Source organism: Aedes aegypti, chromosome 2 (genome assembly GCF_002204515.2).
Source record: "Aedes aegypti strain LVP_AGWG chromosome 2, AaegL5.0 Primary Assembly, whole genome shotgun sequence".
Taxonomy (NCBI): domain Eukaryota; kingdom Metazoa; phylum Arthropoda; class Insecta; order Diptera; family Culicidae; genus Aedes; species Aedes aegypti.
The window spans coordinates 74,902,333-75,443,971 of NC_035108.1; the positions used below are offsets into that span (position 1 = coordinate 74,902,333).

A 541,639-nucleotide genomic window follows, 5' to 3' on the forward strand; every position below is an offset into this window, starting at 1 on the left:
ATGTTCATCCTGTTCCTCGCTACATTTCCATTCTCACCGTTCAACAATTGCTGAAAGTGCTCCTTCCACCTGGCAGCCACCGCCGTTTTATCGGTCAGCAAATTCCCTTCTCGGTCATTGCACATGGCGGGCACTGGTACGGTATTGTGCCGCGCACCATTGGCCGTTGCATAAAATCTCCGCATATCATTCCGGTTCATGCTTTCTTGTGCGTCAGCTACCACACTTTCTTCGTGCTACCTTTTCTTTCTGCGGTGGATTCGCTTTTCTTCGGCTCTCGCTGCCCTGTACCGCTCTCTGTTCTGTCGGGTACCGGCCACAAGCATACGGCTTCTGGCGACATTCTTCATGTCTGTCACCCTCTGGCACTCTTCATCGAACCAGTCATTCCGTCTTCGTCGTTGACCAGTGCCGATCACTTCCCGCGCCGTTGTTGTCACAGCTTCGTGGATAGGGTCCCACAGGCTATCGACGTCTCCAGCAACGTTGACTCTTCCCAACTTCTCGTCTAGTTGCTGACGGTACTGCGCAGCTACCCCATCAGTCGACAAGCGTTGTATATTGATGCGTAGCGTTCTGTGTGTTGCGGAACTCGTGACGCTGGATAACCGCGCCCGAATTTTAACTACAACGAGATAATGATCCGAGTCGATATTAGGGCCTCGGAAGGTCCTGACATCAATGACATCTGAGAAATGTCGCCCATCAACCAGCACGTGGTCTATTTGGGAGCAGGCATCGCCACTCGGGTGTCGCCAGGTGTGTTTGCGGATATTCTTTCGCGCGAAGTATGTACTGCTGATTGCCATCCCTCTAGCAGCAGCGAAGGTTACTAGCCGCAGGCCATTATCATTGGTAACGGAATGAAGGCTTTCCGTTCCAATGACGTTCGTTGGCGCATATATACCGATCAGGCTGTAGTTGAAGAACTTGCCCTTCATTCTCAACACACAGATTCGGTCGCTTACCGGTTTCCACCGAATAATTCGCTTCATCTGCTTCCCAATCACTATGAAGCCAACTCCACGTTCGGCTCTGTCGCCACCGCTGTAGTAGATGTGGTACTTGAATGAAGTGTTGACGATGGAGTCCACCGCTCGGAATTCACGTTCTCCGGTTCTCGGCCAGCGTATTTCCTGGATAGCTGCCACGTTCACGCCGACATTCCGCAGTTTACGAGCCAAGAGGCCAACACGCGCGGGTTCATTCAAAGTTCTCACGTTCCAAGATCCAAATTTCCAATCGTTGTCCTTTATTCGTTGCCGGGTCTGTTGGACTTTTGCCTTTCTTGGTTGGTGAAGAGTCTTCGATAGGCCACCTAACCAGGGTTGCGTTACCTACATCGTGCTAGAGGGGCTGCCTCCTCGATGCTGACACGATACAGCATCGTCCGCTTGTTCTTTACATGATGACCACGGTCATAGCCATCACAACCATCCACCTTTATCAGGGCTTTGGACCTGTAGCTCTGGTTCTCAATAGTTTCAAGTTCTTTCGGACATGCTACTATGGTGAGCCGTCATGCGCTAGCGGTGTGGGGTACTAATGGGGTACAATTTTCACTTTTATTCCCTAAATTGTACAGTGCTGTATGGGTGAGTGTGGTGTGTTACACTTGCACTATTATTGCATACCGGCTGGTCTCTGCTGGCAAACTTGGAGCATACGGAACAGTTCTGTAGTCGATGGACAACGTGTTGACTCTTCAGGGTACTCTAGATCGCTGGACCTGTTCTGAGGGGGGGGGGGGGGGGGGGGTATGGGTTGGATCCCATGCACGTCTGGATCACTTCCGTGGTTCGTCACTAGCTTCCACGCCGGAAAGGTGGCCGTAAGTAACGGAACTCCAGGCTGTACTTTGCGGGTCCTAAACACAAGAACACTCGTATGTAGACTTAACTTACTGTTGGAGAGATCACGTATATCTTCGTTTTTTTTTTAAACTCTCCACTTTCCTAAAACTTCTTCATTCTTTACCATGCTTCACTTAAAACTTTTCTCCTTCAATAAACTTTAGTTGTGTTCAACGACTGCTTTGGCTGTGGTTCTCTACAAAAATAGATCGATTAATTTCCTTAGCGCGTACTGCTCCCTCTATCGTTCAATAGGTCATACTAACTCTCCTTTTTTCCCTCTCTCTCTTCTACTGAGCTCTAAGTGTCCTGTTTCTTCGAGTAAACTATCGTATACACTGTGGTAATAAAGTGTACTGTATGTACATATTAAGAGAGCGAGAGAGAGAGAGAGAGAGAGAGAGAGAGAGAGAGAGAGAGAGAGAGAGAGAGAGAGAGAGAGAGAGAGAGAGAGAGAGAGAGAGAGAGAGAGAGAGAGAGAGAGAGAGAGAGAGAGAGAGAGAGAGAGAGAGAGAGAGAGAGAGAGAGAGAGAGAGAGAGAGAGAGAGAGAGAGAGAGAGAGAGAGAGAGAGAGAGAGAGAGAGAGAGAGAGAGAGAGAGAGAGAGAGAGAGAGAGAGAGAGAGAGAGAGAGAGAGAGAGAGAGAGAGAGAGAGAGAGAGAGAGAGAGAGAGAGAGAGAGAGAGAGAGAGAGAGAGAGAGAGAGAGAGAGAGAGAGAGAGAGAGAGAGAGAGAGAGAGAGAGAGAGAGAGAGAGAGAGCAAAATTAAATTTTGAGTTCAGTTTTTTCTCTCCTGAAACATTAAAATCTGCGACACAAGAACTTAAATATGATCTTTCTTCATTATTTTTTATAAGATGCAGTGGCGTAGCCAGAAATTATTTCTAGGAGCATTGAGGCTCTTGAGAAGAGAAACAAATTCTTGACCAGTGTACACAAATAACCTTTTTCAAACCCCTTTTTTGCTACCTACGTCCAAAACCGCTAAATTATTCATATTGTAAATTTCAATACTAAATTATCACAAATTCATGCATAAAAACTGAAAAACAACAATATCAAACGAATAATCAAATCCCGTATAATCGAGTCACCGGATAATCGAGTCCGACCTGTACCATATTTTGGTATTGTAGTACTGACCCGATTTTGTCAGCCCCCGATTTTGTCTGCCCCCGATTTTGTCTACCCCCGATTTTGTCAGCTTTTTGACCCGATTTTGTCAGCCTATTTTAAATTTGTCAAAAAAAAGTGTTATCGGCATGTTTTACCACGTTTACATTAAAATTGATGATGATGTTTGATGTCATGCACGCATGGGCGTAGCCAGAGGGGGCAATGGCAATGCCTCTTATTAAGTGTTAAAAATCGATATTACCAATATAAGGGAGGGGGAGCCCCTGATAAAAAAAAACTGACTACTCCCATGTCCATCGCCCTCTTAAAAGTCCATGTAACCATGTAACACGTCAAAATTTGAAAAATAGGAACAAAATAAAATGACCCGATTTTGTCAGGTTCCCTATTTTGTCAGCCTAAAATTCATAGAGGGGCTGACAAAATCGGGTCCTTACTGTATATATACCTTAATTATGTGTTGTCCGTATCTCAATTTGGTATTGAACATATTGTTTAATAATGGTATTGATGTTTTAAAATTACTCTTAATTTCTGAAAAATAAAAACGTTCGGCTTCCAGCCATACTGAACTCTCACCTATACATTTCTAAATTTTAAACCTCATGTTGTGTTCAGATTCACGAAGTGCTTGAACTAACATACAAAATCATCTTAAGAACCTTCATTGGCGTAGCTAGGATTATTTTCTGGAGGGGGCCTAGGGGGGCCTAGCGAATTTTTGTTTTACAGAAGTAATTTACTTGTTTTACAGAAGCAATAATCACAATTTTGAAAAAAATGTACTTTTTAACAGTTTTGTCTTGATTTTATTTATTTGTTCAGTGATATTTGTAAAATCCAATTTTCGGTACGAAAAAGATTCCTTCTTTTTGTAATCCAGTCTAAACTCCTCTAAGAATTCTAGCAAAAAAAAAACTGATAAGTCCTTTGTGATTCTTCCATGATCTTTTCAGATATTCAACCATGTGCTTTGAAGAGATTCCTCAGAGAAATCGTACGGGAATTTCTTCATGAATTATGTTCATATTTTTCAGTGTTTTCTCCAAGAATTCCTTTACCAGTTTTCACTGAGTTTGTCCTGGGATTCCCACGGAACATCATTCCCAGATTTTCTGATATCACCAGAAAATTCCTTGAGGAATCTCTATCGACTTGCTTGAAATATGTCTTGAAGAATTCCGCCAGAGAATGCATAAATATTCTTTTAATCATTTCACCTGTAAGGTCCTCTATGTACTTATCACATATACATTTTAGTTGTTAATTTAAAGTATCCTCCAGTTGTTCATTAATAATTTGTGCAGGATTTTCAGGAATCACTGAGGATTTTTTCAAAAATAGTACAAAAAATTCTAAGAGTCTCACCCTACATGTCTTCAAGATCACCAAGCAAGGATTCATTTCACGAATTCTTTAAAGAGTTTGTCAGCACTTTTTCCAACTTTGGTTTTGAAGTTCTTTCTAAAGTTTCTCTACAGGATTGTTTGAAAAATCTCAGCAAAAATTAAATAATGTTTCCAGGTGTTACTTTAAGGATTCTTCGTAATATTCCACAAAGATTTTAGAAATAATTAACAATAATTCAATTGGAAAAATGTTACTCATGATTTCTCAGAAAAGTTCTACAAAGATCTATCTGCATTTTTCGCAGATAATTAATTTTAAGATGTCTCTAAAATTATGGAGCAACATCCCGCATTCCTTCAAAACTCACTCGAAAATATTTTATTTTATATTTATATTTTAAAAAAATACCGTTTTGACTCATATTCCGAACACTTAAGGTCAACAGTGACTTCAAATGCATCTGATTGGCATAAATTAGCAGATATTTAGGTAAATTTTAATTTCTTCGCAAAGCCTAACTGTTAGCTGGTGCGTGTACCGATAATAATTTTGATTCAATTAGTTTTAGTATTGTTTTAACGTAAAAGTATGAAACAACATTTTGATTCAAATGCCGAACACTGTGTTGATTCTGTCTCATATTCCGAACACCTTGATTCAAATTCCGAACAGCACGAATAAACCGTATTCAAATGAATAATTTCACAAATAAATTTATCTGAGCTAGTTCTACTGGTCTCAAACTAGTGAATCATCACTACTCCCGCAGTATAAATTATATTGGAGACGTTAAAATTGAATTGCAATTGACTGTCATTTCCTTGTTATTTGGTGACATATTTCAGCGAAACATTTCAACCAAATCGCCATACAAAAACCGAGTGTTCGGAATATGAGTCTGTTCGGAATTTGAGACAAAACGGTACCTAACTAAGAAATGCTTAAAGAAATCTAACATTCCTATAAAGTTCCTAGTGGAAAACGTTCAATTGTTCTTTCAAATTATCTTCCGCGGAAATATGATGATTTCTCGAGTAATTTCTTCAGGGATTTCTTGGATAATAATATTATTCTTTACCTAATTTGCTCCCGGAGAATAAACCAGAGATTCGTATTTTTTTCAGAGATTTTTTTTCTTTCGTCAGATTTACTAAGATTTTGCAATTCATTCTTGAAATTCTCGAAAAAAAATCTCCAGGAGTTCCATCAAGTATTCCTTAAGGATCTAGAAAAAACTCTAGGAAAAATGATAATCTCAGGATTGTTCCATAGATAACAATCAAAAATTTATCCACTCTCCATTTTTTGATCTAGATCCAGAAATATCTCAACATTTAGGGGTTGCTTCACAAATTCCTCTACGAATCACTTTATGTTAGATTTCTAGAGAAACACATACAAAAAAAGGTTTAAAAGAGCTTTGTTCAACTATGGTTGTCATGTCTATTACGGCTTAAAAGTGTCGACGGTGTTTTGAAAATACCTGAAGGTCGTAGACACAAAAGTCAATTTTGACAATTTGGATTTCTGTGGCGTAGTTGCTTAACGCGCCCAGTCTAGCGTATTGGGAGTCGTGGAATCGAAGCCCTCTAGAACGATTCTATTATTTTTCACAATTTTACATCTCAATTTGTCCAAATTGACTTTTGTGCCTACGACCTTCAGAACTTTGTTTATTTATTTATTTATTTTTTGAACATTTGTAGCTTAAATTTGATTCGGAAAAAAATACTAAATTCCTGTCCTTGTAATTCAAGAATCGCTTAAGTGGTCCTTGTGGGATTTATTACAAAAAATCTTTTTCTTTCTTTGTTTTTTTTTTTATAATAGAAATGGTTGATGTTAACACGGGTGATACATTTACTCAAAGTATATGTAATTAAAATCTTAGATAATATTTTCTATGAACTCCTTAGTTTCATGATACTGTGGTGAAAATATTGTTGTAGAAAGAATCATTTTTTTCCTACCTCTATAAACTCCAAACAAACTTTTTTGAAGTGTCTATTATCGATTATTTTGTTGTACTGTAGAAGTTTAATGCGAAAATATTGCCGGTATTGTTTAAGGATTACATTCGTAATGTAATGTGGGGAAACTTTGGCCTTGCTTTGAAATTTTGTTGAGGAATTTCTGATGGACTTTCAGAAACCAGGAACCATACGTATAAGAATTCTGTATTTTTTAAAAACTCCTATCATTTACCTTTACCAGATTCTTCAAAATGTTGCTTTTGGAGTATGGAAAGCTTTTTGAACGAAGTTCATCAAAGCGTCATGTGAAGGAAGGAGAAACAACAAAATGTTAAATTACGTTGTACTTGAAAGATAATTTATTGTCTTTTTTCTTGAAGTAAATTACACGATAGTTAGAACAATAATAAACCTACAAATAAAACGTTTTTTTAAGAAAATCAATCAGAAACTTCTTTGAAAATTATCTTTCTAATCTATTCTTCCTTGACTTGGATTTCTAGAATTCTGCCAGAAAGCCCCTAGACATTCCGCTCTCGTATCTCACAAAAATTCAAACTAATTCTGGCAATAATTAGTAACACTATTTCTTAAAAAGTGTTTTAAGGAAGATCAATACAAATTGTTCTATGAATATCTTCATAAATCCTTTCCCCCTTCCCAGTTATTTTGCTACATGTTTTCCTACAGATTCCTTTACCGCTATGATAATTTCGGAAGAAAAAGTTTTCCTGGGGTTTTTCAACAAATTTCCTCTGAAGATTCGAAGGCAAGAGACAATTCAAAAACAATTCTCTTTGTAGTTCTTTAATAATCTGGGAGTTTGAAGCAACATTTCTAGACAAAAAAAATCATAGGAGAATTTTTGACGCAATTTGTGATGTATTTTGGAAATATTTCTTTAGGGTTTTTGATGAACTTCGCGGAAGAATTTCATTACAATTTTTGGGAAAACTATTTGTAGAAATTCGCAGAAGAACTTTCAGCAAAATATCTCAGTATTAAATTTGACAAAATCAATTGTTTTTTGGAGGAATTGCGAGGGAAAACTGAGCTTTTGAAATATTAAGGAACATTTTTTAGGTAAATCCGGGAACATTTTCCGGAATCAATTTGCTAATAAGAAAGTAAACATAGGAGGAATGGATGTCCACCAGGAGGAATTCGCTTTGAATGTATGAAAAAATCCCACAATATCATTTGACTAGTTTCCAAGAGTTTTCTTAAGCCACCCTCCAATATTCCTCGAGGAATTTGATTATAACCAAATTTTATGAAGCATATCGAAAAGTTTTTTGAAAAATTATTTTACAAATATATTGGAAATTGAACAAATAATTTATGTAAAAATATTTTTTTTGTAAAATATGGTTAGATCTATAAATTTATTTATGAGAAAATACTAAAAAAATTGCATCAAAATCAAAGAGAGAATTTATTGCTGAAATAAAACACTATTATCGTTTACTATTATCGATACATTTTTTCACGCCAGGTTAAATTTCTGCCTTTCACGTAAAGAAAATTTGGCCATGCCGAAATTTCTTGAAAGATAAGCCTTATTTTGTGACGAAAAATTTTCACTATGTATTGTCTGAGAAATTCCTTTAGTAATTTTGTCTATTTTTTCAATTATTTTTTTCAGACATTATTCGAGTTGATGTTAATGTATAATTCTCAGTGAATTATCATAAGGGAAATCATCATCACCGGACACCTCGAGTGCTGTTTCAGCATAATTTAGTATATTCACTACATTCTGATTTCTCATGTTTTTGAGGATACCCTGTCAAAAACATGAGAAATTAGAATGCAATGAATATGCTGCATTATGCTGAAACAGCGCTATTTGGATTAATCAGAAATAACGAAATGTGGAATTCAAATTTACAGGATATTAACGTTTTTTTTACCACGGCATTTTTTGCAACAAAGATGTCTAAAAACTGCGCTTATCGCATATAACCAGAAGCCAGTTCTAACAGTAACAGAACCACCACGCTGATGCGGTGTAAGACAAGCTAGGTTTTCTGTAAAATAACGTAGCTACTGAAGAGATTTTTATCAATAACAAGAATCATGTACATTGATTAAGAAGATTTTGCTTCATGTTAATTTGTTAATTTTTATTTTTATTATCATCAAAAATTCATCTTCAAATTTTATTTTTATTATCATCAAAAATTCTGGGGGGGGGGCCTGGATGATTCTGGAGGGGGCCAGGCCCCCCTGGCCCCCCCTGTTCCTACGCCAATGAGAACCTTCCTTCTGGTACTACTGCAAAGGTTGTATCAATGACAAAAGTTCGAAAGACAAAACGCTGAAAGAAGAGAAGGTCGAAATACAGAAGATTAAATAACAAAAAGTCGAAGCGAAAAAATAAAGCAAGAAAGGTCGAAACTATTTTTTTTTAATCTGCCAAATTAATCAGTTTCGACTTTTTATCCCTAAACCCGCTACGTGATGCACCCCATATTTCCCTACAAAGTTTTCTGGGAACACAATTCCATCACCAACCAGCAAACGACTGCATATCGCCTTTTTGGCGGTTGATGGTGATCGATTGCGGCACAGTTTATGTTTTCATTTTGCATACAGACAGCACTTTTCGGGTGGAATGTTTGCACATTTGTTGTTCCCGTCAGGGATTGGATTCTGGGATTCGGAGACCATGTTGTCGTCGTCGTCGTCGTGGCCGCAATCGAAGGCCGGTGGGAAAATCGAACGTTGTCATCGCGATTTCGGTGTCCCTGGTGCATTTAATGTGGACGGATATATTTATGGGGACCAATCGTGAGAACAAGCAACGAGTAATTAAGTTTGAAATCGAAGCTCGAACATTGAGTTGAGACTGGATGCGATGGAGGTGTTAATTTGAGCCGGAAATGAATCAAACAATAATGGGTAATGGTGTGATGATTTCCGGGACACTGCAGTGCAGCAAAAATGATTGGATGTGGGAATGTATATGTACATTTAATTTGTTTTATCCATGTTTCATGGAAGGGAAAAATGTAATGAAGTTGTCTTTCATTGTTTTCGTTAAATATGTAGTGGAAGTTTTCAATTTGGAAATTGGTTCTTTATTACAAAGATATTGAATTCAGTTAGATTGCATAACTTGAGTGTTTTGTATTATATTGAGCTTGATCATCTCCGATTGCATATCATCCAACTCATTCAAAATTCAGTGACCTATATGCGGAAACTCCCACCAACATTTCATACTAATACAAAGCAATCATCAGCCATTATGTTGAAATTAATCAGTCACAACAAATCCATCGAAAATCGTTGGCTGTGAATAATAAGCTTCGTTTCTGGTTTGCTCTCGTGAATCATTCAAAACACACTGAAACAAACCTCCCTGATTACCTGTCTCTTCGGTGGAAACATATCAATTTGTTCATTTTTGGCAAATGTGTTGACAGCTTAAAATTGCATCCGCTGCCTCCGATTTCAACGCACCTCAAGGTGGACTAACGACGGGCGATTGGAACATCACGCTGCAAAAGATGACATGCTAACAGCCAGCGATTTCCTGGCCAGACGACACGGTGTACGTAGATACTTTACACTTCTCAGAAACTATAAATACGGGAAATGTTAGTTAGGTAAATCACCACCTTCTGCAACCGCGTTCCGTTCTGTCCCTATGATGATGATGATCGTCCCGCCGCCCCATTCAGCCATTATTAACATCAACATTGACAGTTTTGATACTGTTTTTCCGCTTTTCCTCGCTTCATCCGCGCCATCGAGATTGAATGAGCAAACACATATAGATTCATTATAAACACCATCACCTGCCTAACAGAGTGGACGGATTCCGCCTATATCTATCTACTGGGGGGATCATCATCGTTATTCGATTTGCTATTTAGAAATAGAGTGGGAGAGAGTGTGTGGACGATGATGCGATTTCCGCGCTTGACAGGCAAATGATGAACTGCACGCTTCAGTTGGCAAAAGTGCTATTGGAATTGGAAGCGGCGACGGCAGAGGAATGATCGGCTCCGAGGCGATGAAATGTTTGGAATTAATGAGTGGTGTGTTTCTGCGCAGCGCTATTTAGTGATACTTTGTTGTGGTTGGAGAACAAATTAGTGGTTATGTCTTTCTTGCCTTAAATTTAACCTAGTAATAATAAGTAATGTTGTATTCCAATGAGGAAATAGGTCACGTTGCTACCTTCAGTTTATTCTTAGATGATCGATTACTTGAACAACAATTATCTTTAGGTTGACCCATGCATTTTGTTCTGTTCAAGTGTTTATCGTGATGCTGCTTCCATATTTCAATCATTCATCATTCATTCCTCTGTAGAGCTTTCTCCCTGGTATTACAACAGCTAGTTCATATTGGTACAGCATACAACATGGTCGGCCTGGAAATTTGTTTGAATATCAAAAGCTTGTAGATAAAATTACGATGTCCTTCCAATATTTTATGGGTATTGATATTTCATATATTTGTTACATTTGGCTTGAATGCCCTCAATCTGATTTTTGAAAGTTATATTTTTATGTAGCCTGAGTCCTAGATACTGAACTTTATCTGACCAATTTATTGAAACCGTGGTATTATCGTAGCAACTTATCTACATAAAGGATTCATCTAAAGAGCTTTTGATTTGTTTGGGAATATTATTAGTTGAGTTTTGGAAGCATTAGGAGAAATCTACCATTTTTGCAAGTGTGAAGGAAAAATATCCAAACTCTTTTACAATCTCCTACAGATGACACGCAGGCTTCATCTTTTGGCGGAGATTTTTGACATCCCTGAGGTAACTCTTTATATTTCCTGGAAGATCCCAGGAAGTCTTTCAGACTTGGAATTCTGATAATTAACCTGAAATGTACGATTTGACAGATAACTTTGATTTATTCTAACAATGTTTGTTGGAAAATAAAGGGGTTTATTTTATAAGTCGAGTCGATCAAAATGACTCGACTGGAGTCACTGTCGACCGAAAAATTTGCTCGAGTTTTTCGACTGTTGTCACTCTATGTGACTGGATTACTATGGAAGTCGACGGGTGACATCTGAAATATGCATGCTTACTTAGATCGACAGTGATTACAGACGAGTCACACGAATCTGCTCGATTTACAAAATAGACCCCTAAAGTTTTTTAATTTTACAATCAAACCTTCATGCCAAACACTGTCGAATGCTTTTTCTATGTCTAGAAGAGCAAGACCAGTGGAATAGCCTTCATATTTGTTGGAACGGATCAAATTTGTTACACGTAAAAATTGATGAGTGGTCGAATGTCCTTGGCGGAATCCCAACTGTTCAATGGCAAAAATTTAATTTTCGTTGATGTGGACCATCATTCTATATAAAATAATCTTTTCAAAAAGTTTACTGATAAAGGAAAGCAAACTGATTGGACGATAACTAGGAGCTTCTGCAGGATTTTTGTCTGGTTTTAAAATTGGTACAACCTTAGCATTTTTCCATTTGTCAGGAAAATATGCCAATTGAAAACATTTGTTGAATATTTCAACTAAAAATCATAAGCTACTTTCTGGAAGTTCCTTGATAAGGATGTAGAAAATTCCATCATCGCCAGGAGCATTCATATTTTTGATTTTTTTTTTAAATAATAGTTCTCAATTCTTCCAAATCAGTCTCCCAGGCATTTTCGAAAACGTTCTCTTGATTGAGAATATTTTCGAAGTCCTGAATAACTTGATTTTAAATTGGACTAGTAAGTCCTAAATTAAAATTGTGCGCACTTTCAAACTGCACAGCAAGTTTTTGAGCTTTTTCGCAACTAGTTAGTAATAATTTGTTTTCCTCTTTCAATGCCGGTATTGGCTTCTGAGGTTTTTTCAAGATATTAGATAATTTCCAAAAGGGCTTAGAGCCAGGGTCCAATCGAGAAATCTTATTTTCAATATTTTTGTTTCTTAATTGTGCAAAACGTTTCTTGATTTTTTTCTAAATCCTGCCATATAATTTTCATAGCAGGATCGCGAGTGCGTTGAAATTGCCATCTCCTCACTTTTTTAAGTCGGATCAAGAGTTAAAAATCATCGTCTATAATCACGGATTCAAATTTTACTTCACATTTTGGAATTGCAATGCTCCTGGCTTCAACAATGGAGTTTGTTAAACTTTCAAGAGCATTGTCAATATCAAGTTTAGTTTGTAAAGAAATGTTAACATCAAGATTAGAGTCAATATACGTTCCATATAATTTCCAGTCGGCTTGAAAATAATTGAAAGTGAAGCTGATAGGATTGAGAATCGCTTCATAGGATATTTGAAATGTAACAGGGTCATGATCAGAATCAAAATCGGCATGAGTAACTAATTGGCTACAAAGATGACTAGAGTCGGTTAAGACCAAGTCAATCGTAGATGGATTTCTAGAAGAGGAAAAACATGTAGGGCTATCAGGGTATTTAATTGAGAAATATCCTGAAGAACACTCATCAAATAAAATTCTGCCGTTGGAATTACTTTGAGAATTATTCCATGACCGATGTTTGGCATTAATGTCGCCAATGACAAAAAATTTTCTAGTCAATTTTCGCAAGTCAGTTTGGAGAAAATTAAATTGCTGTCCAGAGCATTGAAAAGGCAAATAGGCAGCTATGAAAGTTTATTTACCAAGCTGTGTTTCAACAGAAACACCTAAAGTTTCAAAAACTTTAGTTTCAAATGACGAAAACAGTTGATGTTTTATACGTCTATGAATGATGATTGCAACTCCCCCACAAGCCCCATCAAGTCGATCATTACGATAAACAAAAAAGTTAGGATCTCTTTTTAGTTTGGATCCAGGTTTCAAATAAGTTTCGGTAATAACTGCTATATGCACGTTATTAGCTGTAAGAAAATTAAACAGCTCGTCCTCTTTACCATTCAGAGAACGAGCATTCCAATTTAAAATATTTAAATTATTATTTGGATCCATTAGAAAAACGTAATCCAATAACAATTTGATTTGTAAATTCAGTAGTTACATTATTTTATATTGTAGAACACTATAGCGAGAAAACCTCGCTTGTCATATACAGCATCAGCGTGGTGGTTCTGACTTAGGTGAATCATGCGATAACCGAAAGCTTATCTGTCCGGCTGTCGATCGATTGGTTACTGGTAGAACTAGTTTCTTGTTGTATGTGGTTAGCGCAATTTTTCGACATATCCATTGTAAAAAATACCTTGGTATAAAAAAATAGAAATTCGATTCCAAAAACTCGTTTTTTTTTTTGAATAATCCAAATAATTCTGTTTCAGCATAGAGCAGCACTGCATTCTGATTTCCCATGTTTTTGGAGGATACTCTGCTCAAGGTGTGTGGTGATGATGATAACCCTTATGAGAATCCACTAAATAAATCCATACATTAACTTCAACTCGTGTAATGTCCGAAAAAATAATTGAAAAAATAGACAAAGTTTCTATAGGAATTTCTCAGGCTATACATAGCGGGAATTCTTGTCGAAAAATAAGGCTTTACTTTCAAGGAATTTCGGCATGGCCAAGTTTTCTTGAAATGAATGGTAGAAATTTAACATGACGTGGAAAAATGTAACAAAATCGACCATGGCTTTCTTTGATTTTGATTCAATTTTTTAAGAAGTTTTGCATGAATAAATTTGTTGCTTAAATTAATTTTTTTCAAGAAAGATTATTATTTCAAAAATTATTTGATTAATATTAAATGAATTTGTAGCACTATTTTTCAAAAAGCTTTTCGATATGCATTAAGGTACACCGAGGCAAGTTGAAACGGGTGGGGTAATATTAAATGCCAAGTTTTGAATATAATGCCAATAAATATCGGCAGATTTTTCTACCCTAAACGTTTGGACCATTTATTAACTTAATGTTTTTGTGTTAATATTTCTTATCATATTTACATTTCACTATAATATCTTTCCATTTGATCTTACACCAGCCATTTCAACTTGCCCCGGTGTACCTTATAAAATTTTAGTATAATCAAACACCTCAAGGAATATTTAAGGGTGGCTGCAGAACTTTTGCAATTTTTTTCGAAATTAGTCAATATTGTGGAATTTGTTCATACTTTCAAAGCATTCATTATGGTGGACATCCACTCCTATGTCTACTCTTAATTATCAAATTGATTTCGGAAAATGTTCCCGGATTTACTTTAAAAATGTTAGTTAATCTTTCAAAAGTTCAGTTTTCGCTCGCAATTCCCTTAAAAAAACATTAATTCTGTCAAATCTAATACAGAGATATTTCGCTAAAAGTTCTATTACAAATTTTTCTTTGAATTGCCTTAAATAGTTTTCCCAAAAATTTTATTCAAATTCTTTCGCAAATTTCATCAAAAGTCCTTAAGAAATATTTCCAAAATATTGCACATATTGCGTCAAAATGTCTTATTTGTTTTCTTTTTTTGAAATTTTGGTTCAAATCCCCTGATAATTCAAAAGTTGGAAAAAAGTGTCTTGCTCTCGAATATTTTGAGGAAATTTGTTGAAAACCCCCCGGAAAATTTTGCTTCCGAAATTAGCATAGCGGTAGAGCAGTCTGTAGCAAAATAACTGGGAAGGGGGAAATTTATGAAGATATTCATAAACAAATTTTTATTGATTTTCCTTAAACCACTTCTTTAGAAATTGGTTCTTGGTTTGAATTTTTGTGCGATAAGAAAGCTGAATTACTAAAGGCTTTCTGGCAGAATTCTTGAAAACCAGAAATCAAGAAAGGGTAGCTTTTAAGGATAATTTCTTAAGAAGATTTTGGTGGACCTTTAGAATTTTGTTTTATTTGTTAATTCATTATAGAACTTTTTACTATCCTGTAATTTACCTGTAGAAAATATATTATAAACTATCATTCATTGTACCATTGCCCACCTATTGTTCGACTTGATTCAACATTTTGTTGTTTCTCCATCCTTCGCATAACGCTTTGAGGACCCTCATACAAAAATCTGTCCATACTCCAAATAACAACGTTTTAAAGAATCTTAAAAAGGTAAATTATACAAGTTTTGAAAAATTACAGAATTTTTATGCGCATGGTTTCTGATTCCTGAAAATCCATAAGGAATTCCTCAACAAATTTTAAAAGTAATGTAAAAGTTTCCACTAAGATTTTAATAAGAATCTCACATTTTCGCATTGAACTTCTACAGTACAAAAAAATAGTCGATAATAAAACCTTCAAAATAGTTTGTTTGGAAATTATAAAGGTAGGAAAAAATGGTTTATACATCAATATGTTCACCATAGTATCATGAATTTTTTAAGTTCATACTAAATATTGTATAAAATTCTAGTTACAAATACTTTCAGTCAAAATTCCATACGATTTAACACGGATCATTTTTTATTATAAAAGACGTCGAAAAAGAACACGATTTTATGTAGTGAATTCCTATGAGAACCACTTAAGTTTTTCTGTGAGGTACATTGTTAACATGTTTCAGAAATTCTTAAATTTTACGGCAGGAATTAAATGATTTTTTCCGAATTATATTTAAGCTGTAATTATTTCAAAACTTACCAACAAAGTTATTTCGAACATTTTGTTTCTTTAGAAATCTGATGTGGAGTGCTTCATAGAGGAATTCATAAAGCAATCCCTAAAAAATATTAAGTTGTTCCAGGAGTAGTTTTTGAGCCAAAAAATTAAGAGTGTTTAAATTTTTATATGTTTTTTTTTATGGAAGAGTCCTGAGTTTTTTATTCGCAAAAAATGAATTATTTCGAGAAACTAAAAGAATACTCGATGGAACTTCTGAAGATATTTTTTTAGAAGTTTAAGAATAAATTACAAGTGCTTAGTGAATCTGATGAAAAATTTCTTCAATTAAAATCCCAAAAGAATCGTTAGTGCGGTTTCAAGAAAAAAAGAAAATGCTTAGATGAATCTTTGGTATTTTTTTCAGATAAATCTACGAGATTAATTTTCTAAGAAATCTCTGAACAAATTACGCGTGGATTTTTGATTATTTTCACGGAGAAGTTTTTGAAAGTATTGCTTAGTTAAAATTTTTTGAAAGAATAAAAAACAAATAAAAATTTTCAAGAGACTTTCAAAGTCGAGATGCGAGATGCTGCAACTTGATTTTAGATAAATCAAAAAATAATTATCTGTAAAAAAATACAGATTTATTGCGGAAAGCTTCTCTGAGCAATCTTGAATAACATTTTCCAATTAAATTTTTTTAAAGTGCTCATGAAACTTTTGTCGAATATTACTAGGAATCCGATTTTTTAAGCAGTTCGATAGAGATTCTTCGAGAAATTTTCTGATGAGATCAAAAAGTCTGAGAATGATTCTCTTGGGGAATCCCAGGACGAACTCAACTGAAAATTACGAACATAATTCATGAATAAATTCCTGTAGGAATTCTCAGAGGAAACTCTTCAAAGCACATAATTAAAAACCTGAAAAGATCAAAGAAGAAACACAAAAGACAATCCTTGTGAACTTTTTACTAGAATTCTTTAAAGATTTTTGACTGGATACAACAAGAGTGAATCTTTTTCGTAGCGATAATTGAAATTTACAAATATCACTAATATGTCGCGAAATGAGACAAAATAAGAAATAAATGAAATCGATACAAATCTGTAAAAACTACGAAATTTGTGAAAATCGTGATTATTGCGACCGACATTACTTCTGTAAAATAAGTATTTGCTAGGCCCCCCCTAGACCCCCTCCAGAAAAAAATCCTAGCTACGCCAATGGACACGTAAGTAATATCAGTTCCCGGTAAGTGTATCTTTCAAAAATCTTTTTTTCTGATTGAAGAATTTTGGATGACCGCAGATGAGTTTATAGCCAACTACAGCGATTCCCGTAGAGTGCCTGTGTTGTCTGCTAGATGATGACTGAAATGATCAGATACATCTAGATTTTTTGTTTGTTTGTTAAACTATTAAATAAATGTACCCTGTATTTTATTTAGTCTTTTTTTTTGAAACCATAACTTTTACATAACCTCAATCTGCAGCATCGCTCGTAAAATTATGGGATTTTATTACCCATTTTCATATCAGAGGTCAATAGCGAAAAATACTCATTATTTGAATTTCGATGCGAATACTGTTTGATGAGTAAATCGACTTTACTATTTTTATGAGTTTTGCCACTTTTCTGAAAAATGGGTATTATTTTACTCATTAATGGGTACTTCCGTGTTAGCGTGAAGAAATAAAACAGATAAGGCAAGAACACATGCTATATCAGTGCCAGTGAGATGTCTCCTCTCTCTCTCAGAGCGCAATATAAATGAATATTTACAACAAATGATTGAGCTGGATTACAGAATGATAACAATGATCGCAATAACAATCTTCTTGCATGTCTTGCGATAACAGGTTCATTCTCAAATTTCATAACGCCGAAAATACCCGCTCGTAATGCTTTTTGTGTGAACTATTTTTTTATGAGTTGTTACATCTTAAGGACGCCCACCTATCCCCAACAGCGTAATGGAGCTTGAAAATAGGTTCACAATATACGATCTAATTCGAGTTCCGTATACACGTAAGTTATTTTATGCCAAACGTCCATTATGCCCAATATATGTTATGCCTAACATCCGTTGTGCCTAACGCCCATCATGCCTGATATCCTTATGAAAAACGTCTTTATGCTCAATGGGGTATACTCGTTCGAAGAAAAGGTAATCCTCATTGAATGGTACATAAGACTTGACTCCTGCTCAACATTAACTTAATATCGAAAATTCAACCCCGAGGCATTTGAAAACCATTTGGCATGCTTCAAAATAAATCTTTAGTTTATATTCTAAGCACTAAGAAAAATAAAATTTTCAATTTTTTTATGTTGATAAAAACGGAATAATTTGTTGTAGAAATCGAAACGTGACAAAATCGGTACATACTTTTACACCAGTTTGGGCTGCTTCTGCCATAGTGGTGGTTTTGAACAAGATAGGGTTCTCTTTTTCATAATGATTACTTGGACTGTGAAATATCCAAGTAAATCATTTATTCCATTGTTGATCTCTTCAGGTTACCTATAGTCACTTGAGAGACCTTTTCAGATTACCTTGAACAAAGCTTCAGTTCAATTATCTAAGTAAAAAAATGTGCTTATTTTCTTCAAGATGTTATGTCTTCACGTTTGATGATAGCAACTTCACCACCAACTGCATCCAGAAGTTTATTTCCATATATGATCTGGGAGAAAGTAGAAAATTCTGACTACGATTAGCGAAACTCTTTGCTTCCTCACTTGATTCGAAGAGTGTCTAAGCTACGCTTCGGTCATCTAACTATTAAATTTGCGTCATATTTTCAGCAGGTGGCGCAAATTGCATTTGCTACACCCGTACAGCATGGGTACTTTGTTGCTTCCACATTGTAATTTGTAGCCAATCGAATGAATTATCCACCCGGATGGATTACCAATATAGTTGGCAAGCCTTCTTTTGATCAACTGATTAAAATTTGATTTGAAGCATTCTCGACAACGTTATTCAACCTTGAACATACTGGATGATGGATGGATGACACGAAGCCTACATAAACGATAACATAAACTCCCATTATTGGTGACAACATCGAATCTATTTTTCAATGCATTGCAATCTGATTATGGTTGGGATTCCATGATAAAATACTAGGATAAATTTTGCTGATATTTGTAATACATTAATTTCATCGATGAAAGAGTACAATAATTGATAGCGTAAATAAATGATGTAAAATTTGTGTTTCATATGTGTTTTATGCGCTATATCCCGATCACGTCATCGTCCATCAAATTATCTCCAAACGCCAACTCTAAACAGCTCGAATATTTATTGCCACTGTATCAGGCCAGAAAAGTGGAAATTAAATTGGAATTATTTTAATTACTTATTCCTGGTGCGCCTTCCAGCTTGCAGCAGCAGATGGACTACCTTTTCCCTCTACCGTCGTAGTTGTCGTAAAATGTTCCCGAAGCAAACAAACAAGCAAACTACACATAGTCAACGGTGCTTTATGCAAGTTCAGTCCAAACTTTGGGCAAACGCCATTAAATGAAGTAAAACTGAAAGGCAGGAGAGAATTTTCAATTACATTTATACAAAGTGGAGCTACACCACCACCAGCCACCGCACCGCCATAGAACAGTTTACACTTGAAGAATGAGGCAACTTAGCGCTATCAAGTCTTGTTCATGGTGGAGCTTGCCAAATGGTGTAAAGTTGTTAGTCGGAACGACTGAAAATGAAAAAAGGAATTACGACGCTTGTGATGAGGTTAAATTAGTTGCTAATAAAATGGGGGTTCTTCTACTTGGTATTGCGTCCTCACTGGGACAAAGCCTGCTTCTCAGCTTAGTGTTCAATGACCATTTCCACAGTTACTAGCTGAGAGCTTTCTTCGGCAAGGATGGCATTTTCGCATTCGTGTATGATGTGACTGGCGGAATGATATCTTACATATCTATTGTTGGTTAGCTTTCGATCAAAATCATTCACAAAGAAGAAAATCATAAACAATGAAATTTAAGAATCATATTTGAATGCTTCCAATTATGTCAATTACCGGTGTAATTAACCACAAACTTGCCAGATTCCAGTGGAGCAAGAAAATTGTAGTTGAAATTCAGCGCATTTTCAGCTTTCCCTCTCACTCATATTCCCACACATTCCCTATTCACCGTTCACCGCTTCAAGCCCATGACGGAGGCCATGTTTAATCATTCAATTAATTAGACCCATTACACCGATTTTAATTAGATACCATTGTCTTGTTGATTTAGGTCCCATTATCAGCAAACAACGCTTGGCTGAGCATTAGGGGGCATTAGGGCAGTTAGCGTACCTCTTCAAGGAGGGAAGAAATTACCTTCACCCGGTAATGGTCGTAGATCTGTTTGCTCCGGTGTGCTTTAAATCCGGTAAATTTAGCATTACATTTCGCCAGTGGTACCAACCGTACCAGGTACGCTTGTCATACATAGGTTCGGTACCAGAGGGAGAATGTTAGAATGTCGTCCAGCGAACCGAGATTAGCACAAGCACAAGTTTTGCACGAAATGTCTCTCTCAGTTTCCGTGTTCCGCGCGTGTTCTGTTCATAGTCGCTGGCAGCAGCAGAAGTAGTGGTTCTGGGCATCACGACTGCAGAAGTCAGGACGACGCGACGCTCGGTGATGTGGATAATTACGAAATTGTCTCCGGTATGGTAAGATTTCAGTCCGAAAGCTGCCCGCTAGCAGCGTAGGGCGGAGTCAGCCTGTCGGATTCACTGGCGGTGAATAACGGTGTGCTTTTGGCGGTTTGCCAGAAGGGGAACTTAATTTAGTGATAGTGTTAGGATGAATGCAAATGAAATTCGAAACTTCAATAGAACAGTACAGAAGATAGAAAATAGAAGATAGAAGCTAGAAGAAAGAAGCTAGAAGATAGGAGCTATAATCTCTGAATCTAGTAGCTAGAAGCAAGAGAGCAAGAGATTCAAGAGATTCCAGAGATTCAGAATATTGAAAAAATTGAAGAGATTCAAGAGATTCAAGAAATTCAATAGATTCAAGAGAGTCAAGAGATTTAAAAATTCGAGAGATTCAATAGATTCGAGAGATTCAAAAGATTCAAGAATCTCAAAAGATTAAAGAAAAGCTAGAAGCTAGAAGTTAGAAGTAAGGGGCGATCCATTAATTACGTAAGACAATTTTCGGGGTTTTTCAACCCCCCTCCCCCCATGATAAGATTTTTTGTATGAAAATTAAAAAAAATTGTATGGCACGTAAGAAATCTCAAACTCTCCCTCCCCCCATAAACACTTACATAATTAATGGACAGCCCCTAAGTAGAATCTAGAAAATAAAAGCTAGAAGCTAGAAGCAAGAAGCTAGTTGGTAGAAGCTGAAGACGAGAAGATAGAAGTTAGAAGGTAGAAACAAGAAGCAAGAAGCTATAAGCTAGAAAGTAGAAGCTAGAAGATAAAAGCTAGAAGCTAGAAGCTAGTAGGTAGAAGCTGAGAGCAAGAAGGTAGATGTTAGTAGGTAGAAGCTAGAACCTAGAAGCTAGAAGCAAGAAGGTAGAAGTTAGAAACTAGAAGCTAGTAGCTAAAAATCAGAAACTAGAAGCTAGAAGCTAGTAGGTAGAAGTTAGAAGCAAAAAGGTAGAAGCTAGAAGATAGAAGCTAGAAGCCAGAAGCTAGAAGCTAGAAGCTAGAAGAAAGAAACTAGAAGCTAGAAGGTAGAAGCTAGAAGCTAGGAGCTAGAGGCTAGAAGCTAGGAGCTAGAAGCTAAAAACTAGCAGCTGGAAACTAGAAACTGGAAGCTAGAAGCTAGATTCTAGAAGCTGGAAGCTAATAGAAGCTAGAGGCTAGAAGTTAGAAACTAGAAGCTAGTAGATAGAAACTAGAAGCAAGAAGCTAAAAGTTAGAAGCTGGTAACTAGAAGCTAGAGGCTAGAAGGCCTTCCGTAGTCGAGCGGTTACAGTCCGCAGCTATAAAGCAAAGCCATTCTGAAGGCGTCTGTGTTCCATTCCAGGATCTTTTCGTTGTGTTCGGTCCAGGATCTTTTCGTAATGTAAATTTCCTTGACTTCCCTGGGTATAGAGTATCATCGTACCTGCCACACAATCTACGAATGGCAACTTTGGCAAAGAAAGCTCTCAGTTGATAACTGTGGAAGTGCTCATACGAACACTATACTGAGTAGCCGGCTCTGTCCCGGTAGGGACGTTAATGCTAAGAAGACGAAGAAGCTAGAGGCTAGAAGTTACAAGGTAGAAGCTAGAAGCTGGAAGCTGAAAGTTAGAAGCTAGAAGCTAGAGACCAGAAGTTAGTTGCTAGAAGATAGAATCTAGAAGCCAAAAGATAGAAGCTAGAACCTAGAAACTAGAAGCTGGAAGCTAGAAGAGAGAAGCTAAAAGCTAGAAGCTAAAAGGTAGGAGCTTGAATCTGGAAGCTAGAAGCTAGAAACTGGAAGCTAGAAGCCAGAAGCTAGAAGACAGAAGCTAGAAGATAGGAGCTGAAGCTAGAAGCAACAAGCTTCAGTGATTTTGAAGATAATTAAGATTTAAGCCATTCAAGAGATTCAAGAGATTTAAAAGTTTTAAGAGATAAAAAAAATCAGAAGATTTAGGAGATTCAAAAAATTAAGAAATTTAAGAGGTTCGACATATTTTAAAAAATTCAAGTGATTCAAGAGATTTAAAAGATTCAAGAGATTCAAAAAATTAAATTGATTCAAGAGAGTGAAAAGCTTCAAAAGATTCAAGAGATTCAATAGATTCGAAAGATTCAAGAGATTCAAGGAACTCAAGAGATTCAAGAGATTCGATAGATTCAAGAGAAGCTAGAAGCTAGAATGTAGAAGCTAGAAGCTAAAAGCTATAAGCTAGAAGTTAGAAGCCAGATGCTAGAAGCTAGTAGGTAGAAGCAAGAAGGTAGAAGTTAAAAGGTAAAAGCTAGAAACTAGAAGCTAGTAGCTAAAAATCAGAAAATAGAACCTAGAAGCTAGTAGCTAGAAGTTAAAAGCAAAAAGGTAGAAGCTAGAAGATAGAAGCTAGAAGATAGAAGCTAAAAGAAAGAAGTTTAAAGCTAGAAGGTAGAAGCTAGAAGCTAGGAGCTAGAAGATAGAAGCTAGAAGGTAGAAGCTGAAAGCTAGAAGCTAGAAGCAAGAAGGTAGAAGTTAGAAGCTAGAAGCTAGAAACTAGAAGCTAGTAGCTAAAAATCAGAAACTAGAAGCTAGAAGCTAGTAGGTAGAAGTTAGAAGCAAAAAGGTAGAAGCTAGAAGATAGAAGCTAGAAGCCAGAAGCTAGAAGCTAGAAGCTAGAAGAAAGAAACTAGAAGCTAGAAAATAGAAGCTAGAAGCTAGGAGCTAGAGGCTAGAAGCTAGGAGCTAGAAGCTAAAAACTAGCAGCTGGAAACTAGAAACTGGAAGCTAGAAGCTAGATTCTAGAAGCTGGAAGCTAATAACTAGAAGCTAGAGGCTAGAAGTTAGAAACTAGAAGCTAGTAGATAGAAACTAGAAGCAAGAAGCTAGAAGTTAGAAGCTGGTAACTAGAAGGTAGAGGCTAGAAGGCCTTCCGTAGTCGAGCGGTTACAGTCCGCGGCTATAAAGCAAAGCCATTCTGAAGGCGTCTGTGTTCTATTCCAGGATCTTTTCGTTGTGTTCGGTCCAGGATCTTTTCGTGATGTAAGTTTCCTTGACTTCCCTGGGTATAGAGTATCATCGTACCTGCCACACGATCTACGAATGGCAACTTTGGCAAAGAAAGCTCTCAGTTGATAACTGTGGAAGTGCTCATACGAACACTATACTGAGTAGCCGGCTCTGTCCCGGTAGGGACGTTAATGCTAAGAAGACGAAGAAGCTAGAGGCTAGAAGTTACAAGGTAGAAGCTAGAAGCTGGAAGCTAGAGACTAGAAGTTAGTTGCTAGAAGATAGAATCTAGAAGCTAGAGACTAGAAGTTAGTTGCTAGAAGATAGAATCTAGAAGCCAAAAGGTAGAAGCTAGAACCTAGAAACTAGAAGCTGGAAGCTAGAAGAGAGAAGCTAAAAGATAGAAGCTAGAAGGTAGGAGCTTGAAGCTGGAAGCTAGAAGCTAGAAACCGGAAGATAGAAGCCAGAAGCTAGAAGATAGGAGCTGAAGCTAGAATTATTAATTAAGATTTAAGCAATTCACGAGATTCGAGAGATTTAAAAGTTTTAAGTGATAAAAAAATCAGGAGATTTAAGAGATTCTAAAAATTAAGAAATTTAAAAGGTTCGACATATTTTAAAAAATTCAAGTGATTCAAGAGATTCAAAAGATTCAAGAGATTCAAGGAACTCAAGAGATTCAAGAGATTCGATAGATTCAAGTGAAGCTAGAAGCTAGAAGGTAGTAGGTAGAAGCTAGAATGTAGAAGCTAGAAGCTAGAAGCAAAAAGCTAGAAGCTAGAAGTTAGAAGCTAGACGCTAGAAGCTAGTAGGTAGAAGCAAGAAGGTAGAAGTTAGAAGGTAGAAGCTAGAAACTAGAAGCTAGCAGCTAAAAATCAGAAAATAGAAGCTAGAAGCTAGTAGGTAGAAGTTAAAAGCAAAAAGGTATAAGCTAGAAGATAGAAGCTAGAAGCTAGAAACCAGAAGCTAGAAGCTAGAAGCTAGAAGCTAGAAGCTAGTAGGTAGAAGCAAAGAGGTAGAAGTTAGAAGGTAGAAGCAAGAAACTAGAAGCTAATAGCTAAAAATCAGAAAATAGAAGCTAGAAGCTAGTAGGTAGAATTTAAAAGCAAAAAGGTAGAAGCTAGAAGCTAGAAGCCAGAAGCTAGAAGCTAGAAGCTAAAAGAAAGAAGTTTAAAGCTAGAACCTAGAAGCTAGAAGCTAGGAGCTAGAAGATAGAAGCTAGAAGGTAGAAGCTGAAAGCTAGAAGCTAGAAGCTAGAAGCTAGAAGCTAGAAGCTAGAAGCGATTCGAAAGATTCAAGAGACTAAAGAAATTCAAAAGATTCAACAGTTTAAAAAAATGCAAGAAATTCAAGAAACTCAAGTTATTCTAGAGATTCAAGAGACTCAAGAAATTTAAGAGATTCAAGAGATTTAAGAAATTTAAGATGTTGAAGAGAATGAAAAGATTAAAAAGATCAACATGTTCAAGAAATTTAAGAGATTGAGAGATTGAAGAGATTCAACAGATTAAAAAAAATCAAGAGATTGAAGAAATTCAAGTGATACAACAGATTCAAAAGATTCACGACGTGAGATTGAAGAGACTCAAGAGATTCAAGAAATTCAAATAGATTCAAGAAATTCAAGAGATTCAAGAGAGTCAAAAGATTCAAGAGATTGAAGAGATTCAAAAGATTTAAAAGATTCAAGACATTCAAGAAATTCAAGAGATTCAAAAGGTTCAAGAGATTCAGGTAATTCAAGAGATTCAAGAGATTCGAGAGATTCAAGAGGTTCAAGATATTTAAGAGATTCAGGAGATTGAAGAGATTGAAGAGTTTGAGGAGATTCAAGAGATTGAATATATTCCAGAGAATTAAGAGATCTGAGAGAATCAAGAGATTCCAGATATTAAATAGATTCAAGAGATTGAAGAGATTCTAAAGATTCAAAAGATTAAATAGGTGCGAAAGAGTCTTCTCAAGAGGTTCAAGAAACTCAAGAGATTCAAGAGATTCAAGAAGATTCAAGAGATTCAAGATATTCCAAAGATTTAAAAGATTCAAGAGAGTCAAGAGATTCCAGAGATTAAATAGATTCAAGAGATTGAAGAGATTCAACAGATAAAAGAGATTCAAGAGCTTGAAAAGATTCAAGAGATTCAAGAGATTCAAAGGATTCAAAAGATTTGAGAGATTCAAGAGATTCGAGAACTTCAAGAGATTCAAAACTTGAACCAAGATTCAAGGGGTTTTAGAGCTTCAAGAGATTCAAGAGATATAAGAGATTCGAGAGATTCAAAGAATTCAAGAAATTCAAGAGGTTCAAGAGATTCTAGAAATTTAATGAATTCAAGAGACTCAATAAATTCAAGAAATTCAAAAGATTCAATAGATTCTAGAGATTCAAGAGATTCATGTGATTCAATAGAATCAAGATATTCAAGAGATACAAGAGATTCAATAGATATGAGAGATTCAAAAAATTCAAGAGATTCAAAAGATTCATGAGACTCAAGAGAATCAAGAGATTCAAGAGATTCAATAGATGCAAGATATTCAAAGGATTCAAGAGATTTCTCTTCATGGGGTTAAAGATAATTAAAAAAATTCAAGAGATTCTAGAGATGCAAGAGATTCAACAGATTCAAAAAAATCAAGAGTTTCAAGAGTTTCAAGAGATTCAATATATTTAAAGGGTTTCAGAGCTTCAAGAGATTCGAGAGATATAAGAGATTTAAGAGATTCAAAGGATTTCAGAAATTCAAGAGATTCAAGAGATTCAAGAAACTCAAGAAATTCAATAGTATTGAGTCTATTTAGAAGGAATTCAAAAGATTCATGAGATTCGAGAAAATCAAGAGCTTCAAGAGATTCAAGAGATGCAAGAGATTTAAAGGATCCAAGAGATTCATGGGGTTAAAGAGATTCAAGAAATTCAAGAGATTTGAGAGTTCTCAGAGATTTAAGAGGTTTAACAGATTTCATAATTCAGACTTAATAGTTTTAAGGGATATGAAAGATGTATGAGATTTGAGAAAGTTAAGAAATTTAAGAGATTCGGGATATAATTTGGAGATTTAAGAGATGTAAGCGACTTGCGAGATTTAAGAGATTGTCTTTCACTGTCTTATATATAATCACATTTTATTCTTATCAAATCCACCTCCTCGCCCACCGAGCACCCTCTCCATCATGATCTTCACGGTTTGTTGACTACAGCATGGCAGCCATCTGCCACTTGCACTCATCCCTAAGGCACCCATCATCCCCAGCTCTTCATGAACTGTGCACAACTAAGTTGGCACACGGCGGCAGTGGTTTCAGCTGGTTCTCCGGTCGCTGGATTCCGAGGGGCTGAGGACAACTCTAATTAAAGGGAAAGGTATTCTCCTGAATCGTTGGCTCCTTTGCGCTTTGGCGCAATTTCGTCCCGAGCATGTGTGTCACCACCACCGGAGGAAAACCAAATCGCAAATATCTATGTAAAGAGTTGAAAATGATTTCCGCTTGGCTTGTTTGTGCCGGAATCGTTCAGGATTCTATTGTTGCCGCTGCAAGTCGGAAATCTCCAAGCAAACCGGAATGTTGCGAAGAACCACCGCCGGTTTAACGTCAGCCAGGATTTGCACTCTGCCGAGCCAAGCCAAGTATTTGTTGGGCTTGTTCTTGCGGTCTTTACAAGTCATCATCGGTCTTATGCATCATTTAGCATTATGAGAATGAGATTCCTCCCTTCGGGAAGCAACCCTTTCTGTTTGGAGAAATTGCTTGCTCTTGAGTCCCTAGAACCTTAGGCCAATAAACTCACTTACGGATGTCGGACTTAATTGCGATACCCATAGCGTGTTAAATGCCTTCTTCGTCTTTCGGAACGGTTTCTGCTGAATCCGAAATTGCAAGCCTAACTAACTGACCTAATTTTCCTACCAGGACTAATGCTGTGGCAACCGATTCATGAGCGAAGGCAGGTTTTCCATCTGTGGGACATCAACAGAATTTTCACGAATTTCACTCAAAAACTGTCGTTTTACACAATCTCTGCACATTGGCGATTCATTATTTTATATGGTAAAATCTACTAGTACAAATCTCATATACCGTCAAACGGAGTAATTTGCAACACTTTTCGAATTCAAAGTTTCAATGAAATATAATTGATTCATAGGAAACCGCGTTAGGGCATATGATATTTCATCAATTTGGGGGTGTTGTTGAATATCTCGTCTACGTTAAGAGATAGCACTGTACTATCTTTAACGAAGATTCAGAACTCAGTACGATCTACCTTAAGGAGTTGAGGATCAACTATTCAGCTGGGAACTTGGCCGGTAAGAGCGCTTTTTCTAACTTGCACTATATGAATCTTGAGGGGTAAAATGTAACCCCCTTGACTACCCCCATGAACCGATTCACAAGTGGAATCAAATAGAGATTAATTATGGCCTCGTACAGAAATGGGCTGATGAGCATTCTTACATGTTGTATGGTTCTCTGGGACCCAACCGCACTCTCAGCAACAATGGACAATGGAGATTGTGTCAGTAGTAGTGGGTATGGAATGGACCAAGTTTAAACCCGAAGAATGGAAAATGAATTTTGCGCTCTGAATGGGAATGGAACTTTTCCACGAGGACAATGGCCAGGAAACGGAACTATCCATCACAGTGCAACATCATCACCAGCCAGCCAGCAGCAGAAGCCGAGTCCATTACCAAGGATGGCGATTGTTGGGAAGGAAAATTTACGGTCAGTTTTGGGATCGTTTCGAATTTAAGGATTGTACGATTAAATTAACCGTTGCTTAAGCAAAAATTCCCCAACCACCAGGTTTAGGCTCTATCTCGAAATGCCGACTGAAACTTTACTTTTTCAAGTGGTCCATTATCACTCTTATTTACCACCACTGAACACAGAGCTCCTTCCGAGCCGTGTTCCAGTTCTGGCCGATAGTTTTGCGAACAGGGAAAAGTTTCCCCTTTTGTGTTGAATGGAAAACTACAACTGGTCTGCTTAACGTGTATTTTTTTCTTCTTTCGCTTTTGAGCTTTTACAGCGTTTCCTTTGAAAGGGAAAATTGGAAAAGCTTGGCCGGAAGGAGCTGCAAAATAATGACGATGTTCGCTTCTAAAGATGGTTGTTTGTTGTCGGGTTTCCTCAAAAACAAGATGGACAAGCGGAAAGGAAAGAATAACTGTGTTTCTTTTTAGTTGTATATTTTTTTACTTAGAGTGTATAACTGGAACATTTCCATTAGGTACGCTAAAATATAACAAGCAAATGATTTAATCGATATTAGCTGGATAACATCCACAACGTCTTAGAGGTCGTTCATTAATTACTTAAGAGATTATAATGGAAAGAGACTATATAAGATTTCTAACGTGCATACAAAAGTCGTTGAAAATGTCTTACGTAATTAATGGACAGCTCCTATGCAAAATTTTACTAAATAGTTGCGAGTTAACCAATACAGCTATTAAGCCCCCTCCCACGGATCCTTCAAGACTTTCTAATAAGACACTCCCAGGAGTTTTCCTGAGGGTTCTCGCATTAGATTTCTTATGTTTTTTTTTTTCCAAACTCTAGAGATGTTCGGTTTTAAATATTCCAAACCCGAACCCGACCCGTACCCAACATATTTTATTTCTTCGAGCCCGGACAAGACCCGAGCCCCAGACAATAATTGAAAAGTAAACTTGGACCAGATGTTTTGGAATTTACATTTTCCTTTTAACGCGTATTCATGCATTGGAAAATTCAACGATAATTGACACACGAGCCATAGTTCCCTTGACACACCAGCCATAGTTTCCCTTGAATACGCCCGCATTAACACAACACTCATGACTTTTTTAGCTAATGGAAAATAAGGAGTTACAAAAGAATGAATTATTGAGCTCCCCAACGATAACAAGCATTTTTTAGAACCCTCCGACGATAGCAAGTGATAAAGACAAACCAACACTTAAAAATAAAATTAAAGCCGGTAAATTAAGACCTTTAATCAATTATTTTCATGAAAGAACAATTTCCGACATGAAATTATCACAAATTTCTATGAAACAAGATCATTCGATAGTATCATACCCGCGTGTCTTATATATCTGACATACGAAGTCATCCTATTAGGCGGTGGGAATTTCGTCCTTCTCTACACACAATTGTTACTTCCGTGAATTTGTTTCTTCTTGGTTATCTCTTTGGATATCCCTTAAGTTTGCATCAAAATGTTTACGTATTACATGACAACTCTAGTGTTGATTTTGTTAATTTATTATCCAGCTGATAACAACTCAAAATGAGATAAAAGCTATAATTAAACTCTTGTTTGCTACCGAAGTATAAAAAAGGCACTGACTGTAACCCTTAGCTAGTTAGTATAAACTATTATATTCTCAACTACACAGAACAGAATGATACCCACAGTTTTCATCCTGTGCCTATTGGTCACCTTGGCGCAAGTCCACGCGGTTCCCGTTGCTGACATTTCCGGCCAACAAGTACCCCTCCTGGAAGATGCTGCAGTGGAAGAGCTGCGACTTGGTGGACACAGGCCTATTGGAGGCGATACGGTCATTATCAATGTAGATGTCGATCAGGATTCGACCTATCTTACGGACATAGACACCGGTCATGGAGGTCGTCCTGGACATGGCGGATACGGTCCCAGTCATGGCTGAGATCATCGTGCGTCATTCGTTGGCAGTGAAATGATTTTTTTTTCTTAAAATATATTCAAACCAATCAAATAAATCGATTCAAGGCAAGCATCTTCGTCCAGTTTTCTTCCACATGAGATTAGCCCGGAACACTTGAGAAATTAAAAGCGTAACAAATTCCACTCAAGTGCCGCAAGGGAAATGAAAATCCAACCTTGATTTCAATTTTTCGAAAAGCGGATAGCAGAAGCTATGTCGTTCCTACTTATTTACATGATGTGATCTTGTTTTGACAATGTTTGCGTTGACTTAACAATCTTCCCTCCCTCAAACTGGGGCTTCCCTTGGCATAAAGTATCATCTTACCCCGAGCAGAAGAAAATAACTACTGAATACCAAATTATGGTATTCCATACCAGATAATTTCCAATACTAACAACCTGAATGAGGTAGGAATGAGCCCTGCTCTGCCGTTATACGCATAATTGTCCCATGTTCTAAAACATGCAATCGAGAAAAACGCGTTTAAAGATTTTAACTCATTTAGGCCTCGTATTGACCAGGTATGTGGTAAATTAAATTAAAATCTTTACAATAGTATAAAAAATAGCGTGTTTATTAGAGTCAAGAGTTTGTGTTACTGGAAAAAAGTAAATTTTGCTACGAAATTCAAAGTGTGACTGTTATGCCTAGAAATACGAGGTATTTGGTGAATTTCTACGCATAACAGTCCCACTGAAAGTAGTGACCAATTATGTGCTAAGCATACTGCTGTAGATGACCGTTCTTACGTATATTTTGTACTGAATGTAGAGGGCGTATAACCTCAAGACTATGTTAAGGCACCTAATGAAGGCTCAAGTGACATGTGCCAAACGGAGCCACGTGTGGGGAAGTGAAGAAATACGATTTTATAGTATGAGATGGAAAGCAAAGTTTTCTGTATGTGTGATAATGAGAAAATGTATGAGTTAGTGATAGAAACAGTGGATGAGTAAGTTAGAGAGTTTATAAAATGTACTAAATTCCTATATCGACTCTTCCAGCTACAGGCTTGACAGAAACTCATCTGCGAATTCAAGGTTATTCTGCGGAATTAATATTTAACTTAAAATTCACGATACAAATCATACTAACGATTTTACATTTCTTTGGACTTGGTTTTCAAAATCATGATATTTGATACATTGCAAATTAAGTTTAAGAACCGCCAACATATTTGCCACTTGCGCCGAAGAACCAGCTATCCATAATAACCCAGTATATGGTCAGGTCATCTGAAACCTCTTGAACTATTCTTCTTTTGATTTGATTTGAAAATTCATCACGTTTGATATGTCCATTGGCGTAGAAACAGAGGGGGGGGGCAGGGGGGCCTGGCCCCCTCCAGAATCATGCAGGCCCCCCCAGAATTTTCGATGACAATAAAAAAAAATAAAACAAAACCGATTTAAGATGACGCAAATTCTTCTGAAATTATGTACATGACTCTTGTTATTAACAAAATAATCGCTTCAGTAGTTACGTTATGTAATGTTGTACAACCATATTGAGAAAACCTCGTTTACGTTATACAGCATCAGCGTGGCTGTTCTGACTTCGGTGAATCGTGCGACAATCGGAAGCATAACCGTCCGATTGATTTCCCATATGAGAATTCACTAAAAAAATATATAATAATTGAAAAAACAGACATACTAAAAATACTACTACGAAAATTGAGATTTAACTTTCAAGGAATTTCGGCATGGGAAACTTTTTATCTGATTAATGGCTAAAACAATGTAACAAAATCGGCCAATAACATTCCAGCAATAAATTCTTTTTTTGATTTTGATTCAATGTTTTAAATATTCGCATGAATAAATTTATTGCTTTAACTATATTATATCAAGAAAACTTATTATTTCATAAATTATTTGAATAATTCCCAACGGATTTGTAGCAAATTATTTTCAAATAACTTTTCGATATTATTCATAGAATATTATTATTATCAAATTCCTCAAGGAATATTGAAGGGTGGCTTCAGAACTTTTGCAAATCTCATGGAAATTAATCAAATAATAATAAGCGATTTCTTCCTGGTGGACATCCATTCCTTCTATGTCTACTTTTTATTAGCAAGTTGATTCCAGAATACGTTCCCGGATTTGCCAAAAAAAAATGTTTCTTCTGTCAAATCTAATGCTGGGATATTTCACTAAAAGTTCTGCTAGAAATTATTCTGTGAATTTCTTTCAATGTTTCACTAAAATTTTACAACAAATTCTTTTGCGTCGCTCATCAATGGTCCTTAAGAAATGTTTCCAAAATAATCGTCAAATTTTTCTTTGCTTTTTTCTAGAAATTTTGCTTCAAATCTCCGGTTGATTCATGAATTGGAAAAAAAATTGTATTTGAAACATCTCTTGCCTTCGAATCTTCAAAAGGAATTTGTTGAAATATCCCTGGAAAACTTTAGTTTTCAAAGTTAGCATAGCGGAAAAGGAATTTGTAGAGAAACATGTTGTAAAATATCTTGGAAGGGGGAAAGAATATTTTAAGATATTCATAAAGAAATTTTTATTGATATTTCCTATAACACTTGCTTAGAAAAAATTTTACCAATTATTGTCTCATTCCAAATTCCTATATTTTTGGCAGGAATTTCTAGAGGCTTTCTGGCAGAATCCTAGAAAATAGAAGTCAAAGAAGGATAGATTTCAAGGATTATTTCTAAAGATGATTCTGATAGAATCTTAAAGAAGGTAAATTGCAGGAGTTTTGAAAAATTTCAGAATTCATAAACGTACGGTTCTTGATTTCTGAAAGTTCATCTACAAATTTTCAAAGTAATGTACAATACATCTTTGGTAATGTTCTTAAAAAATATTTCAGCGTTTAACTTCTACTGTACTACAAAATAATCGATAATAGATTCAAGTTAGTTTGTTTGATATTTCGAAAGGTAGGAAAAAATGGTTTTTACTACATCAATATGTTCACAATATAGTATCACGACAATTCGGAGTTCATACAAAATATTATCTAAGATTTTGATTTTATTTTTCTTTCAGTAAAACTGCGTTTTAACACCTATAATTTTTTATTATAAAAGACGATTCTGAATTTTACGACAGGAATGTAGTAAATTTTCCCGAATTCCATGTCAGCTGCATTTATTAAAAAATTACCTACAAAGTTCTTTAAATCCTTTTTTGTATGTGTTTCTCTAGAAATCTGATATGGAGTGATTCGTAAAGGAATTTGTAAAGCAATTCCTAAAAGTATTGCGATATTCAAAGAGTAGTTCTTGAACCAAAGTATGGAGAGTGGATAAGTTTTTAAATGTTACTTATGAAAGAATCATGAGATTACTATTAAAAAAATGGAATGATTTCTAGAACCTGAAATAATACTTGATGGAATTTCTGGAGATTTTTTTGAGAAGTTCAAGAATGAATTGCAAAATCTTAGTAAATCGATAAAAAATTTCTTCAAAATAAATTCTTTCGGGAATTTTTGGAGGATTTTCTTTTGGGAATTTTGTTAGTGCGGTTTGAAAAAAAAAATCTCTGGAAAATACTTAGATGAATAATTTAATTCTCTCAGACATCCCTGAACAAATTACTCTGGAAATCTTTGAGTATTTTCGTGGAAGAGTTTTTGAAAGAACAGTTCAACGGTTTCCGCTAGGAACTTTATAAAAATGTTAGAATTTTTTAAACATTTCTTAGTTAAGCAAAGCAAAGAAAATAAAACAAAAATTCCGAGGAAGTTTTGAAGAAATGGGGGATGTTGCTCCTTGATTTAAGAGAAATATAAAAAATGCAGGTAGATCTGCGTTGATGATAGATTGGCTTTTCAGTCCTGACAAAATTAAAAAAAACTGTTATTTTATTTTGTCCAACGTTTCAGTCCGTTTGGGACCTTCTTCAGAGACTCAATTTTAACTGCTCTTCCTTCCAGATAGATAGGCGGAGAACTTCTCTGAGAAATCATGAGAATAACAATTTCTAAATTGAATTCTTTCTAATGGATCATAACATTTTTGTGAAATATTACGTGGAACATTTAGAGTAACACCCAGAAGATTGTTTTGCGGGAAGTCTGGATAATTTTTGTTGTGATTATTTTCAAACAGCACTGTAGGGCTTCAAAAGCAAACTGTTCTGAAGAAATCGTGAAATGAATCCTTGCTTGGTGATCTTGAAGACATTTTTGGTGTTTTTTTCTGATTTAAATCCTAAATAAATTATTAATGAGCAACTGGAGGACACTTTAAATTAACAGTTTATATATAACTAGTGGTCCCGGCAAACTTCGTCTTGCCATCAAGTAGGCTATTGAAAGCCGTTATAAATCGTCCCATACAAAATGACAGTTCCGTTCACTTTCGTTTTCCCGACTTTCCCGGTGAATATCCTGGAACTTTTATTCACACAAACACGTCGGAACCCTTGACGAACAAAATGGAGAAAGAATCATCCAAACTTGTTGACCCGTTCGTAAGCCATTTCGTGACATACAAACACCATTCTATTTTTATTTATATAGATATATAAATATAATAATAAGTACGTAGAGGACCTTCCAAAAGAAACGATCAACAGAATTTCTAATATATTTTCTGGCCGAATTCTTCAAGAGATTGTTTAAGTAATTCGATACAGATTCTTCGAGAATTTTTCTGGTGTGATCAGAAAGTCTGGGTATGATTTACTGTAGAAAGCCCAGGATGAACTTCGTGAAAACCGGTAAAAGAGTTCTTGATGAAAGCACTGAAAATTATAAAAATAATTCATAGCAAAATTTCCTTAGGAATTCTAAGAGGAATCTCTTCAAAGAACATGATTGAATCCTTGAAAAAATCGTGGAAGAATCACAAAGGACATTCCTTGTGATTTTTTCGCTAGTATTCTTGAAGGATTACAAAAATAATGAATTTGTACATTTAAACTACAAATGAAACTGATGTGCCGCGAAATGAAACAAAATCACAAATTATTAAAATCAATACAAATCTGTTAAAAATACTAAATTTGTGAAAATCGTGATTATCGCGACCGGATATGAACCAGCCGTGGGCTGAAAATCTCCCGAATAGAGATAATAATAATAATACATCTGTAAAAACAGGTATATGCTAGGCCCCCTCTAGGCCTCCTCCAGACAAAAATCCTAGCTACGCCAATATGTTGCAAGTCTCAGAATCGCCAATATAATGGCCACTTTCTCTGGGGAACAGGGTATCCAGGGTATGTGTGTCCGTTGTCTAATGTTAGTTAAGTTCAGTCTGTGCAGCCTATGGCTGAAGACGGTGTAAATTGTCTTTTAACAGGGTATCCAAAACAACCTGGCATTTTATCACGTCATCCAAGAACCTTTGAATTACACTTCTTTAGCCTTGATTTGGGAATTTATGAAGTTTAATGTTGCCAGCTAGGTTTCAGAACCGACACTTTAGTGGCCATTTCCCCCAGAGAACCGGGAATTCGGAACAATCCGACATGTGGTCAAGTCATTCAAATACATTTGAACCACCTTAAGACTTGATTCGAACCACCTTTGACATTGATATGTCGCAAGCCAGGTTTCAGATTTGCCAATATAATGGCCACTTCCACCAGTGTATCAGTGTACGGAACAACCCAGCATGTTGCCAAGTCATCCAATATCGGTCGAAATATTTTTATTTAGACTTCGTTTGCTAAATCATGAAGATGATTTGTCGCAAGCCAGCCACTCGAAATTAAAGTGGTTACTGATTCTTCAAGTGGGATTATTTCAGTACTTCCCGTGATGAATCCAAAATTACGATAAATTTCTTATCGATGACCACGGTTCCAAAAACTAGAAGAATTTTGTGATCGCCCTGAAAATTCAACTGAAATTCATTAAAAACGGATGGGAAATAATATTTTGATATTGAAAATTTCAATCAAACTTGACGTCAGGCTCGCATGAATGATGAATGCATCCCGATAATTCAAACACATAAAACGGGTTGTGTTCCACATGGGATGTAAAGCCAACATAAGAAGATGTTCAAAACGATTTTTCCAAACACCAGCTAATTCAAAACTGCCTACTGAATATTTTGCTGGAGTTCAGCGCAGCGAATTGTATAGTGTGACAGTTATGCGTAGAAATACAGTAGTGGGACAGTTATGCGTGGAAATTCAACTTCAAATGACTTGGCTTGCTTTTCATTGAGTTTTCGAACAAAGTTAATTTTTGATGGGTGTTTTCTAAAACTACACGTAAAAATAAACTGTTTGATGACAAAAAGTCAAAATTCACAATATGTAACATGGGACAATTATGCGTATAACGGCAGCTGCAATACCTCAAATAATATCTTCAGCATATTCTACAAATACCAAACTGATAACTAGATCAGGTATTGTAATACCTAAATAATACTTTATTGATTTTCATTTAAAAGTGAAATTTTTGAATAGTAGTTCAATACCTCCAGCAGTCCTCAATATAGCTCTCAATAGTTATTCTTTCCTCCACTTAAAGCTGTCAGCCAATAAAACCAAACAAAACTCTTCTGTTATATAAAAACTGACCTGATCGAGTCAATAGTGAGTAAATATTGTTTGATCCGTTTAATCTGTATCATGCTCCTTTGGAACGAGTAACAAATTCAGGATCATGTACGATTCGCATAGTAACAGCACTATCGGTATCGGTCATTCCTGTCTATGCTCACATATTGATTTCATATTAAGTGCTTTATAGAAGATGCTAAGAAGCGTCTGTTGATTCCATGTGTAAGTACAGCTGTTCTTCCAATAAAGGACAAGCAATTGCAGGTGGTCAATCAATCTCAAAGGTTGGTCAAGTGGTTCTGGAGTTATTCCGGGATTACTTGGGATATCAAAATTGATCATATCACCCATTCAACGGATATTTCAAGACCCCAATGAGATAGAAAGTTCATGTCCACGGCAAAGATATTCAACATATCAAGAGTTATCAGGCAATTACGAACCTGAGTGGGAATTTATCCGCTAGGTGGTGCTCGTAACGAATGTTTAATTTTATAAATTTTGAGATTCTGATAAGTCAGAAGGTTGGCATCTTCGACAAAGTTGTTCAGTAGACCATGAGCTATGTGACAGAGAAACATTGGATTGGAAATTCATCCGCTAGGTGGCTCTGAAAACTACTTTGCCGAAGAAACCAGCTATCTAGCATATCAGAATCCCGAGATATCTTCTTCTTCTGGTCGGACAAACTACAGTGACCATTATTTTGAGCTTTTGTGACATTTTCAGTATCCTTAGTTTATGCAGCATTACTCCATTTCCATTGATAGGTGTTGAAGTATCAATTTCTGTACAGTTCTTGTTTTAATTCTTCAAAGGTTGATGTAAAAATCGAGTGTGATCAGAAGCCCTTGCTATTTATGCCTTCCATAGAGACTCACATGTCAGCGCAGGCACGCCCTTCATCAAACATAATCGACATAATCGATGATTTCTGAGGAATAAAATTCGTAGTACTGACATTTGATCACTTAATGGAATTCTACAAAAAAGGGAATTTTGTACTAGCAGCTAAACGGAATCAAGCTAGAAAATTTGTTGGATCAATCGGCATTCACGTGAGTCCTTCAATTACTAGTGTTTAATAGTAACAAGGACTTTGTTCGTGGATCCTTGAACTACCAGAAAATATAACACTTGCTCGACATACCAAACGAGACAAGGGTTCTGATTGGTAGATCTATCCGGTAATCCACCATTTTTGAGATATGGGAAATTGAAGAAAATTTGTATCTAGCGCCACCAAAAGCACAAATTTCCAAGCAGATTTGTCACTGCTAGATATAGCTTTGATCTGCTGAGTAATTTTTCCGAAGACACCAACCTTCTAGCTTATCAATATATTCATATACACTGCATACCCAAGTAACAATGATAGCTAAAAACAGCTTATTCAGCTAAAATGCGGAGTTCTATTTAAACTGTTATTCAGCTACCAATGCAGTATGGTCTTCCACGATGTCGCCGACATCTACCTGGTTCCTTGCTAAATATTATTTTTGCAATCTTTTCTTCCACATTTGCACTAAGCGACTAGCCCACTGAAGTCTGCCGTATTTCACACTCCTAGTAATGTTCACATCTTTGTACACTTGATACAATTCGTGATTTATGCGTCTGCGCCACAACCATTTTCTACTTTCCCACCGAGTATTGTCCGCAGCATAGTATGCTAGAAAATACCGAATGATATCCGGTCTGCCACTTTCAACGTCCACGCTTCGTGTCCGTCAATTTTTTATACAGAGCGATTTTTTTCCCGTTTGCAAATTGCGGAACCTAAGCTGGTTACGTAGTTCGTGAAAGGCCCTTTTCATAGCCGCAACACGTTTTTTTTTCACTTCGAGGGAAACGTTGTTGTCACATGTCACAAGTGTTCCGATATAAACAAATCCTTCGACAACTTCAAACACATCCCCATCAAACACTTCCTCAGCACCAACACCACTAAGCCTACCTCTATATCTACCTGCAACTATGTAGAATTGATGGTCAGGCCTATCCTCACTTCAGAGGCACAAAGGCTTCTTACAATGACCTACGATCGATTCCAATAAGGTCGATATCGTCCGCAAAGCAAAGGAGCATGTGCGACCGTGTTCAAAAGATGTTAACACTTCGTCTGCAGTCCATACACTTGATTCTGAACCATCCAGCGTCGAATGTTTCAGCCTTATCAGTTTCGCCGGAAAACCATGTTCCGACATAATCTGCAATAGCTCATTTCTTTACACTGAATCACACGCTGCCTTGAAATCAATAAAAAAGGGTGAATTTGCAAGTTACACTCCCGAAATTTATCGCGAGTAATTCGGTGGAAACCGGTAATCATCCGAACATGTGTGTTGAGAATGATGGGCAAGTTCTTAAACTACAGCCTGATCAGCATGCCAACGAACGATAAGCCCGATGACATGAAGGATTAGTTCTATGAGAGCCTAGATGAGACCTACGGGGAGTACCCAAAACCAGATGTCATGATAGTCATCGGCGATGCAAATGCGCATATCGGGAAAGAAGACTTCTTCCGACCCGTCATTGGAACGGAGAGCCTCTAATCCGTTACCAATGATAATGGCTTGCGGCTAGTAACCAAACACACTTGGCTATGCCTGCTTCCAAATATACCACGTGCTGGTTGATGGGTGACATTTATCAGAAGTCGTGGATGTCAGGACCTTACGAGGAACTAATATCGACTTGGATCATGATCTCGTTGTAGCTAAATTTCGGCTGCGGCTATTCAGTATTACGAGTTCCAGATTTTACAGAACGCTGCGCTTCAATATCCTACGCTTGTCAACTGATGGGGTTGATGTATAGTACCGCAGCAGCTAGATGAGATAGAATCAACGTTTCTGGAGATGTCGACAGCTTATGGGACCCTATCCACGAAGCTGTGATCTCGACGGCGCGGGAAGTGTTTGGCACTGGTCAACGACGAAGTCGAAGCGAAAAGTGCCAGAGAGTGACAGACATGAATAATCTCGCCGGAAGCCGTGTGTTTGTGGTAGGTACCTGACAAGACAGAGAGTGGTACATGGCAGAGAAAGCCAAAGAAAAGCGTAAACATGAAAAAATCGTCGTAGCCGAAGCTCAGGGTAGCATGAACCGGAGTGATGTGCAGAGATTTTATACAATGGTCAATAGCGCGTGGCACAATATCGTACCAGTGCTCGCCATGTGCAATAGGGTGCGGCTTATTTTTCAAAAGTTCTCAAAACCAACAATTCGTGTGCTCTACTGAATTTAAATCACATTAAAAGAGAAACCTCAAAATCTGAGCCAAAAATATTTACATTTAGAGGTGGCGCAAGCGTCTTGAAGGTGAATTTTCAAGTTATAAAAAATTATCTTCAGTGAAGTAAACATAACTTTGTTATTTTCCAACCAATTTCAAATCTTTTAGCATCATTATCTTTAAAATTAAATTTACGAAAACTTTGTAGAACATCAAATTTGTCTAAAATCAAAACTAGTCATAGTTTAAAATACTTTTATACAAATTTTTACTCATTTAATTAAAAATTTCAAATTAGTTGGACCATAACTTCTTGAATACTCAATCGATTCCGAATCTTTTTACATGTTTTTGAAGCGAACTTAGTTGTTTTCAAACTGTTCATATAACACATTTTTCTAAAAAATGGTTTTGCCTAAGTTTTTCACCAAAAAATATCCAAAAACATGATTTTTTAATGAAAAAATCAAATTCATTTTGATTATTTAAGTTTTTTTTGCCAGAAATTGCATTTTTTCTATAAAACATAAATTAAGAAAGCATCTTTCCTTTATTACGAGTTGAATAGAGCATATATTTTTCAACATATGAAAACATAGTTTTGTTTCAAAATTATTTAAAAAATGTTGCAAAGTCCTTTTCAAAGGTTCAACAAATGAGAAAAACCAGTTTCAGCTTTAGAGATAATATTTAACTGGCAAAAATTTGAAAAAAAAACTGGCATTTTTCGTTAAAAAATCATGTTTTTGTGCAGTTTTTGCTGAATAACTTGCTCAAGACATTTATTAAGTGAAATGTGTTGTATGAACAGTTTGAATACAATTAAAATAGCTTCAAAAGCTTGTTAAAAGATTTGGAATCGGTTGAGTAATCATGAAGTTATGGTCAAACAAAGTTGAAATTTTTAGCAAAATGAGGAAAAATTTGGAATAAATTACTTTTAACTAAAACTTGTTTTAATTTTAGACAAATTTGATGTTCTACAAAGTTTTTGTAAATTTAATTTTGAAGGTATTGATGCTAAAAGTTTTAAAATCGCTTGAAAAATAACAAAGTTATAATTACTTCACTGAAGGTTATTTTTTATAACTTGAAAATTCACCTTCAAGGCGCTTGCGCCACCCCTAAATGTTAATATTTTTGGCTCAGATTTTGAGGATTCTCTTTCCATGTGATTTGAATTCAGTAGAGCACACGAATTTTTAGTTTTGAGAACTTTTGAAAAATAAGCCGCACCCTAATGTGCAATGATCGAGAAGGAGATTTGCTGACCCATAAAACGGCGGTGGCTGCCAAGTGGAAGGAGCACTTTCAGCAATTGCTGAACGCGGAAAATGGAAATGTTGCTAGAAACAGGATTAACATTGATATTAACGACCGAGTTGTAAGGCTATAAGGTTGCTGGGAAGGACGAGATCCAGGTTGAGCTTCTCAAGCACGGAAGTGAGCTGCTGTACCAGTCGATCTACCGAGTACTTCTGAAGGTATGGGAGGACGAAGAAATAGCCATAGGTTGATAGGATGACTTCATTGGTCCAATCTACAAGACAGTGTGCCATTTACAGAGGAATAACCCTGCAGAATTCGTCGTACAAAATACTGTCACGCATTCTGTTTAACAGACTGAGATTGCGACACCAAGCGGATGAATTTCCAATCAATTTTATTACTGACAGATAATCCTTGATCTGCAGAACAACTTTGCAGAAGATTTGAACCTTCTAACTCATCAGGACTTTGAAGGTTAAGGAACATAGTGTTGACCGAATCTCAAAACTTTGAGTGAGACAGAATGTTGGAAGGGTCAAATGTCGTATTATTTATTCTTTCGGAACAGAATTATTCTTCCTAGATAATGTGGTTCTCTTCCAAATCACTCCTTTCACTTTTTTAAAGCATTCGACGTTTTGTCACTCAATTGACTGACCCATGATTCATTATTCAATCTCCAAAAGAGGAGGCGACGTTTTCCAAGCAACGATAGTAGCTGATTAATAGCTTATTCAGCTAAAATGCTGTTTATACAGCTCATATCATTTAAATAAACTGATTTCAGCTAGCAGATTACACGATGCAAATTAAGTGCAAATGTTTAGATTTTATTGCAAATTTATCCGTAATCTTATACGGTTATAGTCATGATAACATTGTATATTTAAAAAACTGCTTTGAGTTTATCTGACTTACAATACCGCCGGTCACATTAGAAAACAATAAGGGAAAGATGGAATTGAAAAATGACACACAGTAGATTGGATACCTACGCCAGTTTATGCAAGAAGGTATATACTTACTTACTTTTGCTGGCTCTACATCCTTCAAGACATGAACTGCGCCACAATGTTACGCCAACTAACTCGGTCCATGGCTGCTATCCTCCAATTTCTCGATCGCCCCACACTTCCAAGATCCTGCTCTACTTGGTCAAACCACCTAGCTCGTTGTGCTCCCCTTCGTCTTGTACCGGCCGGATTTGAGGTGAACACCATTTTTGCGGGATTGTTGTCCGGCATTCTCACAACGTGTCCCGCCCATCGTACCCTTCCAGCTTTGGCGACTTTCTGGATACTGGGTTCACCGTAGAGTTGCGCAAGCTCGTGGTTCATTCTTCTCCTCCATACGACGTTCTCACATACTCCGCCGAAGATCGTCCTAAGCACACGTCGTTCAAAAACTCCTAGCGCTTGCAGGTCCTCTTCGAGCATTGTCCACGTCTCATGCCCGTAGAGGACTACCGGTCTTATTAGCGTCTTGTACATGGTACACTTAGTACGGAAGTGAAGTTTACCAGACCGCAAGGTCTTGTGGAGTCCATAGTAAGCACGACTTCCGGCAATGATACGTCTTCGAATTTCTCTGCTGCAGTTGTTAGCTGCAGTTGCAGCTGCAGTGAAGAACTGTAAGGCTGCTGGGAAGGACGAGAACCCGGTCGAGCTTCTAAGCACGGAAGCGAGCAGCTTTACCAGTCGATCCACCGAGTACTTCTGAAGGTATGGGAGGACGAAGAATTGCCCACCGGCTGGTTGGATGGCCTCATCCGCCCTATCTACAAGAAAGGGCACAGACTGGAGTGTGCCAATTACAGAGGAATTACTCTGCTGAATTCGGCGTACAAAATTCTGTCGCGTATCCTGTTTAACAGACTGAGACCGCTCGAGGGCGCCTTCGTAGGCGAATACCAAGCTGGTTTTCGTGAGGGCCGTTCGACAACGGACCAGATGTTTAGCTTGCGAATGATCCTAGACAAATTCCGGGAGTATAACTTGCAGACTCACCATCTGTTTATTGATTTCAAGGCGGCGTACGACTCAGTGAAAAGAAATGAGCTTTGGCAGATAATGTCTGAAAATGGTTTTCCGGCGAAACTAATTAGGTTGATACGTGCTACGCTGGATGGTTCGAAATTAAGTGTTCGGATCGCAGACGAGGTGTCAACCTCGTTCGTGACGTTAGACGGATTGAAGCAGGGAGACGCACTTTCGAATTTACTGTTCAACATTGCACTTGAGGGTGCTATTAGGAGATCTGGCGTGCAAAGAAATGGCACTATTATCACAAGGTCGCACATGCTCCTTGGCTTTGCGGACGATATAGACCTGATTGGAATCGATCGCAGGTCAGTGGAAGAGGCCTTCGTGCCTCTGAAGAGGGAGACAGCGAGGATAGGCCTGACCATCAATTCTACCAAGACGAAGTACATGGTTACAGGTAGAGATAGAGTCAGGCATGGTGGTGTAAGTGCTGAGGTAGTGTTTGATGGGGATGTGTTTGAAGTTGTTGAAGAATTTGTTTACCTTGGAACATTTGTGACTTGTGACAACGACGTTTCCCGCGAAGTGAAAAGACGTGTTGCGGCTGCGAATAGGGCCTTTTACGGACTACGTAACCAGCTTAGGTCTCGCAGCTTGCAAACCGAAACAAAATTCGCCCTGTATAAAACATTGATTCTTCCGGTGGCTCTCTACGGGCACGAAGCGTGGACGTTGAAAGAGTCAGACCGGAAAGCTCTCGGTGTTTTCGAGCGTAAAGTGCTGCGGACAATATTCGGTGGGAAACTCGAAAATGGTGTGTGGCGCAGACGCATGAATCACGAGTTGTATCAAGTGTACAAAGATGCGAATATTATCAATCGTGTAAAATACGGCAGACTTCAGTGGGCTGGTCACTTAGTGCGAATATCGGAAGAAAGAATTGCGAAAATAATATTCAGCAGGGAACCAGGTAGAGGTCGGCGGCTTCGGGGAAGACCACGAATACGCTGGCTGTACGCAGTGGAAGAGGACCTGGCGACCCTAAACGTTCGGGGCAACTGGAGAAGTTTCGCCCAAGACCGACGAAGATGGAGCTCTACAATACGCCCGGCAATGGCGTGATGCTACGCTGTAGCCATCAAGGTATCAAGGTAGGTAAGTTGTTATCCGACGTTATGAATGATCCGAGGTAGACAAATTCGTCCACCACCTCGAACTCATCCCCGTCGATCGTAACGCGTCTGCCTATGAAAGCTCTATCGCGCTCGGTCCCTCCAGCCAGCAGATATTTCGTCTTCGACGTATTTACCTTCAATCCAACCCGATCTGCTTCACGTTTCAGCTTGGTATACTGTTCAGCAACCACCTGGAACGTTCTTCCGACAATGTCCACGTCGTCAGCGAAACAAATGAACTGGCTGGATTTATTGAAGATCGTGCCCCGCATGTTGAAGCCCGCCCGTTTCTTAACACCTTCCAGCTTAATATTGAACAGGATGCAGGAAAGACCATCGCCTTGTCGAAGTCCTTTGCGTGTTTCAAACAGGTCCGATAATGCACCCGATATCTTCACACAGCACTGTACACTATCCATCGTTGCTTTGATCAGTCTAGTCAGTTTCCCGGGAAAACCATTCTCGTCCATAATCTTCCATAGCTCTTCGCGGTCGATGGTATCATAGGCCGCTTTGAAATCGATGAATAGGTGGTACGTAGGGACTTGATATTCGCGACATTTTTGGAGGATCTGTCGCAACATAAAGATTTGGTCTGCTGTCGATCGCCCGTCCACAAAACCGGCTTAATAACTTCCCACGAATCTGCTTGCCAGTGGCGATAGACGGCGGAAGATGATCTGGGAAAGCACTTTATATAGGTATATAGGTAAAGTAATTTTATGGCAGCTTTTGGTAAGCAGATTGGCTATATTTCAGGCGTAAGGAGAGGCGTGCTACGATGATGGATGGATGGTAGCTTAGATAAATAGTTTCTTGCCCGTCTATGTTTTCTAGTGAGTTCTATGAACGAATAGTTCATGTGTGATGGACAGTAGACTGGCCCACCTTAGTATGGGAGAAAAATAAAGTTGTATGATTCCACGGGTCACCCGCCAGGATTAATCTTTAGGGTAAGAGGAAGACTTCCTGAAAGTTTCAGCTCATTTGGTCGTTCCATGAGCTGGCGCAATTGAATTGAAGTTAATATGGGATTTTCAGCTCCAACATATAGGAAACAGCACATCATCTCCTGTTTGAGTCAGGAAAATTGTTGATCGCGTTCAATTGAACCCAGAATGTCAAAAACACTACTTGATACTATAGCAAACAATATTGTAGAAGGTTGTATGATGATTAAAATTGATAAAGTTGGTGTTTTAACTATCTGAAGTAGATTTGCAATATTGCTTAGTATTCCTTCAACTTAGCTGGGTGGTAGCCACTAAACGCATCATAGCCACCTATGACGCTTGGCGAGCTGCGGCACAAGGTGCATGCACATGTGTGATTGTACGGGAGTGCTGATCTAAGCCTAATTTTCAACAACTGAAAGCTTAATGAAAATGAGCTTAAATCCAGATACAACCTTCGGCAACTATGTTCATTAGCGTATCAACTAGTGAATTTGTCATTCTGGGCTCAATTGAACGCGATTAACTAGTGTACGAGACGAAATAGTGACATAGGGTCAATTTTCAATATATTTGAGACGAATATTCCATACAAACTTTGAATTGAATGCGCCAGCTGGGGGAGCAACCAAATGAGTTGAAATTTTGAGAGAGCTTTTTTCTTACCCTAAGGCACATATCTAGGGGGTGCCCCGTTGAATTTTACAACTTTTTTGTGTAAGGGCCAGTCTAATGGACAGGCTTGATAAATACTCCGACGGTCTTTTTGTAATGTAAATTTTCTCAACTCTCTTAGTTATAGAGCAGTGTTTGGATTTCGATCAGCATAAGCCGATCGAACTATATTCGGAGAGTGTTACAGTTCGCGAACCATAACAGTTCGTGGCACATCGCAATTGGAGAGCCCTATGAATGTAAAAATTCATTCTCTCGTTTGGTACGTGGCACGAGAGCATTCGCGAGCAGCAACTTTCACAGACTGCAACAGTATCCATTCGTTCGGGTGATTTCTGTTTTGCATAAAATTGGTAATAACTTTTATATTTACTGCTCATGCAGCCTCTAACAACCTAACTTTAATCTAATGAGCCATTGAACATCCCTTTGGTTGTAAACATAGCACAGAAAATAAAAAATATTCGCCTCTGTTTCTTGTTCAGAGTGAATGTGGGTCAGCGAATGTTACAAGTGTTGACACACAGTGATCGGGGCCAAATAGTGGGTGGTGTGTGTCTGTCTTGTTTTAGTTCATGGCTCGTTATCTTACACGAACGATAAATGTCATGCGTGTTGTATGAATGTAGGCGGATAAATGGGCAGAAATTATGGCTCGTGTAACAATGATCTTTAATTCTCCAAAGCCTCTCATAGAGTATCTTCGTACCTGCCACACGCTATACACATGTAAAAATGGTCAATAGGCAAAGAAATCTCATCTCTCAGTTAATAACTGTGAAAGTGCCTATAAGAACACTAAGCTGAGAAGCAGGCTCTGTTCCAGTTGAGACATAACGGCAAAAAGAAAAAGATCACCGGAGTTCGGTAGCGTGCTCTGGAGTGGCGCGTTGTCTTTGCTTCTTTGTGAGGGAGCGAAAAAACTATTAAGCAGAGAGGCAACAAAATATGAGTGAGGAAGATGTGACACAAAATACAAGGCGAAAAAGTTACTCAACAAAAAAGGGTTACCATAATTTCGCGAGGCCTGTTTTGTTCGGACGGGTCACTCAAGAGTTCTTTTAAAGTGTGAGTAAGGGTGATCATAGAAGCAAAAGATAAATAGCACCAGAATCCATTTCCATATACTCTTACTTGAATCTTTTGACGATTCGTGTTGTGAATTTTGAGTTCAATGTTCACTTCTCACAAAAACCTGAAAATTACCTCATTTTTGCAGAGCAGAGAAGTTTCTGTAAAGTCCAATGATAGATAGAAGCAAGTGAAAGATACAACTACAAAGAACGAGGTAAGGGGCGGGCCTGGGATTGAACCCATGACTTTCTGCTTATGAAGCAGAAAAACAAAATGCATTAATGGACTTATAAAATAACGTCTTATGCGAGAAAACTCGCCAACCAAACGTGTTGACGGTGAGTGAAGTGAGAGCATAGACAAAACAAGTAATACGCGCGACCGGTCAACTGTGGTGGAAGGTCGTTGATGATGATGTGTTGTCAAACGAAAAATACAAGACATAAACCAAAACAAACTTGTCGGAAGTTGATGTGGAGTTTGAGCAATTTTCTTAACAAATTGATTAGTTTTCTGTGTGAATATATCACGAAAAAGAAGTAGGTGAGAACGGTGATTATCCGAAACGATTTATTCGTAAAAATTAAAATTTATGTATAACAGGAAGGTCGTGTGATCAAAATCATTACCGATACCAATTCGCATCGTCGCAAGAGGGAAAGAGAGTGAGCTATTTATTGTAAGTTTGAAATCAATTAGGGTGAACTGTGTGATTCAAATTAAATATTATCTGTTTGAGCTGAGCGTAAAACGACTGCTGAGTGATTCCAAGCAACAGCACCAAAATTTGGTAAATTTTTTAATTCATTTTTTTCTATTGAGCTGAAACTTTGCACAGTTTTCCAGTTCCATCTAAATCGTCATTTTCCGATATCAAATCTTCAAGTTGAGTCACGACTAACTTTTCAAAAGGGTGTATGTGAAAATGGTTCAAAAATATTCAAAAAGCTGCACAGCAAAAACGGTTCATTCGATTGTTAGACAACTAAAGAAACAAAGTTAGACAACTAAATAAAGATTCCAAAAAAAATACACACAGTAAAAATTTTTTTTTTTTGCATTTAAAAAACATAATTTTTGAAACAAAAACTCAAATATCTCAAAACCCTATCGGAATACCAACGTAATTATGAGTTATGACATTTCAAACATGTCACAATTTTCACAATTAGTAGAAAAAAAAATGTTTTTTTCGGTGTAAATTATTACGGGAACCGCAGTTTGTTGCTGTTTTTATTGTTAAGGGCCTTGCGTGAATTAAACAAGTCGTTTTCATGTATTAGTATTATGTATATAATATGTATAAATATTATGTATATGTATAAATATTATATGTATATGTATATATGTATAAATTAAAATGAATTAACAGATTACACGAAAATAATTTTTTTTTTACCAGGATATTTTTTTTTAGAGTATGATCGATGAGTTTCTAAATGTTATATATAAACTTTAAAAGTTTTGGATTTGGGTATGCGTTATGAGATCATGAAAACATTTTATTAATACTTATTTATTTATTTATTGTTATTCAATTTTTTTACAATATCGAACACTTTTGCATCATTATCAGTACAGTTCGAGTATAGTTTTGCTTCGTCCATTTAATCGGAGTCACTTTTATTCCAGCTAACCCTTCGTTGAAGCGTTCGATGTTGACCTTCTGGATGCACTCATCTTCTGATTGATTTGTTGAAACAGATGTCGCTGATGGTACCGTGGCAAGACTATCTGCACTAGACTGGCCCACTTTAGTATGGGAGAAAAATAAAGTTGTATGATTCCACGGGGCACCCACCAGGATTATTCTTTAGGGTTAGAGGAAGACTTCCTGAAAGTTTCAGCTCATTTGGTCGTTCCATGAGCTGGCGCAATTGAATTGAAGTTAATATGGGATTTTCAACTCCAACATATAGGAAACAGCACATCATATCCTTTTTGAGTCAGGAAAATTGTTGATCGCGTTCAATTGAACCCAGAATGTCAAAAACACTACTTGATACTATAGCAAACAATATTGTAGAAGGTTGTATGATGATTAAAATTGATAAAGTTGGTGTTTTAACTATCTGAAGTAGATTTGCAATATTGCTTAGTATTCCTTCAACTTAGCTGGATGGTAGCCACCAAGCGCATCATAGCCACCTATGACGCTGGGCGAGCTGCGGCACAAGGTGCATGCACATGTGTGATTGTACGGGAGTGCTGATCTAAGCCTAACTTTCAACAACTGAAAGCTTAATGAAAATGAGCTTAAATCCAGATACAACCTTCGGCAACAATGTTCATTAGCGTATCAACTAGTGAATTTGTCATTCTGGGCTCAATTGAACGCGATTAACTAGTGTACGAGACGAAACAGTGACATAGGGTCAATTTTCAATATATTTGAGACGAATATTCCATACAAACTTTGAATTGAATGCGCCAGCTGGGGGAGCAACCAAATGAGTTGAAATTTTGAGAGAGCTTTTTTCTTACCCTAAGGCACATATCTAGGGGGTGCCCCGTTGAATTTTACAACTTTTTAGTTTAAGGGCCGGTCTAATCTGCACTTGGTACTTCTGGTAACTCCTCAGTTGTTGTCGGTGCATCTAGTAATTCCTCAGTTGTTGTTGTTTTCGAACTTCCTGCAACCTGATCCACCGATGATGTACACATTGCCCGTTTGTCAACGTTTAAACGGCAGGACGTACAAATGCGTAAATTTGTTTTCAATGTAGACATTGGAGCATAACCAGCCGCTTTCAGTTTATCTATGGTGCTTTCGGTGAGATTTCGTAGCTCTTTCGAACACTTTTTTTTCTGCAAACGGCCTGCAACAGTTGAGAAAGCGGCTACTCATGTTGCTCGTTAGATTTTAATAAACAAAATCACTTTTAAGTTTTTACTGACTAGTTTGGTGTCGTTTGCTTGACTGAAGAAAAATTTTACAATTAAATCTTTTATAACCATAGTTGTAGTATATTTTTAGCTTTTTCGTGAGTATGTTCATGGTATGTACCTATCATGTTTTTGATGTTGTTGAAGTTACTCACTTTCTCCCAAATATGATTAACAAAGTCTATTCTCTACCAAGGCGGGTCTATACCCAGGTGTAATCAGATTTTAACTTTGTGGAGAAAACCAGCGCCGAGAAAACCGACCTGCTTTACGTATACTAGATTACCTGGGTATAGACCCGCCTTGTTCTCTACGAGGTAAACTTTTTGCAGGTAAACTAGTCGTATACCTGTATAGAAAACTTTTTTTGTAGCTTTTGTCTTCAATATTAGATTTCTTATAGGTTTCTTTTATCAAAAGGTTTCAACACTATTGAGAGAATTTTTCTTCAGTTACGTACAATAAAAAATATGACACTATCAAGACTTTAGATCACAACACTGGATCGCGTCTAACTTTCTAATAGATGCTATAATAGTTATGAATAATTAAATAAAATATCATGAAAACAACTTGTTAACCTCATGTGGTACCCTTAACAAAAAAATCAGCAACAAACTGCGGTCCTAAAAAAAATAACAATGAAAAAAAAAATCACTAAGTGTCAAATTTGTGAAATATTTGAAATGTCATAACTTTTTTGTTTATTGGCTTACCATCACCAAATTTTTATGGTAGATAGCTAATATAATGGACCGTTTCCCTCAAAAAATTCCGTTGGTATTCCGATAGGGTTTTGAGATATTTGAGTTTTTGTGACAAAAATGATGTTTTTTAATGCAAAAAAAAAATTTTTTTACTGTGTGTATTTGTTTTTGGAATCTTTATTTAGTTGTCTAACTTTGTTTCTTTAGTTGTCTAACAATCGAACGAACCGTTTTTGCTGTGCAGCTTTTTGAATATTTTTGAACCATTTTCACATACACCCTTTTGAAAAGTTAGTCGTGACTCAACTTGAAGATTTGATATCGGAAAATGACGATTTAGATGGAACTGAAAAACTTGCAAAGTTTCAGATATTTTTGAAATGGTCGATCAGAATCGACTTGCATGCCTCCGTGGAATCCCTCTGCTACAAAAAATAAGATTTTATCTCGACCGATTCCGAACAAAACGAATTCACTCCCCAACTAACAATTCAGTGCCACAAATAAACATGCATGTTTAATTATTGTTTAATAATGGTAATGACAGTTGAATAAAAATGTTGCCCTATAGCAAGCTGAGAAGATGCTTTTCAAATGCAAACTTAGGTCATTGTTCAGCGTTATGTTTTGAAAGGAACAAAAGTTGAATCACCACTTATTAAACGTTTCCAAAGATTCTCATTCGACTAGTCAAGATTGTTTTACTAATGAGCTTAACAAGACAAGTTTTCCCCTATTAAAAGCCAGTTTTCCACCAAACAAATGTATATGTATAAAGGGATATTCAGAAGACGAACTAACGTTTTATTTGCTTCGCACTTCAGCTATTTCCACATGTTGAACATAAACATGATTAAGAGCTGAATAAGTATTTTATAAAACCCTAATTCAGCTTCAGTATATTATAAGAACAGTTGATCCAATTGAGCCAAAATAACGACTAACAAACACATTGTTCAGCAATAAATAAGCCTTCCAAAAGAGATCACACTATAGCTAAATTTCATAAAATGGACAAAATATTTGAATTTTGTGTTGAGTTCCGTATGCATTCCAAAGCTCATAACTTATGCTTTCTCAAAACTTTTTAAATAGCTGTTCAGAAAATAAACATAGTCAGCCTTCAGAAATATAGGATTATTTTGGAAAAAAAAGCAGCCAAGTATTCGGAGTAGGAGCGAAAAACTTACAAACAAAGCGTGTTATTGACTTGATTGGCATAAGAGATAAAAGATCAGAATACAATATCAAAATTTTGTTCCTGGAACTTCTGGACCTATGAAAAATTTGATGTTCGCAGATCTAATAAATAGCTCGCAGCTATTGGTCATATCTTATATATGGCATGACAATTTTGTTAATTTTAGATAACATTTCCAGATCTTTTATATCTCATATCTATCAAAATAATGTCACTTTTAGCTATCCATATTATAGTTTGCTTTGCAAAGCTTTTCTGGCCTGCTCGGGATGTTGTTCCGTACAAGAAAAGTGGAAATTTCTTTGACAGAACTGATTAAATAAATTTCTATAGCGAGCTTTTTTTGAAATTACATTTCTTCACAACTGAATAAATACTGAGATCTAAAAAAAAGGTTCACTTGGCCGCGCATCATGATATTCGAATATTTTTCTATTCAGGTGCAAAGTTCTCAGAACCCTACAAATGATTTAAACATATTCATACAGAGAATTATTTCTTTAATGCTCAATAGGTTTATGAAAACACGAATCAGTGAAATAATTAATTATTAAATATATAATTTATAAAACAAAATTATTTCAATTTAAGTAAATGAATCATTCAAATTGAAGTTTTGAACAAACTAAAACTTATTATGAAATAAGATCAATAATTTCGGACTGATTTTAATTTGTGTAAATAAACATTATTTTCGACCATTATTGACATTAATTGTCTCAATGTGCGCTAAAAATAGCCGACTGAACTCAGCTTGGATCAGCACTAAACAGCAACTGAATAATATTCTTGTTCAGCTGTTTATTAGCGTACCATGTTTTGATTAGACGTTGTCGAATTGAAGCTCAAACATGATCAATATTCAGCTATGAGAGGTTTATATTTTGCACTGGACGGTTTATTCATCAATTCTAGGATAGCGCAGATGGCAAGGCATACCACTGATGATTGGAAGGTCTCGAGTTCGAATCCAGTATCCAGGCGATTTTTAAATATGGTTGTTGATCATGATACTTGTGTACACTACATTAAAGTGCCTAGAAAAACAAATTTTTGTTTTCTATTCGTTTTTAATTATTTTTGGACCAGCCCTATAAAAGCAGAACTACATGCTTGTAAAACGTTTTTAAAGCGGAAAAATAAAGTTGGTATTCAACGACATGCTTTAAAGTTTCTCCATATTTGTGTGAACAACGCCTGAACAAAGGTTGGCTATGAAAATTATTAAAATGTTATAAAAAATAATGCTGAATAAAACTGCCATAATGGTGTTTGTTGAATGAGTGAATGTTAGTCGGGTCACCGTGTTGTGCGTGTACGATGTAATGTGTACCAATAAACGAATTTTTGCGTTTATTGTTATGTGACTTTTGGTTGTCTGGGTATGTTTTACTCAATCACTTTTCGATTCGTTCATGTTTTGTATCACATGAATAACTCAAATATATTATTGTTGAATCAGCTTTCTGCACATAATTAGTTTAAAACGATTTGAGCCGTATAACAAATAATCACCTGTTACTTACAAGCAGAGTTGGAGTAGATGTAAGTTATTCGATTTTTACCCACAAGATTATGGTTCATACTCCTGCTCTTATAATTGTTTACATTTCGCATTTTTAAAACGTCGGTAAAAAAAAGAGATGTGTGCCAGTTTCGACAACACAACAACAACAATAATGCTCTTGTTTCGGTTGTCTATTGGGTCAATGATATTAATGGTAGATATGTGACCACCATACAAAATAGTTAATATGGTTGAATCAATTAAAACATCTGATTAACCATTCTACCGACAGCTTCATTTTTAACCGCAAGAGAAAAAAATTTGAATCGCTATAAATTAAAAATAAATACTGCAGAAAGAGGGGTAACTAAAATTGAATGTAATAATATGATTCATCGACTAGAAAAAGTAATTCTCAAATTATTCAGACCATAAACTAGCAGAGTTTTACGAACAGTTCCAAAAATTTCAACAACATCCATCAAACATAAAAAGTAATGCACATTTTAGTGTTTTTCAGCATGTGAAAATTATGTTGGCTGGACGAAGGTTAATAACTGTGGAAGTGCTATTGGAACACTAAGCTGAGAAGCTTGCTCTCCACCACTGGGACAGTAATGCCAAGAAGAAGAATGTAGATGAGTTATTCATTGCAGTACGTTCAACACGCAACACCGTCGTCAAATATCCACGTTTTGACAACTCTATAGTAGCTCTTTGTCGTCGTAAATCATCTGTTCTAGTGGCTGGGCGCAGCATCCAGCACGTCAGCTGAGATTCACTATACAGCGAGGATGTAGGAAAGCTTCCGACAAGGGGAGGCGCATGCTCGGATTTTCCGCTGTACTTGCCATTCTTTCATCTTCCTCTGCCAGGGGGAGGGGTGTGAAGTAGCAATAGGTGGCAATTCATCTTATTCACCGGGAGCAGCCAAGAGTCACGCCAACAAAAACGATAGCAACACTCTTACTGAAAGCGGAAACGGCTCTACCCGCTTGCTTTATGTAGGAGATGTAGTGCGAACGAGACTTTAATTGCTAAATAATCTACATAAAGTTTCGTACAATGCACTTTTGATGAGTGCTTTTGGGTGTGTGGGTGTTTTAGTTGGATAATCACATGGTTTAAACTAAGAAAAGGGATACTTTACTTGTTCTGAAGAGGGTGCACAGATCAAATGCTTTGTCGGGGAGAGTGCTTTAGCTGGTACAAAAGGCTTCCAAGAGCTTGCAGAAGTGCTACGCTTAGTTTAAGATTTACATCTTCAAGAAAATGACTTTTTATATAAAAAATGGGACCCGGCAGTTTCTTATCAAATACATCATTTCGTACAACATTCATCTTCTTCTTGGCATTACGTCCCCACCGGGACAGAGCCTCTTCCTCAGCGTAGTGTTCTTATGAGCATTTCCACAGTTATTAACTGAGAGCTTTCTATGCCAAAGTTGCCATTTTCGTATATCGTGTGGCAGATACGGCCACGGACTCTAACCACTCGGCTAACGAAGGCCCCAGTTATACAATATATGCCACTTAATTTGATGGATGACAAAGGAGAACAACTTGAAATTCAAAACACCAATCATCTGAATCGAGCTCTAAGGCTTCAGCTCGTATCATTTAATCAACGAAATATACTTACAAACATAAAGCTACTAAAATTATACAAACTTCCTCCAAGACTACTCGATCTTACACAACCTAATGCGTTAATGAGTTTTTGAACTGCTTCCAAATCTCCTATAGCTTAACGACCTCGTCCATGTCCATGTCCATGACCACGGCCGTGTTCTTTTTGGACTCCACCGAGATTAAAACCAGTATCTTTATTTCCACCGACAAGGAATTGGTCTCGTCCACGCCGTACGCTTCCAGCTAGTGGAGTTCCATCGTCTTCTGGATCATCGATCGGAGCCGATTGAGTCACAGCCAAAATGACTAGGACGGTAAGTACCAGAAGAGTAAACTTCATTTTTTTTTCAGTTGGATTGTAATACTTTGCGATGCGTAGGGATAACTGATTCAAGGCATGTGACGGGAAGCATTTTATACTTTAGATGCGAAGGGAAGATTAGGTTTTTTGTTTATGATTGATATGGAAATATACTGAGCACGAAAATAGCCCATCAGCAGTAGTATCAGCAGACATGATGCTCAAGCTACTATGAGCAAATATTATGATTGGAATGTTTTATCTAACAATGTTTTGCTAGTGAACGAAATGTACTTGGTGACAAATAAAATGAATCGCTATTTTCAAATGTGTAATGGGGATTTTCCTGCCATATAATTTTCATAGCAATTTCCAAAAATTTCCAATTTTAGCTTTACGTAATAAATGGACGCTGCCTTATTGCTAGTAAATTCCGACAAGTCAGGTTGAAGAGTGTTTGATCCTTTGACCGCATTGCTTGCTCCTGCGGGGGCGGGTGTTGCGGTCAGGATTAATCGTATTGCGTGTAGCTCGCGTAGCACGATAGGATAAAACAGTGTCGCAGGTTGGTGGTTGATCTTATACGTTAGTGGTGCTTGATCTTATGATCGTATCGCTTGCTTCTGCGAGGGCGAGCGATAAACACTTGTTCGGCGTTTATCGAATAACATCACGAATCCGATTAGGCATGAATATAACATGGATCGTATCACCAACTCTGGTGACTCCCAGATCTTTACCTTATCCCACTAACCCAATATCCTTTCCATGACAACTGTAGAGATGCAGACGATTCTTCGGTCTCTGGTAACAATGATTGTCTAATTAACATCCCTTCCCTTCCCCGATGACCGTAAGGACGTGACCGGCTCCGTGATTGACTTTTAAAATCTGAGCTCTCGATTTGTGCACATTGAGAAATGGTAAGCTAATCCCAATCCCCATTCATAAAATCCCTGTGCAACTTCAATTTCTTTGGCCAATCACGGAGTAGCAACTACGAATTGTACGGTAGAGTGGTTCAAAAAATCGTTTTTGCTCCACACCACTCATTCGATTCTAGATCAAATTCTGAGTGCCCTCCCAAAATTTGAGCTCATTTGGATGAAAACTGAGACTGCACAAGCCCTCTAAAGTTTATATGGGAATTACTATGAGAACCAACCAATTCGTTCAATCGGTCATAGTATTTTCCCATGTACTCTTGGAGATTAGAACTACGTTGATACTGTGAGATACAATAATCAGCTACAATTTTGCCGAAGACCGTTTTTACATCGGACGCCCCAGTAATTAGTTATTGATTTTCGAATGAGTTGTAAAACTTTTGCTATAATTATTGGGCTGCTCTGCAGGCATCACTGGATATATGCAGTAAAACATAGTAGCCATGATTTGTGCGTGCTATCTTTCGCGCCAGGTGCAGCAATGTTGCCTGTTCAGAAGTTAAATGAGCACTGCTGAAGAATTTTTTGACTGGATATAAATCAATAACTAATTACTGAGGCGTCCGATTTGAAAACGGTCTTCGGCAAAGTTGTAGCTGATTATTGTATCTAACAGTATCAACGTAGTTCTAATCTCCAAGAGCACATGGGAAAATACTATGACCGATTGAAGGAATTGGTTGCTTTTCTCATAGTAATCCCCATATAAACTTTAAAGGGCTTGTGCAGTCTCAGTTTTCATCCAAATGAGCTCAAATTTTGGGAGGGCACTCAGAATTTGATCTAGAATCGAATGAGTGGTGTGGAGCAAAAACGATTTTTTGAACCACTCTATTGTACGGTCATCTACGCTCATGCTCATGTAAATTTCCGCAATTCAGGTTGAAGCAAATAACTTGCTGCCCAGAACATTGAAAAGGCAAATAGGCAGCTATGAATGTATATTTACTGTGTTTCAACAGAAACACATAAAGTTCCAAAAACTTTAGTTTCAAATGACGAAAAAAGTTGACGTTTTATACGCCTATGAATGATGATTGCAACTTCCTCACATGTCCCATCAATTCGATCATTACGATACACAAAAAAAGTTAGGATCTCTTTTGAGTTTGGATCCAGGTTTCAAAAAAGTTTCAGTAATAACGAGCATTCCAATTTTAAATGTTTTAAAAATTATTTACATCCATCAGGGAAACGTAATCCGATATCAATTTTGTTATTAAATTTTACACCAACTTGGACTAGTTGAGCCGTTGTGGTGGTTTTGAACATTGCATTTGATTCAATAGTTTCAGTTAAAAAATCAAAATCAGAGGGAGAAGTAGGTACATTTTCTGTTGAGTTTCTGATGGGATTTTTTGTTGAAGAAGAGACGGAATTGAAACTACCTATGGCGACATAGTAAATATGGCAATTACACAATTCTCTTAATTGACGGGGAACGAGTATCTGGAGTTGGACTTCTGATATCAAAGCTTTGAAATTATTTGATATGAAGGTCGAGAAAATGATAACTGCTTGAAATATAAAACACCAATCATCTGAACATGAGCTCTAAGGTTTTGGCTCTCATAATTTTATTAAAAATTTTACTTTAACCCATAATCACTACTGAACGTATTTGAACTTCTTTCAATGTTACTAAAACTAAATTAACAAAACATTACGCGTACACTTCTTAAACTGCTTCAAATTTCCAATCACCTAACGTCCACGTCCATGATCACGGCCGTGTTCTTCCTTGACGCCACCTAGCTCGAAACTTGTATCCTTATTTCCACCGACGAGAAATGTATCCCGTCCACGCTTCATGTTTCCAGCTGGAACGCCAGGAGTTCCATCATCTGGATCATCGTTCGGAGCCGATTGGGCCACCGTCAAGATTACCAGAATAGTTATGGCGAGAAGAGTGAACTTCATTTTAGCTGGATGCTATTGCTTCGCAATGTAAAGGGATGACTGGTACTTGGCATGCGACGGGAAGCGTTTTATACTTCGGAAGCATTGAGAAGATTAGCACCATGTGCTTCATTATTTTTGTTGATAATGGAATAAGCAATATGTATGGAGTATAAAAATATTTCATCTTGGACTATCAGCAGACATTAATCTTGAATTACAGCAAGCAAATATTAGAAGGTTTTTTATCTGCTCTATTTTTATAATAATATTTCAAACCATTATTTTCATTTTTTTTAACGTGGGTTTACTGAGCACTGGTGTTCACTTCGGTCGCTTGGCAGGGATAATACAAAACCTTCCCGATCTCTCCAAAGATCTTTTCGCGGATCATTAGAATCAATTGAACTCGTTTAAAATCATTTTTGTTCATAACTTTTTACTTAAATTTTTAACATATTTCATGTCTTCTACGAAGTTGATAAGCATCTTAAAACGCGTGTTTTTGCTGAACATTGCACCTCTCTCTCTCTTAGGGTTAAAGAATTATCAGTCAAATTCGTTTTAATAAGGCTCAAACTACCCCTTAAGAAAAGAGTAATTCATGAATAACTTTGTTACTTCAAAAGATAGGGTAATAATATGTTTAGCAAAAACACGACAAACAACTTTGTAGAAAACACAAAAAATGTTAAAAATCTTGGAAAAAAGTTATGACAAAAAAATATGATTTTTAGGTGCAATTCACATACAACGGCATATATCTCAAAATGTATAAGAGATAGAAAAATCGTGTCTTGGACAAAGTTGTTTCAAATAGCCAATTCTACAACTTTTCCGAAGACACCACATGTCTATCTAAATGTTTTGGAAAAATAGTTTTTCTATCTCACTGCTAGGTGGATTGATCACAAAACTTTTTGCATCAAAAGATGCGCTTTAATACGCAAAGAAACTTCTCCGAACAAACTATATCGCTTATATCAAATAGCGCCCGAGGAGTCCTCTGCACTTCCACAAGAAAACACTGTAAGTTTTGATAAGGGAAAGGATTCGATTTGGTAAACGATAAAGATATAACCAGGCTTGATAGAAACTCCTCTGCGATGCAAAGAGGAGGCGATTTTGCCGTTTTTCTGAGGAGAAAAAAATAAACTCAAAATTTTCAACACAGATCCTCAAGCGATTCGAGTGAGAGTGCAGAAAAATGCGAGGATTTTTTCAGACACTCTCTCTCTCTCGTTGCGATGCTCACCATCACTCACACTTCAAACGAACTCTCGAGTCTGCCGCCCGAACAGACAGTCCTCGGGGAGTTGTGAGAGCACCCTTTTTTGATGGAATTTAACTCGGTTTTTTTTGTGCTGCATCTTCCTCGCTCATTTTTCGTTGCCTCGCTGCTTCGCATTTATTGGCTCCCTCGCAAAGAGGCACTGGCAGCACGCTGCTCTAGAGTATGTCACCGAACTCTGATGATGTTGAGGAGAATTATCAAGCCTGGATATAACTTGAAATGAATACGGAGTATATATAAGGATGACCGATACTGACAGTGCGGTCACTACGTGAACCAGATACGATACTGGTTTATATGTTCGCTCCACAGTAGTATGCAATGGAGCAAACATTACTAACGCGCTTCGATTTTTTTATCCGCACACTTTGTTTTTGTTTAAACCGTACAATACGATCCGGATCGCGTTGTGTGTTGCGTGTAAATTTTTGCATGTAGAATAAAATCGTAAATTTTTTTTATTCAATTGAAACTGTAATTTTAGTGCTGATTGCAGTAGTTACAGATAGAATGAAAAGTTGTTCATATATCAAATGTATATCTATTATACCAGAGACGTTATTAAAGTGAAAACTCGTGGGTTAAATTTTTTAAAAACCTACATTTTTTGGTGTCGATTTCCGACCACTCGACTCTATTCTAACCTTTACCACAAAAATGGAAAAAAAGACCACATGATTTCTCCAGTCGTGTAGACAGGAGAGGCAAACATAAGAGCAATGTTAACAATGTAGGGGATGACAAAATACGTCATATCGTCAAGTGGTCGGAAATTGACACCACAACAAAGTGTAGGTTAGTATAAAATTGTACCCACAAAATTTCACCCTGATAACAATTATATTCGATATGCAAAAATTTGCACTTTCAAGAGACCCCCCTCCTGGCTACATCACTGGTCCATCACCCGAAAGGCTTTGGATATTTCCATATGTTGACGTATAGAATCCAACAAAAATAGTCCGGTTAAACTCCCCGGGGAGCGCTATCGTGACCCTCCCTTGTTAGAATCCTATAAAGTTTTTTAGAAGTTACATTCAAAATTCCTCCAGACACAAACAATCCATATAATTAAAAATATTTTAAAATAAAAACATGTTTTCATATACGTCATCTCTTTCCGATCATACTAATGTAGAAACCCATGAACTTCCCGAAAAACTTTTCTAATTTATGGTCCCATAAACTTGGGAATATGGCCCACGTGGTTCCGGAGTTATTCCAGATTGTCTTGGGTACCAAAATTGGCCACATCGTTCATTCAACGGATATCTCAAAACCCAGATGAGCTAGAAGGTTGGTGTCTTCGGCAAAGTTGTTCAGCAGACTAAGGGCTTTCTGGCAATATCAAAATTAGTTGAGAATTTCTCCGCTAGGTGGCGCCAGTTACAATGTTTCTTCAACCTTCTATATCTCAAGATCCTGATGAGCTAGAAGATTGGTGTCTTCGGCAAAATTGTTCAGCAGACAAAGATCTATCTGGTAGTAACAATCTTAATTGGGAATTTATCCGCTAGGTAGCTCTAGTTACAATTTTTCTTCAAAAATCTATATCTCAAGATTCTGATGAGCTAGAAAGTTGGTGTCTTCGGCAAAGTTGTTCAGCAGACCAAGAGCTATCCGTCAGTTACAATCTTAATTGGAAATTTATCCGCTAGGTGGCGCTTGTTACAAATTTTTCTTCAATCTTCTATATCTCAAGATCCTGATGAGCTCGAAGGTTGGTGTCTTCGGCAAAGTTGTTCAGCAGACTAAGGGCTATCTGGCAATAACGAAAATAGTTCAGAATTTACCCACTAGGTGGCGCTAGTAATATTTTTTTTTCAATCATCATTCTAGCTCATCAGGATTTTGAGATATAATATCCTGATGAGCTAGAAGCTTGGTGTCTTCGGCAAAGTTGTTCAGCAGATCAAAAGCTATAAGCAACAAATCTAATTGAGAATTCATCCACTAGGTGGCGTAAGTAACTAATAATCTTCAATTGTATGTATCAAAAGTTAACAAGCAGATCAATGTTGGGTGGCTCCAGTTTGTCATCGGCAAAGCTGTTCACATCGTGACGAAAATTTAAAATTCTCATACTTTATGTTCGAGATTTTTCACGCTTGATTTGTAGCTTACGCAGCTCAACTGCCACAATACATGAGTAGGATCATCAATTTGTTTTACATGCTTTTTTCACTCAAAGCCTTAAATTTTATTTACGAGATTTTTTGGTGGAGCCTTCCTTCCGCGAGTGGTTAGAGTCCGCGGCTATAAAGCAAAGCTATAAAACAAGGCCCAGGATCTTTTCATAAAGGAAATTTCCTTGACTTCTCTGGGCATAGAATATCATCGTACCTGCCACACGATGTACAAATAAGAAAATGGCAACTTTGGCAAAAAAAGCTCTCAGTTGATAACTGTGGAAGTTCTCATTGAACACTAAGCTGAGAAGCATGTTCTGCCCTAGTGAGGACGTAATGCCAAGAAGAAGAAGAAGAAGAACGAGCTATGGGTTAGTCCATCTCGGGACCAACGCCCAGAAGGATTTAATGACTATCTCTTAGATGGATCGCATCCCAGGTCCTCAGCGTTTGTTCTAACCACTATACCGATTCCATTTCCACATAGAGTCCTAATATTTTGTTTTTCTGCTAGAATTAAAACGAACATTTCTAAAGAGTAGTGCTTCGTGAAGCCCAAGCAGGACAGTTCGGTTTTACGTCGTCCGATAGATTTTGCTCACGGTTTCGCGCGTGTTTTCGTCTCCAAAGATTTATTTTTCTGTTTTGGAGCCTCTTGCTGGGTAGGTATTTGGAAGGCACAAGCAAGACGGTTTGTTTTCGGGACGCCAAGAAGTTTTGCTGTCAGTGTCAGTTTTGTGTACAGTCTAGGATGGATTACCAACTGGTGAGTTCGTTTCATGCTTGTGATAACACATATTTTCTTGAGAGCGTAACTTTTAAGTAATTTTAAAACAAACTTTGTATGGTTCGTCACTATAAGGGTCGGCATTATGCTTTTTTCTTACACAATTTCAATATACATATATTTTTCTCTTTTTGACATTATTAAAAATTATCTTTTGAATTGTTCGACATTGTGAATGTTGACGTATTTTTTAAAACTTCTACCATATCGAGACAAAATGCACAGTAATACTCATATGTAATTTTCAAACAAACTATGCATAGTTCGTCACTACAAGTGTCGGCATTATTCCTGTTTCATATAATTTAAAATATATACATGTAATTTTCAGTTTTCGTCATTAATAAAAACATCTTTTGAATTGTTCGACATTATAGATGTTGACGTATTTTTTAAAGCTTCTACCAAAAACTTCTCGAGACAAAAATACAAAACTAGCTTTAAATATATGTCGTATATTCCTCCCTAGTCCATGGATCGCACCATCGACCAGAGGTGACTCCCAGATCTTTTCCTCCTTCACGAATAAACACCCTTCCCGTGGTGATTGTGGAGATGCAGAGGTATTCTCGGTCTCTAGAAGCAACAATCATTACACCCTAACATTTCTTCCCCATCCCAACTGACTGTAAGGACTTGGCCGGCGCCGTTATTGATCAATAATATTAGATCTGCTAAAATTGCACTTCGAGAGTGAGCGGAAACTCCCATCCCTTATTCATTTGGATCGTAGTGCAATTCTTACCAGTTCCGATCAATCACGGAGTAGCAACCATTGACATGTACAGTCAGTCTATGCTATGCTATGCTATGCTTAAAACGAACATTTCTAAAGTAAACAAAAACATTGGGTTTTGACAGACACTCAATGGGTTTCATGGTTGAATATTTTCGACGACATGAGCGTGAGCAAATGATTTTGCTTTTGTGGGAAAATTTGTTACTAGCACAAGCTAGCGAATAATTTTCCAATCATTACCAGATAGTTCTTGGTCTACCAAACAACTTTGCCGAAGACACCAACCATCTAGCTCATAAGGATTTCGAGATATAGAACATTGGAGAAAAATTGTGACTGGCGCCACCAAGCGGAGAAATTCTGAACTAGTGTTGTTATTGCCAGATAGCCGTTAGTCTGCTGAACAACTTTTTCGAAGACACCAACCTTCTAGCTCATCTGGGTTTTGAGATATCCGTTGAATGAACGATGTGGCCAATTTTGGTACCCCAAGACAATCCGGAATAACTCCGGAACCACGTGGACCATATTCCCAAAATTCCTGGACCTGGAAGAGTTTTTCGGGAAGTTCTGAAAATTTCAACAAAATCCATCGAAAAACAAATATGATATGCATATTTTAATGTGTTTTTTGCATGTGAAAAGTATGTTGGTTGGATGAAGGTTATTCAAACATCCAGGAAGGACATTTACAGTTTTTCTGAAGGCACGTTTAAGGATAAATCATTAGAGAAATTTGTGGAGAACACTTTGGAAAAAAATCTAGCCTTTGAAAAATATTTTTTGGAGTAATCTCTTACCTATTGAATTTATTATGGAATCCCTAACACTGGATCCAAGATAAAAGATTTTAGGAATTTTCGGATATATTTGGCTAGTAATTCCTTGCGGACATGGCTAGTAATTTCTTGCGATGATTTTGAAGGAATGCAATTAAATAATATCTAACGGAGTTTTCAGTGCAGTAAGCGTAATGTCAAAGTAGATCTAATGCATAAAATATTGTTGAATTTCTTGATTTTCTTTATAATCCACTTTTTTTTGAAGATATTCATGTTTGAAAGTCTGGAAAAATCTTAGAACGAATTTTACTACAATTCATAACATAACAGAGGCGCGTCCATGTTCGGAACCATGGGTAGGACAAACGTTATTTTTTTGTGCAGTGAAGCTAAGAAAAATTTTAACCCTGGGCTGGAAATTAAAAGTTATTATATTTGAGGGGCTTAAACACAAAGCGTTGTAAGTAACATTTCGGTCGTTTTGAGTTGATTTGGGATATTCTTCTGTTTCCAAGCGTTCTAACGATTTTTTCAAGTGACTTTTCTGCTCAACTAAAAAATAGCATTATTCTTGGAAGGCTGGTTTGTTTATTTTTAGACTCCCGTACAATTTAATAGAATAAAAAATTGCGGAAAAAACTTCAAAGTAGATTATTACAAAACTAAGTTTTTGTCATTGACATCCCTTTGCTTCTAATCCCCTCAATTTCGTGCCAGCCTTTACCTAAGCCATTATTAAGAAAGCTTTTCGTCGGGCTGGTAGCGACTGAGTGCCTCAAATATAGGAAATAGAAGACCTCTTGCCAAAAACATATATGAGAGGAACCAACAAGAGACCAAACAGTAACCAAGAAAACAATATGAAATCTAAGGAGCCAGGAGGTAAGATTTTGTCTCTTCATAGCATCAGAGCAGACATTTCTCGAATAACCTAGATATTGGAACAAAAAAGTGATTTCTCTAAAAAATCTTTCAGAAATTATCTGAATTCCTCCAAAAAATCCTTGAGAAACTTTTCTAGAAAGTCATAACTCCTCCAAGATTTTATCCAGTGATTCATCCATCGATTTCCCGGCCAAAACGAAAGTTTTTTCAGGAATTCTTCCAGGAATGTTTCCTGAAAAATGCCAAGGAAATTGTTCTGAAAATTAAATCAGTGAGGTATTAAAAAAAAACTTATTCAGTAACCTCTGACAGAACTTGGGTAAGTTTTGAAGTTACTCTTTATGACCAAGGATCTCTGAAATAAATCCTGGACTCTTGAAAAAATTAGATTTCCCAGATAATTTGCTAAGATAATAAAAAAATCAATTGAATCTCAGGTTAGTATTCTGCAAGATTTTACAAAGAAATTTCTGGAAATTTTTTGGACAGAAACTCTATAGAAATTTCTGGAATTATTGTAAAAATTACTGTAGTATAAACTAGTGTGGAGACCTTAATGAACTTTTTCAGATTGAATAGGATTTTTTTTGAAATTTTTAAAGAAATATTTATTAAAACTTGGATGCAATGCTGGGAAAATTCCTAGAAAAAAAATTTGTTCGAAGAACCCCTCAAGGAATTTTGGATTTCAGGAGGAAAACGTGGATGAATTCTTGAAGGAATCCACATGAACAGGTGGAGAAATTCTTGCAGGATTTCGTGAGGAATAACAAGTGGATAATTCGTTTGGAGGATTAGTGAAAAATATCTGGAAGAAAACTCTAAGATAGTTAAAAAAATCAAAGTTATACCTGAGGAAATTACTGGAAGTAATAGCTTTGGAGTTTTCAAGGGTTTCTAGGGCAAATTCTTGAGAAAATCTTCTAAGCATCCTTTGAAAAATCGTTGAAAGAATTTCTGAGAGAAATGGTAGAGAAATCTCTAGAAAAACTTGTGAAGTGAACCCTGTGGAAGACTGAAGCTTTTCGTCGTGGAATATGATACGAAATTCTTGAACTCGCTATAGTATATGGAAGTTTCTTTGGAGCCTTACAATTTTTCATCAGTATTCAATGCAAGCAGAATAAGGAAAAAGAGAGACTTTAGAGGCCATTTTGGTAGAAATCGATACTCTAAAGGCCTTCCGTTAAAAGTAGATACTACTTGCCTTTACTACCAGTAGGGTTGTTCTAATTTTCTTATTCACTTCTACACAACAAATTGAAGAGCAAAAAATTCTGTGAATCTGAGTAGTTTTTTCTTTCTTTGCACCGAAGACAGCTGGCTATTCGCAAAAGTTACAGGAAAAACTGAATCTGCTTGAAAAATGCTGATTTATTCAGAAATGCCATAGAGGATTGCTCCATGTGTTTTACTAACGGTTGAAAAAGTTTCATGTAGCAATTATTACATTACAGATATTCTCATTTGTTCTTCTTACGAGTCAGAACTTTTGGGGGTCATGTGCATACCATGCCATACTTTACTAAGGGGTCGTCCATTAATTAGGTAAGGGTTTATGGGGGGAGGGGGGGTTTGAGATTTCTTACGCGCCATACAAATTATTTTCAGTTTTCATACAAAAAATCTTACTATGGGGGGAGGGGGATCTAAAAACTGCCAAAATTGTCTTACGTAATTAATGGATCGCCCCTAAGTATGAGAATACAATGAAAAACCTCACGACGTTGATCCTGTTTCTGCCGATTTTGTGTTTTGTTTTGTTGAATCGTGGGTAGGACAATCCTTGGACTGTCCCACCCAGATGTTTTCGTGCGTAGTACATGTCCTACCTGTCCTACCCACTTCCCGCGCCACTGTAACATAAGCAAAAGTAACCTTTTGAGACACTGCTGTAAGTTGTGGATTTAGATTTCCAAAAATTTTTAAGAAAATTTGTGAAGCTTTTAATATTTTTTTTGGGGAAATCTTTAAACGACTTTCCCGAAATATATACAGGCGTTTCTGGAGAAAATCCTGAAAAAAATCATTGATCAAACTTTCCAAAATTCCTGTATTTCTCCATGAAGAAATCATTGCAGAAATGCCAGATTCCAAAATATACAATTTCTGATATAATTCTTGGGAGGAGTCTTCATAGGTAAATTTCACACTATCCTAAAATTTAACGTTTGAAATCAATGAAAGTTGCTTGTACATTGCGATAAGAGGCGGAAGGACCAGAAATTTACAAAAATAATGAAGATCTTTTTTTATTACTGCTGAAAAATTATTTATCTGAAACACAATGTGTTAGGGCCCCCTAGGCCCCCTCCAGAAAAAAATCCTAGCTACACCAATGGACATAGAGAAAAAAGACCTTATGTCATTTTGAAGGCAATCGTTTGAGGATCCTATATTTTTTTTGTAGGATATAGTGTTGTCAAATATACTTATTTCTAATTTAAAAACTCAAATCGATTTTTCACCGAATTTGTATTTTATATTTCATTTCAAAAATTTTGATTGTATCGTGTGTATCATACATATTACAGTTGAAAATATGTAACATCCCGAAAAATGCAATTTTTTGTAAAAAAATGTTTCCGAACGAATTCAAAAGAGCTGAACTTAATTTTAGCATTACACAATAATGGAGAACTTGAAAAAAATACAATAGTACCTTTTACAATAAGTCGAAAAATCAGTATTTCAGTTCTAAAAATAGGAGATGGTAAACTATTTCTATCTATTTGCAACAAGTGTGTACATGTTATATTAGCCAGTTCGTTTGTTTGGAATAAGCTCAAAAATAACAGATAGGGTAGGTGTACCAGTTATAAACATAGTGGTCCCTTATTTCGTCATACGGGATTACTTTAATGACTTCAAATTTTGATTTTTTTTTGTGTATTGTAGTAGTTAGATTTAAGATCTATCTTGAAAGTTAATGTGAAAGTTATCAAAATTTCACTTATGTCCAAATATGGAACCACTATGGCCATAACTGATACACTTTCCCTAGATAAAGCAAGAAATGCTTTTTCACATAAGTCCCTTAATTAAATAGCATTCAAACAACCAAAACATTCATAACATATGTTTTGAATTAAGCCTAAAATTTTGTAAAGAATATTTTGCTCTACTTTATTCTATATTTTAATCAAAGTCTTTGAAGGAATAAGGGGCGGTCCATTAATTACGTAAGACAATTTTCGGGGTTTTTCAACCCCCCCTCCCCCCATGGTAAGATTTTTTGTATGAAAATTAAAAATAAATTGTATGGCGCGTAAGAAATCTCAAACCCCTCCTCCCCCCATAAACCCTTACGTAATTAATGGATAGCCCCTAAGTTTTGTCCACTTTGCCCTAACACAATAGTTTTGTGTTTAAATCATTTTTAATTAAAATTAAATTTAAATTTAATTGAAATAATTTTAAATGTATTTGTATTTTAAAAAAATATTTTGTAAAGTAATATCTACAAAAACGGTATAACAAAACCGCATGGCATTCAAATTTTAAAATACTTTTGGTTTCCATAGAGGCTGGCCATACATAACTCTCCCTTTAAAGTTTATATTAGAGCTCGAAATAGCTTTTAGCTAGTGTGGATTGAATTCAGACACCTACAATGTATGTCCAACATACGTGCTACAAGTCATGTGTCTCATCGAAAGCAGTAACCACCGATTAGGTTGAGAAGTGTAAACAAAATCCCAATAAACGTGACTTAAGCGTGAGACTGAGAACCAGTGGTGGGCAGTAAATCGCAAACGGACAATATCAGTTTACTTTTTCACATTAAAGCTTCAAAAATTCAATGATTCACAATTGTTTCCGATGCCCTTTTGAGGAGATGAAAGTATAAGTATTTATTTACTGCGAGTTGTTATTCACGAAATACAACTGAAAAAATCCATAGATAGTTAAACAAAAAGACACATCACATACTAAATAGAAGAGCACGTGCCTATGTTGACTACGTTTCCCTACCCTAGTTGGGTGCCATACAGTAAAATTCCAGTCTCGCGGGAAGCTTTGTTTACAGCGCTCTTCCACTCATCATATCCGTCGCTGATATGGAACTGAAATAGTGCGGTAGCCGAAAAACATTTACCTACAAACTGATTAGGCTGCGAAAACAACAACAACATCAAAGTTGTTTATCCACTAATGCACACTTTAGATATGTATAAAAGGGATTTGATTCAGAGAAAACAGTTTTAGTTAGTTCTCGAAGCATGTGCTGAACGAAACTAAGAAACGTAATATTCACACGCAGCAATGAAGTATTCAACAGTAGTGGTTTCTGTATTGGCCATCAATACAATAGTGGCAGCATACTTTGTGGATTTTTCCAAGCTAAGGAAAATGAAGCGTGATCAAATTCGGCAGAACGATTACATGTGGATCTGTTCGTATTGAAAACGATGGTTTGGCAGATTACGATCGTGAAGATCGAATGGTACAAAAAGACTAATATTGGAACTGCTGTGAAGTGATGTGATATATGATTGCCTCTCTATTTGTGTGAAAGTGTGCATTAATTTATTAACGGAAATATAAGGAAATGTTTTGAGCTAATTTCAACATTCAAAACTATGTGGATGACATGTCCTCAGCTGTGTCAATGCAATTGAAATCTACACAAGTACAGTGGTTCAACTGCAATGCAACTACATACATACATACATTTATACAAGATATCAACTTGCTATGTTCGCTATACCTTACCCAATATATCCTGTCTTTTAATCAAAACATTGGCGGAGATAACAAATCGCATTACACATCCCTTGAGCTACTTAAGAACTCTGACGAAGACGCCTTCTTTCTAAGTGGACAGGAAGGCAAAATTATTACGTATTCTAAGCCGTTCTTTTAACGTTTTCCCTTTCTGATGTAATTCTGCGGACTTGTTTTTCCCATGATATCTCTAAAATTAATTGATTCATCAAAATCTGGTATCCTCAACATATTAGCCGAACGTTGTTGTTAATTGGCAAGCGTACAAAGTAAATAATCCTCTTTTCACACCTGTTCCCAAATTAGACGCAGCCAAGTTAAAAAAAAACTTTCCTCACAAGTTTATTGGTTCGCTCCCTTACCCGGAAGACATTGTCCAGATCATCACCATAGTTTAGCGCAAGGGAGCGGCAAGAACACAAGTATACGTACGCTTCTTTCGATATCGGTAGTCATCTGTTCGGGAGGAATATCTGTTCGAAAATTTTACATGTTTTGCCATTATTTACAGCCTTCCTTCCGTTGAGCGAACAAAACACCGCACCGTCGGCTCTTCTTAACTTCTCCGGCCCAACCATTTCCAAGTGTGAAATCAGCGAACGACCAGCCAGCCAGTCAGGCGAAGCAAAAATACAAACCACCATACGTTGCGGAAGAGTACTCATAACACGGTGCTCCCAAGATCGTTATCATTAGAAGAAAATCTTCGTTAAATCTGTACTCATCAATCCTTTTATCTCGATTAACTTCACTGTCCTTAACTGGATAATGTCACATTCAACATTTTTAACAATTTAGAGTTAACACCGTGGAAAGTCATCATATCATAAACAATTTCGATCAACTTTCTGAACTTATTGAGATTATTCTAGAAAATTTGAATAAAAAATACAAAAACAAGTTGTTTTGCCACATTGATAATAGTAGTCGCATAACAGTTAGGGTAAATTGGTATAATGCCCCCCATTTCATTTTCAAGGGATTGAGGCTTCTTTAAGACGTAAATATTATTTCATATCTGAGGTAAGGACTGTTCATTTTATAAAGTGGACACTTTGTTTATGCTATATCTTTTTTATTTATTGATAAAATCGTAATCGGTTTTTTGTGTATCGTTGACCTATTATTCTAAAATGCTATGAAAATATAAAATCTTTGAAAAAGCTTTTGGTTGAAGAACTAAATAGTTTTTCCAAAAACTATTAAAAAAAGCTGTCCGTCAAAGTTTAACATTATTTTTCACTAAACAAAAATCCTAATTTTTATGAACAAATTGTATGTTTGTATCCTTTACTATTCTACTAAAGGTAAAGCTTTAAAAATATCAATTATATTCCACCATTCTATGACATTAGGTAACTTTAGTGATTTACCCATTTATGGCCAAATTTGCTGATGCACCATCCTTTCACTCCCAGCAAAAGAGAAAAGTAAAAAGCGTGTTCAAAACTAGTTTGGATTACTAAAGAAACTATATTAGTATAAACGAAAGCTAAATCGTGAATTTAAACTACAGTCTTAAGTATAAATTTTACTGTTTATGGTAGTTTTACTAAAAAGTCTCATACTTTTAAAATCATGTACGCATATTTATCGATCTACAGCAAATTGTAAACAGTTTTCTCCGAATTTTTCAATTAGTAATCTCAGAATAACATATTATGAAAATAATATGTGGAAAATAAAATCGATTTTATTACAGCAGTGTTGCCAATTTTGATGATTGTCAATGTACTTTGATAGGTCTTCTAAGAATAAAACAATTGTGTTTCTGTTGTGCTTTGAATATGACGTGGGGACTTACTAAGTAACTCTATGAAGGCGTAAGTTATTTTTCATATTAATACTATATTAGGACTTCCGTCAGGACGTACTTTTACACAAAAAATTCTACTCATATCAATTCCCATTAAATTAAAAAAAAAACTCTTTAAAAATATACGGGAAAATTGATTTTATTATATCTGTAAAATTGTTGCTCCAAAAATAACTTGATTTTTTCCATCAGGCTTCTGATTGATTATGCTTTCGAAGAACAAGCCTTTTTTGAAAATAGAACATATAAATTATAGAATTTGCCAGCCAATTTCTTACAATCATTGATTTTGATAACCTCAAAAAATCGACCGATCTAATCGTTGTTCCATATTCGTGTGAAATTTAATTATTTTGGAGAATTTTTATTATCACAACATTGTACAATACTAGTCGAACGATGTGCAAAAAATTGCATGCACAAGGTGTCCACTTTATAAAATGAACAGTCCTTATCCGCGAAAAAAATGATGTTGCACTTATAATATCTTTGGGAAGTATAAACAATCAATAGAAATACCAAAAATATCGAAAGTCAGCTTTTTGGCGTAAAATTTTGGGTTCGATAGTCAAGCCTCGTTGTAAATGAAGCCCATCCTTTACTATTGTACATATTACAAAAACTTTTATCGGAAGAAGACTGCTGATGGACCCTAAGCTTAGCAAGTGGTGGAATTCTTCTTGGAAGCATTTCTACAACGCTGCGGAACATTTTCTACGGGAGGGGCATATTGCCCGGTTTGTTTTGAAACGTCAAGATTTGGACCGTTTACAGAAAACTTTTGTACTTGTACTTGTACTCTTTTTAGAAGCTACCTGGCAAGAGCAAGTTGCATGCAGAGCATGGCCAACTAAGTAAATAACACTTTGACACCAAAAACTGTAGAAGTAATGCATTTGCCCCCCTAAGAAAAAACTGCTCTAACGCAGAGCAGTTTTTTCTTAGGGGGGGGGGCGTATTATACCTGTTTACCCTACATCAATACATGGGCATTATAATATAGTAGCAATGATATTTACATCATATTTTTATTCTGACTATAATCGACATCAGCTGTACAACATTTAAACCGTGAATAATTATTGGAGAGTACTAGGTTATTTTAAGAAGTTTTAGTTTCTTTCCAAACTGGCAAAAGTACACACTTGGTACTCCACTTCCTCACGTGTATAGAGACCTGGTTATTGCCCATTATGAACAGTGAGAGTACCACATTAGTTAATTGTTTAGAAAGAAAGACAATTTAGAAAGACAATTTACACCGCCTTCAGCCATAAGGCTGCACAGACTGAACATAACTTACATTAGACAACGGACACACGGAACGACCAGTGGACCAATGAAGAATTTTTCGTTTGACGAAAAGTTTTCTCCGACTGGGGCGGGAATCGAACCCACACTCTGTAGCACAATACGCCTAAACGACTGACGCCGCTAACCGCTTGGCTACGAAGCCCGATTAGTTAATGAGGAAACCACTGAACCGACATACTTCCGTGTGAAAGCTACGGCATAAAACAAGTTGGTTAACTTCGAGCCCTGAAGAAGATCCAAACCATAAGATCGAAACGTTGGTGATGAACTAATCGTAGCAACGCTTTTGATTATAACTGCAAGTCGAAATCGAAAAATAAGTAAACCACTCTGCCCATATTCGCGTAGTCGACGTAAGCGCCAATATATAAAAAAAGCATTTTTTCATTGATATGCATTTTTTATCTAATAATACACTGGTTGGACATGTGAACTGCACTTGTTATTCTGAAATATTCGAATTATAGGCGGAAAACGGATTGACATAAGTACATACACCAACTTATCCGAAGAAACCCCCGGTTTGCATGCAGAGTGTTTAATCGGAAAGTTTTGCGTATAAACCAGGTTGCTATGACAGTGACCTGGGGTTTACGTCAATTCATCAATATAACCGTTCATCAAACTTACTGATTGGACCCATAAAACGACGTATGTGTCTGCAGATGACAAAAGTAAGAAATTAATCACAGTCTCCCCCCGTTAACTTTAAAATTTCAATCTTTAGCAAATGCACAGATTACACAGCGTAATAAAAATGACATTTTTGCGTGTCTCAAGGATCAAATTATGTGTCTCTAGTAAATTTGGGATCGCTGAATCTGAGACGTTCTCAGAAATGTTCAATTTTTTAGCTACTGGGCACTAAAATGGTATAAAACACTGGTTTTATAAATATCAATAATGACATTTAAGGCAGAAAAAAAATTTAAAAAAATTTATCAAACTTTTTTGTGATCTAATCTACCAAAGATCCAAAATAGAACTTTAACTTTCATACTTCATACTTCACTCCACATTAAATTCGTCGTTTCTCTTATATGGTAAAATACAACACTTTTCTAAACTATCAGAAAAATAACTTTTGAGCACCGAAAGAATTATGAATTTTGCTGTTAAGTATTGTTATACACATGAAGTTGGAATTCTGTGGCAAATTAAGCAAATAAATGTCCATACAAGCTGGTAATGCATGCAAGTTGGCTGATATAGTCAAATTTTGCATTTTCAACAGCCAATATCTCAAAAACTAGACGTACAATGAAATTTTTGAAAACGGGAATAGATTCAGCCATACTTAATTAAGTGAACAGCAGTATTTTGACACTGGAATGGAAATGGACAATGGAAAGATAGCTTTAATTGTAGTTAGATGCTTTTGAAAAGCAATGAATAATCGTTATTATTCGGTTTCATTAAATTCAAAATTAGAGCACATGCTGAGCTTTTAATGTCTAACTCAAAAATATAAGTTTTTGGAAATCTTAAATTGATCGATGACAATCTTGCATGCTAGAAGTTCTCTTTCTACAGACTTAGTCACTGTTTCAAGGCAAGTTTATATTTCAATAGAAATCCTATTTTTATCCACAACGGTCTCTTAAGTCTCTTTTTCCTTCTTGTACTGGCAGTGAATGCTGGTGCATTTTTTGAGGCTTCAGAGTAACCTTCAGTGACTCTTATACGACTATTTCGCAGATTTTACTGATTTTTTTCTTAGATTCCTCAGGATAAAACTCCAGAGAATCTTCTCATCATTGCTCTGTACATTTCTTCAGAAATACTTTCAGGGATTCCTTGAAAAAATCAACGACAAGAAATTCCCTCAGCCTTTTTTTCAGGAATGCTCACATCTAATTCTTACTCAGGAAAAACCTTAAGCCCTCCAACGCTGCAGCTGTTTCCACAGGGATAGACAATCTTATTTCACTTTCTCACTTTCTTCTTCTACTGATTTCTTCAGTTGTTACCACAGAAAATCTTTATAGAAGATAATCCCCTAAGGTTTTAAGTTTGTGAAGAAATTCTTTTAGAGATTTTTCCAACAATTCTTGTAGTGTTTCAAGACTTGCTCCAGAAGTTCCTACGTCAATTCTTTTGATTATTCTTCCAACCAATCTTATATGAAATCTTCAGCTGACTGTGGGCATGCGCGAAGCAAAAATATTTCTGGGATACACCAAGAACTCTTCCAGGAATTGTTCAATAAACTCTTCCAGAGATTGTTCATGAAGGTCCATTAACAATTTCTATAGAAATCTCTCTACTACACCATCTATGATATCTTCGAAAGTTGGGTAACACAGAAGTCAAAACTACTGCTTGGGCACGTCAGGAGTTAATCGTCAATATAAACCTCATTTTCCCCAGCAGCCTAGATAACCGCGTAGTGTCGGCAGCGGTTGTTTCATTTGGCTAAGGTCAAACACTACGGACTGCCAGTTCCGATGGTAAAAGTCCACCTCACAGGAGATCCCTAATTTTTTGTGTGATGCGTACCATGACTATGAAAAAATTGTTAGGGGGGTCTAAATAAAACCTAACTGCTAACGGACCCTGTAGAGTATCAGGGCATCCTGTTCAGTATTGCGCCCTTCCTGTGCTACCCGGAGCAATGGTGCAGGTGACCTTATGTTTCACCGAGAGAATCGGCTGCCCTTCTTCAAGCTCTCCAAGGGTGGGATTATGAATATGTTGCTATGCAGTTTAAACTATCACCTATATGATTTCACATTATGCGTTTTACCCGGTGTATTCTGTGCTTTTCGCCTTTGGTGACTTGCAATAGATACCGATCTGTTTTTTTCGCTGCTGGTCCTTTTCGTGCTGAGATTGCAAAAAGCTTAATCCTGCCTAGTTTGGGTAATGGTTACTGTTAGAATAGCTCAGATAAATCTTCAGCATAAAAGAACAGCAACGATCAAGCTTTGCAAATTCATGCAAAATGATACAGTTCAAGTGGCGTTAGTTCAACAACTCTACTTTCGTAGAGGGGAACTTCTATCAAGGTAACCTTGTGGACCCAGTTTTTGCTACTTTCAGCAAACTTGAAATGGCAAACTCGCTCTTCATGACGCACGCATGCGTGCTAGTTAATAACGCAATCGTTGCTACACTCATTTCTGTGTTAACTACCAGAGATGTATGTGCTGTCACACTCGTTGTTTCTGTTGGTGACCTTAATAGGAAATACGTATATTGTTCGGTATATTTACCACATGATGAACCACTGCGTGACAAAAGGCCGTCCGTTGATTGTGGGCAGTGATACCAATGCTTATCACATCATCTGAGGAGCTCATATATCAATTTGAGATGCTCCAGTCTGATGGATTACTTAAGTAGTACAGTTCTTGGATTACTTAGCATAGGCAATCGTCCGATCTTAATGGTATCTACTGAAGAAGAAGTGTTAGACATGAATAGAATCAGTCACGAGTTGACGAACTGACATGTATCAGAAGAGGAATCATTATCTGATCATCGCTACATCTTCTTTGAGCATCCAAATGTAACTGCGCAGACTTTGCGTTTTAGGAATCCCCGGTCAACAAGCTGGGAACTCTATATTAAATTGGTTGCGACCAAATTTAATGGATATTCTCCGTCCATTGAAAATCCAAGTAATTTGGATGATGCCTTCGATACTACAGCATCCTACATTATGGAAACTTTCGAAGAAGCATGTCATCTGCGGTCTGTAAAGACTACAAGAGGGACCCCATGGTGGAATTCCGATCTGACTAGGCTCAGGAAACAATGTAGAAGGACTTGGAACAGACGCCGTTCAGCTGGATCAGAGTCGTTCAAGTCGGCTCGCAAGGCCTACAAGAAGGCTCTTCGTTCTACTGAAAGATCCGGCTGGAAAAACCATTGTACAAATGTTTCCAGTTCGAGTGAAGTTTGTCGGCTGAACAGAATCCTTGCAATATATAAGGATTTCCAAGCGAACGAAATTCGTTTACCTAATGGTGACTTTACCTCTTCTGATGAAGAAGTTTAAGAATGGTTATTCATTACACACTTCCCCGGATGTGTGGACATTGCATCTACAAATGAACCAAATGTCTTTTCATGTAGATACGAGTCTCTGGCCTCGGCTCGCAGTATCGTAACTACTGAATCGGTTCAATGGGCACTTAATAGTTTTGCTCCTTTCAAATCTCCAGGAGCGGATGGGATCAAATCATTGAGATTAAAATTGGATCCAATGTGAACTTCAGAATTAGAGTCGATATTTGTAGTGAAGTTTCTGGAACAATTTTCTGGAGAATTCCTAAGAGAATTGGACGAGATTCTTCGTAAACAAATATTGGTGAGATACTGAAATTTCCCGTGTTTTTCTTTGAATGATTATTGTAGAAGTTTAGGAAGCATTTTTTATACACTTTCTGGTGGATGTTGTGATGATTTTTTTGTGATTTGAGGAAAATATTCAAAGGAATACAGAGAGATTGAGGCTACCTCAGTCGAGTGGTTATAGTCCGCGGCTTCAAAGCAAAGCCATACTGAAGGTGTCTGGGTTTGATTTCTGTTGGTCCAGGATCTTTTTGTAATGGAAAATTCCTTGACTTCCCTGGGCATAGTGGAAGTAGTGCTCATTGAACACTAAGCTGAGAAGCAGGCTCTATACCAATGAGAACGTAAAGCTAAGAAGAGGATGGGTTCACCCGACTATTCAGATAGGGTTAATGTTCCAATAGTGGAGGTACTAAGCACGATTCAACTTCATTGAACCGCTCAAAATTCAGAAAGTGCAATAATTGTACGTACTATTGTTGTAACGGAAAGTAACGCCCATTTACTTAAAGAGACAAATATTTTCATCGCAGTTACCAACGGCATGTCAGTGAAAAAAATACCTCCACTATCGGAACACTGTTCCTTTAGTTGCGGTATGTTTTTAACTTCTGTTCCTATAGTTGCGGTATCAGTTGTTTTCTTATGTAATCCTCTATTATAGGAACACTTTACCGCAACTATTGGTACAAGTGAGGACAGTTTTAGCAGTTTTGGTGGTTTTTCATCAATTTTGAAGCAATTTTAACGATGTTTTCAACCACTTAGTGTGTCAACAAGCCAATACGTCGAATGGCAGTGTCGGTTCTGTGATTAATTCAATGAAATCAGTATAAATGGCTCTACCGCAACTATAGGAACACCCACAACTAATGGATCACTTACCCTAATTGTGCTACAAAAACTGATTTGGTAACATGATAAAATAGGCTCCGTAACATAAGCCATTATCTGACAAAAATCAGTTGATTTTAAAAACTAATACAACATGTACCATTCGAACGACTTACAGTGTATTGAAACATATATTGATTTGGATGTTCGAAATCTAATCCGCATAGTTATTTACTTAAATAACTCTTACGCGTGGTAAATATGGATAAATTATGGGCTGAATCATGAAAAAATCCATGTGTTTGGCTGGGATTTGAACCAAGGACTCTTGTATGCTACCGAGCCACATGGTGATCCAATACCTCAGATGATTGCAAGTTTCGAATTCAAATCCCCATTTATTTTTCAACGCATATAATAAGCACGAGTAAGCCAAAAATTGTGAATCTCTGATCAAAATTAAACTGTAAACTACTGAGTATACTGATAGAAATATTGTTTTATCTTGTTTTCCTGTTAATTTAACCCAAAAATATACCGTTTAAAATAATGAAGGTTACACGTCATGTAAATTCATTTAAGCAATGTAAATTTAAGTCTGAATCATGTAAAAATGTGTTATATGTCACGTAGCCTCACAGGATCCCACTGGATTACATTACATATAATTGAAGTTTACATGACATATCATGTAAATATCCATGATATACCACGCTCCAATCATGTACATTATAAGTCACGGAAATTTAGACGTTTCGTTCAAATTGTGTATGGAACAATATATTGTACCAAATGCTGAACATTGTTCTCAATCTGTCTCATATTTCAAACATCTTGATTCTAATTCCGAACCAAATGGATAATTAGCATTTAAATTGTTAAAACCGCAAATGATTCCATATGACGTAGCTGAACTACTAATTGTAACTACTCCTATAGTTCAAATAAGCAATGAATGCATTACACTTGCGATGCAAGTGAACGTCTTTCCCTTGGCAATTTATTAATATGAAATGTTTTAACGAAATTTAATTTATTAATCATATTATCGAATTGAAGAGCACCGTGACAGTAGGTAAATAGGCACGAGGAAAGAACCGTCCGAAGCCATCGGGCAAAACAAATCCGAAACAACTTATCGTTCTGGTCCTGTGCAAACAGAACAGAACCCTTGCGCTAACATCTATAACCATGACCGACGGACACATGCACAGCACACACCAGACCCAGAGCTACGTAGGAGCTCGTTTGCCTTCCCATTCGAAAGCATGAAATTCACCAAAACTGATTATGTACAATCGGTTTGCTCGTTTAGCGAGCGATGCCCGGAGCATACTCGCCTTCCCACTCTCCCACCAGCAGCATACCTTCTTCCACACCAGAGCCTTCCCGAAAGCCAGAGGCCCGATAACTGAAGCACTCACATCATGCCCGGGTAGGAAAAGCCTACACGGCTTTATGCAGACCAACGGGTCGATGCCTGCCTAATAATTGTCGCCGCATCGTATCACAAATGAACATGAACAAGTTCTGTACGCTAGCAGAACATGGAACAACGTTATGAGGAGATGTGAGCAGATATTGCGGGAGCGAGAAGATTCTTATCGGCCTAAGGCCGAGAACTGCAGCATGGATGCTGCCATGGGCAGTGAGAGCATCACTACCACATCGCGTGGTTCCTTTTGGTCTCTTTTCGTTCGAGAAGTGCTCCAGCATAACAATTAGGGTAATTTGCCCATTATTGCGGTATTCCCTATTATTGCGGTATAAGAATTAAACCCTCATTATTAATCGAAAACTCTATTTTCCATGGATATTATTGATGATGATAAAAGCTTATAGTATTCCCAAGCTGTACCAGATGAATGCTTTAAAAATTAAATGATTTTGATCGTTGGAAGTACAGTTTTAAATGATGCATCAAGAAAAGCCTATATTTTTAACCAGTCTCTCTATCTACGGGCGGGTTTTCATAAGCTTAAATTTTTAAGTTTAGAATAAAAAAAAAAATATATGTAGCGGGTATATCAGTTCAGTATGGATGTAGCTACATGATAGATATCGAATTTTGAATAACGGTTCTATATTTTTGAGAAAAAGCATATACCGCAATAATAGGACAATGAAAATAGCTTTTTGCCTATTATTGCGGTATCTGTAAATCTCATTCAAAAATTCGATATTTCAATAGTCATTTTAAATGTAATTGCTGGAAACATTAATTATATAATTAGGATACTAATTAGGGAGATAATTTTGAGTTATTCATACATTTATTTAGTCAAGCAAAAGGTTTATGTTTATTTTTACCCTGTGATTCATCTTATTTACAAATATTTTGCAAATAAACACAATGTTTTACCAAAAAATCACGTAAACTGATTGAAAATCGGAACACATGCCAAAAATACGTTAAAAAACTATGATATAAGATGATCGCAAGGAAGCAATCCTTTAAAATTGTGTTGCTAGTGGAAAATATTTTTAAAAGCATCAAAATTGTAGGTTATACTTAAGTCAACAAATTAATTTCTTATATAGCGACTAGTGGTCTCAGATGGAAGAACCTTGTCTATTCACTTTAACATTGTCCACCTACGACGAAAGAGGAGACGAAACCGGCAGAAAACCATTCGATTCTGTTGATTTGTTTTCGAATCGTGACATAAAGTTATGAATTAGTTTTCCTCATAGATATGTCCAAAGTCACACAAACTGACAGTACCGTGCAGTGTCATTAACATGGAGGGAGCATAATTTCAATGCTCGAACATTGTGTGGTATTGAATGTATATTGAATGTAATAAAATCTATGATTTTTGGTATACCGCAATAATAGGCAGGCACTACCGCAATAATAGGACAAAATACCGCAATAATAGGACAGAGGAAGAGCTTCAAATTTATGTCAAAAAATGTATGTATTATTCCAAAAATTACTTTTTTACTTCACGATGCTCCAGATAAAGGATAGTTTTAACACTTAACATTGCAAAATACTATAATATTTAGATTTTGGACACTGCAATACGATTCTAATTTCAACATCGTGCTTAAGTCCTCCATAATAGGACGGATACCCTAGAACTCGAGCAGTTATGTATGAAGAGAGAACGTACATCAGCATCATCATCGCGATAATCGCATGGAATGAAAAGCAAACTCTCCCGGTTAATTCGAGCTCGAGAGGTGTTATCACATTTTTGTGGACGAAGAGAGATTCTCAGATCTCAGTCGCTATTGAGGTGGACACAGAGAGAAAAGTGCTCAATCTTGCCTACAAATCTCGATGAACAGGCAAAGAGCAATGATCCCGGGGTAATGGGAGGATTGGTTTGGTTAGCCAAGGAAATCAATTGGTGATTAAGTCACTAAAAGTGACCTTAATATGACTTAATTTTAGCCTTACAATAGCCAGGTTCGATTCTCACATCCGATGTCTGTTTTACGGATGTGGACATTGAAATTACTACCGCAAATAACATTTTTTGTGTTCAACCTTTCAACTATCAAATCTTCAGCATTATTTTTATGCATATGCATAATAGTTGAACGTGTGTTTCACCTTTTGAGCACTCAACATGTTGAATTTCGAGGCTTTCACTAAAAACAGGTTACACATACTCTTTTTCTAATTATTTTACTTTTTTCCTGGCGCTACGTCCCTACTGGCACCGAGTCTGCTTATGACACAGGAATTTTCTTTTATAATGCTTTTTTGGTACCAGCATGATTTTTCTGCATATCGTCGAGTTCATAAATAGCATTTATTTATTTTTTCCTTTATTTGGTCTTAAACCGTTGATTGAAATAAACTATCAATTAATCAGCTGAGGTAAGATGAAATAATCTGATAGGGTTTTCAACGAAGGCTTCATATAAATAGTTCAACATGATAAGCGCTAAGGTGGTAAGCAATTCTTTCAACTGCTTAAAAGCAATATGGCGTTACATTTCTAGATGGCCATCAGATTTTTCAACCTTAAAATGAATTCCTAGGTTTTGGCCACATTGGAACAAAGACTGATTCTCAGCTGTTCAATTTCACTATTTTTCACATGAATGTTGGACGGCAGTTATATTCAATGGCTCAGAAAATCAACGAATGTTTCAACTCAAAACTTAGGATTTCCACTATAAATTCATGCACTTTAGGCAATAGTTTACATTGAGCAATCACCGTAAAACTTACTAATGTCCCTACGCCTCATTCGATGAACAGCAATGCGTATGGCAAAATATATGTGTGTTTATTCCGATCAATTACTTTAGACGTACATTTTTCCTGAATTCAAAGATATGTCATTCTTATATCAAAAATGCATTATAAAAGAAAGTTCCTATTTAAAAACCAGTTTTATACTAATTAAGCTGATACGCAGGCTCGGTTTCATCAAGGATGTAATGCCAGGAAAAAAAGAATTACAAAAAGAAGTGTTTGCTTAACCAGTTTTCAGATGTAACCTCGGATTTCAACAGTGATCTCAAGGTGAAAAACTCATTCTACTACTTAAAACCAAGATGGAGTCAAAATCCAAGATGACAGCAGGGGCTGTTTACACAAAATAACATCCCTATTCTTCATTAGACTTAAAAAAAAAAGAACCAACGATTGAGAACTTGTTTATGCAACGTTGTTTTTATCTGGGGAAACTTCTGTAGGTATTCCAGATAAAATTGATAGTGAAATCTTTATGTGAATTGATGTAGAAATCCTTGAGTGACTTCCTGAAAGAATACTTTGCGGGATTTTTGGAGAAATCTCTCGCAATTTTTTACTGGCGGATTTTTTGGCAAAATTCCTGGAGAATTTACTGGCAGAACTCATCAAGAAATTACTGGCAGAAATAATACAGTTATTGCTGGTGGAGTTGCTGAAAGAACCTCATGTGTAATTTCTGGCTGAATCCATGATGAAATTGCTGGAAAACTTTCTGTTAGAGTTCCTGAGTTTATTGGTGGGATTACTGAAGTTATCACTGGTGGGTTTGGGAAAAGACCACGACCATACAATGTTCAGAGGAATTATATGGCGAGATTAAAGTGGAATTCCTTAAAGAATATTTTTAAAATTGTTGAAGAAATTTTTGAAGGAAGCCCTAGAAGAATTCCTGAAAAAAATACCTTGACAAACTCTGAGGAAGATCGTTCTGTGGAGGAATCATTGAAGTTATTTTGTGAAGAAATTGTGGAAAGTTTACTGAAGGAATTACTGGGGAAACTCTGGGAGTAATCCCAGGGGTGATTCTCGGAGGAATCACCGGAGGTATTCCTGGAGACATTTCTGAAAAATGTCTGAATTCCTTTCTTGGTGAAATCTTTGAAGGAATTCTTGAACGAAATACTGGAATCCATGTAGAAATTCTCGAAAATATCTTGTCGAAATTAACTTAGAGAAATTCATTAAATGGCTAATAGAGAAATTCCTGAGGGAATCTTTGGAAAAAATCCGGATAATTCTCAGAGGTACCCCTGAAAGAGTCTTTGGAGAAAGTCCTTAAAGAAATTTATGGAAAATATCAACGTGAAATCTATGGAGGAACTACTGAAATTCCTGCAGGAGTTTTCGAAAAAAAATTTCTTCATTATATAGCGGTAAAATTCCCTAGAACAATCCTTTGACAAATTCCTGAAGGAATTCTGTGGCAGTCCCTTCGTGATTTCTGGGAAGAATTCATGGAAAAGTCTCAGTCTGCATTCTCTACTGCATTCTCTGGACAAGTTTTCTAAAAAAAAATCATTGAATAATTTCCTGTTGAAATATTCCTAAAGAAATTCGTTGAGGACTCCCTGAAGCAGCTTCTGGAGTAATTCCTGAAAATATCCTAGAACAAATTCCTAAAAGAATTCGTGGAGCGATCCCTAGAAAAATAGCAGAAGGAGGAACTCCGGAGGAATTATTGGAGGAATTATTGGAGAAATTTCTGGAGGAGTGTCTGGAAGAACCAGTTGAGAAATTTTTGGAAAACATCTGAATTATGTCTAGGTCTAGGTGAGATCTTTGAATAAATAGCTAAAATTGTTGGAGGAGTTTTCGAAAAAATCTTTGAATTATTAGCGTAGCGTAGCGAAATTTCTTTAGAGAAATTCTTTCCTTTGGAGGAGTTTCATGAGGAATACAATGGGTCCTTTTATCTCTGGAGACATTTACATGAGGAATTCTTGGAGGAACCTTGGCCATTGCCTAGAGAACTCTCCATGGGAATTTTCAGAAGATTCCCTGGATGAATCTTTGGTAGAATTTCTGGAGGAACTCCGGGTGGATTTTTTTTTTATTGTATTCTGGAATACCCAGAATACGAAATTACTGGAATACCCAAAAATGTCTCTTATTTCCTGGAAAAATGCTCTTAGAAAAATTCCACAAATATTTTTTGAGGAATTCATGACGGAATCACTGAAAAAAATCCTTTATGAATATCTGGAGGATCTTATTTAGGAATCCCAAAAACAAATTGAAGGAGTAAATCTTGGAAGAGTCTCTGGATAAATCCTGGAAGAATTCCTTGTGAAATTTTAGAGGCATTCCAGGGAAAATTCTCGACAGAACCCTTGGAGAAATTTCGAGAAAATATATGAATTATTTCGAGGAGAAACCTATAAAGGAATTACTGAAATCCCTGGAGGAGCTTTCGAAATAATCTCGGTGAAATTTTCTTTGAAAATCGCTAATCAGTTACTAGACGAGTTCCAGAAGGAATTCTGTAGAAGTCCTTTTGAGATTTCTTGGAAAAATCTTTGGAGAAATCTGTGGAAGATTTCGGGAAAATGTCTCTAGAGAAATCATTGAAGTATTGTTTTGGAATGTATCTGAAATATGTCAAGGCAAAACTTTTGAAAGAATTACTGAAATTCATTGAGAAGTTTTCGAAATAACCTCTGAATTATTAGACGGCGAAATTTTCTTAGAGGAAAATGAACGATTTTCTATAGGAATTCCAGGAGAAATTGAGAGAGAAATCCTGGAGGAGCTCTTGATAGAACCCTGGAGAAATCTATATGAGAATCATCGGAAGAATTTCTGGTTGAATCTGTGGAGAAATTTTCGGAGAAGCTAACACTGGAGTGCATAAAGAAGTTTTAAAAATATTTATGAATGTTTTCCTGGCAATATGCCCCTAAAGATCCTTGAGAAATTTTTGAAGCAACTTCTGGAGGAATTCCTGAAGGAATCGATGGACAAATTCCTTTTAAAAATCTGAACAGACCTCTCATGAAGAATCCCCAGTGGAGTTCTTCGTAGAAGAAATCTCTGGATGAATCCCTGGTGAAACTCTGGAGAAATTCCAGGTGGAGTACTCGGAGAGTTCTATGGAAGAAACCGTAGAGAAATTTCTGGAAAATGTCTGCACCATGTCTAGGTGAAATCTTTGAAGGAACTATTGAAATCCTTGCAAAAGTTTTCGAAAAAAATATCTGAATTATTTCGTGTTGGAATTTTTCAACACAAATTCCTTGAGAAATGGCCATAAAGAAATCATTGAAGGAGTTTCCGAGTAAAAAAATTGGGCATTCTTTGGAGAAACAACAGGAGAAATCCCTGGTAGAATCCTGTAGAATTCCGGTAACAATCTTTCGACAAATCTGTGGAAGAACACTTAGAGGAGTCTCTGGAGGTGTCGTTGAAGAATTCTTGTTAAATATCTGACATATTTCTTTATGAAATTTTGGTTGAAATCATTAAAACAGTGCATTCTCTAAACGAGTTTCCAAAAATATATCTCTGAACTATTGCCTGCATAATATCTCTTGTAATTCCCTGACAAAACCTTGGAGAAATGCGTTTTTACTCTGATACGGTTAATATTTACTCTTCCTAGATATTGTTGATATGGTAAAAAACTAAAAATTCTTATCGCCCAATGAATTTGCATCTAAAACATGCAAGATGTCCAACTTTGGAATTTGAGATCATGAATGCACATACAAAAAACGCACCGCTTCCGGATTTGGATACTTCTCGAACTTTGAGAAAATCCATTCTTAGTTGATAACTAACAGTAATCGTGGTATCACAGATCGACGCAAAAATGTCTTTGATTTTCTTAACAATCCAGGAGAGCAGCCGTTAAATTAATGACAAATTCAATTGAAATGGAATTTAGATCAAACTAGGTGGAAGCAGATAAAATTTGTTCAATTTTTGGTGGTCTATTTTTTTGGAACTGTTACACAATAGGGTCCCGACCAGTGGGCAACAACAAAATTGCAGCACAATTATATCACGATTTGTTACAAATAACAAATTTTGTGTCATTTCTGTTAGAAGCACTTTGAGTTAATGGAAGAAATTATAACATACAGTCAACTCTCCACAACTCGATATTGAAGGGACCATCGAGTTAGGGAGATATCGAGTTACAGAACACAAAACCAGAGCAGCTGCAATCCAAGGGACCATCAAGGTAGCCATGAAAACCAACTTTTACAATGGTTTTCTAACTCGATATCGAGATACGAAATATCGAGTAAGGGAGAGTTAACTGTAATTGAAACAAAATCAGTAATAACAACAAAGGCTGTTACAAATTTGTTTCAATTCAAAACATAATTATAACACAACTTGTTATAAAAATGATAAGCACAATTGGTATAACAAATTTTGTTATAATTCGGTTATACAAGATAACAAAATGAGTATACTTTGTTTGAATTGCAAAAACAAAGAATTAAATTTTTGATTAAATTATAACATATTTTGTTAAAATTTTGATTAGCGTAGAGGAAGTTAAGTTATAATATTTGTTATTATAACTACTAATCAGCCAAAATTATAACATATTTTAATAGAAAAAAAACGCGCCAATTGAGCAACAAAATCTCTTACAACTCTATTATAATCAACTGGTCGGGGTCCTAAAGCCCTGTCCCAATTTTTGTACCAAACGCTGAAGTTTAAGCTAAAAACACATGTTTACTCAATTTTCAAATATTAAAAATTTTAATATGATATAGCTGCTATTTGAGCGGGAAAAATTATCAAAGTAGTAGCAAAAATACGCTTTATCGTATTATTCAAAAAAAAAAACAAGAGTTTATTGAAAATTTTAGGACTTTATTGGACAAAAAATGGAGCACCGGCGAAAACGACCTTATAATCTTACACAGCAAAAAATTCTCAAATTTACTTGGCGCGTATATATTCATGATAATCATGTAAAACAAATTATAACTGAATAATCAACGATAAATAATGTAAACTGTCTCATTGCATTCGAAAATGCTTGCAATCTTGAGTGAAACTAAAACATTTCATGATCTTACATGCAACATTCGACAATGTTGCATGCTTTCTTGCATCTTGAAAGTGAAATTGCAAACAAGATCGCTCAAATTACATGGTTCCACGCTGAATATTCTGCCAAAAATAATGCACATGAATGGATCGACGGCTAGTCATTCCATGTGCATTATTTATGATTTAATTTTCAGCGGGAAAATCATGTTAACCGAGCCGTTTTGCAAGCAACATTCTTTGAGAGAGCACGTTTCGCGTTCAATATTAAGGAATTTGGTAACAATGTTGGATAGAATAGATGTGTTTATAGGTTTTATCATTGAAGAATACATGAGAGATGGCTTTGCATGATTGAAACTAAAATAACGTTACGTGTAAATCTAAGATTTTTTTGGTGTGTAGATTATAGAGTTCAGTTTGGTATAAGTTTTGTATTATTATTCGAAATTTTTTCTGCATTTTTAATAATCGAATCCATTTACATTTTGAACGAAATATTGTTGTAAAATAGGTGTGATAAAAATTCACTCACTTGCGATTTTTAATACAAAACCAAAACTAACGTCAGCTGATATTAGTTTTTTGCTGTGTATACACAGATAAAATATTAAAATTTCAATGTAGTGTAAACAGAAGAATATAATAAAAGTAAATCAAATTCATCTATTGTTACAGCATCTCGTTTAATTTTCAACTACAGATGCTTGAGTATTACATGGTCGTGTAAATTTAAAGTGCATTCGATTGAAAAATAAGCGAATGTCGTTGACATTTCAGTTTATTTTGATGCTCCAAATATGTGCATGAAAATACACTGAAATTTACAAAATATTTTGAGCTGTGTAGATCCTGATATACCATCGATTTTCAAAGTAGATGCCAACGCCTATCACTATGCACAGAAAGTAAAATCACTCAGCCACCACATGACCGCTCGAAGATATTTTATGCTTTCATCGATGTATAGGTATGAAATTCTCTCATCTCACACGCCTTGTTCCTACTGCCAAAACTCGACGAAGAGCACTATAGCATAGCTTCAGAAGCATAATCTCCCGAGAGCGGCGGAGAGTAGCCTAGCTCTGATGGGTGGTTGCCTATCGCGCATAAAACAACGCCAAAACCGATCCTCACAATAGTGTCAGCCATCGTCCTGGTCAATCGCGACGGTTCTTTGCTCCGAGGCGGGTTTCCAATATAGAAGAAGGAAGAAAAGTTAGTTTAGGTGACAGTGATTCAGGGATAGTGCTTTGGTGTGTTTAACTGCTGTACTGGGGAGAAGTGAGTTTCTTTCTTTTTTCCTATGATTGCTAGAGGGGTGAATGAAAATTTTCCTGGGGGGTCCTCTTTGAGGTGGTTTGTGAAGCGTGTCACTTTGGGTGGAGATGAAGTGCAATGAAAAAAGTTCAGAAAGTGGCACCGTGAGCTTAGAAGCTCGACTGGCGAAAGATTGGAAGTTTGTGTGGGTGGGCGGAAAGGATGAGGAGAAGGAAATTTTCCGCAGCATCCTTGTTTGACTTAGTGGGTTTATTTTCCGGGATTGTTATTGGATTGAGAATGCTGAAATCGGAGAAGATATTTGATGAAGAAAGGATAGAAACGAATTGAGCCAAGTTGGATGATGACGGCGATGACGACGACGCAAAAGACGGCCACGGAGAAGAACCCATTCCTAAATTGCTGCCATAATTGAAAATAATCAAGTCGGGATTGTAATCGGGAAGCCGGAGGGCAAACAGCACCCGACCAGACGGAAGAAACGAGATTATAACAGAATGTGATCTCCTGATATGTTTTTTTTTCATATCATCATTGGTTATAAAACTTTTACCGCTAGTGATGAAAATAAAATTATAATAAAATTTGCACCAAATAAAACAAAAAAATACCATATTCAACTATATTTATAACAAAATTATTACAGAATATGTAACAAAATAACAACATTATTGCAAATTATGTTTCTGTTCATAACTTTGGATATTGTTTACAAAAAACTTACAAATGGAATGTCAAATATGTAACAAATGGTGTTATAAATGTGTTACAAAAATGTAATAGGTTAAGAACAAAGTCATTTAGATAGCAAAGTGATATAAACTTCTGTTATTTTCAACTGCTGTTACAAGAAAGAAGTTATAATCTTGTTCTATGCTTCTGGTCGGGCAGCAGCGTGACGAATAAACTGCACTCAATTGAGATAATTGGTAAATATAATTGAAAAGTGGCACTGCTCATGGAGAGATGTTCAGCTGTTGGTTGGAGCCTGTTGTGTCCGATCATAACGGGAGTAAACGAGTCACAGCCTGTGGGCAAAGGAGCGTACGAGATAAGAAGAAGTGAGACGATCCAGAACCAGAAGCGCTGCTAGAATGTTGCAGCTGGAGAAGAAGAAGACGATCTTCTTCGCTGTTGTTGTTAATTGAGAGTAATAAAATCAATAAATATAGTTATGTGTGAAAATTAACCAGGAGAAGACGGATGCTGGACCGCACTAAGTGGGAAGAAAACAGTTGAACGAGAGAAATACTATGGAAGCGAGTGGTTCAGAGAAAAGAGTGCAAAGACCTCCTCAAAGGTGATACTAACAAGAAGCGATGTAGAAAAGAACATGTTGAAGGGGTTTCGTAAGAGTAAAGTGAACTTATTATAGAAGAAAATTATTTAAGATGGACCAGTAAAACTGCTTCTGGGACTGCTTCTCTTCGTAAACCATTTCATTTGAAGACTGGAAAACCTGGAATTTGTTCGGGAATGATTCAATTGAGAATTGCTTATGCTGTTTTATTTTCAATACCGTCCATTAAAGTCTCACAAAAAGAGTGAATTTCATTTTATTATCTGTGAACTCCAGACAGGATCGGACCATTCTTTAGCTTAAGCTGCTTTGCTATTTGAAATCTCGAATGCAATTCTCAACAGTAAATTCGAAATTGCATCTCCTTTTCGGCAAAGCATACAACGTTTTAAATGAAGATGACAGCTCATCTGCTATTTTATTACTATTACTCACATATCAGCCAATTTTTTTTTATCGGAAAGCCATGTAAGAACTGACCTGCAACAGGTAATTTTTCTCCATAGAATCATACATGGACATGGAATCAATAATTATCTGGAAAATAATTGAACAAGTTATGACCCTCGAATCGCTTGTATCTTGAAAAACACCTAAGAGACAACCTATTGAACTTCCATCCTCCGAAAATCAATAAAATAACCTCAGAAGAGATAGAACTCATAGAGGATACTATCACAAAATTTATTCACGACAATTTTAAACAAATATATCCGTAAAAAAACTGCTTAAAAAAAAGCTTTGACCAAACTTTTATCGGGATTACTGTACAAAAATATAAAAAGAGTGCTTCACAACACTTGAAATGTAAAATATAACAAGAGTGCTTGAACACTTGGAACGATTTGAAAACCATTGAAAAAGTCTTAGTTTCATTTCTGGATCAATATTTAGGGTTTTACCTGGAAAAGTCCATGAAAAAATGAAAGAGGAATTCATGAAAATATTCCAAAATCCTCAATTCCTCGATGTGCCTTAGAAAACTCTCTGAAGAAATTTCTGAGGTTATCACTGAAGGAACCCCTGAAAATATACTAAGAAAATACGTTTAGCACTGCATTGTTGAATTTCCGAATAACTAAAAGATTACGCATGGGCAAAACAAGAAGTTATAATCAGGATGTGCACAACCACCTGACATCTCTCCTTTGATGTATGGAAATTTCATCAATTCCCTGCGAATCGTACGAACCTTACACTTAAAAAATCAACCCTTGTTGGATTCCATCATATATGCAGTGATGGAAAGTGGCGATCACGTCAGCTGAACCGGAACAAAACCAAAACAAAATGCGGATAGTGGCACGGTAGCTTAGTTGGTAAAGCGCTCGTCTAGCATACAAGAGTCATGGGTTCGAATCCCAGCCGAGCACGTGGATATTTTTTCATAATTTCACCCATAATTTATCCATCTTATTCAAGTGAAATGAGTTAAATAATTTGAAAAAACCATGCGTATTAAGGACAAATCTCCATAAGTACCTAAATGGCCTCTAATATGGCACTTTTCTTCCCCCTTCACTTTCCGCTCCCTCCTCCCACACTTCTCACAGTGTTTTGGGGAGCGATCACAAAAAAAATGATTATTTGAAGTTACTAGCCTTATTGTAGAGGGGAAGTTTCTTAATTGAACCCATTCCATAATGTGTTTTTCACAAATTACCAGTTTTTGAATGCAAACACGTAGTTATTGCTGTAATTTGTGTTGTAAAATACCACGCACTACCGAATCACTTCTTCTTCACGCACCGAGATATTGTTTTCTGGCTTCTCGGTGCCCGTTCTAAAACTAATTTTAATCGTATTTCTACTCACCGCAGCAATTCATAAATCTAATGCGATACGTAAAATACTTTAATTTTTCACACACAATGCTCCTGGGAGCAATAAATTATTTATATTCGTCAATTTGTGCTCGAAAACAGAACCGGAACGCAAATTCACTGAGCCAACATTGTTTATTAATCGTATGCACCACTCTCACTGATTGGAAGTGATGTCAGTTTTCATGTTTGGAATTAAAATTGTTTGGGTATTCATACACTTGCTACAACCACCTATTTTCAATTTCGTAACACTTAGAAGGTGTGCAATGTCAAAAGTGTTGCAAAACATTGTTATGCGTGAGAAAAACAATGTACGACGCAATTTAACAGCAAAAATGAATATTATATATTATACCGTACAATTGATTGTAGAATTCAAATGCATACTGATGGCAACATTCTCCGTCCGTGAGAAGCGAGAGAAGAGAGGAGAAAACTGCAAAAAAAAGTAAACATCACACGCATAGTGTGAAAAATGTTAATAATTTTGGCCAAAAAACATGTTTTCACTACCATGTAAAATAAAATTGTGATTTTGAGCTTTTATGAAGATGTTGATGAATTTAAATCGACAATAATACTTTTGTATGCAACGTGTGCAAGTAATACTGCCTACATAATTCTGTGGGTGGAGGTGTACATGGAACATGATGCTTTATTTTTGGCCGACGCACGTAACATTGTGCTCCGCCTTGTTGGGTGGCTCGAGAGAGTGCTTTAGCGGGTGGCTCGAGTGGGTGGCAACATTATGTTTATGTGCTCATTAAGCTTTCACCTTAAATTACTGAACAGCTCAAATATGTGTCATTATAGGGTCAATTGGTATAATGCGCCCCCACCAGGCAATACGCCCACTTCATTTTCAAGGGATTGAGAAAGAAGAAAGTGTTAAAGAAGACACGTAAATATGATTAAATATCTGAAATATGGGATGGTACACAAATTATGTCACGCTAAATTTCAACTTTTTTGACCACCTCCCCCTCCCCCCTTTTGTCGCACTTTTTGTCCTCCGAAAATTTTGTAAGGCTTGTCACGCTTGGCTCGACCACCTCCCCCCCTTGGAACGTGACGTAATTTGTGCATGACCCCTGTCTGCGTAAAAATGATCTGAGCAGTATGAACATCCAATAGAAATTCCAAAAATATGGAAAATCAGCTTTTTGCCGTAAAGTTTTGCGTCCGATAAGCAAGCCTCGTTGTAAATAAAGCCCATTCTTTATTACTCTACTTATTACAAAAACTTTTACCGGCAGACAACTGCTTATGGCCCCTTTTGATCTTAGCGAGTGGTGGAATTCTTCTTGGAAACATTTTTACAACGCTGCAAAACTTTGTTATTTGGAGGGGCATATTGTCCGGTTTGTTTTGAACCGTCAATATTTGGACCGTATACAAAAAAACGTCTTGTACCCTTTTCAGAAGCTACCTTAGTACACGACATTGAAGTCGGGCTTACATTTGAGGTCGAAATTTGAGGGCCTTGTTTCCCGGGCTCAAAAAATCCCAGGATTCTGAATTTTATTTATCAAAATCCCGGGATAACATTAAATTCTTCTAAAATGAATAAAGAACGGTCGGAGTGGGTTTTGAAGCAAAGATTAGTTTTAAAGAGTAATTTTACAGTAACCGAACCAGATTTTCTAGGCACAGTTGGATTGTAATTACCAAAAAAAACTATACTATCTCACATTTGGTCGGGGCTCTGCTAAACCGCACCAAGTGCCAAAATCTTCGTTCCGAGATATTTTACTTTAAAGTTTTTTCATGTACTAGTTTATCACGGATGGCAATTTTAATTTATTTATCGCTCACATGCGATTAACAGTGTTCAATAAGTACACCGAGATTAAATATACTAGTAAATCATCAAAAATTAACGATGTAATTGGATTTCATTAAACAATATGAAGCACTCAGTTCACTCTGGCTGAACAAAAATTGAAAAATATGGTACTTGGTTCGGTATGGTTGGATGTGTTTCACAGTTTTCAACAACACAAGTAAAATTGGAGACAAGTGATGTTTACCATCACCGTGCATGTTGGAATCCATGTCACAAGTGTTTATGGGAAGGGTTCGTATGTATTGAATCAAGGTTCTCACGTGTTCATACATAGATCGAAGAAAACCATGAATTCGCTCTGCCAAAGCGCACCAAGTTGATCCCATTTGGTGCACCTTTGGTGATCAAGTTCACAATTCAATGCGTGAAGTATTCAACAGAAATCACCATCTTTTCAGATGTACATTGACCTGCTGACGTTTTTCTGCATATAAAAATAATCACAGAATCAAAAAGTTGTTTGATTTCCATCACCATCGGATAGAACATCAGAAAAAAAGTTTCATTGGGTTTCGAACTCTTGCCTTCTGAGTGATAATCTAGTGTGCTACCACTAGGTCATCTTCACTTCTTGAAGACTTGAACTTGAATCAAGTAATGTGCAGTTTTTCTGTCGGGGTTTGATGGCGATAATGCCATTTTCTGAACAACTAAAGCGCACCAAGTCCACCTGAGTTGTTCACACAGTATCAGATTAAATTAATTCGTTTTTTTATTACAGCTTCTGTGTGGTTTGATAAACATATTATATAACAAGCTAACGCAAGTATTTATTGCATGTAAATACCTTTACTTCATGTCTAAATGTGATTTTCAGATAAACAGTACTTAGTGCGGTGTGGCTGGATAAAATTTGAAAGAAAATAGATCAACGCCACTGGAGCAATAGTTAATTTTAATTAATCAATTGCTGCCCAATTTCACTGGCTTCTATTTCTATGAGTTGCTTGGAATGGATAAATTTTAAAAATATAGAAGGAAGTTAAAAAAATATAGTCTTATATCTGAAAAATGAATTTCCTCTGATGACGTGCGTTGGTTTATGGTTCGCTCTGGCTGAAAATAAATACAGTTTTTCATGTCCACCCAAAGAAAATTTTTGATCTAAGATTACAAGGGACTGTTCAAATTACTTGATATTTTTATGGTAGAAAGGTAATGATTATTTGAGTCCTCTGGTGTAAAAAAGTCAATTAGGGAAAAAATGGCACTTGGTGCGGTTTAGCAGAACCCCGACCATTTCTTTCATCAATATTACACCTATTTACCTGTATGCGACGACAATAGTTCTTGATCATAGTAAAATTTGAATAAATTCCATTCGTGATGCGTGGAGAATAGGTGATACAAAATACTCTCAAATTTATTTAGAAAAAGCTGTCGAAATCATTCTTTATTGTCATTCATGTAACTGTAAGAGTGTAAGCTTTGACTCAAATGATTTTTTTTTTCGATGAATTGGAACGAAGATTGGAACATGTCTGCGTCAGACCAAGAACATATGCTTTGAAATTTTACTAACAAAATATTAGTTTGATGATTGAGACACACTTTGAACGTAGATAAACCTGCAGAAATTTATTGACATTATATTCAAAAGTTGAATTTCATCCTACTCCTGTCCCACCATTTCAACTCGAGATTAGTATTGAATTACTCAAAAAATACCCTCAATGCTAAACGAGACAATGCTAAGCAAACAAATTTAAAAATTCACTATGCATTCCAAAATGATTTGAGCTTTGTGTCTATTTGAAATGCACACGCAATTGATTTGCCGCGTTTACCCTTGGTCTTTAATGGACATTGGAAATCACAATAAAAATTATATACAAAAATGTTTCTAAAATGTTATTTCAAGTTATCAAGTTTTATTTTGCCAGTTTTCAAAATTAAATTGGAAATAAAATTTCTAGTGTACCAGAAAAATAAATCAAGTTCAAGCCCAAAAGCTCGTATAATTTCAATAAAATCCTTACTTAGCGAACTAAAAGCAACTAACAGTCATCAGGAAAACATGTCGTTTGTTTTGTGCCATAATTTGAAAATTACACAGCAGTATTTTCTAATTCAATATACGATTTCGGTAAATCCCGTGATTTTCGAAAATATTCCGGGATTCGGGATTTTTCAGATCCCGGGATTTCCCGGGATTTTTGTCCCGGGATTCCCGGGACAAGACCCTGTAGTCGAAATACGGGTGTCTGTTAAAGGATACAAACTCTAGTGGAATTAAATGGTATAGTACTAAATTCGGTTTTTCATCTACTTATATATTCCACTGAACATCTCGAAGATTTATTATTGTAAATGTTTTTTATTTACACATTGCTGTGAAACCACTTTTCAACGTTTGACAATAGTCTTTATCATCACCCAAAATATGTCATAAATTAGAGTTTGAGAAGGATCAGTTTGATTATTTTAAAATTATTCAAAATTTTCACAATTAAAAAGCTATGAGCAGGGATTGAAACCTGAGAAAATTGAGAGAATCTCTCACGTATCGCTCTCTGTAACTATCATAACATGCTGCACATTACACAATGGTCGGGCTCCATATAAAGGGGCGGCCAAAACTACCAAAAACTTTTTTGAGATTTTTATGGTTTTTATCATTTCAAAATATACCTTATGTGTTATATTTTTATGATCCCTAATTGAAATTGTACTAAAATTTAAATTTCTATGACTTTTCTGACGGCAAATGGGCTGAAGTCAAAAAATTGAAAAATGTAACAATAAAATAGAGTACAAAGTTTATAATTAAGGAATGCAATATTTCCCCAGAGTTATGCACTATCTGAAAGCTTATGGTTCAACACTTTTATCGAGCATAAGGATGGAAAAAAATATTTGGTTGAAGTTTTAATACTATTGAATATTACACTTTTGTAATTCTGATGATATTGAACATGAAAAACAACTCTTGTCGCGTCATGTCGCCGCCATTTTGAATATTGCACATCTAAAAGCATCTTTAGATCTAACAAAAAACCTTTGAAATTTTTGCAGAAATTTGCTGATTTGCAAGTTAGAGCTATTTAAATAATTCAATATTTTTCATATATTTTGACGATATTTTTCATACAAAGTTTATTTAAAATATATTTAACCACTATTCATACATATTTTGATCAAACTTGATCAAATACAAACAAAATTTGCGCTTTCAGCCCAGTTTGATAACAATTTTAATATAAAAAAAAACTTATTTTAAAGGTTACGTAATTTGTGAATAACCCCTTCTGAAACAATAAAAACGCCAAATAACATATTCAGATTACATATTTCATCGATCAAGGCGATAAAAATAGTTTTGGCCAAACTTCAATTTTTTCCGACCATTGTGCATTATGAGAGACTGTTTATCGTATACTGCTACAAGTTTGATCAGACTGGGGGATAGTAGTGCATGATAAAACCCCTCTAAACATGCTCCAAGCCTGGGGGACACTGTTGTTATTGGAAGTTCGTGGATTGTTTATCGTGCCAGTAAAGAAAAACACCTATCCCCAACGGTAAACAAGCGAGAAAAATGGATTTTATCATCGCTCTCTCGTTGGGGCTCTCGCTCGCTGCTTCCATTTATCAGACTTGTTACACCTTGCGATACAATGACGATCGTGGACCGCAACAGATGGGATGTTTTTCTTTGCTTGCTTTGATCGTGCTTCATTCTCAAATGAGAGCGAATTCTGCAACGCCTGGCTATGAGAAACCTTGGCAACGATTACTCAGTTCAGAAACACTCTTGAATTCCACCTCAATCATCAAGCTTTCTATAACTTAAATTTACACAAATGCTCGAATTGAAATAGAAGACTCTTCAAAATTTCATTAGTTAACTGGATTCTCAAGATAACAGAAAAAGTCCGGAATATAATTTCAATGATTAACTAATTATTTTCCAACATTCGGGGTATTGACGTAGGAAACTTTAATTTAAAAAAAAAAAACGTTGATTCAAATGAAAATCAAAGAAACAATTATAATGTTAGAATAAATCCATCTTGTCGAGGTCTTCCTTAGCCGTGTGTTTATAGTCCGCGGCTACAAAGCAAAGCCATGCTGAAAGTGTCTGAGTTCAATTCCCAGTTGGTCCAGGGTGGACTTGACTTCCTGGGCACTGGGGTGCGATTTATTTTTCAAAAGTTCTCCAAACCGAAAATTCGTGTGCTCTAATCAATTCAAATCGTATTAAAAGAGAATCCTCAAAGTAAGAGCTAAAAATATTAAAATTTAGAGGTGGCACAAGCGTCTTGAAGGTCAATTTTCTAGTTATAAAATATAGCCTTCAGTGATGTCACCATAACATCGTTACTTTCCAACCAATTTTCTAACTAGCTTTTGGCATCTTTATCTTCAAAATTAAGTTATTAAAAACTTTGAAGAACATCAAATTTGTCTAAAATCGAAAATAGTTTTAGTTAAAAAGAGTTTTCGCTAAATTTTTCCACAAAATTCATATCTGTTTGACTATACATAAATACTCAAACGATTCCAAATCTTTTTACATGATTTTGAAGAAATTTAGTTGTTTTCAAACTGTTCATACAACATATTATTTTAAAAAATGGGTTTGACTTAGTTATTCAACATAAACTTCCCAAAAACATGATTTTTTAATGAAAAAAATCAAATTTATTAAGTTTAAAAGCATCTTGTTAAGAAAGATGCAGAGTACTCTACGATCTCTCATAGGTGCTACGGGATATTGCGGATTGTTAATGGGATGAGAAAGGCCATGGGATACGTTTGGCTGACCTATGAATAATATTTTGGCATTGATTCATTTTGGAACAAACTCACCGAATTCTGCAATCTAACTTTCAATCGATTCTTATGACTAAAGTCGTCTTAGCAAACCACTGTACAGCAAAACCCGTGAATGGAAAAATTGAACGTGACAAAAAACTGGGCTTCCAAATCGCACTGCCCAGCAAAACGCGTAAACGGAAAAATCACTCCGGCGGAGACAAAAAAAAACAAAATCGCATGCTTGGACTTTTGAATTGCACTACCCAGCAAAAAAAAAAGTTAAGGAGGTGTACAGAATACAGAACACATATTTTGACAAAATTAATTCAAAATTGTAATTATAATGTTAAAAATATTAAAATTTTAGCATATTTGTCAAGGTGACACTGTTTGAATAATCTTCAAAAGTTTAAAATTTAATTATCTTGGAATGGCCAAAATGACTTTCATTTTACAATCAGTATAATCATTATTATCGATTTTTTGAAATTATTTAACATTTGGAGTAAATTTGAAAATATTCATGGAAATATCGATTGTCATCGGTTGCCAGCAGAGGGATTCCACGGAGGCATGCAAGTCGATTCTGATCGACCATTTCAAAAATATCTGAAACTTTGCACAGTTTTTCAGTTCCATCTAAATCGTCATTTTCCGATATCAAATCTTCAAGTTGGGTCACGATTAACTTTTCAAAAAGGTGTATGTGAAAATGGTTCAAAAATATTCAAAAAGCTGCACAGCAAAAACGGTTCGTTCGATTGTTAGACAACTAAAGAAACAAAGTTAGACAACTAAATAAAGATTCCAAAAAAATACACACAGTAAAAAAATTTTTTTTTGCATTAAAAAACATCATTTTTGTCACAAAAACTCAAATATCTCAAAACCCTATCGGAATACCAACGTATTTTTTTGAGGGAAAACGGTCCATTACCATAAAAATTTGGTGATGGTAAGCCAATAAACAAAAAAGTTATGACATTTCAAATATTTCACAAATTTGACACTTAGTGAAATTTTTTTTTTTTCATTGTTAATTTTTTTTAGGACCGCAGTTTGTTGCTGAATTTTTTGTTAAGGGTACCACATGAGGTTAACAAGTTGTTTTCATGATATTTTATTTAATTATTCATAACTATTATAGCATCTATTAGAAAGTTAGACGCGATCCAGTGTTGTGATCTAAAGTCTTGATAGTGTCATATTTTTTATTGTAAGTAGCTGAAGAAAAATTCTCTCAATAGTGTTGAAACCTTTTGATAAAAGAAACCTATAAGAAATCTAATATTGAAGACAAAAGCTACAAAAAAAGTTTTCTATACAGGTATACGACTAGTTTACCTGCAAAAAGTTTACCTCGTAGAGAACAAGGCGGGTCTATACCCAGGTGATCTAGTATACGTAAAGCAGGTCGGTTTTCTCGGCGCTGGTTTTCTCCACAAAGTTAAAATCTGATTACACCTGGGTATAGACCCGCCTTGGTAAAGAATAGACTTTGTTAATCATATTTGGGAGAAAGCGAGTAACTTCAACAACATCAAAAACATGATAGGTACATACCATGAACATACTCACGAAAAAGCTAAAAATATACTACCACTATGGTTATAAAAGATTTAATTGTAAAATTTTTCTTCAGTCAAGCCAACGACACCAAACTAGTCAGTAAAAACTTAAAAGTGATTTTGTTTATTAAAATCTAAAGAGCAACATGAGTAGTCGCTTTCTCAACTGTTGCAGGCCGTTTGCAGAAAAAAAGTGTTCGAAAGAGCTACGAAATCTCACCGAAAGCACCATAGATAAACTGAAAGCGGCTGGTTATGCTCCAATGTCTACATTGAATACAAATTTACGCATTTGTACGTCCTGCCGTTTAAACGTTGACAAACGGGCAATCTGTACATCATCGGTGGATCAGGTTGCAGGAAGTTCGAAAACAACAACAACTGAGGAATTACTAGATGCACCGACAACAACTGAGGAGTTACCAGAAGTACCAAGTGCAGATAGTCTTGCCACGGTACCATCAGCGACAAATCAATCAGAAGATGAGTGCATCCAGAAGGTCAACATCGAACGCTTCAACGAAGGGATAGCTGGAATAAAAGTGACTCCGATTAAATGGACGAAGATGGGTTACGTCAATTATCCCGAGAAAAAATACCGTGAAATCAACGAAGCTGTACGAAGAAACCTCTTCAAATTAGGACCTGAGGATGTGGAAAATACAGACTACGATCAGGTAATTATGAATATGAAGGAAAGGCTCTCGAATCTAGCCACGACAAGGCAAGAAAAATTATTGATTTTGTCGATGCTGCAAAGCTCGTGGTCTATTCAAGACGCCATTGATGAATTCAAAACCAATAGAAATACAGCAAAAGAGGCAAAACAATTCAAAAATAACTGTCTTGCAACCAAAAATGCTAGGTCGACTACTTCATTAACAGTTGAGACAAAAGAAAAAATAATTCAATATTTTGAAGACGATGAAGTAAGTAGAGCTATGCCTGACCAAAAAGATTATGTATCTGTAAAAAAAGATGGAAAGCGTCAAGCAATCCAAAAACGATTAATGATGACTACTTTGAAAGAAGCGTATACACGCTTCAAGGAAATTAACGAAAATATTAAGGTAGGTTTTTCCTCATTTGCAAGCCTTCGTCCAAGGCAATGCAAGCTTCTATCCAATTCAGGAACACATAATGTTTGTGTGTGCACAACACACGAAAATATTAACCTAATCTTACATAGTTTGAAAAGAATCAATTTATCGAAGGATATTAAAATGTTAACTGGTAGTCTTTTGTGTGAAAATACAACATCAAATTGCTATCTACGATCTTGTTCGGATTGTCCAGATTCTTCATCATTGGAAAATACTTTATTCGCTGAGTTTGAAGAAAATTATATTGATCAGTTATCAGTTGAGCAATGGGTGACCACGGATAGGTGTGACCTAGAAACTATTGTAAAACCTGTAGATGAGTTTTTGCTTGAAATTAGAAAGTTTAATTCCTCACGACTTTATTAAAACAGAGTAATCCCGCTTTTTAAAAAATACGAAAAATACATTACAAGATGGTGAATTTTTAGTCATTTGTGATTTTTCTGAAAACTATAGCTTTGTATTGCAAGATGAAGTGCAGTCCCATCACTGGAACGTACAACAAGCTACAATTCATCCATTCGTTATTTATTTCAATGGAAGTACGCAAATTGAACATTTTAGTTTTATTGTAATTTCCGAAGATTTAAGACACGACTCAGTATCTGTAAATTTGTTCATTGCCAAAATGATTAACTTTTTACGCGTTGATAAGGATAAAGAAATCAGAAAGATATATTTCATGTCTGATGGAGCAGCATCGCAGTACAAAAACCGTAAGAATTTTTCAAGCCTATGTCAATTTAAATCAAAGTACGGAATTGATGCAGAATGGCATTTCTTTGCTACGTCACATGGCAAAGGTCCATGTGATGCTATTGGAGGAACCATAAAGCGCATGGCCACAAGAGCAAGTTTAGCCAAAGAACGTGAGCATCCAATTAAAACTGCAAAAGAACTATTTGATTGGGCGAATCGCAGAAAAGAAGAAGATTTAACAAAATTATCATTTTGTTTTACTACTACTGAAGAGTACGAATTAACGGCATCAGAGCTCAGCGAGCAATATAATAACGCGAAAACGATCCAAGGAACCCAAAAATTTCACTGTTTCATTCCACTGTCAGAAAATAAAATTAAAGCAAAACTGTACTCGAACTGTACTGATAATGATGCAAAAGTGTTCGATATTGTAAAAAAAATTGAATAACAATAAATAAATAAATAAGTATTAATAAAATGTTTTCATGATCTCATAACGCATACCCAAATCCAAAACTTTTAAAGTTTATATATAACATTTAGAAACTCATCGATCATACTCTAAAAAAATATCCTGGTAAAAAAAAAATTATTTTCGTGTAATCTGTTAATTCATTTTAATTTATACATATATACATATACATATAATATTTATACATATACATAATATTTATACATATAATATACAAAATACTAATGAATACATGAAAACGACTTGTTTAATTCACGCAAGGCCCTTAACAATAAAATCAGCAACAAACTGCGGTTCCCGTAATAATTTACACCGAAAAAAAAAAATTTTTTTTTCACTAAATGTGAAAATTGTGACATGTTTGAAATGTCATAACTTTTTTGTTTATTGGTTTACCATCACCAAATTTTTATGGTAGATAGCAAATATAATGGACCGTTTTCCATCAAAAAATTACGTTGGTATTCAGATAGGATATTTGAGTTTTTGTGTCAAAAATTATGTTTTTTAATGCAAAAAAAATTTTTTTTTACTGTGTGTATTTTTTTTGGAATCTTTATTTAGTTGTCTAACTTTGTTTCTTTAGTTGTCTTACAATCGAACGACAGTTTTTGCTGTGCAGCTTTTTGAATATTTTTGAACCATTTTCACATACACTCTTTTGAAAAGTTAGTCGTGACTCAACTTGAAGATTTGATATCGGAAAATGACGATTTAGATGGAACTGGAAAACTGTGCAAAGTTTCAGCTCAATAGAAAAAAATGAATTAAAAAATTAACCAAATTTTGGTGCTGTTGCTTGGAATCACTCAGCAATAAAAATTTGGTGTGTAGAATATGAATGTTGCGATGAAAAAAAGGTGTTTTGCATGAAACATTTATGATTGTATGAGCATTTTAGTACAACAACATTTATTTCTACTAGCATTACACGACACTGAAGACGACATTACAGTTGAAGTCGAAATACGCGTATCTGTCAATGGATACAGACTCTCGTGAAATTAAACGTTGCAGTACTTTATTCGGTTTTCCACAAAACAGCCTAAAGATTTATTATTTTCTAATGATGCCTTTCATAGCTATCCGAAAATCGAATAAAAATGTCAGCGTCTGGTATGAACAAAATGAAAAGGACACACATCTATATTTATTTAAGTTTGTTCCATTTAAAATTGCATACAAATTTTTCTTCAACTATCGTGTTACTTTTAGTTTTGCTCTTTCAAATGTCATTCTTCCAAATGTATTGAAGCATTTCGACCGAGTTTTCTGAAGCCTGCACAGCAAAAGAATCTTAATTTTAAATTTCACGCAAAATTTCATGATTGTCATGTATAACGAGTTATAACTGAATATTTAACAAAAAATAATGTAAACTGCCTCATTGCATACAATAATGCTTGCAATCTTGAGTGAAACTGTAACTGTCCCATTATTTTTCTTCCAACATTCGCGAATATTGTGTGCTTGCTTGCATCTTGAATGTGAAATTGCAACCGAGAAAGCACGGTTTACACGATTATACGCTGAACAATTTGTCAAAAATAATGCACATGAACAGATCGACGGCTCGGTCATTCTAAGCGCATTATTTATGATTCATTTTTCAGCGTAAAGTAATGTAAACCGAGTAGTTTTGCTTGCAACATTTTTTGACAGAAGACATTTTGCGTAAAATTTTTAGGATTTTACTAGCAATGTAGGATGTTATAGCTGCGTTTGTAGGATTTATTTTTAAAAACAATCAACTCTTCCTTAGCCCAAGCCTGCCAAATAAATAAAACTCTTCATGACTCGAAATTCTGTACCTCGATATTTCCTCTAACTTGGATGATATGGACGGTCCCTTCAATCTAGCACACTTTGATTCCTCTGTAAGTCGATACCTCTCTAACTCGATGTTCTCTAACCCGATGCGATTTCTATCAGTTTTCTATGCAAGCATAAAATTGATGTTTTTTTTCTGTACTGGAGTTCAGCATACTCTTATGCTGATCGCTCAGCAATGCGTGAATATGTTTGCTGATTAATCAGTAATTGAACTATTTCCAATAATCTTTGAATTCAGTTAAGCAACTGAAATAATCTAAGATCCCATGTTTAAACAAAAAGTTTATTGTGGCAAACGTTTTGACTATAAACAGTGTTTCAGTTTTCACTTCTAATTTCCGTTTTTTTTTCACTGAGCTTCAACATTCCAAAGTAACACAATCCCCCGTAATTGATACTCATTTACACGGGTTCTGGTTAATCTGACGAAGACTGCAGCATATTTTGTTTGATTCTACGGCAATTTAAATCATCCTTTGTGTTTTTATAGCAATGTCTGTCAATAGAAATAAATTTCCCCAAATTAACCCGGATTTTATACTTCTAAAAGAATTTTCGATACTCACTAACGTTGTTTAATTGAAGAACTGTTAATTTAGCTAGATGAAAAAAAAACAACAAGTTTTTGACAACTGTCTTGCTGATAATTTCAGTAAACTACCGGTTTGCTAAACATGCAGCAATAAATATTTACTTCACTGAATGACCAGAAAAATAAGAATTTCAAAAATTTAATTTCTCTGAAAAAAAACTCAAAATTTGGTGTACCCCGCCAGATCGTTAGAATGAAAAAAAAATGTACATTAAAACAGGGCACGATTCCTGAGGGGGGGGGAGCGAACCTGGTGTAGTGGTTAAAAACACGCCTCTCACACCGAGAACCTGGCCTCGTGCGTTAAAATACACTCAAATAAAGATTTTAAAAAAAAAAAAAAAAAAAAAAAAAAAAAAAAAACCGAGAACCTGGGATCGAGTCCCATCCCCGAGATAGTCACTTATGACGTGAAATGTTATAGTGTCCCTTCGGAAGGGAAGTAAAGCCATTGGTCCCGAGATAAACTAGCTCTGGGCTAAGAATATTTATATAATATATGGACGGCGTTAAATCAGAGGGGACCAAGTACAAAAATCGGTAAAAATGGATTATTCTTTCATTAGTTGCGAATTTACCTTACCTCTATTTCACTTGGATGAGATTTGATGAATATAGTAAACTGTGAGAGATATGTAACAAATTTACTTAGGATGCAGTCAGAGTATCAATAGATCAAATTAATGGTCGCAGTGGTATCATGTCCCCACAAAGGAAAATGCAGTCAGAGTGGACCAAGTGCTTATAACCAAAACAGCGAAAAGGATCAGCTCGCTGAGAAATGCGAGTAAATGAAAAACATTTCAAGCAATTTGTCAGATTTTTCGACATCGAATGATTCTTCTTTTCATCCATCAGTAGAAATTCATAAACATTACTTAATTCAATGCAATAGATTTTGATTTTTTCCCGTTTACCATATTCGGATGGGTCTGTCCGGACTTTCCGGACTCTGAAACCGATTCAAAATATACAATAATCAAACAGTTCAATGTTTTTTGACACTTGGTTCGCTCTGTCTGCACAGAAATTGTAACAATTACTGACCACCCATCCAAATATGGTAAAAGAATAAAGAAGTTTATGGTAGTTCTATGGCATATGTATGGAATGTCCTAGAAACCGCTTATTGGACCAGTATATTTTGGTCGGTACTCATAATTTTCACTTGGTCCACTCTAACTGAACGCGTATTTGGAAATTTCTGGTCTTCAATGCCCTGACCCTGTAAAACCTAAATTTTCAAGCTATCTATTGAAGAATTTAAGCTGGATTATTGAAGAATTTACGATACTGATGTCAAAGAACCTTGAAAATTATTTATCTTATAGATATGAACCCAGTTTGACCATGTAAGCATTAAATGATTGGTATTTTCTTAGAAATTGTTCAGTCAGAGTGAACCAACTCACCAACCAACTAGTTATGTTGAAACTTTAGAAGTACTTATTGAGGATTTGTTTGAAGTTGTTAAAGACTTCATTGATCTTGGAGCACTTGTGACATGTGACAATGATGTTTTCCATGTAATTAAAATCCTGTTGTGATTGAGAGTACAAAATACGATGATTTAAACATGAATATTCAGCGCCCAAAATGTTGCCAAAAACGAATCATTTAATCTTTGACGACGGACTAACCAACGGATAAATCTAGCCTTCGAAAGAATCAATTAGGCGTCAGCGAAAGTGTCACACTCGCAAGCGGAAGCTTCGATAATAAATTTATACCCGCTCTCCTTGCCACCATGATAAAAAGTGCCAAAACAAGTGATAAAAAACCGAAACACAGTGCCAGGAACGAAACGAAGTCAAATTGATAAGGTTGTGTGTGATTTACGCTGTGAAGCTGTCGAAAAAAGTGTCGTCAAAGACCAGCCCGAAAATAATCCTCGATAACAAGGATATATCGCTGTTCCCGTCGTTGTCGTCGTCGTCGTCATCGCCGTTTTTCATAGTTTGAAACGCCTCTTGGCTTCCACGGTGTGTCTTGAACCGTTATTATCGGGAAACAATGACCATCAATTCTGAACCACTATTCGAAAGAAATGGTTTCTTAGTAGGCCCTCGATGAAAATTTTCAAATTCAGAATGAGTGCTAGGAAACCATATCTTTTGAGTGGTGGGTTCAGAATTGATGATCTCGGTTTCAGACACACCGTGACCGCTCCTATGGGAAGAACCGTGAGCCCGTGCGGTGATTTATATCCCACTTCTGGTTGCTGTTTTTCGGACTGAACTGAAAGTAACCAAATAAAGAGCTGAGTAGTAGTGACAAGCTGCGCAATGAAGAAGACCCCTTCAGGAAGAAAAAAAAACCTTAACGAAGAAAAAGTTGTGATTTGATCATTTTTTCTGTTGCAGAATTTTTCCTGTGTCCTGACTCCTGCTTCTGTTGCTGCCGTTTGACGTCCGACCTGCTGTAAAGCTTGCGTAGCGTTGTGAAATCTTCGGAGCACATAAAAAGGTAAATTTTTCATTGCTGTTGCTTAACTTTTTTTCTTGCCAGGACTCTTTGTTGCTTGGGGATGTGCAACGAACGTGGCACTATGGGATAGAAATCTAAATCACACGTCGAAATTAGAAACACTTTTATAATGGACAAATATCAACCAAGAAATAATGTTAACTCGAAAACAATAAAGTAGTGGTAATAAAGATTTCACTTTAATCAGTTTAATACAAACGCTGAAAATTACTAAAGGACAATGTACAAATGAGACATTCTCTCCTCTCTCGCTCTTTTTCGATTATAACAGTGGAATACTAGAGTTTTTGGATAGTTAATCACTATAGATCGAAAGGCAATTTACTTGACTAGCGTTTCATACAAAAAAAGCGCAACAGAAGAGGTTAATGTGACTCGGTTATTGATTAAAGAGAAAGTAAGCAAAGAGAGCCTCTCAAGGTTAGATAGGTCTTTCTGAAAATTTGCGCGAGAAATATTGTTAACACTGAGAAATTTATTTCATTCAATAAAAAAATGATTGGACTTTCATCACGAAATTTCAATTTCTGGCCTATAGTGCACGGCCAGGGAATCCAAAGGGACCAACACAACATGGGTACGTAAAATATGAAAATCGTTAATTTTTCCATCCTGACGATGCTATCATTCCGGGGGAGGATTGATGCGGAGATCGAATAAGAGAGAGTGGTAGGGTGATAATAACGCTGATTATGGTCGACGGTAATCACGACGGTATGGACGGTTGCCGACGATGGGGCACAGCAACACCTCCAGCTTGATTGAGTAATTACGGATGAGAGACGGTTTTATTAAACTTTTTACGGCGGAAAATTAGACCGAGTTTTTTGATTTGACAAGAGTGGAAAATTGTCTGCGCTTGGTTCATAACAGAACTTTTATTAAATCAATCAGATGCAGACTGTTTCGAGAAAGTGGCACAAAATGCTGTAAGGAACGAATATTTTTGTTTCTAATTACTCTTAGGGTTTTATTCTACTTCGTCGTAAGCGCTACTATTCGTCGTATCAAACTTTAAATGTTCCACTACGGCGGATATTCAAACTTACCTGCAACATAGATTCATTATCCAAGTGTTATTTTGTGAAAGCTGTTATGGTTTGTACACTTATACACCAAAAATGCAATAAAACTACTGTATTTCGGTAAATAACTTCTGTTCAATTATCCACTTTGCACTTTTTCACCGAAATCGCATGGACGAACACGATTTGAGAGAAATGCTTAGCGATCGACTGAGCCACACCACTTTCCAACACAAGTTTCTTCCCGCCCCCGTGGGTGACTTACTTCGCCGGGCACTTATTTTCACTATGGAAAACCTTCGTACTTCTTCACTGAAGGATTTCATTCCAATCACACGCCGTAAAACTACAATAAATCACCAAATTTTACAAAATTTCCTCAACCGCCGCGTATAATTGAGAATGTAAACAAAGTTCTATCCGTCGTACTGAGAAAAAAAGCTTGTGTGCATCAATGTGTGCGCGACGCTCGACGTAAAAATACAATTTCTTTGATTGTGTTGTTTTCGCTGTACTGTGAGCAAATGCCATAATTGTACGGTCAAAAGGAATTGTGTTCATATGTTTGGGCTGAATTTTGATGACGAACAATTAATTTTAAAGGTAATTAGTATATTCCATCATGCTGAAGGAATGGAGGGAGATGCCCGTAGATCTATATATTCTAGTAAAACATTTTATTATAGCGTTGATATGTTGTGTTTTAACCATTCAATACACACAGTGAGCCGTAAGTTGTGAGACGAATCTGGAAACTGATTGCGACGGAGTTGAAAACGATACGACGGATTGAGAATACGGTAAGATGCATTTTCTTTGCATTATTTCCAAAAAGAGATCAAGATTTATCAAAATGTTATTGTACAATGCTAAAGCCGTTTTGAGAATGAATTGTTTGGCACCGGTTTGTATCAGCATCATTCACTGCAATACTGGGAAAATTGCAGTTCTCACTGATCAATGCTTAATACGATGGATACTAGTACATCACCCTATTAAAATTCATAAAATTACAGTTTTATGTGCAAACAGTAACTATGTGCACAGTATGTGTGCAGTAAAAGAACCTTCATGATCCAATTTTATGTATTTTCATGATTTATCATTGTGTTTGAAAGTTTGTTGAAAATGAACTTGGTACAACCCAAAGCAAATCGTTTTTTAAACTTTGTACTAATAATATTGCTACTTATGTAAAAAATGTAGGGATTCAATGAAAATACTGTATAAAAACCAAACAATTCTCGTATATGTAACGACATTTTAGAATATTTGCAAGATTTTGTATTAAAATTCTGCTGCCGCTGCAGTGCTGGTTGGATTTGAGGCTTCTAATTATATTAGTTACCCTATTACTGACGTTTTGGAATTCGACGTTTTGTCTTTCTAAATTTTGTCATTAAGCCAACTCTATAAAGTTTCCAATCAACAAAATGCATAAGAAATCAATGCTTATTCAAATCCAGTTCCCCTTTAAGAAATCACTACTCTCCATCAATGTTCACCTTCAGCTATTGACTTGCCATCGCCACGCTTCATATCCATTAACTGTAACAATACGGAGTCTGCTTCGCCACCATCAACTATTCATACGATGAACGTGCAATGAGCACATCGACAAAGGCATCTCTCATCATGCTTCACGCTCCGGCTCTGAAGGCCCCCCAAAACCCCGTGCCGAGATTCCATCCATCCGTGTATGTGGAGGTATTCTACATCTCAAAAGAGCATAGCTAATAGAAGTAGCTGCATTATTTAGTAACCGGTATCAATCTGGTTAAACTACCACCGACCCGAGCGAGTGACTTCCCACTACCGGCTTTCTTCACTGCTTCTCTCCTTGGATGTAGATACCGTCCAACAACGTTTGACGGATGCTGTGCTGTGTCGATACATTCAGTATTACTGCACTTACGTTGGCTGATGTCGTAACAGCTCCTAACAGAATAGGTCTTTGTACTTTCTCGGACCGCTCTTCGCCTGGACGCCTTCACCATCTCGCTTTCAAATCATCTCTGTGCGTTTCTTCGGCCTTCTGTCTGTATCAAAGAAACGTTACATTGTCTGTGCCCTAGGATAATTCCTCTCTCTGACTTAACGTATCAACTGGCAGAGCCTGTTTTGAGTTCTCGTGAGCACTTCCACAGTTATTAAATGAAATCTTCTCTTGACAAATAACCTTTATACGAATGCAAGTAACAAAGATACAGACAAACAGACAAAGGGTTAATAGCCATATCGTAGGTGGAACCACGGGCACTAAACTACTGAAACATGAACAGCACATACATTAAGCATCTTGGGTTTCTTTGTTTAGATTTGCTCTGAACCATAGACAAAAAGCCTCCTCCTGTGTGGTAACATAAAAACAATTCAATTCAGACACTTGTTTCTTTCGGATGGGGGGGGGGGGGTTATTACTGCTCGAAAAACCGAATCCATTTACGAATCGGAATTGTTCCGAGAACATTGCTTGATTGTTCCCCACGCAGTTTCACATGGCAATCATCATCTCCAGCCGCCGCCCGGTTGGATCTTGGATCATAAGACGACCGAAAGCGACGACGCATGTGTAGCATAAAAATATATGTTTGATTGCAATCGGTTCAATGGTCGTATAGAGTGGAGGCTGAGCATGAGCGAGCATTCATCATCACACTGAATTTATTGCGCATCAAGATATATACACACGTTTACGGCGCATCCCGAGCAGGAATGAATAACTCGCATCTTTCTATGCATAGCATATTTTGGCATTATTCCATCATTTAGTATTGTTCAGAAGCCCAGGTATTGTTTACATCTTCATTTGATATTAAGAACTGTGTCGAAATTAAACTAGCGACTGTCAAAATGCTTCTAATTTAGGGATTGAATTTTGAGAAAATTGAGAGTCTCACTTATCTTTTTTCGTAACATTTATGATCCACAGCACATCATGAGAGTCTGTTTATCATCTTCTGTTGCAGTTCTGATTAAATCAGGACTTAAAAAAAAAGACACGGACTCCGTTTTCAGCCATAGCTGCACAGACTGTAACTTAACAACGGACAAGCATGCTCCAGTGGCACAGCCGAGAAACTTTCTTGACGAAAAGTTTCAATGGCTGATGTTGAAATTGACCCTACACCCCATGGCGCGATACGCTTAAATGCCTGACGGCACTAACCGCACGGCCACGAGGCCCAGAGTAAAACAGTGCATGATGAAACCCATCTAAACAAGCTCCAAATCTTAAAGACAGTATTGCTGTCGGATGATTTGGAATTGTTTATCACCTAAAAAGGTCAAAAATGAAAAAAAAAAGTTTGGTCACCTTTTTGACCCAACCACCCACTTTACGCCCACGCAATTACTCAGCTGTCGCACATTGGGGCAGATCGCTGTTTTCGACGGCCAAAACCTCTAGTACTCTAGATATGCACCCTAGAGGTTTGGTGTCTTCGAGAAAGTGTTTTGGAATAACTTTTACTATGTTTTGACACATTCAGATTTGATCTAGATAAGTGAGAACTGATCTAGATCAGTTTTATCTTTTGATAGGAGCGTCCTAGCAAAAAACTTTCTTCTGCAAAGTTGTTCATTGAGGCATTTTTGACATTACTTCGGAAGACACTTACACTCTATAACTAGCGTGGGTTGCGATATATGAAAATTTAGTAAAAACAGTCAAAAAATCGATTTTGACCATTTTTTTATACAAAAAAAATGTTAAAAAATATTTTGTCATCAAGTATGAGAATCTTAACTATAACAAAGTAAATACATCATTTACTAGCAAAACTTTTAGATTTATTTATATTTTTGGTAAAAACAGTCTAAAAATAGTGTTTTACAAAATCTAGGATAACTCATGAAGCAACGAATGGCGGCAGCTAATTTTTTGTTTACGACTAGTCAAGAACATAAGTTTCATTAACCCGAAGAAAGAAAAGTGGGGCCACGTGGGGCTTTTATGCTGCGGTGGTTTGAAAATTTGATGAAAATATGTTAAAAAATGATTAAATTTGAGAAACCTTTCATGAATATATATTTTTTTAAATGTATTTCTAAAACATATTCCATGTTGACGAAGTGTTTTGAAAAAGTCATCACCAAACTGGTATCGTATAATATGGCTTTTATTAAACACAATACTATTACTCTAATATAAATCAAAGGATAGATAGAGAGGTAGATATGTACATATGGGACAAATTATCTTGAATTCCGTTTAAAAGTTTATTGGAACACCAGTTTAGAGATAACTACTTCTAAACACTTCGTCAACACGCAATATGTTTCAGAAATACATTTGAAAAATAAAAATTCATGAAAATTTTCTCAACTATTGCAATTTTAGAGAAAACTTCCCGTTTTACGGTTCAATGAAAAGCTACCGCAGCTGTCACATCACTGATTTGCACTGGTAAATCATCAGTAGGCTTCAATGATACCTTGGATACCGTCTTGATGATTGCTGTTTGTTGCTATTTTTCATAGCGTTTTCTCTTTCAAGCATACTATGATTGAATTGTTTTCTTCAATGATAGAAAGATTTCGAAGCCTGCGGTAGAACTTTGCCAGCTGCGGTAGAACTCTGCGGCTACCGCAAACCGGAAAATTTTCTTAACAACCGTAATATAAGCATTTTTTAACATATTTTCATCAAATTTTCTATCGACCGCAGTAAAAAAGCCCCACGTGGCCCCACTCCTGGATTTATTAAAATACTATTCTTAGACTGTTTTTACCAAAAATATAAATAAATCTGAAAATTTTGCAAGTAAATGATGTATATTTACTTTGTTAAAGTTAAGCTTCTCATACTTGATGACAAAATATTTATTAACATATTTTTTTTTTATTGAAAAATGGTCAAAATCGATTTTTTGACTGTTTTTACTAAATTGTCATACATCGTAATCCACGTCAGTGATAGAGTATAAGTGTCTTTAGAAGAAATGTCAAAAATGCCTCAATGATCAACTTGGCAGAAGAAAGCTTCATCCATTGGCGTAGCCATGATTTTTTCTGGAGGGGGCCTAGGGGGGGGGGGTCTAGCAAATTCTTATTTACAGAAGTAATCTCAGTCTCATTAATCATGATTTTCATTTTCGCAAATTTCGTAGTTTTCATAGATGTGTATGTAATTGTTTGTGATTGTGTCTCGTTTCGCTGCATATCAATGATATTTTTGAATTTCGGTTTTCACTACGGAAGGTATTCATTTTTTTTAATCCAGTAAAAATTGTTCCTTTCAAAGAATTCAAAAGACCCCATGGGATTCTACCACAAATTTTTCAATCATTCAACCATGTGCTTTAGAGAGATTCCTCTGAGAATTCCAATGGGAATCCATTCAAGAATTATTTCGGAACTTTTTCAGTGCTTTCTCCAAAATTTTTATTAAAGTTTCTCTAGGCTTTCTGATCTTACCAAAAGATGTTTCGAATAATCCTATCAAATTGCTTACAAACTGCTTCAGAAAATGCTTTAGAAATTCATCTAAACATTTCTCCAGGAAAGTCTTCCACGTACTTACGAATTTTCTGGAATTAATGAGAATTTCTTTAAGAAAAACAATGGCACAACAGAATACAACGTAGCAAAACGATCGTGTAGTCGACCCCGAATGATTCATTCTTGAACTTCTAAAAAAATTTCACCATAAATTCCATCAGGCTTTCTACAAATTATCTATCATATCCAACTTATTTCAGATTTCTAGAAAAACAAAAGCTTAAAATAATTTGGAAAAATACACTAAATTTAAATATACATAAATCCTGAAGATATACCACACAGAAAACCTTAAGTAAGATTTGAACTAACTACAAAAGGTTCGTCTTTTATAATTTACAATGATTGACGATAGAACGAATACAATTTTAACTGTAGGTACAAATTGTAATATCTGAGAGAATGTTTTGCAGAACTCCAAAGGCCCATGGTACTAAAACGAACAAATTGTAGTAGAAATATTTTTCCTACTTGCAGAAATTCCGAACAAACTGTCGTATGAGGAATAATGACTGTGGTAGAATCATTAAAGTTCAACGCGAAAATATTTGCGGTGACAAAAGAGGCTAAAGGTAAAGTTCGTAATACAAGATATAACTGAATTTATATCTTGAAGGAAATTTTTGCATTACTTTGAAAACTTGTTGAGAAATTCCTCCTAGAATTTACTTTTTTCTTTAGATTCTTTCAAGTAACTATTGTTGTTGTTTTTTTAGCATGAGAAGAGTTTTGTACCTACGAAGTTCTTCAAGCAAGCAAGCGAAAAAAGGAGAAACAACAAAAAGTGGAATCTGAGATAAGAGATTGGTTATAAGATGAATGATAACAGATATTGAAACTCTCTAACGAATTCAAAACAAACAAAAATATCTCCAGAAGTTTCTTTAGAAGTTATTCTGGAAATCTTTCTTGATTTCTAGATTCCCTAGAATTCTGCAGAGAGCCTCTAGGAATCCCGCCCTGGAATTGAACAAGAATTCCATATGGATTCTGCCAATGTTTGGTAAAACTATTTCTAAATAATTATTTTAAGGAAGTTCATTGATTTATAAATAAACATCTATATAAATCCCTTCCTCTGTCCCAGTTATTTCGCTAAATGTTTCTACACAGATTCCTTAACCGCTATGCTCGGAAGAATACCTACTCGGTATTTGTCGATACATTTTCTCTGAAGATTCGAAGGCAAGAGCAATTGTTAAAAAACACTTTTCGTATATAATTCTTGTATAATAAACGGATTTGATGTAGAATTTCTAGAAAAAAACATAGAAGAGCTTCTGACTCAATTTGTGATGTATTTTGAACGTATTTCTGAAGGACTTTTTATGAGCTTTGTGGTTGAATTTCTAATGAAATTTTGGGGAAAAGGAATTACTAGTAGATCTTTCGGCAAAATATCTCAGTAAAAGATTAAAGAGTCAACGTGTCTTTTTTTAAGAATCGCGAGGGAAAACTTCAAACTTTTGAAAGATTGACTATTCTTTTGTTGAATACGGGAACATATCCCGAATAAATTTGTAGATAACAAGTAGGCATAGAAGGATTGGTCCAGTAGGAATTCACGTTGAATAGCAAACAAGCCTCACAGTGGTAATTGATTATTTTTAATAGATTTGAAGCAAAAGTTTTAAAGCTATCCTTGGATATTTATTGAGGATTTTTTTCATACTAACATTCTTGAGAGAATATCGAAGGGTTTCTTCAAAATGGTTGCTACAAATCCCTTGGAAATAAGTCAAATAAATCGAATAAATGGGTTTTCTGAAGAATTTTATACTAACCTTTATAGGTTCTTTTATCAATGTAGTTTAGAGTTTTGACAATAAGATTATTCAACAACAACAAGCTAGTTCTAACGGTAAACAATCCAAAAGCAGATGGACGCTTAAACTTTCGGTTGTGGAGTCCAATTAATAATTATGAAAAGAGAACCCAATCTGGCAATCGTTGGAAAGAGCTATATCAAGAATATTATTTAGTTTACTTTAACAAAAGTGATCTAAATAATATTAAAGCTTAAGAAAAAGCAAGATATATGTTCGATGTTCGTGTGACATGGAAAAATTTCCAGAAACCTGGAGAAAATTCCCAAAACTCCACTCAGTGCCGTCGCTACCAAAAGTGGGGTCATGGTACTAAACACTGCCGAATGTATGCTAAATGATTTATCACGCTAAGGACGACTGTCCGAAGAAGGAAGATACCAAAATGTTTGTATGTGCAAATGACGGAAGCAACCATAAGTCTTACTTTTGGGATTGCCTTTCGCGCAAACGAATCATTGAGACTTGTACCAGACAGAAAAACGGCAAGGTTTTTTTTTGTAGCCGGAATTCCCTAGGCAGAAATTTCCACAATGCTCATGTTCCAGTTAATGATCGCTTGCTTAGTTAGCATATCCATCAGGGAAATTTCATATATGCTTATTCACAAGCTAATTCTCTTCCGTCGGTCAAACGTTCAAATGGAAATACCCAAGTAAAATCTTACGCCCAAGTTGTCGCAGCTAATTTAGCTCCTTCGTACGGTCAACCGTTCCATTTTTTTTTTTTCATATCAAATGGTAGCAACTCTGCTCATGCCGCCACATATTATTTCTATTCCGCCTCTTCATCAACGGAACATCCCAACAAATCATCAGAAATGCCACCTACTTTTAGTAACATGTCTCCATCTGATTTTGAATTTTTCAACAGGAAAATTCAATCAAATGATTGATGCAATGTTCAAAACCACCACAATGGCTGAAGTAGTCCAAGTTGGTATAAAATTTACTAATCAAATTGTTATTGAATTTCGATTTTCTAATGGATCCATTATTTTTAATTTCTGACAGATAACAACATACATACAGTCATCTCTCCCTTACTCGATTTTGAAGGGACCATCGAGTTAGGGAGGTATCGAGATGCAGAACACATTTTTTTCAATTTTTGAAATTTTGATTATTTCGAAAAAGTACATTCAAAATAGTAAATTAAATAGGAAAAATACTAATTTTTTAGTACATTTAGCAACGTGACACTTTTTGCATAGTCTTCAAAAATCAATTTTTTTTATCACCCTGAAATGACTTTTCAATCTTTATTTTATTATCACTATAATCATAATAATCAAATTTATGAAATTTATTAACATTTGGAGAATATTTGAAAATTTTCATGGAAATATCGAGTTAGAGAGGTAAACTTGCATAGGAAACTGAAACAGATCGCATCGAGTTAGGGAACATCGAGTTAGAGAGGTATCGACTTACAGAGGGATCAAAGTATGCTAGATTGAAGGGACCGCGTATTCCATCGAGTTAGGGGAAATATCGAGATACAGAACATCGAGTAAGGGAGAGTTATCTGTAATATCCACCAGGGGCCTTCCTTAGCCGAGTGGTTAGAGTCTGCGGCTACAAAGCAAAGCCATGCTGAAGGTGTCTGGGTTCGATTCCCGGTCGGTCCAGGATCTTTTCGTAATGGAAATTTCCTTGACTTCCCAGGGCATAGAGTATCATCGTACCTGCCACACGATATACGAATGCGAAAATTTCAACCTAGGCAAAGAAAGCTCTCAGCTAATAACTGTGGAAGTGCTCTTAGAACACTACGCTGAGTAGCCGGCTCTGTCCTAGTGGAGACGTTAATGCCAAGAAGAAGAAGAATATCCTCAAGATCGGGAGTCGAGAAGCTTGACCTCAGGGCTATATCACATATATAACTGCTTAGCATCAAATGCGAATGTTGTTTGAAGCACGACTGCATTGATGACATTTGCTAGCTGCATGCTTCAATCATAATCCATCATTGAAAAAGCAAAGCTACTATGTTCAATTTTGTAGCATGTCAGCAATTGCGCCGTTTGGCAGCAGCTCTAGATGCCAGGAAATTAGGAATGTCATATTTCCGACGATTTTTTACAATTTATCTGTAACTCGGATACGAAAATCATGTACTACAATAATGTTCAGAAAACGCAAAGAAATGATACTACGGTAGAATTTTTATGATTAGGCATGAGATTAAGAATCTCGTAGGACAAAAACTGTTGAGAAACGTATGTTTTGCAGGTACTTTAATTATCAGAAATCAATGTTATGAGGTGAAAACCATCTCTAATCGTCATACAGTGTTCTCAAAAGTTGTAAAGTACAAATAATACGTTCAACTAGTGGAATTTATTTTGATTTTTTGAATTCCAAATTCTCGTTAGAAATGTTTGAATGTAAAAAATAGCCAAAACACACAAATTCGACTTGAGGCACCTCCTAATCTTCTCCAAATTGGATTGAAATTTGTCTGGTAGTTTGTTTTAGTATTGCAATTAGGACTAGGGGGTGACTGGTTAAATCCCAGACATTTCGTTTTTGTGAAATGGTCTAATACATGAAACCAGGTTCCAAACTCAAAAGAGATCCAAACTTGTTTGTTTATGGTAATGATCGCCTGGATGAAGCATGTGATGGAGTTGCTTTCATCATTCATAGCCGTTCAAAACATAAACTTTTTTCGTCATTTGAAACCAAAGTTTTTAAAACTGTCGGTGTTTCTGTTGAAACACAGCTTGGTAAACATACTTTCATAGCTGCCCATTTGCACTTTTAATGCAAGTGGACAAGTTAATTTGTTTCAAACTGACTTGCGGAAATTGGCTCACAATAAGTCAAAACTTGTTTTCATTGGTAACTTTAATTCAAAATTTAGCTCATTGAATGATATGCAAAGTAATTCCAACGGAAGGGTTTTGTTTGCTGAGTGTTCTTCAGGATACTTCTTATTTCAATACCCTGATGGCCGTTCTTGTTTTTCCTTTTCTAGAAACCCTTCTACGATTGATTTGGTCTTAACCGATTCAAGTCACCTTCATAGCCAACTGATTACTCACGTTAATTTTGATTCTGATCATGTCCCTGTTACATTTCAATTATCCATTGATACTCGTGTCAATCATATCAGCTCCACATTCAATTATTTTCGAGCCATATATCGATGGTAATCTTGATGTTAACATTTCTTTGCTAGTAAAACTTGACATTGACAATAATCGAAATGACGAAACTATATTTGATTGAATGATGAATTCAACTCACCTGAAAAAAATTCTGGACTGCTACGGCAAATTAAATGTAATATGTTGTTAATAAAATGTAAATGATGGCTTCCCGACTAAAGGCTTGTAACAAAAATATAATAAAATTTTATCAGAATATGATATGCATATCATATTATGATATAATTTTGTTAGGCTCCGTTATCCATAGAACATAATAAAACAGAAATAAAACATAATGTGTTTTATTTCCCTACAAGATATTTTTTTTTGTTCAATTTTAACAACTTTGTAACAAAATAAATAGATAGTTATGCATTTCAATAATGTACAATACTATCGTATATCGAACAGTATTATAATTTTGATACTTTGTATCAAACATTATAACTTGGTTTGATATATTTTTGATAGAATTAAAACACATTTTGTTATGTTTATGTTACTATTCATACACTTTTTGTTATAATTTTAGTTATTTTAACAACATTCTGCATCAAGTTTGTAACAACCTATGTTCGAAAAAAAAATTTAACATAATAACATATGCTGATATAGTTTTGTATTGTACCTTTAGTCGGGTTTATTAAGTTTTACCAAATTAGTATGCTAGTGTTTCCTAGCACAGACACCTAGTTATAAGAAATGGTGTATATGATACTGATAAAGAATAAAAAAAACTACTTGCAGATTAAGATGCTACTGATCCCGAATAGCGTCTCCCAAGTAACAATTCCACGGCAATTTGGCATTCGTGTGGATTTATTAATGTTTTATGACAGTTACGTGAATGCTATGATAGCTAGAGGCGACATTTAACGTTGCTAAAAGATTATATTTTGTATGTCAGCTTTTAGTTGTCTTCAACACCTTTTAGAGACAAACTATAAAGTTGAAATATTGTGGCTACAAAACCAGCTTTATTGCAGGATATAATACCTCATTTAAACTGCTAGTGGTGGCTGAATGACACTTATTTATGACGGCTATGATAAAAGATTTATATAATACACCTTGTTGTCATAAAAGCTGCTCATAAACTGATTGACATGCACTTGAATCTTGATAACTTACCTTATTTATACCTCTGAAATCAGTATTTGGGCTCTTCAGTTGCATTGCGAATGCATTGCGATGCATTGCAAACACTTATTGCTGATGTCACACTTATTACTAATGTCCGTTTTCATTGTTTTTTGCGAATATTCTTCATAATAACATACCCAAACTGCAAACTTTGTTGAATGTTGCTTAGTTACCATAAAAAGCGAAAAAAAGCTGAATCATCTTCAACCACCATTTATTAAGGCAATTTCACATCCACAAATGCCGAAGCATAACAGTGTGCCCTTATTAGTGTATTTATGATGACAAAACAGCATTCATCGATGGCAATCTATCAATTATGATTCCGCCATGTTAATTTCACTCCGGTTTCACAATTTCATTTTTCCAAATCATATTATCTCCAGGAATTCGCTTATAAAATACTATGGTGTGATGATTAAATTGGCTGAGTATAATTTAAAACACAATTACTGCCCGATAATACCAATAAATATTGATTTCTTCACCTGGCGATTTATTTTAGCAATTGCTAAATAACGAGAAATACGCCACTTTCAGAGGGGGCACAGGTAAATTTTTTTCTTTCTCATCACATATCACAGAAAATCTCTCTTGACACTAAAAATTTTAGCACAATATCCAAATAAATCACTTCAAATAAAAAGCACTACGAAATAAATAATCACATACTTGTTTCCAATCTTATTTTGTTTTGTTTACGTTGGAATAAATCCGGCAAGATCGACGTTATGATAAAATCATTTTCAAGATGAAGCGACATTCATCTAGAACAGGCGGCCTCAAAATAGCTACCATTAATGCTATTTTGCTTTATTTGTGTGACATAAATATACACTTCATAGCCTCTTTTAGAGTGGGCCAACTAGTCACGTTCTAGCCTACAAGAGGTTTTGGGGGATGCAATGAAGGCAAAAGTTCCTTGACCGTGGTTTTATGTGCGTTTATTTATAGCACCCTGGAAGTAATTCGTAAAACTAAAATTGTTTGGGCTGTTGGTCCCCTGTGTAAGTCCAAATATTGTTGCAATAACGGTGTAGCATGAATATGGAATAACCTAGTTCAGTATTCTGCAGCAATTTTCTTCTGCTCGGGATTCGACCGCATACAAGAATGTAGGAGAAAGAGTTCCACGAACATCAACAGCGCGAGCACGAGATTATGTGTGAACGACTTCGCATTCCAGGAAAAATCTTTTTTACTTTTCGTGTCGTTTGTGCACATTCGCCCGAAGACGGGGTTTTAGGTCCGCGTATAGTAGGTCCATTAAGCGAACCATATGAAAACAGTGCAAGTGCCTGCCTTTCTCCAATGCTGGTATGTGATGTGGAATAAGAAGGAGGTTCATTTTTTCACCATTTCATCCGCCGCGGGTTGAAGCATTGAACTGCATATTTCACCCACATAAAATCCGATTTTACGACCTGTTTGGCGTTTATTACCGTCTAATGTCACCACTTGAAATGGGAGAATTGGGCAAAGGTCGCCATTTGTCTTCCATACGATTATGAGGGGGTGATTTTGCTTTTGGAATGTATTGATGCGCACGTGCTGGTAATGAGTATAAATTTACAAAAATACTGAGTACTTGGAATTAAAGCGAGACTAGAGATAATGTTTCGATTTTCCGCTGACATTTTATATATTTGTTACACTTGGCTTGAATGCTCTCAATGTGATTTTTGAAAGTTAAATTTTTATCTAGCATGAGACTTAGATACTTAACATCAACAGACCAATTTACTAAAACCCCTTTCACAGTAGCGTAGCTAGGGGGGTGCGGTGAGTGCGGCCCACTCCGGGCCCCGAGATCTTAGGGGCCCCAAAATCGCAGTGCGGATTTCTCATAACTTTAAAAGATCGACAATGTTTATAGCAAACTGACAATTTGCAAGATTTAAAAAAAGGAGGAGGAGACTTGGTTCAGTGATGTACAAGGGCCCCTTGATTATACTTTATTTTCAATACTTTAGCTAGGTTTAGAGTCGGCCGTGGGCCTCGGGGAACCGTGGCTTTGGGCCCTCATATTATACGGGCCTTCACACATATTTGTTTTGTAAGTTATTTTCCTGCATAAGACAACTGAGGCACATTATAGCAAAAACGCGACCCTGATGTAGATATTTAAATAGACTCAGATACCTATTTGAAGAAGTTAAGTCTGATAACGGCTTTGAATTTATAAATATTTACTTCATGAATTTTGATTCCTAATCGTAGATTTGATTCGTTAACCTCCAAAAATCTGGTGCATTGGTAAGCATTGACCTTGTACATTTTTTCTTACGATACAATACAAGTGAATTTTTTTTTTCTTGTATAGTGACAAAAAAGTATTTTTACGTTCTTCATGCTTTTAGGTTGTCTTTGGAGTCGTTGTTCCATAGGTTCCTTAACTTTGGAAACGTCCCTGATAGAGTTGAACAGAAAGTTGAGTAAACCATTTTTTCTACCCTTCAAAATTTTCCGAATTTTTGAGAGACGTGGTGACATGAAAGAAAAATAATACATGTATCAGCCTTATTTCTAAATTATTTTTTTAGAGATAACTACAAGTTTTTCTCCAGCATCTCTGTTGTAAAGTATACCAATGATTTGATGAAATTGTTTCAGGAAATATTTTGATGATGCCTCGACAAGTTTCACTAAACAATCTCCAATGACTCCTCCTAAAATTCATTGTAAATAGAAGTTCCTACAGGTATTGTATTTCAAATCACCGAAAATACCTACCGTAAATTCGAGTGGAATTGATCAGTAGGGTGAATATGATAACTGTGGCATTCGATTTTATTTTTTCCTAATGGAGCACAAATATTAATGTTACCTGCAGTGAATGAACGTTGTTTCCCATAACAATTGTTAAGTTGTGTCTTGTGAAGTTTTTTTGCGTTAAAGAATGTTTATTTCAAGGAAAACAATGAAAAAGAATCAAAATCATATACGGTTCGGTATTGACAAATACATATGACCAAGAATTTGAACATGGTATAAACCTGAAAGTTTGTGAGGATGCCCAAGATATTTCCCCATAGATTTCATTACTAAAACTCGTAGCAAATTGCTCATTCCGTTGAAACAATCAATTTTCTGTAAGATATCAATTTGCATACATTTAGGAATTTTGCGCGTAATTCTTGAAATTTTGATATTAATTATATCTATTAAAATTGAATTGTTAAAAATTTGGCAAGCGTATTCGGATTCAGGGAGGTCAAATTTATTATGTAGAGTTATTTTAAAAGCTAGCAATAATTGCATTGTCAGGTAATCAATTTCACCCCGAAATGAGATCCTTCGAATTTTTATTTTAGAGATATTTCTTAGTACTACAATGACATTTTTTAGGAAATTTCGATCCACGAGCCAATGAGGCACACCTTTGTACTTGTTTTCCTGCATTCAGTTGTTTAGCATTGTCAACATTATGAAAAACAAGCAAGGGAAACCGTGAAAAATGATCAATTTCACCCGAAATTACGGTACTAAAAATCATCCATTTTTTCCTCCTGTTACCTTCAATAGCTCATCAGGATATTCCTTTCAAAAATTTTCCTGGTAATTCAATGAGAAAAAAACGAGAATACTTCTTTCAAGAAATCGGTTAGGAATTCTTTCAGGATTTTTTGCAGAAATTCTAACTGGATTTCTTCAAAATCAATATTAGCAACAAATCCAGGGAACTTTTTTAACGCTGTAAAAACTGTACAAAATATTCGGAGCAATTTCATCAGTAATTTTTCTAGTGATTTATGGAAACATTACTTCGGGCGTAAAACTGCTTCCATATAGCTAGTAATAATCTAACCGTTTCAATTCATTAAGAGATATCATAGAAATTGTCACAGACATTCCGAAAACTTTCTACCCGGATTTTCAAGGATTCTTAAAGAATTCCTACAGTAATTATTCTAGGAATTTATAAAGGTTTCAACCTAGAATTCCACTGAGGAGACCTCTGACCTGTTCTACTAAAAACCACTGAAGAGATTTCTTGACGTATTTTTGGTCATGAAATTCCGTGGTTTTACCAAGTATTCTCTAGCCTTGAACTCCAGGGATTCTTTCAGGAGTTATTTTACTTATTACAAATATACCCCTTGATAATAATTTGAAGATTTTTTTCTGGTTAGTGGTAGTTAGCGAGAATTCCTCAGATAATTAGTAATCCATTTATTTCCATCCATTCAAGTGACGAAAGCAGTATTTTATCCAGAAACTCCTAAGCGATTCTACTAGTTTTTTTTCAAGATTTCTTCTTAATATTCTTGGCAGATTTCTTCAAAGATTTCCTTTACAAGGAATCCAAGGATTTCCAAGGAAATTTCGGGAAAATATTATTACTTCAAGAGAGTCTTGAATCTTGAGCACGTTCGTTTTCAATGTATATCAGTTTTGCAGGAAATTCCTCATAAAATATTTAACTAGTTCGTTTATTTGAGGCTCAATCGTCCTCATAAAATAATATCAACAATCATATCAAATATGTTTGCTTGATTGCCTCGAAGATCTGCATCAAAAAGAACAATAAAGATTTTTCAGTGGTTTGCGCAATACTAGAATCCAGAATTTTTTCCAGTGATTACACCAAATATTTTACTATGAATTGTTCCAAGATTTGTTTTCACCAGTCTTCAAAGAGTTCAACTAACAATAATCTTAATGATACTACTAAATATCGCGCAACATACAGAGAGCATATCATTAAATATCTTTTAGCATCAAAAACTACTTTCTGGCGGAAATCCTGGCTAAGCCCTTGTATGAGTGAACTTTAACAGGCAGAATATATTTTGACTTTTTATTCACAAACGTTGAACATTGTCAAAAAATGTTGAAGTTGTATGTGATTTCAGTAATTAAAGGAATATTTTTTCTAACCTCTATTTGAGGGGCCCCCAAATCTACCTTCGCACCGGGCCCCAAAAACTCTAGCTACGCCACTGCCCTTTCATCGTGACAACATGTCTACTTGAAGGTTTCAAATAAAGAGCTTTTGGTTTATGTGGGAATATTATAAATTGATGCTTAGAACCATTAGGAGAAATCTTCCATTTTTGCAAGTAGAAATATTCAATCTTTTTTGCAATCTACTACAGATGACACGCAAACTTCGTCCTTTGGCGGAGAGGCCTGGGTCATCTGCAAACAAAGATTTTTGAATCCCTAAGGTAACTCAGGTAAGTCAGATATGAAAATATTGTATAATATTGGCCCCAAAATGCTGCCTTTTGGAACACCAGCTTTCACAGGAAGTCTTTCAGACTTGGAGCTCTGATAGTTAAACTGTAGTGTACGATTTGACAGATAACTTTGGATTATTCCAACAATGTATGCTGCAAAATTAAAGTTATTCAACTTGACAATCAAGCCTTCATGCCAAACACTGTCGAATGCTTTTTCTATGTCTAGAAGAGCAAGATCAGTAGAATAGCATTCAGATCTTTTTTTTTTTTTGAGCAGATCAAATTTGTTACACTTAAACGTTGATGAGTGGTCGAATGTCCATGGTGGAATCCAAACTGTTTATTGGCAAAAACTGAATTTTCTTCGATGTGAACCATCATTCTGTTCAAAATAACCATTTTAAAAAGTTTACTGATAGACGAAAGCAAACTGATTGGACGATAGCTAGAAGCTTCTGCAGGATTTTTGTCTGCTTTTAAAATTTGTACATCCTTGGCATTTTCACATTTGTCAGGAAAATATGCAAACTGAAAACATTTGTTAAGTATATCAACTAAGAATGATAAGCTATTTTCTGGAAGTTTCTTGATGAGGATGAAAAAAACTACACAATCGCCAGATGCTTTCATATTTTTGATTTTGTAAATAATAGTTCTAACTTTTTCCAAATCAGTCTCCAAAGAATTTTCGAAAACGTTCTCTTGAGATTCAAACACTCGATGCATAATTCCTTGCTGCCAAATTACTGCAACCTATTCAACGAATTCATTTAAAATACTGCCCGAGTGAATGGTTTGCCTGATGCATGACTAATTACCTTCAGTGATATGCACGACTGCTCGAGTTTTGAGATAAATTGGGTCCTCAGAAACCCAACATGCCCAGGGCGCCTCATTTCAAATCAGCAAAAATGCAACGACCGACTCATCGCGTGGACTATGTGGAAAATTAAATTACCGATCGTAAATTAAAAATAAATTCAATTTCTTAAATAGCGTCTTCTTTGGAGCCAGTTCACTCTTCCTCCCTGATAGCTCTTTCTCCCTCTGTGTTTTTTTCTTCTTCGAATGGGCACTATGGGGAATTACAACAACGACATACCGGAGGAAAATCCGCAAAATGGAAAATCGTTTCCCATTGCCTCTGCAGTCGACATCGATCCGGAAGGGAAAGCGTCCGATTCGAAACAGAAATGCAAAGGGGATGTCGGAAAATTCATTGCCTTCGGGAAGAACGAGATTTCCACCCGGGCTTTCCAGAATCAGAGACGGGGCTGCGGAAAAATAGTTTCAATTTCGGAACAGTGCGGGTTTTGCTGGCGATGACAATCTCGTTTCTTGAAGTGAAACCGAATCCATCCCCGTCGTCGTGGAATAATGCGAGATATGCGATATTTTCGGTGGGACGGGTGGAGTCACTTGAGCGAAGGTATACTGACTTGAGTTTCCTCCCAAGGCTGATTCCATTTATAACTAGGCCATGGGTTCTCAAATAAATCAATACTGTAGTAGAGTACTTAAAAATTTACTATGAATTGCGCAGCGCACCAGTACAAAATCTAATGAATGTGAAAAGCTTCTTCAAGATTTTTTGGTTTTTTTTTATATATAATTGTTTACGAGTACTACATTACAAAATCTTTGAAACAAAATTGCCCTTAAGCTTTACATAGAACAAGGGACAAGTAGGCGCAGAATATCAGAAAACGTATCACTGCAAACGAAAAAATTCGATTGTCTTTTTCTATCAGCTCAAGCCTCTAGATTCTGTGTTACCTTTAAGAGCACAAAACCATATTACAAACTATATTACGAATTATATCGTTCAAAACTCGATATTGAAGAAATTTGAACGATTACATTCATAGTTATATTTTAAGTCCAATCAAAAACATATAGAGTACCCCGGGGCAAGTGGGACCTTCATATAAATTTTTGAAATACAAATATTTTTCAAATCTAACAGCCCAATCAGCTTATGGCAGTATATTAGCTTATATTTGCATGAATAGGAAGTGATGGTTACAAAGTATTGACAACTTTAGAAGAAAATCTGGAAAAAAGATATTCAGGCACAGTTACCCCAATATGTAGGCCCATGCAATTCAATTATGTTAATCCTTCATAAAATATTTATTAATTTATTATTTATTATCTTATTAAGGTATCAATCGTTAATTTTTTTTTCAGAAAATGTTCGTATTATGTAATGTTACATAATACTTTAGATTAGCTGATAATTGTTTCATAAAAGGCGTTAAGAGGAGCATGAGATGATCTAAATTTATCTTTAATGTGGCGCTTATAAATAATATCAGTAAATGACTTTGTATTATTGCGTATTATTGGTAAAAATCTCTGTTTTTACTATTATATTTGGCTGAAAACCGCTTCTTTTGTGGAATTATTTCTAACATCTATTGAAAATGAAAAATTAGTAAGCAAAGTTTGGTAAAACAGGAAGAATGTTAAAAAAAATTTTTTTTTTTTTAAATTGTATTTTGAAACATTAATATGTTTCAAATATTATGAAAAAAATACCTAACAAACCCATCCTTTCAAAAATTACGTTACAAGTGGGGTTCCTTTTTGATATGTTTGTTTGAATACTAGTCAATATGATGATGATTGGAACTTGGGGAATCTTATTTGATTCTAATATTTGTTCTAGTAGGTCCCACCTACCTCGAATATACATGAATAGTGGGATAATTTAGAAGCTTTCAATATCATTCAAAACTGGCTTCCTTCAATGTTTTGATTAGCACAACTATTTCATTTCAAGACTATATAAGGACTGTTCATTTTACAAAGTGGACACCTTGTGCGTGCTATATCTTTTTAATTTATTAATGAAATCGCAATCGTTTTCTGTACATCGTTCAACTAATACTGTATAGTGTTGTGATAATTTGAAAGCTAACAAAATAATTAAATTTCAAATAAACGACCATAAAGAGTAAAAATTGTACATATGAATGCGGTCAAAACTCAAGATTTAGTTCTCTTATGTAAAAATATAGTTTCTCTAGTAATCTAGACCAAATTTTAATACGTTTTTTACTTTACTTTTTTGCTAAGGGTAGAAAGATGGTTTAACATGTGTCCACTTTATAAAATGAACAGTCCTTAAGTGCAAGTTTTCTTGGAAATGGCGCAAAAATTACAACTGTTACGCACTACACATTAGAAGAAACAACAATATTTTTATTTCCAATAAATTCCTTGTACTTATTGCTTCAACTTTCAAGAAGAATACCCCCTTCAAAATCTTACCCTAAATAAGTTATGCCTGAAGGTCCCACTTACCCCTGATTTGTTCTAGGATACCTTATGCAAAACATTCATATATTGATAATTCTTGATGAGTGAAATTCATATTATTTCTGAGCTGCAGTAAAAGGGTCAATCGGTGCACTAGAAGCCCAAATCTAGTCCTCCAAACTTGACTGTTTTATATTAAAAATACGGCTTGATCGAAACTCCTCTGCGATACAAAGAGGAAGCGATTTTGCCGTTTTTCCGAGGAGAAAAAACTGAACTCAAAATTTGTGTTGAAAATTGAAAATGAAATCCTCAAGCTATTCGCCCGAACTAGACAGTCCTCGGGGAATTGTGAGAGCACCCTTTTTGATGGAATTTTACTCTGTTGTGTTTTGTGCTGCATCTTCCTCGCTCATTTTTCGTTGCCTCTCTGCTTAGCAAGGCAGCACGCTGCTCTATAGTATTTCACCGAACTCTGGAGATGTTGAGGAGTATTATTAAGCCTGCTAATACGTACATATTTCCATGAAACTTACGTACTTTTGTGTTTTCTCAAATCTCATATTTTGAAAAATTGACTTTAATTAAATTAAGAATTATATTGTACATTAACAGTTTTGCTAAAAAAAAGTCAAACGAAATACTAGAAGCCGAGATCTATGCCTCCGAACTTGACCATTTTAAGTATACGGATACAGTCAATGTGTTTTTATTGGATGGGATAAAAAAAAACTTACCCAAGTAACCACTAGCTCGCTTATTTGCCTTTTTGGCTTTATAGAGCTGTTATAGCACTATTTTGACACGCAGTGCATTTAAAGCGCTATTTGGTTACTTGGGTAATCTATTCAAATTGTACTGAAAAATCGATTTTTCAATTTGATGTTTATTTTTAACGGGATGACGTCGAGTGACGAAAAAAAATACTAGAATGTCTTTTTCAATCGATTTGGGACAAATTTGAGGTTTCGGCCAAACTTTGTTTGGAGGCGCGTTACTGTGAGGCGTTCAAAAAACTTTGTTTGAGTTGTTCGAGTGACCAGCTACAAATCTAGGACTAAGGCATGACCATTTTAGCATGTTCATTTATCTAAACTAACATTTGACATATATTTGGGATATATTTTAAGCGTCCTCACAAACCTTCAGGCTGACACCATGTCCAGATCCTTGTTGAAAACTATAGGTTTTTGGATGTCTGCATTGATACTGAACATAATTTTGGAATTTCACATTAGGAATTTATTATAAGTTAAGACAAACAACATTTGTCGCCTTAATGTTGTTCGTCTTAACTTTTTTGACATTTGTTTTTTTTAAATAACTTTTAAGGTGACACAGTTTGGAATCAACTTTTAAGATTGCACTGAAACTTCAAATTCAAAGGCATAAATCTCGCAACGAATACATCCAACTTTTTTTTTTGAACTTTTTATTTTGGCTTTGTGCACTAGCAGAATGCCTCAAATAAGAAGATCAGAAACGTTTGCCAGCTTTTTCTCCAGTTTAGTGCCTTTGAAAACGTGAGTAGGGGCACAAGTCGACCATTGTGACGGCAATCTTTGGATTCCGAGATGTTTCACCTTAAGATTACATATAACAAACTTGAATATTAAAAGTTGAAAATGACACAAAGAGAAAAATTGCCCATGACACCCTCAGTTTAGTTCTATTTTTTTTTATTCTTTCAACGAGATCCGTACAGCCGAGCGGTTAGCAACTGAATTTTGATTGATACGTCAGCAAAACATAAAGCACCTTTGGTTGACTTCCCTTTTGCTGAGATGTCACCAAACTAACTTGAACCGATATCTGCACAGCTGAGATCGACAATCCGATTTAAGTGTGCATATATCAAAATTAGTTTGACAACAGAAAATTTCCCTTCTAGTAAATTTTAGTCTCGACAATCTAAAAATGATACCATAATTCTTACAACTCGTGCATTTATTCGTATTATTGCAGAAGGAAATCTATATGCCATTTACCTTAAAAAAAATATTTACTTATTTTTTTTTTCAAGAATAAATGGTTGTATGAGCTGAAAACTATCCATGTTATGCTGTAAGATTTAAAAAAATATTTCAGTGGTTAACATTTAGAATTTAACAACATATCAAACACTCGAAGTTTGCAGGTAGCCCAAATAGAATCTCATAACAAGATTATAACACGTTTCAGTTAAAAACAGTTGAAAATATCACAAGTTGATACAAATTTTTCATCATTATTGCTTTGTTTTACTTTTTAAATTTTTGTAACATTTGAGCGGTTCCACGGCGTTTCGCAAACCCGATTATTTTTGTAGTTTTTGAATCGCCTGAAAATTTGCGTACAGATTCTTTATAACCAAAAATGCCATTTTGCACCTTCAGACCGCCATTTTGAACCTCGCCTTATTTTTGAGAAGGGCGTATTGGAAAATGCATGGCAAATCTTTAAAAAACTGTAACTCGAAAATGGTTTGTCCGATCGATTTGAGATCTTCTACAAAGTTGTAGATATTGCTTAGGACTATATGGAGAAAAATATGCACGGTAAAAAAAGTTTCAGATTATTTTTTATATCAAAAACAAAATTTTAAAATCGATTTTCTCCAGAAACGCAGTTTCGATTTTTTTTTTATTTTTGGATATGTTTTAGGGGACAACTTATGTGATTTATTGCACAATCTTTCAAAATGGAAGAATTATGGACAAAAAAGTTATGATTTTTTTTTAAAAATTACAGATTTTGTAAAAAAATCGAAATAGAGGAAAACAATAGTTTTTTTATGTGATTATTTGAAAGTACAGAAAAATTGCAATCGAAAAGTACTTAAGTAAATTTTTTCTAGGTTGCATCAATTTCGGGATATACTCATATTAATATAAAATTTTCAAATAATAAAAGAAAAATAGGCCCTTTTCATGCATATTTCGTGATCTCCATTCCAGAAAAAAAATATTTTGATTGAGCGAATCGTAGCTAAATCGTTTATCGTTTGATCAAAACATTTATGCTTAAGTATTGAAAAAAGAGTGCACGGTAAAAAATATAAACGATATTTTCAAATGAAAATTTGAAGCTAATAGTTTTTAAAAACCACAACATTGATGTTTTTAATTTTTGGATATATTTTGCGGTTATTGTAGGTATTGTTTAGGACTATTTAGAAAAAAAATATGCACGGTAAAAAATAATAACAGATTTTTTTTTAATAAAATAAATTAAAATCGATTTTCTATGAAAATGCATCTGTGATTTTTATTATTTTTGTACATGTTTTAGGGGACAATTTATGTGATTTATAGCATAATGGAAGAATTATGGACAAAAAAGTTATAATTTTATAAAATATTACAAATTTTGAAAAAAATCGAAATAGAGGAAAACAATATTTTATTATGTGATTATTTGATAGTACAGAAAATGCATTGGAAGAGTACTTAAGTATTTTTTTTTTCTAGGTTGCATCAATTTCGAGATATGCTCATACTTATATAAAATTTTCAAATAAAAAAAAAGAAAAAAAGGCTCTTTTCAAACATGTTTCGTGTTTCTCCATTCCGGAAAATTTTATTTTATTTTCAACAACACTAACCAAGTCAAGTCAAGTACACAACACTGAAGACGGCTTTACAGTGACGTTTATTTGCCTGTTAAATTGACGTGCTACTAAAGAAGATACAGCATTATATTGTGGATTAAGGAGGCATTTTACAGAGGTATTTATTTTTGTTGTGCGTGAAGCGGTACAAATATCATTTTTTCGCAATGAGTTTTATCAGTTCAAGATGTATTAAAGTGTTCAAACAAAGTTGTTCTAAACATTGTCGAAATCTTACGGAAGATTATATTCAGAAATTGGTTTTGTTGGGATTTGCTGAACAGAATAAATTAAAAAGTAAGCTTAAAATTTGTGATTCTTGTCGTTTAAAACTGTCTAATTGTACTCAACTATCTAGTAGCGATGACTCATCGAGCAGTGATGAACATGTAACTGAAATGAATGTTCCAAGTCAGGAGTCTTTGGTAACTGTACCGTCAATGACCTCGGTCAATACTGATTCTGAAATAGGTGAATGTTCACAAAGTGTAAATATTGAAATTTTCAACAAATCAATTTCCAGTATTTTAACATTTCCAATTGATCGTAAAAAAAATGAATTCAATAAATTATGTAAAGCGAAAATATGAAGAAGGTAATAAAAAAAATAAGAAGAGAAATATTCAAGTTAAATACAATTGATGAAATTGACAGAGATAAGGTTAACGAGTTTGATGAAATGATTGCACAAATTAAAGATAAATTTTCTAAAGACGGTATAACCAGGAACGAAAAACTCGAACTACTTTCAATATTGCCGAGGTCATGGACGGTTCAGAAAATAATGCATACATTTAATAAATCCAGGTATTTGGCAACACAAGCTAAACAGTCATTAGAAGGAACAAGTAAAACTCGTACATCTTTTTGATATAATTAAGAAATAAAATTGCATATAAAAAAAAACAAACTCCTTTTTCATGGTTGTATGATCTTGCCGCGATGAGAGGGCTTTACCCATTAGCCGGGCTTAGCCCTGGGGACCATAGGTACGCCGTTGTGATAGAATCACATTTTTAATGCCACGTTTAGATTTACCGTGTATATCTCGGAAGTGATGCATCTCAGCTAAATTTTACTTGAGTATTTTTCGATAGGAACTTTTCATATTTAAAAATATATAGTTATTTTTCTATGCTCAAAAAAACGCAACAAAAATATCGTTTTACGTAAATTCGTTTTATTCATTTTTTTAAAGAATTTATTTTTTATCCAAAAATTTTCCGTTTTGAGGCATTGTACAAGAAATTACAAACAATATGCTGCAAAACATATTCAAAAATTAAAAACATCAATTTTGCGGTTTTAAGAACAATGAACTTCAACTTCATTTGAAAATTTCGTTTATATGTTTTTTACCGTGCATACTTTTTTAAATACTTTAGTATATAGGTTTTGATCAAACAATAAACTATTCAGCTACGATTCACTCAATCAAAATAAAATATTTCTGGAATGGAAAAACACGAAATATGTTTGAAAAGGGCCTATTTTACTTTTTTTATTTGAAAATTTTATATTAATATGAGTATATCTCGAAATTGATGCAACCTAGAAAAAATTTACTTAAGTACTTTTTGATTGCAATTTTTCTGTACTTTCAAATAATCACATAAAAAATTATTGTTTTTCTCTATTTCGATATTTTTTCAAAATCTGTAATTTTTAAAAAAAATCATAACTTTTTTGTCCATAATTCTTCCATTTCGAAACAAAGTGCAATAAATCACATAAGTTGTCCCCTAAAACATATTCAAAAATAAAAATAACCGAAACTGCGTTTCTGGAGAAAATCGATTTTAAAATTTTGTTTTTGATATAAAAAAAAATCTGTAACTTTTTTTTACCGTGCATATTTTTCTCCATATAGTCCTAAGCAATACCTACAACTTTGTAGAAGATCTCAAATCGATCGGACAAACCGTTTTCGAGTTACAGTTTTTTAAAGATTTGCCATGCATTTTCCGATACGCCCTTCTCAAAAATAAGGCGAGGTTCAAAATGGCGGTCTGAAGGTGCAAAATGGCATTTTTGGTCATAAAGAATCTGTATGCGAATTTTCAGGCGATTCAAAAAATACAAAAATCAAATTTAAAAAAAAATTCGTCATGTTCGGTGGAATTGCTCATTTGTTCTATTTGATGAATTCCATGTCTAATTGGTCAGTCACGGAACTCGTCCATAATCAATTTGCAGTAAACTTTGCACATGTTTTTATGATACAATAAGTGTTTTCCATAGAAAAGTCGATTATTTTGACTCGAGAATTACTTTTGAAAATGGCCTATAAATTTTTGAAGAAGTTGTTGTGAAGTTGTTGTAAACCGTTCGGCCTACAAGTAAAAAATACACACTGAAAATATATTTTGTTTTTTCACGAAAAATTCAAAAATAAAACTTAAATTTTTAAATTACACAAAAACCCCATTTTTAATATATAATATTTTTTTTTCTATAGAATCTTGATAGTAAACCATAATGATTATAACGATAATTTCTCAAGAAGTAGCTATTTTTGTATCTTATCGAGTTTAATGCAAACAATATTATTTAAATATTAGAATTGGCCATTTTCATTAGTTATTCGTGATTCTTCATCTTTAATAAAACGTTTTCAAGAGTAAAGACCATATTTTTTCCACTTACTTATTTTCCTTGATGGAGAATCGCGAATAACCAATAAAAATGCCCATTTTTAATATTTTAATAATATTGTTTGCATTAAACTCGTTATAATTCGAATATGGCTTCGGAAAAATTCCAAGATTTTCATTGTATCATCAGAACGTATTTATGTTAATAAAACAATCAAAATTTTAAAAATCGGCCAAAAATTGTTCTTAGAAAAACTTTTTATTCAAAATTTCTCCATCATGAAACATTGCCCCAATCATCTGTTTACTATCAAGATCATATGGTGAATATTTAAAAATATTAATCATGTTTTTTTTGTGAAATTTAAATTAAAGTTTTATTATTGTTTTTTTTTATGAAAATAAATAAAATATTTTTTCAACGTGTATTTTTTTCCAATAATCCAAACGGTTCAGTACAACTTCTTCATAGAATATTTTTCTCTAAAATCAACAGCTTCGGAGTTAGAATTTTTAAGATAAGTTAGGCCATTTTCAAAAGTTATTAATTTGACCCCACATTCAAACTTAAAACAGTTGTTTAACAAAAAAAGGACCTCAAAAGCGGTCCCACATTCAACCACCGACAGATCCACCTCGCTCGTACTGTGTATGAAAAGCGAGTTTTTACGCAATACACACATGCGATTGATCTTGGTTTGAGAACGTCCAATTTTCGTTTGTGAAATACAAAGTATTCTAAAACATTTTTAAGGAATTAATTTTAAGTATTTATTGAGACTGCAATCAAATTTTGATACTCGTTCAATGGAACTTTTTAAATTAGACATAAGATCTATAAAATAATGTTAAATGTTATCACAACCAGTAAAAAACGTAATTTGTGCATTTGTTTAGGAAACGCTGGACTAGGGAAACGAACGGTCGTCGATGCTGTCGGGAAAAAAACGCGATAGAAAATTGGTGTTTGTTCAGCCAAGGGATCGATTTCATTCAAAATCGGATGGAAATGGGGCAGCAAATAAATATACTATCGTTAAGTCCGCTGTGTGTGTGGGGGGGGAGGGCAGCTGGGGACTGGAGTGGGGTTTCTTCCAAGAAGTTTCCAAGCGCCATCGAGATTCGGGGGAAAAGTCGATATATGGTGATGTCGGTTCGAGGCGACTGGTTGGGATGACTCCGTCTTGGAATCGAGCCAGGTTCAGCATTTGCCATTACTACTAGAAAGCGTGCGATTTTTGTACCGCTCAGGGTGATTCAGCCTTCTAGTGTGGTATATGGGAGAATGTAATTATATCGAACGAAATGGGGGAACATTTTCCAATTCACATCGGGAAGAGGGTAATCAATGATACGGAACATGGGTCTTGTGAAAGTTATTTTCCTACACCGAAAATTGGCAGACAACCACTTGCCCAAGTATTTACACATCGGGCCCCTCGGGCGGAGAAGGTAAAGAAGATTTCGTTTCGGCATGACTGCAATTGTGTAACACCGACTGGCTGGGCTGATGGTAGAGTAATTGCATGTCGAAATGATAAATTGGCAGTTGAGAGAAGTGATGGCATCGTCGACGTCAGCAGAACACTCTGAGCTGATACCGAGCCAAAATCCTATGGATGTAGCTTAGCGTTGGTAGAAATAAGAACGAAGCCGATTCAGAAGAGTGGCAACAGCTGGCGATAGCGAGAGATTATTCCCAAATCGAATCGTACCGATCCGTGAAGAATCGTTGGTATCGTTGGATCAACTCATCAGGCTTCGTTGTGACACAGACTTGTCGGTTTCATCAAGCTACTGTTCGCATATGATGTTGGCTTGTTCAGTGCTTTTGGTGGTGGAAGAACGAGTTACTTCTTCAGTTCCTACACATAGGTTGTTCTAATGATTGATTTTCAAGGAATTTATTCGATCTACTACATCTTCCATTAACATTTGTAGCATACCAGCTACTGTTTTTTCTCTGACATAACGTTCTAAACGGGACAGAGCATGTTTTTAGCTCTGAGAATATTCTGTTGAGAATTCTGATCAAATTAATTTAAGCATTCTAAGCAAATCCTGCTTTATGATTCTGAGAAACTTGCAAAATCTTGTATGCTTAGAGCGAATCCAGTTTAGAATTGGAACAAATCCTACATAGAGTTCAATTCTCAAGAGAATCCTGTTCAGGATTCTGAGTGAATCCTGTTCAGTATTCTGAGAGGAACCTGTTCAAGATTCTGAAGAGAATCTGGTTCAGGATTCTAAGAGAACTGGTTCAGGGTTCTGAGAGAATCCTGTTCACGATTCTGCGAGACTTGTTCAGGATTCTTAGTGAATCCTGTACAAAATTGAAAGAGATTCTTGTGCAGGATTCTGAGTGAATACTGAACTTCTTAGTGAATCCTGTACCGGATTCTAAGTGAATACTGTTCAGAATCCTGAATGAATCCTGTTCAGGATTCTGAGAGAAACCTGTTCAGGATTCTTAGAGAATCCGGTTCAGGATTCTAAGAAAATGCAGTTCAGGATTCTGAGAGAATCCTGTTCAGGATTGAGAGAAATTTTTGAGCAGGATTCTGAGAGAATCCTGTTCAGGATTCTGACATAATCCTGTTCAGGATTTTGAGAGAATCCTGTTCAGTATTCTGACAGAATCTAGTTCAGCATTCTGACAGAATCCTGTTCAGGATTCTGAGAGAAACTATCTCAGGATTCTGCGAGAACTCTTTCAGGATTCTGAGAGAATCTGGTTCAGAATACTGGGTGTATCCTGTTCATGATTCTGATATAATCCCTGTTCTGAGCGAAGCGCTCATAAAAGCGTTAAGCTGATAAGCAGTCTCTGTCTCAGTTGGGCTGCCCGATAAAAAGATTTGATTGAATCGATTTTGATTAGCACACTTTTCGTTACACTGGAATTCGATCGTAATTTCCCAAGTAGCAAAACCTTATAACTGGTACACAACCATCCTGTATCACATAAAATCAACTTTACAGTCAGTAAATATTATGGAACCTTTTGTTCCCGCATTGGAGCAGCAAAACAAGTCCTTCTCCTCCCCCGTCAATTCGCGCAAAAACCCGCTTACCCTCAGTTTTTCCCGCACAAGTTTTCTACGTGTAAATCTGGTCCCGATGACGCAAGCAATCACACACACGTTTACACTTACGGCTTATGGCGTAGTATTTTCAGAAGATAGAACATACGAGATAAGTTCTTTATTGGCGAGGAGTTTCTTGCTGTTCTACTTGGAATAGATTTTTGGTATTATGGCAAACTTTTCAATACCTACATACATTTGCTGGAGAGTTCCATTTTTACAAACGATGGACCGTTATATCAGCACGTAAGCGTAGTCAGATACTGGTGCGAGGGAGGTCTGAGCGTACAATGAGAGTAGTAACTTAAATTTGGATTGATTGTATAGAACTGTGAATATGCATCTGTGAACAATGTCATTGTAGCTCAACTACAAGATGTGTACAAACTTTGAAAGTAAGATATAAAACATAAAACAACTAATAGAAGAAGAGGATATGAAACAAGTTACACGAATCATTTTTTACGAATAGTAAAATATCGAAACAAAACTCTTGAAGCACGCTGCTTTTAATGAAAATAACGTTTTAAATCAATTTCGTAAATTATGTTTAAGTATACCCTTCATAACTCGATGTTGAAGGGACCATTGAGTTATATAACATAAATCTAGTTCAAATGTGATTCAAGGAACCATTGAGGTACCGATTTCGACGGGATATTGAAACGGGAGTCTATAGACCTACTAGACTTGATCACTAGTTAGAAAAAGTAATTCACAGATAGCACCAAATAAAATATATTCAATAATGCTCATCTCATGTGAAATTTAAAATTTTCTCTCTTTTTGTTTCAGGTATTCAAATTTCCATTGATCACAACTGAAACAAGTTTTGTAAAGGTATAGTATTGAATTCTAAATTGCTCACCATTAAAAATATCACCCACTCTATAGAAAAAATCATTCATCATTATTTCTTAGCATCGATTTGGAACCATAAATCATCGGTTCCCTGGATACTCGGGACTGGTTCAGTACCACCACTTAGGAGCTGTGTTGTCTAAAAATTGCTTAAGGAACTGGTTCCGAACAATTATCAGCTGGCGCTAATGTAGATTGGGTCGAGAGTTGGTCTTCGATTCGACGGGTTTTCGTTATTCTCCGTTTTCTGTGACTAAATTTAGATCATTGGGTATTGGTCCACCTATTCTATCAGTTCTGGATTACTACCGATTGTTGCAGTGAAATTTTTTCGCCAAATATTATGATATGAAAAAAAAAAACAAAAAAGTCGCGTAAAGAAGTTTTGGTTTACTCTTCATCATTCATCACTTAATTTGATTTTTTTTTTTTCATTATACGCTTTAACCATATACAGGGGGTTGTCAAAATAACTGGGACAGGCAAAAATTGGGCCAACTTTGGAATGCTGTAACTTTGACAAAAATTGACCGATTTCAATTCTTTAAGAAGTAATGGACGGGTCAACTAATCAAGTTTTGAGGTGCATCCACGGAGATGAACTATGGCCACCGGATACCGGTGATAATCCGGATTTCCGGAAGCATGTCTTATGCAGTAAAATTATGACGTGTTTTTAGCAAAGGTCTTGGCTAAAAAATCAAAATTTTACTACACATGAAGATAGAAGATCTAATTCTGAAGCGATTGGTGCGCCAAGTATTAATATTGGTCCAGAAACAACCAATATATGGCCATTTCCCCGGAATCGGTGCCGGTAGTGGATCCGAATTGGGATCAAACAATTTATTCACTCAAAATATGTCGCGCAATATTGTTTTCTCCCTAGCTTATCATAAAATACCCTATTATAAGTTGAAAATGAGTCTTGTACAGATTTGGCCACTCATGGCGCCGCCCAGTGCCCCGGGGGAACCTTGCATAGGGGACATTTCGATTTTGACACCAAAGCATATCATGCGACGGCTCATTCTTCATGTCTTGTCGTAAATAGGGCAACTGTAGACTCAAAATGGATAGTTGACTACAGTGACTACTTCCGGGACCACCGGATGTCCCCGAGGGAACCTATAATTAGGGACAATTGAAATTGAACTCCAATACATATCGTGCGACAGTTCATTTTTCATGTCTCGTGCTAAATAGGTCATTCGCGTCTTTCTTTATTGACAACTAGTGGTCCCGGCAAACTTCGTCTTACCATCAAGTAGGCTGTTGAAAAATGTCATGGAACCTCCCATATAAAATGACATATTAGTACCTTCCCGTTTTACCAAATTTTCCGAGAACTTCCCTAAGCTTTTCCGTCGCACGAACACGTCGGAACCCTTCAAGAAGACAACAGTTAAAGAATTGTGCAAATCGGTTGTCCCGTTCTCAGGGCAATTCGTGACATACAAACACCACTCAATTTTTATTTATATAGGGTGCCTGTACCAATGGTTGTAATGTACCAGTAGATTGGACTATGGAATAAAACGAACATTTTTCGATAAAAACGTCATGTGCTATTTTTGGTGGATAGATAGTCTCTAGTTTAGTCGGTTTGCCAAATTTCAGCTTTCTATTTTATCAAAAAGTCATATAATAATAAAGTTTATGCAAAAAATTTGCTCCCTTGCACCAATAGTGGCCGTCGTGTTCCAGTAGTGGATCAACGAATGGAAGCAGTTTTTAAAATGGATGTATAAAAATGAAGAGAGCCCTAGAGATGATCTTTATGCTTCATTCGAAAGATATTAATTGCTGTTCCGAGGGAAATATGTTAAACCTATGTAAAAATATACCATTTTGTTTAAAATTTCTTGTATCATTCCCGAACGTCTACTACTGGAGCACTAGCGCAACTACTGGAACACGTGTACCAATAGTGGCTCAAGCGATTTTATGTTAAAAAATTAGTATTATCACTCTTTTTTTATTTTCCCATATAGTAGAGGTTTAAATCTTTCTGTTGACGCCAAAAGATCTCTGTTAAGGCTTTTCGTTATTTTGTTATGATTTTTTATAGCTTAGGTAGTCCACTAATGGCACCGTCACCCTAGATATTATTATTATTACTTGAATGTTGATTACAATAACTTGTTCAAATCTATTGCTTTTACAAAACTTATTATTTTATCTTCGTGTTGTTTATCATTTTGTAACAAATTGTTCAATGTTCCATTAATTCCTATAGCTTTTCTACATCTATTATATTTTTTACAATCTAATAGTGCATGTTTGATAGTAAGTTTGCAGTTGCATGTGGAACAAATTGGAAAATCAGAATACGGAATAAACAGATAATCGTGAGTTATGCGTGAATGACCTATTCTGATCCTAGTTAATATTTTTTGTTCATATTGGTTAGTTCGATCAGTCCATTGATAGACTGTTTCTTAAATAGTGTTAAGTTGTGTACCAGGATTAGATGAACTCCATTCTTGTTGCCAAGCATTCCAAATTGTTTTTTTTTTAATAAATAGCTTAGCGTCTTGTCCAGGAAGTTCTTTCCCAGCACAATCAGCAGCCCAACCATCTTTGGCTAATTTGTCTGCCATTTCATTCCCCAATATACCGGCATGTCCAGTTAGTTTTAATCATATCTTCACACTGTTGTATCCAAGAATGTTTTGAAAGTCCACATTCTAATGCCCTGATGCCACTAGCACTGCCGGTAAAAATTACAATTTTCCTGTTTTTAGGAGCACTTGATATGGCCGATTTGATTGCCATTATTTCTGACGTAAAAACCGAACATTCGTTATGAAGTCGACCTTTTTCCGTAAAATCAGTTGAAAAGACTCCGTATCCTGTTTTACCGCCTCCTTTTGAACCATCCGTGAAAATTTTGGTGTGGAACCGATATTTGTTGTTAACAATTTCATTAAAATATGCCTGTGCCTTACTGGCACAACCTCCTGCTTTCACTACCTTACTCATGGACCAGTCAGATTTTGGAAACTCAAAATCCCATTTTTGAGCACCCCAACGAAATAGTGGAGGTACTTTAGGAAAATCTTGTCCTGTAATTGATTCATATGAGGTTTTGGCTCTTTGTATCAATACAAGGTCTTCAGATGTACGTCCAAGCTCCATCATTCTTAAAGCTGTGTGAGATTCTATCAAAAGAGCCAGGTATTCAAAAGGAAGTTGGCCTGATTCACAACATATTGCTGCAGTACGGCTAGTTGCGAACGCTCCAGAAGCTAATCTTAAAGCTTTGTTATATATAGGTCCGAGTATTGGCAGGACCTTGTCTTTTTTTCTGCTGGTGATCGAATATCCGTATTAAAGCTTTTACAATTTTTAGCAGCGTATCTCGAGAGCTCGTTGCTTTTCCTCCAAGCAGACTTATGTTTCATAAAATCGAATTTATGATCGATAGTTGATCCTAGAATTTTCATTTGTTTTACTGTTGGAATTGTAATACTACCGACATTGATGTCAGGTACAGAACCACGATGTCGACGATTTGTACAAGCGTGTAGTAGTTGACACTTAGGAATTTCGATTGTAAATCCTATGGAAGCCAGCAATGTGATTGCTTTCTCAGCAGCTTGTTGAATTTTAGTTCTTAGACGTTTTCGTTGTTTACCGTAAGCAACTATCAAGATGTCGTCAGCGTATATTAATACCTGAACATCCGTAGGAATTGCAGTAAAAAGAGGGTCTATTGCGATCAAAAACAATGTAACGGATAGCGTCGATCCTTGAGGAACACCACGGTTTGTAAATCGTGCAGTGGAAAGTGTAGATCCAATGCGTACTTTGAATGTACGGTTGCTGAGGAAGTTTTTGATATAATCAAACATTCTGCCGCTGATATTCATTTTCGAGAGGGAATCCAACACAGCATCTCTGTCTACTGTATCGAAAGCTTTAGAAATATCAATTGACAAAAGCTCACAGTGTTGATTTTGTTTAATTGTGTTGTCCAAAAAATCCTCGAGTTCAGAAAAATAGACGTCTGTTCCAAATCCTGCTCTAAAAGCATATTGTCGAGGATCTAATAAATTCTCCTGTTCAATAAAGGTTATCAATCTTCTGTTTATAACTCTTTCTAAAACTTTTGCCATGCAGTTTATTAAAGAAATGGGTCGATATTCGTTTTCTGATTTTCTTGGGAATGGGTACGATTATGGATTCTTTCCAAATATCTGGAAGCTTGCCTGTACGCCAGACGTGATTATAGCAGTTCAATATAGCTGATTTACCAGTGATTGGTAGGTGTTTTAACAATGGATATCCTATGTTATCAGATCCAGTACTTTGCTCAAAGCCCAGTCAAGCTAACTCAAAGAAATATCCTGTTTATAAGAGGCAGTAGTATCAACATTGGACTGCAAAAGATCATCTGAATTTCTTTCACTGACAGCTATAGTATCTCGAATCGAAATCTTCTCATAATAGTCAGCGAAAGACTCTGATTCCTGAACAGGATCGTCAGAAAAACTCCCGTCTATTTATGAGATTGGTTTTCTCCATTCGACGTAGGGATCTTAATGCTTTACGACGACTTTTAATTGCGCTTGCAACTGCATCATTCCACCAAGGAACACGCTTGTTGCCGTTTCGCCCTGAAGATCTAGGGATACAGGATAATGCTGTGTCAGTTATCAAAATAGAGAGTTCATTGGGAGTATAACATTTGTTTGCATCTATAGTTGAGTCTTTTATTTTTTGGTACTCAGCCCAATCTGCCTTTTCGAAAATCCACTTGGGTGTTGCGTATTCAGGGATAATTGAATTATAAGGAGAAAGGAAAATCGGGAAGTGATCGCTGCCTCGCAAATCGTTATTGACACTCCAACCAAGATTGTTAAGATGGTCAGATGAAAGAGTAAGGTCTACGGCGGATTGATTGCCGTTTGCAGGGCAAAAAAAGGTCATAGAGTCATCATTGCAAATCGTCAGGTCAATCTCTCCTATAACACCTATCAATATTTTACCAAGTAGGTCAGTAGAGCGACCACCCCAGATCTCTGAATGTGCATTGAAGTCTCCCATGATAATAAAAGGTTTTGGTAATTGCTGGATAAGCTCCAAAAGTTCATCCTTCAACGTGTTGTTGTCGTGTGAAGGAGGAATATATAAAGACACATATGTGCGTTCGGTGGGCAGTTGTACTTTTACGGCTAATGCTTGTAGACTTATCACTATGGGTATTTTTAAATGTGGAACATCCTTCGATATCGCAATGGCTACTCCTCCCCAACCGGTTATACGTGTTGGGTGGAGACAGTAAAATTCGTAATTGCTAGAAAAGGATGGACAATTTGGCTGACAAAGAGTTTCCTGTAGACAAACTATATCTGGTTGATGAGTTCTCACTAGAATTTGAAGCTCTGAGCGCCTTGCTCTATAACCGCGCATGTTCCACTGGACGGCAGTGACTTTTTTTGAATGTAGTCTGTCTGTGTTAGTACTATTAGTGTGGCTTGTTATCGAGGGATTATCAATTAGTTCGTTATTAAGTTCGTGGTTGAATGCTGGTTAGTTGAGTTAGAATCAGACAAACTCACAGAAAACAAAAATCATAGCTTTGGTTCCTGCCACACAGATTCACCTGAATCGTGTGTGGGAAAGATGCAGAAAGTTGTTGGGCTGTAAGTAGTTTTTTCTTGAGTCGTCTTAGTTTTCTTAGTAGTTTTCTTCTTAGGTGAGGTCTTTTGTTGGTCCTTGGGCGTTGTTCCAGTCAGTTTTTTCAGCGGTGGAGAGTTTCTACCATTGCCTTGCGAGATGGTCGGTGATGTATCCTTACTGCGTTGACGTTTCGTAATTTTCTGATCTTCACTGGTGTCCATTTTTTGTTCTCCTTCGGATTCTTTGGAAGTTGATGCCGCTAATTGATTGCATTTTTTAAGCTCTGCTACCTCTTTGATCAAATTTTGTAACAGTGTTCTCAGTTTTGCGATTTCCTGGTCTTTTTCCTCCAATTTTTTCATAAGGTTGCTGACATTCGGGCTCGTGCTCATTGGTGGTTCTTGTTCTCTTTGTGATTCATGAATCGTTCTTGCTTCTGCGTATGACACATCCTGATCCACTTTGATTTTCACGATTCTGGTTCATCGATTTTGGGGGATTTTGGGGATCAGCTGAGCAAGGATTTGATTTAACATGCTCCGAGGAGCAATCCGCGCATAATGCAGTCTCCGTGCAGTATTTTCTGGTGTGTCCAAATCTGTGGCACTTAGTACATTGTAAAGGGGACGGATAATATGGGCGAGTTTTTGTCCTTACGTAGCCAAAGTAGATGAACTCTGGAACGGTTGTACGTTGGAGCGTCAGAACCATTGTGTTTGTGGGTATGATCTTCTTTTTGTCCTTTGGATCTCGTCTTGTGAACCGTCGTACCTCAATAACTCGTTGTGAACTTAGGCGGGATGTCATTTCGCTGTCAGAGATGTGAACACCATGCTGGCAGGTTACAGTGCATTTCCTTATGTTCAGCGTGGAGTGGAATTCAACTACAATAGCCGTGTCGTCAACTAGCTTCCGCAATCTCAGAAGTTTTTCTATTTGCCGTTTCTGCCGTACTTTGAGAACATACCGAGCACCATTTGCTTCAGGACAGGCGTCTTCAATTTCACCTACAGCATCTTCAATGGACTTGCGTATTACAAACGGGTCATCGGGCAACGACCCGTTGACATCGACAGGCTTCATCACGAGAATCGACAACTCACCGTTGATCGGATCCATCCATTCTGGCTGCCTCCGACCCACGAAACTACCATCCACCATATTCGATATCATGTCATTTCTATTGGCCCATGGCTGTGTTACTGGAGGATCAGGAGGGACGGGTTCCCTCCGATCTCCAGAGATGGCCTCAAGGCCATCTCTAGTGGCCAACAATCGACGAAGCGACTTCGTTTAGTTGTCACTCGACGAGAAGCGATGAAACGAGAATACTGTATACCTCGCACACTCAGTATGGTTGTTCACTATTGTTCGGGACACAATGGACTGCTGTGTTTCAGAAAGCACGTGCTTTTGCAAACTATTTCTCACTGGTTAGAAGGGCTCTAGTCCATGCTAATTGAATCCTCATCACTCGCGCACTAAGTAATAAATCTAAGCTCGCTTTTGGAGACAAAATGTTCCGGCGCCCGAAAAAACGAAAGAAATATATTTCTATTTCCGGTCCCTACAGCAACGACTGTTCTGTACAACGTCACAGAGCGAACTGACTTAATTTGATGTTTTACATGGTCCAATTAGTTTATAGTCCAATCTTTATTTTCTCCGATAAAATTGGTACCAGTTCAGCCTTTCTACCCGGTAACAACGAAAAAACAAAACTGATATGTCACATGATATTTGTGGTTTGATCGAAAGCTTATACGGTCATTTCTTTCGGAGTATCAGAAAATGATTAAGAATCAACAAGCTTTAGGTTTAAGGCTTCAGCTCGTTCGAATTTTGCTGGGTGTTGGGGGAGAGTCCTTGAGATTACGGTTGCTTGAAGTTGACTGTATGTTGGCCAGCAATCCCCCAACACGATTTAGAAATTGATGGGTTACACATCTGATTCTGGAAATAGGATTCCTTCCAATTCTCAAAGCCCAATGAATTTCTCCAGATGGCGAATAACACACGTGAGTCGTTTGATAAACCTTAACCATACACATTCTACATTTATCCACACTTTACATATTTACAAGACAAAGAACTACATGTTAAAACCGTAAATACACATGGGTCATTATACCGCTCAAACCAAAAGTTGGATCACTACTATCTCCTTGCCTTATAACTTATGACTTCAAGTGATCCTAGGAGAGAAAAGTAATGAGGTGAGAGTCAACCTCGATCTCTATAAGATGACTTAAAAATGGTTGTCTAATCTCCTATGTGAATGGGTAAGAAAGGGGGGGAGGTGTTAGCGTATATTCAATGTGTTCAGGGATGAAGCTCTGGGTAGGCAATGCTACTCGCGAACACTGGTGATAACGACAAGACAAAGAAGTATCCTACCAGATGTGTAATGTTGCTCTGTCAACTGTCAATAGATTCAGTTATAAAGGAAAAAATAACCTTACAAGAGATCCAGTAAATTTGTTTGTTTTGCGAATGATAAAGATATTGTCCTTCTTTTTGGAATTAACGTCCCCACTGGGACAGAGCCGGCTACTCAGCGTAGAGTTATTAACTGAGAGGTTACTTCACCTAAGTTGCCATTTTCGCATACGTATATCGTGTGGCAGGTACGGCAGGGCAGGACACGAAAGTCAAGGAAATTTCCATTACAAAAAGATCTTGGACCGACTGGGAATCGAACCTAGACACCTTCAGCATGGCTTTGCTTTGTAGCCGCGGACTCTAAGAACTCGGCTATGGAAGGCCCCCTGATAGATATTGTTATACAGTCGACTCTCCACATCTCGATGTTCTACATCTCGATATCTCTCCCTATGTCGATGATTTCATAAGTCCCTTCAGTCTGCATACATTTTAATTCTCCATATCTCGATATCCTCCTTATCTTGATATCCCCATATCTCGATGTGTTTCTGTTGATTTTTCGTTCTCAATTTTCTCTCTGTGTGTCGATATGACCAATATCGAAGGTTACTAGACCAAAGTTTTGGGATTCAAAACAAATTAGTAGCGCGCAATGACGTCTTTTTGTGTACCACTTTCTTGGCAACGAAGTGGTTTTCAATCTAGTATTCATCAACAAATTGTTCTTTGTCTCGATCTCTCCCTATCTCGATGGTCCCTCCTAGAGATGGTCGGGTTTCACATTTTTCAAACCCGAACCCGACCCGTACCCGACTTATTTTATTTCTTCAAACCCGGACCCGACCCGAACCCGAGACAAAAATTGAAAAGCAAACCCGTACCCGACCCGAACCCGAAAAATTTTCGCTGTTCAAACCCGAACCCGACCCGAAACCCGAAAAAGTTTTCTAAGAAAAACCCGAATAGAACCCGAGCTCGAAAATATGATAAATTCATCGTTTCTGAAGCATAGGGAAGCTTTCAGGTTATTACTTTGTGAACAATTCTCACCAAACCCGATCCAAACCCGACTAAACCCGACTTTTTTCAAGCCCGAACCCGACCCGTACCCGATAATTTTTAAGCCTTCAAACCCGACCCGAACCCGAACCCGAAAAAATAAAAATTTTCAAACCCGAACCCGACCCGAACCCGTCGGGTTCGGGTTCGGGTCGGGTTTCGGGTTTGAAAACCCGAGACCCGACCATCTCTAGTCCCTCCCATATCGAGATGTGGAGAGGCGACTGTACGAGAAAATAAATAGGTGGTTGATTTCTACATTCGTCAGAGGTAAAGTAATGTTGGTAGAGCGCGATAGGACTTGTCAACCAAAACTGTTATAATAGACACTTTCGATGTGATAAATGAGTTCATATCTCTCGGATGATTGCTGTCCTGGTACTGCCTCTTCAAGAATGAATTACGAGCTTACCAAGCTTTGTTTTATTGAACGCTAAATTCAAACGTAATTTATTTCAAATTTTCGCTTAAACTGTTTTCACGTCTAGACCGTGTCAAATAGACGATGCAGTGGGACTCCAAATTTACAGCAAATTGATGGATTCTATGAAGCACTCGTTGACAAAACAAGGTTTGCTGGCTTCCCACGATCTCATTTGCGCATTCCCACATGAATGGCGCTCATATACAGTAAATAAGTTTCTTCTCCCCCCTCACAGTAGTTTGTTTAGGAATGAAACTTTTCCGTCTGGGAGCGATGACGTCTCGCGCAAATAGAGCAATTTAAAATTCATGAAAATTCCAGCGCAGCGTCATAAAACATGCTCCCCAGCCAACCGAAGTGGATTTGTCCGTCCACCTTGTCTCCGAACAACTTTATGTTGTACCGTAAAACGGGGGCAAATTTATCAGATATTATCACAGTAGAACCTGCACTTTAATTCCTCTAGAGTTTGTTTCCTTAGAAAGATACGCGTGTTTCGACCTCAACTGTAAGGCCTTCATCAGTGTCGTGTACTAAACTCGAATGGAGACTATTAAATGGTATAGTACTAAATTCGGTTTTTCATCTACTTATAGGTATTCCACTAAACAGCTCGAAGATTTATTATCTGAACTTCGTTGATGTCTATCAGCGTACGTAATTGTTTGTTTTATGAAATACCTTTGAATTTATCATAAAAGTAGCTTGACTATTAAACAGGAAAAATTTAAATATTTCAGTCCAAATGGACAAATGATTTTTTTTATCAGCATTTGACATCTATAAACTGAAGAATATGGAAGGTCTGGAATGCAAACATTCAGCATCCTTGAAAGGAATGGCTAGTCGGTACAGACCTGATCAAATTCACCCTAGTTTCCCCGCATTACGGTACCATCGGAGCTTTATGGGCAAAATTGAGAAAGTGAGAAATGGAGCGGAGTGGAGCGACAGAAAGATGAGACCCATGGCGTGAGGGTAATTAAAAGCCATATCTTATTACCGGCGCGAATTTATTATGCTAATTTTTTACGATGATGGTTCGCTTTCCTTTCTCGGAGAGCTGTTTAGATACCTTCACCGTTGGCAGTCATTCTTGAAAGGTGTGAATGTCATGGAGTGTTACCAGGAAATTATTTCAATAGCAGGGAGTGAGATCAATAGGATTATAGCGAATGTCGACAATGTAAATTTGGAATTAATCTGATTAAGTGAATCATAAGTGTTACCAAGCTAAGATGCGTGGCTTTCAGCAGAGCTTATCCGGTTTTAATTGAATACACTTCATGATTGCTTTCTTCAATACTGTAGCTGGTATTTTCTCGTGTAGCTGGATATCTTATTATCAAAATGACTGAGATCTGCATTTTTAACCGGTTAACGCCCAACGTCCTATTTTGAGGACAGAGACGCCAAACCCCAGCGTCCTCAAATTAAAATTAGACTTATAACACAAATAACTTGAAACTTACTCACTGCAGTATGATCAAACGCCTCTTCTAATACTTTCGCAGTAGGGTGCGGCTTGTTTTTCGAAGGTTCTCAAACCCAAAATGTTTGACGCTCTTCTGAATCCAAATCACATTAAAAAAACCTGAAATATTGAGCCAAAAATATTAAAATTTAGGGTGAAGATGAACCAAAACAAAATCTCACATTTTCAAGAGCACAAATCTGGAGAACCAAGCGTCCGTTTAAGCTGGACCACCAGTGAGGACTAATCGATCAAGTTTTCAGCTTTACCGAATTTTCGGTTCTCCATATTTGTGCTTTTGCAAATTTGAAGTTTGGCTTCGATTCATATTTACCTTAACCCCTCTACCGGCAGCTTCATTTTTTACCGCTAAAAAAATATTCAAATCGCTATAATTTTTTTGATTATCAATATTTTTGCACCATTTTTTCACAATAAATAAAAAATCTCTTCTAGTTTAAGAATCCATGTCGATATTAATCACTGATGATCTAGTTTTGGAAATATTCCTTGGGGGAATCTATCTCCATATAAAATGTCTTTGGCGGCCATTTTGTTTTTGGTCAATTTATCAAAAAAATAAAATGTGTACTGTACAATGGCAGGTAATAAGGAGCTACCTTGACAAAATCATACAAATCGGTTCAGTATTCTTGGAGAAATCTGAAAATTGCGATATGAGGTTTTTAGAGTTTTCAAGATCTGATACCAGAAACATAAATGCTCATTACTCAAAGACGGCTGCACCAAATTGCTTCATTTTTTTCACAACATACTCGCATTAATGTATCATTCCGAGGAGTGAATATCTGAATACGATAAAAAAAATCTATAGCCTGAGATATTTACGTGTGTTATGGCTACGCCTCGGTCCCCCAAGGAATTTTGGAATATCTTCGGATCCAGATATCCAATTATCAATAGCGACACACTTCTAAAACTAAAAGAGTTTTTTGAGAGCTTGTGAAAAAAAGGTGCAAAAAAATCGGGAAACAAAAAAGTTATCGCGATTTGAATATTATTGTAGCCGTAAAAAATGAAGCTGCCGGTAGAGGGGTTAATGACAAAGTAAAATACGTAAGTTTTCTTACCTTGATAGAAGCAACAATCATCTTGTCCAATCGCAAATATATTTTTTCATAATTCTTACGGTGTATAAGGTATCAACAAAGACAAATCAACCAGCATGAATTTTGCCTTCATAAATTGCAAATCCAAATTTTATGTATCTGTCAGATATCTAAGACAGACTGTTTTTATTGGATCCATTATAATCCACTCCGAGAATTGTTGTGAGATACCGTAAATTCGGGTGTAATTGATCAGTAGGGTGAAATTGATCACCGTGTCACGTGATTTTATTTCTTACTAAAAGTGCACCAAATTCATTGCAACCTATAGTAAATGAACGGTGTTTGTCATAAATTATGTATATTTGTGTACAGTGAAGTTTTTTGTGCCACAGAATGTTCATTTTTATGAAAATAATGTAAAATTCCAGAATCAAGTTTGGTGTGAAATTGATAACCATTCATAAACTTCTAGTTCTAAACAAGGAGTTGGACATGGTGTAAACCTGAAAGTTTGTGAGGATGCTAAAAATATATCTCCAAAACAGATTTTACTATCAAAACTCTTACCAATTTGCTCGTTTTGTTGAAAAATTTGATTTTCTGCTACAAAGTAGAGAAATCATTTGGAAATTGCCTACATTTAGGTTGATATGAATTCTTCAACAACTTCCTTAAAGCTCAAAATCACAAATTATTTCATTTGGTAGTGGAAACATGTTTTTTGACCAAAATTATAAGCACTTTTCACATCATGCGTGTGTTGTTTACTTTTTTTGGCAGTTTTCTCCTCTCTTCTCTCGCTTCTCACGGATGGAGAAAGTTGCCATCAGTATGCATTTGAATTCTACAGTCAATTGTACTGTATAATATCTAATATTCATTTTTGCTGTTAAATTGCGTCGCACATTGTTTTTCTCATGCTTAAAATTTTTTTGCAACACTTGTGACATTGTACACTTTCTGAGTGTTATGAAATTGTAAAATACGTGGCTGTAGCAAGTGTATGAATATCCAAACATTTTTAATTCCAAACATAAAAACTGACATCACTTCCAAACAGTGAGAGCTGCGCATCCGATTCATAAACAATGTTGGCCCAGCGAATTCGTATTCCGGTGTTATTTTTCGAGCACAAATCGGTGAACTTAAGTGCTATTGCTCCCAGGAGTACGGTGCGAGAAAACATAAAGTGTTACAAGTATCGCATCAGATTTTTGAATTGTCACGGTGAGTAGAAATACCATGAAAAGTGAATTTTAGAACGGGCACTGAAAAGCCTTCAAACAACAACACGGTGCGTGAAGAAGAAGTGATTCGGTAGTGCGTGATATTTAACAACACAAATCACAGCAATAACTACTTGTTTGCATTCAAAAACAGGTAGTTTGTGATAAACACATTATGGAATGATTTCAGTTAAAAAACCACCGCTCTACAATAAGGTTAGTAACTTCAAATAATCATTTTCTGTGATCGCTCTCCAAAACACTGTGAGAAGCGTGGGAGGAGGGAGTGGAAAGTGAAGGGTGAAGTAAGGTGCCATATTAGAGGCCATTTTTGTACCCAAGGGGATATGTCCTTAAAGACCAGCTAACGAAACCATGAACTAGATTCATCCATCCGTTCAACAATTGCAATTCGCTTTCTCAATGTGTGTGACATTCGATCAATCACTGACTGTCGTCGTCTTCGTCGTCGTTGTCGCCATTGTCGCATTCGTCCCTCTCAACATCATGTTCCTCCATAACACCCGACAGCAGGGAGTCTTTCACTTCGTCGAAAGTCAGACAATAGAGGCACAAAGATCGAGAATAGAGTGCCACATTTGTGGCATCAGCTCAGTGTTCAATGCTATTATAGTGGCTCTGCAGCAGAGCTTCCAAGGCTTCACATAAGCTGACGAATGACGACGAAGAAATGGCACAGAAAAACACACATCAATATGGTTTTCAATTTAATTTCCTCGGTCGTCTTCCAACTTCCACCGGCGCATTGCCCCGCATTGTCTTCGAAGAACAGTGAGGCAGGGCGAGTGTGACATTTTTGTCAGTTTATGGCTTTTACAGTTCTTGGGATGTTTGTCCTACATTTGTGATGCTGCCACTTGCAAACATGGGCACGTGCAGGGGCGTTACTCACGGGAGAGCCCTTCTTAGAAATTGTATGTACCTATGTCGAACATGGTTTTAACTCTTTGAATTTAATTTAGGTTAGGGGGGTCCGTAGCCTTGAGGTTACGCTTTCGCTTCATAAGCGGAAGGTCATGGATTCAATTCCCAGCCCCTCCACAAAAAAACCCGTCCAGCCACCAGAAGACACCGCACGGAGGAGCGTGCTTTGGGGAGCACATCCATCCTCCGTCAGTTTCAGATGGTGACTGAGACAAACTGACCCTCCTCGCAGGCAGCTAGCCTCACTAATAGCAGAGCTCTCTTCTACCTGCTCGGTGTGAGAGTAAAGGAGTAGGAGAGAGTGAAAGTTGATGTAAATATAGATAAGTTAAAAATAGATCTGTATCCATAAAGAAGCTACAGATCAACTGATTCCGGCACAGTAGTGGCCACGAGCACAGAGTACCTTTAAAAAAAAAAAAAAAAAAAAAAAAAAAAAAAAAAAAAAAAAAAAAAAATTAATTTAGGTAATTTAGGTGAAATTGCACGATTAAATTTAGATTAAATCGATTTTCCAATTTGCTAGCAGTCTCCATACAAAATTCTTCGTTTTTCTTATATGGCAAAATACAATACTTCTCGAAACATTCAAAATATTACTATTGAGCATCGAAAGTATTATGAACTTTGTTAATAATAATTATTGTACATATTAAGTTTGAATTCTGTTCCAAATTAAGCGAATAAATTACCATACGAGCTAGCTAACTTGCATGTAAGTTGGCTGAAATAGTCAAATCTTGTATTTTGAACAGTCAATATCTCAAAAACTAGACGTGCTATTATGGCAATGGATTCAGCAACGCTTAATTTGGTAAATAGCGAAATGTTGGTGCTTGAGACGAAAACGTGTTCCGCAGTTTTATGAATTGGTGAGCTCGTTTTATGTTTCTATTTTAAAAAGAGTGAAGTATGTTTAGACACATCTCTATCGGGAAAATGGTATGCATGTTGCATTTGTGTATTTATGCAAAAACGTAGATTGGTTCGTTACATATTTTGTCAACATATTTTGTGCTCAGAAGAATAGTATAGAAGAAGACTTTGTCAATTGATGGAGCAACCCTCTATGGCACTTCTGCATGAATCAATGGATGGTTTTTTTAAAACTATCTATAACCAACGCTGCAATTGCTCTGGGACAAATTGCCATGAGCGTTCCAGGAAGTAATTCTTTAGAAGTTTTCGGTCCTTCCATAGAAGAACCTTTGGATGAAGAAATGGATTGATCTAAGATCAGTCCCATCGTGTTACACACAGCACGAGTGTGATGGTGCTAGCGATTTTTGAAAGTGCTATCATTCTTGATATAATCTATCAAAGTATTGCTGAATGTCTTGACGATTTTCAAGGCAATTCCTATAGAACTCCAGCAGTTAGTTCCTTAAAAATGATTGAATCAAATTCCCACTGATATTGGTGGCATCATTCATGAAAATATTTAGAGCATATTATGACAATTTTCTGAAAGTTTTTCTTTTCAGGATTGTTGAAAAAGTTCCAGTGAAATGTTTAATGGAGTTTCTGCTCAACGAAAAAATTTTCAAGAGCATTCAATTTTTTCTGATAACTTTTGTTATTAGGGTTATTTCTATGGAAAAAAGAAAAAAAACTATACAAATTATCAGAAATTTGGCTGTTCATCAATTTGTTATCTAGGAATTTAGAAAAATTTGAAATTTATAAAAATGTTTTTCAAAGGATTTCAATATAGAGGATATCTCTATATTTTAATATGTTTTATAATATAAGTTGCTCCAATAAAAGATTTCTATTTAGAGACTTGGTCACTATTTTAATACAAGTCTCTATTTTTATTGAGAGGTCTCTCAAGTCAAGATTTTCGTCTCAGATTCCCCGAGGAAAAGCTTCAAGAATGACCATAGTTGTTTTGCCTATAATTATTCAGGGTCTCTAACAGAAATCTCTCTAGAAATTCTTCTAGAGATTTTTCTACCAATTCTCCCAGAAATTCTTCCAGAGATTTTTCAAATGGTGCTTGGAAGAATTTATCCAGAATTTGCTCCAGAATTTGCAGGAGAACTGCAAAACTACTAGCTCCAGTAATTTTTCCCATGTACTTCTTTGATTTTCTTTTCCAAAACTCTTCTAGAATATGCACCAGATATTTTTCATAAATTCTTCAACTGAATTCTCCAGTTATTACTCTAGGAGATCTTCCTAAGATTTCTACAGAATTTCTTCTGAGGAGATCTTCGAAGGTTTATTTGAGAGTTTTTGAAAAAAAAATAGCTGAGGGGTTTTTAAGAAACCCTGCAAGAATTCCTTCACCTGTTCATGTGGATTCCTAAAATTATTTATCCACGACTCCTCCGAGAAATCCAAGTTCTCCGAAAAAACCTTTTATATTTTCTAGGAATTTCTCCAGCATTTCATCCAATGTATTATTTCCACAGTATTTCCAAACATTTCTTAGAAAGTTCCTTGTATGAGATTAATGCAATCTTCTTAAGTTTATTGAAGTTTCCACATCAACTAATACTACTACATTTTTTCCAATAATACCTCCGATCATTCCTATACGAGAGATTCTGTCTATAGAGATTCTGTCCAATGCTTTTTCGACTATTTCCTTTAGAAAACCCGACCCGAGATTCGATTTATTTATTTTTCAGATTATCTTCAGAATATTCCAAAACTTTCTCAAGAGTGGCATTATTTCAGAGATCATTGTTCATTAAGAGTGACTTTAAAACTTCCACTAGTTTTATATGAGATTACTTCAGGATTTTCTTTAAAAGTGCTTCACGTATTTATTTTTCAGAAAAAAAAATAGTATGAACGTAGAACGAAAAAAAAAAAACCTTCAAGACTTACTGGAGAAGTAATACTGGCAGAAACTAATACTGTAATACTGCAGAAACCTTAGAAGAAATCTCCGGAACAATAGCTGAAGATATTTTTAGAGAAATCTCACGTTGAATTCTTACATAGATTCTGAAAGAAAGTTTTACAGGAGACCCCTTAAAAATCTTGGCTGCATTTCTGGAGATGTCATCGATTGAATTTTTGAAGATATTTTGACCAGTAACCTTGCAGGATGTCCCAGGTAAATCGATGGATTAATCACTGGATAAAATCAAAGAGAAGTTAGGACTTTCTTAAAAAAAATCACAAAAAACTTGTGGATAAATTCTAAAGATTCCTGAAACAATCTTTTGAGAAATTCCTTCTTGAAGCATCCAAAACAAAATTCTTGTAAAATTCTCAAACTCCTTAAGAAACAATATCAAAACATTTTATCTGAATAAATTTCAGACAAAATTTCTAGAGAAAATCAAGTAGTTCCATAAAGGCCTTAGTTCTTGAAATATCTGCTCTGATGATATGAAGAATCAAACTCTTATCTCATGACTCTTATTAGGTATCATTTTGTTTTCTTGGTTCCGGTTTGGTCTCCTTCCGACCTCTTTCAGATTTCTTTCAGGACTTTTTTCAGGCAAGTGGTCTTAGATTTCCTATTTTTAAGGTACTTAGTCACTACCAGCCCTGCAATGATGGAAAGCTTTCTAAGTCTTGCAGTAACAACTGACATGAAAATGAGGGGATTAGAAGCAAAAGGTGTCAGTGGAAAAAAAAAACAATTAAAATTTCCTCAACTCAAAACCGATCAAAACATCACAAACACCCCTTTGCGTTTGAGCCCCTCAAATATAGTAACCTAAAATTTCCAGTCTTGGATTCCATAAAGTTAAAAAAAATCTTAGCTCCACTATCTACAAAATATTTGCCAACGTTTGTCCTTCCCATGGTTTCGAACGTGGACGCGCCTCTGGTATTGATTGACACAGAATAAGAAATGAATATAATGTTTTTTTTTTATAATACTAATAAAAGAATTAATATAAGAGCTGTTGGCTATAGATAAAGAACGAAACCAATTCATACATCCTGAAATGTTTTAAAGCTATAATTTTCCGCCTTTCCAGGGCAACGTCAAATTGAACGGAAAATCGATTCTTCCCTATGAGTGTTTATCTTATGCCACATCCAATCGCCACTGTGTCGCCAACCCGCCTCAGACTCCGTAATGATAACCTTTTAAAATGCCAACAAACATCACCCCGTGTGCACACCGGATGACCATTACGGGAAAAAAAGAGTGCCCGTTGAAACCTTTCTGACCACCACCGGTTCGCTAGAGCAGAGGTGAATAGTGCCACGGAAAGTGGGAGAGCAACAAAAAATAACACAACTTATATAACAAGCCAAACATATTATTTTATGCACCATCATACACAAAAGCCATCATCTTACGCTTGCCTTGCTGGTCGCCACCCATCCGTCGTCCGAGCCGCGCGTGCCACCACCGGTCCTAGTACCAAGTTCCGCCTGGTCCCCAACCGCTTTGTCTACTTCATCCAATCTCATTTATTATCCCCATCCCGCTAAAGTCCTCTTCACCGGTGCAGGGGCGCCCTTCATTCAACTACATTCCTGGCCCGACGTCTATCACTGCCATCCGGTGGAACCGCTTGGCTTCAGATTTTCCTAACTGTTTTCTGTTGCCCAGTCCGGCGCACTAAGGAATATTTGGTGAATTGAGCTGCCCAAAAGTGATTTTTCAATAATACTCAGATTTTGGAATAATGAGACTGAGTTGGTGATCTGATGGCTACCGCTTCTGTTTCATGAGCAGAAAGTCATGTGTTCAAATCCAGGATTACTTATATCTCCCATTCTTAATCTATCACACTTAAACTATTCGTTCATATCAATCGCTAGAACCAGAGACGGACAAGAAAACGTTTCCCTACGCTAACATTCTTCCATTATTATAGCACGCCTTTCCTTACGCCTGATAGGTAAGCAGTCTGCTAACCACAAGCAAGTCTCTTTGCCATAAAAACCTTACCACCATGTCTTCCCGCATGAAATGGCGTAGATGCAGGGGTATATGCGGTCTACTTTGAGGCAGTTTTAATGCAACATCAATTCCTCCCCTTTCCCTTATTATTCTGCATTCTGACGTGGAAGGGGCCATTGTTGCCTAGAAATAGAAAATCATCAGCACTACATATACACTGAGGGTGTCTATTAGTCCCAAGTCTTCCGGTCTACATTAGTGCTGCATCTCCTTGTGACGTGATGCCAAAGAGAAGAAGAAGAATAATTAACCAAACATGAAGATTGTGGAAAACGCCTCGAAACACTTTTGGCCAGCTAGATTCTTCTAATATCCCATAGTGGGTCGTTTGGTCCGTCGAGAATCGCAACAACAGGAGCAGTCAGCCAAAGCATGAAATGAGAGGAACCCCCAGAGGCATCGTATTTCTTTTGCAGCTTCTTATCCCTATCACATGACAGCAGCACCAACCAGGATGAAGCCATCGTTTACCGAAGCATAGCACACACAAGAATGGAGGGATGACGCACACGACGCAAGGATATAATGTAGTTTTCCCGGATGATGACGACGACGACGACGACGTTGTGTCCTTCAAAAGTGGGGTTTCATCAAAGGACATTTTTGCTTTTCGATGGCACGTGGTCAGTAGGTTGTTGGGAGTATCAACTGCAATATCAGATGTCAAGGGCAAACTAACAAGTGCTTCACATGTGGGATAATGTTTCAAATCATCTGATAACTCCCTTGGGAAGATGGGAGATTGTATGTGGCAAGAGATTGCTCCTTTAAGCTACGTCTCTTTGATATCTAATATAAGTAACACATTAAATCTTATTTTCTATTCTCTTGTAAGCATTATTTCAAATATTACATTCATTTCTTGTAACACTAAGATTTTGTTAGCAAATCAGATTATTACAGGTGAAATAAAATAAGTCAATAAACTAAAATAACCTACAAAATCGTAGATTCCCTTCTTCTTCTTCTTCTTGGTATTAACGTCCTCACTGGGACAGAGCCTGCTTCTCAGCTTAGTGTTCTTATGAGCACTTCCACAGTTATTAACTTAGAGCTTTCTTTGCTAAAGTTGCCATTTTCGCATTCGTATATCGTGTGGCAGGTACGATGATACTCTATGCCCAGGGAATTCGAGGAAATTTCCATTACGCAATGATCCTGGCTCGACTGGGAATCGAACCCAGACACCTTCAGCATGTCTTTGTTTTATAGCCACGGACTCTAACCACTCGGCTTAGAAAGTCCCCACCAGACTACCGGTATAGAATATTCTTTTTCTGTGACATTTCATAAAATTAACAAGTGGACTCAATTAGTCCCATAAAAATATCCAAGAAAACTGTCGATGTCACATTTCCTAAATTGCCTCCATCCGTTTGAGAAGCAGCAACTGGGAAGACTCTACATTGGCTCATTTCCTCAACCACTCGTAAAAATAGACATTGTTTAGCCGCCCCCGCTCGTTCTCGGAATTGGCTCAACATCCAAAGCCCATCCAAACAATCAAACGTCTTCATCTCGTTGGACGTCATATCATATCGGTGAACTTTGCTTTGGCGTCCGATTAGTTGCCGGAAAAGCCATAAAAGTTTAACTTCGTAATCTGTCCAGGCTGCCGCCTACGCGATGGATCTCTGATGGGCACTAGATAAAAGCGCTGTTCGCTGATTTTCCACGAATTCTTTGTCTAGTTCCTTGTTCGATTTCGATAGCAGTTGGTTTATCATCTATGGTAGATATCATAGATGATAAACCAGCTTCTATCGAAATCGAAGGTATTTATAGATATTTATTTTTAATTCGTAGGCTTTATTTCATTAAACGCAAACAGCCTGTGTTGGTAGCAAACCTCAAAGCTTTGAGCCAACCCTTCTCCAGTAGAGAAGCTAGGTAAAATACAGGACGCTTCGATGCTTTACTGGTTCCCCTATGGCTTGCTCAATTTTCACCACCTAATTAATTTCAATCTTGTCGCTCCCTTACGACGCCTATCCACCTATTCATTTCATCATTTGTAAAAAATCTTCTATAGACTCCCTTTTCCTTTGAGTCGCATGACCGATATAGCCATAACAAATAATATTAAAACAATCACGGTCGATACCTTCTCTACATATTAAACGCAACTAATAAATTGTTTTTTTTTTATGATTGGTAATAAAAAATATAATCAAGAAACAGTTAAGACAGTCGCAGACGAAATAGGCATATATGTCACAAGATAAGCAACATATAAGATTTGAATGGTATTTGCTAGCCTTACTAGTGCTTTTTAGTATTTTATCTTCTCTTTTGCAAAAATGGTGAAATGAAGTTCGAAAGGAGCAAAAGTATCTTTTCATATTACAAATGCTTTTCAGCTAAGAGACTTTCACTGAAAAACTTATTAAAATCGATTAAGATTTTGAAAAATTTTAGCTTTCTTTTTAGATGAGAAAATTGTGATTTCTGGTCGAACTTTTATTGCATGGTACAAAATTTTGATGAAATATTATACAACTTTTTCATAAGAGTGTTTTCTGGTCTATCGTAAGGATCGTTTTCTCAATGGCATTACGTCCCCACTGAGACAGTGCCTGCTTCTCAATGTTCAATGAGCACTTCCACAGTTATTAAATTAGAGCTTTCTTTTCCAAAGTTGCCATTTTTGCATTCGTTTGGCAAGGACGATGCCCAGGTAAGTCAAGGAAATTTCCATTACGAAAATATCCTGAACCGGGAATCGAACCCAGACACCTTCGGCACGATTTTGCTTTGTAGCCACGGACTCTAACCACTCGGCTAAGGAAGGCCCCATGAAGATCTTCTGAGGATTATTTGCTTTTGAATAAATGCTTGGAGCCATTTTTGGCCCATAGTGGACAAAAGTTCAAATTTAACCGCGTTAAAAAGTCTCGGTGGTTTTCGATAAATCATGAAAAAATAAGGCTTTTTGTTTTTTTTTTAATAGGCCCTGTTCGGATTTACCTTCACCTTAAATCGAGTCTAGTACACGACACTGAAGACGGCCTTAGAGTTGAGGTCGAAATACGCGTATCTGACAAAGGATACAAACTCTAGTGGAATTAAATGGTAAACCTGCACTGCAACCTAGGACTTCTGCCCATCAATGGCAGATGGTTCAAAGTTCAGTCAAATGCGCAAAGTATTCCGGAGGCACATTTGCTACTGGAAAACATTGTGTACATAGAGTAACAGGGTATATCACAATAGTCCTAAAAAATGGACGCAGTGATCCCACACCCGACAGAAGAAGAAGAAATGGTAAAGTACTAAATTCGATTTTTCATTTATTTATAGGTATTCCACTTAACAGCTCGAAGATTTATTAATTTCAATAAGTTTCAACAGACAGCTTGTTTCTTCGACCTTCTGCAACGATATATGATTTAATTAAACTTACATAGAATATGTAAAGCCTAAGTATCAAGTTCTACCTTTAATTTTAATCTTCTATTTGATTCCACTAGATTTTACCCAAACAACCTACTCCCTATAATGAGAAGATAGAGAGCATGTTATTCCTAATCTAGATATTCAGCTCAATATTCAGGTCACCACAATTACATTTTAGGACTTAAACTAACTTTAAATTTCAAATTTAGATAACAATTTTCAATTATTTAGCGAGTTTCCGAAAACTTTTGCAACCAAATGCATAAAACATTCAATCGTTGTTTTTGTTTTTATCTTACAACTTGTCAAGAATTCCTCCGTAAATTTATTCAGAAGTTGGTCCAAGAAGTTTTGAAATGATTTTTTTATGTATTTTTGTCGGAATTTCTCATAAAGTTCCTAGGTACATAATTGTTTCCAGGATTCTAGCAGCAACTTTTGAAGAGATTTAAGCAATGCAATGTTAAAAGCAAATAGTTGAGTACATATGGCTACCAGTAAACCACAAAAAAAACTGTTACATTGTCATGAAAAATAGTTTTGAACCTCTTTTTAAGCTTAGCATACTTTCAGATCACATAGAAAAATATATGAAACATAATATTTTTGGAAAAACTATACATAAATACTCTGACCATTCGTAGGTTGATGGCGATGAAAACACCTGCCCGATGACAAGAATGGCCTATACGCAATATCTCTGTTTTTTGAAAATTTTTCATCGGTGTAAAACCAGATAAAGCAGTTAATTAATGACATATGCATAGGCAATATATAATATTTTAATTGAAAATTACAAGCAAAACTCAAATATTTCGGTTTTTAGCACATATAAAAAAAACGTCTATATTTCAAACATAGTAGGCCTTGGAAATTTGCCATCTTCAGCAATTATTTTCAGCATACCGTTTTGATTCATATTACGGAAAGCTTTCAATTCCGGACACACTACTTTGTATGGGAAACATTTCACACGAAATGTTTCAATTTTTGCCGTTCGAAAGTTCACAATTTCGAGACTCGTTTTAATAAGCTATTTTGATAAATATCTATGCAAATTTATAATGCACAACTGCCATAGACGTCTCTTTAGTGGTTTAACAATTTCATTTGATGATTTTATTTTTCTATTAATCATTTTCATGAGATGTCCGGAATTCGAATCAATATCATAATCGAATAAGAATCATCAAAAGGCTATACATTTCGATTTATTTAAAATTCGTCATGTTGCGGAAGCGTATTCTTTACCCACGATTCAAAAGTTAAGGGTTTTCGGCGCTCGATAACGCTGAGAAATCATACAGAATGATTTATTTTGAATGCTCTATGCTGTGCTATACTTCCCTGAGGCCTTAAGTGTCCGTAATATGAATCAAAACGGTATAATGACGATCAACTTTGCAAAGAAACCATACACCTAAACTGCCAGTTGACCGAAATGGTATTTGAGACATTTATGCGGATAACGTTAAATTATATGACTTCATCTCAAAATATCGGCCTAACTGAAAGGATCGTTTTTGCAGAGGACGTCGAACATCTATCTCTTCATTCCGAAGAACTACAGGTTGTTTCCGCGTTTTTTCGATTCTGCCCTGGTGTGCGATGTTTGAACTTAAAAATTCGTAATTCTTGTAAATTATGTCCAATTCGTCAGAAAACACCACAGTATGCACAACAAAAATTTCCGGGTGATAGTTATTTTCTGAATCAATCCCTGAAAAATAATCAAAGTATGAGAACATAATTCATATGGAACACTCAAACAAAGCAACTTTGTTGTGTAATGCATCAAAATGCGAACCAACCCTATTCTATTGTATGACACACAACTGAAGAGAACCTAAATAAATGTTTTATTTCAATTAACTGTAACAAGAACCACAACGTAGAATCAAAACCATTCTCGTGCGCGACTAGTAACCTATGCAGGAATAACTGGATATTTTTGAAGAATGAATAGACATCATTAAAGCACCCTGAAAAATACTTTGGACAAATTCATGGAAAGATTCATGGAAAAAATAATCTGATGAATCCTACTCATGTATTGGGTCATCTCTAAGATAATCACTTATGATCTTAAGGTTAAAAGGACGATTTCCTTTGAAAGAAATTAAGTCCTCTGTTGTCGAGATCAACGTAGTGCCAACATGGGGCTACCCGATCAGTGGATTACAACAGAGTTGTAGCAGATTTCGCTACTCAGTTAGCGCATTTTTCCTTATTAAATATGTTAGAATTTCGGCTGGTTAGTAATTAAAATAACAAAAATTGTAACACAATTTCCTCTACACTAAATAGAATTGAAACAAAAAGAAATATAATTTAAACAAAAATGTTACCCATTCTGTTTCTAATCAAACAAAAATATTACTCATTTTGTTATTTTCCATAACTGAATTATAACAATATATAATCAATTGCTCCTAAATTTTGTATAACAAATTGTGTTATAATTATGTTTTAAATTGAAACAAATTGGAAACTGCATCTGTTTTAGTTTTATTAGGTTATTATTTTCTCCATCAACTCAAAGTACTTCTTAGAAAAACGATACAAAGTTTGCTATTTATAGCAAATCTTGATATAAATGTGCTACAACTTTGTTGTAATCCACTGGTCAGGTAACTTAAGGCTAATTAAAAATAAATCCAAATGTTATAAATGAAAGATACACTGTTAAAATTAATGAGAATTACATGTCATGTTAACTTCACATATGTGATGTAAACATGAAACCATGTAAATTTAAGTGTAAATTTAAACTCCTGCTGGTTTACATGACATGACATTGAAGTTTACAAGATACATCATGTGTATTTCCATGACACGCCATGCTCCAATTATGTACATTATATATCACTGAAATTTACACGTTTTGTTAGAACCGTGTATGTCTTAAGTACTTCATAGCGTAATGTACGCACATTAAGTGTGATATGGCGAGTAAAAGAGTAGGTTTACGTGGGATCGACTCTGTGTCTTTGTTGAATATGTTCAGGGCAAGGCGATTAATAGGATTAACGACGAAAGGTCGAGAGACGAAGCTTCGAAAGGAATTGAAGGTGAATTCGGCCTTCGGTCATTGTTGCTGAAGTATTCGGATTGTCCGAAGCAAACTCGATTTTTATATTAGCGAACAAATGTGGTTCTAGTTTATTTAGCATAAGGAAACTTAGATTAAAAACAAATATAGCATAATTAAGTTCTAGGTGTAAGTAATAATAAATTCTTACTTTTTGTGCAGAAAATATGTTTTAACAATTCAACTGCCATTCTGTAGTTTTACTGTTTCAGTCGATAATGAATTTTATCGGTAATAAGGGCAAACAATGACGAGAAGCTCTATTCCATGTTGTGCGTGTATTGAGATTTGCTTAGTCTACACTCTTAAAAATAATGAAAATCTTTTCGGACGTAATTCACATTACGACTGAATGACACATGATGTAAGTGATGAAATGACGTAAAAATGGATTCTGAAAGATGTATTGAAAGAAAAATGTAGTTTTACATGATAAAGCGCATGAAAACGATGCCACTTAAATTATTTTACGGATTCCTGTAAAATCTCAATAGCTGAACAGTTCGGTGAAATAAATTAACGGAGTACGGTAAATTTTTACAGTATTCGGTGAAAAATCACCGGAATCCGTAAAATTTCGACGGAATTACGGTGTTTTATTTCACCGAACTGTTCAGCTGTTGATATTACGGTGAAATTCACCGTAAGAGCTTAGTGTGTATGATTGACATTTCCCGAATCAGACACCATCGTATTTAGAATGAGACACATATTCACGTCATTTGGCTCGCTTCTTTTATGTGCATCCAAAAGACGTAAAATCGCATGATTTTTTCGGAGTGTGAACTGTGAAGCTGTCTGCGATCCGATAGACAAACGATCGAGATATATACCCACACACTCCGAAAAAATCATGTGATTTTACGTCTTTTGGATGCACCTAAAAGAAGCGAGTCGTATGACGTGAATTTATGTTACCTTTCATATACCACAGCGTCTGATTCGGGAAATGCCGATCATAGTGACATCGTCTTTGTGTCCTTTAACGAGTAAAATTACATTTTTTGTTCAATACATCTTCAAGGACACATTGAGAGTCGCAGCAAGCCGTGCGCGCGGGCGGCTGCGTTTTGAATTTTCTGTCACGTTTACCTCGGTTATGGAATTTTTCGGAATTCAACTTGTGCTTTGAAAATTTTTTTTTCCGAAAAAAAGCTTTGCGTTGCAAAATTTGATGAAATAAAAATCAGTAGTTAAAAAGTTAGTGCAAAAAATGTGAATTGGCAAAAGTGGAATAAATGTGCACCTGGCGTGTGATCGATCGTGAGCGTTTTCTGGCACGAGCGAAAGGCGATGGAAGCGCAGTAGATGGAAGCGTACATTGCGCTGATAGTTCCACCGTGGCCTTCGATTAACTGAGTGAGATTGTTCTGATTTTTATTATAATTATTTTAAGTTTTACTTACATATCAAAACAAATATGGGAAAGTGGTCCAAAATGCCACTCTGAGGATTAGTGGCGTTTTTGCGTGTGTTTATTTTCAATTTACATACATAAATTGCTGTTTTACGGAATGGGGATCAGAGTAACTTTTATTTTCGTTTCAGAGAGCGAGTAAGGGCGCTTAAGCCCAGGCTTTAGAGTCAGGACATACGGGAGAAATACCTGTGCCCCATCCTAGAAAAAGGACAAACAACAATGGAGTGCGCAATAACTTTCTTAGCAACGCCATTTCCAACGATTTTGCCTATCTCCCTAAATGAGACGGTTGGTACGGTTGTCCCCGTTTCTTCCCTCACAATATTTCAAAATTTTCTGTCTATCATGTTATTCATTCGTGAATAATCTGATCGCCGGAAATTTTTGAATTACCTTCAAACTCCAAGTCTGCACAGTGGGCCTGGCCATTTTAATATTTGTATCAAATCTTTGATATGCTGCAAATATTAATGCTGACAAGAAAATACTGGAAGAAATTTCAGTATTTCCAGGATGCTTTTCAATATTGGCTGTGCAAGCACTTAGAATAGAATAGAATAGAATACATCTTCAAGGACACATTTTTGTTTCGTTTTATCATTTATATCATGTGTCATTCAGTCATTCTATGAATTTCGTCCACAGTAATTTCCATATTTGAGAGTGCAGATGAGTATTCCTTACATTCCTCTCTTCGTGTCACCAGAACTGTTGCTTCGGTGTCACTTTCTTTATCCAAATCGATCAAAGCTAGTTTGACGACTGATCGTCGTGGGATGCCGCAGAATGTCTGCACATCGGCACTTCGTACTGTACCATCTTTACCCGGATATGTTCGTACCACTCGCCCCCTTTGCCACCAATTCCTAACATTCCTGTCAACTAACAATACTAGCGCACCCTCTCGTATCGGCAGCATGTCTTCGAACCACTTTGTTCTCCGGGTTAAGGTCGGAAGATATTCTTCAACCCATCGCGGCCAGTGTGTATTGAGCCATATTTCAGCTATAACGGATTGCAGCCTTTTCATGTACAGAGGTTTTGATAGGTTGTCGTATACCAAAAGAACTGAGGAGAAGGAAATGATTTGGTGTCAAAGACTCGTGTGCAGCGGTCTCCAATGGAATGAAGGTCAATGGTTGGGAATTGATCATGGATACCTCCTCAATGAATACCGTAATGAACGCTTCTTCATCTAACAGACGAACTGTCGGAAGAGCTCCTTAAGCGGTTTTGAAGGATCGTACCATCCTCTACCAGCATCACCCCATGTGCAGTGCCGATGGAGGGTTGAACTGCCTCTGTGTATGAATATCAGAGAACGCACTACTGATTTCTTAGGCCATCTCTCTGCTCGCACCAACGAAAGTTGTTCCGTTGTCCAAGAAGATTTCACGTGGAGCACCTCTACGTCCGATGAATCGCCGAATCGCTTTCTTGTAAGAGTCCTTCGATAGGTTGGCTGCAATTTCCACATGTACTGAGCTGATTAACAAGCAGGTAAACAAGACAACTCACCGCTTCAACGCATACCTTCCTGTTGGTGATCGTACATTGTAAGGTCCAAAATACTTAGTCAATTACGACCATTGTAAATGGGCGACAATACGGCAATCTGGTTTTTGGAGTAGCGGTTCAATTCTTGGTATTTCTGGATTAGCGTTACAAACTCGGCACTACATGCACTGGTTAGTCACAAAGCGTACATGAACTCTTAATCTTGGGATGTGTAAGGGCTGCCTGACTTGGTTTAGCATCGTTTCATCGTTTGTATGCTGGAACTTTTGATGATACCAGTCCAGTAGTAGAATGGTCAAACGATATCCGTTATGTAAGATAATTGGATTCCTAGCATCGAAGTCCACGAAGTCAGCTTCCTGGATACGCCCGTCAATGCGCAACACGTCGTATTCGTCGATCGCTGGAGTTAACTTGATAAGGGAACAGTTTCGTTCAAGCCTCCGACGATGTGAAAAATTTGACCGCACCGTTCCGCTTTCTGTAGCCCTGGACAGTGCACCTATTTTTGAGGATGTTTTCCTGTGCTGCTACATTTTGTTCTCCATCGACGCACAACGTACGGTACGCTCCGCAACAACCGCTCTCACCGAGAGAATCGTTACAACTCAACTGCCGGTTCGGTGAAATGGTTATTACTTCTTCGAGTTTTAACTTGTTTGTTCTTGGCCTTGTTGACTTCGTTTCGGAAGTTCTTCGGCCATTCTTCTTCGTTATGACACAGAAAACCTAGAATATCATAGATGCTCATTGAAATCTTCAACATTTCTCTCTTGGTTGGAACTATTTCATCTTCAATTGGCTGTTGCAGAAAAGACGTTTTCGTCTGGCCTGTTTCCTTGTCTGCAGCGAAATATTCAACGGATTCAGGTTTACGGTTACGGCCCAGATAGCCGTAGCGGTAAACGCGCAGCTATTCAGCATGACCATGCTGAGGGTCGTGGGTTCGAATCCCACTGGTCGAGGATCTTTTCGTAAAGGAAATTTTCTCGATTCCCAGGGCATAGAGTATCTTCGTACTTGCCACACGATATACACATGCAAAAATGGTCAATCGGCAAAGAAAGCTCTCAGTTAATAACTGTGGAAGTGCTCATAAGAACACTAATCTGAGAAGCAGGCTTTGTCCCAGCTGGGACGTAACGCCAGAAAGAAGAAGAAGAAGGTTTACGGATGACGTTTTTTTTTTTGAGCTTTTATCATAGATTTCTAGTTAGGCTGTGAACTGTTTCACCGATTCATTCAAGTTTTAGTTAAAATTAATCCTGTTGTAGAGCTGTTGTTAAACAGCTCAGTTTTAGTTTTTGTGCTCCAGGTAATTTGAGAATAATTAATCATCTGAAATACTACTTTCCTTTTAAATTTCAAATTACACAATAACTTGTGAAACTGGTTAAATTCAAACATCGTCAGTAGATTGACCCTTTTACGATTCTCTGAACCAGTTAGGCCTTTTCAGTTTAGCCCTTTAATTTAACATGGTTTCAGTTAGGCTCCTAAAATTTGACCCAATTTTCATCTCTTTAGGTGTCCCATTACCAGATAAGCCCTTTTAAAAATAAGAATAAAACAACTCTCAATCAACATTTAGCATGTTTTTTTTTTACATTTTGCTGTATTGTCCTTTTCAAATGTTATGATAGACATATCTTTATCAAATTTATCGTAAGCATCAAGTCTGCAGCTTATTCATGTTTTTTTTTCTTCTCTTATTTCAGGTAAAGGAATTCACTGTCAATTACGATCGTTAACATTAAAAGGTATGTTTGAAAGAATCTATGACAAAAGGTCGAAAGACAAAAGGTCGAAAGGATAGAAGGTCGAAAGACAAAAGGTTGAAAGGACAAAATGTCGAAGAACAAAAAAGAAGGGACAAAAGGTCGAAAATCTTTTTTCAAAGAAGGAAAAATTTCCCACCGTGCAAATTATTTTCGACCTTTTCTCCTCTCGATCTTTTGTATGTCAACCTTTTGTCCTTTCGACGTTTTGTCTTTCGACCTTTTGTCCATTAACCGTTGGAAAACAGTAGCAGGAGTATAATTTATCTTTTTTTTCTGCTAGTAATTATAAAAACACTCTAAGAATCCAAATGAGACGGAATACGTTTAGTCCAGTTTGAGTTCGTATTAATTAATTCTAAATTTGGACGAATATTCGAACAAAACTCTATGTTATGCCAAAAACACTAGCTCTCTTAGTTGATTGTTCTCACTTAAACATACAGAGTGGGGAATAAGGGAAAGACTATGTCTCTTTAATTGAAAACAATGAAAAATAAATGTACATGTATCTTTGTCAAACATTTATTTATTATTAGACTACCATTCAAATCTTTACTGTGAGCCACTTTCAAATCGAGTAACAATAATTTCAACCTCTGGCTGAGGCTCGACTGTAACCAGTGCTGTAAACATTCGACACTTTGAGCGACGTTCGTTTCGTTGCCATGGTCAGCAGTCACAGCAAGAGCGGTAGAATGAACGTCGACAAACACAAAAAAGTGTCAATTGAATGTCGTCTGATACGAGAAAATTTGCATAAATCATAAGTTTTGCATAGAATTCAGACATCGGATCATAAACAACATGGATAATTTGATCTTTTCTGTTATGTCGAATGTGACACACATACAGTGAAAGCAGAACAGAAACAAACAACACCATAACGCTTCCTAACATTGCTATCGTGGTCAGTGGCATTCAATTGACATTTTTCTTTTCGACATTCGTTTGATCGCTTGTGTTGTGAATGTTTAAGCGAAGCGCTGCCGAATATCAGCGAAAACGTGTCGACTACCGTGATTGCTTACAACACTGACTGTAACACTATATCGTTCGAATTTAACGGCTACGCAGTATTTACATGTGTAAAACGTTGGGCAAGTAATAAACCTCGTTTTACTCCTGTAAATATTGCGTAGTCGTTAAATCCGGACGAAATAATTTCACCTATCGCGTTCTGGAACTACAATTCAGCAAAACTCCACTCAACGCGATATGCCACACGAAAGTGCAGACCATACACGATAACTGTCCACAAAATTTACGCCATGTTGCCTCCAAGTCAACTTCTGCAGTCAGTATCAGTTCTCAGTCGAATCGAATTACCTCATGGAGGAGCACGTGCTTTGGGCGTTTCGCTTGCTCCTGGGTGGCACATTATCGCAATTTCCCTCCGTTCTCCCGTTCAAGCCAAGTACTTACAAGTAGAAATGGCGACACGATGGACGAAAAAAAAATCACACATACCACCCGGGCCAGACAAGATTCCATGGCCACCATCCAATATTCAGGAGCACGTCTGCCCGCCACCATTTTCAAGCTGAGAAGGTAGTTAAATGTTTAAAAAAAAAGCGGGAGCAGGAGGACATTGCCGGTGCCCTTTCTTCACGCTCAACAAGGTAACGACCACACGGTGTCACGCAAGACCGTTATAATTATTTTAACAACAGCAAATATTGGTTGGTTGGTTAAAAACGATTTGGGCGTTTTCGTTATTGAGCAATTCTCATATGTTTTTTTTTTCAAAATTTCTTAGTTTAAAACTTTATATACAGATTTTTTGAAAAATTGGCTCAGAGGTGCACAATAACTTCAGAAATCGAGCCCTGTCTTTAGTTGCGATGTACTTTTTTTATAACAACGGTCCAGAGGGACACCGTGAACCACGTTTGGCTCCAGCCAGTCCTAACGACCCAGACTAGGTATCTCCCCACACTTGACAGTTTGACTTCTTGCTCCAGGGTAGGTCAGTGCAGCGAATGCAATCTATAGGTACAGGGCGCCCCCATACATAAAAACTCAAGTGCTGCTGGATTGCTGCAAGAGAACGCGACACGACACGGCTCTACGTGGGACGATAAAATTGAAAATAGTTGCCAAACATCAGCCATCCCTCTCTCATCGAGCCGCCTTCACCGTCTTTGTCGGAAGGATGTCCTCCTCTTCGCTTTGTACATGGAATTCTAGGGTGTAGACGAGCCCACGTGACGCCGCATTTATGTGCTTTACGTATCAGAGTGTGAAAGAAGAAGCTTGGAAGCATTTGTCACTTGGATAATTTTCCTGGATGTTGCCAATGAAGATATATCTAGCATTTTGAAGCTTTTTCAAAGCTTACAGCAATTTGTAAGTAAAAGTTGAAAGAACAGCCTCCGATTATAAATAATTAACTCCTCTACCGCCAAAAATATTCAAATCGCGATAACTTTTATGTTTCTCGATATGTTTGCATCATTTTTTCACTAGTTCTCAAAAAACTCTTCTAGTTTAAGAATCCGTGTTGATATTAATCATTGGTGATCTAGTTTTAAAGATATTCCGATGTTCCTTGGGGGACCTACATTCTTAATATAAAATGTCTTTGGCCGCCATTTTGTTTCTGTTCAATTCATAAAAAAATGAAATCCAATGTACTATACGAAACCAGGTAATAAGGAACCACTCTAAAAAAAACATGCAAATCGGTTTAATATTCTTGGAGAAATCTGAAAATTACGATATGAGATTTTATAGAGTTTTCAAGATCTTTATTTGTCTAGGGAGGTACCAGAAATATAAATGCTCATTACTCAAAGACGTCCGCACCAAATTGCTTATTTTTTCACAACATACTCGCATTAATGTATCATTCCTAGGAGTGAATATCCAAATACGATTGAAGTTCTGAGATATTAACGTGGGTTATGGCTACGCGTCGGTCCCCCAAAGAATTTTGGAATATCTTCGGATGCAGATGACCAATTATCAATATCCACACATATTCTAAAACTAGAAAAGTTTTTTGAGAGCTTGTGAAAGAATAGTGCAAATATATCGTGAAACAAAAAAGTTATCGCGATTTGAATATTGTTTTAGCGGTAATAAATGAAGCTGCCGGTTGAGGGGTTAAGCACGACTAATCGTCGTTTAACCACTCAAAATTTAAGCAGTGCAATGAATGTACATATTATTTTTGTAACAATATTATCGATAGTAACGACCATTCACTCAATGAGAAAAATGAAATTTCTTAATGACTTGGTACTTTTCAGTGCTTTCACCGTTGCATCCTTTACCAGTTTTCACAGAGTTCGCTCTGGGATTCCAACGGAAAATCATTCCCAGACTTTCTGATCTCACCAAAAAATTTCTTGGAGAATCTCTTGAAGATTTTCGCCAGAGAACGCATTATAAATTATTTTAATAATTTATCATGAAAATCACTTGGGTACATATTACATATCAATTCCAATTATTAGTTTAAAAAAATACCAAACATTCATCTAAGCATTTCCCAGAAATTTTTTGTGGGCTTCGTGGCCGTGCGATTAGTATTACCAATAATTTAGCCGCATCGAGTCAAAGAATGTGGGTTAGATTCCCGCTTCTAAAGTTGCTCTACAGGATTGTTTGAAAAAATCACAGCAAGCAGTATCCAGACTCCCTCCAAAAAAATTAAATTACTCTTGCAGGAGTTACTTTCAGAATTCGTCATTATTAGCAATTAAAAAGAATGAAATTGGGAAAATGTTTTTCATGATTTCTCAGAGAAATTCTTCGCAAATCTATTTGTATTTTTCCATAAATAATTATTTTTTAGATTTATCTAAAATCAAAAAGCAAAATCTCGCATTCCTTCAATACTTTCTCGAAAATAGTTTTTTTTTTCAATGCCTAACTAAGAAGTGTTTAAAGAATTCTAACATTTCTATAAAGTTCCTAGCGGAAAAGGTTCAAAAATTCATCCGCGAGGCTACTCAAAGGTTCCCCGAGTGATTTGTCCAGGAGTTACTTAGAGAGTTATATTATTGTTTTCCTAAGATTCTTCCGAAAAATTTACCCAAGATTCATCTAAGCATTTCTCAAAGATTTTTTTTCTCTATTAACGATTCTCTTAGAATATTTTTGCAGAAATTTTTCATCAGATTTGCTAAGATTCTGCGCTTTATTCTTGAACTTTTCTAAAAAATTCTCCAGAAGTACCATGAAGTTTTCATTCAGGTTCTAGAAATAACTCCATATTTTGGTAATCTCAGGATTCTCTCATAAATAACATTTAAAAATTTATCCACTTTCCATTTTTTTGTTCAAAAACTTGTCCTGGAATATCTCAATATATTTTAGGAATTTCTCTACGAATCACTCCACATCAGATTTATGAAGAAACATATACAAAGAATGGTTTGAAAGAACGTTGTAGGTAATTTTTTGAAATATTGTACTTAAGTATAATTCGAGAAAAATACTAAATTCGTGACGTAAAATTCAAAAATCAAACCGCAGAGTTTCTAAAACTTGTTGACAATGTACCGCACAGAAAAGAAAAAGTAATCCTTGTAGGATTTACTATAAACATTATTGTTCTTTTTTTCTTTTTTTGTAATAGAAAATAATTGGTGTTGAAACGGATGCAGTTTTTACTGAAAGTATTTGTTACTAAAATCCTAGATAATTTTTTGTATGAACTCCGAAGTTTCATAATATAATGGTGAACATATTGATGTAAAACCCATTGTTTTCTACCTCTAGAAAGGAAGAATTCCAAACAAACTTTTTGGAAGGGTCTATTATCGACTATTTTGTACTACTGTAGAAGTTTAACGCGAAAATGTAAGATTTGAAACAAATTAAATCTTAGTGAAAACTTAGTGATTTAAAACAATTTAAATCTTAGTGAAATTTGTTGAGGAATTTACATATAAATGTTGCTTTTTTTTTAAAGCGTCATGCGAAGCAAGGAGAAAAAACAAAATGTTGAAGCAGGTAGAACAGAGATGGGTAATAGAACAATGAAACATAGTTTATAAAATTATAGAAATTTCGCCCTCGTGTTGCACAAAAATGCAAACTAAGAATATGGATTCTGCCAATAATTGGTAAAATTATTTCTAAAGAAGTGTTTTAAGGAAAATCAATACAGGTCGGACTCGATTATCCGGAGTATCGATTTTTTTTTCACTCCGGATAATCGAATTCTCCGGATAATCGAATCACTAAGAAAAAAATTGAAATCTTCGATAAAAGAACTTAAATAATATTTTTTTTTTTCGTTGTTTTATCTATATGATGAGGTGGCGTAGGCAGAAATTATTTCTAGGAACAGTAGGGGTCTTTACAAGAAAAAAAATAATTTTTGACCAGCATACACAAAAAATATTTTTTTCAAACCCCCTTTTCTCAAATACGTTCAAAACTGCAAAACCATTCATGTTGTATATTGCAATACCAAATTATCTCAGATTTATGCCTAAAAAATGAAAAGCAAGAACATCAAAAAACAAATTCCGGATAATCGAGTCTAAAATTCCGGATAATCAAATCCCGGATAATCGAGTCCCCGGATAATCGAGTCTCCGGATAATCGAGTCCGACCTGTACAAGTTTCTTTATGAATATCTTAATAAATCTTCTCCCCTTCCCAGTTATTTTGCTACATGTTTCTCTACAGATTACTTAACCGCTATGCTAATTTCGGAAGCAAAAGGTTTCCTTGCACGGAAAAAAACAGTTTGCCTAATTTTTGAGTTGACTTTACCCAAAATTAAATACATCGAATATTCTCTCAACCCAAAATCTCTCGGTATTCTCAGTGACTGTTCGTGTGACCAACATCTAGTTTTCCACGCTCTGACAGTCTGAGTACCGGGTCTATAAGTGTCAAATCAAATTTTTAAACTATAATAAAACATTCTCTACAACATAGCACTAAACAAACAATCAACAACTAGTAAGTATTAATAATATCATCATGACCCATAACGCGGGTAGATCACCTTTTCGTGGCGCGTTATGGGGTAAAGATCTACTAATGAATCCTAGTCCTGACTGCTTCATACGAAGAGGACAGGATGCCATAGTAATCAAAGGAACATTTTTAGTCCTTGTTACATTTTAAATCTTGTTAAAAGTGACAAGTCTCGGTTTTCCAGTAGCCGAGAATGATCTTGAGATAAGGAAAAAATGAGTCGAATTCAACTATTTGTTTTCTAAGCTTTAGGGGTCTATTTTATAAGTCGAGTCGATCAAAATGATTCGACTGAAGTCACTGTCGACCAAAAACTTTGCTCGACACGGGTTTGTCACTCGAGTTTTTCGACAGTTATCACTCTATGTGACTGGATTACTATGGGAGTCGATGGGTGACATCTGAAATATGCATGCTTACTTTGATCGACAGTGTCTACAGACGAGTCACATGAATCTGCTCGATTTATAAAATAGGCCCCTTAATTTATTATGTTCTCTAGCTTGAAGAAGTACGGACTAGGATTCTGATGCATGGACAATATCGGTGTCATTTCTTGACTTTATCAAGGGATCCGATTTTGACTGATAAAGGGGCGCGCCTGCGGAGAGTGTACCCATCACACTCTTCGAAGGGTATAAAAAGCGGAACCTTTCAATTAGAATCCTTTCCTGAGATCAAGTTAGGAATAGCAACTGTAAAAAAACGAATACTTGATCACTTCTCGATAGTGACAAAGTAATACGACATGCACTAAACAAAGGACACGGGATATACTACAATAGGTCAAATATTGGTCGCAGTGGTTTATGTTCCGAACAGAGTTAAAAAATTAATAATATCATTCTATTTTGTGATAACAGCGCCACTAGCGTTTTACTACTTATATTTCTATTGTATTCTCTCCCTTCCCCACCAATTTTGTTAAAAATAGAGAGAGCTGCACCTACCCAATAGGGGTAGTTTGTCCCAATAAGCCCAATTTGGGTAAATGCATTATTCTCAAGCTTGGGTTGAATGAACTCAATTTTGCGTTGAATCAAATCAAATTTAAGTAAATTTTTCTTATGGCTTTAAAGGCAAGGTACCTAATGGACGCCTTGGAAATTTAGGCAAATTTGGGATATTAGGCTCAACTACGGTTTTGCGTTGAAACAACTCAAATTTGAGTAGATCCACGTTGCTGTGTGGGGTTTTCAACAAATTTCATCTGAATTTCAATGAATAATCCAGAAGCAAGCTTTCAAAAAAAAAGAAGATTTGTGAAGCATTTTGAAAATATTTCTTAAGGCCTTTTGATGAACTTTGTGGAAGAATTTGTAACAAAATTTTTGGGAAAACTACTTAACGAAATTCACTGAAGAATTTCTAATCGAACTTTCTTCGAAATATCTTTGTATTACTCAGATTTGACAGAATTAGTGATTTTTTGGAGGATTTGCGGGGGAAAACTGAACTTTTGAAAGATTAAGTAACATTTTTTCAGGTTAATTCGGGAGCATTTTCCGGAATCAATTTGCTAATAAAAACAAGAAACATAGAAAATTAATGTATGAGCCGTAACGCGATTCAGAAGATATTGGCTCATGATAAATTGTTTATTTTTTATTTGTATAATCATCAAAAATTCTGGGGTATGGTGTCTAGATGGTTCTGGAGGGGGCCAGGCCCCACTGGCTCCCCTGTTCCTACACCAATACCCGCATGTTTCATTACCCCGAATGCCATTACCTCGAAAGCATAATATTTTGAGCTGGATAATCGTGTTATGGAATCAATAATCAATCAGATAACATTCCTTTGAACCCCAAACAGGCATAGCCCTTATCGCGCAGTAAGATCATGCTGAGGGTAACAGGTTCAAATCCGACGATCGAGGGCATGGAGTATCTTTGTGTGTGCAACTTGAAAGGTGGCGGTAAATTGGTTATTCATTGGTTGATTTGATTTATTTATTGATCCTTATAATTTAAGATAAAAAACAATACAATGTGGTTTTTGTTAAAAATTAGGCTTTTCGTTTGGTCTAAGGAGTGTGCTTGGTGAAATCCAAGCAAGCCAGTTCGGGGTTTTCTTTCTGTGTCGTTGGAGTGACTCGGGCCGAGAATGGATTACCAACTGATGAGCTCGTTTCATGCTTGGAATAACACCAATTTGTATCGTGGCAATGTTGCATATATTTAATCGTTTCACATGCTATATGGATGGTTCGTCACTATAAGTGTCGGCATATGCCCTTCTTCTTTTTGGCATTAACGTCCTCACTGGGACAGAGCCTGCTTCTCAGCTTTGTGTTCTTATAAGCAATTATTAACTGAGAGCTTTTTTTTTGCCTTAGTTGCCATTTTCGCATTCGTTTATCATGTGGCAGGTACGATCATACTCTATGCCCAGGGAAGTCAAGGAAATTTCCATTACGAAAAGATCCTGGACCGACCGGGAATAGAACCCAGACACCTTCAGCATGGCTTTGCTTTGTAGCCGCGGACTCTAACCACTCGGCTAAGGAAGGCCCCTAGCATATGCCCTTATTCCTGCTCTTTAAAAAATGAGATACATGTGCCTATTCTTTTGTTCATTTATGGCAGCTTTTAAATAGTTCGTTTAAATGTCGACGCACTGCTAGCTAACTTCATAATTGAGGCCTCATGAATCGCATCACTTACCATGGTGAATCATAATCATGTAACTTTTGAACCCTCACACTCAAAAGGTTTATGTCCAAAAGGTCGAAAGGATAAAAGGTCGAAAATGAGTTGCTTTTGGTGGGAAATTTTTCCTTCTTTGAAAAAAGATTTTCGACCTTTTGTCCCTTCATCTTTGTTCTTCGACCTTTTGTCCTTTCGATCTTTTGTCTTTCGACCATTTGTCCATTCGAACTTTTGTCTTTCGACTTTTTGTCATAGATTCCACTAAATAAATCATTCCTGAGAAAGCCATGGAGATGCAGAGGTGATCTCGATCTCTACCTCTATCTCTACCGATTGAATACCTGTGACTGTTCTAGTTCAATTATTGATAAATGACCACTCTGACTTATTCTGACCACCGAAATAACTCAGGAATGACCACCGCAGACACCCGTATTGTGGGACATTTCAGGTTTTGTATCAATACTAGGCATGCGACGGCCCAATCTTCGTGATTTTGAATGCCTGTGACTCTTCTATTTCAATTATAGATGAATGACGGCTAATTATGACCGAAACAAACCCGGAGTTCGTTGAAACAAAAACCAATTTGAACAAATTGAGAAGTAAAATTGTAAAAAATAATGGAATCATTCTGGTGGGTTTCGATTACGCGACTCCCAATACGCTAGACTGGACGCGTTAACCAACTACGCCACAGAACGGGTAACGATTCTGCAGCTCCGTCGGCCAACCTGAAACCTGAGGGTCTGAGTGAGCATTTACTTATAATTGTGTGAGAAAAGTCACATACCCAAAAAACCAGGGAGATTGAGCCGTCGAATGTCTTGATATGGTACAAAAACTAATGTGATCCACGATACGGGTTTCTTCGGTGACCATTCCTGGGTTATTTTGGTAGTAAAGAAGAACCAATTACCTATAATTGAACTATAAGAGCCACAGGTATTCAAAATCATGAAGATTGCGCCGTTGCATGCTTACTAGACAGTTTCACAAAAATCAAAATGTCTGGGATTTAACCAGTCACCCCCAAGTCCTAGTTGCAATACTAAAACAAACTACCAGACAAATTTTCATCCAATTTGGAGAAGATTAGGAGGTGCCTCAAGTCAAATTTGTGTTTTTTGGCTATTTTTTACATATAAAAAATTCTAACGAGAATTTGGAAACACGAAAATCAAAATAAATACCACTGGTTAAACGTATTATTAGTACTTTACAACTTTTGAGAACACTGTATGTCGATTAGAGATGGTTTTGACCTCATAAAATTGATTTCTGTCCATTAAAGTACCTGTAAAACATACATTTCTCTACAGTTTTTGTTCTACGAGATTCTTAACCTCATGCATAATCATAAAAGTTCAATCGTAGTATTATTCCTTTGTCATTTCTGAACATTATTGTAGTACATCATTTTTGTATCCGAATTACAGATAAATTGTAAAAAATCATCGGAAATACGACATTCCTCATTCCCCTGTATTTAGAGCTGCTGCCAAATGGCGCAATTGACGACATGTTACAAAACTGAACATAGTAGCTTTGCTTTTTCAATGATGGATGATGATTGGAGAAAACAGCTATCAAATGTCATCAACGCAGTAGTTTTTCAAACAACATTTGCATTTGATGCCAAGCTATTACAAATATGCTATAGCCCCGAGATCAAGCTTCTCGACTACCGATCTTGAGGATCGGAGTTCAATTATGATTTTTTTTTCGAGTGTAACCAATGTTTATTAATGCAGCAGAGAAAAAGTACTAAAGGTGCAAATCACTACTTGAGCATTTCTATTCATTCACTTAGGAGTGGGAGATTTTTGTGAGTCCTATTATCTGAGTCACAAGATCATTTGGTCCATGGCAAAAAACAACACTCTAAATGAACTCCCGTAATCAAACTCTGATCCTCAAGATCAGTAGTCGAGAAGCTTGACCTCGGGACTATAGCACATTTGTAATTGCTTGGCATCAAATGCAAATGTTGTTTGAAACACGACTGCGTTGATGACATTTGATAGCTGTTTTCTTCAATCATCATCCATCATTGAAAAAGCAAAGCTACTATGTTCAGTTTTGTAACATGTCGCCAATTGCGCCATTTGGCAGCAGCTCTAAATGCAGGGGAATGAGGAATGTCGTATTTCCGATGATTTTTTACAATTTATCTGTAATTCGGATACAAAAATGATGTACTACAATAATGTTCAGAAATGACAAAGGAATAATACTACGATTTAACTTTTATGATAATGCATGAGGTTAAGAATCTCGTAGAACAAAAACTGTAGAGAAATGTATGTTTTACAGGTACTTTAATGGATAGAAATCAATTTTATGAGGTCAAAACCATCTCTAATCGACATACAGTGTTCTCAAAAGTTGTAAAGTACTAATAATACGTTCAACTAGTGGTATTTATTTTAATTTTCGTGTTTCCAAATTCTCGTTAGAATTTTTTATATGTAAAAAATAGCCAAAAAACACAAATTTGACTTGAGGCACCTCCTAATCTTCTCCGAATTGGATGACAATTTGTCTGATAGTTTGTTTTAGTATTGCAACTAGGACTTGGGGGTGACTGGTTAAATCCCAGACATTTTGATTTTTGTGAAACTGTCTAATGCTTACTTTTGGTACAGAAACTCAAATATCCTTTAATACGGATATCTCCGGTGGTCATTCCTGAGTTTTTTCGGTGGTCACAATAAGTCAGAGTGGTCATTCATCTATAATTGAACTGGCAGAGTCACAGGGATTCAGAATCATGAAGTCGTCGCATGCCTACGTTTAGTGCTAAAACGTAGTGGTCCCATATTACGGGTTTCCCGGTAGCCATTAGGACCAGAATACCCATCCTTTCATCCTTTTGGCAAAATATATCTAAACCTAAAAAATCGTAAGAAATTGGACACAATTCATTTGGTCTTGGGGCATAAATCCGAGTAATTTCATCTAATTGGCTAGATTGACCACCTTCCGGGACTCCAGGCACCGGTATCGCATGGACCATACCTAGGGGCGGGACAGCTTTTGCTTTTGAGTAACCTCTCGAGTTGATTTCAGAGCAACTCTGAGTAACTCTTGTTGCTCAATTTCATGTCTGCATAGCAACCAGTGTGAAAACTTGTTATTATGTGAAAACCGATTTCGCCACTAACGTGCGTTTGCGAAGACAAGCCATTTTTCTTCTTGATTTACATATGGATGGTTGGCCATAGAACCGTGGAATTTTTTGTCATACTGTACTTTTCCTTGAAATTTTTAGACTCCGAGTTGCTAGTCTACAGATATCAGATACAAATGCGATGGGTTCGTTTTCCATTGAACAACAAGGCTGGAATTATGGGAGAGAAACATGTATAAACTCGTTTCCAAAAATGTTCTATTCCCGAAGAGCTGAATTAAGGTTGGGATTTCCAGGATTAATTTGTCTAGGACACGGAATAAAGCCGTGCGTGGCATCCATAATTACTGATTATTATTATGGTTGTTATTTTTAATCTGTTTTTCACTGCTGTCTAGAAAAACGATTGTTATGAACTGGACCTAAATTTTCAGGGATGTGCGCCGGTAATTGGTTTCTTACTACAGATAAATTTTGTGCCAAAATATCCATCAACCGAATTGTACCGATGTGAATAACATATACAAAACTGCGATGGAAACTTACTTTGCGGATGTTCCAGGTTCCGGGTATGATTAACTAAGGGATTCGAGAATATTTTCTCACAGTCCACGTGAATACCTATTCAACTATATGAGGACGGTTCAAATTACTTGTTTAGTTGCGAAACTACAGGTTGTCAAGTTAAGAATAAAAAACGGACAATATTTGATTCATGTTTTTCAAGTTGTGGAATCAAATCATACAAAATTATTTGTTTTATATGCTCTTCCAATAAGTTATAATTCACTTAAACCTTAAGGTATCCGAACGAATCAAATTCAAATTCAAATTCAATTAACATGATTATGTTAATGCCATCTTCTTCAGTGGTCCCAATTCAAATATATACACCCGATTCTGTTTTTGCACGGATTTTTTTTTACACGGCCGTGCAAAAAAAGTTTCCATACATTTTTTTCCACCAAAACCTTATTTTTGCATGAAACGTCGAGAAATGGTGTTACTTTTTTTGCACGGTTTTCGAAATTTTGAACTGAAAACTTTTTTTGCACGGTACGCATTCCCCGTGCAAAAACAGAATCTGGTGTACATTTTACTTTCCTACAAAATTTACGATTTCTTTATAAGACATGGATGTTTTGTGGAGTCATTCATAACGATACGAATCAATCATTTCGAAAATTGAAAGCTTTCAATCCATATTAAGCAGAAAAAGTATCAGAACTGATCAGAAACTTCGTTTGTGCAATGAAAATTGTGGTGGGAAATACTGGTTTTTGATTTTGGTTCCTGAATTCACCACTTACATAGATTTCTTATAGAGGATGGCAAATTCAGGAACACCATGGTAAAAATAAGTGCAAAGGAAATTAAATTTCAGGCAATTTTTTTTTTTATATATATATTATATCCTCACTCAATTTTGAAGTTCCTGAGAATGTTGTAACCTAATTTTAAAGTTATTTAACGCTAAGCGATGAAACGGTATATAATCCAGGGTGGCACACACTGGTACTACCTAGGTAGCATTGGTAGCTGAATAACCTCAAATTTTCAAGAGCACAAATCTGGAGAACCGAACACCCGTTTGGGCTGAAAACTCAATCGATTGGTCACCAGCAGCGAGGGGGGTGGGCCATTTCGCATAAAGACGTTTCGTATAAGGACGTTTCGCATACGGACGTTTGGCATAATGGGCATTTGGCATAATCAGAATTATATGCCTTCTTTAAAATGCTACCGGTTCTTGTATGAAATCGCTTTATGCGAAACGTCCATTATGCCAAACGTCCGTATGCGAAACGTCCTTATGCGAAACGTCTTTATGCGAAATGGGTCACCCCCCCAGCGAGTAACCAATCGATCAAGTTTTCAGCTCAAACTGATGTTTGGTTCTCCAGATCCGTGCTCTTGAAAATTTGAGGTTTGGCTAAATAATTAAAAGTTACACAAAAAGGTGAAGTTTCTATGCTCACAAAGTTTCATGACATTCTGAAAGGTTACTGTCCACCCCGAAGACAAGTTGACGTGAAATGAGTCTATTGTTTGTTTGCTCTTGCTGACAGTTTTATTGCGTTCGAACGTTGTTTCTTACCGTCACCTAAATGCCAACATAAAAGTAACTACCAAGCTTCTCAATCCACCCGGTCTGTCATCAGAGCAACACCGGCATTGTCATCAACCGCAAACGGACTACCGGCCGGCTCTAGCACGCAGAAGATTTCATTTATCTTTGGCACCTGTCAATTTTCACACGCTTATCTCGGACCAAACGGGATCGACCAGTTATTTTTTTTTTTGCTGTTCTATCTTTGTGCCATTTTGCTGCCGTAGGGTAGAGGCACCGGTTTCGACCATGGCACCATAGATGATAGACCATTTTATCAAATCGACCAACCTCATAAGAAGTTAAGGTGATGGGCCAATTTAGGAAGCAAAATAAAGAACGTGGCCGAAACACGTTATTATGTCCCATTTACAAAAATAAATGTTTCTGCTCATATTTATCTGATATTTATCTCATAAAATATGGATTGAAGCCTTTATATGACATAAATGTTTTGAATATATGGATTCCCATATATTTGCAAAACTTAGACTACAGCAAACTTCTAAAACAGACTCAAATCGGTTCTTCTACCCTATACCTTCCCAAAAATTCATTGTTGCTGTTGATCTGAGCTATCTCTGAAACCGTGTTTTCCCACACCATTTCAAAGAACACAAAGAACGAAACTTTTTCCTCTTGGGGCGCAATTTTACCTATGAAGGCCAAAAGCACTTCGGGGAAGGCATCCGGACGAAATTCCTCTTCCCCCCGAAAATGCTAAGTAGCATCCTATCTTAATCTTCCATCAAATTAAATCCAAATTTGGCTTCGTTTATTTTTTGCGTTGTATCTGTCCTTTCCTGTTGTGCGCCGAAATCGATTGCATTTTGATTAGAATTTGACACACGTGACGAAACTGACTGAACCAAATGACAACGCTATGGAACCGGTCTGCTGGCTGCCAAAAGATCCTATTTAGCGATTCTTTTGGCGAATGCCGCCTCATACCGTGACACAGAGACGCTTCGATCAATTCGCACCCGGCAAGAGGGAACATATTTACAGCTTTATTGCTTAATTTAATTTACGTAATTAAATGCATACATAACCGAATAAAAGCATCGAAATAAAAATGTATACATTCAATTTAGTTTTATGGCCACCGCTACTCTATTGCGTTTTGCGATAGGACGGTGAACGCGAGGCGTGTTCGACACTGGTTGTCTCCGTATCGTTCAACAGTTTTGCCTGTTTGCACCCACTAGGAATGGGAGAGTGGCCAACAGTGAGCCTTGTTTGGTTATAAAAAGGTGTTCATCGTTAATAAAAAACGAGATTATTCTTTATTTTTGAGAATGTTTCTTTTGAGGTATAGTTCAAATTTCTGTTGTTAGGCTTTGAACTAGAAGAATAACCTTCATAAATATATTATAAGATGAAACCGGAATGAATAAATAAATAAATAAATAAATAAAAAACTTTCCATAACTTCAGCACTGCTAAATAGGCTTTTCAGATAAAAATCGTATTTGTCAAAGGATACAAACTCTAGTGAAATTTAATAGTTTAGAATTAATTTCGGTTTTCATTGACTCAAGAAGCCAAAACCTCATTTTAAAAATTGAACTTGAAACCTGAACTTTTACGAATTGGTTCAATTTGTGAACTAAACTGGTTCGTGAATTGATAGTCCAGTGTACCAGAAACAATTTAAGCAACATCCCCCTACAGAATCCCAGTTGCCCAGCATTAAATGACCGGCAAGGCAGAGCGCGAACCTCCAGGACAGCCATAGGCACCCAGCGCTGTCGTAAATGGATATGACCATGATGGTTCGTGGAAGCACCGAGGGCACTAAAAACTGGGATGGTTATGAACTTCCTCCGCCAAAGTGTTATGGTCGGGAGAGTAAGTGAGCGTAGTGAGTTGACATTGATGTCAATGAAAAAGCATGTGCTCTAGGAAATATGCACTTCTTGGGATTAAGGTAAAGATGAATCGAAGCCAAACCTCAAATTTTCAAGAGCACAAATCTCCAGACTTGTGCTCTTGAAAATTTGAGGTTTGGCTTCGATTCATCTTCACCTTAAAGGATTTCGTAAACGCAACTACGATCCCACTCAATATTCTTAGTACAACTAAGTTATCATCAGCAGATCTTCGGAGATATCCTTACGAAAAATTGACGAGCTCTTTGTTTAATTATTTGCTCCTTGGCAGATTGCTGGTAGGAATCTATTGTAGTCACTTCAGTTTCTATTGTTGCTTTTTCTTAGAATTGTTTCCCAACTGATACAAAGCCTGCTTCCTTAGCTTCGAGCCATAATTTATCATTGAGAGATTTATTTGCCAAAGCTGACATTTAAACATTGATATACATTGCTCAATACTAAGAATAACTTTCGGCCGATTCACAAAATTTTGATTTTCCCATAAAAGAAATACGTTGCAATATCATAATAAGAACCTTTAAATTATTCCGAACTATTATGAATATCATTTAATTATTATTACAGTTCGAACTCGATTATGCAGAGTATCAATTTTTTCACTCCGGATAATCTAATCACTAAAAGAGAAATTAAAATCCGCGATAAAAGTTTTAAATATCATCTTGTTTTGGTAATTTATTTATATGATGCAGTGGCGTAGCCAGAAATTATTTATAGGAATGTTAAAGCTCTTGAGATGAAAAAAAAATCGACCAGCATACACAAAAAAAACCTTTTTCAAACATCCGATCGACTAAAATAAACCAATCAAAGGAAAAAAAAAGGACGCTGGCCCGAAAAAAAAAGTCCGAGCCAATTCCATAAAGCTGACCGAAATGTGTAAAACGAATAAATCGAACGAAACGATCCAAATAAGCGATAAAAAAAACTATAAGGGTACATTAGGGTGCGGCTTATTTTTCAAAAGTTCTCAAAACCAAAAATTCGTGTGCTCTACTGAATTCAAATCGCATTAAAAGATAAACCTCAAAATCTGAGCCAAAAATATTAACATTTAGAGGTGGCACAAGCGTGTTGAAGGTGAATTTTCAAGTTATAAAAAATGACCTGCAGATAAGTAAACATAACTTTGTTATTTTTCAACAGATTTCAAAAATTTTAGCACCATTTTCTTTCAAATTAAATTTATGAAAATTTTTTAGAACATCAAATTTGTCTAAAATCAAAACTTGTCTTAGTTAAAAATACTTTTATCCATATTTTTCCTCATTTTACTAAATAAATCATTTTTGTTTGGCCATAACTTCATTAAAACTCAATCGATTCCAAATCTTTTTACATACTTTTGAAGCAAATTTATTTGTTTTCAAACTGTACATACAACATTTTTTTCTAAAAAATATTTTTGACATATGTATTTAACAAAAACTACCCAAAAACATGATTTTTCAATGAAAAAATCAAATTTCTTTGGATTATTCAAGTTTTTTTTTGCCGAAAACAGCATTTTTTTTTCTATAAAACCTAAATATGTAAAGCATCTTGCCTTAATTACGAGTTGAATAGTGCATATATTTTTTAACATATGCAAACATAATTTTGTTTCAAAATTATTTAAAATTGTTGCAAAGTCCTTCCCAAAGGTTTAACAAATGAGAAAAATCAGTTTCAGCTTAAGAGACAATATTTAACTGCCAAAGATTTGACAAAACTGTCATTTTTCGTTAAAAAATCATGCTTTTGTGCAGTTTTTACTGAATAACTTGGTCAAGACATTTTTTTAGTGAAATGTGATATATTTTTAGTGAAATGTGATATATGAAAATTAAATTGGTTCCAAAAGCATGTAGAAAGATTTGGAATCGGTTGAGTAATCATGAAGTTATGGTCAAACAGAGTTGAAATTTTTAGTAAAATAGGGAAAAATTTGGAATAGATTACTTTTAACTAAAACTTGTTTTGATTTTAGACAAATTTAATGTTCAACAAAGTTTTTACAAATTTAATTTTGAAGGTATTGATGCTAAAAATTTTGAAATCGGTTGAAAAATAACAAAGTTATGTGTACTTCACTGAAGGTCATTTTTTATAACCTGAAAATTCAACTTCAAGACGCTTGCGCCAACTTTAAATGTTAATATTTTTGGCTCAGATTTTGAGGTATCTCTTTTAATGTGATTTGAATTCAGTAGAGCACACGAATTTTTGGTTTTGAGAACTTTTGAAAAATAAGCCGCACCCTAGGGTACATCCCTATGGGGTTGTACGAACTAGTGACGTAGGACCACGATGGTTAATTTAACTGAATTTGATGTCGTTCTTGATGCTCGTTTTGACTTCATACTGTTTTCAGTGCTCGAAACTTTCGTGAATATTTATGCATATAACGATTTGCAGCCAAGTGTACGTTTAATCATGTCCCAAATATACATTATCTTTATCCGATGAATTCGTCATATTTTTCTATGAAAATGTGAAATTTCACTTCAAGTTGTATGATCATTTTGAAATTATATTAGTAACCTCCTATGAAATATATGGTAGCATTGGAAAGAATAGTAGTGATTGAGGCTTGTTCAGCATGCTGAAGCAAAATCTAAGTAATTCTAATTAAAGAATATTTAATAGCAATGTATCTATAGGAATTTATTCGAGGATTATAATGAAAGCTTCAGTCATCGCTTTGTTGATCTTATGGTTTGAGAGAAATATTATTCATTGCTTGGCAATGTGATAAATTAAGTCGGAAATATTACTCTGTTAATTCTCTTACACACATTTAGTGGCCCTGAAAAGAGCCAAAGGCTTTGTTAGCTCGGATGCTGTATTAGATGAATCGCACTACAGGATGTTATCAGTTGATTGCCATGGTTAAACGAAGAATCCCCAACGCAAGTGTAGAAATTTGTATAAGTTCTCTGCTTATAAGACGAACCAGTTGAATGTTTCGTGGTGTGGATGGCACACATCAGCAACAGGTATTAGATCACACGGCTGAAGTCGAAATCTGAAAACGTAGCTTAAGTTTGAAATCTTGAGCGATACCACAAGCCGGACGCTCGATTTGTCTAATAATAGTAGTAATGATGCCTAACGGGCTTGATTCTTGACTGCACCACAGATGAGTTTATCACGAACCGAAATCTCATAAACCAGATGCTGATCAACAGCTCAGCAGGCTTCTGGCTCCGAGGTGCTCCTCGCTAAGAAGTTTCGGAGGAGCTCTTACGAAAGCGAAAATGGAATGAAGCCGAATCCGGCGAAGGAAGCATGCTTTAAACCAGTGATTCCCAAAGTGGGCGATTTTTAAGCCCAAGGGGGCGAAAATTTTTAAAGAGAATTTGGGGGGCGAAAAATCCAGAAAGGGGGCGAAAAGGTTAAAACAGAAACATTTGAAAATAATTACTCATTATCTTTTAAGGACACACATCTGAAGGTTAATCAATTCAAAACTTAACTAATTCCAGGAATATTTTACCTTGGATCGATATGTTTCCAATCAGGGTAATTTTAAAATTATGATAGACTACACTTTATAACTGTTAAGCACAAGTTATGCATTCAGGTTTTTTAATATCATGTGAGTTTTAAGAATGGCCGGTACTTGAGATTTTCACAAAGTCGGATGATTAGCCACAGATAACATTTAAAACACAACATATTTTGAATGTACAAAACATGAATCTGAGAATTTTTAGAACTATAATATAAGGATTTTTTCATGTGGGAACTCTGAGGTTAGGAAGCTGATGTTTCTTTCATTGGCATCGAGCTTTTTTACAGAAAAATAAAACCTACAGTGCCCATTTTGATGTTTTGGTGTCACGGTTTCTTATCATTTCTAATGGTACACATTAATTTCTTGTTGTTAGGAAAAATATGAGTTGAAAAACATTATGGATTGTCATGTATTTGTTTGGTGTTTTTGGATTGAATAAAAAAATCGTTCCCAGAAACGTCAAACAATTATTAATCACAAATTCTGACAATTATTGCAGTAATTTTAGGAATAAGAGATAAATCAGTATGAAACCACCATTAACGAATCATCCCCCAACTACGTCACAAGTAGGCGCCTATGCATATATTACACTCAATTAGTTCAAACTGGGCCGAACTTGTATCGAAAACTGATTCAATAGTCTGTAATGCACGCAAAATATTGTTAAAATTGCTATTATAAATTGCATCCAGTAAATCATTCCTAACCATTTTGAGATATCGATATTCAAGAAAATATTTTTTAAAGTACATAATAGTTATTGTGAATATTGAAAAGATTCTGTAGATATGCGAGTCGAAGACATTTTTTGAAGTACAGCACTTAATAAAATAAAATATTGAAATCAAATATCAGGGGGGCGATTCCAGATAAATGTGGGCCTCAAGGGGGCGAAAGTTGAAAAAGTTTGGGAAGCACTGCTTTAAACCCTTAGATTAGCAGATGATGCTCCTCCTATTCGTGCTCTTCTCTTCTAGTCGACCAATCTGGAAAATGGGTATGTGCCAATAATGTGTTGGGCTTAGAATTACTTAAAAATTGCGTAAAATGATATTTCGTGAGAAATTGATCATACATGAATAGTTGGAATGCTTGACATTTACTAAATTTTCTCTAATTAGCTATTGATAATCACAAGTTTTCTTCAATATGATGGTAAATTTCTGATCCATGGTGCCAAAATTATGAAAATTGTTCAATGAGAATTTATTTTCAAAAGCATTCTAAACATGTCGCAATTTTGTTACATGTGATCATTTTCGTAATCGAAGTGTTCTCATAAAATATGGCAAATCAAAGACACTGTCGGAAATTCCACTCTAGTTTATATTCGTTGTGAAATGTTAAGCACTCACCCCGAGGGCACAGCAGCAGCATCCAAAAATAGTCTCAAATTGTCGTGCCATCAATTATTCATGACAAATTAAATTTTGTACGAAACTGTGAGATTAATTGAGGAATTTAAGATGTAATAAGGTCGGGAATATTATTCTTTCAACTCTATTCCACAAATTTGATGGCCCTGACAAGGGCCGATGGCTTTCTTAGCCTCGATGCGGTCACAGATAAATAGCACTGCGGGATTGATCAGTTGATTGCCATGGTCCGTGGAGGGCGCACAACAGCAACGGGTAGTGAATCACCGGGCACAAGGCGAAATCTGGAAACGATTCTCACTCTTGAAATCTTGAGCGATTTCATAAGTCCGACGCTTGAATCGCTGCTCTTTTCTCTTCGGATCAGCTTCTGGAATTTAGCTCCTAACGGGCTTGCTTCTTGACCACCGATCACCAGACGCTGGATCGCTAGCTTGAAAAACGTCGCTGCACAGGATCGGAGGAGCTATTGCCAGCTCGGAAGTCGAAACGGAATGAAACCGAATCCAAAGAAGGAAGCATACTATATACCCTTAGATTAGCAGATTATGCTCCTCCCATTCGTGCTCTTCTCTTCTAGTCGACCAATCTGGAAAATGGGTATGTGCCAATAATGTGTTGGACTAAGAATTACTTGAAAATTGCGGAAAATGATAATGCGTGAGAAATTGATCGAACATGAATAGTTGGAAGGGTTGACATTTACTAAATATTCTATAGATAGCTATTGATAATCAATAGTTTTCCTTAGTATGAAGGTGAATTTCTAATTAATGCGTGCCAAAATGATGAAAATTGTTCTATCAGAATTTCTCTTCAAAACCATTCTAAACATGTCGTAATTTTGTTACATGTGATAATTTTCATAATCGAAATGCTCCCATAAAATATGGCAAATCAAAGACACTGTCTGAAATTCCACTCTAGTTTTCAATCGTTGTGAAATGTTGAGCACTCACCCCGACGGCACTGCAGCAGCGTTTACGAATAGTCTCAAATTGTCGTGTCATCAATTATTCATGACAAATTAAATTTTGTACAAAGCTGCGAGATTAATTGAGGGATATAAGATGTAATAAGGTCGGAAATATTATTCCTTCAACTCTTTTCCACAAATTTGATGGCCCTGACAAGGGCCGATGGCTTTCTTAGCCTCGATACGGTCACAGATAAATAGCACTACGCGATGATCAGTTGATTGCCATGGTCAAACGGGGAATTTGCTTATACGACGAACCAGCTGAATGGTTCGTGACGTGGATGTCTCACAACAGCAACGGGTTGTGGATTCCCTGGCACACGTCGAAATCCGGAAACGATGCTCACTCTTGAAATCTTGAGCGATTTCACCAGTCCGACGCTCGATTAGCAGCATCTCGTCGGATCAGCAACTCTGAGGGCTTCTGGTTTCTAACGGGCTTGCTCCTTGACCACCGATCACGAGTCGAAATCTGGGAGCGCGGATAAATTTGCGGCGGTGATGACGATGACTTGGACGCTTCTCCGAGCGGCGAACTACTGCGCCCAAGCCATCGTCATCGCCGCCGCAAATCAATTTTGCGTCTTCTCCTTCCGACGACACAAATTGGACTGTGACGCGGGTGCAAAAACAAAGCGAGAATGACTCGCCCGATCGTGTTCACAGTCTGACCGCAAAAAGAAGACTGAGGGAAGAAGCAGGGACCCGTTTGCTTTTATAGTGGGAAACGATACCGTCGAAAAATGCTCGAACGTGATTGGTTGGAAAGGGGTCAACATTTATCAAATTTTCAATAGTTAAACAACAAAATTCACTTATCGGATATATTACTTACGATGCGTAGATACATTTCTGATCGAATGATATTACGATTGTTAAGAAAAATTTCCGTTTTGCGATAGCCGCCGAATTCTACCGCAGCTGTCAAAATTCTACCGCAGGAATCGAAATCATTCTATCATTGAAACAAACAATTCAATCATAGTATGCTTGAAAGATAAAGCGCTATGAAAAACACCAACAAACAACAATCATCAAGACGGTATCCAAGGTATCATTGAAGCCTACTGATGATTTACCAGTGCAAATCAGTACACACTAAGGAAAAATTACCGACTTCGGTGATTCGTTTACCGAAATCTCAACAGCTGAACAGTCGGTAATCGTTTCGGTAAACGAAAAATTTACCGACACGTCTGTAAGCTAGGACTGACGCTGCAACTGTCAAATTTACCGACTGATCGGTAACGTTTACCGAAAGAAAAAGTGTGGTTTGTAATTTATTTTACAGAAAAGCTGTATTTTTATGTGGAAATGAAAAATCACTGGTGGATTCTATTTGCAAGAAAAGATAAACAATCATGTTTTCTATTTTATTATTCACTTGTTCGGCCTAATCTTGCTCTTGTTGATACTTATGGTAATCCCAAAATCATCATCCAGTGGCCAATACATCCATCTGCTCGTGCTTCAGCTAATACCAAGGTTACATTTTACAGTAAAATTGCATGTAGATTGTAGAAAGATAGCGTTTGCGGAGCAGGACATGAATCCGGGCGCTTGAATTAGTTTTGCCCTATACGCAGTTATGTGCAGAGACAGCGTTTGTCGAGTGCAAGTGGTCATCACCCATCTGAAAAAAAAAAACATGTTATGCTTCGTGAGTATAGGACCAAATAATTTCCCTCTAAGAAATCTTACCGTATAGCGTGACTGCTTATATTTGGCATATATTCTGTTCACGATATTAAAGAAAATTGCTTCTAACACCCGGTTTTATCACTCAAAAACATCAGATCGAAACACGAGAGCTGAACGAAAACATAATATGGCGGAATTGACGTTTCTCGCTGTACAGGTTACCGATTTCGGTAATGTGGACACGATTTACCGATTTCGGTAAAATTACTGATTTACAGGTTAATCTGTAAAATATTTCACCGTGTTCGGTAAACTAGTGAGAATTCACAGACCGTTCGTCTTTTAATTTACGGATGTCTGTAATCAGGCTATCAAATACCGAATCATCAGTGAATTTCTAGTTCACCGATTTATTCCGGTAATTTATTTTACCGAACTCCGTGTGTCTGTTTAAGTGTGTAATGTGACAGCTGCGGTAGCTTTCCGTTCAACCGTAAAACGAAAAATTTTCTCTGCAATTGCAATACTAAAATCGTAATAATTGGTTCATAAACAACTGAGTTATTAACGTTCAAAATCTCCCCTAATTTCGTTACATGCCTCTTTTTCCGTACTTTTAAAGTGCACCCCAATATAGAAAACAAGTCCTACGTCAAAAAAGTCGAATCACAATGCCAGCTACGTAAATATCGACGGATACTAGAGCATACACGAAATCCGATAAAACATACCGCACTCCAGAGCAGTAAAAACGATTAAAATTCTCCGCAATTCAAATCCAAACGCGAACAAACCCACCAAATGAATCGGCAAGCTCTTGGAAAGTACGCCGTGTAGAAACTTGTACGCCAGCCAAAAATTGACACAGAAGAAGTCCTCTCGTATTCCGCCACAAAAACTGTAACTGCATAATCTGTCCTCTAGAGGCGTAGAAAATAAAAGACACTTGCATTTTCTCTTCTTTTAGCTTCAATAATTTCACTTCAAATACAAACACTTTCACAAGAAAAAAAACTAGCCGGGTGGCGTAGTACCGACGAATCCAGCAGCGGAACCGCGAGAAATTCTATCAATGACGCGAAAAAACGTGACGAGCAATTCAAAACATGTCCGTTCGCGGCAAGGTCTACTGCGCTTCATTCAGGACCAAATTATCTCAAACTTATGCATAAAAATTGAAAAAAAAAAGAATATCAAAAAACAAACTCCGCATAATCGAGTCTAAAATTCTAGATAATCAAATCACGGATAATCGAGTCACCGGATAATGGAATCTCCGGATAATAGACTTTTTCATAAGGGAAAAGTGGGTCAAAATGAATTCCAATATTTTTGTGTCGGAAAATACATAAAATCACAATAAATATTGTAACGTATAAACGGATTTTACTGAAAAATATGTTTTTTTTTTTGTGAAATACGTAATTTTCAACCATCTTCTTCTTTTTTTCACTTTTTCGTGTTATTTGCAATTAAAACCAGTAAAAGTTGAAATTCCTTTCAATATATAAACACTACAGTGTCTCATAGCAGCCATATGTGTAGTCAGTCTAAACTAAGCTAAACTCAATTATTTACAAAATGATCTCTAGCAAACATACCATCATATAAGGTACACACACATACATGTGGCCCTCAAAATTGAACCCATCAAAACTTTACCCAAATAAAAAAAAAATTGTGGTTGATTCCCAACCAAACAGCGTGAGAAGAAACAATGCTTACTACTGAGCCACCGAGATTGCTAACGAAAACATTGGTGCAATGTCTTATTGTTATCCACATCATCACTTTTGCAAGGAAGAGACATTTCTGTCAGATATGGCAGACCTTCATACGCTGCGTCCGGATTTTGATTCATCACGGCACACCTTAAATGAAAGCCCTTGAGTTGCCCTACAAAACTTCATCTTTAGTTTTTTGCCTAATTCGGTTGACAAAAACTAAGTTGATCTGAAAAAAAAAATCTATTTTAAAAATACAGGTTTTTTATGCGACCTGTAAATTTTTTGATCCAAATACCATGTTTATTTTGAAGCTCATATTACGTAAAGAAAACATGCCAAATTTCATACAAATCCGTGCATTTTTACTACAGCTAAACCAGTTAAATTGATTTTGTATTATTTTACATTAAATCATTAGTGGTTATTTTGTACCACCTCCCCCTTACATAAGCATCTGAAATTTTGCGAAATATCTTCTTTTATATAGGAAAACTACTCCTTTAAATTTCAGTTCGATCGGAGAACATCAATACAACCTCTCTAGGTAGGAGTAGAGGTCCTCGCAAACTGGCTCAAGTTCAAACAACAAACCGAAAAAAAGGGTTTTCGGAAATTCTTGAAACAGCATATCTGGATTACACCTCAAATGAAAGCACATGAGTTGCCCTACAAAACGTCATATTCAGTTTTATGACCTAGTTCTTACACAAGTAACCAACCAGATGACTGCTTGGGATTAACACGCACCATCAGTGTATAAGTGCTGGTGATCATCTATTTTTAAGCAACAATGCCACGTCTGAATGCAGACCAATGAGGGGAAGGGGAAGGAATTGATGATGCATTCAACTGGTTCCCACGGTCGACCGTATATACCACTGCGTCAACGCCAGTTCATGCGGGAAGGGCGAAAGGATGGGGTAATTTTTATGGCAGGTAGGCTTGCTGGTTTGGTTAGTAGACTGCCTAAAGACAGGCAGGCGTAAAGGAAGGCATGCTATAAGGATGAACGAATGGAAGCGTAGGGAAACGGTTTATTTTTGTCCGTCTCGGGTTCTAGCAAATACTATGAACTGTGATAGATACATCAACTGTGATATATTAAGAGTGGTAGGTAGAAGCAAGTGAAAGATACAACAAAGTACAAGTTAAGGGAGGGGCCTGGGATTGAACCTATGACCTTCTGCTTATGAAGCAGAAGCAGTAGCCATTAGACCACTAACCCTGTCTATTGATTTGAAAATCACTAAAATTTTAACTAAAACTTGTTTAACTTTCAAAGTTTATATACCATGCTTATCTTAAAGTTTATACAACGTTGAGTTATCATGCCAAAAATCTTCCTAATCCGTACACATTTACTATAGTTATATCAGATTTGGGATTTTGCATGTTAAGTGACATGAAATCATTGGGGGTCATTTTGTCCCACTTCCCCATAATATAAACATCTAAAATTTTGCAAAACATCTTCTTTTATATAGAAGAACAATCCCTGAAAGCACGAGGGTTGCGGTTCTCGCGAACTGGCTCTTATTTAACAATTTTAACTGACTAACTGACAACAGGCATGAAAGTCCATCACCTTGCCGTAGTCCCCGGTGGGATCCAAACGAACTGGAGTGTTCGCCTGAAACCTTCACACAATTTTGCACACCTTCCATCGTCGCTCTTATCAGTCTCGTGAGCTTCCGGGGAAAGCTGTTCTCGTCCATGATTTTCTTTCCATAGCTCTACGCGGTCGATACTGTCGTATGCCGCCTTGAAATCGATGAAAAGGTGATGCGTTGGGACCTGGTATTCACGACATTTTTGGAGGATTTGCCGTACAGTAAAGATCTGGTGCGTTGTCGATCGGCCGTCAACGAAGCCGGCTTGATAACTTCCCACGAACTCGTTTACTAGAGGTGACAAACGACAGAAGATGATCTGGGATAATACTATGTAGGCCGAATTTAGAATGGCGATCGCTCGAAAGTTCTCACAATCTAACTTGTCGCCTTTCTTGTAGATGGGGCATATTACCCCTTCCTTCCACTCCTCCGGTAGCTGTTCTGTTTCCCAGATTGTGCCTATCAGCCGGTGCAGACAAATGGCCAGCCTCTCCGGACCCATCTTTATGAGTTCAGCTCCGATACCATCCTTACCAGCAGCTTTATTTTTCTTGAGCTGGTGAATGGCATCCTTAACCTCCCTCAAAGTGGGGGCTCTCTATCCCTGCAAATCTCGGCTCGCAGCACGAAGCCGTTGCAGGATGCGTTGAGCTTCGGATAGAACTTACGCGTTTCTTGGGACCGGCACAGCTGTTCCATCTCCACGCACTCCGTCTTCTCCAGGCAGCGTTTTTTCTCCCAAAAGAGGCGGGTCTGCTGTTGCCATTTCCGTTTATAGCGTTCCACGTTCTGCCGGGTCCCTTGCTGAAGCATAACCGCCCGCGCTGCATTCTTCTCCCCCAAAACCTCCTGGCACTCCTAGTCGAACCAATCGTCCTGGCACTCCCGTCGACTCCGTCCCACGTACCCGACGTTGCTCTCAGCTGCATCGTTGATGGCTGCTTTCACTGTTCTCCAGCAGTCCTCAAGAGGGGCTTCGTCCAGCTCACCCTCTTCTGGTAATGCAGCCTCGAGGTGCTGCGCGTATGCCGCTGCGACATCCGGTTGCTTGAGCCGCTCTAGGTCATACCGGGGCGGCCGTCGGTACCGTACGTTGTTAACGACGGAGAGTTTTGGGCGCAGTTTAACCATCACCAGATAGTGGTCAGAGTCGATGTTAGCGCCACGATAGGTCCTGACGTCGATAATGTCGGAGAAGTGCCGACCATCAATCAGAACGTGGTCGATTTGCGATTCTGTCTGCTGTGGTGATCTCCAGGTGTATCGGTATGGAAGGCTGTGCTGGAAGTAGGTGCTACGAATGGCCATATTCTTGGAGGCGGCAAAATCAATTAGTCGTAGGCCGTTTTCGTTCGTCAGCCGGTGGGCGCTGAACTTTCCAATCGTCGATCTGAATTCCTCCTCCTGGCCAACCTGAGCGTTTAGATTTCTTATGATGATTTTGACGTCGTCGCTTGGGCAGCTGTCGTACTCGCGTTCGAGCTGTGCGTAAAAGCGTCTTTATCATCATCAGTGCTTCTGGAGTGAGGGCTGTGCACGTGCTGAAGTTGAAGAACCGGCCTTTGATCCTCAACTTGCACATTCTCTCATTGATCGGCCACCACCCGATCACGCGCCTCTGCATATCACCCATCACTATAAAAGCTGTTCCCAGCTCATGTGTATTGCCGCAGCTCTGGTAGATGGTATGGTTACCTCTAAACGTTCGCACCATTGCTCCTTTCCAACACACTTCCTGCAACGCTACGATGCCGAATCGGCTGTCCTTCAGCACGTCGGCGAGTATGCGTGTGCTTCCGATGAAGTTGAGAGATTTACAATTCCACGTACCGAGCTTCCAATCGCTAGTCCCTTTACGTCGCTGTGGTCTTCGCCGATTGTCGCGGTTCGTATTCTCTCGTTGATTGTTAGTTGCTTGATTTTTTTACGGCTTGCAGGGCCTGACACCAACCCCCTAGATTTCCGGAGGACCATAGTGCACAGTTTAGCTTAGAGTCCTCCTCTGGCACTTGGACGATGATCAGCCACTCCTATCATGAAGTACAGACGCTCAAGGTTTGCAGAAGCAAAAGCAAAAGCAAACCCCCCCTTCCCTGTCAGCATACGACCAAAGTTCCCACCGGGGGTTGGCTACCCGATCTTCCCTAAGGTTACTCGTACCCCGGCCAGTACCAGCTGGCGTACGAGGGGTCCACCAATTTGAGGAAACTGAAACGACCACCCTTTAACTTTTGGCATATACTAGCGATCAGTGACATGAAATTGGAACTCTTACGATGTGTGCCAATGGTGGCCTGGCTTCAGTGAGAATTGCTCATCTCAAACGTTTCCCGTCTTTTGGCATACCCTGCTGAGCATGGATCCTACCATTAGCATATAGAGCCAAATGGTCCAAAATGCCACTTTAAGGATTCGTGTCGTTTTCTTCTAATGGGATCCACATTTTAACGCCATTCGAAGTCCTAACAGTAACTTTACAATATTTGCTAGCCACCATCATGAAAACATTGAATAACTTTTTTCACAAGCATCGGATTGCTTTGCGGTCTTCGGCAAGTTTGTTCATCGTAGAAATACCTATCGAGATCTCTATTCAGAATTTTTATAGAAGACAATGAGCGATCTCTGGCGATTTTTCTTTGTCAAAGTAAGTTTTCCCATAGTAAATCCCATACAAACTTTGAATGGCTGGTGCTAAAATATAGTTTCTCGGATCGAGCTGAAATTTTGCACAGTTGTTATGGGACTCAAATGCAATCCAAAAAGTGGACTGGAGCGAGAATCTTAATTTTTCACATAATCGTGTCCCAGACTTATGACCATACCATCCACGAAGTAAACAAATTGACTGGATCTGTGGAAAATCTTTACCCAGTCGTTACACCTGGATTTCCTTATATGATCGAGAAGTATTTGGTGCTGCCCTCACTCGCTTAGACCAGGATCCTGTCAATAGTATAGTTGTTAATTTTGAAAACTGATGCTATCAATTGCTTGTCTTTGAAATAGTTATGCATTTGATCACTTACTACAGAAAAGTCCCAATGAAGAAGAAAATCCACAAAACAGCTTCATCTTTGATTAATCGTTTCGCAATACACAATTTTCCCAAACCATTTTATTTTCAATCGCTGCAATAGTAATAATAATTAATTAGGGAGTCGATGCCGGTTATGGACCCTTTGCGTATTATGGACCCCCTACAGAAAAACATAAAATTAACACTCAAAACAACTTTATTCCTATGAAAATCCACCGGCGGAACTTCGATTACATTGTTAGTCAGCAGTTTCAGGTAAAATATTTGGTTTGAGATGCATAAATACAGATATTTAAACAGTTTTGTAAATGAAACCACACAAGAGGGTCCATAATACGCATTTCCAGGTGGGTCCATAATAGGCTCGTCGGCAGCGAGCCGGATTACATGGGAATCAAATGGAGGGTCCATAATACGCAACGTCAAATTTGTAAACAATCCTATTATGGACCCCGGGAGGGTCCATAATAGGCATTCGGACAACAGTTTTCCAAATGCATATTTCGCTGGAAAAATCGAATGATTTTGTATGTATTATAGACGTACTATGAAATAAAAACATTGAATTTGTTGTTAGACTCCACAAAACGTATATGCGTCTGAGATATCATTGCGGAAAAGCGTCTAGAATGAATTTCAGCTACTAAGGGGTCCATTACTAGCATTGAAACCCTATCTGCCGCGCTCGAACGAATCAGAAGCGATTTCAGACACCTGCCGAGCACTTGTCATCTTCTCGAGCGTCATCATTCGCTTTGAGCAGAGAAAGGATTGCGTTTGAAGCTTTGCCAAGCAGCGCGACCAGTATGATTCGGATTACCGATTATTGATGGGTTTCCGACCGGGAACGGTTGAAATTATTTTCGGACTGGTCTCATACTTTGTTGCCTCAGTTGCTTCCTGGTTGGAATCGAATCGGATCTAGTTTTCTGCCGGGTTGACATCAAACGCTACAAGTTGTAGCATGTGCCTGCTGGATGGTGATAACGCGGACAAAATTCTTCGCCTTTGCGCCGGTTTCCTACTTTCCACAACTTTTATTACATCCCCAGCATGTCATATCATTAGTGTAATGATATCGCTATTAATGATGATAAATTATCTAATTTACTGCGGTGACATAATTTATACTTTTCTTGTCTTGTTCGTCGTAATCGCACTCTTTCTGGAAAGGCAGAAGAATCCGCAAAAGTTTCCGGAGCAATATTCACCATTCCGGCCGGTTCGACGCTTCGGTCGCTCCAGGCAACATGGCGGCGGCATTCCTTTTTCGCAGATTGCCTCCCATCGTAACCGACGACGGCGCAGGAGGAAAACACCTACTCATGGTGTAATTTTAATTAAAAAATTTACCCATTCCTTCCAGGCAACCAGAACCAACCAGTCAGCCCACTTTTTATCTGACTCGGTCCTAGCTTTAAATCAAAAGAACCAAGGGAAGCTGGAGCAACGGCAAAAAGAGAACGAGACCGTTTAAAAATTCCTTTAACTGTAACTAAAGTCACATCGTGGTGGATCTTTGGAAGTGTAAGGAGTGCGGAACGGCGGAGGAGACCAGAAAGATGTCACCGCACGTGCAATGAATCTTCCCCCGTCGTCGTTGTCGATGGCAGTATCTTGGCTGCACACACCAGGGCCATATTTCTCTAGCTGCTGCACCAGTCTGCTGGGGAGAACCCGGTCGGATCGGTATTTCAATGCTAGGAACATGACTTCGGTGTAGGGCAGAACTATGCAATCCGATGGCGACAACAGTAGTTAGTGGTCGACGGGGGTGCGCAGGTGGTCAATGTGGGAGGGAACCAGCCAGAGATGGGGGTGAATGAATTTTGCATGTTCTATTGAACTGCTCTGGGAACAAGGTGAATAATGGATGGTGAAGAATTTTTTAATTATTATCCGACGGAATGCTCTTCACGTATAGGTGTACAGTGTGTGGTAACTGGACTAGCAAAACATTCAAAATGTGTTGTCAACAATGTTTTAACTGTTGAGAGCGATAGTTTTAGTCTGGTCGGAATTCAATAGTCGTTGTTCGAATGAAGATATCAAAAAGGATGGATTTATTTTAATTTGGCACCAGATTTCAGTATGTACTGCAAGGAAAGTGAACCGCTTCAGAGAACGAGTATTGTTATATAAATTGATTACAAATTATTTGAATTCATTAGAGAAGTTGCGTTTCTAACTAAAATAATATTGTTATATTAAATGGTAACTTGTACTAGTTTCAGCCATAGTTCAATTTGCAGTAGAAAAGTTGTAGAATGAATATAGAAATATGTATACAGAAAAGAAAGTGTTGAAGAAAATCAATTATAGCAAAAGACTTTTATAGATTATAGTGGTGAACCTCTTGTGAGAACGTAAGACTAGAGAGCGAGAGAGTGAAGATGCTCGAGCTCACGATGAGTTTGGAAGTCAGTCATAAAATCGATTCGCGAGAAGGCGGTTGTATCGCTTGTGAGTTGTCACGGAGAAACCAAATAACGAAGATGATTAGGCGAAACTATAATCCGAATCATCGAACGAAGCAATCCGTTGATCCCGGCCAAGAAGAGGTCGGAATTCAGGGCACAATCATTCAAATAAAAACAAAGAAATTATATGCATTTTACAATATTTAACGTTGCACTGTTCGAACGAAACGTGTAAATTTCTGAGACATATAATGCACATAATTGGAGCGTGGAATATCATGGATATTTACATGATATGACATGTAAACTTCAATTATATGTCATGTAACCTAGCAGGATCCTGAGTGGTTACATGACATATAACACATTTTTACATGATTTCAAACTGAAATTTACATGACGTCATGTTTACATCGCATAAATGAAGTTTACATGACGTGTAATCTTCATTATTTTTAACTGTGTGATTAAGAGGCAGAATTGAAATAATGTTTACCTACATAGATATTGGCACAGGATGCTCCGTTCTTATTGTCAAAATTCGGAAGAACACTCGTCACAGAGTGCGTAGGAAGAAAATTAGCTTGTTAATGGACATGATCAAAATTTCCACGATGATGAGTATGATTGTTGTTGACGGAGACCAGTACTGCCCATAACTGCATAACAGTCACATTCGACTTTTTTGACAAATTGGAGTTAATACCATGGAGAGTCATCAAATGATAAATACTTTCGATCAACTTACTAAAATCTGTAAGATTGTTCTAGAAAATTCGAAAAAAATACCAAGTTGTTTTGTCACATTGGCAATTGTAACCGCATAACAGTCACATTGAGATTATACATGAGCCTTATAATGTAGTAGCAACGAAATTTCTATCAGAATTATTTTCTGGCTGTTCACCCAGTATGCTATAGAAGTTGTACAAAATTCCAGCCTCAAATAAGCACTTTTGAGTTCCTGACAATTTTTGGAAATTTTGGTCTTCTCCCATACTGCCATAAAATGCACACTTCGTATTCCATTTACTCAATGCCTACTTTTGTCGAATGTTACAAAAATGCAGTTATGGGCAGAGTAGCAGAGCCATAAAGTGCATACCCAGCGAAAGGGATTTGGAATGAGACCGGCGGAATAATAAACACGCAGAAAACGTTTACTTTGAACAAACGATTTAATCAGCAAGAAAAGGAAAAAATACACTTCTACTCTTGTTGGTTATTAGGCGCGAACTAATTTTCGATGGTTGGCAGTGTTGCCGTGTATCCTACAATGATCGGGGGTGCGCGTTTCCACACTCCTCCTCGATGTGCAGCCTCCGATATCAATGGTACTCTAATCCTAGGGAGCCACAAAAGCGGTCGTGCTTCATCGGCCCTAATGGCTTCGTTAAAATATCGGCGATCAACAATCAACTCGGTAGGACAGTATTGATGGTAGTTCTGTTTGACGTTCTCCGAACTCAGCGAGCAGTTGCCGCATCCAGATGGCCTCTTGGCAAGCCTCACCGAGCCACGTATTCGGCCTCTATGGACGACAGAGTCACACTTGTCTGTTAACGGATGGCCCGAGGCATTGTGACTCAACCGAAACGGAATGCGAATCCAGATCTTGATTTTCGACTCTGCAGATCGCCGGACCAATCGGTTTCCGAAAAGCCCGATGGTTCTTCGAATGCTTCGCCCAAACGTAGACTGCAGCTATTCGTCTTCGAAAGGTGATTCTATACCATTACCCGGAATACCATTACCCGGAATACCATTACCCGGAATGCAATTTACCGGAAGACCACTTACCGGAATGTACCACTACCCGGAAAAACCATTTACCGGAATGCACCATTTACTGGAATGCACCATTACCCGGAAAGCCAAATCTTCCATTTTCGACGAGCTTTATCAGTATATTTGTATACAATTTTATTCTCTTTCATTAATACTCAGCACAAATTAAACACTTTTTGCAAAAGACATCTCCAAACAGCTATGGACCAAATATGGTGTTCGTCTCGCTGGCATTGTGACTTAACTGGGAAAAAGCCTGCTTCTAACATGTTCTAGGAGCATTTCTACAGTTAATTGCTGAGAGCCTATGTCAACCGACCATTATAGCATCCCTTCATAGTTTGTCAAGTATGTAAGTACTCTAGCTCTGAAAGGTCGAAAAATTAGCCAACCAGAAATAATTTTGAACCTGCGGTATTCAATTCTACCCACCTCAGATTTATCTATCTAAATAGCTTCACTTTGCCGCAACGTAGGCCTTAAGCTATGAACGAATATTATGATACCAAAATTTCATTGACCATGTATTTTATTTGCGATTTAATTAGAAAAGAATCGGCTAATATAGATCGGAAATCTATGTCTTCAAATTAAGGCTATAAAACTAAACATTACAGGCAAGGATAGATAGAACGAAAAAAAAATGTTATACATATTTGATGCCAAATATTAACGAGGTCAATACAAGTCGAAAGAATCGCCTAACAAATAAGGTAGGGTGCATTTGAATAAATGGAACATCTCAGCATTAAAAAATACTTGATGTTATGATGGTTTTCTTATTCCATTAAGTTAAAACAGTTTAGAATCCAATTTTAATACTGTATCAAAATTTGAAAAACGCTTATCTTGCGAGGGAAGCGACATACAACAGTGCAATTCTCATTATAGCTTCATGGTTTGAGAAAAGCTTAAAAAAATCAAGTTGAAACTAAGGGGTCTATTTTAAAAATCGAGCAATTTCATGTGACTCTACTGCAATCACTGTTCATCAAAGCAATCATGCCTATTTCAGATGTTACCCGTCGTCTTCCATAGTAATTCAGTCACACATAGTGACTACCGTTGAAGAATTCGAGTGACAGAGTTGTGTCGAGTGAATGTTTTGGTCGACAGTGACTCCAGCCGAGTCATTATGATCGACTCGACATATAAAATAGGCCCCTTAATGTGCTTAAGTGATCGAGAGTAGGGCACTATTCGCCATTGTGACGTCCATCTTTGGATTCCGAAATATTGCAGCTCAATAGATCTACTTTTCCTTTGAATTTGCTTGATTGTGCTATTTTCTCCGAATATCATAACTCTGAATGGCTGTATCTCGAATTCAATGTCAGGGTGATAAACTAGAAAGAACAATAAGCAATCATGAGAAGAAGATATTTAGTAATTTTCGAATAAACACATTTTGCCAAAAATGCCGAGATTGGTGGAAGTTAAAAGAACAGCCAACCAAATAAAGAAGGGTGGACGTTAATGAAAAAATCGAGAATTGGAGAAATAATTTTCCGGTAAATGGTCCTTCCGGGTAATGGTTTTCCGGTAAATGGTTTTCCAGGAAATGGTCTTCCGGTAAATTGCATTCCAGGTAATGGTTTTCCGGGTAATGTCGGAGAACCTCGAAAGGTATCGCAGGTCACGTTTTGTAGCTGTCCAATCTGACTCCGTGGGAGCAGCGAACTTTCGTCCAAGAATGGCCGAACTATTAGCAATGTGCAGCCTGCTCACTACGGACAAGTACAACTAACTTCCCACAACACTTCTGAACTTCTCAGGATCTGTCAACGGTAAACTATGGTCTTCGCTCTTCAAATACCCCGAATCTTCAATGTATCTCAATGTATCCCGAATCTCTTCAATGTAATTCTGTAGCCGGATCTTTTAGCCTTGCTCGTCACGACGGTTTTGCATGTCAAGAAATTGGTGGACGTCTCCCAAACACGTCAACTCAAAATCTTCACTGAAACTCCGGAACACCTTCTGTAATTCCTCCTCGTTGAACGACGCCACAAGCATGTCTACGTACACCAGTAGGAAGATGCTGATTCTTCCACACTACTTCACGTATATACACGGATTGGCGCTTGGCGAAAATAATGACTCGTGCATCCATTTATGATCTATTTATAGTTCTCTCAGTCAACCCGAAGAAAAAATAAACAAAATTTGTCAGAGCGAGTATCAAACCAAGAACTTTCAGATTGAGAGCCCCGTGCTTTACCACACTACCAATTTGTCTAGTTGAATTATTGGTGATCCAATCGAATGACTTGAAGCAAAGCGCACCGCTTAGTGTTGTTACTCTGGATGTTTCGCTTATGAAGAATCATGATTATGACTCCAGGAACCATGATTTGTTTTCCTGATATCACATCGAAGCCAATTTATGAATTTCATGGCTTGTAAATCATGATTTGGGAATCAGATTTTTATCCGTACAGCAGCGCGCTGATTCTCGCAGCCCGTAGGTGCTCTTGCGCACTCTACAGACAACCTTCTCCTTCCTGGCACATAAAAACTTCTTCTTCAATGGAGTAGGCTGTCTTTATGTCCAAATGCATCACTGTCATGTTTCGTTTGGCCTCGACCGTCAGGAACGTCCAAAACGTCGCGTGCCGGGTAGCGAGTGCGTACACCTTCTCGAAATTTTCGCCGAACTTCTGCGAGCAGGCCCGAGCTACGACTCGAGCTTTGTGCTTCACTATCTTGCCTTTTTCGTTGCATTTCAGCTTAAATGCCCATTTGGAGCCTACCAACATCTTCCCCTTTGGTAACGATACAAGCTCCCAAGTGCGATTCTGGCGATGCAATTCCAGCTCAGCTTCCATTGTTGCTCGTTATTCATCACTCTCCAACGCTTCTCGGTAATTTACCGGCTTCTGAGTAGCGTACGCTGCTGTGGAATCCAGCACGTAGTCCTCCAAATGTCGCGGTACAACTCCACGGGTTGCCCGCTGCGAACGACGCCGGTCTTCTCCTTGTGTCGTAACTTCATCCTCAGTGTCTTAGAAAACTTCTTCATCGTGCTCCTCCTTCCTGGGTGACACCTGGATCTCCTCCTCGTGCAAAGCAGGACGACCCTGATCTTCAGAATACTTCTCCGGTTCCAAACTCGGGAATTCTACTGTCGATTGTTATTTCCCAACTCTGGAAAATGAACATCACAAACTTAAGCTTGCGAGATTTGCTGTCCAGTTTATTGTGCTTCTTGTCCGGAAAATGGACGTAGGCTTCGACACCAAATACACGGGGATGTGCCAAGTCCTGTTTACGCCCCACCAGAGCGGAGTTTGCTGGAACGAACTCGATGGTAAACGGTTCTGTAGGGATGAGCACAGCCTCTTCCCAGTACCGCTTTTCCATACCGGCATCGATAAGCATGCAGGTAGCCATCTCTGTTGTGGAACGGTACTTTTGCTAAGCCACTCCGTTCTGCTGAGGCGAGTACGGCGCAGTGAACTGCGGCATGATCCCTTCATGCCCTTGTCTGGACAAAATTTAAAAAAAATCGTAGGGCCCGTTTTGAAGTTATGCCCTTTTGATTGTTAAGTTTAAGTTCACAAATTCAAAGGAAATCTGGGATATTCAAACGGATTTTTATAAGTCCTGATCAGTGCTGTAAACATTCGACTTTTTGAGCGACGTTCGTTTCGTTGCAATGGTCAGCAATCACAGCAAGAGCGGTAGAATGAACGTCGACAAACACAAAAAAGTGTCAATTGTATGTCGTCTGATACTAGAAAATTTGCATAAATCATAAGTTTTGCATAGAATTCGGACATCGGAACATAAAAAAAACATGGATAATTTGATCTTGTCTGTTATCTCGAATGTGACATGTATGTGTGTGAAAGCAGAACAGAAACAAACAACACCCATAACGCTTCCTAACATAGCTGTCGTGGTCAGTGGCATTCAATTGACATTTTTCTTTTCGACATTCGTTTGATCGCTCGTGTTGTGAATGTTTAAGCAAAGCGCTGCCGAATATCAGCGAAAACGTGTCGACTACCGTGATTGCTTACAACACTGGTCGTGATTATCAGAAGAAATATACCATCAAAATTTGATTCAAATTTGGTATTTTTAGTTATTTGTAACCTCTGGGCAAAGATTTAAATGAGATGATCGTGGAAATTTTGAGTTACGCCCTTTTTGAAGTGTAACTATTCCACATGTTAACCACTAATTTTAAATAGATTAATTAGGCATTCTAATACCGGTAAGTATGTTCGAATGTTTTCAACGACACATTGCACTTACATGCCGTAAAAGTCTTTCACAATTGACTGATTTTTCATAGGCTCAAGCGATATAATGCTTTACGGAGCCAATTTTGTAATGTTATTATTAGTCATAAAATATTGTTATGACTCAACTTGCTGCCCCTCGGCTGTTCTGGCTAACTTTGTACTGCCCCAGAACTTAAACCTCAATCACTGAGTAATGCACTATTAGCCAAACAATGGCGCTCTAGACCACCTTAAACTTCCTTAAAAATAAAAACTCAAATCAAACCTCTATTGAGAAGATTCTACCCATAACCCCGAATTCCATTAACCCTAGAGGCATCACCCTGAACGCATCATAATGTTGAATGATATTGTACCTAATTCATAATTACCTTGAACGACATTGCCCCGTAATAATGGAATTCGAAGTAATACCATTCTAGGAACTGGATCACGAGGTCTTCAGGTTCATGGTATTCGAGGTAATGGAACTCAGAGGGGTATAATTTTAAGACGACTCAACTCCCAGTTTATGTTACCGGAAAATTTTAAATTGTTCTGTGGCAGTGTTGGAACTGCAATCTATGTACCATAACAGTTTTTGAATCCTACACAAACTGATGATTTATCTGTAAACTTTCTTTTTTTTATTGTAAACTGTGCCTATGAAGTGAGGACTCACCCACTGCTATAATCAGTCAAGACAATCGAAAATAAATCATACTTTGCTAAACAAACATTCCATATGTGACAAAGACAAACGTTTGAAATTAAGCTCTGTAAGTGCTACGATTTAAAATTCCATTAAAGAAAATAATACAGTGAACTCTCCCCAAATCTATATTGACTAGATGGTCCCGAGTTTGGGAGGTATCGAGATACAGAACACATATTTCTCAGTTTTTGAAATTTCCAATATTCTTACGAAGTACATTTAAAACAATAATTGAAATGTGAAAAATAGTAAAATTTTAGCACATTTATAAACACGACACTTTTTGAATAATTTTCAAAATATGTATGTTTTATCAATCTGAAATGACTTGTCGACCTTCATTTTACTATCAATACAATCATATTTATAAAATTCATGAAATTCATTAACATTTGGAGAATATTTACAAATTTTCTTGGTAATATCGAGTTAGAGAGGTAAACTTGCACAGGATACTGAAACAGATCGCATCGAGTTAGGAAGGTATCGGCTTACAGAGGGATCAAAGTATGCTAGATTGAAGGGACCGTTCATTCCATTGAGTTAGGGAAAATATCGAGATACAGAATAACGAGTGAGGGAGAGTTGACTGTATTGGATATTCTAAACTTTGCATTATTTTTTCCATTTTGTATCGCTGTTTCCTATATCGTTAATTTGATTTTCTTCCATTCCCTGCTTCCATAACCGAAAACTCAAGTCCGAAAGTATGCTTTGACATCAACTTGCGCTTCAATATACAGCATGAATTGCATGTTCAATAATCTTAATCGTGAGTTCATTGCTTCACCAAACTATCTAGAATATTGTTGTTTAAAAACTGATTTGGTTACATGATGAAATTGGCTCCGTAATGCCTTATAGCACTTGGGCCTATGAAAAATCAGTTAACTGCGTATTCACACCTCTAAAAGGGCGTAACTCCATATTTTGATGATCTTCTCAATCAAAACTCCACCTATAAGGTACAAATAACTAAAAACACCTAACTTGAACCAAATTTTGATGGTATATTGCTTCGGATAATCACAATCAATAAAAATCCGTCTAAACATCTCAGATTTGATTTGAATTTGTGGACTTATACAATCAAAAAGGCGTAACTTTAAAACGGGCCCTAGGATTTTTTTAAAATTTTGCCCAGACATGCAGCTTAACTATAGAAAACGACTGGTGAGCACAGATTTGATGCAGATTTTTTTCTGATAATAAAGGTCAGGAAAGCACCGTGATATAAGGATGACGCGGGCTTCAAAATGCAAATCTTTCCTTGAATCCAGACACTGCGACATTCTTTCAGCTGATACCGTATTAGATAGCAGCGACTGACGTCTGATCAGAAAACTTTTACTCACTTGACATCTTGAACTTTGCCTATTAAGATGGTATGGTATTCGTCCTTTCGCATCAGCTATAACTTTTGCTCGTGTCATAACCGTAGGAAAAACTAAATGGCGCATGAAATGTCAATTCTTGCCTGTTTACAAAGCATCATCTCGGCTGAGTTCCCACGTTATGCGAAAATCGCCTGAAGTTCACTTCGATCCTTCCGTTTTATTGCTTCCATGCGATGGCCTTCTATTAACCTCGCATTCTGCGGTATTGGCTCTCGACTCGGCACACACATATGACCTTGCCGGTCGGCTCTCCCTTGAACTGCTGGCTGTTGTGGGTTCAGCAAATTCATTTTTACGGCCTAATTGGCGCCCATAAAAATTTGAATGCTCCATTCTTTTGCCAATTTCGTTCTGCCGAATATTGTTGTTGATGTGCTCCTTTTTTTACTCTATCTCCTATCGCAGCATTTTAATTGCCTGGCTCTGGGATAGACGTGTGATGGATTTTCTGGCACAGAATAGTGACGCAGTACGGAACGGACTGTCTAGAGCAGTGGTTCCAACCTTTATTGAGTCACTATCATTTTGACTTTCTACGGCCCGTTGAAAAATGTGAAACATAATTTTCGAAAGCTTGTAGCAAAATTCATGACAATTTAGGGTATAAAAATTAAAATCAATGGACATAATACAAATATTCTGCCCAAGAACTTCCCACAAGCAATATTGCGTCCAAATAAATCCAAAATATTTGCACAAGACCTTGGAAGTAATCAAACATTTTGAAAGAAGTGAATATAATGTATCAACTATTTTGTCACAAAATATTGTAATGGTCCCACGGACCACCGGTTGGGAACCACTGCTCTAGAAACCTATCCCGGTCATTTCGTTGTGCGTGGTTCTGGACCACGGGATGATGGGTGCCATAAAAAATTGAATATTTGCCTGCCAACCAAACAATCGGAATCATCAATTTCGAAGCCGGCCATAAAATACTAACGTCCAATCCGCGTGCCGCTCATTTCCAATGCGGATATCATTTTTCTACAAATTTATGCACATTGCGTTGATGTTCGCTTATCATCTGGCACTGCTGAGGTTGACGTTTTGTTGAAATGGGAGAAAATTCAGATGGTTTGGTTATTTGTGCAAATGCCCATGCATTCAAGAAACAATTCGATTACGGTCAATATATTATAGGAGTATTGTTTGATTGAAAACTATTGTCATATTCAATGCTTTCGGTAAAATGACGTTGAGAATAAAGGACAAAAGGATTTCAATCAATATCTAATAGAGCGATTTTCAATCCTATCAATGTGAAACTTATATTGATAGTCATCTTGATGTTAATATTTCTTTACAAACAAAACTAGATATTGACAATGTTCTCGAAACTTTAACAAATTCCATAGTTGAAGCCTGGGGCATTGCAATACCAAAATGTGAAGTAAAATTTGAATCCGTGATTATAGACGATGATCTTGAATTCTTGATCCCTCTTAAAAACGTGAGGAGAAGGCAATTTCAACGCACTCGAGATCCAGCTATGAAACGATTTTCACAATTAAGAACCAAAAAATTTGAAAATGAAATTTCTCAATTAAACTCTGACTCTTAACCTTTTTAAAAATTATCTAAAATTTTGGAAAACCCTCAGAAGCCAATACCGGCATTGAAAGAGGAAAACAAATTATTTCTAACAAATTGCGAAGAAGTTCAAAAACTTACTATGCAGTTTGAAAGCGCGAACAATTTTAATTTAGGACTTTCTAGTTACCCAGGCCTTCGAAAATATTCTCAATCAAGAGAATGTTTTCGAAAATTCCGAGAGAATGTTTTCGAGAGAAGTATTATTTAAAAATTCAAAAATATGAAAGCTCCCGGCGATGATGAAATTTTCTACATCCTCATCAAAAAACTTTCAGAAAGTAGCTTATCATTTTTAGTTGATACATTCAACAAATGTTTTTAGTTGACATATTTTCCTGACAAATGAAAAATGCTAAGGTTGTACCTATTCTAAAACCAGACAAAAATCCTGCAGAAGCTTCTAGTCGTTTTGAACAGAATGATGGTCCATATCAACGAAAATTCAATTTTTCCCAATAAACAGTTCGGATTGCGCCATGGAACTCATAAACTTTTGCATGTAACAAAGTTGATTCGTCCCAACAAATCTCAAGGCTATTCTACTGGTCTGGAAGAACATAGAAAAAGCATTCGACAGTGTTTGGTATGAAGGTTTGATTGTAAATTGACCTGTTACTCAAGCAATGTTCTTGCTTTATTTTGAAATGTTCCAAATCTCTGAAGCAGTTTATGAAATAGATCTTTTATCCAACGATTAATCTTTAAAGCGTTATCTTGAACCCCATTTAAAGCCAACCCCACATCGCTGCACATCAGATCATCCCAATTAAGCTCGACCTCACCAAACTCGCATTTCCACTGATTGCACCCGTCAAGTCCAATGCTCATCGTGGCCCATCACCCCAGCAACTCCGGGTGCTTCATCAATCACCCGAGATGGATACTTATGGATGAAATAGCAAAAATTTCGCCAAGCTCACCCAAACAATAATAATGTTACAAATGATGATGTCGATTGAAGCTCCGCCTGTCCCCGTCGGATCAGCAGCTTCTGGTCCTGCTGCTCGCTAATCCTTCCTCCGCGCAATCCGCGCATCGCATTGTGCCACAATGGGAAACCGTTTCAGCTCGAATCAGTGTTTGACAGTGTGGCTGGTTGGTAGGGATCAGAATTGCAAAGGCACAGGCAAGCGGGACAATTCAGTGCATGATATGAAAGTATAATGAGTTTCCGTCTCCACTTCTGGTCCCGTTCCGGCTGCCGTAAAACAATGACTTGTGAAGGCGCGGTCGGTCGGAGAAGCGCTACTTTTTCGCCGTTGAAGAGATTCCTGTGATGACGGTGCTTCTCAGATCGTAGTTATCCGAAAAAAAGTTTGGAAAAAAAAATCGTAAGGCCTGTTTTGGAGTTATGCAATTTTATGGTATAAGTTCACAATTTCAGAGGGAGTGCTTCGTGAAGCCCAAGCAGGACAGTTCGGTTTTGCGTCGTCCGATAGATTTGGCTCACGGTTTCGCGCTTGTTTTCGTCTCCAAATATTTTTTTTCTGTTTTAGAGCGTCAAGCAAGACGGTTTGTTTTCGGGACGCCAAGAAGTTTTGCTGTCAGTGTCAGTTTTGTGTTCAGTCGAGGATGGATTACTAACTGGTGAGTTCGTTTCATGCTTGTGATAACACATATTTTCTTGAAAGCGTAACTTTTAAGTAATTTTAAAACAAACTTTGTATGGTTCGTCACTATAAGTGTCGGCATTATGCTTTTTTCTTATACAATTTCAATATACATATATGTTTCTCTTTTTGACATTATTAAAAATTATCTTTTGAAATGTTCGACATTGTGAATGTTGACGTATTTTTTAAAACTTCTACCATATCGAGACAAAATGCACAGTAATACTCATAAGTAATTTTCAAACAAACTATGTATAGTTCGTCACTACAAGTGTCGGCATTATTTCTGTTTCATATAATTTAAAATATATACATGTAATTTTCAGTTTTCGTCATCAATAAAAATATCTTTTGAATTGTTTGACATTATAGATGTTGACGTATTTTAGTTAGGGGTCTATTTTGTAAATCGAGCGAATCCATGTGACTCGTCTGTAGTCATTGTCGATCAAAGTAAGCATGCATAATTCAGATGTCATCCGTCGACTCCCATATTAATCTAGTCACTTAAAGTGACAACTGTCGAAAAACTCGAGTGACAGGGCCGTGTCGAGTGAAATTTTTGGTCGACAGTGACTCTAGTTGAGTCATTTTGGTCGACTCGACTTATAAAATAGATCCCGAAATGTTTCGAAACGAAACAAATTTTTTCAGAATATTCCGCGAGTTTTTTTTTTTTTTTTTTGTAAAATGTGGTGAGAGCCAGAGACCAAACTACTTATGTTGGCAGTTGGAACAAGAATTAAAAAAAAAATATTTCTACTTTCTACATACAGTTTATCATAGCCTACTATGAATACTAATTGTCGCATTACTTCCAACACTCCTCCTCGACAATATAGTTCAATACTCCTAACTTATCCCTTAATGTCTTCAATCGTAGATGCTGCAGCAGTTTCGTCAGTATGTTAGCCAACATGAACTCGGTAGGACAATACTTCAGAATGATTTGCTGCTGCTCTTGAAGATCACGAACAATGAAGTATTTCGTGGCTATATGCTTCGACCTCTTCCCTATCTTGCCGTTTTCGACTAGACGAATACAGCTTTGATTGTCTTCGAATGTGGTAACTGGCGAAGAAACGTTGACACCTAGATCGATCATCAGCTTCTTGAGCCAACTGAGCTCTTGGCACGCCTCGGTTAAGGCAACGAGCTCCGCCTCCGTTGATGACAGTGCCACACAAGTTTGTTTCCTTGATGCTCAACTGACGACGCCACCTCCCAGTCGTATTAGGAAACCGGAATTGGACTTCCTATCGCGATGGTTGCCAGCTCAATCGGCATCTGCGTACATCTCAAGCCCGTCAGCTGTGGATCCTAGAATCAGTTTGTGGTTACTAGTCGATTTCAAGTACCTGAGCACCCTCTTGGCCTCGTGCCAGTCCAGTTGTGTCGGGCAGCTTGATTTTTGAGCCAGAATGGAAACGCTCACAGCTATGTCAGGGCGAGTATTAACTGCTACTTTCAGCAGACCCCCGTTGAGACTCAGGTATTGAGTGTAGTTCGGCAAACGCAGTTCATGCTCCTCCTCCTTGTGCTGCAGGTAGCTTGAATCCAAGGGTATTTTCGAAAACCTGGCGTTTTCCAGACCGAACCGTTCCGCTAGCTTCAGGATGTACCGTTCTTGATTAAGCTGGAATCCGTTACCATCCATCTCGATTTCGATTCCTTGGAAATGTTTAACATCTCCTAGTGCTGTCACGTTGAAATGTTGCCTTAACGCTTGGTGAATAGCCTTTAACTCTTCCTCTGTCCTGCAAACGACTAACAAGTCGTCGACATAGAATAGAACGTACGTGTAAGCATTTCCATTCCTCCGCACGTACAGACAGGGATCCGCCGATGATGGGTTGAATCCCATTTGCCGTAAAACTGCATCGATGCACTGATTCCACACAAGTGCGGATTGCTTAAGCCCGTATATGCTCCGCCTCAGTAAGCATACTGTGTTTGGCCCTCCCATGGAATATCCTTCCGGTTGCCTCGTGTAGATGGTTTCATCCAACTTCCCATGAAGGTATGCGGTTTTGACGTCCATGTGCTTCACAAACATCTGACGACGGCTTGCCACCGTGAGTAGCGTCCTGAGGGTCACCTGCTTAGCAACTGGTGCGAAGACCTCGTCGAGGTCCACGTCGTATTTCTGGTTGAATCCTTGTGCAACTAGTCTTGCTTTGTGCCGCACGATGTTTTCTTTTTCGTCCTCCTTTGTTTTGAAGATCCACTTGCAGCCGATCGCTTTACGGCCCAGAGGTAGCTCGACCAGCTCCCACGTGTTGTTCTCGATCTAAGCTCGATATTCATCGTCATGTTTCCTTTGGCAATAATCTTCATGACCGTGCCGCCGCACTTGCGAAACTCCTCCAGATGCTGCGCTGACTTCGTAAAATGATTGGATGCTCCCGAGTCGAAATACCAATCGTTATCGTCCGCTTCAACCGCTGACATCACCGTGCACCAGGCATTTCCGTCGCTTTTCTTCGGCTCTCTTGTCGAGCACTCTCTTGCAATGTGGCCGAATTTGTGACAGCGCCTGCATTTCGGACCTTTGCTTGATGATGGATTTGGTTTCTCACTTTGCTTGATTGGTTTCCGGCCATGCTTGTTGTTATCGAATGCGGCCCCTGACGTTGGCACTCTGATCTCCTGCAGCAGTTTTGTCTTGATGACGTCACCGGTAATCGCTGCTCCGGAGTTTTCAAGAGCCATGATTATCGGCCGATTATCTTCAGGTAAACCGGCCAGCAAAAGTGTTCCTACCCACTCGTCGGTGATCTCGAAGCTAATCCCACGCAGTTAGTGTGCGGTTGCTATGATGTCGTCAACAAACGTCTCCATGGAGTTGCTGGTTGCCGAGGAGGTTGTGATGAGTTTTCTCAATAAGCCGACTTTCCGGGTCAATCCAGAGTCCTCGAACGCTGCTTCCAAGTTCGACCACGTGTCCCGTGCTGATTTGGCTTCCTTCACATGCACGTAGTTAACCGGATCGAGCAAAAGAATGATTTTCGCTCGTGCTCTCCGGTCCTTCAATGCGTCCGCCACCGTAAGGGTCCCGTCTGCGTTCGGCGTTGGCTGCACGACTTCCCACAAATCCTCCAGTTCCAGGAACGTTTCCCAAGCAGTGTTGACAAGACTCATTTCCCCGAAATTCGAATTGTGAAGCCATGAACTGTTATAACTGTGCGTTGTATTCCTGAGATGGAGGGGGAGGTGGTTGGGCTTGAGTGTTGCACATGGGATCCGACAGTTTCGATCTCGGTGGGCCGCAATTCAAGTTTCGGTGAAATGATTCGCACTCACTCACTCACTCATTTCATTTCACCGAAACTTGAATTGTGGCTCTCTGGGATCAAAATTGATCGATTTTGTGTGCAGTACTCAAGCTTAACCATCTGCTTTTCTATCTTAGGAGGATAGAGCATGGTTGTAGTAGTTCGTGGCTTCGTAGTTCGGAAAATGTTATATTCGGGGAAATGAGTCTGAACAACACTGTTCCCAAGTAACCATAAGCACTAATAATAAGCCCTTAATCAGCATCATAAATGCGTACATGCATTATAATAGCACCACAAATGCTTACACACCCTATAACAGCACTTCCGCTGCATAGAAACCCTATTACAGCATCATTAATGCTTCTAAGCCTGATGCATACGGGCATTAAATAAGCACTATATTGGCTCTATATTCGCATACAGGGCCTGTTTAAATGCCATCCAGTGTTTTGACAGATATACCACGTGCTTTGTGTTTACATATAGTGGTGAGAGGGAGTCAAACATAAGTCTTCTCACTACTACAATTGCAGCTTTTATGACGGGGAAAAGTGGTGGTTTAAATTTGTCACTTTTCTTTCCAATACTATTCATCTTATGTGGGCGAAGGAGCAAAGGAGCAGAGCTTCAACAACTCAACAATACTGGTGTCGCAGGTTCGATACGCAAAATGAGGAATTTCATCATCATAAAAGAAGGATCAATATGTGGCAATTTCAAGTCCTCAAAAGGATTAAAACCACCAAAATGAATAAGTCTGATACGGAGAAGTACTATCTCAATCATTTTATTACATTTTGCATACTATTCGAGGTTTCCATTTTCATTCATTTATTTATTTACCTCGTGTACCAGCTGCTTGGCCGCATACGCGAAAGCTCTCTGGCTGCGTACGCGAAATCATAAAATATTCGCCCGAAAAACCTGGCGAAAACAACTGACGTTTCTCACGTGGTCTTATATCAGCACTAGTGATGCCGAGAAGCACGGTTATATCTTCGCATTATAATGGCACGCTATTTCGCCTTTTCTGGCATTATAATAGCATTATATGCGTTTATAAAACTGACAAGCATCAAATGATTACCCTATATGCGCATATAATGCTGTTACCGTGCCGCATTATCGTGCTTACTGGTTACTTGGGTTGTACCGCGAATTTCCACGTCGACCAGTTTTCGCGGCCGAGCAGAAGTTCGATTGACGGTAGGCTTGCTGAACCATGGATGAAATGGATCCGAATCTGGACTGCGTCTCCTTCGCCTCGCTGGGAATCTTCCGCCGGGTTGGCCATCTTGAAGAACTTGAAAACTTTTCTTGAATCTTGAATAAAATTCTTCTAACTATCTGAACGACCCGGGCCCATAACCTTTTGGTAAAATGTGGTGAGAGCCAGAGACCAAACTACTTTAGTTGGCAGTTGGAACAAGAATGAAAAAAAAAAATCTACTTTCTATATACAGTTTATCATAGCCTACCATGAATACTAACCCAAGTAGCACTGGTAACAAATGCAATATTTTAGAAAAATAAAACAAATTACATTGTCGTTGCATTTCAGATAATTTGTAGCATATCTTATTGATGATTTTCAATTTTGGTTACTAAACTAATACATTGTAACTTACGCTTTGTTTACATTGCATAGGTGTTGCATTTTCACTTGCATGTAACTTAACCTAGAGCTGTCAAAATGAAGGAGTTACATAGAAATTGAATCTGTGGTTGCAAAGAAACAAATAACACGCTAGATTACATACAGATTGCTAAGTCACATGTGTGTAACAGCATGAAGTTTGTTTACCATTTGTCATAGGGGAAGGGGTGAAAAAATGAACAGTATAGGAAAATGAACAGCAGACTTGTTACGCATGAACAACAAATTTCAATAATTTTCATTACGCACGGATGATTTAGAGCATAAATAAGAGTGTTTTTTTTTTTTGATACGGAGATAAATTAAAGTCAGAACCACGTTCAGCAATTAAAACTGATGTAATTTTAGGCACGGAGTTATTGAGGTTTTTCAATGAGGTGAATATCGTAATGATATGATGTCGAAGCAGAAACCTTTAGAACTGTTTTTGAAGGGATTATAATCATTCATAGATGTTTTTTTAGGACTGTGATAAAAAAAATTCAAAAATGTTTGTTTTGCTCGTTTGTTTTACCACCAACATAAAATGAACATTTCCATAATATTTTAATGACGTTTCATCGTGTGAAAATTTAGCTGTCTGGGTCTTAATTCGTGTCGCTTCGTTGATTAACATCTCTATTTTTGATGTTGTGCGATAGAACAAGTTATAATTAATAAACAAATTAATAAATGAAGGACAATTTCTGCGAGTAGACATATCACAGAACATCGAGTTACATTTGTAATGTTCTCTTTACTACTTTTGTGGGGAACGCCAATCTTTGAGCCGATGACACGGAATGACGAGAATTCGTTTAAGAGGGCAGGCTCCGTCATCAACTCGATAATTTTCAAAAGCAGTTTTTACGTTCAAAATTATGAATATATTCATGTGTTCACTGTATTTTATTCTCCAACCGAAAAACAGTGATTCGACGAGTAAATTTCAGTTTTGAACAGAAAATGGCTGTTGAAGTTTCGATGATTACGTTGACGGAACCTTGAACGTTAAAGTGTTTGGGTCCTCTAGATAATTCGTAATCAAACGTCAACATTCCACCGCAAAATCGCTTGTGTTTGGAGAATTTCGAAATCAACATCTCCAACTTAGTCCTAATACTCTCCGTCCACGAATTATTGTAGCGCGTCGATCGTCTCGTTAAACAGTCAATCCCGTAAATGATTATGTTTTGTTAAGCTTAATTACTTTTAGACGACAGCAGTCAGTGGCTGTCTTCTTTGTTGACATTTGTTCTGGGATTACAACTCCCACAGGGTCCACTTATGCACTGTCATAGTATGTATTACGTGCAATAAATACGTTAAATTTGCCCTTGAAAAACTTATCGAAGGACCTAAACATTAATCAACTCGTGGCAAAACCTCCACCTCCCTATTTCATAACACCAAAACAGTTGTTGAATTCAAATTCTACCAAACGTAATGCCACGCTGAAGTAACGCGCAAATTAGAACCTTACAAATGTAATTTTTCCGCATCAGCATGAATCTATTATTGAACAATAACATCAGAACAAACGCCTGTAGGTATGCATTATATATGCAGAATCGATGAAGAGAAATCACTCATGTTAGTTAGGCCCTATTGAAGTGACAGCACAGAAATGCACTTATTTTTTCCCAATTTTAGACCAACCTTCTCCCTAGTAGTCATTTGTCCATACACAAAATTTACAATTTGTATGGACCGTGGTCATTGGGCAGAATCTCTCCCCTCCCCCTATAAATTACTACGTGGTTTGTCGATGACCCATAAGCACGCATTTTTTTAATTGATTTATTAACCCTATAAATACTCAAATGGATGGATGTTGTTTCTACTATTTGATAGAGAACATATTTGTATATCCGATTATAATAAAAATAGTATGTTTTTCACATCTATATCGCTATTTTCCTTATCATGGGCATATTACTCTCAGTCCCTAATATTGGCACAAATTGATCAATTTCTAAATTCAATTCGTTGTTTCACCTCAGGGCGCAAGATTGCATTACTTCCTAGCGTCTGGTAGTGAAAAATTGTTAACAAACCCGCATCTTGTCACCTTTATTCACAGAAAAGAGGATCGATGAAGAGAAATCGATCATGCGACTTGCGCCCTTATCATAGCACACGCTTGAATTTGCCTTCTTTCGAGCTATTTGAGCCATTTAAGCACGTCACAAATCATGTGCTTTCTTGAACGGAGCATTTAATTTTCATACTTTTGTAAGGTTCCAGTCAATTGGCTTAGGGGATTTTTGCACATTATTTGATGATTTATCGCAAATCCATCGTTTTTCCCATTAAAAGCAAGACGACATCGTTTAGGTGTTCATTTTAATACCCCTTCCCCTATTGACAGCAGTGTAATTTATAGGCAGTTTCAGTATAGTTACACATCAGTTTCAAAATAACATAAGATTTCTGGGTAACTAATGTGTAACAAACGAGTAACTTGCTGACAGATGTCAACACTACATGTCAAAAATTTTCATACATATTGTGAATTTTGATATAAGAACTTTACTATTTTATGACTTGTTATTGTTTTCATAGACATTTTTCCAGTGATTAATTAAAATTGTTGAATTTACAATTTGTAGCCTATCTAACAGCTTCTTAATAGTTTTCATCATTTTAGATTGGCTGTTCTCAAACAGTTATTCGGAAGTGTTTTTGCAGCAAGATGAAGTTAAATGGCGATTTATGATAGGCAACCCAAAAAATCCAACTGCGGGACACGAAACAACGTGATTTTGGAATCACAATCTTCACAAACAATTAAATTAAAATCAAAAACACTGCTGATTTGAGTAACAGTGTCAATATCCATTTTTCTGTGTCAGTTCGAATGGAATAATATCTCAACAATCCAGGTATCATGTGTTATTCAATATAAAATTATTATCTATTTTATGAGCGCGTCAATTTTGAACAAGTAAAATGATTGATTTCACCACAAATTCAAATCGGCATGTTAAATCTATTATGTACATGTGAATAATTACGCGTTAGAAAATCATACTTATTACTGTTATTGACATTGAATTCTAAAATGGTTGTTCGGTTCCAAAACTGTCAGAAAGTAACAACAACTTCATCGCCGTTTCATTTATTTTGTCGCAGGACAACCCATGCGTAATCAACAAATTACATAGCAGTCGCTTGTAAACATCTTATGTAACGAACAAACAAGTTACATAAGGCTCGACTTTTTGCGCTTTTTCGGTTACATAGCAGTATTTTTCCATGTTGCAAATGTATCATATTGTAACTATTGAATATGTTAAGTAGCCGTTGCTGTAAGCTACTTTTAACAATATGTGCTGCTTGGGAATTGTCGCATTACTTTCGACAATTTTTTTCGTGTTGTGAAAATTGTTATATAAATGCACGTGGGGTGACTCTTATATTATTGACAGCTTTATTCAAATTGTTATGTAGGTGAGGAGGGGGGGGGGGGTATTCTTACGACCCGTACATACGGTCATAAGTACCTAAGAAAAATTCAAACATCTTTGTTTGCAACATATTTACTGCTTCATCCAAACAAGCAATAGGGGAACCGCACCAATTTTCGAACCAGCACTAAAAAAAATCGACCCATTTATACGATACTGGCCTACTCTGTACGGAAATCGGAAAAAATAGTGCTTTTTCCGTATTCGACGCTGCACAAAGCCAGTTTCATAAACTGTATCAGTCTGATTTGGGATCTTTTCGTGTTGGAGACATTTCTGATTTTCAAGGAAAACCTACATGTATTATGCCTTGTTTGATAAAAGCCTATTCACAAATTTGTAAGCCCTGGCTGACCCACCTATTAAAATGTTACAAATAAGGAGTGGATCGAAAAATTGTCGCAAACAGACCACTAAGTTGAGAAGTAGGGTCTGCCCCAGTTGGAACATAACGCCAGCAAAAGAAGAAAAACGGAGGAATAACCTAAATAATAACTGTAGTATTTGCTGGACTATAGAATTAGATTAAATTTTAAAGAATCCAAAACAATTGTACTTGGGAAATCAATCGAGAAAAATGTAGAAGAACTGCAAGAATAATACAATCCAAGAGATATTGCTGAAGGAAGTAAACAGGAATCCTTGGTCGAGTTTATTGAGGAGTTCCTAAATAATTTTCGGGAGAAACTCTTTTTACGCTGGGATTATTCTATGAATGACTAGAAGAATTGATGAAAAAATTCAGCGATTCGCACACAATATAAAAATTAGTAATTCTAGAGGAATGAAATATTTTAGAGTGGAAGTAAAAGAGGTATTTCCGTTAGTTTTCTTGAGCAAATACTGAAGAAATGATCCTATTAAAAAATCTGTACTTTTCCATTCCAAAGTACCCTAGGCACTTCAATAAATTTAAACCTCAATCCGGAACCATCACCGAATTCAAAATAATCTATGCATAAATCAAAAATAACTTATTTGTGATTTTTACAGAAAAAAAAACTTCAAAATCGATCAAACGATTACGAAACTAGATAATTTTAAAATTTTGATATCGGTACCCAGTACTGTAAAGGTTAGAACACTGCCTTGCGATTTTGGCATTCGATACTTGTGATAATGAGTGATCAATATTAAACTATCCGAAAAAAATAGGAAAAGGGGGTCGAAACTTGATAGATTTACTTGTTAGATTGACCAACGAGTGACCAATCGATTGAGTTGTCAACTTGAATGGATGTCTGATTTCCTAGATTTGTGCTCTTGAAGATTTGTGTGGCTTTGATTCATTTTCACCCCAACCTCAAAGTGTCCCGATATCACCGTGTAACAACATACCTGTATCTGTATCGTCTTCGTTTGTTAGTTGTGAAAGTAAAAGAGAGAACTAATGCGCTCATGAATGATTTGCACCACCTGTGTAAATCCAGAACATTGGAGACTCACGCCCTCAAAAATATTGTGAAATGTTTTTTTTTTTAATTTGGGTTTCTACATAGGATTGGAGGCGTGCACTATGCCGTTTTTGTTCGAAATTAAACTCGAAATTTTGCGAAATTCCGTTTTATTCCATTTGTTTTTAAATTTCCGCGGAAATATTTTCACAATTTGACGAAACGAAACGAAATCGTAAAATGAAAATTTCGCTTGTGTGAGTTCCGTGGAATTCCGTGGAATTTAGTTTCGAAGCCTATTTGACGGAATCATTCGGTATTTCGCCTACCCTTATCTTAAAGATATAACAAATTCTGGTAAAATAGATGATAAATTCCCACAAAAGGGAAAAATTTCTTCTAGACTCTCAATAAAGTATCCCGAAAAACTGATAAAGTTATTATTGGAAAATTTACCAAACCCATAATTTCCTGTAGGTTTTTCAAGGCGAAATCCCTGGAAAATCTCGAGTGGAGCTTTTGAAGCATTGACAGGAATAGATACTTTAGCATATAGCAGTTTATGTCTTGAACTGCGGCATGTATAAACTTCGCAAAAGTCAAAATATTTCAAATTTTAAACTCGATGGGCTTAGTATCAAACTGAACACCTATCTTTCTGATAGTGGGATTAGTTTGCGTGGGCGGACTAAAAAGGGCCCAACAGCAACGTTTCTAAAAAAAACTCAAGACCTCTTGGGCCCTTTTCAAATATTTGTCCAGATTTCTTTTACAACTCGTCTCTTCCCGACCGAAAACTCACATGCAAGCAGCCATTCGCCTCACTCCTTCTCTCTTTCCTTCTTCTAACTTCCAAAGACGAATACCCATTCACTGAGCCATTCATCGGCAACGCAAGATCATGATGTCATGTCATGTCATCACGATCATCAATTTTATTCAACGTTATTTCAAACGGTTCTAACACTCTAACATTTTTTTTTCCTGTAGCTGAATCTATGACATTTGGTCGAAAGACATTTGGTCGAATGACATTTAGTCGAATGACGTTTGGTCGATAGTACATTTGGTCGAATGGACATTTCGTCGAATGGACATTTTGTCGAAAAGGTATAGTTGCAACAGAAAGCATATGATATTTGGTCGAACCGACATTTCGTGGAAAGGTAAGTGGTCGAATCTTAATCGTATGGAAACAGAGTTTTACGTTTGGTCTGACTATAGTCGAGAGTAGCATTTTGTCGCTAATACAAGAGAGATTGAATAATTGAAAAAGTATCAGCCATTTTACTAACAATCTCTGAACGATTATCAAAATTTTAATATTCAATTTGATGGACGCTCTCTCAACATATTGATCAACCTCTTGCGTTTTTAATGTTTCATGCTGCTTTTTCGTTCAGGCATGTTCTGCAATTCGAGATAAGTTGACCTTAAATGGAAGCAAGCCATTTTTTGTCTCCTCAGTAAGCTCGTCTTCCTTTACCCGATTCATAGAATCAGCACAATTTACATTTTTAATAATTCAAAGCTTCTACTGCAAACTATATTATTCATCTGAGGTCATCAAAGCCATATATTTGCTTGAGGAATTTTATTAAGCTGGAAGTAACAATAAGCCAATTGATCATAAATGTTTTCCTTAAAGCAACTTTTTCCTGTCGTTTTAATTATGATTTCCGCATTCAAAAATCTTACCCAAACATGAGCATTTTTTCAAAGAATGAAGATAATTTCAAAGAATAATAAATTCACTAGAGCTAAATATTTCAGTCAATCTATAAAACAACTATTTCCGAAAATTTCATTTAATCAAAAGATGTATGGAATTTGAGAATAAGACGACATACAATGTCCCATTTTTTATTCAACAACAGGTAATGATTAAGATTACTTAAAAGAATACATTATCTCACCAGCTTTGCAAAACTTACAAAACAATAATTAAATTCACTGAGTGATAATAACCCATTTAAAAATAAGCTTCCAACCAAATTTCCGTTCAACTAAACGTCATTCCAGCAAAAAAAAGTTCCAAAGCAATTCGACCAAATGTCCATTCGACCATATGTCCTTTCGACCAAATGTACTTTCGACCAAATGTCATTCGACCAAACGTCATTCGACCAAATGTCATTCGACGAAATGTCCTAAAGCCTAGCTATAGACTGTTCGATTCAGGCCATAGACATCCCTATACTAACACGCAGTGCTTGTCGTAGCCAGGATGTCCCGAGTGATAAATGAATATCGCCCACTGTCAGTTGTGACAGCTGTCAAAATGTAGACCATAGCTTTGTTTAATGTTTGTTATGGTCTGGTGATAATTTTTCAAAGTCATTAGATTTGTATATAATGCACCACAAAAATTAAAGCACACCCACAATTACGATGGCTTGGTAACAAGAGAAACCGAACGACTGCATTCCCGTAAGTCTCCAAGCAGCAATTCGTTAAATCATTTCGACCATCGCTTCATTGTTGATCATGTTGATGTCCATGATGAATGTCCAAAACAACACATAATGATAAGAATCTCGATCCAATCTACCAGAAATTGGGTAATTTACATAAAGATGTTGACTACGCAAAAAAATGATCTCCTGCCAAGTAGTTTCAACATGTATCTATGTGAATAACAATATCAGTTAAACCAGAAGTGACAGAAACATATTCAAAATAGTGTTTAAAGTTTCGGCGTTGCTTAAGTGTCCGGGTAATGATGCATCACTGTACTTATCAAAAGGGCATAACTTCAAAACGGGTCCTACGATGTTTGATGTTTCCAGCAGGCTTTTTTCCTTGATAATACCGGTCTAGCGAACACCGTTCGCAAAGCTAACGGTATTGTATTTTGCATTCTCCCCCTCTTGAATATCTGTGAACGGGGACCAATTGTCCGAGGAAGTTTTTCCCATCATTGACATTGGACTGAGCCGTTGCTGCGAATGACAGATACTCTTCACAGCCGGTGGAACCAACCGTCAGTAGCAGACGTCAGTGGTACTTAATCTTTGCGGCTCCGTTCGTGGAACTGGGAGAGGGAACCTGACGAAATTGATAAAACAAATTTTAATGAAGTTGTGAATTTGTTTGAGAAATCCGACCATCCGACCGGGACTGGCATAGATCCCGTCTGACGGTAACGCAATTATATCCGGAGCTGAATGTAAATTTTGGCTCAATTTTGATAATGATACCACACGCTTTTCCATTCCATTTTAATCAACGGGGGATGAAAGGTAGAACGTTCCATTTCCATTCGCTTTGATGGACCCAACACTGAGTGACGTCAATCTTGGCCCGCGCCAACATCAAGTCACCAGAATTACTTAAACTGCCAATCAATAATGGGGGCCAGAATATTTTGACATCGTTCTGTTGAGCCAATTTCATGCTTATCATAATCCGCTCGAAGAAAGGCCATCGCCAGATTCGGTGGGATTGGAGTTGACTTTAATCCGCTTTGATCGATTTTAGAGCGATTCATGGCAGGTTCTTGTGAAGCCATTTCGTCATCATCGTTTGATGACGGATCAGCTTTTCTCGCACCCGACAGTGTATTCTTCAATCGAATATTGTATGTATTAAGGATTAAGTAACCTTTTGGATATTCATCATGTCCTTATTGCTTAACAACTTTGACTTTCAATAGAATAAACCTAAATCTAAAAACCTGAGAGAATATATTCAACTGATAAACTTTAGCTATTCAATAACTGGAATATCCAGAAATTGATTAAATTTCGTTTTCAATCCTCTTATACTGAAACCTGCCTTCTGATAGGGTATTATTTAGAATGAAAAAAGAAAATCTTGAATGAAACGAAACTGCTTTGAGTTCCCAAACACATACTCGATATTCGGTATACCGAGATATATATCGATAAAAATTTTGAGAATTATAGTAAAATTTGGTTCTTCATGTCGACTTCGAAAGTCCCTTGGATCGCATTTAAACTCTGTTTCATAGTTCGATATCTTCTTCACTCGATGATCCTTTCAATGTCGAGTTATGGAGAGTTCACTATTTAACTCAAAAGAAGAGTTCTAACCAGTTGGTTCTCTTGATGTGCAAAAATTCATTATTGGGTTAATTTTACGGCATCCGTATTAATGACATTCGGCTCAAGAGATCCTTCCCAAGAGCTACAAACACAGCAGGGTAAACGTAGACAGATAGCCTGGAATTACCGGAATGGGACGTTGCCATCGTTGTAGGTACTTGCCAAAGTTCTTAAGCAGCTTAACGGTAGAGAGCCTCAACTTTTCCGGGCGATGTCCACAACGAGAACTCTGCCATTAAAATGTTGCTGCGGTGAAGTGGTCCAAAACTGGTTTGATCAATGATGACGGCCAGCACGTGGTGTGACACCTAGATTCCCATCCGAAAAAAGAAAAACGGCATCATATTCATAAGCCGTACAAGCTATCGAAAGTATCAAGACGAATGAAGTTCAACCCGGACGGGGGGTGGCTCAGATGGAATAATAAATCACCCCGGCGATAAATAAATCTTAGTGCACCGTTCATTCCGTGTATTCCTTGCCTCAGGTCGGAAGAGGCTATCGCATGGGTGCGTGGCTTCTTGGAATCTATGTTACGAGGAAAAAGAAACCTTGGAAATGTGCGAAAGGAGCTCTTTCTGGGAAATGGCTCACGATTATGAAGAACAAAGATAGATTGATGAGCTATATCGTTTCCACCCCTGCTCACAGGGGTAATTTAGGTCAATTATGGGCAAAATTGTTGTCAATCCTTAATTATCTTCTCTAATCTTTCAATTAATTATAGAACGTACCGTACCGTAACTACGCTAACGCTAACGCTATATCAAAACTCTGAAAAAAAAATTAACTAAATAGTTTCAATACCAAACTAAATCACTATCCACCTGGTTGAGTCTAGACCTTGTTTAGCTTCCTACTAAACGTGCCTAGTATAACTTTGATGAAATCGGCCCGAAGTCTAGGTTGCATTCATCACTGCCAAGATTAACTTCGGCCGTGCTTTAAAATGGAACTTTTTCATTTAATAGAAATCAAACAGTAGTAAATTCGTTCAAAAATATATAAATACAGCGTTTGAATGTCATCCCGGTAGGAATCCGGTGTGAAAAACCACTCGGATAGAACCGAAGTGGGTATTCTCCTGAAGGCCGACAGTTCTTCTTCTTCTTCTTTCTGGCGTTACGTCCCCACTGGGACCTTTGCCTGCTTCTCAGCTTAGTGTTCTTATGAGCACTTCCACAGTTATTAACTGAGAGCTTACTATGCCAATGACCAATTTTTGCATGTGTATATCGTGTGGCAGGTACGAAGATACTCTATACCCTGGGAAGTCGAGAAAATTTCCAACCCGAAAAGATCCTCGACTGGTGGGATTCGAACCCCCGACCCTCAGCTTGGTCTAGCTGAATAGCTGCGCGTTTACCGCTAAGGCTATCTGGGCCCCTATGGCTATATGGCCGACAGTTCTGCCTCCTGGTACCTTCAAGTACAGCTACACCGAGTTCATGACCCACATGCGAGATCATATTGGCCGCGGACCCAACCCGGGCGGACGGAGGCGGCTCCTGCAGTTCCCGTACTTGATCTTCCATTTGCATTCATTGGAGAAATCCAAACTCCTTCTGCAGTTAGGATTTTGTTGCTGTTTCTCCACTCATTCCGCTTGCATTTGATGAATCCTTCGATTCCGAATCGGAGTTGATGCTTGGCGATATCGGCCAACTTGTCTAATTCCTCCTGTTTAAGAATTGGAAGGTCCAGGGCTGGTAGCGATTGAGTATCTCAGAATAGGATCTTCAGAAACTCCATGCATGAAAAAAAGACCGGACAGCAGCCTCAAACCAAAAATAAATTAAATAAAACCCGAAAAAAACAAGCAGGAGATGGAGAGTTTTAACAAGGTTTTTACAAATAATCCGATCATTTCTCCAATGATATTTCTAACATTTTTTGGGAAGTTCTCGTGACATCACGATAAGAGTTTCTGATCGTATGACTGTATGTATTTTTCAAGATATTAACCAAGATATTTGTGAGAAACACATTTGGTTATTTTCCGTAAATTCTTTGTGATACTACACCGAACTTCAGGAGCTCATATATAGAGTGATTTTTTACAGACATTCTCCGTGATACCTACAAAAAATAATCAGGATTTCTCCCAAGAATCTTTTCATAAATTACTTAATTCCAAAAAAAATCTCAAGGAAGTCCTAAGTTTTTCAGGAATTTATTAATATTTTTTTTAGTTATTTCTTTTCGAAATTTCCTTTTTGACTTTTTTAAATAGTTCATTTTATATTTTTTGCAGAAAATACTCACAATTTACGAAGATGGCTCAGTGGTTTTCTTAGACAATCCTAACTAATTTTTGCTTAAGATCTCGCAATGTTTACCGAAATGAAATTCCCAGCCATTTCCAGGTTTTAATGAAAAATTTCAGGTTCAAGAAATACTTTCTTTTCATATGTCCAAAACGAACTAATGACAATTTTTAAAGTGTACTCGTACTGTACCATACTCTTCTAGACATTTCAAAGCAATGAGCTAACGACATCAAAGTTTAAGTTTTATGTATTCAAATGAATTGTATTTAATAATGATGGTGTCTTTTATTTCGTTTGTAAGAGCTCTGTCCATCATCATCTTAAGAACACGGATTACACAGCGTAACAAAAATGACATTTTTGCGTATCTCAAGGATCAATTATGTGTCTCTAGTAGATTTGGGGCTGCTGAATCTGATGCCGTTTTCAGAAATGTTCTACCACGTCACAATTTTTAGGTACAGGTCGTTAAAGTAGTGTAAAACACTGGTTTCATTGATGTTCACATAACATTTAAAGTACCGACGTGCGGGGTGACATTGGTCCTAGGGGGTGACTTTAACCGCCCTTTTCGATGCATCTCTTGACTAGCATGGGAGGCAAAAAACTAATCCATGACCATCCAGTGGCTATTTATAACATATTCTTGAAGCTTGTCACATTGTTTTCATTGTTATTCTGGTTTAAGTTTGCTGTAAAAATCTTGGCCCAAAGTCATCCTTATGGACCAATGTCACCCCGCACGACGGTATGGTTTATCAATTTTTGTGATCCAAATAAACAAACATGCAAAATAGATCTCTAACTTCCATTCCAGATATAATTTGGTTTAAATTGTGCGATAAAATTAAGACTAAATCGAGTTTATAAACATGCTTGCAGTCTCCATACAAAATTCTTCGTTTCTCTTATATGGCAAAATACAATACTTTTCTAAACCAACAAAAATATCTTTTGAACATCGGAAGTTTTACTAACTTTGCTGATAAGTATTGTTATACACATGAAGTTTAAGTTCTGAGGCAAATTAAGTAAATTAATTGCAATACAAACTGGCAAACTTGCATGAAAGTTGGCTGAGATAGTCAAATTTAGCATTAGCCAATATCTCAAAAACTAGACGTGCTATGATATATCTGAAAATGGCAATGGATTCGGCAACCCTTGATTGAGTAAATAGCGGTATTCTGGTGCTTGAGACAAAACCGTGTGCCGCAGTGTTATCAAGCTCGCGGGTAATCGAATCCGACCTATATAACATTTAAAAGTGGTCATTTACATATATACATGATAAATTGTTTGCATTTCATTCCAAAACGTTCAAGAGCTCTAAATCAATGATTATCATTATGAAATAAAAAGTTGCTTAGGTTCCAGATTACTTTTCTGGCATCGGTTTTCCCGAAATCAAATATTTTTCAATAATTTTAAAATTGTTCATGAAGCAGGGCTGGTAGCGACTGAGTGTCTTGAAAATAGGAAATTCAGAAGCCACCCAAGAAACAATTTAATAAGTGAATAAGTGTTGAACAAATCACTCTCGAACATTCTTCAGCTGAAGAAACTGTCATCCAGTTACTAATGTTATTTGAGCACTAACATGAAAAAAGACCATACATTGAAAACAAAAAAGAACGAAACGCAACCTAACAGGAAAAAGGATGGAATTTATGGAATCAGACCTGACATTTCTCTGAGTATTTTTTAAAACTTTTTTTTTTAAATCCTTGTGACATTACGTGTATTACTGTATGCATTTTCAATTATTTTCTCCAAGAATTTCACCAGAAATTATCTCAGGTATTTTTCCAAAGATCCAGATATAACTCCAAAGATGTCTTCAATATGGATAGATATTTTAATTTGAGAGACACAATTCTTCTACAAATTCCTTGAGAAGTTGTTACAGGAATTTTTCTGGACATTTCTTCATAAACGATAATGGAACTGGAAAAATTTCCTTTGGAATCTCAAAAAAAAAACACTGACACCGTCTTTAGCCATTTAGCTGCACAGACTGTAACTTAAGTTTACACTACACTACTGACAAGCTTGCTCCATCATTCCTTGCTGTGCGCTTGAACAAGCCAGTTCAGTTTTTGGCAGTCGGTAGTTTTTTGGTTTTTTCTTCCACCGCCCGTGTGGTTTTTACCAGTGCAGTATTGTACCGTAGTGCTTTAAACCGCGCATCGTGAAGGAAGCGAACCAGATTGGCAAGGGTCAACTGGTATCGTGCCACGAGAAGATATTGTCACCATCATCCCCCGGTGATTGGATCCCCCGTTTGCATCAGCAGCGAAAACGACGACACGTTTTTTCTGCCTACCTACAGTGTAGAAGACCAGCTGCGGTCATCGAACGGGAACGGATAAGTATCAATTGTATACCTACTCCACATCCTTTTGAATTGCTTTCGCATCTCCGAACAAACAAGGTTGAGTTCAAGGTTGTTTTTCGGTTCACTTCTGTCTCTCTCCCGGTGCCAGTTTTGCCCGAATAGGGGAGGCTTGTACAAAACAGCCCTAATCGGTTAAGTTTTTTTTTCTCGATATTTTTTTTTTTTTTTGTATTATTTTTTTTTTGCCCGTATAGGGGAGGTGCGTACAAAATAGTCCACTGATAAGTTAACTTTAAGCATTTTTTTGTTTTTTTTTGTACTTTATTATTATTATTATTATTAATTTTTTTTTTTACTTTATTGTTTTTTTTATAATTATTTGGTTGCGGTTGATTTTTATCCCGCATGGACGAATCGGATGGAGGCGATACGCCTCCTAAAGATCTCGTTGCTCGAACGCGGTTTTATCAACCGTCTTCGGCTGGGCCTTGGGTTGTCTATTTCCGGCGCAAAAATAAGATTTTGAATGTGCTCTCGATCTCTAGAGAGCTGACGCGTAAATATCCTGGGACCGTTATTCACCAAGTGAAGCAATCCAAGCTGCGTGTAACTGCACCTAGTTACAAAGCAGCGAATGAGATTGCTCAGCATGAGGCTTTTACTGTGGAGTATTTTATCTACATACCTGCCAGAGAGGTCGAGGTGGAAGGGAAAATTATCGACGCGAGTCTGACATGCGAAGACATTAAGACTGGCAAAGGTGTTTTTGAGAACCGGTCCATTCCTGATGTGGCTATACTGGATTGTAAACAATTACAATCAGTTTCCATGGAAGGAAATAAAAAAGTGTTTTCGCCGTCAGCCTCGTTTCGTGTAACTTTTCCTGGTTCCGTTCTCCCGAAATTTGTTTGCATTGATAGTGTTTTTTACCCAGTGCGCCTTTACGTGCCGAAGGTATTCAATTGTACCAACTGCAAACAGCTTGGTCATAGTGCTAGCTTTTGCGACAACAAGCCCCGTTGTGGCAAATGCAACCAAGCTCACTTGGAAGATGATTGCACACAGGAAGCTGAAAAATGCAGCTACTGTCGTGAGGATCTTCATGATTTGCAGAAGTACCCGGCATACAAAAGGCGCATTCGAAATGAGAGTCGCTCCATTGTGAAGCGCTCCAAGAAGACGTATGCGGAAATGGTGAAAGCTTTAAATCCGCCTGCAAAAGAGTCTTCATCAGCCATCCCAGTTGGTAACTCTTTTCAAGAGTTGTCTTCCGACGAAGCGAACGACGACGAAACCGATGGGGGAGATTCTTCGGAGGTACACGCACCCGGAAAACGAAAGTCTCCATCTTCTCCGGGACTGCGCCGTAAGGTAATGAAATCTTCCCTCAAAAGTTTGCCGAATTCTAAAGGAGGTGGGGCAAATTTGAAATTGCCGAAGAAACAGGTCTTTGCTGCTTCCGTTCCGTGTTGCAGCAAAGATCTGCCGCCCCCGCCTCCGCCGATTAAATATACTTCGAAAAGAAGCTCTAGACAAGATAGCAAGAAAAAAGCTACTGAAGTTCCTCGCTCTTCCTCGAAAACCCCCCGGGCCAAGCGAGGACTGATAACTTTTACGGCCCTTGTGGATCGCATATGTGATGCCCTCGGAGTTTCAGACTCATTCAGAGGCATACTCGACCTTTTTCTCCCCGCAATAGAAGAGTATCTCAGGGAATTGACTATCTCGTGGCCCCTCCTTGCTTCGATCATATCTTTCGATGGATAATTCATCGAGTGAGGTACAAGATATGATCACTGTGTTACAGTGGAACTGTCATAGTCTAAAACCTAAATTAGACACATTTAAGTTTTTGCTTCACAATTCAGATTGTGATATATTTGCACTTTGTGAAACATGGCTTTCTTCTGAAGATGATCTTAACTTCTACGATTTTAACATTATACGCCAGGATCGAGATGATAATTACGGGGGTGTGCTTTTAGGGATCAAAAAGTGCCATTCATTCTACAGAATCCCCATCCCGACTCATCCAGGCATAGAAATCGTTGCTTGCCAAATAAGCGTAAAGGGTAAAGACCTTTGCGTAGCTTCTGTTTATATTCCTCCAAGAGTTTCAATAAACCGCCGTCATCTCTGGAATGCAGTCTCCATGCTCTCATCTCCAGTTTTAATACTGGGTGATATGAACTCACATGGTACTGGATGGGGCGAATTTTATGACGATTATAGAGCGGCTATTTTCTATGACTTATGCGACGATTTCAACTTGAACATTTTGAACACAGGTGAACTGACACGTATTTCATCCGACGGCAAAGGAAGCCGTCTTGACCTGTCTTTAGGATCAAGCTCACTATCATTCGATTGCATGTGGAAGGTTATCGATGATCCCCATGGTAGTGATCACTTGCCCATAATAACCTCTATCAGAACTAATTGTGAAAGGTCAGAACAGTCAATTCAGGTTCCTTTTGACCTCACTAGGAATATCGATTGGCAAAAATTTGCATCAGCGGTAACTTTTGGTATCGAATCATTCAACACTCTCCCACCGTTGGATGAGTATCGATTCCTAACAGAATTGATTTATAAAAGTGCATTAGAATCCCAAAAGCAACGAGTTCCAAGTGCATCCTTCAAAAGACGACCAGCCACACCTGGTTGGGATGATGAATGCACTCAGTTGTATCGAGAAAAATCTAATGCCTTTAAAGCTTTTCGTAGATATGGTACCTCAGAACTTTATTTAGAGTACTCGAAGCTCGAAAAAAGACTGAAGAATCTTATTAAAGCGAAGAAGCGTAGCTATTGGCGACGTTTCATCGATGGCCTCTCACGAGAAACTTCAATGACGACGCTTTGGAGAGTGGCTCGCAACATGCGAAACCGCTCATCCTCAAATGAGAGTGACGAATACTCCAATCGTTGGATATTCAACTTCGCAAAAAAGGTCTGTCCAGACTCAGTTCCAGCTCATCCGCCTTTTTGGGAAACTCCAAGAGACGATGCTTTGGATAGACCATTCACTATGCTGGAATTTTCTATGGCTCTTCTTTCATCAAACAACTCCTCTCCGGGAAGCGATATGATTAAGTTCAATCTTCTTAAAAATCTCCCTGATATCGCTAAAAGACGGTTGCTTGACCTGTTCAACTCATTCATGGAACACAACATTGTTCCACCTGAATGGAGACAGGTCAAAGTAATAGCTATTCAAAAGCCTGGGAAACCAGCGTCTGATCATAATTCGTACCGCCCGATCGCTATGTTATCATGTTTAAGGAAATTGTTAGAAAAAATGATCCTATCCCGACTCGATCATTGGGTCGAATCAAACAACATGCTTTCCAGTACACAATTTGGTTTTCGCAAGGGCAAAGGAACAAACGATTGTCTAGCGTTGCTTTCATCAGATATTCAACTAGCCTTTGCGGACAAGGAGCAATTGGCTTCGGTTTTCTTGGACATTAAGGGCGCTTTTGATTCAGTTTCCATAGAAATATTGTCAGGAAGCCTGCATAATAGTGGACTACCTGGAATGTTGAATAATTTCTTGTACAATTTGTTGTCAGAAAAACACATGAGCTTCACTCTCGGTCAACTGACAACTTCCAGAATTAGCTATATGGGTCTTCCCCAAGGCTCATGTCTAAGTCCCTTGCTTTATAATTTTTATGTTAAAGATATTGACAACTGTTTGGAAGAACCATGCACGCTTAGACAACTTGCAGATGATGCTGTGGTCTCTATGAAGGGTCCACGAGCGGAAATCCTGCAAAGACCATTGCAAAATTCCCTTGATAATCTATCCACTTGGGCTAGAAACTTAGGGATCGAGTTTGCTCCGCAAAAAACTCAACTGGTTGTATTTTCTAGGAAGCGGAATCCTGCCCAACTGAAGCTTAAGCTTTTGGGAACAGACATCGACCAGTCTTTGACTTCAAAATACCTCGGGGTCTGGTTTGATTCAAAAGGCACTTGGCGAACCCATATTAGGCATTTAACGGAAAAATGCCAACAAAGGATCAATTTTCTACGAACAATTACCGGAACATGGTGGGGTGCTCACCCGGAAGACCTCATAAAACTCTATAAAACAACCATTCTCTCTGTTCTAGAGTATGGCTCTTTCTGTTTTCTCTCAGCAGCAAACTGCCACCTGATTAAATTGGAACGAATTCAATATCGTTGTTTGCGTATCGCCTTAGGGTGTATGCACTCAACACATAATGCGAGCCTAGAGGTTCTGGCAGGGGTTTTACCGCTACAGAACCGATTCTGGGAGCTCTCGCTAAGAATACTGATTAAGTGTGGAGTGAGCAACACACTCGTTATCGAAAATTTCGAAGAATTGCTCAAACTGAATGCTCAGTCAAAATTCATGAGAGTTTATCTCTACTACATGTCATCTGACATTAGCCTTCCATGTTACAACCCCCCACGTGTACGCTTCACCAATGACAGTTCCTCTGTTGAATATGATCTGTCCATGAAACAAGCTATTCATGGAATTCCAGATCAACTTCGATGTATTACTATCCCACGTATTTTTAACGCAAAGTACCAGAATGTCGATTCCTACAGGAGATATTTCACTGACGGGTCCCGTATAAATGGATCCACTGGCTTCGGTGTCTTCAATGAAAACTCTTCCGCCTTCCGAAAACTTCAGGAACCTTGCACGGTTTATGTTGCTGAGCTGGCAGCAATCAACTTCGCTTTGGGGATGATCTCAAACATGCCCGCAGACCACTTCTTCATCTTCTCGGATAGTCTCAGTTCTATTGAGGCTCTCCGATCGATGAAACCTGTAAAGCATGCATCTTACTTTCTTACAAAAATAAGAGAGCAGATGTGTGCACTGGTCGAAAGATCATATAAGATTACCTTTGTATGGGTCCCCTCACATTGCTTAATTTATGGCAATGAGAAGGCGGACTCTCTCGCAAAGGTGGGCGCTGAGGAAGGTGAGATTTATGATAGACGAATTTCACACGATGAATTTTTTCATTTAGTACGTCAAAATTCTCTTCACGGTTGGCAAAGCGATTGGCTAAATGACCAACTGGGACGGTGGTTACATTCCATAATTCCTAGAGTTTCCTTGCGAGCCTGGTGGAAAGGTTTGGACATAAGTCGAGATTTCATTCGCGTGATGTCAAGACTTATGGCCAACCATTACTCGCTAGATGCACATCTACACAGGATTAACCTCGCGCTGAGCAATATTTGTAGTAGGTGTGGTTCCGGTTATGATGACATCGATCACGTAGTTTGGCAGTGCCCGGATATGGACGCCTCCAGAGCGCAACTTTTGGATACCCTTGCGGCCCGAGGTAGACAACCCTATGTTCCAGTTAGAGATGTGTTGGGCACCCGCGATTTCACTTATATGGTCGCAATTTACGATTTCCTTCGCTTGTCTTGTATAAAAGTTTAATTCTCTTGTGTTCTCTTCTCCAGTTTTTTTTTTTTTCTCTGTGTTGTCCCTTTTGTGTTGGATTGAGGATCCTGGCCATCCGGCAGACGAATACCGGCAAGAAATTGGTACCAACGCCATGACACGATAATAGAGCTACCACGCTATACCTTCCGGATGAGCTGCAGAGAACCCTAAACCCAATCCTTACCATGTCCTTCCCTTTCAAAATTGTGACCATTAACCTCGAGTTGCCACGAGTACCCTGGCTCCATCCCATACTAACTTTGGTAATGAAAATGTAAATAAATTGTAAATAGTACAAAAACGAACTTCGGCTCCGTAAAGCGTTACACGCATTTGAGCCCCAAATAAACGAACTAGTAAAAAAAAGCTTGCTCCAGCGGCACAGCCGAGAAACATTACTGACGAAAAGTTTCAATGGCTGAAGCGGTAATCGAACCCAGAACCGCTTAAATACCTGACGACACTAACCGCACGGCCACAAGGCCTACCACCTTTGGAATTTCCATAGAAATTTCCTTACGATTCTTCTTCTTTTTCCTTTTTCTTTTCTTTTCTTTTTCCTAATTTTCTTCTGAACTTCCTTTGGACTTTCCTATGGAATTTTCTAAGAAATTTCCTTAGAAATTCGTTTGGACTTTTCTTTCGGAATTTCCTCTGAGGATTTCTTTTAGAATTTCCTTCGGAAATACTTGGAATTACCTTCGAAAATTCCTTCGGAATTTCCTTTAGAAACTCCTTTAAAAATTAACATTGCAATTTCCTTGAATATTTTCTTCGGAAATTCACTTTAATTTTTTATTCGGAATTTCCTATGAATTTTTTTTTTGAATTTCCTTTGAAAATAACATAGAAATTTCCTCTGAAGTTCTCTTCAGAATTTCTTTTGGAAATTCTTCGGAATTTCCTTCAGAACTTTTAATTTAATTCTGAATTTCCTTTGAAATTTAATTCTGAATTTCCTTTAAAATTTAATTCCGAATTTCCTTTGAAATTTCTGTCGTAATTTCCTCTGGAATTTCATTCGAATTTTCTTTTGAAATGAACATAGGAATTACGTTTTAAAATTCGTTCGGGAATTCGTTATGGAATTTCGTTCGGAATTTCCTAAAGAGTATTTTTTAGAAATTCCTTCGGAATTGCTTGGATTTTGCTTCGAAAATCCCTTCGGAATTTCCTTTACATTTTTTTCCGGAATTTGCTTCGCCATTCCTTTCAGAATTATCTTCGAAAAATCCTTTGGAATTGACTTTGGAAATCACTGGAATTTCATCAGAATATTTCATCAGAATTGTGAAATTTCCTTAAAAAATGTCTTCGGAACTAACTTTAATTATTTTATTCGGAATTTCCTTTGGAAATTCTTTCGGAAGTTCCTTTGAAATTTCTTATTAAACTTCCTTTGGAATTCTCTCCGAAATTTCATTTCAAAATGACATTTTTCAGAATTTCCTATAAAACTTCCTTTGAAATTTCCTTTGGAAATTTCTTCTGAATTTCGTTTTGATATTTTTCGGAATTTCCCTTGAAGTTTACTTCTCAATTTCCTTTGAATTTTCTTCGGAATTTCTTTTGAAATAAACATAGAAATTTCGTTTAAAAATTCGTTCGGAACTTCCTTTGAAATTTCGTTTGGGGATTCGTTTTGGAATTTCGTTCGGAATTTTCTTCGAATTTCCCTTTGAAATTTCGTTTGAGGATTTCTGTTGGAATTTTCATCTGAATTTCTTGAAATTTCCTTCGAAAATTTCTTCGGAATTTCTTTCGAAAATTGCTTTGGTATTTTCTTTGGAATTCCCTTCACAATTCTTTTTGTAGTTTCTTCGGAATTTTCTTTAAAATTTCCATTGAAATTTCCTTAGGAATTTTCTTCAGAATTGCCTTTAAATATATATTCGGAATTTCTTTGGGATTCCTTCCGGAATTTTCTTCTGAACTTCCTCAGGAATTTCCTTCGAAATTTACTTCAGAATTCTCATTGAAATTTACTTTGGAATTTTCAATGAAATTTTCTTGGGAATTTTATTGGGAACTTCTTTTAAAAAAAAAATGGGAATTTCCTTTGAATTTTTTTTCTGGAATTTTCTTTGGAATTTCCTCTGGAGTTTTCTTCGGAATTTCCTCTGGAATTAACATATGAATTTAGTTTGGAATTTCGTAGATTCCTTCGGATTTTTCTTCATAATTTTGTTTTACAATTTCTACGGGAATTCTAAGAAATTTGTTGGAACTACCTTCGAAAATTCCTCCGGAATTTCCTTTGGCATTATCATCGGAATTTCCTTCGTATATCTTTTTGGAATTCCTTCTGAATTTCCTTTGAAATTTACTTCGAAAATTGCCTGGTATTTACTTCAGAATTTCCTTTGGGATTCCCTTCAAAATTTCTTTCGGAATTCTCTTTGATATTTCGTCGAAATTTCCTTTGAAATTTCCTTGTGGAATTTCTTCTGAATTTCTTCTCGAATTTCATTCGAAATATTCTTTGCAATTTATATAGGAATTTCGTTCGGAAATTCCTTTAAAATTTTGTTTGGAATTTTATTTGAAATTTCCTTTGGATTTTTCATCGGAATTTCGTTTGAGAATTAAAAAAAAAAATTCCAGCCAAATTTCTTGGAAAATTGCTTTGCAAATTCCTTTGGAAATTCCTTCAAAATTTGCTCTGGTATTTCTTTCGGAATTTTCTTTGGAATTCCCTTCAGAATTTCCTTTGGAATTCTTTTTGTATTCTAATAAATCTTCGAGCTGTTCAGTAGAAACCTATAAGTAGATGAAAAAAACGCATTTACTATTATACCATTTAATTCCACTAGAATTTATATCCTTTGACAGATACGCGTATTTCGACCTCAACTTTAAGGCCGTCTTCGGTGTCGTGTACCACTAGACTCGACTTTTTTTATTGAGTTCGAAATACGCGTATCTGTCAAAGGATATAAACTCAAGTGGAATTAAAAGGTATAGTAATAAACTCGGTTTTTTTCATCTACTTATTCTTTTTGTAATTTCTTCCGAATTTCATCTAGATATTCCATTGAAATTTTCTTCGGAATCGCCTTTAAACATATTTTTTGGATCTTTCTTTGAGATTTCTTTCGGAATTTCCTTCGAAATTATCTTCTGTACTTCCCTTTGAATTTCCTTCTGAAATTTCCGCTGGAATTTGCTTCGGAATTTCCCCTGGAATTTCATTGGTATTTACTTCGGAATTCCCTTTGGAATTTGTTCGGAATTTCCATAGAAATTTCCTTAAAAATTTTCTTCGAAATTGCCTTAAATTGTTTTCGGAATTTTTTTTTGAAATTTCCTTCTGAATTTCTCTCTGGAATTTTCATTCAAAGTGACATAGGATTTTCCTATGTCCAAAGGCACAAATGCCGCAGGAAAATCCAAACGAAATCCGAAAGGCAATCCCGAAAAACATCCACAGGGCATTCCGAATTCCGAAGGAAACTACAAAGAAACTTTAGGATGGAAATTCCGATGGAAGTTCCAAAGGAAATTTAAGACAAAATTCTGAAGGATATTCCTTTGAAATCTCCGAAGAAAGTATCAAAATGGATTCCGATGGAAATTCCAAATAGAATTGTGAAATAAATTCCACACGGAATTCCAAACGAGTGTCTTAAAGAAACTCCGAAGGAAATTATTTACAAACGAAATTACATTTCCGAAGGAACATACCGAAAGAGCTGCCCGAAAGAACTTGCTGGAGGAATTTTCATCAAGAACTTTCGGAGGAATCTCATTGGCACACTATCAGAAGGAACTGCCGGAGAAACTACCCCGAAGCAGTGCCGTCAAATGTCGAAATTTTGGGAAAATTAAATTGCTTAAAGCACCCTTCCATGTGAAATACGGTATCGACAAATATTGCCAACCGATAGTACCTCGGAAAAGGTCACCGAGAAAAAAAATTTTCCATGACATTTTCCCCGAGGAAGGATGATATTAACAATATTTGAATGTCAAAGTTACGTGAAATTCATGACTTTTAACAGCCCTGCCCAGAAGAACATCCTGATGGAACTTCCAGTACGAATTGTGAAATCTTACGTCGATCTTGTCGGGTGCACTGCACCATGCTCTGATCCGAATTAGTCACCGCCAACGTCTTGGTCGACAATATTCCCAGATCCGGTTGAATGCCGGTTTCAGGTGTTTTTCCTTTTTTTTTCGAAGGACACCGATAGCGTCGGAGATAGTAGCTGTTCGCGGATCAATCTTTGTGGTGGACATTCCGGTGATGAAGGCGGAGGTGCGTCTATCACCGCTGACATTGAACTGGTACTTATAGAACCGGTATCACTAGGCTTTGATCGAGAATATTTTCTCTCCTGCCGGTTGGGATGAGTTTGAATCGGCAGCCAGTTCAGTGCCATTATGCTGTTGTTGATCCAGCGGATCAATGTCCTTGATGTCCATTTCGTCGGAGCCGAACTGCTGTAGGGGCGCATCATCTGCAAAATGAAGCTGAATACTAACAGTAAATGTCAGTTTTCTAGCTAAACTTTTTGTTAACTCACCATTCAACATGTTCATGTTTGTTCATCCAGTGATCCTCCTCATATTTCAGAATGTATTTCTCTGGAATCCACATTCCCGAAAATATTGTGTTTTTTTTATTTTTTTACGAAATGCACGTTGGAAAACGAAACCGAATCTGTTTTTGTTTACATCCACGCGCAGCCGATCATCTCGAAAATGAATACACTGATAAAAGTTGTCACAGGTTATTCACGTCTAGTTTAAATTGTTATACTAAGAGTGGATTTAGATAAGAGTGCCTTGTTTACAGCTGAGAGAGAGGAGACAACAGGCCTTTTCATGTGACAGGTTCGTCTATGCATTTGTTTACATCGGTGGAGGACCGGTGCTAACACGGGTCTGTCATTTTCATAGAAGAACTGTCAAAGTGCTTCCCGATCAGCTGATTTGAGACGTCATGTGAATAGGCCTACTGGCTTGGATTGCGAGCTCCCAAAAGTCAAGGGAACCTGTCATCAACTGTCACTGGAAACCTGCACATTCGAAGGGTTGAGTCTAAAAAACCGTCAGAATTCAACTAAAAGAATTTGAAATTTCTAGGTGATTTTCGATGATTTCACATTTAAAAAATTGAACATCTAAATATAGTTGGGTGTTTGCAAACTGATTTGTTTTTCTTCTATTCGTATCCTTTTATATAGTAAACAACCAAAAGTGAATATGATTTTTGCCAATATAAGTTCATCTGATCGTTGTGCACGATCCAAGAATTGAAAAAAGAAGTCAAAGAAGGCAGGAAAACATGCCCACTGTCAGTGAGCTGTCTCCTCTCTCTCAGGTTTACAGGCACTCTAGTTATACTGAATAAGTTTAATTCTCAAACTGACCTATGTTTATGTTTGATAAAACACAGAGCATTGATTTTTTTAGATTCAAATTTTTTACGTCTTGTATTTCTTCAGAGTGTAGTCACTCCTATGTGCCCTGTATTACGCTCCAACTAATAATCCTCCGAGTGCTCAAATTTCCATCCAACCAAGAACCCATCGAAACAAAAATTCATAACATCTCGGCAACGACTATCAATTACCGATTCAAATGAACGGGCACAAACGGGCTTCAAGGTTATAAATTTTTATCTGACATCGTCGTCGTCATCTTCGTTCATCGCCATTTGCGGGGTGGGCTTAAAATGGCGCAGCTCAGCCGTTGGCTGAGGGAGAAATTTTCCCACGAATTGAACCGTGCAGAGTGGATTCGCCTGTTGTTGTATGGGAAAAATGTTTCCATGTCCTACGAAAAGGCAATAAAACAATTTTATGTGAACAATAATAAGATACAATATAGCAATTAAAATTTCCGAAATTGCATTTATATGAATATTTTTACGCAAAAAATAGCAATATAAATCTATCTTTATTAAAGCAGAAATTTCCCGAAGAAAAATAAAATATGGTACCTATGATTACTATTTGTAACTGATACATAGCTGTCTTTTACTTCTGATATTTTAGTGCTATTTTTATGTTACTATTGAGGTTTTTATATTGAAGTGCCTAGTTTCAGATTTTTATTGGAATTTTCTTGCCTTTTCAGTGTATTCATTTAATGGAATTTGTTAAATTTCTAAAGGCTATTTTTCATTTTCTTTCAATTTTCAATTGCTTATTTACACATTTTTATGTATATAGTTATTAGTTGTTATTGCTAGTTTTCAATTTTTCATTGCTATTTCTTTTTCTAGCCCTTTTACTGATTCATTCTTAAACATGGAGTGTTGGCTTTCTTTAGATGCTTGATAATTTACCTGCCACTGTTGTATACCTATTTCGGTTCCTAGAATAGACGTTCGGTCTCGTTCCGAATCGTTTCCAAACTGTTGCTACTGATGGTGGGTCAGGAAGGGGGACTTTCATCCTGTGGTTGTTCCGCTGCCAATCATCATTGATGGCGCTTTGAAAAGCTTATTTTTTGCTCCTTCGGTGTGGGGTGTCGTAACCTCTCGAAAAGCTTTGAATGGGTTTTTGCGAGATGGCGGACTAAAGAAAAAAAATCATTGATTGGAGTTTGGGGATAAAAATTTCTTTTCTTCTTCTGCATGCTGCTTGTTTGGGCGAGTTTTCCTTTTGCGTAGGTTTTTGGGGGATGAATTTTAAGAAAAGAATTGCGATGGTTGCGGGACGGCGTGCTGGGGTGGAAAAACAAATGGTCCCAGAAGGGGGTGCATGTTTTCACGGCGGTTGATTTTGATTGGAATGCTTGTCGGCGCAAATGGAAAGGATGAAACTGCCTTTTAAAAAGGGATCTGAATAACTCAGCTTGTAGGATTTCAAACTTTCTTAAGCATTTATGGTTGAATAGGGTAGGAGATGAAACGTTGAAGGACAAAACGTCGAATGCCTGAGCATCAAATCCCTAAACATAGAAATCTGTCGATTTCTTATGGAGCATTGAATTCCAGATTTCTTTTTGAACCTAATGTTTGATTGAAGATGCTATTGATAGTGTTTGGCTCAAACTGAATAACTTATTCTTAGAGAATCATTATTCCAAGATCTTTTCATTTTCTTCTTTCCGATTATCTGCTCTCGACGTTTCGACCCTTCGACTTTTTGCCTTTCAACGTTTGTAATTGCCAAATCCAAACTCCCAGTGTTTTATTGTGGAAGTGCAGAGGACTACTCGGCTACCATAAAGCAAGTAACACGTCACTTTTTCCCTTCCAACCCCAAATTGACATGCATTCGGACGTTATAGTTATTATAATGAAAGCACTAGTACTTCTACATTGAGGATGCTACTGAAATTGAGCTGTGTCTGTTAGTTCTCCTTGTAAGTGTAGCTGTTCTTTCAATAACGGGGGTAACAACTACAGGTTGTCAATCATGTTCATGTTCATTCTTAAATATAATAATTTATATTAAGTATTTGCAAATATCCAAAATAATAAAATTATTTTTCCCACTCTTTTCACAGGTAATATTCTCAACTGAAGAACAACGTAACATTTTTGGGACAGGTAAATAATTCTAATCAATGAGACGACTGATTTTGCACAAATTTTAAAACCATGATGAAAGCGTAGTATTTCTCCTTTGCTTAACATGTGTTTCGGAAATACTATATTCCATTGTTTTAAGCTTTTGTTTGGAAGGATTACAGTGTAGCCAAACATTCTTTGTATATGGCCTTCCCCATTACCACGAATTTTATCACAGAAAACGAAATTATTGAATTATTGTGCTGCTTATCATGTTGCAAAGACAATGATGATTTAGTCCAAAGCAATTGATTGCAGATTGATCTAAGCTATCCTAATTGTAGCCACTACCCAGACTAGCCAGTATTAGGTTTTTTACAATCTAATTTGGTAATCATTGAGAAATGTCAAAGGAGAAGAAGCACAGAATACACTGTGTGATACCAAGGTGTCTTAGAACTGAACTTGACATAATGATTTTGTCAGTGTACACAGAACTTATTGCTAACGCGTGTAATTCATTATTCATATTATCATAATTATCATTCGTTGCCACAAAGATGCAACTTGCTTTTTTAGTAAAATATTAATACACTGAAGCAATGTTCTTAGTAGGGCATTTTTCTAAATTATCGGACAGGTTTGGGCCGGAGGTTCTCCGATTTGCATGAAATTTTCACCAGAGGTAGAGCTCGTGGATACATGACCAAAAGTGAAATTCAAAAAAATTAAAGTGGCCTATTTTTCCGGTAAACTCTAGATGAATTTTCACAATTTCTCTATATATCTCAAACTTTGAAAATTCATATCTCCTAAACTATGCATCGTAGAACAAAAGTTTTTTAGTCAAATCGAAAGGAAGCAATCTATTAAAAATATAAAAAGAAAAACATTCCTCGGAAAATTTTTCACCATGGAGAAAATTGTCGGAAAAATAGCGAAAAAACTATCGTCTGTATCATGAAAAATTTTTAAAAAAATATTTTTTGTTTCATCAATCCATACTCTAACTTTCGTCCATAGACGCCAAAGTGGTATCTTTTACCGTTTAGGCGACAGAACTGAAAAACCGATGACCACCCGCACGCTTCCCATAGGAAAATGTGTTCTATTGTGGGCCTCATAACCGTGCGCTAACGGCGGCAGTAATTTACACGCATTGTAAGTGTAACACAGAAAACCATCCTTTCCTTTCCAGTCAGAAGAAGCTTTTCGTCAATCGGAGCACTCTCCTTTGGTCTGTTGGGTGTTTTGTATGTCCTTTATTCGTAACCTTTGCTATTGAGACCAACAGTCTTTAATTGAAAACGATCCTAACATTTAATAATATAGGTAATAGGAACGATTGATGAAATATCGGCAACGCAGTCTTTTTTGTTAAAAACGAGTTTTATTATTTAACCCGACGTAATAGGAACTGACCCTCAGAAAGCATGGGAAAATTCACTCACTCACCCGAACGCCACCGATGAAAAATAGCAAAAAATCTGCTGCTACCGAGCATTCAATGATAGCTGAACCATACTGGGTGGAGTGTAGCATTAAAGCGTCGAAACCGATTGTGTAAAAGCGACAATCGGAAGGAACGCGAAGAGAAGTGAATACCAATACACTTGTATCTGCGAGGCACGAGTTAATGCACTTAGTATCCATTCGCCGAATGCATTGAACTGACTGAGAGGATTCCTACTCACTAAATCATTCCGTGGTGTGGACTGCCAATTAGTGAACGCACATTAGCTCTCAAACCCGAATGCCATTCGAACGAAATCAGAATGTAAGAAATCATTCCTGGACAAACATTTCAAAAGGGCACATCGACATTGGTAAACATTGGCTTTGCAAGCCGCTGTTGAACCCAATTCAACTCGATCACGCTCACCAATACCACTATCAGGAAGAGCTAACACCAATCTTTCTGCTAGTGGGGTTAGTTTGCGTGGGCGGGCTAAAAAAGGCTCAACAGCAGCGTTTCTGAAAAAAGGCTCAAGACCTCTTGGGCCCTTTTTAAATGTTTGTCCTTTGTCCGAATTTTGGTATTGCATTCGACTGATCAGATGCCGTTTTTTATTTCGCTTAGTGCTCACCGAAGAAGCAGAATGGGCACTGGAAATTGAAACGTTTGGCTTGGTTAAGAAAACGGCTTTCTCGCTCCCGACTGTGCGTGGAAGCGAGTGAGGGAAACACAATAACTGAGTGAGTGTTTCCCATGCTTGACCCTCAGTATCATATAGTTGCCAAGCAAAAAGGATATTTATATATACATAAAGTGCTATTTGTAATTTTATTGCTTTTTTCAAATTTTGTTCAAATTATCAAATGATTAGATATGTAATTAACTAAAAGCGCGCGAATAAACTTTCAGTTTTGTTTTCTATACAAAGTGATATATTTGATATAAATTCTGATTGTTCCTTGGAAGAATATAGTATAGTATTTGGTTGTATATAATATCAATCAACTGTATAACACTCAGGGACGCTATCTATTGTTCCATTGATGGCTGCTGTGGAATATTCCACTGCCAGTCAGCGCCAACCTAACAGCGCGCCAAACTGTATTAAGAAGCGTACGCGCGTAATGAATAATTATTGTATGTTTTGTCACCCATTGAATTTGTAAAGTGAAGCCGTTCGCTTGATTTGCCGTCCGTTTTATCGTAAAAGACACAACGTAGGAAAGACGTCCTGGCCGAAACAACATATTAACAATATATTCATAAGTTTTCGAAGAAAGTGGATCTTGAGATTTGATCCTTCATACGTTACCATAATGATTGATTGTAACAAGAACCGTGCGGCTTTCATAGAGGCTGTTAGCTTTAATACTAAATAACGTTGCTGATGAAGGGCACACAAAACACCCAACTGACCAATGGAGAGTGGTCCGATTGACGAAAAGCTTCTTCTGACTGGAAAGGAAAGGATGGTTTTCTGTGTTACACTTACAATGCGTGTAAATTACCGCCGCCGTTAGCGCACCGTTATGAGGCCCACAATAAAACACATTTTCCTATGGGAAGCGTGCGGGTGGTCATCGGTTTTTCAGTTCTGTCGCCTAAACGATAAAAGATACCACTTTGGCGTCTATGGACGAAAGTTAGAGTATAGATTGATGAAACAAAAAATAATTTTTTTGAAAATTTTTCATGATACAGACAATAGTTTTTTCGCTATTTTTCCAACAATTTTCTCCATGGTGAAATATTTTCCGAGGAATGTTTTTCTTTTTATATTTTTAATAGATTGCTGAGAAAATTTCCTTTCGATTTGACTAAAAGACTTTTGTTCTACGATGCATGGTTCAGGAGATATGAATTTTCAAAGTTTGGGGTATATAGCGAAATCGTGAAAATTCATCTAGAGTTTTCCGTGAAAATAGGCCACTATAATTTTTTTGAATTTCACTTTTGATCATGTATCCACGAGCTCTACCTCTGGTGAAAATTTCATGCAAATCGGAGAACCTCCGGCCCAAATTGTCCGATAATAAAAACTATAAGGGTACATCCCTATGGGGTTGTACGAACTGGTGACGTAGGACCACGATGGTTTATGTAACTGAATTTGATGTCATTGTTGTTGCTCGTTTTGACTTCATACTGTTTTCAGTGCTCGAAACTTTCGTAAATATTAATGCATATAACGATTTGCAATTTGGTCAATCATTCGTCATATTTATCTATGAAAATGTGAAATTTCACTTCAGGATGTTTGATCATTTTGAAATTATATTAATAACCTCCTCTGAAATATACAGTAGCATTGGAAAGAACAGTAGTGATTCAGTAGTAGATCCAGTCATCGCTTTGTAGTTCTTATGGTTTGAGAGAAATATTATTCATTGCTTGGCAATGTAATAAATTGAGTCGGAAATATTACTCCGATAACTCTTTTACGCACATGTGGTGGCCCTAAAAAGAGCCAAAGGCTTTGTTAGCACGAATGCTGTTATAGATAAATGGCACTACAGGATATTATCAGTTGATTGCCATGGTTAAACGAAAAATCCTCAATGCAATGCAATGAACAAGTTCTCTGCTTATACGACGAACCAGCTGAATGTTTCGTCGTGTGGATGGCACACATCAGCAACAGGTATTGGACCACACGGCTGAAGTCAAAATCTTAAAATGTGGCTCAAGTTTGAAATCTTGAGCAATTTCACTAGCCGGACGCTTGATTTGCCTAATAATAGTGGTAATGGTGCCTAACAGGCTTGATTCTTGACTGCACCACAGATGATGAGTTTGATTTTGACGGCGCACTGGTTGCGTCCTTCTCGCCCGATGAGATTTGCGGTGCTGATGACGATGTGCGCTTGAACAAGCGGCTTTGGTCGATTTTCTTCAGCCATCTCGTACAAACAGCTTGCCTCTGGTAGCGAGGAGCTGAGCAGGTTTGGAGGAGGTCTTACCAGCTCGAAAGCGAAAACAGAATGAAACCGAATTCATCGAAGAAGGGATGCTTTATACCCTTAGAATAGCAGGTGATGCTCCTCCTTTCAAATTCTTCGTTTTCTTATCTGGGAAATAGGCTATATGAAACTGATGTCTGGGTAAGGGAATTACAAGATTAGCATTATGCTGTTATTGCATCCCGACGGCACTGCAGCAGCGTCTTCGGAAACATTCTCAAATTGCCGTATTGTCAATTATTCGTAATAAATCAATTATTGTATGCTGCTATGAGATGAATTAAGAAATTATAGCAAGTATGTGATAAACACATTAGGGAATATTACACAATTAACTCTTTAAAACACATTTGTTGGCTCCGGAAAGAGCCGATTGAATTGTTGAATTTGCGTAACACGGACACATTTTGACGGCGCACTGGTTGCAATCCTCCTCGCCCGATGAGATTTGCGGTGCGGATGACGATGTGCGCTTCAACAAGCGGCTTTGGTAGATTTTCTTCAGCCATCTCGAACAAATTAAGTAATATTACAAATCAACTCTTTAAAACACATTTGTTGGCTCTGGAAAGGGCCGATTGAGTTGTTGAATTTGCGTAACACGGACACACTTTGACGGCGCACTGGATGCAATCCTCCTCGCCCGATGAGATTTGCGGTGCGGATGACGATGTGCGCTTCAACAAGCGGCTTTGGTCGATTTTCTTCAGCCATCTCGTACAAACAGCTTGCCTCTGGTAGCGAGGAGCTGAGCAGGTTTGCAGGAGCTCTTTCCAGCTCGAAAGCGAAAACAGAATGAAACCGAATTCATCGAAGAAGGGATGCTTTATACCCTTAGAATAGCAGGTGATGCTCCTCCTTTCAAATTCTTCGTTTTCTTATCTGGGAAATAGGCTACATCAAACTGATGTCTGGGTAAGGGAATTACAAGATTAGCATTATGCTGTTATTGCATCCCGACGGCACTGCAGCAGCGTCCTCGGAAACATCCTCAAATTGCCGTATTGTCAATTATTCGTAATAAATCAATTATTGTATGCTGCTATGAGATGAATTAAGAAATTATAGCAAGTATGTGATAAACACATTAGGGAATATTACACAATTAACTCTTTAAAACACATTTGTTGGCTCCGGAAAGAGCCGATTGAATTGTTGAATTTGCGTAACACGGACACATTTTGGCGGCTTTGGTCGATTTTCTTCAGCCATCTCGAACAAATTAAAGAATATTACACAATCAACTCTTTAAAACACATTTGTTGGCTCTGAAAAGTGCCGATTGAATTGTTGAATTTGCGTAACACGGACACATTTTGACGGCGCAATGGTTGCAATCCTCCTCGCCCGGTGAGATTTTCGGTGCTGATGACGATGTGCGCTTCCACAAGCGGCTTTGGTCGATTTTCTTCAGCCATCTCGTACAAACAGCTTGCCTCTGGTAGCGAGGAGCTGAGCAGGTTTGCAGGAGCTCTTACCAGCTCGAAAGCGAAAACAGAATGAAACCGAATCCAACGAAGAAGGGATGCTTTATACCCTTAGAATAGCAGGTGATGCTCCTCCTTTCAAATTCTTCGTTTTCTTATCTGGGAAATAGGCTATATGAAACTGATGTCTGGGTAAGGGAATTACAAGATTAGCATTATGCTGTTATTGCATCCCGACGGCACTGCAGCAGCGTCTTCGGAAACATCCTCAAATTGCCGTATTGTCAATTATTCGTAATAAATCAATTATTGTATGCTGCTATGAGATGAATTAAGAAATTATAGCAAGTATGTGGTAAACACATTAGGGAATATTACACAATTAACTCTTTAAAACACATTTGTTGGCTCCGGAAAGGGCCGATTGAATTGTTGAATTTGCGTAACATGGACACATTTTGACGGCGCACTTGTTGCGTCCTCCTCGCCCGATGAGATTTGCGGTGCGGATGACGATCATCTCGAACAAATTAGGGAATATTACACAATCAACTCTTTGAAACACATTTGTTGGCTCTGAAAAGGGCCGATTGAACTGTTGAATTTGCGTAACACGGACACATTTTGACGGCGCACTTGTTGCAATCCGCCTCGCCCGATGAGATTTGCGTTGCGGATGACGATGTGCGCTTCAACAAGCGGCTTTGGTCGATTTTCTTCAGCCATCTCGTACAAACTTGCCGCCGCTTGCTGATCGGACACACTTTGACGGCGCACTGGTTGCAATCCTCCTCGCCCGATGAGATTTGCGGTGCGGATGACGATGTGCGCTTCAACAAGCGGCTTTGGTCGATGTTCTTCAGCCATCTCGTAGCTTGCCTCTGGTAGCGAGGAGCTGAGCCGGTTTGGAGGAGCTCTTGCCAGCTCGGAAGTCGAAACGGAATGAAACCGAATCCAACGAAGGGAGCATGCTATATACCCTTAGATTAGCAGATTATGCTCCTCCCCTTCGTGCTCTTCTCTTTCTAATCGACCAATCTGGGAAATGCATATGTGCCAATAATGAGTTGGACTTAGAATTACTTGATAATTGCGAAAAATGATAATGCGTGAGAAATTGGTCGAACATGAATGAAAGGGTTGACAATTACTAAATATTCAATAGATCGCTATTGATAATCAATAGTTTTCTTTAATATGAAGGTAAATTTCTGATCCATGGTGCCAAAATTATGAAAATTGTTCAATGGGAATTTCTTTTCAAAAGCATTCTAAACATGTCGCAATTTTGTTACATGTGATCATTTTCGTAATCGAAGTGTTCTCATAAAATATGGCAAATCAAAGACACTGTCGGAAATTCCACTCTAGTTTACAATCGTTATGAAATTTTGAGCACTCACCCCGACGGCACTGCAGCAGCGTCCACGAATAGTCTCAAATTGACGTGCCATCAATTATTCATAACAAATTAAATTTTGTACGAAACTGCGAGATTGATTGAGGAATATAAGATGTAATAAGGTTGGAAATATTATTCCTTCAACTCTTTACCACAAATTTGATGGTCCTGACAAGGTCCGATGGCAGATGAATAGCACTGCGGGAAGTTATCACTTGATCGCCATGGTCAAACGGGAAATCCTCAACGCAAACAGCAACGGGTAGTGGATCCACGGGCACGTGTCGAAATCTGGAAACTCGAGCGCTTCCGACGCTCGATTAGCAGCAGCTCCTCGGATCAGCAATTCTGGGGGCTTCTGGTATCTGGTTCCTATCGGGCTTGCTTCTTGACCGCCGATGCTGAATTTATCACGGGTCGAAATCTGGGAGCGCGGATAAATTTGCGGCGGCGACGACGATGGCTTGGACGCTTCTCCGAGCAGCAGTAGTTTGCCGCTCGGAGAAGCGCCCAAGCCATCGTCATCGCCGCCGCAAATCAATCTTGCGTCTTCCTCTTCCGACGACACAAATTGGACTGTGACGCGGGTGCAAAAGCAAAGCGAGAATGACTCGCCCGACCGTGTTCACAGTCCGACCGCAAAAAGAAGACTGAGGGAAGAAGCAGGGACCCATTTGCTTTTATAGTGGGAAGCGACACCGTCGAAAAGTGCTCGAACGTGATTGGTTGGATAAGAAAGGGGTCAACATTTATCAAATTTTCAATAGTTAAACAACAAAATTCACTTATCGGATATATTACTAACGATGCGTAGATACATTTCTGATCGAATGATACTAAAATCGTAATAATTGGTTCATAAACAACTGAGTTATTAACGTTCAAAATCTCCCCTAATTTCGTTACATGTCTCATTTTCCGTACTTTTAAAGTGCACCCCAATATAGAAAACAAAGACGTAGTCCTACGTCAAAAAAATCCCCAGTAGTCAAATTGTAGTGCAATAATTCAAACAACCGAATCACATGCATCCCAGCACTGTTAGGTAGCAGCAGAGGAAACATTCCATGGAATAATGCATATTCTTGCTCTAGCGCAAAAAAAAAATCCTTCGTCGCAAGAGAAGAAGAAACTTTTCCCATTGAACGACTCGCAGGATGGCGATGCAAATTAGTTAACTTTCGAAAGGACGGGTGCAAGCCATGTTGGAAAAACTTTTCATAACAAACTTGACCGTAAAACTTGACGCAATCTTCTGCTGTGACGCAGGGAATTCAGAAAAGAAAAAAAACTATGAAAGTCAAGCCATCGACGCTTAGAATTTCAAGACAAGTCACACTTGAAAGTTGCTGTCGAAATTATATGCATGTTTAAGTGTATTTGACCCCGTTCTTGGGCACAGGGTACCCACAACAGTGCACTGGTGGGGTCGTTCCCGAAGCCATTTGTGAGTGTCGTGTCGCATGTTAGCTCCTATTGTTGGACAAAAGCGGTTAACATTGTTCAAACACAATGTATTTCAAAATGCGCAAAATGCATTTTACATATCCTATTCAGGTTTAAGAGAAAACTTAAAAGGACCGTCCTCCTCCAATCCATGGTGACTCGGTACAGCTGTTTCATTCTCATACTGTTCGTGTTACCAACATCTAGTTTGTCACGCGCTGACAGCTTGAGTACCGATCCTCAAAGTGTCAAATAAACCTTTAAATCATCCACTACAACATGGCATCGAACAAACAATGAAAAGATACAGTTAAAGATGGTAATTAACTAATTCAGTTTTGTGAGAACAGCGCCATTAGCGTTCTACTACTAATTTTTCTATTGGTCACATTCATTCATCTCTGGCGACCCCCTTTTTTCTGATTGTGGCGCCACACATGGCAAACATGGCAACTATTACGCTGTAAATAATCGAGCTCATCAATGTGCCATGGAACTTCAGATCATATCCAGCGTAACATATCAAAAGTACCACGTGTGACGTGCCGGGTCAATGGATCATTGAAGGTAGTTTTTGTCAGTGCTCACCGCACCAAAACAAAGGCGCCACTGTGTATGGGATTCAACATTGTGACAGCATTGCAGTTCTGTCAAACACACAAGACTACGGTGGCGCTATCTATGCTTTCCATAGCGGCCGCTTTGGTTATTTTAGTGATCCATTCTGAAATCGGTAACGGATTCGGAAACCCCAAATTTACTGGAGACCCATAATTTGATCTTTAAGACACGCAAAAAGGTTATTTTTGTTCCGCTGTGTTAGAGAGAAGGTGAGAAACAAATTTAATTACATTTATCCTACAGGACTTATGAATATATCGCTAACTTTAAATAGTCAAATCAATCAGTTAAGCATCCAGTTAAACTTTCGATTTTGGGGAAATCAATAGGGTAACGACTGTTTATTTCGTTCTTAAACGCTAACAGTTGGCGCCAGCGGCAAAAAGTACAGGCAACAACCTTCAGAACATTCAGTTTCTATCACTGGCCGCCGAGCGACGACACTGTTGTTTGTATTCCACCCACTGATCGCGCTCCGTTGGATTCTTAAATTTCTCAAACTTTCAACACAAGCGCATGAAAGAATGGTAGTCGGAGAACCGTCAAAAAAAAAATAATGAAAAATGTAAATTACTTATAATTAGGAAACTAGATCAAAAATGTAGTGATTAGAAATCAAGTGTAATGTGAATACATAACTTTTTGTGTTTAGTTCATCTTCCGTGGTGCTTTCTTTGCTTCAGGATTTCGTTTTTACTACCACTGAAAAAGAGCCATCTATTGCCTTTTCAGTTTTGAATATCGCCCTATTATAACAAATTGATTGTATTACTAACGCTCTCAAGTAAAGTCAAGTAGGTCACCAATAAAATTTGTACGCGTCATTGGTGATTGTTGCTTCATCTAATGATTTCGAAGTAATGAAAATCAGTTGGTTTTGTAGTGTAGTGGAGAAAGTATCAGTATACTTTCCACATGTAAGCGCATAAAGTGACATTTTTCCTAATCAATATTAATCATAAAAACTGTATTTTATTACTTTGAAGTTGCGGGGAATATCAGTTTTCTAGAGTATTCAAATTTCCCGGGATGTGATTTCCCGGGAAACGGGAAATAAAATTACCATTTCCCGGAAAATCCCGGGATCCCGGGAAATTCGGAAAACCGTGAAAATAAAGCAAATTTGGTGGAATTTTTTTTTTTTTCAAATTTCGTGTAGGGTCGGTGTTGCCTTAGTAGACAGTCCCCTATTGTCCCCTAGTAGCTTTATACGGCCGTTTTGCTACAAATCGTTGCAAAATATTTTTAACATGAATCTCAGGAACCATTTATCTTAGTACCATTGATACACAACTCGATTTTGTTAGAAAAAAAATGAACGAAATATAGTTTTCCTTATAATTTAAGCTCCCTTGCATCTATAGGAAACCTATTGTTCCTATAGTAGCACTACTAAGAAAAACTATTTTTCATAAAACAAAATAATTAATTAAAACACAACTTTTTTATATCAAATAAAAGCTTTTGATTGGGGCCCAGATAGCCGTAGCGGTAAACGCGCAGCTATTCAGCAAGACCAAGCTGAGGGTCGTGGGTTCGAATCCCACCGGTCGAGGATCTTTTCGGGTTGGAAATTTTCTCGACTTCCCAGGGCATAGAGTATCTTCGTACCTGCCACACGATATACACATGCAAAAATGGTCATTGGCATAGTAAGCTCTCAGTTAATAACTGTGGAAGTGCTCATAAGAACACTAAGCTGAGAAGCAGGCTCTGTCCCAGTGGGGACGTAACGCCAGAAAGAAGAAGAAGAAAAGCTTTTGATCGACTTTTTAACCCTCTAATACCCAAATTTTTATTTTCGATTTAATATTATTTTTCGTTATCTAAAATCGTTCTAAACACGTTCTGAGCAATTATTTTTTTTTTATTCGTGAATTTTTGAATTTTGGTTTTTAATTTTTATAATTTTTATTTTTGAACATCCCTAGCTTTTTTCATTTTTTCATGAAACCTTTTCTGGTTGTTGATTTTTGGCAATAATAAAAATTTAAATTTTTGTGTTACTTTTAAAAATTTTAAATTTTCAATTTTTTTCAGAGCGTATTTTATTTTCCGTGTAACTAACGGAAAAACAGGTTTGAAATTATTTTGATACCACCAAGCTCTTCTTTTGTGATAGGTCGATCGTAGAAAAATATGAAAGGTATGATTTTTTATATTACGAGTTAAATTAACCGCGGGTATTTATAGGTTATATAAGAATACAATTTTTCAAACAATATTCATAAATACAAAAAAGTTTCAAAATTCATAAAAACTTTTCTTACATGCGTGTTATGAGTCAAGGTTTAAGCCAAAAATAAAATAATTTTGATTTCCGAGCTACGAAAAAATACACTAAATTCCAAAGTGTACCCCGTCTAAAGGCGGGGTTGGGTATTAGAGGGTTAAAGCAAAAATGTAAAAGTTTTGTAAAAACACGGATTTGATTTGAATTTTGCTTTGTATTATAGGCTATGGTAGCACAAGCGACAATAAATACAAAAAAATGTTTTCGTATTTTTTGTGTTTTTTTTTTATAAAACTGTGATTAAAAGCTTTCAGACGTAAAAACAATGCCACAGGCTTTATTTTCGATTTTATTCGAATATTTGTTCTTAGTTATTGGGCTTCATCGACCCTATATGTATTTTATACCAGTAAATTTGTTGGTTATTTCTCTTCTTTGTGAGTAATTTATCCATGTTTCTCTAAAGAAATGTTAGCTTCATTTCAAACGCTAGGCTTCAGAACAACAAAGTTTATAGCATTAAGCAAAAGTCCTCGTGGAGTTTATTCTTGATCCAACTAGAGTCTTTGTATTAAAAATTGTGACTGTTACATCCATGAAAACTTTATAAGCTTACTGAGTTCATAGAAAAGATCCATTGAAAATTCCTTTATTTTATATAGCAAAATTCGTCAACGATATCTATTTTATGAACAACCTTTTCATTACAAAAAAAACAAAAAATCAGTATCGAAATATAACTAGTGATGTAGTGAGTTCATTGGTTAGAATTATATGATAAGTAAATGGTGCGATGGTTTTTGTTTGAAAATAGATAGTAATTTCTTTTTTATAAAGCTAACCGGGAAATATGAAAATCCCGGGAAATACGGGAATCCCGGGAAACAGAAAATCATTTCCCGGGAAACGGTAATCCCGGGAAATGTCAATTCCCGGGAAATGTTCCCGGGAATGAAAACTCTACAGTTTTCCATACATCTTGGTGGATCGAAACGCAACAAACGGAGCAACATACTTTAAGTCACTGCTTGAAGAAACATCAAGTTTGGCAGCAATAAAGTTAGCTGAATTAATGTTTATAAATGTTGGCAGCAACGACTTATTATACAGCAAATTCTATTTTTAAAATTATAAACTACAAAGTCATTAAAACCAAACAATGGCGACATACTAAAAACTCTCAACCTAGCAACACTGGCAATCTGAGATTTGGTTTGATTTTATACAATTAAAATCAATACCTGAAAAAGGCTTTTGGATATTACCCCATTTGTAAACCTTTCCCTAAGAATTTATAGCATGAAAATTGAAATTCATACCTGAATTCGAAGACATAAAGCGCCGTACTTTTTAAGTCATCCGCCTACAGTTATAGAAATAGTAAGAAACAGCCAGTTTAGGCGTGGCATGCACCTGAAACGTAAAGCGTTCAAGTAAAATTTCTCTTTTTTAGCAAAGTTGTTTTGACAGCTGATCCAGTATGAGCGAAGTGTCACTTTTACTTGCGGGATAATTGAGCGGCGGAAAAGTGACAGCTCAATTTGATTTGTACGGCAGGCGTTACCGACATTATGAAATTAGCTCTACTTCTCAGCAGCGTTTAGCTCAAGTCATTTCAATGGATCTTTGAAGGTAGTTTTTGCAAGTGCTCACCACATCAAAACAAAGGCGCCACTGTATATGGGATTTAACATCGCTGTTCTGTCAAACACACAAGGCTACGGTGGCGCTATCTATGCTTTCCATAGCGGCCATTGTTGTTTTTTTTATTGATCCATAGCGGAATTATTCCTATACCGTTTCTTGTCCTATCCTTTTGCACAGTACTTATGATCAGCGTTCCAGCCATTAAATTGAATCAATCTTTTTTTCCGTTCACGACTTTGATTTTGCACGGCATTAATTATTATACATTTTCAAATGTTAATGTTAAGATTTCAAATGAAATCTAGAAATATAAATCAAAACAATGAGAAATGTCACCGAGGTGACGTCAAACCAGAGTACACGATTAAATGGAATTAACCAAAGCATGGTTTGATTGCTATTTTCGTCAACAGATGGTGCTGTTGGCAAGCTAAACGGGTCACCAAATATGTGTATTGAAGAATTGGAAGTGAACCATATATGGTTAATATAATATTGCTGTTTGCGTTTGACTTGCAAATCCAGTCTAACTGAGCTTCAATCGCGGTCACACAAAGTTACCAAAGGATACTTAGCAACCATGATCCATATCACCGCCAACCTAGCAAAAAAAAAACAATCTTTGACTTCGACTTCCTTGTTAAAAATCTTACCACCAAATGTGTTCCCGCATTTCGTATTTGCATTTCAAACGCACACAGCAATATATTTGGATGCCCCCATTTGATATTGCTCGAACAATCTTAGTGTAACAAGTCAAATATTATTGTGACTTTTGTTGAAACTTTCAACGTGAATGCCTCCTGATTGTCCATTTTTTCTATGCATCCTTTTAATCCACAAATCTATTCCGGAATATGCTCTCGGATTCAATTAAAAAAATCACTCAACCTTACAAAAGTTCAAAGTTTTCCCTCACAACTCCTCCAAAAAATCATTATGTATGTCAAATCTAGTATGCTAAATGTTCTATCACGAATTGCTCAGTGAATTTCTTGTAATAGATTTCCAAAAAGATGTATTACAAATTCTTTCGCGTAGTTCATCAAAAATCTTTCAGAAATATTTTAACATTTGCAACATGCTTTTTTTTCTGGACTAACAAATTTTTTGCTTCCTAAATTAGCATAGCGATAAAGAACTCTGTAGAGAAACTTTTAAAAAAATAAATGAGAAGGGGGAAGTGGTAAATTAGGATATTCATATAGAAAAATGTTAATATCTTCCTTAAAACATTTATTAAAAATATATATCATTTTTTTGCAAAATCCATATTCTGGGATTGCAATTTAAGAGCGGAAATCTCAGAGGCTTTCTGACAGAATTTTGAGGAATCCAGAAGTCATGGAAGGAATTATGCTAGATTTAAAAATAATTGCTAAAAAATTTTGATAGATTTTTTTTTTTTTTATTAGCGAGGTTTTAATAATCATTCGCCTCTGAAGAAAAAATAAATAACCACTTATCTTTCGTTGTTACGTTTCCATCTATTGTTTATACCTGCTTCTACATATTTTTTTTTGTTTCGTCTGACGCTTTCTTGAGACACTTCGTACAAAGAACCCTTTTATACTGCAAAATGTAACACTTTACCGAGTCTAAAGTTTTAGAAAATTGCAGAAATTTTATACGCATGGATCCTAATTTCTGAAATAACATGAGGAATTGCTTATCAAATTTACAAAGTAATGCAAACATTTCCTCCAAGATTCAAATCCAGTAAAATCTTCCATTACACTGCGGAAAACGTTTTTGTCTCCAGCACCAAAATACCGCTATTCACTTAATTAAGAGTTGCTGAATCCATTGCCGTTTTCAGAAATATCATACCACGTCTAGTTTTTGAGATATTGGCTGTTGAAAAGGCAAAAATTGACTATTTCAGCCAACTTGCATGCAGGTTAGCCAGCTTGTAAGGCAATTTATTTGCATAATTTGTCACAGAATTCAAACTTTATGTGTAAAACAGTACTTATCATCATAGTTTATAATACTTTCAATGCGGAAAGGTTATTTTTTGATTAAGAGGTTAAGAGATTAATTCTATTTTGCCGAATAGAAGAAACAAAGAATTTTGTATGGAGACTGCAAGCATAAATCGGTTTAATCGGAATTTAATCGTGCAATTTCAATCAAATTATATGTGAAATTAAAGTTTCAATTCTATTTTGCAATCTTGGTGGTTTAGTTTACAAAAAAGTTTGAAAAATTGTACTTAAATTTCATGTAAACATCAATAAAACAGTGTTTTATACAACTTTTGCGACCTGTAGTTGGAAATTGTGACGTGTTGGAACATTTCAGAGAATGACATCACATTCAGCAACCCCAAATCTATTAGAGACACATAATTTGATCCTGAAGACACGCAAAAAATGCCATTTTTGTTACGCTGTGTTACAAATCTTGTCATAAGACATCTCTAGCTATGTTCTGGAAAAAAGAAACGCCAATATTTTCGTGAATTCTGCCACAATTATCAAAAATACAGTGTTAATTAGTTGAGTTCATTCAAATAATTTCATTATCAATCCCATTTTGCAACAATCACCATCCTAGCACTAACTCTCAGTGGTGGTAATGTTCGCATCACGAAGCACCTAACCAAACAAACATGACAAACTCGCGAACAGGCTTGGTGTAAGTAAGTTCACACTCGCCTGCTCGGGAGAACATATCAAAAGAAATATGAAAAAAAAAATTGCGAACCATTACTCGCGAGTAATCGAACAAGGAGAGATTTATTATGGTTTTGAAAAACGAATCAATTGTATACCCATCAAATCGAAAGTAAACTACCAGTTTGTGGTCAAAACCCCCTTGAAACCTAAAAATCTCAAAGGAGAAATAGATTTGGTTTCCCCAAAAACGCAATTGACCCCGAATAGCTCCAAGCACGTTCACGAATCACTTTAGCTTCGTTTACTCGTGAGTAAATCCGCATCCTGATGCTCTCGAGCATTTTGTTTTGTGATTGTGCCGGTTCAGCAGAGATGTTCGCCAACTGCTCACTCTCGCAGCATTCGTATTAGTAGCATATGAAGATCATACACTGTAATCGGGAGAGTTGCTAAGGAACTATGATCGTGTAAAAAACATTCTTTCTTTAGTCGGAAATAAAGTGTGCTCATTAGCAGTCGCGTTTGCATTAGCCGTCGTGTGTCGTTTACAAGCATGGGAAACATTCACTCGAATATTGCGTTTCTCTCGCTCACATCCACAAGCGGTCAAGAGCGAGATTGCCGTTTCTCCAACCAAGCTGAGTGTTTCAATTTCAAATGCGCTTTCTTCTTGTTCGCCGAGCGACAAGTTAGACAAAAATGGCAACAGAATGATTCACTACCGACTCCTTGTGCCGAAGGCATCCGATTGCTGTAGCGAATGATTCTTTACATTCCGATTCCGCACGAGCTGCATTCGTGTTCGAGAGCTGAAGAGCGTTCAGTGACTGGTAATACACAAGGCGAAATGTTTCAGTGAACGCAAAATCTGTACATTTCGCAGGAAGCTTTCAGTGAATGGCGAACGTGTTCTTTCGTGTCTCCCATTTAAGAGAGGATAGGTGCTCTCTCCGCTCCGTATATTTTTTTCATTTTCGGTTCATCTCAATCGTTTGCGATTCGTTGGGATTGCGCTCACCCTAGTAGCGTTCGGCAGTCATTGAACATTCGGTGGCAGCAGATACTTTGCAGATATTTTATCGGTAGCGTTCGGGTGAATGAGTGAATTTTCCCATGCTTGGTCGTTTATATCAAAAAAACCTTCCTAAATCCGTATTCCGCAGTGCATCAACCACAATTTCTAAGAATTCAGTGGCCTTTGATCGAAGAAGCAACATACAGTCTCTCGACAAATATTCCAAACAAAGTGTTGCAAGAAGGAAAAAAATGCTTTTTATATCAATCTGTTTGCTTTGGAATTGTATCATGGAACTTTAAAGTTCATACAAAACCTTTTCAAAGATGTTAGATTCTAATACCTTCAGTAGCAGTTTTCGTTTTATCGCCTATCATTTGACATTATAAAATACGAAAAAACACTTAAGCTTTACTGTGAGGAATTCCGTCGAGATTCAGAAATTCTACGGTGAATTCTTAAATTTACCGATTTAGTTAACTTTTCTTGTGATTTTTTGAAGAATTTCTGGGATATTTTCTGAAAGATTAATTGAAGGAATCTGAAGATAATCCTGAAGAATAACCTTAAGGGCAAAGTTTGAAAAACTGTTGGTACACTCTCTATGAAATTTGTGCAAAGGATCCTTGCTTGGTAATCCTGAAGGTTGTTTTAGTGAGACTCCTAGAATTTCTTGTGCTATTACCAAAAAATCATGAACAAATTGAAAATGATTAACTGGATGACATTGTATACTGACCATTGGAATTCATATGTAAAAGTACGTAGGGGAGCAACTTGGAAAAATGTTTACAAAGATCTGAAGCATTATCTGGCTAAATTCTTTAAGAAATGTGTTACCGTTTAGGTACTTTACCCTAAAAGAGAAGCCATAGCAGAGCGAGATTGGTTCGCTCTCGCGAAACAGCAAAGGAAAGCATATGTATACTGCTGTTCGTTGCGAACTTGTGTGGCACTCACAAGTAACTCTGGTACTGATCAATAGTTAATGATTTACATAAAATAATCAGTATTAGCTACAAGTTGATGATTCTTATAAGAAACTACCCATTAAATACTACATGTTAGTAAAAATAGAATCCTTATTGATTAGCTAGGAGTTAGGTAACTGAAGTAATAAAATTCCACTGTGAACGGTCAAATTAAATACACATTTACACTTGACATACACGAAACAACACCCACCACCCGGGATCAAAGAATAATGGGAAGGTTGGTCAACGAAATCAGCATAGGATATAAAAAGGGACATTTAGGGAAAGGAAAAGGGAAATTTGGGGTCAGCTACCGGTCCGATTAGGAGAGTCCTTAATGGGCCCCATTTCCCTCTATTCCTATCAGGACCCATTGGTGTTTTACCAAGTTTGCGGTGATTACGTCACCTAACCTTCAACTAGTCATAGCACCTTGCCTAAGAGGACGACGAAGCACGTGCACGGCACGTACTCCAATCGGAGCTAGTCGAGCTCGGCCGATCATCAACGGCGCGATTCTGTGGCACGTGATTGCGTCCGATTCCCCCCACCCAATCCCAATCATCGAGAGACTGAGGTTAGAACCCGAGATCGACAGTGGAGTGCCCAGATAGCGAGCAGACACGATTGTCCACGTGGTACTCAGCCGACCGAACCCCAGCATCCCGAAAGCTAGTAGCCCATCGCTAGTGATTATTTTATGTAAATCATTAACTATTGATCAGTACCAGAGTTACTTGTGAGTGCCACACAAGTTCGCAACGAACAGCAGTATACATATGCTTTCCTTTGCTGTTTCGCGAGAGCGAACCAATCTCGCTCTGCTATGGCTTCTCTTTTAGGGTAAAGTACCTAAACGGTAACAAATGTTTCTAAGCAATTTGATCTAAAGTCTTCGAGAAGTTATTTTTATAATTGATATGGAACAATATCGGGGGCCCAGATAGCCGTAGCGGTAAACGCGCAGCTATTCAGCAAGACCATGCTGAGGGTCGTGGGTTCGAATCCCACCGGTCGAGGATCTTTTCGGGTTGGAAATTTTCTCGACTTCCCAGGGCATAAAGTATCTTCGTACCTGCCACACGATATACGCATGCAAAAATGGTCATTGGCATAGTAAGCTCTCAGTTAAAAACTGTGGAAGTGCTCATAAGAACACTAAGCTGAGAAGCAGGCTCTGTCCCAGTGGGGACGTAACGCCAGAAAGAAGAAGAAGAAGATGGAACAATATCACAAAAAAATAAAATCCTCACAGACCTATGCAAACAACAGAATATGTGATTATTGCGAGCGACATTACCCCTGTAAAACAAGAATTTTATAGAAAACCCCCTCTCTAGGCCCCCACCAGAAAAAATCCCAGCCACACCAATGGTATTGAATTGAGAAATATCCAGGGGGGTGAAATGAGCCAATAATTAGCTACCCAACATTGATTCAACATGGCGTCCAGTGTTTTTGTTTTGATTCTTTTGGGACTGACAAAACATATGATTTTTTGGATAGGAGACATCAATGATGCCTTACTGATGCGTAAAACATTCAACAAAATGTTGAAACAGCGCCATCAAAAACGACGATTTAACGCAATATATTAAATTGCCAGAAACTAGCATTAGCAGCACATTAGCCGTATACTCGAAAATCAGGTGAAGGTTAGGGCAAACCGACCAGAAAGTGGATACCAAAACGCGAAGTACCAAAAACGATGTGAGGAAGAGCTGAAATGTATGCAGGATGACAGCCATGTCAGTCCTCTGGAAATATCCTGAAGAACACTCATCAAATCAAATTCTGCCGTTGGAATTACTTTGCGAATTATTCCATGACCGATGTTTGGCATTCAAGTCACCAATGACAAAAAAATTGACTTATTACCAGAGGGATGGCATCATAGTTTTTCACTATGCTATTTGACAGGTCTTGTTGTGCCTTCTTTTAGGCCTATTCACATGACGTCTCAAATCAGCTGATCGGGAAGCACTTTGACAGTTCTTCTATGAAAATGACAGGCCCGTGTTAGCACCGGTCCTCCACCAATGTAAACAAATGCATAGACGGATCTGTCACATGAAAAGGCCTATCGGGAGCATAAATTTATACTCCAGTTGAAATTTTCACGCACACTCATGTATTTGTTGAATGGTTACCTTCCGTATGAGTGAAAATGGTACAAAATGCGCCAAACAAGACAAAAACTGCGCAAAGCTGGTATGTGAGAATGTGCATTGAAAGTCTTCGATTTACTTAATCAGTGGTTTAATCCGCGTTCGCAATGGCATTTAGCCATCTATCCCGCACATCGATATTGGTTGGAAACTTGTGATGCGAAATGTTATCATCGTGATAATTGTTCTTCTGATTATGAGAATCGACACCGAAAGAAGGAAACAACACTTCATTGTGGTTTTTTATGATAATATATATGAAACTTACTTTTATTTTAAACCGCGAGCTACGCTAAGGAAATAACAACGAACAATATGCGTAGATTTGGTGTGCCTAGGTTCATTTTCCCACATTCACACCAGCTGCATTGCTTATAGCGTAATAGTATTGGTGAGCGCTGTTTGCGTTCGATAAGAGGCAACAAAATATGGCCATCATATCGCCCCCTTGCTTATTACGAATCAAATTTCGCAAGTCAGTTTAGAGCAAAATAACTTGCTGCCCAGAACATTGAAAAGGCAATTAGGCAGCTATAGACGTATATTTATTAAGCTGTGTTTCAACAGAAACACCCAAAGTTTCAAAAAGTTTGGTGTCAAACGACGACAAAAAATGATGTTCTATATGCCTGTGAATGGTGATAGCAACTCCCCCACATGCTTCATCCAGTTGACATTAAGATAAACAAAGTTTGAGTTTGGATTCAGGTTTAAATAGGTTTCAGTAATAACTGCCAAGTTTAAGTATGTTCGAAAATTAAACTACTCGTCCTCTTTATCATTCAAAGAACGAGCTTTCCAATTAAAAATATTTAAATTATTATTTGGATCCATTAGAGAAATATAATCCAATGAAAATTTGATTAGTAAATTTTACACCAACTTGGACTGTCATAGTGGTGATTTTGAACATTGCATCAATCATTCGATTCAACTGTGCAGTTAAAAAACATAATCAGTGGCAGACATTTCACTAAAAGTAGGTGTATTTCCTGATGATTTTTGTTTGGAATATTCGTTAATGAAGAGACGGAAGAGACGGCTTCCTGTGGTGGCAGGGTTTTTTTCCATATGATTTGAAACTATTAGGACGGTTATCCGTAGAAAGACAATTTGAAGGGCAGGAAAAAAAACTGCTTGCTATAATTTGAGCATAGAAGTTTCCTTGGGCAAATCAAAAGATTCGAATGGTTATCCAACGAAAGAGAATTGTGTATGAATTTACCTAGTTATTGTTAAGCATGCAATCGTTAACTGAAAAATTATAATTGTTGGAGATTCTGCCTTGGGAATTCCGGCTACGAAAAACGTTTCATCTGCATGGTACGAGCCTCAACAGTTTGTTTGCGTGAATCTCTGCATAAGTTAGACTTACGGTAGCCCAGCAAATTGCGCCTACTAACTTTTTGGAATCTTCCCTCACAGGACAGCTAGACGTCCTTAGCGTTAAAAGAAACTCCGAAAATCATACATCCGATCATACATTGTTAGTATCCATGTAGCAATGTTCGGTACCTTGACCCCACTTTCGGCAACGACAGCAATGAGTGGGGTTCTGGAAATTTCCTCCAGGTTGCTGGAAAGGTTCCCATGTAAGCGACAGCGAAACAAATAAATGACCTTCTAAGAGAGCTTGTTTGGCTTGTTGAAAGTGTTCATTGAAACGCAATGTGATACTTTCCAACGAAACAAGTTTTCCTTTGGTTGATGAGAAAAGTCAAATCATTGAGTTTTGCATCCAAATATGTGGGATTGCATGAGCATCTTTATTAAATATATAATCCCTCTGCTTCAGAGATAACTATAAAATCGTCAAGAATCTGTTGCTACACAAAGCCTGGTCCTGCATATATGTTTGAAAGAATTTGCAATTTCAAAGGATTCATACAAATTAAATATGCAATGAATTGAATTTGATCCCTGAATGTTTCCAACGAAAAACGACCAGCCATGATGAAGAACATAATCATTTCCATGGAGATGATGTCTCCAAGCAGTGGAGGACTTTATTCAAACAAGATGAAACTAATATGGCCACTCTTCAGACGCAACTGCAAAAACTTGTGCAGTTGTGATGGAATGGACACTCATTTTTTTTTTTGCTCTCTCTCTCTCTCAACTTGCAACCTGGGTCATTTTCTCAGATGAAGTTTCACTTACCGGTGGCATGCTGTGTCAGAGATTCCTGCTGAGCTTCCACCCCTGAATGCCACTGGGCGTATGGTGAAGTGGGGCAAAAGATTAATTTTGAAATGTTTAGTTCAATTAAAGAAAAGTTATTATTTTCATGATGATGCGAATGCTGTTCAAGGTCGAAGTTTGTTAAGTCGAATGGGATATTAGGCCTAATGGGTCATTAGGCCGAATCTGTCAAAACTTAACATTCATTCTTCAAAAAATTTAAATTTCGTGTCTTGACCAACTTTTGCCCCACCAGTGGGTGAAAGTACGTTTTAGATAATCAAGACACAAAATTGTTTTAACTAAAAATTAATAAATATTTTAAAATTTTCCTGAAAATTGTGATTATTCCACTAATGTCGAACTTTTGCCCCACCTTACCCTACAGGAGCCACCTTCTTTTCTGGCTTCGTATGCATGTAAAGTTGCTCCTGCAAAACTGGTGCAATGGTCACTGACTGTGCTGGCAATCAAAATCGTCCAATTCATTCTGGGGGGGTCGGTGGTTCTTTGTCTGTCTGACGGTCTCTATGATGCCTCCGAGCTATCGTCCAAGTGAACCGGAAACTTTTAATGAACAGTTTTATTTAACTTCCTCGTCTCACTCTGTTTTTTTGTTCACAAAACTTGCCGCAGGAAAGTACTAAGAGATTCACAGCTGAGCTTTCTTTCCCGATTGCATTAGGTGCCGTTTCAAGTTGGGAAAAGCTAATAAAGATGGAATGAATAGATCGAAGGTAAAAACGATGGGTTTAACTTTTGGATAATGTCATAGATGGGCTGAAACGGGATTGGTATTAGCATGGACATACAGACAAAAGAGTGTACATCATATTTTGATACAGAGGCATTGGAATCTATGATATGTGTCGATTTCAAGATTTGTTGATTTATAGATTAACACATTGCAATGTATAGCCGAGTTATTAAGTAGGCTCATGAGATACTAGAATGGTGAAGAACACTTTCACTGGTTCTAGACATAGCACAGATTCTCATTTGAAAAATCTTGAGTTTGAGCTTGAGCTTGATTGGCCGCCGTGGTTGCTACTCCAGTATTGCCATATCAGATGCACTTACATTCTGAATCAACCAGATGACTGCCCATATGCATTTGCATTTAAAACTGGCCCATAGTAGATATACCCCTGTATCTACGTCAGTTCAGGGGTAAGGTAATTTTTGCGACAAAGAGGCTTGCTCTTGGTGAGTAAACTGCCTATGTATTAGGCGTAAGGAATATCGTGTTGTAATTATGGATGAATGGTAGCGTAGGAAAACGGTTTCTTGTTCGTCTCTGGTTCTAGCGTTAACGAATACTTAAATTGTGATGGATTAAGAGTGGAAAACAGAAACAAGTAACAGATACAACTACAAAGTACTATATGAAAGGGACAAACCTGGGATTAAACCCATGACTTTCTTCTTATGATGCAGAAGCGGTAGCCATTAGACCACCAACTCCGTCTACGTGCGAACTGTAACAAATCAAACTTATAAACTTCGTCGACTATGAGTAATTCCATAGTTATCAACTATGCAAACACTTTCTTCGCCATGATTATTTTTGAGTTTGTGTGTCGAGTGAGGAAAAATTTCTTCAAACAAATCGGACCATCTAATCCTCAAAGCTTCCTTCCCGGCATGCACACTGTTTTCCCATCAAAATATTATAGAAAAATAAACTCACGTCTCAACGACCTACGCTTTCCGAGTAAATCCATCACAACAAAACACTTTATCTCACAGTCCTTTTCCGAATTTTCCAACGCAATGCCTAATACGCTTCAACGGGTTAGAACACACATCACACACCATTCTCAGGATGACACATCCTAATTGTTTGTATGCACGCACAAATCATCATCCATCATCAAGCCGTCGTCGTCGTCTTTGTCACTGCCGTCGTCTTCAGCAGTGCCATCTGTAGGAAGAAAATTCAAGGAAACGTGTCCTCATATCCTTATCGTTTCCTCCACTGTCGTCGACTGGATATCTGGAGGATCGGTTTGGTTCATACTTTGAAGAAATTTTCAAAGACACTGTGTTGTGATGCGAACAAACAAAACAAAGGCTTTTTCTCGGCGTTGAGCAGCTGCCAGACATGCCAGACAAACCCCACCAACCCGCAAACGCACAGAGCAGAGGAACAAAAATACGACAAACACTTCATCAAGCACACCCCACTGCTGAAAAGAGGAGACCATTGTTCGGGGTAAACGGTTGAATTAATCCTTCTGGTAGAAATTCTATTCCATGGGCTGATTCTACGAGTTTTCTGTACGATTATGTTTTATGTTGAGAGATTTCAGTTGAGAAACAGTCTTTCAGACTTGCAAAAGTGAGCATGTTTCGAAAGTTTTGTTATCCTAAAATCAATAATGGAATCACGTTCTTACAGTCTATAGTTATCTGGGAAGGAATGTTAGTTGGACACTAGAGTGATGCAAATCTTAAAATTTTGGCTCCTCTGTGCTTTAACAATTTTTATTATGTTAAATAGCATTCCCCCAAAGTTTAAAGTGATTGAGAAGAAATTGGGCTGTGTACATGTCGTTTGAAGTTAACGTGCAAAATTTATGTACGTCATAGTGAGCCGAGATTCTGCTGTCACGAACTGTCACTGTGAGCCCAGATCTTAAAGAATGGACAAACATGATAAAAGCGCGCTATTGATCAAAACCTATTTTTGCATTTCTACAAAGTTGACAACAATCCAAGTTTGTCCAGAAAGAACGAAAGTACACAACAAAAGAAAACTAGGAGTTTTTTCCAAGCCTTGATTATCGTTGGTGAGCGGGAGTTATCTTGCAATTTATGTCATATTTTGTGTGTAGTATCTGTGCCTCCCTCCCATGTCATCATCATAAAGTGAGTTTGCAAGCAGATTGTTGCATCAACTGTTCAACAGGCAACAGTGGAGCTTCTGGCGGGTCGAATACATGTAGATCAAAGTAATCCAGGCTACTATGTTCCACAGCGAAAAGGCAGTGTCACTCTGAAAGTAGTGGTATGATCATCTCAGCAAGATCAGTTAGGCTATAAAAATAAATTATCTTTACTCTTCCACAATACAGTTGTTGTGGAAGCGATGTAGGTACGATAGACAACCCCAGCAACACACATGTTATAGTGGTGTATTATCAACTGATATATGACCAAAACTAGTCATATATAAGTTGATAATACACAATTATAACATGTGTGTTACTCGGGAAACAGTTTCAACACTAAATAAATCGCACTCGCTCTTCCCGCGTGTGTAGTTAACATGAGATGGATGGCTATGGGTTATGAAAGAGGTCCCCGTGGTCTGTAGGGATTTGAATTCTAAAACTTGAAACCAACTCAGTTATTGGGTCACCAAGTGGCTCGGTAGCTTAGTTGGTAAAGCGCTCGTCTAGCATACAAGAGTCCTGGGTTCAAATCCCAGCCGATCACGTAGATTTTTTTCATAATTTCACCCATAATTTGTCCATCTTTACCCAGAGTTGCTTAATATCAATCATATCAGCTGATGGCTGATGGTCTAAAACTATCACTATCACTTGCGAGCTATCAATATCACTTTGATTTGACAACCAAAAGCAGTGATGCGACATCGCACTCTAGATCATAATCACTGCGGAATGAGTGATCACGTGGTAACTGTCCATGCTATTACTGTTTTTCAGTGACCAACAAATAGTTTCAACCTATCTGAAACGCTGTCAAAAATATCGTACTGATAAATTGCCATTTTATTTGCTTAATTTAAGGCTAAACTTAACCCATCAGTGGTATCCATAGTCTATCGCCATCAATGCACTTGTGATGGAGTAGACAGCATGATATTGATATGATGTAGATTGATTGGGGCCCAGATAGCCGTAGCGGTAAACGCGCAGCTATTCAGCAAGACCAAGCTGAGGGTCGTGGGTTCGAATCCCATCGGTCGAGGATCTTTTCGGGTTGGAAATTTTCTCGACTTCCCAGGGCATAGAGTATCTTCGTACCTGCCACACGATATACACATGCAAAAATGGTCAATTGGCATAGAAAGCTCTCAGTTAATAACTGTGGAAGTGCTCATAAGAACACTAAGCTGAGAAGCAGGCTCTGTCCCAGTTGGGACGTAACGCCAGAAAGAAGAAGAAGAAGATTGATCCGAATTGTATCGCAGTCGGCCTGTACAAATCAGCAAATTTAAAGCGTTGAAAGTGACAGCGAGCAACTCTGTCTTTACCACGCGTAATGTTTTAATTAATTTACTAATTGGACTTTAACACTTCACGAGTGCTCGACACTGAAGAAGTCTGTAAGTCGCAGACGAAATAGGCCTATCTGTCAATATAAGCAACATATTAGAGTTTAAAGGTATTTGCTCGCCTTACTAGTGATTTAATTTTTTTTGCAAAAGTGAAGTATTAAAGTTCAATTAGTAGTTTTTTCACTTAATAAACATATACAGTGGGATTCCGTTTTTGGCATGCTCCATTTTTGGCATGCTCCGATTTTGGCAACAAAATGGATCCGTTTTTGGCAACATTTTTCAATACCATTGAAATTTGTAAATTTTTGTAAATATTATCGTGTCTTTGCTTTAGTCACTTGAATAGCATGTCAACTCTACACCGATTACATTCCAGACCTCCATTTTCGTCAATGTTTCCCCAAATCTCACCAACTACTAAGTACTCACGTACGCGCTTATTTACTTCGTAATGGTCATTGGTCATACATAGGCAACGTTTCATGAGACTAATAATCTCCACCAGTATCTCAACTTAAGACCATTCTTTTTTCATAGGCATTCATATTGAGTGACCAGCCCACTTGAGTTTGCCAGTACACAGTTCGGACGAAACGTGTAAATTTCTGAGACATATAATGCACATAATCGGAGCGTGGTATAAAATGGACATTTACATGGTATGTCATGTAAACTTCAATTATATGTCATGTAATCCGGCAGGACTCTGTGTGGTAACGTGACATATAACACAAATTTACATGATTAAAGACTTAAATTTACATGACGTCGTGTTTACATCGCATAAATAAAGTTTACATGACGTGTAATCTTCATTATTTTTAACTGTGTAGGTGATACAATAAAAAAACACTGTTCTTCAAATTTGGAACAGCTTGTTCGAATAAAGCACCAGCACCGACATAAGAGCAACGAAAAATCTATGACTCACACAGAGTTACAATCATAAATTTTGTCTCGCTGTCTTTATTATTATTGATTTATATACATTGCGTATGTAAAAACACACCGCAATCATAGATACAAATATGTACAGCAAAATGTAATGTATCATAACTTTTCTTAAATTTCATTAAATAATACGACAAATGCGACTACAGTCCAAACTACAATTTATTTTCAATAATACCATTGGAGCGTGCGATAAATACGACTGAGAGTGTTTTTTTTTTGGCTGTGGTATTTGTGTGTATATTGATCTCTCTGCGTCAACTATTTAAAGCTACGTTATCTCTTTTCTATAGACTCTATAATGCGTTATATTTGTTAAGAGACGATCCAGAATTCTGTACAAGATTATTAATCAAAGATACAAGTCTCAACATCATCAAAATGTTCCTTACGAGCTGAGTCTATGAGTTTCCTAACTGTACCCTGGAGATTCCTTAAGGGATTCTTCGTTCTTGTGGGACTTTTCAGAAATTTTAACGAATTCATAAGGATATCTGCAGATTCCAAGTGGATACTGAGAGCTTCTTGAGGGATCGTTAGAGTGTATAACTGGTTATGGAGGATTATGTCCAAAATCTGGTGATTCCTAATAAACTCTAGGGCGTCTTGTAAATTTTAAGCGGGATGATGTGAATTTCTAGTAATATTTTTAATATTTTCGGCGAAAGCTTGAGGATTTTAAAAAGGTTCCCAGAGGAATTTGAGGTGTGCTAGTGGTAGCCTAATAATAATAAACTTTTAATTTTTTTTCATCGGAGACTTGAGAATTTACAGCAACATCGCAGCGGAATTCGAAGATGTTAACTCATAGCATTATCCTTAGCAAGATCCTGAGAACTCTATGCGAGATCCTACGAATGCTTGGCAAGATGCTTCAGAGCTCAAGCGTTTTTTCTGTAGATTTCTTATGAGAACCTGAAGATTCCTATAAAATTCTTGAGGTTCCATAACAGGATCCTGTAAATTTCAGTTGATTTCATAAGGCAGGTGTAAAACATATATCAAGCTGAATTAAAAATTATTTCAAGTAAAAATTGAATTCTACACAATTACAAGACATTTATGCATCTTTTCATGTTATGTTTGCCCTTTTGATACAGTCAACCATTCATTATAAAATGCTTTACTTTATCAGAAACATAAATTGAAGGAGCAATTCTAAACTTACCGAATTTTTCAGATTGTATGCTAAAGTTCAAAAGTTAAACTGATTTTAAATGTTCATTTAATTAGAAAAAAAAGTCATGCCGTTTTGCAATACCCAGCGCTTTTGATTCGCAAATACGTCTTTAAAAGAAAACATTTTTGTTTTCGTTTTCTCTCAAAGTTTTAAAATGTCCAGTTCTTCAATAAAAGTCACTTATGCGATTATTGGTTTTACAAGGCCCTCGTATAAAAAAATTATGCATAAAGCTTCTAAAAAATAATTGAAGACGTTGAGGCGTAAAAACGCGACCAGAAAATCGTTTGCCAGATTTAATATTACGGAGCCATAGATTCATAGCATAGTATAACCCTTCGGAAAAATGCTTCGAAATGAACCTTTTCGAAGTCTCAACGCCTTATGATTCCATAAAAATGATGTATTAACATTGTAATGATGCTTTCAAAACCAATAGTTGAAAAATAAAATTTGAAATATGGGTTCCGATTTTGGCACGGTTCCGTTTTTGGCAACTGAAAATTTCAACTTTGTTGCCAAAAACGGAATCCCACTGTAACAAAAATCTATAATTTTATGAAATAAAATTCTTAGAATCTATCACGTGAAGAGAGACAAAATTTGCATAAAATATTTATTGATTGTAGTCCTATAACATTAGTTAGTCCTCGAGAACAGTAAACGTATGAAATCATTACTACGCATGGTTCGACTTCGTATATTAATTTTAAGTTTACTCAGTAAACTGCCAATATTCATAGACATAGAACGTCCGATGAGATATGATTCCAGCCACTTGAGAATAGTTTCGCTGAATCCGAGACGGGCAAGTTATGCAACTATGATCTGGTGACAATTAAGCATAAGCATAAGCATTGATGACCGTACAATTCGTAGTTGCTACTCCGTGATTGATCTGAATAATCAAAGTTGTACAGGGAACCAACAAATGCAGCTTGGGAGTAGCATACATCTTCAATGTACAACTTTGAGAACTCCAAATTTAGTAATGTCAATAACGGCGCCGACCACGTCCTTAGGGTCATCGGGGAAAGGAAGGAATGTTAGTGTGACGTCCATTGTTGCTAAAGACCGAGATCACCTCTGCATCTCCATGGTTTTCACAGGAAGGAGTTTTGTTAGTGGGAGGGTTCAAAAGTTACATGATCAGGATTCAGCTTGGTAAGTGATGCGATACATGTAGCCTTAATTTAAAACGGTATCTACCAAAGCGTCGACATTTTCAATGTCAAACTATTCAAAGGTTATTTTTAATAATTGCGAAGAATAGATCTTTCGTATATCTCATTTTTCTAGACAGAAATGAGAACCCATGCCGACACTTACAGTGACGAACCATCCATAGTTTGTTTAGCGATTAAATAAATCAAATATTGCCACGATACAAATTTATGTTATAATAATCATGAAACGAGCTCACCAGTTGGTAATCCATCCTCGACTAAAGTAACAATCTCGAAATCAACAAGCAAAAATTTAGATAGAAAATCACTCCAATGACTCCAGCGACGCAGAAAAAAACGAACCCGCATGTTTGGGTTTACTAACCGCATTCTGTAAACTACGGCGAATTGCCGAAATATGAAAACCTAAACTTAATTAGACAAGTTTCAGAAATCGATTTTCAAAATACTCGAAAAATAAGAAAAATCTATCATTAGAAAATTATTGGTGTATCTTCACTTTTACAAAAAAGTTCTGATCTCACCCTCTCAACTATCACTATTTAGGGATATGTTTACAAAAAAAAGCTCCGTGCTGTGAAAATCCTGACTGCATAACTTGTGTGAAGCACTGCACAAAAGTCGCCTGCAACTATGATCTGGTGACAATTCGATGTAAATAGCGTCGGTCTGGTGGCCACTTTCTATTTGGAACACGATTTTGTCTCAAGCACCATTTGTTTGGATTGTACAAAAAAATAATAAATTATACTCTAAATTTTATGTAAACATCAATAAAACCAGTGTATTTTACAACTTTAGCAACCTGTAGCTAAAAATTGTGACGTGCTGAAATATTTCTGAGAACGGCATCAGATTCAGCAATCCCAAATCTGCCAGAAACACATAATTTGATCCGTGAGACACGCAAACATGTCATTTTTGTTACGCTGTGTTACCGATCGTTTCGACAAGTTGACAAGAAACTTCTGGAATTTGGTCAAAAGCTAATCGTTGCAAGATATTAGAAGCAGCCATGAAAACTTCTTCATTCGATAGCTGTTCATCGACGAATACGCTACAGAAATGCACGTGACAAAAGTTCTGTAATACAGCCAAACCTATTTTGCGCCCCTTCCATTTACGTTCCAAATTCCAACTTACGCTCGAAATTCCAAATAACGCTCCCTCTTTTTACGCTCCAAAAATTCCAACTTACACTCCTGTCTGACAACGACCCACGAGAACCAATGTAGTAATGCATATTTCTGGAACGGAACCGATGAGGAGATGCAGGAAATCGATGTCTAATGCTATTTTGAATCCAAGATGGCGACTTCTGGTTTGTGCAAATAACTTGAAACCCATGCAATATGGGTATTTTTGAAACGGGATCGATGAGTAGATGACGGAAAGTCCAGACCGGAAGTCACCATCTTGGATTCAAAATGGCGTCGGACATCGATTTCCGTCATCTACCCATCGGTTCCGTTCCCAAAATACCCATATATAGTGGGTTTCAAGTGATTTTCCCTAACCCAAAGTCGCTATCTTAGATTCAGAATGGCGTCGGACATTGATTTTTGTCATCTACCCATCGGTCCCGTTCAAAAAAAAAAACATATTGCTGTGTGCGTTTGAAATGCAAATATCAAATGCGGTAAGATTTTCCACAAGAAATGCGGTGTCAAAGATAGATTTTTCTTGCTAGGGCGGCGGTGATTTCTATAGTCGTTGCTAGGGTTCCTTCAATTATTTTGTGTTACCGCATTTGGAGGACGTTTAGTTAAGATTTGCATCTCAAATTCAAACAGCAATATTTAGTGGGTTTCAAGTGATTTTTCCAGACCGGAAATCGCCATCTTAGATTCAAAATGGCGTCAAAAATACCCATATTTCGTGGGTTTCGAGTTATTTTCACAAACCAGAAGTCGCCATCTTGGATTTCAAAATGGCGTCAGACTATGTTTTACGTCATTCCTATTGATACCCTTGAGAAGTACTACGGATAAACCCCACCTCTTCGCAAAACTTCTCGAGAAAAATGAAAAGCTTTATTACGCTTCTAATTCTTTTTACGCTCAAAATTCAACTCTTTTTACGCTTCGAATTCCAACTTACGCTCCCTCCTTTTGCGCTCCGATTCTGTTTGCGCTCGCCCAGTTAGAGGCGTTAAAATAGGTTTGGCTGTATCTTCAATTGATGATGTCTCAGCATCGTCTAACACCATAATAGAAGGAATGCCCGAATCCGTACGCTGTTCATTCACATGCTGCCAGAAGCTCATAGGATTAGTTTTCAATTTACATTGAATTTCAGTTTGGTGGATTAAGTAGAGTTTCTCATTCATACTCTTATATTTGCTGTTAATCGTGGCGTATCGTCATTTGTTCACAACGCGCGGTGTCTCGTATAATCTCTTATTGCACGTCTTTTTCTTCGCTTTCAGCTTTCTCAACTTTGAATTGGACCAAGCTGGGTGCTTCGGACGTTTTCACGGGTTTTTTGGGAACGTACTGATGAATAGAGTACAGTGTCGTATTCCAACATCTGGAATAAATCGAAATTAAAAAGCGATACAAAATTCAACTTGCAGGAATACCGAGCTTTTTTTCACTTAACTATGAACACGCGACCGTGCTTGTCGAAAATCGATCACTGAATGCATCCCTTTCCTCCGTTGCAGTTTTTCACCTTTTCTTCAAAGTTCGCGGTCTTTTCCGGTCAAACATATGCGTTTCTCTATCGCGTCAAAGCTTTCCCGTTTTATTCCATCACTTTCACATATTCAATAACTTTTTTTCACAGTGTATCTTGTAATAAAATCTTGTAATTTAAGCTTTCGCTAAAAATGTTTCGGATGATTTTTGCCTGTAACATTTCACATGCATGAGCTCATGCATGCTATAAAACGTTTGATTTTATGAGAGAGCGAGCCAGCACCAACACACGGCGCACAGTAAAAGTCAAAAGAACAAAGGAATTTCAAAGGAGGTACTGGCGGCTCTTCAATGCTACCTCAACGTGTCGCTGGTTCTAAGATGTAAACAATCATACAAAATAACGACCAAACAATGGTGTAGGCATAATCAATTTTCTCGAAAACATCCATTTTGAGAATTCAGCAGAATTTGCTGATCAAATTGTCAACAACGCACTGCAGTAGCACGTAGCAAATAACTGCTTGCAAACAATATCTTTCAAGCGCATTAATTATCTGTAATTTTGCGAATGATAATGTTTACTTTTACGCGTTAAGCCTTAAGGCCCAGCATGAGGCACAACATCTCGACTGAGCTGTCAACGAATAAAAGTGAATCAACACAAAGCCGACAAGCACATTGTAGCTCATGTTGGCGAACTGGTTCCGCTTTCTGTTGCCGTTCCGCTATCATTGCGTTTTAGCCTTCAAAATTGGTTCTGGACTTAGGTTGGCGGCTTTTCAATTTTACTACCATTTGACAGCCGCCCTCCTCCCTTGAGGAATGTATGCCACGTACAGAGGCTCATGGAACACCGTTTAGTGAATTTTTGTTTCTTTACATCTCAGTAATCTTTGCGTACTGGCAGTACGTGTGATTAGCAGTACCACGATAAAAAGAAACAAGGTATTATATTCCGAAAAAATGACATTTGGTAGTGACGTCATTCCTATCGCAATCTCGAACCTGCTATCTTTTACTATCCTTCTAGCCTCATGCTTGGCGATAGGAATGACGACACATGTTTATATTGAAAATCGTTGTTTAAGGTACTGCTAATCACAGATCTGGTTTCTTCGGTTTCTTCACTACTTTCAACATGATATTGAAGAATACAACCGCTGTGTCATTAACATTGCGATTGGATAAAAAAGCATTCCAGTTGATATTGAATAAAAATCAATTCATACACTCATAGTTTGCAGTGTTGTAGTCATAAAAATGCTACTATGCCAACAACGGTTAGTAGAAATAAACGTTGATTTCAAGAACATTCATTTTTGGGGTTCACGGGATATTTGCAGATATTCAAAAGGGGTTGAAGCTTCAATAGATTTAGCAACCAACCAAACTAAAAAAAACAATGGCCGATAGAATCGAACTTTTTTTCACGCATTCATTATTACTCATCCGCTCACGATATTCGTGACATACTGCCCATAACTGCATATTTGTCACACTAGACGTTTTTGACAATTTTGAGTTAATACCATGGAGAGCCATTGAATAATAAATACTTTCGATCAACTTACTGAAATATGTGAGATTGTTCTAGGAAATTCAAAAAAAAAATGCAAAGTTGTTTTGTCACATTGGTAATTGTAACCGCATAACAGGTTTTCATTGCCGGAGTGTTTTTTTTCGGTTTTCGAGATTTGCTGGGCAGTGCGTTTCAGAAGCCCAAGCAAACGAGATCCTTAGTTTTCAACACCGGAGTGTTTTTTTTTTCGGTTTTCGCGTTTTGCTAGACAGTGCTGGTGACGGAATTAAAAGTGATTGGCAACTGCCCTACCAACGATGGATTATCAATTGGTGAGCTCATTTCATGCTTCTATTTCAAATAAGTTATATATGTAAACACAGATCTTTTTGTGACAATGGTTTTAATGTTATGGTTACGCATTTATTAACAGCCTTGACTAGTCCGTACCCACAAGTATCGACATATTCCTATTCATGTTTCATATTACATATTGAAATAAACGGTTCCGGGTCATTTGTCCGAATGCCATTTGACCGAAATGGAAAAGAATGATGAACTACAATTAGCATGAATTTGTAATGAATTTCAAAGCTGGGTTTCAAAGAATATCCTAAATGTACCGTAAAATGGGGTGTTAAGGGATGAAAAAAAAATTCCACTTAAAATTCGAGCAACTTCTATTATGCCAGTAATTGAGCAAAATACAGTCCTACCATTCTCCCGGCGTGTATATCAAAAGCCAATTACAATGAAGATGATCCTATGGCAGATTTCTGAGATAATCATAAAAATGTGTGATTTTTGACGAAAATGCAAAATGGGGTGTTAAGGAATTTGAGCTTTGTATATAAAACTATATTTTGCCAACAGCAAAAAAAAAATTGTTTTGGTCAACATCGTTGATGTGTCCCTTCAACTCTAAAGGTCTTGTTAAATATAAAGATGATATTACTTCAATATAATTCAAGTTGGAACTCCTGAAAACGCTAATCATTTTATTTTAACTGCTAAATCTCTCATACCTATTGATTCTATTTTCAAGCAAGCTATCAGTGCATCGCACAATTGTCTTGAAAAGATTTTTATACTTATATGCAGTATTCGTATTCTAGAACAGTGCAGAGCAATCTTCTCATGACTTGTCAAAAGATGGATAATTTCAACAAGCTTTAAATGTGAATAGAGTAAGTGTCCAATTTGCCTTTTAAATAAAGCACCACACCAAATAACGGATTTGCATGTAACACCCAGTTGCATGATCGGGAAAAATCCTAACGAAAAGCTTCCAATACAGAGTGGAATCGCTCACACTATACCGCACACTATATATTTTCCAAAAAAAAAGCTCGGAAATAATCTTATACTTTAATTGTTTATCTAGGACCTAGGTAATACTTAAAATAATTTGATGGAATATCGACCGTCTAGACTGATTTTGAGATTTATTGGCGTAATTTAGGTCAAACCTGTTTAGATGTGCTTGGGTGAAAGCTGTGTAAGTTTGTGCTCCGTTCAAATTAAAATTATGTGAGTTAAGTTATTATGTCCGAAATTTATTTGTCAGTGTAATGTGGTTAGCCGTTCAATCAATGTTTGTCCAAACCCACTTGACTTAAAAACAAATCAATGATGTAAGTAGTATTAATTAATGTTTGGACTTGATCAGACAAACAGTATATTTTTGAAAATTGTAGTTTGCCCTGAAGATGAGCAAATAAATGCTCGAAACGTCGGCTTTAATCAAAACGATTGTTTATTAATGTAACCCGTGGACCGAAATTACGCCAATAAATCTCAAAACTTAAAAGAATTAATAGCTCCAAAACCATTTCAAATAAGATAATCATTCCTATTTACAAACTTTTCTCCAATGTGATGGAACAACTTATGAAAAAAATATCATAAAAAAAACATATTCACATTAATCAGTTTTATTTAGGTTTTCCTGCCACTTTTATCAAATTTTGAAATAAGTCATTTTTGGAGCTATTTAGTGAATTACTAAATAGATCCCTTAACTTCACATTGTAGTTCAACTTGACGGAACAACTCAAAACTATATTGAAATATATTACGGCATAAATTTAATGAGTTTAGTTACTTAGAAATGTTAGAATAGATAATTCCTTAACACCCCACATATTTTCAAAACGAGACTTTTCTCATAAAAGTTTCTAAAAATTGAAACCCAGACATAATTTTATGAAGTTTTTGTCATAGCACAGATCTCAATTAAATTTCCTTATCTTCTACCTTACTCGCGAATTTTTCTCAAATATATTTCATAGTTTTGTAGATAAATGTATTTAGCCCATAAAATTCGAATAAAAATGTTTTGAAAGGTTTTCAAATTCTAGAAACCACAATACTTCATATTAATAGACAGCTCCTATTACATAATGCAGTTCACAATCCTCTGAACAAATCAAGCATTACAGATGACTTATACATCGATTTTCGAGGTTTCTGTGATTTGTCCAACTTGATTGAGAAGTTCAATCCCTTAAAACCCCACGAGTCCTTAACACCCCATTTTACGGTAAGCAATTATTCACTTCTTTGCTAGCGGTAATAGCTGCCATAAGTTTTCGCATTGCATTTGTAGTTAGCTTTTGACAGTTACTAAAACGGTTTACGACTTATTCGAACATCTGTAGAATCGATTTGCTTCAATCATTCTGATCGTACTCAGTAAATTAAATAATTTCAAGCAACCACAATTTCTTCTTCTTCTTTTTACAACGGAGAAACAGTGAGCTTCTTTGAAGCAAGTATTCACCGAGTCGTTCTGTTTACTAATATACGCAATCAACGGTGCAGTGTTTAGTTCACACTTTGCAATCTTAATCTTGGAGGAGAATGACGTCTCACCTAAATTATACCTTGTGCTAAAAATATATGTTTTTATTAAGACTTTTGATGAACGTTTTATAAGCCCTAATTCCAATAAGTTTGAAAAATATTCAAATTCCAAAGAGCAGCCTATGATCAAAAAAAAAGGAAAAATCTCTTATAAAATTTAAGCAAGTGTAATGCAGATAATTTTTATCTCAGTATAACTAAAAAGAACTGACGATGATTAAAAGAAGGTAAAATTCCATTTTAAAATATAAGCTAAATTATTGCCAATAATAATCAAACCTGTAAAAATGGAAAGAATAGCCTAAGAACAATCAGTTGAGCAGTAGGATCTATTGCAGTTAGTACGTAACACCAGAAAAAAAGATGAATAAGATTTCAAAGCTTTCTACTGTGTTTTTATGAATATCCTGAGTTTTATGTACTCAAAATATTGGGGTTGAAACTATCTTGTCGTATTCTGAGCTCATTCATCTCAATTTCGAGCCAATTATGCTAAAAGTTGTTGTTTTTCACATTTTCATCTAGTTTTCGAATGGTATCTACTCATTACGCTCATTAGTAAGTTATTTTGTGAAATGTAGTCTGCTCACATAACAATTGTCACTCAAGAAAAGTTAATTTTAGAGTTTCGCTCAGGATTCACATCAGATTTTAAATTTCTGTCCTAGTAGAGCTCTACTTAGGATTCAAATTTTACTCAGAAATTTACTAACATTCTTCTTAAAATTTTGAATTAGTAAAGTTTAGTTTTCAATAACTTTCTTCTTCTTTTGCTTCTTCGTCTTTGCTCTGGAACAAAACTAGCTTCAAAACTTAGTGTTCTTACGAACACTTCCACGGTTATTAACTGAGAGTTTTCTTTGCCAAAGTTGCCATTTTCACATTCGTATATCGTGTGGCAGGTACGATGATACTCTATGCCCAGGAAAGTCGAGGAAATTTCTATGACGAAAAGATTCTAACTTAAACTGTTTCAGCATGGCTTTGCTTTTTAGCCGCGGACTCCTTGGCTGAGAAAGGCCCCCAATAACTTACTTACCATATGCAAATCCTTAGGATATCTACCCTTGTCACCTCCAGCAGCATAAATATAGAAAAACAACGAAACTCATCCCTTTTTCTGTGAGTCCTGAAGCGAGAAGTAAAATTAAGTCGTCTGAGCCGAATAAACAATGGAGCTCATAAATCATTAGGGGGTAACAAAAGCTCAATCAAGAAAACGCTCCCATTTACTGTACTTCTCCCTAACTGGAACTCCACACCATTGCGTTGTTAGTTGCATAACAAAAAGAGACACCATAGCGCGCTTCCGAGCATTATTTTATTGCGGCAATGAAAATTTCACCCTTATCAACGCGTGGGAAGTTTGCATACACAGAACTGAGGGCGCAAAAAACAGTCGCACCCAGTATGTGACATCTTCCCGCTCCTTTAGAATCGAGGCTCGGAGAAGAAAATCCTCGTTGACGCAGTCTGATGAAAACGGAAAGCTGTAATCTTCCTTTCGCCGGGCTTCCATCCTCTGCTCTGGGGCTAGTTATTATGGTAGCCCATTTTTATATGGATCAAAATAAACTTGTGAAAATCTTAAGTAACATTTCCTCAAATTTGTTCATTAGGACACCTTGACTGTAAAAACTTTAGCAAAATCCGCGAAATTTCTAGAACGAAAGACTTTCTTCTTTATTGCAGTCTATTTTCAATTGATTAAAGAATCTGAATTGGAGGAATGAATTCATCGACCATAGCGTAGTTGAAAATGGTATTAGAATTTATTTTTCCATAAAATTGGTCGATTTTCTTCATGAAAATTTCAAGCTCGTTTAGCCCTCCTTAGAGTTGGCGTATTCCTCTCAAATTTTCACAGTAGTTTCTGGGGGTCCATAGGAACAAGTTTCAGGACTATAACTTAAGATTTTCTTAGTTTGACAATTATGAGCCACCCTACCGGTGATGTCACCAGGAGAGACAGCTATCGTGTCCCTGTCAAAGCCTATTTGTACTACTTCAAAAGAGTCGCATGGGAAATTTCCCTGCACCGGGAACACGTTTCGGCCATTTTCGGCGCGGTGACATCACAATTGCCGAAAGCCTGAAGAAAAAAAAAATCCTCCTCGATGTTGTGTGATCTACACATGAATTCGGAACGAGTGAGACGCGCAAATTTAATACCTTTTTGCCTAGCTTGGCAGCAACCGGTGCGTAAATTCAAAGCAAATACTCATTCGGTTGTGTGTTATGGCATTTACAATCACGGTTCGCAGGAATTCGGGTTTTGAAATTTCGAGGGAACTTCCATGTTTTCTATGTTGACGTTTGAACTTTATCTAGTACTCGTCAATTTTTCAAGGTATGACTAAAAAGATTTCTCCAGATTCTTTAGATATTTTTCAAAGAACTAGCTCAACAATTTCTCAACGGTCATTTACAAGAGTTCCTCGAAATAAAATCTTACTTGTGTAATACAATAAATACTTCTTTAACCAAAAGTCACTCCAAAAATTGCTTCAAAATTTCTCTAGCGATTTCTTAGCACTTTTCTCTGAAATACTAACAAACATTGGAGGTCTAGCGATTTTACTCCTAAACTACATGCTACATCGGTTGACACACGATGATTATATATGTCTTGAGGACAACATTGCGCTCGAATCCAGGTCAAAATATCTCACAGAAAAAAACATACAATCTTTACATGCTAGTCTAACTGTGGTACTTCCGATAACATCACCGCTCTTGCCAATGAAACAAATCAATGTCCTGTCCACACTAAAAAAGCGACGGGTGTTGGCTGGCTACATCATCCGGTCAAGTCCGACCTGGTAGACAACCGTGTGACTGGGTTGTAGATCATTGGCAAATTGGCATCTAACCGATCCACCGGAGAGAGAGAGAGATAGGAGGGAAATTGCAATCCACATAGACACACATACCACTAGCATTTGGATGGGCAACCGGCGCGGAAAATTACCTGTCGTAAAGAGATGATAAAAATCGTCACCGCAACCCATGTAACGAGTGGTGATGATGGTAAGGGGAAGGACATTGCAGTTATCAACCCCACGAATCGGGTACCTGTGGTTCCGGGCGGTTTAGTTTTTGATGGCAGGGTCGGTAGCACGTCTCTTTTTGGATATTTGATCTCTAAAAGGTCAAATCTAGGTGAAAAAATAAATACATACGAAATAAATCTTGTACAATGGGAACGAGCTGAGAGAGACTCGCGAAGAGGAAAAATATCAACGTCATATGCAGCCCAGATTCCGCTGGCACGAAACGTCAAGTGCAGCCCATCGTTTCTATGTCTGAACAAGTGAAAAGTATTGTATTCAAAATAAATTATTATTAAAAACCTTAGTCAGCGGAGCAGTTTTTCCAAAGATGCTGATAAATCTAAACACAAGATTAGTTAATTATAATGTCTGCTACGTTTGCTGACATGAAATTTCACTCTAAATGTCGTTTATGCTTTGGTGTGATGCAAACGCAATAGTTTTTTTATGAGATGGCCATGTGAGCTTGAACGGTTTGTGCAAAATTGATGTACACACTGAGTGGAATAAGAAAAAACAACTCATCAATCGCAGAAAAAGACGCCCCCTCGAGTCTCGTCTCAGGGTACGAGAAACTGACACTGACGAAGGCTACAAGTATATAGAAATACGTGAATCTGTCAAAAATAATCAATTAGGTCGATTTGATTTCTGTTTTCTTTTTTCCCATTTTAATCCCTTTTTGGTCTTTTTTTGGTTCCTGTTTGGTCTCTTTTTGATTTCCTTTTTCACGCAAAAATTTTCTAAAGTTCCTATTTGCATGACATTTATTCGCTACCAACCCTGCAATAATGGCGGCTAGGGTCTAGCACGGGACTCTTTTGGATGAGCTGTGTGGGTGGAAATGTTTATGAAGTTAACATAACTGCGGGGAAATTTTAGCGGTGAAAAGCTAGCTATTCGCGCTTGGGGTGCGACATGAATATGGACCAAAATGGGGGAGATTTGTTCTGGAAAGGTTTGCTGCGCGCCTCCAGGGGGTGTTCCGAGGCTGGTGTTGGCTTGGTAATATGATTAAAAATTTATAACTATACACGTTGTAATCGCGGTAATTTGATGTGGGCTTTTCGTCGGATTCGTTGCGGTTGCGTTTTGTTGGCTGCGGGAATGAGAATTAGCAACTCACTCGGTGGAGTTTTTTTTTCAAATCCAGTGCGGGAACGGGAATTAGTTGTTTGCGAACTTCAATCAGACGGAATGGAATCGATTTCAGCGCGCCCTAATGAGTTTCATCGCACCCAAAAAGCAACCAACTTTAGGTTTATCTTTACGGTAGAACTCATCTGGTTGGTTGGATGTTGTTGGTTGCATGGGCGTAGTAAGATGGGCGTCGTTGCAAAATCCATTCCCCATGCCAATCCAAATAAAAAGTAAAGTATTCTTAAAAGATTTCGTATAAAAACCGCAATAGGTTCTTCCTCTTTCTGGCGTTACGTCCCAACTGGGACAGAGCCTGCTTCTCAGCTTAGTGTTCTTATGAGCACTTCCATAGTTATTAACTGAGAGCTTTCTGTGCCAAATGACCATTTTTGCATGTGTATATCGTGTGGCAGGTACGAAAATACTTTATACCCTGGGAAGTCGAGAAAATTTCCATTACAAAAAGATCCACTACCGGTGGGATTCGAACCCATGACCCTCAGCTTGGTCTTGCTGAATAGCTGCGCGTTTACCGCAATAGGTACCAATAACCGCACAGCTAAGAACAAATCTTACGTTTAGTATCATTCAGACGACATTCATTTGGACTAGAACGCGAAATTCTATTGATTTTCGGAAAATTTTACGTTGCAGTATGAAGAAAGACGATGAGTATTTTTAACTGAATCGAAAATATCAGTGAACAGTCGCCCGGCCGAGTAATCAACTAAAGAGAAAATCGATGAAAAGAAATCGATCACTGCAGTAACGCCCTTATGATGCTCAACACGGCGAAATATTTGTATCAAATCGAAATAGCGGCATTAACTTACGTCATCTGATAGCTTTGTAGCCTGATTTTGGTAAAAAGAAATATGAAAATTACGAAAAATCATGTTTTTGTATTGCATATTGCTTGCGCCAATATAGGAACACATGTGGCTCTAGTAGCTCTATTTCTAATTTCTGTTCCTATAGGCAGGCAAAATACAAATCAATATCGTATTTTCACAAAACTCAAAAAAAAAAATTCCAACAGAGGATAGATCAAAAAGTTTCGATTGATGCAATAGAAGTGGTTAACTCTTCTTTTATTTTGTTTAATTACAGTTGTTTCTCTTAGTAGTGCTGCTATAGGTACAAGGGAGCTTAAACTTCAATCCAAACTATTTATTTAGATCACTTTTTGAACAAAATAGAGCTGTGAATCAATTATAGAGTTCTGTTTGATCTTTCGACCTTGAAGCTTGCTTTTGCCGGAGCGAGCGACGAGGGCAGGATCAAACATGTCGCGCGTCGGTCTCGTAAGTGAAAAAGTGGCGTGATCGGGGAGTTCGGTTGGAGTAAGTTAAAAAGTGCCGCGATCGGTTCGTTCTTTTTGATCTTTCGACGACCTTGACGCTTGCTCCTGGGCAGTGCGTCAAGAAAGCCCGAGCTGTCGTCCGTGTTTTTTTTTTTCGGGTCGCGCGCCGATTTTTTTTTTTTTTTTTTTTTTTCTTCTGAGTGCTAGCCGAGCAAACGAGTGAAGCTGAAAGTGGATTGTGGCTGCTCAGTCAAGGATAACGGATCAATTGGTGAGCTCGTTTCATGCTACTATTTCTAATCTATTAAATATGTATGACTGCACATTTAATCGTAACAATGGTGGGATGTAAATATGATGTTTCAACAAACTATGGATGGTTCGTCACTGTGAGTGTCGACACAAACTCTGATTCATGATTTATTTATGTTTAACATTTTTTTTTTCAGAACACCCCTTATATACCTTTATTTTTGTAATTAAAAAAAACTTTGAATGGTTCGACACTACAAGTGTAGACTTGCGAAAGGTTCACTTTATTCAACAAACTTTGGATGGTTCGCCACTGTAAGTGTCGGCATAAGAATAAGAGTGTTCTATGATGTCCCAACCAATTGAGTCTTTTGTTTCTTTTCAAATGAGTAAAATATAATAACACATGCTTTCGTACTGACAGCTGTAGGAATGTTACATTTAGGTATTTGTTCAACAAACTTTGAAAGGTTCGTCACCTCAAGTGTCGGCATAATTTTCCTCTACATAGAAATTATATGAACAATTATATTTACGTATAAGCATGTATATATCTCACAAATCATTGTTTATCATGGTCAAATCGCTTATCAAAGTGAATCCTTTGACCCAACGATCCTCCCCATTAACAAACATCCCTCCCAGTAACCTTTGTGGAGATGCAGAGGCAAACACGGTCTCCAAATAGCAAAGGTTACACACTAACATTCCTTCCCTCAATCCCACCTGACTGCAAGGACGTGGCCGGCGCCGTTATTGACCTTGTATAAATAGAGGCACTGAATTATGCACACTGAAGAAGATTATGGCCAATCCCAGCTGAACTTCTAGTTGATTCTTTGTGCATTTTCACTGACTTCGGTCAATCACGGAATAGCAACCATTGATATGTGTAGTCAGTCTAAGCTAAGCTAAGCTAAGCTAAGCTAAGCTAAGCTAAAATAGAGCTGTGAATCAATTATACTTAATTAAACAACTTCTACTGCACATCAAAATAATACTTTGCATCGATCTATAGCAAAACGGCCGTAAAAAAGACACTAGTGTCACTATAGGGAACTGTCTACTAAGGATACATCGACCCAAGCTATTTGAAAAAAAAATCCTTTCAGGATTTTCTGTAGTTTCGAGCAATTGTATTTGTTATTCTTGTTTTTTGTGCTGTATGTATGCATTCATTAATTTTAAGGTAAAATTTCAATAAGACCACAATGGTCAGTTGGAAGTAACAATAAATAAATAAATAAATAAATGAACGATGCGTTCGTCAAGAAATCTCACAAAAGAATTCAATAGTTATTCCAAATTATGTTTTTCTTAAGATTAATTTTTCAATACCTGTAAATATTACTGCAGCAATTTTTCCTGATTTTATTAATGATTTCTTTCAAATTTCTTTCTAAAACCTTCATTGAATTCATTAAGTACTTTTACAGAAAATACCTTCCAGAAAACCATGCATGAATGTTTCTGAAAACTTTGATGGTTTTCTTCCAAAAAATATTGAAAATTATTTAAAGACTTCTCCAAACATTTAACTAGATAATTCTACCTCATTGCCCCGGATGTCGTCACCTCAAATTCCACATCCTCTAACTACCCATAACTCTAATATATCCTCGATATTAAAAGGACCATCGACTTAGGAAGGTATCGGGTTACAGAACACAAAACCTGGGAAACTGCGATCCTAGAGACCATCGATTTAGCCATGAAAACCAACTTTTACTATGGTTCACGGCGTGTATATGGGAAAGGTTTATCGCATGAAATAGGCATCACTAAATCTTTCACCATTCGAAAATATAGGTTCTTAGCTTTCATCTAACGTGTTGCCGAAAAAAATCCACAAGGGATCCCGATTTTTTTTTATTTTAAATTTTTGTTCTTTAGAGTACATTATTTTTGAACATAATCATTGTGAAAGAAAGTTTCGTTGGTCTTAAGTTCGATGAAAGTTTCAATTTCACGTAAAAGTTCATAAAATAAATATACATACATATATATATTAGATTTCATTTTGTAAAAAACAAAATTGTCCTATGTGATTTTGAGGATTTAATGAGCTATTGGGCACTTATTCGATTAGATACGTTGGAAATTCGACTGTTCACGTATTTGTACTGTGAAAGTATATCCAACCAAGCACTGTTTCCTCTCATGGTTAGAAAACATTAAATTTCTTCTTCTACTGTCTGGCTACTTCTGCCTTAAGGCAAAGTAGGCCGTCATTGAAATTTGTACTGAGCATCGATAATTGTGGCCAATCCGTCTCACGATTGTCAATTAAAGAAAATCACCTGTTTTTGGGACTGACATTGCTGAAAATGTATCAGCATAATTTCTGTATGTAAGCGCAAGTAGTGATACTTTTATGAATCAATATTACTTAAGATGACTGAGTTTTATCACTTTGAAATTGCAATCTGCAAAATCAACATGGCTACCCAAACGAATGACGGGCCAAAAGTTTAGATTTTATGCTATAAATAAGTAGCATTAATGTGCAACTACTTACTTTTGTGGATACTCAGGCCTATATATCATGGAGTCCTTGGAAACACAAAAACATCGACACAACTCAATACAACACTTCGTTTGCTAATATGGATAGTAAGAGTCCTTTGCAATATTGAAGAACTTCTATTGGTGATTGGTTACGCTTGTATATTCTAATGCTCATATTCGATAGAGATCTTAGAGGACCAAGAACATCCGTACATATTAATACAATAAACCATTTACCCACAGGACTGGTTAGGAGCCTTTGGAGTATTTGAAAACTATCTTCTAATCACTTATTATGGTCGTAGATCTCATGACCTATATTAAAAGGAGCCCTTGGAGGACCACAAATATCCGTATAAATCAATACAATATTCCGTTGACTTAAATGAATGGTTAAGAGGCTGTGCCATATTAAAAAACTACCTATAGACCATTGATTACGTTTCTAGATTCAATGAAGTCTTTGGAGAACCTAGTCATGAATGGTTAGGGCCCTGTGGAGTATTTGAAAACAAACCTCTAATCTCTTATTTCGGACGTAGATCCCAAGGCCTATATTCAATGGAGTCCTTGGAGGACCTAGGACATCGACACGAATTAAAAAAAATACTCAATTGATAGTAATAGATAAGGAAATGCCATATCAAAAAACATCAAAAGATCACTAAATATGATAGTACATTGCAGATATATATTCCAGGAAGTTTTTGGATGACCCAGGACACCTGTTGTACTCACTAAGGTACAAAAACTTGGATCTGATAATACAAACGCGTCTTAAAAATATAACAATCTTCTAGGGTCCAGTATTGTTAGACATTCTTATACATAGAAATAATAAATTGATCTCCTCTAACTCAGGTAGAATCATATGCCCGAATTCCAAAAAGTTCTTGGAAGACCTTAACTTGCACACATTCTAGCTGGATTAGCGCACTGATTCAATTTATGCACCAACTCAATTTACGCACCCCTGATTTAGTTCGTAAATTGAGGTTACAGTGTACTTACTTAAATCATGGCCCCTGAAGCCGAATATGAAGACCAAACTCTTACAAATCATATACTTTTTGAGTTATTTCAAAAAGAAAAACACTCTGAACCATGGAATATGCCTAAAGGTAGGCAATTTCCTAAGGAAATTCTGCATTCCTAATAGTATTTTGTTAAGGTTGCTGAATTGGAAGAAGTTATGAAAGATTTGACAATGGAATCGTTTTCGGCGATGCTATGTTTAGTAATTATTACATTTTCCTTGCACTTACCATTTGCAGAACGTGTGTGCGACATGAATCTTCGGAAGTGTTATTCATAATGTTAAAAATCATTGATTCGAAAACTTGACAAATTTACGCATGAGCTAAACGCAATTTTCTCAAAAACCTAAATTTTCATTAGCTTATGAATGTAAGAACTTATGAATGAATGCCACCCTTCATGATTTGGAAATGTTCCATCAATCAATAGTGATTCGAACTTTTTACGAGAAGGGTCATACCGATCAATGTTACCCCGCTGATCAATGTTAGCCCGGATTACGGTATATCTAAAATTTTAACAAGAACACCTGTAAATATTTATCTAGGCAGAAATTTCTAAAAAAAATCCTCAGGGACCTTTGCAAGTATTCTTTCTTGAATTTCTCCAAGATTTACAGCATAGATGCATATTCGTATAGAAATGTATACTGAAGATTCACGACAACTCTACCTGAGGTTTTTCTAAGAATTTTAACAAAGAGTTTTTCCTGCAGTTCCTCCAAGAAATTCTTAAAAAGTTTCTCAAGAAATTAAAACAGAGATCTCATCAATATATTTTGTTAAAATATTTCCTAGATTTTTGTTTATCTAGAGTTCTTGCTGAAAATAATTATTCGATTAGTAATTTGTTCAGCAGTACCTTCCCAAGTATTTATTGAAGTTTTTAAAACTTAGAATTTATTCTGGGATTAATATAAACATTTCCTAACAATTCTTGCAGCGATTTCTCCAAGCAAAAACATTTAGAAAACTCTACAAAAGCTTCGATGGAATTCTTGAAAGTATTTTCAATGAATCACTAGGTGCGCTTGTTAGGAAATCACTGCTGTTATTTTGAAGGAGGTGCTAAAGTGTGGAAAAAACAATTGGAATCAAATTCCAGTAATCCAAGAAGCAGCAAGAAAAAAAAACCCGTATTGAGCTCTCAAAGGTGTTCTCAAAGGTATCTGTGGACTAACGTTTGGATGAAGAATATCATCAAAAATTAATCAAGAAAGCAATACGATGGAAAATGCATAGAATGATACATATTCTGCTCAGAGGAACTATCAAGAATAGTGTTCAGAAGCATTTCCTGAGTAGCGTTGGACGATTATGAAACGAAATTTGAAAAATCTATGTTTTCATTCCGATTAATCGAACATCGATTAAAATTTAGAGCACCTAAAATCGAGTGATTTGATTAACATTTATTTTGTCTCAAGCACCAAAATGTCGTTGTTCAATCAATATAAGCCAGCTGAATCCACTGCTGTTTTCGAAAATATCACGTCAGGTTTTCGAAATATGAACGATTTCATACACCATATACGGAGATGGCATTCAACTCAATTTTGGGCTGTTTCAACGCAATTTCGTAGTTCAACCATTACTCAATTTTGGCAAAATTTCCAAGGTACCCTTTAGGTAGTTTGCCTTTGATTCCATTAGAAAAATATACTCAATTTCGGGCTGATTTAACGTAAAATTGAGTTCTTTAAACCCAAGCATGAGAAAAGTTACATTTACCCAAATTTAGTTTATTGGGAAAAAGCATCCCATTGGGTAGATACAGCTCTCTCTCTATTTTTGACAACATTTGTGTGGAAAAAAAAAAGAATACCAAGAGATTTTGAGTTGAAAATATAATCGATATACTTACTTTGGGTAAAGTAAACTCAATGTTTGGGTAAAAAAATTTCTCCATGTAGAATTTCTACTTTATGTTTTGAAGAATACTCATACAGCTTATCAAACTCGAATTATTTTCGATGGTCGAAAGTTATTTTTAGATGGTAGCTTGACGCTTTTTTAACACAACAGTCTATTTTTTATTGACATTGCAAGACATATTAGCCGACAACTCGCTTTTTACCATAGATTTGAGTGATTTCGGTTTATCGTACACAGTTTGTTTACAAACATTGTAGAGTAGGCCATGATGTGAGAATGAAACTAGGTTACTTTTTTGAATAGGCCTTTTCATGTGACAGATCCGTCTATGCATTTGTTTTTATCGATAGAGGACCGGTGCTAACACGGGACTGTCAAAGAACTTCCTGATCAGCTGATTTGAAATGTCTTGTGAATAGGCCTATTATGATTTATCGTGTACAGCTAACTGAGTGGATGTTTTTAACAACTACCGAAAAACTAAACATCATATAAATTTTTCAATTGGATTAAATTGACAAATTGAAGTGAAATTTTGCGAAACACTACCCAAGTAACCAGTAAGCATGATAATGCGGCACGGTAACAGGATTATATGCGCATATAGGGTAATCATTTGATGCGTGTCAGTTTTATATACGCATATAATGCTATTATAATGCCAGAAAAGGCGAAATAGCGTGCCATTATAGTGCCATTATAGTGCCAAGATATAACCGTGCTTCTCTGCACCACTAATGCTGATATAAGACCACGTGAGAAACGTCAGTTGTTTTCGCTAGGTTTTTAGGGCGAATATTTTGTGCTTTCGCGTACGCAGCCAGAGAGCTTTCGCGTATGCGGCCAAGCAACTGGTACACAAGGTAAATAAATGAATGAATGAAAACGGAAACCTCTAATAGTATGCAAAAAATGTAATATAATGATACAGATAGTACTTCTCCGTATCAGACATATTCGTTTTGGTAGTTTTCATCCTTTTGAGGACTTGCAATTGCCACATTTTGATCCTCGTTATGATTATGAAATTCCTCATTTTGCGTCTCGAACCTGCGACACCCGTATTGTTGAGTTGTTGTCCTGCTCCTTTGCTCCTACGGCCACATAAGATGAATAGTATTGGAAAGAAAAGTGACCAATTTAAACCAATACTTTTACCCGTCATAAAACATGCAATTGTAGTAGTAGGAAGATTTATGTTTGACTCCCTCTTACCACTATATGCAAACACAAAGCACGTGGTATATCTGTCAAAACACTGGATGGCATTTAAACATGCCCTGTATTCGAATATAAAGCCAATATAGTGCTTATTTAATGCCTGTATGCATCTGGCTTAGAAGCATTAATGATGCTGTAATAGGGTTTCTATGCAGCGGAAGTGCTGTTATAAGGTGTAAGCATTTGTGGTGCTATTATAATGCATGTACGCATCTATGATGCTGATTAAGGGCTTATTATTAGTGCTTATGGTTACTTGGGTAACACGTCTTCTCGGTGAGAATCGAACTCACGACTCTGAATTCGTTAGGCCACGGGTGACCCATGAACTCAGAAGTTAACCTGAAGTTCCGAAAGAGACGCGCTTTGCGAAAGAGGACCACGTGATCATTTAGTTGAAACCGAAATTAGAACAACTTCTCTTATGACAAGATCATCTCGTTGCGTAATGGGTCCTATCTAGCGATTTGGTAGTCGTGAGTCCAATTCATGCCGAGACGACTTCACTTCAATTTAATTCAATTGCAAAGTGTATGTAATATTCAGTTTTTCGGTAGGTGTTGAATACTAGGTTGTCTAAGCGAACATGGATGAACTATGTTTAGTCAAATTTGCAGTTTTTCTTTGCTATATTGCCTGAAGTCTTTTTTTATTTTCAAATATTTCTTGAAACAGTTTCGGGGCTTAAAATGCATTAAAGCTTTAGTTTTGGAGACACTTTTGAATGACGAATCAAAAAATTAAATACCTCAAAAACCCAAAAGGACATACCAGGAAGTAGAGTAACCAATATAATTTGGACCTCATTATACTTTGGACTCTTAGAACCATTTTTCAACAAATTTCTTAGTTTAAATCAAGAGACCAACTTAGTTCGCATTTCGATTTGATAGATGGGACTGTTTTACACTTGCATCAACCGTTTGTGATGGAAAGTATCTAAATTTTCACAGAAATTAATTTATTTCAATCATATTATTGCATTAGTGCAGCAGAAAGAGCGTTGGAAGATATATTGAAAAGTGAAATCAACTCAATTTTGACGAAAATACAGATTGGACGATTTGCGATTCACGACAGTTCTTCTTCTTCTTGGCATTTACGTCTTCACTAGGACAGAGCCTGCTTCTCAGCTTAATGTTCTTATGAGCACTTCCACAGTTATTAACTGAGAGCTTTCTCGTGTGGCAGATACGATAATACTATATGCCCAGGAAAGTCAAGGAAATTTCCATTACGAAAAGATCCCTGACCGACCGGGAATCGAACCCAGACACCTTCAGCTAGACTTTGCTTGTAGCCGCTAAGGAAAGCTAAGGCTAAGGAAGGCCCTACGACAGTACATATTTTGGAAAATTCCTGGAGAGTATTGTATGAAGTTATCTTTGCTAAATTGCCAGAAAAATATCAATCAAATAACTCCTTGTGCTTAAGAAAACGAAACCTTTGATGGATGCTGGAGGAATGTTTATGTAGGTATTTTTAACAAAACTTTCTGAAGGATGCCTGTAAGAAATCTAGTGTTACTTACTACTGGATGGAACGTTGGTGAAACTTCTCCTGGAGATTACGTGTATTTTGCAACCAATCAATTCTCCAGATTTTTTCCCATCTATTCTAAAACGTTAACTGAACCCGGAGTTTAGTTGAAAAAAAAAGAATAACTTTGCATTTTGGATACTACATTGCCCACTGTATTGAATTGTTCACGCCCTCCATATTGAAAAGTTTATTGATTTGACACGTCCGTTATACCGTTAAGTCACCAGTCACCGTGCGGCCTCCATTCACTGTGCACATATACAAATTCGTAAAGAATATTCATAGAATTTTTACAAATTATTCTTTTGTCAGCAAAATAAGATAAAACTGATGAAATGAAGTAGTTTTTGTCACAAAGCATTTTGAAAAACCTAGTTTATGTAGTCAAAATCATGTGAATTCTATTTGATAATGATATTTTTCAACACTCTTAGTAGAAACGCCAAAAAAACACATATTTTATTTTAACGATAGAGTATGAAATTTTTTAAAAATCAAACAAGTTTTCACTGTGGATACTATGAGAAGACGTTTTTCATCGTACAAGCAATAAGATATTATGCAAATTAGAATTTGTTTATTTTGTTCCAGTCGAAACCCAAATGCACGGTGAATGGACCTTTTTCAATATATATGGTTCCTATTACCGTGCATTAGTGTAAAAGGCATGAAACTATTCAGCAATATTAGATTTATTGTTATGTTGTAATTGAACTACTTCATATTTAGTTTTTGAGTGAATATGGAATGGTTTGGACAATACAGTCAAACCTCCTATAACGGTTTTAATGAAAAAATAATGATTTAGACAATTTTAATTTTTTTATGGTTTTTGTTGTAAATAATTGTTTGAATACTCTTAAAAATAAGTGCGCATACTACTAGCAACATAGTTGCACCATCAACAACGTTTCTTCGAGATACAAAATTAAATCATGACGAAAACTATACGCACGGTGAATGGTGCACTAGTGTGCACGGTAAATGGTGACATAGAACGGTACGAGGCGACCTTAACATTACATTTTCAAACATAATTTTTGAGTATTTTTTTATTATGCATCACTAGTTTTAAATTTTTTCCTGAATTATTATATAATTGCACGCTACGTAGTGGTATTCTAGTGCGCTTCAGATTATTTGGAAAAGTTATGTAATTTTTTGAAGTGCAAATTTTTCATAAATGTACGGTGAATGGTAGCTTGACGGTACAACAAAACTAAAAGTTGAATAAGCACTTCGATTCTAATTATGTTGGAAGAAGATTCTCTTTTTCCCGCGGGTTTTGCGTAAGTGTATCTGCTTACGGTCCGCCACACTCATTTTGGCCCTTCATACAACAGTATTATGAATGCAAACTTGACTTTGCTATCCAGCATGCAGACCTAGACTCCAGATGGTGGCTATCTACATTAGTTTCCTACATTCGGTAAATAATGCCTTCGAGGTCATTCGACTTCTCCTGATGGAAATCCTAGCTACACGCATGATCGCGGTTGTTTTTCCGAGGATGGAAAATTAGCCAAAGAAACCAACCTGCAACAACACCATTTAGCAAACAGGGCAAAACCGAGTCGGTAGCAAATTGCAAAACTCTTCGGGTTCAGGAGATTGAATTGTTCTCCCCCGCTATCTGCTTTCAGATTGCACTTTTTGCCCTCTCCCCCCATAAAGTCGTCGTCGTCCACGTCGTGATGCTCAAACCGATGGAGCTTTCCTCCCCCAGGTGGTGGTTTTCATGTGTTATTGTTTTCCATCCCATCGAATGGTTTGCGGTGTTTTTGTGACCTCATAACATCAACGACCGAGGGCGAAATTGCTTTCTGCTCGTCGTATGGATGACGATGCATCCCGAACAAACAAGCAGAAAAATGTTCCCGAAATGCATTGGCAGTGGATGGCGAAAAACGAACGAAACTTTTCCTTTCTCCGAGGGCTGCTCTGAGTTATTGCTATTGTGGCGAATGGGTACCTTCGTTGTACACGGTCAGAGAGCAATTTTGAACTAGATGCTGATCTATGGTGGTGGCTTTGGAGGGGAACGCAGTACCGGCGCGATAAAGTTTATGAGGTGTGCAGCTTTTTATGGAAAATGAAGTTTCGGATTTGTTACATAAAAGTCCAGACTGAGACCTACGTGTTTGAAGGAGCACGTTTTGCAATCGTGACTTTGGGGAAGAAAAGCTGGAAATTTGCTTTCACTGCGGGAACGATACTCTGGACCAACATTTTTTATGTGCTGTAGTAAATCATATAAGCATGTACAATCTGGTTGGGGTATGTGAACCAGTTTTGATCAACTTAATCAACATATCAATGCTATTAATGCATGAACATTGTTTTAATTTGTATCATTAGAAAAACATTAAACCTTAGCCAGTGCTAGTTTTGAGCTTCTGGGAGTCATATCTAATTGAAATGACCCTTAATACAGAATCAAGCTCATTGCCTACTCCACAAACTTATGTAATCAATTTAAATTTTGAATTAGGTGTTCGATTCTCAGTGGGAATTAAATGTCAAGAATAGAAGAGCAACTACGCTAGCAATCATTTTCTAGTACGAATTTGGACTTTATCTACAATTTATAAGTATCTACTGGTTTATAGGAAAGCTGTAGCATTATTCTATTAAAAACTGGTTTCAAACAAATCTATTGTATGCAGCATAATGGTGATTCAAACAACAATAATGTTTCATAATCCAATCACCCATATCTTCCTTATAATTCTATCTATCTATCTGAGAGCTTTGCACAGTCAATATTGAAAAGCATCCAGGAAATACTGTAATTTCTTCATGTATTTTCTAATCAGTATAAATTTTTGCAGCATATCAGTGCGCTATGGGCCAGGGACGCCAATCAGGGGCCAATCTGGCGATAACGAGCATTTCCGGCATTTGGTGCCGGCGGAAAAGTTTCTTCGTAACAACAAGGACCATCTACTGACATAAACGGATAGTTTGTAAATCGCTCGCATGAGTGGCGCCACAAACTAACTTTTTACTGTGACGTTCTAGGAACTTGGCATGTTGGGCAAAGTTGTGCATTTTGATAAAATAAACAACTCTCTCGAAGACGTCAAAATTCCACAGCATACCTACTGTTTTTTAGTTATTGGCAAAGTAAGACCAAATTAGTAAAAAAAGATTTGTTTCACCGAGTTTGATTTTTTAAGGACCATGTCATATAATATCTCTCTGTTGTTAATAGGCATTTCTAATGCACGAGCTGCCTTTCAATTTCCCTACGAATGCTACTAAAGAAGAGTACATGCTATATTGTGCCAATTGATACCATATATTGCTGTTTGCGTTTGACGTGCAAATACAGTTTGAATGCGTTTCAAATGCGAACACAAAGTAACCAAAGGATACTACGCCAACCCAGTATAGAAAATCAAACTTTGACTTCGCGTTCCTTGTAAAACATTTGACCGCATTTGGTGTTCACGCATTTGATATTTGCATTTCAAACGCACACAGCAATACTTGTATCTCTTTAAGTAGTGTTTCTCTGGGAGGGAAAAACCAATACAAAATTTCTGTACGTCATAGTGAGCCGAGATTCCGCTGTCACGAACTGTCACTGTGAGCCCAGATCTCAAACATTGGACTAACATGAAAAAAGCGCGTAACTGATTAAAACACATTTTCGTATTTCTTCAAAAGTGATAAAAATCGAATGAAAATCAAATCATGCACATAACGCAAGTAATGTCACGTGAGTACCATTTAATCTGATTGAACATAAAGCATTAAAAAACGCATCGTTCTACTTTTTCCAATGAAAATGAATATTTAGTGCATAGAAAACTGTGGCCCTTTTTTCATATTTGTCAGGATAGATCGAAGGTGCACAACAAAAGGAAACTACCGATTTTCTCGAAGCCTGCCTTGATTGCTGTTGGCAAGCTGGAGTTATCTTGCAGTTCAAAATAACGTTGTCTTATATTTCGTGTGTAGTATCGGTGCCTCCCTCCCAGGTGTTTCTGACGTCTAATGAAACATAGCAGCGTTTGCAACAATCAAAAGCTATGGTAATCGTAGCAGGTCGTGGCAGAAAAATCCCATTCAAAAATTCTAATTTAAGGCGAAGTAGGCCGTCATTGAAATTTGTACGCGTCGTTGATGATTGTTGCTTATTCATCTCACGATTTCGAATTAAAGAAAATCAGTTGGTTTTGCACTGACACAGCTTAAAAAGTATCAGCATACTTTCTGCATGTCAGCACGTACAGTGATACTTTTTCAAGTCAATATAAACTATCAAGACTGAGTTTTATCACTTTGAAATGCAAGCTGTAAAGTCATCATTGATGCCAAAACGAATGACGGGCTACTTAGCCTTAATCAGCGTAAAAGGATGATCACTAGTGTGGGACAAAATTTAGATTCTCGCTCCAGTCCACTTTTTGGATTGCATTTAGGTCCCATATCAACTATGCAAAAATTCAGCTTCATCGGAGAAACTATATTTACGCGCCAGCCGTTTAAAGTTTGTATGGGATTTACTATTGGAAAACTTACTTTTGCAAAGATAAATGGCCAGAGGTCGCCCATTGACCTCTATAAAAATTCAAACACAGATCTCAATAGTTATTTCTACGATGAAGAATATTGCCGAAGACCGCGAAACAATCCGACACTTGTGAAAAAGGTTAATCAATGAAAACCTATTTGCAAGGCGACGTTGATTAACACGTAAAGGAATAACAATAATAACAAAATCAGGCAAAATTTCCGAGTAGTCCATGCTTAATAACTTTGTTCACAAGCATCGGATAGCTTTGCGGTCTTCGGCAATGTGGCTCACCGTAAAAATGCCTATCGAGAGCTGTGTTCAGAATTTTTATAGAGGACAATGGGCGACCTCTGGCGATTTTTCTTTGCAAAAGTAAGTTTTCCCATAGTAAATTCCATACAAACTTTGAACGGCTGGCGCGTAAATATAGTTTCTCCAATAGAGCTGAAATTTTGCACAGTTGTTATGGGACCTAAATGCAATCCAAAAAGTGGACTGGAGCGAGAATCTAATTTTTTTATATAACCGTGTCCCATGATAATGATCACATTAGTACATATACTGTGCGGGGTCGAAATCAGTAAAAAGTGTTTGAACATTATAACTACTAGGTAGCGAACACATGCAATACCCAGAAGACAATGATGAATTTATGGTTTAACAAAATGTTCCTTTGGTTGAGCTGAAAACATGACCGACGATGACAATCTGCATAAAGAAGCATGCATAGAATTCAACATAAAATAGTGAATAAATTCATTGCTTGGCACTGATCATTTCTAGACCATCATGCAGCGTGACGTATTACCGTCAGATGCCATTCAATCATCACTTTATCAGTTCGAATCGAAGCTATAACAAAGTAAGCAAAAGAACTACACCAACATAATAGCTGGTACGCTGATCATAAGTACTGTGCAAAAGGATAGGACAAGAAACGGTCAAGGAATGATTCCGCTACCAAAATTACTTGAGCTGTACGCTGCTGATTTCATAACGTCGGTAACGCCTGCTGTACAAATCAAATAGAGCTGTCAATTTTCCATACGGAAAAATGTGCCGCTCAAAAATTCCGCAAGTAAAATTGACACATTGCTCATACTGGATCGGCTGTCAAAATTACTTTGGTAACAAATAGAAATTTTACTTGAGCGCATTACGTTTCAGGTACATACTACGCATAAACATAAAAAAATAAGCGAGATGGAGAACAGAGAGAGAGAGAGGTGTAAATATTTTTGGTTTACATTCCGCCAAAACCTACTCTTTGGCGTAGCACTTGTGGCAGCTATAGGGTGTCCCAGAAAGTATGGGCACGACTTTACCATACTGCCATTTCGAGACTAATGCAGATAAAAATCTGTTTTTTACACATTTTATTCTTTTACTTATCAACAGTAGATCTTGAATTTTTAACATTTTTTTCGCTACCTGTTTGTTGATGATGTTACATTGCTTGAATTATTTCTTGAATTATTTCTGAGTGACTTTATTGTACGAAATTTGTGCTGGATCATAAAGTAAGTACAATAAAAATCTGAAAAATATATTTATCATTGTCGATACGATAAATGATCAGACTATCACTTATTTTATTGGAAATTGTAAACTTAAGTATTTAAAATGCGAATAGAAACTAAAAATCCGATTTCAGTTGTGGTCGATTTTTGAAAGGGTCAAAACCAAGTCCGTGTAAATCGAATGAAACATTTGAAACCCTAAAATTTGTGTTGCCTATTCTAAAGTAAAAATACTTGACATAAGTAAATTTGAAATAAAATGGTTTTATTCAAATTGAAAACTCCTGAAAAGCAATGATTTCGTGAAATTATCGTATGTTGAGAGAAATACTTGCGATATTTTAGAATTGTACCATTTTTTTAAATGTTTATTTGCAAAACCAAATACAATTTTAGCGTTAGCGTTAGCGTAGTTACGGTATACTTCGAGGATTGGATACTAGCAACATTTATGTTTCTTTTTGATAATCTCATGCAGACTGCTTCCAAGAACAAGGATGGGGAGTATTCCTTGATCCAATCTCAAACAAGAAGACCAATATCATAAATATCGCTATTCCTGGCCACGCCCATCTTTACCGTAACTTGAGATTGGGGAAGGAAATGTTGATGTAACACTTACTTAAGGAGAGGCCACCGACTCAGCGACACCCTCATAAGTGCTACGGAGGTGGGGGTTGGGAGAGGTAAAAAGTCAGGATTCGCTTTGAAAGCTAGCGATGGGCAATTGTTGTTTAAGTGTTTTAAATTAAATATTTTGACTGCCGGCAATCAAAGAGGAGATATTTGTCGTTTTTAATATATATGACTAATTAGCTTCCGCATACTACATATTTTAACTGATTCTGTTAGCGACGAATTAGGTGTGGGTATCTGCTTATTAATGATTTAAAAGCAGAACCGATCCCTCAACGGTCATCGGAGAAAAAAATCCGCTATGCGTGAGATTTACTGTCCTAGTATTATTGAACTTTTTGGAAACTAGACATTCGAAAAAAAAACGTTTTCAACTAATTTGAAAAAAAAGGCGAAACTTCAGAGAAAAAAAAAACGCGCTTCTTTGTGTTTTAACTAAAATAGCTCAAAAACGGAGAAAATGTGGAAATAGTGGCAAACTCAAAACATGTTTCCTCCCACACGCGAACCACTCGATTATTCGTGATCCCGAACCCACGACGCACATAATAAAAAAAAAAAACGATTCGTTTCCGCGGCAGTTATTAAGATTCTACTTTTTCCAACAATATTAAGAAAATAATTTGGAACAAACTCACCAGATCTTCCAATTGTGTATAGTTGGTAAAGATGACCGAACCATTTCCAACTACGTACATCAAACTTTTAGGTGCAGAGGGCACGATTTCCCTAACTAGAACTGAACGTCCCAACGGCACACCATCACACAATGTTCCTTCAGCAACCGATCTATTCGTTCTTCTTTTTAGTTATTTGTTTCAAACTCTATTTTTTCACCATAAGCACAATGCTTATAAAATTTCATCAGCCAAACTAAAATTCACCAATCGAATCAAAACTTGACAAGCGCGAGAGAAACTGCAGCAAGTTTTTTGCTACGATCACTCCAGATAACAAAAAAGCAGAAAGTGAGTTCCTTGCAAAACCAAATACAATTTTGAACAAAAACTCTTGTGGAACGTCTTAGATACAATGTACTTGAACTCACTACATCGAAGGATTTTGATGAAAACATTTATTACAATTTAAGTTCGAACAAAACACAAAAATAAGAATTGATTTACTAAAATAAACAATTTCAATGTAAATGTTTATTTATTCAATAAAAAAATTTACAGGCAACATATAAAATGCTCCAATGAAAAATACAGAAATATAAACATATTTATTTGTTTGAAAAAATATTGTGATTCTCGTTATCAAAGTCGTGCCCATACTTTCTGGGACACCCTATATACGTTCAATTGGCATTGAAAGCATTGTCAAGATGTAAGGGTATGCGATATGGATTTTTTCCATGTCGATACGAAACGAAACGATACGCGGAATATTTTGCGCTGATAATGACGAAACGAAACGAAATTTAAAAATGTTTCGTGTAACTCGATACGAAATCAATATCTCACGGAATTTTTCGAAACGAAACGAAATTTTTGATTTAGTTTCGCGGAATAAACGTTTAAGTTTTTTTTCTTGTCAAAAGCTGGAAATTTGACAATAGGCATAATAAACGTCTTGTTAAATCCTCTATCATATGGAAACCTAAGCGTTGCTCAGCGGAATCCTTACATGTTTTGGTAAGACTTTTCTCTGTTTGTTTGAAATCTTCTCAATAACTTTATAAGGTTTCATTTCAATATATCTGACACTCACACAAGGTAATGAGTGGGTTTAATTTAAATGTTACAACTAAGAAGTGGGTTGAAAAGCACTTACAAACATTTAAAACAATCTCAAAAATTTTGAAAGGAGCCCAAAATTTATTTGATTTTTAGAAATGCCCTACAATTTTTTTAGTCATGTGGATGTGATGTTATGCTAATATATACCGTTTTGATTTATATTACGGACAGCTTCAAATTCCGGACACTCTTGTTTGTATGGGAAACATTTCACACGAAATGTTTCAATTTTCGCCGTCCAAAAGTTTTCATTTTTGAGATTTGTTTTATTAGGTATTTTCCATAAATATCATTGCAAATTTATAATGCCCAACTACCTTAGACGTCTCTTAAGTGGTTAAACGATTTCAATTGATGATTTGACTGTTCCATTAATGATTATCATGAGCTGTCCGTAATTCGAATCAAAGCGTCCGGAATAAGAATCATGAAAAGGCCACACGTTTTGATTTATTTAAAATTATCCAAGTTGCGGTCGCGTATTCTTTACCCACCATCGGAAAGTTAAGGGCTTCCGACGCTCGATAACGCTAAAAAATCATACAGAATGATTTATTTTGTATGGTCCAAGCTGGGTTATACTTCACTGAGGCCTTAAGTGTCCGTAATATGAATCAAAACGGTATGATTTGTTTGACCTGTCCGAAATTCGAATCAAAGTGTCCGGAATATGAGGCAAAACTGAGGAAGCGTCCGGAATAAGAATCGTGATAAGTCCAGCCATTTCCATTTATTTAAAATTTTCCATGTTGCGGAATGGAAATCTTCACTCACCATTCCAAAGTTAAGTGTTTTGATGTTTCGATAACGCAGAGGAATCATATGGAATGGTTTAATTTACATGCTTTTTGTTGAGTTAAACTTCAATGAGGCCTTAAGTGTCCGTAATATGAATCAAAACGGTACCGTAAAACGGGGTAACTTTGATAGTTTTTTCGAAGAAAATTTGAACATTTTTGCATGCTGTTTCAAAGATTTATATTTTTAAAACAAGTACTGGCATCCTAGCTATCGATTACAGTCGATAAATTGGCAAATGATTTATTTTGAATGGATATATAATTTTTCATATAATCGAAAGTTGGTTTTCTGTTTTGGGGTAACTTTGATAATGGAGTATGATTCGAACAAAATTGAATGAATTACGAACATTTGTAGGGCATTGCATACCTCTGAGCGTTTAACGTTATATGGAAATTTCTGACTCAGATTACAAAAATGGTCACAGTTTGTGAAAATGCTTTTCGCTAAAAGATTTGAGACCGTATTCAAGTTCTATGATAACTAGGCTGTCAAAGATAAGTGGCCAACTGTTCAAAACTACATCAAATAGTGATCGTAGAACAAATTGTTTGTAAGCGTTTCGAAAATGCTAAAATCGTGTAAATTTTTTAAATTCGTATAAAAAGCCTAAAATGTTCTTGATTCAAATGAAAACCGCTCTTACATGAAGTGTCATACTAATATTCTTTAGTTTTGCATTCGTTTTGCTTGACTGATTAAGAGAAATTATGATATTTCGATTAATATGTGGTGGGTTACGCACTATCAAAGTTACCCGCATTATCAAAGTTACCCCGTTTTACGGTACCATAAAACATGGAATAATGATATTCATTTTTTTACTGTACTTTATGCTTTGTGGCTTGAATGAATGTGATTGGGGACACAAGTCGATAAGTGATCATGAAAACACTAAACTAAGAAGCAGACTCTGTCCCAGTTGGAACATAACGCCAGAAAGAAGAAGAAAAATAAGTAGAACAGAGGAATCACTGGAATATTTGCTGGAGTATTGAATTAAATTAAATCAATCAAGATAAATTTAAAAGAAGTGCAAAAGTAATGAACTCCAAGAAATATTGCGACAGCAACTTAACCAGGATTGCCTGTTGTGGTTAATTTAGAAATTCCTAATAAATTTTCTGGAAAAGCCATGCGAACTTTTAGAGTAAATCATGTAGAAAATACTGAAGGTATTGCTATTATTTTGTAGAGCAAATACTGGAGAAATGATCCTATTCCAAAATCTGTGAAGGAATTTCTGAACAATTTTTGGAAGAATTAAGGATTGTTGATATTATCTCATATTCAGATTCTTGGTTTAAAACTGACTACAAAATCACATTTTCACTAAATTTTGAGCCTATTTTAAAAAAAAAATGAAAATTTCAAACAAAAATTTTGAACCTGGACTACATAGCATAGAGGAACCGCGAAAAAGATTGACAAGTTCACCCATATTCGTTCAGACAATCCGTCTTTCAATGAGCTAAATTTAATGTTTGGCTGATGTTTTTTTCTCGAGATTTAGATGTGCGAAAATCGAAAAAAAAATTGTTGCGCTTTTCCATTTGGTGGGGTACCAAACTTGAATCTAAATCCGGAACCAATTTTGATGGTGCATGCAAATTTATAACTGATTTGTGATTTTTACTAAAACAAATCATCAAAATCGATCGAAAGATGGCGAAAATAGAGAATTTTGTAATGATATATTATCAATAATCACATTTTTTTTAAATTGGGAGTCGTGAGGAAATTATGTCACGTTATAAGAGGAGAGAGAGAGAGTTGGTGGTGTGGTACAGCGTGACTAACCTAGATTCATTTTTCGATATAAAATAATGTATGCATCTTCCTTGTTTAAGGTGAATATAAATCGAAGGCATACCTCAGAATTTCAAGAGCACAAATCTAACGTACCCGACAGCGGTTCAAGCTGAACACTTGATCTATTGGTCATCGAGTAACCAAACGATTGAGTTTTCAGCTTGAATGGACGTCTGGTTCTTTAGATTTGTGCTCTTGAAGATTTGAGGTGTGGCTTTGGATCACCCAAATCAACGTGATTTTTTACGGCGACAGCGACAAACAATCGCTGCGGTTTCGCTGCTACATGTAGAATTTTATGACACAACATCGCGGAGAGCCTTTACTCATTGATGCGTGCTATTAGTTTTCTCTTCTATTCTCCCGCTGTTCTTATGCAGAGTCAAAAGTGACGTCATAGCGGGAAAGCAAGAGAGAGAACTAATGCGCGCATCAATAATCTGCACCACCTGAGCAAATCCAGAACTTCTGGGACTCACGCTCCGCAGCTTTTTTTTGACATTTGTGTACAAACAATTTTTGCGATATATTAACGGATTTGCTCAAAAGGACACGCGATGTTCCCCGGAGGGAACCGTGGTTTTGCTCTCTTCATTCTTATGGAAGATAACATTGCGGTAGTTCATCAAACGCAGTTGTTCCTTTCCTGGGCTATTCGCCGCGAGGAATTCAGGGCAAATGGGCGTTTTTGGAAATTTTACAACGGCAGTGCAGTTTATCATACCTGCGGACTAGTCAATACTACAGTCATCCTACGGAGAATATCTCATCAAATAGAGTAGCAATAACGCAGAACCCATTTTACCTACGCGAACAATAAATCTATACAGCATCGCAATCAACAATAACATGCTTAAGGTGATTATAGAACGAAGCCACACCTCAAATTTTCAAGAACACAACTGCCGTGAATCGCAAGTCAGTCCCATCTGCATTTTCGTCAAAATTGAGTTGAGTTCGGTTTTCACCGTCTCTTCCGATGCTCTTTCAGCTGCACCAATGAAATAATATGATTTATTCGGAAATATTAGAAAAAAAAACAGCAAGTCAAATTGTCCCATAATGAAAAGTAACCGCATATCAGTCCCACTACAAACTTTCGCACCGTGGAATACAAAAATGTAACTTATTTTGATCATCATTACAATTTTCTCGGAAAGATATCGTTGTGAAAAGAAAGTTGGTAAAGTTTCATTAAGATCGGAACATGCTCCAATCCTCTGCAATTTTTTGAATATTCGAGGATAAAACAAGTTTGAGAACTTCACAGCCCATTTTCTCAATGCCTACTTTGGGACTGACTTGCGATTCACGGCAGACAAGACTTGAGAACCAAACAGCGCTCTGCAGTTGAAAATCTATCTTATTGGTCACCACCAGCAAGCAAGCATTTTGATTAATTTTCAAAGCGAACTGTTGTCAGATTTTCTCGCCTTGTGCACTTGACAATTCGAAGTTTGGCTTTGATCCATTCATAGGAAATAAAATGTCATACATATGCCTAGAAGCGTTGATTCATATTTGTGGGGCATTGAAACCAAGGGATTGCTACAACGATCTTTTTCTGTTGCCGCTTATAAAACGATAGCGAAGCTCACCCATACGAATATGCACATCAACAAAGTAGCTGGTGCAAATGTGGGGAAATGAACCACGGCACACAAATTGAACTCATTACTTGTGTTTCATTCTAAAGAAATTGATTCACACTTTCTTTTATGTCTGTAAGATATCTATGGTTTGATTGTCCGAAGAAACATTTGCAGCTCATTACCATCATCAGGTTTAGCAGATTTCATTGCGCTTCATGCGTTTTGTACCGTTTTCTCTGGTAGGAAAAGGTAAATATCCTAAAAGTGTTTTAGTGGAATTTGACTCTGGTGTATAAATCATGCTCCCGATAAGGAGGCACAGCTCAAGCTGTCAGATTCCATAGTGAAAAAATCACGGGGGGTTGTGTACAAGACACGACCGCATGACGTTAACTACGCCAAGTGATTTTCTGCATTTGAATTTTAGTCGATTGTCATAGTTGCAGCCTTCCTTTAGTTCAAACTCTAACATAATATCGTAACGGTCGCAACATTAAAGATTTTCAATTGACACCCAGTATATTGCCGTAAGACGTAGTTAACGTCAATATATTGCATTTCAACGGAACAGCAGCAGCGTCCTCGGAAACATCCTCAAATTGCCGTATTGTCAATTATTCGTAATAAATCAATTATTGTATGATGCTATGAGATGAATTAAGAGATTATAGCAAGTATGTGGTAAACACATAAGGGAATATTACATAAATAACTCTTTAAAACACATTTGTTGGCTCTGAAAAGGGCCGATTGAATTGGGGAATTTGCGTTACACGGGCACATTTTGGCGGCTTTGGTCGATTTTCTTCAGCCATCTCGTACAAACAGCTTGCCTCTGGTAGCGAGGAGCTAAGCAGGTTTGGAGGAGCTCTTACCAGCTCAAAAGCGAAAACAGAATGAAACCGAATTCAACGAAGGAGGGATGCTATATACCAGTGCTTCCCAAACTTTTTCAACTTTCGCCCCCTTGAGGCCAATATTAATCTGGAATCGCCCCCCTGATATGTGATCCAAATATTTTAATAAGGACAAAAAATGTATTCGACTCGCATATCCAAAGAATCATAAAACAAAAACTATTACGTACATTTAAGAATATTTTCCTAAATATCGGTAACCTGAGCTGTAGATTATCGATTTTAAGAACATCTTGCGTACATTACAGGCTACTGATTTAGTCGGTAAAAGTTTGGTCCAATTTCAACTTAACAAATGTAATGTATTCATAGGCGCCTTGTGACGTAGTTGGGGACGAAGTTCTCCAAAACTGAACCAAGTGCAATGTTTTCCAAGCAAACGCATTTATTTTTGCATGAATATGTCATATTTGGGTGAACTGCAATGATAATGTTCGCAATTGTTCGTTTTTGAAAGATCTCACCCAGCGAATTATGATTTATCTGCTGTTTCCAAATTTACTGGAATAATTTTCAGAAATTGTGAGTAATAAATGCCTGTTTCTAACGCTAAATCGAATTTTTCGGACATTCTGGAGGTATAAATCCAACGCATCTCTGTAATTTCTTCAAATCTATTTATAAATAGAGTTTTTTGTCTTTAACATCGCTGGGAACGCGATTTTCGTAGGTAAAATTTTCCAAAATTTGTTTATAAAATGATTAAAAACATCACAAATGGTACTGTAGATTTTTTTTTTAGAAAGCTGGATGCCAGAAATATTAACTTCCAAACCTTAAAGTTCACATACAAAAAAGATCCTTATATATATTGGGCATTTGCAAAATCTCATGAAAATCTCTAATGCTGACCATTCTGACCACATGATATTTAAAAAGCTCAATGAATAACACAAATATTTTGTGTTTGACAATCATGTAATGTTGTCTATGATAATATTTAAATGACCATGATCAGAGATATTACGATCTAAGGTAAAATAGTCTTTTGGCATTGATTAACCTTCAGATGTGTGTCCTCCGAAGGTTATGAGTAATTATTTTCAAATGCTCCCATGTTAGCTTTTTCGCCCCCTTTCTGAATTTTTCGCCCCCCAAATTCTGTTTTACAAATTTTCGCCCCCTTGAGCCTGAAAATCGCCCCCATGGGGGCGAATTCGCCCACTTTGGGAATCACTGCTATATACCCTTAGAATAGCAGGTGATGCTCCTCCTTTCAATTTCTTCGTTTTCTTATCTGGGAAATAGGCTATATGAAACTGAAGTCTGGGTAAGGGATGTACAAGATTAGTATTATGCTGTTATTGCATCCCGACGGCACTGCAGCAGCGTCCTCGGAAACATCCTCAAATTGCCGTATTGTCAATTATTCGTAATAAATCAATTATTGTATGCTGCTATGAGATGAATTAAGAAATTATAGCAAGTATGTGGTAAACACATTAGGGAATATTACACAATTAACTCTTTAAAACACATTTGTTGGCTCTGGAAAGGGCCGATTGAATTTGCATAACATGGACACATTTTGGCGGCTTTGGTCGATTTTCTTCAGCCATCTCGAACAAATTAAAGAACATTACACAATCAACTCTTTAAAACACATTTGTTGGCTCTGAAAATTGTCGATTGAATTATTGAATTTACGTAACACGGACACATTTTGACGGCGCACTGGTTGCAATCCTCCTCGCCCGGTGAGATTTTCGGTGCTGATGACGATGTGCGCTTCAACAAGCGGCTTTGGTCGATTTTCTTCAGCCACCTCGTACAAACTTACCTGCGCCCCGATTCCTGCAGCGCCAATTCTGGAAGCGCGAGTCCATTGAGAAATCTTGAGCGATTTCACAATCCGGACGCTGGTGTTTTGCCGCCGCTTGATGATCAAGAGCTTGCCTCTGGTAGCGAGGTGCTGACGGCGCACTGGTAGAAATCCTCCTCGCCCGATGAGGTTTGCGGTGGCGATGACGATGGGTGCTTTAACAAGCGGCTTCAGTCGCGGCGGCGGGTTGTTGTTCCATTCGCGTTCCATTGAAAACTGAGCTGAGAATGCGAAAGGCACTCGAGACTTGCTCGCCGACCATGTTCACAGTCTGACGGCAAAAAGAAGAATGAGCGAAGAAGCAGAAATCGGTCTGCTTTTATAGTGCGAAGCGGAACGCAAAAGAAGCATGGAAAACAGCTTGCACGTGATTGGTTGCGTAAGAAAGGGGTTGACATTTTCCCAATTTTCAATAGTTTATTGTCAATAATCAATAGTTTTCTCTATTCGAGGAAATTGTTGTATACATTTCCGATCGATTGGTGGGAAATTGAAAATCTATCGATAAATGACTGATTCATTAACGTTCAAAATCTTACATAATTTCGTGACGGTCGCAAAATTTTAGATTTTCAATTGACACCCAGTATATTGCCGTAAGACGTAGTTAACGTCAAAATAGGACGTCATCCCTCTGATTGAAACCCATACGACAGTTATGAATCTAAGATAAGACGATTCCTAAAGAAACGCCAAAACGTATGCTTTCATTAGCACACCATTCGTTTGCCTCGCAGATAATTTGCTGTTATAGTGTTCTGATCCATGATATGAGTCGATTTGATCCATAATATGGACCCATTTTTGACTGTAGCTAGGAGTTGAAGCAAACGCTTTGCTTTTTTTTGTGCGAAATTCAACTCGAATTTCGCGAAATTCCGTTTTATTCCGTTTATTTTCAAGTTTCCGTGGAAATATTTTAACAATTTGGCGAAACGAAACGAAATAGCAAAATACAAATTTCGCCTGTGCGAGTTCCGTGGAATTCCGCGGAATTTCGTTTCGAAGCGTATTTGACGGAATCATTCGATATTTCGCATACCCTTATCAAGATGACGCCTATAATGCTGTTACAACTTACAAGTGCTTTTTGGTTACTTGGGAGCACGGTGTACTATATTTAGAAGGTGATCTATTCCGAAAACTGACAGCTCTTTGACGACGTCATTCACTAAGAGAGAGGAGACAGCTCACTGACAGTTGTCATGTTTTCTTGCCTTCTTTGACCTCTTTCTTTTATTCTTGGGTTGTGCACAACAGTCAGATGAACTTATTCTGGTCAAAATTATATTCACTTCTTGTTGTTCACTACACAACTGCATATACTAATTCAACTTTTTAAAATGTGAAATCATCAAAAAATACCTAGAAATTTTAATTTACTTTACTTGAATTTTGACTGTTTTTCACGCTCTGCCCTTCGAATGTGCGGTTTTCCAGTGACAGTTGGTGACAGGTTTCCATGACTTTTGTGAGCTCGCAATCTAAGCCAGCTGTCTCCTCTCTCTCAGGTCATTCCTATCCATCTCAAACTAATTTGCGAAAAAAATGATCAAGTGGTCCGGATGGTATATGGGTCGATAGGAGTGACGTCACATGTTTACAATTAAACTAGATATTTACTTCAGTGGCGGGGCCCAGATAGCCGTAGCGGTAAACGCGCAGCTATTCAGCAAGACCAAGCTGAGGGTCGTGGGTTCGAATCCCACCGGTCGAGGATCTAATCGTAAAGGAAATTTTCTTGACTTCCCAGGGCATAGTCTTCGTACCTGCCACACGATATACGAATGCAAAAATGGTCATTGGCTCTCAGTTAATAACTGTGGAAGTGCTCATAAGAACACTAAGCTGAGAAGCAGGCTTTGTCCCAGTGGGGACGTAACGCCAGAAAGAAGAAGAAGTTACTTCAGTTAAGAGCCTGCCTTGTTAATTTCTTATGCCATGCTAAGGAAGACATTAAACATAACTATTGCCTTCCCCAAAGCCTTTCATTTAAGTCATTCTGTGAAAGACCTTCCCCTGGACAATTGTACGATTTGTTCCTGAACGATAGTTCTCCTTATCACATTTTAGGGCTTTTTCACTGGTTCCATAACGCTAAAGGGGGAGGGTGGGGTTTCCAAAAATGTTACATCTCATACAAAGTTTGGAAAATATTCAAAGCAAAATGCGTTACGAGGGGGTGGGTGTCAAACATGACCATTTCATTAGATTTGTGCTCTTATAATTCGCAACACAATAAATCAACACTATAAAACGGAATTGCTACAAATATCTTTACTCTAATGCATACATATTTAGGCAATTACATTTAATATTTAACCATTTATTGAATTTTTTTTTCAATTACAAGTGAAATCCTTTCAAAAGGATAAAATATTTATTTGGTTAAATGCTTCATGTTATCATTTTCCTTGAAACTGACTTAATCCATGCACCCTCAAAATGAAGAAACCTGTCTGAATTATATTCTTAACATCGTTACAGTTTAGTAAACTTATTGTATTCTAGTTTAACTCAGCAACTCCCAAATACTATTTTTTTTTTTTTGAGATAATAAAACTCATCACAATCTTTCATTTCTATTTTCAGGTAAATATCTACAGCATTAAGGATACCATTACTAAGGTAAATTCTGAAACCAATTAAAACGCGGCAAATAAGAAAGAAATATTTGAGTAAACATATGGGACTGCTCCGTTACCATCAAAAAGAGGAAACCTTGGCTAAACCCTTAAAAGGCGTGGACAACTTTTTTGCACTCTTTTATTCATAGCTTTTGGCCCAATTGATGAATTCTCAAAATTCTACCAGTTTAATTAGGAAAGAATTATCTTATGGTACAAAAATGCTAATCTGAAAAATATTCTCATCAGGCAAAATAAAAATACAACTGTTCCGTAAAGATTAATGTATCGGAAGTCAAGTAAGAGAACTCAGAGGCTTAGTAACAAAGTTCCACTTTCCGATTTCGGAAGATTAACGCTTTATTTTTGAAACTTCTATTAACAATTTGTCTCAAATTACGAACAGTTGTACTTGAGCTTGATTGGCCGCCCGTGGTTGCTACTCTAGTATCGCCAGATCAGCTGCACTTACACAAGGAATCAATCGAATGACTGCTTGAGACTAACACACACCCTCAGTGTATAAGTTCTAGTAATCTTCTATTTTTAGGCAACAATGGCGCCTGCCACGTCAGAATGCTGACCAATGAGGGGAAGGGTGAGCAATTGATGATGCATTAAACTATGGCTCTCACAGTAGGCCATATATATCACTGCGTCTGCGCCAGTTCATGCGGGAGCGTATAGGTTGGGGGGAAGGAATGGCAGAGAGGTTTGTGCTCTTTGGTTAGCAGACTGCCTATGTATCAGGCGTAAGGAAAGGAGTGCTATAATGATGATAGAGTAGAACCGTAGGGAAACGGTTTCTTGTCCATCTCTGGTTATAGCATTTGCTATGAACGAATAAGGTGTGAGTGTGATAGATTGAGAGTGAAAGATAGGAGCAAGTGAAAGATACAACTACGAGGAAAGGGATTGGCCTGGGATTGCACCCTTGAACTTCTGCATATGAAGCAGAAGCGGTAACCATTAGACCACCAACCCCGTCTATACCGTTCTGTCTCAAATTACAAACAGTTGAAATTTCTAAAGTGAGTAGTGTTTGATCCTTCGACCTTGACGCTTGCTCCTGCGGGGGCGGGCGACGTGGGCAGTATCAAACATGTCGCGCGTCGTGTTCGCGTCGTAGTGAAAAATGCCGCGATCGCTTAGTAATGTTTGATCTATTGATCGCGTCGCTTGCTCTTGCGTGAGCGACCAATGACCACTTGTTCGGCGTACAATGCGATTATCGAATTATTTCGCATATCCGGTTAGACGTGATTATACCATAGATCACATCACCAAAAATTGGTGACTTCCAGATCTCTAACTTATCCCACTATCCCAATGTCCTTTCCACGACAACCGTGGAGATGCAGAGGTGTTCTCGGTCTCTAGTAACAACGGTAGTCAGACTAACATTCCTTCCCTTCCCCGATGACCGTAAGGACGTAGCACATTGAGAATGGTAAGCTAATCCCAAGCCCCATTCATTAAATCTCTGTGCAACTTCGATTGTTCTGGACAATCACGGAGTAGCAACTGCAAATTTAGAGGTCATCTATACATATGCTTGCTTATGCTAATGCTTAATTACAAACAGTTGTAATTTTAAAAGTAAGAATTTATATTTTCATGAGTTTTTACATGCAGAATTTCGATCATAGAACAATTGATCATCGTATGAATAAATTTGGGTGGTTTTCTTGAAAAATCGCTATAAAAAGTCAAGTGTTTGGCATATGAGTCATGTTCGAAAAAGACAAGACAAAACTACTGAGAGGCTGCTCGTGGGAGTGCTTAACGATGTCAATAAGGGATGGAAGGATTATAATAATAATCCTGAAGGAAACTGATGAGGATCCTGAATGGATTCTGATAGGATGGATAGCAAGCGCTAGGAGTTTTTGAACGACGTGTGCTTAGGACGATCTTCGGCGGAGTATGTGAGAACGGCGTATGGAGGAGAAGGATGAACCACGAGCTTGCGCAACTCTACGGTGAACCCAGTATCCAGAAGGTCGCCAAAGCTGGAAGGGTACGATGGGCGGGACACGTTGTGAGAATGCCGAACAACAATTCCGCAAAAATGGTGTTCACGTCAAATCCGGCCGGTACAAGACGAAGGGGAGCGCAACGGGCTAGGTGGAGCTAGGTGGAGCAGGATCTTGGAAGTGTGGGGCGATCAAGAAACTGGAGGTTAGCAACCATGGACCGAGTTAATTGGCGTAACATTGTGGCGCAGGTCATGTCTTGAAGGACGTAGAGCCAGCAAAAGTAGTAAGGAATCCTAGAAGGGCTCTATAATGAAATGTTTGGAAGGTTTTTTAAAAAGTTTCATTAAAGTTTTCCGATGAAATCCGTTGAGGGTTTCTGGTAAGAATTCTAGAAGGTTTCTGATAAGAATCCTGGAAGGATACTGATGCAAAGCAGTTTTTGGTGACCATACTTGAATGTTTCTGATGAAAACCCTGGTGAAATTCTGATGGGAATCCTGGTAATTTTCGTAGGAGCATCCTGAAAGGTTCTATTCGAGAATCATGGAAGAGTCTTTTTGAGAATCGTGGAAGAATTGGGATGAAAATCCTGATTTCAGATGACATCTTTGTAATGTTTCTAATGAAAATCCTAGAAAATTTTGGATGAGAGACATGGAAAAATTCAATGTGAATCTTGGAAGGATGATGATGAAAATTCAGCAATAATTTTGTTGAAATTCAAGGAAGAATTCTGATGATAACCCATAAATAATTGTGATGAGATTCTATTCAGAATACTGGAAGAATTTCAGTAGGAATCCTGGGAGGATTTTGATAAGAATTCTGACAAGCATCCCGAGAGGATATTGATTAGTTCCAGAGAGGGCACTGATGAGAATCCTGAAAGGATTCTGATGAGAATCTTGAGAGAATTTTGATTAGAATCCTAAAAAAAATATGATGAAAATCCTCAATTTTTTTAATTGAAACTAAAGAGAATTTTTGAAGACTTCTAGACACGAGTCTGATATGAATTCTGAGAAAATGCTGATAAAATACCTGAAGAATGTTGAATAGAATCCTTGAAAGGTTATGATAAGAATAATAAGATAATTCTTATGTGGATACTAAGAGCATTCTGATGCGAATCCCAAGAAGATTCTAATGTGAATTTTAAGTGGATTTTGATGCGAATTTTTAAAGGATTCTAATGGAAACTCTGAGAGAATTCTGATAAAAATTCTGAGAATTTTGATAAGAATCCTGCAAGGAAACCAATATAAATCGAGCGATGTTGCTGTTGAGATTCTTGCGAGAATCATGAATCTGATGAGTCTGATGAGAATCCTGCAAAGAATCTTATGTGAACCCTGAGAGGAGACTGATGATAATTGTGTGAGGATTTTGAGAGATCCCTGAGAGAATTCTTCAGAAACTGTAAAGGATTCTCATCCTTCCTTCCAGGATTTTCAATAGCATAAAAATTTTAAAAATAACTTATTAGAATTTTGTTGCTAAACCTAAGTCTCAATAAAATAGCCGAATATATCCAAAATACTTAAATTTAGCTTCCGATAATCCGATATCCCAATATCAAGACTTGATACATACTATATTCATATAGTCATCTCTCCCTTACTCGATATTGAAGGGACCATCGAGTTAGGGAGGTATCGACTTACAGAACACAAAACCAGTGTAACTGCGATGCAAGGGACCATCGAGGTAGCCATGAATATCAACTTTTACAATGGTTCTCTAACTCGATATCGAGATACGGATTGAATATAAGATGTACACTACATATGTATCCGGATTGGCAACCGGTATTCAAATTTTCGACGATGCATTTCGAGGTGCAACTAGTCCTCTAAACGAAGCAGTTAAAATTTTGAGAATCGATAATTTGAGTCAAAACTAATAGAGTGCAAAAAATTCCACGCCTTTTAAAGGTTAAAGGACTCTTATATAAAATTTGATGAAAATAAATTATCTAGATAAAAATAGCTTAGTGATTCTGCCCACATTGGGATGTGATGTATGGACAATACATACTTGAAACCACGAGTTCATCAAAAAATCAAGCGTCACATAAAATCGTGTGCACTGAACAAAAACTGAGCCTTCATACAAAAAAAAAGGGAAAGACGTCGAGATGGCCCAATTCTTTTTACCGCATTCTAAAACACGTCTTTCTTTTCCTTACTAAAATATTACGGAGAGCAAAAATGTCTAGAGTTGAGCAGTTGTGAGTAAGTGACCGCGTAATCCGCCACTGAAACAAACTTCAAACTCTTCCGATTCAATTTGCCCACCTTTGTGACAATGTCCGCAACAATAAAGAAAAACGATGCTTAAGGTATCTGGATGCGACACACGGAACGGTATACATAGAATCTTTTTAGATCGAAAATATCGTTGACTTCCCTGGGCTTTAAGTGTCATCGTGTGTTCCACAGAATATACGAATTCTCACCAATAATGATTGCTTTGTCATTGTTTAATAGGATATTTTTTGGTTTCAAGACAGTTATAAAACCATAACAAAACTTGATATATTACTTGGGAAGTAAAAACGGCTACTTTGGCGAGGGAAATTAATAACTGTGAAAGACTGAGAACCCTAAGCTGAGATGTACGCTCTACCCCAGTAGGAATGTAATGCCATAAAAAAAAACGAAGATCCCCCAAACCGCACAAGCATACATATTGCGACGAGGTGCTGCTCCAACAAGGAAAAAGCCTTTCAGATGGAACCATTTGCTTCGGCCTGGAGGCAGCCTGCTTAAGCTATTGAGACAGAGTCTCAAGTAGAAGCAGCTCCGAACAAGATGGGCTTTGTCATTGTCAGCGTATCGTATGACTTGCGGTGGCTGACAAACAAGTGATAAACAAAGTCAAAGTTGCTGCTTTCGAGTGAAGGCACGCAGCACTAAGGGGGTATTTGGACAATCTGGTCGGCCAAAAGTATTTCAGGACTGAACAAGTTAACAAGTTTCTTATATCTAGGTATTCTGTGTTAGACAACACTATCATCCTAATTTGGTAAAATAAATTTAAGATTTTATTAACATTTTGTTAACAACATATTACATTTCATTTGCGGTAGCAGGTCAAATTTTTTCATCTGCTTATAAGAGAAAAAAAAACACGTTTTCAATTTACTTCACCTAACTTAACCTTCATACATAACGTATTAATCGTGACAATAGAAGATTGAAACGAATTTTGCCTGAAATTATTGATTATTTTATTTGACATTTGTTCCAATGTTTCAATATTTGATGTTCTATGTAACTCATAAGTACTATGCAGAGCTTTTTTCCTGGTATTACAACAGCTAGTCCATATTTGTACAGCATACAACATGGCTGGCCTGAAAATTTGTTTGAATTTCAAAAGAATGTTCTTGAGACAAAGATTTGATCTTCTTTTAATAAGGGGATAGAGACATTTTACATATTTTTTCGAAATTTGTTAAAACCCTGATTTTAGTTGCGAACTCGCCAAGGGCAAAAATACAACAGTACAGATAAATAAAGCGCTGATTTAATGTTCAAGAAGTACTAGAAAAGACTAGAGTTAAGGGAAACTAAGTATAAGGTATTGTTCAACGACTGTTCATAAATCATACGTAGAAAATAATTTCAAAATCTTTGTGAATTCAAAAGTATGGTTTTTGTCCAGCTAAGCTCGCCCTTAGTGCGTCGATGGGTGGTGAAAATTGCGAAAGTATCTGTCTCCTACTCTGCATCACAAAGTGGCACTTTGTGCGCCCTACACGAATGTCTATGTGTGTAGCTCGTTATCGTGAAGAAGTTCAATTGCGCTGCAGGTGGCCACTGCAGGCCCCGCATCCATTATGTTGTGTTGCTCGTCATTTTCCCTCCAATATTTGTTTAATCGAAAACCCGACGTCGTTTTCCATTATTGCTTTCATCTCCGCTGTATGACCCTCAGATTTAATCTCTGATCACATATGCGATACTGTTACTGGTGCACATTAGGGTGCGACTTAATTTTCACAAGTTCTGAAAAACTTTTTTTTTTGCAATTTCAACTGTTTTTTTTTTCACAAGTAATTTTAATTCTGATGAGTAAAAGAAGTTTTATCTGAAATTTTCCTCATTTTACCAAAAACACAAATTTCATTTCACCTTAACTTCATTAATATTCAATCGATTCCAAATCTTTCAAAAATCATTGCTAGGACATTTCAAAAATTATTGCTGAGACCTCAAAAAATGTTTAACAACGTCGAGAAGCCTGTTATTTTCAAATTAAATTGAAGAAAAAACGAAAAGAACTACTTTTTACTTGTTAAAAGTACAGACAAATTTGATGTTTTTTGTTCGAACTATTTATGAAATAATAAAATGTGTAATTCTTAATACTTCTGACTTAAACTTTGAGGTTTATCTTTTTAGGTGATTCAAATTCAGAAAAACAAACGAACTTATGGTTTTGAGCACTTTTAAATAACAAGCCTCATCCTAGTGCACATCAACCAAAAGCGCCCCAGTCCCCCTCCAATCCCCCACGAATGCAATCGAATGATTTACTACTCACATTTGGTGTGCCAATGGAAACTGTTTGTGCACCCACGAGCGTCACATGTGAATGTGTTTACGAATGGAAAATATTTGCACTTTTTGCCAAAAAAGAAAGCACGGTTCTGGAAATTGATAGCTCAGCCGGCATCATTTCCGCATTTAAACAATGAGTTGAACCGCCCCCGCAAAGGTGACATCTATGGGGACGTGATGTGCATTTTTCAAACCACGATTGAAGCAAATGCAGGTATTTTTTAAATTATATTTATTTGAGCTCTTTAGGCACCACTGTGATAAATTCACAGCAAGTCTGCTTAAAATAAATGAGTATTGGATTGTTTTGGTTTAAAATGTCAGTAAATTTGGATTAGATTTGGATTTTGATTGGTTTTCGATTGGCTTTTGATTGGTGTAGATTAGCTTTGGACTTGTTTGGATTAGATTAGATTGTATTTTTTAATTAGATTTTTACTGAATTTTGGACGTAAAATATTTGGAATAAATTCAAGCTTGACTCGAGAATCAATCCTTTGTCAATCCGAAAATGAATCAAGTTTAATTAATCCCAAGCCATTCGTAAAAAAATACAGTAAAAAACGACCATCAATGTTGAGATGATCTTGACAAATTCGACATCCAAAAATACTCCAAGCGATACTAAAAATCGAAATACTCGTTCCCGATTGCGATCTAAATGCAGTCGTAACGGATTTCTCCAATCACGTCCTACAACAACTGCCGGCGAAACACGCACAAGGCCCATCACTCTTTGCGACTCACAAAAGACCTTTCAGCGGACATTAGCCATAAACGCCCAGGATAACGACGACGCCGGGCGACTTTAGCCGGCAAACATATGGCGTCGCTTTAGATAGGCCCCCACCTACCACTCTCCCATAAGGAGTCGTTCAGCTTCGTTAATCGATGATTTGGACCCAATGAATTATGCAGAAGCGTTGGTGCCCATCGAATCGACTACACGCCAAGGATGGAGCAAATGTTGTTGTTTCCCTTTAGCACCTTTTCTTGCTGGGTGATGTGTGCTCTGAGGAACCCGACAACAGATTTATAACAGTTAACATATTCTTTCTAACAATGTTTGTTATAATTTTCGCTGATTGATAGTTGAAATAACCTTAGCCGAGTGGTTAGAGTCCGTGGCTACAAAGCAAAGCCATGCTGATGGTGTCTGGGTTCGATTCCCGGTCGGTCCAGGATCTCTTCATAATGGAAATTTTCTTGACTTCCCTGGGCAAAGAGTACCATCGTTCCTGCCACGCGATATACGAATGCGAAAAATGGCAATTTAGACAAAGAAGAAAGCTCTCAGTTAATAACTGTGGTTGTGCTCATAAGAACACTAAGCTGAGTAGCCGGCTATGTCCCAGTTGGGACTTTAATGCCAAGAAGAAGAAGAACAACAATGTTAACAAAATTTCCTGCACATTGAACAAAATTTAAACAAATTTTATAATTTGAACACATAAATAGGCGGAGATAATTGTCATAACTCCGAAATTATTTGTTTGATATGATTTTGTAATTCGTTTATGATAAAAATCATTATACTGCTGTGTGGCGTTATTTGATGAGTACTGAGTACTCTTTAGGATATTTCTCAATTGAATATCCTGATAGCTACTCTTTCATTTAGGGAGATCAGCTGCGAACTGCAACATCCATGCGATCCAGCCAAAACCCTCCGTAATCTTCCGCATGATGCCTGTCATACTTCAGCGCGGAAAGTTGTCCGCAAACACGATCGTGTTTCTGAAAGAGGGATCGTCGTATACGCTAGTAGAGAAGTCGCTTATCATGCACTTAGGTGTTCGTGGAGTAACGCAATTTCAAATGAATCGTGATTTATATACATTGAATGATTTGAGATCTATCGAATGATACATTAAAATTATATATTTCATGGTTTTATCTCCATGTTTTAGCAGGAAGGGGAAAAGGTGCACCACTAATGGTACACTTGCCCTATATAATTGAGTTTCGGTTAAAAATATCAATAATTTTTATGTGCAATTTTCATCGTTGCTCAGGGCTTTTTGGAGGCTGGTTGAACTGATTTCATTATTTTGTCTTTGTGCAGCGTATTTCCTGCACTGCAGTATCAGGTGACGCACATCTAAAACTGTCCCACAGCATTCATAGTTGGGCGGTGCACAGTGGGACGAAACTGAAAATCGACGGTCAAAACCTCTTAAAGACATTTTAGGCCATAGGTATCTTTGGGACATTGTTTTGAATCAGCATCCCGAGTAATAAGAAAAAATAATTTTTAAATTATACTAAATAGGGCACCCGAGAAAAAAATATTTTTTGGGCTATCAATACTTCAGCAAAGCTTTAGATCTATTTATTTTCAACAGCTTTGCTGAATATACTTGATATTTTTGACTTCATATTCATAGTTAAAAATTTTAAATTTAACCTATTTTACCATAAATATCGGTTTTTTGACCATATTTATGCTCAATGTGCAATTTATGAACATGAGATGTTCTGCAACATTTTATATATTATGAATATACACAACTTTGCCGAATATACCAAAGCTGTGAAATCATCACATTGGAAGATATATTGAATTTATGTTATATTTTTTATAATTTTCGTACATTTTTATAGGCAAGTTTCTCCTGAATCGGCACTTTTCGGCAGCCATAATTAGTAAACTTTGATGCCTCATTATATCAGCTAAAGCCCCATGGGAAAAGAATGGTCGGGTCTCACAGGGCACATTGATTTCAAACACACTTTGACGAACTTGGAATTTTGATCTTAAATGGTTTTTTGACCTTTGTTTGCTCACAGTGTAATAAATAAACTTGGAATACTCTGCATTTATTCTATAACAAAACAACAACTTTGTCACACTAAAACTGTTCAATTTTAGTATCAAATCATAGTAGCCGACGATAATTCGGCTTCGTTTACAATGCGTGAAAAATAAGAACAAATAAAAATATGTATTTTATGATAAAAAGCGAAAAATACTTAATAGAGAATGAAACATAATTTCGCCTGTTAAGCCCAATTCTTCTAATTTTTCATCCATTAGATTGTTGTGCCAGCAAAAGTGGAATTATACCCAAACTTGCTGATAGAAGAGAAACTTACCTATTAAATTCTTCAAAAGTATTTATTTTAATAAAAACATTATGTTTTTCGATGCAATACTTTTACAGCTTTTCGGCTTATACAGATGTCTTCAGATGTCTGTGAGAACACAAAACGTCAAAAAACTATTCGGTGTCAAAATATTATTCCATGCTTCTAAATAAATGGTTGAAATCAATGTACGCTGTGAAACCAGATCATTCTTTTGCCATGAGGTTTCAGTTCATATAATGGGGCATCAAAGTATACTTATTATGGCTGCCGAAAACAGTCGATTCAGCAGAAACTTGCCTATAAAAATTTTCGAAAATTATAAAAAAATATGACTTAAATTCAATATATCTTTCGATGGGATGATTTCACAGCTTTGGTATATTCGGAAAAGTTGTGTATTCTTATAATATATAAAATGTTGTAGAACATGTCATGTTCATAAATTGCACATTGAGCGTAGATACGGTCAAAGAACTGATATTTATGGTAAAATAGTTTAAATTTAAAAATTTAACTATGAAAATGAAGTCAAAAATATCAAGTATATTCAGCAAAGTTGTTTAAAAAAAGTAGATCTAAAACTTTGCTGAAGTATTGACAGCCCTAACAATTTTTTTTAAAAAATTAATTTTTTTCTCGGGTCCCCTATTTAGTATAATTTAAAAATTATTTTTTATTATTACTCGGGATGCTGATTTAAAATAATGTCCCAAAGACACCTATGGCCTAAAATGCCTCTACGAGGTTTTGACCGTCGATTTTCAGTTTCGTCCCACTGTGCGGTGGCTCCTTCTTCAGTAAAAAGGTGTGGGTCAGCCGTGTGTGACCAATCCTTAGCAAGGTTAGCACACGTTGGTCAGCTACGCTACTACGGTCTGGCCATCGAAACGTGTCGTTGACCTTTAACCTTCCGTCTCGAGCTTCATGCCACCTGCTATCCCACTGGCTACGTATCGCTTTCTTGACCGCTCTTAGTGCATCCTCTCCTGGAAGGGGAATATCAATGACCGGTTCCCTTCTCGCCTCGTTGGCAAGTCGGTCGCTTTCAGTATTTCCATTGATCCCTGCATGTCCAAGGATCCAACAAAATCGGACCGCACCGCACCGTTTGGTCCGCATCGCATATTCAATTTCTTAGATCCACGGGTGTTTTGATTTCCCTGCTTCCAGGACCTGCAGACAGCTCGCCGAGTCCGTGAGAATCACTGTGTCTAGATACAAATTTAGAATGGAGACAGTCATTTTTATGGCGTATGCTTCAGCGGAGAATACGCTGCATTCTTCCGGAAGGCTGTACGTTCCCGCCAATCCAGCGGTATGAAAAGCAGCTCCTACCTTGGATCCGTCGGTCAGCGATGATCGGTGTAAATGATAGTTGATTGGCAAAAACGGGTCGAAAGTAGCTGTTGAACAATAGGACGGACTCTTTCTGGTGGATCACCGGCTCGAATATGGCTTTTGACGTCCCACACAATTGATGACTTTTTTGCATGCCACACTCGATCGCTCGACCGAGATGGCCGGTACTGGGGAGCGCTGCTCCCGTTAGTTCTACCATACTGTCCGATGTTCGTTGAATCAAGGGGATGTTGTTATTCGCGATGACGGAGGCAATTACCACAGTTGACCCTATGCGTGAAGCTCCGATTTCTTAACATGGCAAAGCATAGGAAGTCAATTCTAAATGCTTCTAAAAAATTCAAAACTAAATTTAATTAAATTCTGTTAAGTGTACGGGGTTAGATATATGATATGATATATGAATCTATAGCTCCGCAGAATATTGAGGAAAAAATATAAAAATCAAAATAATGTGTCTATAATGTAGCCCATCAATAGTCTATCAACATGTACTGAAAAGAATTTAAATAGCTATTGTAATTAATTTTATATAAGCATTTGAAATTTCACTTCCTATACCTTGCCGGGTTGAATTTTCGACGCTTCACGCATAGAGTAAACTTTTTCCAGATGGCAGCACCGTACCTTCGTAAAAGCGGATTGTCGCGATTCTTTTCCATAATGCGAATTGACGACTGTACTACCAGAAGATCAAATGGCAAGGTGCCCGCTTCGGCCATAACTGATATTATTATGTATCCGGTAGAAATCAAGACCAACATTTATTTATAATTATTGTTTTCTCGGGCCCCGTGCGTCGCAGCTAATATGTAAATAGTGCGCTGTGTTCATAAAAATCGTAAGAATGCAGCGCCACACTAAAAAACTGATTTCAAAATCGCGCGAGTTGAGGCGCGTCGCGAGTCTCACTGGCGCGATCCGGTTTGGTGGCGGTGCGACAATATTGGACTGGTAACAAACGCTCAAATCATTTTGTTGTACGGTGGGGCGAGGATCTGCAGAGATGCTGGTCCTCCTCGGCTCACCAGTCCAATCCCGTAGATCAGCTTCGAAGTGACTAGGGCTGAACCTACCTTAAGCAAGCTAGATCGATTGCAGCGTGGAAGTTTGGCTCCGATCATTTGTAGGATTCGAAGTCGGCATAAAGGAGGACGTTGACTCCGGCGGGTACAATTCGGAAGTTTGGCTGCATCGCGACGAAAAACAGTGTTACGGATTACACGGAACCCTGAGGTACCCCATTCTCTAACTGGTGTTCATGGGACAGATGTCCTCCTACAGCTACCTGAAATGTTCGCTCCAAAAGAAAACTTTGTAAGATGTTAATCATTCGACCACGTGTTCGCCACGAATTCAATGTCCGCAATATTATGCTTCTCGAGAATTTTTAGCATTCCGATCACTTTCTCTTAACTTCTTGTGTTACGCGCCAGGGTCTGGTACTAGTTGGGCACTTTGCGAATCTTTTCTGGAAACCGCAGACCCTCGAAAAAGTTGCGCGCCGATCGATCATGCGCCGAGTTGTGATCAGTCAAAACCATTTAAAACGCTTGCAACTTGAAAACAAGATGGTACGAACATATTTATTCCATATGTTTTTTTAACGATTAAACTATTATGCTCGTTGTCCAGTTTAGGACTGAAGCCCTAAAAGTGATTCACTTCCTCGGCGAGATATTTTGACATTTCTTTATTTACTTTTTGGCTGGCGCATAACTCGGCGCATGGGCCACCGGCGCGCAACTTGTTAGACAGTCTGCGGATTAAACTAAAGATTCGCAATATTCCGTGCCGCCAGGTCGTGTCATAAGCCTTCGACAGATCCAAGGAGGCTATGAGGCAGTGCTCGTCCATATTTGGCAGCGATTTCTTCAGCTCGGCAAAATAGGTGTCGGTTCTACGTCCTACATGTAAGGCGTGCTGGCAGACAGAGGGAGACGTTGAAGAAGTACCGGCACCTGTTGAGGCACCTCGCCCTTTGTCGAGAGACCACAGAAATTCGGCTAGGGTGATGTCGATGTTAGACACATCGCCGGTGTTAGGCGAAAAATCCATGGACTCTCGGAGATAGTGACGTTCGACACCTATAATCCGAGGAAGAAGAAGTTTCGCTTGGTGTGGGACGCCAAAGCAGAAGTAAAAGGCGAGTCGCAGCTAATTGCTCTGCCGGCAGTGATCTGCAAGTTTGGAGAACGAGCGGTCGGATTCGGTGCAAATATCAAGGAGATGCACCACCAGCTGCGGCTCAGAGAAGCAGACAAGCGAGCGCAGAGGTTCCTATTTCGGAATGAACCTTCAGAAATGCCGGAGGTGTACGTGATGGACGTGGCGATGTTCGGATTCACGTGTTCGCCACTACGTCGACATCTACTTCGATAGTGCAGATACAGTCGGGCAAGCAGTGAAGCGAATGAAAGAAGTTCGGCACGTCCACTCCAAGGATGGCACCGAGCTCTCCATTTCCGAAGAGTTGCTGGTAGAGATGGGAAAACAGAAAGCGGATCAGTGCGTCCAGTTCAGAAGTTTTTCGATCTGCTTGGTCTACTGTCCGTCTTCACGTTTTACGACCTGCGGCGAAGCAGATGCAAGTAGGACCATTTCGTAGAGAAATGGAACAACTGGATCCCAGAGGTCAAGGGCTTTCGCATTCCCCGTTATTTATTCCAGGGAAGCCGTACCCTAGACTACAGCAGCCTTCAGCTCCACGTTCTCGACGACGCAAGCCAAGACGCGTACGGTGCAGCAGCATACGTGCTGGCGCTTGTCAAGTCAAGAGAAATCGCCCGAGTTGCTGCGATCGATAATCGATGTACTCTTCCCGCACCATCCCATAAGCCCATGGCCCCCAGCGCCGTATGCGGCAGATGAAGGAGAAGAAGTGGCGAGAGTGACGAACGAAGAGCTGGCAGAAGTCGTGAAATCATTCGCGTCAAACAAGGCACCGGGACCCGATGGTATCCCGAATGTTGCCTTAAAAGCGGCAGTGAACACGGATCCGGACATGTTCAGAACCACGATGCAACGCTGCATTGATCAAGGAATCTTCCCGGATGTATGGAAGCGACAGAAATTGGTGCTACTATCAAAGGCGGGGAAACCACCAGGTGACCCGTCGGCGTATAGACCTATCTGTCTACTAGATACGACGGGCAAGTTATTGGAGAGGTTGATTCTCAACAGACTAGTACCGTATACGGAGAGTGCGGACGGCCTGTCCAACAACCAGTTTGGATTCAGAAAAGGTAAATCTACTCTGGACGCCATCCAGTCGGTCGTTCAAACAGCTGAGGTGGCAATCGAGCATAAAAGGAGCGGCATCCGTTACTGCGCGGTTGTCACTCTGGATGTGAAGAATGCGTTCAACAGCGCAAGCTGGGAAGCAATAGCACACGCGCTTCACCGCCTCAAGGTACCGGTGCAGTTGTGTAAGCTTCTAGAAAGCTATTTTGATGGTAGGATTCTACTGTATGACACAGAGGAGGGGCAGAAAAGCGTTCGAATTACCGCGGGAGTACCTCAAGGTTCAATCCTGGGCCCGCTGTTATGGAATGCGATGTACGATGACGTACTGAGGCTGCCCCTTCCGACGGGTGTTAAGATTGTTGGCTTCGCCGACGATATCACCCAAGTGGTCTATGGTGAATCGATGGAGGAAGTAGAGTTGACAGCAGCGCACTCTCTTTCCCTGGTTGAGGAATGGATGAAGTCTAGGAAACTAGGACTGGCCCGTCACAAGACTGAGGTGGTGGTGGTCAACAACCGCAAGTCCGAGCAACGGGTGCTTATCTCGGTAGGTGATTGCACCATAGAGTCCAAGCGATCCCTTAGGCATCTTGGGGTAATGATCGATGACAAGCTGAGCTTCGCTAGCCACGTTGAATATGCCTGTAAAAGGGCATCTACGGCTATAGCGGCGCTTTCGAGGATGATGTCTAACAGCTCTGCTGTAATTGCCAGCAAACGCAAGCTGCTGGCAAGCGTGGCGCTATCCATACTAAGGTATGGAGGACCAATCTGGTCAAAAGCGCTTAGAACGAACAGAAACCTAAAGCGGTTGGAAAGCACGTACAGGATAATGTGCTTAAGAGTAGCAAGTGCATACCGGACGGTATCTAAAGAGGCCGTGTGCATCATAGCCGGGATGACGCCCATCGGGCTCATCATCAAGGAAGATGTTCAATGCTTCAACCAAAGGGGTACCAGAGGAGTCCGCGACACGTGTAAAGAGGAAACGCTCAGAAGCTGGCAGCAGGAATGGGATAACTCCACTAAGGGTAGATGGACCCATCGACTAATACCAAATGTGTCAGATTGGTATGGTAGAAGCCATGGGGAAGTGAACTTCCACCTGACGCAGTTTCTGTCAGGACATGGTTGCTATAGACAGTACCTGCATAGGTTCGGGCACTCAGAATCTCCTGCGTGCCCCAATTGTGCTGGTGTAGAGGAAACAGCGGAGCATGTCGTGTTCGATTGCCCCCGTTTCATTGTAGTGAGAGGTCGCATGCTCACTACATGCGGAGGGGACACGTCCCCCGACAATATTATAGAGAGAATGTGTGCGGATGTTGAGTGCTGGAATGCAGTAACTACGGCTGTCACTCACATTATGTTAGAATTGCAGCGTCTATGGCGCGCCGACCAAGAGTTGGCTGCAGAGGATTAGCCCTGCCGAGGCTGGTCCCTTGTAACATTGTTTAAGTCGGCTAGGAGAAGCAGTTTGCCTAGGCTACTTCTGCTACACGTGTTGTGCTATATGCACTGGTCCCTTCCCGAAGAAATACCGTAAGGTGGTTCCGGGGAGATGAGGGTCTGAGTCCAAGGGTCATGTCGATGCACTGTTCACCACTTGAGCAATTCTAAATGAATTGCTCAAGCACAGTGCATAGGCTGGTTTTAGCGGGTCGTCGTTGGTGCGTCATCCCCGCATTCCCTGAGTTATCTTCTCAGGGGATCTGTTTGCAGATTTCCCCCTTGTAAAAAACAATAAAAAAAAAAAAGCATACGTACGCAGCGAGACGACAAACGGGCCGTTGTGCTCCCTCGTGATATCGAGGTCAAAGGTAGTCCCGCTAGATCACCTATCAATTCCCCTTGGAGCATCCGTTCTTTTCCTCGATTTGACGCAACGTTTCATGTAGTCTAACTCGAAGACTGTTCTGTCGTGGATCTCTTCCAAACACCGGCGATACAAGCAGTACGTGGCGTTTAGGATAGGCGAAATCCAAGGGGTGACAAAACTTACAGAGTGGCGCTGGGTGCGTACCAAGTGCAACGTGGCTGGTGCGTTGACCACTGAGGGCACACTGTCCGTTCCGGTGGGCCGTGGTTCCGTGACCCAAATTTTTTCCACCAACAGGAGGACAATTGGCCGAAGCAAGAGCACATCACAGCGAGTTTCCCCGAATAATTTCGAGGGAGTTCCGTGACCGACAGTGGATCCACTGAGTGGAAGGTTCTAGTATGGACGATAGCATGCGCCTATCGATTCGCATTGAACAGCAAGAGGAAGCGAGATGGTGTGGAGATCATGGGTGTTCCAAGTACGGCGAGAGTGAAGGAGGTGGTGCAGAAGAAATTTCGCTCGACTGCAGTACCACTGAAGCGTGATAAGTAGAGTAAAGTGGGGCAAAAGTTCGAGTGGGGTAAGAGTTTCCTTTTAAGATTTCTAGCTCAATTCAAAACAAATCTTATAAATGTCATGGTGGTTTAAATGCTATTCAAATAAGGGACTTTCAATCCAAATATCATAAAAAATGATTGAGATTTGGAAAAGTTGTGGCTATTTGTTGTTTTTCTACGTGAATATTGTAATTTTTGGTCAAACTTTCGTAGCATGGAACAAATTGAAGATAAATCTTTTTCAATATTTTATGTAAGGGCGTTTCTAGACCTATCATAAGGTTGCTTTAAGGTGTATTAGTTTTTGCATAAATGCTTGAAAACAATTTTTGGCCCATAGTGGGGCAAAAGTTCGAATCAGCGGGGCAAAAGTTCGACCCATGTATAAAATCACGGAAAAATTTGCAAATTGCTTAAAATCCACATATTATCTTCAAATTTAGTTAAATTTGTCTGATCGTGATCTGTCACCAAAATTTTACATTTCCACTTAGTTTTGCGAAAAACTGCTATTTTTGAGTATATTTCAATAAACCCGGTTTTGGGCAATTTTTTGATGAAAATTTAGTGTGTATTTTTCGTCAAACTTAAGTTTACAACTGGTGTAAAGTATGCCTGTTATAAAAGGATCGATATTTTGTGTTTTAGCCAGCGAACTTTTGCCCCACACTAGATTCGAACTCTTGCCCCACCGGTGGGGCAAAAGTTCGAATAAGACAATCAATTTTGAAACTGTTATAACTAAAAATGGGTTAATATTTTGACACAAGTTTGTTCAGCAAAATTATAGCCAATATGTTGAAGATTCACTGTATAGTATTTGTTTTGTTTTAACTGCTATTGTTTTCCTGGAAACTTTGATTATACCACTAAGGTCGAACTTTTGCCCCACCTTACTCTACCGAAAAGCGGAGGCGTTCCTTTAGAGGTCGGCTAATTCCAACCAATTCGAAGACGAAATTGGGACGCTGAAAAAGAATCAACAGCTTGCAACACATCAACGTCACCTGCTGGAGAAGTCCAGAGCAGTATCCTGTGACGAATAAGCTGCTAGAGTACTACCATTAGCGAGTAGCCCACGGGAATGTGCAAACCGCCGTCAATAAGATCCAGCATTGGTTCAGCATCGCGTACTTGAGAGCAGAGATGAAGCGCATCGGGAAAATCTCGTGTCGCCCGGCGAACCCCAGAATGGTCCCACTTCCGGAGTTGCGTGTCATGCCGAACCTACCACCAATCAGCCATACCGACGTGAACTACTGTAGGCCGGTGCCTCTTCACGTGAATGGCAACGAGGGCTGTCCATCTTGAGATCGTTCACAGCCTGATAACGGCGATTCGTGTTCCGTAGAAGGAAATCACTGGAGTTCTACTCCTAAAACGGCACAAACTTCCTAGCGGCAAGCAAGGCGATCGTGCAGCAGATTCAAGCCGTAAGCGAGGACGAGTTCACGGATTCCAGAACCAGGTGAAATTTTAACCCAGCCAGAGCGTCCCACATGGGAGATGATTAAGAGCGGCTAGTTCGCACAGTGCAAGCAACGATGATTGCTGAACAACGGTCGCATGCTTACCGACGAAGTGTGCAGACGACGATCGCGGAGGCCGAAGACCTGATTAATTCGCGGCCGCTGACGTACGTTGGCTTACACCCAGGAGCGGAAGAAGCGTTGACGCCGATCCACTTTGTGCGTGGTGTCGGTGCAATCGTAGTCGAACAAGACGTTCCTCGAACTAGCAAAGGTTGAGCAATTCGGGACCGCTACATGCGGTCACAGTATCTAGCGGATCTTCTCTATGGGTAGCCGAAAACCTGCCGACGATCAACCGAAGGACCAAGTGGCACTCGGAGTTGCTGTCGTAAGCCTGTGGTGATATCGTGTACATCGCTGACGAAGCCGTTCGGAAGAGATGGATCCGTGCCATTGTACCGAGGTCTACCCGGGAGCGGATGGTCGAAGAACCGCACAAGCGTAGCATAGTCCATTTTCGAGACGCTGATCGCTTGTTTTATGAATGAAATTTTGACAGAAGGCGGTGTCGTAACTTGTGAAAGTAACAGCAATATCATCGGTGTTGCCGTTTCGTAAAAGGGACTATAGCTGTCAGTTGAGTCTGTTCGGTAAGGAAAGGGGGCAGATGGAGGTATGTAAACATAAATAAAGCAAAATCAAGGAAAAAAATAAATGATAAAAATTTACTTGTGGTGAAAGGGTAGCAGATTGAAGATTTTCAAAGTAGATAAAAGCGAGAAAAAAGTGAGAATTTGTTGAATCTGTGTAACAAATAATAACGTTACATTTAGGAGTACCGTAATCCGGGGTATCATTGATCAGCGGGGTAACATTGATCGGAATGGCTCATCTCGTAAAAAAATCGTATCATCATTTATTGATGGAACATTTCCAAATCACGAATAGTGCTTCTCTTTCTTATATTCATAAGCTAATAAAAGTGAAGGTTTTTGCGAAAATTGCGTTTACCTTATGCGTAAATTTGTCAACTTTTCGAAATAATGATTTCAATGGTTAAGGATGACACTACCGAAGATTCATGTCTCACATAAATTCTGCAAACGATATGAGCAAAGAAAATGCGATTCTTATTAAACATGGCATTGCTTAAAACGATTTCGTTGTCAAAACTTTCATAAGTATGCTTAATTAGGCAACATTAACGAATTACTGTTAAGAATGTAAAAGTCTCTTAGGAAATTGCCTACCTTTAGGCGTATTCCATGGTTCGAGGTGGTTTTAATTTTACAATAACTCAAAAAATAAATGACTTGTAAGCGTTTGGTCTTCATATTCGGTTTCAGAGGCCACGATTTAAGTAAGTAACGGCATTTTCAACATTACCGAACGTTGTTTACATATGTGATCAATGTTACCCCATATAAACTAAATCAAAAATTCACTTAAATAATTTTTTAAAACATCCTTAAATCTTTCAAAAACAAAATACAGTATATATTCACGAGCTATGGGTGGCAGTACTTGTTTTAAAAATATAAAATTTGCAATATTTGAATTTTCAAACGAAATATTTAAGAAATATTCAAAAAATGATCAATGTTACCCCGGATTACGGTACTCGAAAGCGCCGTAGGTTCAAGCGCCATGTCTGAAAGAATAGAAACTCTGCAAACTATTAAATGTAAGTAAACTATTAGAAAAATCATTTTGAAAAAGAAAGTTAAATTGATTAGACAGCGGATCAAACAATAGCCTTTGGTTTGTCTCAAGGATTACCATTTTGGGGGCTATTTAATTGACAGCCATTAAACATGCAAATTGTGTTTCATGGCAATCAATGTCAAAATCAGTTAATCAACATTTATTCTATCTATTTATGTAAAAAATTGTGAATTATATTTTATTTTCCAAAAGTTTTGAGAATTTTAAATTAAGTCAACTTTATCGAAATAAATCCCTTACAAGCTAGCCTGAAGATGTTGCATGCATGTTGAACGGCGATAGCATGGCTCTTCTTTGACATCATAAATCGAAAATGTTATATGTTGGCGTTGTCTCAGCGACAAAAATGAGTGTCTATTGTTGAAAAAAGATTGCTAAATCAGAATCTGCCATTGCATTTTCCCTAGCACGCAATTTTTTTTGTAAGAAGCTTTGTTTTGATAAAGTAATCAGACAAAATTAATACTAACTCAATATATTTTCTACTTCCTTTAAAGAACATCTTTACATAGCCAAAACACTGTAGAGCTTTGGAATAAATTCATAACTTACTTACGATCATATAATCATAGTTTGAATAATTCCGGCAGCGATGAAAAATGTTCACGAAAAACGGAATCAGCGCATTGATTACAAAGCAGTTGCATGCGAAATTGATTGCGTACAAGTTGGGAGAGGTATACCCACTATAGCAAAAATTTCCCATCCGAGTGACGGTGAACCACTGATCATGTGGAAAGCTCGCTGAAAAGATTACCTTGCAGTCCCTTTTTTTCAAGATTGCGAAACAGTTTCTCTGAAGTATCGATAAGGGTTTTTTTTTCGGTTGTATGAATGAAGAACAAATAAAATTTTATTTACTTTGGAGCTTCCTCCTTACATTTTTGTACATGATATATGTATCGGCAATCATGAATACAACTAAAATGTTTTACGATATGATTTTCGATGGTGAATTTCAGTAGAACCAGCTTGTAGTGTCCACAAGCAGTCAGCCAGCATGTTTGTATTGTTTTGTCCTTGATAGCGTTTCTCAAAAATTTTTAAATCCTAGTGAAATCTTTCACCGTGCTCGTCGCTCACGTCTCCAAGATTATCAGGAAAAAACTCAAGGTGTGAGTGGAGGAAATGAATTTTGAGAGACATATTGCAACCCATCGACCGATACGCCTTCAAAAGTTCGCTTATTTTTTCTCGATAGTTTTCCGCTTTCCGGTTTTCCAAAAAATCTCGACAAACTGTTTTGAATGCATACCATGCTCGCAATTCAGCTTTGCTGAGAGTTTTGTCAAATTCTTGATCCTTCATCAACTTGGCAATTTCTGGACCGATGAAAACTCCTTCCTTTTTCTTCACCTCGCTAATCTCAGGGAATTTTGTTTTTATGTAATCAAATCCAGAACTAGATTGATCCATCGCCTTTACGAAATTTTTCATCAATCTGAGTTTGATATGCAACGGAGGCAGCAAGACGAATAGAGGATCAACTAATGGTGAATGTATGACATTCTTATTGCCTGGTGTGAAATCTTGTCGTTTTGGCCAGATTTGCTTCACATAGTGCTTCTTTCGATCTCTGCTGTCCCAATCGCATAGAAAACAGCTATGCTTTGTAAAGCCCAACTGCATGCCGAGAAGTAACGCAATAATTTTTAAATCACCGCAAATTGTCCAACAGTGGTCATCATAGTGTATTTTGTTCAGAACTTGTTTGAGATTACTGTATGTTTCCTTCATAGTAACGGAATAGGCCACTGGAATGGTAGGATATTGGTTTCCATTGTGAAGTAATGCTGCTTTGAGACTTGACTTAGACGCATCTATGAAAAGTCGCCATTCACTTGGGACATGTGAATGTCCTAAGGTATACATAACTCCGTCGACATTTTGACAAAAGAGACATTTTGACATTTTCCTCACAAAAAAAGTTTTCAAACTCCTTTTGCCTTTGTCGATAGAATGTAATCTGAACATCGCGTTCCAAAATACTTCTTTCTTTCAATCGAGAAGCCAGTAGTTCCGAATGTTTCTTGGACAAGCAAAAATCCCTCACTAAATCATTCAAATCTGCTTGACTCATCGAGCGAACATCGACGTTGGAAGAGTAAGTTGCAACGGAAAAACATTCTGTTAATATGTCGGATATTTTTTCTACGCCATCCATTTCTTCACCCTGGAAATTGGGTGGAACTGGTATCAGCAAATCATTTGAATGTGGAGTTGGTTGGTCAACTGACCGTACGTTTGGATAACAGATCATTTTCTTGTTCTTTGCTGAAATTCCTTGAACAGTGACGAGGCAGAAATAATAGTCTTTGGCGTGGTTTGGCTTGCACCTAAGCAAGTTGATATGTGTTTGTTATTTTCAATGCATAAATACAAAACCAACATTCATAATAATGAAAAAATCTTACCTTTGAACCAAGCGGAAAGAAGTCTACACTGTAATACCAAAGTACCCTTTAAAGGGTAAAAAAGTACCCTCTTTGAGAAAAACTAGTTTAACTCATAAAAAGAGTAAAGGGCCTTTACTCATTGAAGAGTAAAGAGCTTGTACGTCAAAACAACGAGTAAATTTTACCCTTTATCCCGAATGAAAATTTTGGCAAAATGGGTAAAATTTACGCTGTTTTCTTTTTCAAACTTTTGTTTCTTTTAAATAAGTGAAATCCATGAAATAAAAAACTGAATGACAAACCTCAGATTAGATTAATTAGGCAGCTTTATTCATAAAGATAAATTTATAATATATTATAATAATCATAGCAGCAGCACATTCAGTAGCAGATGATTTTTCCAATCAGGGTTCTTGGTTCCTATTCGTTTTATGCAGCACATCCTGTAAACCATATGAAAAATTTAATTTTCGTTTAACAAAATAGTGATAGAATAAACAAATTGCCGAGCAAGTTGTAGTTACTTACCTTTCCTACCAAGCCGTTTAATTTAATTTTAATCATTTTAATTTTACACAAGCAGTTTTTGTTGCTGAACATTGATCACTAGAATGATTAGTGAGAAACTCCATGAAATTTTTCACCCTTTAATGGGTAAATCCCTTGAACGTCAAAATGGGAGAAAAGTACCCTTTATTCAAAATTTGAAAGTACCCTTTATTTTGACATTTCCATATATCAGAAAAAAGTGGGTATTTTTTCCACATTAAAGGGTAATGCCGAGTTTACAGTGTAGCACATGTAGAGCAGCAAACATGCGGAACCCATTATTTGTCTTGGTGTATCAACTTGCGTTTGAAATATAATTCGTAGCATAATTTGATTAAACTCGTGAGTTTACGCTTTTGCCTCACGGTAATAAACTGTCCGCAGATGAAAAAAAAAAGAGTCTGGATCGTTGCGACACTTACGTGCCATTTTGGTGGGATTTGAAACCGATAATAGTTTGATAAAGAACGGACAATAGGGTCCTAAAGCCCTGTCCCAATTGTAGTGCCAAACGCTTAAGTTTAGGCTAAAAACACATGTTTACTCAATTTTTTTATGTTTTTCGTTTGTTAAAGTCCAAAAATCATTTTTTTATGATTCTTTAGATTTTGTCACACCCCTTGCCTTAAACTCAAATTTTAGGTGTATTTTGTTTTCCGTGTCCCTTCCGAAATGTCAGATAGGAACAACCCCAGTGTTAAAACTAAAAGCCCTGTGGTGTTTTTGTCGACTAAGCGAACGTCAAACATGATCAAAAGTGTCAAGGTTCATTTATGGACCCAATTTTGAAATTAAAGTTTAAATATGATTTAGCCGTTATTTGAGCGGGAAAAATTGCTAAAATAGTTGCAGTAACATGCTCTTTCGTGTCATTAAATAAAAACAAGATTTCATTAAACATTTTAGGACCCAATTAACGATTTTCCGGTCCACCAATTTTGCGCGACTTGTTGTCAAAATTCCTATCAACTTGTATGCAAAGGCATACGAACAATGTCGCATGCAACTGATTTGAAATCAACGCGCTGATTTTGTGCCCCATTGAAATCTATTACAATACAAGGAATTATTGTAAAAAAATGTTATTATACCAGATCATTTATCAAGGTAGACGGATGTTAGCGTAATAGAATAAAATAAATAATATAAAAGTTCCAAAGCTGAACGGAAATATAGATTTACTTCACATTGTTCTCGTTTGTTACTCTATCAAAATACAGTTATTTCGATGAAATGTGACGTGCTGGAGTCATTACAACCACAGATTTAGATTCAGGGGTGGTGGTTTCACTAGAGACACACATTTTTATCCTTGAGACAACGCTAGCATTTGTAATTTAAATTTTTTAGTCAATTTAAAACTCACGCGTTCACCTTCTTACTTGCATGCAACATTTAGAGGCTGACTTGCATATTATGTTTTTCGGATAAGCAAACTTTACACAAAATGCTAAAAACTGTTAAAATTATATTAAAATGAACAACTTTTTTTACATGAATCGATAAATTAGATGTAAATGGACTAATTTTGACATTGATTGTCATAATATAAGTTTTGCCTACTCATAGATTGATCGTCAAAAATCATTGAAATCGCTAATTTCGCTACATATAATGAGCTATACCTAAAAATTGTGACGTGCTGGAGCAAATCGGAATCAGATTTGGATTCAGCGGATCAAAAACCTTCAGAGACACATAATTTGGTTTTTGAGACAAAATCATGTTCCGCTGTGTTATGTATTTTTTGTTATACTCCGAACAATACATTTAGTATCAAGCAGTTGCGAAAGTAAAATCAGCACTGCTTTGGAAATTGGTTTCATTAAGGTGTTCCAAAAAAAAGAACGTTTTGGAAAATTCATGATTTAGAAGAAGTGAGAACTATTATTTAACAAAAATCAAAAATATAAAAGCCCCTGGCGATGATGGAATTTTTTAACATCCTTACCAAAAAGCTTCCAAAGAGTAGCTTAATTCTTGGTTGATATACAGTACTGGTCAGAATAAAGTACGCATTGGCCGTTTTTCCATACAAAATGGTCAAGTTTGGAGATCTGAATCTCAGCTTTTAGTGGTCCGATTGATCTGAAATTTGCACCACAGCCTAGATATAACATAGACTTCACTCAATTAAAATATCACTGCATTTGAATCACAATCTTTTAAATTATTGAAAATCTTTCAATTTACAAAAAAATGCAAAATCTAATTTTGAAAATATTTTGAAAACAATCAGTTTTACCGAAAAATGATGTTCTACAAACTTGTGTGTCTTATTAAATTGAACATTTTTGCAGAAGGACATATTACTCTGAATATTTTCATTTAAAAATTATTTTTACTTTAAAATTTTGTCATTTTTATCGAAGTTTGAGATTTGCGATAACTTAGAAGTTCGTTAATGAAAAACTATGAATTTCTAGCCTAGCAAATTTGAGGTTACTTTCAAGCTGCGGTGAAAATTTCAGGTCAATCCGACAACTAGAAACTGAGATATAAGACTCCAAACTTGATCATTTTGTATGGAAAAACAGCCAATGCGTACTTTATTCTGTCCAGTACTGTATTTAACAAATTGTTAAATCATTGCCTACGCTTAGTACGTTATATATTTAGGTTAAGTAAGGTTATTTAAATTGAAAGCGTTTATTAGCAAGTTAGTTCAATTCACTTGTAAAAATTCTCAACTGTTGCCGTAGCAGTATGTAAATGTAATATATTGTTAAAAATGTTAATAACTTCTTAAACTAGTTTAACCAAATTGTTACCTAACACAGGTCACCCAGATGTTGAATACTTACAAAATGATACTAGAGAAGGCATTTGAAAAAAACTGATACAATTTTATAATAATCTACTGATCGGGAAGTGTGTATAAGCCAAAATTTCGGACACGTTCCAAATCGGGACGCAACGGAATGGGGGCTATTATTTTCACATTTTCACGCTTTCGCTGTCTTGTTGCTGTTGCTGCTCTTAATGCGGGTGGTGGTCCCCAAGAAGATCGACGAAAGTGATCCGATTGAGTGATTTTCATTCCAGGTCAGTAGAGAGGAAGGTGGAGTGATGGTCAGAGGGAGTGCTATCGGAAGTGAACTATCGCCTACCGGATGGAAATCGGTTGGGTGCCTTAGTGATCGGTATTCGGCGATTTAATGCGTGAAACGTTTTGCTCGGGCTGATAAGGGACGCATGGCTCATACGAGTCGAGCAAGGAAGTTAACTTGAACAGGGAAGTGGGTACGGGTGTGGTTTGATATCCACTTTAACGATGATTGAGAGGTGATTATACCATCGGTGTATAGGATGGGATTAAATCATCAAGTTTGAGTAGCAAGTATGAAAATAAACCTGATTAACAAGGATGTTTACTTTACTTTATATGTGCGCAGCAGAAAGGTAAAACGTGTATAACAATAAAATCTTGTCGTGGGATTTAAAACTATTGCAAAACTTTGCTAAAATGGAAATGGGACGTTTCTACGGAATGTGTACTTTTATCCAATGGATAATGTTGAAAACTACTTCGAAACAAGCAATCAGTTCAATGCTTTAGACAAATTTTCCGAGTAGAAAATCAAAGCAAGGGTTGTTCCGAATTTAGAGAATTTATTAGGAGATTTTGAGCTCCGTTAGGGAAATCAGGATTTCCTTCCAAATCGCAAAGAAAGGTGACTGCCGTGTTTTGCCGAAAACCCTTAAAGATCGTCAATTATTTCTCAAACATCTTGAGCAGAAGAAGCACACTTTTTTACTTATGACGACAATACTACGTGATACAAGACTTTGTAAATCGAGGTTTCAGAATGGTCATCAAGAGTCCAATAACTTAAAAACCGAAAGCAAAACCAATTTTTTGTATTATAGTTCAATTTTCATGTTTTAAATCGTAGAAAATGGGAGGTCTGAACACCATGAACCCCCATCCCTTCGTTTTCTACGCCAATGAACATCGAACAAATTTAATTCATCATTCACCAATCGAGATGCATTCATCAACTTAACTCATGCTACGCCACTTAATTTATTAGCAATCGTTCCCTTCTTGAACACCCTCCATACCTCCTCAATGGTTTTACCATCATCACACTTGGCGATTGCAATCTACAATAATGGATCACGTGCCTCTTTTGCATGCATACAAAACCATTCCACACACACCCTCGCAGTATGGTGATCACTTAAACCTGGTTTGAGGTACGCAAAGGCAACAGGGCTATCAATTTTCCCATCAGGTCCAGGTATTTTGCGTTACATATTTCCTATTGAGCTTAATGCCGCACGAAGGCCTCTCTCTCGTGAAAGAAGTGAAGCGGCAACTTGTTGTGCAAATCGGGCCCCCTTCGCAGCTTTGTAAGTGGAATGGACAGGGCTTGACGATGTGTGTGTCTCTCTAATGGAGCCACCTGGTGCGATGGCAGGGGAACGACATTCTCCAAATTGTGAAGCATCGTTGTTTATGCGTGTTTTACGCCCCTGTCTCCTCACTCCATTGTAAAAATACAACCCTCTGGTCCGGAACCGGGTGTCGGATACGTACTTGGCAGAGACGAATGAAAGCAGAAGTGTTTTCGTTCTCTCACAACAAGCGTTTCAAGCTTATACCTCCATACAAGCGGGAACGCCTCGCAAAAACGTCGGTTAGTCTGGTGGCGATGCTGCAGACGGGATCCTTCATTCCGATTCACAATATTTGAAGTATTCCAGCCAGACGACCATGTGACACTCTGAACCAGGAGTATGGATTCTCCAACCGCCCGCACTTCCATATTGTCATCGTTTGCTAAACTTGATGGGGGTGACAGATTTTCCCCACAACAAAGGAAAACCCATACCGTTGAACGAACGAACGAACGAACGGATGGAGTCGGCCCCTCGTCACAATTGCTTTTTCAACAATGTCCCTTTCGGAGCTTCAGTCGGAACAATAGGACTCGCAAGCTGCATGAATGGGGTGTGAATCTCGGGTGGGGGACGAAGGCAAACACACATTCCAAACGGGACCATCAACTTCTCCTCTAGATGGGGGGATGATTTTTTGAGCTTCGATGGTTAACCGCAATCTAGATTTGCCCCACTGCTGGTTGTGTGCCTGGGTCTGTAAAACGAATCGGGGGGACAATCCTCGACACTGTAGCATTCCAGTCATGAAGATGAAAATGTCGACAATGGCATATTTGTCTCAACTGATGGCGACGAACGACGACTGGTATGTCACAGCAGAAGAGTTTACTCTACGTCTACAGATTTTAGATGATGGTTCTGGATAGTGCGTGATGTTTATCACCGAGTAGGGGGTCCGGATTGTTTGAAATTCCGACGCCCACTGCTTGACGACTAATTGACAACGATGTGAGTGTGTACGTGCGAATGGGGCAAAGTTGATGGAGCACGTGATTTTCTGGTCAAATGGGAGGTTTTTAATTGGATGGAACTTCTGATTTGCTGGAAGCAATAAAAACTCTTATTAGTTGTGATGAAGTAGCTGTATTGAGATTAAAACCATTTTGTTTGGATTGGATTTGGATTGGATTTGGATTGGATTTGGATTGGATTTGGATTGGATTTGGATTGGATTTGGATTGGATTTGGATTGGATTTGGATTGGATTTGGATTGGATTTGGATTGGATTTGGATTGGATTTGGATTGGATTTGGATTGGATTTGGATTGGATTTGGATTGGATTTGGATTGGATTTGGATTGGATTTGGATTGGATTTGGATTGGATTTGGATTGGATTTGGATTGGATTTGGATTGGATTTGGATTGGATTTGGATTGGATTTGGATTGGATTTGGATTGGATTTGGATTGGATTTGGATTGGATTTGGATTGGATTTGGATTGGATTTGGATTGGATTTGGATTGGATTTGGATTGGATTTGGATTGGATTTGGATTGGATTTGGATTGGATTTGGATTGGATTTGGATTGGATTTGGATTGGATTTGGATTGGATTTGGATTGGATTTGGATTGGATTTGGATTGGATTTGGATTGGATTTGGATTGGATTTGGATTGGATTTGGATTGGATTTGGATTGGATTTGGATTGGATTTGGATTGGATTTGGATTGGATTTGGATTGGATTTGGATTGGATTTGGATTGGATTTGGATTGGATTTGGATTGGATTTGGATTGGATTTGGATTGGATTTGGATTGGATTTGGATTGGATTTGGATTGGATTTGGATTGGATTTGGATTGGATTTGGATTGGATTTGGATTGGATTTGGATTGGATTTGGATTGGATTTGGATTGGATTTGGATTGGATTTGGATTGGATTTGGATTGGATTTGGATTGGATTTGGATTGGATTTGGATTGGATTTGGATTGGATTTGGATTGGATTTGGATTGGATTTGGATTGGATTTGGTTGGATTTGGATTGGATTTGGATTGGATTTGGATTGGATTGGATTGGATTTATTTGGTATTTTTACATGAATAAACACACATGTAACAATTAACATTTATTGTAACAAAATATTTTTTTTTTTTCTAGAGTAGCTCCTTTATAACTAACATTGTACTCCATAAATTTCACCAGCTAGAGTACATAGCCCTCCACTGGTGCACTGGGCACTTCCATGATTCACTTTGGCCGGGGGGTTTTTACCGACCGAAATGTCTGAAACTTTGCAGTAAGAAGCACTTCAATAAGACGCATATTGTGGCCAAGCATGAGCTCAGTAGCTTTCAAAAAACCCCACTGCACTGTGTTTTATTTTCTCGATTTCATGCGCTTTTTGAATAGCGCCCAAACCGTTGATTTTAGCGATATAGTTTGTTCGGAGAAGTTTCTTGGTATATTAAAGCGCAACTTTTGACGAAAAAAGTTTTGTGATCAATCCACCTAGCAGTGCGATAGAAAAACTATTTTTTCAAAACATTTAGATAGACATATGGTGTCTTCGGCAAAGTTGTAGAATTGGCAATTTGAAACAACTTTGTCGAAGACACGATTTTTATATCTCTAATACTTTTTGAGATATATGGCGTTGTATGTGAATGGTCCCTAAAAATTATTCTTTTTATCATAACTTTTTTCCAAGATTTTTAACATTTTTTGTGCTTTCTACAAAGTTGTTTGACATGAAAAACCGTGTTTTTGTTGAACATATCATCACCCTATCTTTTGAAGTAACAAAGTTATTGATGAATTACTCTTTTTTTAAGGGGTAGTTTAGGCCTCTATAACAGTCTTCGGCGCAAAATGGCGCAGACAACTCTTACAAATCTTGAAAGTACCATGTACCTTATCTCCCCTTTCGACATTTGATAAAAACTTTTGTCTATAAGCGTCTTTGCATGGGTTTTTACTATCAAACAAATAAGCTTTATTAAAACGAATTCGACTGATAATTCTTTTACTTTAAGAGATAGAGAGGTGCGATGTTCAGCAAAAACACACGTTTTAAGATGTTTAACAACTTTGTAGAACATATAAAAAATGTTAAAAATCTTGTAAAAGAGTTACGAATTTTTTAATATAAAGTACACAAATTTGTATGAAAAAACTCGTTTAAAATCATTTTTGTTCATAACTTTTTACTTAGTTTTTTAACATTTTTCATGTCTTCTACAAAGTTGTTAAACATCTTGAAACGTATGTTTTTGCTGAACATCGCTCCTCTCTAACTCTTAAAGTAAAAGAATTATCAGTCGAATTATTTTTAATAAGGCTTATTGGTTTGACAGTAAAAATCTATGTAAAGACGCTTATAGACAAAAGTTTTTATCAAATGCCGAAAGAGGAGATATGGCACTTTCATGATTTGTAAGAGTTGTCTGCGCCATTTTGCGCCGAAGCCTGTTATAGAGGCCTAAACTACCCCTTGAAAAAAGAGTAAGAGTGTCAAATAACTTTGTAGAAAACACAAAAAATGTTAAAAATCTTGGAAAAAAGTTATGATAAAAAGTATGATTTTTAGGGGCCATTCACATACAACGGCATATATCTCAAAAAGTATAAGAGATAGAAAAATTGTGTCTTCGACAAAGTTGTTTCAAATCGCCAATTCTACAACTTTGCCGAAGACACCATATGTCTATCTAAAAGTTTTGAAAAATTAGTTTTTCTATCTCACTGCTAGGTGGATTGATCTCAAAACTTTTTTCGTCAAAAGTTGCGCTTCAATATACCAAGAAACTTCTCCGAACAAACTATATCGCTAAAATCAACGGTTTGGGCGCTATTCAAAAAGCGCATGAAATCGAGAAAATAAAACACAGTGCACTGGCCAAATGAATCGAAAGTGCCAAGAATAGGATCCAGCTTGCTACCTACCACTAATACCAAGTATTCCATTATATTCATCCATCTTTAATCACTTTGTATTGATGAATCGCTTCATCTCCTCGTCCAAACAATGCAAGAACCCAGAAGTACTTGGCTTTTGCGTTATCTGTCCTAGTACACTTGAACGTCCCCTCAGCCACACACTTCTTGCATCCAATTATCCCATTGAATGTGGGGACCGAAAAGAACCCCACAACCACTATTACTATTATTCAGCTCTCTTCTATACGGGCAGTGAAAGACGGACAGACAATCGGCCGACAAGATCCTGCCTTGCTTCTTCTATGATATACAGTATCGGGCAGAGCATTTGAACAATTTTAGGACGCTATTCAATTTATGTTTGAAGAACTGTTCAAACACAAATTTCATTATGTGTTATATGTATGGTCCATTTTGTATGAAAAATCAAAAAAGTCGCAAATGCGTTGTCCAATACTGTAGCTACCAGGGATCCTACAGCATAGACACATCTTTCATAAACACCAACCGACACTCGCAGACACTTCCTCCTAGATATTCCGTCATGCGTGTTTTCCGAAGAAGGGAGGGCCCAGTTGAGCTCAATGTAAGCCAGGAGCATCTGCTGCTGCTGCTTCCAACAGCACGGTGTCGATGAAAATAGCACCTCCGGGATATAAATATTTATGAGTGCAAACAGAGGAGAAACACATTAAAACTATATATAATCTTTTATTTCACGCATCCTTCAGAGTCCAGTTCAGCTCTCTCGATGCTTGGACCATCCGGCCACATGAATAGCTTTCCTTTCGAAGCAATGATGAAATGGAAGGTGGTAACGTCTATGTGGAAAGCTTGGAAAAATATTGAATCAATTCAGAAGAATAAGAGAAAGTACTTTCCGCTTCGGATCGTTCGTACGACAAAGTCAATGTTTGTGCACTCAGAAAAATACTGTCATCGAAAGCAGGCCTCTTCTTGTCTCTTCTGTTAGAATAGATTTTTTTCAGTGTATTATTGTGCCTGCCACGCAACGTATAAGTTCATGCATTGAGAGGCAAATAAAACCCTTCAATTAATAACTATGGATATGCTTATAAGAGCACTAGATTAAGTTCCAGTAAGAAGGAGAAGCCACATAAAAAAGATAAAAATGAAGAAAGTGAAAAATATGTAGTGGAAAATGGTGCTCCACTTCCACCATGGTTAATGGAATGTAACATGATGGGTAAAAGAAGCGAAAACATGGACATCCGCTTTGAGCTGGAGCGGATGGTTCGTGTATTTCCCGTACGGATTCAAAGAAAATTTATTGCTTACTCAAGGAGTTGCTGCACCGTGTATGTGCAAGCGGGGCTGATCATGTTTGCATAATTGACGTAACCACCAGCACCAGTCATTGCTGACAGAATGAGTATTTGGTTTTAACTGCTTTGTTGCATCTGCTATAAACTTCAATCAAATACCTAATCTGTTTATTCGACAAAACTTTTTCAAATCAAGAGTGGACTGCTGAGTTTTTATTCATTACATTTTATTTCTTCTTTCTGGTGTAATGTCCCAGCAGAGCTAGTGCTCTTATGAACACTTCTAATTTGTCTTTGCTTCTTCGATTATCAGCTTGGATTGTCAAATGACTATTTTTTGCATTCGTATATCGTATGGCAAGCATGAGATGCTCTATGGCCTAACAAGTCAAAAATTCATCACGTATTTTTTTTTTCTAACAACGCATACGTCACCTTATGAGAACAAACATCTTGGTGCTTACGTCATTTCTACGAATCTAGACAGCATTGAACCTAAAGTGGGGATGAGTTGCGGGAAAATTCGTAGGAAAACATGATCCTGGTTTGTTATATTTTTCTATAGAGATAGATAAGAGTTTTAGTTTCACAGTCTCCAAGGTGTCAAATATTTGCTTTGAACTGTATCGGAAATTAATAAAAACATTTGAGACGTTTGGTCTTTGAACTGAACGGATTTTTTATCGGTTTTTATTGGAAATCTAATCCATTACGTAAAATTTGAAATGGGCCTTTTTTAAACTATTTATCATTAAATTTAATTGTGTTTATTTAAGCCAAACATTATCTAAACTCCAAAATTGAAAATTATCCAAAACAAAGATTTTCTAAACATTTCCTGGAGTTTCCTTAATTTACATGGAATTAATTTGTATTGGTATTCTCATATTCTAAGTTAAGTTATATAGTACACTTCAACTACAGCGCTCTTCAGCTTATTTTTGAAGTTTATCGATATTTAAGCTGCAAATTAACCTGCATTTTCCTAGCATAGCATAGATCAATATCTCTGAAGGGCGTTGATTAGTGAGGGAGGACTTTGCCTTCAGATCTTTATCTGTAAGTCACCTTTAGTCGGTGATGGGATCCATGGAGAAGGAGGAACAATACGACTGTTTCTTGTAACTAGTTGTGATTTTTTGTCTTGCGACGAAAAGATAGAAGAAGAGGAAATACGTCGACATTCAAAATATCAAACCATCAAAGATTATTTTCAGCAATGACAAAAAAGAGAGCTCTGTATAATCAAATTATATGAAACAAGCATAAGAGTATATGCCGACACTTGAAGTGACGAATCTAAGTCTAACTGAGACTGACGCTGATGCTGCACGAAAGGCTCACGGCAGATCCAAGACTCCCTGTTAACTAGCTCAGTATCACAAGACCTTTGATCTGTGTCGCAGGATCGGAATGCTACTGGGTAATTGAGAGAGGCTACGCGGAGCATTGGAAATAACTTGTAATGTGGGTAGCACCTAACTTGACTAGTAGGAATTTATTAAGTTAGTGTGGTCCAACAAGGCAAATCTGGGTCTAAATGGTTTTCGTTATTCAGTACGTACCGGTGGTGTTTCTGGACGACGTTAGCGAGCGCTCGCAACTTCTGGTGAGTTGATTCGGTGATTTGGTGTTTTCGGGCTTGGCAACGCACAAAGCAATAGCGGATTACCTTGGCAGGGTATAATGGCGGCTTGCCACTGTAAGGCTTTTAAAGTAGCTTGGGGGTCTACGGTGTTCACTTCGCTGTCGACGGACCACGGACGAGACGGTACTGGCCACGCCGAGAAGAATTCTCTTTGGCAATTAGAACACTACGGTTCGAGAAGAAGCTCTCAAATGTGGATATGGAGCCGAAGAGAAACGGTTCAAGTCTCAACTTGATCTATCGTGCAGCGTGAGACTTCTTCTTCTTCTTGGCAGTTACGTCCTCATTGGGACAGAGCCTGCTACTAAGCTTAGTGTGCTTATGAGCACTTCCACAGTTATTGACTGAGAGCTTTATTTGCCAATGTTGCCATTTTCGCATTCGTATATCGTGTGGCAGGTACGATCATACTCTATGCCCATGGAAGTCAAGGAAATTTCCGGGACCTGGAATCGAACCCAAACACCTTCAGCATAGCTTTGCTTTGTAGCCGCGGACCACATAATATATGTGGAACTCCAAAGGGGAAGCGAGTTGAAAAGTTGTACCCACTGCCAGCTACTGGCAAGTGGTATATCTAGTATAGAAGACATCGAACTGTCATTACTAAAAGTAAACATAAAACATATGATTCGATCAGTAGACTAGTTGCTGCGAAGATTACAGACATTAAGATCGGGCGACGGTCGACAACGTTGGAAAGCAATGTCTGAAGATAAAACATATTTATTTTTTCATAAAATGTATTTTTTTTTCTGCCATACAATTTAATATTCATGTTTCATAACAACAGAATGTGATCGTTTCGAAAATATTATTTCCTATCAAAAAACTTCCTGTTTCATAACGTGAAAAAGTTTTTGCTTTCGAAAATCCTTCCATTCATTCACCTGAAGAATATAATTCTAGCATAACAACATAGATATCTACTACATTGACTAAATTATCTCGAATACGAGTGGTGTAAATCTCATTCTAAAGTTGTACCATAAATAGTTGTTTTCATTCCCTTCGTTGCCACTCTGGATATATGTTATCTTTCGTTCATTTCAATACAATGCCACATTGGGCCAGACCGCAAAATTAGATGAAAAAAAATATTTTAATTATGAAGATGATTTTTTAGAACACTTAGGCAAAAATGTTACATATGATGAGGACTACATTTTAACATTAAGTGACATTAGGGTGGTCCAACAAAATACGGAAATATTTTTGCAACTTTTATGCTTTGCAATTTAACGCTTCTATAAAGTTGATCTTTGTTTAATTTTGAACAACTTTGCCCAAGACGCTAATTTTGTAAGTCTACTGTAGCTTCCCTACTGAAAGCTTCCTATGGAGTTTTCAATGATGCTGGTAGGGTAGTCCATGAAAAATTGATATTTTGCCCATATCTTTTTTATTTTAAATTCTATTAAAATTACGTCCTCTACAAAGATTTAGAACTAATTAAGTGATTATATTCATTCGTTTATGAGGTATGACCATTTTAATTCAATAAAGTTTTGTGTGAAATGGAGTAGGCATTGCAATATGCACAGAAATATCGCAGCAGCAAAACAAATCCAGTAAAAACTATCGACATTTCAATCAACAATTTTTTTTATTACAACAAATCGAAAATACTTATTGAAAACAACAAAAGTATTTATTATTTTGAATAGCTGTCAATTCTCTGCGTGTTGAACATTACTGCAAAGTTCTAAACATAATTTGGTTGAAAACTTTTAAACTGAATATTTTTTAGCATATTATACTTGTTTATATAATTTTTAGATTCATATTCCGAACACTTGCGGCTTAGGTTTACTTGAAATGCAACTAATAGGCAAAAATTTGCTTGAATTGGTGATAAAAATATTAATATATCTCTTTTTATTGTACGTTTTTCTTAAAAGTATTGAATAATATTTTGTTTCCATTGTCAATCACTGTGATTATTCTGCCGCATATTCCGAACAGCACGAATATATCCTATTCATATAAATAATTCAGCATACAAATTAATCTAAACTGGTTTATCTGACATCGAGCTAGAAAGTCAATACTACTACCAGGGTATAAAATAGGTTCAAACACAATAAATTTGAGTTGCAATTGACTTCCACTTCTTGGGAATTGGATGCCATGTATCAGTGAAATATTTCAACCACCACGCCATACAAAATCCGCGTGTTCGGAATATAATCCTTCTTTTTTAATTATCAATGAAAACGTTTTGATTCGAAGTACATTTCCAATGAATAGGCTGTGTATGGTTGAAAGTGATCAAATTTAATAAAAAAATTAGACTGTGAAATTGCAATGCTTTTTGGTTTTGTATAAAAAATTACTTTGCAATTGATAAGCATGTGCTTGAGCTTGGATCAGTTTACATTACAGAGAACAAACGTTCAGCTTCATTGAACAACATGTGTAAATACTTGTAAATATCATTTCATAGTATGTCGTTATGTTATAGATATGTACTCTTACTATTTCAATTATTCCATTTAATACATTTCATACATATTATTACTGATTCATTGAAACAATTGTCGTAAATACAAAGGAGCATTAGATCTCTATTACAAAAGGTTTGTATTTATAAAAGAAAAATATAAACATATTTATTCGATTGAGAAGATTTCCGATGGTTTTAAAAGACAATTTACACCGTCTTCAGCCAAAGGCTGCACACACTGTACAATCACGAACATTAGGCAACGGACAACACAGAACACCCAGTAGCCCTGTGATGAATTTTTCGTTTGACGAAAAGTTTCCACCGACTGGAGCGGGAACAAAGCCCACAGTTTTGACATTGTTTTTGTCAGCACTCAACAATATTTCAGCTAAAATCATGAACTTTCTGTAAAATATGTTCGTTTTCTCATCAAAATTGAATTCTGTTTGATCCTTCGTCCTTGGCGCTTGTCCCTGCGGGGGCGGCGATGGGGATAGGATCAAACATGTCACGCTTAAAAAAGGTCAAAAGTGTCATGATCTATTTGATCCTTCGATCTTGACGCTTGTCCCTGCGGGGGCGGGCGATGAAGGCAGGATCAAACATATCGCGCGTCGGTCGAGTAGTGAAATGAAAAAGCGTCGCGGATTTTTAAAAGTGTTTGATCTATTGATCGTGTCACTTGCTCTTGCGTGGGCGAGTGTTGGCGTACAATGCGTTTATCGAATTATATGTTCATTTTCTCATCAAAATTATAGGTAAATCCTCCAATACTCTCCAGTAATACAATATACCATTTGAACCTCTAAGTTATACCTTTCAGATCCAGTGCAAATTGGATCCCCGTTGTTGTCGATATTGACGTTTGAAAAATATGATTTTTTTTAATAAAACTGATCATATTTCATAAACAAATGAATAGAATCACTTAAGTGTTTCGCCAAAATGCGCGTTTCAACTAGTTCAAAAACTTTGTAGAAGACGTAATTTTGATAGAATTTGAAGTTTTTACTTCTTTTACTTATGGGAAAAATATCAATTTTTCATGGACAACCCTATCCTGCAACATTGAAAGCGCCATAGCAAGAGCCATAGTAGACTTACAAGGTTGGCGTCTTGGGCAAAGTTGTACAAAATTTAACAGAGAACAACTTTATAGAACAGTTCAAAACGCTAGCTTGAAAAGCATAAAAGTTGGAAAAAATATTTCCTTGTTTTGTTGGACCACCCTAATGTCACTGAATGTCAAAATGTAGTTCTCATCATATGTAACATTTTTGCCGTAGACAGTTTTGTTCTAAAAAATCATCTTCATAATCAATTTTTTTCTCCTAATTTTGCGGTCTGGCCCAATGTGCAATGTCGATTGATGTATTGGTGGTATAACACTTTTGACATTCCGATGTCCTTATACCAGCATGCAAATATTAAAGTGGGTGCCACTTTTTGAGCTCGAGTTCCACTTATGTTATGGGATTTATATGTAATTAATTTGCATAACTGCCTATGAGCCTCTTCAAAACACTGGACAGCAGATTCATCTACTTCAAACTAATTAACTTGCAATTAGTCATTGCAGACATTAGTACCAAACATCGATCGTGGAACAATTTTCAAAACAATTCAAACGCTAGGATTTTATGTGACAAGTGTTTTGATTTTGATCACATACCTGAGCGTCCCTGTCGCTTTTCATATCCCCGTGAAGCGATTCTCTATCCAATCAGTTATTTTTCAATTATAATAGAGCTGATTGTAAAGAATGTGAAACATACATCTCACACTGAGGCAGATCGTTGTATTCGACGGCCAAATCCTCTAGTACTCTGAATATAGTTCCTAGAGGTTTTTTGTCATCGACGAAGTGTTTTGTAATAATTTGTGCTATGTTTGGACTCCTTCGGATTTGATCTAGATAAGCTGTAACTGATCAAGATCAGTTCTATCTTTTGATAGAAGTATCCAAGCAAAAACTTTCTTCTGCATACTTAGTTGTTCATCGAAGCAATTTTGACATTTCTTCACGGAACACTTATGCTCTACCACTGACGTAGATGGTGCTGCCAAAGCAGACCTTTAGCAATCTTGACTTGCAATCTAAATGTGATACTTACAAGGCTTTTGAAACTGAAATATTCATACTTGAAGCAAGAAGGATTACAATACTGGAACTAATCTATATGGGTTGAATCTACCCAAAATCTCTGTTTGATGTTACGGACACACGGAAGAAATACCTGTATCCCATTTTAGGTTACTTATCACTTTTAGGTCACTTATCACTTTTAGGTCACTTATCACTGGTACGCCGCGATCACTGGTACGCCGCGGTACAACGTGGTTTTGCGAACCTCGCTGTTCTTAATTGAATCGCGACGAACTTGACTTAACTTGCTAAACGATAGCCATCCTGACGTTTGTCAGTTGGGTCGCTTAAGGGTTCTTCAATTAGTGGTCGATGGCCAAATTTGGACACGTCCAATTGGGTCGAGCTAATGTATCAGAATCGTTACGTTTATTGCAGTTCAAAGGTTTTTATACATTTTCAAGGTCTGGAACAGTTTGCTAAAGTGTGTATGATAGAAAGAGTAATTTGTTGCATAGGTGAGACAACTGGATTGACAATGTGACCAAAAAGTTCATCTTTGCATGCTAAGCAATATCGGTTATTTGTCGCGATCACTTTGGCTTGGCTTGTTATTTGACTCCTCCGAGTTGCCCGCAACCAGCCCCGGACCTCACCGAGGGAGGTAAGGTGAGCCGATAGAACGATGCACCTCGGTGGTTAATGACTTCCATATGTGCCGTTTGTGATTGCATAATTGCCTGGTCATTGCTTTGGTGCTAGGATGGTTGGTGTGTGTTATTTTACAACATGGGTTTTATTTTGGGTTATGGATCCAACTGGTATGCTACACCATCCCCCTTTACGAGAATAATGTAATGTAATGAAATTATTCTAAAAGATTCGAAAAATTTGAATGTGTGTCTCCAGTTATCTCTTACATAGTTGTTTGATAGAGTTATCGTTTTTTTTTTTTGTCCTTAGTTCATAAAATATAAATTAACCTAGATGTAGCTAACCGAATTTTGCACTCCTCAGCATATAGCTGGGAACTTTCACCTACCTCATCTTTTACTTATTTTTTGAGTTTATTATTTTTTTGAGAGGTTAGGCTCGGTGGTACTCTAGTTCAAGTTATTCTTAGAGTTATGCTTTAATTATTCTGTTTTTGTGTACTGTTACAATTTTACCTGAAAGTATATGCTCTATTTCACAATTTGGCTCATCTATTTTTGTAATTTTGTATGGTCCAAGATAAAATGAATCCAATTTTCTTCTGTTTTCGTTTTTCAAATAAATTTTGTCGTTAATGTTAACAGAAATAGGATTGATATTGTTATCGAATTGTTCCTTTCTTCGGTTTTTTTGTTCTAATAAAATTTGTTTTGCTATCTCATGAGATTTCTTTAATTTAAATTTTAATTCACTTTTGTATGAGTCGTAATTGTATATAGGTTCATTATTGTTTTGAATAGTATCATGAGGGAGAGTTGCTTTTTTTCCAAAAACTAATTCGAATGGAATAAAGTTATGGTCTGTATGAGGAGTTGTATTGTATGAAAATTCGTAAAATTTTGTCCATTCATCCCAATCGGATTGGTGCTCATTGGTGAATGATCGCAAATACTCATTTAGGCATCTGTGATTCCTCTCCAATGAACCGATTGATTGAGGATGATATGGCGTTGAAAAGGTTTGTTTAATTTGAAGTAATTTGCTAATTTGGTTCAGGACTTCATTATTATATTCAGTACCTTGATCGGAACGCATTTCGAGAAAATTACCGTAAGTTAGAATAAAATTTTCAACCAAAGCTTTAGCTATGGTATTAGCCTCTTTGTTTTGTATCGGAATAACAACAATGTATTTTGTCAAATCGCACTGGATAGTTACACAGTAGCGATTGTTTTTTATGGTTAACGGTAGTGGTCCTACCGTATCTATGGAAATAATTTCGAAAGCTTTTGAAGGGGTTGTTGTAATTCTCATTGGTTCTTTAGTATGTTTGATAATCTTATTTCTTCTGCACAATTCGCAGGCCTTAACGAAATGGGCAATAGAATTTTTCATATCTCTCCACTTATATTTCTCGCGAAGTCTGAGATACAAGCGATGTTGACCAACATGACCTCCGAGTGGTGTGTTGTGGTGGTTATTTAATATAGTTAAAATATCATCTTTACTATTGACAAAGAGGGGCTCTTTATAAATTATAATTTGTAATTGTTTTAGAGTTTTATGCGCTATTATTTTAAATAAGTTCATTGGTACCAATGTGAAATTATAATCGTCTGCAGACATTGCTAATTTTTGTATTTTAAATCCTTTGGCAATTTTTTCAATTTCTGAAAGAGCATGCTCTAATGCATGACTTCCATTTCGAACATCTTGATGCACTTGTGCAAAAAGTGTTTTATTATCTTTTTTCCATATCATAAATTTCATTGTGTTGTTCTCTACGGCTGTCGACAGTTTCATCATTTTTCTCGTTTCCGTAGGACGTTCGGTTTCATAAACTGAGAGGTGATCAATCTCTTTTATTTCTTCTTCGATTTTATCTTGTATTTTCTTTAATTGCGCCTTTTTCCGGGTCATTGACCTAGTATTTACTAATAATATATTTGATTGTCTTAATTCTTCAGACGTAGTAACTATTCGCGAAAGCGCATCAGCTGCTACGTTTTCCTTACCCTTTATATATACAACATCGAAGTCAAATTCTTCTAATTCGATTCGGATTCTGGTTAACTTTGATGTAGGATTTTTCATCCCAAAAAGATACACTAGTGGTCTATGATCGGTTCTTACAGTGAATCGTTTGCCATACAGGTACGGTTTAAAGTAATTTATCGCCCAGTGTATAGCTAACAATTCTTTGAGTATAGTCGGTTTATTTTTCTCTGCCGGAATAAAGGTTTTGCTTGCAAAAGCTATTGGTTGTTCTCCTGTTTCTGTGGTTTGTGACAAGACGGCTCCACATCCAATATCAGATGCGTCGGTCGTTAATGTAAATGATTTTGAAAAATCTGGATATTGTAGAATCCTAGGAGACATCAAATTATGTCGTAGGAGGTTGAATGCATGTTGGCATTCCGATGTCCAAATAAATTTAGTATTCTTTTTAAGAAGTTTATTCAAAGGATTGGCGATTTGTGAAAAATTTTCGACAAATTTGCGATAGTAATTGCAGAAAGCAACGAACCTTCGCACATCGTCGACATTTTTAGGGACAGGATAATTCTTGATTGTTGCATACTTTGCTTCGTCAGGTAATATTCCTTTATCCGTTAACTTATGGCCCAAATATGTGACCTCCGTTCTAAAAAATTTGCATTTTGAAATGTTCAATTTTAATTCGTATTTTCTTAATCTTTCGAAAACAGTTCTTAAATTTTGCAAATGATGTTTTAAAGAACATCCAATAACCACAATATCGTCAATATAGACAAATGCACGTTCTGGGGTTAATCCAGCCATAGCGATGGTCATCATTCGCTGAAAACTATTCGGACTAATGTTCAATCCGAATGGTAGTCGTTTGAATTGGTAATGACCAGAATTTGTTGAGAATGCTGTGAACTTTTTTGAGTTTTCTTCTAAGGGGATTTGATGGAAACCTGACATCAAATCCAGTGTACTAAAATATTTCGCTCTGCCAAGTTGATCCAAAATGCTATCAATTCTTGGCAAGGGGAATTTATCTGGTAATATTCTTTTGTTTAGCTGACGAAAGTCTATTACCAAACGCCATTTTTTGTTGTTATCTCCTGATTTCTTTGGGACTAGTAGTATTGGTGAATTATAAGATGAAACTGAAGGCTCTATAATGTCTTCTTGTAGCATCTTTTGCACTTGGTTTTCAATTTCTTCTCCTTGCGAATAAATTGTTTTGTAGTTGGGAATGTACACAGGAACATTATTGTTTAAGTTAATGTTCTGTGTGTAAAAATTGTTAAATGTCAACTTCTCATCAGGTAAACAAAAAATGTCTTCATAATCAGTAACTAGTTTTTCGAAATCATTTTTCGCATAAGTGGGAATTTGTTGTATATTGACTCCTTTCAAAATCTTTGCACGTCGCTCCGAGTTAGGTTTGCTAGAATTTTGAGTTTTGCAGATATGAAAGTTTCTAAGCGGTTCCATTTTTGGTCTGAAATCGGCATAAGCGATATAAACTTCGTCATTTGTTGTATTTATAAATTTGAATATGGGCTCTTTGGCCGATATTATTATGTTACCACAAAAAATTCCAGGTTCAACTTTTTGTGAATACACCACCATATCTTCTTGTAACTCTAATCCTGGTATGTATCGAGTGACTTCATGGCGGGGAGGTAGAAAAAGTTTTCTCTGAAAATTGTCTTCAATTGGGATTGAAATTTCTTGCTGCTTTACTTTAAACGACAACAACCAAGGCTCATAATCTATTTTACATTGGTTCACACTTAAAAAGTCTCTTCCAATAATGCCATCGGTTGGTATTGGAAAATCGTTTTCCACTATTTGAAATTTTTGGTTCACCGATGTGCCATCTACTATTATATTAGCATAAGTGCTACCAAGTGACGAAATACCATTATGTCCGATTCCAGAAATAAAGCATTTCTCGTCGGGATAATATATTTGTGTAGGTTTTACTATGTTTGCTTTTATGATAGATATATCAGCACCAGTGTCCACTAAGAAAGTACAACGGGTATCAGACAAATCTAGTGTCAGGTTTACATAGTTGGAAACTGATGCATTTATCGTGCATGCTGTCCAAACTGTGCGCCTAAAAAATTTGGATTTGGCATTATTTGTTGGGAGCCTGTAAAGTTCTGGCTATTCGCCATCGGAATTTGTTGATTTTGCTGATGTTGTTGCATTGGTAGTGCTAGAGCCTGCTGTTGGCTATGTTGATTTGTCGCTTGCAATCCAGGTTGCATGAAATAAATAGTTGGTCGTCCTCTTTGACTGTAATGTCCTCTTGGATTTCCATGTCCTCGTGTATACCATTCACTTCTCTGGTTTTGAAAACGAGGTTGGTTATTATGGTAGAAGGATTGATTGGAATTTTGCCAATTTCGTCCCAACCTGTTATGAGGGTTGCGATTCCCTCGTTGGTAATTAAAACTACCACTTCGTCCACGGCCTCTATTATATTGATTCCTGTTGGCCATGAAAACCTGAGCTTGCATGGCATTTGCGTTTTTATGTTTATCTTCTTGAGCTTTTTGTACCGCGTCATTCTCTTGTAGTTTTTGGATAGCATCGTTCAGCCTGATAAATGTTCCAGCGCGCAGTATTGTTTTAGTTTCTGAATTTTTCGTCCCAGCAATTAATGCGTCGACCCCGCACTTGGTGGCCATTTGTAACGCTACATCACCTGGTATTCTGTTTCGTATGTAGATGGACTTCAGCTCTTGTGTGAGCTTTTCCACTTCAGTACAGAAATCCTCTGTGGAAGACGTTTGTTTTGTATTTTTAAGTTTCGCTAAAACATTCTCGGCGGTGGTTTTTGATGAGCAATTTGTCTTCAATGCATCAATTAACTGATCAAGATTTGCATTTTCAGGTATTGATTGTCTAGCGGTTTCTGTAAGTCGCGTTTTGATAAATCTAAGAGTGGTGGCTTTTGCTGCGTCTTTGGCAGCCTGTGAAGCAGCCGCGTTTTCGTTATTAACTATATCGACGAATAGTGCAACGGAATCTAGAAATGCGTCAAGATTCTTCGGGTTACCGTCATACATATTGATTAGTGTGGCACCAGTTTTAATGTTTACTTTTGCCATTTTTGATTTTATCTTGTTTAACAATTTATTAATAAAGAGAATTGCGTATGATAATGTGAACAGGCTTATTTTATGAATTACAGCCCTTTCAAGTTTAGATAATATTAATATGTGTACGTTGCTATAAACTTGTCTAATAGCATTTGTTAAAAAAAACAATTCTGATTCTTTGATCTCGGTTTCAATTATAGCTAATGCGTCCGTAACTTTACCATAAGTTAATTTTGCGTTAATTAATTTTTGCTCTAAAGTAATTTTTCGGTATTTTCTGTTCGGAGCTTTGTTAAGATTTCTCAGGATATTATTCAAATGATTGATACCTTCATTGATGATTATTCTATTTTCGTGTGTTTTCATATCAAATAAATTAGAATCAAAATATAATATAAAAATGTATTGAGAAAAAAAAAATAAATTCCGTATGGAACGAACTCACTTCAATGCCGTTTACGTCACCGTATTGCGTTCCTCGCCATCTGTATATTTTCCTTCCAGTCTCGCAGTTCCTCGCACAGCCAGTTGTACATGTATTTTAGCAGCAACACCATTAACATCGCACAAAACAGCAGCAAGGATGGACCGTTGATTCTCATGTTGATTTCACTGTCACTGCGTCGCACTTGAAATGTCATTGCTCTTACTTGATTGCTGTTACGGAGGCAAGCGAAACTGCTCGCTTTATAGCTTCCTGGGTTCGCAGTCGTTCGAGCTTGATGATGATATGATAAATAACGTATAGAAACACAAGCACTAAAATTGCAGTTCCAATATACACCAGTTTCGTCGCTGCGTCAGCTGATCTTTCTAAGTGAGCTGTTTGTTGTACGTTAGTATTCACAATTTTGATAATTTCTTCCGGCACCCTTGGTGGGGCTAGTGTTGTGACTTCATTACCCATTTTAATTTTCTAGAACACTTTTAAAACACAAATCCAATTATTTGTCCACCAATTCTACACTGAATTGCATCATGATGAGTTTTTACTCCCATTCGCGTGAACACAATTAAACTACCGCCTATTGTTGGCAAAAATAATGTTGCCCACTGCAGAAGTTCGTTTCGTCGTGCATTAATTGTTCTTGATAACACAAACCATTTTGTACTTGACTTTATATTAATGGTTGCTTCATTTGTTCCATAGTCCAACACTTTAATATATAGCTCTTCTTCTAATTGTTCAAGGAGTTGTTTTACATTCTTGTTTACTTTTATTCTCATATTTTGTTGATCATTTTCTTCACCAAATTTTCTTAGAATAGATTTCAGTTCACTTAATGTTGACATGATTTTTGTTTGTAGTCTTCTCATTTACTTTTTTTGATAATATTTAACTTCATCACCAAAATATACATCTCCACTTTTTGTAATTTGTAATTTCGGGTAATTTCTTCGCCAATAGTTCACCAGCCAGTTGTAGCATCCGTTATTTTCACATTGCCCAATTCTGTGTTTTTCTGCACTTTCTACGCATTTTTTATAATCTTGGCGCGCTTGCGCATCAATTTCACTCCAAAACTGTTTGCTTTCTTCTGAGTTCATCTTTATTTTCGCCTTTTCACATTTTCAACCTTGAATACTTTTTACAGGTTCACTAGTCCGGTCGCCATTTAGGTTACTTATCACTTTTAGGTCACTTATCACTTTTAGGTCACTTATCACTGGTACGCCGCGATCACTGGTACGCCGCGGTACAACGTGGTTTTGCGAACCTCGCTGTTCTTAATTGAATCGCGACGAACTTGACTTAACTTGCTAAACGATAGCCATCCTGACGTTTGTCAGTTGGGTCGCTTAAGGGTTCTTCAATTAGTGGTCGATGGCCAAATTTGGACACGTCCAATTGGGTCGAGCTAATGTATCAGAATCGTTACGTTTATTGCAGTTCAAAGGTTTTTATACATTTTCAAGGTCTGGAACAGTTTGCTAAAGTGTGTATGATAGAAAGAGTAATTTGTTGCATAGGTGAGACAACTGGATTGACAATGTGACCAAAAAGTTCATCTTTGCATGCTAAGCAATATCGGTTATTTGTCGCGATCACTTTGGCTTGGCTTGTTATTTGACTCCTCCGAGTTGCCCGCAACCAGCCCCGGACCTCACCGAGGGAGGTAAGGTGAGCCGATAGAACGATGCACCTCGGTGGTTAATGACTTCCATATGTGCCGTTTGTGATTGCATAATTGCCTGGTCATTGCTTTGGTGCTAGGATGGTTGGTGTGTGTTATTTTACAACATGGGTTTTATTTTGGGTTATGGATCCAACTGGTATGCTACACCATCCCAAGGAAAGAGGCCCAAACAGCAATAGAGTGTGCATTAACTATTTTAGCTACGCCACTTCCAACGATTTTACTTTTTCCCACTAGGGCAAATGTACCATTAGTGGTGCATCTAAGGGAAAATTGTGTTGGATGTTTAAGAAATTTGAGAATCCAGCGTTGCGCGATCAGTGAGTTGAATACAAACATCAGTGTCGCTGCTTGGCGGCCAGTGAGAGAAACTGAATGTTCGAAAGGTTGTTCTCTGTACTTTTTGCCGCTGGCGCCAACTGTTAGCGTTTAAGAACGAAATAAACAGTCGTTACCCTAATGATCTGATGCGAAAAGATTAATAAAATCCAGTCTAGCAAACGCCAGAGCTATACTGAATCTTAATAACTGGCCTGCCCAAGTAGGAATCATCTTGAAAAGATAGGATAAATCCAATCCTCGAAAAGTCGTTATTGTCAAGCTGAAAACGAAATAGCTGAGCATTTACTACGCAAATGCGGTGCATTGCTTGATCAAAGAATGTCAACATTTGGAAAAGGGTTATAAGATCCCTTGAGAATTTGAGTTGGTCCAGTGTGCCTCATTAACCTATGTCTATCAGATCTCAATCGTGAAAAGATATTTGATAAACACCAAATCAAACATGGGTTATACCACAAAATTCCTAAATATTGGGAGTAATGGTTAAAAGACTCTACAGACTAGGGAAAAACGTTTTTGATTCATTTTTCTAACAATATTCTAAAAATATGTTTCTAACAAAAACAAACATATCAAGTGCTTCGTATTTGATTTATTGATTCACTATTTCCCATCAGAAATACCATATCTCATCAACCCATGGTCTCTGTTATTGCTGCCTGTTGTTGGTACTTGCTAAATGTTCTCACAGCCACCAAAAAATCTCGTCTTGCATATTTGATATTTGGGACCATTGCAGCACAATCAATGTATCGTCACCCCACAGCGACTTCCAAAAGTCTTCAACTCCTAAAAAAAAAAGCCCAACCGCTTGAGGAACACACCTACCTAGATATGACAGCGCCAACAAATTGGAAATGTATTACCGTACCCTGTCAACCACGGAATCGAATTTCTTCTCTACACAGCGGAGGTGGTACCGGTACATATTCCTCTCGTTCATGGAAATGATGTTTATCCTGACATGGAAGACGAATAGGAAAAAGGCAACGTTTTGACCAAGGCTTAATCAGAGACAAACAGATGTAACACTTATCCATCATTTGATGAGCATGTTGCACGATATACTGTTTTGACCTGAAGAAGGCACTAGTGTGAAACGTCAAACACGAAGAAAAACACTGCGCGCGTCGCTGAAAATATTGCCAGCATTACGTCTGTTTGTCTTTGGCTTGAGACAGAACAGTGCAATGCCAAATGTATTCAAATGATAGATATGGACCCGATCGCAAAAAAAAATCAAATTTCGATGATCCTTGGTTTGTGTGACACAGAACTACGGAGTCTACATATAGGTGTCACCGTAATGGTCTTACTTGAGGAATCCGAAAGCTGCAGCGTGGCGAAGTGTGGCGAAAAGCAATTTATTAAATTTCACATTTCAACTGCAAACCGAATTTCCACTGTTTGAACATGCATTTGCGATGACGTGCCGATGAAGTGGGACTGTGCCATCATCATGATCATCTCGAATTCGATAACGACATGCAATTGCTCTACGGCGACGGTATCATAAAATTGAAATTATCCTGTGCCCGAAGCCGTGAGTAGGATTTGAACGTGACGGTATTCAATTTTCGAGAAATGGATGGAGCAAAAACCCAAAGCAAACTTACTCCGGAATTGTGTTTTTATTCAAATTTGCACAAACAACTGAAATCCAGAGCTCATCACGTGGAACAGCCATTCGCAAAGACGACAGAAATTAGCAACTGTTTGCCTAAGGGAATTTGCATTACAATACACAAATCCACCCGAAGATGGTAGCTAGCTGGATGGGAAAACATAACGGGGATGAAAAGCAAATAGGTAACTACCCACTTTTTCGACTATTCCAGCACATCGAAATTGATTTCGTGAAATCGTTTCAATGCCAAATTTGATTCCCATTCAGCTTCCCCAGCCAAATCCTTCTTAAGTGTAAGAACGGTAAGTCGCTATAATCGCGATGACTGTAAAGAGCTCACAGCGAAAATCCATTGAAATTTGTGCAGCAGTGAGAAGAAGTGGTACTGCTTCTTCAGCATCCATCACCCTCGCCGTAGTCAACGGTGGAAAATGGTGAGAAAAAATCGGCTTCATTGTACTCGAAGGGAGGGAAAATTTCACAACCTGTTTTCGTATTCCAATCCGGCAAACGACAACACACCCCCGTTGATGCACAGTGTGGTCGAAGGCGGACAAAACATCAAAAACTAGAAGTTTTCTGCTTTGGAAACGATAATATTTCTCATGGCTCCATAACACCGTTGTGGTTTGAGCCCACAGTTTGAAGCTATTCTAACCCTTTCAGGACGATTTTTGTCTGCACGGATTCATTCTAACAGTTGGCACCAGCGGCAAAATGTATATACAACAACCTTTCGAACCTTCAGTTTCTCTCACTGACCGCCGATGTTTTTCTCTAACTTTCAACACAAGCGCATGGAATATGGTGGTCCAGAACTGTCAAAGCGTATGGAAAATATTTAAAAACATAAATTTCTTGCAATTAGGAAACTGGATCGAAAAAGTAGCGATAAGAAATCAAATGTTTGAGGTTAGTTTATGTTTCGTGGAGCTTTCTTTGCTTGAGAGTAGTGTTGGATCCGTTGAATGTGTAGCATGCTCCTTGTGGGCGAGCGACGGAATCCGGATCCATAGTGTCCGGTTCGCGTTAAGCGGAAGATAAAACGAAATGCGCCGGTGAAAAACAAAAAAAAACGCATCAGTAGAGTTTGATACGTTGAACCTGTTGTATGCTCCTGTCGAGCGAGCAACGAAATCAGTATCGTGTCTGGTTTGGATAGTGCGGTCATTCGTGTATATGCTCACGTATTCGTTTCGAATTATATATTTATCGTTTACCAAAACGAATCCTTTCCCATATCCAAACTCCCAGTGTTTTCTTGTGGAAGTGCAGAGGAGTCCTCGGCTTCTATAAAGCAAGTAACACGTCAACATTTCCCTCCCATTCCCAAATTGACCTGCATTCGGACGCAGCCGGCGCCGGTATTGTTTATAATAATAATAAGAGCACCAGTATTTACACATTGAGGATGATACTGATCCCGAGTAGCGTCTGTTGGTTCCCTGTGTAAGTACAGCTGTTCTTGCAATAACGGAGTAGCAACTGCGGGCGGTCAATCATGCTCATGCTCATGCTCCGTGGAGCTTTCTTTGCTTGAGGTTTTTGTTTTTACTAGCATTCAAAATGAGCCATCTATTGCCTTTTCAGTTTTGAATATCGCCCTAATACGTAATGTTTTCTACGCGATTGTTTTGAAATTTCATGATTTTTCACACGATTTTCTGGAAGTTACGTGATTCTCATGTTGAGAAACACAGATAAAGTATCATCATGCTTTATCTCTAGATCAGTAGCGTAGCTAAGGGGGTGTTGTCCGCAACGGGCCCCTTGGTTCTAGGGGCCTCCAAATCATGATAAAAATTTCTCTAAAATTTTAACAAATTACAATGTAGGCAACGATAATCAGGTTTGGAAGGGACCTTAATTGGTAATGTGCACGGATAAAAATCTGATCCCCAAATCATGAAATTCATAAATTGGTCAGGTCATAATACCAGGATCACAAATCATGGTTCCTGGAGTCATAATCATGATTCATCATAAGCGTAACATCCAGTGTACAAATACTAAGCGGTGTACTTTGCTTCAACTCATTTGTGTCGATTACTCTTAATTCAAGATAACGCTATCAATCGGAAGGTTCTTGCCTCGAATCTCAATGTGTGCTATTTTTTTATTTTTTTTATTTTACGATCATAAACGCATGCGCGACTCAGCATTTTTTGCATTTGAATCATGATTTCGAGCAATCAGCAACAAAAACCTAACGCGTGTGTTGCGTTACGGCAATCTGACTCATGATATCATGAGTCTAATTCATGGTGTACTTTCATAAGATGAAAACACACTGGAATCATGATATCTTGAGTCATAATCTTGTTTTTGGATTCTGATTTCTACCCGTGTGTAGGTGCTCCTAGTTTATTACTATAGGGTGTCCCAGAAAGTATGGGCACGACTTTGATAACGAGAATCACTATATTTTTTCAAACAAATAAATATTTTCATATTTTAGGAATAATTCCCTGGGGTATTTTAAAAATTGCCTGCAAAAATTTTGTTTGATAAAACAACCTTTTACATTGAAATTTTTGATTTTAGAAAAACAATTCTTATCTATTGTGTTTTGTTGGAACTTAACTAGTAATGAATGTATTTATTAAAACCCTTTGATGTAGTGAGTTCAGGTACATTGTATCTAAGATGATCCACATGAATTTTTGTTCAAAATTTTATTTGGCTTTGCTAGGAAACATTTGACAAAATAGTAAAATTCTAAAAAACCGTAAGTTTCTCTCTCCACATAAGATAACTTCACGAAATCATAGCCACGCGACTATTCCATAAGTTCATAGATGGTTGTGCTACTGTTCCCCGAATATCAGTTCCCCGAATATCTCGTTTCCCCGAATAACCCACTTCTCGGAAAAGTTTTTCGAACTCATAATTGTCATATCTTTGTACATTACAGGATGGTGAAAGTACTGGTCATCTGATATGTACCCTTCTTTATTTGATCGGAGGTGCTTACGAGTTTGTACCGTCCTCAGAATTTTTTGCAACATGTGTATAGCCGAGAATGACCATATACCTCCTTCTTTTGATTGCTAATCGTTCTTTCTAACTCACCATCCTGCCACTGAAAACTATTATAGCGCCTATTTGAACTGCTCCAATTTTCGGGAAAACGGCTCAATCGGGGAAAAGGTATTCGAGGAAACGGGTCATTCGGGAAACTGGCGTTCTTCTAGTGATTCATTCAAAGCTTGCTTCAGGATTACGTACAAAGACTCCTTCAGAAATTGTTGTAGAAATTCCTCAAGCAATTATCTCAGGAATTTGGATCCTTGAAATTCGTCATATGGTTTCTCAAGATACTCCTGAAGGAATTTCTTCAAAATTTGCTGCAAAAAATCGTTTAGCAGTCCAATCATTCAATTACAAAGAAAATTCTCCCAGAAGTAGTTACAGTATTTCCTAGAAAGAATATGTTGTATTAATTTCGTAATTTATAAGTCTGAGATATTTTGAAAATATTCCAACAGAAATGCTTCAAATAATATTAGCAAATGTTTATTCTAGGATTGAAGCTCTCATTGCAATTTTTCAGGTATCCCTGGAATAGCGCCATAAATTCTTCCATAAACTGTTCCAAAAAATCTATTAGCAATTCTTCCACGAATTTCCCAACAAGTTTTCCTCATATTTTCTTTTTTCAAAATTTCCAATTTTTCGAAGATTTTTTTAATTGTTTTTTGAAGTGGATTCTGTGTGACATCTAACTGTAACTGGGAAATCACCCATCACGCAGACAACCACTTCGGAAGGAAACACAGTCTTCAATTGTAATCCACTCCACTATGACTGATTGTTTCAAGAACTTCGATGAAGAAGTGCTTATGAGCACAATAAAAATTGACAACTCCAGTAAAAAAAAAAATCTCTGAACTGCGACACGGAATCTATAGTCAAAACAAATCAACGAACCATGATGGAATGGATCCAAAAGCCACATCCACTTCCAACTAAGTCACTCAAAAGTAAGGTGGACTCGTGAACTCGATTACCACTTCAAAAAAATGCAGCATTCCTGCACAAAGCCTGAAGAGAATGGTTTCTATCGCTACAAAGCCTCTGTCCCTCGGTGGAACCATGCACTCACTCACGACGCAATCCATACTCCGACGATTTTTACAGCACGCACGCCGATCTCAACGGTCCTCACAACTCGCTACTAATCAATCTACAATCGGTCCTCCAAACTCGCTATTATTCAAATGTCCTCACAGTACGCTATTACACTATTTATTGATTTCTGCGGTCCTCTCAACTCGCTCTACAATATAAGTGAAATGTGGCGGTCCTCACAACGCGCACTTACCCTATTTTCCGATCGCAATGGTCCTCTCAACTCGCTATCAATCAATTTTCTAGCAGTCCTCTCAACTCGCTATATTTCTCGCTATTAGTCAAAGATGGCGATCCTCACAACACGCACTTACCCTGTTTTCTTATCTCAGCGGTCCTCTCAACTCGTTATTAATCAGTTACAAGCGGGCATCCAAACTCGCTATTATTCAAAAATGGTCGTCCCCACAACGCACTCTTATCCTATTTTCTGATTTCTGCGGTCCGCTCAAGCCGCTACAAATCAAAAGCGGTCCTCTCAACTCACTCTGTGAAAGGTGGCGGTCCTTACAACGCGCACTTATCCTATTTTCCAATCGCAGAGGCCTTCTCAACTTGCTATTAGCAATTTTGATGCAGTCCTCTCAACTCACTATTTTTCTCGCTATTAGTCAAAGGTGGCGGTCCTCGCAGCTCACTATTAATCCAGTTAAAAGCGGTCCTCTCAACTCGCTATTATGCCAAGGTGGCGCGTCGGTCCTCGCAACGCGCTCTTACTGATTTTTGCGGTCCTCTTAACTTGCTACACATCTCTTCAAATGCGGCCCTCTCAACTCGCATTACAATATAAGTGAGAGGCATTGGCGTAGGAACAGGGGGGGCCAGGGGGGCCAGGCCCCCCCCAGAGTCATCCAGGCCCCCTCCAGAATTTTGGATGATAATATGTATTAAAATAAAAAAAAATATTTACATCATTCTAGAGTAAAGAAAAATCTTCTGATACAATTGACAAATATTCAGTAGTTACGTTATTTTATTCTGTCAAAACAATAGTGGGAAAACCTCGCTTGTCATACACAGCATCAGTGAGACGGTTCAGTCTTCGGTGAAACGTGCGACCATCGAAAGATTAATCGTCCGGCTGTCGCTCGACAACTTCGTTGAAAAAAAAAATACTGTGATACTAAAGACCGTCAGTATGCAGGAAATTCAGTTCCTTTAATTCGTATTTTTTGAATAGTACAAAAAATACTATTTCAAATGTTTTAGCATAGAGCATCATTCGACCTGCAATATGATTTCTTATGTTCTTACGGGGATGAACCTGCCTACGGCAGAAAATCCCTAAGTAAAAATAGGAAAAAAAATCTTATGTTCTTGAAGGTGCCCTGAATAATTACAACTTGGAGGGTCCATACATAATTACAACTCGTATAAAGTTAATACAACTCAACAAAATTAATAGATATTAAAGCTGACGGCAAATAAATAAATACGTAAAATTACTAAAGGAACTTCTAAGACATAAGATAGCTGCAATTATTGACAAAAAACAAGACCTTATTCATAACACATATCTTCAAGAAATTTCAACCTTGTTAAGGCTTGTACCAAAAAATTGAACAAAAAAATTCCCCTTAGTTTTTTAATCCAACAATATGTTCTTTCTTTGTTTTCGCTTTGATTTGTTTTTAATAATTTCTTGAGTTTATTGCTTTAGCTCTATACTACGTTTTACCTAGAAAAAATGTTCAGTCTCAGGAATTTTGGTTTAATCAAATTCGTTAAGGTATATCAAAGAGTGGCTTTAGACCTTTTGCTGCAAATCTCTTAGAAATTAGTCAAATAATATTGTGAATTTTGTTGATCCCGAAATGTCTTCCCGGATTCGACTAAAATATTTATACTTAACCTTTCAAAAGTTCAAACTTTGCCTTAGCCAATTTTCAAAAAAAAAATCATTGATTCTGTCATACTTCTTCATATAGTTTTCCCAAAAATGTTATTAAAAACTTTATCGCAAAGATCATCAAAAGTTCTTCAGAAATATTTTAAAAATACATAGTAAATTGCGTCACAAATTCTCCTTTTTTTCTGTAAATTCTTCTTCAAATCCTCGGATTGTATAGGAATTATCTACAAAAAATATTTTTGGAATGCCTTTCTGCTTCGAAACTTAAGAGAAAATTAATTGAAAACTCCCAGGAATACTTTTGCTCCCAAAATAAGCATAGCGGTAAAGTAAATCTGTGGAGAAACATGAAGAATAATAACTAGGCATGGAATAATTAAAAAAAATATAAAGATATTCATTGAAACATTACTTTAGGAATACCATTATATTTCTGCAAAAATCCATATTCTGGAATTGAATTCTTGTATAATTCCAAGGCGGAATTCTTAAAGGCTTTTTGGTAGAATTATGGGGAATCCAGAAGTCAAAGAAGGAATTCTTCTGGATTTCAAGAATAATTTCTAAAGAAGAATCTGATGAAGCTCCTAGAGAAATTTATTTTTTAATTCATTAGAGAGGTTTCAATTATCCTGCAGTTATTCATCTCCAGAAGAAGAAATATAGATAATCATTTATCTATGGTTGTTTTGTTATCCATCTGTTGTTTCTATCTGCTTTAACATTTTGTTGTTTCTCCTTCTTTGGCATGACGCTTTCTCGAGAAACTTTGTTAAAAATCTTTCTTCAAAGGCAACATTTTAAAGAATCCAAAGGAAAAAAAATAATTCTAGGAGTATTGAATAAAATCAGGATTTTTATACGTATGGTTCCTGATTTCTTAAAGTCCATCAGGAATTCCTCAACGAATTTTCAAGTAATGCACAAATTTCCTCTAAATTTAAAAATATTCCCTCAAAAAAGTTTGTTAGGAATTTCTGCAAGTAGAAAAAAAAAATAATTTTCTGATTTATTAGTTAACCATACTACCATGAAGTTTCGGAGTTCATGCAAAACATTTTCTAACATGTTAGAAACAAACACTTTCAGTAAAAATTCCATCCGTTTTAACATCATTGCCCATTACAAAAGACGATGAAAATGAATGAGATTTTTTGTAGTTAATCTTACACAAGAAACCACAAAAGCGTTTTCTGTGAGGTACATCGTCAGGAATTTCACAAAAAGTATCAAAAATTCTATGGTGAACTCATGAAATTCCTGACAAGAGTTCAGAATTTTTTCCAAATTCAATTTGAACTTCAATTAAAAGAATTAGAAGTCAATTCGTAGAGCAATTTGTAAGGATATTTCAGGCATTTCTGGAGAAGTTTTTGAGCCAAATATGGAAAGTGGATGGATTTCAGATATTCTTCATAGAAGAATCCTTGAATAAACAATCGGAGAAAAATATGGAGTAATTTTTGAAAAATGAAAATATATTTTCATATATATATATATATATATATATATATATATATATATATATATATATATATATATATATATATATATATATATATATATATATATATATATACCTTATGGAACTTCTGGAGAATATTTTTTGAGATGTTCAAGAATGAATTTTAAAATCCTTTTGTAGATCTATTAAAAAAAATATTTTTAAAATTTCCAGATAATGCTGTTTAAAATAGAAAATCTTTAGAAAATTCTTTGGTGGATCTCTGGAGAATTTTTCGAAATAGTCGACGACATCCCAGGGGAAGCAATACTATAACTCTTTAAAGAAATCTCTGAACAAATTTCCCGGGAATTTTTGGAGTATTTTTACGGAAGAGTTTATGAAAGAATAGCTGAACGTATTCCGCTAAAAATTTTGGATAGATAGAAATTTAAAAAAATAGGTAGGCGTGATTGAACAAATTTTAAAATACTAGGGAGGAGTCTGCGAGAGAGAATTTTGAAGGAATTCGGGGATCAATTTCAAATTGATTTTCAGACAAATCCTAAATTTTCTGTGAAAATAAAGCAGATAGATTTGTGGAAAACTTCTCTGACAAATCACTAAGAACATTTTCCTAATTGAATCTTATGAAAATCTGGTAGAATATTATAATCTTGAATTAATCATCCAACTTTTTCTTGCAGGAAGTCCTGGATAATATTTGCTGCGAATTTTTCAAGCAAACCCCTAAGAATTTCTGAGGGATTTTATGAGAGATTTTCTGAAAGATTTGGTGAATGAATCTGAAGAGAAACTTTAGGAAGAATCACGAAGGCAAAGTTTGAAAAACCTTTAAGTGCACTCTCTGAAGAGTTTGTGAAAAGAGTCCAGTATTGGTGATCCCAAAGACAGTTTTGGTAGTACTGTACTATTTTCTGGAGAAATCCTCAATTTATCCAGAAAATCCTCAACAAATTATTATATTTTCAACCAAAAAATTAAATTTTATGTGTAATAAGTACGTAGTTTACCTTCATGGAGAAATGTTCAAAATTTGGAATTCTCCAAGAGCAAATTGATACAGATTCTTCGAAAAAAAAAATATGGTAAGATTAGAAAGCCTAAAGAAATTCCAAGAAAAAATCTTTCAAATAATAACTTCTAATCCCGGAAATGATTTTCCGTGGCAGTTTCAGCAGGAACTTAGTGAAAACTGGTAGGGGTAAGTCCAGAATGCTCGGACACTTTTCGTTGAAAATTCATAGTTCTAAAAGTACATTACTTTTGGCGTGAATTTTGTTACTAATTGAAAGATCTACGATTGAGCTAGAGGAATAAAATATGTGTGGCTCGATAAACCGTCACAATATGTTTTTGAAAACTGTCACACTTTTTGTAAAAAATTGCAAAAATTTTTAGGTGTCCTCTATGCCCGGATACTAAATTTAGTTAACTCGTACAAGTGAACCAGTTGATGAAAATTCAAACCAATACCATAGACTGAAGATATAACATTTGTTTTTTCTGCTTCATATAAATTGATTATTGTTTTATGCACTTTTATCGACAAAATCAGTGTTTTCCAGGGGTCCAATTAAGCTTAAAACTTCCATATAAGTGTCCGGCTTTTAAAACACATGTCTCTGATTTCATAATCTGTGAATACAGAAACGTCGTATTCTGTGTGACCAAATAACTTCCCAATAGGTATTGTATTATGGTGTTAAACTTTTTAAATAACTCTTTATTTCTGAAAAAAAAACGGCTAGTGTCCGGGTATAGAGGCTGTCCGGTCATACAGATCTCTCCCCTAAACGCGTTCTGGGAGAATGTACTGTAAAGGCTCGGAAATAATTCATGAAGAGATCCCCGATATCTGAAAAGTTCCTGCAAGAATTACAAAGAGGTGTTCCTCGTGAGTTCTTTGGAAGAATTCTTGAAGGATTTTTTACTGGATTAGACATAGATTGAATATTTTCCGTAATGAAAATTGAAATTTACAAGTAACGATATACAGGATGTGAGACAAAATAACAAATATATAAAATTTATGCAAACTACGATATTTGTGATTATTGCGAGCGACATTTCTTCGGTAAGTCAACAAATTTGCTAGGCCCCCCCTAGGCCCCCTCTAGGAAAAAATCCTGGCTACGCCAATGGTGAGAGGTGGCAATCCTTACAACGCGTACTATTTCCCTATTTTCATCTCGCTTTTTGTTTGTTTGCAAGCTGTAGCGGCTCTCTCAACTCGCTCCAACATGATTGAATATAGGCAAATAGGCCTTTTCCCATGACGTTTCAAATCAGCTGATCCAGAAGCTCTCTGACAGTTCTTCTATGAAAATGACAGGCCCGTGTTAGTACCGATCCTCCACGGATGTAAACAAATGCATAGACGGACCTGTCACATGAAAAACCCTATATAATGCGCCACCGTCGCTAAGGGAGAACGAGAGAAATATCACTGGAAATGTTTATTTACGTTCAGAATTCAATTTTTCAACCCAAAAATTAAGTAATATCAATTATTGCATTGTTTTCCATTGGAATAATGAATTTAAACAATTATTCTTGCGATAGGGAGCCGGATACTATTCTTGGCACTTTTGATTCACTTGAGCAGGGAGTTTTTTGAAAGCTACAGAGCTCATATTTGGCCACAATATGCGTCGTATTGAAGCCCTTCTTGTTGCAAAGTTTCAGTCAATTCGGTCGAGAAAAACACCCCATGCCAACGTGAATCTTGGAAGTGCCCAAGTGGTTCTGCACCCTACTTGTAATTTCTCAACAAATTTAACTCCTAATAAAGAATCCGGATGTTTATAACTTATGTTGCCAAACATCAATTTTCAAAATTTCTCCCACTAATCGTTCAAGAGCATCAACCAGTCCTGTTCGTATTCGAAGGAAAAAAAAGTTAATCATGTTTTTCAGTACTTTCTGATCGTCTACAAAACAACTATTCCGAGAAAACGTGTAAATTGTGTGCTCTTTCCTATGCTGAACACGGTGCGTTCTCAACCCAAACCTCTTTTATGACGGTTCTTCTACTGGCCACCAGATGTCGAATTGATCGTTTAGCTTTGAAAATATTTACCTATACCTACCAGCCATCTTGGTTTGCTTCGTCTCGGTCGCACTATATGTACACTGCACTACGCAATGGGTGATTTCCGCAAGAAGGATGTTGGATGAAAAACTGTTCTTTTTTTTTGCTATGACATTGAACTAAAATATCCGTAGCAAGTCCCGTCACGGTCGCCAATGTGTGACATCTAACTGTAACTGAGAAATCATCACGCAGACAACCACTTCGGAAGGGAACACACGTCTTCCTTTGTAATGCACTCCACTATGACTGATTGATCGGTGAGCAACAATCGGGCCGAGATGACACAAACACACTGTTGTCATCTCACCCCAAACAGATTCTCCATGAATTCTTCAATTTAAAAATGCATTTAGGGATTAAAAAAACAAATCGCTACATAAAAAATTTCTGTGTTTCCTCCAAGAGTTCCACTCGAGATTTCAAAGAAATTTCCTCTAAAAATCCCACGAGAAATTATGCAGGGTAAACGAAACAATTTTTTTTCTAAGAGATTCGGAGATCTTTGGAAAACTTCTCTGTTGCAGGGATTTATTATGTATCTTTAATCATATCTTTAGAACTTTGTTTTGGAATATCTACCAGAGTTTTTTTTTGGATTCCCACAAATTGTTTCTGACAAATTCCCTCCTTCGATAATTTCATAGAGAAACCTTGTAAGAATTCTTTGAGCACTTCTTTGTGAAATTTTCAGAGGATATCATTGGAAAGAAAATCTGAGGGTATCATGACAAAAAACAAATCTGGTTGAATTGTTTAAAGTATCTCGAGCAAAAATTCTGGGGGAATCGCCTTGGAAAGTTTGTAAAAAAAAGTGGCTCAACAAACTTCGGCTCAATGAAATTCTCGAATTAATAGCTGAAGGGAACCCTGAATAACATTCAGATCAAATTTCTGAAGAAAATCATTAAAAACATGTAGCTATTTTTGACAGAACGTCACTAGGAATACCCACAGAAACATTAAGAAAGACGATTTAAGAGGTAACTTGTCGGATTCTCTGAGAAATCTTGAATCGAGGAACCATGTTTCAATCTCTTTTTGATTTTTGTTTTTTCAGGCATGAGGTCTCTGAAGTTCCTATTTTTAGATAATTCCCGAAAACTCTAGCCACGCCACTGCTCTAGACCCTGATTATATAGAGAGACAGTGTTTTCGACAAAAATGTTTAGATGGTCAACAAGGAAACTTTTGCTTTGCAGATATCTCAGGATCCATACAGGCACAATTTGTTTATGTTTGTTAAAGTTGTATTGAAAGGTCTCTCAAGTGACTATAATTTACCAGAAGAGGTCAAAAATGGAAGAAAAGATTTACTTGGATTTTCCCCAGTCCAAGTAATCATAATAAAAAAGAGAACCCAATCTGGCATTCTTCGGAAAGGGCTTTCTCAAGAATATGATTTAGTTCACTCTAACAAAAGTGATCTAAATAATATTGAAGAAAAAGCAAGACTTATGTTCGATGTCCGTGTGACATGGGAACATTTCCAGAAACCTGAAGGAAATTTACAGAACCCTACTCAGTGTCGTCGGTACCAAAAGTGGGGTCATGGTACAAACCATTGCCGCATGGTTGCTAAATTCATATAAATTGACGCTTATATTTGCTAAATTCATGATTTGCGAAGATTCTTCTCACGCCAAGGACGTCTCTCCTGTGAAGGATGAGACCACAAAGTTTACATGCGCGATTTTCGGATGCAGCCATAAGTATAATTTTTGGGATTGCCCTTCGCGTAGGCAAGTCTTCGAGGCTCGTGCCAGGCAGATGAAAGATAATATCCGTTACGATAACGATCGTTTCCGGAATTTCCCTGGAACAATACTCATTTTTTTCAGTTAACGATCGCTTGATTAAGAATCATACCCATCAGGAAGATTATAGTTATGCTCATTCACAAACTAATTTTAATCCGTCGGTTGGCCGTTCGAATCTTTTCATTTCGAATGGATCTACCCAAGAAAATTCCTTTGCCGATATCGTAGCAGGTAATTTGAACTCTTCCCCTTTTCATACTACGAGTACCCGTTCTAACCATATACTTCAGGTTAATTTATTAATCAGTTGAATAAAAGTTTGAAGTTTTGACCAAAAATTGTCCTAGTTCGCACCGCTGTGCGATGATGCAATGACAAGCTTCCAAATCTGCACACCGGGAGTTGTCTAGGTGGCAAGGTGTCTTGAGTGTGTCAGGGTGCGGAAACACCCGTTAATAATTCAAACGAGGCGAAAAGCACTCAACCGCTCATGGTGAAAGAAGGAAAACTACTTACTCTCTCATACTTACAACACCACCACCGATTCCAACGGAAAAATATGTACCTACCTTCCTAAGGGAAACACCGAAAGCTCTTGGGGAATTCAATTTTCGGAGGAACGAAATGGCAGATTATCACTGTTCATTATTCCGACGTCGATGACTGCTACAACAAAATGATCCAAGCTCCACCAAGGAAAACTGTGCGTCCCCATCAGAGAGAAGAAGCTTTCGAGGAGATCAAAGTGAAATTTTCGTCAGGAGAGTGCTCGAGTTTCATTTGTAACGACGTCGTCGTCGTTGTTGTAGTACTTGACGACGATGGAAACAGCGCCTCAAGACACGAATGGAACTGAATGAATTACGAATGAATGAAATGGTGGAATAAACTGACGACTGTTTGTATCCGAAAGTAAATCGCTCTCAGTTCATGGCGGATGGGGAAGGGCTGGTGATGATGTCTTTCTTGTTCCGCCAATTGTGACTGTAAATGGGTTGAAATTTGTTTTCAAATTGACAATGATTTTTCGTACACGATTTGACGACATGCAAATTAGCTGGATGTTGAACAGTATGAATTGTACACTTGGGCTTTCCACTGACTGGAAGTTTTGTTAATTCGATTAGTGCTATCCATGCCAATGTCGCTGCGGCAACACATTTTTAGTCCTTTATCAGAATCATACCAAACATTACATTAATTATTTATATCTAGGAGTTCTGTGTTAAAAAACATTATCAACCCAATTTGGTAAAACTAAATTAAGCTTTTATGTATTAACATTTTATCATATTACATTTGATTTGCCTTAGCAGTTCAGAATTTTTACATGTGAGTTGATTTCACCTGTTTATAAGAGACAAAATCGCTTTCAATTAACTTTCAACATTGGATATTCTATGTAACTCATTAGTACTATACCAGGGAGGGAGCTTCAGAATCATTTCCAACGATGGTATCAAACATCTTGATTCATAGATTAAAATACCATCCAATACATTAATACATTATTTTTAATGGACTTATCAGATTTTATGGATTTCCCAGCCCCCTATCAACGAAACATTAGGCAACCTTGTTCGCCTGAGCTCTAAACTTGGTGGTGTGCTCGTGTTATCTATCTGTACATTTCCATCTACAAAAAAAGCTCACTGCTTTCAATTTAGGTTATTTTTCTAAAGCATAAACCCAAACAATAATGGATGCATATAATAAATCCATTCCTTTACGAACAAAATGCTAAATGGGTTATGCGCTTCTATGCTCCGCAAAAGTTTAATGTTCTTCCCTCCTTATAGAGTGCTGTTCAATTCCTACTGCCCAGCAAGAAAAAGCATTACTATAGATCGCATCGCATATGATCTCGTTTTGGAGATTGTGCTTGTTTATACCGTTATAAATCATAACAAACTATCGGTGCTGGGATGGAGAAGAGAGTTCATCCGAAAATATACATGCAAAAAGGCATAAACCCCCAACAGAAGATAATGGCCATACCGCATTGTATATTGATTTTAGTTTTTAGACTGCATCCATTTTAGATCTGTAAATCTACACAGTTCGAATGAAACGTGTAAATTTCTGACTCATATAATGCACATAATTGGAGCGTGAAATATCATGGATATTTACATTTTTACATGATTTCAGACTTAAATTTACATGACGTCATGTTTACATTGCATAAATGAAGTTTACATGACGTGTAATCTTCATTACTTTTAACTGTGTACTTTGAAATAGAATTTGTGATTAATTTTGGTTTATGTCATGCGCTTTACGAAGTCATAAAAAATAAACTATGATTGATTGGAAAGGAGAGGATCTCCAGGCTCCCGATGATTGATTTGTCCTTTGAAAGAAGACAACGAACTAGCATGCAACGCCTAATGGCACAGTCGAAATACATTCCTGACGAAAAGTTTGCTGGACTGAAGCGGGAATCGAATCAACACTTCTTAGATCGATGCGTCCAAATACTTAGTAATACTAACGGTCCGACCACGAAACTCACAAGAGAATAAGACGCACACAAATTACGTAACAATTTAAAAGGGGAAAACGTTAGTGTTCAACAACAATTTTAAATTTTTATTATAAAATCCATTAAAAACGAAGATTTTAACAATAAGCAGACACTGCCCTCAATGAAAGTACATTAAAAAAAATTAAGAGGTTGTTTCCGAGATACAACCGCAAAGTTGACGTTGGATAACGTTAGCTTCTTCTATTTCCTGGCTTGAGACCGTCTCGAACTTATGAAAGATTTCTACTGATAAAAATCCAATCAATTTTCATACTATTTGTTGCATGTCAATTCTGACCTATTATGGGCATTGTGTGTTATTATTTGGTTGGTTCGGTTAACATTTAAACATCGATAGAATCGGTCGATGGAAGAACGGTAACTCTTGCTCCCCAATCAAATATTCCGGTTGAACGTTAGGTTCACGCATGATTCACTAAGATTAGTTGATTTAGTGGGTTCCGAAGCCAGTTTGAGGTTGAGGTACTTCTCCATGAAGTCCGCGAACTCCATGTTCTCCTCTTTGCTCAAATCGATGTTAAAGTTGCCAGTCACGATGATTGGCATGATCTCGTTTTGATAGCATAGCATAGCATAGACTGACTGTACATGTCAATGGTTGCTACTCCGTGATTGATCTGAACTGGTAAGAATTGCACTACGATCCAAATGAATAAGGGATGAGAGCTTCCACTTACTCTCGAAGTGCAATTTTAGCAGATCTAATATTATTGATCAATAACGACGCCGTCCAAGTGCTTACAGTCAGTTGGGATAGGAAAGGAATGTTAGGGTGTAATGATTGTTGCTTCTAGAGACCGAGAATACCTCTGCATCTCCACAATAATCACGGGAAGGGTGTTTATTAGTGAGGGAGGAAAAGATCTGGGAGTCACCTCTGGTCGATGATGCTATCAATGGACAAGGAGGAAATATGCGACTTACAATTTAAAACTAGTTTTGTATTTTTGTCTCGAGAAGTTTTTGGTAGAAGCTTTAAAAAAATACGTCAACATCTATAATGTCGAACAATTCAAAAGATATTTTTATTAATGACGAAAACTGAAAATTACATGTATATATTTTAAATTATATGAAACAGGAATAATGCCGACACTTGTAGTGACGAACTATACATAGTTTGTTTGCAAATTACATATGAGTATTACTGTGTCGAACAATTCAAAAGATATTTTTTAATAATGTCAAAAAGAAAAAAAATATATGTATATTGAAATTGTATAAGAAAAAAGCACAATGCTGACTCTTATAGTGACGAACCATACAAAGTTTGTTTTAATATTACTTAAAAGTTACGCTTTCAAGAAAAAATGTGTTATCACAAGCATGAAACGAACTCACCAGTTGGTAATCCATCCTCAACTGAACAGAAAACTGACACTGACAGCAAAACTTCTTGGCGTCCCGAAAACAAACCGTCTTGCCTGTACCTTCCCAAATACCTACCCAGCAAGACGCTCCAAAACAGAAAAAAATTCTCCGGCGACGAAACCACGCGCGAAACATCGGACGACGCAAAATCGAACCGTCCTGCTTGGGCTTCACGAAGCACTCGATTGGCATGATCTCGTTTTGATACTCGAAGAAGTTTCGCACCATGAAGAACTTCTTCTGCTTCGTCGTGGTATCCGGGGAAGTATACAGGCAAATCTGCGATCGCAGAGCTCGACCGTCATGGTACTGCAGGAAGCGAGTGGCCTAACTGGTCGGTTTGTTTAAGGATACCAACCTATGCGCGATCCACGCCAACGTGGAGAACGCGCTTAAATTAAATTGCAGCACAATTTCAAACAAAACGGCTCTTTTCAGGGTCACAACAATGCATACGACGTAAAAGAGTTACAACCAGAGACATTTCATCCATTACTTTTAATTGATTAATTAGTTTATTTATCAATTATAATATCGGTTGATTAGTTTTCAAAGAAGAGAAATGGCAAACAAAGTTCTACCCAGACAACCAAAATGTGCGTATAACGAAACCACCTGGAGGCTTTATATGTGCAAAATTTCACTTATAAGATGTTGCGAAATGGTCTTCTACGTACAAAAGTGGAGGCGATATGCGTGCATATATTATGTGATGAATAGTAACATACAATGCGAGTGTATAAATATTCTACCGAACTAACCTGTGACCTTATGCGACTTAACTTATGACAACAAGTGATGATTTGACAGCTGCTACGGATTGATTCGACTTACTTTGTACGAATGTACGGGACGAAACAAAATGTACAAATGAACTCAGAAAAGAAGTGTTTTATGCGAGGGAACTCATCAATCTGACGAGTTTATCCACGGTGTTTTGCGAGTTTGATGTAATGAGTATGAATAAACGAGTTGTAACGTGAACTTTCATGCGATTTCTGGTTGTCTGGGCTACTGGTTCTAGGTTCCCGTCGTCGGTCGGGTCTGGCGGCGGTAGCATTTTTGCAGTCTTCTCGGTGCGGGTATTTCGATTTGATCGACAATTTCTTACCAAATCAAAACATCAACAAAGCTGTTGCTGATTAGTTTTAGCTCATTGTTTGACAAGTTGATACTCTCAGGTTGATACTGATCGCTCTAGCATGCATTGTAGGGTAGGTAGTGACGACAACGGCAAACCGGGATGGATTCTTCATTCTAATGCTCTCCGCAATTTATCCTTCACACCGGCGACAATTGGCCTGCACGCGCAAAATAAAATTGTCGTCCTGAAAAGGACGGTTGAGGGTAGTCACAGTCGATCGAACTGGGTTTTCATTCCATTGTTAGACAGAAACACACCAAAAGATTACCGAAGACGATTAAATTAAAATGCGGTCGGTAATTTTGTGCTTCCTAGTTTCCTTGTTTTCGATGGGAGGCTTATTCCTCCGATGACAATTATCAAGATTGCCCATGGCCATGATGAGCGATTTCACGGAACCAACAGCTTTTAACTTGGGAAAAAACAGCAGCAGCAGCGACGAACGTGTAAAATTCTTTCCGGTAGGAGTTCATCTCCGGTTGCTGGTCAACGATTGACTAAATTTGAATGACGAAAGTGTATCGCTCAATGATTTCTGTGCCCATCTAGCGAATAGGGAGTCGTGGGTTCGATCCCCACCGGAGCACGTGGTTTCTTTTCGCAGTTTCAATTTCAATTTGTGTATTTGACATGTGTTTCGTCGTGCACATGTAAACTTCAAAACCTTATAACAGCAAGAAAAATGTGCTTTTCTGTGGAAAATAAGATTTGGCAGAGACTTGGATCAACGATGAATAGGCGCCCTCTGATTATCCCTTATTTGAATACTCTAGGGCTAGATTAAGAGTGTGCCGAGGACCGTGGCTTGGGCCCCCCATTTAGGTGCCTTATTTGTTACATTTACAAAATTTTCGAATTTTTTGAAACAAATGTAGTATTTGTATTAGCCTTATCTCAAAACCAATCCTTTAGAGTAACTACAGGTATTTTTCCAGCATTTCAGCTATATAGTCAACCGATGATTTATTGAAATTGATCATGGAAGTATTTTGATGATTCTTCGAGTGTTTCACTAAAAGCTCAACAATGGCTCCTCTAAGAAATTAATTGTAAATATTTCTAAAATTTGTTTGGATATTCTGTCAGGAGCAACATTAGCAACAAATTCCAGCAACTTTTTCTTGCTCTTTCATGTAGAAACTCTTTTTCAGCGCAACCGAGATGTTTTCTAATAATTTCTGAAAGAATGGCTTCTAGCGTAAAACCACTATACTATAACTAGAAATAATCTATCCTAAATGAATGTCAATTCATAAAAGGACTCATACTTGAAATTTTACAAGCATTCTTCAAGATATCCTACAGGAATCATTCTGGGAATTTATCATGGTTATTTTTAAAAAGGCACGTTAATACTTCTAGTGGACTCTATTTGCCCTTTGTAGGAAGCACCACACTAGACAACGGACTGGCATGCAACGATTTCCTTTCGAAAAGTTTTTCGGCCAGAAGCGGAAATCGAACCCACACTCCTTAGCACGATGCCGTTAAATGCCTTGGTGACACTAACCACATGGCTTCGAAGCCCAGTAGTAGGTTTTGATCAAGTATTCCACTGTGGAGACCTCCGAGCATTTTGCCCTGAAAACCACCAGAGGGATTTTTGGCGTACCCTTGGCCAAGAAATCCAGTGGTTCTCCCAAATATTTTTTCACAGTGATTCTTCCAAGAATTCCTTAAGATTTGTCTGTGATTTTTTTTCTGATTTTCATTTTAGAAGTGTGCGAGAATTCCTCAGATAACACCGCGTAACAAAAATGACATTTTTGCGTGTCTCAAGAACCAAATTATGTGTCTCTAGTAGACTTGGGGCCGCTGAATCTGATGCCGTTCTCAGAAATGTCCCAGCACGTCACAATTTTTAGCTACACGTCGCCAAAGTAGTATAAAACACTGGTTTAAGTGATGTTTACATGAAATTTAAAGTATGATTACTCAAACTTTTTTGTGATCCAATGAAGTAGACATGCAAAATAGGACTTCAACTTTCATTTTAGATATAATTTGGTTGAAATTGCAAGATAAAATTTAGTCTAAATCGATTTTTTCAACATGCTTGCAGTCTCCATACAAAACTCTTTGTTTCTCTTATATGGCGAAATGCAATACTTTTCTAAAACACCAAAAAACAACTTTTGAGCATCGATAGTATTATGAACTTTGCTGATAAGTATTGTTATACACATAAAGTTTGAATTCTGTGGCAAATTAGGTGAATAAATTTCCTTACAAGCTGGCAAACTTGCATGCAAGTTGGCTGAAATAGTCAAATTTTGCATTTTCAATTGCCAATATCTCAAAAACTAGACGTGCTGTGATATTTTTGAAAACGGCAATGGATTCAGCTTATGAATCCGTCCTTTATTTTTTTCCAGGGAGCTCTTCTTGGATTCGTACATAAAAGGAGTTATTTCCCCAGAACCTCTTTAGCGATTCTACCAGTTTTGTTTTCAAGAATTCTTCTAAATATTCTTGCAAGATTTTTTCTTGAACTTCTTATACAAGGAATTCCTCAATGAAAATGAAGCATCTTGAACAATAGAACCTCATCGAAATCAATAAAATAAAAGCCTTTAGATCGACAACGTAGCAGGTTATCTATACAACCATGAGTAAATGAAGCTTTCAAATAATATCGAGAAAGGTACGATCACATTTGTAGTCCTCAAGATCTACAACACAAGTAGCAACATCGTGGTGGAGCTGTTATCTCTAAGTTCCCATGACGACGTCAGAGGAGAATATGAAATATTTCAAGATGCTGATATTCACCACTGTTTGACGCAATACGCTGTGATCGAGCAAGTGGTAAACGTTCCGGCTCGATTCCGTACGGCAGAGATTTTAACTATTTAGAATCACATATTTATTTGGGATCTATACGGGGCCCAGATAGCCGTAGCGGTAAACGCGCAGCTATTCAGCAAGACCAAGCTGAGGGTCGTGGGTTCGAATCCCACCGGTCGAGTATCTTTTCGGGTTGGAAATTTTCTCGACTTCCCAGGGCATAAAGTATCATCGTACCTGCCACACGATATACGCATGCAAAAATGGTCATTGGCATAGTAAGCTCTCAGTTAATAACTGTGGAAGTGCTCATAAAGAACACTAAGCTGAGAAGCAGGCTCTGTCCCAGTGGGGACGTAACGCCAGAAAGAAGAAGAAGAAGAACGAATGACAATAGACATGTCTAGCTAAACCTACGTTGTGTTAGACTACTGACTATCACAGAGCAAAGTTGTTGTAGTGGTTGATGAGGGTAGGGCTCTACACCGGTGGCATTTTGTCCGAACACGCTGTGTGGCGGCGCTAGTGATTGCAACGTATTTCAGTTTGAATAGTTACACAGGTTTTCAGAAGATTTTTGTTCAAGCGTAAGCATCTGTTATCTGTGCTTAAGGCGAAGTAGGCCGTCATTGAAATTTGTACGCGTCGTTGATGATTGTTACTAATTCATCTCACGATTTCAAATCAAAGAAAATCAGTTGGTTTTGCACTGACACAGCTGAAAAAGTATCAGCATGCTTCATGCCTGTTGGCGCGTACAGTGATACATTTTCAAGTCAATATAAACTATCAAGACTGAGTTTTATCACTTTGAAATGCAAGCTAAAAGTCATCATTGTTGCCAAAACAAACGACGGGCTACTTAGCCTTAAACGCTCACAACTCAGCGAATACTTAACGGATTGAAATATTTTTTTGTCAATACACTCGTACACTGTTAAACGTAATGAAGATTACACGTCATGTAAACTTCATTTTTTTGCAATTTGAACATGACGCCATGTAAATTCAAGTCTGAAATCATGTAAAAATGTGTTAAATGTCACGGAATTCACAGCATTCTGCTGGATTTCATGACATATAATTGAAGTTCACATGACATCTCACGTAAATATCCTTGGCATACCACGCTACAGTTATGTGTATTATATGTCGTAGAAATTCACACGTTTCACTCGAACTTTGTACATATATTAAGTTTCTAAAAGTGACCACACAACAAAAAAAAAAGTTGTAATATCACGTCATTATAGCTGCACATCAGTCCCGTCACAAGTATGATGCGTAATTACATCATTTTAACGTATAAAATCAGCCTGCTGCCGCTGAAAATTGAGGTTTAGTAATCAATAGAACCGGTTTGACAAGTTGACAAAATATCTGCAAAAGTTTGAGGAGGATTTGAACAAGTATTGTGTTGCTACTTGAAATGGGTTCCTTGGTAAAAGATTATTGAGTCCGATTAAGTTTCGAGCGGAGTATTGTTAGAAAATTAGTAAAGTGGGGCAAAAGTTCGAGTGGGGCAAGAGTTTCTTTTCAAGATTTCTAACTCAATTCAAAACAAAACTTATAAATGTAGTGGTGATTCAAATGCTTTTCAAGTAAGAGAGTTTCACTCCAAATATTATTAAAATCGATTGAGATTTGGAAAAGTTATGGCTATTTGTTGTTTTTCGACGTAAATATTGTAATTTTTGGTCAAATTTTCGTTGAACGGAACCAAATAAAGATAAAATCTTTTTCAATATTTTATGTAGGGGCGTTTCAAGGCCTATCAAAAGGATGCTTTGAGGTGTATTAATTTTTGCATAAAAGCTTAGAAACAATTTTTGGCTCATAGTGGGGCAAAAGTTCGAATCAGCGGGGCAAAAATTCGGCCCATCTATAAACTCACGAAAAAATTTGCAAATTGCCTAAACTCCACATATTATCTTCAAATTTAGCGAAATTCGCCTGATCGTGCAAAAATGTCATCAAAATTTTACATTTTCACTTAGTTTTGCGAAAAACTGCTATTTTTGAGTATATTACAATTAACCCTGTTTTGGGCAATTTTTGATGAAAATTTAGTGTGTATTTTTCGGCAAACATAATTTTAAGGGTGGTATAAAGTATGCCTGCCATGAAAATATCAATATTTTGTGTTTTTACCAGCGAACTTTTGCCCACACTAGATTCGAACTCTTGCCCCATTGTTATAACTAAAAGTGGGTAAATATTTTGACACAAGTTTGTTCAGCAAAATTGTAGCAAATATGTTGAAGGTTCACTGTATGGTATTTATTTTGTTTCAACTGCCATTGTTTGTCTGGAAACTTTGATGATACCACTAAGGTCGAGCTTTTGCCCCACCTTACTCTATTTTTTTTCTGCTATGCAGAGAAACTCGGGAATATTCCTGTGGCCGGAATCATATCGGTGGGTCACTGGACCAGATTATTTTTTGAGACATGCCAAGTTATCTTTATTTGTTTGCAATGACAATCATTTTAATTTTCATAAATCATGAGGATATGATATTCAACATCATAAATAACAAGTTTTGGACCGTTTAGAGTGTGCCAAATGTGGCCACTCGGACTAATGCCCTGAAGAACCGGCTATAGATGCGTTTCAATTCTCGAAAAGAAAAGGTCAAACATAATATATCTCAAAAATGCGTTAAATGCATACTTTTTTTTTCTATCTTTATTAACGAGATTTTTAGCCCTGGGCTAGTTCATCTCGGGACCAACGGCTTTACTTCCCTTCCGAAGGAAGTCGTCACTAAAATTTTTAGTGACTATCTTGGGGATGGGATTCGATCCCAAGTCCTCGGCGTGAGAGGCGTGTGTTCTAACCACTACACCAGGTCCGTCCCCCGAAAAATGCATACAAATTGGCCACTTTATCGCAAATTTAAGACGTCTCGAGGAACTAAAAATGGTTATCTGTAGGATTAATCAAATGCTTGGTTATCCAATTTAATCATTTCTCAAAAGGTTCACACTGATGTGTTTTACTTAATTTTTTTTTTGTTGTGGCCACTATATATGGGTAAGAGCGACTATACTGACAAAAAAATAACCGTTTAGCGGTGACAATTTTGGTTGTTGTTTCTTTCACTCAGGCCTATACGAGTTAATGAGGATCACAAGCACAACATTTACGGAATTTTCAAAAATGTTCGATACAAACAAATAATTGAAGGAAAAGTTTCCCCTAACCCTTTAGAAATCAATGCCAGATTGCATCCGAAATGGAATTAATTCTTCCAGCGAGTTTCGAAGCCGAAACAGCCACATAACAGAAAGGGGGCCAAATCTCCGATAAGAAAAATTGTTACCGGCAACGATACAATGAAATAAGCAGGAATGAAACCATTTCCTGAATATTCCATGCAGCTCCCCGTTCTGTGTATTGAGCCTCTTAAGCTGGAAGATTTTGCATATTCATGATTTTCCTTCCTCGCTGCAAGAAAACAGTGTCCTTCTCGCTGTTTGATACTGGATCAGATTGGATGCGATTTTGGATTTTCCCTCTGCTGCCCGATCTTCCGAGGAATGAGATCTTAAATAATCAATTGAGGAATTGCAGAGTTGGCGGCATAAAAAGAGAAAAAATTGGTGTAGATAGCTTTTAGATACAGAAAAATGATGCACAAACTGGAAATGATGAAAGGATGGATAGAGTGTCGTTCTTGGTACACATTTTCCCACTGTGCGTTAGCTGATATATAGTGGGATAATCTAACAGTCGATATTCAAATCCATCTGTGCTGAAGATTATCAGAAGCAAGTGCCATTATCTGTTGTAAGTTGAAAACAAAGAGGTTAAACCTGAAACTGAAAGAAAGTTATGCTCCCTAAGTCAAGCTTACAATTTATCCAAAGCCGTATCCTTTTATTAGCTTACAGAATAGTTTTCAACGCGCGTTTCCATCGCTTTAATGCTAATGTTTTCCCTGTTTTCCCAAGAAACGTCTTCAGTTTCCGTTTTTCAAACGCAATCAAAGCGAGTCGCCTAAAAGCCAATCCAGTAGAACCGTATCAAATAATAGAGAACGACGGCCAGATTAGACGGATTTCGGCGAAAGCGCTTTGTAGAGGTAACTCCCTCCGGCATTTTCCGAAAAAAGCCTTATTGCGTCCCAGCGCACTCCCGAGGCACGGTATCAAATAACCACTCGGATCCCGGTCCACTTTAGTGCTGTGCCGGAAAAATCTCCACCCAATCCCGAGGAACAACGGCGGTGACTAATCCACTCATTCAAAAGCTCCGCTTGTTTCGTACAGTAGTGGACAATACATTTGCAACTTTTTTGATTTTTCATATGAAGTTATCAAGTGTAATAAGCTAGATCTCAGTTATTTATGGACCGAATCCACTCATCCAGACATTTTTGAGTATTTTTTCCAATCACGAGTTCAAATACAATTTGATTAAAATGAAATTTCCAACGAAATAATATAAACGATTTATCAGCAGACTTGTTCATCTCGTCTAAATCTACTATCTTTGATATCCATGAAGCTAAAGTTTCAATTTGTCGGGTTATATCACTTAATAAAATTTAAAAAAAAATCACCAGAGTAAAACCGTTATTGCTTTCAAATTCGTGGTGGAAAAATAAATACTCAAAAATTGATGTTGAAATTCAAATTATGTTTGAAAAACTGTGATTTTTTTTTCAAATGGTTCATAAATAACTTAGATCTAACTCTCTAAAGCTAAACAACAACTTTATATGAAAAATCGAAAACGTTGCAAATATATTGCCACATACTGTATATTCGCTTTGGTATGTACTGAAAGACTGCAATTTCTGGATTTCGTTGCACCCTTTTTTCACTCGAGAAGCTTTGAATTGGATTTTCGCGAATCTCTTACAGATCTTGTGCAAAACTGTGATTCGCCCATTTGAAAACGCATTTAGGTGGATCGATCTGTGGCGTCTGAGTTTATTGTTGTTCGCGTTGTTGTTTCCGTTCATTATTTCCAGTTTGCAAATCGGTAAGAGCCACCGATGAATTTCCCGCCAAAAAAAACTTGTTCCGCCAAAAGGGATATATCGTGTCACACTACAGGCATGTATTAGGTAAGCTGCTCACCGAAACTGAGCACTCAGATGTGTGCGTGTGTGTGTGTGTGTGTAAAACCACCGCTTATTGTTTCCGTCGGAATTGATTTCCGACTAAAATCGGGTTTGATTTAGCCCAGCTCCAGCAGCACCCCCGATAGCATAATAGTTTGGTTTTTGTGGTTTTGTTTCTGTGTACATTCAGTTAGTTAGTGTGCCTGGTGGAGTTTACCGGATCCGGATCGAACCAATCCGATTTGGGCGATCAATTTCTGTGCGGCTGAAAGCTATTCACCGTTGAGGGGACTAAATAACCTCAATCGCTGAGTTTTGTGACAGTGGAAATAGTGAGAATGAATTGTGATAATCATCGAAAAGGAAAATTGGTTAGAATGAATACCATTGATCAAATCGATAGGCTTATTGCTTCTGCTTTCGCAACGAGAGTGCAAGTGTTTGAAACAATGAGTCAAAGTAATCTCGACTAAAATTTTGATTTACAGTGGGATTCCGTTTTTGGCATGCTCCGTTTTTGGCATGCTCCATTTTTGGCACCCCCCGATTTTGGCAACAAAATGGATCCGTTTTTGGCAACATTTTTGAAAACCATCAAAATATGTAAACTTTGGCAAATATCTGTGTGTCATTTGTATTAGATATTTGAAAAGCAAGTCAGCTTCACGCTTATCGTATTCCAGAGCTCAATTTTCGTTGATATTCCCCCTAATTGCACCAACTGCTATTATAACCGTACGCGCCTATTTACTTCTAAAAGGTCGTGTGTTTGCAACGTTTCATAAAGTAATTAATCTCTATGAGTATCTCAACTAGAGTTCCAATATCTCTTCTCAGGCATTCACGCTGTATGACCAGCCCACTTGAGTATGCCTGTAGGTGATACATATTCTTCTTCGAATTTGGAAAAGCTCTTTTGAACAAAGCACAAGCATCGACACAATAGCAACAAAAAGTCTATGAGTTTTTATCATGAATTTCTTCTCGCCTCTTCATCTCACTGTTCTTTTTATTGTGAAATTACATGCATAGCGTATGTTAAAGCATCCATAAAAATAGAAGCAAACCAATAAAAAATTCGGTTCTCTTAGCTTTCTATAGAATTTCTTTGACAATACAGGATAAATGAATGAACCATCAGCTGCTTCTATACGCTGTTTTGCCACCATGACACATGCAAACACAGTTTATTATCAATAAGGTAGTTAAAGCGTGCGATGAATACGCTAGAGACTCTGTATAATGTTAGACATTTGAAGAAACGACCTAATGTTGCTCAGGATGGAGTGTAATGCGGGATACATGGATCAAAATGTTTCTAATGCTAGGTCTGGGAGTTTTCTCACTGTATTCTGGAGAATTCTAACGGGATCATATGTTCTACGGGGAATTTTCAGCGGAATCTTGAAAATACTAAGCGAAATCTGGGTATTCCTATTGGGCATTAAAGGTTTCTTGCAGGATCCTTAAGAGATATAATTAGTTGCTTTAGACGCTGTTCAAAATCTCTCGATTCCTTGTAAATTCCTAAGGTCTCAGACGTCCTGTGAGTTTCTAGCGGAACGCTGTGATTTTCTAATTGTATTCTGAACATTTCTAGCAAAAACTTGAGGATTCCAAATAGGTTTCCAACGGAATATGTTGGTAGTCTTAGAAGTCCTTGTGAACTTTTGAGAATTTTCAGAAATGTCGCAGCGGAATCTTAAAATTATGAGCAATGTCCTTAAAATTTCTAGCAAGCTCTTGGGTAGACGTCAATTCCTATATGACTTCTAGGCAAGATCCTGCTGATTTCTAGCGAGCTACTTCAGAGTGTTTACGGATTTCTGTGAATTCTTAACGGATACCTGAAGATTCTTATCGGGATTTAAGGGTTTCATAGCGGGATCCTGCGAATATCTGTTGGATTCATATTATAAGCAAGCTCAACTTCTAAAACTCATTTGAAATTGAAGTGATGAAAAGCTTATTTGTGTATTCTACGAAATTGTGGGCCACAGTTAAGAATCTTGGGGTGCTCAAGCGACTTGTGGCTCGCATGTTGAGCATCACTGTTCTATACCATTTTTCAATTATTTCTAGGGGAATTTTACATCCATATTTCTTTGGAAAATCCAAATTAATGCTAAGTCAATATTCTTTTTCGATAAACATTATAGTGTTAGTGTATTCCGATTGATTTCAGCTGTTTCTGTGTGCCCTTTTGTAAAAAATAATTTTAATAAGATACCATACAATGAAAAGAACATAATTTTGAAGAGTCATTTTCAATTGATCGAATATTGTCAAATTTGGCAGCAGAAGCGATAGTCATTAGACCACCAACCTCGTCATTGTAAAATTTGACGCTTGGACTTCAAAGACAAACTTTTATGTTAAGTTATGGTCATTGAATTAGAAAAATCATTATGTTTTGTAACACCTAGAACTTTTTTGTAAATATGTTTCTAATGAAAAGTATTGTATTTCTGTATTCTTTCACTATTTCATGGAATTGTCCAACTCTAGAATAAAGGTCACTTATGCGATTATTGTTTTTACACGGTCTATGTATACAAATAGTATGCATAAAACATATTAAACATTATTGAAGATGCTTCAGTAATCAAAAGTGTGTGGGAGCGTCTGTCACAATTAACATGACAGGTCTATAAATTTATAGAATAGCCCTCTCCTATGGAAATCCGCTTCGAAATGGATTATTTGGAAGTCTGGCCATCATTTTGATCCATAATGATGATGTAATAACGTCCAAATAATATTCTTGAAATTGAAAAAATGGGTTCCGATTTTGGCACGGTTCCGTTTTTGGCAACTGAAAATTTCGATTTTGTTGCCAAAAACGGAATCCCACTGTATTCAGAACTAGTGGTCCCGGCAAACTTCGTCTTGCCATCAAGTAGGCTGTTGAAAAACGCTATGGATCGTCCCATACCAAATGACAGTTCCGTTCACTCTCGTTTTTCCAACTTTCCCGGTAAATAGCCTGAGAATTATATTCACACAAACACGTCGGAACCCTTGAAGAACAACACGGAGAAAGAATCATTCAAATCGGTTGACTCGTTCGAAAGCCATTTCGTGACATACAAACACCATTCCATTTTTATTTATATAGATAACTCATAACTGCTATGAACATTTTATCATTTACTATCAATAACAATTTGCTGGTGTGCAATCCATTACACTTTGCATACATAGAAGTGTTAAGTATATAGTTCGGAATGGCATCATTTTTATGTCTTGATTTTTGCCAAGAACTTTATGAAAGTTTGTCCAACATTGTCCAACATCTCTGTAGTTCTCAACAATAGCTCTATCAGTTTCCCTAGAAATTTCTCCTTTTATTTTTGTGTATTCTGCCAAGAATTCAACAAGGACCTTCTCTAAGAAAACATTAAGATGCATTCCAGAGATTCCTTAAATTTGTATGTAGCATGAGCCCTAGATACTTAACTTCATCTGACCAATTTATTGAAACCCGTGTCATCGTGACAACATGTATACTTGAAGGTTTAAAATAAAGAGCTTTTGGTTTATGTGGGAATATTATTAGTTAAATTTTGGAAGCATTAGGAGAAATCTTCCATTTTTGCAAGTATGAAGAAAAAAATATCCAAACTTTTTTGCAATCGACTACAGATGACACGCAGGCTTCGTCGGAGCTGGCGGAGAGGCCTGTGTCATCCGCAAACAAGGATTTTTAACATCACTGAGGCAACTCAGGTAAGTCAGATGTGAAAATATTGTATAATATTGGTCCCAAAATGCTGCCTTGGGGAACACCAGCTCTTACATGAAGTCATTCAGATCTGGAGTTCTGATAATTTACCTGAAGTGTACGATTTGACAAATAACTTTGAATTATTCTAACAATGTATGTTGGAAAATTAAAGTTTTTTAATTTTACAATCAAACCTTCATGCCAAACACGAATGCTTTTTCTATGTCTAGAAGAGCGAGACCAGTAGAATAGCCTTCAGATTTGTTGGAACGGATCAAATTTGTTACACGTAAAAGTTGATGAGTGGTCGAATGTCCATGGTGGAATCCGAACTGTGCATTGGCAAAAAATGAATTTTCGTTAATGGGGACCATCATTCTGTTCAAAATGACCTTTTCGAAAAGTTTATTGATGTAGGAAAGCAAACTAATTGGAAGATAGCTAGAAGCTTCTGCAGGGTTTTTGTCTGGTTATAAAATTGGTACAACCTTAGCATTTTTCCATTTGTCAGGAAAATATGCTAACTGAAAACATTTGTTGAAAATATCAATATAAAAATGATAAGCTACTTTCTGGAAGTTTCTTGATGAGGATGTAGAAAATTCCATCATCGCTAGGAGCTTTCATATTTTTGAATTTTGTTAATAATAGTTCTCACTTCTTCCAAATCAGTCTCCCAGGAATTTTCGAAAATGTTCTCTTGATTGAGAATATTTTCGAAGTCCTGAATAGCTTGATTTTCTATTGGACTAGTAAGTCCTAAACTAAAATTGTGCGCACCTTCAAACTGCATAGCAAGTTTTTGAGCTTTTTCGCAATTAGTTAGTAATAATTTGTTTTCCTCTTTCAATGCCGGTATTGCCTTCTGAGGTTTTTTCAAAATTTTAGATAATTTCCAAAAGGGCTTAGAGCCAGGGCCAATTGAGTAATTTTATTTTAAAAATTTTTGTTTCTTAATTGTGAAAAACGTTTCTTGATTTCTTTCTGCAAATCCTGTCATATAATTTTCACAGCATGATCACGAGTGCGTTGAAATAGCTTTCTCCTCACGCTTTTAAGAAGGATCAAGAGTTTAAGATCATCGTCTATAATCACGGATTCAAATTTTGTTCACATTTTGGAATTGCAATGCTCCTGGCTTCAACAATGGAATTTGTTAAAGTTTCAATAGCATTGTCAATATCAAGTTTAGTTTGTAATGAAATGTTAACATCAAGATTAGAGTCAACATACGTTTCATATATATTCCAGTCGGCTCAAAAATAATTGAAAGTGGAGCTGATAGGATTGAGAATCGCTTCATGGGATATTTGAAATGTAACAGGGACATGATCAAAATCAAAATCAGCATGAGTAACTAATTGGCTACAAAGATGACTAGAGTCGGTTCAGACCAAGTCAATCTTAAATGGATTTTAGAAGAGGAAATTGGACTTATTGTGAGTAAATTTTTGCAAGTCAGTTTGGAGCAAATTAACATGCTGTCCAGAGCATTGAAAAGGCAAAGAGGCAGCTATGAAAGTATATTTACCAAGCTGTGTTTCAGCAGACATATCACTTGAAGTGGGTATATTATCTGATGATTTACCATTAGAATTTCCGGTAGACGAAGAAGCGGAGTAGAAGTTACCTGTGGCGGTAGGGTTTTTTTTTTTCATTTGATTTAAAACAAGTAAAATGGGTACTCATAGTACGAATAGGGGAGAAGTTCAAATTACCTGCTACGATATCGGCAAAGGATTTTCCGTGGGTAGATACATTCGAAATTGGAAGATTCGAACGGCTACCCGACGGATTAAAATTAGTTTGTGGATAAGCATAATTATGATCTTCCTGATGGGTATGATTCATGATCAAGCGATCGTTGACTCAAAATTGAGCATTGTTCGATAGAGTAAAGTGGGGCAAAAGTTCGAGTGGGGTAAGAGTTTCTTTTGAAGATTTCTAGCTCAATTCAAAACAAATCTTATAAATGTCATGGTGGTTCGAATGCTATTCAAGTAAGCGACTTTCACTCCAAATATCATAAAAATCGATTGAGATTTGGAAAAGTTATGGCTATTTGTTGTTTTTCGACGTGAATATTGTAATTTTTGGTCAAACTTTCGCTGCATGGAACTAATTGAAGATAAAATCTTTTTCAATATTTTATGTAAGGGCGTTTCTAGGCCTATCATAAGGTTGCTTTGAGGTGTATTAGTTTTTGCATAAATGCTTGAAAACAATTTTTGGCCCATAGTGGGGCAAAAGTTCGAATCAGCGGGGCAAAAGTTCGACCCATGTATAAAATCACGGAAAAAATTGCAAATTTCCTGAAATCCACATATTATCTTCAAATTTAGTTAAATTTGTCTGATCGCGTGAAAATTGTCACCAAAATTTTACATTTTCACTTAGTTTTGCGAAAAACTGCTATTTTTGAGTATATTACAATTAACCCGGTTTTGGGCAATTTTTTGATGAAAATTTAGTGTGTATTTTTCGTCAAACATAAGTTTACGGCTGGTGTAAAGTATGCCTGTCATAAAAGGATCGATATTTTGTGTTTTAGCTAGCGAACTTTTGCCCCACACTAGATTCGAACTCTTGCCCCACCGATGGGGCAAAAGTTCGAATAAGACAATCAATTTTGAAACTGTTATAACTTAAAATGGGTAAATATTTTGACACAAGTTTGTTTGGCAAAATTATAGCCATTATGTTGAAGGTTCACTGTATGGTATTTGTTTTGTTCTAACTGCTATTGTTTTTCTGGAAACTTTGATAATACCACTAAGGTCGAACTTTTGCCCCACCTTACTCTACTCTATCAAGCAAATTTCGGAAACGACCGTTATCGTAACGGATATTATCTTTCATCTACCTGGCACGAGCCTCAACGACTTTCTTGCACGGAAGGCAAGACCAAAAATTTGACTTATGATTGCCCTTGCAATTGGCGCATAAGAACTTATCGGTATCTTTCTTCACTGGACAGACGTCCTTGGCGTGAGAAGAACCTCCGCAAATCATGCATTTAGCATCCATGCGACAATTTTTTATACCATGACCCCACTTTTGGTACTGAGTGGGGTTCTGGTAATTTCCTTCAGGTTTCTGGAAATGTTACCACGTCACACGGACATCGAACATAAGTTTTGCCTTTCTAAAGCTTTAATATTACTTAGTTCTTTTTTGCTAAAGTGAACTAAATAATATTCTTGAGAAAGCCCTTTCCGAACAATGCCAGATTGGGTTCCCTTTTTCATAATGATTACTTGGACTGGGGAGAATCCAAGTAGATCATTTATTCCATTTTTGATCTCTTCAGGCGACTTATAGTCGCTAGAGAGACCTTTCAAGACGACTTTGAAGAAACGTTCAGTTTTGTCGTCATAAGCAAAAAAATTGTGCTTCTTCCCTTCAAGATGATTTAGAGGAAGTTCTCGATCTCGAGTTTCCGGCAAAACGCAACAGTCTCCTTTCTTCGCGATTTGGAAGGAAACCTTGATTCCCCTAATGGAGTTCAAGATCTCATGCCTAAATCCCCCAAATTCGGAACAACTGACCACGATAGGCGGCACTCTTTGCTTCCTCACTCGAATCAAAGAGCCTGGGCTAGAGGCTGCTTCAATTTGGTGTTTGGAACATTTGTCTAAAGCATCGAACTGATTGCTCATTTCGATACAATTATCAACATTATTCATTTCACCCTTGGAAGAAAGTTCGCATTCCGGAGAAACGTCCTTTCTTCCATTCTTGCCACGTTTAGTGACAGTTTTAAACTTTTTTGTCATATGGACGTGACCTCCTAAGAGGTTTTTTTCCCAAGACGGTGTCCAAGAAGGATTACCACCGCTAGCTTTCTCCAACGGGTCCAACGAAAAATCGACGGCACGGGTCCAAACAAGGATCGTAAAGGGATCAATAGTAGAAAAAATAGTACTGAAAAGTACTGTTTTAGTAGCACTGAAAAGTACCGTTTTTAATTTTAGCACTGAAAAGTTTGTTTTATTGCTTTAAATAGTTTTTAAAAAAAAACTTCCAAGAGCAGAGAGAATTCGTGTACGCACAGCACGAAGGTACGATGCGCACTGTATAAAACCAAATATAAATACGTATACTATATGACTGAAATCACCATTTGCAGATATCATACTGTGATTGAGGGCATCAATTGTTTCATCCATTTTCACATTGATTGTCTATTCATGTTCATTTACACTCTATCGAGTACCTGTCTCTGTATATACAAGTTAGCTACGGCTATGTTTACTCGCCGGTCATAAATACTGGCATGTAAATTGATTAAGAAGCGACCTAAAATTGATTTACGACGATGTGGTTCGATGGACTCCGGTACGCTTCTCTGCTGGTGGTCCCACTATCTGTACTGGACTGGACTGGATCGTAAAACAAATCCATATGAAATTATAAACAAACATTTGGCCGTCAGGGCGTGACTCCGCAGTAAAGTCACTGAAGGAAAGACAGCGACTAAAATTGGGTGGCAAATAAATCCCTCTATTTCGACCGAAAACGCAATGTGTTTGTTTGTACAGATGAGCTGCGGGATAATGTTTCCAAATGCGATTTATGAGCCCCTTTCGCAAGGATATTTCCACTCGCCGACACGCCGACACGGCTTAGAGCTGACAAATACATTACAGATTGAGGAACACTAGCAACTGGCAGTATATAACCAAACGATTGAAAAATGTTCCCCAATTTGTTTTCAAAGAACTAACCCCATGGAAACGCATGGTCGTTTACCCGTACAACGAAATTCACTTACGTAGAGAAACGTCCTACCTTTATCATCGCAAATTCTGAAAATCGCATTTTTCAACCAATAGTGGGCGAACGTTCAATCTGGCGATAGAAACCGAAAAGTGGTAGCGGGGAAAAACATTCCGACAAGTGGCGCACCACCACGCCAAAAAGCCAGGCAATATATTTTCGAGGAAATTAATAAAGGTTTCCACCTGAATGCGCACAGCACAGGTAACGAACGCTCTTGCTCTCTTCCATGTCCCCAGGTAGGTATTGCTTTTGTGTGGCATCAACGGGTGATAAATTTGTTCCCATCTGAAACCGTTTAAAATCGGGAATGGCGACACGGGTGGCTGAGCGGTTCGAAAAGGGAATCCTTTTTCCATTGAATTTTCCAGCTCGGAGGGCGGCGATGATGCGGTGTCACTTTCATGCGAGCTTGTGAGTCTGTAATTCGAACCCATTGCTCACAGTTCCAGGAAATTTTCATTGAGAAAAGCAGTTTTTCACACTCTCCTGGACGAGCAGCTTTCCAAATACGGTTCCGGGATTTATTTTCTCGCTGTGATGGACCAAACACATTTATACCGCAAACAGAGAACTCGCAAATGGGATACAAATTTGACTAGCAACATCCACATTTCCGATGATTTATAATCGTTTATTAATTAAAACGCTGCTGCTGCTATTATCGGGAGAGTGAGATCTTTTCTCTTGAACTGGGAGCCAGCAGGGTGGTGGCACGAGTTTCATACTTTTTGCAAATGGATAGGTATCAGAGCGCTCCTGCCCTTCGGTTTTAATCCTAAGTCATTATTTATTACCGAGGAATGTGGATTTTGTGCTTTTTGAAACATTGGATCAGGTGGGTTCAATAGAACAGGCAGGTTGGAAGAAATTAATCTACATTATTGATTTTTTCAGCAGTCCCATTTGCCGAAAACTTGTTGAAAAACTCCATAGAATTACTTATGAGGACTTAATTGGCTCTATAAAAAAAGTTCGTAGCATTTCATGTCGTTCGTCGTAACCAATAGAAATTGCGGACTTAGTGGTTTCACAAACAAACGAGAACTTGGTATGACGGTTCAAAAAGTCTTGTAGAACTGGCTTTCTCTGAAATTTTACCTTCAAGAATCCCGAAGATGTTAAAAGTGTTTCTTGATGAAGATGTTACTTATTTGGGTTTTGAACAAATAATTAAAACTTGTTTGTTTCTACGATGTGTGTATCAATGTAAGAGTAAACTTTCTGTATGGTTACTGTAGGGTCGCCATTTGAATGCGAAAGTCTCGCTGATAACACTGTGGAACACGTTTTTGTCTCAAGCACCAAAATTCCGGTATTTACTTAATTTTGGATTGCTGAATACATTGTCATTTTCAAAGATATCATAGCACGTCTAGTTTTTGAGATATTGGCTGTTGAAAATGCAAAAATTTACTATTTCAGCTACTTGCATGCAAGTCTGTCTGCTTGTATAGCAATTTATTCGCTCAATTTGACACATAAATCAAACTGCATGGGTATAACCATACTTATCAACAAAGTTCATAATACTTTCGATGCTTCAAAGTTAATTTTTGATGGTTTAGAAAAGTATCGTAAGAAGAATTTTATATGGAGACTGCAACCATGCTGAAAAAATCGATTTAGTCTAAATTTGATCCTGCAATTTTAACCAAATTATATCTGAAATGGAAATTGAAGTTCTATTTTGAATGGTTAGTGGATTAGATCAAAAAAAATATCATACTTTAAATTTAATGTAAACATCAATGGAACCACATACATTATACAACTTTGGCAACCTGCAGCTAAAAATTGTGACGTGCTGAAAAATTTCTGAGAAACACACCAGAGTCAGCAATCCCAAATCTACTAATGACACATATTTTAATTCTTGAGACACGCAAAAATTTATTTTTTGTTACGCTGTGTAGCCTTATCCCATCTATGCACTTCTACAATACAGTTGTAGTGGAAGCGATGTGAATATGCTTAGCTTAAACCAGTGTTTATCTTTTACTCCCTTGTTGTGAATCAATTTTAAAATTGCCCCCCTGATGTGTAACTGTACTTTTGTATTGAATAATCGCTGTACTGTGTTGAGATTCTCATCAACAGCTTATCATAAGTAGAAAAAAAAAACGAATTTAGTACTATACCATTTAATTCCAATAGAGTTTGTATACTTTGACAGATACGCGTATTTCGACCTCAAATGTAAGGCCGTCTTCAGTGTCGTGTACTAGACTCGACTCACATAGGTGAACCAAGAATGAATAAAATTACTGGTGGCACTTTTTGTTGTTGATAAATGTTTTATGATCCACATTATGTACAATTGTACTCAATATTTTATTTTTGATAATCGTCAAGTTTTGCCTACCCAAGTAACCAAATAGCACTTTAATTCGCCCTGCGTGCCAATATAGTGCTATAATACATACAGCTGATATGCCCTATACTGGCCGTGTAATAGCCCTATAAGGCCAAAAAGGCGAATTAGCGGGCTGATGGTTACTTGGGTATTATGATTTGGAAACGAGCAAGTATATAGAACGAGCAATGTGCGAATAATAATTATTGAAATGCATAAAGCTTAGGACGCTGTTTCACTCAAGAAATTAAAGAAATTCTTTAACTGAATGGGTCAAAAATTTTTCTTCATAGTGCCCCATTTGAACTGACATTTCGTTTCAACTGCGTAGTGCGATCAAAGAAATCGCCCCCAGGGGTGAATTTTCCCATTTTGCAAATCACTGGCTTAGACTGACTCCGAGATAGACCGAAGTCGGTGAAGAAGCACAAAGAATTAACCAGAAGTTCACCTGAGTAATCCCATAATCTTCTTCAGTGTGCATAATTCAGTGCTTCTATTTATACAGGCTCAATGATGACGCCGGCCACATACTTGCAGTCAGATGGGATTGGGGGAAGGAATGTTAGTGTGTAACCTTTGCTATCTCTACAAAGGTTACTGGAAGGGATGCCAAACAAATACCCAAACGCAACATTCCTACCGTCAACAGGACGAAAGCATGTATTAATGTGTTATCATATTTTACTCAGTGGTACGGGAAGTGGGTAGGGCGATAGGACATATACTACGCACAAAAAAACCTGGGTAGGACAGTCAAAGGATTGTCCTTCCCTCGATTCAATAATCAGCAGAAATCTTGAAAATTAAATTAAACTATTTATCATCTGTTCAAGATACATACAACGCGATCAACGCCGTACTAATTCTTATGGATAATGGAAGACACGATAAGGTTTTTCATAGTTTCGCATGCCTTGTACAGTGGTTTGTGCATGACCCCAAAAAAAACTGGCTCGTGTGAAGAACGATTGAGAATATCTATAGTGAAAATCTTGGGAAACTTACTGTAAGAATCGTAACAAGAAACTTCTTTAATCGTTACAAAAACTAATGTAGCAACCCTCTATGGCGTTAAATTTTACAGGCTCCAGAGAAACTTTCTGGGCTTTCCATAGGAAAAGCTGCTGAAAATTATCATAGTGATTTTATCAGAATTCTTTCAGGGACTCTCCTAGAGGGATCTCTTCTAAAATTCTTCTAGAGATTTCCCATGCTTAGAAAATCCATGAGAAATCCAAAGCTTCTGCCTCCAAGGTTTTTTTCAGGTATTATTTTGATTTTTTTTTTCAAAACTGCCCTGAGATATCCTCCAGATATTTTATCACTAATCCTTCAACTGTATTTTCCAGATCTTCTAAAGATTTCCAGAATTTTCCTTGAGAAAATCCACATAGGTGTATTCCAGAGTTTTTGAAAAAAATAGTTTAAGTTTTTTTTTTCAGATACCATGTAAGAATTACTCCGCCTTACTTCAAGAATGCATCCACGTTTCCTCCCAGGGACTCATAAATTTCTTGAGAGATTCTTTGAACAATTTTTTTTCTAGGGATTTCTCTAACATTTCATCCAAGCATTCTCACGCATTCAATCCAAATATTATCCCTGCACACGCTATGTCTGAACCAGACGATTTTAAAAATGAAATGTACATCGGGTTCCTTCTCGCTAACGTTCAGTATTTGGGTTTTAAAATATTCCATCGGGTTTTAAAATATTCCATCGGTGAAATTTTGATTTATTTTTCACTTTTTAGCTATTTTTCATACTAAAACCCATGAAAACCCCGTTTTTGACGAATTTCAGCCCATACAAAATGTATGGAAAAAATTTAAACGATAGAATATTTTAAAACCTTCCGATTATGAAAATATTGACCAAGTACTGATCTCTAGCGAGAAAAAATCCGATGTACATCCGAGTTTTACAATCGCCTGGTTCAGACATAGCGTGCTGCAGTTTTTCCAAATATTCTTCAACATGTTTCACAAAACATTCCCATGCAAGCTTCAAAAGTCTTTAAGTTTTCACACCAGTTAATGCTACAGCAATTTTTGCAATAATACCTCTAATCATTCCTGCACAATTTCTTTCGAGACTCTGCCCAATGTTTTTCGAAAAAAAAATCCTTTAAAAAATCCTGCAAAATACTATCCCGAGATTCGATTGATTTTTTTTTTTGTTTTTGATTGTCATTTTTGTTTCGGATCATCATGAAATATCCATGAAATCTTCCAAAACTTCCTCGAAAGTCTAGGAGTTCCATTAAGGATGACTTTGAAGCTCACACAGGTTTTATCAGAGGTTACTTTAGGATTTTCTCCAAAAATTATGCTTGGCGTTTCCCGGGAGACATTCCTGGGAGAATTCTTGAAAATAAAAAGTTTCAAGTGGAGGAATTTTTGTAAAATTCTTGGGAGGAATATCAGTTAGATGTTCAACTTGAAATATTATATAAAGTCTGAGAGACTATAAGAAATTCTTGGAAGCATTCTGAAGAAGTTGAATTTTAGAAAAATTACTGACTAGGATTCTTGGTTTCTTAATTGATGAATGAATGTGAGGAATCTTTTATCTCGCTTCTTTTGCAAGAGTTTTGTGCTATCGATGGGGTTCATATTTTTTAAGTATGCTGTTTTGGTTTTTTATCTACTCAATTACTAATAAAATGCTAACAATGGCACTCTGTCAAAAAGCAATTAAAAATTCAACTTTTACTCACTGGCTTTGTATGATTTTTTGTCCAGTACTATGTTTTAAATAAAACTAATATAGGTTCCATAAATTCCTGACATATTCTTGATAATTTTCTACAGTTTCCTGTTGAGATCCACGATAAATGTCTTGAAAAATAGCTTTGACAGCTAGCTGGTGTGAGTTCTTGTTGCAATCGTCTCATTTGTGAAATTTTCGTTGGATTTTGTCAAAACCTTTTTTTGGAACGATGTTTGGTAGGCTTAAGATAATCTTTACAGAATTCTTTAGTAATATTTAGTGGATTACAGACGACAAATTTGGGTGTGCCTGACAAGGCTTTAGGACATTTGGTCCAAAGACATTTGGTCGAATGACGTTTGGTCGAATGACATTTGGTCGAAAGTACATTTGGTCGAATCACCTTAAAACATTATTTTGTATTATTTTGTATGAAATATCGTTTGGCTCAACTGATATATTTTGCACAATGAATGATCGTAAGTCTATTTTGGGCAGACATACTTTTCATCAGAAACCAATGACCAATCTATTTATATGTTTAACTACGCTTTATAAAGTGATTAGCATGCATGTATAAGTGTCTATATAGGATTAATTATTCTTGTACATGTACTCATTCTTTATCCAATTTTGAATCAGAAGACAGGACGTTTTATTTTACAAAATATTGCAGAAGTTCAAAACTAATTGTTTCTGGTACTCATTGTTCAACGTTGGAAACATAATTATTTATTTTTTCAAAATGTCATCATTATCTGCAAAAATTTCTCCGTAATATCTTCGGTGCTCAGTTATTGTAATATTAAACATTGTTGAATTTATTATTCTTCAAAAATAGCATCGTTCTTTAAATATATTTGTTGATCTTTATCCTATGACAACTTCGAGTGTAAGTGTTTGTGTTGTCCGGCCATTTGGCCGAACGCCGTTTGGCCGAATGCCGTTTGGCTGAACGCCATTTGGCCGAATGCCATTTGGCGGAATGGATCGTTTGATCGAATGCCGTTTGGCCGAATTACGTACAAAAAAATAATCAAATTGCTTAAACGCTGATGAGTAGGGCTCATAAGTGAGGCCCAATCAGCTAATTATTTTTTTTTTTTTCATTTTTATGAAGTGGCCGAACGTCATGTTTGTCACTTTATTAGTGCTCCAAGAGAATAATTAAAACTATCCGTTAATTCAGGACGAAGCACAGTGCGTTGAATGTATGGAGATGCGGGACAAAAATCAAAACTGGAAGATCAAGCCATTTGAGCACCTTGGTATGGAAGAGAAAGTTGTTTCTGATCAAAAGAGCTACAATTTGCATAAATGACATATAATATACGCATAATCGCAAAACTGTCCCAAGCGCCAATCTCACTATTTTCCAAGCAAAACCTAGAAATTTGTACTTTTATTACTCATAATTATGTAAGAAGTTATTTGCAAATATGTTTCTTCTCGCTCGTAGCTGCAAAAGTGACTTATACGTCTCCAAGTAAAAAAAGTCGGTTTTATTTTTCAATTTTTCAGTTTTTTTTTATATATATGAATAAAATCTTGGAAACCACATTTAAGATATATTATTTTAAGCAAAAAATTGCTCTGGTGTAATGTCTGGTTGAGCCGAGACCACATAGCGTCGCAAGATTTTCGGATTTTTTATCACAAACAACTCATTTTGATACTTGTGCTGCTTAAGGAGTATATCTAAAAATAGTCAAAAATCTCGAAGAGTTGCAGGGAGTTGCAGCTGTATCTTTCAGACCTATCAGAGGACACTCTAAGAAACATGTCTGTGGATGATTTTGGGTGGAACTCGGTGGAACTTTTTTTGAATCGATAATCAAAGTTACATGTTACTATTTCATAAGTTTGATTTCATAATCAACTCAACGTGCCGATTTCTCACATTTCAAGTAAAAATTGGTGTTCTTATCACATCAAACATACTTTACCAACCTTCAGTCATGTTCTCTTTTAGATTTTGATTGAATATATTGGTTTCAACACTCTCCGTGCTAGTTGAAAGATTGCTGAAAACATGCGACAAAATCTAGTTTTTCTGCTACTCCAACAACTGTCACTTTCGACGCTTGTTGTGGTGATTTCAGTGCTTTGTATAGCTTATAAATACATGTTTCAATAACGGATGATATCAATAAACACTTGTGGATACTTATTACCGCCAAATAAAATAATTTGAAATTTGATTTTTGTCTATGGAGCAACGCACTGTGCGAAGTGGTGAACTCGCGTCAAGACTCTAAGCTAATGGTTGGTTCGTTTCTGGGTTACGGTATGCTAGGGAAACAAAAAAGTAGATTGGAGTACCTTGTACCTTTTAACTCCGCCCTAATTGCTTATCTTTGCTATGCTTATGCTACTAGCGTTTCAAGTGATTTTCATCAGAATGTTTTCCTTCTTTTAAACATAGGCTATTTTTTCGATTTGTACTGGTTCCATAACTATTGGCAATAAATAAGCTTATTTTTAATTGGGAATTTTACCTTCTTAAAATCATGGGCAATTGTTTGTAGTTATAGATATAATAATTATTTGCATTTCACTCGCTTAAATTTTTATAAGAGATTTTTCCTTCTTTTGATCATAGGCTGTTCTTTCATATTTGAAAAAGGGTTAACTTAGCTGAGATGTTATTCTACTTCAAATTTAACTCTCACTGTTTTTTCCTTTGTGACAAGAAGAAGCTTAAACTCGTGGTTGCTGGAACTATGAATTTATTTACTAAGTACGATTCGAAGCATCAAACCAAACAGATGCTACAGAAGAACGAATAAGTAGTAAACCGTTTTAATTACTGTCAAAAGCTGACCACAAATACAATGCGAAAACCTCTGCTGGCAGCTATGACCGCTAGCAGAGAAGTGGAATTTAGGATTTTCTTCTCTCAGTATTGACAGCGTGCTACCTGTAGTTCACTATTGTTTTCAATTTCGGCCAAACGGCATTCGATCAAACGGCATTCGGTCAAATGGCATTCGGCCAAATGGCATTCGGCTAAATGACCCTTTAGGGCAAATGGCGTTCGGCCGAACGGCACTCGGCCAAATGACCCGGAACCGTGCTCGGAAGCATTATTACGTATCAAGTTTAACAGCGTACGACCGTGGTAAGAATTTGGAATGCAGAACCAGGCCTCAAATTGTCTTCAAAGTCTCATCTCCATTGCCATAAATCCTATTCAGTTTCCCCAAAGGTGTACTGAAACAGTGATTGTTTTAAACCTTCGCAAATAGTTAAATTTCGGTGCGACATTCCACGATCAATACATTTCAGGCAGATGTTGACGTCATAATCTCAATATTTCAGCGATCCAACTCATTTGTACTTCCGTGAGATGTTTCTATAGTATGAAATTAATGATAAATAATTAAATTCCAAAAAATAAATCTATTTGATAAAATTTTACGATGTTGCTACTCACGAAACACAGTTGCTGGTTTGAGAAGTTGTCAAAATGCGTTGCATTGTTATTCAAGGAACGGACTACTCAAGTAGACTTGTTTGATGTTTCAGAGATTCTGTGTTTAGAATGAATAAACACATCTGAATGAAAAAAGAGAACAGTCAGCACCGAAAAATGTTAAAAAAGAGGACTTGCAATTTCTGTTACCGTTTTGTCTCAAATTCCGAACAGACTCATATTCCGAACACTCGGTTTTTGTATGGCGGTTTGGTTGAAATGTTTCACTGAAATATGTCATCAAATTACAAGGAAACAGCAGTCGATTGCAATTCAATTTAACGGCTTCCAATCGATTTTATACATCGGGAGTAGCTATGATTCTCTAGTTGGAGACCAGCACAACCAGCTCAGATAAATTTATTTGCGATTTTTTTCTTTTGAATACGATTTATTCGTGCTGTTCGGAATTTGAGTCAAGGTGTTCGGAATATGAGACAGATTGAACACAGTGTTCGGCATTTGAATCAAAATGTTGTTTCATACTTTTACCTAAAAACAGTATTTAATAAGTTTAAACAAACAATTTTATCGGCACACCCAACAGCTAACAGTTAGACTTTGCAGAGAAATCAAAATTTTCACAAACATTAGCTTATTTATGCCTATCAGATGCATTTGAAGTCACTGTTGGCCTTAAGTGTTCGGAATATGAGTCAAAACGGTACTACCGATCTTGCTTGACCCAATCTCACCCCCATTTTTGATGTTTTAGACACCGTACCGAAAAAAAAATAAATTTTTGTGGAAAAATCAAAAAGATTCCGGAAAATACGTGTGAAGTGTAATGAAAAGACTTTCAACCTCCTACTAATATAACGATAGAGGTTAAAGTACATGCGTGATACTTTGCACAGGTGAAATTTAATGTTTAAAATTTTATCTAGTGTCAACATACAAGTTTATTGATATAGTAAACAAAAACTACTATTTCTAAAAATGTATATTGTGATGAATTACGTGTAATAATATGTTCCCTAACATATGAATTATTAATTTTAGTAATATCAGCGTTATTAGTTGAAATATTTCATAAATCATATTTTTCCGTTTTGACCCAATCTCACCCCCTAGACCCATTGTCACCCCCATCGACGGTATTCTACAAAGTTGTTCTTAAAACGCGTGTTTTTGCTGAACATCGCATCTCTCTATATCTTAAAGTAAAGGAATTATCAGACGAAATCGTTTTAATAATGCTTATTTGTCTGATAGTAAAAACTTATGAAAATACACTTGTAGACGAAAGTTTTATCAACTGCCGCGAGGGAAGGCATGGTACTTTCATGGTAAGAGATTTGCGCCATTTTGCGCCGAAGGCAGTTATAGAGGCTTAAACTACCCTTTGAGAAAAGAATAATTCATAAATAACGTTGTTACTTCAAACGAAAGTGTGATGATATGTTAAGCAAAAACACGGGATTAATTAAGGTTAAAAATCTTGGAAAAAAGATATGACAAAAACATGATTGATAGGGGCCATTTACATATAACGGCATATTTCGCAAAAAGCATAAGAGATAGAAAAATCGTGTCTCCGAAAAAGTTTTTCTATCTCACTGCTTGGTGGATTCATCACAAAGCTTTTTGCATCAACAGATGCACTTTAATATACCAAGAAACTTTTCAGAACAAACCATATCGCTAAATTCAACGGATTGGGCGCTATTCAAACAGCGCATGAAAGCGACGAAATCCAACACACTGCGTTGTAACGATTACATACAGTCATACACACTTAACAGATTTAAAATAAAAGCATGAAACGAGCTCACCAATTGATCTTTCATCCTTGACTGAGCAGCCACAATCCACTTCCTGCTTCACTTAACGCATACAAACTATCTGAGAAAGAAATCGCTCTGGAGACGCGGGACACTTTTGCTTTCCGCGCAAAAAACCGCTCCTAATCAAAATTCTGAGCAAATAAATGATAAAATTGTACGAGTAGGATCCTACTAGGGTTCGATTGATTGTTCTCTCCAGTTGGATGACCAAAGAACCCAATTATGTTCGTGTTCAGCAACTACTAAACGAGGACCGTATATATTTTACTCCACCAAAGTTTCTTCACGCATATTGCAATCATACGTAGAGTAAAATTTCCCCAAGGGCAGTCGATTTACTCTTCAGACAACCTGTGTAAAACCATGTCAAGGAATTCCTGGAAACGCTTCGTCTACTTGACAGTCTAGTCAGTTATCGCTTCAGTATTCTTCTTCCTATGAAACTTTACATTTCAATCGAAGAATAGATAGAACTGAGATACTGTCCAAAACAGTACATCAATGTTACTTGTGCGACGGCATCTCAGAAACCAAACCCAGTCACGTCTAACTTGGCGTTTGTACCATCCCGACCAGACGGAAGAAACAAGATTATAACAGAATGTGTTTTCCTGATCTTCTTCTTCTTTTCTGACGTTTACGTCCCCACTGGGACAGAGCCTGCTTCTCAGCTTAGTGTTCTTATGAGCACTTCCACAGTTATTAACTGAGAGCTTACTATGCCAATGACCATTTTTGCATGTGTATATCGTGTGGCAGGTACGAAGATACTCTATGCCCTGGGAAGTCGAGAAAATTACCAACCCGAAAAGATCCTCGACCGGTGGGATTCGAACCCACGACCCTCAGCTTGGTCTTGCTGAATAGCTGCGCGTTTACCGCTACGGCTATCTGGGCCCTGGGTGTTTTCCTGATATGATTGTTTTATATCACCCTTTGAAGCATGTACCGTTAGTAGATAATAAAATAATAACATAGCAAATCCTATTATAATCATAGCAGAACACGTTTCTAAGATGTTACAAAATAACAAAGTTTTTGCAAATTATCTTGATAACAAAATTATATCAATTTCTGTTATTTCTAACTGCTGTCGATGGCAATGTGTTGTAATCTTGTTATGTGATTCTGGTCGGGATAGCTGTGCTCTCTCATCAAGGAAGACCTCTAAGCGTGCTAGCCTGGAGGCGTCAAAAACTCTTCCGTTTCCAGACGATTTATCCATGTCTGGTGTTTTCCCGTAGAACCGTCGCTTATCCGGATCGTTTGGGCGTCACCTGGGACCAACATCAGTCGACCCGTAAAAGGGAGTGTGAAGCAATCAGTTTTAATTATTCAGAAAGTGACCCCCGCCATCCGTCTCCCAGGTCCCAAATGCAGTTATCGCCATCATTCCACCGGAACCAGTCAGACTCCAAATAGCCACAATGTGTTCTAGGGCTGATATTGGATTGCTTGGCCAGGCCGTGTGCTGCCATGCACCAAAGTAATAAACTCTGCAATTGAGCCGCCCGGAGCCTTCGAGAGGTGCCATCAGTAATTAGAATTTATTATTACACAGACCAGTCGTCCGGTGTGGTGTTCCGGATCTGGACCGACATGCCGTTACGGTTACAGCGATGGACAATGGGCCGAAACTGGCTAATAGTTTAAAAAATAAGTTTGAGAACTCTTTAACTGTTCATAATTTCTTAAGTATTGAACTGTCAACTGAAATTAACCTTGAAACCAGTGAAACAATAGACCTTATGAACCTATGACCTTTTAAAGATGTTTCGAGAGTATTTAAAATGTTTGCCTATTTTTAATGTTAACAAGTGTATAACATGAAACTTCTCCAAAAATTTTGATTTTTTTTTCAAAGCTTGTGTAAGAAATCCAGAAAACGCAATTAAAGGATCATTTACCCTTCGTGGTAAAGGATCATTTTACGTTTCGTGGTGTTCAACGTATTATGGCTCCATTTGAGCTTTTTTTACCAAGAAATGAAAATGTATATTTTTGTCACACAGCTAATTAGACCATAAGATGATCAGACTTGTTATAAATATCGCATTTTTTGTTGTTAACAGTGCAAAATCGCATTAAAGTTTGCCCACGATATTCTGTTTGAAATTGGTACGCAAATATGTTTTGTCAATAAATTAGGGGTTTGAACGTTTTAGGTTAGATTTATGTTTTAGGCCAGCATTTGCTTAAATTTTGACTACTATGCGACGTTAGAATGGAAAAGTTTCATCTTTTTGGCCGGCCTGGTCAGGCACCAACCGACCGCTTTTGAAATGTACGTGACCGAAATGTGTGTGTTTGGATTCTGGCATCATCGTCATCATCATCATCAGGGAAGTGTGCATCTCTTCCTGCATTGGAGATTAGGTTCATCCAACTTTGTGTGTTTAAATGGCGAGATGATTTAGTGTGCCTAGCCAGGGAAGGACAGCGCGAGTTTCTGCATTCGGAAAACGCTTCACATGCTGCCAATATTGATTAAAATTTGTGGCCCAGCAGTGGTCTGGTGATGTATGGGTATGGCTTTCGCATCTGGATGGTCCCTGCAGAGACATCGAGGGCCAAAGGTACAAAGTGAATTCGAACAAGTGCAGCGAGCAAGCCGAGCCGAGCTGATGTTATGCATTCAGCATGATTGGTTTCTGATGGAGGTAGATTCAATTACAGGTTACGGATCGATTCAGGTATTGGATGATATGATGGTTTGAAAATCTAGAAACTTTTTCATATGATACATATATCTCATAATTCACACTACAGCTACGAAATTCACTCTTTCAAGCTAGATGTGGTTATAAGATATGTAAGAAATGTAACGTTTGTCGCGCTCGGCACCACCAGTCCAACTTTCTGCCTCGCGTTTCAGGCGGGTGTACAGGTCTGACCTTTTCAAATGTTCGGCCGACAATGTCCATATCATCCGCGAAGCAAACAAATTGACTGGATCTCGTAAAAATCGTAAGTGGCTGTTAAGCCCGGATCTCCGCATAACACCTTCTAGCGCAATATTGACGCTAGACAGGCACGAGAGTCCATCGCCTTGTCGCAGTCCTCTGCGGGATCCAAATGAACTGGATTGTTCGCCTGAAACCTTCACACAATTTTGTAAACATTCCACCGTCGGTCTTATCAGTCTCGTGAGCTTCCCGGGAAAGCTGTTCTCGTCCATGATTTTCCATAGCTCTACGGTCAAAGTTCCCTACCGAAGATGGTTAATGTTAATCGAACCCTAAGATTTCTCGTACCTGCTTGGTTCTGCGAGAAAGTAGATATATAGTTACTGAACAGAAGGCTAAGGGCCACTTTTTTCCTTATATTTATTTGAAAGGCACTCTGTGCTCGTGGCCACCACTGTTCCGGAATCATAGGTGATCTGTAACTTCTATTACCGATACAAATCTATTTTGAACTTATCTATATTTTCATCTACTTTCACTCTCTTCTACTCTTTTACTCTCACACCGAGCAGGTAGGCAAGTGTTCTGCTGTTAGACCAATCATTTTCCATATAAGCCATAGTCCATTGCTCTTGCGGTGGTTCGTTTTGCCGTGTTCCTGAGTCGTTTGAGGCTCAATTTGTCTCAGTCACCATCTGGTACTGACGGAGGATGAATGTGCTCCCCAAAGCACGGTCCTCCTTGCGGTGTCTTCTGGTGACTGGAAGGGTTTTTTTATGTAAAGGAGCTGGGAATCGAACCCATGACCTTCCGCTTATGAAGCGAACCTCAAGACTACGGACCCCCCTTTAAGGGCCACTTAACGTGGGCTATTTTATAAATAAGCGGTTTCTTCACCTCCGCTTAAGCCCTAAACCTAGCTTAACTATATGGGTAAACGTGGTTTACAGATTTAGCAATGGTGAAGAAATCGGCCCTAAATCAGGTACACAAAGCACGACTGTTATGTCATTCCCAACATATTCTAAGTCTAGTGAAATTAAATTGTAAAGTACTAATTTAACGCTTCAAAAATTAACACCATTCTAAGCAGCTTCCACCACTCCTACCATTTCAGATGAACATACTGGTAATATCGTTCCTGGCGCTGGCGTCGCTAACGACCTTCCCCACGCAGACGCTTGGAACGCCAGCCGCGGCGGCAGCGGCAGCGTCCACCAGCGACGTGTCCGAGTCGAAAAAGTCCCTCCCCGATGCCGGCGCGCCCGTCAACGACCTGAGCGAGTTCTGGCAGGAAGACGACCGCGAGGTGCTAATCCGGAACGAACGGGGCACCAAAAATGGCGGAGTCGCTGGTAAGAAAGACCGCAAAAAAGACAAACACTTCAACTCCTCACCAACATCATCATCTTCATCATCATCATCACCTTCCTCCTCGGGGCCTTACCACAACAACAAACAAAACAAACAACAAAACCCAAAATCAAAACCCGAGTCCAACCGACAGGCGCAGAGTAAGTTCGGAGAGTTTTTTTCTTTTATTTTTATGTTAACAATTGGATTTTAGTTAGAATTTGGCCTTTGATTTGCTTACGATTGGCACTAATTCGCTTCACAGAGCTGTTTAAATTTAACACACTAACACAAACAAAACTTTTTGACTTTGAGGTTTGAGTTGTACACCTGCCCATTTCACCTATCGTAAACTACTTGCCTCAAACTGTAGACAGAGGTTGAACAATATTTTATCAACGGTGCACATATGAGTATAGTGAGTAAGTTTGCATGAAGGTAACTAATCAACCGATACGGTCCAGCCAGACCCTTCCAAAACAGTAACAACCGGGCAGTGTTGATAACTCACACTCAAAATCTCAATCAATACGCTCTCCCGTGAGAGCAAACTCATTAGAGATCTGCTTCGCAAATCTCACGCTTGAAATTTTGACGCAAAATCAACTCAATCAACTCAAACCGTAAAAAAATGATTTAGTCCCAAAACCCTGCAAAAACTCGTGAATCCCGAATGTTGTTGTTTACGTTAGAAAGGATTAACATAATTTTACTAGACTAACAAGAAATTATTGCCATGTGTGAGTAAACTGTGGATATACGAGACAATGAGTTAAAAAGGTGAGCCAACTCATCCATGATTTTTTGACTGCTGAGTTGCATGATTGACAACTCACGCATGAAAAATCTCAAGCGTGAGATGTGAGAAATTGAGTTTTTCACAACACTGCAACCGGGATTTAAAGTTGAATGTAACCCAACCTAACCTAACCTAACCCAACTCAAAACCGGAAATCCCCGCTGTGAATCCGTTTGGTTTGTTTGAATAATGCGAACAGAAGAGAACATTCAACCGCGTGCCATTCTTCATGTGCCGGCGTCCATATCGCAATCCTATAACTATAGTCACAAACAAACAGACGTAACACTGGGGAAATTTCCATCGACCACGCTTTAAACGGTTATTACAAATTTCCTTTGTTATATACTTCACAACTAGAGGAGCGCGCATCGTTTTCCTTCGTGTTTGACGTTTCACACTAGCGCCTTTTGCTGGCCTCGTTGTACATAATCGTATTTTGTGCAACATAAGTACCAGATGATGATGTGTGCTAAAGGGCGATGGAGTTTGAAAAAAAAAATACTCAAAGCGTTACGTCTGTTTGTCTGTGCCATAGTTCAGCCCACAGAGAGCCAGTAGTTATCTATAGTTCTACTAGCTATTGGATGTGTGCAGAGAAAACAAGAGGGATATCTTGTTTTCGCTGTAGAAACAGAACCGTCGTCGTTCAAAGTGATTGTACCGTAATGGATACTATTCCAGACCACAAAATGGCAATCTGTTAGGAATTCTAATACAAATGGAGGTACATGGAGAAAAATGATGCGGCCAAAGTGTGATCAAGTGACATTCATTGATTGCGTAACCGTGGCTTTTTCTGGCCATTTATTTCTAGTCCTAATTCCCTAAAAATGTAGGTCAATTCTATGAATTCAATGCTCTGAACATCTGACATCGTCAACTAGCATTAAGCTCTTGACTTAGTCTTAATATCCAAAGTAGAGTAACAATCTTCCTTCCACAAAATCTTTATGTGGATGGTGCCCATAATCTCGTTACGTGATTAATGTATGATGCTGTAATGTGTGGTTCTCTTGCTGGATACTTGAATGAACGTGCAAATACGCGAAGCGAAATCCGGTCCACAATTCAAAAACCAACGCTAACACAAACCCGCTAACGAAACTAACAAATATTTTAGGATCAAACCGAGAGGCGGAATTTTTCTCACGCTTCGAATAACTCCAACATTTCATCTTCCATTTCCGGAATTCTATTTTTCCTCTGTTGCTGTGCCGCTGCTTTTGTTGCCGGATGCTGCAACCCACTTTCCAAATGGACCTCCCCCGTTCACTTCGGTAGACTCACAGTGCCGGTACACCAAGGGACCCTGGACAGAGTGTGACGCCAAGTCCAACACCCGCTCCCGGACGCTTTCGCTGAAGAAGGGTGAACAGTCCTGCGTCCAGACCCGCACCATCCAGAAGAAGTGCAAAAAAGGTAAGAATATGTTTCGTTGTTTTAAATATTAGGATAATATTCAAACATAACAGAGAATAAGTGAGATTGAACAGCTAAGACTCAAGCACAAGATTAAGACGACCACACATCAATGATTTAAACTTCTAAAGCACAAATCCAAAGAACCAGCCGTTTAAGCCGAAAAGGTGAATGACTAATCGAACGACAGTTGGATTCTTCATATTTGCCGAAAAAAATTGGAACCCAATTAGTTAAAATATTTTTTTCTGAGACCGGCTCTCTATTTGCACTTGGTTTTTCGAAGTATTTAAAAATATTTTTGTTTGAAAGCTCTTGTCGAGAAATTGGAATCTCTCCAGTACATAATAAATCCTACAGCAATTACTGAACAAATTTTTCTCGTCAATACTGTAGTATTTCACTAGAGGGGTTTCGAACAAATTACTCTAGACAATCTCCCTCAAGTTGCTAAGAACATCTTCGAAAATCCTTCAAAACTTTTTACATATATTAGAGAATTTTCCAAAGGTACCTTTGGTGTATAATTCAAGAATTTAAATAGAAGTATCTATTGAGGTATTGCTCCCAATACTATATTTAGATTTCCGCCAGGAATTATAGCAAATTTTATCTAAAAAAAAACAGTGGCGAACTCGCCAAAGGCGCGAGTAAAGATAAATAATAATAATTTATCTAAAAAATGTTTCCTATATTTCTCCTGGAATCTATTTCGTTATTTATCTAAATGTTCAAAAAATACTTCTTCGAAAATACTTTATAGCATAGCATAGCATAGACTGACGGTACATGTCAATGGTTGCTACTCCGTGATTGATCTGAACCGGTAAGAATTGCACTTCGATCCAAATGAATAAGGGATGGAATTTTCCACATATTCTCGAAGTGCAATTTTAGCAGCTCTCATTTTATTGATCAATAACGGCGCCGGCCAAGTCCTTACAGTCAGTTATGAAGGGGAAGGAACGTTATTGTGTAATGATCGTTGCTTCTAAAGACCGAGAATACCTCTGCATCTCCACAATCATCACGGGACAGGTGTGGTTAGTGAGGGAGGAAAAAGATCTGGGAGTCACCTTTGATCGGTGATGCGATCCATGGATTAGGAGGGAAAATACGACCTTCACTTAAAACTAGTTTTGAATTTTTGTATCGCAGTAAAAATTATAAAAAAGTCGACATTCGTAATTTCGAACTATTCAAAGGTTATTTTTAGCAATGACGAAAATATAATAGTACATTAAATTTAAATGAAATACGAAAAAGTCGACATTTGTAGTGACGAACCATTCATAGCTTGTTTGAAAAAAAAGTAGGGTACCCGTCCTATTATGGAGGACTTAAGCACGGTGTTGAAATTTAAATCGTATTTCAGTGCCTAAAACCTAAATATTGTAGTATTTTGCATTTTGAACTGTTAAAACTATCCTTTATCTGGAGTATAGTAAAGTAAAAAAGCAAATTTTGGAATCAAACATACATTTTTTTAACATTAATCTGAAGCTCTTACTCTGTCCTATTATTGCGGTATTTCGTCCTATTATTGCGGTAGTGCCGTCCTATTATTGCGGTATACCAAAAATCATAGATTTTATTACATTCAGTATACATTCAATGTCACACAATGTTCTAGCATTGAAATTATGCTCCCTCCATGTTAATGACACTGCACGGTACTGTCAGTTTGTGTGACTTTGGACGTATCTATAAAGAAAACTAATTAATTACTTTTTGTCACGATTTGAAAACAAATCAACAGTATCGAATAATTTTCTGCCGGTTTCGTCTCCTCTTCCGTCGTAGCTGAACAATGTTAACGCAAATAGACAACGTTCTTCCATCTAAGACCACTAGTCGCAATATAAGAAATGATTTTTTGACTCAAATACAACCACAATTTGGGTGCTTTTAAAAATATTTTCCACTAGTTTTCACCAATCCAATGCAATTTCAAAAAATTGCTTCCTTACAATCAATTTGTATTTTAGTTTTTCAACACATTTTTGCCATGTTTTCCGATTTTCAATCAGTTTACGTGATTTTTCGGTAAAACATTGTGTTTATTTGCAATATATTTGTAAAAAAGAGCAACTACAGGGTATAGATAAACAGATATCTTTTGTTTGTCCAAATAAATGTATGAATGACACAAAATTATGTTACAAAATAGTACCCTAATAATATGATTAATGTTTCCAGCAATTACATTTAAAATGACTATTGAAAAATCAGATATTTGAATGTTATTTACAGATACCGCAATAATAGGCAAACAGCTATTTCCATTGTCCTATTATTGCGGTATATGCTTTTTCTCAAAAATATAGAAATTCAAAATTCAATATCTATCATGTTACTACATTCATACTGAACTGATATACCTACTGCATATAATTGTTTTGGTTCTTAACTTAAAAAATCACGCTTATGAAAACCCGTCCGTAAATAGAGGGACTGGTTAAAAATATAGGCTTTTATTGATGCATCATTTAAAATTGTTCTTCCATCGATCAAAATCGTTTAATTTCCAAAGCATTTATTTGGCACAGCTTGGGAACACTATAAGCTTTCATCATCATCAATAATATCCATAGAAAATAGAGTTTTCGATTAATAATGAGTGTTTAATTCTAATACCGCAATAATAGGGAATACCGCAATAATGGGCAAATTACCCTAGCTTTGCAACGATAAAAACGAATTATCATAAGCATGAAATGATCTCACCAGTATTTCATCCTCCGCTGGACACGAAGTTTTTTTTTCAGGTCTTCAACCAGTGCATCCTAAAGCTTGCTTCTGAATGAATGCTCAAATATTTTTTTGAGAATGTTAATGTAGAAATCTCTAGATAATCTTTCAAGAAAAATTCTTCAAATTATGCAAAAATTCCAAGAACCCCACAAAAAATTATTGTAACCATTTTGAAGGCGTTAGAAAAAAGTTAAGAAACAGAAAGATATCACAAAAAAGAGATCATTGGAGTAACCTTTGATGGAATTCATAGAAAACTTATGGCATAGCTCTTGCAAAATGACCAGATATATGTAGAAGATAATACGAAAAAAAAAAACAAAGTAGATAAATATTTGAAAATAAGTGTTTGATCTAATCATGAATTGAACCATGAATTCTAAAAATATATTTGAAGGAATCTCTTGAGACATTTCTGGATATGTGATGAACTCATGAACTAATGCCTTGTGTTTTTGATGCAATACATTCGATAGAAAATATTCAAGAATTCCTGGAAAAAATATTGAGTAGTTCAAAGTATCCGAAAGTATAACTGAGTTTTCTACGGAGGTAGGTCATTTGGCATGAAGTTGTTTGGTATAATGTTCGTTTGGCATAATAAATCTGAAACTAAGGATTTCTTAAGATGTCATTCGTTTAAACATTTCTATTGAATACCACTGACGACATCAGATTTATTTTAGTGTCAAATGATACAAGAAATACAGTTTCAAATCAAAATAGATTTCACCTTTCTTTAAACAAAGGCTGTTCCTTGGAGCTTTATTTTTTTAGATATTTTTTGTTTCCACTAATATCAGAGTAGCAATCGATAACATTGATCTGCCCAAGAAAGCGAAAAGAGAAATCGACGAAATGCTTTTAAATATGTGTTGTTCATTCGAGTTCTGCCGTGAGATTTTTTGGCATTTCAAATGAAATATAGTTCGCCCATGTATATAGGCTACGTTATTATTATGTTGCAATTATAGATCTTTGGATTGGAGCTTTCAATATTTTGCATTTATATTTTCCCTTCTTTTACGAAGTAATTTTCATCAAGTGTTACGTCTCAACTGGGAAAGAGCCTGATTCACAGCAAAATGAGCAATTCCTTTATTATTAACTGCGAACTTTTTTTTGCTGATTGACCATTCTTAAATATGCCAGACGTTTTATTCAGTTATACTTTCTTACAATCACTAAAAACCTGTTCGGTCATATTTTAGTCATACATTTACCTTTATTCAATCAAATTGTATTCATTCGAAATGTGATGGATCAACCACAGACAAACAGACGTAACACTTAGAACAAAGATTCATAATTATAACACAATTTGTAACAAAGATCCTGAAAGTTTCACCGATACTAAGTGACGCTCGAACTACTCGGCCTAGTCCACGACGGAGGATCTAGCCTACTTCGATCGCGGTCCGATCCACTTTGTTTCTAGTGCCTTGCCCCAAGCTGGAGGTCCCTACCTCGGTATCGATGACGAGACGTTAGCTAGCAGACGCCTCGTCCTGCTGCTAGGACCGCCTAAGTTTGGCATGATTCTACCTATTGCGTTCATTGCCTTCTCGAACTTTTGGCATGCGTAATCAACGTGGCTTTTGAAATTCAGCCGATCGTTGATCATTACTCCCAGGTGCTTCAACATACGCTTCGGTGCAATCACATACTTCCCGACATTGACCTCCATCTGCTGAAACGCCTTGCAGTTGCGGACTAGCAGTACCTCAGTTTTGAGGTGATTTATCTGTTGTTTGACTCTGCTCATCTAGCCCTCGATTGCGTCAATTGTTTTCCCAACTGACATCTCCACTTCTTACAGCGTGTCGCCCATCACCGTTATTGAAACATCATCCGCAAAACCAACAATGTTCACCTTCCTGGGTAGCAGAAGTGCCAAGACTCCGTCGTACATCGCGTTCCAAAGAGTTGGACCGAGAATGGAACCTTGAGGGGCGCCCGCTGTCACTTGCATTGACTTCTGCCCTTCATTTGTTTCGTACACCAGGATTCTGCTCTGGAAGTAGCTCTGCAGGATCTTGCACAAAAAGTCGGGAACCTGCACTCTGTACCGTTCTGCAACGATGGCCTCTCAGCTTGTGCTGTTGAATGCGTTTTTCAAATCTATCGTGACCACGGCGCAGTATCTATCTCCTCTTCGGCGCCTTCTCAGTATACTCGAGTACTGCTCAAATAGCGTCTACCAACGATAAGCCTTTGCGGAATCCAAACTGCATTTGCGAAAACCCGCGCTCACTCTCCGTATACATCGTCAGCCTATTAAGTATGATTCTTTCCTGGAGTTTTCCAAGCGTATCTAGCAGATAAAAGGGCCTAAACGAGGTTAGATCTCCCAGTGGCTTCCCTGGCTTTGGCAGCAGTATCAGTTTCTGGATCTTCCATATCCCTGGAAAGTTATCTTCGCCAAGGCGCTTCTGCAACATCTTCCTGCACATGTCCGGGTATGCCAGGATGGCAGCTTTCAGCGCTATGTTCGGTATTCTATATGGACCAGGGCTTTCTTCGATTTTAGTCGTTTCGTCTCTTCTACAAGCTCGTCGTTAGACACTTGCCGTTCCTCAACTATTGCTTCTGCGTCTTCGCCGTACGGTGTTTGTGGGCAGAACGTTGGATCGTGCTTCGGGAAGAGACCCTCCACGATCAACTTCAACTTGTCTGGGCACATCTCAACTGTTGTCGAAGGACTCTTGATCTTTGTCTTAACGACTCGATACACACTACCCCACGGATTGATGTTTGCATCTCGGCACAGCTTCTTGTAGATTTACTAAGCTTGATCTCTTGTTTGAGTGCAGTCCTAGCTTCTCGAAAGCCGTCCTTCACTCCCTTTTCTCCATTTCCGTACATCTAGCGTCGCTAAGGCTATATCCTTTTGTGTTGGTCACTCTGCTGCCCCACACCACAGCCCAGGCATTGAAGTCTCCTGCAATGAGTATCGGCTTCCTCCCGATCAACTTGTCAGTTAATTTATGCACCATCTGGCTCAACTGCACCACTTTTCACTTCGGAGGCGCATAAAAACTGCATTAATGTAAACATTCATTTTAGATAACGAAGCCTTCACCTGAATTGTCCACTTCTTGGATTGAGAATCTGCCAATAACATGTATCGCAGCCGTTCCCGTTCTATCCGCCAACCAGTTGCCGTTATCAGGTGGAACTTGATACGGCTCTGCAATAATTGCCACGTCACACTTTTCTGTTGTTGACTGCCACAACAGCTGCTGTGCGGTGTCGCAATGGTTCAGATCGGTCTGGCGTCTGGGTTATCTTTTTCAATATTGGCCTTTTATCGCCCTCTTATAGGCAGAGCATTGGAAGCCATGGTCGTTTCCATCTACTGGAGTGCATAGCATGCATTTTGGCCTCTGCGTACAGTCTTTCACAAGGTGACCCGTTCCCCCACATTCTGGATCTGTCCGGCCCGTTGCAAGCACCTGCCAGGTGTACAAAGCTTAAGCACTTGAAAAAAAATCTGCTTCTGCTTGTTAAAGCGCGGATCGACTCTCAATCGGCATTTCTACCATCCAATCGACACTTTAATACCTCTGACACAATAGAGGTAATAAACTATAGAGGAAGAATGTCGCTGACGTCGCTGCAGGAACATCTTTTGCTGGCGGAGATAGGCGGGGCTATAAATGTCACTGCGAAAAAGTATGCAGTTTGACACTTATATACCCGACATGTTTCTGAGCGAGAACAAAGGGAACAGCAGCGACATTCGTCCTCTATAGTTTTGTATCTCTATTTCTGACACTGACCTCTCTTTCGTCCGATTATCCGATGTAAACACATAGAGCAGCTTTAGCCGTCTCTAATGCGTACTCCGCTGTTTCGGCTCTCATCACTGTCCACCACTGCGTACTCTTTCACCGCTGATGAGACGCTTGGATTTCGAGAAAATTTCCTTTACGATAAGATCCTCGACTAGCGGGATTTGAACCCGCGACCCTTGGTTTAGTCTAGTTCAGTGGTTTCCAACCTTTTTGGAGATGCTACCCCTTCGAGTTTCATCCCGCGGACCCCTGAAACCAAATCTTCCTGAAATAACTGTTAATGACATTCTTTGTTGTCATATTTGCCATATTAATATACGTTGTACCGTAATCCGGGGTATCATTGATCAGCGGGGTAACATTGAGCGGAATGACCCATCTCGAAAAAAGTTCGTATCGCCATTTATTGAAGGAACATTTTCAAATCATGAACGGTGCTCCTCCTTCTTATATTCATAAGCTAATGAAAGTGAAGATTTTTGCGCAAATTGCGTTTACCTTATGCGTAAATCTTTCAACTTTTCGAAACAATGATTTCAATGGGTAAGGATGACGCTACCGAACATTCACGTCTCACATAAGTTCTACAAACGAAGGAAAATGTGGTTCTTACTAAAAATGGCATCGCCGAAAACGATTCCGTTGTCAAAACTTTCATAAGTATGCTCAATTAGGCAACATTAACGAATTACTGTTAAGAATATAGAATTCCCTTAGGAAATTGCCTACTTTTAGGCGTATTCAGTGGTTCGTGGTGTTATTAATTTTAAAATTACTTAAAAAGTAAATGACTCGTAAGCGTTTGGCCTTCATGTTCGGTTTCGGGGGTAATGATTTAAGTAAGCAACGACATTTCCAATATTACCGAACATTGTTTACATAGGCGATCAATGTTACCCCATATCAGCTAAATCAAAAATTCACTTAAAACATTTTTTTAAACATGCTTAAGTCTTTCAAAAAACAAAATGCAGAATATAGTCACGAGCTATGGGTGGCAGTAGTTGTTTTAAAAATATAAAATTTGCTACATTTGCATTTTCAAACGAAATATTCAAAAAAATGATCAATGTTACCCCGGATTACGGTACTATTCAAATTATCTTGTCTGACGTCAGTTGAAGCTCTCCCTAGAAATCGAATAGTGATCTTTTCAGGCATCCTGAACAAATCTAATATGTTCAGAAGTTAAGGACAAGTCTCCCAAAGATCTTGGCAAATAAACAATATCCTTGTCGGGCACAATATTATACCTGAAACGCACAACAGCTTATTTACGAAAATTGCTTAAACCTCTGGAAAAGTCCATCACGAAGCGGTTTATCAAATATTTCCCCAACAGTTCCCTAAAGAGATTTTTGGGAAAAACCCACCAGCAATTTATTAATAATTTTCCAAGGAAATCGTTACCAATTTTCTATAGAATTTAATAGTTTAAGATCTAAAAGATATCATCAGAAGCTCTCGTCAGAAATTTTTCAAATATAATTATAGAATCTAAAAGGTCAAGAAATCTAACAGGTCAGTTGTTGAATCTGCTAAAGAAAATTGCTAATGAAATTCTCAAATGCTCACTATGGGTCTTGAGAAGAATACATGACAATCTCACTCCGAGAAACTTGTTGACGAAATGTTGTCGAAAACATCCTCTGAAATGGACCGCATTTATCTACCAGAAATCTCTTTCAAGAATCCTTCTTGGGCAATGAAGCAATCCGCTGAGGATCTGCAGTAAGACATCTGCTGATAACTTCATTGGGATTTATCCAAAGGTTTGAGTGGAATTAGCTATGAATGAGGAAAGAAACTCACCCTGATTCCCACAAATAGTTACACAATGAACATTTAGGAAACCCGTAACCATCTATGGACCGATGCACGAGTTCACTAATTTGACGTTTGAGCGGTGCCAAATTCACTAGTTTCCATGGTGACATAAATAACACGGCACCGCCAAAACGTCAAATAGTGAACCCGTGCATAGGTCCATAGCAGAATTTTTCAAAGATATATTCACAAATATAACATAAATTTCACAGAAATATATCCTGTAACTATCAAAATTCATAGTATTTAAATAAGCTGGGTTGGGTACCTTTGATTGGCATAATGAAATAGAAAATTTACGTAGGTAGTTTGAAATTTAAACTTCACGGCCCGCCTGAGAAGTCGACATGGTCCACGGGGTCCACGGATCATCGTTTGGGAAGGCTGGGTCTAGCCGCGCGTTTACCAATACGGTGATTTTTTTCAAGAATCTACAAGGTTGGTACAATTACTCCTTCGAGAAATTCTTCCTGGATTTTTTTTGGGTACCGCATAAACTCATACATTTGGGATTTTATCCATGTATTCCTTCTATGTATTTCTTATAGATTTAGATGATTTTATCTATGTTTTTAGATTTTATCTATGTATTTCTTCAAGGATTTTTTCATGAACTTCTAAAGGAACTCTGTCCGAGATTGCTCTTAGAATTCCTTTAATGATTTATACAAAAACCACTCCAAGAATTCCTCTAGGGATAACTTCATACGATCATCTAAGAAAGATTTTTCCAGAAATTTCTGTAAAGAGTTTTTCCAGTCCAGGGATTTCATTTGAAATTTGATACCAAATACCGTTGTGTCTCAAATTCCGAACAGGCTCATATTCCGAACACTCGGTTTTTGTATGACGATTTGGTTGAAATGTTTCGCTGAAATGTGTCATCAAATTACAAGGAAATGGCAGTCAATTGCAATTCAATTTAAACGTCTTCCAATCTATTTTATACCTCGGGACTGGAGTATTTAGTGATGATTCACTAGTTCGAGACCAGTAGAACTAGAACAGATGAATTAATTTGCGAAATTATCCATTTGAATATTTTTTATTTGTGCTGTTCGGAATTTGAATCAAGGTGTCCGGAATATGAGACAGAATGAACACAGTGTTCGGCATTTGAATCAAAACTATGATTTATTTTAATGTTTATTCTAGTTGTTACGTCTCTTTGTCTTTGATATAACTAGGTATTTGAACTGTAACTAAAATAAATCCAATATACTTCCTTACTTACATTTAATCAATTTTCTTCTTCTTCTTCCCAATTCTCGCACGCAGCCTGCCGCTACGACAAGGGCGCCTGGTCCGAGTGCAACCCCAGCGGCCAGATGACCCGTACCGATAGTCTGAAATCGAGCAGTGACGCCACCTGCCAATCGACGCGAGTGGTCAACAAAAACTGCAATCAGGGCAAATCGAAAGACAAACAGAACAAATCGCCCAAGGCCGAAAAGAAGGAGAAAGGTAAGTTCGATCCGGCGAGATGAACAGCGGGAAGAATAGTTTCAGGAAGGAGGGGGATTCAGATGGGGGGGGGGTCAGTTTGACCGAAAAGAAGAACGAATCCGTTGATTGCAGCGATTCTATTGAAAGTTTACGTTCGGAATCAAAATCAATTTGGACAATTGAGTCCTGATGGAGGCTTGCTGAAGGAGAGTACCCTCATTGAAATAATTGCGACAGTTTTTTTGCTCCTTTCCAGATTCCATTAGCTTTTAAATTGAATTGCATTTTCTACGATAATGTAGAGCAAATGTTGAGTATGTCTTGATTACAAATTGTGTGGAGTTTATGAGAAAATTGAGGCACTGCCAATTTTTCATTCTATGCCATAATTTATTGTTTGATAGTTCTATTGTGTTCTACAACAAGCAGACAAGCACACGTAACTGCTAGATCAATTATCAATTTAAATTATAGTCCAATCCAATTGCCTGCGTAGTAGTGCAATGTTGACAAAATTTTCTTTGTTTGCTGTGAGAACTGTCACAACATTGCTTTTGTTTGCTGTGAGAATGAAAATATAAACAGAATTGCTGCGAAGCAACCACTTCCTTGTTGGCCTGCCGTTGATCGAAAGCTCAATGACGTCAAACAAAAATCGATACGTTTTCATTCTGAGGAAATCGACTTGTGTAAGGCGGCATCCATTTATTACGTAACGCTGTCGTAACGCTCGAGCATACCGCCTCCCCCCCCCCCCCGTTCGAGCGTTACGTAATTTGTGAATGTCGCCTAAGATTGATTGTGTGTTGGTGTTCGTGGCAGTTTGCTTGGGGACCTCTATAGTCATGCGAACATTACAAACCACTACAAAAACGATACGAGCGCCACGAGTGAATCGTCGGCCAACTAACAAATATCAAAATTGATTACTATTTTGCTAAACTATCAAAGTTTTTCGAGAGTTACGTCTGTTTGTCTGTGAATAAATTATTCAAAATTTAAGCATTACACAGTGTTCTATATCAGTGTGCTAATTGTTTGCAGCGCGTAAATGGAAGCGAAAATTTGTGAAGCTGTACAATAAGCACAAAACTTCGATAGAAAAACCACGATAGGATGACACAAAACGGTTGTAGGTACTAATGGTGCTAAATACTAACACAAAGGTCAGGCAAAGCTCTTTGGCGGTTATAGAAAAAAAAGTATCTAAAGTAGATTTTAGTGAGTAGGAGTGGTCAGGGCAATATGGGCCACCTAAGGAAAATGGATTCTATCCCGTTAGGTCGAATGCCGTTAGGTCGAAAGGGTCGTTAGACCGATTTTTTTTTTGTCTTTATTATAAACATTTTCAGCCTTAGGCTGATTCATCTCTTAAGAGGCCGAAAATGACCGATAGAAGAAAAAAACTAGGAAAAGACTAGGATAGGAAAAAACACTGATGAATGTGTTAGCCAGATGAAATAGAAAAAAAACGATCAAATGTTATTTCGGCCTAACGACCCTTTCGGCATAACGGCATTCGGCTTAACGACCTGTTTTTTCATATATCTATTGTGCTATAAAATATTTCAATGTTGTGTCGATAATTAATGTTAACATCAACTTGAAAATATTTTAGTTTTTTTGAAAACAATGGATTTTTACGTATGCACCAACTATGGGGCATTATGAGCCACCCATGCATGTATAAGCCATTTCATTCAATCGTATGATTTTTATTCAAAACAATGTAGCGAAGAGTCAATAAATAGTACATCATTGAAAAGCAAAATTTATTAACTTTGCTTGAAATTATTAATTCTAGCGGCCTATTTTTGATAAATACTTAATACATAATAAACACACTATGTATTTATAACATTAAATAGCGACACTTTGATAATAAATCTTCGAGCTGTTTAGTAGAACATCTAGCGACACTTTGTTTAAATTATTTTCTAACAAAGTGTTCCGCTTGCACCAAGATGACTATGCATTTAAAAAAATAATCTAGTATATTTCGGCAATGCACTTTTATGTCCAAAACACCGTTTAGTTTGATAATATCTAGATGGCTCATTTTGCTCCGTTACCACACTTTTTAAATAGTGTTCTGATTTTTAATAATTTTGTTTGCGAACAAATTCAATTTTGCGCACGATTTTTTCAGTATTATCAGAAGTTTCGATGGATTAGTCAAATTTACCAGAATACAATCGACTCTCCACATCTTGATATCGAAGATAGGGAGAGATCGAGACATAGAATTTTTTTTATGAATACCCGATTGAAAATCACTCTGCCTTTGCAAATTGTGTTGAATCCCTAAAATCTACAATGGGCATTTCGACATGCGGAGAGAAAATCGGGAATGAAAATCAATTTGCGATAGGGAGATATCGAGATAAGAAGCATATAGAGAGTGAAAATGTGTACAGAATGAAGGGACCGACATAGGGAGAGATATCGAGATGTAGAGGGTCGACTGTAATATATATATATATATATATTAGTCTTACAGCCAAAATTATAAGCAATTCATGACAAAGGACAAATTTGTACATTTTTGTGAATATTTCGAGTGTTGAAACGAATTATTACGGTTTTCTCGTGGTGGCTATTTGAAGCATAGTAGATCATAACTCGACCAGTGGTTTACAACAAAGTAGCAACACATTTTATTGCTCAGTTAGTGCGTTTTTTATAACAAAATATGTTATAATTTTGGCTTATTAGTAGTTATTTAAAATAACAAATATTATAACACAATTTGCTCTACACTAAACAAAATTCAAACAAAATATATTATAATTTAAACAAAAATGTTACTCATTATGTTTCCAACCCAACAAAAATATAACTCATTTTAATATTTTTCATAACTACATTATAACAAAATTTGTTATAGGCAATTGTTTTTAATTTTTAATAACAAATTATGTTATAATTATGTTTTAAATTGAAACAAATTTAAAACAGCTTTTGTTATTATAACTGGTTTTGCTGTTGTATTTTGTACAACATAGTTGACAAAAACTCGCTTTTAGTTCACAACGCCAGCGTGGTGGTGTCGAAGAGGAATGAGTGACGGACCCGATCGAATGCGTTCTCCAAATCAAAGCTGATACGCAAATAAAATTTTCCTGGGCTACCGTCAATACCGAAGGAGCGCAGTGGGGAACTCGCTCTGATATCAGAGAAGATTTCTGCTGCACGCTAAGCCTGCTCAACGCAGCGCATGTGTTAAAACTACACAGAATGAGGCAACCAATGCAGAACTGGCTGGCTGAGTGAAAATTCTGTTTAAGTCGCACTCATGCTATGTGTAACCGATGTGTTGGTCATCGGCTGTGCGCGGTTCGAAGGAAATGGAACGGTCAGTCATCTCAGTCAGTCAGTCAGTCGCGCGGCAGCAAACAGTTGGTCGTTGGAAAGATGGGGAGTTTACAGGGATTTTTTTTTCCAGCAAAAAGCCGAAAGATGGTCGCAAATGAGAATGTTTTTTCCTCATTTACTTCCGCTTCGGCTATTCGAATGAAAAAATCTCTGAAAAACTTTAAAATCGGAATGTTTTTTTAATGTTTTCAGAAGCAAAACAAACATGGAAGCGAATTCCGCATTCCAAACGTTCCTCCTCTGTGCGCATTTCACTCATTCGGTTTGTTTACCACCGTTTGCACAAAACTGTGTACAGCCCCCTTTACACAGAATCTGTGCTGCATGAAGAGAGGCCGATTTTGTGTACTCGGTACTCATTTTTGAGCGGATGAAGTTTAGCGTGCATTGCGAAAATGAGAGGAGAGCGACGAGATCCCGACTGAAGCCGAGTGAACACATGCATGTGTTCACTCGGCTTCAGTCGGGATCTCGTCGCTCTCCTCTCATTTTTGTATTGCCAGCCGATCCACCTCTCGGCTGCTCATCAACGGGCGTCTCTCACGTCCGTTCAAAATTCAACGCTCGGTTCGGCAAGGCGACCTGTTGTCCATGTATCTGTTCGTTCTCTACCTCCACCAGAGGGTGTAGGCTCTAGCAAGCATGTGGCAACGATTTGTCGCATATGCCGACGATATCAGCGTCATCGTGATGTGAGCCGGGCAGATTGAACTGATGAATGAAATGTGGGCAATGCGATAAATACCCAGTGGCTACAGACAGCCGCTGTAGTTCAAATTCTGGGTATCACATTCGCAAACTCCATAAGGCTGATGACAACTTTGAACTGGAATGCGCTGTGGTGGGAAAGTTTGCACAACAAATGCACTCACTGCGTTTGCTAACTCTCCATCAGAAGGTGATAGTGCTGAATATTTTTGGCACAAGCAAGCTATGGTATGTATCTTCTGTGCTACTACCTTTGGGCATATTGACCGTTCAGTTCCTAACTGTTCGCGACCGTTTGAAACAGTCGTCGTTCTAAACGGTCGGTGAAACAGTCGCTGTCAGATTTGGCAGCATCAACGAGCGAGAAGTTTTTCGCGCGCAAACGAGCACCCCTACTCTTTCAAGTAGAGCAACAAGGACAGCAGAGTGGGCGTCGAGTCAGATTTCCAAAACAGCTGTTGTTGACACTCGGCTGCCGGCTGCACGGCTCGGAAAATGAGGGGTGGTTGGATGGAATGTTTATGAAAGTATGTTTCACTAAACAAAATTCAACTTGTAATAAATATTTTTAGTGGTCAAAATACAGGTTCAATGAAACAATTCAATAGCTGGCAATAGTTTATTGCGCGTAAGGTATGTATAGTTAACCTAATTATGTGTTTCTACAACATTCGCAACATTGTTTCATCTGGATGGAATACATTGAGATCCCCTCGATTTTTAACGACTGTTTCGAACAGTCTTCTAAATAGCCGGGATAATCCAACATTCAAGTGGATATACAATACAAACGGCGAAAATCACCACCTTCTTGTGAGGAAAAGTCCATTTTACGAGACATTTTTGAGCAGCTGATCGCTTATTTTATGAATGAAATTTTGACAGGAGTCGGAGTCGTAACATGTGAAAGTAACAGCAATATCATCATGATCATGAGAATGGCGGACACGGGTTCACTATTTGACGTATGAGCGGTGTCGTGTTATTTATGTGACCATGGCAACCAGTGAATTCGGCACCGCTGAAACGTCAAATTAGTGAACTCGTGCAAAGGTCCATGGACCGATGCACAAGTTCACTAATTTGACGTTTGAGCGGTGCCGAATTCACTAGCTTCCATGGTGACATAAATAACACGGCACCGCTAAAACGTAAAATAATGAACCCGTGCATAGGTCCATAGAACATTTTTCTACAGTAGTTTTGGGTTGCCCTTAGCAACGGATGTTTTGCTATTTTCAATGCATTTTGCCTACAGCAGCAATAGGCGTGAGTTTCACTGGCTCCACTGACTGTAATTTGCTACGCTTGCCTACTGTAGTGTGAATTTCAGAACTTTTCCCAACCCTGAAAGGCGACACGGGAGACCGTGTTATTTTCCCTATCTTTCGTCGCACTCTAACAATAATCATTAAAACTTTGTGGAAGCAAATCTCGAGTTTTAGTGAACCGATGAAGCTGAAAATTTATCGGGTTGTGCACTACATATATAGAATCATAGTGATACATTTTTGCATCGATATATGGAGTGGTTCTTGGGATTTGCTTCTTGAAATGGATAGGGTGATTATGATGACGTCCCGTGCGGCCTTAAGCAACCCAGTGATTTACTGGCCTCGTGCGTGGCGCAATATTCAAGACAATATTGTTAGAAAGATTTCTAGAGAAACTTAGTAATGAATCACTGGTCATTTTTTTTAAGAACTCATGGTAGAGTTCCTAATAGATTCCCTGGAATAATCCATAGAAGGATTTTGGATCAATCTCTAAGATGAGTCGTAGAAGAATTCATGGAGAAAATATGGAAAAAAAATCAGCGTAGAATCTCCTTGAATTCTAGAATTCTTTTTTTAATTCGATTTCAATTTCATGGAAGAACATAATAGAGTCATAAGCAAGTCCCTATGAAAATGTCAAACGAAAAAATTATTGAAAAAGATCTGCTACCAGCCCTTTCAAATTTCCAGCCATTCCCTACGCCGTTTGATTATTTGTTGTTTATTCTTAAAACTATTAGTTCGAATTTGAAATTATTGGTGCTACCAGTTTTTTAAACTTAACAAAATAAAATAATGGGATTTCAACCCTGATCTAGATAGTGAGAGCCACGTCCCATATCTCTCGGTCCGGTCATCTCATCACAGCGAGAAAATTCGTTTCTTGGCTATTTATTAGAGTGGTTCAGAAAACCGTTTTTGCTCTACACCGCTCATTCAATTCTAGACCAAATTCTGAGTGTCCTTCCAAAATTTGAGCTCATTTGAATGAAAACTGAGACTGCACAAGCCCTTTTAAGTTTATATGGGAATTACTATGAGAAAAATAACCAATTCATTCAATCAGTCATAGTGTTTGCCCATGTGCTCTTGGGGATAGAAACAACGTTGATTCTGTGAGATATATTCATCAGCTACAACTTTGCCGAAGACCGTTTTCAAATCGGATGACTCAGTAATTAGTTATTGATTTATATCCAGTTGCAAATTCTTCAGCAGTACTCATTTAACTTCTGAACAGGCAACATTGCTGCACCTGGCGCAAAAGATAGCACGCACAAATCTAGGCTACTATGTTTTACTGCATATATCCAGTGATGCCTGCAGATCAGCCCAATAATTATACCCAAAGTTTTACATCTCATTCAAAAATCAATAATTAATTACCGAGGCGTCCGATTTTAAAACGGTCTTCGGCAAAGTTGCAGCTGATTATTGTATCTCACAGTATCAACATAGTTCTAATCTCCAAGAGCACATGGGCAAACACTATGACCGATTGAATGAGTTGTTTGCTTTTCCCATAGTAATTCCCATATAAACTTCAAAGGACTTGTGCAGTTTCAGTTTTCATCCAAATGAGCTCAAATTTTGGGAGGACACTCAGAATTTGATCTAGAATCGAATGAGCGGTGTGGAGCAAAAACGATTTTTTGAACCACTCTACTATTTATCCATCGAATCCGTTTACCTTTTAGAATGGAATAATTTTGTAAAATGGATTTGATCGAATGAACTTACGTCCAAAAAACACGTCGACCAATATTGCTGTGTATTCAATTCGGATTATTGTTGCTAAGCGGTGCCCTCATAAAATAATGAAAAAACTTTATTTTGAAAAATAAAAACCCTTTATAATGTATACACTAGCCTGCATTAGAAGCTCATGATTCTAATAAAGCGTTAGCTTATTCAAAGAGATTCAAAGTTTATTTTTGAAAACCGTCAAAGAGCATTTGCCGACACTAATACTGTTGCACATACACACAGAGAAAATGAGAGTGAATTTTCACAATATGCACTTTTGTGAGAGTGAGTATTTAAGTTGAAGATTTGCTAGAAAGTTTTAAATTTGATATAAGAACACTTGAGTTTTTGCAGCACATATTAACTTTATATCAATATTCATGCCAAATATTAATGCTCTAACTATCTCGTCCCCAATAGGTGTCCGCAAGAACCGTCAGTAAATGGCGTTAGCGATAATTTTGCTTAAGTCATCATCACCATCATACAAGATAAACTCACATGATCATCGTTCAACATCCACACTGAGAGAAAGATAAAAAAGCAAATGATAAAAAAAACAGCGCTAATCAACTATAGTGAGCCAACGCAAGAAGCTGTGGTGATTGAGAGAGTTTCAACCGACAATTGCCAAAACACTGATCGTCTCCGAAGGTAGCAGCAGATCTACAACAGCACAAAGCTTCGAAATGCTATCAGAAGAAACTTACTTATCATACGATAGCCGATAAATATTAAAGTTTAGCAGGATCAAATTTTAACTGTGAAATCTATACACGTTACACGTAAACAGCGAATACACATGGACACAAAAACATATACAGACAGACTAACACTAATCCATACACACACGCACATACATCCAAGTTGAAGAAAAATACATGTAGTGAGTACACGCTAAACACGAATTCATACAAACCGTAAAATGCCAACAAAAGAGGAAAACACATTCATATATTCGTTTTGATTGACATTTGTAAAGTAAGTAAACTTAAACCAGTTGATTAAGTTGAGCCACAAATGTAATGGACACGAGGAAGATGGAAGTCGAAAATAAACTTACGTGTTAAATAAAATTAATTATAGATATTAAATGAAGAGCATTAGTATCAAGAAAACCAGAACAAACTTTCTAAAGCAGTTACAAAGCGAACAGAAGATGTCTGAATATACGCGTTGCCGAAAGATGTAGCAAACAAACAAATATGGAAAGAAACTGGCAAAAAATCAACGAAAAGGCTACTAAATTCCAGTGATGATAACGAAGAGCCGAACGATGAAAGCTCTCTTCCCTATTCTATAAGCCAAACCTGTTTGCCAATTTGTTCCAGAAGCAGCAAAATAAATGACTCGTCAAAACCGTAACCACTTAATGAATTGATTCCATTACCTAATTGTAGAGTAGATTGAAAGAAGAACACTGCAATTTGTACTAGAGCCAAGTTATAGATAAATTGTCCAATTTTATCACCAAAAGTAATGTGTATGTCCCTGCTGTCCAGTGTAACAAAACATCCAGCAAAGAATTTACTGCATTATTACAGATTGGCACCATTTCCATAGAACCGTTTTCGCAAATTGGTAGAAATTTCGTTACGATTTCGCTTCCTTAGATTCTAAAAAGGAAATCCGCACTCACCGTTTAGTAGTTTGATGATTCTTATCCACCTGGTACCAGTTTGCAGCTCTCACTCTATTGTATGTTTGATGTTCAACGTTGATGAATTACTTTCGAAATGAATCAAAATCGAAAAACCGAAGATGACACAACAAGCAGACTGGCAACACTGACGAATTTGAGAAACAACTCTAACGCTCGCTCGAGCAAAGCTAATTAGAACAGAAAAAGCGTAAAAGGAAAGTAATCAATCTTTTTGGTGTGTAATCTTCATGAAAATGCATGAAAAATATGAAGCCAAAATAACAAAATATACCGAATTACATGTTTCAGAGAAAGAAAAAATTCAAACAGAAACAAAACCACTAGATAAATATTTATAAAAAATATTAGGAGCAAACAAGTGCAGAAAAATGGAAGCAGAGGATGAAACATATACACATACTCCTAGTGACGACTATTACTGTAAAAAAATGTCTCATATTACGCAATAGGAGAATTAATCCAATTGTAAAGCATCTCAACAAAACAAAATCCAACCGTGTAAAAGAAATCCCGAAGTCTAAAATTTGCGTCGTCAGTAAGCTCTCTATATTCTGTATGTGAACATTCGGTTCGGTTTCAAGCTGCACAGATTCATTCGTTCAAATTCGTTTCCTTTACAATTGCTGATAATATACATAAACAAAAAAACCTACAAAAAACACTGGTTCTGGTTTTCAACTGTACCTACAACAATGGGATCGATGAACGATGGGGCTATTGAATCAAAGTATAAAAAATAAATTCCCACGGTGCTGGCAACACACCCCCACAGAGAAACATATTGCGTTTTCTGAGTAAGTTGAAATTTTCCGTTTCTTCGATACAGCTCATTAAAAAGTATATACAATAACTGTAGATTTAAAATATCAAATTTCTTAATAAAACATATTCTTTTGTGATATGTTGTAATGGTTGTGTGTTATTTACTCGATGACAATTTCAATATGCATAACACTAACGGTCTAGGGATTGAAAGGTGGCAGTACTTACTTACTTACTTACTTACTTACTTACTTACTTACTTACTTACTTACTTACTTACTTACTTACCTACTTACTTACTTACTTACTTACTTACTTACTTACTTACTTACTTACTTACTTACTTACTTACTTACTTACTTACTTACTTACTTACTTACTTACTTACTTACTTACTTACTTACTTACTTACTTACTTACTTACTTACTTACTTACTTACTTACTTACTTACTTACTTACTTACTTACTTACTTACTTACTTACTTACTTACTTACTTACTTACTTACTTACTTACTCCTTCTCACGTTCTCACATTACTCTTGGAATCATTTTCTAAATTCATTCACAATTCCTTTATGAAGGCTTTTCATTAGGAATTTCTTCTTCTTCTTGGTATTAACGTCCCCACTGGGACAGAGCCGGCTACTCAGCGTAGTGTTCTAAGAGCACTTCCACATTTATTAACTGAGAGCTTTCTTTGCCTATGTTGCCATTTTCGCATTCGTATATTGTCAGTGCAGACATAATCAAGAACAAACACTAACTTCGCTCAACTATTTCGCGCGACTAAAACGTCGCTGGTCGCTGGCGACCTTTTCATGTTAGTGATCGAGCGAAACAGGCTATTCCATTGCGTCGCTGGAGCACTAAACTGCAAAGCGCTCAACAGTTCAGCGACGCGACAGTTGAGCGACTTTGCAGCGATTACTCGGATGCACAATATCGTGTGTAAGGTACGATGATACTTTATACCCAGGGAAGCCAAGGAAATTTCCATTACGAAAAGATCCTGGACCGACCGGGAATCGAGCCCAGACACCTTCAGCGTGGCTTTGCTAAAGTTGTAACCGCGGACTCTAACCACACGGCTAAGGAAGGCCCCAAGGAAGTTCTTCTTACTGATCTTAGATCAGAGATGTGTGGGGATTCGCTCGTCGGGGGCCCGCTACATGGAATGATTCGATGGTTGGATGTTCGCAGGTTGAAAAAAAACACAACTCAAAATCAAACGATTGTCAAGAGAAGATGTCAAATTGCCTTTTACCTCTGAGTACCGTCGCATTAAGTCTCCATATATAGAACAAATGTGTATGTGTTAATGCGTTAGATTGGAGCATTTTCACCAGCTGTCAGTCATTCCAACTAACGTGTCAGAGTCGCTAGATGGGAGGCAATGGTGTTCCAACCAGCGAATCCCCGCTGTAGAGATCATTTTAATTTCTTTCATCCAGGAATTTATCCAAAGGTTTCTTTTGAAACTTCATCGAAATTGTGTTTTGCATAAATTCCTTTTTTCGTCAAAAAATCTTGCAATGCTTTTATTTAGTGAATTGCCCTGAATTAATTCTGAGAGTATCTCTAAGAAATTCAAGACATTGTTAAAGATTCTTCAAAGTATTTGTCCAGGGATTTCTCAAAATATTTTTCGGAAATTAATTTTGAATTTATATCAAGGATGTTCATCAAAATTTTCTAAACGATATTCCTTGCAATTATTTTGAGGATTTCTACATACATTCGTTTAGAGATTTTTAAAGAAATATTTTAGTGATTGTCCAAAGAAAATTTGCCAGTTTCTTAGAATTACATTCGCAATTGGGTTCTAAAGCCCTGTCCCAATTTTAGTATCAAACGCTTAAGTTTAGGGCAAAAACACATGTTTACTCAATTTTTAAATGATTTTCATTTGTTTAAGTCCAAAAAACATTTTTTTTAATGATTTTTGAGATTTTGTCCCACCCTTTGGTTTAAACTCAAATTTTGGGTATATTTTGTGTTCCGTGTCCCTGCTGAAATGTCAGATAGGAACAACCCCAGTGTTAAAACTATATGCCCTGTGGCATTTTTGTCGAAACTGTGAATGTCAAACATGATCACAAGTGTCAAGGTTCATATATGGAATCATTTTTGAAATTGAAGTTTAAAAATGTTATAGCCGTTATTTGAGTTAGAAAAAATGCTAAAGTAGTTGCAAGAACATGCTCTTTCGTATTATTAAATAAAAACAAGAATTCATTAAACATTTTAGGACCCAATTCCACCAGGAATCTGAGTTTACTAAAAGCTCAATCATATTAAATTTCAATATTATTGGCTGAAGGCTGTATGTATTCATAAGTGAAAAAAACTACAGATTTGACAAAAACATCAAACGTTTTAGACAATAATTGTCGAAATTATTTAGATTATTCAGATTAGTTATTTAGAAATGTTTAATCCGTTTTTGTTTCGAACACGAGATTTTATGCCTTGTTTCGATAATTCTTTCAAAAAATCTTGCTGTAAGCGCTTCTATGTAGAAGTGCGAGCCAACATTACAAAGAACAGTCTTCTACAAAAATAGCACTAAAAAAATTTCAAAATAATTGTACAAAAATCAGTGTAACTATGAGAGGCAATCGCCTGCTTCCATGAAAGTACTTTCAGTAATTTTATTCACTCTGCAAGGAAATCATAATTTGGCGAAATTTCTCAAGTAAGCATGCTTGGCAAGATCATACTACTGTACATACTACGAAATGGTTCTAAATTGCGTTAAGGTGACACATCTCGGAATCCAAACATGGCAGGTACAATGGCCGGCTTGTGCCCCTACTTACGATTTCAAAGGCACCAATGTGTTGAAATAATTAACGTACAAGGTCAATCTTCTTATTTTAAGCTTTCTGCTAGTGCACAAAGCTAAAATAGGAATTGCACTGTAGTTTGATGCCTCTTTCGCGAGATTTGTGCCTTCAAAGTTTTGGTACATTATTAAATTATGATTCCAAGCTGTTTCGCCTTAAATGAAAATTTTCGTTCTTTCAATGACATTTTTTTTTTCCTTATTAAAGTGATTTTTAACTCGTTTGGCTAGTTCATCACTGCCACATGAGGTGCCTGAAGGGCACTCGTGTAACGGGGGAAAGTAAGGCGAACCATAAGGGTCCGTCTTCGAGCCCAACCGTGGGGTCTCGCCAAAGGTTTCGTAGCTAATCTCTCAAAGTTACTGACGTTCCCGGATTACTTCACTGTGTTATAATTTGTTATTCTAGTATACCTATTTGCGCTAATGTTCCAAATCCAAAGTGTTTGCACAAGATTTGCCCTATTAATTTGTGGTGAGGCCACTATAACAACGATAATGATCTCGGACTGCCCACAGTTAGATCCTATAGAAGAGGCCAGCATCTTTGAGGAAACAGATCAGGGAGGTTGTAGCGGATGCATCGTCACTTAGAATTTCCCGGATACTGCTGGAGAGTCCATATGTTTGACGTGAGAACTCATACTGGGGACAGACACATAGGAAGTGCTCAACAGTGTTTCTCACGTTGCACGTTGAGCAGATAACGTTGAAATCAGCTCCATCGAAGTTGTGAGAGAGACGCGTGTGTCCAGTACGCAATCTTGAGACAACCCGTTGTTCACGTAAGGATTTACGATCATCCCAGGCAGACGTATCTTGTTTGATTTTTCGGATATATGATGAGTGGGAGCTAGCCCATTCGACATTCCAGTGGTCCCTAAATTTTTTCCTGATGTGTCTTTTGACATCATCCAGCGGGGCTGTGGAGCTATACCTCCGTTCGGCGTGACCGATTCCAGCGAGTCGATCTGCTGCAACGTTTCCAGGGATTCCGCAATGGCCGGGTATCCAGGCAAACACAGTGCTGTGTGGTGAATTTTTAATAATTCCTTGTATCCAAGGGTGCTGTGGGGTATCAGATTGAAGGGCAGAGATGACACTGGTGGAGTCCGTTAACACTAAAATTGGTCGCACGCTGACAGTAGTAGCAGCAATAAAAACCGCCACAGCTTCCGCCGAGAAGATTGAGTACCACGGTTGAAGACTTTTGCTGATTTCCAGAGAATGTCCGATGATTCCAATACCTACTCCTACCTGGGAGAGGGAGCCATCTGTGTAACGGTGCTCGTAGCCTGAATATTTTGTCTGCAATCATTCAAGCACTGACATTCGAAGCGTTTGCGAGTTGTCACCCGCTCTAAATCGACGCTTGATTTCGTCATCGATTTTTGGTGTTTCTTTATGCCAACTATTGTCTCCGTACCAGTGGTACTTAGCCACAGGGGTGAGATTTCTATTGGCCACCCTACGGAAAATCTTATTTCCTTCTTCAAGGAGAAAAACGCCCGGAGGTTTTTGCAGCATGGACTGCAGCCTTAGTGCAAATTGCTTTGGTTATGAAATGGCGAAAAGGTGGTCGACCCGCCTCGACACATGCAGAGTCGGCTGGCGTAGACGGGAGGAGTCCGGAAATAGTACGAATGTAGCTGTTGTATATGGGCGCTAATATTTCTACCAGCTGGTTGTAGGCGATGCAGGTGAGCTCCAAGCCATACAGGAGACGGCTATCAACAATGGCTTCAGCTACTCGGAATCGAATCCCACGATTATTGGAACGATGTGGACGGGAGATTGTCCGAAGTAGATTCAATCTTGTTTGGCAGTTATTCTTAACGTTGGTAAAATGCGGCTTAAAAGACAGGTGTCGATCAATTATGATCCCGAGTACTTTCACTGTCTTCTTGGAGGGAATAGGGTTACCATCCACCCGGATTGGCGTTCTGTCGTATTGATGCCTATACTTACAGACGTGGCAGCGTACACTTTTATTGGCGGAGAGGCTGAAACCAACTGATGTCGCCCATTTTACGACTGAACTAACAGCAGCTTGGGCCCGAATCCTGGTGCGACCACGGGTGCTGCCAGATACGACTAACAATATATCGTCAGCATACACGAAGATATGGACACCTCGGGGAATAACGGAGAAAACACTGTTCATCGCTACGAGGAAGAGGGTCACAGCAATAACAGATCCTTGGGGGACACCAGTTTCTTCTGGGTAAGACTCCGAGGTAGTATCTCCGATTGCAACACGGAAAAAGCGATTGACAAGGAAATTTTTGCAAAAGTGCACTATGTGCCCTGATAGCCCCCAGTCAACAAGTTGTTGAAGGACTAGCGGTGTCCAGGTACAATTAAAAGCCTTTGAAATATCTAGAGATATCACTTCCGTGTGTAGCCCTTCAGCATTCGCTTTATGAAGCACATCGCCCAATGCTGCAAAGTACGTGTTAGTACCAAAACCTGATCGGAATGCATGCTGCCTTTGGTCAAGCCGTCTATCGGATTCAAGCTTCTGTTTGAGCCGCCGATTTGTTGATAATTGAAAACTCCGGGTTTTCTTCTTCTTAGAGGCTATCCACCTTCCTTTATTATCTTGCCTTCGCCAGCAAGGATCTGAAAACTGATGCCTTGTCTGGTCGTACACAGGGTATTGATTCTGATGCTTCATGGTCCACTAGCGATGGTTTTGCTACACACGTATTCTACAGTTATAGTGAGGCTTAACCTTATATGTACATAGTGAGGCATAAAAGTATTGATACAACAATGAAAATTGATTCCTCAACACGTTCCTTCAATTTTCATGTTTAGCAATCCAAACAATTTGTGATGCTGAACTTTTGATAACGGCTTTGTTAAAGCATCTGCTGGTTGATCATTAGTTTGCTTATAAATAACCTTCATATCTCCTTTCTTAATCAAGTCCCTAATGAAAACAAATTTAACATCGATGTGCTTCATCCGTTGATGTTCTCGTGGTTCCTTCGAAAAATTGATGCAGGGGATGTTGTCTTCATGTATGACAATTGGTAAGTTATCCACTTCCAATTCTGTCAACAAATGTGATAGCCACATTCCTTCCTTGGCTGCGGTACACAAAGCAACTAACTCTGCTTCTGTAGATGAAAGACTCACTGTAGGTTGACGTTTCGTTGCCCACGAAACCATATTTCCAAAAACTTGGAAAACATATCCAGAAATCGATTTCCTGTCTTCTACGTCGTTTCCAAAGTCGGCATCCGCGTATCCTTGCAGTATTGGTTCTTCTTGGCGTTTCTTATACACGATCTTCGTAGCCTTGGTTCCTTTCAAGTATCTCAAAATACGCTTTAGTCCACTCCAGTGAACATCCGTTGCACGTGACTGGTATTTACTCAATATATTAACGGCAGCGTTGATATCTGGTCTCGATGATAAAGCCAAATACTGTAAACATCCGAGAAGTTCTTTGTATGGATATTCAGTAGGTTGAACCTCTTTGGTATCCCAATTGGTATTAGCATCCATCGGTGTTGCAATTGGCTTACAATTTTCCATACCAAATCTTGCCAGAATATTCTCAATGTATCCCGTTTGAGAAATTTCCGTAACTTGGTTTTCGATATCTCGTCTGATATCCAATCCCAAAAAGTGTGAAATTTCTTTCAAATCTTTCATTTGAAATTCATCTGAAAGTTTGTTTTTGATCCAGCTAATAGCCTTAGCTGAACTTCCAATAATGAGGACATCATCGACGTAAAGAACAACGTAGAGCTGATGTTGACCCATTTTATAAATGCAACATTCGTTGCTCAATGGAACAAATCCAAGTTTTCTCATGGTGCCATCAAATCGTTCATTCCAACTTCTACCAGATTGTTTCAATCCATAAAGGGATTTTTGAAGTTTGACGATTTTTGATTTTCCAAATTCATCTGCTGGAAGTTCCATAAATACTTCTTCGTTTAGTTCTCCATTCAAATAAGCTGTCTTAACGTCCATTTGGTGGATAATTAGCTTGTGTTCGTTTGCCAATGACAACATAACTCTAATGCTATTCATATTGGCCACTGGTGCAAAAGTATCATGATAGTCAAGACCTGGTTTCTGTGAACAACCTTTCGCAACCAATCTAGCCTTGTACCGATCATCATCTTTAATGGTAAACACCCATTTTGATTTAACTGGTTTACGGTTCCCCAGTGTATTTGCAGGAATCCATGTTTGGTTTTCATCCAGTGAATTCATTTCCTGTATTATGGCGTCTTTCCAATGATTCCAATCGGATCGTTTCTTCAAATGTTCAACCGTTTGCGGAATTTCTTGCATGTTTCCTCCCGCAAGAAATGTAGTCTCGTAATCCGCAAACCATTTGGGTTGTTTTCGTGTTCGTTCATTTCTTCGTAGCTCTTGTTCTTGTATTCGATCAGTCTGTTGCACTGGATCAGCTTCCGGAATACTAGATTCTTTATCACTAGCTGTGATAAACGTATCATCGAGGGTTTCGTCTTCAACTTCATTGATAGTTATATTATGATCCACAATTTCTTCCTCAGGATGACCTCCATGGGAAATAGTGACATTATCCATGTCAATAGAATCATTAATCATACTTTCGTTCTCCGTATGGCATTCAATGGTTGGTAGTTCTTCGTTGAATACTACATCCCTGGATATTGTTATAGAATGGGTTTCTTCATCAAGTAGTCTGTAGCCATTGTTCGCATACCCAACAAATTTCAGCAGTCTGCTTCTTTTGTCTAATTTTTGTCGCTTTTCCTTAGGGATTTGAGCATATGCATCACATCCGAAAATCCTCAGTTTTTCTACATTTGGTTTCTTTCCAAACCACATTTCGTATGGAGTTTTATGCTCCAGCATCGCATTCGTTGGAGATCTATTAGTCAAATAAGTTGCAGCATACACGGCTTCTCCCCAAAGCTCTTTTGGCGAATTACTCTCGTGCAACATAGTTCGTGCCTTATCCAAAAGTGTCCTATTCATTCTCTCGCTTACCCCATTCTGTTGTGGAGTATATGGCACTGTCGCTACCATTTGAATCCCTTTTCTGGCACAGAATTGAATGAAGTCGTTTCCATAGTATTCAGAACCATTATCTGAACGCAAACAAGCTATCTTCTTTCCAAAATGCGCTGATGCCATTGCTTCGTATAGTTGGAAACAACTCAATACGTCACTTTTGTGCTGCAAAAGGTATACCACCGTAAAATGTGTGAAGTCGTCAATGAATGTTACAAAATATCGATATCCTTCGTATGTCGGTTCTTCAAAATATCCGCAAACGTCAGAGTGTACCAATTCAAGCGGTCTGTTTGAACGAGGCTTTTCTGTATCCTTGAACCTTTCTCTTGTTTGTTTTCCAAACAAGCATGAATCGCATTGTAACGTGTTACTGTCAAATTCACTCGATTTAATTTCAAATCCTTCAATCATTGAATGTCGATGCAATTTCTCCATGCTAGATTGTCCAAGATGTCCGAGGCGCTTATGCCAAGTTACCAAACCATTATTCTTACAAAGCATTGCATTATTGGCCGGTTGGTTTCCATGAACGTCAAGCCAATATAATCCATTCAAAAGATGCCCTCTAGCGATAACCTCGCCAGATTTCTCTTGAATTACAACGGATTTGTTGGAGAAATGGACTTCCTTCCCTTGAGCAACAACTCTTTTCACGGAAATCAGATTTTCCTGTAACCCAGGAATAAAAAGACAGTTATACAGCTTCAACTTCTTAATTTTATTCTCTCCAACTACAGACTTCAATGCTACCGATCCCTTCTTGGTTGCTTTCATGTGCTCACCCTGCTTTGCGGTAGTAACAATCAAATTCACATCCAAATTCTCCACATCACTCATCATGGTATCATCATTGATCATGTGGTTCGATGCTCCTGAGTCGATCACGAAACGCTTTTGCTTCACTGGTCTGGTGGAAACCATCAGCGCGTGTTCTCGATCCTTCCTGTCCGAGCTTGCCTGCCTGATCCACTTCTTTCGGATGAACTTTTTGTTCTTCGTTTCATTCGGGCATTTGTTCCGGTAATGGCCCATCTGGTGACATCCGAAACATTCAATGCCATCCCTCGGTTTGGCTACCATAGCCACATTTGTCGGTTGTCGTTCCGGTCGCTGAATCGTCTCGGCATCCAACAGCATTCGATGTAATTCGTCGAGAGGCTTGGTCTTCAAAACCGGTTCGGGTAGCATGAGAATTGCTGCCACCGCATGGTTCAGACGATGTGGTACTGCTCCGAGCAATGTTTGAATCTTCTCCAGATGCGTACCTTGTGGGTCAGCATATTCCAGCTCCATACAGAGCCGAGAATGTTCCTTGAACAATTCCTCCAGGGAGTGGAATTGGCGATCTCCCAACCTGAACAGCTGACGGCGTAGTGACATAGCCACCAGTGTTCCGCCTCTCTGGTATGCGTTTGACAAAGCATCCATGCACTCTTTCGCATATTGGCAGTGCATGAGCTTCTGGAGAGGCTTGTTTCCTATAGTGAAGATGATTTCATCGATGGCCTCGCAATCATCTTCGCAACGCTTTTGGTAAAGCGCTTGCCGACGTGCTTCTTCGGCAGGTGTGGCATTTGGGTCTGGTTGTCCATACGGCTCCTGTCGAGGCGTGCGCAGCACAGTATAGTCCAGCTTCAACCGTGACAGATGATGCATCAGACGCCATTTCCATGGCGTAAATTCTCGTTCGTCTCCCTCGAACACGCCAACCATTTGGCTTCGTCTTTCGATCAGCATCACCGTCTTCGCATTCGGCACCAAAAGATTATCCATCCCATTGGTGGCTTCGGCCGTACGAAGCCCGTCCGATGCTGTCACTCGTATCGATGGAATATTTTCTGTACGGACTCTGCCATACTGTCTGCTACTAGATTCGGCGTCGTACTGGCCTTCTTCTTCATCGTACCAATCGCCACCTGCTGCCCCAAGATTACGATCATCATCGTGCAATCTGCCGAATCGGTTTCTGCCAGGTGTTTCGTCACGCCGATCCCAACCGTGCACTCCACCGTCCTGGTCGCGGCTACGATTCTGACTAACCGTCCTGTTTATGCCACGGCCTGCATCATCATTTCTGATATAACTGCGACTCTCACCAGCCGCATTATCTCTGCCACGATTTGTGGCAGTATGTCCACTTTCACCACGGCTAACACCAGCCGCTCTCTCACGACTATGATTTGCACTGGTTGCTCCGTCCTCGCTCCGACTTCTGCCACCGTGTTTGGGTATTGCTCCTGTCGCTCGACCTCGGCTGCTACCCACAGTCCCTCTGTCCTGGCTGCTGCCCGACTCGTTCTTGCTGCGACTCAATTCGTTCCGGCTGCTATCCACAGCCGACTCATTCCGACTGCTGCCGACAGCCGACTCGTTCCGGGCTCTGCCTACAGCCGACTCGCCCCGGCCTCTGCCTGGAGCCGACTCATTCCGACTGCTGCCCACAGCCAACTCGTCCCGGTCTCGGCCTACAGCCGACTCGTACCGATTGCTACCGGTAGCCGACTTCTTCCGGCTGCTAACCACAGCCGACTCGTTCCTGCTGCTAACCACAGCCGATTCGTCCTGGTCCATCGTTCTGTTGCGCCTTGGTATGGCCTGGGCCCATAACCTGTTGATAATTGAAAACTCCGGGTTTTCTTCTTCTTAGAGGCTATCCACCTTCCTTTATTATCTTGCCTTCGCCAGCAAGGATCTGAAAACTGATGCCTTGTCTGGTCGTACACAGGGTATTGATTCTGATGCTTCATGGTCCACTAGCGATGGTTTTGCTACACACGTATTCTACAGTTATAGTGAGGCTTAACCTTATATGTACATAGTGAGGCATAAAAGTATTGATACAACAATGAAAATTGATTCCTCAACACGATTTACCATTCTTTCCATCACCTTGGAGAGACAACATGTAAGGGCAATGGGACGGTATTTAGTTGGATCTTTAGAACAGCAGTTGGCTTTAGGGATGGGAATTACTAAACTTTCGTGCCATTCATCTGGGTATTTGTCGGAGAGCCATGATTGGTTAATTAATTCTAGAAATTTTATAACACCTGTCGCGGGAAGGTTCTTCAATAGTGGATAACCGACATTATCTGGGCCGGCCGAGCTACCAGAACAACAGCTGAGAGCAAATTTTAGCTCGTTGAGCGAGAAAGCCGTGTTAACCAAATCGTTGCTTGGATCGTTGGGGACGTGGAAATTGGGCAGCGATGCAGAGCAGGGATGAACGCGTCGCATGAAGGAATCGTTATAGTTGCTTCTGGAGGAAAGGTGCGAGAAATAGTCTCCGAGAGCTGCAGCTACCACAGGTGGATCTGATATATAAGCGCCGTTGATTGAAAGGGACATTTGAGTGGTTTTCCTCTTACCACTGAGGGCGTTGATACTACCCAAAAGTTGAGCAGAAGATTGGGATCCGTTCAGGCTTTCTAAGAAAGACTCCCAACTGGCCAACTTCGAGTTTCTGATGATTTTTCTACATACGACGTGCAATGTGCGATAACGATTGAGCACCTCTGCTCTTTCAGGGTGATCTGCTGGTAGCCTTTTAGCTGCTCGAAGTGCTTTTCGACGTGCTTTGACGGCTTTGCGGACGTCTTCTGACCACCAGTGAAGGGCTTTACGGCCGGGCTTGTTGCTGGTTCGAGGGATGGAGGCATTTGCAGCGTCATAGACTAGTCTGGTGAATTCCGGCAATGTATTTGGGGGATTGTCTTGAAGACGCAGCCTCACATTCAAATCATAGGACTGCCAATCGGCTTTTTCGTATTTCCACCTAGGCCTTCTGGTTGTTTCGGGAGAGACTGTGGAAAAGCTGATCTGAATAGGAAAATGGTCGCTTCCATAGGTGTCGGAGTTTATGCCCCAGAGCAACTTGCTGAGAAGTGAACGGCTGACTGCTGAGACATCAATGGCAGAAGAAAAGTTCCCGTTGAAGAAGGTGTCGGAACCGTTGTTTAAGACCACCATGTCGGCCACTTCAAACAGGCTTAGTAAAGCGACCCCTCTGGAATCGGATTTATCACCTCCCCATGCTTGGTGGTGAGAGTTAGTGTCTCCAACAAATAATATCGGACCGGGGATGGCTTCAAATACCTTGGCCATGCGTTTGCTAAAGTCTGGGATTGTTGAACATGGTAGATACGCGTTGATGATATTGACACATATGGGGCCCTGAAGTTGCACTCCAATTATCGGAAGATCTGAGTTGATGTCAAGCGGTTCGAATGGTATTGTTTTTAGCACACCAATGCCTACTGAGTGTCGGAAGTTGCTACCTTTTTTTATGGTCCACTGATATCTACCACCGAGTGATTTGTTGAGTTGGGGGATAGAGATTTTGTTGATTTCCTGCAGCGTCAAACACCAAGGAGAGGACCCATGGGTTAGGAGTTCGAGATTCGCTAAGTTGTTGTAATATCCGTTGATGTTCCACTGGAGAAGAAAATTCACTGGTTTGGGTAGGGTAGGAGCCGGATATGGGAGGCTGCTTGATGATTGACTTGTAGAGGCGCTTGTGTTGAGGTTGTTTAAAGTAGTGTTGGACACATCCGTACGGGGGAAGACCATTCCACTCGAAGGTACTGGGAATCCAGGAGAATCAGAGGAGGCGCTGGACTTACCTACAGTAATATCTGGCTGATTTGCTTGCTCGGAAATGGACGATGAAGGTGCAGCCGTTATGGGCAGGGTTGTTTCAACTACCGGGAAGAAAGGTGCTGCAAGTGGTGAGAGAGATGTACCTTCATTGAAATTCGATTTGTCTGCTAGGATGTCTTGGGTTGTTCTCTGATTGTATTCCGGGCAAAACAGAGCGCTATCAGTGATGAGTACCGATGTTTCGATGGTCTTTTTGCCTGTTCGCTGTAACCAGGAAGGACCTGGAGGAACGACAGCTCCACATCCTAGTGCTTTTTTGATGTGGATGTCATATCTCGCTGCATTCGTCAGTGCATCAATCGGAAGCTGCATTTTGTTGAAGGAGTTGAACTGATCTTCAACGTTTCTGTCATCAGGAAATGATTTCCTCTCTGGAGCATAGTTATGGAAACGGCCTGGTTTTCTGGAGCTTGTGCTTTCTTTTCCCTCATTCCTTGAAGATATTCCCACGTCGTCCTGCTTAGGGGTATAGGATAGCCATCCCTTTTCCGTCCCTCTTCCGACATTCTCCTGGCGCCAAGGGGGATCCACCAGTTCCGGTATGGAAGTGTCGTCCGCACTGGAGGGGCCTAGGCTACCAGGAGATATCATCAGGTTCTTCATTCTGCTGCTTTTTGTTCCTTTTTCGTCCATCGGATGTTGAAGTTGGTTGGACCGCCCCGGTGGATCTCTAGCGTCCGGTCCGTCGATGACTCGACTATCCGAGGCACAATGCATTTCTTCATCTGATCCGTTCTCCGAATGTCGAGGTCGGTCCAGTGATTCCGGTTGGGGTGTAGCTTCCGGTACACTGGCGCCTCGACTATCCAGGTAAACGTGCAGATATTGTTGTTGGATTGAGTGCATAGGTCTACCCGGCGATTCCGGTTGAAACTGGGCTTCCGGTTCGCCGGTTTCCTGTCGACTCAAATCCGCGGGCTGTGCGTCGTTTCGTTGGAGCATGTTGCGTGATTGAGTGTGGGAAGGCATGATTTTGCTATCGGTATTTGCTTTATGGCGATTGGCTGGTGGAGAAAACTGGATTGTAGAGAGTGGCGTTAACGCTTCGAGGTGGTACCTGTACCCTCCGAGACGTTTTTATGCTTTACACGCTTTTGTTGTTGTAGATTAGTCAGTTCAATACGTGTAAGCGATCGTTTGTTAGGAGTCCGAGTGGGGCTAGAGGCAGATTTGATAGCTACGGGAACCGGTGTTCCCGGACGAGCAAACTTATTCGCAGGTTTTGTAGTTGAGGCTCTTGTTGGACGTGGAGTTGAGTTTGGACTGTGGTCCGGCGAGGTTGAATCATACTCAGAGTTTTCGTCAGATTTCGGGTTGGATGGCAAAGGAAATTCATTTACAATGAGAGCTAGTGGATCTTCTAAAACTGGACTTGAGTTAGTGGCAGGAACTACTATGTCAGATGTGACAATGGATCCAGCCGGCATAACCATTTTTAAGAACGTGGAAAGTTGATTGGTAAGTGCTTCGATTTGCTTCGATTGGCTAGCGATGATTGCTTGCAAACTCTCAATTTCAGATCTTTCTACTGGCGGCGGAGCATCACGCGCGGCCAGGGCGTTACGAAGCTCGGTAATTTCCTTATCTTTGCTATCAACTACGGCAGTCAGCTGGTCGATTCTTCCACTAAGTTCCGTGATAGCATCGTTGTTATCGGATTCAACGGCGTTGGCGTAAGATCTACCGCCATTGTCGCCTTCTACTACTCTACGAGCCGCTGGATATGACAATCCTTGGTCTATTTTAACCCGCTGAATGGTATTTTCCATTTTGTAGAACGGGCAGGAACGGCTAGAAAGAGCATGCTCGTTAGTCTGACATTGCTTGCAGAAGTTACCATTAGAACAGGCCTTATCTTCAGGGATAGGATGATTCTCTGAACATTTTCCACAGGTGGCCGCATTACTCTTGCAGCGTAGTTTGGTATGGCCGAAACACCAGCAATTAAAACATTGCATCGGGCTAGGGTAGAAGGGCCTTGTCCGACAACGAATGTACCCGAAATCTATATGGTCTGGCCGATTCGTTCCTCGACAAGTCAAGATAATTAAAGGGGTATTTTCCCTTTCATTTCCGATTCGTCGTGTTATCCTGCGTACCTCTTTAACGCCTTGCTCCTTGAGCTCCTCCAACAAAACGGTTTCGGTGACATCGATCACGTCACGACAGCTAACTACACACCGTGTAGAATTTAGAGTTGGATGTTCTGTTATTTGTACGGATGTTCCATCGATTAGTTGGGTCATGGACAACAGACGTTTAAACTGCCTAACGCTTCTCACTTTAAGCGCATAGGTAGCCCGATTGGCCTCAGGAAAGGCGCCTTCAATACGTCCACCAACATAGTGTTCCACTGACTTCCGGATGATGAAAGGTACGTTTGGAAGCGGACGGTCGAGACCGGAGATCCTCAGTAAATGCAAATCGCCATGGTTTTGCTCAGTGTCCATAAACGAAGGAAGCGTAGCTGCTGTGTACGATCCATCTATCCGACTAGAATATGCACCTCCTGGAGGGCCATCTCCCTCTGATGAGAGAGGAGGACCCCATGAGCTGGCCGCCATGGCGGCCCCAAAACGGGGTTAAATCACCTCCACCAACCAATCGCAGGATTCTTGTTAATAACGTTGATAAAATTAAAAGTTGCCTTTGTGAACCACTAGGGGGTTCTTGGGAACCTCTATCAGGTATATGTTTTCCACTTTCTCACGCACAATTGGTGAACGGTTCGATTTTGCTCACGAAAATATCACTATTCGCACTGTAGCTCTTCGCTGTTCTCTCACTGGAAATGGTTACACACGGCGCCACTCAATCTCACGAATACCAAGTTTAACTCTTGAGAGAATGTTCTCTTCACACGACCGACACTAACGAGTTTTCTGGGCTTCGGTCACTCGCCGAAAGCGGTGGGAGGTAGGTAATGGACCTGCTGGTTTGTCTCGTTGGTAACTCACTTAGATACGGAATACAAACAAGGTTCAGAGGGGTTCAAACCCACTCTTGGGCTTATCGAATGCGCTGTGGTGCAGTAAATGAGATCTGAAACCTCACACTTCCCCCTCCTCCTAAGAAAACTGGGATGAGGGGGGTTTCACTCAGGTTAAAATTCGCGATTTTAACAGTAACGCGACGCGAGAAAAGACACGTACACAAAGTCTGCGACCGTAGACCAGCTACGGTAACCCCTGCAGATGAGAAGATGCACGTAAAACACTTAACAGAGATTGATAAAAATCGGTTAACGATCGATAAAACAATTCGCACAATGGAAAAAGGCGTCTGTTCGTAGCGAATGCTAGACTGAACTGGTTTCAATGACATGTCTTAGGAAGCGTTCAAAAACTTTGGTAACACTTGATCCCCTTTTGAACAATTATATTAAGCATAGTGTAACTGGAATCAGAAAAAAAGCCTAACAAGTTTGTAATTATACCATTGGCCCATTCACAAACTCCATAACGCTGAAGGGGGTGGGTGGGTGTTCTGAAGGTGTTACAATTCATACAAAATTCCGAATGTACATAAAATGTGTTATGTCTATTTGTTATGGGGCCGATGGGTGTCAAAAATGGAAAGTTTTGGCGTTATTATATTTGCAAATGAACTTTTTTTAACCATATTATACATGACAAGTGGCAACTAGAATCGGTATCACATTGATTTCTTATGAGTGTGGCAAATTAGGAATATCCTGGTCAAAATAGGTATGTGATGTGACAGGTATATTTTCCTTCCTTTTTTTTATCAATTTGGACGAAAAAATTAATGTACATAATCGACTAAGTTTTCATTGTTTAGTTTTCCACAATAGTGCTCTAGAAGATTTGGCTTCTTTGCTTCTTTATAGTAATTATTTTTTTAACTTTTAATTCTAATCCAAAACGATTTGTTTTATTTTATTGAACAAGCTTTTTTATTTCATTCAATACAAGGTTTCCCAATTTTACAGCTAATTTTTCACCGGCAGAATAAATTCAACCTTGCAACTACAAAATCTTAGCTCAAATCTTGAAAGTTTTCGTAAAAATATCCGAGGTACAGTATGTTACCTATGTGATAGGTCACAATCATGCATTTGCCTTTTTTGTATTTTTTCTTTGTTTCGTTTTACATACACACATTTTTCTTTTTTTTTTTTTTTTTGTTAATTTTCATACTTTGTTAACATGTTCATAATTTTGAAAATACTCGTAAATTTGTAAATAATTATTCTTTAACCCTAGTTTAAATGTAAATATCTGAATATGTAATTACAATCCCTTTCCCTCTATCCTTCGATACCAGTTACCCATAAATAAATGAATTAAATAGAAAAATGTAATGAATTTGTAAATAAAAAAATAAATTTGAATTTGAAATCCTCCCAAATAAACCCCTGGTATCCCACCATCAAACTCCTTCCCAACCATATATGCACTGATGCATCATGGCGCCCACTACCAACTGTGCGAAGACAAATCCCTCCCGGGAAATGTTCCACTGATGGGGTTTGCTGCATCATCCTAAGGTATATAAAAAGGATATGCAAGCCAAGGAAATGATCTTTTTCGGTAACAAATTTCCGACAGTTTAAATCGTCCGATATTTTAATTTTTCAAAACTCTTAGGTACAAATCCTAAGTGAATCTTGAGTGGAAGGCATCAGCATCCCACCGCAGCTCAAAATCGGGAGTGATAGTGTCAAGTTCCCTACTAGTGATCCTGCCCCAGCAACACACATGTTATAATGGTGTATTGTCAACTGATATATGACCAAAACTAGTCATATATAAGTTGATAGTACACAATTATAACATGTGTGTTACTCGGGTGGTGAAGTACTTGGGACGACGGAACCGCACGAAGCTTCCTGGAGGATATCCTAGAGACGTAAAGCCCCGCTGGTAACACGACAACCGTCAGCCAACGGCCGGTCAATTTCGTGAAGCCGTCGACAAGGAAATCGGGTCACTCGCCGCTCACCAATCGGGCCGTAAATCCCTGCACAAACGATTGATTGCAGGTGAAGTTTAATAGTGCATTCCCTCCATAATTCCCTAAATTCTAATCGTTAATGAATAAATTATAAGTAAATTTGAATTTTCATTAGTGGTTCAGCATAATCATTTCGAGCGCAACTCCCTTTCCTCCTTCTTAAACTGTGTTAAAATTGAATTCGCGAAGCAAGTGTGGGTTGTGAGTCTGCCCCTAAACGATTCTCCCGGATAGACCCTGAGAGGGCTGAAGTGTAAATAGTTTGTAGAAATTTGCTTATTAATTAGTTTTTTAAATTTTGAATTGAAGTTTTTTCTAAGTGTTAATTTACCTTAGTTTTCAAGTTTTCTTTTCATCTTTTTCTTATTATTCTTAAAAATTATTGAAATTACAAAGTGAATTAGTAAAATTATTAACCCAATAAGTAACAATTGGCGCCCAACGTAAATTAGTGTGTGAACAAAAAATTTTCTAATATATCCAAAATTAGAACCTTTTTTGAATTGTGCTCCGGGAGAATCCGAAATCGAAAAATTTCAATTTCGTTCCAATTTCTTTCATAATTAAAATTACTAAATTGTGCTTTCAAATTGCAAAATCGATTGTGTTAGAACAAAACCATTTCGGATGATGATAATAGCTTTTTTTTCCTTTGTTCATTGAACAGTTAAGTGTCATTCTATAGCTCATTGTCTCAGTCCTGAATAGAATTACTTTCATTTAAATAACGTGTGAATTGATTTTGTATTGAATAGATTTTTTGTTGAATTGAATTTCTTTTGTGAATTGAAAAGAAACTTCATGCATCCAGATTTAGACGCGCTCATAAAAATGAAAATATATCAGCGACGTCAACAAAGAAACGAGTCGTTTCATGAGTTTTATTATGAAATGGAACGATTGTTTCGAACCATGTGCATTCAAATTCCGGAGTACGAAAAAGTACAAATTTTACTCCAGAATATTAAAATTGATTACAGAAAGCAATTAACTTTCCTACCGATCACTGATCTACCCACATTAATTGCTGCTGGCCAGAAAATTGATGCGCTTAATTTCTCCGTCTAAAATAAGGTGTTTGGGATTGAGAAATCCGTAAATGCTGTCAGTCAGACAAAGCCCAAGAAAAACTCAGCATTGAGCCAACAAAATCAATCTAATTCGTCACCACCAAACCACTCCAACCCTCAAAAATCGGCCCACCAATCCCAGGCACAAATTCAATCCAAAAACCCAACACAAGCATCTGTTCGAAATCAAGTTCAACAAAGAAACCGATCGACCCTTGAAAATCTAATTGATTCATACCAACCCCCTCCGCACACTTAATTCATTTCGCCGAGGCTGGCAAAAATAATTGCCGAGAACCCAACAGCTGAGATTTCGGCAAAAATCTCGGTAAAAGTTCAAAGTGCCGATTGAACTGCAAAATGTGAAATCAATCCAGCTGTCAAAATTTGACGAAAAGATCGGCAATCAATTGCTGAAAATCTCGGCACATCATTACCGAAATTCGGTAAATGGTTATTGTTTCGTTTTGAAGAAGAATAAGAAGAAAAAAACTACACATAAATTTCAATAATCAAAACAAATGTATTTTAATTAAATATTTTATGTATCGTGTCTTGTAACAATAACTAAAAACATCTAAATTGTCAAAAAAAAAATGTGAAATTTCGTGCTTTTCCATTAAAGCAAATGATAGCAGCATCACCATTTTCGCTGCACTTCCATTAAGTTCCCGGGAAATATTCCTAAAATTGTAATAAAAATAGCATTAACTGACCTGACTCGTGTGAATGAATCATTTAAAGGCACAAATATACGCCACAATACAATAAATTATGTGAATACTTACATGAAGGCACTCTTCCTCTTTCCAAAAACGTTTCAAAATATTTTGAGCACATGGTGGTTTCTGCAGCTCTATGTCTTCGGTTTTGACAGATGCACTTTGCCGAAATTCAGTAAAAATATTTGTTTGCTGATTGATTTGGTAAAATGGATTACCGAATCTCAGTTATTTATGAAAACTACCGATTTTGGTCAATTTGCATCTGTCAATATCGCTCATCTGTCAAAATTGAACGAGATTTCAGTAAAAATATGTTTTATCGGCTGCATTCGTCATTTAAGTTTACCGAAATGAAATTCTACGATTAAGTGTGCGGATAACACATGCTTCAACCGTAACTTACGTACAATTGTTACGAAAATCGTACTCCATTAGATTGTCTTATGAAATCCAATGATCAATGCGTACACACTTAATTTATTTCGCCGAGGCTGGCGAAATAAAATGCCGAGAACCCAACAGCTGAGATCTCGGCCAAAAATTTCGGTAAAAGTTCAAAGTGCCGACTACATTGTATAATGAGAATACCAGCTCAGCTGTCAAAATTTTACGAAGAGATCGGCAATCCGTTGCCGAAAATCTCGGCAATAATTACCGAAATTCAGCAAATTATTTGTGTGTTTGATCGATGGTAGAAAAGGAATAAGAAGAAGTACTAAAAGTAACGATGGCGGTTGAATAATATATTTATTATGCAATTTCAAGCAGGAAGTCACCATATATCCATGATTCCGAGTACACGTATAATGCCAGCAACATTTCTATATTGCACGATGCAGGGGGAAGCAGATGTTTTACGGAAACCATAAAAAAAATGTCCATGTCAAAATGGTTGTCGTTCTTCCAGAGATATTCCAAAACATTACCTGAAAATGAGAAACTGGATACATAATTCACACGCACGATTGATTATGCTTATCCCTGTTCTGCGTTGTGGTGTGTCCACCTCTGCCCAACACATTTTTGGTAATACCTCATTGCAGTTGTGTGCTTTTAATATGAAGTGTTCTTTCAAATTAATCATATTAATTAATTATGATTAACTAATAGTTTTTATTGATCACAAAAAATGTTTCTTGCCTAATCTTTCCATAAGGAACACATATATAAATAATTTTGGAAATTGTTGTTTGAGTCGTTATTTCCATGAGTCTATGGTCCCTTTAATATTGACTCATGGAGGTTTGACTGTATTTATGAAACATATTTTTATTGAACAACGGTAGAACTGTAACTTAAATAAATTGATTTAATAAAAAAAATAGTTCGTCACTGTAAGTGTCGACATAGACTCTTGTATATTAACATTAAAACCCCATACTTTTCCTTTTACCTGATTTTTATCATTGTTAAAAATAACTTTTGAATGGTTCGACGCAAAAAGCGTCGATTTTTTGAACTGAGGTTGCATGAATCGCATCACTTACCAAGTTGAATCCTGATTACGCAGCTATGATACATTCCCACCAAAAAACCACCTTCCCGTGACAATCATGGAGATACAGAATCTCGGTCACGAGTCACGGTCACGGTCTCGAGTAACAATGGATGTCACGTCACACCAACTTTCTTTTCCTTCCCCGATGACCGTAAGGACGTGGCCGGCGCCGTTATTGGCTTTTTAATGTTTGGAGTTTTCTGAAAGTGTTCCTTGATTCCTTGTGCAACTTGGATTATTCTGGTCAATCACGGAGTAGCAACTACGAATTGTACGGTCATCAATGCTTATGCTTAATTTTATTTATTATCAGGTTAGGTTTGAACCAGGGGCGCGACCACGTCCAAACCGTGGGTAGGACAAGCGGTAGCAATATATTCAAAGTTTGATCAGAGATTGGATCACATTCGATCATTAAATCTTTATGAAATGTAAAAAATCGATCGTGAAGACGTATAGTTATTTCAAGAGATGTTTTCAAAATATATTTCAATAATTTATTCTTGGGTTTAAATACCGTGCCTAATTCCGGGCATTTTTTGTTTCCTTTTCTTATTGAGTTTTATAATACATATAAAACAAATATAATATTTTTTTTTTCTATTCCCATACTTTCACACTTTTACAAAAATGTCATTTACTTTAATTTTCGATGTCTTATTATTTATTTAGTTGGTGTTACATCAATTAATTTGATAAAACCTCGTTAACGATGTTACGCCAATTTACTCGGTCCATGGCTGTGTCTCTCCAACCTCGATTTTGGCCCACGTTCTCCAGATCTTCTTGCACCTGATCAAGCCACCTCGCTCGCTGTGCTCCCCGCCTTCTTGTGCCAACCGGATTCGACGCGAACACCATCTTTGCAGGATTGTTGTCCGGTAGTCTTGCAACATGCCCTGCCCAGCGCACCCTTCCGACTTTCGCAACCTTCTGGATACTTCGTTCGCCGTAGAGCCTAGCGAGCTCGTGGTTCATTCTCAGCCGCCACCAAGGGGTGGATCACTTGTTCAGTGCACATCAAATGTACATCCATTTGCATCAAATGCATTTTTTCAGCGTACGCATCAACTTAGCTTTGGCTTTGGCACCACAGTATCAACAAATCATTCTATAGCAACGCGTATGTGTTTGTCATGATTGTTTTTGAATGGTTTGTTCTTATTGATCCAATCCTCTTGCTAATCATTATAGATTTCAGGTAATCAAAAAAGGAATTCCCCTGGATCTCCGAATTATTGTGTTAAGGAATATTTTTAAAGCCTGCGTGCCCTGCGTTCATATGGAAAACGAAACTACTTGCTTGCTGGACTAGATACAATCTCCTCTAGAAGCCCGCTGTCTGTAACGTTCTTTCCTACTGAAAAAAATCCGCTTCTACATCACTGCCAACACTTTTATTTGATTTGGCGGATATGCATCGAGCTGTAGAACTGTAGTTGTATGGAAAAGAACAAGACATTAAATTATAATTTTTAGACCAAATAATTTGTTTTATTTGCTTTGCAAATGATAGAATTTTATACACAGTTCTATGTAATCTCTCCGTACCGTACATTGTCTGGAAATACCTTCATATATTTTTTGAATCATCCACGGATTCATGTCCATGGAGATATTGGACGTGCAGTCAGCGGAAAAGACCCTTGACTGGAATATGTGTATGGTCAACCATCAGATTGACAAAAGATACTGGGTTTTCATGGTCACTAGAATGGCCCAATAGAGATTCCGATCCAAAAGGATTACTGCCGCTGTCACCGCCTAGATAAGTGGTGTGAAAAGTTCCTAGACCGAGTGAACTTAATTCGCCCCTAGGTAGGTCAGTGAAGCAATTCCACTATTCTGGGTATATTTTCTCTCTCGTTTAGCGCGCAACCAATCTGCATTCACGGTAAATATTCTACCATGTCCAATTCCAAAACCAAAACATATAGTGATCTCGTAAGAATGGTAAACTGGGTCAACATGGATCTGAAATTAAGCATCGGTGTTATTGAGGAATCCACGGAGTATAACACAAATAAAAATACTTGATTTATGCATTCATTTTTAACTGTCCACAAAAAGATTAGGACCGTCATTCGAAATCTATTACCCAAATTCCGACAATCAGGATGTGGTACAAAACCTAGGGTTGAGCCTTTGTTGATGAGGTAGCAGCTTTTCTTGAGTTTCTGGAATGACAAATTTAACACTTTGGCAAAGACAGTAGCCAAACGTTCGAGCAAGCCATGATTTGCAAATTTGCTGGCAGTGAATGCATTTAAATGCATCAAATATTCTCGATATATCAGATGCATCAAGAGTGATTTACCCCTTGGCCGCCACACACCGTTCTCCTGCACTCCGCCAGCACCCTTCGTTCGAACACTCCAAGTGCTTGCAGGTCCTCTTCCAGCATGGTCCATGCTCCATGTCCATAGAGGACCACCGGTCTTATAAGCGTTTTTTACATAGTACATTTGGTGCGGGGGTGAATCTTTCTCGACCGCAGCTTCTTCTGGAGCCCATAGTAGCCGCGACTTCCACTGATGATGCGTCTCCGTATTTCACGACTAACGTTGTTATCAGCCGTTAACAAGGATCCGAGGTAGACGAACTCATTAACCACCTCAAAAGTATCCCCGTCTATCGTAACACTGCTTCCCAGGCGGGCTCTGTCGCGCTCGGTTCCGCCTATCAGCATGTAATTTGTTTTTGACGCATTCACCACCAGGCCGACTTTTGTCGCTTCACGTTTCAGGCGGATGTACAGGTCTGCCACCATTTCAAATGTTCTGCCGACAATATCCATATCATCCGCGAAGCAAACAAATTGGCTGGATCTTGTGAAAATCGTACCTCGGTTATTGAACCCGACTCTCCGCATGACACCTTCTAGCGCGATGTTGAACAGCAGGCACGAAAGTCCATCACCCTGTCGAAGTCCCCGGCGGGATTCGAACGAACTAGAATGTTCGCCCGAAATCTTCACGCTATTATGCACACCGTCCATCGTTGCTCTTATTAGTCTTGTGAGCTTCCCGGGAAAGCTATACTCGTCCATGATTTTCCATAGCTCTTCGCGGTCGATGCTATCATAAGCCGCTTTGAAATCGATGAACAGGTGATGCGTTGAGACTTGGTATTCACGGCATTTCTGGAGGATTTGCCGTACAGTGAAGATTTGGTCCGTTGTCGAGCGGCCGTTGATGAAGCCAGCTTGATAACTTCCCACAAACTCATTCGATGTCTTAGAAACTCTCAAAAATGTGCTGATTTACTGCTGTCTGCTGTATGCAGATTACCTTAAGTTCAACCACAGACAAACAGTCGTAACACTTAGAACGATTTTCTTTGAAATCCATCGCCACATTAATCATCCTCATCTGGCGGCGATATTGCACGAAACACTATTATGTGCAACAAGGCCGGAAGGAGGCGCTAGTGTAAAACTTCAATTACGAAGAAAAACGATGTGTGCGCCTGTGATTGTGAGGTATGGAACATAAGGAATTTAAAATCATCATTTAAAGCGTGGCGAATGGAAATTTTGTCAGTGAAACGTTTTTTTCTTTGAATTTGTCCTGAAGAAGTGCTCTAGGAAAATTTTAACAGTATTTCATAGAATCTATGGAGCGCTTTTTTAAGGCATTTAAGAATACTCATCCAGATACATATCTATTCATCCCATTTTTCGGTATTCGTTAATATGGAAAAAAAAAGAATGCACGAAGGCCTATTTTAAAGCTCTTTATTTAACAGGTTTCTTAACAAATACAACAGAGGTCACGACATTTCCCACGGCGCCCCCAAACTTGAACGATGGCGTTGGAATGACCACGTGCAAATCGAAAACCTCCCCAAAACTCTTCACCAACTCCATTTGAGTCCAGTTGCATGAAGTGAGGATAAACAAGCCATCGTCTTGCAAAAGCTGTACCACGCTTTCAATGTACTTTTCCCTCATTTGTTTGAAGTTGTCCGGATGAAGACTAACGGCATCGTAGGTTCCTTTATCGTGGACCACTTTGAATCTGCCCAAGGCCGTCACGTCTGATTCGTTGAGAAGATCCACAACCTTGTAGGTGATATCCAATTCCTGGTCCTTGGCTATCGATTGAGCGAGTTCTATCGCCTTCGGTGAGTAGTCCACTCCTGTGAGGTTCGAATATCCTTCGCGGGCTAGTTCTATCAGCATCATTCCGTTTCCACATCCTGAATTCCGTGAAATAATCAAGTTAGAATTTTTGCAATCGGCAATCCGCCCCATCCAAATTCAGCATACCCAAATCTATAATGGAATCATCTTGCTGGACTCTATCTTCCTGCCGTTCAATCCATCGGATTATCCGTAGCTGACTGTCCTCGTCAAACCACACTTCGCCAACATCGCCGTGGTCCCGGTAGTTCCGTATTTCCGTTTCGTAACTCGCTTCCCAGTAATCTTTGGTACCAAGTTCGGAACTTTCCAGCTCCTCAATTGGCTCTGTCATTTTATATGTGTAATTAATGATTGTTGTCTGGAAGTTAGAACAATGTTATAATTAAAACACATCAGACTTGAGCATTATCATAAAATTATTCGAAACACTTACGTTACTTCAGAAATTGCTCCGCACGCACGAAACCGTCAACACCGCATTCTAACAAAACGCGAGTGATTTTGGTTTGTTTACCAACTGAAACGGCTAACATCCCAAATTTTAATTTTGACGTTTATTTTTATTTGGATAGGGTGACCAACGGGCATTATCAATATCACAGCTGATTTGATACACGCAAAAAAATAAGGCTTCAAAAGTTTTAATATCAAGCTAAAGGGTTTGTTCACAAATTTCATAACGCTCAAGGGGTAGATGGGTATCCTATAATGGATTACCTGCTTTGCTCTTGTCCACAGTTGATCAGTAGAAGTTTTCTCATTTTATTTTGTATGGGGAAAGGCATCTAATTTTAAATATCTTTTGAATGGAAACTTTTATCGAAAAAATATCTGGTAGGCGAGAAAGTCATCAATATTTGGGTTTATTCACAAATTTAATAACGCTTAAAATGATCATATTTGACACCCATCCACTCTCTCGTAACTCATTTTGTATGAATATTTTTTTTTCAATTTTTTATGAGCTGTATTGAGGATTTTGCCCTCCAATAGACTCACACCTGAAAAATTCTCCCACCATGTTTGCCTTATATTGGATGGCGTCGTAGCTAACAAAATCAACATATAACGCACGTGTAAGCATACTGTTGGATTGTGCATTGAATGCAAGGTGCGTGCTTCTGCTGAAGTGCCATATAACTTAACGTGTGAGTATATGTTTCCCCACGTTGAAAATCTGCACGACAATCTATTCGTCAACAAAACTAACAATAACAACTAGAGGCTATACCAACCCTTCCCCTTTGAAGGGGCCCTTATGCACAACCAGTATCAAATATTTTTTCGAAAATACTTCCCAATTTTGAGAAATAATTCGTTAGATGCATTTCGCCATACAAATATTTTTCGCGTTATTGTATATCCACTTGAATGTTGGATTATCCCGGCTATTTAGAAGACTGTTCGAAACAGTCGTTAAAAATCGAGGGGATCTCAATGTATTCCATCCAGATGAAACAATGTTGCGAATGTTGTAGAAACACATAATTAGGTTAACTATACATACCTTACGCGCAATAAACTATTGCCAGCTATTGAATTGTTTCATTGAACCTGTATTTTGACCACTAAAAATATTTATTACAAGTTGAATTTTGTTTAGTGAAACATACTTTCATAAACATTCCATCCAACCACCCCTCATTTTCCGAGCCGTGCAGCCGGCAGCCGAGTGTCAACAACAGCTGTTTTGGAAATCTGACTCGACGCCCACTCTGCTGTCCTTGTTGCTCTACTTGAAAGAGTAGGGGTGCTCGTTTGCGCGCGAAAAACTTCTCGCTCGTTGATGCTGCCAAATCTGATCAGCGACTGTTTCACCGACCGTTTAGAACGACGACTGTTTCAAACGGTCGCAAACAGTTAGGAACTGAACGGTCAATACCTTTCAGCGATTTTTCATGCATAGACACGCATGTGCGTTACTATGTGGCGAGTAGCGCATCAGGCCATGCATGTAACCCATTGTTACAGCTCATACAAAGTTTGTAGAATATCAATACAAAGAGCGTGGGTGTGTGTCAAAAATGGCAATTTTCGATGTTGTGAAATTTGTAAACAAGCCCTACACTGAGACGAAATCTCCATTACATTGTATGTGCGAAAATCAGATAAAATGGCATTGAGAGCTTCAAACTTTGATCTATGTGCAACATTTAAATACTATTACACTGAAATGAATGGTTTTGTAAATCGAACGACATTTATGTAATCAGTTGAATTTACAATGAGCAAATATTGTCAAAGTTACTATAAAATCAGTTAAAATGAACTTCATTATGTTATTTTATGTCATTTATGTCATTTATGTATGGTAAATTCAAGAACACAATGTCTTCAAAAAGTCCACGCATGTTTTGTTATTTGATGGGTCAATCCACTATATTCATTGTTGAATTTAGAATGTATTATGGTACAATTCCCAATTCTACAATAATTAGAATGTAAAATTGACGAACTTCAAAGTAGAAATTTCCATTCGTTTTTGTTTACGTTCCACCATTTTATCATTCATCTGTTTCCCTAATATTAACAAGTGGAAGTTAAGAAAAATTGTTATGTTTCTGTCTTAATAGCATATGAAACCACTGTTATTTGTGAGTATAATAAGCGCTGAGCTAAGAGCCTAGAAGATTATATTGGGTAAGTCAACATTTCACATAAATTACTGTTTTCTTCATCTGTTTGCTGCTGTTGGCATCTTCAGGTCATCCTGGGAACAAGTTCGTGAAGCACAACGATTGTACGTAATATGGTTTTTAAGGCTCCAAGTTACCGGCGTCTTACAAGTGTAGCATGGATCCTAATACATAAAAATACCAGCTGACGAAACACCGTAAAATATGCGTATAATTATCGTTAGGTATGTGTAATATTTATCAATGTTTAATCCTGTTGTTGAGTATAAAATAAATAAAAATAGTTTTCAATGACACAGTATTGAAGATTTTTTTTAAAGTGATTGAACGCCATGAACTATGCAGCAGTTTCATCAGCACAGTCAAAATAACAGAGTTTTCTTGTATATTTAACTAATGAATAGCAATATAGTATTCATTAGTGAAGCCAACAACCTCGACAAAATTCTGGCGTAATAGTAAAAACAACAACACTTCTTCTTATGGTAATCATGAAATCACTTCGGTTGGAAATCGTTGGTGCGAGTCTGTCAGTTGTAACACCTATTGTAGTAATTTTCACTACAAAGCTGTTTTCAGTGTAGAGTACAATAAAGGGTTATTTATAAATTTCATAACGCCAAAAATGTCCATTTTCAACACCCACCCACCCCCTCGTAACGCATTTTGTAAGAATATTTTCCGCATTTCGTGTGACCTGTAATATCTCGTAGACACCCACCTACCCCCTTCAGCGTTATGCAATAAGTGAATGGCCTCAAAATAGAATGTAGTATTAATTGAATATATTATCCACATGCTCTGCAATGCAATACAAATGTCATGCATTTATGATTCAAATGCGTAAAATTTTTGTGACCCACGTCATGCGTAACAGCAAACAAAAAAAACTGCTAAAGATAAGTTTCCAAAGTTTCAACGGTCTTGTAGTTAGAGATGTAAAATATCATCAAACAAGGTTGCGACCATTGACGGATATAACTGTAAGTCCACATATAGCATAATTGAAGAAACCCTAAAAAATCATTGTTCTCGATAGTGAAAGGTTTCGAAGGACAAACGCATCAACCACATCTGGGCTTTACGGGAATGCAAACGATTTGTTTGATCAGAAGGCAGGTGCATGGACAGACAAAAACTACATTGCTGCATCCGGCGCGAAGAGGACGTCCCAAAATGTGATTCCACTGATCATTGGTTCCATCAGTAGTAGAAATCTTGCTCATATATTGGGTCAAATGGGTACCGCGTACCTCCGTTGGTTTGACCACATTTAATCTGAATACTTTTTAATTTTGTAACCGTTCGTTACAAATTGTTAGTCCTTTTTTAATTCGTGCTATTTTTTATTTGTATACTGTCACGTTTCTAGTGTTCAGTGGTGTTGGATTAGTATAGGGTTAGTAGATAAATGGTTAGTAAATGTTATCAATGTTAGTAGATTGTCAAAATGTATAAAATATGATTGTTAGTAGATTAGTAGAATAATTAAATTTGAATTACAAACATGGAAAAATTGCATGCAAGCTGTGGGTACAACATAAACGATAAGTGGGCCAGCAGGCGTATTACACGCAACAGGTGGTAACAACCCCCAACCCATTATTGAGGAAATTGGGGAGGAGAGGAAAAACTAGACAAGAGGGTTAGGCCAAATTTAAGAATCGCCATCGCTTCACTTTGTAAAAGGCGTTCGTGTGCTTAAGATCAGTTTTGAAAGTGTCCTCAAAGTTTTAAGAGTGAGTGGTAACCGTTTAAACTGGGAGTGAAAGCGTATTTCGTCAGGACCTTTTTTATCTTACCGTTAAAATTTCGCCATCTTGGCTGGTGTGGCGTGGCCTACCAGCAGCACACGTTTCGGCCTAGTAGACGGAAGTCTGCTAAGCCTAACCCGTCAAGGACCATCGCTGACTTCTGGCCATTTCGGTCATAATCGTAAAGGAGGTCCACAGCTCGGGGTAATCACCCCTAACCGTACAGGAGCTTTCCCCTCTCAGCACGGTCACTCCGGTACCGTCCTGGGCCGTGTCGATTGCCGTCAAAGAGGGAGGACGCCTAATAAAGCCAAACCCCTACGACACTACGTCTACGGTGTCGTCGTTACCACCTGTCCAGCCGCAGAATATCCCAGCCTGTTAGCAGCATCAGCGAGCGCTCGCAGGACATCAGGAGATCGTCGGCAGCAACCAGAAGCAGCAAGTCGTACCGGTACGTGAAAACCCATTAACACCCACACCCCCACAAGAACAATAGCTTGCAATAAACCACTAGAAGATAACCCTAAATCCCACAATAGCTCAGTTTGCCCAATAAAAACCTAGAGATTCCCACCAAGTTAGAATTCTTTCATTCCACACACTACAATAGCCCTAGTCAGGTGACGGTACGCTGCACACCTTGGTCGCGTAGCCCCTCAGCTTACCCAGTAGCAAGCCGACCCTGAGACCCAGCTCGAGGGGTCTCTTGTTACTGAGAGATTGCCCGGTGTCATGTCTACCTATCTCAAGCGATATTCCTTATGGCTCTGGTACCTTTTACTTGTTCGTACCTACGAGATTTCTGAGCTATAAATACTGGTTGCCATAAGCGCAGAAGAGAGACTTCTCGGACTGTGGATTGATTAACATATTATTTTATTATTTATTTACAGTATATAAAAGTGGCGACGAGGATCATGGAAACGTGTGTTGGAGATTATCGTTTTTCTTTGAGGTGGCGAGTTTGCCAATTTTATTTATTTGAGTATGGTGAAATTGCCAATTTGAGTTGAACTAAATTGTTCTTTAGAGCTGACGAAATTGTCGTATATTGTGAACATAGTTGTTCTTTTGTGAAATATTATATTAAGATGAACGAATTTGTTCTTTAGTGTTGACGAAGTTGTCAAATGTAATGTTGAGCAATATAAATCCAATGATTTGAATGTTTTGTTGTAGTCATGAAATAAGTACTATGAACATACAATTGTGGATTTTTTTAGGTATATTTTCGATTGTTCGTTGTATGAGTTGTTATAACGTGAAGGTGGCTTTTTAAAGAGTTATTAGAAATTTTCTAAAGGGGAAAGGACTGTCATGTCTACCTATCTCAAGCGATATTCCTTATGGCTCTGGTACCTTTTACTTGTTCGTACCTACGAGATTTCTGAGCTATAAATACTGGTTGCCATAAGCGCAGAAGAGAGACTTCTCGGACTGTGGATTGATTAACATATTATTTTATTATTTATTTACAGTATATAAAACCCGGTTCGATAATTAGTTACAATTTGTACCCCGCTAATTTGCACATCGTTCAAATCAATTATAGTTCAAACGTCATTTAGCTCATGGAACAGAGTAAAGTGAAATGGAACGCTGTGGAACAGAACGCAAAATCAAAACAAAATTAAAAATGAACCTCGTTGGTTTGCATGAGGTATCATTCAAATTAGCGGTATAGCTATATAAATACGTATTATTCAAAAATACATAAGATGCTCCGAAGAAAATTTCATATTTTCGTTCGTTTTTCTTATTTTGGCTATTCAAGAAGGCAAAACAAAACAAAAATTTTAAAAACTGCGCCATTTGTTTACCATTTGTGACCGCACATAAAATATAAAAGCAAAATCAAATGATTTGAACTGTATCTACATTTCTTTTGTAGTTGCATTGCACATAAAAATTAAGAGCAACAGAATTTCTGGTTCTTTCTGCATCATCAATATAATGTATGTGCAAAGCTCGATTGCAAAAATCTATGTGTGCAGCACATAGAAACTAGTAGGGGGTTATTCTCAAGCGAAATATGCACTTCAACAGAAAATTAATCGCCTATCTCGATGCGTGGGAAATTTCTTGCAAGAAATGCTCAAGAAAAGCATTTTTCTTTGATCGCAGTACGCGGTTGAAAAGAAATGTCAATTCAAATGGAGCTCACTGTACAAAATTTCTCACTGTACGAAATTTCTTGAAATTTTTACTTTTCTTGAGCGGAACAGCATACTTAGCTTCAGTGTAAGGGCTTATTCACAAATTTCATAACTCCGAAAATGGGAATTTTCGACACCCACCCACCCCCTCGTAACGCTTTTTGTATCGATGTTCTACAAATTTTGTATAAGCTGTAACAATTTCAGAACACCCACCCACCCCCTTCAGCGTTATGAAATTTGTGAACAAGCCCTAAAGGCCCATTCACAAATTTCATATTTTGCATCCGAGTAATCGCTGCAACGTCGCTCAACTGTCGCGTCGCTGTACTGTTGAGCACTTTGCAGTTTAGTGTTCCAGCAACGCATTGTAAAAGCCTATTTTGCTAGAGCACTAACATGAAAAGGTCACCATCCAGAAATTATAATTCGCCAGAGAAATAATTCGTTAGTTGCATTTCGCTATACAAATATTTTTCGCGTTACCTATTAGCGATTTTTCGTGCATATGCACTAGCGCAAGTGCGTTACTGGCGAGTAGTAATCAGGGCATGCATGAAACCCTTTCAGAATGAATTAATTCCGAAATGGTGCATTTGATTCAGATGAAACAGAAAAGGGCTTATTCACAAATTTCATAACGCCGAAAATGGCAATTTTCGACACCCACCCACCCCCTCGTAACGCTTTTTGTATCGATGTTCTACAAATGTTGAATGAGCAAGTCCAAAGTTCACGAACGACTAGAGCAAAAACTGTTTTGATTTGATTTGAAACAGCCGCGGGTTTTGTGCGGGAATTTCCCGAAGCAAAACCCGGAACCAAATCCCATGACACGTTTTCCGAACTATAAACCGGCCTTTCCTATGGTCCGTAAAGTTCCATTCTCGTCCCGTTGTCGTGTAGTGTTTCAATTGGTAAATGTCGCAATACTATCTGATTGTGCATAGACTACAACGTGCGTGCATCTGTTGAACTGCCATATAAACAGACGTTAGAGCATTTAAATTGTTCCCCACTGAAAGTCCATTCGTCAATAAAAAGAGCAATCGATTGCAAATATCACGATACTGAACCCTATTAGCCACAGTTGTCTCGCGCCAATCCGGAAATGCTCCAGTTGACCGGAAAACGTCAGTCTGACATTGCACAAAATTGCAAGCCGGCATTTGACAGTGCTCCGCTGTCAACTGTCAGCCAACTCGGCCATCGCTGGCTGATCTGCGGCTTTTCTTCATCACCCCGCAGCAGTCACTTCTCGAAGCAATCTCGTGCCGTGCAAATGCAACTACCGTACAGTGAGAGAAGACTGCGTACGTGTGTCTCTTAAGTTTTTTGTTCCCCTCTACGGGATCCAACCGACCATCACAGAATAAGTTACGCTTCACATATTGGATATCGGATAGGAGAAGGAAGTCAGGTGTGTAACCGGGAATTTGTGCAAGAACTGTTCCGAGTGCGAGTGCTGTGAAATCCCCGCTGGAAGGAGGACCGTATTTTGAGTGAAACCTAGGAATTTGTTCCCCCCGAGAGAAAGAGAAGAAATGAGTGCAGCACCAGCCGCTTCTGCCCCGGCCCCAGCGCCGGTCCTCAAGAGAGGAATCGTCAAGCAGGTTAGTGCTTCCGGTGGAACCGACCGTATGTTAAGTGATAAAACGGCCACAGAAGAATCCGTTCACAAATCGATGAAGGATTTTTTCATCACGGCCTGTCTTCAATTCTTCTTCGTTATCACATCTTTTTCCTACTGCCAGCTAACCAGCCTTTGCCTCTGCTTCTGAGGTGTTGGTGCCAAGTTGGCATTATTGTGTGTCTCTTGTAGCTCTTCTATCTTGAGACGGGACGACGTGAACATCTTTTTCTGTCTCTTAGAAGGAAAGTAACCCCCAGGCTTTGACCTCTCGCTGTGGGGAGTACCCTCAGGGAAGAACAGGCTCTTACCGGGTAGATTTCCGGGCTCTAGAGTTCCTACCGATTGATTGCATAAGACTCCAATTCTGGTGAAAGGGATTCCCTTTGATGTTGGGTGGTGAAAGTTTGTGTTGGCCATCACTAAAGCAATACTAGTTGTGCCAGATCTCTGTTCAGTGAGGCACGTCAGCATCAGACAATGTTGTCCTCGTAAGGTCCAAAAAGTGGGTTATACTAAAATCTGGGTGTGAAGTGAATAACATGTTATTAAATGGATATACAAGGTGTTATAAAATATTAGTTGTAATCAATTTGTCCAATCTGTTGTCTGAACAAAGTACTCAATTATTTCTTCTTTGTTTAGTCCATCGATTCGGATGATGGGAAATGGTTCGACAATAATAATATGAAACGACTCCTAATGTTCCCTAAAACATGAAAAAAATAAGATTAATAACTATAAACTGTTCATATAGCAATGGACATTAATTGAATTACATTATTTCAGAACTTGAGCCAGCGTAATGTAACATTATAGAAGTAGTACATTAATAAACCTTGAAAATTTTTTTGAATTGCTTCGAGATGAATCAGCCTAGGGCTGAAAATCTCTTAAATAAAGATAATAATAATAATAATAAATTCATTGAATTGTGGTTTTACTAGTTTTATCTTCTTCTTGATCGCATCAACGTCCTCATTGGGACAGAACCTGCTTCTCAGCTTAGTGTTCTTATGAGAGCTTTCTTTGCCAAATCATATCGTGTGGCAGGTACGACGACACTTTGTGCCCAGGGAAGTCAAGGAAATTTCCATTACGAATTGATCCTGGACCGACCGGGAATCGAACCCAGACACCTTCACCGTGGCTTTGCTTTGTAGCCGCGGACTCTAACTACTCGGCTAAGGAAGGCCCCTTTACTAGTTTTATGTTTACCATCACATTAATATTTATTTATATCATGTTCCATAATATTGATCTATACTTACTTGTTGGTTTGCCAGCAGATCGGTCTGGGTCATCTCACTCAGGAAAACATACTAGGGGTAATCGGGGCAATATGGGCCACCTAAGGAAAACGCCATGAATGCATAAAAAGACTATAAACTGTTTTCTTCCATGTTATGTCGATGATTAATGTTATCATCAACTTGCAAATTATTTTAGGAACGTTTTGGAAAACCATGCTTTTCTGCGTGTTCATCAACCATATGGGGCGTTATGAGCCACCCAACGGGGCAGTATGAGCCACCTCATTCAATCATAAACAATGTAGAGACAGGATGTCTACTACCTGGAAAAACCTGGAAAACCTGGAATTCTCAGGGAATTTCGGCTACACTCAGGGAAATTATTTTGAAACAGTAATAGATGGTAGAATATGTGGTTTTTGTGACAAAAAATCTCCTCAACCATAAATTTTGTCGGCTGCGCCGCTATCAAAACGCTGAACATGTCAGTCCTTTTAACGATTTTTAATTAATCAATATAAAACATGTTTAGACAAGGATTTAGACCTTAAGGTTGTCAAATTGGTAAAATCAAGTAGGGTAGAAGCACCGGTTTTGGCCATACGCCAGTTGTAGCCATAGTGGATTATACACCGTTTTACATAGCCAATCAGCATGAAACCTTTTGTGTGCAGTAGATCACATTCATATGATAGAGCTACATTCATTTACTTGTCCAAATTGATTCAAAACATGAGAAAAACAATTAATTTTCCTTATAATTTTAACTCCCATGCACCCAATTTGGCCAGGGCACTCCTAATTTGGCCACTCTCATGAGAAATCAATGCAATTGGCCAATTTAGGAACCGAAGTTAAATCTCTGGCCGAAACTGGTTCCGTTGGCCTATATTGACCAACGGGATTTTCAAAGCGAAAAATGGTTTTGGCTCAGTTTTGATATTTTACACATATAATATGGATTGAAAGCTTGCATTTGATATATTTGTTGTATCAATACGGCTTCCCATTCAGTTTTTATTAACATTTTCTCTTAGGCTGGCCAAAACCGGTGCTTTTACCCTACAGTTTCAGTTGGGTGTCGTTCATGAGCAGTTGTTAAGTTGAAAACTTAAAAAAAATATATTTTTTCGCCTATTATACAAAATAAACACCTGGTGCAAGGTGGAGGCTTCAGAGAAACCTACAAAACCTATTAGACGATTATTTCACAAGCTCTTAAATATATTTTTCTCATGTCTTCAGAATGCTTCAGGATTTCTAGTAATTTCTCCAGTGATTTCTTTTTGAATACTTTCATAATTTTTTTCAAGGATGCTACATGCGATTTTTCAATGGATGCTTAGAAGAATTTCTTCGGGATTTGTTCCAAAAATCTTGAAGCGCTCTAACGCTTCCACAAAAGTTTATTCGTTTCGACACTTTTCCACAAAAACCTACAATAATTCCCAAGCCGATTTTTTCATTTATTCCAGGCATTTTCATAAGGATTTTTTTAAATGTTCATCCTCGATTACTTTCAGGAGTTGCTTAAAAGATTCTTCAGGCGTTATTCGATGATGTCTATTATAAACGTTTCAAAGAACTCCTCGATAAATTTGTTTCTAGGATTCCTCATTAAGTTCCTCCAGAAGTTTCTCTTGGAATGTCTCCAGCATATCATCAACATATTGTAGCTGCTTTGATATTTTTTGTGTAAATTTTCCCAATCTCCATAGATTTTTTTAAAACTTCATTCAAGGTTCAGGGATTTGGTCCAAATACTTCAATTAGTTTCTTCAAAACGTCTTGTAGAACATTATTTGGAGATAATATTTGTTTGTATTTTAGGATGAACTTCATCAAACATTTAGGAGGTCTTTTAGAGATCCTCGAAGGAATTCAAGGAAGTCGTACTTAGAACACACTTTCAAAATTCAACGCAGATTTTTTATTTTTTTCAAAACAATCTAAAAAAAATTGCTTGAAATTTTGATAAATAACTAGAAAATATATAAAGATTTCAACGAAAATTGTTCAAAAACCAAAATGGAGGAATTACTGTATGACTTTTTGAAGATACTCTAAACGGAAATGCTGGAGAATGTCCTAGAGAAATTAATGGAGTAATTTTTGGATGGATGATTCCTGATGTGGTTACCTTAGAAAAAATCCAGATTGAATTAATGAAAGTATAAAACAATTTTTTTGGAAGAATTATTTAGAATCTTCATGAAAAATTTCAGAACAAACTCCTGAAGAGATCTACGGAGTAATACGTGAAAGAAATATGTTCAATGTAGGGCCCATTCACAAATTTCATAACGCTAAAGGGGGTGGGTGAGTGTCCACATGACGTTACAGTTCATACAAAATTAGTAAAACGTTCATACAATAAGCGTTACAAAGGGTCAAAAATGTTCATTTTCAGCGTTATGAAATTTGTGAACAAACCCGTAGCAATCAAACGCTCATCTCGTGCTTCCTGTTAGGTATCTCTTATTATTCATAATATATGTGTGGTCTCGTTTTTTTAACTAGAAGTGTCTAAAGTAATAATTTCTAATACCATCATACTACCAGCCTTAATTTCCCCAGAGAAAAAATGCAAAACGCTCTCCAGAAAAATATTGTGGGTACGTCAATGAAGTCCATACATCTGAATCCCATTTTAAGAGAAAGGATATGAGAAAGGCCCTTTCAGATCATTGGATAAACATTCTTGATTTTTTTTCCTAGATAAATTTATTTTCGAAGATACTTTTTATTTGAAAAAACAAGTTTTTATTCATGACGAATTCCATGTCAAATCGGTCAGTCACAGAACTCGACCATCTTCGATTTGGATTAAATTTTGCACATTGTTTTGGCATGGAAAACACTTATTTCCATAGAAAAATTGATCATTTTGACTCAAGTGTAACTTTTGAAACTGGCTCACAATTTTTTGTATGCAACTTATTTGAAAAATTCTAACTCCAAAACTGTTGATTTTAGAGAAAAATGTTCTATGAAGAAGTTGTAGTAAACCATTTGGACTATAAGAAAAAAATATACACTGAAAAAATATTTTATTTATTTTCATCAAAAATTCAAAATTAAAACTTAAATTGTAAATTACACAAAAACCCCATTTTTAATATTTTTTTTCAATTTTTACCATAGAATCTTGATAGTAAACAGATGTTTGGGACAAAGTTTCACGATGGAGAAATTTTTAATAAAAAAGTTTTTCTAAGAACAACTTTTGGTCGATTTTCAAAATTTAGATTTTTTGTCAAAATAAAAACGTTCTGATGATACAATAAGCATCTGGAAATGATTCTAAGCCATAATGATTACATAAATAATTTCTTTGGAAGTAGTCATTTTCGAATTACATAAAGTTTTATGCAAAAAATATTGTTTAAATATTAAAATAGGTCATATTCATAAGTTGTTTGCGTTTCTCTACTAATAATATTACGTTTTTGAGAGTAAAGACCATCACTTACTTATTTTCCTTGAAGGAGAAACGTGAATAACTAATAAAAATAACCTATTATAATATTTAAATAATATTTTTTGCATTAAACTCGATATAATTCGAAAATGGCTTCTTCTAGAGAAATTATTCATATAAACATCATGGCTTAGAATCATTTCAGGATGCTTTCTGTATCATCAGAACATATTTATTTTGACAAAAAATCAAAATTTTGAAAATCGACCAAAAGTTGTTCTTAGAAAAACTTTTTTATTAAAAATTTCTCCATCATGAAACTTTGCCCCAAACATCTGTTTACTATCAAGATTCTATGGTGAAAATTTAAAAATTATTGAAAATGGGGTTTTTTGTGTAATTTACAATTTAAGTTTTATTTTTAAATTTTTGATGAAAATAAATAAAATAGTTTTTCAGTGTACATTTTTTTTCTTATAGTCCAAACGGTTCACCACAACTTATTCATAGAACATTTTTATCTAAAATCAACAGTTTCGGAGTTAGAATTTTTCAAATAAGTTGCATGCAAAAAAATGTAGGCCATTTTCAAAAGTTACACTTGAGTCAAAATGATCATTTTTTCTATGAAAAACACTTATTCTACCATACCAAAAACATGTGCAAAATTTAATCCAAATCGAAGACTATCGAGCACGATTTTTAATTTTTTCGACTCATTCTGGATGGAATTTTTTGATCATTTTTTCTATGAAAAACACTTATTCTACCATACCAAAAACATGTGCAAAATTTAATCCAAATCGAAGACTATCGAGCACGATTTATAATTTTTTCGACTCATTCTGGATGGAATTCCTATCATCTTAAATTAACCATTTGTATGTTTTGGAAAATTTCTTTAACCTGTAATTATTTTTTGAAACCTGGAAAACTCAGGGAATTCCATTTCTGTAAATCAGTAGACACCCTGAGAGAAAAGCTAATGATAAACAGTAAAATATTGGAAAGGAAATTCGAGTAGCTTTGTTCGAAATTATTAATTTTAACGGCTTATTTTGATAGATACATAACACATGGTAAATATACCATGTAATTCTAGTATTAAATTGCAACAATTAGTTCAACCTATTTTCTAGCTAATTGTTTCTCTTGTAATGGTGCACCAAGATGAATATACAGTGTTACACTAAAAGTGGAAAGATTTATTATTCAATGTTCGGTTTTTGAATCAATTTTTTTTAGAGTGTAAAACAGAATCAAATGTTTTATTTTTCTCTGTGTGCTACCGGCGCAGACGACAGGAGGTGTAGAAAGAAAGCGAGGGTTTGTGTAGATTTGGCGCGATGCGAACGGAAGTAGGAAGGAGAAAGGAAAGAAGGAAATCATAAAAAGTAGAAAATTCCGTCGAGTTAAGATGTGTTTGTTTTCGTTAAATAAAATTCTTAAAATACAGTCCACTTGCTTTTCGTCCCTGAACTATTCGAAGAACATTTTGGTCCGATCGTGCCGGATGTCGGATTAGTGGATGGAAGCAGATTAGATTCTCGATTCGTGCGCGGAACGAGAAAGAATCGACGCGAGTTTCGGCGGTTGCGACGGTCGAATCGCGAAGTGAATCCGATTGCATGCGTTGCATCGGATAGTGTTTTCCGACAAACGTGGTCGGAAATTGAATTCTGTTCCCGATTGAGTGGTCGAAGAAAGCTCCCGGATACTTGCGTGTTCCGGAAGTGTGAGCTGCTAATCGGACGGCAGAATACAACTTTGAAAAGTGGAGGTCAAGCCTCAACAAAGAAGAAGAGCGTGAAAATTGTGCGGTAGTGAGAAGAAGAACTAAAAGAACTATTCGCATGTAATGTTTTTGCGTTCTGGTAAAGTGAAGAAAGTGCTGTTTCCGTCGACGCCATTTTCAACCCCGACCGGTGAATTCAGTGTGCTTCGTAGTGTGCGTGAGCAGAAGGAGGAAGCTGAACAGCGGCAGAAAGAGAAGGAAATGGCGGAAAGTGTTGTTGCGTTGGAGCAGTGTTGCCACGCTGCAAGGTCGAAAGTGGTGCGAATAAAGTCGGCCATTTTGAATGCAGAGCAGGATCCGGAAAAGTTCACGCATCATGGCTTGAAACTGTATCTGAAGACGGTCGATTCTTCTTATGAGGAATACAACAATTTTCAGAATCGTATTTACCTCACCGATCCACAGAGGAGAGAAGAATTCGAGCCAAAATTCGTCGAATTTGAAGAGCTGTACGAGTTTGTTCGAATTTCCCTCTGTGAGATGATACAGCACTACGAAGACATCGAGAAGGCCATTGCGAACGAGGCAGCGTTGGAGCGAGATAAGCAGCTGCTGGCTGTGAAGTTCCAAGGTAATACTGTGGCAATCGGAGATCGTGCTGTATCCAGTGGCGTGCCAGAAAGCGTCGTGCCGTATAGAATGCCACCATCGTTGTTGTTGCAGCAAACACCATTGCCAACATTCGACGGCAAATACGAGCACTGGCACAAGTTCAAGGCGCGATTTTGAGATATTGTCGACTGGTGCACCCAGGATTCCCCGGCGACGAAACTCCATTATTTGGATAAGGCGTTGGTCGGAGAAGCGAAGGGGGCAATCGATGAGCAGACCCTCAACGATAACAACTACGAAGGTGCATGGAGAATTCTGGTCGAACGTTACGAGAACCTCTCGATGGTGATTCATGGCCACGTGACAAGGTTGCTGAACTTGAAGCAGATGGCCAAGGAGTCGTCAGTGGAACTGCGAACGTTGATCGACGACTGTACGAAGCGTGTGGAGTCCCTGGAGTTCCACAAGCTCAAGATGGACAAGATGTCTGAAGCTATCGTTATCACGTTGCTAGCGTCGAAGTTGGATCCGAGTACCCGAAGAAGCTGGGAAGCATCTTGTGAACACGGTAAGTTACCTGTGTATAAGGACACGATTGTATTCCTGCGAAAGCATTGCCATGTTCTGGAGCGATGTGAACAAAATGTCATGCCAATCAAGAGCAAGATCGTGCCGATGAAGACCCAGCCATCTATAATTACCAGTAAGACGCACACTGTGATGATTTCGAAGACGATCGATGGATGTCCCGTGTGCGGAAGTGCTCATTCGATTGATGCATGTGGAGCGTTCAAAAGGTTGAATGTTGACGAGCGGTATATGAAGGCGAAGCAACTGGGATTATGTTTCAGCTGCCTGCTACGAGGACATCGAACGGTAGCCTGCAAGAGCGGTAAAACGTGTCCAAATTGCTCGAAGAAACATCATGCACTGATGCATCCGGAAGAGAAGAAGCCTGTTTCAGTTGAATCCCCTCAGCCACCTGCGGCAGAGCAAGCAACGAGTTCCTCACATCCACTGACTGCAGCAAAGTGCACAATTCCAATCGAGCCAATGCAGCTGAAGCAGATTTTGTTGGCGACAGCTATCGTGATGGTGTATGATTCCAACGAAGTAGCGCACAAGTGCCGTGTGCTGCTGGATTCCGGAGCGATGGCAAACTTCATGTCAACCAGAATGGCGGAATTGTTGCGACTGCGAAAGGAGGGTGCCAACATCCCAATCGATGGAGTGAATGGGATGAAGACTGTCGTGAAGTACAGAGTGAACGCTAGAGTGGCATCAAGAACAACTGGTTTCCAATCATCGTTGGATTATCTGGTTGTGCCCCGAGTGACCGGTGCATTGCCGGCTTCTAAGATCGACCCACACAGCTGGCAGATTCCCAAGTCGGTGGAACTAGCAGATCCGCATTTCTACGAACCAGGTCGCATTGACATGCTACTCGGTGCGGAGCTGTTTTTCGAAGTGCTGCAAAAAGGTAAGATCAAATTGGCCCCGAATCTACCATTGTTGCAGGAGAGTCAGCTTGGATGGCTCGTTTCTGGACCAGTGTCCGACTCTGCGGTGATCGGAACCGTGAAGGTGTGTCAAGCTAGAAAATCGGTGGAAACCGAAGAGCAACTGTGCCAACTGCTGCGGCGGTTTTGGACTATCGACGAGTTTGGAGGTGATGCGTCGCCAAGGCCAGACGATAGATGTGAACTAAGTTTCCAGGAGACGCACAGTAGAACCAAGGATGGCCGTTATGTGGTAATGCTGCCATTCCGCGATAATGTTAAAGAGCTCGGAGAATCCCGGAACCAAGCGATGCGACGATTTTTGTCTCTGGAGCGTCGCTTAGAAGGTCAACCGGAGTTGAAGCAAATGTACGTTGATTTCATCAGCGAGTATCTGGCACTTGGCCATTGCCGAGTTGTGACGGATTCCGAATGCGATAGGCCTGAGTCTGTCTACTATCTTCCACACCACTGCGTGATTAAACCGGACAGCTCAACTACCAAGCTGAGAGTGGTGTTTCGACGCTTCGGCGAAGAGTAGTTCAGATTTGTCGTTGAACGATGTGATGGAGATTGGGCCCACAGTGCAAGAGTCACTCTTCAATGTGATATTGAGATTTCGCTTGCATAAATTCGTCTTCACCGCCGACATCCCGAAAATGTATCGGCAGGTGATGGTTCACGAGGCTCATCGAAAGTATCAGCGAATTCTGTGGAGAGAAACGAAAAATCAGCCAATGAAGGAGTTGGAGTTAAATACTGTTACTTACGGTACAGTTGCAGCGCCTTTCCTGGCGACACGATCGGTTGTCCAGTTGGCTAGAGACGAGCAAGAAGATTTCCCAGCGGCGAGCGAGGCAGTTGAGAAATGCTTTTACGTCGATGATGTGATGACTGGTGCTGACACGCTTAGCGATGCTAGGCAGCTCCAGCGAGATTTGATCGCACTATTGGATAGAGGTGGATTCCAGCTCCACAAATGGTGTGCGAATGATGAGGCGTTACTCGAGGACATTCCAGCTGATGCCAGGGAGAAGCAGATGAACTTCGAAGACTGCGAGATCAACGGAGTGATAAAAACTCTTGGCATTCTTTGGGATCCCTCCAGCGATGAATTCCTGTTCCACGTGAAGCCAATTAGCGATGGCTCTGAAGTTCCCACGAAGAGGTCAGTGCTGTCCGATATGTCAAAACTGTTCGATCCTCATGGCTTACTAGCACCGGTGGTACTCATCGCCAAACTGGTAATGCAACAGCTATGGCAACAGAACGTAGGATGGGATGACGCGATTCCAAAGGAGCAATTTCGTATATGGAACCGATTCAGATCCGAGCTTTGCTGTTTGAATTCCCTCCGGATCGATCGGCGGATTACTATTGACGATACGGTGGCTGTGGAGCTGCATGGATTTGCTGACGCTTCCAAGGTGGCGTACGGATGTTGCATCTATATGAGAAGCGTGAAGAGTGATGGTGCTGCAGAAGTTCGACTGATTTGTGGCAAGTCACGAGTTGCCCCAATGAAAGAACTACAACGAGACATCAAGGTGGACGCAACCCCTGATGAGATGACGATCCCGAGGCTAGAGTTATGCGCTGCGTTGCTGCTGGCTGAACAAGTGGATAAAGTGCGCGAAACCTTAGCATTAACAACCGCAAAGGTGGTGCTTTGGTCGGACTCGAAAATAGTGTTGAACTGGTTGAAACAAATGAAGCCAAATACCCCAGTGTTCGTACAAAACCGCGTAGTGAAAATAAGAAAACTTTTTGCGTGGCACACGTGGCACTATATTTCGACTCAGCACAACCCAGCGGATTTGGTGTCACGTTGTGTATTCCCTGAGGATTTAATGCGGTGTGAAGAATGGTGGTTTGGCCCAAATGTGATTCCTATTGTTGAAGACGATGAATGTGGTGTGGTGGAACCGGAAGAATATGCCCACCAAATTGTGACGACTTTGGTACCGGAACGTGATTCTGTAATACCGAAGAAACAACTTGAGCCGTACGAAGTGATCCTGAAGTTCAGCAGTTATCGAAAGCTGCAGCGTATTTTCGGGTACGTGGTTCGTTTCCTACACAACTGCCGCTTGAAGGGAAACAAGACGACGCGCAGAAGTGGTGCACTGAATAGTGAAGACTACACCGAAGCACAGAAGGCGATGGTGACCATTGTCCAGCTGGTGGTCTATAAGGAAGAAATCAGTTGTATCCAAGCCAATCAATCAGTGAAGGGAAAACTGCGCAATTTGAACCCAATCTACGACGACAACGAAAGGCTGCTGCGAGTTGGCGGTCGCATAAGGAACTCCGACCTGCCGAAAGACCAGAAGCACCCGATGATTTTGCCGGAGAATAACCACTTCACGGAGGTGCTAATAGAAGCGTTGCATCGTGAGCATCTTCATGTCGGTTTGAATGGACTACTTGCGGTGGTCCGACAGAAATTTTGGCCAGTGAACGCGAAGCGAACTATTCATCGAGTCCTGAGGAAATGTGTAGTTTGCTTCCGGACAAACCCCAGAGACGTACAGCAGTATATGGGCGATCTTCCGAGCTGCCGAGTGACTGCTGCCCAACCTTTCGCCAGGACTGGAATTGATTTCGCAGGACCATTCTTCATTAAGGTTGGACGAATGAGAGCTAAGGTGAAGGTGTACGTGTGTCTTTTCGTATGCATGTCTACCAAATCCATACATCTCGAACTGGTGAGCTCTTTGACGACTGATGGTTTCCTGGCAGCACTTCATCGATTTGCTAACCGACGAGGAAATCCATCTGAGCTAGAGTTTGTATCCTTTGACAGATACGCGTATTTCGACCTCAACTGTAAGGCCGTCTTCAGTGTCGTGTACTAGACTCGACTTAGTCGAGTCTAGTACACGACACTGAAGACGGCCTTACAGTTGAGGTCGAAATACGCGTATCTGTCAAAGGATACAAACTCTAGTGGAATTAAATGGTATAGTACTAAATTCGGTTTTTTCATCTACTTATAGGTATTCTACTAAACAGCTCGAAGATTTATTATCATCTGAGCTGTTCTCTGACAACGGAACTAATTTTCGGGGAGCAGATCGAGAACTTTCCGAACTGTTGAACCTGCTACAGTCTCAGGTGCTTGACGACAAAGTAAACGAGTTCTGCCAGCCCAGAGGAATCAAATGGAGCTTCAACCCTCCCAAGGCTCCACACCAGGGAGGTATTTGGGAAGCTAATATCAAATGCATGAAATCCCATTTGTGCAAGACACTAAACGAGAGCTATTTGACATATGAAGAGTTGAACACTTTATTGATCCAGATAGAAGGTGTATTGAACTCGAGACCTCTTGTGCAGCTGACGGATGATCCCTTGGATTACGAAGCGCTGAGCCCAGGACATTTCCTAGTTGGACGGGAATTGACGGCGATAGCAGAACCGCTGTACGATGATTTGAAGGAGACGAGCTTGTCACGATACCAGCTGGTGCAAAAACGAATGCAGCATTTTTGGCAACGGTGGTCGAATGAGTACGTGACGGGTCTTCAGAAGCGTAGCAAGTGGTACAAGGACCCTACGTTGCTGCGAACTGGATTGCTGGTAATTCTGAAGGAGGACAACATGCCACCCAAGACCTGGAAGTTGGGTCGCATTGTTGAAACGCATCCAGGTAAGGACGGAGTGGTACGTGTGGTTACGATCCGCACTAGCAACAGCATCTACAAGCAACCGACGACCCAGATCGCTGTGCTTCCCATCGATGACTGCACTGATCAAGCAGAGCCCAAGGAGAAGTGAGACCTTCGCCTCACCCGGGGGAGTATGTTACACTAAAAGTGGAAAGATTTATTATTCAATGTTCGGTTTTTGAATCAATTTTTTTTAGAGTGTAAAACAGAATCAAATGTTTTATTTTTCTCTGTGTGCTACCGGCGCAGACGACAGGAGGTGTAGAAAGAAAGCGAGGGTTTGTGTAGATTTGGCGCGATGCGAACGGAAGTAGGAAGGAGAAAGGAAAGAAGGAAATCATAAAAAGTAGAAAATTCCGTCGAGTTAAGACGTGTTTGTTTTCGTTAAATAAAATTCTTAAAATACAGTCCACTTGCTTTTCGTCCCTGAACTATTCGAAGAACATACAGTAAAAACATAATCTAGTATATTTAGGTAATGCAATTTCATGTTCAAAATACCGTTCTTTATCTTAAATCTAGGTGGCTCATTTTGCCCCGCCATTTAACTTTTTAAATAATATTCTGTTTTCCAATAATTTTGTTTACGAACAAATCTGATTTGGTGCACGAATTTTTCAGTATTATCAGAAGTTTGAATGGATTGATAAAATTTACCAGAATGATAAATAGAATTGTCGTAAAGCCTTAATTGAAAACTGCTCTATAATCGCCCTAAATAATGATAATAAATCTTCGAGCTGTTTAGTAGAATACCTATAAGTAGATGAAAAAAAAACCGAATTTAGTACTATACCATTTAATTCCACTAGAGTTTGTATCCTTTGACAGATACGTGTATTTCGACCTCAACTGTAAGGCCGTCTTCAGTGTCGTGTACTAGACTCGACTTGAAGACTAAGTCGAGTCTAGTACACGACACTGAAGACGGCCTTACAGTTGAGGTCGAAATACGCGTATCTGTCAAAGGATACAAACTCTAGTGGAATTAAATGGTATAGTACTAAATTCGGTTTTTTCATCTACTTATAGGTATTCTACTAAACAGCTCGAAGATTTATTATCATCTGAGCTGTTCTCTGACAACGGAACTAATTTTCGGGGAGCAGATCGAGAACTTTCCGAACTGTTGAACCTGCTACAGTCTCAGGTGCTTGACGACAAAGTAAACGAGTTCTGCCAGCCCAGAGGAATCAAATGGAGCTTCAACCCTCCCAAGGCTCCACACCAGGGAGGTATTTGGGAAGCTAATATCAAATGCATGAAATCCCATTTGTGCAAGACACTAAACGAGAGCTATTTGACATATGAAGAGTTGAACACTTTATTGATCCAGATAGAAGGTGTATTGAACTCGAGACCTCTTGTGCAGCTGACGGATGATCCCTTGGATTACGAAGCGCTGAGCCCAGGACATTTCCTAGTTGGACGGGAATTGACGGCGATAGCAGAACCGCTGTACGATGATTTGAAGGAGACGAGCTTGTCACGATACCAGCTGGTGCAAAAACGAATGCAGCATTTTTGGCAACGGTGGTCGAATGAGTACGTGACGGGTCTTCAGAAGCGTAGCAAGTGGTACAAGGACCCTACGTTGCTGCGAACTGGATTGCTGGTAATTCTGAAGGAGGACAACATGCCACCCAAGACCTGGAAGTTGGGTCGCATTGTTGAAACGCATCCAGGTAAGGACGGAGTGGTACGTGTGGTTACGATCCGCACTAGCAACAGCATCTACAAGCAACCGACGACCCAGATCGCTGTGCTTCCCATCGATGACTGCACTGATCAAGCAGAGCCCAAGGAGAAGTGAGACCTTCGCCTCACCCGGGGGAGTATGTTACACTAAAAGTGGAAAGATTTATTATTCAATGTTCGGTTTTTGAATCAATTTTTTTTAGAGTGTAAAACAGAATCAAATGTTTTATTTTTCTCTGTGTGCTACCGGCGCAGACGACAGGAGGTGTAGAAAGAAAGCGAGGGTTTGTGTAGATTTGGCGCGATGCGAACGGAAGTAGGAAGGAGAAAGGAAAGAAGGAAATCATAAAAAGTAGAAAATTCCGTCGAGTTAAGACGTGTTTGTTTTCGTTAAATAAAATTCTTAAAATACAGTCCACTTGCTTTTCGTCCCTGAACTATTCGAAGAACATACAGTAAAAACATAATCTAGTATATTTAGGTAATGCAATTTCATGTTCAAAATACCGTTCTTTATCTTAAATCTAGGTGGCTCATTTTGCCCCGCCATTTAACTTTTTAAATAATATTCTGTTTTCCAATAATTTTGTTTACGAACAAATCTGATTTGGTGCACGAATTTTTCAGTATTATCAGAAGTTTGAATGGATTGATAAAATTTACCAGAATGATAAATAGAATTGTCGTAAAGCCTTAATTGAAAACTGCTCTATAATCGCCCTAAATAATGATAATAAATCTTCGAGCTGTTTAGTAGAATACCTATAAGTAGATGAAAAAAAAACCGAATTTAGTACTATACCATTTAATTCCACTAGAGTTTGTATCCTTTGACAGATACGTGTATTTCGACCTCAACTGTAAGGCCGTCTTCAGTGTCGTGTACTAGACTCGACTTGAAGACTAAGTCGAGTCTAGTACACGACACTGAAGACGGCCTTACAGTTGAGGTCGAAATACGCGTATCTGTCAAAGGATACAAACTCTAGTGGAATTAAATGGTATAGTACTAAATTCGGTTTTTTCATCTACCCCTAAATAACTTTTTTCATAAGGATTTGTTTTTTTTTTCTAAAATCATGGAAATTCATTAGTATGTTCAGATTCATTTTTCACAAAAAAAAAACAAGAAATTTTCATCCCAAACCACTTTTGCTCTCCCGTAACAAAAATTTCCATTGGAAATTATTTTAAACTTAGAATCATAAAAAAAAATACTAAGTACTAGTAGTTTGAACGATGATTCATAAAATGTGACTGGTGTGTATGTTTCCCACAATTTATTGATCGAGTATTTTACTCAAAAATCTTATCCAAAACCGTATAAATACGCATTTATCTCAATCTGTCACAAGAAATCTTTGAAACAAACATTAAAACATTGTTTCTAGCTAGGCGCCAATAGGCACACGGCTTACAAAATTGGCAAAAAATACAGCCCATATTGCTTCTAAAATAATTTAGTAGTATTGTTGGATCATACCGCGATCAAGAGCTATTTTACTGAGATAAAAAGCCTTATGTCCGTTCTCGTGTCGCGTTCTGTGAGTGTACATGAAGTTCTTACATTAGCACCAAGATTAGCACAAACACTCGAAAAAGTAGGTACTTGGAAGATACTCATTGAATACTAATTCTTTGTGTAGTGATATCGAGGATTGTTGGAAGCACATTAAAACGAACTTCTGAAAACTTATTATTAGCGCGTTATTCAATTTCAGAATTCATTCCGTTAAAAATATTTACATAAATTTCTGGCGAGAATGGTTGATTGAATTAAAAAAATCACATGAATTCGAAAAATTAATGAACATAAATTACCTGTAAAGAATCATGGTGAAGGATTTAAAAAAAATGAATACATTTTGGAAAAAGTGTCTATGTGATCTCTAAACATTTTTTGAATTATTTCTGTAATATTTCTATGGATTCTAAATTAATTTCTAGGAAAAAAAATCTGACTGAAATAAATTCTTCAATATTTTTTAGAGATTCCTGTAGGTGAATTTAGGTGAACAATTCAAAGAGAAGAAACTTTCTTCCATTATTCACCAGCAAGAAAGCTTTCTTTTCTTCAAAGAAAATACGCGCCGGAATTCGCCTACTGGAGGTGTAATTATAAAATTCTTAAACTAGTTAAAAATATTTGGACTAGTTTATGGAGGAACAACGTAAGAGTTCTTAAAACATAATTCTTTGTGATATTAAAGTCATTGTATAAAACATTTGAGGAGTTCCTGGAGAAAGAAGTATTGCAGGAATACTTGGAAAATACATTTAAGAATTTAAATTGGAATTTCTGAGAATTTTTTGTTGAATTCCTTGATGAATTTTTCAAAGAAAATGCTTTGACAATGGCTGTAATTTTACCTGAAAAAGAAGTAGCCAGATTTCAGGAAGGAAGTCCTTCCAAAGAAAAAGCATAGTAATGATCTTAATAGAGTGACGTCTTATGTATGAAACATGGTACAATCACTTTGCGGAAGGTGTCCAAAATTGTCCTTCATGCCTGAAACTTGAAAAATTATATCTGAGGTAGTTCAATATCCGAATACATCGGTTTCTACAATTTTAAAAGTAACTTCTGCGCTTGAAGATTTCAATATGATCAGTAGATGATTCAGAATTTACTTTGCTTCTACTCAGCTTTTACCGCTTTATTAATATGAATTATCGAGTTTGAAAAGTACATACCCAAGTCCCCAGTTTTATCATATCAACTTGAAGAAAATTATCGTTAATACTATTTCTCAGTTTATTCATACGACCTAAAACATAAACTCTATCAAATCAACATGGTCTGGAATTTTTCTGGAAAACGACTGGAAGGTCAGGGAAAGTCAGGGAATTTTATTTGCAAAATTGGGTCGACACCCTGTGTAATCATACAGATTTTTTTTATTGATTCCCATACATAAATCTGGTTATGTTGATACAGTTAACGATCAACGCTCCGTCATCGTAATCATCGTTATCATCGAAACTTCAAAAGCAGTTTTGTTCAAAACTAAACATTATTCGATGAAAATGTGTTCACTGTGTTTCGGTTGGAGAACAGAACACTGTGAACACATTTTCCTGTAAATTTTCTTAATTCTGAACGAAAAAACTGCTTTGAAAAATTCCGAAATCAATGACGGATCCTGCCCCCGAAACTCTCCCTTACTCGATATTCCGTATCTCGATATCGAGTTAAAAAACATAGTAAAAGTTGGTTTTCATAACTAACTCGATGGTCCCTTGGATCGCAGTTGCATTGGTTTTGTGTTCTGTAACTCGATACCTCCCTAACTCCCTAACGATGGTCCCGTCAATATCGCGTAAGGGAGAGTTGACTGTAATAACTGTTAATATCTGCTTGGACATTTCTGATCAATAATTCATATTTTCCACATGTCACCAGCAGAATGAAACATCTCAATGTTTCGAATGTTTTTTATTTATGATAATATAGAGAAGAGCTTATGATAATCTATACAATATGTATTGAACAATTCCATTAGCTTTGCTTGGAATTAATAATTCTAGTAACATATTTATTATAGCTATTGCGCATTTCTTTCACCACTGGACTATCGTAGAAGTTGTTACAAGTGCGAAAACGCTAATAAAAGTGCGCGATTACATCAAATCGAGTCGGTGTCTTCGGCGGGTTTATTCTTCACAACCCAAGTGCTCTGAAGACACCAACATGATCCAATGCAATCCCGCACTTTTATTATCATTTTAGCACTTATGAAGGCGCACTTCGCAGTCCATTAGTGAAAAAAATACGCAATATTTTTTTATTATTAACGTTCCAGTCTTGTGTGGCTAGATGCCGTAGTTATTAGAGTGGTTCAAAAAATCGTTTCTGCTCCACATCGCTGATTCGATTATAGATCAAATTCTGAGTGTCCTCCCAAAATTTGAGTTCATTTGGATGAAAACTGAGACTGCACAAGCCCTTTAAAGTTTATATGGGAATTACTATGGGAAAAGCAACCAATTCATTCAATCGGTCATAGTGTTTGCCCATGTGCTCTTGGAGATTAGAACTACATTAATACTGTGAGATACAATAACCAGCTACAACTTTGCCAAAGACCGATTTTACATCGGACGCCCCAGTAATTAGTTATTGATTTTTGAATGAGTTGTAAAACTTTGGCTATACTAATTGGGCTGCTCTGCAGGCATCACTGGATATATGCAGTAAAACATAGTAGCCATGATTTGTGCATGCTATCTTTCGCGCCAGGTGCAGCAATGTTGCCTATTCAGAAGTTAAATGAGCACTGCTGAAGAATTTGTGATTTGATAGAAATCAATAACTAATTACTGAGGCGTCCGATTTGAAAACGGTCTTCGGCAAAGTTGTAGCTGATGAATGTATCTCACAGTATCAACGTAGTTTCAATCTCCAAGAGCACATTGGCTAATACTTATGACCGATTGAAGGAATTGGTTGCTTTTCCCATATAAACTTTAAAGGGCTTGTGCAGTCTCAGTTTTCATCCAAATGAGCACAAATTTTGGGAGGACACTCAAAATTTGATCTAGAATCGAATGAACGGTGTGGAGCAAAAACGATTTTTTTAACCACTCTACTAGTTATATCACAGACAAACAGACGTAATACTCTCATCAATACATTTTTTGAAAGGACGAATGAGTTTTGTTCACATTGGCAATTATAGGTACCCAATTTTGGATTTCAATCTCGAAAAAACCGCTTCTTGAATTTAGTTCTTAATCAATAGATAAGTTTGATTGAAAACTAAAATAAATGTGATCAAGGTTTTTTTAAATTTTGAAACTTTTCAGTCCAATCAAATTGTTACGTAGTTTGATCCATAAATAATGTGGCCCGCTTGTGATTCAACCAGCTCGAACCAGGCGAGGTTCCCACTTAGTTACCTGTGTACAACTTTTAGCCCAAAGTCGCTAATCGTAAACGTTCAAACCGTTAATTTTTGACCAGCGCGATCGAACTGAAACATCACCACAGCATCATTAAGATCATCATCATCAGCAGCATTGTCGTAATCATCATAAGCCTTGCCATTACAGTCATCGGACCGGCAAAACAAGGCCCTCTCCTTTCTATCATTCTCTTTTCTTTATCGTTCCTTCGTTTGAAATTATTGTGTATTACCTAATTCCGAAACATACACGCAGCAAGACACACATCACCAACCCGGAGGAACCGGAGGAACAGATATAGGTCGATAGATGTGTTGTTCCATGTGTTGGTTCCACCATTCGTCCGGGAGGAATTGCTGTGTGGTTGTATGGACACCTATTTCCCAACGCAATGATCCAACACATTCTTTTTAAATGCCATACCCCATAGTTTCCCAAACGGTGGGTCCATAATTTTAAAATATTTGCCATGACGATCTTTTTGGGAAATTTCCCAAAAAGTTGGTAATGTTGAAAGAATCTACTATTGTATTTTGTTCTGAGGTTTGCAACATTCTCAAACCTTTCAATCTGAATGATTCCGTGGAAACGAATCATAAGTCTTTTTTGATAAACCAAATAGTATTAGATTTTCAGTGAATTTTGTTTGTTTCAAATTTGTAAATTTGTTAGTTTATCTGCTCTTTTACATATCCAACAATCGAATGTTCTGTAGGAGTTAATAAATTATCGACTGTTGTTAGCAGCTCAGGAGGAGCTTGAATTTTGTCCACGATTCCAATGTTCCTCAAATCTTGCAGTTATCTTGCTTCAAATTAAAGTACCGATGGGCTAAGAGTTTAAACATTTGCTCATATTACTAAAAAGTTCGTCACATCGCGTTAAGTTCAATATTCAGCTTTTCTGTGTGCTAGTCTTGTAGGGAAGAGTTTTAATTTGATTAACAATCCTCAAAGATTTTCCAAGTTCAAAGAATCATTGAAATTGATTCACGCTTCCTGATTTACCGTGATCATAATGCTGACTTGGGGTGAGCTGAGGACCAATGCTCTAGACTGATCAATCAGTCTTCATAAGTGCCAATAAAAGTGAAACTATTGTGTGTGTAAATGAAATTCGTAATATGCGTAAAGTGTTCATGATTAATACTTTTGAAAAATCTAGTTACAAATATTTTTTAACTAGTTTTTTTAGGTTTGAAGTAAGTATATAGCTTATTGGGGAATGCAACTATGATGTTTAGCATCAGGGTAATTTTCAAGAAATCATTCAAAAAGTTATGGATTCTCTAATGCTATAAAAATGATAGCTAAAACAGACGATCTTATCCTCATCTATTTGGTTGATGTATCTACATCTAATTTGTAACTTCTTCAACACATTTTAAGTATTTAAACCTTATTTTTTTATTTACTGTTCATCTTGGTGGGTCGTATAAAAATAAACTTAACGATTAGGTGGGTCGCGCATCCGAAAAGATTGGGAACCTCTGTCATACACACTTATCTCCTTCGCACTACAGAACGAAGATCAGCATGTGTGTGCTTCGACCAGCCCATTTTGAAATCTACCCTCAGTCAGCCAACATCGGCACCACGTTTCCTGTGCTTGCTCAATTTGAGATCTGATTTGGAATTTCCATTTCCTGCCTCTCGTTAGGTTCTGTCTGGCGATTCGGTTATCATCCGCGGCCAGCCGAAAGGAGGACCCCCACCGGAGAAGCAGATCAACTTTTCCGGAGTGATTGCCCCGAAACTCGCCCGCCGACCAACCAACAATTCCACGTGAGTTTTCTGAGCATAATGGTGGCTTGTAGAGCATAACCTTAATAATTGATTTTCCGTTTTTACAGGGAGATCACCAAGGACGAACCGTACGCCTGGGAAGCCCGCGAGTACCTGCGTCAGCGATTGATCGGCCAGGAAGTGTACTTCTATTCCGAACGGCCGCCGAATGCCACCCGCGACTATGGCTACGTGTGCCTGGGCAAGGATCCGGCCACTTCGGAGAACATCGTCGAGTCGATCGTGTCCGAGGGTCTGGTCAGTGTGCGCCGGGAAGGTGTCCGCCAAACGCCCGAACTAACCCGCCTCTGTGAGCTGGAAGATGCCGCCAAGGCTGCCCGCAAAGGCAAATGGAGCGACTCGCCCTCGTCCGACCACGTGCGCAACATCACCTGGAACATCGAGAATCCGAAGGCGTTCTTCGATCATCACAACGGCAAACCGATCAAGGCCATCATCGAGCATGTCCGCGATGGATCGACGGTGCGTGCCTTCCTCCTGCCTGAATTCCAGCACGTTACCTTGATGATGTCCGGTATCCGGTGCCCTGGCTTCAAGCTGGACGTTGATGGCAAACCAGACACGACGGCTGAAGTGCCATTCGCCGAGGAAGCTCGGTACTTTGTTGAGTCCCGCCTGCTGCAACGTGACGTCGAAATCCGCCTCGAATCGGTGAACAACTCCAACTTTGTTGGAACGATCATCTTCCCCAAGGGCAACATTGCTGAAGCCCTATTGAAGGAAGGTTTCGCCAAGTGCGTCGAGTGGAGCATGCCCTACGTGAAGGAAGGCGTTGATCGTCTCCGTGCTGCTGAGAAGCATGCCAAGGGCAATCGGTTGCGTCTGTGGAAGGACTATCAGGCCCCGACCGCGGCGTACAACACCAAGGATAAGGACTTCACCGGCACTGTGGTGGAAGTGTTCAACGGTGATGCCGTCATGGTCAAGATCAGCAACACCGTCTCGAAGAAGGTCTTCCTGTCCAGCATTAAACCTCCACGTGAGGCCGCCCGTACTGCCGATGAGGAGGGAAATCTGCCACCCCGCCCAAAGGGATCTCGCCCCCTCTACGATGTTCCGTGGATGTTCGAGGCTCGTGAATTCCTGCGCAAAAAGCTGATTGGCAAGAAGGTGCACTGCTCGCTGGACTACGTGACTCCGGCTCGTGACAACTTCCCGGAGAAGTGCTGCTACACCGTGACCCTGTCCGGAGCGTGAGTATTCCTCTCTATGATATTAGTTCTAGATAGTTCAATATCCATCACATAGGTTATAGGCTTCCGCTTTCGATGGGAAGTCTTATGATTAAGTGGTGGTAAAGAAACCAAACAGTCGCTCGAGACTCTAAGGGCGAGGCAGGTTTATAACTATTGCTCGCTCTTACCAATGATCCGATACAAAATTTCTTCCCTTTCGCAGGGGTGGTAGCAGGTGACTACTGTAATGCAAATCTCTAAAAAGTCCCTATTTTCAATGTAAGACTCAAAATAGTCTTTAAAGTCACCTTTCCTCCAGGTTTTATTGCAAGGAATCCTCTAGAAACATGTGTATCAGAGTGAGATACTTGTTTAAATCCAGATTCGTTACTTGTTCACTACTCTGGTGCAAACCTCTTAAAGGTCTCTGTTTTGAAGGTCCCTTTTTTAACACTTCAGTCGTCGCGCTACAACACTGGTGGAAAAACACAAACTCTTCCACGAATTCGTACACAAATTGCTCCACAGAATTTTCCCGGGATAATCAAGGAATTTCTCCAGAAATGGCTCGAGGATAACCAACGCAACTACCTCCAGTAATTGCCACAGGGATTCCTCTGAAAATTTTCTCAGCTACTAGGTATTTTGAAATTTCCTTCAGAGATTCTACCACGAATTCATCTAACGATTTCTCTAGGAGTGTTCGTCCAAGAAAATTCTCAAAGATTTATTAGTTTTTGAAGAACTTAGTTAAGGGGTTTCCCAGGAAACGCTACAAGAATTTCTCAAGAAGTTTCTACGCAAATTTTTCCAGTTATTCTGCAAGCCATTTCCACATGCATTCATTTACAATTTATTTCATGATCTTCTCTAAAAAATTTTCAACGATTATTCCACAGGGCTGGTAGCAGGTCTCTCTTTTAAGACTTGGTCTCTATTATTATGCAAGTCTATTTTCAATGGCAGGTCTCTAAAGAAAAGCCTTCAGAGACTAGTACGCGACTGTTCAACGGATTCTTCAAGAATTTCTACTCAGATTCTCCGAGGAAAAGCTACAGGAATTATCGTTATGATTTCTTCAGAGATTTCATCAGCAATACTTTCAAGAGCTCCCTGGGGAGGGATCCCCTGTACCTACTAAAATTCTTCTATTGATTCCTTTACCAATTCTCCCAGAAATGCTTCCAGCGATTTTTCTAAGGAAACTTGTAGGAATTTCCAAAGAATATCCTTGGACTTTAAACAAAATCTCAGAACGAATTTTGTCAAAAACTCTGGAATTGAATCTTGTAAATTATTTTGAAAGACTTTCTGTAGGTAACCTTGAGTAACAACTAGAGAATTCGGCTGAAGGATTAGTGTATCCTCCAGATATTTTTCCACTAATCGACTTATGCTATCCTACGCCTTTTCATCCACGGTTACTCCCAAATACTGCTAAAAAAATCCGCGAGAGGTTATTCGAGGAAATCTCTAAAGATCTATTCAAGAATTCCTCTATAATTTACATCGCTAAGTTCCTGTTGAATGTTCTTGGAAATTATCCAGGATTGCTCATTCAGTTCTTCCAAAAATGTCTCTAATCATCCCTACATAAAGTTCTTTAGATATCCCATCGAGGGTTTTTCAAGCATTTCCTTCCTAAAATTTTAAAAAATATTCTCCAATCGAATTTATTGTTTTTTTTTTTCAAATATAAAAAAAAACTCTTTTCAAGCTGTTTTGTGGAATATCTGTAAGTAAATGATAACCGAAAGTTGTTGAAAAAAATCTTCTACAACTACAGAATCAATGAGTTCTGCCATTAAATCCTACTCGTCAAGGGTGACTTTATAACTTTAACAAGTTTCATCAGAGGTTGAGAATTCTCTTTAGAAATAGCTGACGGTTCTGAAAAAAATCCTTTACAATTCTTTGGAGACTTGTCTGAAAAAGCTCCTGGAAAATGTTTAAAGACTTCCTTGAGAAATATTTGAAAGAATTTCTGGACAACTTACTATAGAAATCTTAGGAGGAAATTCTGGAGTAATTCCTGAACGCATCCTCAGAGAAATTTCTGATTGAAATCTCAAAGCAATCCCGAAATACAATTTCGAAGGAAATCCTCTGAAATTCTTGCAGGCATCTCTGAATCAGTTTTTGTTAGGTTTTTACAGATGTTTTAAACGGGAGTCTTGAAGGATGTTTTAGCGAAATCGATGGAACAATAACCGGATAAAATCATAACTGGACATTTTCTTGAAAAATATTTAAAATAAATCTTTGGAAGAATTCCTGACAGAATTTCTGGTGTAAATTCTGTGGTTAACCTTGGGGAAATTCATGTTGTAACTTTGAGGTTACCGTGACAAAATTCTTGGAGAAATTCCTTAGGTAAATTATCACAGCTACAAGTTTCACCAATATTACATCACGCCACTTCCATACCAATTTATTTTATTATCTATAATTGAAGGATGTTCAATTCTATTTTTTGTTTTTACTGTTTAGTTAAACTACGAATTATCACAACGACCGTAACAAAAAAAAAACACTTTGATCACTTCTATTGCACTCGCTTTCATTATGAATACTGTCATTGTGAAGGTGTAAAGAACTAGGCAATAGTGTTTTTGTTTAAAGAAATAAGTGCACAATGCATACTGTTATTATTATGCCTGTGGTATTAACGTAACCATCACAATCACTTCAAATGCAATTTCAACAGTTTATCACTACTATGCAATTCTTCAAGTATTATTATCATCCTCAAAATCATTAATTTTATAATGACGAGTTTTACACAGACACTCACCGAATACTCACTTTCAAGTCACATCATAAAAAGTAGGATCATGCGTTAGCTTCGAATATTATCCACCATTACCGATTAGTACAGAGGATGCTACAATTCATCTCACAAACTGCAGCAACAAGCATTATTGGGAAAGTGATATAATTCACAGATGGATATTATTTTGGTGCACCTTCTACTTTGGCACCGTCAATCCCCATGGTCCAGGCCAGGGAAATTTTAAGAGCAGAAGTCCCTGGAGTAATTTTTGAAGGTATCCTTTGCGAAATTATTGGTTGAATATTTACGAGGAAAATAACCATCGTTTTACAAATTTTCAAAACCAGTTTTGATTGGCCCAATATTGAAGCAATACCTAAGAACATCTATCTGTTGCGCACAATAGCGCATTTTGATTTGTAGCGCAAAACGCATATTGACAGTTAGCATTCATCAAGAACAAATACACAACATAGATAACAATTAGAAGTGAACTGCTGTGCGAAGATGGAAGTGCGTACGAAATCCTGATCGACAATTTCGAAGGACATCGCTGGCGAATTTACAACTTGACTTTAGGAAGTTTTCCTGTACAGAAATCTTGGACGTAATCAATGGAAAAATCGCTTAACGAATTCCTGGAGCTTTTAGGACTTTTTGGGACGCTTATGATAGAATCTTTGGTAGGAATCCTGAAAAGAATTCATGGTGGAATCTCTGGAGTAATTTCTGGATTCGATTCCCGATCTTTTTGAAATGAAAATTTTCTTGATTTATCTGGATACAATCGTAGTAGAACACTGAGCTGAGAAACAGGCTGAGAAGAAACAAAGAATATCTGAAGGAAACTTTGGCCAAATGACTAACTAAACTAATTTATTTCAAATGATATTCGTGAACAAAAAAGATTTTTTGAGAAATTCCGCAAACTATTATAGGAGAGAAATTAAAACGAAATTTTCACGATTTCCTCTATGAAATTTTTCAGCGGTCCAACGCTGATATCTTCATCAATTTTCCTAGGAATTACTCCAAAAATTCTCTCATGATTTCCTCCATCGGCTTATCCAGTTAGTACAGGCGATTTCAAAGAAATCTACATTCTAAATAATTTAGTAATACTCACAGAGTTATTTCAGGATTTTTGAGAGTATGTTACAGATTTTTTTCCAGGAAAAAAAAATCTGTAACAGACTCTCTTTTAAAAATTATGAGTATCCCCTGATCCATGTTCAGTCTCTTTTTTTGGCCTCATTTTCAGGCATAAGGTCTCACGCGTATCTGAAATCACAATATTATCAAACTTGAATGAATTAAAAATTTTCCTTCGTGCGGTTTTAGTTTATGGTCTAACCTTTCAGAAAATAATCGCCTCAAAATATTCCAGTTTTAATTAGTTTAAGAATTGGGCGCTATTCAGCTGTGCGATGAATATAATTAGAATGTTACGTCTGTTTGTCTGTGATTTAACTGTCAAAATAGCGTTTCTAAAAAAAGTACTTGAACAAAAATTGTTGCAAATAAGCTAAACTTTTCAAAATCACAATAAAAAATGTTGTTTGTTTTTCAATAGTTTGACCCTGTTTGACCCTTAGGTCACTTGTTTCGATGTTCGATGAGACAAATGAGCGCATAAATTTATTCCAATCATTATTGAGCTAATCGTACCTGTGCTACCATGGGAAAGAGAGGGTTAAATTTGTTGAACAAGTAATACGTGAAGTTATGATTCGCCGTTGATTCCTTCACAGATCCCTGAAAAACTTCACGGATTCTTTAAAGATTTGTTCAGGACTACATTCCGAAATACCTTCAGCGATCTCTGCAGATTCGTCCTTTAGGAATTCTCCCTCAAATTCCTCAGGTGATTTCCCAAGGCATGTTAAGACAAATTCCAAGGAGTCCAACGCTAATTCTTGACAAAATTTTGAAAAAAAAAATGAATCTTTTGAATAAATTCTGAAGATATCTATAGAGACAGATTCCTGCTTTTATCTTTGGAAGTATCACTGTAGTAATTTCTGAAGGTATGCTTGGAAAAAAGCTTTGTTGAATTCTTGAAGGTATTCTTGACGGAATGAATTCAAAAAATCATAAACGAATCACGGGATGATCAACTCCCGGAGAAATCTACCGAGCAATACCTGTATAACATATAACTAAATTACATTCCGTTGATTTGTTTTTGAAAAAAAACAGGAGAAATACATAGAGTAATACTTAGCGGAATATCGTGAGGGATCCCCAAAAACATCTTATATATAACCTATGAGAGAGGTTTGATCCATATCAAAATAGCCGTCGCGCAGCTATTCAGCAACAATATGTTGAAATGAGGGTCGAGGGTTCGAATCCCATCGGTCGAGGATCTTTTAGTAAAGGAAATTTTCTCGATTTCTCATGGCGTAGAGTACCTATCTTCATGCTTGAAACATGATGCAGAATTGATCAATTGGCAAAGAAATTCCTAAGGGCATAACCGTTGAAATGTTAGAGACATTCCAAGAAATTTCTCCAATGTTTATTCCAGAGTTTTTTTAAGGAATTTGTTTGGGGATTTTTCTAGGAAACCCTTTAAAAACTCCTCATGGAATTCTTTATAAAAATCCAGTTATTCTTTCATCCTTTTTCATATGGATTCCTTCATGAATTCATCCACGGTTTGTCTCATGGATTGTTTGGATTCTTGTTCTCTGAGATCCGATTCTAAGGCACTCAGTCGTTATCGACCCCTTACTTGGCGTAATGTCACAAGGAATCCTCGAAAGAATTATTAAATTAAACTAAGGCAAAAATACTTTTCAATTTTGATTTTATGGAACGCCTAATAATTTAGCATATGTAATCATAAATTTCATAAGTGACATATACAAATTCTTTATAAATCATAATTGGAAGTAAATTTCATACCAATGGGTTGAAAAACTGCGTCGCATTCAAAGTTGGGTACAAGTTGAGCGAAATCTAGTCACATGTTATCAAAACATGCCAATTTTAGCACTCCTGAAGTAATAGGGAAACATTTACAATACTTGATAAATAAAATTACTTAATTCTCATTGCGATGGTTAGAGAAATTCATTGCTCGACTTAAGAAAATCAGTAACGAAACTCTTCACCAAAATCATAAGTAAAACTTACGAATTTTAACAATAATCTTTGTATCGCCAAATCATAACTATTTCTTAAAAAAAAATTAAGGATTTTTGTCTCATTGTAACCTATGAGAGATGTCTGATCAGATTCTTTGAGGAATGCTTGAAAATATAAGGAGTATTTCTTCTAGCATAATGTGTTGGGCATGAGGTCTTCTCTTTTAGTCATTTGCTACCAGTCCTGCTTCCATACCTCTTAATTAAAAATGAACAGCCGTAGACCGCCACTAATCGATATTTCCTCCCCCCCCACAGTAACGTAGCGGAAGCCCTGGTAGCCAAGGGTTTGGCCACCGTGATCAAGTACCGCCAGGACGATGACCAGCGCTCGGTGCACTACGACGAACTGCGTTCCGCCGAAACGCAAGCCATGAAGCAGCTGAAGGGTGTGCACGCCAAGGACGACATTCCCTCGCACCGGATCAACGACCTGACGGTGGACCACTCCCGCATCAAGCACCAATACCTGCCCTCTTGGCAGCGTGCCCTGCGTACCGAAGCCATCGTCGAATTCGTTGCCAGTGGTTCCCGCTTCCGTATCTACTGCCCGAAGGACAGCTGCCTGGTGACATTCCTGCTGGCCGGTATCTCCTGTCCTCGTTCGTCGCGACCTGCCCTGAGCGGAGTTCCCGCCCAGGAAGGTGAACCCTTCGGCGACGAAGCCCTGCAGTTCAGCAAGGAACGTATTCTGCAGCGCGATGTGAGCGTCAAGATCGAAACCACCGACAAAGCGGCCACCAGTGTGATCGGTTGGCTGTGGACCGAAAACAACGTCAATCTGTCGGTTGCCCTCGTTGAGGAAGGTCTTGCCTCGGTTCACTTCACCGCCGAAAAGACGGAACACTTCCGCGCTCTCAGCGAAGCCGAAGCCCGCGCCAAGGCCAAGAGGAAGAACATCTGGAAGGACTACGTCGAGAAGGTCGAAGAGGACAACAAGGAGAACGAGGACGAAAAGGATGATCCTGCTGCCCCCGCCGACCGTAAGGTCAAGTACGAGAATGTGGTCGTCACGGAAGTGACCCCGGAGCTGCATTTCTACGCTCAGCATGCCGACCAGGGTGCCAAGCTGGAAGAGCTCATGACCAAGCTGCGCCAGGAGTTCCGTGCAATGCCTCCGGTTACCGGTGCGTACAACCCGCGACGAGGCGATATGTGTGCGGCCAAGTAAGTATCCTTGAATTGTGGGGTCAACGGTCGATCAGATATTCAAAGACATTCTTCATTTGATCAGATTCTCGGAAGACAACGAGTGGTACCGTGCCAAGGTCGAGAAAATCGAAAAGGGTGGCAACGCGTCCATCCTGTACGTCGACTATGGCAACCGCGAGGTAAGTTTCAAATGTCATCCCAAACTACTGAGACCGCAAGTACCTTAGATCCATTTCTGTACTACCAAAAGAAATGCTTGAGTCATATGCTTGCCAGAGTAAACCAAAGAAGATCATGATCAGCCCCTCCAATTATGCCGTCTCGTCAGCTCCGCACATACTCCAAACCACGCGCCTAAGGCCGTCTCCCCTGGCTTAACCGAAGCGCAGGTTCCCGGTTGCACCCAGCTCGGCACGTTTTGTGTCCGTTGCGTTCCGGTGTGTTTACTGGGAGCTTCGCAGAAGTTGACAAATAGGGAGACTTTAGGCTGTGGGTGTGCCTCGGTGAGCCCTGTGCGGTTGCAGCTGATGGATTTCAAACACTTCCCCCATCTCTCTCAAACAAATATCACAAATCTTGGCAATGGTAATTAACCTCCGTACAAATTTTCTTACGAAATAGACCGTGCCCACGACCCGCCTAGCCATGCTTCCGCCTGCCTTCATTTCGGACAAACCGTACGCGCACGAGTACTCGCTGGCGCTGGTGGTCCTGCCAACCGACGAAGAGGACAAGGCCGACGCCCTCAAGGCGTTCGCCCAGGATGCGCTCAACAAGACCCTGCAGATGAACGTCGAGTACCGGTGAGTAGCGAGATTCCTAGATTTATTATTATTAGCTTAATTGAGGATATTTTTCCTGCCCGTGACTGAGTTATCTTCTTGCATAGAAGTTTGCCTAAGAAGCATTAGCATAGTAAAGAAATATTACTTCCACTGCCTAACTAAAAAGTGTTCAAGAGGCATAAAAGGTAGCACTGAGAAGTACTGTTTCTTTGTTTCGCACTGAGCTCATATGTGTATAACCCTATCCATCCGGCAGTAATGCCAAAGGACTGGCGAATCCCAAGCCACGTTCTTCTAGATTACTGCCAACATCAAAACCAGGTTGTTACCGCTTGCGGTTTCACCGGACCGACCTTCCGAAGCGTGATTGCGTCGAGCCCTGGCAGTCATCGCCTCAAATAGGTTCAACAGTTATTTAAAAAGCTACTTTTGCTATTCGTCGTTGCTTACAATAAACGTTGTGAACTAATAATGTATTTCATTTCTACTATTTCTTCCCACAACAGTGTCAGCGGAGCCGAGCATGTGACCCTCGTTGACCCTGCCACCAAGGTCGACATCGGCAAGGAACTGGTCAGCGATGGTTTCCTGATTGCCGAAAAGAACAAGAAGGACCGCAGACTGCAGAAGCTAGTAAGTTTAGATCAACGAAAAAATATCCCTCCGAATCCTATCTCCCCATCATATATAGGTTATACGGTTTCCCGAAATTCAAGCATGAAACCGTGTGATTGAATGATGGTATAGCAAAACCCGAATCTAGCGAGACTCTAAGGCAGTCGGTTCAGTAACCCTCAGCGACCGTCTTACCAGGGCTTAGATACAAATGCATTCAACCCTTAATTTCGAATGTTCTCAAAATCAAAAGTTCGTGTGCTCATCTGAATTCAAATCACAGAAAAAAGAGAAACCTTAAAGTTTGAGTTAAAAATATTACGACTTAGAGTTGGCGCAAGCGACTTGAAGTTGAATTTACAAGTTTCAAAGTAAGTATGACCAATATTTTAAAATCTTTTGAATGAATGAATCTTTTTGAAATAGAATTTATAAAAAGTTTGTAGGATAACAAATTATTCGGTTAAAAGCAGCTTCCTCCAAAGTTTTCTTCATCTATTTGAAAAATTGAACTTGACTTTGACTACTCAAAAACATGAACTTTCATTTGAAAAAATATTTCAAATCTCTCATTCTTGCAGGCTTTAGAGAAACCTTCTGTCCACTACTCATATGGTATTTTTTTTATTTCCATAACCCCGTGATTTTTTTGTTCATACAAACATTTCAAAATTTGTATTTGTTGTCTTTGTTCAGAACAATCGCTGCACCCTTCTCCCATAAATGACCACGTGGTTTATAGGTGGCCCCTTACATGATCATTCCATATGTATTTCAAAAAAATCTTCTCTGATTTCTCGAAGAAAAGCTTCAGGAATTCTGCAAGTGATTTCCACAGACATTTCTTATGGGATACTTTCAAGGACTCCTTTGAACATCCCTCCTGAAATCTCTTGAGAGATTGCCCAGAAACTCCTCCAGAGATTTTTAAAGAATGTTTAGTGTATTTCTACAGAATTTGTTCCAGGAAATCCAATACAACTACCTCCAGTAATTTCCACTGGAATTTCTCTGGAAATTTTCCCAGAGACTATTCCAGTAGGCGAATCCCGGCGAACAATTTCTTCGATGTCAAGAAATTTTCTTCCATCCTACTAACTAGCAAGAAAATTTTCTTTTCTTAAAAAAAAAAACTACGCGTCAGAATTCACCACAGGTATTTTTCTCTGATTCTTTCACCCATGGCAGAACTTCCAATAGTATTTTGCCAAAGAAAATCCTCAGGTTTACGCCAGGGTTTTTTTTTCTTAAATTTCGTTTAACGATTTAGATTTTCTAACTCTACTTGAATTTTTCTTAGATTTCTCGATGTTTTTTTAATAATGTTTCTATACATTTTCAAATGGATTTCTTCAAGAATTCATCCATGATTCTTCCCAGAAATTGTTCTACGAAATCCCTCAGGAATTAACCTAGGAAATCGAATAAACTCCTCCATAAATTCCCCAGAAATGCTCATTATGTATCTCCATATACTTTTGTTAAACTTTCGCCACAATTTTATCCAGGGATTACTTACGTAGTTCTTTCTAACATTTCTCGAGCAATTTCTTAGGTAAAATCTGAATGGATTCTCCGAAATTGAATTTAACCCTCTAATACCCAAAATTTTTATTTTCTATCTAAGTATCATTTTTTGCTATATAAAATCGATCTAAACACGTTTTGGGCAATGTTTTATGAATATCGTTTTTTTAATTACTCTAATTTTTATTTTTGAACATCCCTATCCTTTTTCATGTTTTTTTGAAGCCTCTTCTGAGTACTGATATTTGATACCTACTAATGAAAATTTGAGTATTTGCAGTAGTTTTGAGCCGGATCCTATTCTTGGAACTTGGTTTTTTAATTACTCTAATTTTTATTTTTGAACATCCCTATCTTTTTCATGTTTTTTGAAGCCTCTTCTGAGTACTGATATTTGATACCTACTAATGAAAATTTGAGTTTTTGCAGTACTTTTGAGCCGGATCCTATTCTTGGAGCTACCTATCTTCTGAGTTCAAATTTGGCTACAATGTACATCGTATTGAAGTGTTCTCGTCGTATTAAAATTTTCATTTGCAAAGTTTCAGACAATTCGACCGAGAAAATCCCTCCATGCCAAAGTGAACCATGGACGTGCCCAAGTAGGGTGTTTTATGTATTTTGGACAGAACGTTGCGCGTATATAATTTGGCCACTTCTATTTGATTTTGCCGCAAATGGCCAAATTACAGGTATACGCGTAACGGTCTGTCCAAAATACTTTGATCACCTTAGCTCTGCACCCTATCAGTGTTGATCAGACTCATTTCCCCGAAATTCTAATTGTGAAGCCATGAACTGTTATAACTGTGCGTTGTATTCCTGAGATGGAGGGGGAGGTGGTTGGGCTTGAGTGTTGCACATGGGATCCGACAGTTTCGATCTCGGTGGGCCGCAATTCAAGTTTCGGTGAAATGATTCGCACTCACTCACTCACTCATTTCATTTCACCGAAACTTGAATTGTGGCTCTCTGGGATCAAAATTGATCGATTTTGTGTGCGGTACTCAAGCTTAACCATCTGCTTTTCTATCTTAGGAGGATAGAGCATGGTTGTAGTAGTTCGTGGCTTCGTAGTTCGGAAAATGTTATTTTCGGGGAAATGAGTCTGAACAACACTGCACCCTATAAGTTCATTTTTTTTTTGTTTTCCGTGTAACTAACGAAAAAATCGATTTGAATTTATTTCAATTCCACCAGGCCCCTATTCTGTGATAGGTTGATAGTAGAAAAATGTAAAATGTACATTTTTTGTATAATACGTTAAATTATCCCAGGCATTTTTTCAAAAATACAGTAAAACCTCCATGAGTCGATATTGAAGGGACCATCGACTCATGGAAATATCGAGTCATGGAACAGAATCCTTTGGAAAGCTACTTCTTGGGACCATCATAGTAACCATGAAATTTTGTTTCTAGTATGGTTCCATGAGTCGATATCGAGTCATGGAACATCGACTCATGGAGGTATCACTGTACATAATGTTTCAAAAGTCGTATAAAAGTTTCCTAATATGCTTGAACCATCTTCAAGGTTTAAGCCAAAAATAAAATCAAATCATCGCCATGATTTCCAAGCTAAGAAAAAATACACAAAATTCTAAAAGGTACCCTGTCTAAAGGCAGGTTTGGGTATTAGATCATCAAATACCGAAGAAATGGTTCCAGTTATTCCTTCGATCATTCGTACACAAACTTCTTCAAGGATGGATGTTTTTCACGTAATTCCTTCAGAAAACCCTGTGGAATATTATCCAGGGATTCGATTGATTTTATTTTATTTATTTTTTTTTTTTCAATAGTTATCTTAACAATATTTCTAGAATACCCAGAGTCGCAAGAGTTCCTTGCACGAGTTCATAAGAAATTTTTACATAACCTACATCAAAGATTTCGGATTTCTTATAGAAAATGCATCCGTTTTTTTTTTCTTAGATTTTTTCCAAAAATTTCCTAAAAATATTGTCACAATTCCTATAACTATTTAAAAACATCAGTGAGAAATTTCCTAAAAGATTTCGAAAAGCCATCCTGAAAGAATATTAGAAGGAATCTCTCAAGTTATTTCTGAAAGTATTCTTAAGATAAAAATGAATCGAATTCATACCTTGAATCTTTATGACCACAAATTTAGTGAACCAGACAGTGGTCCGGGCCTGGAAATTTGATCAATTGGTCAGCACTAATGAGTGACCAATCGATCAAGCCTTCTCTCAAAAAACTGTCTGCTCTTGAAAATAGTAAGTATGGCTTCGATTCATATTCATCTAAAAGAAGTTCCTTGTTGAAATTCTAATGGAATCCTGTACAACGATTTTGAAGGACATCCTATAAAATCAGAGTTTGAATTCATGGAAACTCTTGGGCGAAACCGATGCAAGAATCATTTGGTGGATTTCTCAACGATTTGAAATCTTCTTGATAAATTTGTGAAAGAATCTGAAGAAATATCTAGTGGAATTGATTTGATAATTTTGAAAAATCCTGGTTAAATTCTTAAAGGTACCTTTAACAAAGAGAGATTTTTTTTCAGGTTGCCTGACTCTTTTACGATATGAACTCCTAAAGAAATCTTCGAAGTTAATATCTGAAGAAAACATAGGGCAAATATCTGAAATAGTTCCTGATGAAATTCCTGGGAAAAGGCCGTGAGTAAATACATACAGCAATACGGGCAGTTATACTTGTCTTGATAAAAAAAAATGTTATGCTCCCGTTACAAAATATGCTTGTTTTTGAGGAAATTTCTGTGCTGTTACTTCAATAAAGCCTAACTGACATAAGCAATTTCTCTTCGTCGATCCTCTCTTTCGCTAATAACTTCGCAAAATTAGATAAATCTGGAATATTTCTTGTTAATGAAGCAAGATATAGTGATTCTTTATCCTACAGTACAAAAATATGTTACGAGAAAAGTATCAGTTTTCTGCAATATCGTAAAGAGAACAACGATGAAGAAAAATCGATGAATGCAGATAAGGCCTTATGAAAAAACAACACAGATCTGTTCATGCCAAATGACCCAGAATCAAAATATCCTTACAGAAATGTCCGACCGGATTCTTTGAAAAATCTTGATGAAAATGTTTATTTCCTGGTTCCTGTTGGGTCTCTTTTTTGGACTCTTATTTTTCTAGGGTGAGGTCCCTAAAGTTCTTATTTTAAGGCGCTACCTGCCCTGAGCTTATAACTTGCTGATGAATAGTTCACATATTTTTTTATCATTCGCAAAAGTAAAACTAAATAAAACTACCCATTCGTTGCATACTTCCAGACATTTAGTGCATGCATTTTGGGTATTTAAGGGGGCAGGATCCGCCAACGTAATCATCGTCATCAACGAAACATCAAAAGCAGTTTTTCTGTTCAAAACTGAAAATTATTAGATGAAAATGTGTTCACTGTGTTTCGGGTGGAGAATAGAATACAGTGAACTGCTTTCGAAAATTCTGAAATCAATGACGAAACTTGCACCATTAATCTTTGGCCAATGAATGGTTAATAACAGTCGAAGCTCGTTATAACGACAACTTTTATAACGACAAAAGCTCTCTATAGCGACATTTTTCGGTCCCATGAAAAACATTTCGATGTCATAACTATTCTCTATAACGACTTTTCTCTATTGCGACGGTCCCTTGCGATGTCGTTATAACGCGCTTCGACGATTCATCAACGATTAATTGTTAAAAAAAAGATTAAATGACTGGAGATGTCCTAAACGCCTTGAGGTATGCAATGAAAGTGCTATACACTTGAAAATGATTGGTTTTATAATAATTATAGAATAAATCCAAGTCCAAAATCTTTTTGCGCGATTTATCGGCTTATCATCGAATTTTTAATCATAAAGTTAGAATGTTCGCTTTTAACTAAATCGATTATAGTTTTATTTGTGCCATATCTGGTCGGCGGTAAGTCAGAGTGGCCCAAGTACAAATTCTGTCATTTGAAGCAAAATTACATTACACTGAAAATAATGTTGTAGTAACTTTAATCACGACATTGTTGTTACCACAACTATTCCGAAATATTGTTAAATTGAATGAAATAATCATATTAATAAAAACAATGTTGTTCAAATTACCATGTTCACAAAGCTATAGCAGTGTACTTTCAACTGTGTTTATGTAGTCAACAGCTATTCTTCTTGAAGTTGACTTGACCACATGTTCAGTAACAAGCAACAGCAAATGTTCTCGATTTTACCATGCTCATGGTAAAAATAAAAACAGAATGTGTAATCTTTATTACCGTGCATTTTATCCATAACTCACTCCCATTGGAGGACGCCATTTTGTACATTGATTTAGTAACGAAGACAGTAACTATTTGGAAGCAAACTAAAAAATGAATAAATTTATCGAAAATATTTAACAATACAGAAATTTATGGTGATTTGTTTTTCCAGTTCATGAACCAATAGTTTTAAGATCGAGCTGAGAGGTTGCTGTTGGATGCATTTCGTTTTCTTTATTTTTGAATGCATTTTACAGGTTTGTTTGTTTTAAAATAGTTATTTTAAGATAATTGGTGTTATGTTGTCAATTCGTTTGCTTTATCGTGAAATACAGAAATCCCTCGGATCGGTTTTTATGCTCTGGCATCTTCAGTGAATTATCCACCAAGAAGGCAACGTAAGATCAGCGTTAACCAGCGTTCTTCCTGATTTAACATCACTTCTGCAAGCTACGGAAAACGCATTCATCGAGCCGGGAATAGCGCTCTTCAAGGCAGACCATATTCAGCATCGTATCAGTCTGAACATGACAGCCAGTCACTGTACATGAAGGTCAGCCAAGAGTCATGCCGGCAACCATGGATGGTCAACTGCCTTCAGTGGTATCCGGATCATCTCCAAAACCTGGATCAGCGTTCTATGAAATGGAACTTTAAAACTGACAAAACACAAATTTTATTTACGCAAAATGTATATTTATTTGCGTATACTCATTATTTATTTAGAATTGAAATTTGTAAAAATTACCAATGATAAGTTCAAATTAATTATCATTTTACACAAATTTACAATTCTGTATGCATCATGCGTGGACCTCGGCATCGCACTTGATAATATTCAATAAAAGAAGCGTCCAGTTGAACCTACTACACAACTCTTATTATTTTAAATGCAAATGATGGTAGAAAATTTCACTTATAGTTGCGTTTATAGTTACCATGGCCCAACATTAAAATTTACTACACGATTGTAGTAATTTTTAATGCAAGAGATGGTTGAAAAAATAACTTTTATTCGTCATCAATATAACTATGAAACATGGTAATTTTGACTGTTTCAGTCTTGCGTTGCCGCCATGGTAAAAACAACGACACAAGGTGTTCGAAATGAATGCATTGGGAAGTCTGCACAAATAAAGTGGTGCTGTGCATTTATTTTAAACCATCAACATGGTATTTTTTACCACAATGCTGTTTTCAGTGTAGGTATCTCCATTATACTTTGATCAGATTTGACGTTGTAAACTGGAAGAGGTATGGAACAAATTTATTTTGGATAATCAATGAAAATGGATAAAAGTATGCAGTCAAAGTGGATCAAGTGCTTTTTACCATAACAACGAAAACGATGCGCTGATGAATTCGAGAAAATGCAAGACATTCCAAGTGATTTGTCAGATTTTTCGACATGGAATGATTATTCTTTTCATACATTAGTAGAAATTTATAAATATTACACAATTCGATGCATATGATTTTCATTTGTGGCCATTTACCATATTTGTATATGTGGTCAAAAATTGCAACATTTGCATTTTTTTTTTAATTCAATTCCAGGGTCCGATATAAGCTTATGGTGTCTATATGGAATATCCTAGAACCCGCCTTCTGTATATGTTGGCTGGTACTCAAGATTTGCACTTGGTCCAGTCTGATTGAACGCAAATTTGAATATATCTGGTCTTTAATGCTCTAGCCCAACAAAACAAATTCTTGAAGAATTTACAATACTGATCTCGAAGGATATTTATAATCTGTTTATCTTATATATATTAACCTTGTTGAACCATGCAAACATTAAATGATCGTTATTTCCCAAGAAATTGTTCAGTCAGAGTGAACCAAATCACTAAATGTTGTTCTTTAGTTCAGTCAGAGTGGATCAAGTGCACTTGGTCCATCAAAAAAGACGTTCTATTGAAAGTTTGGATTATGTTTTTTGACAATTATTACTTCGCATTATGTTGTTTGAAAATAACACCAAGATATGTGGAAATATTGATCCAAACATATAAACATTTAAAAAATACGAAGTGTTAAACTTTGAGCTCATTTTTCTCGAAATATAAAAAAAAGTCACTTGGTTCACTCTGACTTAACGCCGACCATCTGACATATAAAATGCACCAAAGCCGTTTTCCCGTACAAAATGAGATGATGGCTATATCTCGTTGAGAAACAGCGGAGATAAAGCTTTTTGATCATTTAGTATGGGAAAACCACTTAGGTGCATTTTATATGTCCGATATACAGTATCGGACATATTCACTGAATGTCATATATTATAACTTGAAAATTCACGTTCCGCACCCCTAATAATTCTTACTATTTTTGACTCAAACTCAGCTCTTTTATATGACATGAATTAGAATTAGAAGAGCATACGACTTTTTGGTTTTGAGAACTTTAAAATATGCCTCCCATTATTGTCCAGTTTTTTTTCGATCCTTACTGAACTTCACCTTTATCTTAACTTTGCAGATCAACGACTACAAGGAAGCCGAGCAGTCTGCCCGCAAGAACCGCAACGGCATCTGGCAGTACGGTGACAGCACCGAGGACCAGGCCGGCGAATTCGGCCTCAGCCGTTAATCGGTGCCCTCGGCCACCAACTAATCGATGTTCACACCTGCCCTTCAAGAAAAAAAATAACATATATTATTACAATTATTATCGAGAAGAAAAAAATCCCACTATATAATTGCGAGGAACAAAAAACCAGAAGCAGACAAAATCATCTATTTAAGATATTATTCCAGTTTATATATTATTTTTTTCCAACCAAACGAGAAAACCACAAAACTTCCAACACATCCACTAGTTAGCAGAGAGGAGAACGGAGAACAGAGTTCCGACCGGCAGCAGCTCCTTTATTCAGTAGTAATATCCACGTATAGATATCGGAAACAAAAGAGTCACGTCGAGTGATTTCAGGGAAGATCAATACCTAGTGCAACACAACCGAAACAATCAACCAATGGTTTTTCTCTCACCGGTGTAGAATTTACCGACAAATGTAGACCACGACCAACCAGCAGATGTGTAAAACAGAGCAGCCAAGCATTTTAAAACGGACAGTTTACACCCAGGTAGATCAGCTCTCCTCTACCGATAGGCTCCATAGATACCCCCCCCCCTCTAGCAAGCATAGAAGAGACGCCGTACTACGCAAGATGCGAAAGACTGTTTCACTCATTAGCACTAAAAGAACAGAGATAGAAGGAACAGACACCTAATCCGTTTGATTTATTGCTAGATCACTACTACTGCATACGTATAGAACAACGGAACAAAATGGAACGGAAGTGGAGCTTTGTTAACAGATTATCGTCTTTATTTTTTTTATTTCCTGCATTTTTTGCTTCCCTCTAAGAAAATGATTAAGGCTTCTTAATGTTACAATGGTGGAAATAAATTTTGTGAAACTTTTTTTTGTCGAACTTAGAACTTGTTCTGTTTTTTTTTCTTTTTACCCCTTTTCATCCTATGAGTAATCCAATACTGAGATCACTGTAGCGAGGTGCTTCTAACTAACAAGAGAAAGAAATTTACATTATCCGTACACGATTCGATTTGACCAGATGCTGGTCACTTCACTATACCAATATATTTATGAGAGAGGCATGAACCCGCGGGAAAGTCTGTGAAATAGAAACCGGTTGATACACCCGATACAGCTTCGCCTGATTATTATTGCTATTACATATGATGCGAGTGCAAGTTCTCTAGCATCGCTAGATGAATAATCCGAAAATGCCCTTGCTTTGATCTTTGTTCACCATGAAGGAGGCATTTTACAAGGATAGAGGCCGGTTTTTTAGAGAAGTCTATTGTCAATAGGAGCTGTCTTAAATCCCCTTTTTTTTACTAAAATGGCTCCGAATTCACTTTTGATGTCTTTGATTTGACAATTCCTTCCTGGATTTATTTTCAGATTCCCGAGAAAAAGCTATTTGATGAGAAATTTCCTGTTTAATCCAGTAATGATCCATAACTATGGGGTTACTGTACTATTAGCGATTTCTTCAGATACTTCCCCACCCAAGTAACATTTTGGTTTATTCTACGACTGGCGTGAGGTGACAATTGTCGGTGTCGTATAGCGAGGTGACAATACTCGACTCGAGTGAAGTGACTCGCCGTGCAAATCAAATGGAGAGTCACTTCACTCGAGTCGAGAATTGACACCTCGCTATACGACACCGACAATTGTCACCTCACGCCAGTCGTAGAATAAACCCAATTGATAGCTAAATAACAGCTCATTCAGCTAAAATGAGGTTTATAAGGCTAAATTGTAATTCAGCTGCTAATGTTACCTGGACAAGGATTGCTCAAGAAATTTTGCCAGAGATTCCAAAACCAATTCAGGTAGAAATTCCCCCAGCGATTTTTTCAAGAGATGCTCAGAGGAATTTCTCCAGATTTTGCTCCAGGAAATCCTTAAACACAACAACGCTACTATCTCCAGTGATTTCAAGTGACTGGGATCTATGTTTCTTTTTAAAAGATGTGGGGTTTTTATGTCTACTTAAGCAAGTCAAACGATGCGGCTAGCTCAATAGGCTTTTCCCTGCCAGGCTTCATAAGGACTTTACGTCCGATGAAGTTTAGAAACAAACAAATAAAGATTAAATAATAAAGACTGTTTAAGGATTTTGTCAAGAGATTTTCAACAGATTCTTTTACCGACTTCTGCAGTTGTTACTCTAGGAGATCTTCCGAAGATTCCTGCATGAGTTTTTCCAAGAAAATCCACAAAGGTTTATTCCAGACTATTTAATAAATTTTGTTTAAGGATTTTCTTAGCAAACTATACAATAATTCTTCCATGTGTTTCTAGACCGGTTATTGCAGTTATTCTTCCAGCCACATTTACGCAAATAAATGGCTCCGAAAATTCCTCCCGGGATTATTCCAGGAAGTCTATTACGAACATTTCCAGGAAGCCCCAAAAAACAAGGCATTTCTCATGAAGTTGCTTCAAAAATGTATCTAGTTCAGGACTTACTCTTGCAGTTTCTCCTAACATTTCTTGAGTAATTTTCAAGTAAAATTGTTTAATGTTTCTCAAAGAGTTCTCCATTACTTTGAATCTAGATACTGTCCATTAGTAGTTAATCTAGAATATCCTTCGAGACTTCCTCAAGAGTCGAGGGTTAAACTTTAAAAATCTACTGAAGTATATTTTTCTCCATTATTTCAATAGCAACAGAGTATCGATACAGTATACAGTACTTTCAAGTTAAAATGTTTACTACATTTCTCATAAAAAAAAATCAAGATAAAAAATTGTCGATTTCCAACATGAGCAAAATTTGGAATTGTTATTAGTATTTTTTTTTCTTCGCTAAGCAAATACATTTTGATATTTCATTAAGATGCACTTGAAAAAGTGTTTATTTTTCTGTTAGAATGAAAAAAGTATTGATACTTCTGGCTGGTTGGCCGTAAACCACGATTCATAATTATATTGAGCTGAAATCGAATGCAGGTTAACTTCTGCGTTCATGAGTCCTCTCGTGGCGTAGGGGTAACGCGCCCTAACTAGAGATCAGGAAGTCGTGAGTTCGATTCTCACCGAGAAGACGTGTAACTTTTTCGCAAAACTTCACATTAATTTGTCCGTTTAATCTAATTGCAAAGTATATGTAATGTTTAGTTTTTCGGTAGTTGTCAAACTTCCACTCGTCTGGTTAGCCGTAAACCACGAATCATAACTAAAAAAACAAGTAATGATGTAATGCTCCATGGTTACTTGGATCACCACTGGGAGATAGAGGATGATCTTGTCTACATCATAGCGTTGATCAATAACATGTGACTTCAGAAACGAAGTGCTACGCACGTGGTTACCAATGGCTATTAGAATGCTATCCTAAACTTAAGGAATTTCTTCGGAAAACCCTGTCAGATTTTTTCATAAATTTCTCGAATTATTTCTGAAAATTTTGTTGACAATTCCCTGAACGAGTTCCTGGATTGTTTGATGACTTTTTGTAGTAATTTCCAGATAAATTCTTTGTATAAATTTTCAAAATAGCCTGAAGGACAATTTTGAAGGAAATCATAAGAAATCCCTGGAGGTATCTCTGGAGTAATTACTAGCTAAATTCATGAAGATGTCATAAAAGAAATTTCATGGGCCAAATCCTAAGATTCAATTACTGGTGTGTAGTGTCCGGAAGGAGGAACCGGCACATTCAAAACTAATGGCTCAATTAGCCGAATTGCAACAGGAGCAATTCCATCGCAACTTCATCGCTCGAAACACTTTACAAGACTGACGTGTCATTCGCCTTTTCCCGTTTGCTTAGGTTTTCATTGTTACTGGAACTATATGCCCTCCTGCTTATTTGATATCTTCTATAGTACCCCTCTCAATCCCTACATTCTCCTCCTTATCTACTCTTATAATTGTAAGCTAGTTTCATCTATTATCTTTCATTCATTTCATGTTGTCCTTGAGTTCTTTCATATTAAAGATAACATACATATATTCCAAAAAATGAGATAACATTTTATATCTACAACTTCATCATCATCATTCTTCATTCCTCATTCCTCACTCTTCATTCCTCATTTATCATTCCTAACTCTCCATTTCTTACTCATCACTCCTTACTCCCCATTCCTCATTACTCATTCCTTACCCATCATTCTTTATTGCTCACTCCTCACTCCTTACACCTCATTAGTTATCCCTCATTCCTCACTTCTCACTCTTCACATCTGAGTCCTAATTCTTCATTCCCCACTCCTCTTTCACTATTCCTTACAAATCATCCATCATTCCTCATCTCTTCCTTTTCACTTCGCACTTCTGATTTCTAATTCCTCACACATCACTTCTCATTCCTCACTCCTCATTCTTCACTTCTCACTCCTCACTCCTCACTCCTCATTCCTCACTCCTCATTCCTCGTTCCTAATTCCTCACTCCTCATAACTCATTTCTTACCCATCATTTCTTATTGCTAACTTCTCACTCCTTACACCTCATTCGTTATTCATCATTCCTCACTTCTCACTCTTCACATATGATTCCTAATTCTTCATTCCTCACACCACATTTCTCACTCCTCATTCCTCATTCCTTAAACCTCATTTTTCACTCGTCACTCCTTCTTCCTCACTTCTCACTTTTCACACCTCACCCATCATTCCTTACTCCTCATTTCTCACATCTCACTCTTCAAACCTCATTCCGCAATCCTCATTCCACATTCCTCAATCCTCACTTCTCATTCCTCATTCTTCATCTCTCATTTCTCAATCCTCATTTCTTACTCCTCATACTTCATATCTCATTCCTCATTCCTTATTTCTTACTTCTCATTCCTCATACTACACTTCTTATTGTTCACTTCTTACTCCTCATTCCTCATGTTTCATTCCTTACTCCTTACCCCTAATTTCTCACTCCTCATTCCTCATTTCTCATCTCTATCTCCTCATTATGTACTCCTCATTCCTCAATCCTCACTCCTCATTTCTCGTTCCTCACTTCTCACTCTTTATTCCTCACTCCTCATTGTTCAATCCTCATTTCTCATTCCTCATTTCTCACTCTTCATATCTGAGTCCTAATTCTTCATTCCTTACTCATCTTTCATTATTACTTACAAATCATTCATCACTCCTCATTCCTTCCTCTTCACTTTGCATTTCTGATTCCTCATTCCTCACACTTCACTTCTCATTCCTCACTCCTCATCCCTCAATCCTCATTCTTTACTTCTCATACCTCACTCCTCATTCCTCACTCCTCATTCCTCGTTCCTAATTCCTCACTCCTCATAACTCATTCCTTACCCATCATTCCTTATTGCTAACTTCACACTTCTTACATCTCATACGTTATCCCACATTCCTCACTTCTCACTTTTCACATCTGAGTCCTAATTCTTCATTCCTCACTCCTCTTTCATTACTCCTTACAAATCATTCATCATTCCTCATCCCTTCCTTTCACTTCGCACTTCTGATTCCTCATTCCTCACACTTCACTTCTCATTCCTCACTCCTCATCCCTCAATCCTCATTCTTCACTCCTCACTCCACATTCCTCACTTCTCATTCCTCGTTCCTAATTCCACACTCCTCATAACTCATTCCTTACCCATCATTCCTTATTGCTAACTTCTCACTCCTTACACCTCACTCATTATCCCTCATTCCTCACATCTCACTCTTCACATATGATTCCTAATTCTTCATTCCTCACACCACATTACTCACTCCTCATTTCTCATTCCTTAAACCTCATTTTTCACTCGTCACTCCTTCTTCCTCACTTCTCACTTTTCACACCTTACCCATCATTCCTCACTCATCATTCCTTACTCCTCATTCCTCACATCTCACTCTTCAAACCTCATTCCTCAATCCCCATTCCACATTTCTCATTCCTCATTCCACTTTCCTCACTTCTCACTCTTCATTCATCATTCCTCGTTCTTCGCTCCTCACTCCTCATTCCTCATTATTTAATCCTTATTCCTCATTCCTCACCCCCAACTCTTCATACCTCACTCCTCGTTCCTCATTCCTCACGTCTCATTTGTTATTCTTTATTCCTCACTCATCACTGTCCACACCTCACTTCTCATCCTTCATTACTCACACCTCATTTCTCATTCCTCACTTCTCACTTCTCATGCTTTACTACTCACTCCTCGGTCTTCATTCCTCCTCATTCTTCGTTTCTCATTCTTCACACTCACTCCTCATTCTTCACTGCTTAATCCTCATTCCTCACTCTTCACAATTCACTCCTCATGCTTTATAACTCATTCTTCACTCCTCCTTCAGCATTTCTCATTCCTCACTTTTCATTCCTAACTTCTCACTCTCATTCCTTATTCATCACTCCTCAATCCTTGTTCTCCACCCTCGGCTTATTTCTCACTCTTCACAACTCACTTCTCATTCCTTATTCCTCATTTCTAATTCCTTATTCCTCATTCTTCATGCCTCAGTTTTTACTCTTTATTCCTCACTCTTTATTCCTAACTCCTCATTCCTCTCGGAGAGTTGCTTTACCTCTGGGGAATTACTTTACCCTCTCGGGGGAATTACTTAACCCTCTCGGGGAAATTACTTTACCCTCTCGGGGGAATTGATTTACCCTCTCGGGGGAATTACTTTACCCTCTCGGGGGAATTGATTTACCCTCTCGGGGGAATTACTTTACCCTCTCGGGGGAATTGCTTTACCCTCTCGGGGGAATTACTTTACCCTCTCGGGGGAATTGCTTTACCCTCTCGGGGGAATTGCTTTACCCTCTCGGGGAAATTGCTTTACCCTCTTGGGGGAATTGATTTACCCTCTCGGGGGAATTACTTTACCCTCTCGGGGGAATTACTTTACCCTCTCAGGGGAATTGATTTACCCTTTCAGGTGAGTTTATGCATTGCCTTGATGTATTTGACCTTATAACAAATTATGAAGCATAACAAAATAAAGTCGGGCTCATTTGAAGGATTCGCGCAATATCATTTTCCAATTGTGTTCCAACTTAATTATTTACATTACACTGAATAATACTGGCCATTCATAAATATAAAATAACATTATTTCTTATCCAACATTTAAATTTATTACAAGCAACAAGAAAAACAAATCTTAAAAACACATGAATCGCGACCTCTGAATTCCATCAAAGCAATCCAGCATAAAATCAACAAAAAAAATTACCACGAAAATATGACGTCACTATTGTAATTTATTCTGCTTGCAATACCAACACAAATGATTCCAATATCAACCTCTATCGTCTTGGTTTACATCAACGGCAATGCCAAACAAAACTGAAAACATTCAAAGTTTTTACCACTTTTGTACTTCCGTTTCAGGCCGAGACTCTGAATGTTTGAGAGCGCACAATATACTTACCAACTGTGCCATTGTAGTGTCCGGAAGGAGGAACCGGCACATTCAAAACTAATGGCTCAATTAGCCGAATTGCAACAGGAGCAATTCCATCGCAACTTCATCGCTCGAAACACTTTACAAGACTGACGTGTCATTCGCCTTTTCCCGTTTGCTTAGGTTTTCATTGTTACTGGAACTATATGCCCTCCTGCTTATTTGATATCTTCTATAGTACCCCTCTCAATCCCTACATGGTGGAATACTGGAACAATTTCTGGGGTTATCCTTATTGAAAAATCCAAGTTGAATTCTTGAAGGTATCTCAATCGAAAATTCTTTAGAAAGATTCTTGGCCCTAGGCTAGGTCATTTTGAATTTCAATGAATGAGCAAAATAGAGTCACTGGTCTCTCACCACACTAAGACCAATGACAGTTTGCATTTTTTTTTTCGATTGTAGAATCCGATAAACGATCATTGGCCGTTTTGAGCAAGGGCCCAATGAATATTAAAAAAGCGGTCATTCACCGTTTTGAAAATCGAGTTTAAAACGGTAATTTTTGGGACCTTCCTTAGCCGAGTGGTTAGAGTCCGCGGCTACTTCAGCAAAGCCATGCTGAAGGTGTCTGGGTTCGATTCTCGGTTGGTCCAGGATCTCTTCGTAATACAAATTTTCTTGACTTCTCTGGGCATAGAGTATCATCGTACTTGCACACGATGTACGAATGCAAAAATGGCAACTTTGGCAAAGAAAGCTCTCAGTTAGTAAATGAAAGTGCTCATAAAAACACTAAGCTGAGAAGCAGGATCTGTCCCTGTAGGGACGTTAATGCCAAGAAAAAGAAGAAGAAGAAGAACGGTAAGTTTTATGATTATGTTGACAATGTTTGCATAGTTTGTGAGTGTAAGGAGATTGCTACGGTATCAAAACCCGATTTGTTTAGCATTTGATCATAGGTCCTTGAGAATTGTTCAGCGAGAATAACAATAATAATAATTATTATTATCTATGCATTAGTTTTTTTTTTTTTTTTTTTTTTATATCTTTATTAGAGTGTATTTTAACGCACGAGGGCTAGTTCTACACTTCTATGCATTAGTGAGAATAGGGAAAAAAGCAAAAAATGTGCTTTAAATTGTATGGGAATATCAGTTTTTCAAGGAAACAGGATAGTATGTTCACTATAAATATGTTATAATTACATTATTACCCCTTATTTTTACTAAATAAAATCTCGGATTGCAGAATGAAAATAAAAAAGAAAAACATTATTAACCTGCATGAATGAAATCCATTACCTTGTATGCAGGTACTTTGAGCAAACCTATCATATCCGCTCACATCTCTATTAAAGAAGAAAATGTTATTCGGGTCATTCGTGCGGTGCGGCGCGGTGAAAACAAACATCGTTAACAAATTTTGATCTGATTATTAATCTCGCAAAGTAACGGAAATTTACAATAGATTTCTGCATAGTTTTAAGCCTCCAGTTAAACAAAATATCTCGCAATGGACAAAGGTAAGTGTAGTAAGTTTCATTTGAACAAGGTCAATGCCAAATCAACTCATTCATCGCTTTCAGATTCGTCAAGGATATTGTCTATGAACAAAACGTTGGAAGAGGTCCGAGCGCTAAGTATGTACATACTTTGTTATGGGTGGATTAGGGTTAAGTGGGCTAGTTAGGATCCCTTGAGGGAAAGTTGAAGAATGATGATGACAGTAAGGCGGCATCCACAAATTACGTAACGCTCTAGGGGGAGGGGGAGTAGGCTCAAGCGTTACGGCGCATACCAAAATTTGAAAATTTTCATACAAAAAGCAAGGAGAGGGCCCCTCGAAGAGTGAAATACAAGAGTTGTTACGAATGTGAGACTATATAGGTAGAAGTATATTCTAACGATTTTTATCTGTTTTTTTTTTTGTACGACAGTGAGCTCATGTACCGAAATTTCTATACAGATCTGGTTTTAGTGCTGAAAAACATCTGTGATATAAAAAAATCAAACAATTCTCTTTCAGGTTGAATTTGAGCACTTGTCAATACAATTATTGTTAGGTTTGAAAACAACTCTACATACTTAATCCTTCAAAACTTGCAGGTTGACATCACGTCTAAATCCTTGTTTAAAATTAAAAGTTTGTAGGCGTCTGCCAATGTCGCACCGAAACAGATTATGGAACTTTCTTTATTTTCATAGAAGTAAACATTTTTTAACGTAACAAATATCTTCAGCTCTATTAATACGAAACAAGTTTGTATGACATTGTGATCAATTTCATCCTACAGACCAATTTTACGGCACACTAAAATATAATATGCTTAGCGTTTCGGGGTTCCTTAGCCGAGTGGTTAGAGTCCGCGGCTACAAAGCAAAGCCATCCTGAAGGTGTCTGGGTTCGAATCGCGGTCGGTGCAGGATCTTTCCGTAATGGAAATTTCTTTGACTTCCCTGGGCATAGAGTATCATCGTACCTGCCACACGATAAACGAATGCGAAAATAAATGGCGACTTAGGCAAAGAAAGCTCTCAGTTAACCTTCCAGTCGTCGCGCAGTTTGCTACCGTCAGAGCCACCACGCTGCTCTTGTGAACGAAAAGCGAGGATTTTCCATCAATGTTGTACAAAATACAACAGCGCGACGACTGAAGTGTTAATAACTGTTGAAGTGCTCATAAGAACACTAAGCTGAATAGCCGGCTCTGTCCCAGTGGGGACGTTAATGTCAAGAATAAGAAGAAGCGTTTCGGGCTCATTTTGTAACAAGGGCCCCCGTCTAGATATCTGACGGAACAATTTTGCTGAAGATAGTTTTTGTGTAGGGCTGTGTACATCGTTTTTGCATTTTCGTTGAAAATTTTACTTTAGTCAAACCGTTATTACTTTTAATGTCGAGATTGGAAAAATCGCGCAATAATAAATGGTAAAATTCAAGTTATAGAGTGCCGGTGCCATTAGTGGACTACCTAAGCTATAAAAATCATAACAAAATAACGAGAAGCCTTAACAGAGATCTTTTGGCGTCATATGGGAAAAATATAAAAAGAATGATTAAACTAATTTTTGAACATAAAATCGTTTGAGCCACTATTGGTACACGTGTTCCAGTAGTTGCGCTAGTGCTCCAGCAGTAGACGTTCGGGAATGATACAAGGCATTTTAAGCAAAATGGTAAATTTTTACATAGGTTTAACATTTTTCCCTCGGAACAGCAACTAATATCTTTCGAATGAAGCATAAAGATCATCTCTGGGGCTTTTCTTCATTTTTATACATCCATTTTAAAAACTGCTTCCATCCGTTGATCCACTACTAGAACACGACGGCAACTACTGGTGCAAGGGAGCAAATTTTAGCATAGCATAGCATAGACTGACTGTACATGTCAATGGTTGCTACTCCGTGATTGATCGGAACTGGTAAGAATGGCACTACGATCCAAATGAATAAGGGATGGGAGTTTCCGCTTACTCTCGAAGTGCAATTTTAGTAGATCTAATATTATTGATCAATTACGGCGCCGGCCAAGTCCTTACAGTCAGTTGGGATGGGGAAGGAATGTTAGGGTGTGATGATTGTTGCTTCTAGAGACCGAGAATACCTCTGCATCTCCACAATCACAACGGGAAGGATGTTTATTAGTGAGGGAGGAAAAGATCTGGGAGTCACCTCTGGTCGGTGATGCGATCCATGGACAAGGGGGAAATATACGACTTGTATTTAAAGCTAGTTTTGTATTTTTGTTTCAAGAAGTTTTTGGAAAAAATACGTCAATATCTAAAATGTGGAACAATTCAAAAGACGGTTTTATTAATGACGAAAACTAAAAATTGCATGTATATATTTTAACTTATATGAAACAGGAATAATGCCGACACTTGTAGTGACGAACCATACATAGTTTGTTTGAAAATTACATATGAGTATTACTGGGCATTTTGTCTCAATATGGTAGAAGTTTTAGAAAATACGTCAACATTCACAATGTCGAACAATTCAAAATATAATTTTTAGTAATGTCAAAAAGAGAAAAATATATGTATATTGAAATTGTATAAGAAAAAAGCATAATGCCGACACTTATAGTGACGAACCATACAAATTTTGTTTTAATATTACATAAAAGTTACGCTTTCAAGAAAAAATGTGTTATCATAAGCATGAAACGAACTCACCAGTTGGTAATACATTCTCGACTGAACACAAAACTGACACTGATAGCAAAACTTCTTGGCGTCCCGAAAACAAACCGTCTTGCTTGGGCCTTCCCAAATACGTACCCAGCAAGACGCTCCAAAACAGGAAAAAAAAATCTCCGGCGACGAAAACACGCGCGAAACCGTCAGCAAAATCAATCGGACGACGCAAAACCGAACTGTCGTGCTTGGGCTTCACAAAGCACTACCCAGCAAGACGCTCCAAAACAGGGGAAACAAAATTCTCTGGCAACGAAAACACGCGCGAATCCGTCAGCAAAATCAATCGGACGACCCTACTGGTGCAAGGGAGCAAATTTTCTGCATAAACTCAATTATTTATATGACTTATTGATAAAATAAAGAGCTGAAATTTGGCAAATCGACCAAACTAGAGACGATCTATCCACCAAAAATAGCACATGTCGTTTTTATCGAAAAATGTACGTTTTATTCCATAGTCCAATCTACTGGTACATTACAACCATAGGCCAGGAGAAGTGGATGAACTTGTCATTCATTTTTCTGTCAAATCTCATACAAAACCTACTTTTTCTTTGACAGAAATTCACTCTAGGTGAACCACTTCCCCTGGCCTATTGGTACCGGCACCCTATCTGACGTGCTGTGAAAATTTCTTAGATCTGTCTATAAACAACTGAGATCTAGCCTTCCAAAGATGATCATTTTGTATAGAAAATCGAAAAAGTTGCAAATGTATTTTCTATAGTTTCTATAAGTAAATCAAATTTATTTGATTTATCCGACACACTAGCATATTGTACTTGCATGCAAGGTAGAAATTATCTCTATTTTTTTGTTCTTTTCTACATCTACACCCCCTATATTCAAATTGCAATTCCCTCTTTCAGATGCCAAAAACGATAAACTTCTCAAAGACTTCGGCATCGACCTCACCAACCTGAGCGATGCAGCACAAGAAGCACTGGATGATTATGCGAAAATCAAATACCTTACCGGCCTCACGGAAATGGATCAATCCTTCGTAGATGGCTACTGCTACCAGGAGCAAGCCAAACGACTAGAAGCACGCCTCCAGGCACTTCCCCTCAAAGCCGACATCAAGAAGCTAAAAGCAGCCATCAAACGGGAGCAGACCGACCTCGCCAAACTGGAGCGGTTCGTGGAGGAAACCCAATCCCAGCTGGTTCCGGCCGATGAAATGGAGAAGATGCGCGTCACCCGCGAGATGCAGATCGAGATGCTGCGGCGCAAACAGAGGCCTCTCATGGAAAAAGCAGACGCCATAAATCTTGACGAGCTAATTGCCAAGGTCGATGCACTGGAGGCCGAGGAGAATCATTAAATGCGTTTTTTATCAGCTGAATGAATGTGCTCTGTAGTGTGATTCCCCTTGTGGGACGTGAACAGGTCAGCTCAAATATTTATATCACTTCCTTTCTGGCAGTAGTTGTTCCATATGAGTCGCGTGTAGCTATTTACCTATAAAATCAAGAGATTGGAATGTGAGAAAAATAAACCATTTTTTTGTCACATTAGATTCCTGTCGACGAAGCAAGTTCCGTGTGATTCCCGTTTATGGTAATGGGCTAATTAAAATACTCCTTTCACTTCAAGGTTTGCAAAATGTGCGTTGTTCTCGTCACAGGTGATTTATGTTGAAACGAACGATAATCAATTGGGCTTATTCTATTTATGAATAAGTATCTTAAACTGTTGATTTATGAACGTTTATATGAGAATACCTATATGTACTCATCGTAAAAATGTACCATGAGAATAAACGATTTTTTTCCGTTCAAATTTGTCTATCCTATTACGATGAGAAATTGCACAAATATATAGGGGGAAGACCTCTATGCCCGGACACTTTTTGTTTTTTGGTAATATTTCAAAATCTACATTAGTTTTACCGTTAATTTTTGTACAGTATAAAAAAATCACATTATTTTAAGTAAAAGCTCACATGAGAACAAAAATAAACCTTAACAATTCATTTTCATGGTGGATTACACATTATGTACCAAAGACCATAGTGGCCGGACACTATGATTTTTACCATCAAAGTTTACATCAAACCCACAGAAAGGCCAAGGGGTGCTTCGTCTGTCAACACATGCCTTGTGGGTTCAATATTTGCATGATGTACAGCGTATGAAGCATATTAGCGAGATCATGGCCAAGTTCCATAAACTCCTTCTTGACCAGCGACCTTCTTGTCTTCGACAATTCAATTGTTTATATTTCTTCACAATTTCTTTGTAAGCTCAAATGTTGAAGTGTGCTCTTAGGTACAGTCAACTCTGCCTTATTCGACCTCTAGAGTTAGAGAACCATAGTAAAATTTGGTATTCATGGCTATCTCGATGGTCCCTTGAATCGCATATTTGCACTGTTTTTTATTCTGTAACACCATATCTCCCTAACTCGATGGCCCCTTCATTATCGAGTTATGGAGAGATGACTGTACATCATATATTGTGGCTGCTTCTCGTGCGCTCATTTGCCTCAAAAGCATCATGTTTACAGCACTTTATAAGCTCTTCTAGGACCGAAAGTTTTGATGTTTATAGTTTATTTTTTGTACCGTCAAACGGGGTAACTTGCAACAATTTTCAACTTCAAAGCTATATGGATGAAAAATTGGAGGATTCAGATGAGACAAAAACCATTTAGTACCATAATGGCCACATGAAGAATACCACGCGGTATTGATTTTATCAGTACTTGGTTTTTGGGATCAGGAGAGACGAAAAATATACATTTTTCATGCTACCCCTGATGTGGGGTAACATGCAACACACACTGCTACCTGAAGTACACTATTGGTTTCTATGGTACACTATTGGAAACTTAACCTATATCGTATTAGTATGATCATTTAATAATTTTCTGCAAAAAAAGTATGACAATAATCAGAAATAGCTACTGTACTCTTAGAAAACTAATTATTATTGATTGAATTATGAGTATTCAAACAATTCGATTAAAAACTTCATTGGTATTGCAGAGGGTGTCCGCACGGAGCAATTCTAGCATATCATAAGTCTTGACAGTTATTGAAATGCTGTTAAAACGTTTTAATGCAACTTTTCTCCAAATACAATTGTACTTTAGGTTATGCTCCACATCACTTATATTTTTATACAAATTAAAATCAAAGCGACGTATCACATATTGAAATGTATGTTTTAAAATGGTCTCAACTGACACAACTTTTATCATACTTCATGCAGAAAGTTCCCAATGACAGATCTGCAAGTTTTTTTTATACAAATTTTCAAAACTTTTCATTATTTGCGATTCATGTAAATTTTTCAATATTTAGTACCAAATGTGTACTGAATTTATTGCGGTACAAAAATTTTAATATTAATGAACAAATTTATGTTCAATTTTGCCTTTTCATGTGTTTTCGATGATAAATGGCAAGAAATATCAAATAATTTAGATCCAAATAGCTGTTGCAAGTTACCCCACAAGGGTAGTCAAAAACGTTTTTGAATTTTCATAGTGTTTAAGCATCAAATTATCAAAATTTTATATTGTCAATTTGTACACTACTAAGTACTGTAACTGATATCAAATGCCACGAATGACACATTTCTACCGTTTGTGCAGTACGAGGAACGTTTTTCATCATAAATTTCATGCAATCCAACGTTTAATATGATTTGCAGGTCCAACAAACCAAGGCAAAAAGAAACAATACCCAAACCCTTGCCAAAACCTTCTGTTGTATATCTGAGGTCAATAAATGGCGGAATAAATTATAAAAAATTAACTCAATGCTGAACGAAACGACAATTCGGTTGCATGTCGAAGTGTTGCAAGTTTCACCCCTGTTGCATGTAATTTGATGACATATTTCAGTGAAACATTTCAACCGAATCACCATACACTCTGGAATATTGTTCTGCAGTCTGGTGTCCTGCATACAACAACGGAGCCGAGCAAATCGAGTCGGTTCAACGCCGCTTTCTACGTTTTGCGCTTCATGGTGGCAAACGAGAGCAGATGCCAACTAATAGTTCTCGAGCTACTCCGCACGCGAAGAGACACAATCAGAGCATTGACGATCGCCGATACGCTTCAGGGACGAATAGACTGCGCATCAATCCTCGAACAAATCGACTTGAATGCTCGACCACGACTGCTCCGCAATAGTTCGCTCCTAAGGCTTCCTCTCCGACGGACGAACTACAGTACTAACGGTGGGATCAACGGATTACTGAAACTTTTCAACCGTGTCGCTTCAATCTTCGACTTTCATCTCACTCGTGAGTTCTTACGTCGAAGATTTTCATCCTTTTTTGCTGGACGATACAACTGACAACGACTTTGAATGTGCTTTAGATTAAGTTTTAGCTCTTGACTTCCATATGTGTTATTTGTAGATTTGACCTTTCCTGTCTCGATTTGTATGTTTTTAACTACCAACATCATTGGGGCCTCACTTTGCCTGTTGATGTAACAAACAAATAAATAAATAAATAAATAAAAACCGAGCGTTCGGAATATGAGTCTGTTCGGAATTTGAGACAAAACGGTATTCATCTAAAAATTGTTCGAAATCATGCAAACATTCGATTCATAATATTTCCAGCACTTTTCTGGACTTTTCTTTAAGGTGGCCAAACTGCACCACTTTCCCCAAAGTGTTGTGCATAAGTTTGACTGGACAATGCGTATCATAGGGGGGCTCCTCTCTTCGGAGGGTGTAGCTCATCAGAGCGTCTGTTCTCCATGTTAGAAGCGGCTGATCATCGTCCTAGTGTCAGTATGGGACTCTAAACAGCAATTCAATTTTACGATGGTCTTCTGGTGAGACAGCAGGGGATTGGTAAAGGCCTCACGGGCCAGCCGTAAACATATCAGTACAGGAAGCATACAACATTGACAAGCAAAATGTTGTCACTTTTGAGTTTGAAAGGTGTTCATGCGTTATCGCATACTATTTGATATTGATACTATAGAATTCCAATGAACATTTTAAACTGCTTGCCTCTAATTCGCGTTTTATATACATTCGCACCCTTCGCACATGGGAATCCAGCTGATAGTTTACCCCACCAAAGGCATAACATTTATTTAACGGTTGCTCAACAAGCACTAGGGTTGTACAAATAGTTAGAAATATTCTCCAGGTTTAGGTGAAACATAGTTTGTATCTTCGATAGAAATAGAATCGAGTTCGCTTTTCATGTTGTGAGTTCCTTCAATGTGTACTTGAATAAGCGGTATAGTCCAGTAAAATACTTTTATTATGGGATGAAATGAGCGTTTCAATTTGAAATCGATCATAAACCAGAGGTTAATTAAGGATATCTTTTTTGAAGTTTCTGAAAATTGAAAAAAAATGACACGAGAACTTTAGTCTAATAATCTAAAACAAAAAATAATATGAAACGAGCTCACCAACCATTCCGAATATAGTCCATCCATAGGTTAACAACAACTCAAAAATGAATAGACTCGAGTTTTAAGATACCAGTGATCTAAGAGACTAAAAAAGCGTTTACAGTGATCAATTAATAACAATCAATAATTAACATCAAAATAACAATAGATTGGTGATTGATTGAATTGATGATTTTGCACATCATCAAATCCACCCTAACCGTCTTGTGTACGGAGCCACTGCCAAAGCAGAAATGGCAATACAGCCGAGGATGTGTCCCGTCTGTTCTTCCCGTACCCTGGACGAGATAAGAGAGATTGTGTCCCGCGCACAGGCTGTTGTTATTGTTGTTCTGGCTCCGCATACGTCTGCAATCATCATCATATTTAAAATTGACACTCTTCTCGACTGATACTGGGAGGGATCTACGCAAATCCAGCTAGCTGGGTGCTCTCAGAGTGAGCTTGGCGTTTGATACGCGCGTTTGTCGTCTTGCTTGTCTCGTCTTATCATCGTTTCGCGAGTGATTCTTTTTCAGCTGCACCAAGAGTGTACCGCATTTTCGCATAATTTTTTTATAGAGTCGCATATGCTGCTGCAGCTAGCACATGCATTTGTAGATTGTTGCTAAGGATAGAACACGTTCAAAACTGGCCAAAGCAATGGATTGGCGCAGGAACAGATTCGTAGTGCTGGCGGTTTTGAGTCTTCTAGTGACACTGACAAATGGTGCGACGGTCATCAGTGCAGAGGAATCTTTATCCCTGCGAGCATCCTTGAATGAAGAACCCGTGATCGGAGTCCTGGCTCAGGAGATGTCCTACTCCCTGGCGGCCAAGTACGAGGAGGACTACGAAAGCTACATTGCGGCGTCCTACGTCAAGTTCGTGGAAGGTGCCGGTGCACGTGTGGTGCCCGTTTGGTAAGTACTTTACTTTAGTAAGTACCGCGTTCTTTAATCGCCATAACCCCGGATGACGAATCGCGCATGATAATGGTGAAAGAAATCAATAACAACGGTGTTTTGCTCCACTTGAAAATGGGTTAGCAATGCTTGTTCATTGCAATTGATAGGGAGCCTGGGATTTTATGAATGAATAACAGTGGCAAAATGTTATGCGATGAACAGAGCCTCTTGCTTTGGGATTTCTTAGTTCCTTAGAATGATTTTAATACTAATGATCTTATCGCTAAATCCGTATGACTCGCCGATATAATCGCCATTCATATTTATTTTCATCAAACGGTTTAAAACTGAAATTCACTACTGATATTTTTACGTATGATGGGATTATTTCGATACTGTTGTGATTTCGGTAGAAATTGTTGAAAATTTATGTAGGGTAAATGATGGCTTCGGCACCCTGAGGTTATTTTCGACAACACTGACTTATAGTCCTTGTTAAAATTTATCTAAGGAACAAGAGTTACCGTTAATGTATCCCTTGAACTATAATCTTCCATGTAAATCTCCATGTAAATCTCATCTTTCACAAAAATACTATATAACATGGATTTTATCATTAAATGAAATGAATAGTTACGAAATTATCGACATTCGTGAGCTGCCGAATAAAACAACACGAGAACAGCTTAAGAAAAACTCACCACTTTGAAAGGTCTCTAGATAAATGTGTTAGTGTGTTCAATAATGTGAGTGTTGTGTTCGACTTCAATATTTCAAAGTTTGTTTTTAAAAATAAAATAAGAAACTTAGAATAAGATACAGTCCAGGGATTTTTTTAAATTCAGACGGCGATAAATATATAAATAAATAAAATCGTGTAATTTCCAACAGAAATCTCAAAATTTCCGTCGAAATTCCAATACCGTAATCATTGATCAGCGGGGTAACATTGATCGGAATGACTCATCTCGTAAAAAGTTCGTATCATCATTTATTAGTGGAACATTTCCAAATCATGAATGGTACTTTTCTTTCTCATATTCATAAGTTAATGAAAGTAAAGAGTTTTGCAAAAATTGCGTTCACCTTATGCGTTAATTTGTCAACTTTTCGAAACAATGATTTCAAAGGCTAAGGATGACACCACCGAAGATTCATGTCTCACATAAGTTCTGCAAACGATATGTACAAGGAAAATGCAGTTCTAACTAAAAATGGCATCGCGAAAAACGATTTGTGTTTCGACACAAACACAGCAAAAATAAAATTTGCATAAAATCTCAAGGCTCATACGATGAAATACATCTTACTTGTAGTATCTATGGCGAAAACTTGTTGAAATTATAGAACATTTTATTCTCTAATGTTAAAATGAAAAATGTGAAATTTTGGCGTTTCTACTAACAGGGTGGCCACCAAAAGTTCATTTTGAAATTCCCGCTTTTTTCCCGGTTTTCCCGGTATGATTTTCAGAATTTTCCCGGTTTTTAATTGAGGAGCCTGAACGTAAATAAGTGACCCTTTGATCGGGTTTTCAATTGAATACACCAAAAATTTTATTTCAAAGTTTTCAACGGTATTTTTCCGTCCAATAAGAAAAAAAATATTGTAGAAGATTGCCTTGTATTTTTTGGCTCTCGTACAATTAGTATGGAATGACAAATTGTTGAAAAAACTTAAAAAAAAGTTAGTGTCAAAATTGCTTTCTTGAGGGATTTCCCAAAAATATTTTTCCACTCAAGCACGTCGGAGACCCTAAAGAAAACAAAAGTGAAAGAATAATTCAAATCAGTCGTCCCGTTCTCAAGCCAACTCGTGACATACAAACACCATTCCATTTCCATTTACATGTCTAGATATGCCCTATTTGTTCCCTATTACCCTATTTAAAGTATTTCAATTTTCAATCTTTCTTTTTTTTTCATAAAAATGAAGAGTTTACTAAAGCTAATAAGTTTAGGATGAGGATGAAACAAAGCCACACTAAACTAAAGTAACTAAACAAAATAATGAATCCAATATGTTACTTTATGCAAGAAGTTTTAATATCTGATTCAAAACTTTGAGTCAAATAAGATAAAGAAAAAAAATAAGCCCTGATAGTAATTTATTTCTTACTAAAAATAAAATATTTCAAAGCATTACCAACCAACTTGAGTGCAGCAAACTAGACTGTTTCAACAAGAAAATTTAAAAGTTATTTGTCCAAGATAACAGATGCTTAATGGCAATATGATCAACCATATCAACTTTCTACAACTTATTTTTGATGATTTATAGATTTATAGCTTGAAGATGTTCTTTCAAAATAATTTTCCCGATGACCATCTCAAATTCCCGGTTTTTCCCGTCTTTTTCCCGATGGATTCAAATTCCCGTCTTTTTCCCGCTTTTCCCGGTTCGGTGGCCACCCTGACTAAGAGTGTTAAAAAATCTCATGATTGAATAGAATTCACATGATTTCGGCTACATAAACTAAGTATTTCAAAATGCATTGTGACAAGAACTACTTCATTTCATCAGTTTTATCTAATTTTACCAACAAAACAATAATTTGTGAAAATTGTGTTAATATTCTGTGGGAATCTGTATATGTGCAGGTCGCACGGAGATTGGTGACTTGAAGGTACCGAAATTCCAGGGTAATTGCTATTGAAATCATGGTTTTCAAGCGGTACTCAACGTTGGCCCCCAATATATCTTAGGGTTCGTAGATTCTCTTCAACGTATCTTAGGGTTCATCGAAATTGAAGAATTGAAAAATTGAAGTGCTGCCGAACGCTGGCTACAGAATTCGATTTGATTCGTATATGACTGTACCTCACCCATTTTCACATGAACATCCCTATATAAATTCGGATTCACCGCACGCTATGTCTGAACCAGACGATTATAAAAATCGAATGTACATCGAATTTTTTCTCGCTAGAGATCAGTATAAGCACAAATGCCTACACATCATTTTTTTTTCGATGAAATCAGCAATATTTTGCTGAAACTTTCCGAGCTGATATTTTTAGAAAACTAAATTGCTGGTTTTTTATAGAAACCAGCTGATTTTTCAACGTTCTGCACTGAAGCTTAGCAATTCGGTTTATTGAAATGGTCAGCACGGAAAATTTAAGCAAATAATTGCAGATTTAAGCAAACAATATATTTTTTTAGGGCGCAAAACGTGAATGCGTGGGCGATTTGCCTTTTGAAGGAAGAAGCACCAAACTAGTTAACGGATTAGCATGTAACGCTCAGTGGCACAGTCGAAATACACCCCTGACGAAAAAATTTCCGGAATGTAGCTGGAATCAAACCCACACCCCTTGACTTGATGCGATTAAATAAAACTAACCGCATGGCCACTAAGCTCGTGCGTACGTCAGTACTGTGGACTATGTGCACCATACAGGCTCCATTTTGTAGGGGGTTAAGGTTGTCATTCAAAAGCACAACAACAACAAAGCAGAGAATTCTGTTCTCCCCCTGAAGAAGACTCGGATTAGAGTCGACACGTCAGGAAAAATCTAAAACAGTCGTTTTAATTACCCAAGGTTGCAGCGCGAAATCAGTAGGGGAATGTGGGGCAAGATGAGCACCCGGGGCAAGATGGGCACCCCTAGTTTGTGTCGTTTCTACCGATTTTTTTCAATACATTATTTGGGGTTCTGATGAATATCATTAAATTGATATGATGGCCATAAATTTCAGCTAAAAAATCAACAGCACAACGTAAATATTGTCCAAAATACATAGAAGTCCAAAAATTTACCTTTTCATATAAGATTTGTTCATTTAAAAGTGATATTTTTGTTGCGTAAACAAATTAATTCATACGTTTTTGGCCGTATAGTTATAGAATAATCTTCTGTAGATAATCAGGAGCAAAACTTTTTATCAAATTTCAAAATATTTCAATTGTTTTGATTATATTAATAAATTTACACCCTTGGGGCAAGATGAGCACCATGTTCAAAATAAAGTAAAAGTGTGAAATTATAGAACCACATTTAGCTGTGAGCTTGACTTACGGTATCTTCTTTGCACAAAACAATTTTGATAAAAAATATACAAACAAACAACAAATTTAATCGTTTTTTAAGTAAAATCTTAGCAATTTATGAAAAGTTATTTATTTTCTGATAAAAGTTTTAAAAACTAAGCTAGTTGAAGATAAATATTATCAGATATTAAAGATAATATCACATAATATCTTGGGATATTGCAAGCATTGAAAAATAATAGTTTTCTTTAGTAAATTGCATCTTTTAATGGGGGTGCCCATCTTGCCCCGCAGTTTTTTTGACCGATGATAAAAAAGCTATTTTTTAAAGTGTTATTTGGAAAACTATTTATCACTTTTTAAAACTTTTAATGGTTGGAAGTCAAAGTAATAATGTAAAAGATAAGGATGGTTACCAATTTTACCAAAATAATAACGTTTAAGTAGGCTTAAATCGCGCTTATCCTTAGGGTGCTCATCTTGCCCCGCCTGACCCTAGCTCCAATTCAATACTCCCAAATCCGTCGAAATCTCCTCGCTTCTGAAATCTTTGTATGCTGTATAAAAATATGCTTTAAAATCTGTCAGAAATACTCCAATGATCTGAGAAGTCAATTAAATTTCAAGTCCTCGAGATCCTTGACCGGCAGGATTCAAACTAACGAACATGGTCGTGCTGAATTGCGCGTTTACCACTACGGCTAAGGGGCCCTTGAAAACATCCAGTGTATCTAGTAAGATTGTGTTCAATCTTTATGGAACCAGTCTTGTTCAAGCTTGGAGGAAATTGTTGTAATCCTTTTTCTTCCTTTTCTCCGCATTACGTCTCCACTGGGATAAGGGCAATTCGTCAATTGTTGAACGGCTAAAAATCGCTCTTATTGTTGAACAGGCCAGGTATTCCCAGACTTGATAGAAACTCCTCTGCGATGCAAAGAGGAGGCGTTTTGCCGTTTTTTCTGAGGAGAAAAATTTGAACTCATAATTTTCAACAGAGATTCTCAAGCGATTCGAGTGAGAGTGTAAAAAAATGCGAGGATTTTTTTTCTGGTACTCTCTCTTGTTGCGATGCTCACCTTTACTCACGCTTCAAAACAACTCTTGAGCTACCCACCCGAACAAATGTCACCGAACTCTGCTTTTTCTTGTCAAAGTTGCTATTTTTGCATTTTTATACAGTTTGAATTGATTGCAGTAGGAGCATTAGATCGCGTAGATCACTTTTATATAGAATAATTTGAATTTAATTCACAGGATCAATAAACCTCGCGAGTATTACGAAAATATCTTGCCGAACCTGAACGGAATCCTACTGCCCGGTGGGGCCACCTGGTTCAATCAATCCAACGGATACGCCGATGCCGGTCGTCACATCTACGATGTGGCCGAAGAGATCAACGTTCAGGGTGGCTACTTCCCGCTGTGGGGCACATGTCTGGGCTTTGAACTGCTAACCTACCTGGCGGCAAACGGAGACGAACACCGAGCACATTGCAGTTCCAACAATCAAGCGCTGCCGTTGGATTTCAAACCGGACTTCAGGAAGAGTCGCATGTTCGCCGAAACTCCAGACGACATTGTGGAAATATTGGCCTCCGAAGCGGTTACCGCCAACTTCCACCAGTTTTGCGTCACCGAACAAAACCTGACCGCTTACGGGCTCGATCGGGAGTGGCGGGTCATGTCCACCAATCTGGACTGGAACGGTTTTGAGTTCATTTCGACCATCGAGCACAAATTGTAAGTAGGGGTTACAAACGAATGATTGTTTTTCGTAAACCTGGTATTTTTTCGCAGCCTTCCATTCTATGGTATCCAATTCCACCCGGAGAAGAACATCTACGAGTGGGTTCAGAACAAGAACATCTCCCACACACCGAATGCCGTCAAGGCGGCGCAATACTTTGCGGACTTCTTCGTGAACGAAGCCCGGAAGAGTGGGCATCGCTTCCAAAGCGAAGACGACATCGATCGGCACGTGATCTACAACTATCCTGTGTCGTTTACCGGACTGAAGAAATCGTCATTCGAACAGTGCTACTTGTTTGAAGGTAATGTGGACTACCGGCAATCGATTGAGACGGCCAAAGGTCCAGGGGGTAGTGGCGGTGCGATAGGTTTGTACAGTGCTAATGGCATGGTTTGGACCATTGCATGCGTAGTTGGAGTGTTGTTGATATTATAAATTTGCATGAATTACTAACGAAATTAATACAAACGAAGGATTGCATGACTTAACTAGTAACACTTAACACAAATTGAACTCCATTCGAAATCTCAATATAATTTTAAGTTTATTAATTAATTAATTCTTCCTTTATGTAGCATGAAAGATAAATCTAAGTCGCACTTTGTAGTAATATAGGTCTATTATACAGCTGGCATATCCTACATTAGCCGTATAATGGCCCTATTTAAACCCAAAAAGACGAATTAACGAACTAGTGATTAATTGGGATTTGGGAATTGAAGTTATTTTGCCTTCCATATATAAAAAAAACAATTCCATCTAAAAATACTTTAGAGAAGTAGTTTAAAAAAAGACTTAGAAGACCATCTTGTCTTATAGAGAGACCTTAGAAGATCTTTTATCAGCTCTGTCATTATGGTACTCTGGGCATGTTTAGATGCGCGGTGTGGCTTTGTGTTATATTCACATGACAAGACTTTGAAGTAGTCGTAATTGGTGAATGGATTAGGGAGCCGGATCCTATTCTTGGCACTTTTGATTCACTTCGGCAGTGGTTTTGTTTTTTTTTTTAAGCTACAGAGCTCATATTTGGCCACAATATGCGTCATACTAAAACGCTTCTTACTGCAATTTGGTCGAGAAAAACCCCTCATGCCAAAGTGAATCATGGAAGTGCCAAGTAGCTCTGCACCCTATATGAGTTTGCGAGTGTGCATCTAACTCACAAACTCAAACAATCCATTCCACAAAAAAAGGTTTGCATGCCGAACTAATTTCATGGACCATTCAAATTCTGATAACGCCAATCATTTCCATCCATTCCAGCCCAAAGATACGTGGAACGTAGGAAGAAAAAGTGCAACAAACAGAAAAGTCCCGACTTCTGCTAGCAATGTACCAAATCGCCAAGTTCAATGCGCCAACGAATTCAGATCTTCGATGATGGACTCCCGTAGTTGCGATATTAAGGCCAAGCTACATTATCTGCTTCCCAGTTCCCAGGAGGCAATCACGCTGTACATTGTATTTGATGCAAAATAATAAAAAAAAATGATCATGACAATACGACGCAAGACGAGCGTTTCGATTGTTATCTCATTTGAGCTGACTGTCACTTTTTTAATTTTCTCTGACAACGATGACACAGTGTAATTGCAGGCATGGTCGCCTGGATGGTAAGTGCATGATAAAGTGTTACAATTAAGTTGATTTCCGAATCGGTGCTACCGAGCGTAAACGTGATTCATTAGTCCGATCGTTTGTTCCATCGACTCGAAATAAACTGAGAACAAATTGTATAACACAGCGGAACACATTTTTGTCTCAAGCACCAAAATACCGCTATTTGGGATTGCTGAACACATTGCCATTTTCAAATATATCATAGCACATCTAGTTTTTTTTTTTTTTGTTTACGTTCGATCGAAAACCGTTTTACATTCCCGTTTACGTTAGCAAAATCAAGTGGGGAATGGATTCGAACGACTAGGATTCGATCGAAAATTGGATCCGCCGTAAACGAGAGTGACGGTGGTTAGCTGTTTAAGGTTAAGTTGAAGATAAATCGAAGCCAAAATTCAAATTTTCAAGAGCACGGATCTGGAGAACCAAACATCCGTTTAAGCTGAAAACTTAATCGATTGGTCACTAGCTGGTGGTGACCAAACGATTAGATTTTCAGCTCAAGCTCAAGCTCTTCACCTTAAGATGAATTGAATCAATCAATCAATCTTCAAGACCTGGAATTTGGAGAACTAGACAATTTTTAACCGTTTGAGATGCAAACTTGATCGTTTGGTCATTCGCTGGTGATGAACAATCGATCAAATTTCCAGGCTGAATAACTATCTGGTTCTCCAGATTTTTGCACTCAAAATTTTGAGTTGTGGCTTCGACGCACCTTCACCTTAATAAGCAAAATTTGACGGTTTCAGCCAGTTTGTATGGCAATTTATTTGCATAATTTGCCACAGAATTCAAACTTCATGTGTATAAACAATACTTACCAACAAAGTTCATAATACTTTCGATGCTCAGAAGTTATTGTTTGGATGATTAACACCAAGATTATTATAATGACAGGTTCACCGACCTTAGCAGTCAGTGGGTGCGCGGTGTGGTTAGCTGCGGGGAAGGTGGAAGTAACAGCTGGCGAGTTGGCTAGCTGGCGGGTTTGTGTACTCAACCGTTTCTATGGGGTTGTTAGGGAATGTTTATTCCAACAAACATAAACACAGTGAAGTGAAAATTTTCTCCAGCATTTTGTCGCGAATCAAATTTTCGTCTTTAATGTAGTATTCCGGTGTTTTGTGTCGAAGAAAAACAGATTATATGAAAAATTGGTTTACAATTGCATGTAATGCATGTAAATGTGGAAATTTCGAATAGTGCAGCGGGTGAGAGCCACCCACCACCGATGGTCTACAGATGGAAGAGAGGATGCGCCACGGTGTCGCCGTCTGACGATGACGGTTGTATTCTTGTAACTTTACCTCGTAAGTTAAGTCATTCTACTATCAGTGCATTACACAGTGAAGTAAATTCAGATACTTTGCCGCGTATACCACACAGACAAAGACAAATTAAAGACCTTCATGTCCCTTGCAAATGCTCAAAATTTTATGGCTCATAAGGTAATCTAGAATGCCGTGAAAAGTGTACTGCGATGTGTCAAACTTGGGTACCTTTTGCACTACCGAGGGACCGAATGCAGTACTAGAAGTGGTACCCAATCTGAGCCCGAGTGCGACGGACCTGACACAGATGTGGGTGTAAAAGAAACATTCTATACCTACTTTGTCACGCCATGCATCTGATATCCAAACAACCAAAACAAACTCGCCAGCTGTCACTTGGCATTTTAAAATGGCGGAATGGGAAATCTGACACATTGGGCTACCTCCCTTCTAGATACCTTGATTAACACTTCAGTCGTCGCGCTGTTGTATTTTGTACATCAGTGGTGAAAAAACCTCGCTTAACGTACACAGCATCAGCGTGGTGGTTCTGACAGTGGCAAACCGCGTGACGACTGAAGGGTTAAGGAAATTATATTTTGTCAAACGAAAATATGTTGAAACGAAGAATTTAAAATGGAAGCTAGAAGCATGTTGGAATAATCGATTTAATTTGAATTTAAGACCCAAATATACACACTCCCAAAAAAAACATGTTATTTACGTCTTTCGGGATTTCAAAGTTTGTATGGGATTTACTATGAAAAAACTTAGTTTTGCAAATAAAAATCGCGAGAGGTCGTTCCTTGACCTCTATAAAAATTCTGAACACGTATTTCGATAGGTATTTTTACGATGCAGAATATTGCCGAAGACTGCGAAACAATCCGACACTTGTGAAAAAAGTTATTCAATGAAAACCTATTGGCAATGGACGTTGATTAACACGTAAAGGTATAACAATAATAACAAAATCAGGCAAAATTTCCAAATAGTCTATGCCTAATAACTTTTTTCACAAGCTTCGGATTGCTTTACGGTCTTTGGCAATGTGTTTCATCGTAAAAATACCTATCGAGATCTGTGTTCATAATTTTTATAAAGGACAATGGGCGACCTCTAGCGATTTTTCTTTGCAAAAGTTAGTTTTCCCATAGTAAATCCCATACAAACTTTAAACGGCTGGCGCTAAAATATAGTTTCACCGATCGAGCTGAACAGTTATAAATGCAATCCAAAAAATGGACTGGAGCGAGAATCTAAATTTTTCACATAACCGTGTCCCAAGCTAGTGGACATCCCTACCCTCGCTCTTCTTGAACAACATAAGCGCCGTGCTTGAGGGTCGCGCAACAAAATGAGCATATTTGTGTGTAAGACAATCATGCTACATTATAAATGGTTTATGAATTATGACCAAAGCATGTAAAAAACTTCCATTATTTGGAGTTTTCGCACCAAAACACCCCAGTCACAATTCAACAGCAATTTGGCTTTCGTGTGGATTTATTGATGTTTTATGAAAGTTACGTGAATCCTATAATGGTTAGAGGCGACATTTAAGGTTTCCAAAACATAATATTTTGTAATTCGGCTCTTGGCAGATTTCAAAACCTTCTACAGGCAAAATGTAAAGTCATAATTTTGTGGCTACAAAACCAGCTTTAATTGCAGCACACAGTACCATATTCAAACTGCTTGCCGTGGCTGAATTACTCTTATTTGTTACGGCTATGATAAACGACTCATATGATACACATTGTTGTCATTAAAGCTGCTTTTAAACTACATTCTTCCACTTGACCTCTGATAACTTACTTTATTTATATCTCTCAAATCAGCATTTGGGCTCCTAAGTTTGCGGAAACACCATTGTTCAGGCTATTGATTTCTCAAATTGTCCACAATTTTCACAGCAGCATTTTTCGTAGTGACAGCTTCGATGATTTTGATATTTTAACTCGCGCAGTCTTCAAATTGACCTCCTAGCAACACCGATACTAATACACTTTTACATTGTCAGTCCGTGTTGCCGGTTTCACTGAATCTTTTATCGCCTGGGCTGTAAAACGGTGAGTCGACAACTAGGCAGGAGCGTTTAACACTGGTCCTCACAATCCTACCTCACGCTTCCACGGGTCAAATGATGACAAAGACCGCCAGCTAACCCGAGCAGAAGAAAATAACTACTGAATACCAAATTGAGGTACTCCATACCAGATAACTTCCCGAGGAGGAAAGAATAACTCGCAATAACTTATGCATACCATATTTTGGTATCATATCACAATTAGGTATTGTTCAGTTATCAATACCTCATTTTGGAATTATAATGGTATTTGAAAAAATGTTAAAAATACTTCATTTTGGTATTCGTTAGCTATTGAGGACTGCTGGAGGTATGAGCTATTATTGAAAATTTTCACTTTTATATGAAAACCCATCAACTATTATTTAGGTATTACAATACCTCATCTAATTATCAGCTTGGTATTTGTAGAATATGCATAAGGTATTATTTGAGGTATTTTACCTCTTATGCAGGGCTCATTCATACCTCATTAAGGTTGTAAGTATTGGAACCCGATTACCAAAATGAAGTATTTTTAACATTTTTTCAAATACCATTATAATTCCAAAATGAGGTATTGATAACTGAACAATACCTAATTGTGGTATGATACTAAAATATGGTATGCATAAGTTATTGCGAGTTATTCTTTCCTCCTCGGGAAGGGTTGTGTACTTAGCTGGTAGTGCAGCCTGGGCACTGTTGTTCTTCTGACATCAGCTAGATTGAGGAGGTACGTATCGAGCGTCTGTTCACCAGGAGATGCGGCTCAAACAGCGCCTGTTCTGGTATTCAGCGGCTGAGCAAGAAATGCTACCGAGCGAGTTGGTGATGCACTGGCAAGAGCGCTGCACTGGGTTATTTCCAAGATTTGGGAGGAGGAAGTATTGCCGGAGGAGTGGATGGAAGGTGTCGTGTGTCCCATCTACAAAAAGGGCGACAAGCTGGATAGCGCCAATTATCGTGCGATCACAATTTTGAGCGCCGCCTACAAGATACTCCCCCAAATTATATGCATTGGGCAATACCAGGTAGGATTTATGGGCGAACGAGCAACAACGGACTAAATATTCGCCATCCACCAGTTTTTGCAGAAATGCAGCGAATACCCACACACCATTTATTCATTGATTTTAAATCGGCCTATGATACAATCGATCGAGAACAGCTATGGCAGATTATGCACGAATTCCGTTTTCCCGGACAAACTGATAAGACTGATTAAGGCGACGATGGAGCGAGTGATGTGCGTAGTCCGAGTATCAGGGACACTCTCGAGTCCCTTCGCATCTCGCGTTTACTGTTCAACATTGCGTTAGAGGGTGTGATAAGAAGAGCGGCACAATCTTCAGAAAGTCCGCCCAGTTACTTGGTTTCGCCGACGACATTGATATTGTTGCACGCAACTTTGAGACGATGGCGGATACATACATCCGACTAAGAGTGGAAGCTAGGCGAATCGGACTGAACATCAATGTGTCGAAGACGAAGTACATGATAGCGAGGGGCTCAAGAGTAGACACGGTACGCCCCCGCCTCGAGTGTCAATATGAAATGATGATGAAATCAAGGTTGTCAAAGAATTCGTGTTACTTGGACTCACTGGTGACTGCCGACCAGGCTTGATAGAAACTCCTCTGCGAGGCAAAGAGGAGGCGATTTTGCCGTTTTTCTGAGGAGAAAAAAATAAACTCAAAATTTTCAACACAGATCCTCAAGCGATTCGAGTGAGAGTGCAGAAAAATGCGAGGATTTTTTCAGACACTCTCTCTCTCTCGTTGCGATGCTCACCATCACTCACACTTCAAACGAACTCTCGAGTCTGCCGCCCGAACAGACAGTCCTCGGGGAGTTGTGAGAGCACCCTTTTTGGATGGAATTTAACTCGGTTTTTTTTTGTGCTGCATCTTCCTCGCTCATTTTTCGTTGCCTCGCTGCTTAGCATTTTTTGGCTCCCTCGCAAAGAGGCACTGGCAGCACGCTGCTCTAGAGTATGTCACCGAACTCTGATGATGTTGAGGAGAATTATCAAGCCTGCTGCCGACAACGACACCAACAGAGAAATCCAGAGACGCATCGTTGCTGGAAATCGTGCCTACATTGGACTCCACAGAACGCTCCGATCGAACAAAGTTCGCCATCGCACGAAGTTAACCATCTACAAGACGCTAATTAGACCGGTACTCCTCTATGGGCATGAAACATGGACCCTACTTGCAGAGGATCAACGCGCACTTGGTGTTTTCGAACGGAAGGTGTTGCGGACCATCTACGGCGGAGTACAGATGGAAGACGGAACGTGGAGAAGGCGAATGAACCATGAATTGCACCAGCTGCTAGGAGAACGAACCATCGTCCACCTTGCAAAAAATGGGAGGCTGCGGTGGGCCGGGCATATCACCAGGATGTCGGATAACAACCCGGTGAAAATGGTTCTTGAAAACAATCTGACCGGCACAAGACGACGTGGTGCGCAGCGAGCAAGATGGGTCGATCAGGTTGAGGACGATCTGCGGACCCTTCGCAGAATGCGTGGCTGGCGACGGGCAGCCATGGACCGAGTCGATTGGAGACGTCTCCTACATACAGCAGAGGCCACCTAGGCCTTAGCCTGACTGGTAAGGTAAGTTTACGCCAACAACCATTATAGCATTGCAAATTTATTACCCGACACACCAATATAACATCACTAATATTGCGTTACTAGAAAAGAACACTTATTTCTAATGGAAAAATGAAATAACCTAATATCCATGAGTCCTCTCATGGCGTAGTGGTTAACGCGCCCCAACTAGAGATCGGGGAGTCGTGAGTTCGATTCTCACTGAGAAGACGTGTAACTTTTTCGCAAATCTTCACATCAATTTGTCCATCTAATCCAATTGCAAATTATATGTAATGTTTAGCTTTTCGGTAGTTGTTAAACTTCCACTCGGCTGGTTGGCCGTAAACCACGATTCATAATTAAAACAAGTATTTATCGAGCAACGGACTCATGTTCCGTAACCGGTCGTTTGAGAACGTCGCGACCCATTGGAAGCCCACACAATAGAAACCTCAGCCAGCGCAGTTGCTGGCTAGTGTAGTGTGCTATTCCTATATCTAAAAACAATGCGCTCTCGGGCTAGGCATTGGATATATATAGAGAGCGTTGTGTTTGGATGGGCATCTAATTCTTCCGAAAGAGGTGCACTTTGCGAAAGAGGACCACGTGATTATTGAGCTGAAATCGAATTCAGGTTAACTTCTGCGTTCATGAGTCCTCTCATGGCGTAGTGGTTAACGCGCCCCAACTAGAGATCGGGGAGTCGTGAGTTCGATTCTCACTGAGAAGACGTGTAACTTTTTCGCAAATCTTCACATCAATTTGTCCATCTAATCCAATTGCAAATTATATGTAATGTTTAGCTTTTCGGTAGTTGTTAAACTTCCACTCGGCTGGTTGGCCGTAAACCACGATTCATAATTAAAACAAGTATTTATCGAGCAACGGACTCATGTTCCGTAACCGGTCGTTTGAGAACGTCGCGACCCATTGGAAGCCCACACAATAGAAACCTCAGCCAGCGCAGTTGCTGGCTAGTGTAGTGTGCTATTCCTATATCTAAAAACAATGCGCTCTCGGGCTAGGCATTGGATATATATAGAGAGCGTTGTGTTTGGATGGGCATCTAATTCTTCCGAAAGAGGTGCACTTTGCGAAAGAGGACCACGTGATTATTGAGCTGAAATCGAATTCAGGTTAACTTCTGCGTTCATGAGTCCTCTCATGGCGTAGTGGTTAACGCGCCCCAACTAGAGATCGGGGAGTCGTGAGTTCGATTCTCACTGAGAAGACGTGTAACTTTTTCGCAAATCTTCACATCAATTTGTCCATCTAATCCAATTGCAAATTATATGTAATGTTTAGCTTTTCGGTAGTTGTTAAACTTCCACTCGGCTGGTTGGCCGTAAACCACGATTCATAATTAAAACAAGTATTTATCGAGCAACGGACTCATGTTCCGTAACCGGTCGTTTGAGAACGTCGCGACCCATTGGAAGCCCACACAATAGAAACCTCAGCCAGCGCAGTTGCTGGCTAGTGTAGTGTGCTATTCCTATATCTAAAAACAATGCGCTCTCGGGCTAGGCATTGGATATATATAGAGAGCGTTGTGTTTGGATGGGCATCTAATTCTTCCGAAAGAGGTGCACTTTGCGAAAGAGGACCACGTGATTATTGAGCTGAAATCGAATTCAGGTTAACTTCTGCGTTCATGAGTCCTCTCATGGCGTAGTGGTTAACGCGCCCCAACTAGAGATCGGGGAGTCGTGAGTTCGATTCTCACTGAGAAGACGTGTAACTTTTTCGCAAATCTTCACATCAATTTGTCCATCTAATCCAATTGCAAATTATATGTAATGTTTAGCTTTTCGGTAGTTGTTAAACTTCCACTCGGCTGGTTGGCCGTAAACCACGATTCATAATTAAAACAAGTATTTATCGAGCAACGGACTCATGTTCCGTAACCGGTCGTTTGAGAACGTCGCGACCCATTGGAAGCCCACACAATAGAAACCTCAGCCAGCGCAGTTGCTGGCTAGTGTAGTGTGCTATTCCTATATCTAAAAACAATGCGCTCTCGGGCTAGGCATTGGATATATATAGAGAGCGTTGTGTTTGGATGGGCATCTAATTCTTCCGAAAGAGGTGCACTTTGCGAAAGAGGACCACGTGATTATTGAGCTGAAATCGAATTCAGGTTAACTTCTGCGTTCATGAGTCCTCTCATGGCGTAGTGGTTAACGCGCCCCAACTAGAGATCGGGGAGTCGTGAGTTCGATTCTCACTGAGAAGACGTGTAACTTTTTCGCAAATCTTCACATCAATTTGTCCATCTAATCCAATTGCAAATTATATGTAATGTTTAGCTTTTCGGTAGTTGTTAAACTTCCACTCGGCTGGTTGGCCGTAAACCACGATTCATAATTAAAACAAGTATTTATCGAGCAACGGACTCATGTTCCGTAACCGGTCGTTTGAGAACGTCGCGACCCATTGGAAGCCCACACAATAGAAACCTCAGCCAGCGCAGTTGCTGGCTAGTGTAGTGTGCTATTCCTATATCTAAAAACAATGCGCTCTCGGGCTAGGCATTGGATATACAGGGTGTTTGGTTCCATGTTTTTAATAATTTGAGGGTAGATAGGTCTCCATGAGATATGAAAAAGTGCCCATGGAACATAGGGTCGCAAATCACTGCTAAGTGAGTTATTCACGATTTTAAGATTTTCAACTTGTTCATCTTTGGAACCTCATATCTAATTAACTATGCGTCATACATTAAATCTCAGCGCATGAATCGAAAGCTTATGATCTAATCTATCTTAGTTTCTTGGACGTGATTTTTGTAGAAAATGATTCAAAGGCTCAAATTATGAAAAGTTTGCAAAAAGTGACGGAAAAATCAGCATTTTTCGGCGTATTTTTATGAATTTTATTAAAATTATCGTAATTAATGTTAAAAAAGTTCTTCTACAAAATATGCATTAACTTGTTAGCTACCAAAGTGTCTTTGAGAGCAAAAGTGTATCTCTTGTAGATTCGTCACAATATCATGTTGAAAGTTGTGCTTCAAAGAGCAAAAGAATCAAAAAAAATATCGGCTGATAACTCTATTCGTTCGTCCGTTCGTGTGTTGATGCCTCCGCGTGTGGATGAAGTGCTCGGAAACGACAGATGTCGGTCGTGCCGAAGCGAAGGGGAAATGAAATCGCTTCGCAACATGCGCCATTTGTTTCTTCTCTTTGCGGCGTTTGGTTTGCAAACAGTCGTATAAATAGATTTAGTGCGGTCGCCGCACGACCACCGCAGTAGCGAAAGTGTGTTCATAAAGACTGATCCTTTTAAATTCCTCGCACTAGTAGCTGAGCTACGGTGCAGAGCAGATGGGGGGTGCGCTTGCGCGTGTAGCGAGGACTCAATTTATGCATTTCTCGCCTATGACGTGGAAGTTTTGATGCATTTTGAAGGGTTTTAGGTCGTCTATTGATTACATAGAGGTGGACAAGGGAGAGTAGAATTTATGACGTGCCATTCACGCCGTTGTAAAAGTACAACACTACCAAGTAAACCTGGCCCGTGATACACAGCACGAGCGAGGTGAATTTTTAGGTTCAATAAAGTAATTTAGGTATCGCACTAATGCTCAGCGTGAACTGTTGGAGCAGCAGGATGAAATATCTCACAAAATTAGTGACCGTCTATCCTATAACAGCTTGGTTTTCTGTATAAGGTTGCTTACAAATTATGTTCAATAGATCAATAATCTCTCAGTTAACTATTTTTATAAAATTAAATAATAGACCTACATGTAAAATTTCATATAACTTGCAGTGTCGTATCCAGAAAATTGCTCAGGGGAGACGAACGACGCAAAAACGTGGATATTTTTACAAAAATTGGGATGGCTTAAGACGGTTCAACCACATCATTTTGTTTTTCTTTTATCCAGCAAAATAATAGAAAAACTGCATAAAGTTAAGAATTTCTTTTGAAATTGAGACTTTGGCAGTTTAATAGGTTCTTTGTGCAGTCACAACAATTAAAAGTCACAATTTGTAGATCAGTACTTTTCTTAAAAAAAGCCTTAAGCCTTGCAATGTTTGTAATACGAAATCAAATATTTTGAAAAAAAAAAATCAAATAAATCATAAATTCCAACATTTTTACTTCATTATTGAAACAATTCATGATAGATTGAACGAAAACGACACAATTTCATCAAGCAGGTTGATGCGGTTCTTGTACTAGAATAATAAAATATAAATAAACCTTTTGTTATGCTCTAAATCAAATAGTAATAAGATCAGTATCCAAATATTTGTAGTTCAAAATTTCATTTTTTTTTCTCTCTCTCTGTTTAGTTACTGAGTCTTATTATTTTAAATTTGAATTAAAAACCAACAGAAGTGTTAATTTTGAACGATAACATTTGAAATATTTGCAGTTTGCTCTAATAGATGGAAAATTAGGAATCAAATTGAATATAATTTAACAATTAAATGTATTAAAATAAACTTAAAACAGTCTCAGTCACAATTAGAAATTGAAGCTCTTTCCAAACTTTAGTCAAGTTTTAATCATCAAGTTAACTGTAACTCTAGCGATGGCAAATGCATTTGAAATTTGACTCATGGAACATATTCAAGGCATAAATGTGTATGATTTTACACGAATTAAATTTAAAAAAAAATACCTGCTGGAAACCCACCAAATATGAGAATATGTCATTTTTCAAACAAAACTAGTTTCATGTTATTTAAAGCTCCCACAGCAATTTACGGATGCTAATGGTCGTCACTATGACAAGCCTGTAAAATTTCGTGAAGAGAAATATCCTTCATCATTTTAGTAACAGAACCTCCGAATTGTCAACCCTCCAGGAGGGCGAAAATGTAAACACGACACGTAGCAAAAAAATTTTTGGGATGAACAATATTTCATTAATAGTATGTCTCACTATCAAGAACTTTGGTGATCACTAAAGCCTCTCACTAATTTGAATTTCAAATCCAAATGTTTAATTTTAAAAATAAAATTCAATTCACATATTCCAAACTGAATAAGCCAAACATGCTTTTAAGAGCATTTTTCGTATTTCAAGTAGTTTCACACCAAAATCTTACTCCAAAATCCACTAAGGTGGAGAGGGAGGGAGGGTTGACCCTCAAACACACCCCCTCCCACTGATCACTTGTTTTTGTTTTGTAGACAATATGATCTTAATTTTCTTTCTGGTGTTATGTCCCAACTGAGACAGAGCCCTGAGCAAAGTCCACGAGACCCCTCCCAGCTCTGAAATTCTTTGGAAATGAGCATGTAGCTTAAGGACAGCCATAAAAGCACTGCAATATTAAATAAATGAAAAAAACTCTAGTGGAATTAAATGGTATAGTACTACATTCGGGTTTTCTTTTAATTATAGGTATTCCACTAAACAGCTCGAAGATTTATTACACAATATTCTTAATTTTTCTCATGATCTCAATTAAATGCTTTTCACACAAAACAAAAGCATGATTACTGCATCCAGATGAAAATATTAATTAAGAAAATTTTCAAGAATCTATCTTGCAATTTCCAAGTTGTTCCAAGAATTTCTCCACAAATTTCTTCAGGAATTCTTTCAGTTAATGTTCTCAGGAATTTCCCAGGAATACCTTCAGACTGAGACCACTTGAGGAATCCTTTGTCGGCCAATACCAGGCTGGTTTTTGGGAGGGCCGATCCGACAACGAATCAGATATTACCAGATACATCTTGCAAATGAACTTAGATAAATTCTTGGAGTATAACTAGCAGACTCACCATCTGTTTGGATTGGAGACGAGGTGTCAATGTCGTGTGTGAATTTAGATGGAAGCAAGGAGACGCACTTTGGAATTCACTGTTCAACATTGCACTCCAGGGTGATATTAGGAGATCAGGCGAGCAAAGAAATAACACTATCATGACACGGTCACATCTTCTTCTTCTTCTTGACATTACGTCCTCACTGGGACAGAGCCTGATTCTCAGCTTAGTGTTCTTATGAGCACTACCATAGTAGTTAACTGAGAGCTTTCTTTGACAAAATTGCCATTGATACTTTATGCGCAAGGAAGTCAAGGAAATTTATAATTACGAAAAGATGCTGGACCAACCGGGAATCGAACCGAGACACCTTCAGCATGGCTTACTTTGTAGCCGCGGACTCTAACCACTCGGCTAAGGAAGGCCTGCGGTCACATATGGTCCTTGGTCTTGTGGACGATATCGGCCTTATTTAATTCGATCGCAGGTCAGTGGAGGAGGTTTTCGAGGCTCTGAAGAATCTGTATTATTAGGGATTACCCCTGATACTCCTTCAAGAATTATTTTATGAATTTCTCCAGGATTTTCTCCAGAAATTGTTTGGTAAATTCTGGCAATTTTTTTTTTTCAGGGATTTCTATGAGATACATCAAAGGATTCCTCTAGGAACTCCTCTAAAATTTCTTGGGGGATTTCGCGGATTACACCTAGTACTCCTTCTCTTAGGAATTCAACTAGGGATTTGTTCAGAATTTCCTCCAAAGATTTTAACAGGAAATCTTCCAAAGATTCTATCAGGAATACATCTTTGAATGCCTCCAGAAATATTTACAAGGATTTCTCATAAAATACTTCTAGAGCTCCCTCCAGGAATTCCTTAATTTACATTCCTTCAGCATTTTCTCCAGAAATACCACCAAGAATACCTCCAAGAGTTTCTCTGAGGATTCCTCTAAAAATACGTCCAAGGTTTCCTCCACGATCTACACAAGAAATAACTTTAAAATTCTACTAAGAATAGCTCCAGGGATTCTTTAGGATTAACTTCATGGTTTCTTCCAGGAATACCTTCAGGTAGAGGAATATCTTTCAGGATTTGTCCATAAATTACTGCTCACTGGAATATCTCCGATGAATTGTTAGGAATACCGTCAGGGTTTTCTCTAGCAATCAAGAATATATCCATAGATTTTTTTTTTTTCAAGAGTACCACTAGGGTTTTCTCTAGGATTCCTTCAGTTATAACCCGATGAATCCTCTAAAGCAGTGATTCCTAAAGTGGGCGAATTCGATTTTCAGGTCCAAGGGGGCGAAAATTTGTAAAACAGAAATTGGGGAGCGAAAATCTAGAAAAAGCTGACATGGGAGCAGTTGAAAATAATTACTTATAACCTTTGAAGAACACACTCAAGTACAACTATACAACAAGAAACTATTACTAATGCATCTGAAGGAGAATCAATTCTAAACTAAACCATTTTCATGATTTCCTTTATCTTAGACTGCTTAGAACTTTAAGCATGTTCCGTTTAAAATTATGATAGAAAATACTGAATGATTGTCAAAAACAAAATGTTTGTAATATGCATTCATTTTTTCCATATCATGTGAATGATCGGTATTTGAGATTTTCTCTGAATCGAAAAGATAAATCACTGATATCCTTGAGAACACAGATAACATGTTTTGAAAGTTCAAAACATTTATCTGAGAATTTTAAGAAATTATTCCAAATGTTCAATATTAAATACCAGGAACTTTTTTGTATGGAACTTTGAAATTAAAGACTGTTCATTTTATAAAATTGACACTTTGTGCATGCTGTAACTTTTTAATTTATTAATGAAATTTTAATCGAGTTTCTGTACATCGTTCGACTAGTATTTTACATTTGGAACAACGATTAGAACGGTCGATTTTTGGAGGTTATCAAAACCAATGATTGTTAAAAATTGGCTGAAAAATTCGACAATTTATATTTTTTATTTTCATAAAAGGCTTGTTCTTAGAAAACATCATCAATCAGAAGCCTGATGGTAAAAATCGAATTATTTTTGGAGCAACAATTTTACAGATATCATAAAATCATTTTTCCCCTATATTTTTTAGAGAAAAATATTTTAAATTTGAAAGGAACTGATATGATTAGATTTTTTTGGTTTAAATTACGTCCTGACGGAAGTGCTAATATAGTATTAATATGAAAAATAACTTAGGCCTTCACAGAGTTACTTATTAAGTCCCAATGTCACATTTAAAGCACAATAGAAACACAATTGCTTCATTCTTAGAAGACCATTCAAAGTACATTGACAATCATCAAATTCGGCAACACTGCTGTAATGAAGTGGATTCTATTTTTCACATATTGTTTTCATAATATGTTATTCTGAGATTACTTATCGAAATATTCGAAGAAAATCGTTAACAATTTGCTGTAGATCAATAGATATGCGTACAAAACAGAGTTGTTAACGTTAATCAACGATTAACGTCGTTTCGTTAATTCGTTGACGTTAATCTTAAACAGTTAACGAAGCATGCGTTGATTGCGTTGAAATACGAAGGAAAATAGGCAAAATAATAAACAAACAGACGTCATCTTATGCACCTATATTATTTTGATTCACGAAAATTTGAACTAGTATCCTTTGATAATGGGCATAGCGACGTACGGAAAGAAAATCAGGAATGAAAAAACTACAAGACTAAACTACCTATATCTGCATATTTGTAACATTCGACAAAAGTAGGCATTTAGTAAATGATATACCAAGTTTGCATTTCATTGCAGTATTGGAGGAAACTAAAATTTCAAAAAATCACTATGAATCCATAAGTGCTTATTTGAGGCTGAAATTTTGTACAACTCATGTTGCATATAGGAAGAGTAGTCAAAAAATAATTCTGATAGAAATTTTGTTGCTACTACATTATGAGGCTCATGTATAATCTCAATGTGACTGTAATGCGGTTACAATTGCCAATGTGACAAAACAACTATGCATTTTTTTTTTCTAATTTTATAGAACAATCTCATAGATTTCGGTAAGTTGATCGAAAGTATTTGTCATTTGATGACTCTCTCCGGTACAAACTCGAAATTTTCAAAAATGTCGAATGTGACAAATATGCAGCTATGGTACCCCCCATCGACGAAGATATCGACACATGGAGAGGATAATTATATGCAGA

At 37.7% G+C, this 541,639-nt stretch overlaps 5 protein-coding genes and 2 long non-coding RNA genes across 18 annotated transcripts; 4 read left to right on the top strand and 3 right to left on the bottom strand.

The window, feature by feature from the left end:
- Positions 1-87,998: 87,998 nt before the first annotated feature.
- LOC5573780 (protein FAM133A) lies at positions 87,999-429,801 on the top strand. 8 transcript variants are annotated; one of them, XM_021841231.1, is made up of 7 exons: positions 88,000-88,159; positions 106,523-106,625; positions 408,067-408,463; positions 410,386-410,523; positions 420,180-420,365; positions 421,392-421,483; positions 427,874-429,801. In XM_021841231.1, the coding sequence occupies exons 3-6, from the start codon at positions 408,067-408,069 to the stop codon at positions 421,460-421,462; spliced, it is 792 nt and encodes a 263-aa protein (XP_021696923.1). In that variant the 5' UTR covers positions 88,000-88,159; positions 106,523-106,625; the 3' UTR covers positions 421,463-421,483; positions 427,874-429,801. The 8 variants fall into 8 exon arrangements, with proteins under 8 accessions (XP_021696929.1, XP_021696923.1, XP_021696924.1 ...); XM_021841232.1 differs by having other exon boundaries at positions 421,392-421,479; XM_021841236.1 differs by having other exon boundaries at positions 88,002-88,159; positions 408,067-408,304.
- LOC110675661 lies at positions 239,685-240,146 on the bottom strand. The gene is made up of 2 exons (XR_002499684.1): positions 239,988-240,146; positions 239,685-239,934 (listed from the first exon to the last, which is right to left on the bottom strand). It is a non-coding gene; the product is annotated as an uncharacterized LOC110675661 (long non-coding RNA).
- Positions 429,802-454,405: 24,604 nt separating the features above from the next.
- Positions 454,406-455,374, bottom strand: LOC5573779 (EEF1A lysine methyltransferase 2). 2 transcript variants are annotated; one of them, XM_001654748.2, is made up of 3 exons: positions 455,266-455,374; positions 454,956-455,190; positions 454,406-454,885 (listed from the first exon to the last, which is right to left on the bottom strand). In XM_001654748.2, exons 2-3 carry the CDS (start codon positions 455,161-455,163, stop codon positions 454,422-454,424), a joined length of 672 nt encoding a protein of 223 aa, XP_001654798.1. In that variant the 5' UTR covers positions 455,164-455,190; positions 455,266-455,374; the 3' UTR covers positions 454,406-454,421. The 2 variants fall into 2 exon arrangements, with proteins under 2 accessions (XP_001654798.1, XP_021696930.1); XM_021841238.1 differs by having other exon boundaries at positions 455,271-455,363.
- Positions 455,375-462,589: 7,215 nt separating this feature from the next.
- On the top strand, positions 462,590-502,477 carry LOC5573778 (staphylococcal nuclease domain-containing protein 1). Its single transcript, XM_001654749.2, has 8 exons — positions 462,590-462,994; positions 483,465-483,589; positions 483,658-484,803; positions 490,969-491,877; positions 491,945-492,041; positions 492,484-492,665; positions 493,154-493,280; positions 501,512-502,477. The coding sequence occupies exons 1-8, from the start codon at positions 462,926-462,928 to the stop codon at positions 501,620-501,622; spliced, it is 2,766 nt and encodes a 921-aa protein (XP_001654799.1). The 5' UTR covers positions 462,590-462,925; the 3' UTR covers positions 501,623-502,477.
- A 6,295-nt stretch (positions 502,478-508,772) lies between these two features.
- On the bottom strand, positions 508,773-509,277 carry LOC110677129. Its single transcript, XR_002500971.1, has 2 exons — positions 508,928-509,277; positions 508,773-508,842 (listed from the first exon to the last, which is right to left on the bottom strand). It is a non-coding gene; the product is annotated as an uncharacterized LOC110677129 (long non-coding RNA).
- Positions 509,278-510,257: 980 nt separating this feature from the next.
- On the top strand, positions 510,258-514,626 carry LOC5573777. Of its 2 annotated transcripts, XM_001654750.2 has the most exons (3): positions 510,259-510,425; positions 510,489-510,542; positions 513,977-514,626. In XM_001654750.2, the coding sequence occupies exons 1-3, from the start codon at positions 510,416-510,418 to the stop codon at positions 514,429-514,431; spliced, it is 519 nt and encodes a 172-aa protein (XP_001654800.1). In that variant the 5' UTR covers positions 510,259-510,415; the 3' UTR covers positions 514,432-514,626. The 2 variants fall into 2 exon arrangements, with proteins under 2 accessions (XP_001654801.1, XP_001654800.1); XM_001654751.2 differs by lacking the exon at positions 510,489-510,542 and having other exon boundaries at positions 510,258-510,425.
- Positions 514,627-518,768: 4,142 nt separating this feature from the next.
- LOC5573776 (gamma-glutamyl hydrolase) lies at positions 518,769-526,688 on the top strand. 3 transcript variants are annotated; one of them, XM_001654753.2, is made up of 4 exons: positions 518,769-519,409; positions 524,643-525,128; positions 525,186-525,505; positions 526,405-526,688. In XM_001654753.2, the coding sequence occupies exons 1-4, from the start codon at positions 519,150-519,152 to the stop codon at positions 526,467-526,469; spliced, it is 1,131 nt and encodes a 376-aa protein (XP_001654803.2). In that variant the 5' UTR covers positions 518,769-519,149; the 3' UTR covers positions 526,470-526,688. The 3 variants fall into 3 exon arrangements, with proteins under 3 accessions (XP_001654803.2, XP_001654802.2, XP_001654804.2); XM_001654754.2 differs by having other exon boundaries at positions 518,770-519,409; positions 525,186-525,439; XM_001654752.2 differs by lacking the exon at positions 526,405-526,688 and having other exon boundaries at positions 525,186-525,629.
- The last annotated feature ends 14,951 nt before the right edge of the window (positions 526,689-541,639 follow it).

Excerpts from the sequence above, each read along its gene's own strand:
- LOC5573777 (XM_001654750.2), top strand. Across the intron at positions 510,543-513,976 it reads GGAAGAGGTCCGAGCGCTAA|ATGCCAAAAACGATAAACTT; the intron begins GTATGTACATAC and ends TCCCTCTTTCAG.
- LOC5573778 (XM_001654749.2), top strand. The coding sequence starts at position 462,926 with ATGAGTGCAGCACCAGCCGCTTCTGCCCCGGCCCCAGCGCCGGTCCTC. Across the intron at positions 484,804-490,968 it reads ACCGTGACCCTGTCCGGAGC|TAACGTAGCGGAAGCCCTGG; the intron begins GTGAGTATTCCT and ends CCCCCCCCACAG. Across the intron at positions 492,666-493,153 it reads CAGATGAACGTCGAGTACCG|TGTCAGCGGAGCCGAGCATG; the intron begins GTGAGTAGCGAG and ends TTCCCACAACAG.
- LOC5573780 (XM_021841231.1), top strand. The coding sequence starts at position 408,067 with ATGAACATACTGGTAATATCGTTCCTGGCGCTGGCGTCGCTAACGACC. Across the intron at positions 408,464-410,385 it reads GTCCAACCGACAGGCGCAGA|ACTCACAGTGCCGGTACACC; the intron begins GTAAGTTCGGAG and ends TCACTTCGGTAG. Across the intron at positions 420,366-421,391 it reads GGCCGAAAAGAAGGAGAAAG|CGCGTAAATGGAAGCGAAAA; the intron begins GTAAGTTCGATC and ends AATTGTTTGCAG.
- LOC5573779 (XM_001654748.2), bottom strand. The coding sequence starts at position 455,163 with ATGACAGAGCCAATTGAGGAGCTGGAAAGTTCCGAACTTGGTACCAAA. Across the intron at positions 454,886-454,955 it reads TGATTCCATTATAGATTTGG|GATGTGGAAACGGAATGATG; the intron begins GTATGCTGAATT and ends CACGGAATTCAG.
- LOC5573776 (XM_001654752.2), top strand. The coding sequence starts at position 519,150 with ATGGATTGGCGCAGGAACAGATTCGTAGTGCTGGCGGTTTTGAGTCTT. Across the intron at positions 519,410-524,642 it reads GCACGTGTGGTGCCCGTTTG|GATCAATAAACCTCGCGAGT; the intron begins GTAAGTACTTTA and ends TTTAATTCACAG. Across the intron at positions 525,129-525,185 it reads TCGACCATCGAGCACAAATT|CCTTCCATTCTATGGTATCC; the intron begins GTAAGTAGGGGT and ends ATTTTTTCGCAG.